This window comes from Rattus norvegicus, chromosome 5, assembly GCF_036323735.1.
Source record: "Rattus norvegicus strain BN/NHsdMcwi chromosome 5, GRCr8, whole genome shotgun sequence".
Lineage (NCBI taxonomy): Eukaryota > Metazoa > Chordata > Mammalia > Rodentia > Muridae > Rattus > Rattus norvegicus.
The window spans coordinates 129,564,412-130,105,000 of record NC_086023.1 but is presented as its reverse complement, the minus strand read 5'-3'; the positions used below and the strand labels follow the sequence as shown (position 1 = coordinate 130,105,000).

At 39.7% G+C, this 540,589-nt stretch overlaps 4 protein-coding genes and 1 long non-coding RNA gene across 14 annotated transcripts; 2 read left to right on the top strand and 3 right to left on the bottom strand.

Moving 5' to 3' along the window:
• Nucleotides 1–64,717: 64,717 nt before the first annotated feature.
• Nucleotides 64,718–70,528, bottom strand: Dmrta2 (DMRT-like family A2). Of its 2 annotated transcripts, none has more exons than XM_039109960.2 (3): nt 69,962–70,236; nt 68,119–68,682; nt 64,718–66,879 (listed from the first exon to the last, which is right to left on the bottom strand). In XM_039109960.2, exons 2-3 carry the CDS (start codon nt 68,672–68,674, stop codon nt 65,825–65,827), a joined length of 1,611 nt encoding a protein of 536 aa, XP_038965888.1. In that variant the 5' UTR covers nt 68,675–68,682; nt 69,962–70,236; the 3' UTR covers nt 64,718–65,824. The 2 variants fall into 2 exon arrangements, with proteins under 2 accessions (XP_038965888.1, NP_001101421.2); NM_001107951.2 differs by lacking the exon at nt 69,962–70,236 and adding an exon at nt 70,246–70,528 and having other exon boundaries at nt 64,779–66,879.
• A 24-nt stretch (nt 70,529–70,552) lies between these two features.
• Dmrta2osl (doublesex and mab-3 related transcription factor like family A2, opposite strand like) lies at nt 70,553–76,626 on the top strand. Of its 6 annotated transcripts, XR_010066584.1 has the most exons (4): nt 70,553–71,238; nt 71,499–71,650; nt 71,812–73,767; nt 74,200–76,626. It is a non-coding gene; the product is annotated as a doublesex and mab-3 related transcription factor like family A2, opposite strand like (long non-coding RNA). The 6 variants fall into 6 exon arrangements; XR_010066586.1 differs by lacking the exon at nt 71,812–73,767 and having other exon boundaries at nt 70,553–70,989; XR_010066581.1 differs by lacking the exon at nt 71,812–73,767.
• Nucleotides 76,627–86,396: 9,770 nt separating this feature from the next.
• On the bottom strand, nt 86,397–450,324 carry Faf1 (Fas associated factor 1). 3 transcript variants are annotated; one of them, XM_063287104.1, is made up of 20 exons: nt 428,404–428,626; nt 423,166–423,222; nt 407,945–408,013; nt 372,146–372,192; nt 363,193–363,395; nt 352,478–352,569; nt 346,290–346,381; nt 330,782–330,887; nt 293,226–293,312; nt 236,545–236,640; nt 221,028–221,154; nt 220,044–220,107; nt 219,056–219,137; nt 201,621–201,775; nt 181,547–181,683; nt 175,930–176,018; nt 124,458–124,538; nt 123,119–123,196; nt 115,131–115,346; nt 86,401–86,651 (listed from the first exon to the last, which is right to left on the bottom strand). In XM_063287104.1, the coding sequence occupies exons 5-20, from the start codon at nt 363,374–363,376 to the stop codon at nt 86,568–86,570; spliced, it is 1,770 nt and encodes a 589-aa protein (XP_063143174.1). In that variant the 5' UTR covers nt 363,377–363,395; nt 372,146–372,192; nt 407,945–408,013; nt 423,166–423,222; nt 428,404–428,626; the 3' UTR covers nt 86,401–86,567. The 3 variants fall into 3 exon arrangements, with proteins under 3 accessions (NP_569090.2, XP_063143174.1, XP_038965117.1); NM_130406.2 differs by lacking the exons at nt 423,166–423,222; nt 428,404–428,626 and adding an exon at nt 450,095–450,324 and having other exon boundaries at nt 86,397–86,651; XM_039109189.2 differs by lacking the exons at nt 352,478–352,569; nt 363,193–363,395; nt 372,146–372,192; ... (1 more) ...; nt 423,166–423,222; nt 428,404–428,626 and adding an exon at nt 351,851–351,898.
• Nucleotides 450,325–459,436: 9,112 nt separating this feature from the next.
• Cdkn2c (cyclin-dependent kinase inhibitor 2C) lies at nt 459,437–465,265 on the top strand. 2 transcript variants are annotated; one of them, XM_063288321.1, is made up of 3 exons: nt 459,437–460,630; nt 460,999–461,222; nt 464,494–465,265. In XM_063288321.1, exons 2-3 carry the CDS (start codon nt 461,094–461,096, stop codon nt 464,869–464,871), a joined length of 507 nt encoding a protein of 168 aa, XP_063144391.1. In that variant the 5' UTR covers nt 459,437–460,630; nt 460,999–461,093; the 3' UTR covers nt 464,872–465,265. The 2 variants fall into 2 exon arrangements, with proteins under 2 accessions (XP_063144391.1, NP_571977.1); NM_131902.4 differs by having other exon boundaries at nt 460,110–460,630; nt 461,083–461,222.
• Nucleotides 465,266–466,477: 1,212 nt separating this feature from the next.
• On the bottom strand, nt 466,478–481,537 carry LOC134479085 (uncharacterized). The gene is made up of 3 exons (XM_063261354.1): nt 481,472–481,537; nt 468,175–469,044; nt 466,478–466,802 (listed from the first exon to the last, which is right to left on the bottom strand). The coding sequence occupies exons 1-2, from the start codon at nt 481,535–481,537 to the stop codon at nt 468,283–468,285; spliced, it is 828 nt and encodes a 275-aa protein (XP_063117424.1). The 3' UTR covers nt 466,478–466,802; nt 468,175–468,282.
• Between the last annotated feature and the right edge of the window lie 59,052 nt (nt 481,538–540,589).

Here is a 540,589-nt window from a genome sequence, read left to right as displayed (position 1 = left end):
TGCCAAGTGGGTGAGGCAGAGAAGCCATTTTCCCCCAATGTCTCCCTTTCCTCCCTGGGCCACATAGACTCAGCTCGGCTCAGGCCGCCTCCCTCTACAGAGTATTTTTAAAACCACCCACCTCTAAAACTCTTCTGTTCCTTGCTTTTAAGTTCCTCTGAAAAGTTGGAATAAATTTGCCTGTCTTTTCTCCCAGACAAATGCAGAGGAGGAAAACAAAAAGAACACGTATTTTATGAGCGCAGATTTGGGACAGTGACACCTCCAATCATCATTTCAGGGCATGATGATATACAGTAATTAGGTGTCGGGAGTAATCTATGGCCACAGAACAGTCATCTCTGTGGAAAATAGAAAAAGTGATTTCCTCCCAGAAGGAAATCTGAAGAGCGGGGGCGGGGGCGCGGGCGGGGGTGGGGGGAGCAGGGGCAGGGAGAGGAGTGGGAATCTGAGGAGCAGTGGCTGTGGCAGGGAGGGGAAGGAGCGGGGGCAGGGGCGGGAGTCGGAGGAGAGATGACATAAAGTCTGCAGGAGGCAGCTGTAGCCAGCATTAGGCCTATCTGTCAGCATGGGGTGAATGGCTTGGGGCAGCTGAGGCAGGTTGGGAAGAGAATTGGGAGTCTGGCCTCCTGGTTCTGACACCCTTGTCCTTGTGCAGGACTCCAAACAAAACCCTCTGGAAAGCAGCTATTGGACCTGCCATGGTGTGGGGCCCTCCCTCCTGGAAGGCATGGTTGTGTGGCCCTAGGGAGAACCACAAGAGCCGGAAGTACTTGGGTGGACACAGAGAAGCTGGAAGGCCTTTGGACTGAATCACCTGCCCACCCTACTGCTGCTCCGCCCCATCCCCACCCGTAGCCTCTGCCCCACACCCCACACCCCACACCCGCATCCGCTCCCACCATAGCCCCACACCCCACGCCCACCCCTAGTCTCCCACCCTATCTCTAACCTCCCTGCCCTATCACGTGCCATCAGTACAAAGATGTGGATAGAAATGTGCCTGAGAACCCTTTTAGGAGGAATGCTACGATTGAATGGCCACCAGCTGGTCCTTCTCATTAAGAGCTGGTGTTCTGAGCTTTGACTTCACTCTCCTGAGGTGTCCCTGAAAGGTGCTTCGTGTCTCTGTGAGGTACATCTTCTCCCACTTCCCACAACCCTGGCTTTCTCATCAACAAAAAGGACGGAAGTCTATAGCCTCAGTGAGGATTGTATGAGATAAGATACCCAAGTCCTAGGTCAGGGCTGGAATGTGCTTCACCCACCCTGTCACATGCTTGGCTTGTCCCTTTAACCCTTCAAATCCTTGGTGTCCCTTCCTCAGAAACCTTTCCTGACTTCCCAGACTACAGGACTCTCTGCCCTCCTACCTCAGCCCCTCTCCAGGATGATGTCATAACCTGAAATCTCCAAGTCTGTTCATTCACTGTCTTTCCTGTAGTTGAGTAAACTCAACCAGGTGTGGTGGTATACACTGTAATCCCAGCACTCAGAAGTCTGAAGCAGGAGAATTTTCAGGAGTTCAAGACCAATCTAGACTGTATACTGAGTTCCAAGGCATTTTAAGCTACTCAATGAGACTTAGAATGGAGTGCCCCACCCCACCCCCGCAGAAGGCAGTAGGCACACAATAGAATTCTTGTGGAATAAATAATAATCAATTAATAAGGTATGCATCAACAAGAGATTAAAGAAAAATCAGGCAGACCCTGGTGACACAGGCCTTTAATCCCAGCACTTGGGAGGCAGAAGCAAGTGGGTCTCTGTGAGTTCAAGACCAGCCTGCTCCACATAATGAGTTGTAGGACAGCCAGAGCTATATATTGAGACCCTGGAGGAAGAGGAGGAGGAGGAGGAGGAGGAGGAGGAGGAGGAGGAGGAGGAGGAGGAGGAGGAAAAGGAGGAGGAGGAGGAAGAGGAAGAGGAAGAAATCATATGATCATTTCAAATGGAAAAATTAACAAAATCTAATTCATCATTAAAAAGGAAGTCTCATCAAACTGAAAGAGGCACTCCCCATCCTGATCAGGAATACCTACAAGGCTCGATGGGGGTGGCCACGCCTTTAATCCAAGCACTCAGGCAGAAGCAGGCAGATCTCTCGAGGCCAGCCTGGTCTACAGAGCAAGTTTCAGGACAGCCAGGGCTGCCTACACAGAGAAACCGTTTGAAAACCAAAACAACAACAAAAGACTGTCTCTAAAAACCCCAGAGCAGACAGCAACCTTAACAGTGACTGTAGAAATCACCCTGCAGACATCAGCAGTTGGTGAGGACATTCCCCTCCTTGCTCCTTTCCAACATCACACTTGAAATCCTAACTAGCAAAATAAGACAAGAAAAATTAAATGGTGTCAGGCTGTAAGAAATAAAACTCTGTTTACAAACCATGAGAGCATCTTTGTCATAAACCTGAGGAAACTGACAAAACAAAGCACACCCTCCCCAAAAATCCCTCCTGGAGCTGACAAGCAATTATAGCAAGTTTTCAGGACACGTAGTTAACATGCAAGAATTAATCACTTTTCCACCAACTAGCAATTAACAAATGAAAGAAAAAGTTACCCTTTGCATTGGCACCCTAAACCTGAAATAGCTACTTATATACAAAACTAACAAAATGCATAAAAGATCTACGTGAGAAAAACTGTAAGATTGGTGAAATCAGTCAGGGACCCAAACAGAGAGCTCCCATGTTCATCTCTCACCAGCTCAGCTCTTTACAGTTTATAAGCATAGATTTTTACATGTGCTCCCTGTGTGGCCTCAGCTTCACACCGACTTGTAAGTAGGTGAGCCATTTTACAGATCAGCAGGCTGAGGCTTTTAAAAGTGTGGATAGCTCTAGTGACTGTGGTGTTAGTACCCAGAGAGAAGTGCTCTGTATAATCACGTCAAGCAGATCTCTCGACACTCACGGAAGCCGAGGTCCACAGTACGCAGCTGGGGAACAGCAGAAGCTGGGTTCTGAACATAGATCGACTAGAACGTAGATTCCAAACCCACCCCGCTTACCCTGATTCTCTCTCATCCGCATCTGAGATAGGAGCATGCCTACACTAGGTGACCACCCTAGCTCCTTCCGGTGTGCACTGTGCTGGTTAGTTTTACACCAACTTCACACAAGTGAGAGTCCTTGAGAAGGAGGGAACATCAACTGAGGAAACGCCTCCCTAAGATCAGGCTGTAGACAAGTCTTGCGACATTTTCTTAATCAATGATTGATAGGAGAAGGCCCAGCCCACTGTGGGTGGGGCCATCCCTGGGCTGGTGGTCCTGGGTTCTCTAAGAAAGCAGGCTGAACAAATGGTTGGAAGCAAGCCAGTAAGCAGCACCCTCCATAGCCTCTGCATCAGTTCCTGCCTCCAGGTTCCTGCCCTGTTTAAGTTCTTGTCCTGACTTCTTTCCAAGATGAACAGGGATTTGGAAGCATATGCCAAATAAACTCTTTCCTCCCCAAGTTGCTTTAGTCGTGGTGTTTCATCGCAGCAATGACCCATATGAGGCCAAGCTTGTCTACTCGATTTCCTCCAACACAGTCAGTCACCTCTAGTACAGAATTTCATAGGGAAATATCCAGGGTCCAGTACCAGCCATTCCCACTGTGGTCAGTAGACCAGAAGGAAATCACTTTCTAAAGCCCAGAGGCAGACAGAAGGTCATCCATGGCCAAGAGAGAACCAACCATTGATGTGACAATTATGTCTCGCTCCCTCTCCCCCGTCCTCCTCCCAGCTTCCCTCCTCCATTCTCCTCCCATGCCCTGAGAACCGACTCCTGCCTCCTTCTCCCTCACCCTACTTCATCCACCTCCCAGCACCCTGACTGACAAACTTCCTCATCCCTGGCGCCTTCAACAAGTGGAAGAGGGGGCCTGAGAAGAAGAGCCAAGGAGGAAGGGTTGAAGATGTAGGGACCTTGTACCAAGAAGCTAACACCACCTTACAGAACAAGGCCATCAGAGAATCACTCTGGGAAGTAATACTATTTCCTCTCACCAGCCCTACTCAAGAACAGAAGGGCGAACAAAGAAAGGAAGAAATGCAGGTGTAGGAGTAGGTCTGAGATGTGAGTAATATCTCTTAATTTTAGCCACCCCTAATTTCCCATCTTGTCATCTCAAACAGCTTCTCCCCCCACCCATGCCCAGCTGAACAATGATTTCCAAATAAGTAACTCATTCTGGCTTTATCACATAAGTCTGTAGGCAGCACACTTCTCTCATGGGAGACACCAGATAAGTGAGATTGACTTCTACAGGAAAGGGAAATCAGAGGAACTGGCAGGATTCCATCAGACAAGTATCCAGTCTCGGTTTTCTTGTTTGAAAGTGGAGATGGGTAGATGAATCCCTGGAACTTAAAGAAACTGAGGGTGTGCGTGTGTGCGTGTGTGCATGTGTGTGTGTGTGTGTGTGTGTGTGTACATGCATGTGCGCTCACGCACACACAGAGCACAAGCATACAGGGCATGCTTAATGACACTCCCTGATACTATTACCCGGATGAGCAGTTTCCCCAGCTTCGCTCTGGGCATGATCCTACTGCCTGATGCTCAGACTACCCCAGGGATACTGGACTGCCGGCCCCACACTTCTACACTTTGCGGAAGTTTAGCGGAAGTTCTGCTTCCATGGCTCTGAGTCTGAAGAGCTGTTGGTGGGAGCCACACCTCCTCCTCCCCCTCCTTCCCCTCCTCCTCTTTCTCCTCTTTTGAAGAACTGCATTTTTCTTTTTCTTTTTTTCATTTTTCTATTCCATTAATTAATTTATGTATTCCTTTTATATTCTAATCATAGGTCCCACTTTCCTCCCAGTCCTCGCCTCTCGCAGCCCCTCCCCTTATGCCCCCTTCTCTCTCTCAGAAGGGGAGGTTGCCCTTGAATACCAGCCCATCTTGGCATCTCAAGTCACAAACTGCATTTTTCTTAAGACCAATTGAAATATGCTGTGAAGACTTCCCTGTTAGCTAGTCCCTCCTTCCTCAGAGTGCCCATGCCATACTGTGCAGAACCGTTCATCAGGAAAAGCAGAGCCCCCCACCCAGGAGTCAATGTGTTGTTAGTCTGTTCAGCCACTTCCACACACAGATGGTCCATACAAGTTTCCAAAGTGAAGCCCAATGGTGACAATTGTTCATTCATTACCCGGCATTTCATCACAGACATGTACAATAATAAAAACCAAAGACCCAGCCTTTAAGGTCTTTATCTGTAGTTGAAGAATCATTTATGTCAAACACTATTCTGGAACGGGGCCGGGAGTGTGTGGCTCAGTGACAGAGCACACTGGCAAACCTAAGACCTGAGGGCCTGAGGCTGAATCTTCAACACCCACATTAAAAAAAAATAAAACAGACATGGCTGAACACAGCTGTAACAGGCTGAACACAGCTGTAACAGGCTGAACACAGCTGTAACAGGCTGAACACAGCTGTAACAGGCTGAACACAGCTGTAACAGACTGAACACACTGGAACAGGCTGAACACAGCTGTAACAGACTGAACACAGCTGTAACAGGCTGAACACACTGGAACAGGCTGAACACAGCTGTAACAGACTGAACACAGCTGTAACAGGCTGAACACAGCTGTAACAGGCTGAACACAGCTGTAACAGGCTGAACACACTGGAACAGGCTGAACACACTGGAACAGACTGAACACAGCTGTAACAGGCTGAACACAGCTGTAACAGGCTGAACACAGCTGTAACAGGCTGAACATAGCTGTAACAGGCTGAGCACAATGGAACAGGCTGAACACAGCTGTAACAGACTGAACACACTGGAACAGGCTGAACACAGCTGTAACAGACTGAACACAGCTGTAACAGGCTGAACATAGCTGTAACAGGCTGAGCACAATGGAACAGGCTGAACACAGCTGTAACAGGCTGAACACAGCTGTAACAGACTGAACACACTGGAACAGGCTGAACACAGCTGTAACAGGCTGAACACAGCTGTAACAGACTGAACACAGCTGTAACAGACTGAACACAGCTGTAACAGGCTGAACACAGCTGTAACAGGCTGAACACACTGGAACAGGCTGAACACAGCTGTAACAGACTAAACACAGCTGTAACAGGCTGAACACAGCTGTAACAGACTGAACACACTGGAACAGGCTGAACACACTGGAACAGGCTGAACACAGCTGTAACAGGCTGAACACAGCTGTAACAGACTGAACACACTGGAACAGGCTGAACACACTGGAACAGGCTGAACACACTGGAACAGGCTGAACACAGCTGGAACAGGCTGAACATAGCTGTAACAGGCTGAGCACAATGGAACAGGCTGAACACAGCTGTAACAGGCTGAACACAGCTGTAACAGACTGAACACACTGGAACAGGCTGAACACACTGGAACAGGCTGAACACAGCTGTAACAGGCTGAACACAGCTGTAACAGACTGAACACAGCTGGAACAGGCTGAACACACTGGAACAGGCTGAACACACTGGAACAGGCTGAACACAGCTGTAACAGGTTGAACACACTGGAACAGGCTGAACACAGCTGTAACAGGCTGAACACACTGGAACAGGCTGAACACAGCTGTAACAGGCTGAACACACTGGAACAGGCTGAACACAGCTGTAACAGACTGAACACAGCTGTAACAGGCTGAACACAGCTGTAACAGGCTGAACACAGCTGTAACAGGCTGAACACACTGGAACAGGCTGAACACAGCTGTAACAGGCTGAACACAGCTATAACAGGCTGAACACACTGGAACAGGCTGAACACAGCTGGAACAGGCTGAACACACTGGAACAGGCTGAACACAGCTGTAACAGGCTGAACACAGCTGTAACAGGCTGAACACACTGGAACAGGCTGAACACAGCTGTAACAGGCTGAACACAGCTGTAACAGACTGAACACAGCTGTAACAGGCTGAACACAGCTGTAACAGGCTGAACATAGCTGTAACAGGCTGAACACACTGGAACAGGCTGAACACACTGGAACAGGCTGAACACAGCTGTAACAGACTAAACACAGCTGTAACAGGCTGAACACAGCTGGAACAGGCTGAACACAGCTGTAACAGACTGAACACAGCTGTAACAGGCTGAACATAGCTGTAACAGACTGAACACACTGGAACAGGCTGAACACAGCTGTAACAGACTGAACACAGCTGTAACAGGCTGAACACAGCTGTAACAGGCTGAACACAGCTGTAACAGGCTGAACATAGCTGTAACAGGCTGAGCACAATGGAACAGGCTGAACACAGCTGTAACAGGCTGAACACACTGGAACAGGCTGAACACAGCTGTAACAGACTGAACACAGCTGTAACAGGCTGAACACAGCTGTAACAGGCTGAACACAGCTGTAACAGGCTGAACACACTGGAACAGGCTGAACACAGCTGTAACAGGCTGAACACACTGGAACAGGCTGAACACAGCTGTAACAGACTGAACACAGCTGTAACAGGCTGAACACAGCTGTAACAGGCTGAACACAGCTGTAACAGGCTGAACACACTGGAACAGGCTGAACACAGCTGTAACAGGCTGAACACACTGGAACAGGCTGAACACAGCTGTAACAGGCTGAACATAGCTGTAACAGGCTGAACACACTGGAACAGGCTGAACACAGCTGTAACAGGCTGAACACAGCTGTAACAGACTGAACACAGCTGTAACAGGCTGAACACAGCTGTAACAGGCTGAACATAGCTGTAACAGGCTGAACACACTGGAACAGGCTGAACACACTGGAACAGGCTGAACACAGCTGTAACAGACTAAACACAGCTGTAACAGGCTGAACACAGCTGGAACAGGCTGAACATAGCTGTAACAGGCTGAACACAGCTGGAACAGGCTGAACATAGCTGTAACAGGCTGAACACAGCTGGAACAGGCTGAACACACTAGAACAGGCTGAACACAATGGAACAGGCTGAACACACTGGAACAAGCTGAAGGTAGTCATAACAACAGCATTGCAGAGCAAAGACGGGTGAATCCCAGGAACTCACTGGTATGCCAACCTGGCCAAATCAGAGCTGCTTCCTTCCTAAGAGGTCCTATCCTGAGGTAACAAGATGGGTGTGAGAGAGGAAGACACCTGATGTCTTACTCTGGGTTCCACAGTGAGTGCTGCTTCACACATGCAACTGCATACTCACATATATGAACCACATGATATGCAGTACACTCCCACACACACACACCCACATACTACACATCACACCATATCACACCATATACCATTCCACACATGCATATCACATCATACCATACCACTTCACACACACACAAACATCACACTACACACCACATACTATACACCAGGCCAAGACACCATTTCACTCATGTACAGCACATCATACCACATGGAGAGAGACAGACACTGCACAGCACACCATACCACACAAACCACTACATACCAAATACTACACACTAGACCATACCACACCATACACCATTACACACACACATAGCACACACACACACACACACACACACACACACACACACACACACCACATACAAACAACAACAAACAAACAAAAGGACAAGCAAACTGAAGACAGATTAAGCCAGCTGAACCAAAGGAGGCAAAACCCAGCCTTTATGCTGTTCCTTGGCTGGAATGCTGCCTTTCTTGTTCCCTCTCATTCCCCATAGAGGAGCCACTATTCTGTGCCAGAGATAAAAAGCTCATGTTCCAGAGATAGCAGACTGCAGCTCACTTCAGAACATGGGCCTGCCCTGCTCTTCCTGGCTTCCTCCTCATGTGGTAGGGGCCACCAGAACCTCCCACCCTCTGTGCACTGGGCAGCCCTGACATTTCACTATTAATCAGAGGCTGGTCTCCTACAAACCTCCTGACTCGGCAACCACATAAGGATGCACAAAGAAGCCATCTCCAATACATACAAAGCTCTGTGTCACTGAGGCCACCCTAAGACACAGGTGTTGGGGTGAATTCTCGGGGACACAAGAAATCTTCGGGCAGAAGCCAGGGAGAAACAAGAGAAGCCAAAGTTGCACACATCTCCTCAGAGAGCAACCTGGAGATGGATGGCTCATAATAGGGCATAGGGACTGCGTTTCCATCCCTAGAAAAGGTAAGGTTTAAAAGTGGCCTAAATATTTCAGTCTTTTATCTCAGACTTCTTCATTAAAAAATTACTACTTGCTTTGGCTTCTTTTTTATTGTTAGGGATCATATCCAACTGAAGAACATCCTTCTATAATAGCCACCCTAGCTCGAATCTCAGAGGCCTTCCTCAGTCTTCTAAAAATACCAGTCCAGAAAGTCACCTTTGCCCAGCACCTCCTAGAATGGGAAAGGGGGTATGACCACAGAGGTGTTTTCTGTTCTGGTACAAGGTGGGTAGAACCCGTTAGTTCGAGCATAGCTTTCTGTCCCTGGGACAGCAGGATTATTCTGTGGACTGTGCAGCTGCACCATGCCGGTGCCTGCCTTTTATTTCGTTATTTGCACAGAGCAGAGGCACCGTGTGCATGGTCCTTGCAAACAAGCGCTCGTCTGCAGGGAGCAGGCAGCATTGCCATCTTGCTGGCTGCCCTGCCCTGCCAGCTGGAGGGGGAGGCCATCTCTGGGATGGAGAATGACAAGTCCCTGGGTCCCAGTTTCCTTCTCTCAGCCCAAGAGGAGGCTCATGACTTCTGCAGAGTGGCATTCGGAGCGTTCCAGCTGTCCTGGACAGCGCTACCCGCCAGGAGGCCATTTTTGGTTCTCTGCAGCTGTTGCCTACATCCACGCAGACGCTGGCCCCAAAGAGAGAACGCCGTGGAACAACTGAATCGCTCAGACTGGGTTCCATCCAATCTGACTGTACCCTCTCAGAACCTCAACATCTTAGAGGTGGTGGCTACCAGATTATACCAGTTCTCATCAGCAGACTTTCATGTGTGTTTGCGTGCGTGCGTGCGTGCGTGCGTGCGTGCGTGTGTGTCTACATATGTGTGTATAAAATGTGTACAAGGGCATGTGCATATCTGCATGAAGGCCAGATGTCAACCTCAGATATCTCAATTCTTTTCTCAAATGGCCAGACACCTTATTTTTTGAGATTAAATTTCCCATCCCTGGAAGAGGTAAGTTTAAAAGTAGCATAAATGCTTTAGCCGTTTATCTCAGGCTTCTCCATTATCTCTTTCAGCTTCTAGAAACCATATCCAACTGAAGAACCTCCCTAAATAATATCCTCACCAACTCAAATCTGAAAGGCCATGAGACCTTTTCATCTAGGTAGGTGAGTGAGCCCCAGGAATCCGTCTCTGTTTCTCCAACACTGAGATTACAAGAGCACACCACCGCACCCAGCATTTTAACATTTTAGTCATTTATGTTATGTGTGCATTTACGTGTACCACATGTTGCCCACAGAGACCAGAGAGAGTGTCAGATCCCAAGGGACTAGAATTACAAACGGTTGTGAACTTCCTTGTGAGTGCTGGGCCTTCTGCCCAATGCTCTTAACTCCACTGAGCCATCTCTCCAGCCCTAAACCTAACTTTCTATGAAGATGCAGAAACTGAACTCAGCTCCTTCTGCATGCACACTCAGCACTTAACCAACTACCTTCCTATTCTGTTATCCCATCCTCTTTAATCTCTCTAGAATCCTGGGGACTCTCCTCATACCCAATGCCTGTATCAAGTAGTTTCCACCCCTATCTAGACAAGTTACAGCCTATGTTGTCTCATTTAATCCTTAGTTCAACCTTCTGGAAGACCATCTGCCTTCTACTGATGAGGTAAATGAGGCAAAGAGAAGAACCAACCACTCCGTAGAATTCAGAAAGGCAGCCCAGAAGAAATAACACAAGACAGAGAAAGGTATATCTTCCCACCAAAAGGATGGGGCCTCCAGCCCCAATGCCTTTGTACACCCTTCATGGCCCAAGGTTGTTTTCAAAAACTCAAATACATTTAAGTTCAGAGCCCAGCCAGGCCCAGGCAGAGGCATAAGCATAAGTTACAGTTTCCCTTGGGATAACCCCAATAAGTACACCATGATCTGCAGGTGCAGGTGGCAGGCGAGGAGAAACAGCATACTGGGAGGCTTCTCCTAGAGAGAAGGGGAAGGGACTGGTGTGAGTCCTCAACATGCTCAGAAGTGAGAGTGGGCTCCATCCAGGTTTCCCTATTGGTAGGAACAGGCCGGGGCCTTGAGTGTGACCTCAGCAGGCAGATTCTGTCCCCTTTCCTCTAGTCTACACCTAACTCAGGGTGTGGCCAGCCTAGCCCTGAATTTTTGGATCTGGAGGTCTAGGGAAACTGGGGATCTGGCCCAAAGGAAGGGTGGTGGGAAAATGGTGGGGAGGAGTCTCTGTCAGGGAAGGTTCTGATGGTCTTCCCATCCACTCTGTACTACTTCCCCAGAGCAACTGAGTCTGTGAATATTTGCCAGCTGCTGAATCAGGTAAATCCTGGGATCTCAATGACTCAACACAATGAAAGATTATTCCAGGCTATCATTCCTGGATGGACAACATTTTACATGCTCCTTCAGGGACCCAGGTTCCTTCCACATTGTGGCTCTGCTCCCTATGCCCACCTAACTGCCAGAAAAGTTGGGAGATAGTCTGTGTGTGCCCTTGGGATTGGGAGACAAGTTTAATGAAAAGAAAAGTCTTTGTCACTGCAGATCAGCTATTGGCACTTAGAATCATACAGACCAAAGACTGTAAGCAGTATGAATTCAGAGAATGCTTAAGTGTTGACGCAGAGAACTCTCAAGTCTCATAAGCCCAGAATAGTAAAACAATCCTTCCCAAGACTCTGAAAAGTGGCAGTGGAGATGTCCATCCCTTTCATCAGGTTTCAAGATATTTGAGGGTGCCTTCTGCCTCTTCAAATGTCCCTAGCACACCAGTTCCCATTCATTATAGCTATTGGGGATAGGGGGGAAATACCAGGAACCCCTCTAAGCACCTCAAATATTTAATTCACCTACTTCTCATAGTGACCCCCATCAAATAGGACTTTAGTTATCTCCAGAGTTGACAGATGGGGGCATGGGGAGGAGGTAAGCAAGAGACTAAGGAAGCACACCCAGGTTGAGACAGCTAGGAACATTCCAGAGACATCTACAGACAGGTAAATGTTAAAAGCAGGCAAATGGCTTTCCCTATTTCCCTTTACCCTCCCCTCCAGTTGCAAAAGAGAAGGACAAAAGTCATCTGGACCTGGCTTGAGGTATGAACGTTCTTGCAGGGAGAGGACAACACACTTTGTCACTTGCTTCCTAAACTTTTTGCACGCCGTTTCCATCACAGTGGTAAAACTGGCCCCTATTCATTTCTGGGAGAGGACTGAAGTCAGTTTGAAGCAGGAGCCATGCAAGGGCTTATCTACCAACTCACTAAAGAGATCCCCCTGGCTCCATCTAATTAACAATAAACCAGATGCCCCAACACAATCCCCTTCTACATCTGTAGCAGGCTGACAGCCTAAAAATGCCAGCCTCCTCCTTGTGTGTCAGCTAAATGTCATTGGCGACATTTGATGCAATTCAGAGATGAAAGTAAATCCAATATTATCGCTGACTAAATAACCACAGGCCTAATCAGGGGGCCCCAAGCCCCGGAGCACAATGCGGGGGAGAAGGCAGCCCAGCCTACGGGAAGGTGGGAGAACAGGCTGCTTCCAAAATACCCACCACCAGCTGCCATGGACAACAAACCAACGTGGTGCCCTACTTCTGCTGGGAAGGATCTGGAGTGACAACCCCCAAGGCCACCTGTTTAAGGACAGAGAGCTGTCCCTCCTCTCTGTGGAGCTCAGTTCTTCACCTGTTACAGGAACACAGGCAAGGCAAGGGCTGTAGGAAAGAACTCATGCCATCATGAAGGGTGGCAATTCAGTCACCTAGTCAGTCTTTGCATGACAGACCAGGTCTGGGTGCTGGGCGTGCAGCATCTCATGCATAAACTGTAAGCACCATGAACATAAACACCAGTCCTCTCCTGTACAGATTGTCTCTCAGCCCAGCCACTGGGAGCTCAAATATCTGTGCAGTGAATGAACACATGAGTGAACGAAGTAATTTACATGGCTGCCGCCCCCAGGCCTGGAAGCTCCTTAGAAGGTTGTGTGATCCTCAAGAACCACAACAAGTACAAGGACCCAGCAGAGCAATGACAATCATGATACAAACTGTGTTAGTTCCCACCGTGTGTGACACAGATGAGTGGGGGTGGGCAGTGGCTTCTCAGTGGTGGTAATAATAATAATAATAATAATAATAATAATATAATTATGTAAATCCCTCCACTAAGGGATTGAAATCAGCACCTCCAATGAGAGGCAGCTGGCCACAAGAAGTTCCAGATGTTATCCTGAGGAGGATGTGGTGCTTACACAGGGTCTAGACAGCAAAGCGAATCACAGGAAACATCAGACAGCCCAAAGTGAGAAAGGAATCCACTGAAAAGGGATCTGAAGGAGGGTGAGGTGCAGGGAGTGGACACACCGTGTCCTCAAAAATGTCACTCTCATAGAACACAGAGAAAAGCCTGTTTCAACCCATGTGAAACTAAAGAACCATGACAATAATAATAATAATAATAATAATAATAATAATAATAATAATAATAGGGCTCACAGGCTTCATGAAAGTTTCAATAGTGGTTTCTCCTGCCTTTAACCAATTATTCCAGGTTTAACATCTTAAAACAACTAAAATGTGTTTATGATAGGGACCCCTTTAGGAAGGCATTATTCAGCCTATAACAGTCAATAATTGAGAAAAGTTTCGAATCAGTTAAATGTCTGTTAAGTGTGTTGAAGCTGCTCCTAAAATACCTGCCCTAAGAGCATTTAGAGGCAAAGAGCTGTGATGCGTGGAACTTCCTGTCAGGCAGTTCTGGGATTAAGATTTGCGGGTAATTTATGAGCAGCAACGATAAAACAGATGCAGTGTTGTACCATAGGTGCTTCTGTGCAAATAATTAATAATAACAAATGTAGATAAAAATCCCTTGAACTTTTATGTACACTGGAACTGATTTCCAAGTTGTGAGGGGCTGTTTCCACTGGAGGTTGCTCAAGGGTAGAGGAGAAGGGGTCCTGAAGTGGAAACTTAAGGATTCGTTGGAAAGTCGGCTGTGTTGGGTGGAGTTTTGCTGGGGCAAACAAGTGAAGAAATGTTTTGCTGAAGCAGACACAGGACAGAGGATGTTCTGCAAAAGCCAGCATGTGAAAGGACACGTGAGGAAGGATTCTTTGCTAATGACACACACGTATCAGCCGGCCTTACATTGCATAGTTAAGCTGCATTTGTCAGGATTCCATAGAGAAAAACATGCCAAAAACTTCTAGTACAGTGCAGCAGTTTCTTGCCGCTTCTAAAGACTTGAGCTGATTGGCAGAGTGATGTCAGCTAAGACAGACTCAAAGGCTGAGACAAGACCCAAGTAGGACACGTGATGTTTGGAGAGAGTATAAAAAGGACTTGACGGACAGTGAGGGAGGCTGAGCTAGCCTTGCTATAGAGCTGGCTGTGCAATGCTTGTTGGTCTTTCGTCTTCACTGATCCTCTCTTCACTGAGAGAGGCACAGCCAAGAACTTCTCCTGGTGCTCCTCCCTGGTCCCTCCTGCTGACTTGTGCTGAGGCTGAGGCCTGGCTGTCTCTGTGAGTTAATATTACCACATTCATTCCTGTTTTGCTATCACAACTCTAGACTGCTGGTGCATTTGTGAAGCATTTGCCAGTGGATTGAACCACTGCTGCTATGCTGTGAACTGAACTGCTGATTTTCTGACAACACTGACAGAGTTGCTCCAAAGAACCATTCTAAACATGTCCACTTTCCCTGTATCCTTTCTTTTTTACTACCTCTGGTGGCTGGTGGGCTAGATGGAAGGTTAAAGCATTTAGGAACCTTCATTAAGAGTAGACTTTGAAAAAAAATTAAAGTTTCAGGTCCTTTGTCTCAGTTTTATCTCCTCAGAGTTCCTCTTGCAGACAGAAGAAACCCATGTTCCAAGGATGACATCTGGCTTCTTCATTGCAGCCAGCCCTCTCTCTGGCTACAACATCTTTTAAAAATTTTTTCTCATTGTTTGATAATTTCCCACATGCATATAATGTTCTGATCTAACCTACCCCCCCCCATACTCTCAGTTCCTTCCAGTTCCTCCACTACTCTTTTCTCTCAACTTCATGAGCTCCTTTTCTAAACCCACCAAGTCCACTCAGTGCTGCTTGTATCCGCACAGGTGTAGAAGCACCTGCTAGAGCACACGTGGCCCCCCAGGGGCAGCATCCCTGAAGAAAACTTTCTCCCATCCTGTGCCCCTCTCCCACCCCGCCAGGATTTTAGCTGGCTTGATCCCGTGCACGCTAACCCAGCTGCAGTGAGTGTATAAAAGCGGCTGTCCTGTCCTGCCAGGAAAACAGCTTGTCAGCAGTGACCTCTGCCTCTCACAGTCTTTCCATCGCAGCTCCCAAAATGATCCCTGAGCCTTAAGGGACGGCATATGAGATCTCTGTCCAATTTAAGGCTAAGCAGTCCACCGTCTCTTACTCTCTGTACACTGACCAGTTGCAAGTCTCTGTACTCATCAGCAACTACTGCTAAAGAAGTGTCTTTGGCAACCCCATCTCTGGTTTCCTCCTACTCCCCCGTCTAATTACTGCCCACACTCCAAACTGCACCAAAGCTATTGACCCCTTATTAACAATGCCTTCTGGTACCACATCTCCGTGCTGTTTGTATGATCCCCATAGCGCCCCTTAGAGTTGAGCACCACTACCTCCTAAGGATAGTAAATTGGATGGCCAGGAAAGTACATAGCTTGTTCCAGATTACCTAACAAGATCCACGTCTATATGGGTCTAGAGAGAGGCTCTTTTCAATCTGCTGCACTGCCCCAAGCTCCAAGTGCTAACCAGTGATTGTTTCCTAAGCTCCCACCCAGTGCTGGCTACAAATACAGTCAATGCCCACCCCAGCCTCCAGGGGAAATGATCTGACAGAGAGGCCCACCAGGGCTGAGTCAGGGAAGTTGGCAGAGATAGTTTGGGACCAGGCCCAGTCAGGGTTTCAGAGTCTAGCCCTCAAAGCCTCAGAGCTAAGCCTTAACAAGAAGCCTGGAAACAAGTGAGCAGTGGTGGCCACACCTTTAACCCCCGGACTTAGGAGGCAGAGGCAGGTGGATCCCAGGCCCGAGGCCAGCTTGGTCTACACAGCGAGTTCCAGGAAAGCCAGAGCTATACAGAGAAATCCCCATCTCAAAAAACAGAAGAGGAAGAGGAGGAAGAGGGGAAGGATAAGAGGAGGAGGAGGAGAGGAAGAGGAGGAAGACAAGGAGAAGGAGGAAGAGGAGAGGGGGAGGAGGAGAATGGAAGAAAGAGGTGGAAGAGGGGAGGAAGAAAGAAAGAAAGGAAGGAAGGAAGGAAGGAAGGAAGAAAGAAAGAAAGAAAGAAAGAAAGAAAGAAAGAAAGAAAGAAAGAAAGAAAATGGTGGTGCAAGCAAAGAAGAGATACCATCCCTAAACTAGCCTGGCTCGTTTCAGCCCCTGCTGTCTAGTAACGTACACACACACACACACACACACACACACACACACACACACACACACACACACACACACACACACACACACAGAGAGGACAGAGATTTTCTTAGCCAGTCTCTGCTGCCCTCTAGTGGTAGTTCCAGAAATGACAGGACTAGGCCTCATCTAGAGAACAAGCTGCTCTGCGACTTGTAAACCCAACATGGATTTGAGGTAGCAGAGTCGGGGGGATGACAGTGAAAAACAATCAATATCGCACAGATCAAACTTTGAGCTCCAAGATTAATTGTAGATTTGAGCTTTGCAAAAATAGCCATGACAGACATCACCGACTGACCCACAGTAACCATGCCTGAGTCTGCTTCCAGGGGACAGCTGGGGCTCTCTTCCACTGTGCCTCACCTTTCCTTCTCCAGATGCCTGGATCACTTTGTGGATCGTGTGTGAGATGGTCTTTGGGAGCTTTTTTTAAAATATTTTTCCCTATTCTGTTCACTTAACACAGAGCCTCTCACAGAATCTGAAGCTCCGTCATTTTTTGTTGGCATGGCTGTCCAGCAATAGCCAGCACCCCTCTAGTGTCTGTCCCCACCACCCCAATGCTGGAGCTATAAGTGCACACAGCCATGTCTATAAGTGTGGGGTGGCTGGCTGTGAAAGGTACCCTGATTCCTGGTGAAGATAGGTCGAAACCCCAGAGACCCTAAAATGTACCCTCTCACATAGCTACAGCCCCCCCACACACAGACCCTTGTAGAGAGATTTGAGACAGATCAGTCACATAGGGCAATACCCCAAGCCCCTCCTCCACAGGTGAGGATGTGACCCCAGGTCACATAGGCTCAAGACAGATTAGTCACAGAAACAGTCCCCCCTCCTTGCCTGAGTTCTCTCCCCTTCACCCGAACCCACACACCTAGGCAGGCCAGAGCCCCACATATAAGTGCACACAGTCATGTCTATTGGTGCATACAGCCATGTCTATTGGTGCACACAGCCTTGTCTATAAGTGCACACAGCCATGTCTACAGGTGCACACAGCTTTGTCTATAAGTGCACACAGCCATGTCTATTGGTGCACACAGCCATGTGTAGAGGTGCACACAGCCATGTCTGGCTTTTGGTTATTGCTACATAAGTGATGGGATCTAAACAATAAACCAGTTATGGGCAGAAACCTCCAAATCTGTGAGCCAACATGAACCTTTTCTCTTTATAACTTGATTATCTCAGGTATTTTGTTATACTAACAGGGAGCATATACACTCCCAAATACTTAACAACCAAGAGCTTTTTTTCCCAACCCTCTGATTTTTATTTTTAATCATCTGACTCTACTGCTTCTCTTGTCTGAGAATATCAATCATGTATTGTGTTTCTTCGTTAAATTTTTATTTCCCTTCCTATTTATTTCTGCCAGCACCTTTCATCTGATTGGCAAGTGAGTTGGTTGGTTGGTTGATCGGTTGCATCGCCTTTGTTTATCTCTAGCTTCTGGAAGTGTTCCTTGCCTGTCTGATTGTCTTTGGATGTCTTCGTGTGAGACGTTCATTGCTAAAAGTACCAAGACTCCTTGAAGAGATGGAAGTCCCTAGAGTGGAGCAAAGACCGTAGCAGATGGCACAATGTCAGTGACACAGACTTCTAGAGTCACACCCAGAGGACTAAGAGCCAGCTCCTGGGGCTCCAAGTGGACAGGTCTAGAACAAGTTTAGCAAACAAATACAAACCACTTATAACAGACTAAAACTCTTTGACAGAGCTCTGTGGGTCCAAAGTGATACAACTTATAAATACATGTATATGAGGAAGGGAAGTGTGTCCTTACAGCAGAAAAACAACTAATAAAGAATTACTTTTAAAAATGATAAGAAAACATCCTAAGACAATAGAAGCAAAGCCATAAATGATGTTAAACCAGCAAGTGATAGACAGCTGTTAATTACAAAAGGAAAAAACAGTAACATTACACAGAAGCAGCTGGGCCGTCACTTTCTTAGACAGGTAATTAAGGTTCAGCTCAGCTCAGCGGCATGGGGTAATCAGATGCCATGGGCCCAGGAGGATGCTGAGAAACCCTGTATCCGGCTAAAGTTCCTGTGGGCAATGCATGGATTGAATGCTAGGTATCCTCTCAACAGCCCAAACTGAAGGACATCCCATAAAATACCCATCATGCTCTTGAAAAACGTTCGTTTCACAAGAACAAAGGAAGATTGAGAAACTGCTTCAGGTTCTAGTGGGTTAGAGATAACAGTTGCGCTCTGGGGGCGGGGCCAGTTGTGCACTGGGGGCGGGGCGGGGCGATGCTCAGAGGACAAAGCATGCCAGCAAGCATGAGAGCCAGAGTTATAGTGCTCCATACCCAGGCAAAAGCCAGTGGGCTTGGGGACTGTCTATAACACAGGTTGACCGACCTGCAGGCCGGGATCCCTGAGGGCAAGCTGACTGGCTTGACTGGCTGCATCTAATCGCAGGCTTTGGCGGCAAGTGACCCTACCTCATAAATAAGGAAGAGAGAGATCAAGGAAGACACCATTGTTCATCTCTGGCCTTCATTCTCACTCACAAAGATGTGGACATGTATACACATATCACACACACACACACACACACACACACACACATCTAAGTTACTCAGGTGGACCTCGTGAGGAGTCTGACCTCATTGGGAGTCCTCTGACACGCCCACTATCACTTTCCAGACTCCTACCTAGGGCTCGGTCCTAACCATCAGGTTCTGAGAGCCCTTGGGGTTGAAAGGGTGGTGAACAGAACATCCAGGAAGTGAATGTTAATCTAGTCCTTTGAGCAGACCGCTCTGCAGGTCAAAAGCAGCAGTAGTCAGCGACCAGTGGAATCACACAATGCCATGCTGTTTCAGATGTATCCTGTGCTAAAAAACGAGCCTCAAGATTCTTGCCACGTTAAAAAAGGAGAGAAGGTGGGGGAGGGGTGTCGGCAGCGGCAGAACATCGGCTTTCTAGGGAAGGGACCGATATGTTCATTAGCTTGACTGCTGCTGCAATCATTTCACAATATATATCCTCGAAGCATTAATTTGCAAGCCTTAAATATATACAATTTTGTCAATCATGCCCCAATAAGGCTAGGGAAAAGTTAATCCCACTGCTCCCTTTGTCCTTGCAGGTTTGAATACGTCAATAAGATCTGCTGCTGTTTTAATGGTTTCAGGTGTTCAGACTCCATGGTTCGCTGGAAAGGCCTGGCTCTGCTCTCTCATCCCTTCATGGTGACAAGTGACCTTCGTGCAATTTATACTTAAACGCAAGAGTTAAATACCGTGAACGCACACAACAAAGTGTATAAATAACCAAGCTTCTGGCAAGAAGATGATTAGACAGTGAAAAGAAGCTGGGTGGTGTGGGAAACGCTCCCAGAAATGTTGTTGGTTCAAATCCCAGTGCTGTCTGTCTTCGGCCTCGTGGCATCATCAGTCCTGAGAACGAAGGAATGCCTGTTTAAACCTTATTTTTAAAAACTTCTTTAACCCTCGATTACAACTGCAACCCCTTGAGAGGGAAGCTCCTTGCTGACGGAGAAGTGTCTGTGGGGTAAGACCTAAGGCTCTGGGAAAACTAGGGGAGCTGAGTGCTTTTTCCAGTGTTTAAGGCAAGACAGAGCCAGTGTACTTAGGCAACGTCCTCTTTAGGAGCTGCTGCTCAGAACACGACCGCAGCTGCGCTCCAAAAGCGAGCTTTTTAAAAATGAAAAACACCTGCAGGGTACAAGGCAGGTCAAAGGTTGAGTGGCAAACCTATTCCGGTGAGAACCCACCCGCGATCGCCTCCAGCTGAAGCCCCAGAAGAGCCTCTGCAGGGAGAGACCCAAGAGGAACGGCGTTTCCAACACGGACCACGCGGGGGCAGCAGAGGACAAGCGGAGAAAGCCTAGGCAATGGGGTGGACCAGGGTAGGAGCAAAAAGAACATGACACAGACCGGGAATCAGGAAAAGCACCCTCCTAAAAGAGATATTGTGGAAAAGACCGTGCGGGGGAAACCGTTTCGAGGAGAATACTCTCCTAACCACAGCGAGGGAGATCCTCAAGCCCAATGACCAGACCGAGTCCACAGGCTGCAATCTGCAAGAGGATTTTTATTGATCAGGATACACAGGTATCTGTGGGCGTCCCAGTCAATTCGGAAGACTGGCGCGCCTAGCAGAACCAGGGACGGGTTTTTATAGTGTATTGGGAGCAGAAGCAGGCTTACAGAAGCAGATGCATGGTTACAGGGATGTGATTGGTGGAGTAAATGAGGCATACGTGTACATTACCTATTTTGGCTATAATCATAACAGTGAGTTAGCAAAAAGTACATGGTGGTCAGGGCTTCCGGGGGGTCAGGGACTTTTTCTTTTTCCTGTCAGGTGGCCCATGGAGTAGTGTCCATAATTTAGTCTGGTTTCTGTATTTTGTTTTCTTTTCTGGTCTGTTTTGTCTAAATGATGGGTCAGCTTGTCCCACATATCTAAAAACTTACTTTTTACTTCTATAGTTGAGGGCCTTGGGCTTGTACAATTCCCTTTCTGGGAGGGGGTCTTTCACCTTCATGTGTGAACAATCACAACCTGTCATGTAGGGTTATGCAAATTGAGGCTGAGCTGATGTAAAGAGTCATTTGACTTCTCTGTGCCTTGCTCCCCTCCTCTCACATGTGATAACTAACGTATCCAGTGTCCTAGAACAGGGCATACCAACTGCCATCTTGGTGATGACGTCACCGATGCCCTTGGTTCTGATGTTCGCTACAGGAAGAAGGGCCCGTGGGTTCCAGGTTTTTTAAAGTGCTGTGATGGGGGCAGAGAGTGCATTTTCTCTCAATTACAGATGGAGTGACTGAGACGCCGAATGACTGAATGACTTAGCACCCAAGCCAAGGGCTAGAAAATGCCAGGGCCAGAGCTCAAGACCAAGCCACTTTATTCTTTCTTCTACTATGCCCTCCCTCATATCAAGGGATGGAATGCCTGCTCGTTACAAGATATGAGTCCCAAAATCTTCACTTCCTGTCCAGTGTAGCCAGCACCAGGTCTGAGGCTAAGCCTCAGAAACGACCGGTGTGCTGTAACGGAGCAGATTTTTCAGCCAGATCTGCTCCTTGCTTTGCTGTGTCATGGGCCTGCAGAGATACACAGCACCTAATACAGTTAAATACAGTAAAAATAGTAACGAGGGCAGGGTCCTTATGCCAAGCACACACCTCAAAAAGAATGCATTCATGTTTGAGACTCTAACTGTAGAAGGGGAGTGAGCTTCAAACCTTACTTCAAGAAGCCTTGAGGTCAGCTTTGTGAGGCTAAACAGCCTCCTCTCCTTGTGCCCATCCCTAACAGATGGCCCCAGACTGAATCCACAGAGTGAACTATGTCATCTAAACATGACCTGCCCTCCAGCCATCTTCTCGGTCAGTTGCCACCCTCCGCCACTGACCTTGCTCCTGAGCCCCTTGTCTATTTGAAATGGGGAGGTGTTTCCTCCTGCCCAAAACAACTCCTCACACGTGCACCCCTTCCTTTATTAGCCAGGTTCCTCCCCCTTCCTCAGCAGCACGATCTGCCTCCCACCCCCACGGATGGTGCCCACAGTCTCTACCTCCACCGCTTCCCCACACTCCTCTTCCCTGTGTCCTGACTACTACCTCTACCCTATTCCTCTGAAAAGCCCCAACCAACAAAGTTCCCTTTCTCTAAAGGAGCACTGTGAATTCCTAAACACAGAGCGAAAGAAACCTCTCTATGCGATAAAGCTATCGCTTAGCAACCGAAGCACGCCGACCTTCCCTCCTTCCAGAACTTTCCGGACTCTTTTTGACACTAGTCTCTTCTCCTTCTCCATAGATTACTCTCCCCAGCAGATACCTCCAAAATTCTCTGTGCTGAGTGTAGACTTCACACACCATCTACACTGCCTCCTCCTCGTTTTTACCCTCGTGTCCCACAGTCTTTCAGCTCAAAATGTCAAACTGAGCAGACTTGCCCCTCCTGGCCTTGGACTGAGTGTAGCCACAACACTCAGTCAACCTAGCCTGAAAGGTCAGCGTGACTCAATGCCGTTCTCAGTCAGCAGAGGGCACTCGCGATCCAAAACCGTTCTCAGTCAACAGAGGGCACTCGATACCACATCGGTGGACCAGCCTGCTCAGAAGTCTCCCTGCTTGCCCTAGACACTTGAGTTCCCTCTAGCGGTTGCTGCCCCACACAAATCCCCACACCCCACCCCCGCCTCCACCACGGTTGTGCATTGGCCACTGGGACCAGCATCAGTCTGCAGATTTAGTGCCTTCCCAGAGGGGTCAGCACGCGGCTTTTTAAAACAAATCATTACCAACTGCACTAGCTCCCGAAGGCTCCACCACAAAACAGCTTTAAACAACAGAAGTTTATCCGCTGACCCTTTTGGAGACTGGAAGTCTAAAGTCAAGATGTCCAAAGCCATGCTCCCTGCAAAGGCACCCTTCCTTGCTTCCCCTAGCTCCTTTGTTCTGTCTCTGTCCCTGATTTCTGACCACTGGTTGGAATAGCTCGCTTTACTCCCAAGGACGCCGCTTACGTCTGTGAAGAGACCGTTTCTAGTGAAGCTACCTTTGTGATTCCAGGTGAACACTCAGTACACTCAAAAGAAGGTCTGGTGTGCACGGCTGGATTACAGCTTCCCCTTTTTAAAACTTGGATCCACTCCGCATCATCCTGCATCTCAGATTTCCACTTGGATGAAAGCTAGGACGCAGTTTTCACAAAACCATTACAAGGGTTTCTGCTTTCTGCTTAAGACAGTCCTTCCTTAAGGCCTGAAAGAAACGCAGTCTCAGGCAAACTGAAAGCTAGTAGTCATTTGGTGTAAGCAAGCAGAGGAAACAGAGTAGAGGTGTCCCTAGATCCTGTCAACTTAATTACAGCTCTCTTAGGTTATCTGCCGGTTCCTACAGGCATCCAATACCTGACTGCACAATAATGACACACTGGACTCTCACTATGTGACACTGTCCTTACACCATGTACACACACACACACACACACACACACACACACACACACAGTGTCTTCAACCATTCCTGAGGGTGCCTGCCCACTTTTCAAATGTCATCATCCTCGACACTCTACAGACTTCCTCTGACCACCAGAGTCCATTCCTGCCACCCCATGTCAGTCCTCAACACCACCCTGACAAGAACTGGTTTACAAACAGCCATCAGTACACATGCCTGCTTCTTGGTAACTGCAGTTCCCAGGTATCTCCAACATGGGTGCTGCTCCAGCCACTCATTCCCCATTGGTGCTCTGTTCTTCCCTACTGTCCCTGTAGTCCAGTAGATGCTTCCTGGAGCCATCAGGTAAACTCTCTGCAGGGACCTTAATCTCAGGTCAGGCTTCAGGACGAAACCAAATCTAAAGCCCAAGACCTGGCTTGCGTACTTCAACCCCCAGGCCACAGAATATAGGAACGCTGAGCGAACCCTCCAGAAAGAATTTTAATTAGTCAGCAATTTACTCAGCTGGTGAACTGGAGGTATAGCTCATTGGTAGAATGCTTGCCTAACATGTGAAAACAAACAAACACACAAACAAACAAAATCCTCACCAGCCCAGGCCTGGGATAGATACTGGGTTGCAGCGGGGAGAAGTGCTCTGCCTGCGTCTCCTTCAACCCACCCCCCCACTCCCACCTCCGCTTTCTATCATCCTAAAGGAAATGTTCAACATCTTTAGTCATAAGGGAAATGCAAATCAAAACAACCCTGAGATTTCACCTCACACCAGTGAGAATGGCTAAGATCAAAAACTCAGGTGACAGCAGATGCTGGCGAGGATGCGGAGAAAGAGGAACACTCCTCCATTGTTGGTGGGATTGCAGACTGGTACAACCATTCTGGAAATCAGTCTGGAGGTTCCTCAGAAAATTGGACATTGAACTACCTGAGGACCCGGCTATACCTCTCTTGGGCATATACCCAAAAGATGCCCCAACATATAACAAAGACACATGCTCCACTATGTTCATAGCAGCCTTATTTATAATAGCCAGAAGCTGAAAAGAACCCAGATGCCCTTCAACAGAGGAATGGATACAGAAAATGTGGTACATCTACACAATGGAATATTACTCAGCTATCAAAAACAATGACTTTATGAAATTCATAGCCAAATGGATGGAACTGGAAAATATCATCCTGAGTGAGGTAACCCAATCACAGAAAAACACACATGGTATGCACTCATTGATTAGTGGCTATTAGCCCAAATGCTTGAATTGCCCTAGATGCACAGAACAAATGAAACTCAAGATGGATGACCAAAATGCAAATGCTTCTCTCCTTCTTTAAAAGGGGAACAAGAATATCCTTGGCAGGGAATAGGGAGGCAAAGTTTAAAACAGACACAGAAGGAACACCCATTCAGAGCCTGCCCCACGTGTCGCCCATATATATACAACCACTCAATTAGATAAGATGGATGAAGCAAAGAAGTGCAGGCCAACAGGAACCGGATGTAGATCTCTCCTGAGAGACACACCCAGAATACAGCAAATACAGAGGCGAATGCCAGCAGCAAACCACTGAACTGAGAACGGGACCCCCATTGAAGGAATCAGAGAAAGGACTGGAAGAGCTTGAAGGGGCTCGAGACCCCGTATGAACAACAATGCCAAGCAACCAGAGTTTCCAGGGACTAAGCCACTACCTAAAGACTATACATGGACTGACCCTGGGCTCCAACCTCAAAGGTAGAAATGAATAGCCTAGTAAGAGCACCAGTGGAAGGGGAAGCCCTTGGTCCTGCCAAGACTGAAACCCCAGTGAACGTGATTGTTGGGGGGAGGGCGATAATGGGGGGAGGATGGGGAGGGGAACACCCATATAGGACGGGAGGGGGAGGGGTTAGGGGGATGTTGGCCAGGAAACCGGGAAAGGGAATAACAATCGAAATGTAAATAAGAAATACTCAAGTTAATAAAGATTAAAAAAAAAGAAAGAAAGAAAACCTAGTTTCCTGCCTCTGGAACCCTATAGCATGACCCTAAAAATTTAGGGGACTATTAAAAAGTCAGAAAGTAGCCCTTACTAATAAAGAGAGAAAATCACAGTGGATGAGCCCTCACTTATCACACAGCAGACATCCCCTGAGCACCTCTCAGGTCTCCTCACGTGGGCACAAACATGTGAACTGCAGACAGAACAGCACAAGAGCAGCGATCCCACAACAAGCATAGGGTGGGAGGTCGTGCTTAGAGGGAGCGTGGTCACTGGAGCTGCCTTCGAAGCTTGGGAAGAGACTTGCAGTCCCCAAAAGGAAACTCATTTCCGCAAAGGAAACTGCAGAGGGAGGGAGAGGTGAAGGCTGGTCTGCTTGGGAAGTAAAGGCAAAGAGTTGACAGGTGTGTCAGAGGACGCAGAAGGGAGCCATGCACAGGACAGAACTCAGGAGCACCTGTGACAACTTGAGACTTTTGACTCTCTTTGAATTCTCTTCTCTTTATCAGAATGCACATCCTGATAAAATGTGCTTGTGAGAGAGATCTCTGCATTGTCGGGTGCTTCCCGGGGCCTGGAGGAGCAGAAGTTCACCTGTGCTGAGGATCACCCGGTTTAAGCAGCACATGGCTCAGCTACTGTGGGGCTCCCAGGGATAGCAGTGGGGGCTACTTATGAATAGATATTGTCTGCAGGGAGCCCCTTAGCCCACCCAGAGGCCGCAGCAAGTCTCCCACCTTTCCCATAGCTTCTTGTGCCTGTGACAACTCTTTCTAGTATTCCTCAGCCACGAGTGCAGTGCAGGCCAAATACAAGCCCCGGGGGATTCTGAGGGATGCTCTGCCTGGATCCCCAGGTTGGGCTGAGTCTCTGGGAGGGGTGGGGGCCCGAGGTCGTCACTCACGATCACACCACTTATGAGCTTACTCCACTTCTTGTCCCACTTCCCCATTTCCTCAACACGCTGCTGACAGGATCGCCTCCCGATAAAATCCTGACACCCAAAGCCCCAGATTCCACATTTGAGGAATCCCAAACTATTTGAGAAAGGAGCTAGAATGTACATCTCAGGAGTGGGTTCGAGGGTCACATTGCTCACCAGCCAGATGACAAAAAGGACCGACCCTGGTTTTGGTGCTCAGTGACATTGGTTCACAGGTCGCCAGCCTGTCACGGGCCAGGAAGGCACACAAGTGGAAAAGGAATCAAAGAGTAAAAGTGCCCACACATGAAAGGCATGATAGCATTGGTGACTAAAAATTGCAAAGAGCCCAGGAGGGTTAGGTTAGTATATTCACTGGGGAAATATTCACTGGGGACCTCGAAGGTCTCCATGGGACATTCATCTCCTGCTCGCAGCTAGAAGACAGGCTGAGCTAAAAAATTGAAGATCAAGATTTGATTGGAAACATAAATAAGTTACATAAAAGGCTGGACACACAGTGTCAACAATTCAAGACTCCCAAAAGAAGTAGGACTATGAGATACGGGATTTCGGTTTGAGTCCTACAATCCCTTAGGTCTATAGGTTGGTAAAGTGTGTTCCTATATTTTACCAAGAGCAGCTCCCCATTAGCAGGAGGCCTTGGCCTCACCTAATACAAATGTCTTCCCACTGACAGTTGTCCTCTGCATCTCTCCAGCACATACCTCCTTCTGCCTCCCATGACATGTGGTCTCATCCCACATAGCTTGATGAAGCAATTGTCTTGCCCGGATGCTAACAGACTTCAGTATCAGGACTGCAGGCACTGACACACAGCAGGAGGAGCCAGGAGATCATGTGTGAAAGACCAACTTTTCTAGTTGTCGATTGTTTCGAGACAAAGTCTTCTATGCAGCCCAGAATGGCATCAAACTCATGACCAGACAGGACCAAAGTCCATAAGTAGCTCAAAGCCTCCATTTGGTTCTGCGCCCTATGAACAAGACACACCACAAGGAACTGCTCACTCCGGAAGCCAGGCAGCTGTTAAACCAGGCTGCTCAGTGGCAGTGGGAAGATGGGATTCTGAACTGCCAGAGGCCAGAGTGGCATTTAAATGCCAGAGGCTGTGGGCAACAAAGCCAGAGTGGTAACCTGAGGCCTTGTCTTGCAGGGCTCTCTGATGATGGCTGACACATCATGGTATTTCTAGAGAGGAGCTCTTTGGCTAGTCAGCTCCATGTTGACATCTAAACCAAAAAGGATAGAGAAGGAGGACCAACAACAGCTGTCACATGGATGATTGGAATTGGAGCAAATTCTCAGATCCAGAGGCATCGGCTAAGGCCCTGAGATCCTAAGGAGGAAGGACTCTACCATGGCAAAGCCAAGTGTGTTCACTGCACGGTGGCTCCCAGGCCTACTGTTTTTCCAGATTTGTTGAGGTGAACATGGTAAGCAAACACACGTTCAAAACATGGTTCTACGATCCACTCATCTACTATTCGCTGCTACATGGTTGTCAGTGTTTTTTTAGAAACGAAGCCTAAGTGAGGGTATGAAAATTTGACTCCTTCCACTATTTCACAACAACATTGGACCAAATGGCTGAATTCCATTCATTAAAATGCTAAATAACATCCCACCATGTTTTCTTTGTCCATCCATGTGCCAGGTTAAGACACAGCTGTATCTTGGCTACTGTGAATGATGTTGAAATGAAAATGGAGGTGCAGTTATCTCCTTAAGAGTCTGCTCACACACCAGAGGTGAGGTTGCTGGACGAACAGCAGTTCTATTTTTAACTCTTAGAAGAACCTTCTCACTGTTTCCAATGAAGCATATGCCAATTTATATCCATCCCCTACCCACCCACCTCTAGTGGTGGGTGCTCTCTACCTCTTGGCCAGCACTCACTATCTGTTGTCTCTTGGGACAACATGCTAACAGGGCCTCTCACTGTGGCTTGATTTGTATTTTCCTGGTGGTTAGTGATATTGATCAACTCTTCATGTGCTAATTGACCATTTGAATATCTTAATTTGAGAAGTGTCTGCTCGGGTCCTTGGCCCAGTTTTAAGGGATTATTTGAGTATGCGTTTATTTATTCTTGAGTGTCAGTTCCTCGGTATTTGGGATTTTTTAAACCCCAAGTCAGATGTTTGGTTTACAAATATATCTCCTAATTTGGTGGGTTATCCTTTCACTCTGTCGAGTAAACAGCTCTTGCTGTGTGGAGTTCTGCAGTTTGGTGCAATCTTCCTGTCTCTTCTGGCATTTGTTACCCGCGCTGTGTGTAGAACTCAAAAACCTTCATTGTATAGACTGGCACTTGTATGGTTTCTGTTTGAATCTTTACCCTGTTTTGCACTGATTTTGATAAGGGGTGTGAAATAGGAACTAATTTCATTTTTTTTCTGCTTGTAGAGACTCAGCTTCTACAAACCATTTGTTGAAAAGTGTCATTTCTCGGCGGATCCCGGCCCGCAGCAGCTCTCTGCTCCCAGACCCGGTGAGAGAGAGACCCAACCGCCTGGTCAGGTGGGCACTCCTGAGGCTGCAGAGCGGAAGAGACCACCAACACTGCTCACCCCTGCCCACATCCCTGGCCCAAGAGGAAACTGTATAGGGCCTCTGGGCTCCCGTGGGGGAGGGCCCAGGATCGGCAAGACACCTGCCTGAGACACCTCCGGAACCTGAAAGAAACAGACCGGATAAACAGTTCTCTGCACCCAAATCCCGTGGGAGGGAGAGCTAAACCTTCAGAGAGGCAGACAAGCCTGGGAAACCAGAAGAGACTGCTCCCTGCACACACATCTCAGACGCCAGAGGAAAAAGCCAAAGACCATCTGGAACCCTGGTGCACTGAAGCTCCCGGAAGGGGCGGCACAGGTCTTCCTGGTTGCTGCCGCTGCAGAGAGCCCCTGGGCAGCACCCCACGAGCGAACTTGAGCCTCAGGACCACAGGTAAGACCAAATTTTCTGCTGCAAGAAAGCTGCCTGGTGAACTCAAGACACAGGCCCACAGGAACAGCTGAAGACCTGTAGAGAGGAAAAACTACACGCCCGAAAGCAGAACACTCTGTCCCCATAACTGACTGAAAGATAGGAAAACAGGTCTACAGCACTCCTGACACACAGGCTTATAGGACAGTCTAGCCACTGTCAGAAATAGCAGAACAAAGTAACACTAGAGATAATCTGATGGCGAGAGGCAAGCACAGGAACCCAAGCAACAGAAACCAAGACTACATGCCATCATCGGAGCCCAATTCTCCCACCAAAACAAACATGGAATATCCAAACACACCAGAAAAGCAAGATCTAGTTTCAAAATCATATTTGATCATGATGCTGGAGGACTTCAAGAAAGACATGAACACACTTAGGGAAACACAGGAAAACATTAATAAACAAGTAGAAGCCTACAGAGAGGAATCGCAAAAATCCCTGAAAGAATTCCAGGAAAACACAATCAAACAGTTGAAGGAATTAAAAATGGAAATAGAAACAAGAAAGAACACATGGAAACAACCCTGGATATAGAAAACCAAAAGAAGAGACAAGGAGCTGTAGATACAAGCTTCACCAACAGAATACAAGAGATGGAAGAGAGAATCTCAGGAGCAGAAGATTCCATAGAAATCATTGACTCAACTGTCAAAGATAATGTAAAGCGGAAAAAGCTACTGGTCCAAAACATACAGGAAATCCAGGACTCAATGAGAAGATCAAACCTAAGGATAATAGGTATAGAAGAGAGTGAAGACTCCCAGCTCAAAGGACCAGTAAATATCTTCAACAAAATCATAGAAGAAAACTTCCCTAACCTAAAAAAAGAGATACCCATAGACATACAAGAAGCCTACAGAACTCCAAATAGATTGGACCAGAAAAGAAACACCTCCCGTCACATAATTGTCAAAACACCAAACGCACAAAATAAAGAAAGAATATTAAAAGCAGTAAGGGAAAAAGGTCAAGTAACATATAAAGGGAGACCTATCAGAATCACACCAGACTTCTCGCCAGAAACTATGAAGGCCAGAAGATCCTGGACTGATGTCATACAGACCCTAAGAGAACACAAATGCCAGCCCAGGTTACTGTATCCAGCAAAACTCTCAATTAACATTGATGGAGAAACCAAGATATTCCATGACAAAACCAAATTTACACAATATCTTTCTACAAATCCAGCACTACAAAGGATAATAAATGGTAAAGCCCAACATAAGGAGGCAAGCTATACCCTAGAAGAAGCAAGAAACTAATCGTCTTGGCAACAAAACAAAGAGAATGAAAGCACACAAACATAACCTCACATCCAAATATGAATATAAAGGGAAACAATAATCACTATTCCTTAATATCTCTCAATATCAATGGCCTCAACTCCCCAATAAAAAGACATAGATTAACAAACTGGATACGCAACGAGGACCCTGCATTCTGCTGCCTACAGGAAACACACCTCAGAGACAAAGACAGACACTACCTCAGAGTGAAAGGCTGGAAAACAACTTTCCAAGCAAATGGTCAGAAGAAGCAAGCTGGAGTAGCCATTCTAATATCAAATAAAATCAATTTCCAACTAAAAGTCATCAAAAAAGATAAGGAAGGACACTTCATATTCATCAAAGGAAAAATCCACCAAGATGAACTCTCAATCCTAAATATCTATGCCCCAAATACAAGGGCACCTACATACGTAAAAGAAACCTTACTAAAGCTCAAAACACACATTGCACCTCACACAATAATAGTGGGAGATTTCAACACCCCACTCTCATCAATGGACAGATCATGGAAACAGAAATTAAACAGTGATGTCGACAGACTAAGAGAAGTCATGAGCCAAATGGACTTAACGGATATTTATAGAACATTCTATCCTAAAGCAAAAGGATATACCTTCTTTTCAGCTCCTCATGGTACTTTCTCCAAAATTGACCATATAATTGGTCAAAAAACGGGCCTCAACAGGTACAGAAAGATAGAAATAATCCCATGCGTGCTATCGGACCACCACGGCCTAAAACTGGTCTTCAATAACAATAAGGGAAGAATGCCCACATATACGTGGAAATTGAACAATGCTCTACTCAATGATAACCTGGTCAAGGAAGAAATAAAGAAAGAAATTAAAAACTTTTTAGAATTTAATGAAAATGAAGATACAACATACTCAAACTTATGGGACACAATGAAAGCTGTGCTAAGAGGAAAACTCATAGCGCTGAGTGCCTGCAGAAAGAAACAGGAAAGAGCATATGTCAGCAGCTTGACAGCACACCTAAAAGCTCTAGAACAAAAAGAAGCAAATACACCCAGGAGGAGTAGAAGGCAGGAAATAATCAAACTCAGAGCTGAAATCAACCAAGTAGAAACAAAAAGGACCATAGAAAGAATCAACAGAACCAAAAGTTGGTTCTTTGAGAAAATCAACAAGATAGATAAACCCTTAGCCAGACTAACGAGAGGACACAGAGAGTGCGTCCAAATTAACAAAATCAGAAATGAAAAGGGAGACATAACTACAGATTCAGAGGAAATTCAAAAAATCATCAGATCTTACTATAAAAACCTATATTCAACAAAACTTGAAAATCTTCAGGAAATGGACAATTTCCTAGACAGATACCAGGTATCGAAGTTAAATCAGGAACAGATAAACCAGTTAAACAACCCCATAACTCCTAAGGAAATAGAAGCAGTCATTAAAGGTCTCCCAACCAAAAAGAGCCCAGGTCCAGACGGGTTTAGTGCAGAATTCTATCAAACCTTCATAGAAGACCTCATACCAATATTATCCAAACTCTTCCACAAAATTGAAACAGATGGATCACTACCGAATTCCTTCTACGAAGCCACAATTACTCTTATACCTAAACCACACAAAGACACAACAAAGAAAGAGAACTTCAGACCAATTTCCCTTATGAATATCGACGCAAAAATACTCAATAAAATTCTGGCAAACCGAATCCAAGAGCACATCAAAACAATCATCCACCATGATCAAGTAGGCTTCATCCCAGGCATGCAGGGATGGTTTAATATAAGAAAAACCATCAACGTGATCCATTATATAAACAAACTGAAAGAACAGAACCACATGATCATTTCATTAGATGCTGAGAAAGCATTTGACAAAATTCAACACCCCTTCATGATAAAAGTCCTGGAAAGAATAGGAATTCAAGGCCCATACCTAAACATAGTAAAAGCCATATACAGCAAACCAGTTGCTAACATTAAACTAAATGGAGAGAAACTTGAAGCAATCCCACTAAAATCAGGGACTAGACAAGGCTGCCCACTCTCTCCCTACTTATTCAATATAGTTCTTGAAGTTCTAGCCAGAGCAATCAGACAACAAAAGGAGATCAAAGGGATACAGATCGGAAAAGAAGAGGTCAAAATATCACTATTTGCAGATGACATGATAGTATATTTAAGTGATCCCAAAAGTTCCACCAGAGAACTACTAAAGCTGATAAACAACTTCAGCAAAGTGGCTGGGTATAAAATTAACTCAAATAAATCAGTTGCCTTCCTCTATACAAAAGAGAAACAAGCCGAGAAAGAAATTAGGGAAACGACACCCTTCATAATAGACCCAAATAATATAAAGTACCTCGGTGTGACTTTAACCAAGCAAGTAAAAGATCTGTACAATAAGAACTTCAAGACACTGAGGAAAGAAATTGAAGAAGACCTCAGAAGATGGAAAGATCTCCCATGCTCATGGATTGGCAGGATTAATATAGTAAAAATGGCCATTTTACCAAAAGCAATCTACAGATTCAATGCAATCCCCATCAAAATACCAATCCAATTCTTCAAAGAGTTAGACAGAACAATTTGCAAATTCATCTGGAATAACAAAAAACCCAGGATAGCTAAAGCTATCCTCAACAATAAAAGGACTTCAGGGGGAATCACTATCCCTGAACTCAAGCAGTATTACAGAGCAATAGTGATAAAAACTGCATGGTATTGGTACAGAGACAGACAGATAGACCAATGGAATAGAATTGAAGACCCAGAAATGAACCCACACACCTATGGTCACTTGATTTTTGACAAAGGAGCCAAAACCATCCAATGGAAAAAAGATAGCATTTTCAGCAAATGGTGCTGGTTCAACTGGAGGTCAACATGTAGAAGAATGCAGATCGATCCATGCTTATCACCCTGTACAAAGCTTAAGTCCAAGTGGATCAAGGACCTCCACATCAAACCAGACACACTCAAACTAATAGAAGAAAAACTAGGGAAGCATCTGGAACACATGGGCACTGGAAAAAATTTCCTGAACAAAACACCAATGGCTTATGCTCTAAGATCAAGAATCGACAAATGGGATCTCATAAAACTGCAAAGCTTCTGTAAGGCAAAGGACACTGTGGTTAGGACAAAACGGCAACCAACAGATTGGGAAAAGATCTTTACCAATCCTACAACAGATAGAGGCCTTATATCCAAAATATACAAAGAACTCAAGAAGTTAGACCGCAGGGAAACAAATAACCCTATTAAAAATTGGGGTTCAGAGCCAAACAAAGAATTCACCCCTGAGGAATGCCGAATGGCTGAGAAACACCTAAAGAAATGTTCAACATCTTTAGTCATAAGGGAAATGCAAATCAAAACAACCCTGAGATTTCACCTCACACCAGTGCGATTGGCTAAGATCAAAAACTCAGGTGACAGCAGATGCTGGCGAGGATGTGGAGAAAGAGGAACACTCCTCCATTGTTGGTGGGATTGCAGACTGGTAAAACCATTCTGGAAATCAGTCTGGAGGTTCCTCAGAAAATTGGACATTGAACTGCCTGAGGATCCAGCTATACCTCTCTTGGGCATATACCCAAAAGATGCCTCAACATATAAAAGAGACACGTGCTCCACTATGTTCATCGCAGCCTTATTTATAATAGCCAGAAGCTGGAAAGAACCCAGATGCCCTTCAACAGAGGAATGGATACAGAAAATGTGGTACATCTACACAATGGAATATTACTCAGCTATCAAAAACAACGAGTTTATGAAATTCGTAGGCAAATGGTTGGAACTGGAAAATATCATCCTGAGTGAGCTAACCCAATCACAGAAAGACATACATGGTATGCACTCATTGATAAGTGGCTATTAGCCCAAATGCTTGAATTACCCTAGATCCCTAGAACAAACGAAACTCAAGACGGATGATCAAAATGTGAATGCTTCACTCCTTCTTTAAATGAGGAAAAAGAATACCCTTGGCAGGGAAGGGAGAGGCAAAGATTAAAACAGAGACTGAAGGAACACCCATTCAGAGCCTGCCCCACATGTGGCCCATACATATACAGCCACCCAATTAGACAAGATGGATGAAGCAAAGAAGTGCAGACCGACAGGAGCCGGATGTAGATCGCTCCTGAGAGACACAGCCAGAATACAGCAAATACAGAGGCGAATGCCAGCAGCAAACCACTGAACTGAGAATAGGTCCCCTATTGAAGGAATCAGAGAAAGAACTGGAAGAGCTTGAAGGGGCTCGAGACCCCAAAAGTACAACAATGCCAAGCAACCAGAGCTTCCAGGGACTAAGCCACTACCTAAAGACTATACATGGACTGACCCTGGACTCTGACCTCATAGGTAGCAATGAATATCCTAGTAAGAGCACCAGTGGAAGGGGAAGCCCTGGGTCCTGCTAAGACTGAACCCCCAGTGAACTAGTCTATGGGGGGAGGGAGGCAATGGGGGGAGGGTTGGGAGGGGAACACCCATAAGGAAGGGGAGGGGGGAGGGGGATGTTTGCCTGGAAACCGGGAAAGGGAATAACACTCGAAATGTATATAAGAAATACTCAAGTTAATAAAAAAAAGAAAAAAGAAAAAAGAAAAAAAAAGTGTCATTTCTCAATGTGTTCTTGGCACTCCTATTGACAGCTGACTACAGGTGATGGCTATTTGGAACCACTGACCTATAAATCTATTTCTATTCCACTACTGTACTGTTTTGACTTTTGTGTTTTTATTTTACTGTATTTTAGGGGTGTGGTACCTCATCAAGGCTGTTTTAACCATCCGTGTACTTCGTGGCTCGGTATCAAGTGCAAGCTTGTGTGTATTTCCTATGAAGATTGCCACCTGAGATTTTTATAAGAATCTCATTTTACTGAAAGATCATTTTGACCAGTGTGGAAATTTTAAACAATATTAACTCTTCCAATCCATAAGCACAATCTGCCTTTCCGTTCATTATAACTGGAGTTTCAGCTACTTCTTCTTTCTTCCCTCATTGTCCATCCTCCTCTTCCTCCCTTTCAACCCCATAACACTAGGTAGGAGAGCGAAAAGGATAGAGTGGAAAGGGGGTATGTTGTAGTTGATATGTAATCTCAAACTGGGGTTTCTGCCTTACCTTTGATCTTTCAGTTCCCATATAAAAGACACAAACCTTTATATTTATAATGAGCCTTAGTCAGCACTAAAACTGGGCAGAGATCTACCCTCTAAGCTATTATGTCTACTTTCCTGCCAATAACCCCACAATATGAATGCCATGTTCTATGTGGGCTGATCATAACTCCAATTTGTCAGCCCTTAAGGCCATGTTTTTATGATGCTTACCCTCACCACCTTCTTCTCCTCCTCTCTCTTCCCCTCATGGTCTCTTTCCAGACCCCAAGCCTGGGAACCAAAACTCCACCTATCTCTCTTCTGCCCAGGTATAAGTTGCAGGTTTCCTTATTCACCAATTAGGGATAACTTGTGAGGCAAGGTTACATAGCATCACTTGTGCCTACCTGCAGATTCTCTTGTCCTTGGGTGAGATATCTACCAGACTACCTTGGGGTGCAGTATTTAGCATTACAATATATAGCAAAAGACCAAACCTCAATAATTCCCCTTTTCTGTCAGAATAAAAAGGCTGTTTCTCTTATAAAATAAACAATATACAGTAGAATCAATTATGAAAATTATTAGGTGTGAATTGCATTTTTAAAGTCTAGTTTGTATTGGCAAGTCAGGAAAACGCACTTTATTATCTATCTTATCTCGGTGAGTTTAGAATTCTGTATCTAAATCGATTTCTATTCTAATTTGTATTATTAACTTAAAAATCTTTTCTTAGACTTAAAACATCTTCCTAAGTGCTAAACAACTTAAGTTTAATTGTGAGATTATAACTATCTAGTCTTCAACCCCATCAGAAACCTGAGAAGAAATAAATATTACCTGAGAGTATACAGGAAGTGCTTGGGCAACAGCTTTCAGGAATTACAGAAATGACAGAGACAGATGACACGCTGGACAGTCTCCAATGTTCTCTATAATGTTGGAGCAGCTATCTTCAAACTTCTGGCCCAGGATATCTGACAGATTTTATGTGAATCAGGAATTATAAAGGACTTGCTTACCCCATCTTGGCAGAGCTTGGCAGTTGACTTCCCTGCATCCATTTGTCCTTCCTGGACAGATCTGTCTGCAGTTGAAGCAGGGGCATTTTTTTGCCCAGTGGTGAGCTTGCCACAACTGAAGCAACTCCATATGGAGGTTTTGATGCTCATCATCTTCTATAAAATGGAATGGGGCTACTGTCAGGAGCAGACCTGTCATGTCTTATAGTCAGAAGATCTTTTAATAATGAAATAATTATAAATGTCATATTTTGTGGATCTCTAAGGTTTTGAAGACCATCTATTTATTTATAGCATATATGAACAAGCAAGTGTTGCCTGTCTCCAGTTATCTATTATCTGTACAACCCATGATTTAGATTCTATGATAATCCAGACTAGTATCTAACATGACTGTGAATTTGATTATATGACTATTGAGTTGTATTTCTTAACCATCCTTAATAGTTCATAACTTGCATTTTTAAATGAGTTATATAGGCAGGATGCCTATCTAAAACCTGAAACATAATATAAAGTATACTGTAACAAAATTAATCTGAAAGTTTGTATCACAATACAAAGATTTATATCAATGAAAACCTTAAACTTGTATCAATATACAAAATTCTGTACTGATGTAACAAAATATAACCTCAATTTTTCATCAAAATATAAATATCTCTAATAATGTAAGATTATGGCTATAAAATGTTTCTTTTTTTGAGTAGGTTTCCATTTTAAGAGTAGGTTCAATAGTCTATCTCTCTGTCTAATTTCTTACATGTCTATATCCCCCTTTTTTTCTTTTCACCCTTTTTCCCTTTATCTAGGAAAGAAGGATAGAGAAAATTAAAGGAAAGATAGACATCCCTGAGTCTATGCTCTCTATCTTGTTTCTTCCAAATCCAAGACCATAACTACTCATAATCATCACTTAAAATGACAACATATATATAATTTGTAAAATGACCTGTTGCATGTAGCTTTTTGTTACCCTGCCTATGTTTCAGGAATGGGCCATCTACCAGCCCTTGCCCAGCTTCCCTTGAATCCATGGATAAAAGACACACACACACAAACACACATGCACGCACGCATGCACGTATGCACACACAAGTTGTTCATTTTCAACTTGCCTTCTTGGCTCGGTGTTCCTATCCCCCACCTGGAAAATGTGTCCTTGTCATTACTCTTAGCTCTGATCTTTCCACCGTCCCTAACTTAGTTGGTTAGTTGAATCTAGTCCCAGCTAAACATCTCTGACCATTTGCCTATCAGAGTGGTCATAGTCCACTGTTCCTCCCGAGACCTCACATTCACAAACTGCTTGGTTCTTCTCTCTCCAAAGCAAGGCAACCTCCCTTCTCCTCTCTTGCTCTGTCTCCTTTTCCTCCAGGGGACCCAGAAGTCCAACCTGTACCTTCAACCCAGCTATTGGCCCATGGCTTTCTTTTTTCTCTCTCTCTCTTTTATCTATTGAATATTTTTTATTTACATTTCAAATGTTATCTCCTTAACCCTACCCAACCACGTACCCCTACTCACCTCCCAACCCTGACATTCCCCTACACTGGGGAGGGGTCCAGCTTTGGCAAGACCAAGGGCTTCTCCTCGGTTTGGTGCCCAACAAGGCCATCCTCTGTTACATATACAGCTAGAGTCATAGGTTTGTCCATGTGTACTCTTTGGGTTGTGGTTTAGTCCCTGGAAGCTGTGATTGGTTGGTATTGTTCTAATGTGGTTGCAAGGTCCTTCAATCCTTTCTCTAAGTCTTCCAATGGGGACCCTGTTCTCAGTTCAATGCTTGTCTGTGAACATTCGCCTCTGTATTTGTCATGCTCTGGCAGAGTCTCTCAGCTATATCAGGCTCCTGTCAGCATGCACTTCTTGGCTTCATCAATATTGTCTAATTTTGGTGGATATATATATGCTGGATCCCCAGGTGGAGCAGGCTCTGAATAGCCTTTCCTTTAGTCTGTGCTCCAAACTTTGTCTCCATATCTCCTCCTATGAATATTTTTATTCCCCCTTCTAAGAAGGACTGAAGCATCTGCACTTTGGTCATCCTTCTTCTTGAACTTCTTGTGGTCTGTGGATTGTATCTTGAGCTTTTGAACTAATATCCACTTATCAGTGAGTGCATACCATGTGTATTCTTTCGTGTTTGGGTTGTCTCACTCAGGATGATACCTTCTAGTTCCATCCATTTGTCTATTAATATCATGAAGTCATTGTTTTTAATAGCTGAGTAGTACACCATTGTGTAGATGTACCACATTTTCTGTATCCATTCCTCTGTTGAAGGACATCTGGGATCTTTCCAGCTTCTGGCTATTATAAATATGGTTGCTATGAACATAGTGGATCATGTATCCTTGTTATATGTTGGGGCATCTTTTAGATATATGCCCAGAAGTGGGATAGCTGGGTCCTCAGGTAATACTGTGTCCAATTTTCTGAGGAATTTCCAGAATGATTTCCAGAATGGTTGTACCAGTGTGCAATCCCACCAACAATGGAGGAATGTTGCTCTTTCTCCACATCTTCATCAGCATCTGTTGTCACCTGAGTTTTTGATCTTAGCCATTCTGATTGGTGTGAGGTGGAATCTCAGGGTTGTTTTGATTTGCATTTCCCTGATGACTAAGGATGTTGAACATTTTTTAGGTATGTGTCAGCCATTCAATATTCCTCAGTTGAGAATTTTTTGTTTTGCTCTGTACCCCAATTTTAATAGGGTTATTTGACTCTCTGGAGTCTGACTTCTTGAGTTCTTTGTATTGGATATTAGCCCTCTATCAGATGTAGGATTGGTAAAGATCTTTTCCCAATCCGCTGGTTGCCAATTTGTCCTAATGGCAGTGTCCTTTGCCTTACAGAAGCTTTTCAATTTTATGAAGTCCCATTTATTTGTTGATTCTTGATCTTAGAGCATAAGCCATTGGTGTTCTGTTCAGGAAATTTTCCCCAGTGCCTATGTGTTCAAGGCTCTTCCCCACTTTTTCTTCTTTTAGTTTGAGTGTATCTGGTTTTATGTGGAAGTCCTTGATCCACTTTGACTTGAGCTTTGTACAGGGCGATAAGAATGGATCGATTTGCATTCTTCTACATGCTGACCTACAGCTGAACCATCTGTTGAAAATACTATCTTTTTTCCACTGGATGGTTTTAGCTCCTTTGTCAAAGATCAAGTGACCAGAGGTGTGTGGGTTCATTTCTGGGTCTTCAATTCTATTCCACTGATTTACCTGCCTCTCTCTGTGCCAATACCATACAGTTTTTGGGTTTTTTTCTTTTCTTTTCTTTTCTTTTTTTCAGAGCTGGGGACCGAACCCAGGGCCTTGCGCTTGCTAGGCAAGTGTTCTACCACTGAGCTAAATCCCCAACCCCCAGTTGTTTTTTTTTTTTTTTATCACTATTGCTCTGTAATACTGCTTGAGGTCAGGGAGGGTGACTCCCCCAGAAGTTCTTTTATTGTTACGGATAGTTTTGGCTATCCTGAGTATTTTGTTATTCCAAATGAACTTGCAAATTGCTCTTTTTAACTCTATGAAGAACTGAGGTGGAATTTTGATGGGGATTTCATTGAATATATAGATTGCTTTTGGCAAAATGGCCATTTTTACAATATTAATCCTGACAATTCATAGCATGGGAGATCTTTCCATCTTCTGAGATCTTCTTCAATTTCTTTCTTCAGAAGCTTGAAGCTCTTGTCATATAGATCTTTCACTTGTTGGAGTCACATCGAGGTATTGTATACAATTTGTGACTATGTGAAGTGTGTCATTTCCCTAATTGCTTTCACAGCCTGTTCATCCTTTGAGTAGAGGAAGGCTACTGATTTGTTTGAGTTAATTTTATATCCAGCCAATTTGCTGAAGTTGTTTATCAGGCTTAGTAGTTCTCTGGTGGAACTTTTGGGGTCACTTAAATATACTATCATATCATCTTCAAATAGTGATATTTTGACTTCTTCCTCTCCAATCTGTATCCTTTTACCTCCTTTTGTTGTCTGATTGCTCTGGCTAGGACTTTTAGTACTATATGAAATAAGTAGGGAGAGAGTGGGCAGCCTTGTCTACTTCCTGATTTTAGTGGGATTGCTTCAACTTTCTCTCCATTTAGTTTGATGTTGGCTACTGATTTGCAGTATATTGCTTTTACTGTGTGTAGGTATGGGCATTGAATTCCTGATCTTTCTAAGACTTTTAGCATGAAGGAGTGTTGAATTTTGTCAAATGCTTTCTTGGCATCTAATGAGATGATCATGTGGTTTTTATCTTTGAGTTTGTTTACATAGTGGATTATATTGATGGATTTCCATATATTGAACCATTCCTGCATTCCTGGGATGAAGCCTACTTGATCATGATGGATGATCGTTTTGATGTGTTCTTGGATTCACTTTGTGAGAATTTATTATTTTTGCGTTGATATTCATAAGGGAAATTGGTCTGAAATTCCCTTTCTTTGTTGGGTCTTTGTGTGGTTTAGGTATAAGCATAATTGTGGCTTCACAGAAGGAATTGGGTAGTGTTCCTTCTGTTTCTATTTTGTGGAATAGTTTGGATAGTATTGGTATCAGGTCTTCTATGAAGGTCTGATAGAATTCTCCACTAAACCCATCTGGTCCTGGGCTTTTTAAATGACTGCTTCTATTTCTTTAGGAGTTATGGGACTGTTTAGATGGTTCATCTGATCCTGATTTAACTTTGATACCTGATATCTGTCTAGAAATTTGTCCATTTTATCCAGATTATCCAGTTTTGTTGGATATAGACTTTTGTAGTAGGACCTGATGATTTTTTTAATTTGCTCAGATTCTGTTGTTCTGTCTCCCTTTTCATTTCTGATTTTGTTAATTTGGATAGACTCTCTGTGACCTCTGGTTAGTCTGGCTAAGGGTTTATCTATCTTGTTGATTTTCTCAAAGAACCAACTCCTGGTTTTGTTGATTCTTTGTATAGTTCTTTTTATTTCTATTTGGTTGATTTCAGCCCTGAGTTTGATTATTTCCTGCCTTCTACTCCTCTTGGGTGTATTTACTTCTTTTTCTTCTAGAGCTTTTAGGTGTGCTGTCAAGCTGCTGTTGTATGCTCTCCCCTGTTTCTTTTTGCAGGCACTCAGAGCTTTGAGTTTTCCTCTTAGCACAGCTTTCATTGTGTCCCATACATTTGGATATGTTGTACCTTCACTTTCATTACATTCTAAGAAGTCTTTAATTTCTTTATTTTTTCCTTGACAAAGTTATTGAGTAAAGCATTTTTCAACTTCCATGTATATGGGGGCTTTCTGTCTTTTTTGTTGTTATTGAAGACCAGCCTTAGTCCATGGTGGTCTGATAGGTTGCATGGGATTATTTCAATCTTCTTTTATCTGTTGAGGCCTGTTTTGTGACCAATTATATAGTCAATTTTGGAGAAGGTACCATGAGGTGCTGAGAAGATGGTATATTCTTTTGTTTTAGGGTGAAATGTTCTATAGATATCTATTAAATCCATTTGGTTCATTACTTCTGTTAATTTCTCTGTATCTCTGCTTAGTTTCTGTTTTCATGATCTGTCCACTATTGAGAGTGGGGTGTGAAGTCTCCCACTATTATTGTGTGAGGTACAATGTGTGCTTTAAACTTTAGTAAGGTTTCTTTTATGAATGTAGGTGCTCTTGTATTTGGAGCATAGATATTCAGAATTGAGAGTTCATCTTTGTGGAGTTTTCCTTTGATGAATATGAAGTATGAAGTGTCCTTCCTTATCTTTTTTGATAACTTTTGGTTGAACATCGATTTTATTCGATATTAGAATGGCTACTCCAGCTTGTTTCTTCAGACCATTTGTTTGGAAAATTGTTTTCCAGCCTTTTGCTGTGAGGCAGTGTCTGTCTTTGTCACTGAAGTGTGTTTCCTGTATGCAGCAAAATGCTGGGTCCTCTTTCTGTATCCAGTCTATTAGTCTATGTCTTTTTATTGGGGAATGAATCCATTGATGTTAAGAGATATTAAGGAATAGTGATTGTTGTTTTCTATTATTTTTGTTGTTAGAGGAGGAATTATGTTTATGTGGCTCTCTTCTTTGGGGTTTGTTGCAAAAAGATTACTTTCTTGCTTTTTCTAGCATGTAGCTTCCCTCTATGTGTTGGAGTTTTCCATCTATTATCCTTTGTAGAGCTGGATTTGTGGAAAGATATTGTGTAAATTTGGTTTTGTCATGGAATATCGTGGTTTCTCCATCTATGTTAATTGAGAGTTTTGTTGGATACAGTAGCCTGGGCTGGCATTTGTGTTCTCTTAGGGTCTGTATGACATCTGTCCAGGATCTTCTGGCTTTCATAGTCTCTGTTGAGTAGTCTGGTGTAATTCTGATAGGTCTGCTTTTATATGTTACTTGACACTTTTTCCCTTACTACTTTTAATATTCTTTCTTTGTTTTGTGCATTTGGTATTTTGACTATTATTGACAGAAGAAATTTTCTCTTCTGGTAGAATCTATTTGGAGTTCTGTAGGCTTCTTGTATGTTTATGGGTGTTTCTTTTTTTTAGGTTAGGAAAGGCTTTTTTATAATTTTGTTGAAGATATTTAATGGCCCTTTAAGTTGGGAATCTTCTATACCTGTTATCCTTAGGTTTGATCTTCTCATTGTGTCTTGAATTTCCTGAATGTTTTGGATTAGGAGCTTTTTGTGTTTTACATTTTCTTTGACAATTGTGTCAATGTTTTCCATGGTATCTTCTGCCCCTGAGATTATCTCTTATATTCTGTTGGTGATGGTGATCTACGACTCCTGATCTCGTTCCTATCTTTTCTATCTTCAAGTTGTCTCCCTTTGTGATTTCTTTATTGCTTTTATTTCCATTTTGAGATCCTGTATGGTTTTGTTCAATTCCTTCACCCATTAGGTTGTGTTTTCCTTTAATTATTTAAGAGACTTTTGTGTTTCCTCTTTAAGGCTTCTACTTGTTTACCTGTGTTGTCCTATATTTCTTTAAGGGAGTATTTATGTCCTTCTTAAAGTCCTCTATCATCATCATGAGGTGTCATTTTTAAATCCAAATCTTGCTTTTCCAGTGTGTTGGGATATCCAGTATTTGCTTTGGTGGGAGAACTGGGCTCTAATGATGCCAAATAGTTTTGGTTTCTGTTGCCTAGGTTCCTGTGCTTGCCTCTCACCATCTGGTTGTCTCTGGTTTTAGCTGGTCTTGCTGCCTCTGACAGTGGCTTGATCCTCTTGTAAGACTGTGTCAGCACTCCTGGAGACCAGCTTTCTCCCAACAGGATCTGGGTATAGAGAGCTATGTCACAGGGTCAACTCCTGGTGCAGGCAGAAACCAGAAGAATCCTGTCTCAGATGGCTCCTGGTTTCCTGTGTCATGACAGCTCCATGTGGGTCCTTCAGAGCAGAAGTGGTGGTCTTAGCTCTGCTCTCAGGAATGTCTCCAGCCCATGGCTTTCTTTACTGACTGATCAAGAACCAATTGGTGAACAGAACCACCCCTACAATGACCAAAATCATCCACCTGAAGTTAAGAGGCTAGGATGGTGGTCTTCTTATAATTGCTTTTTGCTGAACTGGGGCAAAGAATTCCTGTTTGGGGGCCCAAAGGGAAATTGAAATAATGGTTAAGTCAAAAGAAAACTAGCTGGCATAATTTGTTGTCCAGTCTCTATGTGCTGAGAAAGTTCAGGGCTTAACTGAAGTCTGGACTGCAACAGTCTGAAGGCTGGATGAACTAAAATCATCTGTGATTAGCAGTCTGTTTTGAAACTTATCTATAAATAAGCAGTTTGGGGTAGGATCAAGCAGGGAGCTGGAATAGCATGTCTTGGCATCTTAACATTGTCCAGTCCCTTAAGTTGGGGATGCATGGTTTTGGTTATTTTATGAATAATAGATATATTGTCATTTTAGGGGATATTATGAATAATCTTAGATGGGAAGGAACAAAATAGGGAGCTTAGACTCAGGGATTTCTTTCTTTCCTTTCCTTTTCCCTATCTATCTTTCTTTATTTCTTAGTAAGGGAAAGGGGATTGAAAAGAAAAAGGGGGGTATAGAAATATTACAGAAAATTGGAAAAATAGGGGTAGAAAATTTGAATCTACCCGTAAGCCAAAAAGCATTTTATAGCCACAATCTTACCTTGGTAAGGATCTTTATATTTTGATGCAAAATTGAAGTTATATTTTGTTACATTGGTGTAGGCTTACATTATTCAAAACCTACCTTAATAAGGGTTCTAACATGCTTCAACCTCCCTTATAGCTCACCAACCAAAGGTGGGGGAGGAAAATGGCTAATAGGACAAGGGGACATGGACTTGTTAAGAAGTAGTTCCTTGGGGCAATCCCAGCCTCCATTTTCTGCAGTTCAGTCCACTAAGAAAACACCAAACATGAATCAGCTATAGCAGCTCAATCCAGGAGAAACCTCAAAGCTCTACCAATTGGCACAAGTCCAGTGAAGAAGCAAGGAGCAGCCAGAACACCTCCAGAATTTCCTTGGTGCACCTCTCTATGGAGCCGTGACAAGTGAAGACCAGCAAAGAAAGCAAGGTGAGCCAGTAGTAGAGCACCATCAGTGAAGCCCAACAGGGCAAAGCAATGCCCAGTGTTGTCCACCGTCTGATGGGAGATATATATAGATAGATATAGATATAGATATAGATATAGATATAGATATAGATATAGATATAGATTATAGATATAGATATAGATAGAGATAGAGATAGAGATAGAGATAGAGATAGATATAGATATAGATATAGATATAGATATAGATATAGATATAGATATAGATATAGATATAGATATAGATATAGATAGATATAGATATAGATATAGATAGATATATACTGTTTCCAAACTTCACGTTTCCTCTCAAGTTTTTGCTCCAGCCACACATCACATGCTCTTTCACTAGGCAGCTTCCAGAAAAGCACACATGTCTGTTCTCAGCAAAACATCCCCCCATGTGTCTGGTTCAGTAAAACATCCTCTCGGGGCTGGGGATTTAGCTCAGTGGTAGAGCGCTTACCTAGGAAGCGCAAGGCCCTGGGTTCGGTCCCCAGCTCCGAAAAAAAGAACCAAAAAAAAAAAAAAAAAAAAAAAAAAAAAAAAAACATCCTCTCATAAGACAGTTTCCAGAAAAACATCACATGACACAACTGAGTCTCCAACAAATCCAAAAATTTCCACTTCACACTGGTACAGAAATCTGTATATTAATACAGAAATAAGGATATTTTGACATATTGGTATAGATTAGTGTATATTGATACGAATTTAAGATTATTTTAATGCACATAATATATATATATGTTTTTTTAACATTTACTTGAGGTATTATATAATTCTTAAAGATGCAATATAAAGTTCTAGTCCTTTTGAAAGCTGCTATTACAAACTGTTAAAGATAATAAAAATGCAAGTTACAAACTATTATAGATGGTTATTAAGTACAAGATAATAATCATGTAGTCATACTCAGGGTCATATTAGATACTTGTCTAACTAATTATGATAAAATATTTTCAAGGTTATAGCTAAAAATACACAGTGTTTGTTAACTCAGATATAGTATAGATAGTTTGTCTTCAAAAACCTCAAAGATCCACAAAAAAAACCAACATTTAAAATTATTTCATTATTAAAAGATCTTTTGACTACGAGGCAGGTCTGCTCCTGACAGCACTCCCATTCCACTTCAGAGAAGATGATGAGCATCAAAACCTCCATATGGAGTTGCTTCAGTTGTGGCGAGCTCACCACCGGGCAAAGAAAATGCCCCTGCTTCAACTGCGGACAAATCTTTCCAGAAAGGACAATGGATGCATGAAAGTTGATTACCAAGCTCTGCCGAGACAGAGTAAGCAATCCTTCATAATTCTGCTTCACAAAAAGTCTGTCAGATATGCTGAGCCAAAAGGCTGAGGACAGATGCTCTACTGTTATAGAAAATATTGGGTTCTGTACAGTTAGTCAGTTATCTTTGTCATTTTTATAATGTTTGGAAGCTGTATCCCAGAACTTCCCGCATACTTAGGTAATATTTATTCCTTCTCAGGTTGACAATTAGTCATAGTCTTACTATAAGCTTAAGTTGTTTAGAATTTAAGAAGATGTTCTACATCTAAAAAGATATTTTTAGGATTGTAATACAAATTAGGATAGAAATTAAGTACAAAATTTAAACACACTAAAATAGGATAGATAACAGAATATTTTTCTACAGTTGTCAAATACATTGGACTGGACATTCCAAATGAATATCATACTTTATAGTTTTCATGATTGTTTCATATTATATTTGCATTTGATTTACATATTTTAAAAGAGCCTTTTAATTGGCTAAAGGGGGAATTATAGAGAGAATGTCATATGTATTGTATGAATGCCCCACCTGTCAAGTAAAAAGCCTCTAGCCTATGGCCTAGGCAGGAAATAGAAGTGGAACATCCAGGAGAGAGAAAGGACGATACAACCAGGCAAGAGACTGGCCAGGGAAGATGTAGCGGGATGGACACATGGTATCCAAGCACAGGTAATCAGACACAGGGCAGATTGCAGGTTAAAATAAGTGCGTTATCTTAAGTTATGGTTCTAGTCAGAGAAGAGCCTAGCTATGTGGCCAAAGTCTTTGTAAATATATTTTGAGTCTGAGTCTTATTTCTGAAATCATGGGGCTAGAAGCAAGAACCAGGGCTAACTTTTACAGACTACTTGCCAAACAAGAACCAACAACAATCAAGTACCAACTGGCTAACAAGCCACCATCAGCTCCCCCACTGTAGTGGCCCTAGAATCTGTATACCTCTGAAAAGTCCCCGGAATTTCAAACATCACACACTCACAAAATCTATTTGCAGCTGGCAAAGCTCACACCCTTGCTAGGGCATGAGGCAAATCATAGTCAGCTGCTGTGGACAATCCAAAGCAGCCCCATATCCCACACCTGGGATTAAAACCAAAACACATTCTTATGATATTTCCGTGTTTTTAAAGAAACCAAACTTCCCACTACAACTCATCTTTGTCTTCCTTCACTTCTTTCATGCATATTTTTATAATTTTCGGTGTATACATCTTTTGTTAAGAGTTCTTCCTATGTATTCTTCTGTTATTACCCCCACATTGAACTACATCACCCAGGCCCTAAGTATTTTACCATTTTTGTTGCTATTGTGAATCAAATTGCTTACTTAATTTTCTTATCAGTCCATTCATTGCAAATAAAAGTGTATCAGGGGTTGCTGGTGGAGGCACACACCTTTAGTCCCAGCACTCAGGAGGCAGAGGTAGGGGGATCTTTGAGTTTGAGGTCAGTTGGTTTATAGAACAAGTTACAGGACAGGCAGGGCTCGACATAAAAACCCTGTCTTTAGAGGAGGAGGAGGAGGAGGAGGAGGAGGAGGAGGAGGAGGAGGAGGAGGAGGAGGAGGAGGAGGAGGAGGAGGAGGAGGAGGAAGAGGAGGAGGAGGAGGAGGAGGAGGCGGCGGCGGCCTGGGAATGTAGAAAGCAGTAGAATGCCTCCCTAGTAGGGAGTTCCTGGTCCCTTCCCTATTCCATCAATAGGAAGAGAAAGCAAGTTCTAACTTTTTTTTTCCACTGAGTTTTCAGGGCCTGGCACATACATAATGGTGTCACTGCTATTGTGACAATTTTGAGGGCTCTTTAGCTCTTCTACTTCCCAGTGTCTCCAGCCAGGAGGACATCCAGTCCTGCATTCAGTAGAAAGTGGTTACTGTACTAGTTCTTACTGGAAACATTTGTCCTCCGTTCATCAAAACACAGTAAACTGTGTGTTAGCGCTAATATAATATTTTTAAATGACTTGTAATTACACCAGATGAGTTTCATGCGAGTATATATAATGTTCATCGTGTGTGTGCAGGTGCCTCTGGAAGCAGTGGGTGTCAACTGGAACTGGAGTTAGACAGGTGTGAACTGCCTGCCTGGTGTGAACAATAGGTAGTTTTTTTTCCTTTTGTTTTTTTTTAAATAGGTAAAATGAAATTAAAAGAATGGATTTTGTTTGTTTGTTTTTTTGTTTGTTTGAAACAAGGTTTCACTATGTAATGTTGGCTGGGTTAGGCCTTGCTACTTAGACCAGGTTGCCCCCAAATTCAGCCTCCAGAGTGCTGGAATTAAAGACATGTACCACCACAACCAGCAGATTTTAGGGGTTTGTTTGTTGCAAAATTTGGGGGATGACACTCATTAAAACAAACAAATAAACAAACAAACAATCAAACAAAAAACTCCAGAAGTCCCTTTGAACCGTCATATGGTTCCATCCACCTCTCTGATTTTTACTCAGAAAGTTGTAACTACTTTTTTTCTTCTTTTTTGTCTGTTTCTCTCCAGTGGTGGCCAGAATCTAAGTGTGATTTTTCTGGTGGTTCCCCCACCTTTCCCAATTGGTGTCTTGCCCACTTATGTCTCTTGCTAGGAGTTCAGAGGACCTCTGGGAGGGAAAGAATCAGGCGCCATCTGGAATTAATTAAGGGCTTCAGAATGGACTCTCAAGCCTGTGCAACAAACTACTCCCAACCCTTTCCCTAAATGAAAATCTCTCTCCAGAGTGGGCTCCAATAACAGGAATCCAAAACTACCACCCAGATTATTCTAAAACTTCTCATTAGGTAAACCTCAGATCAAGTTTGGGGGGAAAGAACGGAAACACTGCACGCATAGGCTCAAAGGCCCTGGTCCAAAATGGCCGGGGCCAGCATGGCTCAGACAGTTGCTGTTCTTCTGACTGGGTAAAAATGCCACACAGGCTACAGGTTTTAAATCATGATGAACTATTCTTTTATTCTTTTTTTTTCTTTTTTTTTTTCTTTTTTTTTTCCGGAGCTGGGGACCGAACCCAGGGCCTTGCGCCTGCTAGGCAAGCGCTCTACCACTGAGCTAAACCCCCAGCCCATGATGAACTATTCTTAACAATTGGTTCTAAGGGGCTTGAATTCCTGACAACATGGACGGTCACGGGTCTGTTTGACCTCAGCCCACAGCACGGAGGTGGCGCCAAATGGAGCCAAGGTTATTTTCTTCCTCCCAGTCTCTCCATATGCTCCTAAGCGCCACCCACGGACACCCCTCTTGTCCCTTAGGCTCTTTACCCAGTATATTTTGCCTAGAAGCCAAGTGAAGATCAAAACATGACCCAGATAACATCACTTGGCACCCCAGTTATAACTGGTGGTTCGACATAATGATTTTCCTTCCTTGAGTTAAGACCACAGACTTTCTCCCTTATCTTTGCTTCACTATTTTGGACAAACTTCAGGGCATTTCCTTGTACTATTTTCATGCTAACCTAACTTCACTGTTCACATTTAATCAGAGAGATATATAGAGCTCATGGGGATTCAAACTCTGATAGAGAATGGAACAATTTTATTATAGCGCTGAGCCCATCAGCAGAAAGTAACCCTGTGGCATTGACCACCATCTTTGATAATAGTGTTACCAAGACGGTGGTGGCTCTATGACTTGGTGACCATCTTGCCTGGTGACATCATCAAGCAACCCAACATGATGGTGCCCATAAACCTTCCAGTGCTAGGGTCTGAGAATTTGGGAAATAACCAACCATAAAAACCAAGTTTGAGCCAGCAAAAGTATCTTTAGTCAAAAACTGATATATCGGGAAGATGGCTGGTTCAGGATCCAAACCATTGGGGAGGGGCGGCAAGACCTTTTAAAACAGAAAAACACAAATTGGGTGGGGTAGGGACAAGTGTAGGGACAACCAATCTGGGTAAAAGCAGGTTTGTGTCTTCAACTGCTTTTCATACCTGGCATACTAAGTGGGTTATTACCTGTCAAGTACCCCAGATGGCTTTCTTGGTAACTTGGTCTGGATTGATGCCAGCCAATCAGAGTCTATATAGAGGCTGCTGGGTTTCAGTCTAGACTGGAAACCCACAACAAGGTATAGGGTGGGGTATTGTGGTCTAAGTTCACCTGGGGCACCTGGGGCCAGAGCTGTTTCTGGGAACTCAGTTGCTTCTTAGAATTTATCTTAGTACAAGGTGGAATGTGAAAGATGAGTCTTTGAAGAGGCCCCCAACACCAGAACCCATGACCCCCCAGGGGATCACTGCAGCTCTAGAATTCCCTATACTGTAGGCTTTCAGCCAAGTTTTCTAAATTCTCTTCCAGTCTTTCTCTTTCTGGATGCCCAATGAGATTCTGGACATAGAAGACCCAGATAGACTCTATCATTCTGTGATAAGGTCCAACATCCAATTAAAGAGGCAATAACAAACCCCCATGGTGTACTTCTTTGTATTTTTGACACATTATTTTGTCTTATTCTTGGTTTGGGGGTAGGGAGTACTTGGAGTTTTCCTAGCCATGTGCCTCCAACACTGACCAAGAGGGAGCTGACACTTCCAGGCCTGGAAAGCTGAGGTGAATTTGCAGTGACCCAGGGCTGAGTCTTGAGGAAGCACAGATTCCAGTCAAGACTCAAATAATACATTGCCAGTGAGCAGTTAAGCCAGCCATGACCCAGTCAGCATATTTGAGCAGGAGATTGGAGATGAGAGTTCTGCTAGGTCTTAGTGCCCACTCCTTCTGCGGTCAGCTCCAGGCCTGTTTTTCTGCCAGTGAGATAAAATGTTTTCTTTGCTCGGAGCCCAGACTCCACCAGAGTGTTTATCTGCTAAACCTGATCACCTCCAATCAGGATGCCCCTGTTTGTGTTTTCTCTTTCCAGTTGAGATGACTCTGACAGGCTGAGAACTTTCCGAATCCTTTTAGATGTTTTTGTGTTTTCTGTGTTCAGTATTCTCTGTGTTGTAGGGAATATCCACTGAGCACTTATTGTGTTTGCTTGCTGTGCTGGCTGGTTTTGTGTGTCAACTTGACACAAGCTGGAGTTATCACAGAGAAATCCTCAGGTGAGGAAATGCCTCCATGAGACCCAGCTGTAAGGCTTTTTCTCAAGTAGTGATCAAGGGGGAGGACCCAGCCCATTGTGGGCAGTGCTATCCCTGGGCTGACGGTCTTGGGTTCTATAAGAGAGCAAGCTGAGCAAGCCAGGGGAAGCAAGTCAGTAAGTAACATCCCTCCATGGCCTCTGGGTCAGCTCCTGCTTCCTGACCTGCTTAAGTTCCTGTCCTAACTTCCTTTGGTGATGAACAGCAATGAGATTGTGTAAGCTGAATAAACCCTTCCCTCCCTGACTTGCTTCTTGGTCATGATGTTTGTGCAGGAATAGAAACCCTGACTAAGACACTTGCTATCTATATTGGGAAATATAATACAGACTGACAGGTTATAAATTTGAGGAAAAGAGTCAGAGAAAATGTTTAAGGAAAATACTGTAGGTTCAACCTGCAATGGGGCTGAGGCTCTTCCTGATCTATAATAATCACTAGTTGGTTGATTTTCCTGATACATGAGGATCAATGTTTATTCCAGGGATTCTTTTAGCTGGTGGGTCTAAGAAAATGCATGAAGAATTTCTAGGATATGAGAATAAATTCATCCAAGTATGAATGCTGTTTTATTTTTTTTAATCAACTTGACACAATAGACAAAGTCACTTAGGCAGAGGGAACCTCAGGAGAGGAATTGCCTCCATCGTGCTGGGCTATGGTCACGTCTATGGAGCATTTCCCTCATCAATGATGCATGTGGGAGGGCCCAGCCCACTCAGTGCCACCCCCAGGCAGGTGGTCCTGAGCTGTATAACAAAGCAAATCGAGCAAGTCATGGGAAGCAAGCCAACAAGCACTGTTCCTTCGTGGTCTCTGTTTCAGTTCTGCAACCCAGATTCCTGCCTTGCTCTCTTGCCTTGGCTTCCCTTGAGCATGTACTGTAACTCATAAGCCAAACAAGCCATTTCTCCTCCAAGTTGATTTTGGTCATGGTGTTTTTCATAGCCACAGAGATCAAACTAAAGTAGACACTAGAAGCAGGAGCGGAGTGTTGCCTGATGAGTGTGACCATGTGCCTTAGAGGACATTGTGGAAAGAACACTGGGCTGGAAAAGCCATTGAGTGACCAGAGTTTAATGAGCTTTGGGGAACACTTGGAAAACAATGCAGAAGGAAATTCAGGCTATGGAGGCTTGACTTATGAGGTTTCAAATGGAAGCCTCTGTCAGGATTCTTTGTACAGCATCCTGAATTAAGAATCTATGGTTTCTAATCACTCAATGGGATAGGTAGCCCAGACCCAAAAAAGACAAATATTTCATTTTCTCTTATATGTGAAAATTAGTTTTTAAACTTTAGATATGTGTGTGTTTTAATCCAAATAACAACAGAGGTTAAGTAGCTATAAGAGACTAAGGTGTGGAAAGGTCTTTCCAAGAAAAAGGAGATGGAGTATGGTATTGTGAAGAGATAAATCTGAGACAAGGATGATTGAAAGGGGGAATGTAGGATGATGTCATTATGCAGCAAGGCAGGTCCAGGATAAGGTGAAGCCTATCATTGGATGAGAAGGAAAGGTACGGGGGGGGGGGCAGTCTAGAAAGGAGAGAGGAGGAGCAGGAGGAGGAGGAGGAGGAGGAAGAGGAGGAGGAGGGGGAAGAGGAGGAGGAGGGGGAAGAGGAGGAGGAGTGAGGTAATCAAGACAGAGATGACAGAGCAGGATCATCCAGATCCAGGTGGACTAGGTCAATTTTATCTTGTCTAGGTAGGTGGTTTATATCTTTATTAATTGGCAGTGAATTTATTGTGTGGATGTATTGTGGACTAAACATATAAATCTGGTTGATAAATTACAAGTTTCTAGAACTTTGATTTTACCAGGCTACAGGAGTTGTGAGCAAAGTTCCCAGCGGGCAGAGAGACAGCCTGGAGAGGGTGGCTATAGAATGCCTGGGGCTAGTGTGGCGTTGTGTCCTGCTAGAACAGCTGATGGAATGGAGTGTGTGTGTCAGGCATGGTAACAACCTGCCAAGGGGACAGTGTGAGAAAGCGACTGGAAGAAAGACAGCTGGAGCACGGGACTCCCATGGATCTGCACGGAGTGGGTACTGGTAGCTCCGATCCATTTTATTTTTACCAAAACAGGGGAGGGGAGGAGTGAAGGAGGGAGTAAAGGAAGAACAGCTAGTACTTAAGGTCTTTTGAGGAGTCCAATGGAAGCCTGCTACTGTGGAAGTGTCCTAAAATATATTCATGTGTGAAAAGAATTTAAATAGAGCTACCATATAGTTGGGGAGACAATGCCCGAAGTAGACATCTCATACCACCAAATGTTAGGAATGGGTTACTTATTGTTGAGTCATTGGTCAAAGGAGTCCGGTTGACCACCCCAAGCATTGCAGGCTCTTGTCAAAGCTGTTGGTTACTCTCCATAACCTGATGGTAAAGACCTGTTGCTGAAGATGAACTTACATCATCAGAAAGATCAAGGTTATGCTCAACTTGGAGCTTCCACCTACTTACTGGCCCTTGTGGTATTTGAAGGTACTTTGTACACTGTGGAGAGAGAAAGGTAATCCTAAGCTATAAAACCTACCTACTACAGAGACCTGCCTACAATATACACGTGAACAGTAGTGGAATACATAGGCATGTTTTGTGCACTGTATAAAGGTTATCCTTGTGTTATTCAAATGCTGACTTCTCTGCCCCTATATCTTTTTTCAAACCAGACATGACACCGTAATGCTTATACCAAGAATCTCCTGTCTCAAGTCTGTATAAACAGTTCTTGCCATTTATTCTCTGCTTTATCAATAAATGCTGATCACCTAATGGTTGGACAGAAGAGAGAATATGTTAGATGTTTCTGCCTGCTAAGGACAGAAAGAGAGGGAGGGAGGGAATTTGAGATCAGCCAGGAGGATGGAGGAGTTGGAACCATGAAGAAGGGGCCTGGAGAGAGATCATGGAAACACACCTGAAGCCCAAAGAGCCAGACCAATAGTAAGAAGCAAGCATACTGGAGCCATGGCTGTTGAGGTAGCCAGATTAGCACTGGGGGTTAATAAAGATCAACATTTCCCAGATACATCTTGGTTTCTCTGTGTAGTTACTGGGGGATTAGCATAAGGAAAATAAGTACAGCCACCAAATTGCTAGTTGAACTTATACTGAAATAATTAATTTTACAGAATCAGATGTTGTGGGAACAGTCAGTCACTTTTTGATTGCCTGTTCTGTGATATGAAGCCTATGCCTGACATTGATACGGTGGCCAGTCGGTCGTGGAGAAGCTCCCAGCTGGGCCCCTGCTCCATGTTTCTGTTTGATGGAGTAAATATGTTTTATCTTCAGCAATAGGTTCTTTCCATGAGGTTATGGAGAGTGGCCAATAATAGCCTTTGGAAATTGCTATACTCACTGCAGGGCAACACTCAGCCCTTGTCAGAGAAGCTTCTTGTAGTAGATGGGAGTTAACAGAGAGAGAGCCGCAACTGGACAGTGTGCAGAAAATGAGAGACTTTCTAGCACTCAGCCCTAAATGGGATGTCTTCATCAAATCCTCCCCTTCAAGGCTCAGGGACCTATGCAGAAGGGAGATGGAAATAATTTAAGAGCCGGAGGTGGTGGGTGATTTCAAGGAAACAGTGCCTTCCAGACACAGCAGGAACAATGTCCATGTGACCTCACTGAGGCTATGAGAGGACACACAAGACCTGCATTAGTTCAAGACAGACAGAAACCCCAGCACTCAGACAGGAGAATGGACACAAAGAAGCTATTTGCAATTGGTATCAGCTGAAAGAGAGAGAGAACCAGTTTTGCTAAAAGAGTGACACTGGGTCTAGCAACCACACTCCAGGGCAAGCCACATATGCACAGTTGGCCAACACAAACCACACTCTGTGGGCTTTGTGTGCTCTTTGTTTTGCTTTGGTATTTTTTTTCTTTTTTCATTTTCTTTTGAGTTTATCTGTTTGGATCTTTGAGGGTTTTTTCTTTGCTTTGTTTTTTGGCGGTTTTCCTGACTCTTTGAGAGAGAGGGAGGGAGGGGGAGAGAGAGAGAGAGAGAGAGAGAGAGAGAGAGAGAGAGAGAGAGAGAACATGTGAGTGCATGTAGTTGATGAGTACAGAGGAAAGGAGATCTGGGTGGAGTTGGAGGAGGAGACAGAGTATGATCAAAATACACTGTATGACGAAAAATAAATTTTAAAAACTGGGGGGATTTGAGAGATTAGAGACAGGGTCTCTCTTTTATGCAGCTTTGGCTATGGCAGAACTTGCTAAGTGGACTGTGCTGGGCCTTGATACTTTTTTTAATTCTCTATGATATCTGGTCAGCTGTGACTGAAGAACAGCTGTGATAGACCAGAGAGAGCATCACTGAAGTAAAAATCTTCTGGGAAGCATTTCCTGGGGAAACACTAAAATCTGTAGGGGGGAAGTTCCAACTACTGTAAAAAGGCAGAAATAGTGGAGTGCAGAAATGGGAGTGCAGAATGGCCAGCTGCCTCAAGTTGCTGCCACAGGGCTTCCGTGTCACAATGGACCACACACCAAAGCGAAGCCTTTCTCCCTATTATTTCATAATAGGTCAAGGGCCATTACTTACTGATCAAAGGAACAATTCATTAAGATGACATAACCATTGCAAATATCTATGCACCAAATCTTGGGAGCTTTCATTTTATAAAAACAACACTAAAAGATACAGATATATATTTAAATATATAATAAATAAAAATAATATATCGTGTTATAATATATAATTATCTTTAATTAAATATATGTAATATATATGTGACATGAGATAGTAATAGTAGAAATTTTAGTGTCCTACTCATATCTAAATTTCAAAAAAATTGATGTGGGGACTGGAGAGATGGCTCAGCAACTAAGAGCACTGATTTCTCTTCCAGAGGACCTGGGTTCGAATCCCAGCACCCACATGGCAGCTCACAACCATCTGTAATTCTAGTTCCAGGGGGTCCTTTTCCGGCCTCAGCAGGTATTAGACACACAAGTAATACACAGACATATGTGCAGAAAACACCCACACACATTAAATAAAAACAAAGAGCTAAATTACACTTCAGCCTAACTGATTCAGCAGACACATATAGGCCATTCCACCCAATAGATAGGAAATATGGATCCTTCTGAGTGACACATGGAACCATCTCTAAAACTTACCACATTATAGGAAAAAACGTGAGTCGTAAAAAATACCCCCCAAAAGGAAAGAAAGAAGAAGAAAAGAAACAATCCCCTGTATAATATCAGAACAATGGAATGAAATTAGAAATCAACCACGGCTGACCTCAGGAAGTGCATAAACACTGAGAGGTTGAACAATTCACGTTTTTATGTTCGGTGTTGAGAATTCAATGTAGGCTTGGCATACACAGCCTGGGTGAGTGGTCTACAGCCAAGATACATCCCCAGGACAAAAATGCACTTTTGAATGAACAGTGAGGCCATTGAAGAAATCAGAGAGAATTAAAACAAAAACTGAATCAAACGAAATAAGGGCCTGACCTGCTAGAACCTTTGTGGTACGACCAGGGTAGTTCTGGGAAAAGTTTATAGCTATAAGTGTTCACATAGAAAATCAACAACTAGAGATGTTTCAAACAAATAACCCAGCGATGTGCCCGAAGACCCTAGAAAAACAAGAAACCAAACTAAGAAGATGGGAGAAATAAAGATTAGGTCGGAAATTAAGTAGAGATCAGAAGAACAATATAAATCTAATCAAAGAATTGGTTCTTTGAAAATATTAGCATGATTGACAAATCCCTAGCCAAAGTGATAAAATTAAAAGAAAACCCAAATTAATAAAATTAGAGATGAGATTTTAACAGCAGAGACCATTAAAATCCAGAAGATAGCAGAGAATGCTCTGAAAACTTGTGTTCCAAAGGTTAGAAAATAAGAGGAAATGGACAAATTTCCAAATGCATTCAAAGCAGAAGCTACAAGATATTTGAAGAAATCCCTGACAAGCAATGGGACAGAGGCTGCAGCTAAATCTTCATGCAAAAAGGCTCAGGAGCAAATGGATTCATTGCTGAGCTCTACGGAGGCTTTAAGAGAACCCAGCACCAGCGCTTCCCTAAATATCCCAGGAAATAGAGAGGCAAGAAACATCATCAGACTCATTCTGTGAAGTCAGGATGACTCTGAAATGAAAACGGCATAAAGAAACAAGAAGACAAATTACAGACCGACATCCCTAACGAAACATAAGCACAAAGGTTCTCAGCACAGAACTTGCAAACTGAGTTCAAGATTTCATTAAGAGAGTATACATCATCACATTTGTTTCCTGCCAGCAAAACAAGGATGCAAGGTTTGTTCAACATATGCAAGTCAATATATTTAATATACCATAATAATGAGACTCAAATACAGAGATCATATAATCTTGATAGATGTAGAAAAGGCATTTGACAAAGTTCAACATGCTGTCATAATAAAAAGTCCTAAAGAAAGTGGAGATAGGTAGAGCATAGTTGGGGGTGTGTGTGAAAGCATTTTCCCCTAAGTCTGGACCGAGACAAGGGTGCTCACACCCTTCACTCTTACCCAATGTACAGCTCAAAGCCTTGGCTATTGCAAGAAGAGGAAATATTAAAAGGCTGCAAATTAAAATGGAGGAATGTAAACTGTTACTACTTGCAGGTGACAGAATTCTTTATGTATAAGACCCTTCAGACTCCATCAGGAAATCTTTTGATCTATAAACACTGCCGTTCAGTGGAGCTGCAGGATACAAAATCAACAAGAAAAATTACAGAAATATAAAAAAAAGAAAGCTATACACCAATAACAAGCTCTCAAGAAAAAACAAGAACACACACACACACACACACAGAGAGAGAGAGAGAGAGAGAGAGAGAGAGAGAGAGAGAGAGAGAGAGAGAGGAGAGGAGAGAGGGAGGAGGGGGTTTGGATTCAAGGCATGGTTTTTCTTTTAGCCCTGGCTGGCCTGGCCTGGCTCAGCAGAATTATTATTAAGATGGCTTTAGTACCAAAAATAACCTACACATTGAATGCAAGCCCCATCAAAATTCTAATAGCGTTCTTCACAGAACTGTTTTTAAAACTCCTATCAATGGATGAACCAGTGGGCCAATGTACTGAACAAACCATCTTCAAAAGAAGAAATACAAATGGGAAATAACTGTGTTTTAAAGTGTTGGCCATCCTTTAGCAGCAGGGAATTTAGATTAGAACTCTGTGAGGATCTGGAGAGTTGGATCAGCAGTCAAGAGCCAGTATTAGGCTTGCAGAGAACCAAGTATCTGCCTGTTGGCTCACGGCCTTTCCTGACTCCATCACCAGGAGTTTTGGCACCTTCTTCAGGTGTCTGCATGCATGTGTTGCAGAGATGTACACATAGAAAGAGTTCATATGCATAAAAACAAATGTTTGAAAAAATATTTTGAGCCATGCGAGATGGCCCAAGACTTTAATGTCAGCACTCAGGAGGCAGAGGAAGGTGGGTCTGTGAGTTCAAGCCCAGTCTGGTCTACAGAGAAAGTTCTAGGACTGCCAGAGCTATGTAGAGAACACGGTCTCAAAAAACAAACAAACAAACACGTGTGATGTGAATCCTAGCTTCTGATCATTAAACATATATATTTATATTATTGGGAACAAGTGTGCATAGAGACCAGGAAACTAGAAAAGGGTTAGTGAGGTGGTGGGGGAAGAGGCTTTAAGGTGGGGAGGGGGTAACAGAACACATTTGATTGGAAAACAAGGGGAAACCATGGCCTGGGGGTGTCAGGTCAGATGGATAGGCAGGGAGAAGCAGGAAGCAGGCAGGAGGGTTGTCTGATGTGTTTTTAAATTTCAAAAACTTCACACAACTTCAAGTGTACAAGAAAATATAAAAATACAATAAATTCCATCACATGACTTTATTAACATTTGTGATATATGTTTTGCCTAACTTTGAGTTATGTAAAAACAAATTACAGGCCAGGCACGGTGACGTTCACATGTAATCAGAAGGGTCTTAGGGAAAGGCTAGTGAATCTCACTCAATACTGTCCCTTAGAGAAAAACCATGAGGAGGATGTTGTGTCAAGGGGCAGCTCAGAGCATCTGCTTGTCCCTCAGGAGAGAGAACGGAAAGGCAAGTGACTTTATAAAAATTTTACCTAAAATGATGAAACTATTTAGGACTGGGATGAGCAGACATTTCCTGTTCTGAAGGCCCAGGTTTCCAGCAGGCTCCCCTCCTCTGCAGAAGCCCAGGTACCTGAGCTCCAGGAAGCACCAGGATTGCTCTAGCACCCCCACACACACACACAAACACACACACACACACACACACACACACACACACACACACTCCCACAAAGGCACTCGGTTTTCTTCTGAAGAACCATTTATCCTATCTTTCAGCTTGTGTGGTTTGGCTAGGCCAGTTGGCATCCTGTCCCTCTTCAGAGGTGAGGCCATGGATTAGCCCCAGCCAAGCAGTCATGAGACTGGTTCCAGGGAAGACAGGGGACAAAGTATTCGTAGTGAGTCGGCTCCAAGATGGTTTATTCAGATATGGGAGAGGGAAGTTGAGCATAAGCCTGAAGCCACTGGCAGCCACGACAAGCCCTTCTCTCTTCATTTGGAGAAAGGCTGCCTGACACCCTGGAGTATAGCTGATCTAACACGTGCAGCTCAACGGTCTATGAGCAGCTGGCTCGACTGTTCTCAAGATGCACTCGGGACATTTAGTTTTACAATTTCACAAAGAAGGAGGAGGGAAAAAAGGGAAAGAAAGAATAAATCATTTCAAGTCAGTGTGACCTTGGTGACATGTCACAAGAAGATAACAATCTTGTATTTTCTGACCTGTAAATGTTAGGGTACAAAAGGCCACATGACTTTCCCTTTGTTTGCTGGAGCACCTGTCTCAGAATCACAGGAGTCACCATGTGGGAAACCTGACATCCTGAGGCCACCAAGAGTGAAGGACTACATACTGGGGGCCCAGTCACAGCCTTCGGTCACCCATCCCAAGGCATCAGACTTGTGACTGTCACTGTCAGTCTCAGAGCCTCCAGGCCAGCACATCAATCAGCCTAATGTTACCAGGGGATGTCAGTCTACAATATATGGAGTGGGGAAAGCCTATCCACTAGTGGACCAAATCCAAATCCATAAAACTTGTAAGATAATAAGGTGTTTCTTGCTTTAAGTTATTAAATTTAGAAACATTTATTATCCAACAAAGGAAAAGACCAGAGCAGTGCAGGGACCGGTACACTAAACTGGGCAGTGATTGATGTAGTGTTTAGTGGGACACAAAGCTTGAAGAAGTCTACAGGTACCGCTACGAGACCCTAAGAGGGGCCTGCCCAGGCGAGCAGCCCTCAGGCTCACTCATTACTCGAGTTATAATAAATCTACCTCAGAAACTGAGGTTCGGAGGAGTTGAGAACGTCTTCAGAATGAAGGGAGTGGTGGTAGAAGGACTTTCTAAGCAAAGGGGATCTGTGGGTACAAAACTGGGAGTCTGAGAAGCTTGGAGTAGCTGGAGTGTTGAGTCCCATGGAGTCAGGACAAAGAGAGAGGAGAAAAGCAGCAGAACTGAACCGGTCAAAGTGTGAATAAGGGCAGAATGGTGAAAGGGAGTAATACAGGAGGAGCCCTGAAATCTGAGCCTCACAGCAAGTCCAAGGAGGGCTGCCTAGGTTCCCATCCCAGAAAGATGGCTCTTAAAGGGTGCAGAACATTCGAAAAATGATTATAAGAGGCCGGTTCTCTTGGCATGAACAGAAATAGTGAGAGGTGGTACCTCGGGCTCCACACCCATGCCAGGCTTGCCTCCAGTAGTGTTTCTTTAGGGAGTCTTTGCCTCTTCATCCCCCTTTCCCCAAACCCCTGCTGGAGCCCAGGCATTAACTCTTCACCCTGTGTCCACCCCCAGATAACCTGTAAGTCTTCCAAACTGTATGTACAACAAACTTTTTCTCTCACCATCTAATCTTGCCTCTGAGAGTCTCATACTATTAAACTGCCCTTGCCAGCCCAGACACCTGGGGATCCTCCAGGACCCTCTACCCCTCAAACTGGACCAGCAGAGAAATCCACCTCTCAGCAGCCACCTTCCTTCTTCCACAGAGCATTTTTCTGCACGATCAGTTTTCATGCCTCCATCTCAGAAAGGTTGTCCTTTCTCCAGAGAATCTACAGAACGCACATGTACGCCCTCTATGCCGGCCATGGCTCTCCGCACCTCACTCTAAAACCCACGATCCTCAGACTCCTCAGACAGACTGTCATCCTGATCTGATCTCAGTTTAGTCTCTATAGTCCCTCTGTTTACCCCTAAGTCCCACACCAACTTCCTAACCATGTTCCGATGCTGCCCCGTGTTGCCTGTACCAAGCTTCACCTCATCTAAGTACCCTTTCCAGAATCATCCTCTCCGGTGTGTCTGTGGTCCTGTGGATCTGGGCAAAGTGCTTTGCATAAGGCAGGACACTCAGGATTTACAAGCAGAACCCCATCCTATGGCCCAGTACTTCTGAGGACCTTGCTTTTCTTTTAAATGGGACAATTCCCACACCGAAGGATGGAGAATCATAATAGTAAACACCTAGTGAACAAGCACCAAGCTAAGAGCTGTTTACACATTATTGACTCCTCCATGGTGCCCCGAGAAACAGACTATACTATTCGCACCATTTAATAGAGATGGCAGGCAGGTTAAGCACCTGGCCTCACTTGCTTCCCTGAGGCAGCCTCTCCGAGGCACAGAGTGGAATGCCTGTCCTCATGGTTTCAGTTGCAACTACAGTGTCATTCCATCACCAACTGATGGTCTCAGGCATGCACGCGTAAAATAGGACCTGTAACTGGATTTAGCATACAGCTAGTGCACACTTTGTATGGGTAGTGGATAACCAGCCAGTGGTAGAACATGGCCACCAGCTCCTGACACTTTCTCGATTGTCTGGAGCATTTGGGCCCATAACAGGCACTCAGTAGTTGAAGTAGAGGAGGAGGAAGATGAGAAGTTTTAAACCGCTACTCCTGACACCCACAAAGAAGTTGTCTCCCCACCACACTGAGCTAACTGTAGTGGTCCCAGTCTGAGTCTTCCTGGTGCCCAGGCCAGAGCCGGCTTGGATGGCTTCGTGATAATTTGAGAATAAAAATGGACAACAGAAACCAGGGAAATGAGTCCAGTGCTGCTTTCCCCTACGCTGGCATTGAGTCCCGCTGCCACCTCAGATAGGTGAGGGCCTAGCAAACTCTCCCACCCTAGGTCCCAGGTGCAGATGCTAGAAAGACCAGGGAGCCTAGGCTCGGGTTTGCCCCTGCCCACTCCTTCACCGCTAGAGGAGAGTGACTGGGCTCTGAACCAGGCTCCTCCAGGAGAGTTGCGGTGTCTCTCTTCTGACTGCGCAGTGGGTTGTGAGTTGTGGGTCAGGGGCGCAGCACCTTTGCCAGGCTCTGATTGATCGGCCTGAGTCACCAAGATGAGCGACACCAGGAAGAGGCTTCAGTACCCGCCGCTCGGATTCCATCTGCTCATGACCCATTCCTTAGCTTAGGGGCTGGGGGCCCCAGCTTCGGGCAGCGGCTCTCTGGATCTTCCAGAGGAGTCACTTAGGAACACAGACAGCTGTTTCTGAGGAGCCACGGGCTCCAGGCAAGGGTGCATGGAGAGGAGATCCTGACACGAGTCTCCAGGAAACGTTTCCTCCTCCCCAAAAGAAGGTAGTAGGGCAAACTTTGCTGAGGTGAACTAAAAACAGCCACCTCAAAACTCGCGGAGCACAGATATTCTTAGGAATAAACTGAGGCTTCGCTGCTAGAATTTGACCTGAACACCTGCAGGCAATCCAGGCGCTTGAGGGAACCCAGTGTAGGTCACTCCTGAAACCAAGGGAGCTTGCGGATCTTAGCTTCTCCTTTCATGAAGCCCTGTGGTCCAGCAGAAACCTGGGTGGGGTGGTGGGAACCGCCGGACTGAGGTAGGCCAGGAGGGCTCGGGAAAGTTGGAGTGGGAGTGTGCGCAAGGCTCGAAGGGGCGGCGGGCCGCATACTTCCCCCACCTCGTTCCTCCTTTTTCTTAACTTGCTCCGTTCGTTTAACCCCTCCACCTTCATTCTTCTCCGGGACTCATCTCTTTCTTGCCCGCATCTTTCTCTTCTCGCTCTCACCCCTCCCTCCATCTCATCGTCACCCTCACACTTTATAACCAAACAGCCGAACCCCCTTTCCAATTAAAGTGGAATTAGGCAACTCAATCAAATTAGTTCCCTATTAAAGCCCTTCTTTATTAAACCGTTTTCTTGTCCTGCTATTAAGTTTCACCGCCTGGCGGAACTCGAGCCGGCCCCAGAAGTTTACCTTGGGATGTCTCCGGGCCCAGTCTAGGGGAGGGGGCACCCTATTTCCTGGAGTGGAGGAGTGACCCTGCGGAGAGCAGGAGGGAGGGGTATGAGGTCGGGGATGGGATGGGGGTCGGCAGAGGGGCAGCTAATTCGCGAAAGAGGTGCGCGGTAGCCTGGCCCGAAGGGGCGATCTCCCCGCCACTCTCAGGACACTGCATCTGGCGAAGACAGCATTCTACGACCCCGAATAACTCTCAGGTCGCAGGTCCTGGCAAAAGAAGTGTTGCAGGTCACCTCCCAGCCGCCCCATCCAGCGCCCTGGACCCCAAAACTTCCCAGGACGCCAAGGGTACACTGTGCGCCCAGGGCCGCAGCTAGGTCACCTGCGCGGGGAAAGAGCCGAGTCCTAGCCCGCAGTGCAGGAACCTAGCCCTGGCCAGGCGACGCTCACCACGCCCTCGCAACACCTCTAAGGCTAGTTCCCAGCCGCGCCTTCCACTGCGCTGTCCCAGGCGTCACCCCAGCAGCTTCCTGTCTGGGTCCCTTCAGGGTCAGGGTACAGGCGCGATCAGTGACTCCGGGCCACCGCGGCCCCAGTGGGAAATTAAAAGCTTTTCCTCCCAGCCGCCTGAGGAGCGGAACGGGATTCGAGCATTACTTTATTTAGAAAATAACATTTATTTCTAGCTCATACCTATGCAAAGGAAAGCACAAAGTGAGCAGTTCTGCGCAGCGTCGCTTGCTGGCGAGTCCCGGAGCTTCTGGCTCGCTCACCCGACGCTTTATTCGTGCTCCAGCGCAGCCTGGACAGCTTTGGAGAACAGCCGCAGGCCGGGGGCCAGGGATCGGCAGGGTTCCTCCCCAGCGAACAGTAGATTTCAGCTATGAAACCCGATACGTACAATGCGCGAATAGTCTAATTTTTTCCATTTTGTCCTTTTTTTTTTTGCTTTGATTTTTGAGTGTTTTTCACGTTAATACCGAGGTCACCTACAGATTACAATTAATAACTTAGAATTCCATTTTATAACATTATACACTGGCTTGTATATATATATGTATAGATTATATATAGATTTATACATATATAAAAACTCACACTGCACCAAGGAAACCCATGCTTATCCGCATAAGCAACAAAGAGAGCGACAAATACCGCAACGAGGAAAGTGCACCTTAGAACGTTTCCTTTTTTTTTTTTTTTTACAATTGATATCGATATATATGTGTCCCAAAGACTCGACTCAGTGCCAAGAGATGTATACATCCTAAATTTATATTTGTTAGAGCGGATTTTTTTTTAAACGAAAGGGGAATGGGTATTGGAGGACACACAAGGGGCTGATCCATCCTGCCATCCACCTGAGCGAGGGCTGGAAAGGCGAGCGGAGCAGAGGGAGCAGCAGAGGCGAGCGAGGCCGCAGTCGCCCTCGGGGTTCTTAGGGATCCCCAGCCTCTTGACAACAGGGCGAGCAGGCCTAGGGGAAGGTGGCCGGAGGTGGGAAGAGCACCCAGACCACAAGGCTCCTCTGAGGACACCTGCAGGGTCAGCCGAGATGCTCCCACCCACTCACCCACCCTCCCAAAGAAGCCCCTAAAGCCAATTGTGAGCGGAGGGCGCAGGGCAGAGCGAGGAGGGGTCCGCGACTGGGGAAGCAGGCTGGGTCGATGTTTCGGGGTGTTCGGGCTGTCGGTCCCCGTACCCTACTGCTTCTCAGGGGTGCCGTTGACCATGGGCCCGTACAGCCCGCCCCCGTAACCGGGCTCCTTGTGCACCGCGGCGGCGGCGGCGGCCGAGCGGTCGCGCATGAGGTCGCTGAAGGCGTAGTCCATGGGCGGCCGGAAGCCGAGCGTGGGCACCAGGCCGGCCGTGGAGTAGGGCGCCATGAAGGCCAGACCGCGGCTGTGGGCCGCTGCTGCGGAGTAGGCCAGGCGCAGCGGGCTCAGGCCGAGCGGCGCGCCCAGAGGGTAGGCGCCCGCGTCGGCGCCGAAGTGGCTGGCGTTGGGCTGCAGAGGCGAGAAGGCGGACCGGCTGCTGAGCGAGCCCAGCGCGCCGGGCGTCATGGCCCCGGCCAGCAAGGGTCTGTGGTGCGGGGGCGCTGCGGGCCCGGTCTGCAGCGGAGCGGGCAGCCCGGCTCCCCCGGCGGCTGCAGCCTCCACGCGTCCGGGCCACGCGTCCTCCACCGCCGCGGCCGCGCTCACCGCGGCTTTCTCCAGCGGCGCGGCGGGGCCCAGGCCGGCCGCCAGGCCTCCGCGGTGGTGGTTGAGCACCTGCTCAATGGCCTGCACCACGTCGCCGCCACAGCCCTGAAGCACCAGCTCCAGGACGCCTCTCCGGTGGCCCGGGAAGACACGCGTCAAGATGTCCAGCGGCGTCCGCTGCCGCGGCCCCGGCCCGCCGCCCAGCCCTGGAGTCGGTGCGGCCTCGGCTTCTTCTTTGTCAGCTTCCGAGCCCGATTCCGAACCCAGGGGGCTGGAGGAGCCGGGGCTGTCCTCCTCGCCGCCACCGCTGGCGCCCGCGCTCCCAGGACAGCTGCCACCCGCCTCCTTGGAGGCACGGGCCAGAGGCGACCCGGAAAAGGACTCGCCATCTCCGTTCTCCGAGCCTGAACCGGGCCGCACCTCCGGGGACGAGGTCCCGGGACCTGAGTCCGCGCCGTCGGGCGACAAGGGCTTCCCTGGCGGCGGCTGCGGACTGTCTGGGCGGCCGGCCTGAAGTAGCGTCTTGGGAAACAGATCAAACTTCTGCAACTTGGCCTCTGAGAGGAGAGAAAAAACGGAGATGTGAGGAGAGAATAAGAACACTGGACCCACGACGACATGTCGGCCTTTTGGATGCAAGTTTCCTCTCTCAACTTTTACACTATTCTTGACAGAGCTCCAGTATACTTTATTTTTATCCCTTCTCTAAGACCCTACAGTTCCACACACACCCCTGCTTCGCTCACGATTTTTTTTTTGTGCCCAGCAACTACCACCAGCACCTGCTACCCTGAAAACCTAAAGTTCAGTATGCTCTTCCTACACCTGTGCCCTAACACCTCCACTCCCTTCCTATTTCGCCCCGACCTAGAGAAGTGGCCTTGTCAAGGTTCAAAGCGGAGCAAACAGAACTTCTACTTATACCTCAGAGTATGTGAAAGACACTATTCCATTCAGGTTGCCAAAGCTAACCCTGCCTTGGGCATCTCAACCTGGAGAGGGGGATTCTGAGGGGACTAGGTCTTAAGCCTCTCTACAGACAAAATAAGTTACATCCTATTTCTAGCCCATATTTTTTCAAAACTTCTAAGAGATTCCCTTCTTCCTGTCTGAGAGCTGAACCCGTTCCATCGCCCTTCCTCACCTTCCAGTTCAAAAGGTGGGTTTATGCTGGGAGAAGACAGAGGAGAAGGGATCCAAGAAAGAGCAAAAAAAAAAAAAAAAAAAAAAAAAAAAAAAAAAAAAGTGCCAATCGTGAGAAAACCGGCTCGCGTGAGAGAAATGGAGCCAGAACCAAAGGAACGCAGAGAATGTTTGTCCAGAATGCCTTAAGAACAGGAGGAAAGGCATCTTGCTGAGAAACGAAAGAGGGCGTCCCCAGTGCTCAGGGAAGCAGTGCAGATTAGAAGGATTGCAGGATCCTTTTAGAATAGTTGTGAAGAAAAGAGAGAGTTGTCCCGTAAGAAGCTCAGAGCAGAACAGATGGGCGGCTTCCGGCTACCAGGGGAGAAGGCCCAACAAAATAACTTGGGCAGTAACTAAGGACCTGCCTCTTAAAGAGAGTAAGGCTAAAGTGTTGCCTTGGGGCCTGAGGTGAAGGTAAGGGAGAAAGTATAGAAACTGCAGACAGGGCAGAGAGTGGGCGGAAAGCCACAGTTAAGTAGTTGGAGCCATCTGGGGAAGGGAACTGCACTTTGTCAGTGAGGAAACAAGCCACTAGGCCTCGCGCACCAACCCACTGTCCCCGGCTCCTCCTTCCAGATCCCACCCCACCCTGAGAGTGACCGCGCTCTCACCTGCGCCCCCTGCGCCCCCAGCGCCCCCTGCACTCCCCGCGGGCGCTCCAGCTCCCGGCCCCCCGCCGTCGGTGGCGCAAACCGAGCCAAAGACTTCGTAAGCTGGCCGCGGTGGGATGATGCCGTTGGCGGCGGCCAGCGCCAGGCCCTCGGCAGTGCCGTACAGCAGTTGCAACTCGCGTGCCTCGTTTTCCTCCTGCGCCTGCTGCCTGCGCAACGCCACCTGGGCCGCCATGACGCGCTGGCGCTCGGCGATGAGCGTGCACTTGGCGCACAGGCAGTCCTTCCAGCGGCAGTAGCGCTTGTGGCCCTTGAGCGCGGACACCACTCCGTGGTTGCGGCAGCGCGCGCACTTGGGGGTCCGCGGGTACTTCTCCGCTGCCCTCAACAGCAGCGGCGGCGCCCGCAGCAAGCCTCCGGCCACGCTCACTGGTAGCGATGCTGCGGCAGCTGCCGCCGCAGCCACGGACGCCACGGATGCCACGGGTGGTCCCGTCGCTGTCGCTGCTGCTGTCGCCGCGCCGGGCACGCTGGGCAGCTCCGAGCGCAGCTCCATGGCTGGACCTGGCGTAGGGGAAAGTGGGGAGACCTGAGTCAGGGTAGTACAGTCACTAGGCTTAAGCGAGGCCTGCAGAAACCCAAATCTTGGGAAACTTTGGTTGTACAAGTTTAGTTCGTGGCTGTCACGTTGCTGGGGAGGTGGGTTGGAACCTCCATAAAAACAAGAACGAACGCACGCGAGCGCGCGCGCACACACACACACACACACACACACACACACACCCTCACACTGATCTCTTATATCTGACTTACACGCCAGGTGTAAGATTTCGTTTGAATCAGTAGTTCCACCACAGGGGAAAAACACGACAAGGTTTGGAAGTCATTGGTTCAGTTGAATGCAAAGAGGATTTGAAAAGAAAATATTATGCCCAAAGCTTAGGTTAATTGGGGTGAGCCGAGAAAAGAGAAATGTTTGCCTTAAAGGGACTCAGATTACAGAGAAAACTTGAGGCCGACAAGCATGTCAAAGACAAAGACAAAAAAAAAAAAAAAAGGAACAAAATCATTTCGTTTGGTGGACAGGTGAAGAAGAGAGAAATGTGGAAACCAGGTGAGGAGCTGAGCAGGTTGGGCTGGGGTCTTATTTGTTGCTTTTAATGTGGGAGCAAAGGGACTCGAGCGAAAGGAACTGAAGATTTTCTTTCTGTTAAAAGTAGGGTAAGAACTAGAAGACAAAAGTTGGAGGCAAAGTTCGGCTTATGGCCCTGGAATCACAGACAAATGAATTCTGGAAATACCGTGGTCTGAGCCTCTAAAGGGTTGGGAGAGGAAATAGACCTATCTATTCCACAGAACTGAGTGTAGGAGAGCTGAGAAAAGAGAAATCCCATCAGAAGAAACTTTCTTTGAAACAGCCACGCTAGCTCAAAGGTTAGTCGAATAACAAGGAAAACATCCAGAAACAGCTGACACGGTGACCCGACCGAGGTCCACCGAGAGCAACAGTACAACATAGGGGAAACTCTCCAGTAAAAGGTAGGGTGGGAATAAGGCGAAACCTGTGGCTTGGGGTTTAGACTTTTAGTCTGGAGTAGTCAGAAGAAAGGCATGTCTTCTGAAAAGTTAGACTTTGCTGGAGCGGGATTCGTTTTGCTCAACGCCTCCTACCCAACCACCACCCCTCCCAGTTTGGGGACCTCAGACACGCCCTCCTCATCCTGGGACCTCTTGGGACCCCGCTTACGCGCAGGTTACCGAGTTTTGGTCTCAGGCTAGGGTTCTGGGACTTGCACAACCTGGCAGGCCTCAAGGAGGCCAGGAAGTCGCCTCCGAAACTGACCCTGAAGGGACCCGAGAGTCCCACTTGCACCGCAGTCGCAGAAGGCCCGGCAGGCCAGTCTCCTGGCTTCCGCTGCGGCCTCCACTCCCCGCCACTCAGCCCGGGTTCCCGCCAGAGCCAGAGCCGCTCCTGGGGTCTGAGAATTCCAGAGCTCCGTGTGCGCCGCGGCCTCTTCCCCCAGACCCTCAAGCACGCAGTTTCCAAGGCCGGCAGGGCCGGGGCCTCGCCCTCGGGAGGCCACCGGCTGGGTCGCCTCCCCTGCTCGGCCGCCAGCCCAACCCTACCTGTCTCCAGCTCCTGGCTCCTCCTCCGATGGCGCAGCACGCGTTGCCCAGCCCCGCTCGCTCAGCGGCTTTCTCAGCCTCGTCCCTTTGCCCTGGGCCCCTTCTCTGACCACGTCACCCTCCTTCAGCCACCATGTCCGAACTTCCGGACCCCTCTGGGAACACAGCAGTCCAACACCACGGAGGGCCTCGGGGCCGGGGGTCTGGTCGGGGGCCCTCTGGTTGCAACCCGCGTCCCCTCGGTGCGCTCCGGACGCTGCGCTCGCCCCGGGCCGGGTAGTCCGGCGCTGCCAGCTCTCAATGAGCCGCTCGCCCGCTCTATTGTTGCTCCTCAGGGCTCCATTAGACAGAATTGGACAACAATGTGGCGCCTGCCATTGGCCAGGGGAGACAGTCGGCGCTCTGATTGGCCGGGCCCGCGCCCGGGGAGCCCCTCATTCTACAGTGTCCGAAAGATTCGAAACTCCGCACGCTCTGCTGAGTGCCTGCGGGATGGGAGGGGGCGCCAGGGAAGGAGTGCGCGAGGAGGAGCGTTGCAAATGTCGTGACAAGAAGTTTCCGTGCGCCTGAGAGCGTGTGAATTGCTCCTAATTACCGTGTCCGGTGCGCCTCTCCGCGTAGACCTGTGTAACCCCTCTACTTCTGGGGCTCCGGCTCCACTGAGCCACTCTCCCTTGGCCCGGGGCGCTTGGCAAGGCCGAGCTTCCCAAGTGGCCCCGGAGGCCTGGGGCGGGACAGGAGCAGGTGACAATTCAATTACCGCTGTCGAAGTGGGAGTGGAACCCGGGTGCCGGGGTGGGGGAGGGAGGGCGTTCACCACAGACTTGCCAAGACGCTTTTTGCTGGCTTCCTTCTGACCGTGACCGAGTGCTTCCACCTCCGACGGGCTCCGAGGTAGTTGAGAGCCGGTTTGCTCCCTTCCCCCGTCCTCTGTCACCTTTAATACTTAGTTCCTTCGTTTGCAAAGTCCCGACACCGTGGGCGTCACGGAGGGTAAGTAAGATTTGTAAGGATTTGTGTTTTTAAGCGAGGAGCCCAGAGGAGGAACTTGGGTCCACGCGCTGCAGCCTTTCCTCTCCCCGCGCCCCTGCCCCGTACCTCCTCCCCCCGTGCCCTTGCCTTTCCGCATTTCTTTGCGTCTTGCTGCCCTTTTTGTAGAATTCTTTTTGCCGTCGTTTGAAATTAACAAAGTTTACTTGTAACTCTTTTTTTTTTTTAAGCAAAAGTAAAAAGCCGCCTTTGCGCTTCCCCAGATCCTCTGGAGGCTGGACGAACGGCCAGTCGGTCAGGCCCATCAGCCCACAAGGCTTCCGCAGGGGGCAAGGGCCCTGGACCAGCTTTGACTTGGCCTTCCTGGACACGTGCTGACGTCACGGCCCCAGAACCGGTTGGGTCTACGGAGGAGGTAACAAGTTCGAATTTTGTATTTCTTCGTAGTTATTCCCATCTGTTACAGATGTTGAAGTCCTTGGACCGTGTCGCCCTCGGATTCTCCAGCTCGGAATGTTAGCCTTTGACGCTAACATTCTGTTACTCTCAATTTTGTTTTCTACTCTTCTCCTTCAGAGTAAAGAAAATTCGTTTAAATGAAATGCGAAGCTCTCTCCTCATTCCCTTTCCTATCCCTACGGTGTGTTTTGGCGTTGGTGTTTAGAAACCCTGGGCGTCGGAAGTCCGGTCTCTTGACACTGCAGACCGACACCTACTAGGCACACAGAGCCTGCCTGGAGACGCAGCCCCTCCCTCCAAGAGAACCCACGCCGGGACTGGAAAGAAGAGATCAGCTGGACCCCAAAGCAGAACCACAGGCCTTGCCAGGGTCAGGACGCGCTCCGCCCAAGGAGCCAACTGATCTGACTGGAGGAGACGTGAGGGGGCGATGAGCCACAGAATCTGGCAGACTACTTCCAGAAAGTTCGCCAGGCCTGTTTCAAAGGCGCCGGGACATGAATAATACAGAATAGCAACCCGGCTGCCCCGCTATCGGGAGAGTTCTCTCTCTGGAGCCGGACAAAGGTTGTGGTAGGGAGTTAAGGGTCTCGAGATCCCCTGGGGTCAGAGCATAGAATAACTCTAGTTCTGCCCGAGTGCTGGGCTGTGGGAGGGAGGGACAGGAAGGCTCCGTGTGCTGTCAGATTCCATGCGAGGCTGCTACCCGCCTGCTTTTAGAGCTTTTGGGGGGAACACTTTTTTCAGAAAAAAACAAAACAAAAAAAAACAAAAACAAAAACTGAACTCCAAAACAAAATAACCTAGCCAGAGGCGCTTGGTTTTCTGGGAAGGGATGGCCTAAATACCCTTTCTAGTTCCTGAGGTTAGTGCCCCCTTAGTCCTGCCACTTAGATGAACTCACGGGAGACAACGGTTTCGGTTTTGGGATCCCCGCTCTTGCGTTGACCTGGATCGGAAACCCCCACCCCCATTTCCCAGAGAAAGGATTGTTTCTCAGTGTAACCAGCCCTGCCTGGACTCATTTTTGTAGACCAGGCTGGCCTCGAACTCACAGAGATCCGCCTGCCTCTGCCTTTTTAGTGCTGTGCTTAAAGGCGTGTGCCACCTCACTCCGCTGATCCTCCTTTTCTTATAGGCAGGAGGTATCACATCCTGGAAACCAGTTCAGGTCAAGCCACCGGTATACCCCGATTCCCGTGCTCTTTTCTCAAGTTGATATCTCCCAAGGTCTGAGACTCCAAGCTCTCTTTTCACAAGAGGATGGGGGTGCTCACCTGAAGAAAGGAATCGGGCGGGGGGGGAGGGGGACTGTTCTGGACTGAGAGAACCTTGCGCACATCGGTTCCCCAGCCCATTCCTGATGTTAGCTCCTGCTGATATGAGCCTGTCCAAAAAGAAGACTGGAAGTGATGACCCAGCTAAGCCGCTAGCCTTAGGGAGCATATGTCCAGGTTGAGGCAACAGGATGACAATGAGGATGACACCACCACCACCACCACCACCACCACCACCACCACCACCACCACCACCACCACCACGCCCATCCTAACAAAACTTCACCCTTACGACCTCAATGCGTGTTTGGACACATCTTTATGTACACATGAAGTAGACGCCCAGCAGGGGGGTGGGTGTGCTCACCTCTGACGTCCTCCCACCCAAGGGACCCTTTCAAAAAGGTTGGCTTCTCGGTATGCTCTCATAAGCATGTTCGCCTGCGGGCTCAATGATTTGGTGAGTGACCTCAAACCCAGACGCCTGCAGAGTCTGCACAGTCAGCATTGGGCATACCCTCGGGCAATATTGTGCCAGTGCTCAGAGCCCCAGACCTCTGCCTGCTGGCAGAAGAAGCCCCAAGACCTCCACTCCAAATGAAGTGACTGACAGCGAGGACCCAACTCACACTTTCAGAAGTGTCCTCGGCTCAGAATCATTTGCTGACGAGTCCGCCAGGCGGGTGGGGAGGGGGTGTGTACACCCAGGCAAGAAGTCCTCCACACCCTCATTCTCGGACAACGCCATCCATCTCTCACAGACACTCCACAGCAGAGGCCCAGAGGGAAGGCCTAGGTGGGGCCCCCGGATGATGTGGGGTTCGGGGCCCAAGAGTGAAGATTCTGTACTACAGACTAGGAGAAGGGCTGGGGGCATCAATGGGGGACCTGGGAAGCGTTGACTTTTGCGCTGTTTGCCCGCGGCCTCGGAGCAAGCAGACGCCATCTGTTTGCCGGCTGCGGCGCGTCCCGTTTAATTACCCTCCCGGCAGCCTAATAGAGATGATATTAAACTAAATCTTTCTGACATTAAAAGTAATTATCCCCAAACCGGTGGCTCCGGGACGGAGTTGCCCCTCCCGCACAGACCCCTTTCCAAAGCTCTGAATTCCGTTGGTTTGGCTCAAACTCTACACCTGGGAAGGGGCTGGAGGAAAAAGAGGGCGCCTTGGGAGACAGTGTCTCCGAAGGCAGGCATTCCTGACAAGTGCTTTTTTTTTTTCCTCAGCATAGTGGCTCTTGTTCCTGCGTGGACTCCAGCACACAAGACATTTTCCTCCAGTCTTGCTGATTAAGGCCCCCAGTCGTGCGTGCCCAGCGCGAACGGAGAGAGAGGCAGCCTGTTTTTTTTTTACCCTGTTTCCGCTGAAATGGTCCTCGGTGAAATGGCCTAGGCTAGGACCAAGAAAAGTCGACACAACTTTGAAGTTTGGAAAACAAAACAACGAACCGCACTGCCCACTGTGGCTCTGGACTTTTGCGTGTTCCTCCTGTGAGGGCTCCAGCGTCTCGCACTTTCCCTGCAGTGATTTGTGAAGACCCATTTTCCCCCATTAGGTCCTATTATCTCACTTTTCAGGTGAGAAACCGATTCCTAGCTGGAAGGCGGTAGGCAGGAGCGCAAATTTCAAGCTTGGCGTACCCTTCTCTAGTCAGTTCTGCAATGTTCTGAGTTCCACCCGAGGCTCTTCCTCGGTGGTGCTCGGGATGATGCTCCGCTTCTTAGGGGAAAGGGCACTGGGCTTACTCTTAAGCAGGAGGTGGAAGGGCCAACTGAGGGGGAAGGAGGGATCGCACTAGTGCAGAGTGTAGCAGGAGGGGCAACACCAAGCTCCAATCACAGCCAAAGCCACAGACACTGCCCTCCTTGGACAAGCCCTGCAAGGGAGTAGGGTTTACCCAAGTTTGCAAGGCTTTCTTCTATTTTGAAGTGTCTCCTGGGTTTGCCTCTCAGCTAAAACATAGGTATGACCTGTGTTGTTTAGTACACAGTGCTTTTAGGATGTGCAATGGCCCATTTCAGACCTGAGTGGCCCAGGGTGGTGAGGTAACTTGCCTGGGGATCACCATGCTGCTAAGGCCTTAAGGAAGAAATCCAGATCCAGGGACCAAGTAGTAGGTCCCTGTCCCCTCACCTCAGCTCTAGATAGAGCATGGGGCTTAGCGATTTCTTTCAGGGTTTCTTTAAGTTCAGCAGTTAGTCTAGGAAAACTGAGAATCTGGCCACTCATGTAACAGGAGAAAGACTAATTACTTGTAATGTGCTCTTACAGAGTTCACTGGTCAACTAGGCACATGGTTACACACAGTTGATCTCACAGTGAGAGAACAGAAGGGCTTCCTGAAGGGGCCTTTGATATGAGCGTCAGGTCTGCCAGTGCTTGTTCTCATGAAAGTAAATACTTTAGAAATGTTTTAGAAAAAGTAGCAGAATATATTTTGGTATACGATTTTTGTGTACTCTTTTTACAAAAAAATGTTTACACATATAAAGCATTTTTCATAATCTTTAAAAGAATTTTAAAACGTTCAGCTATAGGGGCATATCTTGTTTAGCCAATTCTTTTTTACAGTTAGTCTCCATTTTGTGCTCTAATAACATTGCTATTGCGAGCATCCTTTATGAATGTGACCAATTATTTCCTTAGGATAAATTACTAAAAATAAGATCGAGTGATCAGAGTCTTTCTCTCTCTCTCTCTTTCTTAAAGCTTTTGATAACTACCTGTCAAACAGCCCCCAGAAAAGGCTGTGGCAGGCAAGGTGCTCAACAGATGCATCTTGGGATCTAAAATCTTCATTAATTCAAGCAAACAGTATTTCACAGACATTGCAATTTACATTTTCTTAGTTTTTTCTTTATTTCTTGGTCACTGTGGTCCATTTTAAAATAATCTGCATTAGTCCTTTAAAAGATTAGGGCGGCAATACTTCCACTTAGCTCAGTAGCTATGCACACACTCAAGGCAATAGCATCCTCCTTTCTGCCATGACTGCTGCCTTTCTCTATTCTTCCGGTTACTGATCTTCTTATCCTATCTTGGGGCTTTAAACTTTTTTTTAAAGGTAGGCATGCTTGTTAATTTTCTCTAAAAAAATGCTCTATATTTACACTATCTTAAAGGTTTCCCAGTTTCACATTTCTAAGATAATTTATTACCTGTATCTTTTACCATTAGCTCCTTTCATTATTTCTATAATCCGTTCAGTTGAAATGAATTCTTATGGAAGGTGTGAGGTTTGTATCCTAACTTTCCCCCCAAATAATTAGCTGGCTATCTCAGGACTGATTCATGACCTGCGTGTCCCTCCACTGACCACACACATCTCAGAAGGCCGTTCTTGGCTTCAGCACTTGTCTGCCCCAGCCTCAGTGATGCTGCACTTGCTTAATATCTGGGAGAGCAGGTCATACTACAGATTCCGGATTCTTCTTTTATTCAAACTTCTCGTTTTTTTTCCCCCAAAACACAGTAATCTAAACCAACATTCTATAGATTACAAATCTAATTAAAAATAAGATAAAAACTAACACCCCTCCACTCCAATAGGGTTTCTCTGTGTAGCCCTGGCTGTTCTGGAACTCAGAGATCCACCTGCCTCTGTCTCCTGGAAAGAAAGTGTTAGAATTAAAGACATGCACCACCACTGCCAGACAGAACCTGTCATTTTAAATTACTTTGAGAGAGATTGTGCATCTTTACAACAGGGGATGATTTCACCCAAAGCACAGTGATTTTATTCCTAAGGGTGATGGGGGGGGGTAAGAGTCATCTTTTCCCCCCATACTGTTTCCTATACACATATCCTTGGTAGTTTGTTGCTATTTTGAACAGAATCTTTTCTTCCATTTTATCTAACCATTTTATCTAATGACATGCACATAAGAAAGTTAATTAGACTAGTTTCACCTTGTGACCAGCCTCACCCCTGATCCCTCTTTCCTGTAAAGTTTTCAAATTAGCCCTCAAACTTCTTTGAGACCGTGAACTAACCAGGCAAAAGAGAGATCAGAGGTAGAAAGGTCAAGGCAATTTGCAGGTCATTCTGAACTTTGGGCACTAATCCTTAGATTGGTGAGTTCAGGAGTTAGCTTCCAGGATGATGTTCCAAGCCCAACTTAGAGCTTTGGCTGTGATGCTGACACAGGACAGAAAGGGGGATTTAAGGCAGCATAGTAAAGAGAGGAGCCCCTGCACCTAGAGTCGAATCCAAGTCTCTCGCCAGCTGAGTCAAGAATTCTGGGTGTAAAAGTTGCTACATTTCGCTTCTACTAACAGTGCCTGGCCTTGTGGGACTTGGCAGCTATCTCTGGGCTTACCCCACAACTATCTGAGATGCCAGGTCACATCTAGGCTGCTTCCTGGGTCAGATCTGCTTAGACCTTTCTTGAGAGTGCAGCAAGGAACTGCTGGTTGTCAAGAATTCCCATTAGGCAGCATCTAGGATACAGACCAAACTGAAGAGGGAGGGGTGGATTTTGAAAGAAGCCCAATGAGTGTACCCCACAGGTCACTTCTCTTCTCTCTTACTAATTTTTAACTCTGACCCCCACACCCCATTTCCTGTTGTGTTGTAGTGTGGCTGTTAGGACCTGATAGTTCTGCCAGGCCCATCCATGTCCGCTTTGGAACCCCATGTCCTGAATTAGCTGATACAGATTCCAGCATGCTGCTCTTTCACCCCAGGTTTCCTTCCAATTCAGCTTCTGAGATGTCTCAACTGTCTCTTGACAGTGTGGCATATGCTGACTCTGGGGGTGTGGGGGTTGACAGTGGTTGTTTACAATCAGAGAATGAATGATTCCTTCCTACCAGTCCCCTGAGCTAGCCTGCTGGGCGTGGAGGAGCTTCCTCCAATGTTTGGAACCCCTTTGTTTGGTGGACTGACTACACTGTGTGCTCATTGCTGGTTAAGCATCCCACACTCCCTTCGATCTTTTTAGCACCAATGTTCACATGGTCGGAGTTCAACAGGGATATGGACCGGAGTCTTGCTTGCCCTTATCATCTCTCCTCTGTAAAATGAGGGTAAAACAACATTCCCATTAAGCATTCAGTGGTTCAATGTTTTCAAGCCTGTGATGGGTTGAATGACAAATGCCCATCCCTTCGCAGGCAGATGCTTTTCAGGGTGGCACTATTCAGGGGAGGAGCCTGGCTAGATGGAGTATAACACTGAGGATTTGCGGTTTAGCTTCACTTCCTGTTCCCTTCCCTTCCTGTGTATGGATGAAATGTGACCTCAATGCTTCCTGACTGCCAGGCTGCCCCACACTCCTGCTGCAATGCCTTTCCTGTTTGGGTGGACTACATCCACTCTAAACTAAACAACAAAACGAACTCCTTCTCTAAGTCGCCCTTTGTTAGGATTTGATTTTGTCGTATCATGTCTTATAAAGATTTATTCCATTCTAGCAAAGGAAAATAACTAATATGAAGCCCTTCCTAGCGACTGGCACATGGGTATTATTTAGTAGGCAGGTACTGTGCTACCCTTCAGGGAAAAAAAGTTCCCTTCTCAGCATCCTGTTTATCTCCATGAGAAGGAAGACCAGGCATTTGGTACCTGGAAACAGAAAGAACTTGGTCTTGGGTGCCTCTAATTTTGAATCCTGATCTGAAAATTCCTCCCCAGAACCCAAATCCAGATGGATTGACATGCTGAATGACCTCTCGGCATTCTGACTTTCTCTTTGCCCCTCCTCCCTCTGCCCATAAGCTTCAGACATGTTCTGGAGGTTAAATTAATCAGAATACAAAACACAAAGCATCCTTCCCACGCAGGCAAGGAAGAAGCAGAACAGCCAGGGCCCACTCCAAGCTCTTTGGGAAGCATACTCTTACCCCTATATGCTCTCAGGGCTTCTATCTGGGGGGTTCACACCACAGACTTGACTCTTTACCAGACTCCCCCCAAGGTATGGTGGCACTTTTATTCAAGAAAGCATATTCTTCATTCTGCCTATAACTCTCACATAACATGGAAGAAAGTCATGAAGAAATGGCAGCATAGAAGTGTCAGCTATGCAAGCCAGTGCCTTACTGACATTTGCTATGGGTAAAGGCATGTCGTCATAATGGAGTCCTTAGACAAGGCAGCGCTATGGTCCTCAGTATCTCCATCTATAATATACGGTTTTGAGCTAAAGACCACAATGGTGTGACTACAAAGATAATGAAGTGGAAATTTTTGGTTTCTGAATGGATGTTCAACAGAGTCCTTGGAACTCACCTCTGGAAATAGAGTTCCCGACTGCTGCTTCTGACCCCCAAAACACAAGGAAAAGTTTCAATAAGGCTTGTTGTTGCTAACCTCTCAGAAAAGCCTTATGCAAATGTTACTAGTGGGTGCCCATGGGAGGCAGGTAACATTTGCAGGGCCTGGACAGCTGTGTCCAGAAGGCAGGCTCCATCCCGATGCTTCGGATGCTTCCCTTGGCTAATTCTGGGATCTCAGACAGCCAGGTTCACCATGCTTCCCAAAGGGACTTACCCAAGAAGCCGTTAGGACTCTCTAGCATTGGCTGGGGAGACGCTGGGTTTCTATACTTCTGGGAACTCTTTAACACTGAAATTAGTGGTTCCAAGCCATTCCTGCCTGGGCATTTTAATCTGGGTAGAGGCTGAGAATCAAGTTTGTAAGGTTTCACTGAATAGATAAGCCCAGGCTAACCTCATTTCCTTAAGGGCACATCAATAGTGCTGGTATGGTGAATCATTTTGGAACAAATACTTGCTATGGAGGCAGGCCCATGCATAGGTCAGTGGTGTGTAGTACAGAGGCTCAGAAACTTGTCGTCCCATCCCCCCTCCCATTTTTTAATCAGTGTATACAGGGACTGTACATTACTCCTCATAGAATAGTTTGTGGTTCATTCGTAACATTTACTATCAGTGCCCTGTGCCAGCTCCCACGTGTGGACCTGTTACAGTCCAGAAGAGACCTCTGTGTAAACAATAACCATAATAACATGATACCTGCTCTGCCAGGGAAACCAGGGGTTAGAAGAGACCCTGGCTTTGTGCTGTGGGCTTACGAAACTTACTGGAGAAGCAGTGCAGTACTGGCCTGAGCTCTGAAGACAAATGGTCTGTGTTTGATATGACTACTCGGTTTACTGGTTGTATGTGACCTTGAACAAATGACTTCACCTTCTGGGTCTTAGAGCATCAGTAAAGAACAAATGAGTTGATACTTGTAATTCTCACGATGTCTGGCATATAACAATGTTTAAGTGGTACTTCTATTACCAAACAGTTCTTTATGATGCCTGCAAAGTAGCAGGCTTGTGCTGGGCAATACCAGTCATTGACCCCACTGTCAGAGGGCTTATTCCTTAAACAAAACTGTAACACTCTTAACCCAGCAGAGTTTGAAAGGAGTGGAGAGTGAGGAAGGAATTTCTAGCATTGAAGGCTGTATAGGACAGAGAGGAATGTGTGACAGTGTTAACGAATGTTAACTTACCTGTGGGTCTTAAGTTCTATATGCTGAAGCAGCCAGGGAGGGGGCTCGCCAGAGAATAAAAGCACAGAAGTAAGCTCAGGTACATGTGGGTACCCAGAAGCCCATTCCTCTCCCCATCACGTGTCTCTGGATGGTGAGTCAGCTGTCTGGGCCTTGTTTTTGTAACCATAAGAAAGGATAGTAATAGTGCCAAGCTCACAGGGTGAGTCTGAGGATTATGTGAAAGGACAGTGCAGCAATCATGTTGGGCTTACGTAGAAATCAACACCAATTCCCTTTCCCCCTCAGTAAAAGCTGGCTTTGCTTCAGTAATCATTGGGTACACACCTACAATGTGTCAGACTCTGGGCCCACTCTGGAAATAAAGATCAAGTTATACTTTCTTGGCCTTTCAAACTTACTAGATGAGTTAGTGACCATCTTTTAGTAGTTTGATGTAAGTATCTCTGTTCAAATTCAGTTGATAAATTCCCAGTTACAGTGTGTTGTTTGCTGGTCATTTTGCTAGGTAGGACGTGAGGATATGAAGTGATTCTGGTCTTTTGGGAGCTTTACAACCTGTCTGAGGAAGGAGGCGGTGAAGGTTTGAATATGGTTGGCCTAGGGAGTTGCACTATTAGGTGAGGCCTTTTCGGAGTAGGTGTGGCCTTGTTGGAGGAAGTGTGTCGTCATTGGCGTGGTCTTTAAGACTCTCACCCTAGCTGCCTGGAAGCTAGTCTCTCCCAGTAGCCTTCAGATGAAGATGTAGAACTCTCAGCTTCTGCACCGCGCTTGCCTGGGTGCTGCCTTGATAGAACCTCTGACCCTGTGAGCCAGTCCCCATCAAATGTCCTTCTAAGAGTTGCCTTGGTCATGGTGTCTGTTCACAGCAGAGGCCATGAACTGAATTAAGGTTCAGAACGGTGCAGCTCTATGGAAGGGCAGCACCAGGCTGAAGAGTCCCAGCACAGGCGTTTGAGTTGTGGTGTGAGGGTGAGGCAGTGCTCAAGGTTACAGGTGGGAGACAGCCAAGTCTACGTGGACAGTGAAGGACGGAGGCTGGGAGGGTCTGTGAAGGCAGTCCTGTGTATGGCCTAAGTAGACACAGCCGGCACCTTCAGGAAGACTGCCTAAATCAGAATGTGTTGAGGGCAAGCCTGGAGATATGGGTGGGAAAGGAGGTAGGGTAGATGACAGGGGCTTAGGGCTTTATTTGGAGGGCACGGGGAAGCTTTTGAGGACAGATGCAAAGAGGATGACAAGGCTAAGCAAGTATTTGGCAGTGGTGGAAAAGGGTGTAGAAGAGAAGGGACTAGAGAATAGGAACCAATTGGGATGTAATTTTATGTTTTTTTTAGATGTATTTATTATTATGTATATAGCATTCTGCCTGCATGTATCCTGCAGGCCAGAGGGCATCAGATCGCATTACAGATGGTTGTGAGTCACCATGTGGTTGCTGGGAATTGAACTCAGGACCTCCGGAAGAGCAGTCAGTGCTCTTAACCTCTGAGCCATCTCTTCAGCCCGTAATTTTTATAATCTTAATGAGTGATTAAACTCTGAGGTAAAGTGTTGTGGTGGGACGAATGGATGTGAGGTCCCATATGCATTAAATTGCTCAAATCCTGGCTTTTGACACATTTCTTGTAATGATAGAACTAAAAACATGGCTTTTTCATGGCATCCAGCCTTCATTATTAGAAAGCCTTGGTAGTGTGGCTGTGCTTCCCTTGAGGCAGCATTGCACTGCTGCAGACATGCAGGAATTGGGGGTGGGGTGTCAAAGGGGGTAGATGCAGAACTCTGTTCTGCCCCTTAATATGTATGGGGCTTACAACAACTGCTTTGAAATTGCTTTGCTATATGAAGGAAGTAGGAAATTTAGAACATATATACACAGGGTTGTTGTGAGGTGAGAAGGTTTACAATGAACTGAGTACTTTTCTAGGGCTCTAAAATACAGAATCTATAGACTTTCTTATTCTTTCTCCCATGCTTCCCCCCATAAACTGCCACTTCTCATGGCCATTGTACACTATTATAACCCTCTGGGTCTGCAGGGCAGGTACTAGTTGTTCCAACTGCTTTACAGGAAAGCATTGAAATCTCCTAAGATCGTAAGAATAAGTTACTGTTAGCATTTCCCTTTTTTATAGCTGAAGAGTTGTGACCCAGGAAAGTGAAGAAACCTCCCCAAGACACAGTGCTAGTTAGCGAGTAGAGTTGGTACTTGCTCCCAGGCAATATGGCTCCAGAAGACAGCTCTAAAGCACATGCTATTACTTGGCAGAACCAAGAACCACAACTAACAAAAGAATTAAGAGGTGAAAAAGGCCATGCTTCTTTTAATTGTAATTCCTATCAGACAAACTTTGAAAGTGTAATAGAAACTGGGTGTGGTGGTGCACACTTTTATCTCACTCAGCACAGAGGCAGAGGCAGTGGGATCTGTGAGTTCCCAGCCAGGCAGGGTTACTCAGTGAAACCCTGTCTTAAACTTTTCAGTGGAGGGGAGCAGTATGAGTGGTAAGGACTCTTACTGTCTTCTAAAGCTGACTATTTGAGAAGAGCAAGAGATATTAAATGCACGGGGGTGAGGTGGGGGTGGGAGTAGGGAGATGGTTCAAGGCAAGCGAACTGACTGGTAACATCTAATCATCCCCGGGAGCTTCTTTAGATACAAAATGAGGCTTGATAATAGAAAACCACACACCTTCAACCTCCCAATTAGTCTGCTATCGTTTGCTTGATGCAAATGGCAGCTCTTTGATTTTGCTGGTTAACAGATCCCACTAAGAAGCCAATGAATAGAGATTCTCTTTCCAGAAAAACACACACTTAACCTCTGCACACAAAAGAGGATTTCAAGAGCTACGCCTGGGGTGAATTTAGACAATCCTATAGAACAAAGAGAAGCAAGAGGCCAGGACTTGAGTCTTGATTCTTTTCCTAAGATGCTGAGGACATTGGGCAAGTCAGAGCCATTTGAGCATCTCATGTAAAACAGAGTGATTATTGGTCACAGCAGTGGACTGATCACATTTCTGAAAGGTGAGGTGAACTGTAAGGTGCTATCTGAATACTATCAGGATAGAGAGGTTCAGGGGGTTTACTTACCTTCTAGTTATACAGAGTTAGAGCTAAAGTGCACACACATGGACAGACCTCCTAAGAATTTAAGATGATCAAGTGAGAATGAACACGAATGCCTAAGTAAGTTGCTTCTGGACTGAATCAGGACTCTATATCCTAGACTCTCATGGGACTTTGAACTAGGCAACTGAATGGATTGGAGAGACAAGTGTTAGCCAGTGATGTTGCAAATGGAGACAATAAGACTCTCTTCTGCATCCATGAGGAAACACATCAGTGCTAGTCTCTGGAAACTAGCCTGCTGTCTGGCATACCCAGGTGAGCATATTTAGCTTTACTGCAACTATAGAAGTAATGTTTTTAATTCCACTGGCTAAACAAAACCTTAACCCTCAAGCCCTTGCATGAGAAAGACTCCACAGGAATGATCCTATCCAATTCAGGCTGTGAATACTTTTGACTCAGATGATCTAACACCTACCTGTATGGCTCATAAAAACTCAAGGATCAGATCATGGTGACTTTCTAAACCAGAAGTCTCCCAAAAAGACAGTCTGCTAATGGGAAATTGGCATCGCTTCCTCAACCTTCTACACAAATTCTTCAAAGACGCAAATAATAATCCAAGGGTAGTGATGTAATGGAGGATGCATCCTGGAGGTAGCAGGGCAGAGTGTGGAGGGAATGTATTTATGACCTCACCATGTATGGAGGCTGGCACGCACAGCTGCAGGGAGGCCTAAGACTATGAAGCCCTGTAAATGACACTGCCAATTCTGTGGTGATTGCAAGTCACTTAGACCTGTGCTTGCAGGAGACCGTATCTGAGGCTCTGTCCTGTCTGGAGCTCAGTTGAGCAGACTGCCAGGAGCAAACAGTGGGGCCTAGAGGATAGGAATTCAGGAGGCTGAGCATGTTTGACTGAGAACTTTCTAAGACAGGGTTGAGAAAGGGCTTGCAACTTCGCACACATTCAAGTAACATTTAATAACTGTTATGAAATTGATTTCAGAGTAAAGTCTGTATGTGGGTATACAGAGGGAACAGGAATGGTAGGGAACCATATAGTGAAGACAAATCCAAATCAGAGGGACAGGTTTGACAAAGAACTCTGAGATTGTTCTCAAACTGCTGCCCACATGCTGGCTGCTGTTTTTGACTGTGGTTTGACTTCAGGGCTGTGGCTTTTCACAGCAGCTATACAACAAAGTCTAGCTGGAGAAAGAAGAGCTGCTGCCCTAGTGTAGCTGCAGCTTCAGAAATGACATCTTGTGGGGCCACTTGATTGGGAAGAAGGAACACTGCTGGAGGGGAACTGCTCAGGTGGAACTCCCCTCACAGTGAGCTCCCTTTTCAGTCAGTTGGAAGAGAGACTGCAGTGGTACTGGGAACAATCATCTCTGAGAAGAGTTTTCAGGGGATGTTCGTGGCTGAGCATCAGAGGGAAACAGGTGAACTTTCTTGGCCAATACTTTTTGAGTAGAGGGAAAAGTGACCAGACATATCTTCAGCTTTGGTTAAGTCTTCTTAGAACCCCATAATGGTCCCAGGGAAACACACCTAATGCATTTACAAAATAGTCAGACAGGTAGGTCAGTTCTTATGATAAAGACTGGAGAGGACACAAAACCGACCATAGAGAACACTTCAGGACTAAAAGGCTGTGACGATAATAAATAATATTCTTCTGAACCCCAAGCCTTAAACCCATAGATTCACAAAGTACACTTCTACTGAGTCAAACCCTAGACCACTATGTATCAATTCTGGCAACACAGGCATTCTCAGCCACATTTGTTCTCTTAAATATATAAAGTCTGAATTTTTAGCCAAAGAATGAGATTCCTTTTATATGGGATATAAATTCAATATCTAATATTAAAAAAAATCCCGAAACTCAAGTTATAGAGCAAGTCCCTTATTGCAGGAAAGCCCACGGGGCAGCTGTCAGATTTTGGCAATGGACAAGGTGTTTAAAACACCAAATGCTGGGCAGGTATTGTGGGGCATGCCTGAAAACTTGGCACTTGGAGAGTGAAGCAGATTACTACAGGTTTGAGGCCATACTCCTGAGATACACAGTGAGCTCTGGTCTCCAAAAGACTAAAAAGTGAAAAACAAAAGCAAATAAACAAACAAAAACCCACCACTCCACCAAGTGACAAGGTCCAGATGTATAAAGTTGTAGAGGGACTGAAAAGGCAGGAAAACTGTGTGTGGTGTACACTGAGACACTAGCAATGTGGGAGCAGGTATCTGGGAAGTTCTAAGTGCCTAGTACAATCTGAAGACCAGCTTGCCATAGCTGGTCTATAGCAGTCCTGGTGCCAGCACTCTCTGCACACAGTCTCAACACACTGTGTACTTGAAGTTTCCCAAGCAGCAATGAAACAAACAAACAAACAAACAAACCCCTCCAAGATGGAATACAGAGCTCATGACAGGAATATATAAATACCTTGTGTATATATAAAAAATCAGCCCACTAACAAAAATCTCACATCTTAGTAAAGGAGTCAGATATACGATACACTCCTCTACCCCAAAATGCCTGATGTTCAGGCCAAATATGTCCTATTTGACTTTTTTTTTACTTTGCCTTTTAAAATTAGGTGATAAACTTAAAATGCAGTTATAGACATAAAAAGGCCAAGGGTACGAGCCCTTGGCTTAATGAGACATATCAAATATATAGCTTCCTGATGTCATGATAGAAGGAACTGTCCTAGACAATGTGGGAAAGATGGGTACTGCTGAGGCTAAGTTCCCCGGGGCCACTCACAGGCAACAGAACATTAGTCATAAAACAAGGGCGGAGGGCAAGGAGAGGGTAAGGAGTTGTGGTTCTCCATCATGAGGAACGGTGAACATACACTCATGGATGGAAATTTTAAGTAGCTATGTTTATTACTTTTTTCCAGCAATCTTGCAAGAGGCAGAGGTGACATTGAACTGAGTGACACGAGCATGTAGGTGGGCTGGTGAGGAGCCCGTCTCTTGACGCGTGCCGCTGGCTTGTCAGGAGTGGCTGCCTCCACCTCTCAGTCATGTTTACTCTTTTGCTTGAAGGAAAAGGGTTTCTTGAGGGAACAAGTTTACCTCCAATAATGACTTATTGGGGTCTAGCTGAGTTACCTGAAAAGAAAGAAAACACGCATTCAGAGATCTGGAACAAGCACATCAATTTTCAGTCTTTTACACACAGGCATGAGCACTTCCAAGTATCTTATTTGATCTCAACATAATTCTGTGTGCTGCTGGTGGGGTTGTTATATTCTCTGAGAAAACCGGGTCTCTCAGAACGGTCATATTTTGCAGTTTCATCAAGTAGGGGAGTTAGTACTGACTTCAAGGCTAAGACTCAGCCACTTCCTGGAGATGTCCCTTGTCTCTTGTGCTTTTGGGAAAGACACAGGAGGGTCCATGTGGTTAAGATGACCTCTAGTTGGTTAACCTCTCTGCTTGTTGGGACAACAACTAAACCTTTAGAAGGACAAGGGCTAGGCCCTTCCACTAAAATTACATATAGCAAATAACAGAATGGCCGTTCTACTGTGACCAGCGATGACTATATCCCAGGGATGATCCCTAGGGAGACATATCACAATCTCCTTATTGGGGGTATATGTAATTTGGAAAGAAGAGGCTACCACATAATATTAAAGAAATCAACTACTGAACTGTAAAAGGTAGATGAAATCTTGATACCATGAGTAATGCTACATGAAAGATCTTAATTAGATTTTTGCCCTCCCTAAGCCAAGGCAGAGATGTCATGTGAAGGTTTTATAAACCTAAGAGAAAGAAACGAAACATTCAATAAAAGGGGCAATGAGTTCTGAAAGGCTGAAAAATACTAGGTTAGTAGAAAGGATATAGGATTTGAAAATAGGGAAACTCTTGTTTAAGTCACAGTGGTGTAGGCTATCAGCTTTGTGGCTCCTGTCTTATAGGATTGATGAAGATTAAATGAGGAAGAACATAATTAGCACAGTGTCTAATGTGGAACAGACCAACAGAATATGCTGTGTATGAGAGCAACTGTAAAGGGAGATGGATGTGTGGGCAATGGGCTGCTCTGAGCGTGCGGTGGCCGGCTAGGTGCTTTCTAGCTATGCCTGAAGCTGCTGCTCTGCTATTTATATGAGCTTTGGGACCTTGGGTAAATAGTATGGGCAGGCAATTTGCTCAACTCAAGCCACTCATAATGAGATGACTCTGCTTTCTTCTTCCAGCTAGAAAAGGGGAGGCCCTGGGGACCAGGACTGGGTGTCAGAGAGACTAGTAAGCTGATATAGGGAAACACTCTCTTTAGTGTATCTAGACAGAAACTTAGTATGCCCAGGAGGGTATTTAAGGAAATATATCTACCTCTAGAATTTTTTCTGCTTATAAATCTTGCTCTACTATTATCTCTTGGGTGTTGGGCAGATGGGCAGGCAAGGTGGAAGGGAGGCCTAGCCTACTGTCTCTGCCTTCCAATGTGCAGGGAGGGCAAGCTGCTGGCAAATGTTTACCTACTTCCCCAATTAACACACAATACCTCACTGGCTTCTGTCAACAAACAGAGCTGTGCTGCCTCTGCTTCAGATTCTTGGGCATTTTCTGCCCAGCTGCTTCTGCTATTGTTCTTAATTAACATGCCAGAACTCTTCCAGCATCTTCTACTTTGTTATTTGTGATTTGTAAATATGATGCTCATTGGGAGAAACCAAAACTACACTAGTTGCAAAGCTGTGAGAGCAGGCAGGAAGAGGTGCTAGGAAGCAAAACAGGCTGGGAGGCTGGAGCATCAGGCCTACGTGGGACCCTGTTAGGGTGGGAGATGTGTAAGGTAAGAGATTCATAAACTCTTAGCTAAAATTCTAATTGTCATTGATAAAACAATCAAAGATTTCCTGCACATATATTACAAGCCACGCACTTCCAATATTTCTCAATTAGTCCATAGAACAACCAACATGCAAGGTTGCAGAGGTAAGAAACTGAATTTCAATGCAGGGGCCACTTGTTTAAGTTAGAAGGAGTCTGTTTACAGTGTCATGATGAAGGAGTTAAAACAGCCAGCCTATTACATGCCGTTAGTCCCAGCCCACCAAAGGTAGAGGGAGGCCAGCCTGGTCTGCAGAATGAGTTATAGGACAGCCAGGTCTACAGAAACCCATTGGGGGTGCACGTGGCGGTGGTAGATTGGGAGTGAGTGAATGATGAAAACCTACATTCTATCCATATGATCCTGAAGTAGATATACAACTAGAGTCCATTTTCCTATATGTAATGTAAGACTCATCATTTCAACTTTGTAGGTAGTACAGTAGCTAAGGGAAACAATGTTAATGAAGCCAGTGAGTGAGTGTTCAGCAGACGGCACAGTGTTTCTTGGATAGCAGCTTTAGTCTCTTACTAGATTGCTCTAGTTGTCTTTGTTTCTACCCCACTGTCCGGTAAGAGTTCTAGCCTTTCCCTGTAGGCCAAGTCTGGAGAGCTCATTCTCTGGCATCAGTGAGGTCCTCCAGCTTTGAACAAAGTACTGTTGAACATACTCTCTTAGAGGGCCCACGTGGGGCTATCTTTTACCCCACATTCTAAAGTTCATTTTATTTATGTTTTTTTTTTTACTAGCTAGACTTTTATTTTTCTTTCTTTTTTTAATCCATTTGCTTAGTAAAACAAACAGTAGCACAAATGTTGACAACAATAATATCCAATAGTTTATAAACTATCATTACAGACTGAATATATTAACTTATTTAATCTTTATAATGATGCTTGCACTAGGTACTGTTATTTCCATTGGACAGGTCAGGAAACAGGTTTAGAAAGTCGGAGAATTTGTTCAAGTCCACATAGCTAGTAAGTGGGAACTTGCTATGTACATCAGACTAGCCTCGAACTCCCAACAATCCAACTGCCTCTGCTTCCTAAGTGAGCATGCTGAGGATCATGCTTTTAATAATGTAGCTGCCACTCTGCCTACCCTGCAGAAGAGTACCTGAACGCAGCAATACTTCTGGGTCAGTGTTAATGAGGGCACAGATAACATGATAGAGAAGAAACACTGTAAAATACAGTCTTTTTTAAAATATCATTTGACCTAAATGCTAGTCTTATAACTAGTGTTATAAGTTGAAACCTATTCTATGATGAAAACCTAAGTTTAAGAGATTAAATGACTCCAGAGAACCAAATAACCCTATTAAAAAATGGGGTACACAGCTAAACAAAGAATTCTTAGCTGAGGAATATTGAATGGCTGAGAAGTACCTAAAGAAATGTTCAACATTAGTCATCTGAGAAATGTAAATAAAACCCTGAGATTCCACCTTGTGCCAGTCAGAATGGCTAAGATAAAAAACAAACAAAAAACAAAACAAACAAACAAACAAACAAAAAACAAACAAACAAACAAAACCCCTCAGGTGACTACAGATGCTGGCGAGGATGTGGAGAAAGAGGAACACTCCTCCATTGTTGGTGGGATTGCAAGCTGGTACAACCACTCTGGAAATCAGTCTGGGGATTCCTCAGAAAATTGGACATAGTGCTACCTGAGGACCCAGCTATACCACTCCTGGGCATATACACAAAAGATTCTCCAACCTATAACAAGGACACATGCTTCACTATGTTCACAGCAGCCTTATTTATAATAGTCAGAGGCAGGAAAGAACCCTAGATACAGAAAATGTGACACATCTACACAATAGAGTACTGCTCAACTACTATAAACAATGACATCAGAAAATTCTTAGGGAAGTGGATGGAACTAGAAAATATCATCCAGAATGAAGCAACCCAGTCACAAAAGAACACACATGGTATGCACTCACTGATAAATGGATATTACCCCAAAAGCTCAGATTACCCACGATATAATTAACAGACCATATGAAGCTCAAAAAGAAGAAAGACCAAAATGTGGATGCTTCAGTCCTTTTTAGAAGGGGGAACAAAATACTCAGGGGAGGAAAGACAGGGACAAAGAGTGGAACAGAGACTGAAGGAAAGGCCATCCAGAGACTGCCTCACCTTGGGGATCTAACCCATACGTAGCCACCAAACCCAGTCACTACTGCTAATGCCAAGAAGTGCTTGTTGACAGGAGCCTGATATGGATGTCTCCTGAAAGGCTCTGCCAGGTACATATACAGATACTGATACAGATGAGGATGCTTACAGCTAACCATCAGACTGAGCATGGGGACCCCAATGGAGGACTCTAAAGGACTGAAGGAGTTGAAGAGGTTTGCATGAAGTTCTCAAAGAATTGATAAAAACAGTATCTTCTTCCAAAGGAAGAACCATATCAACCTACCTGGACGACCCCCCCGCCATGCCCCTGAGTTCCCAGGGACTAAACCACCAACCAAAGAGTACACATGGAGGGACCCAGGTTCCAGCTGCATATGTAGCATTGCCTGACATCAATAGAAGGAGAAGCCCTTGGTCCTGTGAAGGCTCATTTTCCCAATTCAGGGGAATGCCAGGGTGTTGAGGTGGGAGTGGGAGCATCCATAGGGGGGAACTGGGAAAGGGGATGATGACATTTGAAATGTAAATACATAAAATATCCAATTAAAAAAAAACAAAAGAGATTAAATGAAAGAAAAAATAAAACAAAAAGATTAAATGAGCCCTACTGTTACTGCATTAATTAAAAAATAAAAAATAAAAACAGCCCTTTGTTATTCTATTGCCCAGTAGTGTGACTATAATTAAAAAGTATATTATACAGTTCTAAATAACCAGAAGGAATTGTTTTTCACATTTGGCTTTTTAAAAATACTGTTTTTAACAATTCTTTGAGGACTTCATGCAATGTGTTTTGATCATAGTAATCCCTTTCTTTAACTTTTCCCAAATGCTTACCACTCTCCTACACACCCAACGCCATATTCATGTGTTCCCTTTCAACTCACCAAGTCCAGTCTGCATTGGCTGACTGCTCCTGCACGGGGCCTACCCTGTATTATGGTCCAGAGAGCAGGTGTCAAACCATTAAAGAAAACTGGCCTTCCCTTTCCTAGCGACAATCGAATGCCAGTAGTCGGCTCTAGGACTTCGTGTCCAATCCTGTTCTCCACACTGGGAATTCTGTCTGGCTTGATTTTGCTCAGGTCTTGTGCATGCTGTCACGGTTGCTATGGTTCATATATGCATCTGCACTGTTGTATCCAGAAAGGACTGCTGCTTTGGAGCCGTCCAACACCTCTAGCTTTTATAATCTTTATCCTTCATCTTCCTCATTGATCTCTGAGCCTTGAGGGACAGACAAAACATTTATGGCACTATTGCACCAGTGAGTATATCTTGCCAGGCAGGTAAGACTGAAGATTACCTTCCTCTTCCAGTAGAATCATAGCATTTACCTCACTATGAAAGCCACTAGTAGGGATGAAGCTTCCAGTTGAGGACCAGCTGGATTTCTCCATGTTCTGTGACCCAAGTACATGATTAGAAGAGATTTTTTTTTTTAAATATCATTAAAAGGAAATGTTACCTCAATGGGGTGTTGGATATGCTAAGCATTCTATTTTGATTACTACACCATCTTTGCATGTATCAAAAAAATTACACTCTATTCTATAATTTGTAAATGAGGGAAAACTAGGGGAATGCAGGATACCAAGCTTCTCCCCAGTAGCTAGCTAGTGGCCTTATTGTGAAAATACTCTACAGTGCTCTCAGACTCATTCTAAGGGCATGGAGAATGTAGGAGGGCTCTCCTGGTAGGGAGTAAAGTTAAGTCTATGTTTCCTAGTAAAGAGCGGAGGACAAGAGAACTGTGTACAAGGAAATGGTGCTGCTATTACTGTAGGGGCAGAGATGAACTGTGCTGGCCCTGAGTCTCTCAAGTCTGACAAGTAGAAGGCAAGGCAGATGTGTTTGATGAGGCTCCAGTATAGAGAGCCAGGATGGTGAGGTAAAGATCATGGAAAGCAGAACTCTTCAGAGAAGCAACAGGTATTAATGCAGCTAATAATGATCGCTGCTTTTCTTCTTCCTCCTTCTGGTATTTACCTTCTTGTCCTCAATCATCATCACAGCAGCAAGCATCACTTAGTGAGCATCTCCTGTGAGTTGGGTTCACAAAGCCTGCATTCTAGATTTATATGTAGTCTCTTAACTAGCCCTCAAGATGGTCTTGTGAAGTCAGTATTAGTACCAGTACTTGTAGATTGGGTCACCAAGGCTACTTCATCCACTGTTGTAGAGACCAACTTATGAACAGACAGACTTGGGAGGGAAGAGGGAAGTCTGTTGCATTTAGATACATCTAAATACAGGCATATTTATAGATGTTGGTAAGAACTAACGTTTTCCAGGCATTTATTCAAACCAGGCAATCAATGACATACATACTCTGCATTTATAAAACTGATTTTTATAATAATCCTCCAATGTTGGCAGGATGATTATCCTTATTTTATGAGTAATTAAGTTACAGGGCAAATTGTCTAAACTATTAAAGCTATTAAGGGCAGATCATCAATCAAGGGAACTTAGCTTTGGAATCTACTGAGTTACCAGACTATATAGCTAGAGATATTGAGTATCTATATGGAGAAAGAAGTTGAAGGAGGTGACCCAGAGTTTCTTTTTAATCAAGTTTCTAGGATACAAGATCTTCACTTTAAGAATCGCAAAGGGACAAAGGTCATTAAAAAAAAAGGTCCAGAAATGTTTATAAAATACAAATACAAAAACCCAATCTGAGTTTGTCTTTTGCCATTTACTTGGGACTTTACTGAATTATTGACTCTCTAAATCAACAGAGAATGAACACTTTGGGATTCCTTGTGGGAGGAGGGGTGTTTTCAAATAAGAGGTACAGTTTGACTTTATAGTTAGAAGAGGGATGTAAACCATCCTGACATTTTCTTTACTGAACCTGGGAAACATGAATGGGTATATTCTCTCATTCAAACACCATTTTTAGCAAACTGACTCTGTAAAATGTTTATGTTAGCACAGATGGGACATGTTGTCTGCCAAACAGAGCTTTGCTTTGCTATATCAATTTTCTCAGCGATTTGAAATTTTATATGCATTTCCCCCCTATGACCTCCCTTGGCTTCATTCAGTTCCTGTTCTAAAATTAATACTCTGTTGTGAAAATGTAAACTAACATGACAGTCTCATCTTGCCATACTGGAGATCTCAAGAATGTTAGGCTGAGAAAAATGCCTTAACTACCCAACATCCCAGGCCTTCACTTCACAGGTGAGTGTTGTTGTAAAAATATAAAAATAAAAAAAGTATCGGTTGTCTTTTATCCCGCTTGGTCCGCGCCGTGGTGCCCCAAGATATCTGCTAGATATCTTGGCGGAAACACATCCCAGCCGCGCACTTTCCTACACTCAAACCCTCACATAAAAGAACACACAACACAATAATCTTAGATTCAATTGATAAGATATAATTGCCCACTTAAACATACAAAGCCCGGTACCATCCATCCCTTGAGAACATTAATAACAACCGTAAATACACAGAGCAGAATCTTAACATCACCTGCCATCTTGTCCTGCCACTGCTTCTCTCCCCTCTCTCCTCCTCTCTCTTCTCTTCCTTCAAACTTCTCTCCCGCCCATCCTTCCTTCTCCTCTAATGACAGGCCTCCTTCTATCCTGTACCTGCCCCTCACCTGTACTTTACAAATTCAATGGGGAAAAGGTTCTGATCAAGTCACCTGATTCCTGAGTATGTGACTAGGCAGCTGTCCTAGGGGCAGTGGAATTAGCATCAAAATACAGATAACTTTAGGGCAAACCACAACAGGTGAGCAACTTGAGACTCATAAGACAAGTGACTTATGCCAGGGGAAATGGATGATTAAGAGTAGACACTGCATGCTATTTCAGGGTTTCTGACTTTTTTTTTTGAGATAGGGTTTCAACCTATGTTGCTCTTTACTTCTTGGCATTTTCTAAGTGCTACACACTATGCTAATTATCTCCATATTATCTAATTAAGCAATTATCATAATTCTTTAAGTACTCCTCTTATTCTATTTTATGGACAGGGAAAAATGATATTTTTATTTATATTAAAATGTCCTCAAAAATTGGCATCTTGTCAGGGATGCCTTGGTAACCTTTCTTGGCCTTGGTGTTCCTAGTGGTGGCTTTGGTCACTACACTATTAAGTGACAGTGTTAATGGGAAAGCCCAGAGGTATGAGACGGGATCCTAACAAGGGTAAGGTAAGAGGAGGAGATGTTCTTTAGTCTAAAGACAGGAGTAAATCAAAGTATGCAGACAAAGCATTAAAAAAAAACCCAACACCCCCCAAACCAAACCTAAAAACAACAACAACAACACCACCACCAACAAAAACCCAACACCAAAGCATAGTTAGGTCTTCTCTCCCTGAGATTAGTTCCTCATTTGATCTGAAGGCACAATTTCAAGTAAACTAGTGGAAATTCTGTGTTACAGAGTAGTTTATAAGCTTGGGGTCCATAGAAGCATACACCATAAGTAAGTTCACAGATGAAGCTTCTGTTGTAGGCTTAGATTTTTTTAAAAAACATACTTTTAATAAGGGTTCTCAAACGCTTCGACCCCCCTTCTGGCCCACTGTCCATAGGTAGGGGAGAAAATATGGTAAATAGGACAAGGGGATGTGGACCTGTTTAAAAGTAGTTCCTTGGGGACTTCCAATCTGTTGTCAAGATACCAACAGTGCAGTTCAATAAGACCAGGACAGCAAACGGAATTAGCAGCAACAGCACATCTAACAAAAAAAGCCCAGTCCTCTGCCACCAAATAAGCACAAGTCAGCGGCAACGACCAGGACCAGCTGAGATGTCAAGAGAAATTCTCTGCTACACCTATCTCAAGAAAATGAAGATCAGCAAAGAGACCAAAGGAATGTTGCGAAGCTAGCTATGCAAGCATGGCACTCACTGTCCACTGAGTCCTGTTTATACTTTCTCCAAACATAGTGTCTTCCCATGGGTCTTGTCTCAGCATAACACCAAGTCTGTCTTAGAAAAACATCACATGAATCTAGACCACCTGACATATCCAAAACCTTCCATTTCATTCTGTAGTGCAGAATAGATCTAGTGCAGATTATCTCCAGAGGCATGCCTAGGTTACAGATGTGGTAAGTACTGGTCTCTTCACCCATTGGGGACTGCCTGAAGCCCCAGGGCTGGATTGATTTTGAGCCAGCTCAAGGTAGTATGGTTACTTCATTGAGTATGTAGTGGTTTGAAAGAGGTAGGGAAACACTGTTCTAGGGGACGAGCCTCTCTTTAGAGGCCAATACCACGCCAGACAGCCAGGTCTTCCTAAGAGGTCTCTAGGATGTCACTGATTAGACTGGATCACAACACTAGTGACTGTGGCACTGAGAAACATGGAAAAGATACCTGCATACTGGTTAGGTTTAGAACTGTGAGCTTAAAAAAGCCTTCTGAGAAATCCTAATCATTGCTTGCCCCAGAATCTCACCATTAGGCACAGATTAAGAAACAAGTAGATTTTTAGATCCTGGCATTGCATCTTTTGCACAAGTCATAATCTCTTGTGAGAGGAGACACACATTCCTTATCTGTAAGATGGTGGTGACAGCACTGTCCAACACCCCAGTGGTCTTTCAATAAACCATGTCCACATTTCTATATGGAAGAGAGTTGCACAAAAACTCCCATCCTGTCACTCTTCTACTGATAGTTTTTAAGCAATTTCTTACTAAAACTGGGTCATCCTTTTCTGCTCAGCCTTTCATTTTCCCATTTTGTAAATGGGTGTTGGTCTGACATTGGGGCTTTAATGGTAGGCATAGCTAGGAAGGCAGTTTGGAGATAAACTATAAATTTATAGGTAGCATAAACTTCAGAAAAATACTTTCCCCTGGCTGCAGAGAGGTCATTTAGTGATGTGCTCAATGCGTCTTCAGCAGCAGAGTGGCTAGAGAGAGACTGAGCAGTTTGCATGCATTTTAATACCCAAGTAGGGCCATGCAAGCCAGTGTGTTCTGCACACAAGCACCACTCAAGAGCCGGAGCTTTGAACAGGAGTTAAAAGAGTTGAGTCCCTAACGACATACAAAAGACTTGCTGGTGTGATTTATTCTGATGTATTTACTTATCCAATTACCAAAACAGCAGGAGATCATTAAAATTTCTAGTTACCAGATGCAGCACGTTCAATATCTTAAATGTTACCAAGGCTTTCTCTGAGCTATTTTGATATTACACTTCATCTGCCCAAAGCTTATGAAACTGGAAGGCAAGAACCATGAACAGTGCAGGAACATCCTTTGAAGGCTGGTCTAGAAGGTCTGTAGAATACTAGACCTCCCAAATTCCTGGACTTAAAGAAAAGTACTATGATGAGAACTGAAAATATTTGGGAAGAGAACTCAGCCAAGCCCTTCTTATCTTCAAGCTTCTGTCTGTCTTGTTAAGGATGCTGACACTGTTGTCCTACTTTAGAGAACAGCTATAAGTACCATCACAGTGTGCTTTCCCTCGGACATCACACACATGTCTTGTGGGGAAGACAAAGCAACTTAAGGTGCCTTGTGCATTCTATGCTGTTAATAAAGAAAGTAGCATGCAGAGTAGGTATCAAACTAGAGAAGATTACGGAGTGCTGAAAACAGAAAGCAAGCTCACATCAGTATTTCAGAGTATACAGCAAAGAGATACATTAATCAATGACATGCAGACTTATGCTTTTTGAAGGGGTGATGGTATCTTGGTCCTACCACTTTTTATTATTCTGATCTTCAAATATTATTACCTCACCGTCTTATGATCCAGGCACTTAGAGTTGTTTGCTATTGACCAAATATTCATTGGGTTTTCCTCCTTAGAATCTTGGGCTACATTGTTTCCTCTATCTAGATTATCTTTCCTGTCTAATTTCACACATTCTAACCTATATATCCCTTAAGATCAACTTAAAAGGCACCTCTTCTACAAAACCAGGCCCACAACAGAGCCTAAATCCCCTTTTCTTTTTCTGGAACAGAGCTAATCACACCAGCTTCCAGTCTTATTGATTAGGCCACAGGTTAGTGACAAAGCAGCCACATACATTCATTGTTGTTTCTTTCATTATCTACTACAGTGCTCTGCATGTGACCAAGCCACAGCTGCCGAGCCAATACCTGTCTTTTACCTGTAGATTCTCCAAATAAGGTTGGTGCCAAAGTCAGCTGGCAGATACAAGGTTAGGGTTTGTTGTAGAATATAGGCACTGGCAATACCAACAATGTTCTTTGTTCAAACAGCACTCTTACACCTTAATGGGTGAGGAACTCTGAAGGATGCAGCTCAGAGGATGTTTCACTGTATCAGTTCCAGAAATGTTTGTGAAAGACCAATAATGGAATGACTGGGCCAAGTTTCTCCACTCTTCCCCAGGGCCTCACCAATCCAAAGCAATGGGATTTGGAGAAGCCTGCACCTACGCCTACTTCCACTCACCTCACACCCTCAGCAGGCAGAGCTTCCTGGGATGCCACTGGGAGCACTGGGAGTTGACTCCAACAGGGCCCTTTGCTCTGGATGGTCTGCCCTAGCCTCAGCCAGTGTCCACACACGGGAGCTAATAAGAAGTCTGCATCCGTTGCCCTTTTAAGAAGGGACAGCGTTTTCCCTTCTCTGTTTAAACTGTCGGAATTGGCTAATTAGGAGGATTTTTAAAACCTTAACACTCTAAACAGAGAAAACTGGTTCTGAATTATTAAGCAACATTTTCAATGCATTTGAATAACCTTAAATGACTTAGCTGCTACCTGATCCTAAGCTCTGGCTCAGATAAATAAATGTGAAATACTGTCAAAGCCTCAGCTTATAAGAGCCTCCAGCTACAGTAAATAGAAGCTTAAGTCTCCATAAACTGTCAGGGAGGGAAATATTCTCATATAAAGGAGAGAAGATGATCTTAAGGCTGGGAAGACCAGGAAGCCAGTGGTTTTGTTATACTTCTCAGAAGATGGCTGCTAATAGACTAAGTATTATTAATATCCTGGTTTTTAAAACTCTTTTTAATCTATTTAATTAGACTTACATAGTATCAGAGTCTAAAGAAGATTTGAAAAGAACATATTTAAATCTGTATTTCAGAGGAGGAAAATATGACCTAGAAAAGTTCGTGGTTTGTTTGAGATCAGACAAGTGGCTGGAAGAATAAACATTTTGTCTTGAGATGCCTGCTCCCAGCTTAGTCCCCTTTCCCAAAGCACATATTCAGATGCCCTGCCAGAGATGTCAGAATCAGAGGCTGACAAGTGCCATTTAAAAGACACTTGAAAGCTTTCACTAGATGGGGTCATTTACAGCTCCAAATACACCATGGTTTTTCTCTACGGGCCTGAGAGTTCTACTTTCATGGCTATACATCAAGTAGGCGAATGGAGAGAGGGAAAGAACTAGGAATAAATGAGGGTGGATGTTACTATATTATAGTTCCCAATTAATCTAACCTCAAGCCATGAGGGCATCATGAGCTCACAAATTTGTTCGGTGATTCAGAAAAGACAAACCCAAACAATAACAGCAGATGCTATTGTTGCTTTAGTGTTTATGATCTTTTTTGGTTTTGTTTTATCTTTCAAGACAGGGTTTCTTTGTAATGCTAGCTGTCTTGGAACTTACTTTGTACACCAGGCTTGCCTTAAACTCACATAGATTCACCTGCCTCTGTCTCCAAGTGCTGGGATTAAAGGCTTACACCATCACCACCCGGCTTAGTGTATATGATATTTAAGAAACTTGGTAGACAATGGATTATAGCAGCAAATAAGGTATCTGCCTTAAGCAATGTCTAGAGCAACACTTAGACAAGAAAAATGCTCACTGCAGTTCAAAGCTCATTACAGCTCACGGTGGTAAGGGTACAATAGGAAGAAGACCCAGAGGGAATATAAGGAAGATGAATGCTTCTCTCCTAGAGGATCACCATATTTATCTTCCTTGTTCTAGTCTAATATCTAGTCATTTGTTACAATCTAATTAGCTAGTGTTCTTAGATATTTATTATATATTAAATCAGTTACATGTTCACTACATGTCATGTAACTTGCTAGGGAATAATGGTCAATTAGATATAATTCCAAGTAACTTCAACTTTGATATGTATCTTTTTTTTTGTTTAAAAATTCACACCTTCAGCTTGTAGCTGACTGTAAGCTTAAGATTACCATTTCCGCCTTCAGTGTCTTAGTTCTAGGCTTTCTCTGTGTCTTAGTCTCTCAACTAGAAGAGTCTTTTGTAGCTTTCCACAGTCTAAAAGGCATGCATGCAGTGTTGCTCACACAAGGCCTCCTAGAAAGCATGTGTGAAGGTATTCTGACCTAAGACTTCATAGAAAGCATGTACAAAGGCCTGTTCACACAAGGCCTCAGAGAAGTCATGTATGAAGGACTACTAATGTTAGTCCTTATAAAAGGCATGTGTGAAGGTCACACAAAGCATCATAGAAGGCCAACTATAAAAGTGAAATAAACTTGGAAAGAGCAAGATGACATTCATGCCTGAGACTCAGGCATTAAACCCAAGATATGAGGTCCAGATGTGGGGTAAGGTGCAGGGTGTAGCTTAGGTAAAGTACTTTGAGGCTGGGGCTAGAGCTGCAGTGAGGCCAGAGGATTTGGCATGTGCTAGTGCACTCTGGAACTGTAGCACTGAATTTGAAAGTTGCAGTGAGTATCTAGGAAAGGCTAATCTGAGCATACATATGCTGGCAGCTGTTTGTGTTTACAGTGGTATTATTATAAACACTTTAAGTGAGTAGAGTATCTGCAGAGACACTTGTAATACTGAGCAAAGAACTAGTGATTTTTTATTTATGGCTCAAGAATCAGACTGAATTACATGTACGGCCTTCAAATTTTATTTATTTCTGATAACAGCAATTTTGAATGCTACACTATTTCACAAACACCTTACAAAATTAAGTTCTGAGGCAGAGTAAACAATTTTGGAAAGGTTTAAATACATCAACATACTTATACATAATCCGTAATAGCCACTCCACTTAATGTTCAGCATAATATGAGGAGATGATGTGGATTTGGGAATCAAATACAGGTATTAGTGTTGTGCAACCTGGAGAAAGTTTAGCTCTCTAAGCTTCTATGTCTTTGTCTATAAAATAAAGGCAACACCTTTTAGATAACTAATAAATCTGAAGAACCTGGTGGGTAACAGGTATACACCAAGTCACTGTATTTTAAAGGAGTCTGAAGGGACGAAGGCAGACTTCCATGGCTCAGCACTCTGCTTGGCTTTCCTGAAAGAGTTATCTTTACCTTCTGGATCCTTTGCAGTCTTTGCATGGCATAAGATTTTTTTTTGTTTTTTGTTGTTTTTTTTTCCCCACCTCATACACCCATGATTCCCTCCATCAGTGGTTCTGTGGGTTGGTAAGATCCTTTCTTCCTGTCAACTTTACCAAAGCAGTAGAGGTGCAGTGACCATTTCTTTTATTTTTAATTTTTTTATTGGATATTTTTTATTTACATTTCAAATGTATCTCATTTCCCGGTTTCCCATCCATAAACCCACTATCCCCTCTCCCTCCCTGTATGAGGGTGTTCCCCTACCCAACCACCCACCCCTTCCTGCCTCCCTGCCCTGATATTCCCCTACACTGATGGGGCGAAGGCAGGGGCCAGACTTGGCAGGACCAAGAGCTTTTCCTCCCACTGGTGCCCAACAAGGCCACCCTCTGCTACATATGCAGCTGGAGCCATGGGTCTGTCCATGTGCATTCTTTGGGTGGTGGTTTAGTCCCTGGAAGCTCTGATTGGTTGGTATTGTTGTTTTTATGGGGTTGCAAGCTCCTTCAGCTCCCTCAAGGCTTTCTGTAACTCCTCCAATGGGGATCCCATTCTCAGTTCAATGCTTGGCTGCTAGCATTTGCCTCTGAATTTGTCATGCTCTGTTAGAGCCTCTCAGGAGACAGCTCTATCAGGCTCCTGTCAGCATGCACTTCTTGGCATCAGCAATATTGTCTGGGTTGGTGACTGTATGTATATGGGCTGGATCTCCATGTGGGGCAGGCTCTGAATGGCCATTCATTCAGTCTCTGCTCCAAACTGTCGCCCTATATGTCTCCTACTATGAATATTTTTGCTCCCCCTTTTAAGGACTGAAGCACCTGCACTTTGGTCATCCTTCTTCTTGAGCTTCATGTGGTCTGTGGATTGTATCTTGGGTAATTCTAGCTTTTGGCCTAATATCCACTTATCAGTGAGTGCATACCTTCTGTATTTTTTTGGGATTGGGTTACCCCACTCAGAAATTAGAAAAATGACACCCTTCATAATAGTCACAAATAACATAAAATAACTCAGTGTGACTCTAACCAAGCAAGTGAAAGACCTGTATGACAAGAACTTTTAGTCTCTGAAGAAAGAAATTGAAGATCTCAGAAGATGGAAAGATCTTCCATGCTCATGGATTGGCAGGATTATTATTGTAAAAATGGCCATCTTGCCCAAAGTGATCTACAGATTCAATGCATTCACCATCAAAATTCTAACTCAATTCTTCATAGAGTTTGAAAGAGCAATTTGCAAATTCACTTAGAATAACAAAATACTCAGGATAGCCAAAACTATCCTCAACAATAAAAGAACTTCTGAGGGAATCACCATCCCTGACCACAAGCTGCATTACAGAACAATAGTGATAAAAACTGTATGGTATTGGTACAAAGACAGGTAGGTAGATCAATGGAATAGAACTGAAGACCCAGAAATGAACCCACACACCTATGGTCACTTGATCTTTGACAAAAGAACCAAAACCATCCAGTGGAAAAAAGATAGCATTTTCAACAAATGGTGCTGGTTCAACTGGAGGTCAGCATGTAGAAGAATGCAGATCGATCCATTCTTATCGCCCTGTACAAAGCTCAAGTCAAAGTGGATCAAGGACTTCCACATAAAACCAGATACACTCAAACTAATAGAAGAAAAAGTGGGGAAGAGCCTCAAACACATGGGCACTGGAGAAAATTTTCTGAACAGAACACCAATGGCTTATGCTCTAAGACCAAGAATCAACAAATAAATGGGACTTCATAAAATTGAAAAGCTTCTGTAAGGCAAAGGACACTGCCATTAGGACAAAATGGCAACCAACAGATTGGGAAAAGATCTTTACCAACTCTACATCTGATAGAGGGCTAATATCCAATATTAGCCCAAAGAACTCAGGAAGTTAGACTTCGGAGAGTCAAATAACCCTATTAAAAAATGGAGTTCAGAGCTAAACAAAGAATTTTCAACTGAGGAATGCCATATGGCTGAGAAGTACCTAAAGAAATGTTCAACATCCTTAATCCTCGGGGAAATGCAAATCAAAACAACCCTGAGATTCCACCTCATACTAGTCAGAATGGCTAAGATAAAAAACTCAGGTGACAACAGATGCTGGTGAGGATGTAGAGAAAGAGGAACACTCCTCCATTGTTGGTGGGATTGCAGACTGGTATAACCACTTTGGAAATCAGTCTGTCAGGTTCCTGAGAAAATTGGAAATAGTACTACCTGAGGATCCAGCTATACCACTCCTGGGCATATATATAAAAGATACCCCAACATATAACAAGGACCCATGCTCCACCACATTCATAGCAGCCTTATTTATAATACCCAGAAGCTGGAAAGAACTCAGATACCCTTCAATAGAGGAAAAGATACAGAAAATGTAAGGAGAGTGAGCTACATAGAACTAAATTAATTTATTCAAGATCAAAAATCGAGGAGATAGCAGAAATATCGTTTGAGCAGGCACTCTAGTCCTGTAATCACTACCAGCACTGTTTCTTTGGCTTTATCAACTTTTAATATGTTCTGCTCCTTCACAGGGATACCTCTGGTGCTGGTCTAGCCTCACTGTTTAAACCTTTAATTCTGAGAAGCACCATGTAAACTTCCTGCTCCTCAGACTCAACACATCTGAAGTGAGCTTGCCTTCCCATATGTCTCATGAGCTCTCCTGAGGTAGGACTATTTTCCTTTTCTAGCCATTCATAATGAGACCCTCAGAATCACCCTGACAATTGCTTCTTTCCATCCTCTCTTGATGTAACAAAACAGATACCCATTCACATAATCTTCCTCTTGACCCTGCTGCCTACTTTTTATTTTCATTGCTGCCATCTTTGTGGCCTCCCCCTTCCATTATCTTGTCTAAGACATAAGACAAGGTTAAGGATCCATTGCTTGATAATAAAGTGACCAGGAGGGCTAGGATACATCTCAGTAGTAGAGTACCTGCCCAGAGTGCTTGAGGCCCTAAATTCAATCTCCAGTATTATAAGGAGAAGAAAAAGGAGAAGGAGAAGAAAGAAAGAGGGAGGAGAAGAAAAGGAGGAAGAAAGGGAGGAAGAAGAGGAAAAGGAAGAAGGGGAAAATGAAGAAGAGTAAGAGTAAGAAGGAGAAGGAGGAGAAGGATGAGGAAGAGGAAGAAGAAGAGGAAGAAGAAGAAGAGGAGGAGGAAGAGGAAGAAGAAGAGGAGAAGGAGGAAGAAGGGGAGGAGGAGGAGGAGAAGGAGATGTGATTAGAGGCTTATAGAAAGGTAGTTTCATATTCCACTAGGTGTAATGACTTGAGTGTTTACTAACTCAGGGAGTCACTGTTCTCTGGTAGGCTTGTGTAAGCTCTGTACTGGAAATGTGGCCATGAACACAGCTCATACAGCTCAGCAGCCCTGGCACACACCTTTAATCCCTTCACTCTGGAGGCAGAGGCAGGTAAATCTCTGAGTTGGAGGCCAGTGGAGTGAGTTCTAATACCAAAAGCAAGCTTATACAGAGCTGTCCCCAAAGTACTCAGACATTAGTAAAAATATCTGCAAAGAAACAAGCTTGACATGTTTGACAGGAAAAATACCATAAGACAGTTTTCTAGGAAATGTTTCCAACCATGAGAAACCCACTGGATTGGTAAATTGGATGACATATCAAATTCTAGACACCTGTACTTGAACACTACTTCTAATCTTTTGTTATTATGCATGTAAAGCACATTTTGGTATTTTTATTTGAAAGAGCTAATATAAAATATTAAAATAGTTAATACTGGACAAAGAATCTTTGTCAAAGTAAGGGAGATTGCCAGTTACCATGCTCAGACTCTCCCTGTTAAGTGCTATGCACATGTACATATGAAGAAACTTTATGTGCATCTTCAGTTTGCACAATGCTCTGAAGAAGCTAAAGTTTCTCTCATTTTACCAAGAAATGACCCCAAATTTATTTAGTCTACAATACCAGAAGAACTGAGGAGGCACTCAGGAGACAGAGGCAGGTGGATCTCTGTAAGCTTTGACACCGTTGGTGGGAACGTAAATTAGTCTTCTGACACGGTGATCTCACCAGTGGAGATACAGCCAATGAAAATAAAGTCAGTATGCCTAAGAGACGCCTGCACTCCATGTTCACTGCAGCACATTACAATAGCTAAAGCCCTGAAGCAGCCTCTGTGTTCATCAACTGAAGCCATGGCACACATTCAGTGGAGCACTATTCAGCTATAAACAGAAATCCTGTCATCTGTGACAATGTGGGTAGAGCTGGAGACCACTCTTAAATGATGAAGCCAGGCACAGAAAGACAAATACTGGAAGATCTCATTCATCCACATGTAGAATTGGGGGGTGGGAGTGGGAGAAGGATCCCACAAGCTGAGAGTGGAATAATGGTTTCCAGGGAAGAGGGGGTGGATAAATGTTGATCAACAAAGAGTTAAACAGAAGCAAGAAGGTCTTGGAGTGCTACTGTACGGTGGAGAGCTATAGAGAATCATAATGTAGTACACATTTTAAGATGTTACAAGGGTTGGGGATATGGCTCAGTGGTAGAGCGCTTGCCTAGCAACCACAAGGCCCTGGGTTTGGTCCCCAGCTCCGAAAAAAAGAAAAAAAAAAAAAAAAGATGTTACAAGAAAGGTTTTGGCACAGAGAAACAATGTTTGCAGAGACAGAGTTGGTTAACCTAATTTAAAATCACAATATATACAGGTATGGAAATATTCCATAAGGCTGACAAGGAGATGTCTTGATTTCCTTTACTTAAGAAGTTGTATTTGTGTTTGAGTGGGTGGAGCATGTGGTGAGAAAGCCAGTGAGAAGAAAGATGGCTTGAAAGTGTGAAAAATTCTGTATGGCTTGCTCAGAATTTTAATCCTTTTCCTAAAGGCCAGGGTACCTGGCAGTCCACGAGCTGCGTGCAGCTGAAGATAGCTATAAATGTAGCCAAATACAAAATCGAAAACTTAGACATTATGAGATCTTTTTTGATTTCATGCTTCTCAAAGATGAGAAATTATTATATTAATAATGTCAACTTGCTACAACCTGGAAGGAATGCCTCAATTGAGAAATTATCTAGCTTCACTGGCCTGTGGATATGTTTGTGATGGGTTGCCTTGGTTATTAATTGATGTAGGAAGAACTAGCCACTAAAATGACAGAATTGGCCTTGGTAACTCTATGATCTTTAAAAAAATCAAATACTAAGATTCCAATGGCCAGGCAGTGGTGGTGCACGCCTTTAATCCCAACACTCGGAGGCAGAGGCAGGTAGATCTTTATGAGTTCGAGCCTGGTCTACAGAGCAAGTTCTAGGGCAGCCAGAACTGTTACATGGAGAAACCCTATCTTGAAAAATCAACAGTAACAATAACTACAACAGAGAGAGAGAGAGAGAGTGAGAGAGAGAGAGAGAGAGAGAGAGAGAGAGAGAGAGAGAGAGATTGATTGATTCCAGTGACACATTCAGAGCACTTGGATATTTTTAACACAAATATCTATCATTGCTGGGCTCCAGTGTCACACTCCTGTAACCCTAGCAGTAGGGAGGCTGAGGTGGGGATTACTGGGTGTGTGCTGTTAGTTTGGACTATATGATGAGTTCAAGGCAATTATTGTCTACACCGTGAGATCCTGCCTCAAAATATATCCTTGTTCTGAAGAATTCATTGTCCTTTTAAACCTTTGAAAGCTGTAAGCCCGTCATACACATACTACCTCCATTTACTCATCTCCTTTTGCCATTTTTCTTTCAAAGGCAATAAAGTGGAAGTTCAGTAGAGCTAAGAAAACTGCCCAGTGTTAACAGCAACCATGTGCGAGTGAGATTCCGATCCTAGTCTAATTACCATCACATCTTTACCTCCATGATACCTGTTTCCTCTCACTAGACATCCTGGACATGGTTCGGGTCCATTCATGTCCTCTGTGATGCCTTCCCTTACTATTAAAGAACCTGGGTCTCTGTCACAGCAGTAAGTCTGCTGGCAGTATGGGACTACTTTTAGAAAAATGACTTAACAGGAGGATCTCTGTGAGTTCAAGGCCAGCCTGGTTTACCGAGTGAGTTTCAAGTCAGCCAGGGCTACAGAGATCTAAAACCAAAATCCAAAATAACCAACAAAACAAAACAAAAAGCAAGAAACAAAAAACAAACCAAAAACCCCAAAACAGAAATTTGACCTAAACAAAAAACAGCCCTTTATCAAAATGATTCCTCATACACTGCTGTTTTTTATTATTTGAGAAAACTGAGTCCTGAGCATTAAAAACTGGAGGTTTTATTTACAACTATGTAACTTTTTACATGTGTCTTTTGAAGTTTTCTAATTATCACTTTGGTTAAATGAATATTATCTCTCAATGACCCGTGATCCTATCTTAATCAAGAGGTTTAAACCTTTGAAATCTCTGACAAATGTTCCTAAATCAAAACCTAAGTCTTTTGACCTCATACTAATTTTGGGATATTTCAAAGGGCGTTGGAACATCTCAAAGTATCTGTAGAACTAATGAGATTTTTAAAAATGTTAACTACATGGAAAACACTGTCAATTAACAATGATATTTAACCCATGACAGATATCTTTGCATAGATTTGTTATTATTGTCTTCTAAAAGTTGAAGTGCCAAGAAGTCTGAAATATAATCAGTCAACATTTCAGTTATCATACTAAAATGTTACATGCTATAGAAACAAAAATGCAGGCTTACGGTAACTTAAGATTACACCATTGGTCTAGATAAGTTCCAGAACTAATAAAAAAACCTGAGAGCTGTGAAAGTTCTAAAGACCAAGCAGAATGGAATTAGCTACATAAGACTTAGTGAACTAATAAAGAAAGAACTAAGGATTTTTACAGCCTTAAAATAAATCTCGAAACACTGCCTTTAAAAAAGCATTGTTTTCTAGACTTTTGTTTTGTGCATGTGTATATGACCTTTGTGGGGAGGGGCAGAGGGCAACCTTGGTTCCTGTCCTAGTTTTATTCCCTGTACTGTGATTAAATTCCATGACCAAAAGCAACTTGGGAAGGAAAAAGTTGATTTCATCTGATAGCTTACAGTCCATAATGAAGGAAAGTCAGGGCAAGAATTCAGAGCAGGAACTAAGCAGAAGCCATGGAGACATGCTGCTTACAGGCTTGCTCTCCTTGCCTGCTCAGCCTGCTTTTTTTCACAACCAAGGACCACCTGCCTAGAGCTGATTCTACCCACACTGAGCTGGGCCCTCCCACATCAAACATTATTTAAGAAATGCTTGCCTCCAACAGGTCAGTCTGTTCTTCAACAAACCCAGCACAGTTTTTCAGGAACTATTTACCTTGTTTTCTGAGACAGGTTCTCTCATTGGCCTGGAGCTTGCCCAGTAGGTGAGGCCAGCACAGGAAGCCCAGGGGTCCACCTGTCCTTGCTTATCAGTGGTAGGATTGCAAGCAGGCACCATCATGCTGGCTGTTATATGGGTTTTAGGGACTGAATTCATTCCCTCCCTCCCGTTGGCTTGCAGGGCAAGCACTTTACTAACTACTGAGCTACTTCCCTAGCTCTGTTTTCTACATTTACTAAAATATTTTTCTTCTTCTTAAGCTTTCTAAAACTACAGCAAATTTGTTTAAAAAAAAAAAAAACTTTTGTGAACGAAATGGAAATACTTGCTTTCTCTCCTACCTAATCCCTCAAAATTCAGAAATTACTTGAGAGTACTTTAGTGAAATATAGTTGTTTCTGTAAATTTAATCAGAAACTGCTCCTTTTATCACAGGATACAACTGGATACACTGGTTATGTTATCAAGCTTTGACTAGAACACTGTATTTGAGACTCTGATGCACAGCACAGAGTGCTGTGATCTATATGCACAGCACACAAACTTTAACATGTGTTTTGGTTTGATTTTCCAGGTTTAAAAAACTTTTGGCTCAAGACTCAAGAATTTCAGCAAAGGGGTCTGGATAGATGGCCCTTTAAGAGTACTGGTTGCTCTTCCAAGGGACCTAGGTTCAATTCCCAGTACCTGTAAGGTGGTTTAAGACTTCAATTCCAGGGGATCTGATGCCTTTTTTTGGCCTCCATGGGCACCAGGCATGCATGTGGTACTCATAAACATACAATAAATAATATTTTAAAAATTTCAGGAAAGGAAATAAAAGCCTACGGGGTCAAATGCTATTTAAGTGCTTATGTAAATATTCAGGTCAAGTTGGATGAGACCAGACTAATTTTGCATGCAAATTAGTCTTACTTTGAGTATCTTAGGTGCATGTGGGAGGTAGGAGTGATGGTGGTGAGAAAACAATACAGTTCAAAAGGAAATTATACTACACTGTTACTTGTCTTGTGAGCCTACATCCTGGACTGGGTGCTGAATTATTCTAGTTTCCTCCAGCACCTGGCTATAACTCTTTAAGGAAAGAATTACAGTATTCTTGAAACTCTATAAGGTGAGTTGAGACAACTTGAATACATGTCAAAGTACAAGACTCTTGCTTGTTGAATGGGATAAAAAGAGTCCAGCAAACTGCTCATCTATAACCAGAGATATTCAAACTGCAAAACAAAAGAAGTTGAGAAACTCATGCTGTCAGTTTTACTCAGGACATTATAATTTCATACTCATTAGTATCTGCAGGTAATTTGATGGAGTGTGAGGTCTATTATGTTAAATCCAAATCTTTACCTGACTTAAGGAATCTTTTACTTTTACTTCACATAGAGAGTAACTTCAGTAAGATCCCTAAAATAATGATTTGGTTGTACACTGTAGGTCTCTACACTGACCTACACAGGGCCTGACACTGGACTCATTCGTTCTTATATGTCCTATGATTTAACACAGTCATGAATTACCAGACAACAGAATTGTGAACGGGGAAAATCTACTAGTTCTTGTTGCACATCACTTGTTATATAGAATTGATTACAAAAGTACTTGATTAAATATGAGTATATTCTTCATCCAGCTCAATCTTAAATTTATTCAGTTCTATTTGGTTTGATTCACGGGGCCTTTTGGTAAGGTGCATATTAAAAGTTTTTGGTATTATTTCCCATATAGCCACAACACTCATCTCCCTGGCATACTTTATTCTCTCTAAAGTTTTAAAGGTTTGCATGTGGCCATCCACTTCACAACAAATGGTCCATCTTGGAATGAGATGACAAAAATTCAAAGAAATGTGTGAGTACATGTTGAGAAGAGAAGTGCCAAGTGCCCATGACTGAGAGTCATGTTAATATCCTAAAGCATTTGTCATGCTCTTATATAGAGGAGGCCGAAGCAAAGATGGTAACTGTGAAACAATACTGCTAAGCCAAAGTTACTGGAGGACACTAAGCTCCTATGGAGCATGATAAATGAAAGTGAAGTCACTTATGCTACATGACCCACAATCAAACTAATCTTTAAGGTGACAAACAGATCCCCGAACAGAAGCTTTCCTGGCATCCCAATCTAGCTGAGTCTGGATAAGGATGCACTGTCTGCTTTAACCCTGACAAAGAAGTAACATAGTTATTAAGCAGTTTCCTGACTCTCCCTCCTAATTATCCCGTTTTCCCATTCTACCTTTAGGAAACTCACAGTTGTGTTAGGTTTAGTGGAAGCTTACATTCTATTGTAGAATAGAGGCTGAGCCACTTTATGAATCACAAAAGCTCTTTACACTTATAAGAAAGTTTGTTGTAATTTTGCCTTTTATAGCAAGTGGGACATAGGTCCCTAGAACTTGCTTGTCATTCCTCAACCTCCTTTTCTAGAATCATCTTCTAATCATTGTAAAAATAGAAAATAGCTTTCTACTTGTAGGAAAAATAAGAGTGGACCATAGAAGAAAAATAGAGAAGACAGGATGAGGGATAAAGCAATAAGGAAGAATAGAGAGGAAGGGAAGGAAATGGCAAATGTAAAATAGAAATTGAAAGGAGAACGGGGAGGAAGGAAAGAGAAAGGAAGATGTGGGAAGATCCTAAGTGGGACAGAAAAGGAAGGCCGCATGTTACTGACAACCTTACACCATATAGCATGAGAAAGAAAGTCTAAAAAAGGCTCTCTGTGCTATTACAGATGCAGAGGGAAACTATGGTCAGTGTCGTCATTCACCTTTTAGGACTCAGTCACAGAACAATGCCAAAAAAGAGGCAAATGGGCCAGTGCAGTTTGTGCCCCTAATGGTATAGCACACTGACTCAAGCTCTGGAAGGAAATACTATTCTATCTCCTGGTGACTTTTACTAACAAAATGCAAACAAAACCCACTCTAAAACCATTTTGACAATCAGCTTTTCTGGGGAAGGCCTGTGCCTGCTGCTACTTTGGTTATCCCACAGTGCTCAGTTCAGTGAAGTATAATAGCCAGCAGACATTCAGCAAATAGTGGGACAGCTGGGAAATCTTAATATGATGTAATGTTTTCATTGTTGGGGGAGACGGGCACAGAAGAGCATTTAATAGATCCTTTGGTGAGAAACCAGCCTTTGCTTTGTGGAAAAAGGCTCAAGACACAATAAGACTCCTATAGTTAAGTCTTATATTATTTGTTATTAAAGAGGCAAGGACTTAAGATGTGCTTTTTAACAGTCTTTAGTTTGGCTGTAATTTGAGATGACTTTTACAAATTAGATCCTAATCCTTGTAGACTCAGATGGCTATTATAGAGAGCTTTGTAAAAACACTAGTCATTCGACTTGAAAGAGCATTCAGAGAGGGATGAAGTGCCATTAACTGTCAGCCCATCTATGACTCTAGAGGCCCAGAGTCCTGGGCTTTCTGACTTTAGGACTGGAATCTGGGTGGGCCTAAGGCATCTGTTCTGAATTGGAATAGGATTTCTAGCTCACTAAGGAACGAGAGATTTAGAAGAGCCTGAGGTTATCAACATTTGACAAGAGTTACCAAAAGTTCATGTATGAGGCACAGTTGAAGGAACTGTAGCAGAGGGATGTGGCTGTGATATGGACTGTCTCTTTAAGTCATCATTGAACAATGACAAGTACTATTAAGGAGAGAATGCATAAGCCGCAATAGTAGACAGCGTGGAAGAAGGAGGGCTTCACAAAGGTTGATATGTGAACTTGGCATTAAAACCTGACCTCTCATAGGTGAGGGGAGGGCGAATATTGAAGGAGACATTAAGAGAGTATATAAAGCATAGAGGCATAAGAGTGACTGTGCCTTGAGTGAATCATGAGCAGTCTCCTATCTCCTGCTGGTGGAAATCAGGCTGGACATGTAGTAAGGGACTAGACTGCTAAGTTTTCAACTCCCCCAAGGGGACTTGTACTATGTACTAGGGTAGCAGAAACTGCTTCAGAATCTTAAGCAAGGAAGGACATGGTCAACAGGGCTTTGGAAATTGGCAGTTAATTTCAGGTTGACTAAATGTCTCTAGGTCAATATTTTCCCCTAAGAAACTGGACCAAACTTGATAAAAATTGGTCTTGTAATAAGGACTTGGATCTGAAACAAAATTAGGTTTAAGTAAGACACTGAGAAGTAAATCATTGAACAGCCTTCTCTGATAATGAAAAACGAGAGTGTATGATATAGCTAGATTAGAAGTACATTTTCTGTTAAGACTAAGAGGTGGGCTCTCCACTTAAGGCTGGCCCATATTAACAACAGCCTGCACTTGCAGCACTTAAAGCCTTGGACAGACAGTTCAAGACATGCAGGCAGCAGGCCAATGAACCCCCTGTTTCTTTTAACAGTAATGTTTCAGTCAGTCTTGTGGGGGAGAAGGCCTGTTACTGCTAAAGAGAAAATTTAGTTTCTTTTAAAAATAAATCCTTTCAGCGGCTGGAGAGACAGTTTAGCAGTTAAGGGTACTGGCTGTTCTTCCTAAGGGTAAGGGTTCAATTTCCAGCACTCATCTGGTAGTTCTCTGATCCAATGCCCTTTCCTGGCCTCAGTGGGCACTGAATACATGTGGTGCAGACATACATGCAGGTAAAACATCCATAAGATATAAAAATAAATAAATCTCAAATCCTGTGAAAACTAACTTCAAAATTTAATTTCAGCTGGGTGTAGTGGCTCATACTTTTAATCCTAGCACTTGAGAGGTGGAGGCAATGGATTTCTGTGAGTTCAAGGCCAGTCTGGTATACAGAGTGAGTTTCAGGAGATCCAGAGCTACACAGAGTTCTTGTCTCAAAACCAACCAAACAAAATTAATTTCAAAGAAACAGAAGTGTATTTTAAAGTCCAGGATGGTCCCTGTACTGGTGGTCCTCTAGTCTCTGCACCTACTGATGAGACTTAAAGAATCAGGAAAAAGTGATTTCTATTCAAAATGTGCAATTTCTAAGACTGAGGAGTTCACCACAGAATGTAAAGTATGATCGTGAAACCTTTGACAGTAGCTTCTTCACCAACATCTGGCTGTGTGGTACAAACATATGCAGGCGTGGTTGTGTCCATCATAAATGAAGGAGAAGAGATTGGAGCAGGAGTTGAGTGAGCAGTGAGAGAAGGGAGGACTAATGGCTACCACTTAATGTCTACCCTGGTTTCCTGAGCTTATTAGACATAAGAGGCAGGACCTTCATCTTATCCACCTAAAAATACACCATTGGTTTCTGACTCTATCCTGCAAAACTGACTATTAATGTGAAGGGTTTGGACAATATGCTCTGGCCAAACTCTTGACTCTAGTATGTTAAATAGAGTCACATCAGAACAAAAAATTAAGATTTACCATGTATCTTAGTTGATACAAGTTGAGAGTTGAGCGAGTCTCATTCTACGTAAAGCAGGGACACTGGTCAAAGGAGTAGTTCTTGCTCTTTCTTCCTGTCTTTCTCTTTTTGTTTTTTTCTGTGTCATTATGGCCGTCCTAGAACTCACTCTATAGACTAGACTGGCTTTAAACTTGGTGATCCCCCTGTCTCTACCTCCCTAGTGCTGCGATTAAAGGAATGTGCCAACAGGACTTAGCAGTTCTTGCTATTTCTGAAGACAGGAAGTCCCACACTTCAGCCATGAGATGCTTCTTTCCTAGGTAAGGCTTTCTTAAATGAGAGCCACGTCTGCCTCCTTTAACTTCCTTACATAAAGGCTCTGTAATTCTCTGAGAATTTCACATGGTGTATTTTGATCATATTCACCCCCCCCCCCAATCATTCCCAGAGCCACTTCCCCTTCCTGTCCAACTTTGTGCATCTGCTCCATCTGCCCCACTAAAGTCATCAAGTCCTGCTTGTGCTGCTCACATACTCTTAGTTGTGTGGCCCACAGATTCGTGCCTTTATCAGAGCAGTTACATGTCTGTAGTAGATGGTGATTACAGAGACCCTCAACTGGTGAAGGTACAGGAAATAAGTCTGCTGAACACCTCCTCTTTCACCTCACTGGTCCCAGGTCTGTGCACAAAACCTTACAAAACCTCAGAATCTTTAGGTCATGGCAAGCCTTTAGAAGCTGAAGACAGTCTCAGTGTTGCAAAGGTCTTTCCTTCTCCAGAAAACATTTCCTCAAAAGACATACTCCCCTGTCTCCTCTTTCCTATTAGCCCTGGACTGCTTGAACATGAAGCTTAAGAATTCTCTCAGGGTTAGTTAATTTGAGTGTAGGGTTGAAAAGGATCATTTAGTTAGCCAGACTTACACCTCTAAAAATGCAGTGATCTTTTCTGTTGGCAGTCATAATACAATGCTAGTATATATTTACCTTAATTCGATTAAGAGGTATGAACTTCTATATATTTTCATAAAATACTACTTTGTCCACAGTTTCAGTATTTAAGTTACTAATAAATATGGTATATAGTAAAGGATTAAATAAATACACAGTCTGAGAGTTCTGTCCATAGAGATGATAGGCAACATTTTCTGTACACAACCACACCACTTAATCATCTGTGAATCTACCTAACTGTACATTTCTACTTTAGCCCAGAATAGTATAAAATTATTAACTATCTTGCAATAATATACACTATGACTACAGACATTCATGCTCAAGGTTAGTAATATAATCCGATCACAGAGTAATAATGCATTCTTAGTGAAACTGTAATTGTGTTAACTCTACTCCAATAATTAAGCTGTTAAGCACAATTCTTCGCATGCCCTGAGGTACACAAAGATGAGACCTTAGGAAAGCTTGTTAGGCTAGTTATACACCTAGAAAGTAGTGACAGAAGAAAGATCTAAGATCTAATTTTTAACACAGGCTTCTGAGCACATCTGCTGGCCTGAGAAACCCAACCTCCAAAACCCAAGGAGAGAAATCAAGGACTGTGGGAATTTTACAGTGGCCCAGGGCTTCCTTTTTCTGGACCCCATGAGCTGAAAGCATTCTTTGAGGCAGGAAGGGAACTTACGTCTCTCCTAGGAAAGGTGCTCAGTAACTTGAACTCATCCCAAGGAAATCCCTTGGAAGCCACAAAATCAAAGACAATCTGGAGCTTATTGCTGGCCAGGAAACGGCGTTCCAGGAACTCGCCACTGGGGGTTCGAATCCGAAGCTTGCTAACAGGCTCCGCATTTTCCTCCTCTGGCTCTGGAGGCAGGGCTTGTTCTAAGGAGAGTCTGATGGCCTAGGAAGATAAAATTAGGTGTTAAAAGGGGAATAAATGGACTTATGGAGAATGGGTGGGGAAGAAAAAAATGATTAAAAAATTGAAAAATGACATGAGTGCTTATATCTATTAATTAAAAGCATTTCAAATTTTAAAATGTATTTATTTTGTGTGTTATCTATGTACATGTGTGGGTAACTGAGAGCATATGGTATGTATGTAGATGCCAGAGGACAACGTGCGGGAGTCAATTCTCTTCACCATGCGTTCTGGAGATTGAACTCAAGTCCTGAAGCTTGATGGCAAGCATCTTTACTCGCTGGCAAAGATCTCGCCTGCCCCCATTTAAACTGTGTGCACAACGTGCACTTCAGTGGCAGTAAGTACATTCACAGTCTTGTGTAGCTGTTACTGTCTAAGACTTTCTCCTCATCCTAAATAATCTCTAGTAATTCTATGCATGTCTTTAGAAAAGTCTGTATTTTAATTGTTTTATATGCAAACTGCTATTATGTTATTTTTGTTTAGCCATAATTTTATTAAGTAGCATACATAAGAAAAAGTGCCTAAATATTGTATATTTGATACACTTCTAGAACATTAACATATCTATAAAACTTGCACCTGATCAAGTGTCTCAGATCATGCCCTTTTCCTAGGAGCTCCCTGTCTTCAAACTCCATCACTATTCTGACTTCAAACAGCCAGTTTTAAAAACCATTAATCTGAGCCAGTGAGGTGGCTCAGTAGGTAAAGATACTTGCTGACACCAAGCTTTGTGACCTGAGTTCAATCCCTGGAATGTACATTGTAGAGGAAGAGCACTGACTTCTCTGAGTTGTCTTCTGACTTCCAAATGTGCCACCTAAACAAATAACTACATTAAAAAAGTTTTAACATCATTAGGAATATAGGCTTTCTGTTATGACAGAGAGAAGGGAATACTGGCTATTAGGCAAATGACAGCCTTTCTAATTACACATGTAAGAGAAAAGCTAGAACACTTGCCTAGCATACACAAAGACCCGAGTTTGAGTCCCAAACTCACAACATCTTCTTGGTAGTCCTTATATAAAACACAGCAGTATTAGAAACGTACTTAGAGGTGATACCTGGTCAGCCCTTAGTTGGTGGCAAGTGCCTCATGTTGAACATAACACTGTGAACAACCGAGGACAGTTGCTACCATTGTTCTTGAAATTACTTCCTTTACATACTTCAAATTAGAACTGACTCAGTGCCTTCTGGTTTTCTCCTGCTTTCTCTTTAACGCACCTGTCTGCTTGCTTTCTATTTTAACATTTCCCTGTGCAGTAACAGATGCTACATTATTGTCTGAGTGCAAGTGACTATACTAGAGAATAAACAACAGTAGCCCATTAGTCTATTCACTGCAGACAATATCTGCTCCTCAATGTAAGCAGTCTCCACAGCGTTTCTGTGAATGAAAGCAAACCTCATATCTCACACTAGTGGGCCATTGGGGAAACCAATAAAGAGACATTAGGAAACCAAGATGAGACTACTGCATTGTTTCACTGGCAAAAGGATAAAAAATACAGCAGTTGTTCAGTCTCAAACAAACTAAATGTAAAGGACTTGTGTAAGCAAACATGCTTTAAAACAATGACACAAAGGACACCTAAACTCAAACAACCATTGTAAACAGCACTGTTAAACTTCATTTGGTTTGCTCAATAAATATAGTTTGTTATTTGCATTATTTTAGGTTTGTGATAAAGCTGGTCTTCTGAGTTCAAAATATCTTATTTAAAGCATTTCATCTGAACAATGAGAAATAGGGACATTTTATAAAGTAAAATTAGGCACTGAGAACAGATCCCCATAAAAGGCTGTTTCTACACAATTTCACTTTTATTTTTTTAAGAAACAGAAAATAGCAGCGGTGAGGCACACCTTTAATCCCAGCACTTGGGAGGCAAAAGCAGGAAGATGTCTGAGTTTGAGGTCAGCTTGGTCTACAGAGTGAGTTCCAGGACAGCCAGGGCTGCACAGAGATATCCCGTTTCAACAAACAGGAAACAGAAAAATATATTTTTACCAAATACTGGCTTAACACACACACACACACACACACACACACACACACACACACACGCATAAAAATGTGTGCACATTATACTCTAGGCTTCTTTTGGTAAAGATGTAGCAAATAACCATTTACAATGTTAAACAGTATAAAGCTAACATCAATTCCATGAATCCTTCCTGATTATTTCCTTTATTAGGCACTGTTTTAGAACAGGAAAAGAACAACAACAACAACAACAGCAACAACAACAACAACAACAACAACGACAACAAAGCACAAACAGTTTCTGCTCAAATGGATGTTAGTACTCTAGCTGGGTAAAATAAAGACCATGGCAAAAATGCATAAAGGAAAATGTATACTCAATTACATATAAAATATGGAGAGTGGGAATACTGGAAGAATGAAAGAAGAGCATAATTTCCAACACTGTAAGCCAGTAAGAAAATTTAGGTGAGAATATCAGAGGGAGGAGTCATGGTGAACATCCCGGCTCTGGGACTGGTGTGCTGAAGACCAGCACCGCTGCCAATGTGACTGGAGCAGAATGAATAAGAGGGGTCAGCAGTTAGAGAGAAAAGAAAGGGTGCATTTACAATGTATTCAGCTTGAAAAGGCAATTTAATGAATTTTCTCCAGCTTTGAAATTGATATAATTTATAGACAATAAGCCTGTCATGTTTATGTATGTATATATATGTACCTAACCCAGGACTTTGTACTTCTAAGGCAGACACCCTAACACTGATCTATATCCCCAAGGCACAGAATTTTTAATTTCGATGAGGTCTTATTAGAATTTTTGTAAAGATCAAAAAAAAAAAAGTTATGCCTTTTGTCTAAGCATGTTATATGCATGTGAGTGTAGTTGCTCACAGAGGCCAGAAGAGGGCATCAGATCCTCTACAGGCTGGACTTAACAGTACTTGAGAACTGCCCACCATGGGTCCTGGGAACTGAAATTGAATCCTCTAGAATACCAGATTTGTTGTTGTTTTTTTTTTTTTTTTCCTTTTTCTTTTTTCTTTTTTTGGGTATTTTTCATTTACATTTCAAATGTTATTCCTTTTCCCGGTTTCCTGGACATAAGCTGCCATCCCCCCTCCCCTTCTATAAGGATGCTCCCCTCCCCATCCACCCCCCCTTCCCTCCACTCCCTGACATTCTTTTACACTGGGGGTCCAATCTTGGCAGGACCAAGGGCTTCTCCTTCCCTGGTGTCCAACATGGCCACCCTCTGCTACATATACAGTTGGAGTCATGGGTCAGTCCATGTATAGTTTTTGGGTAGTGGTTTATTCCCTAAGAGCTCTGGTTGGCTGGCATTGTTGTTTTTATGAGGATGCAAGCCCCTTCAGCTCCTTCAATGCTTTCTGTAACTCCTCCAATGGGGATCCTGTTCTCAGTTCAATGGTTTGCTGCTAGCATTCGCCTCTGTATTTGACATGCTCTGACTGTGTCTCTCAGGAGACAGCTGTATCTGGCTCCTGTCAGCATGCACTTCTTAGTTTCATCAATCTAATCTAGTTTTGGTGGATATATATACATACACACACACACACACACACACATACACACATATATATATATATGTATGTACACACACACACACACGCACCACACATGTATGGGCCACATGTGGGGTAGGCTCTGAATGGCGATCTTTCAGTCTCTGCTCCAAGCTTTGCCTCCATATCCCCTCCTATGAATATTTTTGTTCCCTTTAATCAAGTCATCTCTCCAGCCCCAAGACTTATTTTATGGATCATAACTGGTGTTACTACTAAGGAATCTTTGCTTAACCAAAGGTCTTGAAGATTTTTCTCTTGTTTTTCCTAGAACTTTAATGACTACATGAAGTCTTAAACTCTGAGACTATGTCCTCTAATCTTGTTCCTTTTTCATTATTGTTTCAACCACTTCTAGTCTTCTTCATATGCATTTTAGGAAGTTTGTCAGTTTTGAGGTGAAATTCTACAGAGATTTAACTGAGCTCAATCTAAGATGTTAGTTTTTATTTTGAGGTTGAAGCTAATTTAGGAAGCATCATGCAATAATTGCAAAAGGATTGATTAAGACTATGTGAAAGGTTAAAAACAGGAACATGGGCTCAAGTCAGGTGGCCTTTGGATAAGTTTGGTAGTAGCAGTTATCAGAAACATCTGAGTTTTGTAAATATCTCTGAAGTAGATGAAAACGCATAATCATTAAGACAGGTGAGGTTTGTGAGTCTTATTAGCAATGTCAGTGAAGATGATGGGCTAGCAATTCTCAAGAGAATGTGTCAAGGCTCCTACTAATATAATTTCTGCTTCCTTCCTCCTCCTCTTCCTTTCTTTTCTTTTTCTCCATGTAGCTCTGGTTGTTCTGGAACTCACTATGTATACCAAGCTGGCTTTGAACTCACAGAGATCCACCTGCCTCTGCTTCCCAAGATCTGGGATTAAAGGTGAGTGCCACCATTACCTGACATAATTTCTGTTCTCTTGCCTTCAATATTACTTAATTTTTTTCTATTTCAGGAGGCATCAAAGCTTAAAAGAAAGGAAAATAAGATAGGAAAAAGCATACTTGGGGAAAAAAAAACTAGTAAAAGTGATTAATTTTGTGTTAATTCTTTCCATCAATAATTCTTTAAAATGTGGCTCTTTCAAGAACAGCTTTAATAAGTGAACTGTTCTCTAAGTTTGTTCTGTACTGTTCTTTAGCAAACTCTGTGCCTTTCTCCATGTATTCACATCTAAAGCCTCTCCCCTGGCTCTCCATCCAACAATGAATCCAGTCAAACTGCCATTCTGCTTCATGTCATGCTGGGTATCCAGCCACCCTGTCCTCTGTGAAGTCTTCCTTGTGTCTTTCTACGTTTAGAAGCTGTCTTCTTTCTCCACACATTTTCAGCACTCTACTGTCTTAATGATTTTTTATAAAATACACTGCTATCTTTACCTGTTTATTTTATATTTGTCCATTTCCTCACATCACATCATCACAAGATAATGAGCTCCTTGATGGCTGAACTTACATTTAAAACATGGTAAGTTATATAAGTAATATAACTTATAATACGTAAACAACTAATTTAATGACCCACTGCCGATTCCTATGTTTAACAGCTGGAATGCATATACAAGTAGAATTATCTCTCATCTAAAATGCTTGGGGCTAAAATGTTTTAGTTTTCAGAGGTTTCTGATTTGGGGATATTTGCATATATGTGCAGTCTTCTATAAGAAGATATATATGACTTATAAATACTTGAAAAATAAAATTATAGCCTAGGATAAATTATGTAAATTATATGAAGAAAGTATATATACTATTATGCTATCAATAACATGTGTAGTGAATTTTTGTGTACTTAAAATTTTTTTTATTTTTATTTTTTTTAATTCTTTTAAAATTATTTTTATTTTATGTGTTATGCTTCCATGTGTGTCTGTGTACTACGTGGGTATGTGCCCAGTGTTTACAGAAGCCAGAAGAGGGTGCTGGATTCCCTAGGATTAGAGTTATAGTCGGTTATGAGCTACCATGTGGGTGCTGGGAACCTAGACCCTCTGTTAGAGTAAGTAGACAGTGCTCTTAGCCACTGTGTCATTTCTCCAGGCCAAATTATATAGTCTTGACATTTGAGCAAACTAGTATGGTTAAAGATATCATATTAAGAAAGAGAGAGGGCAAACTGGCTCATACCTGTAATTTCAGTACTTAAAAGGGCAGAAGCAGGTTGATCTCTAAGTTCAAGACTAGTCTGGTTTATACTACCTGTTCTGGCCTAGGTAGTATGACTGTCTCAAAAACAAACAAATGAATAACAAAACAAATCAAAATATGGGAGGGAGGTTGGGAACATGTGTGAAAGAGGGCATAAAAGAGCAGGAATCTCTCAAGTTTTTAAACTGTATTCTTTTAAAAATTTTAAAACTATATTTACTTATTACATTAATTGATCAATTGTGTGTGTGTGTGTGTGTGTGTGTGTGTGTGTGTGTGTGTGTGAGAGGGGGGGGGGAGCACATGTATGGAGGTCAGAGAACAACTGTGGGAGTCAGTTCTCTATTTCCAACACATAGGGTCTAAGGATCAAATTCAAGTAGTCAGGCTTGGTGTCATGTATCTTTACTTGATAAGTCATCTCAACCCTTTAAACACTATTCCTTGAAATAGCTTAAAAGGATAGTGGATATAAAGTCTAGAAAATTCCAACATATACGGCTACTCTAGACACAAACGATGATGGCACATGGTCTTAGACTTCAAGGGAGTATGGGGAAGGGCATAAACTTTATAGTCATGAAGATCTAGGTGAGAAGCTCAGGTGTTTCTATTTCTACACATGACTTACTGAGCTTCATGTCTCTTACCTGTGAAGACAACTCTATAAGTTGTGACTTGTTCTCATGATTACTAATAAGCATAGTCAAAACAGCCACAGAGTTAAGACAAATGCAGGTCAATGAACTGTTTCCTGTCTAGAGAACCAGGGCTTGCATATGTGGCAGAAACTTAGTAAGTGTCAGATCATGGACAACATGTCATTCAAGATCTGATTCAAATATTACTTCTTACACTGTCTGTCCATCAAAGCTACGAAAGATGTTTTCCCTCTGTGCCTTATTTCAAAAACATTTTGTTTTTATTTACACTATGCCACTTAGTACATTTTCCCCCTGCTGATTTTGCTCTTCTTTAGAGACATGTTGTATATTCTTGCTAAGATTTAATTTGTTGTTGTAGGCAGAGAGCGTTTTATTATCATTTGTTTTCCTTCATGTTTGGTAAAATTCTTGTTGTTGTTATTGTTATTTTTTAATGTGGGAAAGAGTAGATATGCCAAAAAAAGAAAAGAAAGAAAGCAAGCAAGCAAGCAAGCAAGCAAGCAAGCAAGCAAGCAAGCAAACAAGCAAGCAAGCATGAATAAAGAGTAGACAGATCATCCTCTAGCCTCTAGCAGTGTGTGTGCATGAGTGCACGCGCACATGCACACATACCCACAGACACATACAGACAACACACACACACACACACACACACACAGAGAGAGAGAGAGAGAGAGAGAGAGAGAGAGAGAGAGAGAGAGAGAGAGAGAGAGAGGGGCAGGCAGAGGCAAGTGAAATAAGTAAATAACTGAAAGGACAGCATCTTTTACCAAGTATGATAACTAATCCATTTTCTCAGTTAGACCTCTAGGCATTTTATAACTTCTCAGATAGCTTCTTCTTTTTTAATAAGTGAACCAAGTTACTGACCTCATGTCTAGAAAAGCATTCTAAATATATATCTGAAAGAATCACCTGATGCTCTTTCCCTTACTCCTCCTACACGTAGGCATCCATTTATCTCAATGATGTAGACAAAAGGAAAATAACAGCTGAACAAGCTAGAGGCTCAATCCAAGACACTGTAGAAGCAACACTATTTTTGATGGGTAAAGTTTAGGGAAAGGATAGAAATATTGATAGTATATTCTCAGGGTAAGAAAATATAAAAATGGTGGGAAGTGCTATTTAAGGCAACAAAAGGGGGATAAAAACAAAGATAAAAGAAAACAGTGAATCTAATACTTTATCAAGTTTTTAAATAAGTGTTCCTCACACTAGATCAAGGAATAATTCTTCTGAAGACAGGTTTGGTCTCTAATACCAAAATGATCTCAGGAAAAGCAAAATTGTGTTATAAAAATATCAAGAGCCTCACAAGCAAGTGCAATAGTACTGCTTTCTTAAATTACGCCTACCTCGCGTTCCTCTTCTTGCTCTTTGCGAATCTGCTCCAAACGAAACTGTTCTGCCATCTCTCTCTCATGAGCTTCTCTCTGATGATACAATGAACAAGGAGTAAATATTTAATAAACATCTATATAAAAATAATAAAACAAAGGAATCAAGCTCATATAGGATTGTGATAAATGTTTAACAGAGTACTGAACTCTGCTATGAGGAACTTTATTTTTATTGTATTATGTGATTCAACTGGGTTGCTCCTTCTGGGATGCAGGAGAAGAAAAAGAAAAACGCTGTATCTAAAGGGCTTATTCAACATAATCTACATGGCATGGGCAGTGTGGTAATAGCAATTTTTTTTCTGGAATAAGAATAGAAATAGCATCAACACCACAAAAGCTGAACTAAGCATGGTGACACTAGATCCTAGCACTCTGAAGGAAGTAGCAGGAGGATCAGAAGTACATTTATTCTTGGCCATATAGCAAATTAAAGGCCAACCCAGAATACAGAGACTGTCTCTAAAACCAAATTACACCAAACCAACAACAACTTCCCACTCCACAAAAAACCATCAGAACACTTCTTTTGTTCCCCACTTTTGATTTGTCCCCTCCTCCGTCTCTCTCTGTCTCTCTCTGTGTCTCTGTCTGTCTCCATGCCTTGATACTTTCTGAAGGCTAGCTTGTTCGGCCTCCTGTTCCTCTGTGTAGTTCATTTAGATCACATTAGGAAACATCCCCAGCATATTCCCATTTGCTGGCTCTCCAAAAAAGCTAGGATATATTTTTTTCCCTTTCCACTGAAACTTAGCTCATGAACATTCAAAATTCAGTGGTTCTCTGATGCCTTGTAGGACACTTGCTTTAGGAGACAGAAGTTAAATTTTGGGCAGGTAAGTGACTTAGCAGCGAAGGGTGCCTTCTGCTACATCTGACAACCTGAAGTAGATTCCTACAAGGTCAAAGGAAAGAACTAACTCTTTCAAGGTGTCCTCTGACTTCTACACTCTGGCATACACATAGAAATCAATACATGTAAAAACCCCTGTGGGTTATATCATTCGCTAATTATAAAACAAATAAAAGAGATACTAGGCTAATTTTATTACCATTTTTATGATTCTGATACAACTTATTTTGTCAAAATGAATGATGATTTGAGAATTATGGGTAGAACTATTTTCTGTATAGCTGATCCTAGCTTTCTCTAATGAAAATTTAACATTTTTTTTTTAGGGTTTTAAGTGATGAGAGAGAGAGAGGGGGGGGGGGGAGGGGGAAGGGCATTTGGACAACCAAAGACTATTTAGAATTCAGTTCTATATTCCAGAAGAAACTTAACCAAACTTACCTTTGCCCTGTCGGCTTCAAGGGAAAGGCGATAAGCCTCATCTTGCTCTCTCTTCACATTTTCTCTGGCTTCACGTTCATCCTTAAATAAACGATTCAGATAGGGTTTCATAATTTTTTTTAAAAGGAAAACTCTTTTTTTAAACACATGTATATATTACAATTAAATAAAGCCTTTAAAGTATACAGAACATGCGGACAAGCAAGATGAACAAGCTAGCTCTACTATTTATAAACTGACCATGTGACTGTAAGCTTCAGAACACCTCCATTTCCTTTACAGAGCACTGAAATACTGTATGTCTGATAAGGCTACTGTGAGAATTAACTGTAGTAGCATATGAATTGTAGTACAGCATAGAATACTTCTCCCCTTGGTACTAAGGACTGGGAAGACTTTTTTAAAAAAAGGCTGAACCCTTATGAACCTCATTTCACACAACATCATTACAATTTCACTTGTTAAGACAAACAATCTCTTTTGGTTACTAGGCGCCTCCCTGCTTCATCCATACTTGAACTATACAGCAATCAGAAGTCATCTGGGTTAAAATCTGTTACAATATTTTGTGTGTGTAATAGAATTAAGTGAAGTCACAGAAAGAAATCACGTTTTCTCTCATATGCAGAATCTAGCAAAAAAAAATATGTGCATGTGGTACACTTCATGTTTTAACATGAAGAAGAGAGAGGCAGAAAGGCTAAACATAAGAGGCTGGCTAGCCAATATGCTCTAGAGACCCTGCTTCCAACTTCTCAGCCCTGGAGTTGCAAACTGTAGTGATGAGCGTGTGCTGGGGATCTGAATTCAGATCCTCATGCTTGTGAAGCACTTGCCTGACAGAGCGATAGCCATGTTCTCTTCTTGAATATTTTAGCTTCTAGAGTATACCATCTGCCTATATTGACCTCATGGCTTTATAAGAAATTAAAGCTTAATTAACAATTTTTTATTTGTAAGATCCATTGGAGTATCCAATATACACATACCATGCTTGGCTACATTTAATTTAACAAATAACTGCACACATAGGAGTGCAGGTTTCTCTTTCAGTTACTGCTTCATTAAACTAGAAAATATACAGTCATAAATATTTGCCCACTTCCGACTCTAATTGGAAATTTCATTTCTCTTTCTTTCCCTTTCCGATTAGCTATGTGCTTTCTCAAGCTGAAGTGTACGTTCAGCATTCTCTTAGGCGTTCTCTCTGATACCTAGTCAAGACTGGTCTTCTCCATAAGGCCTTCTAATTCCAATATTTAGGTAACTATAAAGCAAAAACAGATATAGTAATACAAGGAAACAAAAATTATTCACAAAAATGGGCCTTGAAACACACAAGAGAGTATATTTTGCAGTATATTTTAACTATGAAGACATATTTCCCTCTAACTATATTTTTACCAACTGAAATGGATTAATTTTTCACTCCACTCTTTTTAATGAGGTTTTATGGTGACTTAATGGAATCAACAAGGCAAATTCTGTTTTGCTTACATGTTCCTTCAATTAATTTATTATTCTGTAAATACCTTTCCTTAAACCATATTCAAATTTATACATAACAGTCCCTTAGATATTCATCTAAACGAGTTACTCTGTATTCTGGTTTCTTCACCGGTTCTGAGGAGGAGCAATGGGTGGGCTAGCACACTTGGGCACAATTCCTGGTGCAGCCAATGGCAATCTACATGAATGTGTAAATGTTTTCTTTTTTAAATGTTAATTAAAGCATCAAACTCTTACAGATCTTGTGTGCCCATGGATAAACATGCATTCTGCTGCCTACAGGAAACACATCTCAGAGACAAAGACAAACACTACCTCAGAGTCAAAGGCTGGAAAACAACTTTCCAAGCAAATGGTCAGAAGAAGCAAGCTGGAGTAGCCATTCTAATATCAAATAAAATCAATTTCCAACTAAAAGTCATCAAAAAAGATAAGGAAGGACACTTCATATTCATCAAAGGAAAAATCCACCAAGATGAACTCTCAATCCTAAATATCTATGCCCCAAATACAAGGGCACCTACATACGTAAAAGAAACCTTACTAAAGCTCAAAACACACATTGCACCTCACACAATAATAGTGGGAGATTTCAACACCCCACTCTCATCAATGGACAGATCATGGAAACAGAAATTAAACAGTGATGTCGACAGACTAAGAGAAGTCATGAGCCAAATGGACTTAACGGATATTTATAGAACATTCTATCCTAAAGCAAAAGGATATACCTTCTTCTCAGCTCCTCATGGTACTTTCTCCAAAATTGACCATATAATTGGTCAAAAAACGGGCCTCAACAGGTACAGAAAGATAGAAATAATCCCATGCGTGCTATCGGACCACCACGGCCTAAAACTGGTCTTCAATAACAATAAGGGAAGAATGCCCACATATACGTGGAAATTGAACAATGCTCTACTCAATGATAACCTGGTCAAGGAAGAAATAAAGAAAGAAATTAAAAACTTTTTAGAATTTAATGAAAATGAAGATACAACATACTCAAACTTATGGGACACAATGAAAGCTGTGCTAAGAGGAAAACTCATAGCGCTGAGTGCCTGCAGAAAGAAACAGGAAAGAGCATATGTCAGCAGCTTGACAGCACACCTAAAAGCTCTAGAACAAAAAGAAGCAAATACACCCAGGAGGAGTGGAAGGCGGGAAATAATCAAACTCAGAGCTGAAATCAACCAAGTAGAAACAAAAAGGACCATAGAAAGAATCAACAGAACCAAAAGTTGGTTCTTTGAGAAAAATCAACAAGATAGATAAACCCTTAGCCAGACTAACGAGAGGACACAGAGAGTGCGTCCAAATTAACAAAATCAGAAATGAAAAGGGAGACATAACTACAGATTCAGAGGAAATTCAAAAAATCATCAGATCTTACTATAAAAACCTATATTCAACAAAATTTGAAAATCTTCAGGAAATGGACAATTCCCTAGACAGATACCAGGTATCGAAGTTAAATCAGGAACAGATAAACCAGTTAAACAACCCCATAACTCCTAAGGAAATAGAAGCAGTCATTAAAGGTCTCCCAACCAAAAAGAGCCCAGGTCCAGACGGGTTTAGTGCAGAATTCTATCAAACCTTCATAGAAGACCTCATACCAATATTATCCAAACTAGTCCACAAAATTGAAACAGATGGAGCCCTACCGAATTCCTTCTATGAAGCCACAATTACTCTTATACCTAAACCACACAAAGACACAACAAAGAAAGAGAACTTCAGACCAATTTCCCTTATGAATGTCGACGCAAAAATACTCAATAAAATTCTGGCAAACCGAATCCAAGAGCACATCAAAACAATCATCCACCATGATCAAGTAGGCTTCATCCCAGGCATGCAGGGATGGTTTAATATAAGAAAAACCATCAACGTGATCCATTATATAAACAAACTGAAAGAACAGAACCACATGATCATTTCATTAGATGCTGAGAAAGCATTTGACAAAATTCAACACCCCTTCATGATAAAAGTCCTGGAAAGAATAGGAATTCAAGGCCCATACCTAAACATAGTAAAAGCCATATACAGCAAACCAGTTGCTAACATTAAACTAAATGGAGAGAAACTTGAAGCAATCCCATTAAAATCAGGGACTAGACAAGGCTGCCCACTCTCTCCCTACTTATTCAATATAGTTCTTGAAGTTCTAGCCAGAGCAATCAGACAACAAAAGGAGATCAAGGGGATACAGATCGGAAAAGAAGAGGTCAAAATATCACTATTTGCAGATGACATGATAGTATATTTAAGTGATCCCAAAAGTTCCACCAGAGAACTACTAAAGCTGATAAACAACTTCAGCAAAGTGGCTGGGTATAAAATTAACTCAAATAAATCAGTTGCCTTCCTCTATACAAAAGAGAAACAAGCCGAGAAAGAAATTAGGGAAACGACACCCTTCATAATAGACCCAAATAATATAAAGTACCTCGGTGTGACTTTAACCAAGCAAGTAAAAGATCTGTACAATAAGAACTTCAAGACTGTGAAGAAAGAAATTGAAGAAGACCTCAGAAGATGGAAAGATCTCCCATGCTCATGGATTGGCAGGATTAATATAGTAAAAATGGCCATTTTACCAAAAGCGATCTACAGATTCAATGCAATCCCCATCAAAATACCAATCCAATTCTTCAAAGAGTTAGACAGAACAATTTGCAAATTCATCTGGAATAACAAAAAACCCAGGATAGCTAAAGCTATCCTCAACAATAAAAGGACTTCAGGGGGAATCACTATCCCTGAACTCAAGCAGTATTACAGAGCAATAGTGATAAAAACTGCATGGTATTGGTACAGAGACAGACAGATAGACCAATGGAATAGAATTGAAGACCCAGAAATGAACCCACACACCTATGGTCACTTGATTTTTGACAAAGGAGCCAAAACCATCCAATGGAAAAAAGATAGCATTTTCAGCAAATGGTGCTGGTTCAACTGGAGGGCAACATGTAGAAGAATGCAGATCGATCCATGCTTATCACCCTGTACAAAGCTTAAGTCCAAGTGGATCAAGGACCTCCACATCAAACCTGACACACTCAAACTAATAGAAGAAAAACTAGGGCACTGGAAAAAATTTCCTGAACAAAACACCAATGGCTTATGCTCTAAGATCAAGAATCGACAAATGGGATCTCATAAAACTGCAAAGCTTCTGTAAGGCAAAGGACACTGTGGTTAGGACAAAACGGCAACCAACAGATTGGGAAAAGATCTTTACCAATCCTACAACAGATAGAGGCCTTATATCCAAAATATACAAAGAACTCAAGAAGTTAGACCGCAGGGAAACAAATAACCCTATTAAAAAATGGGGTTCAGAGCTAAACAAAGAATTCACAGCTGAGGAATGCCGAATGGCGGAGAAACACCTAAAGAAATGTTCAACATCTTTAGTCATAAGGGAAATGCAAATCAAAACAACCCTGAGATTTCACCTCACACCAGTGAGAATGGCTAAGATCAAAAACTCAGGTGACAGCAGATGCTGGCGAGGATGTGGAGAAAGAGGAACACTCCTCCATTGTTGGTGGGATTGCAGACTGGTAAAACCATTCTGGAAATCAGTCTGGAGGTTCCTCAGAAAATTGGACATTGAACTGCCTGAGGGTCCAGCTATACCTCTCTTGGGCATATACCCAAAAGATGCCTCAACATATAAAAGAGACACGTGCTCCACTATGTTCATCGCAGCCTTATTTATAATAGCCAGAAAATGAAAAGAACCCAGATGCCCTTCAACAGAGGAATGGATACAGAAAATGTGGTACATCTACACAATGGAATATTACTCAGCTATCAAAAACAACGAGTTTATGAAATTCGTAGGCAAATGGTTGGAACTGGAAAATATCATCCTGAGTGAGCTAACCCAATCACAGAAAGACATACATGGTATGCACTCATTGATAAGTGGCTATTAGCCCAAATGCTTGAATTACCCTAGATCCCTAGAACAAACGAAACTCAAGACGGATGATCAAAATGTGAATGCTTCACTCCTTCTTTAAATGAGGAAAAAGAATACCCTTGGCAGGGAAGGGAGAGGCAAAGATTAAAACAGAGACTGAAGGAACACCCATTCAGAGCCTGCCCCACATGTGGCCCATACATATACAGCCACCCAATTAGACAAGATGGATGAAGCAAAGAAGTGCAGACCGACAGGAGCCGGATGTAGATCTCTCCTGAGAGACACAGCCAGAATACAGCAAATACAGAGGCGAATGCCAGCAGCAAACCACTGAACTGAGAATAGGTCCCCTGTTGAAGGAATCAGAGAAAGAACTGGAAGAGCTTGAAGGGGCTCGAGACCCCAAAAGTACAACAATGCCAAGCAACCAGAGCTTCCAGGGACTAAGCCACTACCTAAAGACTATACATGGACTGACCCTGGACTCTGACCTCATAGGTAGCAATGAATATCCTAGTAAGAGCACCAGTGGAAGGGGAAGCCCTGGGTCCTGCTAAGACTGAACCCCCAGTGAACTAGTCTATGGGGGGCGGGCGGCAATGGGGGGAGGGTTGGGAGGGGAACACCCATAACGAAGGGGAGGGGGGAGGGGGATGTTTGCCCGGAAACCGGGAAAGGGAATAACACTCGAAATGTATATAAGAAATACTCAAGTTAATAATAAAAAAAAAAGAATAATCTTGCCCCTTTGTACATTTGCACTATGTAAATATTTAAGATGTTTAAAATTTTAATTTGACCTTATTTTTTCTCACTTAACCTCTTTGAAATTAGTTTTGGTTTCAGGAAATTCTGTTCTTTCCCTTTAAAGCATTTATTAAATAGCAATTGTGTATCATAGTTATTTATTCAATATATAGAGTCCTTCCTATGATACAGAGTAAGCATCACAAAGAAGAGAGTTTGTCTATATTATATACTGCTGTATTTTACATGCTCCTGATAGTTTCTGAGAGGTGTTTATTAAGTGTAGATTAAGTAAATACATGTAACAGTATGTGTGTGTCTGTGTGTTTGCTAGAGGTGCACTCATCTTTGTCAAGTCTTCTGCTATTGCACTAAACCTTAGGGTTTTTTATTGTTTACACTCTTCTCTCATACAATATATCCCTACAGCATTTTCCCCTCCCTAACCCCTCCCAGACCCTTCCCACCACCTCTCTTGTCACCAGGTCCACTGTTCCTCCGCTTCCCTTCAGAAAAAGAGCATGCCTCCCAAGGATATAAACTGGATACAGCGTAACAAGATACAATAAGACTAGGCACAAACCCTTATATCAAGGCTAGATGAGACAACCCAGTAGAAAGAAAAGGGTCCAAAGAGCAGACAAGAGAGTCAGAGGTACCATACTCCCACTGTTAGAGGTACCCAAAAACCCCAAGCTAAACAATTATTACATATATGCAGGGACCTAGCACAGACTCCTGTGGGCTCCATGATTGCCACTTCAGGGTCCGTGAGCCCTTATGAGCTGATTCTATGGGCTGTGCTCTTCTGGTGTCCTTAATTAGCTTTTGAAAGTATTTCAAATTCTGGGCTCACTGATTTGACTAGGCTTCTTGGCCAGAGACCCTGGGATCTGCCTGTTTCTTCCCTGAACTCTTGGGGTTATTGATACACACTCCCAGATTCCAACTTGAAATCCTTGTACAAAGTACATAATTTACCCATGGAGCTATTTCTCTAGAGACACCCCCCCACCAACCCCTTCTTTCTTTGACATATTCTCACTATGTAGTTTATGTAGTCCTGGCTGGCCTGGATCACAATATAGAGCAAGCTAGCTAGCCTCAAACTCACAAAGCTATGCCTGCTTCTGCATTTCAAACACTGGTATTAAGGGCATGAATCAGTATGCTTGATTTTTTTTTTTTTTTATGCTGGCTTCATGTAGCCCAGGCTGGTCTTGAACAACTGAATTTACTGCCTGTGCCTTTTTGAGTGCTAAGATTACAAGAATGTGCCACCAGGCCTGGCTTCTATTTTCATTCATTTATTTTGATGTTGGGGATTAAACCTAGCGTTTTCTTTGCACATGCTAAGCACAGGATCTTTCACTGAGTTACACCCTAGCTCCAAATGTACGATGGGTAAATAATTATCTTTTTAGGATAAAGCATCAATTGTTAGCAGTGAAATGAAGAAAAAGAGATATAGCTCATCTACAAAGCAGACTGCCTGGACAATGTAGTCAACTGGTTGGGCAGGACTGACCTGTTGTGATACTATGTACATTCAATAAAGGGACAAGCTACCTCAGCTGGAAACCATTTAAGCACAACTATAGTTCATAAAACAATTATTCTAAGTAAACAGCTCTGTTCTAGAACAGATGGCTGCAAATATAAAAGGACATTAAATTCAGGATCTGTACCCTAGAATGTTCCATCTGTTGTAGAGGACTTCCTAGCGCAACTAGTCACTGTCATGTCTGCCCTTCTTTCCTCCTTTCACTCTGCCACAAATATTCACTAAGTATCAAGTTTACATTTGCCATAACGTTAGCGCTGGGGATACTAAGAAGGCCGATACCTACTTGTGACAGCATCAGCATTTTGTCAAGGACTATACTATCGATTGTTAAATGCTCACAGCTAGGTTACTCTCCTTGTTCCTTAAAGGTTGTGCTCTGCTCCATCAGCTCTATTGCCGTCTTTCACATGCTTTTATAAATACAAGAGGATCAATATGGCCAAAGGGGTGATTTAGAGATGGAAGGAGGCTGGGTGAGTGCATGATCCTATCTAATAAAGCTAATGGCAGAGCTGAGTAGGGAACTCAGGGCTACTGAATGCTCCCCATCTTTCCCATGCTTATACCCCTCTCCTGACCATCATGGCAGAAGGACTTCTTGAACGCACATGGTTCAGAATGAAATTTCACAAATTTATTATGGTTTTCTTGTGTGTTTACAGTTATTTGTACATGGGTATTATTTGGTTTTTATCTTTTCTATAGATTTTCTATGAACTTTTTCACCTGTCCTATTCGAAGTAACCTCTAATTTGGGAAATTAGAGGTAATACTGTTGAGGCATCCCTGATATATTATTAGACTGTATTATTAGACTTAAAAAAATTTCCAGGGGTTGGAGTTAAATTTAATCTACAATCTACTTTCATAGCCTGAAGTATGCCTCTTGACACTACTACTCCTGTGGCCATCAAATATGTCCTTGTAGAGTGAACTCTAGGCCAGTCTTGGTTACAGAGTGAGATCTTGTCTTAAATATTTGAAAAAGCAAATAAGAAATAAAGGAAGGAAGGGCTCATAAAAATTAAGAATACTTTTATGCATCAAAAGATGCCATAGAGAATAGACAATCTACAAAATGTAATTAATACTTACAATTCATGTATTTGATAAGAAAAACAGAAAAGGACTCAAATAGCTATTTTAAAGAAGTCCATAAATGTCCAATAAGAATGTATTTATAGTAGTGTTCACAATAGCCAGAAGTTGGAAAAACTCAAGTGTACACACACAGAAAGGTGAACATACAAATGTGGTATACAAATACATACATATACACACATACACACAAACAGATTATTAATTCAGTTATAAAGAGAAATGATACTACAATATAAACAAACAAACATTAAGGACACTATATTAATGAGAGGATAAACATCAAATGTTTCTGTTTATATAAGGTAAACAGGAAACCTCACACAGAGAGAATGTAGAACAGAGATTTCTGTGGGAGAGCAGAGCTATTAGTGGACTGGGTAGAAAGGCTAGTTCAGTGGTGAGCCAAGTGATCTGAAAAGATATCCTGCCCTCTTCCTGATGTTAACAACAAATAGCTGTGTTAATGGTCTTCATGTGTAGCAAAGAGAAGTTTCTTTAACCAGGACTGAGGTATAAGGAAAAGTATCTAGAATGTAATAAAGAGTTCTGTTGGTTTAGTAAAGTAGTTTAGAGGATTTTCCTTTAAGATCCATTACTTCACTAGCCAAGAGAAGTTGGTGCCACTACTTAACTATTTGGGACATTTGGTCATGCTAGTCATGGTTATGGTTCATAGGCATCATAGCTGGAGGCATTATTGATTGCTTGCCTTCCTTGGCAGCTTGTATAGCATCTTCTGGTACTATAAAAACTAGTCCTTAGGGATGAGGCTTTCGGGTATGATCAACCTTCAAGTCTTTCATTTTTTTGTCTGAACTTTACAGTATCTTTAGCAATAGGGTCTTACATTTAACCTTTGGGTGGTAACCAATGACAACATCAATAATCTATATTGTTTGAGAGTCTCCTGGATTCCCCTGACAATACAACTGATAAAAAAACAAGAAACAACTGATGGTGGGGTATCCATAAATAACAATACATATACAACACAATTCCCATGCTGACAGCTCAAGGAACATAGAGGATGAGAGATTGGAAAGGGAGCAGAGGACCAGGAGGTCTGCTGTGAAATTCTGCTCCCTTACAACAACAGGGAAGAGACATCCATGACACCAAAATTTGGCTGCCTAAACAGGACCTGAAGAATGACAACACCAACAGACATGCTATTGTGGCAAGTGGAACTCTCACAAGGCCCCATCCCTAGACAAAGAACGAAGACTGCTGAGAGAGGGAAATTAGTCTTCCTCGGCAATGAGCCTTCTAGTGGTTATCTAGTACCAAGTGGTCATCCCTGAAGTCACATACATAACCAGCGACAACTAAGAGAACACAGCAGGTTGTATTTATATAACTGTGAACTTAAACATATATAACAAGAACAATTAGGACTGATAGATGTCTTCACAGTTAAAAGCACTGGCTGATCTTCCAAAGGACCCAGGCCCAACTCCCAGAATCCAACAACTGCCTTCAACTACACTTCTAGGGGATCCTGTACCCTTGTAGATATATCAGAGCATGTAAAAAATAAAATGTAATTAAAAATAAAAATTAAAGAAAAAAAGAGACCAAGAATTTGAGAGGAAGTACAGGCTGGCATATGGAAAGGATGGGAAAGAAAAAATGAAAGGGGGAAACGATGTCATTATATTTTAACTAAAATAATGTCAAAATCTGTCTATATCTATCTATATCCATCTATCATCCATCCATCCATCCATCCATCCATCCATCCATCCATCCATCTATCATCCATCCATCCATCCATCCATCCATCCACCATTCATCCATCCATCTACCTATCAAAGTTAGCTGTAGATTTTTTATCTACAGAGGTTTTTATCTACTCTTTATTATGTTAACATTTATTATGTTAAGGACATTCTGCTCTAAATCTTAACACATTCAAACTGTTTTCAGCATTTGAAATAGATTAGCTGTTGTGTGTATCCACTGAGATGAGTGCAGGGCGAATCACACTGGTTAAGCTTTGTTTGTTTAAAAGCAATTACTTTAAAGATATAACTTCTTCACCTATACTAATTCCCCCACCCCCTGCAAATTTTTTTTAACCATCCTTCATATAGCAAGGTCTGGCACTGAAGAGATTTTAAAGTATAAAAAATTATCCATAATGTAAAGGGAGATTTGAACTCCCTTTATTCAGAAAAATAATATGTTATGGAAAATTTATGAATTCTATCAAAATTAGTAAGTGAGTTAGCAGAATTGCAAGATATAAGACATAAGCAAGTACTTTTATTTCTGTTTACTAGCAGTAAATGATCAGAAGTTCAAGTTTAAATATACCAGTTATGAAAGCATAAAATACATGAAGTACTATGAAAAATACACAAATGAACTGTACATCAAGGGTAGTAAAAATATTATTAAGAAACTAAAGATCTATTCAAGGATAGCCTGGTCTATACAGGATTCTAGAATAGTCAAGGATAAATACAAAGAAATCATATCTTGATCCCCTTCCCCCCCAAAAAAGGAAACTCAGGATCTAAGCGAATAAAAAGAAATAGCTTTCATGCATTAGAAAAATCAGTTTTTAATGATAATTCTCTCCAAAACTTGGTGTTTTTAGGACAATTCTCTTCAAAAGATCTATGGATTCAATATAATTCCAATTAAAACATCCAAAGAACCTAGCAAGCTCATGCAGAAATGCATGGGACCATGAACAATTTCGAAAGCTTTGAGAAAAACAGGCTGAAGATGCCTTTGACTAGCTCTGTATTTGTCATGATGCTGAAGCAAGTGTACAGTATCAGTATAAAGACAGAAGGAAGGAAAAGGTGGAATTCAGATATGGACCTATGTAATTTGGTTGAACAGGGTGATGCTCTAAAAATAGTGCTAGAATCAGAGCATAGGAGACTTCAGAGTCCACCTACACAGTGACACACTTTCTTCCAAGAAGGCCAAACCTCCTCCAATAAGGCTACACTTCCTCACAGTGCCAGTCCCTAGGGCCAAACATTCAAATGCAGGAATCTTTAGGGTCCAAACCTATCAAAATCACAAGAAGTTTTAATTTTTATATTTAAATTCAACTTACACATTTTTCCTTTTATGTATCCATGCTTTTGAATCAGATTTAGAATTGCTCCTAACATATGGCCATGATGCTTTCCTGTGTTCCTCTGGTAGTATTGATGTGGATCTTACAGTTAGGTCTATGGCTTATCTGAGTTGTTCTGTAGATAGACCTATGCATAGACATTTGAGCTATGTGCCTTTAACTATATATATGAAATATTAATTTTATAGAAACTCCACTTTCATTAAAAAATATAGAAGCAGGGGAAGGGGCATGGGATGGGGGTTTATGGATGGGAAACTGGGAAAGGGGATAACATTTGAAATGTAAATAAAAATATCCAATTAAAAACAAACAGAAAAAAAAAGAAAAAATATTTATGTTGATAAAAAATTTAACCTAAACAACAACAAAGGGAAACTGTGGTATATCTACATATATGGAATACTGTTCAACAATAATAAAGAATGAGATGATGATATATGCAACAATACAGATGAAATCTCAAAAATATTTTTCCAGTGAGAAAAGCTAGGCTATAACATGATTTAATCTTTTTCAAAATTCTATAAAATACAAATAAATTTATAGTGACAGGAAGTGCAACAGAGTTGAGTTGGTAAAAAGACAATACAGAGAGGTATGAGAAAGCTTTGGGGGGTGATGTACAGCTCATGATTCTGGTGGTAGAGAAGATTTTGTGGATTATTTGTTAAAACTTGTCAAACCACACTTTTTTTTGAAGTGATGTTTCTTTGATGAGTCTCGTTTGTGTGTTCTTATTTGTTTTTTCTTTAGATTTATACTTATGCGTAGTTTCCTTGCATATTTGTCTGTGTATCACGTGAATGCATGGTTTTCACATGTGGTGAGTAACTGCAGAGCTCAGAAGAGGGTGTCAGATCCTCTAGAACTGGATTATGGATGGTTATGAATATCTATGTTGGTGCTAGGTATGGAACCCATGTCCTTTCAAGAACAAGTGCTCTCAGCCACTGAGCCATCTATCCAGCCCCTAAACTGTCTACTTCATTTAGGTATGAATATTACACATTAATTTTATTTCCACAAAGCCTTAGATAATATATGTCTGACAATACTTAGGAACATTAGTAGACTAGTTTGCATTTCCAAGCACTGAGTCAGTGTCCCTTTCTGCATATTCATGCTAACATTTGCTGTTATTTGATTTTGTGATCTTAGCCATTCTAATTGGTGTAAATAAAATTTCAAAGTTTATATATATATTTCCTGATGACTAGGGATATAAAAATTGGTGTAGTCATTTGGCAGTTCCTCAACTCGTTAAAAAATACATCTACCAAATGATACAGCTTTACTATTCTTGGGCATATTCCCACAGACTTCTGTATACCATGATAGAGGAACCTGTTCATTCATGTTCACTGCTGCGCTGTTTACACTAGGTAGGAAACAGAAACAGCCTAGATGTCTTGTAACTGATGAATGAGTAATGAAAATGTAGTACACCATGGTGCATTATTCATCTGTAAAGAATACAATTATGAATTCATAGGTAAATGGATGGAGTTGGAAACAATCATATTGAATGAGTTAGCCTAGACCCAGTAAAACAAATGCCACGTGTTCTCTCTCATGTATGGATAGCAGTTTTAAATCTTTAGATATGATGTTTAAGTTAGAGTGCCAGTTGAAGGCAGGAGACTACTAACGGGTCATTTGCAGGGTAGGTGGTGTTGGTGTTGGTGAATTTCAAGGGAAGGAAATAGAAAATAAGTGATGTGAAGTGATAAGGAGAAATAATGGAACAGGAAGGCTTAAATGGAGTTTTTAATCTTTATAGTTAAAGATTAGCACATCTCTCAGCCTTCAAAAGAGAAACTTTTTACAATACATGTTAATTAATATAGAGACAGCCAACTGGTCAGTATACAAAAAGTAAATAAAAAAAAGTAGACAGGGAACCTGAAGGGACCGACCAGATAAACAGGTTTCTGCACCCAAATCCCGTGGGAGGGAGAGCTAAACCTTCAGAGAGGCAGGCAGGCCTGGGAAACCAGAAGAGACTGCACTCTGCACACATTACTGATTCCAGAGGAAAACACCAAACGCCAATTGGAACCCTGGTGCACGGAAGCTCCCGGGAAGGGCGGCGCAGATCTTCCTGGTTGCTGTGGCCGCAGATAGCTCATAAGCAACACCCCACAAGCAAACTTGAGCCTAGGGACCACAGGTAAGACCAACTTTTCTGCTCCAATTGACCTCCCTGGTGAACTAAAGACACAGGCCCACAGGAACAGCTGAAGACCTGTAGAGAGGAAAAACTACACGCCCGAAAGCAGAACACTCTGTCCCCATAACTGGCTGAAAGAAAACAGGAAAACAGGTCTACAGCACTCCTGAAAGACAGGCTTATAGGACAGTCTAGCCACTGTCAGAAAGAGCAGAACAAAGTAACACTAGAGATAATCTGATGGGGAGAGGCAAGCACAGGAACCCAAGCAACAGAAACCAAGACTACATGGCATCATCGGAGCCCAATTCTCCCACCAAAGCAAACACGGAACATCCAAACACACCAGAAAAGCAAGATCTAGTTTCAAAATCATATTTGATCATGATGCTGGAGGACTTCAAGAAAGACGTGAAGAACTCCCTTAGAGAACACGTAGAAGCCTACAGAGAGGAATCGCAAAAATCCCTGAAAGAATTCCAGGAAAACATAAAAAAACAAGTAGAAGCCCATAGAGAGGAGTCACAAAAATCCCTGAAAGAATTGCAGGAAAACACAATCAAACAGTTGAAGGAATTAAAAATGGAAGTAGAAGCAGTCAAGAAAGAACACATGGAAACAACCCTGGACATAGAAAACCAAAAGAAGAGACAAGGAGCTATAGATACGAGCTTCACCAACAGAATACAAGAGATGGAAGAGATAATCTCAGGAGCAGAAGATTCCATAGAAATCATCGACTCAACGTCAAAGATAATGTAAAGCAGAAAAAGCTACTGGTCCAAAACATACAGGAAATCCAGGACTCAATGACAAGATCAAACCTAAGGATAATAGGTATAGAAGAGAGTGAAGACTCCCAACTCAAAGGACCAGTAAATATATTCAACAAAATCATAGAAGAAAACTTCCCTAACCTAAAGAAAGAGATACCCATAGGCATACAAGAAACCTACAGAACTCCAAATAGATTGGACCAGAAAAGAGACTCCTCCCGTCACATAATAGTTAAAACACCAAACGCACAAAATAAAGAAAGAATATTAAAAGCAGTAAGGGAAAAAGGTCAAGTAACATATAAAGGCAGACCTATCAGAATCACACCAGACTTTTCGACAGAAACTATGAAAGCCAGAAGATCCTGGACAGATGTCATACAGACCCTAAGAGAACACAAATGCCAGCCCAGGTTACTGTATCCTGCAAAACTCTCAATTAACATAGATGGAGAAACCAAGATATTCCATGACAAAACCAAATTTACACAATATCTTTCTAAAAATCCAGCACTACAAAGGATAATAAATGGTAAAGCCCAACATAAGGAGGCAAGCTATACCCTAGAGGAAGCAAGAAACTAATCGTCTTGGCAACAAAACAATGAGAAGAAAAGCACACAAACATAACTTCACATCCAAATATGAATATAACAGGAAGCAATAATCACTATTCCTTAACATCTCTCAATATCAATGGCCTCAACTCCCCAATAAAAAGACATAGATTAATAAACTGGATACGCAACGAGGACCCTGCATTCTGCTGCCTACAGGAAACACACCTCAGAGACAAAGACAGACACTACCTCAGAGTGAAGGCGGGAAAACAACTTTCCATGCAAATGGTCAGAAGAAGCAAGCTGGAGTAGCCATTCTAATATGAAATAAAATCAATTTTCAACTAAAAGTCATCAAGAAAGATAAGGAAGGACACTGCATATTCATCAAAGGAAAAATTCACCAAGATGAACTCTCAATCCTAAATATCTATGCCCCAAATACAAGGGCACCTACATACGTAAAAGAAACCTTACTAAAGCTCAAAACACACATTGCAGCTCACACAATAATAGTAGGAGATTTCAACACCCCACTCTCATCAATGGACAGATCATGGAAACAGAAATTAAACAGAGACGTAGACGGACTAAGAGAAGTCATGAGCCAAATGGACTTAACAGATATTTATAGAACATTCTATCCTAAAGCAAAAGGATATACATTCTTCTCAGCTCCTTATGGTACTTTCTCCAAAATTGACCATATAATTGGTCAAAAAACGGGCCTCAACAGGTACAGAAAGATAGAAATAATCCCATGCGTCCTATCGGACCACCATGGCCTAAAGCTGGTCTTAAATAACAATAAGGGAAGAATGCCCACATATACGTGGAAATTGAACAATGCTCTACTCAATGATAACCTGGTCAAGGAAGAAATAAAGAAAGAAATTAAAAACCTTTTACAATTTAATGAAAATGAAGGTACAACATACCCAAACTTATGGGACACAATGAAAGCTGTGCTAAGAGGAAAACTCATAGCGCTGAGTGCCTGCAGAAAGAAACAGGAAAGAGCATATGTCAGCAGCTTGACAGCACACCTAAAAGCTCTAGAAGAAAAAGAAGGAAATACACCCAGGAGGAGTAGAAGGCAGGAAATAATCAAACTCAGAGCTGAAATCAACCAAGTAGAAACAAAAAGGACCATAGAAAGAATCAACAGAACCAAAAGCTGGTTCTTTGAGAAAATCAACAAGATAGATAAACCCTTAGCCAGACTAACGAGAGGACACAGAGAGTGCGTCCAAATTAACAAAATCAGAAATGAAAAGGGAGACATAACAACAGATTCAGAGGAAATTCAAAAAATCATCAGATCTTACTATAAAAGCCTATATTCAACAAAACTTGAAAATCTGCAGGAAATGGACAATTTCCTAGACAGATACCAGGTATCGAAGTTAAATCAGAAACAGATAAACCAGTTAAACAACCCCATAACTCCTAAGGAAATAGAAGCAGTCATTAAAGGTCTCCCAACCAAAAAGAGCCCAGGTCCAGACGGGTTTAGTGCAGAATTCTATCAAACCTTCATAGAAGACCTCATACCAATATTATCCAAACTAGTCCACAAAATTGAAACAGATTGAGCCCTACCGAATTCCTTCTACGAAGCCACAATTACTCTTATACCTAAACCACACAAAGACACAACAAAGAAAGAGAACTTCAGACCAATTTCCCTTATGAATGTCGATGCAAAAATACTCAATAAAATTCTGGCAAACCGAATCCAAAAGCACATCAAAACAATTATCCACCATGATCAAGTAGGCTTCATCCCAGGCATGCAGGGATGGTTTAATATACGGAAAACCATCAACGTGATCCATTATATAAACAAACTGAAAGAACAAAACCACATGATCATTTCATTAGATGCTGAGAAAGTATTTGACAAAATTCAACACCCTTTCATGATAAAAGTCGTGGAAAGAATAGGAATTCAAGGCCCATACCTCAACATAGTAAAAGCCATATTCAGCAAACCAGTTGCTAACATTAAACTAAATGGAGAGAAACTTGAAGCAATCCCACTAAAATCAGGGACTAGACAAGGCTGCCCACTCTCTCCCTACTTATTCAATATAGTTCTTGAAGTTCTAGCCAGAGCAATTAGACAACAAAAGGAGGTCAAGGGGATACAGATTGGAAAAGAAGAGGTCAAAATATCACTATTTGCAGATGATATGATAGTATATTTAAGTGATCCCAAAAGTTCCACCAGAGAACTACTAAAGCTGATAAACAACTTCAGCCAAGTGGCTGGGTATAAAATTAACTCAAATAAATCAGTTGCCTTCCTCTACACAAAAGAGAAACAAGCCGAGAAAGAAATTAGGGAAACGACACCCTTCATAATAGACCCAAATAATATAAAGTACCTCGGTGTGACTTTAACCAAGCAAGTAAAAGATTTGTACAATAAGAACTTCAAGACTGTGAAGAAAGAAATTGAAGAAGACCTCAGAAGATGGAAAGATCTCCCATGCTCATGGATTGGCAGGATTAATATAGTAAAAATGGCCATTTTACCAAAAGCGATCTACAGAGTCAATGCAATCCCCATCAAAATGTCAATCCAATTCTTCAAAGAGTTAGACAGAATAATTTGCAAATTCATCTGGAATAACAAAAAACCCAGGACAGCTAAAATTATCCTCAACAATAAAAGGACTTCAGGGGGAATCACTATCCCTGAACTCAAGCAGTATTACAGAGCAATAGTGATAAAAACTGCATGGTATTGGTACAGAGACAGACAGATAGACCAATGGAACAGAATTGAAGACCCAGAAATGAACCCACACACATATGGGCACTTGATTTTTGACAAAGGAGCCAAAACCATCAAATGGAAAAAAGATAGCATTTTCAGCAAATGGTGCTGGTTCAACTGGAGGTCAACATGTAGAAGAATGCAGATCGATCCATGCTTATCACCCTGTACAAAGCTTAAGTCCAAGTGGATCAAGGACCTCCACATCAAACTAGATACACTGAAACTAATAGAAGAAAAACTAGGGAAGCATCTGGAACACACGGGTACTGGAAAAAATTTCCTGAACAAAACACCAACGGCTTATGCTCTAAAATCAAGAATCGACAAATGGGAGATCATAAAACTGCAAAGCTTCTGTAAGGCAAAGGACACTGTGGTTAGGACAAAACGGCAACCAACAGATTGGGAAAAGATCTTTACCAATCCTACAACAGATAGAGGCCTTATATCCAAAATATACAAAGAACTCAAGAAGTTAGACCGCAGGGAGACAAATAACCCTATTAAAAAATGGGGTTCAGAGTTAAACAAAGAATTCACAGCTGAGGAATGCCGAATGGTTGAAAACACCTAAAGAAATGTTCAACATCTTTAGTCATAAGGGAAATGCAAATCAAAACAACCCTGAGATTTCACCTCACACCAGTGAGAATGGCTAAGATCAAAAACTCAGGTGACAGCAGATGCTGTCGAGGATGCGGAGAAAGAGGAACACTCCTCCATTGTTGGTGGGATTGCAGACTGGTACAACCATTCTGGAAATCAGTCTGGAGGTTCCTCAGAAAATTGGACATTGAACTGCCTGAGGACCCAGCTATACCTCTCTTGGGCATATACCCAAAAGATGCCCCAACATATAAAAAAAGACACGTGCTCCACTATGTTCATCGCAGCCTCATTTATAATAGCCAGAAGCTGAAAAGAACCCAGATGCCCTTCAACAGAGGAATGGATACAGAAAATGTGGTACATCTACACAATGGAATATTACTCAGCTATCAAAAACAATGACTTTATGAAATTCGTAGGCAAAAGGTTGGAACTGGAAAATATCATGCTGAGTGAGGTAACCCAATCACAGAAAAACACACATGGTATGCACTCATTGATAAGTGGCTATTAGCCCAAATGCTTGAATTACCCTAGATGCTTAGAACCAATGAAACTCAAGACGGATGATCAAAATGTGAATGCTTCACTCCTTCTTTAAAAGGGGAACAAGAATACCCTTGGCATGGAATAGAGAGGCAAAGATTAAAACAGACACAGAAGGAACACCCATCCAGAGCCTGCCCCACATGTGGCCCATACATATACAGCCATCCAATTAGACAAGATGGATGAAGCAAAGAAGTGCAGGCCGACAGGAGCTGGATGTAGATCGCTCCTGAGAGACACAGCCAGAATACAGCAAATACATAGGCGAATGCCAGCAGCAAACCACTGAACTGAGAATAGGACCCCCGTTGAAGGAATCAGAGAAAGAACTGGAAGAGCTTGAAGGGGCTCGAGACCCCTTATGAACAACAATGCCAAGCAACCAGAGCTTCCAGGGACTAAGCCACTACCTAAAGACTATACATGGACTGACCCTGGACTCTAACCTCATAGGTAGCAATGAATATCCTAGTAAGAGCACCAGTGGAAGGGGAAGCCCTGGGTCCTGCTAAGACTGAACCCCCAGTGAACTAGACTGTTGGGGGAGGGTGGCAATGGGGGGAGAATGGGGAGGGGAACACCCATAAAGGAGGGGAGGGGGACGGATTAGAGGGATGTTTGCCTGGAAACCGGGAAAGGGAATAACCCTCGAAATGTAAATAAATACTCAAGTTAATAAAAAAAAAAAAGTGAACAAAGTAATGAATTCTAAATGCTCATCTCTATAGCTACAGACTAGTATGTCTTCCAGCCCTCACAAGTGAAGCTTTAGTGTACAATAGATGACAATATAGACTGCCAACTGGTCAGTATGTAAAAAATAAGAGACTGCGAAGTGTCCAGCTCTAAGTGGGACAGCTAAATCACACTCCTCCACCCAAGGCTCAGGAGTCACTGCAGAAGAGTAGGTGGAAAGAGTCAGAGGCAGTGGATGTCTGCGACAAAACAGTGTTTGATGGAAATACGAGGACCCATGAACATAAGCATTATAGCAGCTGTGACTGCCTGCTTTGCATGAAATCTAGCCAGATAAAATCCCAGTATTGATGAGAGAAGTGTTCATTAATTCTACCCTCAGCTTACAAGCTCTTGGCAACTGATGGCTGCTGTAGGAGAAGTTAGTTTTCTTCAGAAATATTGCCTCTGCGAGGCTACCCATGTTCCGTTCTGCACATGCACATGCGGGTAGCACTGAATTGTCTCAGTGGGTTTTAAAAAGAAGTCACACATAAAGTCAGAGGGAGAAGTGGTACAGGAAATAGGAGAGGAGCTTGGAGAAGGGGTGTGTGTGATGTGATCAAAATGTACTGTATGTATGTTATGTATGGAATTCTCAACCTAAACAAACAAAGCAAGCCTGAAAGAAGGGAGATTAAATATAATCAACTTGAAGTTTCTTAAATTCTAACACACACAGTGATCCAAGAAAAACAAAACACAATAGAGAAGTTGCAGATGATCAAATCTAATGTCCATTCCAAAAAGCATTTATGAAAGAAAAAAACATAAAGAAAGAAGGAAATCCAAGGAGATGTTTCTGCCTTTTCCTGTATAAATAGAGGAATAGGTAGTCATGAATCATTTCATGTTGTTACTCTTGGAACATACAACATGGACATCAATTTGGAGTGTGCTTCCTGCTAGACCAAATGAGTCAGAATATATACTTAAAAAAAGATGTCTTGGGACATCCTATTTCCCACATCACTGTTTAAACTCATGCAGTGATTTGATTCTTACTGGTCTTATAGAAAGCAATAATTCTGACAAAACTGGTACTTTCAAATAGATTCCACCATAGGCTTCTCAGTACCTGTTAGTAAACTACTCTCAGAAGAGCATGTCTACTGAGGCCACTCACTTAAGAAAGAGAAGAAAGAGCAAGCTTCAGTTAGACATAACTTTCCTTTCTAATACAGTTCTGTTACACAGTAAGTCTAGCTACAGGCTCTGGGGCAAGGAGGGCAGAAGAGGGAAGAATACCACTACAGTTTTCATTTTGTAAAATACTCTCATTTCCTGTCCATCTCCTCAAATCTATCGTTAGGTATTTACAAAGGAAATATATGAAGTATTAATGAATGCCCTTTCTATGTTTTTATCTAGGACTTTTAATCCTTCAAGTTTTGTATTTCAAAGTTTACAAAGCACTTTCACATGTATTCTCAACAATCGGGTTGGCCAAGGAGACCTATTTAAAGATGAAGAAATTGAGACGTAGAAAGGGGAAGTGATTTTTCCCCAAGGTCCCACAGCTGGTTAGAATGCTAAAGCCTAACTTCAAAGGTCTTTCTACTTTACTTTTCTTGAACCTATATTCTTTTCCCAAAAAGATGCAAACACACTCCTTATATCAGCATAAAGGACAGTCATAGAATTATTTTTCTGGGTGTGAAGAATTTGTTTCCACTTGTTACACAAATTAACATGAGACTTTGTTCAATTGATTACTAATGGAATCTCCACAGAGATAACGAAGGGACGTTTACTCCAGGTTGACAATTTCTCTCATCTACTAGTGTGACTACTCCTTTCATACTATCAACAAACCAAAGAAACTTGGCTTTTTCCACCTGTGTCTTTAGTCATACACAATGTTTAATGGTTGGTAGCTTCTAAAAATACTAAGGAACAACAAATGAATATTTGGCTACACAAATATTATCTACTTACCTACCCACCCACCCACCCATCCATCCGTCTATCTACCTATCTATCAATAAACTGTCCATTCCTATCTATTTGTATAATCTAGGCACTGGCGCAAAGAGAAAAGGATCCTGACAGCTTGTTGGCTGGTCGGCCTAACCAAAAACGTGAACTCCTGGTTTTGTGAGACCCTGTCTCAAAGTACTGAGAATGACAGGAAGAGGTTTGTTTTGCTCTGTCTTTCATATGAGGACAAACAGACACATAGTAACAGCACACTCATGTACAAGTACCACAGACACATAACATACATACCCGCCCCCATCCTGAGCACATAACACACGGACTCATGCCCACACACCCTCCACAAAGTAGTAGATGCTCATACATTATTCAGGATCTTCCATGTTCTCAGGAAGGAGTCTACAAATGAGAAATAAAACACTTGTATCTAAATTTATATGAGCTAAACTGATTTGTCTAAAAAACCATCAATGAAGTGTTAGCACTAACAAACAACACAGTGAAAACTATGGAAAACTATGTAGGTTCCTATTACATAAAGATTGAACCTAAATATTAGATTTACTGTTCATGTTGATTACTAGTTATTTAAGAAATGCCAGTTAACAACAGTTTTAAATAAAGTAATTTTAAAAAGCCCACTCTAGGACCATGAAATCAGAAAGTTGAATTTATATATGACAAGGAACTGCCAAGTTTTAATCTTGAAGTCTTGCCCTGCTAGAATGTCTCTGGAATTTCCGGTAGAAGTGTTTAGAAAAGATTCTTTTTCATTTGGGTGGAAGTGGTATGTGGCAGTGAGTTGAAAAGCTGGATCTAGGAGTGGTTTGCTAATTTCTTTAGTGGCAGGATTTAAAGGGGTACTGCCTCAATGTCTGCCTTAGAGAAAGCCATGTAGCTTATGAGCATTCGTGCATAGGCTTACCTAATCCAAAGACAGTCAGTCTACTTATCTGCCTTGCGACCTAGGATGGAACCAACACATTTCCAAGACCTCTGTTCAAACCCTGTTCTCTCTTGCTCAGATTTGATATTTCTATTTTCATAAACAGTTTCCTACTCCTCCCCACAAAACTCATTCCTTCAACTCAGTCATTCACTTACACGTTTATAAAACACTTCGTGCACACCTAATTGACAAGACTTCTAAGACATTTACCTTTTCTCACTAGTTCTGGGAAATGACTATAAGCTTGGGAGAGATGGCAACATATGCGAATATGGATTGTTGTCAGTTGACAATTGTTTCTTTTCATCCCTACAATACCACAGACAGACAATCTTGCCTAGGGTGCACCCTGTTGAGTTGTGCTTGTCTACACAAAACACCTGTGCTTTCACCACTAACCCAACAGTCCTCAAATTTTAAGATACACAGAAATCACTTAGATAGGAAACCTAAGAAAACAGAACACTCCCTGGTCTGCTAGCAGAATTTTCAACACAAAAGCCTAGAAATCTGCATTCTTAACAAAAGCACTCTGTGGACTACATTTTGAAAAGCAATGTACTTTAAAAAGTAAACAAAGCAGATAGATCATTATATCAATATTGTTGTAAAGACTGAACACAGCAAGTGTGCAAATGCTATAGTTAACAGTTTTCTAGGTTCAAATGGTGTAAATTTTCTGTTTAAAAAACAGCATTAACTACTCACAGTTTAAATTCAAATTTTACCAGAATACGGATGTATACTTTATAAAAAATGCACCATACGACTTTTTGTATTACTAAATTATTAACACCTTTTTTCCACCTGCATCAAGCCATGTAAAACTATAAGCTACATCTTGTATTCAGATTTCCTTCCTAGGTCTGAATTGTTAGTTCCCATTCGTTCTTTCAAGCTTAGTTTTAAAGTATCACTACACAAAACATTTCCTAGATACTTAATAGATATTAGATACTAATCTAAGTACTTTACATGTAGTAACTGATATAGACTTCATAACCACTGTACAAGTCGCTACAAACTGACATTAAAGACGGAAGAACAAGGGTCTTGAGAGATGGCTCAGTGGTTAAGGGTACTACTACCACTACCCTGTCAGAGGTCCTGGGTTTGATTCCCAAACACCTAATCATGGATTACCATTGTCTGTAACTCTAGTCCCAAGGGATGGGATGTCCTTTTTTGGCCTCCATGAGCACAAGGCATGCATGTGGTACCTAAACGTACATGTAGATCAAGCACCCATACACATAAAATGAAATTTAAAAAATAAAGGCATAGGGATAGGAAAGATGGCTTAGAAGTTAAAAGCCTTTACTGCTCCCTTAGGGGTTCTAGATTCAGTTCTCAGCCCATAAATGGTGGTTCGCAACCATTTGTGTCTAGTTCCAGAAGATTTGATGCACTCTTTGGCCTCTGGCATGTACACACATAGCTGCAAACAAATAATTCACACTTACTATTTTCTGTTCTTCTAGACTATGTGCATTTCCTCTCTGAACCTCCTTCTAGCCCACTTACACATGGCCTATGTCTCGTCATCCCTATCACTCTCTTAATTGCTTCAGCCACTGAAATTACATTTTTACAGTCAAATAGCAAGTTTCCTGAAAGCAGAAATGCTGCTATTGTAGGTAGCTTGGCTTGGGCTTATCTTATGGAAGGCACTGGAAGAAATTTCCAGAACTGAAATATAGAGCAAGAAAGCACGTGAGTGTCTAATGAGTAGTTTCTCCAGAGTGAAGAGTAAAGGAGTCCACAGGTAGCTCTACCTCAGATATCCCTGACAGAAGTACATAATTTGAAAAGCAAATGTAAAAGTGCTGTCAAGCACATGATGGTTTGTTTTCCATGGTTGGTATAGACTTACAAAGTGAAATTTTACAGTTCAATCTCCTAGTAAACAGTATTATGATACTCATAGGTATACAGTCAGATTGATCATTGGATTAAAACTTATATAGAAGGCTTTATCCCTTTCTTAGAAAAGAGATGTTCACAAATACTTTGGGTTGGTTGTAAAGCTGAATAATTCTATTGCTTTATATGAATAAGCTGATTAAGATAACAAAACATATGTTCTTTGTTTCAGATATACCTTGACTATTTGTAGTGAAAAAATTTTACACACTGTGTTCTTTGTACTTTATAAATAAATAATTATTTAGTCTACTTTTTCCTCAGGATAAATCCTTTAAACATACTAAAAAAGTATAATCAAAGTTACCAAAAATCATAATGATATAGTCTGGTGAGGATGTAGCTCAGATGGTAGAGTGCTGTTTCATATGCAGAAAGCCCTGGTTTGATCCCTAGCACTGCCTAAATAATGTATGGTTATATGCATACCTGCCTATCTCAGTGTTCAAGGTTATCCTTGACTACATAGCAAGTCTGCGGGTAACCTGAGTGAGATCTTTACTTACATTTCAAATGTTATCCCCTTTTTCGGGTTCCTGTTCATAAGCCCCCCCCCCAATTCTCTCCCCATCCCCCATACGAGTATTCCCCCCATCCATCCCCCTTACTCCCCCCTCCCCCACGCACTGGAGGTCCAACCTTGGCAGGACCAAGGGCTTCCCCTTCCACTGGTGCCCCAAGAAGGCTATTCTCTGCTACATATGCAGCAACCTGAGATTCTTGAGATCCTAAATAAATAAAAATCTTAAAATCAAAAGAACAGAATGCAAAGTTATTCGAAAAGTCTTCTCTCCCAATTCCTCTTATCCATTATACACTCCATTATAAAATAAACATTTCATTTAAGAGAAAATAATACTAAAGCAACAGATAACAAGTCTGACTCTGTAAGTTATCTTGGGTTCATAACATAATGGCGGTTACTATACAATGATGAAATAAGACTACATTTTTTTTTCAGTTCACCCTAGAGTAAAAAATCATAGATAAAATTTATGTGCTATTAACTAAAGACTACATGCTATATTATATGCTTTAATATCTATTATCTTAATCTTCAAGACATGCATAGAACATAAGACTATTATCTTCATTTACATAAGAGGGAATTGGAAAGTAACTCAAAAGGACAATGACAGAGAAATGATGTTTAAAACAGTCCCTTCTACACTGGAAAAAATTTCCTGAACAAAACACCAATGGCTTATGCTCTAAGATCAAGAATCGACAAATGGGATCTCATAAAACTGCAAAGCTTCTGTAAGGCAAAGGACACTGTGGTTAGGACAAAACGGCAACCAACAGATTGGGAAAAGATCTTTACCAATCCTACAACAGATAGAGGCCTTATATCCAAAATATACAAAGAACTCAAGAAGTTAGACCGCAGGGAGACAAATAACCCTATTAAAAAATGGGGTTCAGAGTTAAACAAAGAATTCACAGCTGAGGAATGCCGAATGGTTGAAAACACCTAAAGAAATGTTCAACATCTTTAGTCATAAGGGAAATGCAAATCAAAACAACCCTGAGATTTCACCTCACACCAGTGAGAATGGCTAAGATCAAAAACTCAGGTGACAGCAGATGCTGTCGAGGATGCGGAGAAAGAGGAACACTCCTCCATTGTTGGTGGGATTGCAGACTGGTACAACCATTCTGGAAATCAGTCTGGAGGTTCCTCAGAAAATTGGACATTGAACTGCCTGAGGACCCAGCTATACCTCTCTTGGGCATATACCCAAAAGATGCCCCAACATATAAAAAAAGACACGTGCTCCACTATGTTCATCGCAGCCTTATTTATAATAGCCAGAAGCTGAAAAGAACCCAGATGCCCTTCAACAGAGGAATGGATACAGAAAATGTGGTACATCTACACAATGGAATATTACTCAGCTATCAAAAACAATGACTTTATGAAATTCGTAGGCAAAAGGTTGGAACTGGAAAATATCATGCTGAGTGAGGTAACCCAATCACAGAAAAACACACATGGTATGCACTCATTGATAAGTGGCTATTAGCCCAAATGCTTGAATTACCCTAGATGCTTAGAACCAATGAAACTCAAGACGGATGATCAAAATGTGAATGCTTCACTCCTTCTTTAAAAGGGGAACAAGAATACCCTTGGCAGGGAATAGAGAGGCAAAGATTAAAACAGACACAGAAGGAACACCCATCCAGAGCCTGCCCCACATATGGCCCATACATATACAGCCATCCAATTAGACAAGATGGATGAAGCAAAGAAGTGCAGGCCGACAGGAGCTGGATGTAGATCGCTCCTGAGAGACACAGCCAGAATACAGCAAATACATAGGCGAATGCCAGCAGCAAACCACTGAACTGAGAATAGGACCCCCGTTGAAGGAATCAGAGAAAGAACTGGAAGAGCTTGAAGGGGCTCGAGACCCCTTATGAACAACAATGCCAAGCAACCAGAGCTTCCAGGGACTAAGCTACTACCTAAGGACTATACATGGACTGACCCTGGACTCTGACCTCATAGGTAGCAATGAATATTCTAGTAAGATCACCAGTGGAAGGGGAAGCCCTTGGTCCTGCTAAGACTGAACCCCCAGTGAACGTGATTGTTGGGGGGAGGGTGGCAATGGGGGGAGGATAGAGAGGGGAACACCGATAAAGAAGGGGAGGGGGAGGGATTAGAGGGATGTTTGCCTGGAAACCGGGAAAGGGAGTAACACTGAAAATGTAAATAAGAAACACTCAAGTTAATAAAAACAAACAAACAAACAAACAAACAAACAAAGAAAACAGTCCCTTCTAGCAGCTACAGTGCTAGTAGTCATGGCACTACACTTTTGAGAACTGCTACTCCAACAGACAGGATCTGTAATGTAAACACTCTGAAATCCTACTATTGTCTATAAAATATGACTTCTTCATATTAGTCATTAGGAAAGTCATTACATATTCTTATAGTTTCATCTTTTGTAAAATGGGTATAAGACACATGCTTTGAAGAATATACAAATGACCCAGTCTTATGCTAACAATGCTAGTATTTTAATAGGTGCCCCAAAAGTTATTTAATATAATACAATTCTGTTAAAATGGATTTTAAAGTCCATTCTACAGACTGTGCATTTTTCTTCTGAAAAATTTTATTTTCAAATGAACGTGCAATAAAAGAATTATATGGTATACAGTTCTGTGAACTCTGACACATGCATAAAGTCATGTAACCACTATTCCTATCTCAATGTCCTATATATACCTGACATCATAAAGATTATGTAATCTTTTTACTAGAATTACCTGTATATCATTAATATCTAAAGGACTGTACTGTCCTTATTGGTACCAATGTTGAGCATATTGTGGACACATGGAAAACAGGTCCCCGAGAAATGCATAAGTTTGGGGCTCAAAACAAATTAATGCTGGTTCTCCAGCTGTAAATCTATGCAACACCCTTTGAAACTAAAAAGTTGTTTTTTTTCTGGTCCTCTTCTATGTCTTCTGTCTGCAGTCACTGTTTTGTTTTCATACTATACTGCAAATACCCATTTCCTGGAAAGATAGTTAATTGGATGAAGCAAATGGAATGAAAACAAATTTGCAGAAAAAAATTAGTGGATAAAAAACAGAGAAAAGTCACATACATGCCTTTAATCCTAGCACTCCAGAGGCAGGTGCAGGCAGATCTCTAGGGTAGTCCACCTACTCTACATAGAGAATTCCAGGCTACCAGAGCTAGTGAGACTGTGTCTCAAAAAAGAAAGCAGAAAACTTTGTAGAAGTAAAGGTAACAGAAAAAATTGTAGCATGAGGCTACTGAATTTCTTCTTTGACTTGCTTACTTAGTTTTTTTTTTTGGTTCTTTTTTTTTTTTTTTTCCCGGAGCTGGGGACCGAACCCAGGGCCTTGCGCTTCCTAGGCAAGCGCTCTACCACTGAGCTAAATCCCCAACCCCGCTTACTTAGTTTTTGATAAACTCACATCTTCTTTTTTTTCCTCATGTTTTCCCAAAATTCAATGTTCTCTCAGTTTGCCCATGCTCATCATATCTGTTCCTTTTTTGTAATTTTTAAACAAATTCAATTAATTTCTATTAAAATGTATTTTAAATATCACATTTCATATACAATATAAATATATAATTAACATATGAAATAGTGTTGCATTAAAAACGTTGGACATATTCTTTTGTTTAAGGGTAAAATGTTCTGTAGGTATTTGTTAAATCTATGTTTGTTCTTGAAATGAATCAAATGTGCCTCTTTAGACAAGTTCCTCCTCACTACAATGATTATTTATTTATTTATTTGCTTGTTTGGTTTTTGAAACAGGCTTATTTGTTTTGTAGCTCAGGCTGCCTTCAAGTTCAGAATTCGCCTGCCCTACTTCCTGAGTGCTGGGATTATAGGCATTACTGTCCTCAAATTTCTTCCCACAAACATGGTCATATAGTCCCATAATGAATTCTTGTGGGTATGAATATCTCCAAAATAAAATAAAATGAAATAAAATAAAATAAAGGTTTAGGTAAGTACACAATATTTAAGAAAAGAACAAATTTTGTAATCTTTTTAATAGATATAGGGCAGAGAGAAAATACTTCCATTAACATTTCTTTAAAGTATCAATTAGGCTTGACATTGTGAAGACTGAGAACCATGTAAGAAGGATTTCAGTTTTAATTTTTATTTTGAGTTTTAAGACGATGTTGTATACAGACTGTCTGTGAGTGGTTAAGAGTACACATAACCTCCTATTCTTTCAACTCCAAGAGTTACAATGCCTCTCTGGCCTCAGTTAGCACCTACACTCACATGTATGGAGGCACACACATATACAGATAATTAAAAGAAAAATAAATCTTAAAAAAAAATCCCCAAACAAAAACCCAAGGCTATACATAAAAGGAAATAAGTAGCTAGGCACACTGCCCCACAGCCAGTTACAACCTCATCACTAAAAAAGTACATAGACTTCATTTGGCCTTACTGTTACTGAAAGAAAAAAGTAGACAGGTTGGGCCAATGATTTAACAATGAATGATTTTTCAATGATAGACGGTGACAGCCAAAATGAAAAAAAAGAATGCATTACTGAGATATTATCAATTGTGTTCTGTCATTACAGACAGTTCCACCCTGTCTAAACTTGTCAAAAAGTGTTACTGTAATCCATGAAGAAGACTCCACCTCAGGCAGCAGAGGGGAAAATGTGGAGGACTGGCTCTGAGCAGGTGTGCTGAACTGTACGCCAGTGTTGACTCACTAATCTCTTTACATTAGTCTCATCGACAACTACTAACGTCTACTCGGAGATGTCAGGAATGGATGAACTGATCCATCAGCAGCAGGCATTTTAAGAGCAACAAGTGTAAACAAGGAGGGTGTGCACGAACTTTTTTTAAAACAGTGAGTGTTATTTCATGCACGAAAGTAGACAGTAAGACAAGTTTTTCTTTTTAAGTTCCATTCAACTGGCTAAGATATTTGGGAATCTAGGAATGTCTGGCCTACACTTCAGGTCAGTCCATTCTGACTTGACTTAATCTTTGTAAGAGTACTGATTCAATTCAGTTCATAAATACAAGGGTATGTTAGTGTCCTGACAGATCATGATGCATGCAAAGCAAATGTGGAATGCGGCTGTGAAGCAGCTGTAGAAATATGACAAGTTATTTAACCTCTATATACACATCAGATCTCCTTCAGTAAAATGGCAATAGTAACTACTTACAAGTACTGTGACAGTGAAGAAAGATGATTTATGGAAAATAAAATAATACTGAGGAAAGCAGACACTGAACGCACTTATAGCTGGGTCTGCAAGTAAGCCTATGATATCAGCTACCCGAGAGGCTGAGGAAGGAGAATTATGAATATGAAGCTAGCCTTGCAACACACTGATAGCTACCTCATCACTGAAAACAAAGAAACCAAATCAAACCCCAAAGGCACATATTTAGTTCCTTCTTCAAGGTACTTTGGACACCCTTGCTTCCATTAAAGGTAGGAGTCTGGACTTGAATGCCAAGCAATAATACACTGCTCAGCTGCTCAGGGTTAAACTCATGAAGACAGAGCTTGAATATTTTCGGCTTTGTTGGATTACAGGGGTGTTCAGAATGTGCTGTAACAACTTCTCAAATTCCCAGAGGTGATGGCTAGCTTAATTGTCAACTTGATACAGTCTAGACATCATCTAGGAAGAGACATGGTAAGGCAGAGTCTGCATCAGGTTGGCCTATATGCTTGTATGTCTTTGGGGAGGGTCAATGGAGGTGGGAAGACACGTCCACTAACAGACACTATTCCTTAGGCAGGGATCCTGAACTAGGTGAGAACAGAGAAAAATGCTTAGCATAAACATTCATTCTTGTTATAGAAGTCAGGCTTGCCTCAAATTTGTTGTAGTCCTCCTGCCTATTTCCTGAGTTCTGGGTTATAATGTATTACTATGTCCACCATAACATTTAATTGTGGTAGTCCAATCTATTCTTGTTCTGCTTCCCTTATTTTGGAACATTCCTAAGAAATACTGGAAAAATCCAAGATTGTGCAGCTATTCCCATATACATTCCTCTAAGTGCATTTCAGTACTTAAACTTCACTCTTGATTCATTCCTGTGTAGTATAAAAATGGTGAAAACCATGGCATTAAGCTTCTTTGGTATCTGGAAACCTAGTTTCCCCAGAACTCATGTTGAGTAGACTGTTCCTTTCCAATGAATGACCCGGCATCCTTGGAGATCAACAGGCTCTCCTTAGGTTCTTTTTTTTGGTCTCTACTTTCTTCCTTAGGTACATATTGCAAAATGTAATCAGCCTATCTCAAAGAGCCCCTAATTCTTAGTAGTTTAAGTACTGTTCAAAAGTTCAAGTCCATCCAGAACTTCTTCTGTGACTCACGAAAACTCAGCTGTAAGTGGACATAGACAAAACCAAACACAAGTTATTTCCAAAATAAAATGGCTCAAAGTAAACATTCCAATTCTCCACATGAAGAATGGTGAGGACTGGACCCAAAACAAACAAACAAACAAACAAACAAACAAACAAACAAACAAACACAGAAAAGCCCCACAATAACATGCCCCCCCCCCCAAACCCAGTAAGGAAAACATCAAATTCTGCATCTCCGTGTCTCGTCAATAGGGCACACCTGGCAGTGTGTGGTCTTCAAAGGGTTTGCGTTTGAGTAGCTCTGACTCTCTGACCTGGCTAGCTACAGCCCACATGGGTTCTTTCTTGAGCTGGCTCTGTTTACTCCTTCTAGCTGTCCTCTGCAAATGTTCTACACTCTTGACATTTCTAACTTCATGAGGTTTCTAATAAATATTGCTTCCTCTCTAACAACTTTAGAAATCACGCTTTCAGGTGCTACATTCCAACTCTGCTGCACAGAGCCCTAGAACCCTTGTGTTCTCCATCTCTGCACGTCCACCACCAGCAAAGGGAAACAAGGCCTGCTGTTAGCTTAAGCAGTAGCTGGGCCTAGCGGTTCATGGAAGCATCACTCTCTCAGTGCCTGGATGGCTAAGTAATGGGAACCTTCCTGAGGACGCCCATACATTTTGGAGCTGTCTCTCAAAGCAAAGTTTTTCAAGTAAATTTGCACCCTTACATCCTTGAGCTTGCTATGGGTGGATCATGGCCAATGGCTGAGACGCCTTCAAGGGATCTTTGCTATTGTCTGGATGCAACATCCTTGGCATCTTCTCAGAGACACTAATCTTTTTAAGCAACCACACCTTCTTTGGCTCCGACTTCAAACATGTTTCTTTTCTGGCCAAATGGCAGTTTTTCAAATCTTTCTGCTTGCTTTCCTTTATGATTTTCACTATAGATTTATCTAAAGAAGCAAGCAATACCCATGCCCATGGATGGAATGTTTGGAGGGCTTGAAGTTTCCCTCCACCAGATTAGTTAGTTTGGCACCTCTGAACTCAACCTAACATAGTCTTAGGCGTGGACAGCATGTATACAAGCTCTCTGTTAGAATATAACAGAAGTGGCCTTTAGGCTAATTCCTAATAGATTTCTCATTCGTATTTGTAATCTAATGAGTACAGCCTTTACTACCAACATTGTAGGATTCTGGGTTCATACGATAATCATCCATTAAGCTCTACTTAAAGTGTTTTGGCTTTTCTAGCTTGCTTCTCTCAACTTCTACAAATGCCTCCCACAACTAGTTCCAAAACCTTTTGAACCACAAAGCCATCATCAGTCATAGTAATGATCTCCTATCTCAACACTACTTTCTGTTAGCTTATCATTGGTGTCAAAAATACCTGAGAAACAACACAACGGAGGGAGAAAATTTTTAGGCTTTTATATTTAATCCACAGTTACTCGGTCTTGTTGCTTTTGGGCTGCTGTAAAATAAGGTAGAACACCCTTGTGGGGCATGTACAGTGAATCTTCTTGCTGCAAACAGGAGGCAGAGAGAGACAGAAAAGAGCCAAACATATGATATGCACATGATGACCAATTTCCTCCAACACAGCTGGAACTCCTAAAACCCATTCACCTATGAATTAATCAATAAATTAATCCAGTGATGAAGTTATTGGCCTAGGAAGTGAATATCTTAGGGGAACCAGGCTTTCAAATATTTGAAAATGTTTATAGAATACTTTATATTAAAACCAAAGTTCACTGGGAGTACTGAAATTTACAAGCATCTTTATCTCAAGGAACTATTGGAAAATTATTTCTCCTTTGCCATTTGGTATTTTTCCTCGCTTTAACAGTAATTTTTTTTTTTAAAAAAAGATATGATTTTGTTCTTGCTCTGAAAAAATATATTTAACAAAGAGGTAAATCACTGAACTTTCCTTAAAAATAAAAAATTTTAATAATTTGTCCTTTAAGAAAAAGGTCTCAACAGAAACATTGCCAGTTATAATAAATGCATTATTTCTTTTATACAATCAATTTTCATACATTCACTAGCAATACTGTTCTTATATAATGTTTATATTAGTGGTGAAGTAGTTTTGACCATGACACAGTGATTTGTAGTATTCATAAATACTTTTGTGCTTCAACAAGCCATAATTGGGTTATAATCAATTTTGGGTAACAAGGAATCAAACTAATTCAAACAAGAAAAAAAAATAAATCCAAGTTTAATAACGACATGGAAATATGAAAGCTCAGATGTCAAAATCAAATGTTTCTATGAAATGTGAAATAAGTGTGAATAAAACTAGTCATGGTCTGGTAACCATGCCAGCCTGGGAATTAAGTAGGTGAACTTTACTCTCCTTCCTGTCTTCTACTGCAAAATTTCCAGTCTTATCCCAAGCCCTGCAACAGAGGACCCACAGGGTCCTTTCCTCCCTCTGACTAGACTTCCTGAGGTATCTGTATCTCCTTGGGGGAGCTTTCCTGTAGAATCTCTTGTGTACTCTATGTCCATAAAAAAAAGTTGATTGGCTAATATGCTGAGGCAGGAAATAGGAAGTGGGAGTTCTTGTAGGGAGAAAGAAACTCTGGGTTAGAGTCAGGTGTGAAAAGAGATTCACCCGGAGCTCTTTAGGAGACACATGCAACTGAGAAGAGGTAACCAGTGATGCGGCATTCAAAGAATAGAATAATGGGTTAACTAAGTTACAAGCTTATGGCCTAAGCATTTATTCATATATAATCAAATCTCAGAGTTGTTACTTTGGGACTTGGAGTGCTGAAAGGCCTGTGGTTACACTTTCCTCCTTCTTGGCAACCCCTCTCACTTAGCCCCCTCTCTTCAATTCCCATCTCCACCTGTCCTATGCGTCCCTCTACCTTCAAAGATGTTCTACCCTGCACCTACAATGGTCACCACCTAGCAGAGACCCTGAAGTACTCCCTACTGGGCAACCTGCCACCCCTACCATACTCTAAGATCCATAGAGGCCAACAGAAACGGGAACAGAGCACTCACCCTACAGAGAAAGGACCATAACAACACCTAGAATTACAATCAGCTCAAACCTAGATGCCTAGACACCAGCATAAAACACAAGCAGTAACAGCCAGGATAATACCTCTCCACAAGAATCCAGCAACATTACTACAGGAAGCCCTGAAAAATATAACATAGCTGAAGCATGAGACAAGAACTTTAAAATAGCTATTACGAATATGTTCAAGTACCTTAAATAGAATATAAATTTAGTAATAAAGTCTATGAAAACACAAACAAACAGCAGAATGGGAGAGTAAGAGACCTTGAAACACGCTCAGTCCTAAATGGGATGAATCCATCAAACTGCCTCAGGATTCAGGGACCTCTGAGGAAGAAGAGGTGGAAAGATTGTAAGAGGCAATGCAGATAGAAGACACCAATGAAACAAGACCTTCTACACACAACAGGACTGATGCACATGAACTTAGGGACTATGCTAGGCTGCATAGGGCCTGAACAGATCTAAGCTGAGTGGGGGTCTCAGTACTGAAAAGTTAAGTAAACTAAGCCTTCCCTATTTCAGAAGCTACCTTCAGTTGATAACTACTGGCAAAAGGAAAACTCGTTTTCTCCTGGAGTCTCACTGGGTATACATACAAACCAGGGGCAGGCTCCATGCCCAGGAGTAGATGACCAACACAAAACAAACTCAGTGGGATTTTTGGAGGACTTTTGTCTCAGAATATTTTGTCAGGGCAATTAAAAACCAACCAACCAACCAACCCACCCACCCTTACAGATCTTTTGGTTATATATATTGTGGCTTCCAATTTTGGTTTTATGGGGTGTGTGTGTGTGTGTGTGTGTGTGTGTGTGTGTGTGTGTGTGTGTGTTCAGTGTCTGGATGAGTTTCTTGTGCTTCCCTTTGGCTCTTTTTTTGCCTCTTCTGTTTGTTTTGTCCTGTTCTAGCTGAATTGTTTTTATTTGGCAATGATGATGATGATGTATGTTGCTGTTGCTGAATTGTTTTTATTTGGTGATGTTGATGTTGTTGTTGTTGTTGTTGATGATGATGATGATTACTATTAGGTGCATGTTTGATTTCTAACGAGATAGAGAAAGAAAGGGTATGGATTTGGATGAGTGGGAAAATCAGGGAAAACCTGGGGAGTGGAAACAATAATCAGAATATACTGTATGATTTAAAAAACTATTTTCAAATAAACAAACAATAAAACAAAGCAAATTGACTCATGTTGACTAGAGAGATGGCTTTGGGTTAAGACGCTTGCTATACAGGCCCACACTGAATCTGGAACTGGAGTGTAAAAAGAATACCTTATGTATTGTATGGATGCATCACCTATTGATTAAAACACCCTATTGCCTATAGTAAAGGGTAAAATAGAAGGTAAGACATCTGGCAGGCAGAAAGAACTCTGGGATAGAGCCAGGCGTGGAAGATTCGCCTAGGAAGATGTGATGAGATTGATGCACGATACCCAAGCACAGGTAACCAGCCATGTGGCAGAATGTGGGTTAACATATTTGGGTTACTTTAGCTATCATCTAGTCAGAGAAGAGTTTAGCTATATGGTTAAGGTATTTGCAAATATATTTTGAATTTGAGTCTTATTTCTGGGAGCATGGGACTAGGAGGAAGAACCAGCCTAATTTCTACACCAGCACACCCATCTTTAATCCCTGGGCTCCTACAGGAAGGTTGGAAGCAGAGACAGGAAAATCCTCAGAGGGTCACACAGTGTAGTTAGTTCTGTATATAGAATAGAGATGAGAGACCCTCAGATAAGATGGAGGTTGAGGAGGACCAATGCCCAGGTTGTCCTGACTTCCAAACATATACCATAGCATTTGTCCACCTACAGTCACACACAGCGCAAATAACAGAACTGACTTACACTTTACTCAAATATAAATGCTTGAGATCTTGTTAGATAGTTATAAACTCTAGGAATCTTATGCCAGTAAGAAACATTGCCTTATGGTCAGAGCGTGTACTGAAAGTTTTTCCTGTGTGTCTTCATGTCAAGTTTCACTTCCTATTTAGCATGTACGGTTCATCCAGATAGATCATTTGTAGGCTCCATCTACCTAACCATCTCTGGGTTTTAGTCATAAAGACAGTCTATTTTGCTTACATTTGTGTTTTTAGTGTCTGATGACAGGAAATGTGCAACATACTTCTGAAATGAATTTACAGACCAAGATGGGAGGAGTTATCACCATCTATGATACAAACCTAATTATGGAGGGTAAAAAATGGCTCAATAGCAAGCGCAAGGCCCTGGGTTCGGTCCCCAGCTCCGGAAAAAAAAAAAAAAAAAAAAAAAAGGAAAAAAAATGGCTCAATAATGCTTCCTTAGCAGAAAGTAACTAGCTACAGAAAGGTATTCATGGTGTATTCGCCTATCCATCAAGTGCCATAACCATTACAGTTAGCATGATTAACCCTTTCTCTTAGTTTTTAACCCTTTTTCTTTAGTTACTTATAGACATTAACTGTCTCCCAGTTGCACCAGAATTCTAATTAGCCCAAAGTAACCTTAAACTCACAATCCTCTTGCCTCCTTGTTTGGAGTACTGTGATTGCAGATGCCACCATGCTTTACTTCAATGAAATTATGATGTTTGAAAGTATCATATTATTGCTGGGTATGGTGTTACATGACTGTTATCCCATCACTTAGGAGGTTGAAGTAGTAGAATGAGCCATGTGAAAGCAGTCTCATTGACACAGTGTGATACTGGCTCAAGATGAATGAAATTAATCAAACCATAAAACAGTAACTGAAACCAGGCAATTTTTCACACACACGCATGGATACATGCACATATATAGGAATTTATATATGAGTATATCATAAAAAAAAATCTATCAGAGATGGCCAGATGCCATGAGAATGAATAGAAATCTGCAACTGACAAGGCTGGAGAGGTTGGGGGAATCTCCAGGAGAAGACAGAGGACAGGGCAAAGAGAGGTGCCCAAGAAGCAATGGGGTGACTCACAGCATTGGGGATATGAAACTTGAAAAGGCCACCTCCTATAGCCAGGCAGACACCAGTGGAGCAATAGGGACACCAACCCATCCACAAACCTTTCAACCTAAAATTTATCCTGTCTACAAGAAATGCAATCATAAAGACAGAACAGAGACCGAGGGAACGCCCAACCAATGACTGGGCCAACTTAAGACCCATCATGGGCAAGCGCCAATCCCTGATACTACTAATGATACTCTGTTAAGCTTGCAGACAGGAGCCTCTGAGAGGCTCCACCCAGCAGCTAACTCAGACAAACACAGACAACCACAGCTTGGGTACTCTTATGGGAGAAGAGGAGGAAGGATTGAGGTCCCTGAAAGGGATAGGAACTCCACAGGAAGCCCAATAGTCAACTAACCTAGACCCTTGAGGCTCTCAGAGACTGAACCACTAACCAAAGAGCATATAAGGTCTGGGCTTAGACCTCCCTGAACATAGTAGCAGATGTGCAGCTTGGTCTTCATGTGGGTCCTGAAAAACTGTATCGGGGCTATCCCAAAAGCTGTTGCCTGTCTATGGGATACATTTTTCTAGCTGGCTGCCTTGTCTTGCCTCAGTGGGTGAGGATACACTTAGCCTCAAAGACTTGATATACCACAGTGGGGGGATCCCCAGGAAGGACCCCACCCACTCAGAGGAGGAGGAGAGGGGGGTGAAGGATTGTGGGGTGGGGTTACTGGGAGGGGGGACAGTGAGAGGGATGTAAAGTGAATAATTAAAAACCAGACCAAACCAACCCAAAGCCTCTCCTATCAGAACTACTGAGTAGTCTTCCTAGTGTTAGGAACTACTATGAGTGTATGCATTCTTAAAACTTAAGAGTAAAATATCTTTTAAGGCATGGCTTGTTTAATAAGTTTTGCTTTAGTTTTTGCATTAGAGAGATTGCTTTGATCTTCATAGGTTATAATGATGGCTGATTTCTGTTTTATGAATCTGGCACATAGATTAGAATCTGTATCTGTACTCTTAACTCTGCCAAAAAATTATGAGTATAACAATAGTGAGATTTTAAGCAGAAGAAAGCAATTTTTTAAAAACAATTTTCATATAACAAACCACAAATTCAAAAATTTCTTTTGGTAAGAATAAAAACTAAGCAAGAAATAACAACACCTGCCATGAGCTAAAAACATACCATTTCTGTGCTATAAAAGTGTTTTTATTTTTATGAGTCAGAGTCTTTTACGTAGCCCAGACTGGTATCAAACTTGCAGCCTTTTACCTCAGCCTCATGAACATACAATTACATGTATGCAGTCAATATGCCAGGCATATCAGTGCTGTTGCTAAATACCAAGCAAAATTTTCCTAAAATACTCTATTATTTCTGTGGCCCATTTGACCTAGGGTCCACTAATGTATTTTTAGAATCCACTCACACACACACACACACACACACACACACACACACACACACACACACACACACAACACACACACCACACACACACACACAAACACACCACACACACACACACACACACACACGAATACACCCGAGGGTTGGCGGGGGGAGATAGAGATAGAGATAGAGAGATAGATATTAAATAGAACATATGAATATATAGTGTAACTGCTCTTCAAATCTTCCCTGACCTGGACTGTACCTGTTTACTGATACAGGTTAATCACAGATTAGGCTGGAAGGGAGTAAGCCTTAAAAGAATTCTAAATGAACTAATACTGAATACGTATATAATGAATAGATCAGAAAGTTAAGTATTACAAATGCTTGATTATCGAGCAGAGATTTCATATATAGCTAAAAAAAAACAGTGCTAACAAAATTTAATTCATTTACATGTTAGAATGTCTCTATTGTTGGTAGCCAAATTTAATTAAAAAAAAAACATATTCCAAAGAAGAAAACAAAAATCCAAAGCTTTTAGAACATGGCTACTGCACAGTCTTTTCTTCTGTCAACGACTCTGTGCAGAGGGTCTAGCCTTGTGATGTGCACTTAGTGGAGGCTCAACAAACATTTCCTAAGATTCAGCTATTGTCTGGGTCACCAAGGAATGATTCAATAGTGTAAATGTTTCAGGTTTGAATATTATTGAAATTTTATACTTGCGTATATGCTTTCTCCGGTAGTACTAATATAATGGGATGAGTGAAATAATCCATATAACTCAACCAAAGAATCATGGAAACAAGGTGATTACTACTCAAGCACTTCTACAATCTTTGTTAAGAAAAAAATAAAAAAGAAAGGAAAGAGAAAAAAAAAGAAGGGGTTGGGAATTTAGCTCAGTGGTAGAGCGCTTGCCTAGGAAGCGCAAGGCCCTGGGTTCGGTCCCCAGCTCCCCAAAAAAAGAACCAAAAAAAAAAAAAAAAGAAGAAAAAAGAAAAAAAAGAAATGAAAAGAAACAGATTTTGAACTTGCAAATCTTATGTTATCTCAAATTCTAGTGTTAAGGCATGAGCTATTATACTTGACCATGAAAGTACATTCATGCCAAGTAAGCTATCCTTTATATCTATTCATTGATTTAATTATACATTTAACACACTTTTACTTGTAATTATTTCAAAAGGCAAGATCACAGATACACACAATACTATTTCTTGCCAGAGATTCAGGAAAAACAAAACCCATTATGATCTTCATAGTTCTAACGAAATACTTAAATTTAGAAGAAGCATTTTGTAGTGGTCTGAATGAAAATGGCCCCCACAGACTCACAGAAAAAAGCACTATGGGAGGTGTGGCCTTATTGGAGGAAGTGTGTCACTGGTGTGGGCTTTGAGGTCTCAGTTGCTCAAGCCATGCCCATTGTCTCATTCTCTCTTCCTGCTGCCTGCTGATGCAGATGTAGAACTCTTAGGTACCTGAACAGCACCATGTTTGCCTGTATACAGCCATGTATTAAGTGGTGTCGATAAAGGACTAAATCTCATCCAGCCCCAGTTAAATGTTTTCTTTATAACAGTTACTATAGTCATGGTAACAAATCCTATCTAAGACACTTTTCTTGAAAACTGTATTTATAACTATATAATAATATTCATGAAGACACTAAAAACATAGGGATCTTTCTTTTTTATACTTAAATTTCAAGTATAGGAACCTTGGATTTTTCTTGTGACCATCTTGTTAAATTTTATGCACAGTATTAACTGAATTAACGCCAATTTCTTTATGAATGAACTATAAGACACATAAATTAAGATGAAAATGTGTACTCATATTATTTACTATACAGTCTAATCTATAAATCTGATACAAATGAGACTTAAGATTTAAATGGCTGAGGAATGTGTTTAGTGAATTACTGCCAATCCATGCCTCCATCCCAGGACAAATGTACTCTTGGATGGCAACACATCTCTTATCACAAATCCCTAACCAAGTAAAGTGTCTCACTATTTCAAAATGTCACTGTCGGGAAGTCCCACACCCGCGGATCCCGGCCCGCAGCAGCTCTCTGCTCCCAGACCCGGTGAGAGAGAGACCCAACCGCCTGGTCAGGTGGGCACTCCTGAGGCTGCAGAGCGGAAGAGACCACCAACACTGCTCACCCATGCCCACATCCCTGGCCCAAGAGGAAACTGTATAAGGCCTCTGGGCTCCCGTGGGGGAGGGCCCAGGAGCGGCAGGACACCTGCCTGAGACACCACCGGAACCTGAAAGAAACAGACCGGATAAACAGTTCTCTGCACCCAAATCCCGTGGGAGGGAGAGCTAAACCTTCAGAGAGGCAGACAAGCCTGGGAAACCAGAAGAGACTGCTCCCTGCACACACATCTCGGACGCCAGAGGAAAAAGCCAAAGACCATCTGGAACCCTGGTGCACTGAAGCTCCCAGAAACGGCGGCACAGGTCTTCCTGGTTGCTGCCGCTGCAGAGAGCCCCTGGGCAGCACCCCACGAGCGAACTTGAGCCTCAGGACCACAGGTAAGACCAAATTTTCTGCTGCAAGAAAGCTGCCTGGTGAACTCAAGACACAGGCCCACAGGAACAGCTGAGGACCTGTAGAGAGGAAAAACTACACGCCCGAAAGCAGAACACTCTGTCCCCATAACTGACTGAAAGAGAAAAAAACAGGTCTACAGCACTCCTGACACACAGGCTTATAGGACAGTCTAGCCACTGTCAGAAATAGCAGAACAAAGTAACACTAGAGATAATCTGATGGCGAGAGGCAAGCGCAGGAACCCAAGCAACAGAAACCAAGACTACATGCCATCATCGGAGCCCAATTCTCCCACCAAAACAAACATGGAATATCCAAACACACCAGAAAAGCAAGATCTAGTTTCAAAATCATATTTGATCATGATGCTGGAGGACTTCAAGAAAGACATGAACACACTTAGGGAAACACAGGAAAACATTAATAAACAAGTAGAAGCCTACAGAGAGGAATCGCAAAAATCCCTGAAAGAATTCCAGGAAAACACAATCAAACAGTTGAAGGAATTAAAAATGGAAATAGAAGCAATCAAGAAAGAACACATGGAAACAACCATGGATATAGAAAACCAAAAGAAGAGACAAGGAGCTGTAGATACAAGCTTCACCAACAGAATACAAGAGATGGAAGAGAGAATCTCAGGAGCAGAAGATTCCATAGAAATCATTGACTCAACTGTCAAAGATAATGTAAAGCGGAAAAAGCTACTGGTCCAAAACATACAGGAAATCCAGGACTCAATGAGAAGATCAAACCTAAGGATAATAGGTATAGAAGAGAGTGAAGACCCCTGCTCAAAGGACCAGTAAATATCTTCAACAAAATCATAGAAGAAAACTTCCCTAACTTAAAAAAAGAGATACCCATAGGCATACAAGAAGCCTACAGAACTCCAAATAGATTGGTCCAGAAAAGAAACACCTCCCGTCACATAATTGTCAAAACACCAAACGCACAAAATAAAGAAAGAATATTAAAAGCAGTAAGGGAAAAAGGTCAAGTAACATATAAAGGCAGACCTATCAGAATCACACCAGACTTCTCGCCAGAAACTATGAAGGCCAGAAGATCCTGGACTGATGTCATACAGACCCTAAGAGAACACAAATGCCAGCCCAGGTTACTGTATCCTGCAAAACTCTCAATTAACATTGATGGAGAAACCAAGATATTCCATGACAAAACCAAATTTACACAATATCTTTCTACAAATCCAGCACTACAAAGGATAATAAATGGTAAAGCCCAACATAAGGAGGCAAGCTATACCCTAGAAGAAGCAAGAAACTAATCGTCTTGGCAACAAAACAAAGAGAATGAAAGCACACAAACATAACCTCACATCCAAATATGAATATAAAGGGAAGCAATAATCACTATTCCTTAATATCTCTCAATATCAATGGCCTCAACGCCCCAATAAAAAGACATAGATTAACAAACTGGATACGCAATGAGGACCCTGCATTCTGCTGCCTACAGGAAACACACCTCAGAGACAAAGACAGACACTACCTCAGAGTGAAAGGCTGGAAAACAACTTTCCAAGCAAATGGTCAGAAGAAGCAAGCTGGAGTAGCCATTCTAATATCAAATAAAATCAATTTCCAACTAAAAGTCATCAAAAAAGATAAGGAAGGACACTTCATATTCATCAAAGGAAAAATCCACCAAGATGAACTCTCAATCCTACATATCTATGCCCCAAATACAAGGGCACCTACATACGTAAAAGAAACCTTACTAAAGCTCAAAACACACATTGCACCTCACACAATAATAGTGGGAGATTTCAACACCCGACTCTCATCAATGGACAGATCATGGAAACAGAAATTAAACAGTGATGTCGACAGACTAAGAGAAGTCATGAGCCAAATGGACTTAACGGATATTTATAGAACATTCTATCCTAAAGCAAAAGGATATACCTTCTTCTCAGCTCCTCATGGTACTTTCTCCAAAATTGACCATATAATTGGTCAAAAACGGGCCTCAACAGGTACAGAAAGATAGAAATAATCCCATGCGTGCTATCGGACCACCACGGCCTAAAACTGGTCTTCAATAACAATAAGGGAAGAATGCCCACATATACGTGGAAATTGAACAATGCTCTACTCAATGATAACCTGGTCAAGGAAGAAATAAAGAAAGAAATTAAAAACTTTTTAGAATTTAATGAAAATGAAGATACAACATACTCAAACTTATGGGACACAATGAAAGCTGTGCTAAGAGGAAAACTCATAGCGCTGAGTGCCTGCAGAAAGAAACAGGAAAGAGCATATGTCAGCAGCTTGACAGCACACCTAAAAGCTCTAGAACAAAAAGAAGCAAATACACCCAGGAGGAGTAGAAGGCAGGAAATAATCAAACTCAGAGCTGAAATCAACCAAGTAGAAACAAAAAGGACCATAGAAAGAATCAACAGAACCAAAAGTTGGTTCTTTGAGAAAATCAACAAGATAGATAAACCCTTAGCCAGACTAACGAGAGGACACAGAGAGTGCATCCAAATTAACAAAATCAGAAATGAAAAGGGAGACATAACTACAGATTCAGAGGAAATTCAAAAAATCATCAGATCTTACTATAAAAACCTATATTCAACAAAATTTGAAAATCTTCAGGAAACGGACAATTTTCTAGACAGATACCAGGTATCGATAACAGATAAACCAGTTAAACAACCCCATAACTCCTAAGGAAATAGAAGCAGTCATTAAAGGTCTCCCAACCAAAAAGAGCCCAGGTCCAGACGGGTTTAGTGCAGAATTCTATCAAACCTTCATAGAAGACCTCATACCAATATTATCCAAACTATTCCACAAAATTGAAACAGATTGAGCCCTACCGAATTCCTTCTACGAAGCCACAATTACTCTTATACCTAAACCACACAAAGACACAACAAAGAAAGAGAACTTCAGACCAATTTCCCTTATGAATATCGATGCAAAAATACTCAATAAAATTCTGGCAAACCGAATCCAAGAGCACATCAAAACAATCATCCACCATGATCAAGTAGGCTTAATCCCAGGCATGCAGGGATGGTTTAATATACAGAAAACCATCAACGTGATCCATTATATAAACAAACTGAAAGAACAGAACCACATGATCATTTCATTAGATGCTGAGAAAGCATTTGACAAAATTCAACACCCCTTCATGATAAAAGTCCTGGAAAGAATAGGAATTCAAGGCCCATACCTAAACATAGTAAAAGCCATATACAGCAAACCAGTTGCTAACATTAAACTAAATGGAGAGAAACTTGAAGCAATCCCACTAAAATCAGGGACTAGACAAGGCTGCCCACTCTCTCCCTACTTATTCAATATAGTTCTTGAAGTTCTAGCCAGAGCAATCAGACAACAAAAGGAGATCAAAGGGATACAGATCGGAAAAGAAGAGGTCAAAATATCACTATTTGCAGATGACATGATAGTATATTTAAGTGATCCCAAAAGTTCCACCAGAGAACTACTAAAGCTGATAAACAACTTCAGCAAAGTGGCTGGGTATAAAATTAACTCAAATAAATCAGTTGCCTTCCTCTATACAAAAGAGAAACAAGCCGAGAAAGAAATTAGGGAAACGGCACCCTTCATAATAGACCCAAATAATATAAAGTACCTCGGTGTGACTTTAACCAAGCAAGTAAAAGATCTGTACAATAAGAACTTCAAGACTGTGAAGAAAGAAATTGAAGAAGACCTCAGAAGATGGAAAGATCTCCCATGCTCATGGATTGGCAGGATTAATATAGTAAAAATGGCCATTTTACCAAAAGCGATCTACAGATTCAATGCAATCCCCATCAAAATACCAATCCAATTCTTCAAAGAGTTAGACAGAACAATTTGCAAATTCATCTGGAATAACAAAAAACCCAGGATAGCTAAAGCTATCCTCAACAATAAAAGGACTTCAGGGGGAATCACTATCCCTGAACTCAAGCAGTATTACAGAGCAATAGTGATAAAAACTGCATGGTATTGGTACAGAGACAGACAGATAGACCAATGGAATAGAATTGAAGACCCAGAAATGAACCCACACACCTATGGTCACTTGATTTTTGACAAAGGAGCCAAAACCATCCAATGGAAAAAAGATAGCATTTTCAGCAAATGGTGCTGGTTCAACTGGAGGGCAACATGTAGAAGAATGCAGATCGATCCATGCTTATCACCCTGTACAAAGCTTAAGTCCAAGTGGATCAAGGACCTCCACATCAAACCTGACACACTCAAACTAATAGAAGAAAAACTAGGGCACTGGAAAAAATTTCCTGAACAAAACACCAATGGCTTATGCTCTAAGATCAAGAATCGACAAATGGGATCTCATAAAACTGCAAAGCTTCTGTAAGGCAAAGGACACTGTGGTTAGGACAAAACGGCAACCAACAGATTGGGAAAAGATCTTTACCAATCCTACAACAGATAGAGGCCTTATATCCAAAATATACAAAGAACTCAAGAAGTTAGACCGCAGGGAAACAAATAACCCTATTAAAAAATGGGGTTCAGAGCTAAACAAAGAATTCACAGCTGAGGAATGCCGAATGGCTGAGAAACACCTAAAGAAATGTTCAACATCTTTAGTCATAAGGGAAATGCAAATCAAAACAACCCTGAGATTTCACCTCACACCAGTGCGATTTGCTAAGATCAAAAACTCAGGTGACAGCAGATGCTGGCGAGGATGTGGAGAAAGAGGAACACTCCTCCATTGTTGGTGGGATTGCAGACTGGTAAAACCATTCTGGAAATCAGTCTGGAGGTTCCTCAGAAAATTGGACATTGAACTGCCTGAGGATCCAGCTATACCTCTCTTGGGCATATACCCAAAAGATGCCTCAACATATAAAAGAGACACGTGCTCCAGTATGTTCATCGCAGCCTTATTTATAATAGCCAGAAAATGGAAAGAACCCAGATGCCCTTCAACAGAGGAATGGATACAGAAAATGTGGTACATCTACACAATGGAATATTACTCAGCTATCAAAAACAACGAGTTTATGAAATTCGTAGGCAAATGGTTGGAACTGGAAAATATCATCCCGAGTGAGCTAACCCAATTACAGAAAGACATACATGGTATGCACTCATTGATAAGTGGCTATTAGCCCAAATGCTTGAATTACCCTAGATCCCTAGAACAAATGAAACTCAAGACGGATGATCAAAATGTGAATGCTTCACTCCTTCTTTAAATGAGGAAAAAGAATACCCTTGGCAGGGAAGGGAGAGGCAAAGATTAAAACAGAGACTGAAGGAACACCCATCCAGAGCCTGCCCCACATGTGGCCCATACATATACAGCCACCTAATTAGACAAGATGGATGAAGCAAAGAAGTGCAGACCGACAGGAGCCGGATGTAGATCGCTCCTGAGAGACACAGCCAAAATACAGCAAATACAGAGGCGAATGCCAGCAGCAAACCACTGAACTGAGAATAGGTCCCCTATTGAAGGAATCAGAGAAAGAACTGGAAGAGCTTGAAGGGGCTCGAGACCCCAAAAATACAACAATGCCAAGCAACCAGAGCTTCCAGGGACTAAGCCACTACCTAAAGACTATACATGGACTGACCCTGGACTCTGACCCCATAGGTAGCAATGAATATCCTAGTAAGAGCACCAGTGGAAGGGGAAGCCCTGGGTCCTGCTAAGACTGAACCCCCAGTGAACTAGTCTATGGGGGGAGGGCGGCAATGGGGGGAGGGTTGGGAGGGGAACACCCATAAGGAAGGGGAGGGGGGAGGGGGATGTTTGCCCGGAAACCGGGAAAGGGAATAACACTCGAAATGTATATAAGAAATACTCAAGTTAATAAAAAAAAGAAAAAGAAAAAGAAAAAAAAATGTCACTGTCAATTTACAGAGTAACCACATACATGGCTGCCTTTCCTTCAAAGTAAATAGCAATTGATTATATGGAAAAATTACAATCTGAACAACTTTTTGGAAGTACAGAAACTCAGTAAACATGAAATGTCTGAAGATGTAGCTCACTTGGTACAGCACATGTGCAGCATGGATTAAGTTCCGTGTTTCATCTTGAATAAATAAAATCAGGCACAGTGACGCACACCTACAACCCAGCAATTGGGAGACAGAGGGAGGAGCAATGCGAGTTCTGGGCTATCTTTGGCTTGCCTGAAATATATGGGACACTGTCTCAGAGAGAGCCTCAGATACACGATACACTGTCTCTATCCAAACATTGAGATGCCTTGGAGGGTTGGAGTCTGTCTCAGAAAACAAACAGGAGAGAGCCAAAGAAGTCATAACACTCTATATCTGTTACTGTAGTACCTTATGTTTATATCACATATCAAATACTGCCTTTTCAAGTTAACTCATTTCATGAAAATTCTTCCAAACATTCACATATTTAAACAACTAACAAACATTTATCGAGTACTGAATTTTTCCTAGGTATAAGAAGATGGGAGTTATAAACATGAGTGAAAGATGATCCCTCCTGAAAAAACAAACAGACAAAAAACATAATTGGCAAGTGTGATGGTGTACAACTTAAAACCCAGTATTAGAGAGAAGCAGGCAGACCTCTGTGAGTTCTAGCTCAGCTTGGTCTACACTATGAATTCCAGGAAACCAAGGCTACAAAAGGAAACCCCATCTCAAAACAAGCAAACACTCAAACAAAATAGAACTAATTTCCTCCCCACCCCACCCCACCTCAAAGAAAAAAAAATCAAACAAAAATCCTCTTAATCGAATGGAAGACACAACTAAATAAAGTAAAATGTACTAGTATAGTCTTATATTAATATTGTCTACAGCTTCACATTTGCAATAATGAAGGAGTAATCTACTGAAGACATGCTGGATACCTAGCAATTTTATCATTGCTTAGGATTAGGTTCTCCTTTTGCTGTTCTACAGAAAAATTTAAAAATTAAAAAAATTAAAGAATAAGTTTACAAATATCCAAAAGCAAAAAACAAAACAAAAACAAAAACAAAAAAACACAAAAAACCCAAAAACAAAACCCTAAATAAACCTAAAGCATAAAACTTCAAATTAACGTATGCAATATCTGCTTTATATTTTTATTAAAGAACTGTCATAATCCAGAAGAAATTTCTTCTTTTTTTTAAAATTAGATATAATTCTTTACTTACATTTCAGATGTTATTCCCTTCCCGGTTTCCTGTCCATAAGCCCCCCATTCCCTCCCCCTCCCCCATACAGGTATTCCCCCCATATATCCTCCTTACTGCTCCCCAATATTCCCTTGCACTGGGGGTCCAACCTTGGCAGGACCAAGAGCTTCCCCTTCCACTGGTGCCCCAACAAGACTATTCTCTGCTACCTATGCAGTTGGAGCCCTGGGTCAGTCCATGTATAGTCTTTCAGTAGTGGTTTAGTCCCTGGAAGCTTTGGTTGGTTGGCACTGCTGTTCTTTTGGGGTTATAAGCTCCTTCAACTCTTTAGATCCTTCCTCTAATTCCCTCCAAGGGGGTCCTGTTCTCAGTTCAGTGGTTGCTGCTAGCATTGACCTCTGTATTGGACATGCTCTGGATGTCTCTCAGGAGAGATCTATATCTGGTTCCTTTCAGCATGCACTTTTTAGCTTTATCAATCTTATCTAGTTTTGGGGCTGTACATATATGGGCCACATGTGGGGCAGGCTCTGAATGGCCGTTCCTTCAGTTGCTGCTCTAAACTTTGCTTCTATAACCCCTCCTATGGATATTTTTTCCCCTTTTAAAAAGGAGTGGGAGCATTCGCATTTTGGTCATCCTTCTTGAGCTTCCTGTGGTCCAGAAATTTCTTAATTGACCAAGTATTAATGATTAAGGGATTGTTAAGAGCTGCCAGCTAGATGACCCACTTTGACCTTCAGTTTTCTCATTTAAACATAATCATCCCAACCCATGTTGTACTGTCTTGTATTTGATCCTCCAAATCCATGATGTACACAGCTTTTGGTTGGATTGGATTACCTAGAGCCACAGTTCTCAACCTTCCTAATGCTGTGACCCTTTACTACAGTTCCTCATGATGTGGTGACCCCCAACCATAAAATTATCTTTTTGTTACTTCACAATTGTAATTTTGCTACTATTATGAATTATAATGTAAATATCTGTGTTTTCCAATGAATTTAGGTGACCATTGTAAAGGGTTGTTTGACTCCCAAATGTATTACAACCTGTAGATCGAGTACTGCTGACTTAGAGGTACCATGAAGAGACCATAGTAATGAAGGAAAATGAAACCATTTTTTTATGTATTCCACATTAAATATTAAAGTTGGCAATATCTCTGTCAAAATCAGTCCTCAGCAACTCAGCTCAGTGCTTCCTACTAATAAACCTGTACAAAACGGAATGATAAATGTTGCAAGATATTTTGTCATACTGTGAACCTAGAGATTGTGTTATTTACCGAAAAACAAAAAAACACAAAAACCCAACTGTTTCTAGTGGTGTGGCTTAGCCCTTAACACACACCTTTAATCCAAAGGAGGAAGTTAAAGTTAGTTTGTAGAAGGATATAGACGCCATGTTTGAAAGTGGGGTCTAATTGAGTATCAGAGAAAGATTAGACAGAATAGGATACGCTGCACTCTCAGGAGAAGAGAAGATACAGGGAAGCTACTTTGGGAAGGGGAGCAGAGCAGAGAGTATATGTGAGAGGGAGAAGGAAGGGGAGGTGGGGGGAGAGGGAGGAAGAGGGAGAGGAGGAGGGGGAGGGAAGGAGGGGACAGAGGCACATTTACTAGGGCTTTGGACAGAGACGGGTCGCAGACAGACAGAGAACAAGTTAGACACGGGTGAAGATAAAATGAGCAAGGAAAGGAGTAGGAGTCAGAAGCTCAGAACAGATTGCTAGGGGCCAAGAGAGCAGACAGATCGAATCAGTCAGCTTAGAAGGAGTTTGATCCAGAATAGCTGAGTTGAACCAGCCAACCAGAGTTCAGAAAGAACTAGAAAGAAGCAACATATTCAGCAGTGAGTCACAGAGGCTGAAAACATTCCAGGCCTAGATAAGATTATACGGTGGCTAGAAGCTTCCAGGACTAGGACTAGGTTAAAAGACAGAGGCAGTAAACCTCTGAAATGACAAGACAGGAGGAGAATAAAAAAATACTTTTACAGATAAAGTATATAAAGTTGTTGAGTGGTAGTAGTGCACACCTTTAATCCTAGCATTTGTGGGGCAGAGGCAGGTGGATTTCCAGGTATGAGGCCAGCCTGGTCTACATATTGAGATCCAGGATAGCAAGTGCTACACAGAGAAACCCTGTCTTTAAAAAACCAAAACCAAAACAACAGCAGCAACAAAACTCTATATAGGAAGCAGAAATTCCTGAACTAAATCTGTAAACTAATCACTGAATTGTTTTCTTGCAAGATGAACTGTCTAGCACCCTAAATGTAGCAAAATGTAAACTACCCATAAATTTACATAAATCTTTAAAACTTGGTGTCACATGGCTGGCATTAAGGGTCCTTGGCAAATCTACAATAGTATCTTTACCACCCTTACCTATCTGTCAAAAAAAAAAAAGTCACTCATCGCACTGGCAGATCACCTCATCAGCCTCCTATGGAGACTTCACTCCACCTCTTATCTTACCTCATCCTTTATGTCTTCCTGTTGTTGAGCTGAGAAAATCTCCATGGCAGCCATGAGTCTCATCATTAACTCATCCACTGTTGTATTACCTAAAAAGACATGAGACATTCCAAGATCTATACAGAATCTTAACTTTAAATTGTTAAAATTATTAAAAATGAAAGATCAATTTTAGTAGAGAAATTAGCAGCATTAAAAATTACAGACAGGAAAGCTAGTATCTAAATCAATACTATCAATGAAATTTTTCATATGATCAATGAGTAAATGGTGAAATGTTAGAAAAATCAGATTTGAAACAACTTCAATTAACAATTTTTAGTACCAGAAAGAAGAATGTCCAATTCATGAGGTTCAAAAGTCCTTTCGATTTATAAAAACAATAGTGTTAATAACACTGTGACATCTACTAATTGTTTACATGCCTGTGATTATGCTAAATTACTTTATGTTTCATCTCATCTCATCTGTACAATTTTTTTTTTTTTTTTGGTTCGGAGCTGGGGACCGAACCCAGGGCCTTGCGATTGCTAGGCAAGCGCTCTACCACTGAGCTAAATCCCCAAGCCCTCATCTGTACAATTCAATTTAGAAGCAATTATACTTTGGATTTTCATGAGAAGAAAAACCACCTTTAAGGGGCTCAAGAAACCCACCCAATGAAGATCGAGACAATAATCACAGGGTCAGGGCTTGAAACCAAGTGAGTCTAATTCAGGAGCCAGCCCTTCCTCTGATGCCCGGGCACCACAAGTCCAATGATGTGAAGCTGGAGGTGAACATGCTAGATAACCACTTTACCACTAAGCCACCTAAACAGCCACATCCCAGCCATTTTCTATACTTGGAATCACTGCTGAAATTTCTCTGGCAAAACAAACAGGAATTCAATGTTTGACAAGAAAAATCTATTTCTGTCAATGTATATTTTCCCTTTACGTTGTCAAATGAATGATTAGACTATGATCTTTATGAAGAGGAGTTTAAAGATGCTTGATTTTTCCTTAACCTTATTTTACTCTTAAAAAAAAAAAAGGTAATGTGAATAAATAACATCTCCTAAATGCATATGGTTTTGCTTGGGATGGCTTACAAAAGAGACATTCACCAAGTTACGTGAGGGAGCTCTCTTTCCTTTCACATCTTTAGGAAGTATAAGATAGATTCTCCAGGGCCTGTGACGGTGCCATGCCACATTAATGAAATGATGTCAGGATGATAAAGAGCAAGTATCCTTGATGACGTTTTCCAGCGTAGGGTGTGGCTAATATGATTTTTCAATGACGTTTCTCCAAATTTCCCTTATGATCGTAGGCATCATGGGGTTAGGGAGCACTTCTGGTACTCAACAAACAAATGATCCAGTTTGTTCACAGCATCACTATTCGCTCAAATAAGTTATGGGCCACATTATCTTGGCACTAAGAAAACAGAACTGGCTTAGTACTAGGAGTTGAAATAAAAGTTGTGCTACTCACAAGGTATTTAATCGAGTTTCTAGAAATTGTCTGTCTCATAACAAGGGTTCCATAAGTATGCGTTTAATAAAAAAAAAATGAATGAGGATCTAGAACAATGGCTTAGCGGTTAAAAGCATGTGGTAATTTGTGTAACTATGGCCCCCATAGAAACATGTATTTCAGTACTTAGCCTATAGGGAATAACACTATTAGGAGGTGTGGCCTTGTTAGAGTAGGTGTGGCCTTGTTATAGAAGAAGTGTGTCACCGTAAGGACAGGGATTTGAGGTCTCCTATGCTCAAGGTACACCAGTGTGGCACAGAGTCTCCTTCTGCTACCTGCGGATCAAGATGTAGAACTCTCAGCTCCTCCAGCACCATGTCTGCCTGCACACTGCCATGCTCCCACCATGATGGTAATGGACTAAAAACCCCTGAAATTGTAAGCCACTCCAATTAAATGTTTTCCTTTATAAGAGTTGCAGTGGTCACGATGTCTCTTCACAGCAATGAAACCCTAACTAAGACGGAGCACTTGCTGTTCTCCCAGATAACCTATATTTGATTCTCAGAACCCACAAAGCAGCCTACAACCATTTGGAACTCCAGGTTCAGTGGACTCTGCCACCTTTTTCCAGGCTCTGAAGACACCAGGGATACATGCAATACACAAACATATATGCGGGCAAAACACTTACACACATAAAATTAAAGTAAATCTTTTTAAAAAAATGAATAATACAAGAATGAGTAGCTAAGAATGTAGCTAAGAATCAATTTTCTTGTTCTCAAAAGGAAGGTGATGTTCCTCTGTAATGTTCTTTGAAGTACCAGGGATAATGTCGCCATGTGCCTGGTACAGAATACAGTCATTGGTAGTTATTACTAATAGAGATATGACAGATGGCAAAAAGAAGGTTCTAAACACTCTCTAGATACTGTTCTTGGCTAAGCCTCTGGATTTCTATATCTCCTTTGTAAATAGCAGCGACTCCAAGTTTGAGTATGGGAAGAATACTTTATGGCTGTACTCGTGGTAGTTGGAATGAGAACTGTCTGCACAGGCTCATGAGTTTGAATACTCGGTCCCCAGGTGGTGATGCTGCATAGGGAGGGAATAGAATTTTTAGGAGATAGAGCCTTGATGAAGGAAGCATGTAACAGAGGGCATGCTTTGAGAGTTTATAACCTTGCATCAACCTCCAGTTTGTTTCATGGGTTGCAAAAACGTGATTAGCCAGCTTGCTATTCTAAATGCCTACTGCCTTGCCTTCTTCATCATTATGGACTTCCCCTCTGGAACTATAGGACAAAGTGTTCAAATTATAAATGTGAAAATACATAGTTATATGAAAGCTAACAGGGAGGACCCATTGAGTACAGAGTTCTCTACTGTCCGACTCAACAAAAAAGAGCTTGTAGGTACTTCATACTTGAGTCCGCAATGGTGAGAGACAAAAAAAGGAACCAGCTAATATAGTTTACGGAAAATTGACAAAATTCAGTGTCAGTTTCCAAACTTGGTCTCAGGACCTTTTGGTAGTCTTAAAAACCATTAAGATTCTCAAAATAATCATAGTTTATGTAGTTTATAGCTATTCTGTTGCTGTGATAAAATACCATGACGGAAGCAACTTTGAGTTGATTTTGGCTATAGCTCCAGACAGACAGAGCCCAGGGGCAGGAAAGCATGGCACAGCACAGTGGCAGAGAAGGTAGCTGGCTGCTCACATCTGATACAAGAAGCAAAGAGCAAATTAGAGTGGAGAGAGGCTACACATCCTCAAAGCCTGCCCCCAGGGACATACTGCCTCCAGCAAGGCCACAGCTAAGGTTTCACAACCTCCTCAAGCAGTATCACCAACTGTACACCAAATTCAAATGCCCGAACCTATAAAGGGAATTTCTCATCCAACCATCATGACACTGACACTTTATTAGAAACTCTGTAATAAAAGGGCAAGCAAAATGTCTCAGTAGGAAAAGGTGCAGGCACCAAACCCCATAACTCGAGTTTGGCCCACAGAACCTACCTACATAGTAAAGATGAGAACACATACATGACAAATAAATGTAATACAACATTTTTTAAAAATGAAAATATTTATAACATGTGTATCAATTCATTTAAAAGTAAGAGTGCCACCATCATCTAATACGTTATATTTTTGTTAACAGTACTTATTCCAGAAGAAAAAGGTGACAAGATTGGCCCGGTTGTAACATTCTCACATATTTCTTTCTGTACTGTCTGGCTCAACAAAAAACAATTATAGCTTCATATCTATTTCTATATTAATTCTATATTAGCACCCCCTTTCCCCACACCATACTGTGCCTTCATCAAACATATCTCTGGTCTCTTTTTATAAAACATAACAGTTAAATGTCATCAAAAATTATTTATGCTTGTTAGTCTTCCAGTGCAGGATATATATTTTTTATTAAAAATCCATATTTTATCATTGACAACAAATAATACTGGTTCTTTTACTTGAAAGTGACAGAATTACTTTTGTTTTGTAGAAAATGTTTCTCAAATGCCCAGTATACAGAAGTGTAATTTGTCTGTCACACTGTAAAAATAACTTCAAGAAAGGCAAGGAGAAGCAACTAGTGTAGCTCATGGAACCACACACCTGCTTCTCTCTTTGAGACAATTAAAATATATTGGTTTGCATTACCTAACAAAAGGGCTAAAATTTAAAAACAAAAACGAAATAACAAACAAACAAACAAAAAGCCCCAAAAATCTTTTTCTTCTTCTTTTTTTTTTTTTTCCGGGGCTGGGGACCGAACCCAGGGCCTTGCGCTTCCTAGGCAAGCGCTCTACCACTGAGCCAAATCCCCAACCCAATCTTTTTCTTCTTTAAGGATCCTCTTAAACAGCCTTTTCCTTTTACAACTGTAAGTGAGTGGCAGTGATGGATATTACTAATCCATGAGGATCTGTGTCAAGAGGCTTGACTTCCCCATAAGATGACAATTAAGGAACCATTGCGTGGAGCCACTCCTGCAAATGTTAACACAGTGAAAAGTGAAAAAACAAAAAATCAAAACAAACAAAAAAAAACACAAAAAACAAAAAGAAAAAACAAACTAAACTCCCAAATAATGAATGCAAAGTGAAACAAAACCTAAAGTATTTGTGATCTTGCAGATTTCCTAAAACAGAGTTTCTGGAATCCAGGGCCTACACTTTGCAAGACACAAGCTATCACAATGTTGCCTAGGATGAGGAAAACAAGAAAAAACTGTCTTCACTTTTTCTTTACCCCCATGGGAATCTGATCCCTTAGTTGGCCGCCTAGGAAACCATGCTCTGGAAAGTTACAGAGAAAATGGCGAAATACCTGAGCTTTTGTTCTGTGTAGGCTCTAAAGGCACTGGAATGCACAAATCCCCTCACCCATTACACTCAAATGGAGCCGAAATGAAGTACCCCAGACCCAAGCTTCAGCTTGGAGCACTTGAAAACTCCTTTTCCTGGCGGCACAGAGTGCGAACTATTTTTATTTAAGCTTTCCCATGAACACAGCAATGCTTTACTCTAGCTTTTGGGTGCATTAGTAACAACCAAAACCCCACTCGTTCATTCATTCTTACTTTTTTGTTTTTAAAGAAGGAATGTAAAGTATGGTTAAATTTCCAGGAAAATGTAAATTATGGTTAAATCCACAGGAATCCCCCAGCTTTTTGCCTCAGGGGTGTATCTCAGGCAGAAGTCACACAAATAAGGAGGAACAACTGACACGTGAAAAATTCAATTTGCAATGTATAGTCACTGGATTTTCTAGATAATTAAAGATAACCAATTCTTTCAACCAATCAATATTACAGCTATAAATCAACAGAAATAAACATCACATCTGACAAATGATTATAACCTAACTGCTAGTTTTAAGAATTAACCATTTCTGAACATAACTTTCCTGTCCTATGTCTGAGGAACTATGTGATTTTGTTGGGTTATTACTGCTAGATGTTTAACTGCACATACATTTTTCATAGTACATATGCTTTAAAAGATGTTCTCTAGGATGTTTTATATTTTAAAATACAAAAACATTTACCAATAGCAAGAAATTTGGCCAGCAATGATGGGAAAATGGTAAGGTTATCAATAACATTTTATTTCTATCGTGACATATACTTTACCTTGTATCACATTTAGCACTTCATTAGATGATCGCTTTCCCATGATAATCAGGAAAAGTGGAAACTGATCTGTCTTTTGAGTCCGAATGGTTTGTGCAATAACGCTGCCAAAGTGTCTATTGCACATTGTCAGAAATCTAAAATAAAGCAAAATCCAAAATGAGTTTCAAACAAATTTATGAGTAGATCTGAGATGACATTATTAATTATGTAAAGATTAGATAGCCTAACTTGCATTAGTATGGAAACTATTACTAGACTGAGTTTTGACTAAATCTTTAGTAGTTATCGTATAGAAGGAAGCATACCCTAATGCTGCCGAGGGCTGACAGCACAGGTTTCTTAAGTCTCAAATACTGCAAGATGTATGTACTACTTTTTAAACTATGAGAAAACAAAAGAACTTCCAGGAGAGAATTCCTTAACTAGGATAAATAATAGAGTGCAGTACACAAATAAAGCTGACTAGCATCATTGTAAAAATAGATTTAGCAACATTTCCCTAAGTCCTTAGAATCAAGAGCTACATAGAAGCATTGTGTCCCCTCTAGAAGTAGTAGGTCTTCTAGTTTTGTATTTAGTATGGAATAAAAGCAATTCTAAGCTTTTGGCCAAAAAAGCTCAGAGATATTAGCATACTGAAGTCTAGCATTAGTATTCTTAACACGATCTGGAATAAATGAAAAAACTGATAAAGCTTTTCTCTTCTATTAGAGGACTGTTTGAAATTAGCATTTCTTTCAAGAGAAAAGGGTAGCTTATGATATGTTTTCAGATCTGATGGTAAAAAGTAAATGTCATAATAATAATGAATTATGAAAGACCAAATGCAAATATAGAATGCTTTAATAAGATCCAATTTAATAAAGTCTGTAAAAATAATGGACTTTTAATAACACAGGTCACAAAAGGCAAAACAGTGGAAATTCTGGAGACTAGCCACTGGTACTAGCTTATTAATTCTTAATTATGTTCATGAAAGGCAACTTAAATCGTGTGTTTTCTTATGCCTTATGATAATATTTTAGGTAACAACTCCTCTGAAATGTATGTTCTAGCTGATGAGCAAAGTCCTGTCGTCACATGCATTAGAAGGTAAATCTATTTGAAAAGACAAATGGTATTAAAATGTCATGTGCTCAGATTCACTTGATAACCAATTCAAAACAGAATCAAACCTCTTAATTTTTAAAGCCAATACATTTTCTGTCAATAGAAATTCACTTCAGAAATTTAGGCTGAGTCTTTTGTAAAACCCGTGCTGTGACTACAGAAAGTAGGTCTTGTTAAGGGCAGCTAGACCTGTCAGCTAGAGTGTCAAGACAAGTTAGCACCACTGCAGTACGTCCATTGGGGGAGGTTCATATACACATTTAGTGCAGCAATAACCAGACCTCATGGCAATTTGAAATGACAAGGCCTTAAGAAATCCATTGTCAGCCATGAAATATCAGTGCCCCCATGAAAATTCAAATCTTCGCATTCCACAACTATTATGGGATAAAAGGTTCTCAAGCAGACTAAGCTTCCATACCAAATTTCACACTCATAAAGCTTTAAGTCATCAACAGAAAGGTGTAGATCAGGGGACTAGCAAGTTAGGGTCTCAGTTTTCTTTATATGTCTTACAAAAATATTTGAAGTCAGTCTTGACCCTGAGCTGATCATTGGCAACCTCTAAAATTAAAGATGTCAAAAAACAGTTGGAATGCTATTTCCTACAAAAGGGAGAAAAATAAGTCCTTGTTGCTTTCACACCAATGGATTGAGCGGATATCACATAGTAGATGCCCATCATAGCATTGGCCTCACTAGCTAAACAGGATGCCCTCTGGCCCCTTAAAAGGAAAGGAGGACAGGAAGGAAAGGAGCACACAATGGAGAGTATAGAAAGAAGACCAAAGAAGAGAAAGGAAAACAAAACGGAGGGAAATGGGAAGGAGAAGGAAATGAAAAAGGAAGGAAGAGAAGATTGCAATAGCCAAAATTTTAATTCAAGACCAGAAAAACAGACATGGTAAAACTAACCTGATTAAGAGAAAAATTATGTTTTTCTTATTTGTGGTATTTTGTTCCCTTTGAACAGTTAAGCATTTCAGGATACCTGATAGGGTTGGGCAAAACTGTCAAGTCAACTGCAAGTCACTCGATATTTTTCAGTCAGATTTCATGAAGGAATAAATGGTTGCTACTACCACTAGATTCCAGCAATTTTGACCCCAAAGTGGGAAATAACCATTTTATGACATTAGGGAATCTCTTATTTTCTTTCTTAACTATAGAGGACTTAAATAAACCAGTGACCAATGACTTTATTTGAAGAAGGAAATAAAACATTATTAGGGGGTGGCTCAGTGGGAAAGAAAATGTGGCACTGTGTAGAAGCATGAGCACCTGAGTACAGAGTACCAGCATCCACGATAGACAAGAATCCGGTAGCCTCAGTAGTAAGCGGGTGAAAGGCAGATTGCTGGCACAGACCATCTTCCAGCCTAGATCTCGATTTAGTGAGAAATCCTGCCACAACTGAAGAAGGCAAAGATGGGTAGAGCAGGATGACAAGATCCTCCGTTCTTTATGCACATGGGCATACACAGCTGCACACAAATGTGTATATGCACCTCCAAATGAAGTTAAAAAGGAAAAGAAGATGGCCAAATGGTGAAAAATTCCTCTCTTCTAATATTTTGAGAGAGGTTCTCATGCAGCCCAGGCTGACATCTTGATCCTTCTTCTACTTTGCAAGTGCTGGAATTACAGGTGTGTGCCACCACACTTGGCTCAAGGAGGTTAAATTCTGTAAACCTACTGCTTACTTAGTATGACAGGTACTGTTTTGATTAAAAATAGGAGGTCGCGATACTATTGCTAAACTCTTCAATCTGATTGCCATGAGTTTAAAGGTAACTCCAACATAAAGTGGAAAGAACATCTCTTTAATACACCTACCCTTTTACAAGGAAGAAATGAAGTAGGATATAGAAGACATTCAAACCTGTTGTTAGTTGGTAGGCCATCAAAACTAGTACTTATACTGTTAACTCTTAAATACTTAATGACACTTAGCATTGAAAACGCCTGTTTGTTTGTATGTATGTGTCTGCCTGCCTGTGTAAGTACGTGGGAGAGAGTGAGGCAGAGTATGCATGTGGGAGTAAGAGGGAAACTTGCTGGAGTCAGCTCTTTTCTACCTCATGGTTCCCAGGGATGGAACTCGAGTTGGTAGGTGTGGTGTCAACTGCCTTCCCAACTGAGCTATCTGCTATGTAACATTTTCATCATTAATTTTATGATTAAAATGGTATGTTTACATCAACACTAAAAATATTTTTGCACAACAAAACACTAATAAACAAAAGCAATTACTGGTTTTATTGTCAAAGAACAGAGCTGGGCAGATAGCTCACTCAGTGAAGTTCTTCCCGTACACTATGAGATCTGAGTTCAGTGAGACCTATATAAAAATCCAGGTATTGGCAGTACTTGAAATTCTAGTCAAAGGACGCAGAGAGAGCAGATGTCTGGGGCTCTCAGGCCAACTAGCAGTCTAAACAGCAAGCCCACATCTTTGGGAAGGACCATGCGTTATAAGATAGGGTAGATCCTGAGGGATATCTGACACTAACCATGGGCTTCCATGTGGAGATACATGTACAAATGCAGACAAATATGCACAGACAGCAGCACCATGAACCACATATTTAATAAAAGAGATTACTCGGTAGATGACACATGTGCAACCCAATAGCCTGCAGTAATTACTACCCAACACTCTGAGTCAAGCCTCTGTACACCATGCTTTAGCCGTAGCTGATCACTAAATTCTTTTGATTTTGGTTTAAGAAAGTTCTCTGTAAAAGAAAGTCCAAGGTAGCTTTCTATCAAGAATAAGCCTCTTACTTTACATATATACATACATGTTCAAGGTTTGATCAGTGTTCAAGATAGAGATAGAAGACAAGGAACTTAAGGGCCACACTCAATCTCACTAACATAATGCTTTCCTGCTGTTTCCATTTAATAGGAAAATAGAGTGAAGTCCCTTTGACTTGAAGTATGTTCTATCATGCACACCAAAAACAGGTCAGCCATAGAGTTATCATTTTGACTACAACTTCATTTTTACAATTCTTTCCATCTCATCATTCAGTTCTTTTCAGAAGTTCCTGTTGGAAATGTTTGTCAGCACTGCTGGGATAACCCCTTCTGCCCTTTGAGGTAGCTTTGAGTTTTGTAACCTTAAGTCTTTGATCTATACTGAGTTAGGTAAACAAGGACAGAGCAAAGCTGCAGACTATATACTCAGTAATGCTAAACTTCCAGTGTCCCAGGTAGTTTCCCTAAATGGCAAGCTTCCCTGGAGATTCTGACCAGATAGAACTGGGGAGGTACCGGAAGCAGCCCCTTTACTAGATGTCTTTTCCCAGGCACTGTTCACATTTGGAACATTTTTCAAGAAACCCTTTACGTTTTCTTTTAAGGCTTTTGGTGTCTCTGAAGGCAGTTAGAGGGAGTCATCCCAAAGATATTTTGGGTAATGCAGCTTCTCTGAACTGTACCTTGCTTCCTTAAGTAATGTTAGTTCTTATGAGCTTCCTTAGTATGTTGAGCTCGGATCTGCTGTAGCACACGTAAGCAGTATCTCACAAGTCTATGTATGAGCTACAGGTCATAGACAGAAAACAAAACACAGACTGGGAGGTTATAATACAAAATGAAATGTTTACAGAAGACCTCACTGCAAAGTTGACATTTGATCAAAAGTTCCAAAGAGGTGACGGTGGAGTCAATAGCTGGAAAAGAGAACAACGAATACAAAAACATTAACATGGGAGAGCCTAATATATTTAAGGTAACAAGAATCTAGATGACTCCACTCGGGAGAGTTTTCAGTTTCGTTAAGTTACCTGAAAGTTTTATTTCATTTTTCCTTATAGCTACATAGAGTTCTACTGTGCGTGTGACATTTTCATTATTCATCATCTGAAAGACATCTACGTTGTTTCCATTTCCTAGCTATTATGGAATTGACAGCATTAACTGACAGGGCTTACCAATATCTATGAAGTATGACACTGAGTCTTGTCAATATATGCCACAGAATGGTAGAACTAGATTTTACAGTAGATTCATTTTTTAACTTTTGAGAATTTTGTTCTGTCTAACTCTATGAAGAACTGGATTGGAATTTTGATAGGGACTGCACTGAATTTGTAGATCGCTTTTGGTAAAATGGCCATTTACTATATTATTCCTGCCAATCCATGAGCATGGGAGATCTTTCCATCTTCTGAGATCTTCAATTTCGTTCTTCAGAGGCTTGAAGTTCTTATCATACAGATCTTTCACTTGCTTGGTTAAAGTCACACTGAAGTATTTATTTTATATTATTTGGGACTATTATGAAGGGTGTCGTTTCCCTAATTTCTTTCTCAGCTTGTTTCTCTTTTGTGTAGAGGAAGGCTACTGATTTATTTGAGTTAATTTTATACCCAGCCACTTTGCTGAAGGTGTTTATCAGCTTTAGTAGTTCTCTGGTGGAACTTTTGGGATCACTTAAATATACTATCATATCATCTGCAAATAGTGATATTTTGACTTCTTCTTTTCCGATCTGTATCCCCTTGACATCCTTTTGTTGTCTGATTGCTCTGGCTAGAACTTCAAGAACTATATTGAATAAGTAGGGAGAGAGTGGGCAGCCTTGTCTAGTCCCTGATTTTAGTGGGATTGCTTCAAGTTTCTCTCCATTTAGTTTAATGTTAGCAACTGGTTTGCTGTATATGGCTTTTACTATGTTTAGGTATGGGCCTTGAATTCCTGTTCTTTCCAGGACTTTTATCATGAAGGGATGTTGAATTTTGTCAAATGCTTTCTCAGCATCTAATGAAATGATCATGTGGTTTTTATCTTTCAGTTTGTTTATAGGATTATGTTGATTGATGGTTTTCCATATATTAAACCATCCCTGCATACCTTGGAATTTTCCACATTGATTTCCACAGTGGCCATACTGGTTTGCAAAGCCATCAACTGTACATCAGGATTCCTCTTTTCTAGAATCCTCATCAGCATTTGTTGCCAGCTATTTTCTTGATTTTAGCCAATCTGAGGCAAAATCAAATCTCAGAATAGTCTTAATTCATATTTCCTGATTGTTAAGGATGTTGATTTTAGCTCTAAATTTTTAGACTTGAGCAAATTATCTGAAGTTATCACAGAAACCTGGAAAGTAAAAAAGAGAGTGAAGGACTAGGGAGGGGAGGGAAGTCAACAGCAGGCAAATGGGTGTGTGTGTGAGTGTGTGACTGTATGTTACCTCTACCTGTGAAAGGAGAAAGGAAGTAATAGAAAGGGAGAGGGAAGAAGAAAGTATCACTAAGGATGTTAGGAAAAGCCATAGGAAAACATTATTTTATATGCTTACTTTAAAACACAAATAGCATACATGGAGTTATACCACACAGTGTGCACATGCTCCCCAAGAAACACAGACTCTAAAAAAGCCCGAGTTCAGGCACAGGAAACATTCCTTGAAGGTGTTAAGTCAGGGAATTCCAACAGACTCCAGGCTACAGAGTCTACTCCCATTCCTTGTGGTCGCCTCCAAGAACCTGAAATTTAAGTCTTACTCCTGAAGACACGACATATTTCAGACAGAGGATGTGGAGCTGTAACTGAGCTGGAATCTTACTGCTTGAGGACCAATTCTCATACTATACAAAGGTGCTAGGCAAGCAGCCAAGGGAGAATAGTTAATAGTTGTAAAACCTATGAACAATGACAGTTCTGGCAAGATAGCCTTAATAACTGCAATCACATCACATTATTATCTCGGAGGAAACCAACAACTGGGATGTAAAGTTACTTCACAGGAGGGGTTTCATGCCAAACACTGTAAACCTAACCAACTACCGGTGGTTAATAGGTAACCACCTGTGAGGAGAGCCCAGTACTTTCACGAATGTAATCTTTAACTGTATTCTAAGGACTTTTCTTTATACCTACAGGTAAATGTAGCTCTTACCTTTCATCAAAGAACCTTCCTTTTAATAAAAGATAGAGATGATTACAGAAATCCACAACTGGTTAAAATACAGAGAATTAGGCACCTAGCCCCAGGATGTAATTTGGGGAGGAATGAACTGGAAAAGCATTTATTTGTTTGAAGCATAAATTTTCTATTAATTTGTGTCAATAAATTGCTACCCAGAATTTATAAACAATATACACGCAAACACAACCTACAGAATATTTTGCTATTGTTTGGTGGTACTGAGGAACAAATATAACGTTACATATGCAAGCAAATCAAACTGTGAATCAAGAATCAAACCATAATCTCTTATTCTTGTTATGAGTAAATCACTCTTGGTAAAAAGGCTTTGAGACCTGACAATTTAGTAACGGGGAGGGTAGTTAATAATTTATAAGTATAATTTATAATTATTTTAGAGAGGAACAATAATCTTAACTCACTCTTTCTTACCAGTTTAGCTGGAGCATCCCTAATCTAAAATCCCAAAACCTGTCATGTTGGCAGTTCAAAAAATTCTAGCTATTTTACTATTTTGGATTCTTAACTCAATTGGTTGTCTATGTAAATATTCCCAAATATAAAAGTAACCTTCCCATAGACATTTGCATTAAGTACTGCTTTTCTAAACGGGGAATAGTGGCACATAGCTTTAATCCCAGCACTCAGGAGGCAGAGGCAGATGAGGATCTCTGTGAGTTCTAGGCCAGCTCATTCTACAAAGTGAGTTCCGGGACAACCAGGCTGATAAACAGAGAAGCCCTGTCATGGGAGTGTGGGGAGGTAGGAATTATATATATATGTGTATATATATATATATATATATACACATATATATCATAAACATAACTTTAAATCATGAAAATCCTCTATTGAAGGGTAAACTTTAATTTTCTTAAATGTAGATCACAGAATAATTAATTCCAATTCCTCTCTAGCAATGTAAAGAAGACTTCTTTTTCAAGGGTTATAGAAGAGAGTGATGAATATTAAATTCTATATAAGATTTCCTTTTGGTTTTGCTATTTGCTAGACAATAAACAGAAGGGACTACTGGATATGTCACAAGAAAATGATTTTTGTTCTGAGGACACTGAAAATATTTTGGCTTCCGCTATTCAAAGTCTACAAATAGCATGGTCTGTAACTGGGGCTTGGATTTAAACAGTTCAGATTACATTCTAGGGGAAAATACAGAGAATGAGAGATTAAAATTTACAGTACCAGGTTATTTATTTCTTGGATCCTTACCAGGAAATGAATCTACTTTTATCTACCTCTGCATACACTACCTAATTCTAACATATATTTATTGCATGGCTAGGCCAACTCATGCTTCAGTGGCCTTTATCCACAGTACGACAGTGTGGGAAATACAGCCTTCTTCCTCTGTTTTCTACTTGTGAAATCTGCTCAGTGTAAAAACAGTCTAAACTGTGACAGTCATCAGGGTTCCGATGAGTGTCTACCTTCATGTGGACCTTCAAAATAAGCAGGTGTTGGCTGGTAAGTTTGTGATTATCAACTTTCTGACTTTTTTTTTTACACAAATTAGACTTTTTATATAATTTCATTTTTTTAATACTACCCATCGATTTAGGAAACCTGCAAACATTGAAATGTTACCATATTGTATTGCATGTAGCACAGTTTTGTGGGAAGAACAAAGACACTGAAGACAGACAAGCCTCACGTTGCCATTAGCTGTTTCTTTGAACAACTTTAGCTGAGTCTGTCTGTGCTTTCTCATCTAATAGTAAAGGTAATAACATCTAACCTAATTTCAAAATTAGTCTGTAGATTATCAATACTCTTCATCCCCCATTTTCTTCTATGTGCTTCAGAGTCAATACAGCTTCTCTTCCTCACTAATAAAAGATATGCTTCTTTATTTTATTTTATTTTTTTTATTAACTTGAGTAAGATATGCTTCTTAAAATAAGCTTCCTGATTATTACTTCCAGCTGTAAGCCATGGCTTCCTGTGAGGAGACAATGGAAATCTGTTTCTCTATTTCCCATGCGACATGTCACATAACTTTTTTCAATTGCCAAATTTGGAGTTGTTGTGATTTTATTACATAAAACATTTCAGCATTGTTATTCCAAAGCTGGAGAGATTCTCTTGAATTCTGATGTTTACACAATTTCATATTTAAAAAGACATTTCACTCTTAAAGATGAGAAATACAGGGATGCTAAGACTCCACACATAGAAATAGATTTTAAGATATAAAAAAGTCGACCTAGTAAAGTCTGATCACTTCTGGCATCAAAAAGTAGTATTTATGGACCATACCTCCTAAGCTCCATAAAGAAAAAAGAATTGCTGAAAAAAGAATTAACCTAAAGCCCTCTATTTTCTACATAAGATTAGTTATTTTAAAATTTCATTTGAAATCTGTCTTTTGGAAAACAACAGTAGAAAATAGCTTTCTGTTGTTGTTCTTAATGATTCTCAACTAGAGGAGAAAGTTCTCTCCACGTAAGGTTTTATATTTCACAATGCTCTCTGTACGTGTTCACTAGTAACCTTATTTCCTGAGCTACTTGAGGATAACTGAGAGTCCCTGTCCATGTCTGTATTCTTTGTACCTTTGAGTTTCATTCTCGCATTAAGGTAATTGCAACATTAGGAGTGAATTTTTGTGCAGGATCAGGGATAGGGATCTGGTTTTATTCTTCTATGTATGGATATTCAATTTTCTCACATCATTTGTTGAAGGAGTATTTCTCTAGCATTTTTGCTATCTCTGTCAAAAAATCAGGTGGCTGTCACTGTTTAGATTAATTAAAATTATTAATTATTATTATTGCATTGTATGTGCTTGCATGGTGATAGAAGGTATACATACTACACACACATGTGGAAGTCAGAACCTAAGTTTATTGCTGATTCTCTCCTCTTACTTGTATGTAAATTCTGAGAATTGAACTCAGCACCCCAGGTATGCATATCAAGTGCCTTTACCCACTGTGCCATCTTATAAGCCAAGATAGGTGGATCTGTATTAGTGTACTGTATTTTCAAAATTTATACGTCTGTTTATATGCCAGCACCATGCAATTTTGTGCTGTTATTATTAAGCCAGAATTATAAATCTATCATTTTATTTAACTCAAAAAACAACTCTGAGGTATTAGTTTAAGCCTCATTTTACAATATGGAGACTTCATAATAAAGGTTTATATGACCTTTCTGAATAGGGAATGTTTAAACGTAGAAAAATGAGGGAATAAAAACAGGATTATTTGTTTTTTCTGATGGCTTCTCTTAAGTAACTGGGAGGGGAATAGAGTACAGTGTAACATGCTTAGTGAATTAAGAATATGAATACATATCTCACCCAGATCAAATAAATCTTGTTGTGCAGAAAGAATATTTAAGACTTTAGACCAGGTGTGGTGGTGTATTAGATCTCAGTACTCGGAAGGCAAAAGTAGGTAAACTTATATGAGTGCAAATTAAGACGAGCCAGCATATATAGTGAGTTCTAGAACAGATAGGACTATACAGTGAAACCCTATCTTAAAAATAAAACCCAAAAAACTAGTATAGTGCTGAGAATCTGCCAAGGAAAACAAAATCTACTTAGGATTCTCTAAGTTGTGGCTATAGCCAATAGCAGATAAAAACGATAGTCAGCTTTAAAAAGGGTAGACAAAAAAAGAACTATCACTTTTCCCCTGGTATTCCAATAGTAAAAATTTCTGAAATATAGGCATATGTCTGAGAAGAAAAAAAAAGAAATCTTCCATAAATGAGTTACCTAAACTTATTCCAGAGCATTACAACTTTTCCGTGGTTTATGATACTATTTGGTAAATTAAGTCATTAAAATTGGTAGTCATAGTCAATGCAGACTGACAAGCAAACACTGGACAAAATGTCAGAGGAACCAGTTTCCACGTATTTTCATTGAGTAAACTAATGTTTCTTTTATGACTCTTCTGGTTGACTTAATACCACTGATTGTGGAAGAGGGGGTGCATGCTACTGATTTCAATGATCTAGAACCTATGATCAGTAAAAATCCTTCAGAAATGATAAAAAGTTGATTAAAAATGAAGCTAGGTGTGATGATGCATTTATTCTCAGTAGTTGGGAGGTAGAGGCAGGCAGATGTCTATGAATTCTAAGCCATCCTGGTGATCTTTATAACAAGTTATGTAGGGGTTACAAGGGCTTTTAGTAAGACCTTGTCTCCAACCAACCAACCAACCAACCAACCAAGAGGCTTGAACATGGGAACCACACAATTTCTTGTTCTCTGCGTTTTGACCAGTTGTGATGTTATCAGTGGACACATTAACATGGAAGCCGGAAAACCTGTGAGGTCTCAACCATAGACAAATAACTTTAAGCAACTGGGGAAGGCTGAGAGCGGGCAAAATGGTCTTCTCAGTGAAAAATGCCCCTTTATTGATATTGGTTACCAATATCAAGGGTCAGACCTAAGAACATATACATATAGGTAACATTATACAGACTGAGCAACTTGTTTTTATGTACTTAGGAATATGTGTATGTTTGTGTCTGTGTAACAGTAATTAAAGAAAAAGAGGTAATGAATGAGAGGCAGAGCAAAGAAGGTGTGTATGAGGGGGTAGAAAGAGAAAAGGGAATGAGAAATTGATGTAAATATAATTTCAAAAATAAAAACATTAAAAATTAAAAATTTAACAACAAAAATAAACCTCACACCTTTTCTACTTCAAACAAGAGAGAAAATAGAGAACATGATAGGATATGTGTATTTTGAAATATTTCATTTTAGAAATGTCTTTTCGAATTTGTCACAGTTACTCAAGTTTTGAAATCTACAGAAATACTGGGCCAAGTAACTAACATCATATTTCTGACACTATATATTCTATATCTATCTATCTATCTATCTATCTATCTATCTATCTATCTATCTATCTTCTCCCCCCCCCCCTCTCTCTCTCTCATACATTCTAAAATATAAGATAGGAGCCATTGGGGTTAAGATTTAGGCACAGATCACACAGGTACCAATGTGTGTATTTCACATATTTTGAAAAGGTGAAGATGTTTTCAATTCTGTGTATCTAAAGCATTCAAAGCAGAGAGGACTTAAGAGAAAGAATGCACAGAACAACTTAGTAGTAAGTTACATGACAGAAGCAGGATTTGGTACAAACATAAATTTACAGTGAGATGACTTTGTGCTGGTGTTTCAATAGTATTGCTTTTGTTCTAACTTTTTGTTCTAACATTCTCCTAGTCTATATTCTCATATACACTGCCTACTGACAACTAGATAAGTGAAATGCACATTCCCTGAGTAATAATAGTTACATTAATATGGAGAACAGATAAATTTTCCTACCATAACTATTCTTAGTATACAATTCACTTACCATCAGGCAGTTGTAATTGTAGGACTAGGACATAGTGCAGGAAGTACTGAAATTGAAACTAAGAATGGCTTGTAAACTGGTAATCTTAAATCACTTCAAAGGATATTTTAAAAGATAATAAAAATTTAAAGAGTAAAGCCTGTATTACAGATGGTTTAACCATCATCTGCATAGAGACTGTCTTACTCTTAATAGTAGGAGGCCATCACCTTTCACCCATTGCCCCTTCCCCTTCCTTTCAGTAGTATTAGGAAACTACTCACAAGTGCACTCCTGTACAATGCTGAGCAGTAATTATGACTTGCTGACAAAGAGATATGAACAATTACGGAGCCCATTTTGAAACCCTACACTAATAAAGTCATTAGATGCTGCCCTTGCCATGATCCTTCTGAAAGCTTCTGAAGTTACAAGAACACACGGCATTGTTTGCAGGGACAATTGCTGCTGGCAGAACTGCAAACCTTGAGTTAAACCATGCTGCAAATTGATCTTGACATTCTGTTAAGACCGCCACTAAAAATCAAAAGCAGAGGAGAAAAGGAGAAAATGAGTGGGCAGGATGTAATCATGGAACAGGAGGGGTTCCTCCTCACCTTCTCTCCTCCCTCTTCACAAAACAAACCAGGGAGAAAATGACAAACTCTCCTGGTGTTTTGGAACCTTTATTTTAAAGCATTAATTAAGCCTTTGACCTGGGATGTTTAGGATGGCAATACACTTCCTTTAAAAATACTGGAAGGAAAATGTTGCACAAAGGAAATATAGCTGTTTTGGGAAAATTATATGGAAGTCTGGCGTGACAGCTCTCTGGAAGTCTTAGTACTCAGACCACAACACATTCATCTGTTTTATCAGATAACTCTGCAGAATCCTTATTTGCTCCTAGGTTACCAGCTGGAAATTAACACTCCTATGGTCTTTCATGTAGTCCCTGCACCTGGGCTATATCTGCTGGATTAAATGAAGTACAGAGTTAGAGTAACATCGGCAGTTAGGCTTCAGCCAGGCATGAACCACTGAGGAGTTTGGAATTAAGGGTAAGCCACTGTGAATATGACTAATTACTGAGATGGAAAATACAGATGAAGACAACCTACTGATGATAAGTGCTTTAAGTCAATTAACTCTTGCCAATGATTAAGTAATGTGGAAAACTATCGCTTGAGTATTAAGGCTAACAAATACCTGTCATCCTAACAGCGGAAGTTTGCAGAAACTTGAAATAACAAACCCAGGGGCAGAAGTTCAAAAGCTGATATCCACAGGCAATAGAATCATGTCTGTGAACACTTATATTAACTGTGCATGCAAAATTTAATGTAATGTTGCATGAGTTACATGCAATCTGTGTAACCTAAGCATTATCAGAAATTCCTAATTGAAGTACTTTGAGCACTCTTTCCAAACAATGTACAATGCCTGACTTACTCTTTTGTGCAAAATATTTTTCCACAAGAGCTTAAATAAGCAGTTAATTTTTTAAAATAATATGTCCAGAATACCGAGCTGGCACTATCCCAGTCAAGTGTTTAACTTTAGGTTGGCCACAACTGGGTTCTGTATACCAGCAGATATCTATTAATCTCTACAGATTCCTCGCTAATACTGTGCTTTACCTAGGACAAAGCTGTGATACTCTTCGTTACCGAAGCACATCAGCCTAGAGTGCACTCAAAGTGGAGGTCTTTCACGGCTCTTGTTGTGTACCAAACAGGTATCCAAACAGAATTACAGAAGCAAGAAAACTAATATTTATTGTGCTACTGCTTTATACTGTCTTATTTACAGTAATGAAGATGGTACTCAATGATATGCACAGTTAATACATGTTCACAAACATGATTCTATTGCCTGTGGATATCAGCTTTTGAACTTCTGCCCTTGGGTTTGTTATTTCGTGTTTCTGCAAGCTTCTGCTGTTAGTACGATGGTTACTTGTGGCCCCAGCACATAACTCGACACATGCCCAGTTTAATACTCTCCGTTTTAGATGTTTACTTTTATTAACTCAACCACCAGTGCAGGAGGTTCAGTACAGTCTTAGCATGGCTCGGCTTGAATGTCCGACTGCTTCTAGGATAACAGAGATTTGGTAAAAGCTGAGGAAATAAATCCTGGAACCACTAGATGAATTCATGTAGGTTGGAAGTCAAGCCCTTTGCCAGATAGCCAAGGGACAACATGAGCATAGGTCTTCTGGGGTCAGTATTAAGCTGTTAATTAGGGCATTTTTACTGTTATTATTGTTCATTTTGTAAGGGAAAGTAAGGCTTTAGCTTTAGTGTTCCTGTTAGTGGCTTCTAAGGAAGAGGATACAACTAGAGACACAGCAACAATTCTAATTTTCTTACCATTGCTCAAGGCTCTACACTTTTATCATTAGTTTTTAACAAGCCTACAAAAGATTATTTACTTATTACCAATATAGAACTTACTTCTTAAAAAGGCACTGTGCACAGTAATAAGATTACAGACACAGCACCCTAGGGGGATGACACCCTAGGAGGGAAACACTATACAACAGAAGACATACTCTTAATATTAGCTAGAGTATTATGGGATATTATGGGAACGTATAGAAAGTGCAACAACCCAGACTGAAGCAACTTGAATGGGGTGGGGAGCTGCAAGTCTTCTTGAGGTCAACATGTTCTAAAATTTTAAGTAACCATTCTTCCACAGCAGAGCATTAACTCACTAAGAATGCACTGTAAAAAAAAAAAATTAATTGTATTAGCTGACTCCATGATATTTTTCTGTTGTTACACATCCAAAGAGACAACTGATCTCTGCTCTATGGACTAAAATATGCCAATACTGAATTAAATCAGCACTAAGAACTTCTTTGGATCTGCTGATCCCAGATGGATGAGGTAAACTCACAGCCGGGTTCAGACCACACGTGTTTATATCAGCTGGTAGCTCCACCTGTGCCTACAGTTATCTTAGCCACCGAATCCACCCCAACATTCAGTTAGGATGCTTTAAATAGCAGTACACTTTTCTACTACAAACCAGTAAGTTAGCAATGCCAATAATATACACTTCTTTGAATAGAAGGAGTAATATTTGGGATTTTATCTTTCTACTTATTATCTCTTTCAAGTCATTCTGAGACCTTCTGAGGTATAGGAATTAACAATGAAATTCACTAAGCACTTAGGAAACACTTTACAAATGAGTTACTTTGTCTACCTTGCTTATTAACGATTTTTGAGGGCTAGTAGTGTACGCCATTTAGCATTTCCTCTTTCAGCTGCTCAGCATCAATTCTGGTTCATATAAAAAACTCAGAAAATATTTACTCAGGGAATAAACACTGAGGAATAGATATATTTTCTCAAGGTAATTTTTTAGGGGATGAGGCTATGGTTCAGTAGTTAAGATCAAGTGTTGCTCTTACAGAGGGCCCAAGTTTGATTCCCAGCCCTCAAATGGTTCACAACCATCTCTAGCTCCATTTCTAGGAGATTCAACAATCTCTTCTGATTTCCATGATCCCCAGGCACTGGTGCCTGACATATGTAGGCAAAATGCTGAAGTACATAAAGTAAACCTAGTAAAAGAATTTTGAGATTTGTTTGGAACTGATTTATAGAATTTCCTTATTAGTAACAACTGGACTTCTTTAATTCTTTCACTTACACATGTACCTTACATTTCTATTAGGAATTCTAGTCAAATAAATAGTTAGGAAAGCATATCTTTTAGGACCTCTGAAGACTACCAAGGACTTGCTCTTTATTTTTGTAAAATGAATGGCTCTAAAAATCTAACTAGACTACATCCAAGAAGACTAGAGACTTTTCCAACTAAGAAAGCACATTTAAATAGGAAACCTTGAAATTTTTAGTAAAGTTTTTAGCAGGAATTAGTACATGTTTTTGGTATGTACTATGCTTAATAAAAACAAGCTTTTCTAGGAGATCACATTTAGTAAAGGAGAAGATGCTACTCAATGCTACTAAAGTTTTGTATCTCAGTTTATACTTGGGATATTCCATATTCAATACAGAATTTATTGTAATTCATTTTATATTGACAAAGATTGTTCTACCTAAATAGCTATTTGCATCACTTTACATGGTAGAAATTGAAATTAACACAAAACAACTTATAAAATGTTTAATAATCCATTCTTCAGCGAGGCATGGTGGTATGAGCTTACAAACCCAGTACCCAAAAGGCAGAGGATAGAGCTTACAGCCAGTCTTAGCTATATGATGAGGTTCTGTCTCAAAACAAACAAACAAAAAATAATACTTACAAAATAAAAAATTATTAAAACAATTTGTTAGACAAATCACGAAATTAATTTACATTAGTGTGACTCTCACTCATATCTGTAAAGACCAAAGCACTCACTTAGCTCAATATCTTTCGCTCATCATTTATATACATAAAATGTTCACAGTAAATTGTGACTGGAGGGCTGACATTTCTTTTTTATTAATTCTTTAATTTTTAATTTTTTATCAGTTATTTTATTTATTTACATTTTAAATGTTGTCTGGCTTCCGGGTTTCCCCTCCTGCCTGTTTCTATGAGGGTACTCCCCCACCCACCCACCAACTTCCTCCTCAATGCCCCAGCATCCTCCTACACTAGGTCATCACTAAGTCACCCAGCCTAGCCACATGACCAAGAGCCTCCCCCACCCCCCATTGATGCCAGATAAAACAATCCTCTGCTGTATATGCAGCTGGAGCCATGGGTCCCCTTTGGTTGGTGGTTTAGTCCCTGAGAGCTCAGGGTGGGGGGGGGGGGCTGTCAGGTTGGTTGATATTGTTGTTCTTCAATGGGGTTGCAATTCTCTTCAGCTCCTTCAGGAGGTCTGACATTTCTATGTGTTTAATTATAATATTTCTTAAATAAGAACAGTATTTGATCAGCATGTTCATTCTCATCTTGGACATTAATATCCAGAGGGGTAACATTAGATGTAATCCCATAAAATTATCAAGGAACTATCTAAATAGTTCAGAAATAAGATTCTTTACATTTATATTTAACTAAGACAGTCTGACATGAGACTAGAAAAACTACCAAGAATTTATTTCCAAATATTCTGTATCTACTATAAAGAAATCACAGTTTCAGGCTGCCATACTTGGTAGCATGCTTACTGAGAGTTTGAAGCTCTGGCTTCAACACTACAAAACTGAGTTTGAGGTCAGTTTGAGCTTCCTAAGGTAGGAGGCAGGAAACAGGAAGATAGGAAGGCAGGAAGGAAGAGGACAGGTGGACAGGCAGACATAAATCTTAGAAGGAAACAAAGCATGAATCTCCTGATATGAGGAAACTTCTCTTTGTATGTGTAAATTTCCTACTTCAGTTCTCTAGTAATATACAACGCATGCTCTAGCACGCTGATCCATAAATATTAGTACAAGCAGTGTTTTACTGACTTGAGAATGGACGTTGAAAATGACAATTGGAAAGTGAAAAGTGAAAGCAAAAAAGAACCAAATGAATGATGCAATCATTTTTCCTGACACACATCTTTGGATAAATGTGATATAAAATATCTAAGAAGGATCATGGAGCAGGAAATCCAATTAAACAATTTTCTTTAAATGAATCTATGATAGGTAATAAGAAATCTGTGGCAATAAATCAATCTAATTATCTTACAGATCAAAGGAAATCCACTTTTGCCATTTGGGGGATATGATGTTTTAATAAACTTTTATCTTGTATTTATAAAATATGCATTTCCCAATTTGCCTTAATAATAATGATTGGGCTGTTAATTAAAAGTAGTTATATAGCATTCTATCTGCTACTTTCATATAGAGAAACAGATCACAATAATTATCTTAAATTCCACAAATAGTTCCATTATTTTTCAATGCAAAGCACCGTTTGTAGTTTCTAGCAATGTTTATTAAACTGAATTTCCAGATGTTTCTATTTTTAGTCTTTAGTATCATTTCTTACTTCCACAAGAATGGACACCATATTTCTTAAAATGTGGATTGAAACTGCCTATCATACTCACAGTCCTGTAATTCACTGTGAAATAGTTAAACAGAATCTTTTTTTTTTTAAGTGTCATAAGGAGTTAATAGGACACAGCTGTACTGGCTCTTTCTAATAAGCAGCTTCTGTCGCTTTGGTCACCACAGGTGTCTCTGTAACCTGCAAACTCTTATTACTAGTGTATCAAAGTTGTGCTACTTAACAGACTTCTTTAGTAAAACATAACAAAGCAATTACATGGCTGTTGATTGCTAGTCATAAAAAAAAACCCTCAAACACTGTTTTTCAAAAGAATCTACACTGCTATTTTTTGTCATTGTAAAATAAAAGGAACTAAGGAATTAAATGGAGGATAGAACAAAATGACAGCAGGTAGCCAGCTGAACTTAGCCACTACAGATGGTTCAGAAATAGTGTTTCCTTCTCCACCGAGCTGTGGATAAAAGAAAAGGAGGAGAGTCTTGACTGCCAGTGAATGGCAAAAGATTTAGCCAAGTCCTTGGTCTACATATTTTGCCTCATGAAAGACCTTCGATGCTGCATTTTTATCTGTTTTTGGCACTGCTTTTCATCACCTTTAACTGAGTGTGAATAATAACCTGATTTAATTTAAACAAATACAGGTGCTAAAGGTTCTTTATTTATGTATAACAGGGAACATTTCCAAGGCAGAATTGAGCCATCCTAGAAAATTTCCTAACCATTTGCTTAAAGAAATGGAGTATTAGATGAAGAAATTGCTCCAACATTCTTTTGCTTTACAGATTCAGATTTCATAAAATTAAGTCTGAATAGCAATCCAAACTGCAGCTAGCCATAAAATAATAAAAAGACAAATTAAATGTTTTCTAATTGTTCTATAATTGCTTGTTAAGGGACTATGATAGGGTTGCTTTGAAGTGAATTAATTTAATCTTCCTCCCTGTTTCTAAGTCTGTGATTATGACTGTTAACACACCAAAAGTAGCATGATGGGATGTTATGACCACAATGTAATTAAACATTATAAAAAATATTTCAGAAAAAAATACTCTGAGAGGCAGATTATGAAGAATTACTTACCACAGATATTATGATTAGCAAACTAAGTTTTATGCTGACAAATAGAAAAGGCATTCATCCTATGGAGAATATGGATGCCCTGCTGGCTGTGTGCAAAAGAATGTGTGCAATAAAGCGATTAGATCAATTAGCATATGCTAGAGTAAAGCTATTACCAACTCTACTGGAGTAGTCCAGGATATTCTGCCTTCTTCACTGATGTTATTTAAAAAAAAAAAGCCAAAAAAACCCTCAAAACACAAAAACTTATTACTAGAAATACTATTAGATTTGCTTTGCTTTTTTTATGAACATAATAAAAACACAGATTTTCTTTGAATAATTAACAACTTACCAGAAATGTACTCCGCTTTGGTGTAGATTAAAAGACAAAAATACTTTTTTTTTCATGTTATTTTGTAATTTAAGAAGGGTTTTATAAAATATATTCTCATATTTATAATAAGTGTATGTGTTATTTATAACAGATTTTACATGTAATGGAAGCACATTTACTGCTGAGGCTGGAAAACATCCATAATGATGACAGGAAGAAGTCAAATGCACTGAGGACTTTTTTTTTTTTTTTAAATAGAAACCCACTTACAACTGTGAATAACAGTGTTACCTTGCTCTGTTGGCGTCCTTTGTCAGATCCCAAGCCCAGGTTATAAAATTTTGACTCAGATAAGAAACAATGGATTCAGCACAAAGCATTTGTGAGCAGAACACGTTGGTTAGTACACTTTCATCATGGTGGAGGTAGATAGCAAGAAGCTTTCTCTGAAAAGAGGAAAAAAGACCAATCGATTAAAATATCCACTAAAATAAATTTCTAGAATCCAAGAGAGGCTCAATCAGTGTATATGAACAGCAAAGACAATTTAAATTCTACTCCTTCAAAGCACACTTTATCTTCAGAGTCCCAAGACCATCACTACCCTTAATACATTTTATGTCCTTACACTCTAAAGAAGTTAGGATGCTCGAATGTAGTTTTAGAGACCACAACCTTAGATTTCAATTAACATGTGCAAGCCTACTTTGAGCAGAATTGCCATAGAACTGCACTTTATTTGAACAAAATATTTTAACATTCTTCATATTTAATGCATACTGTATTAACTCAAACTATTCACTAAGACAGCAAAATCCCTGAAAAATCTGTTCTATTTGGAAGAAGTCTAAAATAAACTTTTTAAATTTTAATTCAACAGACAATTTGAAACTTCTTAACATGTGCATCTATTAAAGAGAGTGTATCATTTGATTGCCACTTGAAAAAGAAAAGACAGAAAAACATTTAGTCCATAAGAAATGACACCTGTTCTCTTAAGTGTGTTTTGACATAGTTGGACATTCTATAAAGAAATCTAAAAAATAAAAAATTTTTTGTCTTAGAGTTACAATGACAGCAATGAAAGAACAGAAATATTTGTTCACTCACTTTTTAGTGCTGAGTCTAAGAACAGTCACAGTTAACAGAAAAAAGAAAGATAAAAATTTATGGCAGGGAATACATATAAGAAAGACATTCATAAGGATACAAACATCTTTGTGAAATCCTACCAAAGAAAGATTTCTAAGAATGGGGGAATCATTCTTTTCATATTAAATAAGGGTGCAATGACAGTAAATGAAAACATGCTGTGTGGAATTCTCAACAAAAGGAAGTGTCTAAACTGAAGGGTCAGGCTGATGAAAGGCTAACAAAGTCTGATGCTTACAACAATACTGATTAAGAAATGATTTAAAAATAATATAAAATAACCATGAAAATTCTTTCTTCAAAGTGCAATTTTGCATTAGATGAAAATAACTAATATAGACAGGATATTTTGTAAAATCATCTATTATAAACAGGATACACTTACTTTTGCAACTATTATTTATACAAATCTCCAGAGTGTAAAGCAGATACTCATAACATCATTAGCATCTGAGGAAATTCAAGTTTAGAAATGATTTATCCCATCTTCTAGTGAGTCAGTAAGAGAAATTCAGCTAGAACTGGAACCTAGACTGTCTGAATCCAGGTCTAGTACTCTGTCTGTTAATAGAGTAGTCACATGGACACACTATAATCAAGAGGCGTGTGAATAGCAGAATTCACATGAAACAGTGAGCAGGGGCTCAGAGACAGCATGTTACGGGAATAAGGATAGGATGGCTGGCTATAAATAGCTCAGCTGATCCCACCAAGATTCTAGGTGTTAATTCATTTATTCTTTCATTCAATAAGCATTTGTTGAAATTCCCATTGTGTAAGACCCAACAGGACACACAGGCAATAAAATGATAAACGGAACAGACTAAGGAATTCTTTACCTTTGTTAAGGACTACAGATAACAGTAACTGGTCTTCTAGGAAGTTTGTAATCAGACACATTGTTGGAGAGATACTTATCTGACAAATTCCACTCATCCTTAAAGGCTCAAGGCAAATGCTTCTAGGAACTCCTCTTAATTCCCTCAGTCAGTTAAGAGCTTCCTTTTCTGGCTGGCTTCTAGCTCTCCCATTAGTACTATAATTGTTTACAAGTTTTCCCTCTAGACAAAGTCTCTCAAGAGTCTGGACTGGGTCTCCCAGTCTCTTTACATCTTTCAACTAGCATAGGTCCTAGCCTGTTACAGGAAATAAACTCCAATACTGATCTTAACCATAGCCCCCTGGCAAAAAAGACACCAAATGTCAGAGATAAATGCTAAATCTGTTTTTTATTAAGTGAATCAAGAATCTCTGGCTTCAGAGAAAGAAACGTGAACCTGGCTGCACTAACAAATTCAGGGCTACTCTTCTTAGCTTTCTAGCTGAGCATAGAGGGATATCAACCTCTAATTCATCTAGATTGTAACTCAGCAACTACATTTAATGACAGTGGGAACAAGAGAGCTGTCTGTTTTAAAATCAGCAGATTTTTAATCAAACAATAGCAATAGCTAAATCGTTAAAATGCTTATTTCTCCCAAGAACACTGCTAAAGAACATTTAGACTTTGGGAAAGAGATTAGTGATTTGCATGGCTATCTTACTGATTTAATTTAAATGCTCTCCCAAACCAAACACATATGTGCCCAAGAGGTTACTAAGACACCCAACATGCAGAGTTCCCTATAAGTGCAGCTGATAGTGTTGACTGAAACTAAACTTAGAAATCCAGGGCCCTAATGCACAATATCAAGTAATAAAAGAAGCATCTCTTTGGCAATATTTAATTTTAAAAAGAAGAAAGAGGCAGGCAGAGACCAGGCACTGTCTGTTTTGGAGGATCAGGCATTCTGCATTTCAAAGCATGGGTCCCTGCAATATCCAGGTTACTGTGCTAGAATCTCGACTATTATATCGCGTTTGTGGGAGGGAGGGCAAAGATGTGTTTACTCAGTGATTAGGCCCTTAGAATAAGCCTCTAGCTCCTAGAGAGACAGCTCACCACTTATTCATTTGGGCCAATTCACAAAGCCTAGGAAGATTAAACATCCATGCTGAGAAGACAAGCGAATGCAGACGGTGAAAAAGAAATAAAAATTCTTTAAAAACTCTGAGATGACTTCATTATTTTTCCACAAGGAAACTTTAGGAAAGTGTTTAGTTAGAGAAAAACCCACATTGACCTCTCTGTAAACCCTTAATCTTGCCTTTGTGGAGGCGATGCTTTGTGGAAAGCCACTGGCTCGCTGGCTCCTCTTTTCACTGGAAGCTGGGAGAGAAAAGGCTCCGCAGAAACAGTTTTCCTTCCAGGGACACAAACCCCTGACACTGTTAAACACCAGATGCCAGGAAAGCACACTTAAAACTTCTCACTTTAAGTCCTAAGTGGAGTGTGAGAAAGATGAAAACGAGTACCTAAATCGAATCTTCAGGCCAAGGCACTCCCAGAGCGGCTTTCAAAGAATATTCTTAGTCTTGCTTTACTTACATGGTAAATTTCCAATACAAGTGTTTTTTTCCTCCTCTGCTACAATGACAGTAAACATACTCTTAATTTGAGACATAAAAATCAAATTAAATTATAGGCACAGATAAACTCCAGGCTCAGACTTCTGATTCTCCTACAGATCTCAATTAAACATAGGCCCAAACAGAAAAAACTGAATTTAGCAAATCAACCAATTTAGGAGGGAAGAAACTGCAAAGTAGTAGTAGTAGTAGTAGTAGTAGTAGTAGTAGTAGTAGTAGTAGTGTAGTAATATAATAATAATAATAATAATAATAATAATAATAATAACCTACATTCATAAAGAAAGGGCATCTAGTATACAGAAAAAGCCCAATGAAAGTTTTGTTCTTCTATTACTATAATTTGCCTTTTCTTTAGTCCATTCATAATTCAGTCCAATAACATTTACGGAGTGCCATGTGTTAGGCACTGAGAACATAAAATGTATACCACAAAATCCCCTTGCCTTACAGAATTGGGAAGGAAGAGGATCTATGGGTGAAATAAATGTGCAACCGTCATACCATATAACAAGTGATAATATTCAATAAGTGAAAAGAGCCCCCCCGCCCCACCCCTTTAGCTTGGCAGAGAAGAAAGAAGTCTGGTAGTCCACAAAAGCAAACGGCATAGACTTATTCTCTGACAGTTGTTTTGTGGTCTAAGTTTTGTTAACAGTGTAAGGAAGTCTTCCAGGCTTAAAGCAACAGAGCAAATCCTGGTCTAATCCCAGTTCTGCCACCCATCTGACCATGAGGCAAGACAAGCTGTGAAGATTTTTGATAAAGTACATTAAATGCTTGCTTACTGTACTGAATCTGTAATGGCTAATACTATATAAAAGTACTATTAAGATAAAGATTCAAGAATTACTCATGCAACACTGGAAAGCAATTACTAGAAAAATGATAGCCATGAAAATAGTCTATAGTTTAAGCAGCTCTCTGAATTTTACCTTCTGGCAACAGAGACTGAGATGGTAATTGTGCCTTCAGTGTGTTAAGCACCATCAAATCTAGAAGCTAAGGTATTAGGCTGATACTCAGAAGTAGCCCAGCTGACAGTAGATAATGTGACTTGACTTTGGGTTACAGTGGTTACCAAATTTTAACACAAAACATCACAAAACTGTAGAACATGAGAATGGGAGAAAAAGCTGGTGATGTGGGTCACCTGGTGGACTGACTGCTTCCAATGTCTGATGCCCTGAATTCAATCCTGACCACTTCATAAACCAAGTGTGGTTTCTATAATCCAAGCACTTAAGAACAGAGACAATTGGATCAGGAGTGTCACAAGTCAAGATGATCCGTAAGCACATATTAAGTGTAAGACCACTCTATGTTATAAGAGACGAGAGCGAGAGCGAGAGAGGGGGGGGAGAAGGGGGGTAAAGAGGGAAAGAGAGAGGGAGGGAGGGAAAGAGGAATAAGCTAGGAATACTTGAACTGCTTGTTCAAGTACCATGATACATAATCTGTGTTCTTTCAGTTATTTTAATGTTGATATGACAAATAATTGGAGAAATACTGACTGATTTTTTTTCCAGTATAAGAAGATTTAGTGTAGAAGAATTTCCTTTACGGAACATGGAATCTGACTTTGTCTCCTTCCCACTGCTGAATTACTATTATTACTCTTGTGACCTGTTTCAAGTTGATGAATAATTTATTGATACAAACACCTGATAGAATAAAGCATCTTATATCTTCGTTATACCAAATAATTTAATACTGATACAATAAAATCTAAAATAGACCACATATGCAAATTGTCTCAATTGTCTCCAAAGTGTTCTTTTGCGGCCGCCTTATTTTAGTCCTCTGATTTTTAATCATTTCATGTATCTTATTACTTTGTGTGTGTGTTTACCAGGTACACATGTTCCACATCCTTTATGGAGAGGACAAAGGACAACTCTCACAAGTCAGTTCTTTTCTTCCACCCTGTTGGGTTCAAAGGTTCAATCCAGCCTGTGAATAAAGCCTGTATACAAGTACTGCCTGGGCCCCTCTCTTTAGCTCCATTTTCTGCTATTCTGAGACAGTTCTATGCAGACCAGGTTGGCCTTGAACTTACTACACAGTAGGGGACGATTCTCCTCCCAAGAGAACCTGGACTAAGAGTGTGTGCCATGATCTCAAGCCACAGTGGAATTCTGTATGTGGAAGTGCTTCAGTCTCATCCAGTACCCAGCGTTAAGTATATGGTAAAACAGAGGAAAGACAGTAAGGAGTCGAGCGAGGTCCAGCTTTGCTACTTCCCAGCTATGTGGATCTTAGAAAATTATTTCTTCTCTTTTGGGTGTCATGTATCTCTAGAGAACCAAAATCCACCACTTTTCCCAACTGCCAATAGTAATTAGTCAACTGTGTTGTTGCTCTGACCAAATAACTTGAGAGGCAGTGGAGCAAGGGATGTGGGGTTTATTTGAGCTTGTGGTTCTGGAAGACACATACAGTTAGACCACACTGTGGCAAGATAAAGCAGCAAGAAGCTCTCGTTCCCCATCTGGAAACTGATGAATATTCACACTCAGCTAATTTTCTCCATTCTCTTCAGTATAGGACCTTAGCCCATGGAACAGTGCCACACACAGATGAAGGGGCCTTCCTCCTCAGTAAACTTCATCTGGACAATCCCTCAAGGTATTCCCAGACGTTATCTTAGGTGGTTCTAGACCATGGCAAGTTCACAACATTAACCTCACAGGACTTAAACTAGCAAATCAATGGCTATGAGTACAACTGAAAAAAAAATCAAAGAAAGAAGTTTGGCAACTCTCAGTGCCAAATATCAGTTTGTAAGAACACTTAGCTAGGTTGGATTTTTTTGTTAGGATATTTATTGGATACTTATAATGTGCTCTGTCTTGATCTGGGCACTAAGGACACAATCCATTCTGCACATGGCTCTCAAGGCCCTCTTAAACCTTACATTTTTAGTCATTATATTTACATATTTTAAAATAAAGAATAATTATACTACTTTCTCCTCTCCCTTTCCTTACTTGAGCCCCTCTCCAATTTCCTTCCTCCAACTCTGATCATCAGTTGGGTGAAGGACTGTAATGCCAACACTTGGGAGTGGATAGGAGGAGGAGCAGAGTATAAGGCCAGCCCTAACTATATAGCAAGTTTAAGGTCAGCCCGAGTTAATGTGACACCCTGTCACAAAAAGCCAAAAAATTAGCGAGCAAGCATATATAGATTTGAGAGCCACATATAGGTTGTACTGTGAAAACATTTCCTTCAATTTTCAAAGATGATTTCAGAAAGCAATAGTCAGAAACCAAACTGGTGAAGTTCCTAAAGGAAACAACTACTTAAGATCAAGAAATGCCAAAATGCTGCCTTTTTCTTCACAGCCCCTGAAGCAGATGCTAAAATCACATTTAGAAATGCTAAAGACAAATTTTGAGTTTCACGCAGGGGAAGCAGTCATAGGAAAAGACAGAAAGTGGTTGAAAGGGTAAGGAATGGGGAGGAAAAATAAAGCCAAATTTTTGTTATAAGCTGACAAATGTTTATTAGGTGTAGGTTTTCATCATTTTCAATTGCTCACAGTTAATACTCAGGCCCTGAATGACCTCGGCTTAAGGCCAACATGTGACTAAAGTATTTTAAATAAGGAAATTAGAGGCTCAAATGTCTGGCTCCTAACAACACACTATAGAGATGTAGGTATGTTTCAGGAAATAATGGAGGTTTGAGGAGGAAGCGTAGAGGAAAGGAAAGGAAATAGCCAGTTCAGCCCCAAGACCTCAAAAAAGAACTCTTAAGAGAACTAGAGCTACAACCCTGTAGTAGAGTATCTACACAGCATGAATGAGGCCGTGTTTGATCTTGATACCACCTACATCTCACTCTCAAAAGTAGGCAGAATTTTTCTGATTCTGATAGTATCTTTTGAGAGGGTTAACATTGTCTCTAATAAGTAATGGCCTGTTAAATAGGGAGAAAAATATGAATCTGTCTTATATACTTTGAAAGGTGTAGCAAACATCCCCTGCCTCTGCCATGGGGGTGGGAGGCAGAGCGAAGAGCTCATAGTCCATAGTTCACCTATTTCATTTATTTCCACATTCAAAGGAATGGGCAAACTACATCAGAGAAGAACTAAATTAACAATTAATTTCTCATTAAGATATATTAATAATGCATTCCTGTTAAAAAATCAAAGGAATTACAATGATTTGTATGCAAATATGTTCAGTAGATTTTAAACTACAACACATCAAGCTCTGTTTGGCAGAGAGATTTCAAAGGTTAATGTTGTGATTTATAAATACAAACTGAGTTTAAGTACAGTAAATCATAATAAATTTTTTCAGTTCAGAAAGGGTTAAGCCTGAGACCCCCCCCCCCATATATGCTAAGTAAGTGCTCCATCACTGAGCTATATCCCAAGGCCTTTCTCTCCTAGTACCCCTTTGATTTTGCTGTGTAAGACAGGGTTTAACATGGTAATTCAGGTTGGCCTTGAACACATAAATTGCCTGCCCCTAAACACTAGGGCTACAGGTGTGTACTGACACGCCTAACTCACTCTAACTCTTCATCATACACTTAATACTCATGGTAGAGTTTGTGTGCTAGGTCCTGAATGTTTCCATTTTTTTTTTTTTTGTGAAGAATCTCTCATTTTTGTTTGTTTGTATTGTTTTAAGATAAACCGATGACCTAAGAAATGAAAACAGCTAGTATGTAAAAAGGGAGTCCGTTCTCAAAAGGCCAGTAGGAACACAAAAGGAGGAGGCAAAGAGGTTGTTGCTTGGGGTGACTTTTGCATTTATTTTTTAAGCAATACCTTAGGAAGAATTTCTCTTAGTAGCATGTAAAGCAGCCATTTTACCCAGAGAAGGTAGTCCCCTCCAATTTGGAATAATATAACAATGAAGTGTGCATCTATAGAAATGCCCTGGGCGCTGAGCTGACATCTGAGTGTGAAGATGAAGGAACATAGTAAATGGCTTTACTGTACCATTTCTCTCTCCTTTAACATCTCTCATCTACTTATTAATTATGCACAATTGTACTTTTGAAACATAAAATAGCCACAATAAACATGTCTTTTATGTACTTTGCTGTTTTCACTTACTATATCTTGACCACCCTTTGGGCCTTCAATATCAATGAACTAGCTTTATTTCGAATTTTACCACAGAAATGTAACATACTTACTTTTTATCAATGGGCATTTAAGACACTTCCAATTTGACATTCAGACAATGCTATACAAAACATTTTGTTTACTTCTTTTTTTATAAGTATCTACATTAAAATACTTTTGTTATTGTAAGAGAAAATGATATCCTAGAATGATTTTAATCTCTATTTCTTGTATTTAAATATGAAAAGCATATTTTCATTTTATATTGGTTATTTCTATTTCATTTTTTTATAAAATGCCTTTTGATTTGTATTTTGATTTGATTTGTATTTTGATTTGTATTACTTGCCTATACTACAGTTATCTTTATCCTACTTAATATTTTGATTTCTTCATAAGTGTGTATTTCAGAGAAATCAGCAAGTTGTGGCTATTATAAGATACGCATATATAGAAAGACACAGAAAAATCAGGAAGTGCTCTTTGGAATCAGATTGTCTGTGAACTACATGATACTATTGCTATACCATGGATTTATTATTTATTATTTATTATTATTTAAATAATTGTTGGCACAACTACATATATACATATATAGGTTAGTTTCCTTGCTTCTTCTAATCTCTCTCTAATGTTTCCTACAAACTGCTACTATGTCACTCATTCCTGTCTTTAGTTCTGACAATAATACCTCCCTCTTAAAAATCTTTCAAACATCTGTTAATAATAGTAACAGCAGCAAAAAAAAAATGTTTTGTTGGTGTTCATGGATTTCTATGACCTGTCTAACTAAACATCTGGTTTAGCCCTACTGGTTCATATATGTATGTGTGTACTAATTAAATAAGCCAACAGATCTCCACTAACATTCTATTCAGATAGCTTGCCCATCATGAAAGAAATACAAACACAACACCAAGTTCATTATAAAGGTATTTTCAGCTGCAGAGAAGAAAAGGAGAGTATATACATTAGTTTCAAAACCAGCTCTGCCTGATATTTTTAATGTTCACCTATGAAAGCAAACTATATTTAAGATGCTGAAATCACAATAAACTGTAAACAAAATATCATAAAAATGATGTATTTTTATTAATTTAAACACTAATTGCAATGTAAGCACTATGATTAAAGTTTTAATTAGAATTGATAACCAAGTATAAGAATTAAGGACATCCTAAATGGTGCTAACATAATGTTTAGCAAAAATGTCTAATTATAGAACAGCATATCTTGTTGGTATGGCTGTATTTATATAAAACATGTCAGCTTTTGTGTTTGTTTCTTTATTCTGTTATGCTTTTTAAGATTAAAGTTTCATTTATACAAAGTTATTTCCAAACTTAGTATGTATTTTAGAAAAACCCTGAACTTGTTACCTTCCTTTCTCTACATTCTAAGAACTAGAATTATATAAGTGTACTCCAGTGCCAGGCCTTAAACACTTACCATCTATCTGACCAGCCTCCTCTGCCTCCCCAATCATGAAGGAGTGAGTATTTTGTTGCTTGCTTTGGTTTCTTCGTCAGAAGTGTCTTGTGCACCTAAGGAGACAGTCCTGTCTTCCGCTGTGTGTTGGTCTCTTGCGGCATGTTTACATGGCAGGCCACAGTGACGCTCTTTATGTGCTGAGCACCTCTGTATCTCTGGGATGAAGCCCACCTGACATGGTGGATGATCTTTGTAATGTGTTCATGGATTCAGTTTTGCAAGTATTTTTTCATCTATGTTCATAAGGGAAATCTGTTATTCTTTCTTTGTTGGCTCTTTATATGGTTTGGATATCAGGGTAACTATAGCCTCATAAGATGAATTGAGCAATGTTTCTTCTGTTTCTATTTTGTGGAATACTTTGAGGAGTACTGACATTGACTCTTCTTTGAACGTCTGGTAGAATTACTGCACTAAAAACTATTTGGCCCTATGCTTTTTTATTTGGTTGACAGATTTCATGACTACCTCTATTTCACTGGGGGTCATAGTTCTGTTTCAATGGTTTACCTGATCTTGATTTAACTTTGATAAGTACAGGTTTTGAAAATACCTCTGTGACTCTCTGGATTTTCTGAGGCCATAGTTGTTATGTCCCCCTTTCATTGCTAATTATGTAACTTTGGATATTCTCTTTCTACCTTTTAGTTAATTTGCATAAGGGTTTTGTCAAGTTTATTGGTTTTCTTAAAAGAACCAACTCTGTATCCTTTGTAATTGTTTTGTTTCTATTTTATTGATTTTAGCCCTGAGATTATTTCTCCCTTTCAACTCGCTTTGCTAGTATGAGGACCCTCCAACCCCCATTTTATATGTAGGAACTTAAATTTATGAATTTGCCTTTTACAACTGCCATCATCATGGCCTGGAACCCAATGTGTAGCTCGGTTAGCCTTGTGCTCAGAGATCTGCTTGTCTCTGTGTTTGCCTTTGGAGTGCTGGAATTAAAAGTATGTGCCACCATGCTTGGCATGCATCAGCTTTTTGGGTGCTTTGTGTGTGTTTGTGAGTATTTTCATTAATGACTATGCACCCATACGTATATAGAAAATAGAGTTGGTGTCTTCTATATTGGTGGTGTCGATATTGTTGTCTTCTTCAATCATTCTCCACCTTAATTTCTAGGACAGACTGTTTCATTTTAGCTGGAGCTCACTGACTCAGCAAGGCTGATGAGATCCAGGGATCCACTTGTTGCCATGTCCTCAGTGCTGGGATAACAGATGCATACTCTAATGCCTGGCTTTTATGTGAGTGCTTGAAATGTGAATCAAGTCCTCAGGCTTTAGCAGAAAAAATTTCATCAACTGAACATCTTTTCAGTCCTGAAACGCGTTTATAGGTTTATAACCATCTCTTTTTAAAAGTAATCACATTAAATATTTGTTATTTCCAGGTTCACAATTACATGGTAACTTTTATTCCTAATTAAAATGCATCTATATCATTATTATTATATATAGCAAACAGTACTTGTATGTTGAAAAACATTTTTCTAAAATACATAAGTAAGATAAGTGTGCAGAATGCTATCTTCTCTGTCACTTAAAATTATTTCCAAGACACTGCCCTGTCTTTTCAGGAATTCAATAAAATTTTAAAAATTCAGTAGAAAGAAAATCAAACAAAATACACATACTAGGCATATTTTTCAAAGCAGAAAAAAAGTTGCTTTCCTTGGTTTTCTCAATGATAGAATATGAAAGTCTCTACACTTCAGTTTCATTAAAACTTGTTAACAACAAAATTATGCAGAATTAATTTTTCTTAAAAGATACTAATCAGTGATAGCATTTAGGTTCCTTTCAGACTGGGGCAGTAGAAAATGGTAGCTCCTAAAGATTGCCCAATTAAAAATAAATATAATAGGGGTTGGGGATTTAGCTCAGTGGTAGAGCACTTGCCTAGCAAGCGCAAGGCCCTGGGTTCGGTTCCCAGCTCCGGAAAAAAATAAAAAATAAATAAAAAAAAATGAGATAAAGAAACACTGTCACTTGGAAATATTCAATTGAGGTTGGGATATTCACAAAGTTCTTGAAGCCCTGAAATTACTTTCAGGGATATCCTGTGGGGCTGTGTACGCCCGGGGTTCCCCACGGAGATCTCTGGCCTGGCTAGGTGCTCCGGTTTGGGTGGGTGGGTGGGGGAGAACTCAGGCAGGGAGTGGGGACTGCTTCTGCCCACCTCCGCTGCTGGCTTCTGGCCTTTCTCCTTTCCGCCACTGTGGCTTCGGATGCTTGGGCCAGGTTGAACTAGCAGGGGACTGAATAGCCTGCGAAGGGTGCAAGAGGGCTTCCACCAGCAATTTCAGAATTGCAGATCTCTTCCCCAAGTGGCGGTGTTGCAGCTCTTATGACAGAAGCTCTCAGATGACAGAGTGATTCTTGCATGCATTTAATCCTTCTGAATATGGCACTTAAATACAGTTTTGGACGGGTCAGCGTCTCACAGCAGGTACTTCCTACTGGTTTGGCCTGAGAGCTTGGGAAGACCTCATCTACATATTGGGGGTATGGTCCTGCTTCTATGATTGATCTGTGTTGAGCTTACATGACCTGTGGTCATGTTCTGACCTGAGGAGCAGGGGTTTGAGGTGCTGCCCTATGTGACTCATCTGTCTTGAGCCTATGAAACTGGTGATCAAATCCTCACCTGTGGAGGAGGGGCTTCGGGCATTGCCGTTCTCGAACCTCTCTATAGAGGGGAGGGGGCTCTCTCTTGGGGGGGGGCTGCAACTACATAAGGCCTTGATCTCCTAGGAGACTGGGAATGCACCTTCTGTCCCTTTTAGGGTCTCCGGGTATTCGACCTATCTCGACCAGGATACCTTTCATAGCCAGCTGCCTCACAATATTCCATAAAGTCAATGAGAAAATTAGCTTTGTTATTTTACATGGTCCAGGGTCTTTATGGAAAGCATCCCAATTAATTCTCAAGTCACCAAATAAAGCAAATACCACCATCATTTTCATTATGCTGCTATTCATGAAGAATAGACTGTTGTTTGGGTCAACATAGCTACTAAGTAAAAATAGGGATCTTGGCACTGGTTTCCTTAAATAGTGCATAGCATTTATAAAAAAGAAGTTCTGGGTGTGAAATCAGATTTAAGGACTGCAACAAGGTTATTGATATCAAAGCCCACTCTCTTAGGGAGATGCCTAAAATAGAAATGATCCGATCCTTCAAATGGGAGACAAGCTCTGCCAGGGGAATTTATTGCTGTTGACTTTTTAGTTACTAAGACTCATTTTTCAGGCAACATTTTGTGGCATAGTGTAAGAAACTCATCAGAGGCAGCAGGAAGGGAGATAGGGAGTTACTGAGAGAATCACCTTCAAAAACTCCCAAGATAATTATAGAATGGTCAGTGGGAACTCTTAGGAAAACATCAGTAAGGAATGAGGCCACTGGTTTCCCCAGCTTTAAGCCTGCAATTTAACTCTAACTAGCACTTTGAGTTTAGTTACAATAACATGAAGCTGATTGTACTTTTCTCATTTTATCTGCATTGGCACAACTTTAAAAATCTCCATTCCTACAAAAATTCTGCTTTTTGTCCATGTATATTTTTTTTAATTTAAGATTCTTGTCAGAGATCTGTCTATACTTGTTTGCAGTCTTAGCTGAAGTAGGATGATCTCAAATTGAGACCCACCTAGGTTACAATATGAGAATCCATCTCAATAAGATTCAGAATCAGAACCTAGTGAGATTCTAAAAATCTTCCCCAGGACCTCTCTGTATGTAGATAAGACTACTTTTCTTCTGTATTGTAGAATGTGACTACTTTAAAGTCACATTCTACAATATGGATCTGTTTATATTGTCTTGTGTTACTGGCTAACCTCTGAATTTGTCAGAGTAAGGAAATCTCTGTAACCTAGACACTAAGTAGATGTGTGATAAATATTTATAACTCGTAACTGAATGATCGCCCTTCATAGTTAAAAGCAAAAAGGTTATAAAGTTGATGAAGGTGTTATCAGAAGTTGGAAGAATGGTAAGAATCCACAGCAAAGTGGATCTGCTTTAGCCAGTACTGTACGGTCCTCATGAAGAGACAGAGCTGTGAATACTCTCACCAGCAAGGGCTCTCAAATGAAATCAGTTGGAAGCAGTTTTCATTAAGATGGATTGAATGTGGCATCGTGAGAAACACTTTATCAAATGTAGTGTTTTACTTAGTGATTAACTATATACCAGTTGATGAAGCTCTCTAAATCCTTTGTAATCCCACCACTCCAATAAACATTTAATGAGTATATAAGTTCAAAAAGCCTAGTAGAGGATTTAAACCTTCAATTTTGTTTTTATTTACTCTTGAAACTCAATTTCTCAATTCAAGTGAAGAAAGCTGGTGCTTGCCGCTCATCTGTTGCCCTGATAAAATTAATGTGCCTCCTAAAGTTTAAATTAAACATGATATTTAAAATGAAAGAAATTAGGCAAAGTGCCACAGTAACAGTCATACTTGCCTTAAAATGTCTGAAGACTATTAAATTGTTTTCTTAAAAAATGACTGATAAATTAAAAAAAAATAAAAAAAAAGATTTGTCCTAACTTGGAAATGTAAACTCTGAAAAACAGAGATGGACTTTTGTGACTGTGTTCTGCAGTGCAGTGGAGAGCAGAGCCGTCTGCACATGGTGGTACAGCACACACGCTACTTGCCTGTGCTGGAATGCGGGACCTCTTTATCTGGCTTCTACTATTTACTACTGATGGGTCTCTGGAAAAGTAATACCATTTTTTTTTTGCAGAGTTTTTTCATCTTTAAGATGAGAATATAAATACTAAATGCCTCTATCTCATTACTGTATAACACTATTCAGGAAATGATTTATAAACCACATAATATCATAGAAATATGAAGAAGTTACTATTCTTACACTGTCAACACCTGCAGGGAGGTAGATAGGTTGGCCACAGTGGAAAAAGCCTGAATTTGTAGCACTTGGGAGGCAGAGGCAGAAAAATTGGACTTCAAAGCAAGTCTGACACCCCAAAAGAGGGTGAAATAAAACTTATTTGATAGTTGTAAAAAGTGTACTAATTTAGATTAATTTTGAACAATTTATCCACCATGTGGTTTTTCTTGTACTTAGAGAAATAAACTATGCAATAAATATAAATTGGAAAAGAGGACTGAACAAAAGAAAGCGACTGTTTGAATAAGAAGGGAAGGATGAAGACAACTTAGTAGGCCTGAGAGGTTAGTAAATTTGATATGAGTCTAATAAGCAAAACATTTTATTTTATGTATCTGAATTGTCTCTGCTAAAACACCTAGACACTAATAAAAGCAAATGATCAATTGTTTCATTAGAAATATCCAGGAGGTAATAAACAAGAGCTTATATTCCTCTGGAGATTATCAGTCTGAATAAATCTATATGACACTTTAATAAATGTTCTTTTGTTGGCAATAAACTCCATATTTAAGCATCAGCATTTAAAGCCATATATGAAAGGCATACACAGAAACTTTTGGAATGAAATTGGAAAAGTATCTATGTTAACTGGAGAACTGAAATTTTGGAATTATCATTTATCTTGTTGCAAGTGACAATCATATTGTGGCTATGTAGGAGAATTTCGTTGTTTTGCAAAATGTATGTGTAATATTTAAGGAGTATTGATTTGTTTTGAAATGGTTTGGTCAAAGCCTCTCATATATATAAGATATTCTAAACATTTTTGTAAAGTTTAAAATTTTAAACTCCAAAAGCTTAGTTGTTACAAACATTAAAAGTCTGTATGAAATTTTAATTATTTGTTGATTAAACATACTGTTTTATATGTGTGGGTTGGGGATCAAAACCTCAGGTATGCAAAGCACATACTCTAACAAATAAAGTTACATCTATAGTTCTGAATAATGCAGTTTTAATTATTTTCTGTTCGTTAATATTTTCCGCTTTCAATCTAAGAGTGATTAAAATGAAAACTTATCAAAAAATGTACTGATCTGAAGCCTGGGGAGATGGCTGTGCAAACATACATGAGTTTGATCTCTGGCATTCATGTGAAAGGCTGGAACGCTTAGGTAGCCTGTAATCCCTGTGACAGTAAGGCAGAGAGAGGCTTTCTGGAGTACCTCTTTGTCCGGGTATCACAGTATACACAGCGCCTACCCATTGGAAAGTTAGCAGTTAGCTTATTTAGAAGCTAGACTGGCATTGCAGTGAAGTGCTTACCTTTAAGTAAGCCTTGTTTTACTTCATGATAATCCCTAAGGAACAAGATTAATGATGCAGGCTGTTCAAATGTGCTGTAAAATGTGTCCTTTAAGTGAAAAGGCAAACACATAACAGAATTTTAAGAGAAAAAAAAAACATACATTTACCTAACTTTTATTGTAGAATATTGCTGTAATTGTTTTATTTTATCATTAGCTGCACAAAAAGCATCTAATATGGGTTCTGGGAACCAAACTCCTCTATTAAGAGCAGTCAGTATAATTCTTTACTGTAAAATCATCTCTCAAATTCTTAATGAGTTACTCTTACTCTCTTAGTATCTTTAACTTAATTTAAAAATCAGAATTAAATGGGGTAAGAGAAGATGATTTAAAGTCAGCCTGGGCCACAAGAGTGAGAAGAGGCAGTTTGATAACTCAGTGAGACCCTTTCTGGAAGTGAAAAGTTAAGGGGGTCAGAAGTGTTGCTGGGGCTACAGTCCAGTTGTAGAAGTCTTGCCTAACTTACAGGAAGTAGGCCCAATTCACAGTATAGCCAAAACAAAACAAAACAAAACAAAACAAAACAAAACAAAACAAAACAAAACAAAAAAACCCAAACCATCAAATCACAAAGAAAAACCTCATGGCAAAACCCTACGCCCCCCAAAAAACACAAAGCAAAACCAACCAGCAACATCAGAGACCTGTATGAATAGGTGGTTATTAGGTAAAGTGTTTGAGAAAGAAGTATGACAGAATAGGTTTAGTTCTTTTAGACTTTGTAACGTTTGCTAGTCTTCATTGTTTGATTGTCCCTCATTCAAACACTGTAAATTCAAAAGTTTTGAGATTCATTTGTGTCTGAAACAATTTTTGATCTTTGGAGCAGTATAGATTATGATTGTTAGGTTAGGGATGCTGACTATATATCTGGAACTATAAGATTTTAGACATGCACAGGGGGCAGTTAGGATGTAGTTTTCACAAATAAATGAGGGCTACTTAAAAGGAAAAAGCACTTTGGAAAAGGACTAAGAACAAACTGCTATCAGCAAGTTTTCATTCACGAAACTCACAATGACATGAACATATAGGCTGCTTCATTGTAAGCATGTCCACCAACTCCAATATGCCCCAGGTTGTAAGTCTTTCTGCAAATGCAAAAGACAACAATGCCCCAATAGAAATGGGCATTTTAATGAAGATAAGGTTGGTAGAAGAAAGGAAACAAAATCAAGACTTCAATCTCAAAAAATTGTAAAAAATATTAAACACTGTCTCAAACCAAAGGTTAAAAAGTACAGTACAATTCTTCTCAGAATACAAAATTGTACTCACGTCTCTGGCTTTCACATAGAAGGCCTCTTGGAAAGCAGCTTCTAATGAGCCAATAAAAAATACAGGATGGCAGTCACCATATCTATAGGAAAAATTATGTATATTAGTAAAAATGTTTGAAATTCATATGAAATTCATCATACAAATTGAATCAAATGACTGATAAGTAACTGTTGTGGCTAATATCAAGTACAGATGAAAACCCAATTCACTTCTTTTAATGTCTGAATGACATTTGTGAATTTTAAAAAGTTTTTTTGATCTGTACAAATATATTAGAACAGTGGAATTTTTAAAAATAAGAAAATATATATAAAAGTGCTATGAACGTTTGGCACAAGAAGCACTTCTTAGCTAATTAATTTCATAAGATTTTGGAGTTACATTCTTTTTCCTCATTTTAATTCATTTATTTGAGAATACTATTACAGAAGAAAACTGATACTATATCATAGTATTAATACTAAGATGAATATTATTTATATCAAAGTGAAAATTAGACAGTATCTTTAAACACTTCAGTAGACTCCAAAATATATAAAGAACTTATGAAACGTCTTAAAAAGAAATGCTAAAGAATCCAAAAACAAAAGTTAGAAGAAAAATCCACTTACATTTAAATTTTAATTATCTTTTAATTTACTATTAAGTAAATGATTTTTGTTTTTTCTAGGATACAGTAAAAATTATTATGATATATTCTTGTCCTTTGAGGAACATAAGACACTACAGAAGTGATCCATTTGTTAAACTTTTATAAAGATTCAAGGATAAACTGAATACATTTCTGCATTGCCACAAATAGTTTAGTACTTATATCACACTGAATAGTATGTCTTTCTCTATTAGAACTGTATGAATTGATAAAGAAATCCTTTGTATAATCTATGGAGAAATGTTAAACAATTTCTAGTTAAAATTACACCAAAAAAAAAAATCACAGTAGCATAAGAGAACATCAATTTTATAGTTAATATCCTAACCCTACCTTGAAGAAAACTCTGCTGTAAATTGTAATAAGGCATCTCCTTCATTTTCTGCGTTTTCTGGCACTAAAAAACAAACAAAAGAAAAAACAAAAACAAAAAAAACAAAACAAATAGACACAAAAAACAAACCACATAACATCTAATCCCACATATAAGAAATATATTTAATCAATAAAGAGGAAATAAAATTAAGTTTAGCTTCTGTGATATATCTGATGGGACATTTTTAACATACATTAGTAGATTTTTATAAAGCAGAATAAAAAAGAATATTTAAGAAAATTCCAATGAACAGTTACAATCCTAGTAAGCATCTAAATAATGTGTCAGTATCAATTTCTTAAAATTTCAATTTTCTTAAAATAGATATCTTGTGATTAAATTACATAATATTTGAAAGTATTTTAAAGAATTCACTAATGAGAAAATTGCCAAATTTATGTAAATATTATATCAATTTCTATCAAAAGTAGCCCCAATTTTACCAAGTGAATAGGCCACAAAAGGATTTACATTAGAAATCACTTTGCATGTAGCATCCTGCCCTGTTCTCCATCATGCATCTCATAAGTGAAGATGAGAAAGATGGCACATGTCTTCTACTTTGTTTTTCCTTCTAAAAGGTTAGCAACAATGACTGAAAGGGTAATATAACTATTCATCTTCACACTGACATCTCTGACACATCGGGAGTAAGTACTACCAACAGAAAGTACGCTGTTTGTCAATCAACTTCTAAGAAAAAAATAGAGGTGAAACTAATTAGACACTGAAATGTCTACTACACACTTTTGTCATTTTTACTAGCACTTTGAAAATCTGGCGGCCTAGTAAAAAAATCAGAATTCAACAGACTCTGATTTTAGTGAAGCAAGTCCACCTCTAAACTTACAGAAAGGAGTTTTAAAGTCCACTATTCTTCATAAGTTTAATACTAGAAGGGAGAATTGTAATGCTTGTCCCAAAGAGCTACGAATACTCACTCATTGGAGATTTTCTCATGGTAGATGATGCCATGCCAAATACTTCTCCGTCATCCACTCCAAATTCTGAAGCATCTTCAAAGTCATCTCCATCACTATCACTAACCATATGAACATCCGTGCTTTGCTATTTAAGGAAAGTTCTAATTAGATTCAGATTGATTTTAACATATCAAATTCTAAAGATATATAATTGCAATAAGATAAAAACTTCATCACATATGAAACCTTAAAGCTTAATTTTTTTCTAAATTTAAAACTTTTCACTTGAAAGCTTAACATTTCAAAACAAAATAAAGGGCAGTTACAAGCTAAAAAATGACAGAGATTTCTGTGGTATACTATTGTATAGTACACAAATAACTGCCCAATGGGCACAATTAGAATCTCAAATAGACAAATGCAAGCTATGAGTCTCTCGAAAGGCTCACACTACTATGTGAATCTGGCACGCAGAAACAAGGCAGCACTCAGATTTGTCATTTCCTGACTTCAGTAAACCTCAGGAAGACGGACATCAGTATCCTACCCTTAGAGTGTCATCAGGAGATACATAAAACAATATTTCAATGTAAATTGAAGGCTATTAACCATGAAATATAGTAGTTTTAATTCAGTAAGCTGTTATTGAGAATTTACTATGTGATAGGCACTGATAAACATACCCTACTTGTTCTGTATCAGCAACATGTTGAAGGTTAACATATTAAAAATATCAGCTTCAAAATAAAAACCTGTGTGCCATTCTCTAGATTAAGATACTATTCTAAAATGCTAAGATTTAAACATTTGAGCTGGGTAATGAGCACCAATAAATGTTCAAGCTTTGTCTAAGATGAGGGTCCAAGCAAAGCAATAGGCTAAACGGCAATCCTAAGTTCAACAAATGTCCCACCAAAACCATTCAGGAAATAAATGTTTTACTTTATAAAATATGGTGCTATGTACTTAAGTTATAATATACTAGAAATTATTTGACATAAGGATTTAACTTAAAATTAAAGTTAATACTATATATAGAGGTACATATGTGTGCGTGTGCGTCAGTGTAGTTTAGCAGACAACTTTTAAAAGTCAGACTCCTTCCAGGGTGTGGGTTACAGGCATCAAAGTCAGATCAGCAGATGTGACAGCAAGTGTCTTTATTCACTGAAAATGTTGCCACCCTGCCTTTCTTTATTGTATCTACTTAACACACTGCTAAAATATTTAAAAGAACTGCTGAAACGTTTTAAGATTCTACTACTTATTAAAAAGCCTTACTTTTATGCAAAATATAATAAGTGATGACTAGGACTGTATGCATCCTAATCTTAACCTTAGAGTTTTGGTTAACAAAGTCAAGATCTTCTCCCAGGCTTAATGTATCTCATTTTTAAAAATTTAAAACTCTTTTTAAAAAGAAATCTCATCCATCTGTATGTCTGCCTGCCTATCTGTATATATGCACATGCATGTACCATGGTGCACATGTGGAAGTCAGAAAGAACAAACTTTGAAAGTCAGCTCTCTCCCTCCACCATATGGGTGCCAGGGATGGAACTCAGGACCTCAGGCATGGTTGCAGGAGCCTCTGTCCTTTAACACTGCTGTCCATTTTAAAGCTAATTGGTAGAGATCCTCTTCAAAACAACACACCAAAATGAAAATCTACTATAAAATCAGCATTTCTCAACCTGTTGGTTCAATGTCCTTTTCACAGGGGTTGCCTTCTGAATATCAGATATTTACAATTTATAACAGTAGTAAACTTACGGTTATGAAGTAGCAACGAAAAAATTTTATGGTTGGGGTCAGTACAACATGAGAAAACTGTATTAAAGGGTTGCAGCACTAGGAAGGCTGAAAAACACTGTATAAGATGGTTTTGAATTTCCTGTGAGTTTCATCCAGTCAAATATCTGTAATATGAAGGTGTCTAAACTTTGAGACTTAAAGAAGAAGGAGCACAAAATCTGTAAGGTACACTACATTTTCCTTTCCAGTGTCTAATTCATAGGTAAGTAGAAACATACGAAGATTAGACTGAAACCTCCTCACTACTTCTACTAGCTAGGCATCCACTTAGTCTTGCTTGTTCTTTCTTTTTTTTTTTAACTTCCTTTTTCTTTCTTTCTTTTTTTTTTTTTTTTTTTTCCGGAGCTGGGGATCGAACCCAGGGCCTTGTGTTTGCTAGGCAAGCGCTCTACCACTGAGCTAAATCCCCAACCCCAACTTCCTTTTTCTTATTGTCTTATGCAAACCACTTCCTGGAACAACAGAGCATCACTTTATAAACATTATTTTAATTTTCTCTATGACACAGTATATAGTTTTTACACAAAGCATGGAATTCCCTTAGAATCTCAGAAGATAAAATCATACAAACCTCTTTGAAGGAGATATCTAAACAGTCAATTTTATTGAAAAAAAAGTATATTTCAAATATGAATTATTGAGGTATCTGCAAGAATGAGCTGCTTAATTATGTATAAGGAACTACCAATCTCTTCACATTTTCTTATTAGCTATCTAACAGGTTAGTAAAAGCCTTTTTCTGAGAGTGACAGAGAGAGAGAGAGAGAGAGAGAAAGAGAGAGAGAGAGAGAGAGAGAGAGAGAGAGAGAGAGAGAAACAATCATTTCCCCCAATTAATGTCTGCTGATGAGAATAATCTCTTGGTATCTATTAGAGTTGCAATAAAGTTCTTTGAATCTTGAGAATCTATTAATTAAGATTTTTAAAATGGCAGAGAAAATTTGAGATTCTGTTTTGTCTGTTCTATTAACTAGTTCACTTTGAAAATCTCCATTACATTCCCTGTTCAAAAGAAAGCAGGCGATGCCCCACTAGCAGTGGTTATGATTTATGAAAACAATTAGAATGCTGAGCAATGACGGTGAGGACACATACACTTTAAAGCTAGCAAGTGGGTCAGGAAAAACTTCCAGGAGGAGACCATAGCCAAGTTGTTTAAAATAAAAATTCAGAACTAATACTTAGTATTAAAACAAAAAGAAGTGTAGCAAAGTTTCATTTGGCAGCTACGTATGGATCACTTATTATGTGACTTAGACATCAAAGCTCCACACAGTGTGCACATAACACAGGCTCAGACAGAATTCACTGCTGCAGAACACATTTCGAAACACTGGTGCTGAGAAGAGTTGCCCACTGTATGGAAAAACATCTAGCAAAGAACTTGATATTTAAAACTATGGAATTAAGAAAAGCAAACTGAATAATGGGTTTTAGGTGTAGCTGAGATTGAATTCAGGATGCACTTCATGAGATGGAACCCATGCCTGACATTGTTCAGGTGGCCAAAACCCTGAGACCAAAATAGGTCCTGGACCTAGGGGAAAATAAGATTATTACTGTTCTGCTAAAGAAACAGCAATAAAATGACACCTAAAACACTGTTATACCTAAAGATCAGTGCTCCAGTCAGCAATAATCAAAGAAACTTCATCTTGTAATAGACGGGAATTAGAAATGATAAATGGACAACGTGCAAAGAGTAAAAGACCTTGGAACATACAATCCAGAATGGGATCTCTTCATCAAAACCTCCCCCCTAGAGCTGAGAAGTCTACTCCAAGGAGGGTATGGACAGATTGTAAGAATGAGAGGTGACAGAGGAAACAGTGTCCTCCAGATCCAAGAGAACTTATACATATATGCACAGAGACAAAAGAAGCATGCATACACACTGTCTGAACATGTTCAAGCCAGAGCCCCGGTACTGTGAGGGGTCACAGGCTCTCACTCAAACCAAGAAGCTATCTGCAGTTGGAACACATTTGGAAAGAAAAACTTAAGTTTTCTCAGTCATTGGATATATTGACCACACATTAGGATAGGCCTCATAGACAGCGGTTAACACAAATTTTGTAGACCTTTTGTCTCAAGATTACTTTGCTTACGTATCTTTTGTCTTATTGTTATATATATATTGTGGCTTTTATGGGGTGAATTTCTGTTTCTTGGTTTTTTTGTTTTTGTTGTTTAGTTTTTAAAGAGAGTGTGAAGTTGAGTAGGCGGGGAGGATCTAGAATTGGAGGAGGTGAAGCTGATAAGAATATATTGTATTAAAAAAACTTATCAACACCCAAGGATCCCGGCCCGCAGCAGCTCTCTGCTCCCAAACCCCGTGGGAGAGAGACCTCACCGCCTGATCAGGTGGGCACTCCTGAGGCTGCAGAGCGGAGGAGACCACCAACACTGCCCACCCCTGCCCACATCCCTGGCCCAAGAGGCAACTGTATAAGGCCTCTGGGTTCCCATAGGGGAGGGCCCAGGAGTGGCAGGACCCCTGCGCCTGAGACACCGCCGGAACCTGAAGGAAACAGACCGGATAAAGAGTTCTCTGCATCCAAATCCCGTGGGAGGGAGAGCTAAACCTTCAGAGAGGCGGACACGCCTGGGAAACCAGAAGAGACTGCACTCTGTGCACATCCAGACGCCAGAGGAAAAAACCAAACGTCATCTGGAACCCTGGTGCACGGAGGCTCCTGGAAAGAGCGGCGCAGATCTTCCCGGTTGCTGCCGCCACGGAGAGGACTTAGGCAGTACCCCACGAGCAAACTTGAGCCTTGGAACCGCAGGTAGGACCAACTTTTCCCCTGCAAGAAACCTGCCTGGTGAACTCAAGACACAGGCCCACAGGAACAGCTGAAGACCTGTAGAGAGGAAAAACTACACGCCCGAAAGCAGAACACTCTGTCCCCATAACTGGCTGAAAGAAAACAGGAAAACAGGTCTACAGCACTCCTGACACACAGGCTTATAGGACAGTCTAGCCACGGTCAGAAATAGCAGAACAAAGTAACACTAGAGATAATCTGATGGCGAGAGGCAAGCGCAGGAACCCAAGCAACAGAAACCAAGACTACATGGCATCATCGGAGCCCAATTCTCCCACCAAAGCAAACACGGAACATCCAAACACACCAGAAAAGCAAGATCTAGTTTCAAAATCATATTTGATCATGATGCTGGAGGACTTCAAGAAAGACGTGGAGAACTCCCTTAGAGAACAAGTAGAAGCCTACAGAAGGAATCGCAAAAATGCCAGAAAGAATTCCAGGAAAACATAAATAAACAAGAAGAAACCCATAGAGAGGAGACACAAAAATCCCTGAAAGAATTCCAGGAAAACACAATCAAACAGTTGAAGGAATTAAAAATGGAAATAGAAGCAATCAAGAAAGAACACATGGAAACAACCCTGGACATAGAAAATCAAAAGAAAAGACAAGGAGCTGTAGATACAAGCTTCACCAACAGAATACAAGAAATGGAAGAGAGTATCTCGGGAGCAGAAGATTCCATAGAAATCATTGACTCAACTGTCAAAGATAATGTAAAGCAGAAAAAGCTACTGGTCCAAAACATACAGGAAATCCAGGTCTCAATGAAAAGATCAAACCTAAGGATAATAGGTATAGAAGAGAGTGAAGACTCCCAGCTCAAAGGACCAGTAAATATCTTCAACAAAATCATAGAAGAAAACTTCCCTAACCTAAAAAAAGAGATACCCATAGGCATACAAGAAGCCTACAGAACTCCAAATAGATTGGACCAGAAAAGAAACACCTCCCGTCACATAATAGTCAAAACACCAAACGCACAAAATAAAGAAAGAATATTAAAAGCAGAAAGGGAAAAAGGTCAAGTAACATATAAAGGCAGACCTATCAGAATCACACCAGACTTTTCACCAGAAACGATGAAGGCCAGAAGATCCTGGACAGATGTCATACAGACCCTAAGAGAACACAAATGCCAGCCCAGGTTACTGTATCCTGCAAAACTCTCAATTAACATAGATGGAGAAACCAAGATATTCCATGACAAAACCAAATTTACACAATATCTTTCTACAAATCCAGCACTACAAAGGATAATAAAGGGTAAAGCCCAACATAAGGAGGCAAGCTATACCCTAGAAGAAGCAAGAAACTAATCATCTTGGCAACAAAACAAAGAGAAGAAAAGCACACAAACATAACCTCACATCCAAATATGAACATAACAGGAAGCAATAATCACTATTCCTTAATATCTCTCAACATCAATGGCCTCAACTCCCCAATAAAAAGACATAGATTAACAAACTGGATACGCAATGAGTACCCTGCATTCTGCTGCCTACAGAAAACACACCTCAGAGACAAAGACAGACACTACCTCAGAGTGAAAGGCTGGAAAACAACTTTCCAAGCAAATGGCCTGAAGAAGCAAGCTGGATTAGCCATTCTAATATCAAATAAAATCAATTTTCAATTAAAAGTCATCAAAAAAGATAAGGAAGGACACTTCATATTCATCAAAGGAAAAATCCACCAAGATGAACTCTCAATCCTCATCTTCGGTTGGTTTATATACAAGTGTGCAATTTCTAGGCTTGAAAGTAAAATGATGCTATCTGGTGCTGGATAGAGGAGCCTTATTTTTTATTATGGCAGCTTGCTATTTTTGTAACATGGTGATTTGGTTGAACACAATAAAGTACAGTAGTAACTGATCTCCCCTTCTTCCTGGATGAGTGAGGAGATGATTAAATGTTGATGTCAGCATCCTTGAGCATATTCAGATGAGCTTCTGCTTCTGTTGAAAAGGATGCTGTGTTTGATTGTGGTCCGAAGCTTTGAAGCACTACTTGGCATCTCCTTCCTTGGAGGTCTCACTGTTTAAACATAACAGATTTGATAGCTTGTTGGTAAGGTGAGGTCCAGCTTGTCTCCACTAGGTCATCTTCATGTGAATCCGGTGGTTATACGGTTTTGTTTTAGGGATATTTCATTTTTTTAATAACGGTTTTAGCTGACATTCATGGAGAGAATGAATCCTTAGAACTGTGCCACTAGTGAAAGGAAATCCTGTCTAGAGTATGTTTCTTTACAAAGCTGTGTCACACCATCCTTTGGGCCCTCTGCTGGAAAAGTAGAATCAAGTCTCAAATAATGCCTTTTAAATTGTATCCTCTAGTATTATAGATGTAGGACAGTACTGTATCATACCTCTGTGGATGTAAAATAGCTTGTACCTGCTTTATGATACGTAGTAGTGACCGTGCTTTATCAGAGCTGTTTTTAATGATGTTGCTCAGAATGTTTTCTTTCCAGATGATGATTGAGAAGCTAATTTAAAAAAAAAAAATGGTGTCATGTACCACAAGAGTAACAGAACTGTGCTGTTTTCTCGGGTTTTGTTTTTTTACTTTTTTTTTTTTAATGGAGTGTGCTGGTTGTCTCTACAGTTTTGTTCAGATGACTGCAGAACCTGGAAAAGCTGTTGCTGCTGTTGATGCATAACACACTGCTATTATTGGTCTTTTTATATAAATATAAATATATATATACAGATATATAATTTGAATTTTTTGAAACTTTAGCTGTGCTGTCAACTTTGGATAAAAGTATCCCCGTTTACTGTGTTGAGTTGGCACTGTACAGAAATTAACAGCCATATTGGTCTAGAAACGTTGAACTTAAGTTTTTTCCATTTGTACAGGGGTAACACACTGTATTAAATATGTAAGGTCTTATCTACGTGGGTTTGATTACAAAAACTAATAAAGTATTCTCTAAATTTAAAAAAAAACACATATAACAAATTATATAAGTATATATTCTAAAAAAGCACATACAATGAGGTTGTAAGTTTTGTAAGTATGATTATAATACACATATCCATAAATGAATATTGAAAAAAATATATATATGAATCCTTGAAAAAAAAACTTATCAAGAAAAATTTATTTGAAATTAAAAATAATTACATCATTTCCTCCCTCCTTTTCTTTCTACCCCCTCTGGTTTTGCACATGTACACATACACACCTCTCTCATTCATGAACTCTTACTGCTACACATATAGATATATATTCTTAAATACACAAATAAAACCCGATAAGTTCCTTAGGAATATGATTTCAGGGTTTACCACTTGGTATTGAATAGACAATTTGGGAGGCTTTCCTGTAAAGACTATTTTCTATAGAATTGCTTAGTTGCTTGTAATTCTTTGTCTAGGGTTGAAGCTCCATGAGATTCCCCTTTTCCATGTCACCATGTCAATTAGTATTGTCCTTCTTCAGGTCTTTTTTAGGCAGCCATGTTGATGAAACTTCATTGCTATAAATTCTCTGACATTTCAATGAGACTAAAATTTCGCAGAAAATTCCCTGTTTGTCTGACACTCATCTTCACTTGTCTTCCACTATGGACCCAGGGGTACAAGAGTCTGTCTGGAAATGGATCAGTTGAGGCTGGGCTCCAAAAAGCCACTTGTTCTCGGTGATTCTTTTGATTTATTGTGTTTTTTTCCATCTCTTGCAAGAAGAGATTTTGGTGGGGTTGTGACCTATAATTGCCTGTGTACAATTATTTTTCAAGGTTTTTTAAAGTCACATTTACCTCAAATATGTAACTCTGGGGGGAAAAAACATACTTAACCAAAGAAACCTTAATTTATAATCATGAGTTAGAGCTACATACCATACGCTATTGCACATGAGTCTGTCTTCACACTGTAATTGTAAAATGTGACCAATACAAAACCCTAAAGTTCTGGGAAAAATCAAGGGTATGACATAACATACCTTGCAAAAATTATTAATATAACCTAACTTTAATAGTTAAATTCAATTCTAGTCACATGGTAAGAAGCCAATGGGAATGAATTCCACAGAAGATAAGGAAGTAGAGAGTCTTCTACTGTAGCTTACAGAAATAGAAAAGATTTCACTTGAGGGGAGATATGTTTGTAGGATCTATTTAAGTTGGTGTTGGGGGGGTGAGTGAGTGAGTGTATGTGTATGTATATACATGCATGCCAAGCCATGCGTGCCACAGTGTACATACAGAGGTCAGAAGACAACTTCTAGGACTTGGTTCTCAACTCCCACTGTGTGGATCCCAGGGGTAAAACTCAGGTTGTCAAGCTTCGTAGCAAACTGAGCTACCCACAGGAGTTCTTGTCAGTTTTGTTTAGTTTTAAGATGAATTGAGAAAAGACTAATAGAGCTGGAAATGAAAAAAATCCAAGAGAGGCCCATGCCTGCCAGATCAGTATAACAGAAGTTAGAAGTATTAGGTCCAAAATAATGGATAGAATTTAAGCTCTGATAGTTAATACGCCTCTCAACTAACCAATGCAGAGAGCAATTTTAATGCTGATATGAAAATAAATCTTTTTAAAATGGCTAAAAGAGAGAGTTCATAAAAATCTTAACCTATTAAAGAAATAAAAGTTGTCCAAATAGAAAGAAATAAATGGTCTGAGTTTGCCAAACACATGAAACTTGAGTTCATAAGTATCAGACTCAGTTTGAAAGAATCAACAGGGATATTTTCTAAGAACCATTTAACCAGTGTCCAGTATAACAAGTGTTACATTAGCATTGGACACTGATGGGAATTCATGTGTATAAAGAGATGTGTTGTTTAGACAGAGCATGGCTTAGTACAATTTCATATATAATGACTTACATGAGCACTGTAAGCAAGATGATAAGGACACAACTGTCTCAATGACATATTCACCTCTGGTGCAATGCCGTAAACATTTACCTCATGACCCTTACATTCTCCTTACCAAGTTTTAAAACTACAAATACCCACTCTGAAGCTTTTGGTAAACACATGAGTTCATTTCTATCTAATCATATCCGGGCAGTATATGTGTCTGTTACAATGTAAGGAAGAGAGTATCTGGTTTGAATGTGTGTATGTGAAGAGTGTTGAAAAGGAGTCGCATGAGACCTAGGCTGACTATAAACTCACTATGTAGTGAAATAGCTGGGTCCAGATACAACTATTTCCAATTTTTTGAGGAACCACCAGATTGATTTGCAAAGTGGTTTTACCAGCTTGCAGTTCTACCAGAAATGGAAGAGTGTTCCTCTTTCTCTACATCCTCGTCAACATCTGTTGTCGCCTGCGTTTTTGATTTAGCCTTTCTGATTGGTCTGAGGTGGAATCTCAGTGTCCTATTGATTTGCATTTTCCTGATAACTAAGGATGTTGAATATTTCTTTCAGTGCTTCTCAGCCATTCGAGATTTCTCAATTGAGAAGTCTTTGTTAGCTCTGTACCCCATTTTTTAAAAAAATAGGGTTGTTTGGTTTTCTGGAATCTTAACGTCTTTATATATTTTGGTTGGTAGGTAAAGATCTTTTCCCAATGGGTTGCTACTTTGTCATACTGACAATGTCCTTTGCCTTGGCAGAAGCTTTTCAATTTTTATGATGTCCCTTTTGTCAATTGTTGATCTTAGAGCATGAGCCATTGGTGCTCTGTTAAAAAAATTTACCCTGCCCCAATGGGTTTGAGGTTCTTTCGCACTTTCTCTTCTAATGGATTCAGTGTATCTGGTTTTATGTGGAGGTCCTTGATCCACTAGGACATGAGCTTTGTACAAGGCGATAAGAAAGAATCAAAAGATCTGTATAACAAGAACTTCAAATTTCTGAAGAAAGAAATCAAAGATCTCAGAAGATGGAAAGATCTCTCATGCTCATAGATTGGCAGGATTAACATAGTAAAATGGACACCTTACCAAAAGCAACCTACAAATTCAATGTAATCCCCATAAAAAAGAGCATTCTCAAATTCATCTGGAATAACAAAAAAACCCAGAATAGCAAAAACCATTCTCAACAATAAAAGAACCTGTGTGGGAATCGCTATCCTGACCCCAAGCTGTACAATGGAACTATAGTGATAAAAACCACATGGTATTGGAACAGAGACAGGCAGGTAGATCAATGGAATAGAATTGAAGACTCAGAAATAAACCCATACCTATGAACACTTGACCTTTGACAGAGAAGCCAAAACATCCAGTGGAAAAAAAGACAGCATTCTCAACAAATAGTGCTGGTTCAACTGGCAGTCGGCATGCAGAATTCTCTTTCATTTTTCGGTCTTGAGAGAATCTGAATTTTTTACATTGACTAATGTTTTGTAGGCTAGATAATCTCTCTCTTTCTCTTCTCTTTCTCTCTCTCTCTCTCTCTCTCTCTGTGTATGTGTATGTGTATGTGTATGTGTCTGTGTCTGTGTCTGTGTCTGTGTATGTGTATGTGTATGTGTATGTGTATGTGTGTGTTCAGGCCCACCCAAATCCAGGATCACTAATTAGTTCCAGGATCACTAATGGATGCTTAAAATCTCAAATGGTACTAAACATATATCTACATTTTCCCTCCAAATAGCAATACATAAACTTTTTGTCACTTCCAACTTAACTAAAAATTTTATCATGTATTATTTTTGCAGCCATAACTTTTATGTCCAAAGCACAGTAGCCAAACTGAATATATTTCTCTTATTCCTTTCATGGTTTTATGAAAAGAAGATTCATTCCCATTGTAGATCTTCGTGATTAGAATGCAGTCTAGATAGTTCGGTTTGTTTTTTTTTAATCTTCCTTTCCTTATACATAAAAATTTTTACTTTTTCTCCTAACGCAGTGGTTCTCAACCTTTCTTTTTTTTTTTCTTCATATATTTCTTTCTTTTTTTTTATTAACTTGAGTATTTCTTATTTACATTTCGAGTGTTATTCCCTTTCCCGGTTTCCGGGCAAACATCCCCCCTAATCCTTCCCCCTCCCCTTCTTTATGGGTGTTCCCCTCCCCATCCTTCCCCCATTGCCGCCCTCCCCCCAACAATCACGTTCACTGGGGGTTTAGTCTTAGCAGGAACAAGGGCTTCCCCTTCCACTGGTGCTCTTACTAGGATATTCATTGCTACCTATGAGGTCAGAGTCCAGGGTCAGTCCATGTATAGTCTTTAGGTAGTGGCTTAGTCCCTGGAAACTCTAGTTGCTTGGCATTGTTGTTCATAAGGGGTCACGAGCCCCTTCAAGCTCTTCCAGTTCTTTCTCTGCTTCCTTGAACCGGGGTCCTATTCTCAGTTGAGTGGTTTGCTGCTGGCATTCGCCTCTTTATTTGCTGTATTCTGTCTGTGTCTCTCAAAAGAGATCTACATCCGGCTGCTGTCTACCTGCACTTCTTTGCTTCATCCATCTTGTCTAATTGGGTGGCTGTGTATGTATGGGCCACATGTGGGGCAGGCTCTGAATGGGTGTTCCTTCAGTCTCTGTTTTAATCTTTGCCTCTCTATTCCCTGCCAAGGGTATTCTTGTTCCCCTTTTAAAGAAGGAGTGAAGCATTCACATTTTCATCATCCGTCTTGATATTCATGTGTTCTAGGCATCTAGGGTAATTCAAGCATTTGGGCTAATAGCCACTTATCAATGAGTGCATACCATGTGTGTTTTTCTGTGATTGGGTTACCTCACTCAGGATGATATTTTCCAGTTCCAACCATTTGTCTATGAATTTCATAAAGGCATTGTTTTTGATAGCTGAGTAATATTCCATTGTGTACATGTACCACATTTTCTGTATCCATTCCTCTGTTGAAGGGCATCTGGGTTCTTTCCAGCTTCTGGCTATTATAAATAAGGCTGCTATGAACATAGTGGAGCACGTGTCTTTTTTATATGTTGGGGCATCTTTTGGGTATATGCCCAAGAGAGATATAGCTGGATCCTCAGGTAGTTCAATGTCCAATTTTCTGAGGAACCTCCAGACTGATTTCCAGAATGGTTGTACCAGTCTGCAATCCCACCAATAATGGAGGAGTGTTCCTCTTTCTCCACATCCTCGCCAGCATTTGCTGTCACCTGAGTTTTTTATCTTAGCCATTCTCACTGGTGTGAGGTGAAATCTCAGGGTTGTTTTGATTTGCATTTCCCTTATGACTAAAGATGTTGAACATTTCTTTAGGTGTTTCTCAGCCACTCGGCATTCCTCAGCTCTGAATTCTTTGTTTAACTCTGAACCCCATTTTTTAATAGGGTTATTTGTCTCCCTGCGGTCTAACTTCTTGAGTTCTTTGTATATTTTGGATATAAGGCCTCTATCTGTTGTAGGATTGGTAAAGATCTTTTCCCAATCTGTTGGTTGTTGTTTTGTCCTAACCACAGTGTCCTTTGCCTTACAGAAGCTTTGCAGTTTTATGAGATCCCATTTGTCGATTCTTGATCTTAGAGCATAAGCCATTGGTGTTTTGTTCAGGAAATTTTTTCCAGTGCCCATGTGTTCCAGATGCTTCCCTAGTTTTTCTTCTATTAGTTTGAGTGTATCCAGTTTGATGTGGAGGTCCTTGATCCACTTGGACTTAAGCTTTGTACAGGGTGATAAGCATGGATCGATCTGCATTCTTCTACATGTTGACCTCCAGTTGAACCAGCACCATTTGCTGAAAATGCTATATTTTTTCCATTAGATGGTTTTGGCTCCTTTGTCAAAAATCAAGTGCCCATAGGTGTGTGGGTTTATTTCTGGGTCTTCAATTCTGTTCCATTGGTCTATCTGTCTGTCTCTGTACCAATACCATGCAGTTTTTATCACTATTGCTCTGTAATACTGCTTTAGTTCAGGGATAGTGATTTCCCCTGAAGTCCTTTTATTGTTGTTCAGCTATCCTGGTTCTCAACCTTTCTAATGCTGAGACACTTTAATGCAGTTCCTCACATTTTGGTGACCTCCAACCATAAAACTATTTCACTGCTGCTTCATAACTATAATTTTGCTACTGTTATGATTATATAAAGAAACGACATGCAGGATATCTGATGTGCAAACCATGTGAAAGGATCATTCAACATGCCCTCTCTCCCCAAGGTCATAACCCATAGTAGGTTGAGAACCACAATGCCCTAAAAGATTCACTGTAGATTTTCTTTTGGTCTGTTATTTCAATTTGATTTAAAATTTAGTTCAAATTCAGTGCCTCCCAGAAGCTGGAGAAATGGCTCACATTCTAGTTGTTCTTCCAGAGGAACTTGGTTTGATTCTTAGCACTCATACTGCACCTTACAACCTCCTGTAATTCCTATCCCAGGGGATCAGACACCTTCTTCTGCATCTACAGGAACTGCAAGGACATGTGCATACACATACGGACAAAACATTCATGCACGTTAAATAAAAATATAGGAAAAAAAACTTAAAGCTTTCTAATTCAGTACCTCCTCAAGGATTTTATGTCTGAATAAGGGCAAATTTTCTGCAGATCAATATGAAAATGAACTTCAATAAATTAATGCTGTTTAGATAAATTAATGAATTAAGGATGAATTATAAGAAAAACAATATGCTTTCATAAATTACATTAAAAAGAGACATAGGATTGGGACAAATTCATGACCAAGGAAAAACTCTCATTCCAGGTAAGTCCAAGGATAAAGCCACAGGTGGGCAGTATGATAAAGCAAGGCCATGTGCAACTATTGCTCTGAACTTACTATTGACATCCTTCTGTAATTCCCCTTTTGTGTAACATTTTATCTCTGAGGTAATGAAGTTCTTTTATAAAGAACTTTTGTCTGAGAAGTTATAAGAAGGCCACAGAGAAGAAATAAAGTGTGGCAATTGGAGCTCTACCCCACCCACCAAATTTATATCTGTGGCATTTGGGGCTCAGGTCTATCCACTAAATGTGTGTGTGTGTGTGTGTGTGTGTGTGTATCTGACTGTGTGTGTATATATGTGTGCACATGTGAAAATGATGAAACAGGTGGTTGGGTCCAACCAAAGTGTGTGTGTGTGTGTGTGTGCGTGCGTGCGCGAGCTTTGTTTCTCTTTCTCTGTGAAATTCCCAAAAGTCATCAGCTTTTGATCCCAGAACAGAACAGTGAGAGTGAAATTGCCAGAAGCCAACAGATTCTGAACCTGAGAACAGTAATAAACAGTTATAAGACAAGAGGTCATCAGCCTTTACCCTATGTCAGATGCTAGGTCCCTCCTTAGTACCTTACCCTGCCAGATATGGCCCCTGGCAGCATTGTATGCTTTCAAAATTACTATGACTTGACAGTGTATAATAGGAGGTTACTGAAACAATAAATCCTGATACTCATTGCTTTCTTTTCTATCCTATTAAGACCAACATCAAAGTTAGGCAAGGAAATATTATCTAGAACTATGGAACAGAATTAAGACAATGCCTTTTAATATCTTACGGTCCATAGACACAGAGCTTCAAAGTAAAACAAATACACCCCATCTTTTCTGTTCTTTGGTATTACTCTATAGCGTCTGTGTGTACTGCACTCAATGAATAAGTGATTTGTCAGTTTTGAGTTTGAGTACCTTTTTATAAGTATAAAATTGTCTACTTATAAGTTATAGAACCTTCAGGTTCAATTCCAATAGAGGCACTCAAATATGAAGGTTAAAAAAAATACCTATGTTAAATTGACAATTCTATGTAAAATCATCTAAAAAACATCCTTTCTAAATCTGTATGTTGAAATGTGAAGCTAACAGAAGAAGAAACATATTAGTAATAATCTTGCATGGAAAGTTTCTGCCTTCAAAATTTGACAGTGAAATCATTCACGCTACATTAACTTTACCAATTCATTTTTGTGGACAAAGGAAAAGAGCAGGAAGTGGGCAGATAAGTAGAGGATATGTGCTTTCATTTCAATGAAAACCTGGAAAATAGGCTTACCTCTTCTGATTGCTCACGGGTCTGTACAGGTGAAGTTCTTCGTCCCACAGTGAGTCGATGGCAGGGATAAGAGAGCCCTGATTCAGCAAGACACATCTGCAAAAGGTAAAGTGCATCATTCTAAACAAAAAAGGATTCTGGATTTCTATCTCTTTCTATAATTTTTAAGGCATGTTACAAAGCTATTAGCCTGGGTAGACATTCCAAAGAAGGCTTTGACATTCTAAAACTTTTCACCAAGTAAAATATTCTGGTAAGCCAGGTGTGCTGGCACATGCCTTTAATCTCAGCACTTGAGAGGCAGAGGGAGGTGTATCTCTGTGAGTTCAAGATCAGCCTGGACTATGCACTGAGTTCCAAGATTGCTGGAACTTCATAGACAATGAGACACTGTCTCAAAAAAAAAAAAAAAAAAAGACAAAAAGACATTGTAATCAAGACTCATTTTCAGTAGAAAACAGATGAGGGAAATTATACACCAAGGCTGAATTATACAACTTGCTGTCATTGTAGGTCTATTAATGGACTCATTCATAGGCCCCTGTTTCTTAGCAAGAACATATGGAAGCACAGGTGCCAAAGCCCATAGTGTTTTTATTTTATCATACAGTTACAATGTTATTTATAAATCAGTACTAGCATGCAATATTAAGAATTATAAAGGCTTACAAACCTAAAGTGCATAGAAAGGACTTACTTGGTTTTACATTCTACACACTATCCAAAGAATCTGTGCTGTTCCACAGAAACAACTAACATTTATGTCTATAAAGTTTATAGTATATCTGACAGCAAATAAAATTAATTTTGAAGTTTAAATTGAAATTAGGCAAACATAAAAATCTGACTGAATTTTAAATTTCATAAGTAACAATTATGTTAAGGAAGCAGTCAGATTCTAAGAAAATGCACCTAAACTTTTTTTATCTTTTTCAGGATTGCTGTACCCTCTCAAGAAAATATAAAGTAAAAAAGTAATGTGAAAAACAATTTTATATACAAACAGTTCATGATGTCAGTAACATATTTTAGTATCACAGTACATGCAACATTATCATTTATTCTATGCTGGTATTTTATTCTCATGTTATTTTGATTAACTTCTGTCTACAGATTATTCGTATTTCATATCATTTAACTATGTAGGACAATTAAAACATTATTAAAGCAAGCTGCAGAGCTGCCTCAGTGGATAAGAACACTGTTCTTCCAGAAGACCTGGGTTTGGTTCTCAACAACCAGCACATTCTGTCATTCCTTGTAACTCTACTTCTGGAAGAGCCATTGCCCTTCTCAGACTTTTGTGTGGTATATATGCACAGGATACATTTATTTGCGGGAAAAACACTCACGCACATAAAATGAAAATATATAATTCTTAAAAACCAAACAAAAGGCTGACAAAGGCTAAAGGTAGAGCTTAGTGGAAGAGCACATACACTGCAAGCTCAATTGATCTCCAGCACTCAAGACAACAACACAATTAAACAGCCTTAAAAAGTTATATGTGCCTCAGGCAAATTGGAATGTATACATGTACTTACTGTAATGATGATATAAACCAATGTTTCTTTTATTATTGGAAGTCAAATATGGTAGCATTGACACGCTAAAATTATTCTGTGGTAACTATAGAGAGATGTGAATTAGTGTAACTTAAAAGTGAAGAAATACCATTGTATCTCTGAGACTGAGGAAAGCTTGGGTTTTCCTTTAGCACAGAAAAAAGTCTTAAATAGGTTCCCAAATAAAGGACCGACGTAAAGGGTTTAGGGATACAGCTCAGATAGCTGGTAATTTGCCTAACATGGAAGAGGTCCCAGCACCATATAAACACAGTGTATACCTGTAATCCAAGGCCTGGAAGGCAGAACTAGAAGGGTCATTATGTGAAGTTGCCTGGTCTGTACATTTAACTTCTGTACTGAAAACATGAGTCAGTTTCCTTTATTATGAGAAATAAAATATGGTATCCTTGGTATGCTAAAAACATTCTTTGTTCACTTTGGGGATGAATTAGTGTGATTTAAAGTGAAGAAATTCAAATATATACAAATTAATAATTCATAGGCAGCAGACAATAGTCTGGAGATCAAAAAACTCAAAACATGAAACCAAAATCGACCTAACTCAAAGATTCTGTTATTATATAATTAAATTCTATACTGCTTAATAAATGCCGCTTAAACAATGAGGGAGTAATTTTCTGATTAAATATAAGATAAAGTGTCTGTCTTATGGGTATATATACACCAACTGAGAAGACAAACATACAACGCAACACGCACAGAATCTTCCAGAGGTGTGAAAGTTGGTAGGAACATAATTTCATGCCTGTATCTTACTGTCTAATCAAGCTTTAAAAAAAAAATAAGAAAAATAGGGAACTCTCATTCCACAGTATACCCCACAACATTAAAATCCTAGAATCATGACTTTATATACCACTGTTTAGGTTGGGGTAAAGCAGTAAGCTAAATAATGGGGAATCAGCTTCTTCCCTGTGCCTCCATACTCTTGTATTTTGTACTTGTCTTTAAGTACTTCTAAAATATAAAATGTGAAATAAAAAATAACTAGTTTTGTATGTGTCTAATGTCCTTTGGGCTGATTTGAAGTGGGAACTTAAGGGTTCTTTGGAAAGTCAGTAGTATTGGAAGGTGTTTTACTGGGACAAACACGTGAAGGAGTATCTTCCTGAAGTAGACAAGGATGAATGGCTAAGGAAGAATCAAGAAGGAATGTTTTGCTGAAGCAGACACAGGAGAAACACTGTTCTAATAAAGTAAGCATGTGGAAGGACATGTGATGAAGGATTCTTTGCTAAGAACATGCATGGAGTGGCCTGACTTACTGTGTTTTGAGCTGCATTTGTCTGAACTCCATAAACAGAAATGCACCAAAAAATATGTGCTAGTGTGCTGCAGTTTTTTGCTACTTCCTTGGACTCAGGCTGATTGGCAGAGTGATGTAAATTGACACAGGGAAGACATGGGCTGAGGAAAGATGCATGGAGGATGCATGATATTTGGAGGGATATAAATAGGACTTGATGTACAGGGACAGTGACAGAGGCTGAGCTAGGATTGCTTATAGAGCTGGCTATGTAACTCTTGTTAGTCTGATCTTCAACTCGCTATGAAAGGCAGTGCCAAAAACTTGTCCTGGTGTCCCTTGTGATCCCTCCACCTGACCTGTGGATAGCCTGAGATCTGACTGTCTCGGCCAGGTAGTGCCTCCACTGCTGATTTGTGTTTGCTATACTCTACCACACTGGACTACTAATATATCTGTGAAAAGTTTGCCAGCAGTTCCAGCTGCCGATGCTAACCTGTAAAGTGAACTGCTAATGTCCAGGCAATACAGATGGGAGTTCCTCCAAAGAACCTTTCTAAACAGGTCCACTCCCCACCCCCAACACTGCTGAGACCATGTTGAGAGCACAAGAAAGACCAAGACTTCTGCTCGTATTGCTGGCCCAAGAGGAACCCTCCTGGAGCCTCTGAACACAGGAACCTAGGAGCAGTCAGGGAGAGAATCCCTGTTTCTGCCTACACCCAGAGTTGAAAGATGATCTCCAGGAGCGATGACAGACCTGAGAGCAGAGCTCTCTGTACTAAGATCCGGAGGGGAGAGAACAGGACTCTCAGAAGTGCTGACAATCCTGAAAGCACAGGAGAGACCACCACTTCTGCTCAAATTCCTGTCTCAGAGGAACCTGTCTGGAGCCCTCAGGACACAGGAACGAAGGAACAGTCTGGGACAGGATCCATATGGATACAGATTCAGCCTGTGCCCAGAGCACAGTGAAAGACCTCAACACCCTACTCTCATCAATGGACAGACCATAGAAACAGAACTAAAGACAGACATAGAGAAACTAACAGAAGTTATGAACCAAAGGGATTTAACAGATATCTATAGAACATTTCATCCTAAAAAAAAAAAAATACCTTCTTCTCAGCACCTCATGGTACCTTCTACAAAACTGACCATATAATCGGTCATAAAACAGGCCTCAAAAATTCAAGGTGGTTGAAATAATCCCATGCATCCTATCAAATCACCACGGACTAAGGCTGGCCTTCAATAAGAAGAAAAAGAACAGTAAGCCCACATGCACATGGAAGTGGAACACTGCTCTACTCAATGATAACTTGGTCAAGAAATAATAAAGAAAGAAATTAAAGACTTTTACAATTTGATGAAAATGAAGGGACAAGATACCCAAACTTCTGGGACACAATGAATTCAGTTCTAAGAAGAAAACTTATAGCTCTGAGTGCCTCCAAAGAGAAAGTAGACACAGCATACACTAGCAGCTTGACAGCACACCCAAAATCTCTAGAACAAAAACAAGCAAATATACCAAAGAGGAGTAGATGGCAGGAAATAATCAAACATAGGGCTGAAAGCAACAAAGTAGGAAAAAAAAAAAGAAAGAACGATACAAAGAATCAACAAAACCAGGAGCTGGTTCTCTGAAAAAAAAAAAAAAATCAACAAGATAGATAAACGCTTAGCCAGTCTAACGAGAGAGCATAGAGAGTGTGTCCAAAGTAACAAAATCAGAAATGAAAAGAGAGACATAACAACAGAATCTGAAGAAATTAAAAAAAAATCATCCTACTACAAAAGCCTATATTCAACAAAACTGAAAAATTTTGGATGAAATGGGCAATTTTCTAGACAGATACCAGGCACCAAAGTTAAATCAGGATCAGGTGAACTATATAAAGAGTCGATAACTCCTAAAGAGAAGCAGTTATTAAAAGTCTCCCGAGCTCCCTGCACTCAAATCCCATGGGGGAGTGTGGTGGAGCATCAGAAGTGTGGAGGAGCATCAGAAGTGTGGATACTCCTGAGAAGTTGAACGAAAAATTATACAGATTTAAGGTTTAAAAATATAAAATTAAAAGAGTAAGTTTCAAAATCCAGACGCAGGGCTAAACACTGTCCAGGCAGGGCGGGGCACACCCTACAGCCAGGACTGACAGGCCACTAAGATGCAGAAGGGCACCTCCCCCAGCTTACTCAGAGTCACACCTTAGCCAGATGTCTTTCAAACCCTGATAAGCCCCTGGCTTCTAAAATCCTGAACGCCCCAGTCAGCACGTACTCTTCTGCTGTGCTGTAATCTCACTGCCGTGTTTGAATGAGCCAATCACTTATAGCCGTGCCAAAAATTAGCCAGTTGTGTGTAACCGCGCCAAACCCCCTAGCCTTCCCTATATAAACCCCTGACTTTTGAGCTTTGGGGTTGACTCCTCTGTCTCCTGCGTGGGATACGTGTCGGCCCGGAGATCTCTGTAATAGGTCCCCGTAATAAACCTCGCTTTTGCTTATTACATCCAAAATGGTCTCTCTGTGTCTGGGGTCCGCGATTTCCCGAGACTTGAGTAAGGGTCTCTCTCTGACTGGGATCTTTCATTTGGGGGCTCGTCCGGGATCGGTGTTTCCTGGGGCGCACCATCCTGAGACTCGAGCTAGGTTCTTTCAAAGTCAGAGGAGAATACCCTCTGCCCACAGTCAAGACCCAAGAGGGAATCAAATAGTGCCAACTGTGCACGAACTTACACGAGCAAAAAGGAGCAGGACCCTTTGATTCCTGCCTGTGCCTAGAGCTGGAAGAGTCTCCTGGAGCGAACCCACAGAGCAGAGGAGGGGGAAGACCCACTTTTCTGCTACCAGTGACCTGCCAGGTGGGTACAGGATACACAGAGGCAGAAGTCCTCTGGGTCAGGGCACTTCCTGTTTCTGGCTCCGCCCGGTAGTGAGCTGACACCATCCCACAGTTCCCTGCACCCATATCCCAAGGGGAAGAGAGCAGACCACCAAGGAGTGCAGACATCCCGAGGCCACAGGACAGACTGCGACCTCGGCACACCTCAGCCCACATCCCTGGTCCAAGTGGAAATTGCACACTACCTCTGGACAAAGGGATATAGGAACAGACAGCTGCCGGTACCCACAGTTCTGGTCTGCGCCCAAAAGTGAACTGATCCTGCCAAACAGCTCCCTGCACCCAAATCCCATGGGGGAGAGAGGTGGAATTTAAGAAGCGTGGATAGTCCTGAGAAATCAGAGGAGAATACCCTCTGCCCACAGTCCAGACCCAAGAGGGAATCGCATACAGCCAACTGTGTCCGAGGGGTGCAAGGACCTACACGAGCAATTAGGGGCAGGACCCTTTGATTCCTGTCTGCGCCTAGAGCTGGAAGAGTCTCCAGGAGTGCCACCACAGCTGAGAGCAGACCACCTGAAGAAAAAAAAAACAAACAAACAGGAAAACAGTGCTACAGGAGTGCTGACACAGAAGCCTACAGGAAGGCCAAGTCACTCCCAGAAACAGCAAGATAAGCAAACACCAGAGACAACCCAATGACTAGAGGCAAGTGCAGGAACCTAATCAACAGAAACCAAGACTACTTGGCATCATCAGAGCGCAGTTCTCCCACCAAAGAAAATACTGGATATCCAAACATACCAGAAAAGCAAGATTTAGATTTGAAATCACATTTTTTGATAATGATGGAGGACTTTAAGAAAGACATAAAGAACTCCCTTAGGGAAATGTAGGAAAGCACAAGTAAACAAGTAGAAGCCCTTAGAGAGGAAACACAAAAATCCCTGAAAGAATTACAGGAAAACCCAACGAAATAGGTGAAGGAACTGAAAATGGAAATAAAAACAATAAAGAGAGCACAAAGGGAGACAACCCTGGCTATAGGAAACCAAAGGGAGAGACAAGGAGCCATAGACACAAGCATCAACAACAAAATACAAGAGATAAAAGAGACAAACTCTGGGGCAGAAGATACCATAGAAAACATCAACACAACTGATAAGATAATGTAAATCGCAAAAAGCTCCTAGCCCAAAACATACAGGAAATCCAGGACACAATGAGAAGATCAAACCTAAGGATAATAGGTATAGAAGAAAGTAAAGACTCCCAACTTAAGGGGCCAGTAAATATATTCAACAAATTTATAGAAGAAAATTTCCCTAACCTAAAGAAAGAGATGCCCATAAACAAACAAGAAGCCTATAGAACTCCAAATAGATTGGACCAGAAGAGAAATTCCTCCTGTCACATAATAGTTAAAACTGAAAATGCACAAAACAAAGAAAGAATATTAAAAGCAGTAAAGGAAAAAGGTCAAGTAACATATAAAGGCAGACCTATCAGAATCACACAAGACTTCTCACCAGAGACTATGAAAGCCAGAAGATCCTGGACAGATGTCATACAGACCCTAGGAGAATAGAAATGCCAGCCCAAGTTACTATATCCAGCAAAACTTTGAATTAATATAGATACAGAAACCAAGATATTCCATGACGAAACCAAATTTACGCAATATCTTTCTACAAATCCAGTCCTACAAAGGATAATAGATGGAAAATTACAACACAGGGAGAGAAATTACACCATACAGAAAGCAAGAATATAATTTCCTTGCAATGAAACCAAAAGAGAAACAAACAAACATAATTTCACCTCTAACAACAAAAATAACAGGAAGCGAGACTCTCTATTCCTTAATATCTCTCAACATCAACGGACTCAAATCCCAAATAAAAAAATAGACTAACAGACTGGATATGTAAAGAGGACCCTGAATTTTGCTGCATGCAGGAAACTCAACTTAGAGACAAAGACAGACGCTACCTCAGAGTGTATGGCTGGAAAACAATTTTCCAACCAAATGGCCCAAAGAAACAAGCTGGAGTTGCCATTCTAATATCAAATAAAATTGACTTTCAACGAAGACTCATTAAAAAACATAAGGAAGGACACTTCATATTAATCAAAGCAAAAATCCATCAAGATGAACTCTCAATCCTAAATATCTATGCTCCAAATGCAAGGGCACCTATATTCATAAAAGAAACCTTACTAAAACTCAAAGCATACATTGTACCTCACACGACAATATAGTAGGAGATTTCAACACCCCACTCTGATCACTGGACAGATCATGGAAACAAATTAAATAGAGACATAAAGAAACTAACAGAAGTTATGAACCAACTGGATTTAACAGATATTTATAGAACATTCCATCCTAAAACAAAAGGATATACCTTCTTCTCACCACCTCATGGAACCTTCTCCAAAATTGACCATATAATCAGTCACAAAACAGGCCTCAACAGATAAATGAAGATAGAAATAATCCCATGCATCCTATCAGATCACCAAACACTAAGACTGGTCATCAATAACAACAATAATGACAGAAAGCCCATGTATACATGGAAATTGAACAATGCCCCACTCAATGACAACTTGGTCAAGGAAGAAATAAAGAAAGATATTAAAGACTTCTTAGAATTTATTGAAAATGAAGATACAACATTCCCAAACTTATGGGAAACAATGCAAACAGTACTAAGAGGAAAACTCATAGCTCTGAGTGCCTGCAAAGAAACAGGAGAGATCATATGTCAGCAGTTTAACACACCTGAAAGCACTAGAACAAAAAGAAATAAACCCAAGAGGAGTAGAAGGCAGGAAATATTCAAACACAGAGCTGAAATCAACCAAGTAGAAACGAAAAGTACTATACAAAGAATCAACAAAAGCAGGAGCTGGTTCTTTGAGAAAATCAACAAGATGGATAAACCCTTAGACAGAATAACCAGTGGTCACAGTGTATCCAAATTAAGAAAATCAGAAATGAAAGGGAGAAATAACAACAGAATCTGAAGAAATTAAAAAAAAAATCATCAGATCCTACTACAAAAGCCTATATTCAACAAAACTGGAAAATCTGGAGGAAATGGACAATTTTCTAGACAGATACCAGATATCAAAGTTAAATCGGGAACAAATAAATTATCTAAACAACCCCATAACTCCAAAAGAAATAGAAACAGTTATTAAAAGTCTTCCAATCAAAAAGAGCCCAGGTCCAGATAGATCCAGTGCAGAATTCTATAAGACCTTCATAGAAGACCTCATACCAATGCTGTCCAAACTATTCCACAAAATTGAAACAGACGGAGCACTATCAAATTCCTTCTATGAAGCCACAATTACTTTTACACCAAAACCACACATAGACCCAACAAAGAAGGAAAACTTCAGACCAATTTCCCTTATGAATATTGATGAAAAATACTCAATAAATTTCTTGCAAATCCAATCCAAGAACACATCAAAACGATCATCCATTATGATCAAGTAGGCTTCATCCCAGGAATGCAAGGATGGTTTAATATACAAAAATCCATCAACGTAATCCACTATATTAACAATCTCAAAGGTAAGAACCACATGATCATTTCATTAGATGCTGAGAAAGTATTTGACAAAATTCAACACCCCTTCATGATAAAAGTCCTGGAAAGATCAGGAATTCAAGGCCCATACCTAAACATAGTAAAAGCAATGTACAGCAAACCAGTAGCTAACATCAAACTAAATGGAGAGAAACTTGAAGCAATCCCACTAAAATCAGGGACTAGACAAGGCTGCCCACTCCCTCCCAACTTATTCAATACAATACTGAAAGTCCTAGCCAGAACAATCAGACAGCTAAAGGAAGGGAAAAAATCAAAATATCACTATTTGCAGATGATATGATACTGTACTTAAGCAAGCTCAAAAGTTCCACCAGAGAATTACTTAACCTGATAAACAACTTCAGCAAAGTGTCAGGGTATAAAATTAACTCAAACAAAACAGCAGCCTTCCTCTACTCAAAGGATAATCAGGATGAGAAAGAAATTAAGGAAATGACATCCTTCACAATAGTCCGAAATAACATAAATTATCTTGGTGTGACTTTAACTAACCAAGTGAAAGATCTGTATGACAAGAACTTCAAATCTCTGAAGAAAGAAATTGAGGAAGATCTCAGAAGATGGAAAAATCTTCCATGCTCATGGATTGACAGGATTAATATAGTAAAGATGGCCATTTTGTCAAAAGCAATCTACAGATTCAATGCAACCATCAAAATTCCTACTCAATTCTTTATAGAGTTAGAAAGAGCAATTTGCAAATTGATTTGGAATAACAAAATACCCAGGACAGCGAAAACTATACTTAACAATAAAAGAACTTCTGGGGGAAACAACTTCCCTGACTTCCAGCAGTATTACAGAGCAATAATCATAAAAACTGTATGGTATTGGTACAGAGACAGGCAGATAGATGAGTGGAACAGAATTGAAGACCCAGAAATGAAGCCACCCACCTATAGCCACTTGATCTTTGACAAGGGAGCCAAAACCATCCAATGGAAGAAAGATAGCATTTTCAACAAATGGTGCTGGTTCAACTGGAGGTTAGCTTGTAGAAGAATGCAAATCGATCCATTCTTATCACCATGTACAAAGCTTAAGTCTAAGTGGATCAAGGACCTCCACATCAAACCAGATACACTCAAACTAATAGAAGAAAAAGTGGGGAAGAGTCTTGAACACATGGGTACTGGGTAAAGTTTACTAAACAAAACCCCAAAGGCTTATGCTCTAAGATCAAGAATCAACAAATGGGACCTCATAAAACTGCAAAGCTGTTGTAAAACTAGAGAAACTGTCATTAGGTCAAAACAGCAACCAACAGTTTGGGAAAAGATCTTTACCAATCCTACATCTGATAGACGGGTAATATCCAAAATATACAAAGAACTCAAGAAGTTAGACTCCAGAGAGCCAAATCACCCTATTATAAAATAGGATACAGATCTAAACAAAACATTCTCAGCTAAGGATTATCGAATGGCCAAAAAGCACCAAAAGAAATGTTCAACATCTTTGGCATCAAGGAAATGCAAATCAAAACAACCCTGAGATTCTACCTCATACCAGTCAGAATGGCTAAGATCAAAAACTACGCTGACATCAGATGCTGGAGGATATGGAAGGAAAGTTTAGAGCAGCGACTCAAGGAATGGCCATTCAGAGCCTGTCATACATGTGCCCCATATATATGCAGCCACCAAAACTAGATAAGATTGATGAAGCTAAAAAATGCATGCGGAAAGGGACTGCATATAGATCTCTCCTGAGAGACACATCCAGACATGTCCAATACAGAGGTCAATGCTAGCAGCAACCACTGAACTGAGAACAGGATCCCCTTAGGGGGAATTAGAGGAAGGATTGAAAGAGTTGAAGGATCTTGCAACCCCATAAGAACAACAATGCCAACCAACCAGAGCTTCCAGGGACTAAACCACTACCGAAAGACTATGCATGGACTGACCCAGGGCTCCAACTGCATATGTAGCAGAGAATAGCCTTGTTGGGGGCACCAGTGGAAGGGAAAGCCCTTGGGTAGAACCCCCAGTGCAGGGGAATATGGGGGAGGGCAATAAGAGGGATGTATAGGAGGAATACCCATATGGGGGATAGGGAGGGGAGGGAATGGGGGACTATGGACAGGAATCCGGGAAGGGGAATAACCTTTGAAATGTAAGTAAAGAGATATATGATAAAAATTTAAAAAAAAAAAAAAAGAAGTCTCCCAACCTAAAAAAAAGCCCAGGACCAGATAGGTTAAGTGCAGAATTTTATCAGGCCTACATAGAATATGTAATTCCAATACTGTCCAAACTATTCCACTAAAAGGAAACAGAAGGAGCACTACCCAATTCCTTCTATGAAGCCACTATTAAGTTTATTCCTAAACCACACAGAGACCCAACAAAGAAAGAGGAATTCAGATCAATTTCCCTTATGAATATCGATACAAAAATACTCATTAAAATTCTCACAAACTGAATCCAAAAAAACACATCAAAATGATCATCCATCATGATCAAGTAAGCTTCATCCCAGGTATACAGGGATGGTTCAATACATGGAAATCCATCAACATAATCCTCTATATAAACAAACTCAAAGTAAAAAAAAAAATCACATGATCATCTCATTACATGCTGAGAAAGCATTTGACACAATTCAATACTCCTTCATGTTAAAACTCTCAGAAAGATCAGGAATTCAAGGCCCATAAACAAAGTAAAAGCAATATACAACAAACCAGTAGCCAACATCAAACTAAATGGAGAGAAACTTGAACCAATCCCACTAAAATCAGGGACTACACAAGGAAGGCTGCCCACTCTCTCCCTACTTATTCAATATAGTATTCGAAATCCTAGGTAGAGCAATCAGACAACAAAAGTTCAAAGTGATAAAATTGGAAAGGAAGAAGTCAAAATATCACTATTTAAAGAAAATATGATAGTATACTTATGTGACCCCAAAAGGTCCACCAGAGAACTACTAAGCCTGATAAACAAATTAAGCAAAGTGGCTGGATATAAAATTAACTCAAAGAAAATAGTAGCCTTCCTCTACTGATAGGAAGAACAGGCTGAGAAAGAAATTAGAAAAATGACACCCTTCAAAATAGTCACAAATAACATAAAATACCTCGGTGTGACTATCAAAAGAAGTGAAAGATCTGTATGACAAGAACTTCAGGTCTCTAAAGAAAGAAATCAAGGAAGATCTCAGAAGATTGAAAGCTCTCCCATGCTCATGGTTTGTCAAGATTAGTACTGTAAAAATGGCCATCTAGGCAAAAGCAATCGATGGATTCAATGAAATCCCTATCAAAATTCCAACTCAATTCTTCGATTTAGAAAGGGCAATTTTCAAATTTGTTTGGAATAACAAAAAACCCAGGATAGCAAAAACTATTCTCAACAATAAAAGAACCTCTGGGGGAATCACCATCCCTGAGCTCAAGCACAGAGCAATACTGATAAAAGCTGTATGGTATTGGTACAGAGACAGGCAGGTATATCATTGGAATAGAGTTGAAGACCCAGAAATGAACCAAACACAAACTGTCCAATGGAAAAAAGATAGCATTTTCAACAAATGGTGCTGGTTCAACTGGAGGTCAGCATGTAGAAGAATGCAGATCGATCCATTCTTATCACCCTGTACAAAGCTTAAGTCCAAGTGGATCAAGGACCTCCACATAAAACCAGAAGAGAACGTAGGGCGGAGCCTCAAAAACATGGAACAGGGGGGAAATTTCCTGAAGAGAACACCAATAACTCAGGCTTAAAAATCAAGAATTGACTAATGGGAGTTCATAAAATTGCAAAGCTTCTGTAAAGCAAAGGATACTGTCAATAGGACAAAACGGCATCCAAGAGATTGGGAAAAGATTTTTATGACTCCTACATCTGACAGAGGGCTAATATCTATATATTGGATAGATATTAGACAAATACATGACAAATACAGAGGCAAATGTTTGCTGCCAACCAATGAACTGAAAACAGGGTCCCCACTGGAGGAGTTAGAAAAAGGATTGAAGGAGCAGAAGAGGTTTGCAACCCCATAAGAACAATGCCAACTAACCAGAGCTCCCAGGGACTAAACCACTACCCAAAGACTATACATGGATAAGACCCATGGCTCCAGCTGCATAAGTAGCTGGCCATGTTGAGCATCAAAAGGAGGAGAAGCCTTTGTTCCTGCCAAGGCTGGAACCCCAAGTGTAGGGGATTCTCAGGGCGGGGAGGGGGGTGAGGGTATAGGAGAACGTGATATTGTATTGGATGAGGGCCAGCAGAAAGAATGGAAACAGGCAACCTTGTGATGAAGGATATTGGTAGGACCCTCTAGAATGTTCCAAAGACCTGGAAGTGAGAGATTCTCAGGATTCAAGGGGGCGGGGGGTAACTGATATGCCCTACAATGGGGAGAGGGAACTTATTGAACCCACCTTCAGCAGTAAGACAGGGCATAAATTTTGGGATGGGGTTGCTATCCCACAGCCAAAGCTCTGACCCATAATTCTTCCTGTCTGAAAGAAATGCAGGGATGGAAATGGAATGGAGCCTGAGGAAAAGAAAGTTCAGTGACAGGTCTAAACTGGGATCCAGCTGAAAGGGACACCCCAAAACCTGAAATCATCTGATACAGGGCTAATTTCCAATATATACAAAGAACTCAAGAAGTTAGACTCCAGAGAATCAAATAACTCCATTAAAAAATGGGGTACAGAGCTAAACAAAGAATTCTCAGCTGAGGAATATCAAATGGCTGAGAAGCACCTAAAGAAATGTTCACCATTCTTGGTCATCAGGGAAATGCAAATCAAAACAACCCTGAGATTCCACCTCACAACAGTCAGAATGGCTAAGATCAAAAACTCAGGTGACAGCAGATGCTGGCAAGGCTGTGGAGAAAGAGGAACACTCCTCTATTGTAGATGGAGTTACAAGCTGGTACAACCACTCTGGAAATCAGTCTGGAGGTTCCTCAGAAAATTGGACATTACACTCCCTGAGGACCCAGCTATAATACTCTTGGGCACATACCCAAATGATGCTCCAACATACAACAAAGACACGTGCTCCACTATGTTCGTAGCAGCCTTATTTATAATAGCCAGAAGCTGGAAAGAACTCAGATGCCCTCCAACAGAGGAATGGATACAGAAAATGTGGTACATCTACACAATGGAATATTACTCAGCTATCAAAAACAATGACTTTATGAAATTCTTAAGCAAATGGAATAAACTAGAAAATATCATCCTGAGTGAGATAATAATTACAAAAAAACACACATGATATGCACTTATCGATAAGTGGATATTAGCCCAAAATCTCAAATTACCGAAGATACAACCCACAGACCACATGAAGCTCAAGAACAAGGAAAAAGATCAAAGTGTGGCTGCTTCAGTCCTTCTTAAAAGGGAGAACAAAAATATTCCTAGGAGGAGACATATATGGAGACAAAGTTTGGAGCAGAGACTGAAGGAATGGCATTCAGAGCCTCCCACCCCTGGGGGTCCAGCCCATGTATACACAGCCACCAAAACTAGACAATATTGATGTAGCCAAGAAATGCATGCTGACGGGAGCCTGATATAGCTGTCTCCTGAGAGGCTCAGCCAGAATGTGACAAATTCAGAGGTGGATGCTAGCAGTTAACCATTGAACTGAGAACAGGAACCCCGTTGGGAGAATTAGAAAAAGGATTAAAAGAGCTGATGGGCCTTGCAACCTGTAAGGGGGTTGTAATACCAACCAACCAGAGCTCTCAGAGACTAAAACATTTCCCAAAGATACATGGACAGACCCATGGCTCCAACTGCATATGTAGCAGAGGATGGCCTTGTTAGGCACCAATGGGAGGAGAAGCCCTTGGTCTTGCCAAGGCTGGACCCCCCAGTGTAGGGGAAAGTCAGGGTGGGGAGACAGGAAGGGGATGTGTTTGGAGAGGGGAAACACCCTTATAGAAGAAGGGGAGGGAGATGGGATAAGGGACTTATGGATGGGAAACCGGGAAAGAGAATAACATTTGAAATGTAAATAAAAAATATCCAATAAAAAAAAAAGAAAGCTTAAATGAGAAGATATTTGCAAATACTCCATCAGTGAGTAAGCATTCCTAAAATCCATTTGAAGATTTTCTTTTCCCCTTATAGAAATTATTTAGGAACATACTATGTCAGTTATTCTTAAAGTATGATGTACAAACACAAGGCTATTGCAATCATTGAAGGAGGTTCATAGGATCAAATTTATGCCCTGGAAACATAGGTGCTATGAGTTTGGAACAGATTTTACACTGATATTACAAGTACATCTGTGGCCAAGCCTTATGGAGGTCTACCTGAGAGGTTTACTTATGGCCAGTTACTTGAGTGGATGAAGTAGGGGAAAGAAAGTTTATAGTCTGCCTAGGCTAGAGACTGAGTTCAATATCAGCCTGGGAACCATAGAACTCTATCTCAAAATAAAGAAGGAAAAAGTGGTTCAAAATATAGCCTACACAGAGAGCACTTGGCTAGCATGTGTGAGATGGTTCAATTCTCAGGACAGATTGGGGGATCAAGCTACTAATAGCGTAGCACAAATCTTGGTGGAGGCACCAAGCAGAGTGCTTGATAGATCTTTTTTTTCCCTTCAATTCTCAATACCATACATCTTGTAGTTTTTTTAAACATTCCCTCACTTTTTAAAGCCCTGAGATCTCCAATCTGTCTCTAAAAGTCTGCATAGTCTTACCAGTCCCATACTCAAAAGTCCAATGGAAAGTCTCTCCTGTGACTAAAGAAAAAGTTTTAGTTGTGAGCTAACGTAAGTCCAAAACCAAGTTACATAGATCTAATATACAATGTTACAAGTAAAAATTCTCATTCCAGGAGAAAAAAATTGCAAATACAGAAATAAATGATCAGACCAAAGCAATACTTTTAACCTAGCAGGGGACACACCAAACCATACAGCTCCATGTCTAGTACCTGTGCTGATGATAGTATTGTCCCTATTCCTCCTCAGAAGGCAGTAAGTACAGAGTCATGGCATCTAAAACATTCTAGGATCTCCAGTGTAATCTAGGTTTTATTATCACACCTTACACAATGGATTCACCAGGGCTTCCTTGCAGGGACTCTGGTCTTGCCCCCAAATTATCTGACCTCAACAGGATACATTCTGTTGTAAGCTTGCTAGGTCTGGGGACCCTAGGTAACAGTTCTATCAACCTCTGTGTGGAGACATAGGGAAAACAATCTCCTAGGCAGTTGTTTTGACAGAGACCCCTAAGGTTTTCTCCTTTCAAAGGAATTTGTAATTTCCTACTATGAACTTGCCCTCATAGCACCCTTCCTACTGTTACAGGGAGGAACACAGTTTCTCTTTTAACATGATAATCTCTTCAATAATCACAGCTACTTACTAAGCATCACTTCATCAGCGACTTTAAACTCCCTCTTTCCCTTGCTAAGAGGTAGGTTCCCTACCTTTCTGTTCAACTTTCTGATCTGTCTTATTGTAGAGCTCGATAAGGACACTAAACAATAAGCTTAGTGGTTACAGCACAGACTAAATGCTACCATGTCTTGAAACTTCCTCTGTAAACAAACTATTGTCATCGTCATCAATCTAATTCTCTCAAACTATTCCCACCACTTTTCTATTTCTTCTTCTCTTCCACCTCCTTCTCTTCTTCCTCTCCTCTTCTTCTTGCCTTTTTTTTTTTTTAATTCAGTCTTACTCCATAGTTGTTTGGTTTTGGGCCTGGGAAAAGTAGCTGAGATGTATAGTTAATATATCAAAACAAATCTGGCCTCCAGGTTCACCCAGCATCCTTCAGTCACAACCTGACACACCCTGTCCACAAACTTGAACTTTCCGGCCCAGTGGCTGGGGTGCCCTTCCCACAGAGGATCCTCCCTATATATTCCAGACATTTAGGAGTCTGTATCTCCCTGTGCCTCCCTCTGCATCCGTGCAATTTCTCTGTTTTTCTTTCCCTTTTCTCCTCGTCTCAAACCTTGGGGCCAGTGAATTCACTTGCCTGAGAGCAGCTTCCCAATAAACTTGCCTTGAATATAATCTAAACTGGTTTAAATTGGTTCATTTCACTGGCGGAGAAATAACCTATCAATGATAGTGTCCTTTCTAGTATCTGAATATTTCCTATCAGTTTGCTTAAGAAGGAAACACAGTATATGCTTTTGTAATTATGTAAGTAAAATATCAATAAGATTCCAAAATTTGACCCCCAAAACTGATTTTATTGAATTTTCAATAATTTCAAATAACATTTTATTTTTAAAATGACATTTTTACATATTGCTTAGTTCAACAATTTTTGTTATCTTTTAAAGATAATGATCAAAGACTCTCAAGACCTTTTGTTGTATCAATGGGCATTTAGAATTAAGGGTAATTTTTGGAAACTTAATAATTAAGATAATATATACTTAGAATCTTATAAATAATAAATATATTTTCAAAAGTGTATGATGATCAACTTGTAGTGATTGTCAACTTGACAGGACCTAGAATCATATAAGAGACAAACTTCTAGGCAAATATATGAAGCTGTTTCTAAATTGTTGGGTGAAGTACATGAGGAACCACAGTGAATGTGGGTTGCACAATTCTATCAACTAGAGTTCCAGGCTGAGTCAAGAGAAAGCTCTCAGATGACCAATGTTTATCTTTTACTTCCTGATGTGTGCAGCTTCGTTGCTTTTTCTGTCCTGTGAACAAAATAAACCCTTCTGTAAGTTGCATTTACCAAGTATTTGGTCACAGCAAACAGGGAAGGAGGAAGGGAAGGAAGGAGGAGAGACAGGGAGGGAGGGAGGGAGGGAGAGAGGGAGGGAGGAAGAGAGAGAGAGAGAGAGAGAGAGAGAGAGAGAGAGAGAGAGAGAGAGAACACACTATTATAGGTGTTGCTATTATAAACCTATTTTGTTCTCAGCAATTTTTTTGAACTTCAATCTAGAAAAGTCCTAAATTGCAGTAAAGCAGACCTTAATATACCATTTTGTTAGGAATTTAGAGGACCAAAATGCCAAGAGATTTAATAGTGGAGCTTCACTCCTAAGAACTAAGAGGGTTTGGAACTGGACCAGAGGCCATTTGTCTTACATTTTGGCAATGAATCCAGCTAGGTGGATATTAAGGAATTAAAATAAGTCCTTTTTCCTTTATTAAAAAGAATTTTGTTTTTCTTTGTTTGTTTTTAACATTTAATTTCCCTGCATGGTCCAGGCTGGCTCCAAAATTTTGTTTTTCCTAACTCAGCCTCTCAGTTGCTGGTATTATAGGTGGTGTGTGTTACTATACCCAGCTTAATCCTAATTCTAAAGATGTGACAACTAAGCCTTATATAGATGAAGAAACTGGTCAGGACCAAACAGGAAACTGAATGGGGAGAAAAAAAATTAGTATTGGAAAGTTTTACCTCATCATTACTTTATAAGAATGAACTTAGACAACTGCAGTACCTTACTATCACTTGTCATGTGTTCTAAGAGAGTACAAATTTTCTTTGACTTAATTAAAAGAACCACACCCACATATCAGGGACTTTATAGCAAGGGCCTCTTCATTTAACATACACAACTCTGTAAATTTAAGATTGTGGTTGCATAGATCACAAAGTAGGTTTCAAGAGGCAGAGCAATTTATTCAAGTGAAGTTGGATTGGCCTCCAAAGGCTGTACAACTTTCTACTATATCTCTGCTTGAAAACAAGCCATTTAAACAGCAAGCCCTGAAGATGGCTGACTTATCACTGTTAAACATTTCAAATGCATTGTTCAGCCAGAAATATTGCTGAAGCAGTTTAAAGGCAAACTTAGTCCTGAGGCTGAAATTTCATTTACTGCCAATCAGAGTGTAAATCAAAAAAACTTATTTATTTTTATTCACAAACCAAGGCTTTTTTTAAAAGTCGCTTATGTGCTAGAAAAATCACAGAGCTTTAATTTGCAGCAGGTTGAAGCAAGTTTATTAAGAATGCTAGTTACCAAGTACATACCCACTTGTCTGGGCTAGCCCAGTGCCACATTCTTGTAGCAGGGTTAAATAGCAGTATAGTCACCTCATAAGAAAGCACACTGTTAAAAAGGAAATCACTAATAATATTCTGGAACCAGTGGAATATTAAAAGAGCTGTGCATGTCAAGATCAATTATCTACAAAACCCCTGTGAACCATGCTTTAAAAGTGTATTTGTCACCAGGCTTTGCTGTGTTACACTCCTCAATTGAAGCAAATACGTAAGACTTCTTGAAATAAACAGCCGCTGTAACAGTAAAAAGCCTTGAGATTCTTTTCTGTGAACACAGTCTCATATGTTGATACCAAGCGAGCAATCAGAACTGGAACAAAAATGGCCCCTAGAAGAACTGTCTTTGGATTCATAAGTTACTGCATGAAGAAATCCTTAGAATTCATCATGTGTTGATCAGACATACTGAAGACATACATAAGTAACTCAAGTGAAGCTGCCTTACTTTTCCCTGTCAACTATCCTTGACCCATTACAACCCCCCAAATAGCACTTTACAAAGACAAGCTATCAGTTACCCACTCCCAAATGTCTACTGGAGTTCTACAAGTCACAAAAGGTTCCAAAACGAGAGGAGTCTCCTCCAAAGAAGGGCTAAGTTTTTTTTTTTTTTGACTTCTTATTTCTTTCTTTCTTTCTTTTTTTTTTTTTATTTATTAACTTGAGTATTTCTTATATACATTTCGAGTGTTATTCCCTTTCGCGGTTTCCGGGCCAACATCCCCCTAACCCCCTCCCCTTCCTTATGGGTGTTCCCCTCCCAACCATCCCCCCATTGCCGCCCTCCCCCCACCAGTCTAGTTCACTGGGGGTTCAGTCTTAGCAGGGCCCAGGGCTTCCCCTTCCACTGCTGCTCTTACTAGGATATTCATTGCTATCTATGAGGTTAGAGTCCAGGGTCAGTCCATGTATAGTCTTTAGGTATTGGCTTAGTCCCTGGAAGCTCTGGTTGCTTGGCATTGTTGTACATATGGGGTCTCGAGCCCCTTCAAGCTCTTCCAGTTCTTTCTCTGATTCCTTCAACGCGGGTCCTATTCTCAGTTCAGTGGTTTGCTGCTGGCATTCGCCTCTGTATTTGCTGTATTCTGGCTGTGTCTCTCAGGAGCGATCTACATCCGGCTCCTGTCGGTCTGCACTTCTTTGCTTCATCCATCTTCTCTAATTGGGTGGCTGTTTATGTATGGGCCACATGTGGGGCAGGCTCTGAATGGGTGTTCCTTCAGTCTCTGTTTTAATCTTTGCCTCTCTATTCCCTGCCAAGGGTATTCTTGTTCCCCTTTTAAAGAAAAAGTGAAGCATTCACATTTTGATCATCCGTCTTGAGTTTCACTTGTTCTATGCATCTAGGGTAATTCAAGCATTTGGGCTAATAGCCACTTATCAATGAGTGCATACCATGTGTGTCTTTCTGTGATTGGGTTAGCTCACTCAGGATGATATTTTCCAGATCCAACCATTTGCCTACAAATTTCATAAAGCAGTTGTTTTTGATAGCTGAGTAATATTCCATTGTGTAGATGCACCACATTTTCTGTATCCATTCCTCTGTTGAAGGGCATCTGGGTTCTTTCCAGCTTCTGGCTATTATAAATAAAGCTGCGATGAACATAGTGGAGCACGTGTCTTTTTTATATGTTGGGGCATCTTTTAGGAATATGCCCAAGAGAGATATAGCTGGATCCTCAGGCAGTTCAATGTCCAATTTTCTGAGGAACCTCCAGACTGATTTCCAGAATGGTTGTACCAGTCTGCAATCCCACCAACAATGGAGGAGTGTTCCTCTTTCTCCGCATCCTCTCCAGCATCTCCTGTCACCTGAGTTTTTGATCTTAAGCCATTCTCACTGGTGTGAGGTGAAATCTCAGGGTTGTTTTGATTTGCATTTCCCTTATGACTAAAGATGTTGAACATTTCTTTAGGTGTTTCTCCGCCATTCGGCATTCCTCAGCTGTGAATTCTTTGTTTAGCTCTGAACCCCATTTTTTAATAGGGTTATTTGTTTCCCTGCGGTCTAACTTCTTGAGTTCTTTGTATATTTTGGATATAAGGCCTCTATCTGTTGTAGGATTCGTAAAGATCTTTTCCCGATCTGTTGGTTGCCAATTTGTCCTAACCACAGTGTCCTTTGCCTTACAAAAGCTTTGCAGTTTTATGAGATCCCATTTGTCGATTCTTGATCTTAGAGCATAAGCCATTGGTGTTTTGTTCAGGAAATTTTTTCCAGTGCCCATGTGTTCCAGAGGCTTCCCTAGTTTTTCTTCTATTAGTTTGAGTGTGTCTGGTTTGATGTGGAGGTCCTTGATCCACTTGGACTTAAGCTTTGTACAGGGTGATAAGCATGGATCGATCTGCATTCTTCTACATGTTGACTTCCAGTTGAACCAGCACCATTTGCTGAAAATGCTATCTTTTTTCCATTGGATGGTTTTGGCTCCTTTGTCAAAAATCAAGTGACCATAGGTATGTGGGTTCATTTCTGGGTCTTCAATTCTATTGCATTGGTCTATCTGTCTGTATCTGTACCAATACCATGCAGTTTTTATCACTATTGCTCTGTAATACTGCTTGAGTTCAGGGATAGTGATTCCCCCTGAAGTCCTTTTATTGTTGAGGATAGTTTTAGCTATCCTGGGTTTTTTGTTATTCCAGATGAATTTACAAATTGTTCTGTCTAACTCTTTGAAGAATTGGATTGGTATTTTGATGGGGACTACATTGAATCTGTAGATCGCTTTTGGTAAAATGGCCATTTTTACTATATTAATCCTGCCAATCCATGAGCATGGGAGATCTTTCCATCTTCTGAGGTCTTCTTCAATTTCTTTCCTCAGTGTCTTGAAGTTCTTATTGTACAGATTTTTACTTGCTTGGTTAAAGTCACACTGAGGTATTTTATATTATTTGGGTCTATTATGAAGGGTGTCGTTTCCCTAATTTCTTTCTCGGCTTGTTTCTCTTTTGTGTAGAGGAAGGCTACTGATTTATTTGAGTTAATTTTATACCCAGCCACTTGGCTGAAGTTGTTTATCAGCTTTAGTAGTTCTCTGGTGGAACTTTTGGGATCACTTAAATAAACTATCATATCATCTGCAAATAGTGATATTTTGACTTCTTCTTTTCTGATCTGTATCCCCTTGACCTCCTTTTGTTGTCTGATTGCTCTGGCTAGAACTTCAAGAACTATATTGAATAAGTAGGGAGAGAGTGGGCAGCCTTGTCTAGTCCCTGATTTTAGTGGGATTGCTTCAAGTTTCTCTCCATTTAGTTTAATGTTAGCAACTGGTTTGCTGTATATGGCTTTTACTATGTTTAGGTATGGGCCTTGAATTCCTATTCTTTCCAGGACTTTTATCATGAAGGGGTGTTGAATTTTGTCAAATGCTTTCTCAGCATCTAATGAAATGATCATGTGGTTTTGTTCTTTCAGTTTGTTTATATAATGGATCACGTTGATGGTTTTCCGTATATTAAACCATCCCTGCATACCTGGGATGAAGCCTACTTGATCGTGGTGGATGATTGTTTTGATGTGCTCTTGGATTCGGTTTGCCAGAATTTTATTGAGTATTTTTGCGGCGATATTCATAAGGGAAATTGGTCTGAGGTTCTCTTTCTTTGTTGGGTCTTTGTGTGGTTTAGGTATAAGAGTAATTGTGGCTTCATAGAAGGAATTCGGGAGTGATCCATCTGTTTCAATTTTGTGGAATAGTTTGGATAATATTGGTATGAGGTCTTCTATGAATGTTCGATAGAATTCTGCACTAAACCCGTCTGGACCTGGGCTCTTTTTGGTTGGGAGACCTTTAATGACTGCTTCTATTTCCTTAGGAGTTATGGGGTTGTTTAACTGGTTTATCTGTTCCTGATTTAACTTCGGTACCTGGTATCTGTCTAGGAAATTGTCCATTTCCTGAAGATTTTCAAGTTTTGTTGAATATAGGTTTTTATAGTAAGATCTGATGATTTTTTGAATTTCCTCTGAATCTGTAGTTATGTCTCCCTTTTCATTTCTGATTTTGTTAATTTGGACACACTCTCTGTGTCCTCTCGTTAGTCTGGCTAAGGGTTTATCTATCTTGTTGATTTTCTCAAAGAACCAACTTTTGGTTCTGTTATTCTTTCTATGGTCCTTTTTGTTTCTACTTGGTTGATTTCAGCTCTGAGTTTGATTATTTCCTGCCTTCTACTCCTCCTGGGTGTATTTGCTTCTTTTTGTTCTAGAGCTTTTAGGTGTGCTGTCAAGCTGCTGACATATGCTCTTTCCTGTTTCTTTCTGCAGGCACTCAGCGCTATGAGTTTTCCTCTTAGCACAGCTTTCATTGTGTCCCATAAGTTTGGGTACGTTGTACCTTCATTTTCATTAAATTCTAAAAAGTTTTTAATTTCTTTCTTTATTTCTTCCTTGACTAGGTTATCATTGAGTAGAGCATTGTTCAATTTCCACGTATATGTGGGCATTCTTCCCTTATTGTTATTGAAGACCAGTTTTAGGCTGTGGTGTTCCGACAGCACGCATGGGATTATTTCTATCTTTCTGTACCTGTTGAGGCCCGTTTTTTGACCAACTATATGGTCAATTTTGGACAAAGTACCATGAAGAGCTGAGAAGAAGGTATAACCTTTTGCTTTAGGATAGAATGTTCTATAAATATCCGTTAAGTCCATTTGGCTCATGACTTCTCTTAGTCTGTCTACGTCTCTGTTTAATTTCTGTTTCCATGATCTGTCCATTGATGAGAGTGGGGTGTTGAAATCTCCCACTATTATTGTGTGAGGTGCAATGTGGGTTTTGAGCTTTATTAAGGTTTCTTTTACGTATGTAGGTGCCCTTGTATTTGGGGCATAGATATTTAGGATTGAGAGTTCATCTTGGTGGATTTTTCCTTTGATGAATATGAAGTGTCCTTCCTTATCTTTTTTGATGACTTTTAATTGAAAATTGATTTTATTTGATATTAGAATGGATACTCCAGCTTGCTTCTTCTGACCATTTAGTTGGAAAGTTGTTTTCTAGCCTTTCACTCTGAGGTAATGTCTGTCTTTGTCTCTGAGGTGTGTTTCCTGTAGGCAGCAGAATGCAGGGTCCTCGTTGCGTATCCAGTTTGTTAATCTATGTCTTTTTATTGGAGAGTTGAAGCCATTGATGTTGAGAGATATTAAGGAATAGTGATTATTGCTTCCTGTTATATTCATATTTGGATATGAGGTTATGTTTGTGTGCTTTTCTTCTCTTTGTTTTGTTGCCAAGACGAGTAGTTTCTTGCTTCTTCTAGGGTATAGCTTGCCTCCTTATGTTGGGCTTTACCCTTTATTATCCTTTGTAGTGCTGGATTTGTAGAAAGATATTGTGTAAATTTGGTTTTGTCATGGAATATCTTGGTTTCTCCATAAATGTTAATTGAGAGTTTTGCAGGATACAGTAACCTGGGCTGGCATTTGTGTTCTCTTAGGATCTGTATGACATCTGTTCAGGATCTTCTGGCCTTCATAGTTTCTGGCGAAAAGTCTGGTGTGATTCTGATAGGTCTGCCTTTATATGTTACTTGACGTTTTTCCCTTACTGCTTTTAATATTCTTTCTTTATTTTGTGCGTTTGGTGTTTTGACTATTATGTGACGGGAGGTGTTTCTTTTCTGGTCCAATCTATTTGGAGTTCTGTAGGCTTCTTGTATACCTATGGGTATCTCTTTCTTTAGGTTAGGGACGTTTTCTTCTATGATTTTGTTGAAGATATTTACTGGTCCTTTGAGCTGGGAGTCTTCACTCTCTTCTATACCTATTATCCTTAGGTTTGATCTTCTCATTGAGTCCTGGATTTCCTGTATGTTTTGGACCAGTAGCTTTTTCCGCTTTACATTATCTTTGACAGTTGAGTCAATGATTTCTATGGAATCTTCTGCTCCCGAGATTCTCTCTTCCATCTCTTGTATTCTGTTGGTGAAGCTTGTATCTACAGCTCCTTGTCTCTTCTTTTGGTTTTCTATATCCAGGGTTGTTTCCATGTGTTCTTTCTTGATTGCTTCTATTTCCATTTTTAATTCCTTCAACTGTTTGATTGTGTTTTCCTGGAATTCTTTCAGGGATTTTTGCGATTCCTCTCTGTAGGCTTCTACTTGTTTATTAATGTTTTCCTGTGTTTCTCTAAGGGAGTTCTTCACGTCTTTCTTGAAGTCCTCCAGCATCATGATCAAATATGATTTTGAAACTAGATCTTGCTTTTCTGGTGTGTTTGGGTATTCCATGTTTATTTTGGTGGGAGAATTGGGCTCCGATGATGCAATATAGTCTTGGTTTTTGTTGCTTGGGTTCCTGCGCTTGCCTCTCGCCATCAGATTATCTCTAGTGTTACTTTGTTCTGCTATTTCTGACAGTGGCTAGACTGTCCTATAAGCCTGTGTGTCAGGAGTGCTGTAGACCTGTTTTCCTGTTTTCTTTCAGCCAGTTATGGGGAAAGAGTGTTCTGCTTTCGGGCATGTAGTTTTTCCTCTCTACAGGTCTTCAGCTCTTCCTGTGAGCCTGTGTCTTGAGTTCACCAGGCAGGTCACTTGCAGCAGAAAAATTGGTCTTACCTGTGGTCCCGAGGCTCAAGTTTGCTCGCGGGGTGCTGCCCACGATCTCTCTGTGGTGGTAGCAACCAGGAAGATCTGCGCTGTCCTTTCCGGGAGCTTCCGTGCACTAGGATTCCAGATGGCGTTTGGTGTTTTCCTCTTGCGTCCGAGATGTGTGTGCAGAGTGCAGTCTCTTCTGGTTTCCCAGGCCTGTCTGCCTCTCTGAAGGTTTAGCTCTCCCTCCCACGGGATTTGGGTGTAGGGAACTGTTTATCCGGTCTGTTTCCTTCAGGTTCCGGCGGTGTCTCAGGCGCAGGGGTCCTGCCGCTCCTGGGCCCTCCCCTACGGGAACCCAGAGGCCTTATACAGTTTCCTCTTGGGCCAGGGATGTGGGCAGGGGTGGGCAGTGTTGGTGGTCTCTTCCGCTCTGCAGCCTCAGGAGTGCCCACCTGACCAAGCGGTGAGGTCTCTCTCCCACGGGGTCTGGCAGCAGAGAGCTGCTGCAGGCCGGGATCCGTGGGTCATTTTTTTTTTCTTGGATATTTTTTATTTACATTTCAAATGTTATCCCTTTCCCCACCTCTTCCATACCCCTCCCCCTCCTCCTGATTCTATGAGGATGGTCCCACTCCCACCCACCCACTCCAACCTCAAGGCCCTGGCATTACCCTACATTGGAGAAATGAGTCTTCACAGGACCAAAGGCTTTTCCTCCTATTGATGCTGGAAAATGCCATCCACTACTACATATATGGCTAGAGTTATGGGTCCCTCCATGTGTACTCATTGGTTGGTGGTTTAGTCCCTGCGAGCTCTGGTGGGGTTTGGTTGGTTGATACTCTTGTTCTTCCTATGAGGTTGCAAACCCCTTCAGCTTCTTCAGTCTTTTCTCTAACTCCTCCATTGGGGTCCCCCTGTTCAGTACAATGGATGCAACCATCCTCGTCTTTAACAGTAGGGCTCTGGCTGAGCTTCTCAGGAGACAGGAAAGGGCTAGCTAAGGTTCTCATTTAAAAAGAGAAATCAGGTACAGATGGTTAAGCTCTCTGCCTAAGTCTTATCTTGGTATAAACGTGTTCTCTTGGAACCTAACCTAGACTTTTCTACTACTTAGTTAAAAATTCAAGTAGATATTTAAACTTTTTTTTAAAAAATGCCTTTTTTTTTTTTTAAAAGCAAGCACACTTCCTTGGTGCTGCATTTCTCACAATTGCCCACATTCAGAATTCTCTATACTGGTCCAACATAAATTTTAGATTTTGATTATCAAGACAGATTGGCCAACACAAGAGGATTTTTAAATTTTCTCATTTAAAATCTGTTTGATTTTAATTCCCCAAAACAGGTTATACCACAGGGACATGAAGAACAGAATTAGCAACATTCCAAATAGATGCATGCTTCTTATTAGTAAATACAACATCATAATATTTTTGGACATTTGCTATCTACTGACTTAGTTGAGTACCCACTTGCTCTACACAATAAAATCTGCAGCCTAATTATTAGTACAACAGGCTGACTATCCCCAGGGACAGTCTCTTCACATCTGCTTAGAGAGAACAGTCGGTTTTACCTGTTAAAAAGAACTAGCCTCAGGAAACATGTTAAATTGTTTACTGATGTGGAACTTTAAGTCACAGAAGCCACTTGAGCTAAAAGAAAGATTCTACTTTAACTCTATTCTTTTACAGAAAGGCCAATAATATAATTACAAATGAAAGTGTTTCTAAACATCTCTATTGCTTGACTCTATTCATTGCTTCTGAGCACCCTCTGGTGGAGGGCAGAAGAGAGAAATAACAAATATATAATCTAAAGATCAGTAAGGAGAAAAAGATCTGGAATGTGTATGGAGTTTTTCCTGACTCTCCATATAACCTAATCATTTAGAACTAGCTGATGAATATGTATTAACCATATGGTTACTTAAAGGCTATAATTTAGTTATTCAATCAACACTTACATTCTTATTACACATCAAGCACTTAACAGACAACCTGGCCTTGGAGACTGGCTTTGGTATTTAATGCTATTTCCCTGGGAAGCTGTCTGATCTCATGAGATCTCAGTTTGCTCATCTGAGAAATGAGAATAATCTCTGTTGACATCAATAAAAAGATAAGTGAAAGTGCCTAGTATAATACAATTAATTTTGTAACACACACACATACTTTGTTTGCATCTATACTTGTTCAGAGATATCAAGGTAGACTTGAATGTTTTTACTAACAAGGTCCAACTGATTCTTTCTTTAATAGTCTAACCCTAAGAGACAATATTAGTATCATTTAAGTGTTTGGCACAAGCTTATGTAACTACACTTAACCTAACTAGTATGTGTTTTGAAACATATATATAAAGCATTCTTATACTACTTATTTTTTTTCTAAATCCAAGATAATCAAACTACGTTAACCAGTGTTTATTAGTTATTCCTAAGTGTACAAGTAACTCTAAATTATATAGAGGTTAATTTCTCTTGTACAACATTATTATAAGTGATACCCAATGAAAAGTGTGTTTGTTTAATTATATTGTACTCTGAATACTTTCTGAGCCCATCTCTAATGTCATTCACTACCTACTTATTACCAACATTCTGAAAGGTTTATGTTACAAAGCATTATCAAAAGTTGAGTCTGGAACTGGCAAAATGGTTCTGCATGTAAGGGCACTTCAATCTCTGGGATCTACTTGGTGAAAGGAGAGAACAGACTCTTATACAGTGGTTCTCCAGCCTCCATTCATGTGCCGGGGGAAAGGGAGGGAAGCAGACAGAGACAGACAGAGAGACCAGACAGACAGACACAGAATGAGAATATAATTTTAAAGACAAAAGTAGAGCCTGCTTAGGCTGGGAATATAGCTTAGTGGTAGAATCCTCGTCTAGCATATGTGAGACCACAGGTTCAAATGAAAGCACCAGGAAGCAGAATCTGCTATAGGTATTTCATTTAGTTATTATGAGGTGAGCAGCAGGAACTTTATGAGGTCAGGTAAGTCTACCTAGAACTCCATCTGAAATACACTTAACCTACCTGTAAGGAACACATACACACCCACACACCTGCCCTGTTACCACAATTAAAGCTGACTGTAATAGGATTCTATGTTTAAAGCACTGGTGGATTACTACATCGAAAGAATACTCTGGTAGATAATTTTACCTGGGTTACATTCCCAAATCTAGAAAAACTTTCTTCATGAGTTTTCCACCTTAAAAAGAAAGTGAATGAGAAGAGGAAGATGAAGAGGAAGAAGTAGAAGAGGAAGAAGAAAGAAGAGGAAGAAGAAAGAAGAGGAAGAGGAAGAAAAAGGAGGAAGAAGAGAACAATGAGAACAAAAACAAACTTCACCCCATCACCTGTTTGGGGTTCAAGACAATAACCTGGATCATCTTCATTCATTACTACCTACGACATTTTATAATCTCTGTTTGGACTTGTTTACACCCTGGTCCAACAGTGTGCCTTCAACATCCTTATCCCTCGGCTTTATCCACTCCATTATTCTTGCCTGAGTGCCCCTCATTGTTCTTATTTATTATCTAACTAATTGATATGTGAGGAGCATTTGAAAAGATAGAAGTGAACATACGTCAAAACTCACACTAATACTCTAAACAACAGCAACTTCTCCCTTGCCCTCTAAAGTACATGGTATCATTTGGTAGCTAACCACAGCGTGTGGCATTTGGACAGATCAGTCACAAATAAGCACTGTTTATTCAATTAGTTCCTAAGGAGAGGACTAGAATCATAGACGGGAGCTGAGTCTACGGAGGCAAGGGCAATGTCAGAGGCCAAGACATTGCCTAAGTCAATGGGTGGGTGGGCTAAGGAGCAGAACAGAGGGGGGAAATCAAATATCTAGATCTTCCAAGGCAACAGTCTTTTTTTTTTTTTTAATTAACTTGAGTATTTCTTATATACATTTCGAGTGTTATTCCCTTTCCCAGTTTCCGGGCAAACATCTCCCTCCCCCCTCCCCTTCCTTATGGGTGTTCCCCTCCCCACCCTCCCCCCATTGCCGCCCTCCCCCCATAGTCTAGTTCACTGGGGGTTCAGTCTTAGCAGGACCCAGGGCTTCCCCTTCCACTGGTGCTCTTACTAGGATATTCATTGCTATCTATGAGGTCAGAGTCCAGGGTCAGTCCATGTATAGTCTTTAGGTATTGGCTTAGTCCCTGGAAGCTCTGGTTGCTTGGCATTGTTGTACATATGGGGTCTCGAGCCCCTTCAAGCTCTTCCAGTTCTTTCTCTGATTCCTTCAACGGGGGTCCTATTCTCAGTTCAGTGGTTTGCTGCTGGCATTCGCCAAGGCAACAGTCTTATAGGACAATTGTGCCCTGGAAGAAGAGGTAGACTTAGGAGAGACAGAAACATTGCTTTGGTGAATACAATAGATTACAGGAGTTGCTGTCTGAGAAGGGGAAGAGAGTGTCAAACCAAATGAGGAATTAAACCATAACTTCTCTATGTCTTCCAAATCATGTTTAACTGTGACAAGGAAGTCATAGGAAATATATGTCAATGTAAGACGACTCCTTTGGTATGCAGATGTCATATCCTTCTTTGTATAGACATGGACTTCAAAACCACACTGCCAGAATCTTGTGTCTGCTAATAATTATGTGAATCTAGACAATACTCCCAATTTTTTAGTCTGTAAGTCATAAAAAAGCTGCTGTTTAAAAATGGTTCAACCAATCTGTCAGGCAGCACATCTAAATGGCTATCATCTACTAATCTACCAATAATAGATATTAAGCTTGCTTTAAGTCAATGAAAAATATTATTTATCTGCTTAACTATGTCAAGTAAGTGACCACATTGTGCTAGGAACTCAGCTAACTGTTGACAATATGGCCAAAGGTGAATCGTTTCTGCTTAACAGCTCAGTAGGGTAGGGATTTTAACAAAGTGCGAGCTCTGTTTTATTTTACTACACATTACCATTCCATGGGCAAGAACATAAGACTTATAGTCTCCTAAGATCTCAGAGCTGCTAAAAACAAGAGTAAATTCATAATGTAAGTTGATTCCTAGTATTTCCTAAATGATGTAATTGTCACATGCAATGTGAATCAACCTAGCTAGCTATATGTGGAACGCTAAATTATTAAGAAAAAAAAGTTCAATCTTGACATCTCATTTGATTACTGGAAATACAAACTTGTATTTTAAAGCATTAAAAACATTAAAGAAATAAAGGGAGTAACTTCTCTCATTTAAGTACCAACTCTTCTTAACTTCTAGGATCAGATGAGATTGGACACATTTAAAGCATGGTTGTGGACAGGAATAACTTCTGTTTAAAATTTTATTTTAAAACAAGTTTCTATAGGCAGAAAATTTGAAAAGAAAATCTCATTTAACTTTTAACATACTTTCAGAGAAAACATTATTTGTTGTTTAAATTATTTTGTTGAATAAATTATTCTTAAAATTTTGCCATAAAGTAAAATAATGCTGAATTATACTTGAAGAGCAATCTGAAAATGATTTTTGGGGGTTTTTGCTGGTTCCTAATCCACACAAGTGTAACAGTACTTGCAATGATGACCTCAGGATATTCCGTTTATCTTATGCATTTTCCTGTTTCATAAAGACCACTCCAACCAAGAAAATATATCTCTAACTGAAAATCAAACATGAAAGTATGTTTCTGATTGTACAAGTATCCTTTCCCAGGGGAGTTTTTGTACCATAATGAATAACCAAATAAAAGTATGAGGGGAAAAAAATGTTCTGTCACCAAAATTTACTGTAAATATTAAAAATAAACTATGTATTGAAGTTTAAAGTGTATAAATCTCTAATAGTTTATATTTATAATGACATAATTCTTAATAATGTCCTGTGACAATATCTCTAGAAAGGCATTCAGCCGTCTATGGAATGGGTGAAGAGCTCTATCTGGGGCCCAGTGTGCTCAGGTTATGTAAAAGCAGCAGTGCTTGTTTTATCTCCCCACAAAGTGTTGCTGAGATAATTACTACTGACAGCTTTAGTCAAGGTTCATTTCACTTTTTCTGCTATTTTTCTCTGGCTAGAAGTTCAACAGAACCCATGGGAAGCCACACCCCTCACACCTGTTAGGTTTCTTCATGTTACTGAGGGCCAGTATGGACATGTCACTTCAAATTAGCATTGTACCAGGGCGCTAACTGTGACAATTACTTATCACAGGTTTAATGTAAAAAAAAAAAAAAGTTTCTAATTCACCACAAAAACAGTGTCACAAAATGTAATTTAAACCTCCAAAAGCAGGTTGCATAAAAACATCCAGAAGAGTCACAGCATAGGTTCCCAGGGTTAGCTTTATGCAACATTTGAATTATGCAAGAATGCTGTGCAACCGAAAGCATTTCCTTTTAAAAAAAAATTCAAAGCAAAAAGGTAAACAAAGGGGGCCAGCTCCATGGGTAAAAATGCCTGCTGTGTAATCATGAAAATCCTGGATCCCATGCACCCACATAAACTACAGACTCCTTGGCCCACACATATGAGTGAAGTGCGGGGAGAGAAGGCAAGCAACCCAGGCGCACTGGCCAGCCTAGCCGAAATAGTGAGCTCTAAGTTTAGTGAGAGACCTTGTCTCAAAACAAGTTGAAAGGGATTGAGCTACACTCAGATGTCAACCTCTGATTTCTACATGCACATGTATGGGTGCCTGTGGGCGCACACTCAAAGCAGAGTTGGCAATTATATTTTACTAGCCAGCAGTGGAAATAAACAGTTAAGTATTTGCCATCCCTACTTGAATATGTGGTTAATTTTTGTTAATTCTTTTGTAGCAAATGACTTAATAATGAAATTACCAGCTAGAGCAAAATAGCTACCTCTAAGCTTATCAAGAGGAGGCACAGTGTCATACCACTGGAGAAAACACATATTCTTCTGTCTTTAAACCACTTGCATAATAAAAAATTACTATTGAGAGTAGACATTAACGTTAAAAAAAACCTCACATTCTTAAATATATTTCAGGCTAGTTATTATAAAGCTCTCTGTTTCAAGTGCAAAATAATCTCAGAATTATCCAACGACTGAGAAGACCTGGGATGTTGGAGGTGGTTAATATGGACTGCTGTGAGGCTAATTGTGGATCTTCAGTTAATTACTTTCTGCCGATGGGGGATTTAAAAAATAAATAAAATGGTCTTTTATTCCATTTTTTCTTCAATTTGAATTCAAGAAAACACAGAACGCTAAAGGCTATCTAAAGTTTATTATCTGCTGCTATTTAGATGATGAACCAAAATCTGGGACATTTGTCTAAATTATAACCAATGCTAACATGCACTAGCAAAGTAATTGTGAACAGATTTGTATTTGCCACAATTTGTACAGCTTTATTCACAAATGCCCAGGGTCCATTGTCTAATACATGCTCAAAGGTAAAAGAAATTCAGTATTTATTACTCACCTACCCACCCCACACAGAGGCTGGAGGATGCCAGCCAGAGTTAATGGAGTTTGGCAACAGACTCCAAAAGCACCAAATATGCATGAAAAGCCAAAGAGAAAATAGTAACAGTGAGCTGCAAATTCAAAAAAAGAAATAGTTTGCAAAAATCATTTCTACTGCAATGAATTACATTATGGTAATCTTGATATGGAAAAAAAATTTAGCATCCTAACAGTTTAACAAATTTTAGTACCATTATATATAATAAGGTACAACAGAAGTGTGGGATATTTAAAAAGAAAATTTTCATTTTCTAGTAATAAGTCATTTATTAACAAAAGCTTATGGAATCAACATAGAAAATCTGAATATGAGTCCAGGATCTTAGGAAAATGAGCCCTTACCTGAATATCTTCCCAGGAACCTGAGCCAAATTATCACCTATAAAGCTACTTTACTTCAAGTTGGTTCTTCAAAAAAATTTTTTGACAAAAAAGTTTGTATTAATGGAAGAGCCTCATTATGTTAGAGGGCTACTGTACTAATTTGTGGTCACTTCAGCTCATCGTAAGAAAAGAACCTTTCAAACATGCAAAGATACAACTTAAGCCTGCTTTGTATGCATGAAGTTCCAGCCAGCTATCTGGCACATGTCTAGTCAATAGTAGATGCCATTTACCCTCAAACACTGTCAAAGTCTTTGGATAGCAAATGCAGGAGCTCTCGATATTTTTTCAGCAGTATCTAATTCCCTGGCAAAACCCAGGCAGTTATGCTAATAATTTTGGTCTCCACATATGGACACAGTTCTGCCAGATCCCTACTCCTGGCTTTTCCTTATAAGAACATAGTTTAGATTAACTAAATCAAGTTAAAAACATCAACAAAAGCCAGCACTTTCTAGAAATGAGAAAACCGAATTTCACCTGGTTAATTAATCCCTCCTAGCCCATTGTAACCAAGTAAAAATTCCCCCTTCTGCTTATCACCAACCCTTATTTGTGAATCTCTAAAGTTTCGGATATCCAAGACATGGAAGCTAGAATATACCTCTTTGGTAAGAGGGATTTCCTAGTATGCACAATGTTCCTGGTATTGTTGTTTAATTAATTTAAAGGTTCCTAGGTTTAAACCAGGGTGTGTGTGTGTGTGTGTGTGTGTGTGTGTGTGTGTGTGTGTGTGTACGTGTGTACGCACGCATCCGTGCATGCATGCTGTAGTTTAAAAGAGCCACAAAGTTGGTTGTATCTATACTCAGATACCACATTCTAAGGTCCTTAAAAACACAGTACCACAGGCTGAACATGTTGCTTTGTACAGCCTATTATGTTTAATTTCCTTACCAAGGTAAAATAGAAAGATTTCTAATTCTAAAAAGAAATACATGGCTTACATAGTTATTGAAAGCCTAGAAAGCATTCTAAATGAAATAAATACTAAAAACTATTAACCAAGTTCAAATAACTAACTAATCTAAGTGAAAAGTGATCGAATGAAACTAAAGGAAATGGCATGTCAAGTTTAATTCAGTAGTCATAATTTGAAATCACCAATTAAAGTAAATCAATATAAGCTACTCAAATCCAATATAAATCTAATTTAAATATTTTCCACTGGTAATAACGGTATACTCATAGTTCTATATTTAATGTTACTACCTATTATCTTTATATTCTAAAATAGTTTATCTTTGTAGACTTCATGGAAATTAGTATAATTCACATGTTATTTCAATTTGATTTTGTTGGGGATGACTCCAAGTTTATATGGGTGAATAATATAGCTAATAAAAATATATACAGTTTAAATGAAGTAATAATGCTTTTCCCAAGAGTCAAAGACTATCTAATAAAAATACAGATGGCGGGGTTGGGGATTTAGCTCAGTGGTAGAGCGCTTGCCTAGGAAGCGCAAGGCCTTGGGTTCGGTCCCCAGCTCCGAAAAATAGAACCAAAAAAAAAAAAATATATAGATGGCAAACCTCCCTTTGAGTTGTTGGTTATGGGAGTCCAAGAGACTCCCCAAATACTACAGGTACTGTCGGTGCCCTTGCTACCTCTCAGAACTTGAAGGTAAGACCCATCATTGAAGAAACCAAACACATCAGACACAGAACTTAGAGGACTCAAACCACAACTGACCTGGAAGCCTTCTCCAAGGTCTAGCTCTCACAGTGTTGAAAGGTGCTGTGAAAGCTCAAAGGAAGAAAAGAAATCAATAATCTCACCCAGCTATAACGCCTAAGATCAACACAATGGCCAGAGTATCAGGACGGCCACAGAGAGCAATAGTAGGACTTCTATCTTGAAGGTAACCACCAGTTATCCACCTGGACTTAAGGCCCACCAGGAAGGAATAGGCAATTTATTCTAAGTACTATATATTTAGTCAGTATCCATGGATGGAAACATACTACTGACATTCCCTGAACTAATATAATTTCTAACTATATTCCTAATACTTACCCTTACATCTACAGATAGTTTAACTCTTAGCCCTCATCAAGGGTGCTTCTTTGTGCAGCATACAAAAATCATTACAGGAATCCAGAATGAGTCAACAAATAAGGAACAATTAATTGTAGGGTAGCAACACCAACAACACATCTACAACACAACCCTTACACTTAAGGCTCAGGGAACATTGTGTGTGTGTATGGGGGGGGGGAGTATAAGAACCAGAAGATTATCTCTTCTATGTATGACAGGAGAGCTGTACTCATGAAATCTCAAAAATATGATCATCTAAACGATACCATGGCCAACAGGCCTTACCCCTAGATTAGGAGCTATAAACAATAAATGACTTTTGAGAAAGAAAAAGAAATCAGTCTTCTCCAGGGATGAGTTTCCTGACAGGTGATCCAATTCCCATTGATCAGATCTAAACCCATAAACACATGAGCAACACTAAATGAACTCAGCAGAACATAGATGCGCACGCATGCACATATGCACACAAGCAGATGTGTGTGTGCGTGTGTGCATGCGCACCTGTGCGCGCTGTATGTGAGACAATTTTTTAAGGAGAATTCACAATTGAGAGGGAATAGGGACACAGGAGGAACTGGAGTTGGCAGAAGGGTGAAAATCATATACAGGGTTAGGGATTTAACTCAGTGGTAGAGCGCTTGCCTAGCAATCACAAGGCCTTGGGTTCGGTCCTCAGCTCCAGAAAAAAAGGAGTGCTGAGCCAAATGGATCTATTAAGAAAAGCTTTTAAAAAAAAAAAGAGAGAAAGAAAATTATATAACTCTATTCATGCAAGAAATATTAAAAGTTTTAAGTAAAAAATTAGTATACAAATTATATAACTATGTGTTTATTAGGTATAAACATCTACCACACTTTTAAAATTATTTATTATATATGAGTACACTGTAGCCATCTTCAGATACACCAGAAGAGGGCATCAGATTCCATTACAGATGGTTGTGAGCCACCATGCGGTTGCTGGGATTTGAACTCAGGACCTCTGGAAGAGCAGTCAGTGCTCTTAGCCATTGAGCCATCTCTCTACCCCCACCCCCGACATCAACGACACTTAAAACACCAAAGTGCTCACTGGATGTAAAGTGGCATATGCTTTAGCTTATACAGTCATATATGAGGACAGTATGCATGTGTTAAAGTTTCCTTCTGTTATTCCTGATACTTCTGTAGGCTTCTTTATATTTTGAATCCACTAAAATTTTATATGCATTTGATTCTTTTCATTAATGCTTCTTAGTGAAATGAACATTTTACTATTGTGTGCTATTTACATTTAGGTAAGGGCATTAAATACTATGTTGCCTACTATTAATATAACTATAGCCTCTTTTGACTTCCAAACTTCTATTCTCATTATTTAGATGTCTCAAACAAACAACTCAGGAAAAACACTTTATTTAACTATTAATTTTAATTTTAGGACCCATCACTCAATTAAACACAAGAACCAGAAGGTCATTTCTCTGCATATCTATGTGTATTTATTTGCTTATGTATTGCTTCGCTGTTTATCTGTATATACACATACATGCAATAGGCTTTTATAATAAACTAGCAAATAGCAAAATCCTTAGAGACAATAGTGTTTTTAAAAGTATTTTGGGGTTGGAGAGATGGCTCAGCGGTTAAGAGCACTGACTGCTCTTCCAGAGGTTCTGAGTTCAAATCCCAGCAACCACATGGTGGCTCACAACCATCTGCAATGAGATATGATGCCCTCTTCTGCTGTGTCTGAAGACAGCTACAGTGTAGTCACATACATTAAATAAATAAATAAATAAATAAATAAATAAATAAATCTTTTTTTAAAAAAAGTTTGATATATGACAAAACAGAACTTTCTAAGTCAGATATTTCTACTATAAGTACTCAATCCTGCCTTATTTTTCGTGTTAATTAGACAGAATCCCACTACATAGTTCTGCCTGGCCAAAAATTCATTAAGTAGATCAGGGCAGCCTTGAACTTGTAGCAATCCTCTTGCCTCTGTCTCCCTGGTAATAAGATTACAGGTATATCCCACCGTATCTACTTCTGATGTATTTATTTAAGTTAATGCTACAAATTTAATTGAAAAAATGAAAGGTATTTGCAGAGCTAATTCTTAATACACAGATATCACTTGTGTGCACAAATTATAAGTTCCATTTTATTAGTATTGATGTACAAAATTCTCAAAAGAAAATTTAAATTAAAAAAAGAAAAGAAAAAATAAGCTACCAAGGAAAGATTCACTTCTATTCCTTTTTAATACTTATTTGTAAAACTGTATAATACTGACTATTTTGTAAATCTTCACCCGGCCTTTAGCCAACAACAATAAAGTCCAACAAGAATAAAATAAAACCAAACTACCCAAACATACAAACCAAAAACCAACCAACCAACCAACCAACCAACCAACCAACCAACCAACCAACTACCACAACGAAGACAACAAAAATCCTCCAAACCAAAAGAACCCATTACTAAAAATAGAAAACCTGAATCTGACTAAAGGGTTACCTTTTTCAGGGCTGGGATAAATAATTTTGTAACATGTAGTAACAACGTAGTAACATATCTTCTTTCAAAAAATGAAATGAAATTTCTAAGTAAAATAAAAGATGAGGATAAATATAAACTTTATTTTTTAAAGATAATATTGCAGTTGGCATTTTCAAATATTTTATTAACTGAAATCAGTTTAAATTTAACTATGCTACTTCATTTGATAAAAATTTATAGAAAATTAATATTATAGAAAATCAGATAATTTTAGAGTTAGGAGATATCTTGGACTTGGGAAGGGAGATGGTTGGAAATAATATAGAAGATCCTAAAATCTGTTACTTTCTGCTATACATTCTGTCTCCCAAGAGCTAAGATTAAAGGTGTGCACCAACATGCCAAGCATAAGCATATTCTATAGTACAATTCACTTATCTATTAAAGAAACGAATATATTACACTTAGTCATGAATTGTAGAGGGACTCCATGAGTCTGCAAGGTTCAATCATTCAAGATACTCAAACATAAAAATTACCAACATATAATGCAAAAATCTCCTAAATGGTGTCATATGACCTCTTGCTTAGCTAAAGTGACATTATCCAAATTGGATGTTTGTTAATTTCCTAATATTAAGTCATTAATTTATTTAGGGGACACTTAACATACATTTCTGTGAAAAACACACAGCAATAACTATATGATCAGTCATGGGTCAAGTTGGATAAATTATCTTTAACCTTATGAACTCAAGAAGGATTCATCAAAGTTAGCTCTTTGAGGTTTAAGAAAGACTGTTGTGTACTCTTTGGATGGTAGTTTAGTCCCTGGGAGCTCTGGTTGGTTGGTATTGTTCTTATGGGGTTGCAAACCCCTTTAGCTTCTTCAATCCTTTCTCTAACTCATACAATGGGGACCCCATTCTCAGTTCAATGGTTGGTTGTGAGCATACGACTCTGTATTTGTAATGCTCTGGCAGAGTCTCTCAGGAGACAGCTATAACAGGATTCTGTCAGCATGCGCTTGTGAATGGCTGGATCCCCATGTTGTGCAGTCTCTGCATGGCCTTTCCTTCAGTCTCTGCTCTAAACTTTGTCTCTGTATTTTGTCCTATTAATATTTTTGTTCCCTCTTGTAAGAAGGAAGAACTCCCACTCTTTGATCATCCTTCTTGAGCTTTATTTGGTCTGTGGATTATATCTTGGGTAATCCGAGCTTTTGGGTTAATATCAACTTATTATCAACTTATCAGTGAGTGCATACCATGTGTGGTTTGTTTTTGTGGGCGTATGTTTGGGTTATCTCACTCAGAATGACATTTTCTAGTTCAATCAATTTGCCTATGAATTTGAAGTCATTGTTTTTAATAGCTGAGTAGTACTACATTTTGTAGATATACCACATTTTCTGTATCCATTCTTCTGATGAAGGACATCTGGGTTGTTTCCAACTTCTGGCTACTATAAATATGGCTGCTATGGATGTAGTGGAACGTGTGCTTCTTACAAGTTGTAGCATCTTTTGAGTATATGACCAGGAGTGGTATAGCTGGGTCCTCAGGTAGTACTAATTCCAATTTTCTGAGGAACCTCCAGATTGATTTCCAGAGTGGTTGTACCAGTTTGCAATCCGACAAACAATGGAGGAGTGTTCCTCTTTCTCCACATCTTTGCCAGCAACTGCTGTTACCTGAGTTTTTTAACTTAGCCATTCTGACTGGTGTGAGGTGGATGCTCAGGGTTGTTTTGAGTTGCATTTCCCCGAGGATTAAGGATGTTGAACATTTCTTTAGGTGCTTCGATATTCCTCAGCTGAGAATTCTTTGTTTAGCTCTGTACTTCATTTTTTAATAGGGTTATTTGATTCTTTGGAGTCTAACTTCTTGAGTTCTTTCTATATATTAGATATTAGCCTTCATCAACTATAGGTTTGGTAAAGTTCTTTTCCCAATCTGTTGGTTGCTGTTTTGTCCTAACCACAGTGTCCTTCGCCTTACAGAAGCTTTTCAATTTTATGAAGTCCCATTTGTTGATTCTTGATCTTAGAGCATAAGTCATTGGTGTTCTGTTCAGGAAATTTTCTCCAGTGCCCATGTGTTCGAGGCTCTTCCCCCGATTTCTTCTATTAGTTTGAGTGTATCTGGTTTTATGTGGAAGCCCTTGATCCACTTGGATTTAAGCTTTGTACAGGGCAATGAGAATGGATCGATCTGCATTCTTCTACATGCTGACCTCTAGTTGAACCAGCATCATTTGTTGAACATGCTATCTTTTTTCCACTGGATGGTTTTAGCTCCTTTGTCAAAGATCAAGTGACCATAGTGTGTGGTTTAATTTCTAGGTCTTCAGTTCTATTCCACTGATCTACTTGCCTGTCTCTGTACCAATACCATACAATTTTTACCACTATTGCTCTGTAATACAGCTTGAGGTCAGGAATGGAGACCCATGGCTCCAACTGCATATGTAGCAGAAAATGGCCTTGTTGGGCATCAATGGGAGGAGAAGCCCTTGGTCCTACCCAGTCTCGATGCCCCAGTGCAGGGAAATGTCAGGGTGGGGAGGCAGGAAGGGGGTTGGGGGGGGGGGAGGAGAACACCCTCATAGAAGCAGGGGGAGGGGGATGAGATAGAAGGTTTATGGAGGGGAAACCAGGAAAGGGAATAACATTAAAAATGTAATAAAAAAATATCCAATTTAAAAAAAAGAAAAACAAAGATTACATGGCATAGGAAACTGAGAAGTAAAATGGCAATGAGCTACTCTATTGAAATCCTCAGAGGATTCTGTAAGGAGATTTGATTTCCTGGGAAAAACACTGATTGTATAACTGTGCCAACAGGAAATAGTGATGAGCATGCAGTTGTGCACAAGGGACAAACCTGGAGCTTCATCTTGAGTCTACTTTCACCCCACAACTTTTTTCATTATTTATTCATTTTACATTCTATTATCTGCTCACCTCTCAGTTCCTCCCTACAGGTCTTCCACTCACTACATTCACCTCTTCTTCCAGAAGGAGTAGGCTCCCCTGTTACCCCACAAATGTTGATGGGTCTAGTTGTCTCCATCATCACATATTGCCTCTGCACAATAAGGCTCCTTAATTATCTTCTTTTATACTGTGTTCATATTGTGTTACTTTAATGCCTGATGATGTCTTTAATAGTTCCCAACGTTACTCGGCCTTACTTTTATTGACTTAATCTCCTCAGAGCCTCAAGTACCCAACAGCTCAATATTAAGCTCCAAGCAGCAAGGTCAAGTGGACAGCATGGTAGGCCTCTGGATGATAATCAGCCACTGCAACTGCGGCTTTTGGAGAAGAACAGTTAGGAATTTCTGATTAGATTTAAAAATTCCTCACTGATGAAAGGACATACAGCACCAGGCTGGTGTAACTGAACCAAGGTCTTCTACAAGAGGTTTTTTTGTTTTGTTTTGTTTTGGGGTTTTCTTTGGTTTTTTTTTTTGTTTTGTTTTGTTTTGTTTTGTTTTTTGGTAGACATGCTGGAAATAGATTTCTTATGGAGATACAACTTCATAACATTCTAGTTACAAACCTCTGAACTTCAGAGCTCCATTAAGAGTTTAGGTGCTTATACTGTAGGCAGTAAAGAAATACTAATGATTTGAAGCAGGTGGCTAATATGATATTAATGTATTAAGTAAAAACATTTTATAAACCACAACTGGTAAACAGAATGAGTGAAGCAAGAAAAAGAGACAAGAACCAATAGAGAGTGATGAACGATGGATGTACAGAAGAAATAAAACTACAAGGGAGGCAGATCAATAGAAGGGAAGGGTAAGACCTGAAGCCAAAATACTTCCAAAATTTGTTCGCATTATTCTTAGATGAAAGTAAATCTTTAAAGACTTATCTTTACTACCAAGAGCCTGTTGGCTTAATGATGAAAAATTTCTCCATAATCATGGTATGTTGCATTATAAAGCATATTTCCATCGTGTTACCTCATCTGAAATATACATTAGCTAGTTTTAAAAGTGGGAAATTGGTGTTTCCTACCATGCAACAGATAGTGTAAGCACCATGGTGATAGCTAGTGACCATTTAAAACAACAACCTTTCAAAGGTTGGAGCTACACAGTCCAGCTGGACAGACACTTGCTTACGATGCACAAAACTCCTTTAATTACAGCACATGAGAGATGCACCCTAAAAGAGGACTGAAACAGATGACAGATTATTCCAAAATGGGAAATAATCGCATATTAAATATAAAATCATCACTGTGATTTAAAAAAACAATGAAATAATTTTAATGAAAAAATAGCTGAGTTACAAGTTATAAACTGCAAATTAAACAGGAGATATGGAGAAGAATAGGGTCATGGATGATGGGACACTTAAAGAAATAGCCAAAGACTGGCGATGACAGAATAGAGAATAAGAGGCAAAAGTACAATGAACTGAAGTAAGAATCAGAGTAATCAAGAAGAAATGATTTAAGTAGAGAGATATACTGGGTAGGGTTTTATCATTTTTAAAAAATATTATTCTGATGTTATGTGAAGAATTATCTAAAAGGAAAGAATGACACAAGAGCTTAGTTTGGAGACTTCTTCAAAAAGAAAAAAGTGTCCATATTTATTAAGTTAGTAGTATGCATTAGAAAAAAACAAACAATGGAAGCAGACAAACCTGGAAGAATACATAGGAGTCAGCCATCATAGGAATTGAGATATGAACCAAGGATAGCTTCTATTTTATAAATGGAATTAGAATATATGGTGGTGCTGAGAATGAAACTAGCAAACTTCAGACGAGGACTGGATATGGCCAAGTAGTATATCAATTCAGTTTTTATTATGCTGAATTAAATTCTATTATGCTTAACATCTTTTAGGATATCTATATGGAGATGGTAAGAAAGTTATTGTGGAGCTAAAATGGGAGGACTGGGCTAGAAATGTAAATTCTTAATCATCATATGGATGACAATTAAACTTACAGTCATGGTAAGAATACCAAGGGACAGCATGCTGACCTGTGTGCACAAATGGAAATGAGTTCTAAAGTTACTCCAGTGTTTAGTGACTTGGTAAAGACTTGCAAATGAGAGGAAAAATGGGGGTGGGGGGACCAAAGTACTGGGGAACTTGCAAGGGTCTTGGGCAGGGAGGTAGTACCCTCTGAATGGAAGGAAAAGTAATTCAAGAAAGAGCTTTCAAAACTACTATTAGTCAAAAGCTGCTCTAACTATGCCAAGCCCCACAGAATGAAAACTACCAGAATGGCTGTCCCCCATCCCCATCAAGAGAATAGATAAATGCTTTACTGTATCTAATACAACGGTATACAGTATGACAACAAATAATATTAAAATACAGATGAATTTCTCAACTATAAAGTTAAGCGAAAAGGAAGGAATCAAGAGTTATGCATGAGACATATAATATACACTATGAGACTCCACTCACTAATGCCCACCACCAGGCATCAGAGTCTGTACTTCTAAATTTTTGACAAAGCAGACAGACATAAATTACACTTCTGGGATGGAGGGCATGTTTTCTTCCTTAACCAGAATGTTGGTAATATGGGAATACTCATGAAAGTTCATCAACTTAAACATTTATGATTTTCATTGTATTTTTCTAAAAGTACAACTTAATAAAAATAAAAAGTTCTGTGGGCTCTTTGTTTTGCTTTGTCAATGCTGGGTAAATAAACATACGGTTTCATGCATGTTAGGTAAATGATACCACCAAATTATATCCCTTGCTACCAATTGTAGAGTCTCAAAAAATTTTTGAGAGAGACTATGTATTTTGTGTGCCATGTGAAGGACAGAAGATAATGTTGTGTGTCTTATTATTATTGCCCTCTTACTTGTTCCTTTAAGACAGGATTCTTCAATAAATGTAAAGTTTAGCAATTCAGCTAAAATGGCTGGCTGGTGTGCTCCTAGAATTCTCCTCTGTCTACTATGAATGATAAAGTTAAAGGCACAAATATCCATTCCTTTTTTAAAAAACCTGGGTGCTAGGGCTTCAAGAGCAGATCTTCATGTTTGCACAGCAAGCACTCTAACACACTGAGCCACCATCTCCCATGGCTGTATTGTGTTTGCTTTCTTTTGTTTTAGTACCAATAAAAAAATTTAATCTGATATCTATTAATTCTAAAATCCTGGGAATGAGATGTTCTTTAACACATGGTAATGGATAACAAGATTTTTAGAGATGATTAAATGGATAATCACAGCCTGAAAAATACATCACTTAATACAATAATACAATTCACTCTCTTTTTATTTATCAAAGCTGATAACATAAACTATCAGTAAGGTAATCACTGAACACTACAAGGTAGCACAGTGCTAATACAAGTAAGCTATGTACTGTTTTAAAATGAGGTATTTTTGTCATAGGTGCGCAGGTTATTTCTCTTTTTCATCCAAATTAAAAAAAAATTGAATGTTATGAAAGTAATCTAAATGATACTGACAACTTAGAAACATAACAAAATAGATCTCCCGTTTGCAACTGTATACCAATTCAAGATAACTTTTTGTTAGGCCAAATTGCTCTTCTGAGTCCTTAATTTTGTCTTATCCATATTTTCATTTAACTATCACGGTTCATCAGCAATTGAGAATTTAAGAACATTATCTTCAAGTGTATGTCGTCTCTAGATCTACAGAGTCTCTATTTAGTTCATTCTATTTGCTTCCTGTTTAAGTATGAATTATAATTTAAATTTAGAGATGATACTTAAAGACTTTTGTATTTCTGGTTAGATGTACACATGGAATTTGGAATTAGTATTCCTCTTTTTCTTGCAGGGGACACAAATTTTCATTGTCATCAACTACATAGACATGATTTCTGGCCCTCACAGTCTCTCCCACTTACTCACTGTGACTGAGGTCCTTTCATAAGACAACTAGCTTGCCCAGTTCAAATGTCTAGAGGGAAAATGATGGCTAAACATGACCTCAATGATCTTTCCAGGTAGAACTCTATTTTCTTCAGTTATTTCTTGAATTACTCTCCTTCCCACTGATCTGCATCATCAAAGCTATTTCTTCTGAATTTAAAGCAAATCATACAAATTACTGTTTTTAAAAGTATTCACTTTGGTTATTTTACTATTGAAAATATTAAAACTGCACTCCTGACTAAGAAAGTAAACAAATCAACCTATCTGCCTCCAAATCAAAGCAACAGTCTTCAAAATAGTATACAAAAATGATAACATACATGTACATGCATGCTGAGACAAAACAACTAGTGTGATTAGCCTGCATGGTGGTATTTATCTGTTATACAGGGGCTAACTCTATCACTGCTAATATCTAAATCAACTTGTTACGTATGGTTGAAGAACATGTAATGGTTCTTCAAAGTTTATTTGTAATATAAGTCCTGTATTTCTAACCTGTCATAATTAATTCAGTCCTCTTGCACTTTGAAATCTCCACAATAATAAGAACTTTATCAGGCTGGTGTTGGTATGAAGTACCACAGCAAACTGAAATCCCACTGGGAGCAGTGCACAGACTTCTCCTCTAAGCAGCAAAAAGCTGTTATCATTTTCTGAATTACAGGAACTATAAAAGGACACTCTACTCAAGCTGCCGCTGAATGTCACCTGAAAAGCAATCACAAAAGGGCTCTGTCTTGGCTTATCTCTGAGCTCTGTCACTACGGCAACCAGCAGGGAATAAGTATCTGTGGGTCTATGAATTTCAGAATCCCATAAAAGCCAGGGCTAAAAAGGCATGTGCAGCCTCTCAGAGATTGACTGCATTAATACATTAGCAAATACTGTGAAACACTGGATAAATGTCAGCAATTATGGAAAAAGCGTCTAATAACGATATTCGTTGCCTGTCAAACCCCCATGAGGTTTGATATGTAACTGCCACTCAAAGCTGTCTGTAATTTTATCTCTTTTATACATCTGAATCCACATCATTCAAATTTGTACTTTGAAAGTAATAAACTGCAAAAGCATTTCATTCCATGTTGATCATGACTGTCAACAAATATACAATAAAAGAACAAAAAGACTTCCATTGGCTCTGGGAAGAACCAGTACCAATAACTGCTGCTGGATATTTACTTAAATCAATCTATTTTTCTACATGTAACATACTGAACAATGTCATGACATAGAACAGCAGTTGACTTCCCTACTGATAAACTCATTTTGGGCCCAAAAGATTCCTTGCATGCACAGGTGTTGCTTTTAAGGTTTCTTTTTAGAGTAGAACATTTCTAAGAATTTATACCTAATTAAACAAACTATATACACCATCCTTTCATCATATCACAAAATCCTATAGAATTTTTTTCTCCCAAACAGGTTATGATTCTGTTTTTCGCTATCTTTCTCAAACACAGAAGTCCAGGCAACGGATACTATCTAAAGCCATGGGTCTAAAAGTGCACCGTAATAACCCAGGACTACCACTCTTCACATTCATCTTCTCACTGCTCAAGGAAATTACTGAAGAAATCTTATCACATGTGGTACACCTTGTTCAAATATAATAGACAGCATGTTAACTTGCAAACATAAATGCCAGAGATTAAGTGGTACACATCGGTAGAAGAAACAACCTTCTAGAACAAGGTCGGGAACTGCTTCCACAGAGAACTTACTCAGTAACAGATAAGAAATGCCTATTTTCTACACAGAAAGGGTGGCTTCTCTAAAACAAGAAATGTTACACACAGAAATATTCACCCAGCACTTATTTATTGCTACCTAGTGGCATATTCAACATGTGAGTAGTATTCAAAGTTATTTTGTGCCTTATACTATGCTGGACAGTTTATCCTAAAAGAAAATGAATTGGAACCATTTCTTGCCCTCGAGTTTCATAGTCCCATGAAACAAAGCTATTACAAGTACTTTTTTGCTTGGAAGTTAAAAGGGTGGTCTGAAGTAACCATAGTAAATATACCGTGCACCTCACTTCTATCAAAGCTTATTTACTCATGATCAACTGCGTAGTTTAAATGACATCACATCCATGAAAAATACCTTACAAAGTAAGTATCATTGCATTAATGTCTTCATATCACTGAACACTGTCTAAATAACAGGGAAAATATACTATTACTATTTATTCCTATTATTTCTATTTTATTTCTATTATTTCCTATTACTATTTATTCCCTATTTCCTATTTCCTTATTAACAAGGATATGACTTCTACTGAAGAACATTTATACATAAAAATATTATGCCATGGTGAAAATTTTAAATCCACTTATATTCAAATACAAGTGCTAATCTTACAGCTTATGAGGAAGAATCAAAGTGATTTTTGGCTGCTCCGTTTCTTTTATTGATTAACAATTTAAACAAAACAGAAAAACTCACACCTCTACAACTCGAAGTGCAAAGAAACTATACCATTTCCAGCATATTTCCCAACTCCAGAATAACAGTATATATATGTATATATAATTTTATGTATACATATATAATTTTTAAATGCCATAACTATATTTAAACAGTCTCTGGAATCCTCAACACCATTTATTCAAAAGTGGGAGTGGATGTCTGTAGTGAAACAATGCTCACTAGATCTAACAGCACAGTGGCACACATGGGCTCACAAAAGGTAAAACTCTATGTATAAGACCTGGACAAACATCAAGACAGACAACGATCCCAACACAGATAATTTGAGGAGCTGCTGGGAAAGGGGAAGGCAGTTGTCTTTGGAAATGTTGATCCCAGAAGCTACTTACACTATAGTAGATGACCCCACACCCAAGCACATATAGGTGGCACTAGATGGACAAAATGGGTACTAAATAATCAGGTGATAAGTAAGAAATAACATAAATTAGAAAGGAAATGTTGGGGAGAAAATGAATTGGAGGAGAGGGAATGGGGAGTAAACTGGATCCAAACACATTATAACCATGGATGAATATTAAATGAAATGGTATAACTAAAAAATAGAAATATAAATTAAAGAAAATTAAGTTATATACTTCCAAGACACAATGGCAAAGTAAATATGTCTATTCCAAAAGGAAGGACTGTGAACATGGGGCGAGAGGGGTTGGGGTAAGGTGGGGGTGTGGTCAGACCAAAGTAAACTCAGCAGGACAAACACCAACCCCTTCTTGTCTATACCTGGGACCTAGGATTGAAGAGGCACATCCTGAGCTCCAAGCAGATTTAGCCTTACACCTATAGCTCTACTGCCTATACCACACACGACTTCTCTTTTGAATTGGTATCTGCAGTTTCCTATACTAGGCATCCCAAACTTCTGAGACCTTCACTGCAGTGTGCTGGCTAGTTTTATATCAACTAAATATAAACTGGAATCATTATGGGAACCTCGATTGAGAAAAATGACCCCACCAGACTGGCCTATAAGCAAGCTTTGGGGGTACTGTCTTGGTGGATGTGGGTGGGAACAGCCCACTGTTGGTGGTACCATCCCTAGGCTGGCGGTTCTGCATGCCATAAGAAAGAAAACTAAGCCAGTCATGAAGATCAAGACAGTAAGCAGAATTCCTCCATAGCCTCAGCTTCAGTTTCTGCCTTGATTTCTAGCTAAATTCTCTCAGCGAATCTGTGACCTGAGAATTATAAGTTGAAATAAAGCCTTTCCTTCCCAGGTTACTTTTGATCATGATGTTTTGCCACAAGAACATAAACCCTAAGATATGTGATCCAGGTTTAGCCTTCATAGCTTCATGCAATGCCCACTCAGGAAAAAAGAACCTGCTACCTGGTCCTGGTGACTTTCTAGAACCTTTGAGCAAGTCTTCAAAAGCCTGCAACGTTGTTGTTGTTGTTGTTGTTGTTGTTGTTGTTGTTGTTGTTGTTGTTGTAGTTAGTTAGTTAGTTAGTTAGTTAGTTAGTTAGTTAGTTAGTTAGGGTGCTATTATGTAGCTCTAGCTGTCCTGGAACTCACCATGTACAGCAGCCTGGCCTGAATTCGCTGAGATCTGCCTACCTCTTCCTGCTAAATGCTGGGATTAAAGGAGGGCCGCAACTTGTCCAACTGTCCATTTGTATTTTTAATGTCTGTAAAATCAGCATGATATGGAGAGTATGACCAAATTTTGCTACCTTTGAACTATACAGCCTCACTATCCTCTACCTGCCTAGGTCACTAAACACAGGAAAAGATTTCCGTAGGTAGCCTCACTGGAGTAGGCAACCATGGCTGTGATACCTGTCCAGAGACTCTTCCACGGGCACCAACCTGCCTTTTAACTGAAGGTTGTTGTATTGAGTTTGAACTTTTACATCTGAGAGATCTGATGTATGAGTTCCCCCCCCCCACCAAACATTTTTCCTATTATTCTAGAATAAAGTGCTCTTTAACTGCACCAATTTCTTTAACAATCATACAAATACAAGTCTTTGTTAAATTGATAAATTTTTATTGCCTTTGGGTATATATGTGTAGTTGGCATTGCTTTTTAATTTTCTAAGAATCTGCCACTGTTTCCCACAGTGGTTACCATCCTTCTCTCTCTCTCTCTCTCTCTCTCTCTCTCTCTCTCTCTCTGTATGTGTGTGTACACACCTATATTGTTACTCTTCGTATATGATGGCAATGTTCACTTCCAATATTATATTCTTTATCTCTAGAAGTTGTGTATGTGTTTTTTCTCATTGATTTTGCCTTTTCACTCAAATACTTGGGAAAATTCACATTATGTATACTATCTGTTTAAAGCTGGTTTCATATGTCTTCTGATTGGCATCTTCCCTTGGGTCAGACTGCCTTCCTGTCCACATGCACTTTTGATTGGGTATTAGACTGGGTTTCGCCATTGACCTGTCCATCAACTTGCTCCTATTGAGCTTTATTTTAAGCTTCAACAAATGAAACTCTCAAGCAGTCTTCAGTTTAGAGCTAGCTTCTTCACTCCACTAAGGTATACGTCTTTGATACTGTCTGTTGACTACCAGGAATATTCACGGAGGTATCTGACTATGGTGGGTAAGGGCTCCAATCTCTGCAGTTCTTCACCACGGCAGCTATTCTTTGCTTAGCCTTCTGGAGCATCACCACTCAGTGGATGCAAATGGATATTTGGGGAACTCTACACAAACCCTGTCGGCTAGTATTCTGATAAAATTTAGCTGCGGTGCTCAGAAGTTTCCTCCAAGCTCAGAAGATTCTTCCACACATAATGCAAACTATTAATGAACTAATCTGTTCGTTCTTCAAAGTCTTCCAATTGCCTAGGAAGAAATGCCTAAAATCTGGAGTTGTGTGTTACAGCAAACGCCTGTACTCTCAGTACTTGGGAAACTGAGATTCAAGAACAGAAAACTTTGAAAGATGCAATCCTATCTCAAACAAAACAAAACACCCTGAAAAACAGTTGTTTTGTTCCATTCTCCTGTTTATTTATACAAAGAAAATTCTCAGAGTAGTTACAGCCTCAAAGAAAGAAGCAATACTAGCAGGCCTGAGATTTTAATAAACTGAAATGAAGGTTGGTAGAATGTTACCTAAGTACTTATAATGTTCTTTTTGGGAGCTTGCCTCTATGTGTTCTCCCTTCTATTTACTGAGTAACTGTTTCCTTTGCATGCTCCTAACTTCTTGCCCTACTCTGTACAGAGTAAAGTCCAGTTGACAACTTTTCTTGCTCTTTAAAGCCAAACTATTTTATTTTTTTTACTGCTTTCATTTTTTTTTCCTTTCTTCTGTTTAGTTTTTGTCTATGTTATTTGGAAAAGACTCTGCATGTTGACAAGGGCAATGAACTCCTGAAGCTACTGAGTCTCACTATAATTCAGAAGCAACATTATCCATGACCTTGCCAAATAAAGAAAAAGCCAGTGAAAATGTCCAAAGATTGCCCGAATTCAGCTGCCCTGAGACAGGTTAACAAAGTAATTTAAATAGCATAAGATGACCCTGACACTTCTCAGAGAATGCTTCTGAATCTGAGTGTGTAAGTGATATAAAGATGTTTACTCAAGAGAAAAGGAGTTAATGTTTGTTGAATGCCTACTAAATGCCAAATATTACACCAGGTGTTAAAAAACAGTAAAGTGTCTTTTGGTAGATATTTTAGGTTCTGTGGGCATGAAAGTTTTTGTGGCAACTACAGTCATGCCAATATAGTGGAAAAGTAACTACATACAGTGTATAAACAAACAGCACGGGTGTCTCCCAATAAGCCATTAGTGACAAGGACAGATAGTGAGTACGATTTGGGCTGACAGTCCTCACTGCCAATCTCTACATTGTATAGTGCATGTCCTTTATATTAGGAAATATATATATAACCAATCTGTCCGATAAAAATGACAGCATTATGGTGGGCATGGTGGAACACACACATCCATTTCCAATACTGAAGGCTGAAGCAGGATGGTCATAGAGTCAAATCAAGACTGGGCTGTGGAAGATCCGATTTTAAAAACAAAACAAGCAAAAACGGTACCTTCACATTATATGATCTAAGGTGCTAAACCACTGAATCTTCGCAATAGACTTTCAAAGATGTGAATAATGCCTTCATTTTGTAGAAGACGAGTTAACTTATGAAACTTATCCAAATAACAGCAATGTTGAAACTCAATGAACTCAGACTGGTTTGCTCGCCTGTACTCTGATTCACTAACTTATACACCCCCAACCCACCTGTCACACCGGTCAGTCTTGACCTGAATGAAAAAACAAACCTGGATGGAAAGTTTTCAGACCAAAGAACGGAAGATTCTGAATGTAAGAAAAAAGAAGATAGTGGATTGCTGTTGAAGTTGGTAGATTAGCTGAATGTCATCCCATGATATATTTTAGAGATATTAGCTAGCCTTACCAGAATGGATTAAATGACTGCACAGAAGCTTACAGATCTGCTCTGTTGCTAATGTCAGTGTGGTAACATTTGGTAGCTATGGGAGTCTGCATTGGAACAGCAGCTTCTGTAAGGTAAGGAAGGGCACCCAGCCAGAAAAATGGCTTTAACCGGACACCTGTTTACTACAAGGCATTAGAAAGAAATCACAGAAGAAAATGGTCCCCGCCAAAAGATCAAAACAGGGCATTCCCCCATTCACAGATTTTTTTTTTAAATGATTACACAGGTGTACAAGGAGGGGGCGTTGGGTTATTTTTACAGAGATGCCATAATGTTCTGTACTTGCTTGGGTGGTCTTTGCATATTGTGAGAATACTTAAAAAGTTGGTTCTTGACATCCAACACATGCCCTCTAACCTCTAATTCTAAACTGTAATTTCTCAATTTGGGAGATAACATCCCTTAGCCAATGGTGGGATGATAGAGAATCACAGGTAATCCCTTTCCTCAAAAGAAAAAGGGGAATAAATAAAATATTAATATCAAGTATTAAAACTACATGATTCTCCCACTTTATAAGCATTACTTAGAATAACCAGATATTCAAATTGCATTATTGAAAATGCCTATCCATCAATGGTAGTGCTAAACTTACTCTGCTCTCTAAAAGCCAAAGGTGTCCTTGCTAATGTGCAAGATGAGATTTTACCTCCATCCAACTCCTTGTTCTCACAACTGAACAGCGTGACAACATCCCCTACTGCTGAGGCTTTGGATAACTATCTTCCTGATGAAAGAGTGCAAAGGAAGCTAAAAGAGTTGTTGACAACAGGCTCTCTTGTCCCATTAGAATACAGCTATAAGCAAGAAAATTTTTTAAATCTAAAGACATCGCAACAATGTTTTCAGGGATGCCGACTTCAATTTGTAGCTGGAAAATAGCAGAATGCTGAAGTTTATCACGTTATAAGATCCTTTAAGACAGTACAAGAATCTAATTATACAAATTCCAACCCTTCCTCCTGTCTTCAAAGACACAAATTAATGACAACTATAATGAAGAAAGCATTTTCTAGTCACTACCAAGTACTTTTCATATAGTATAAAGCATAAAAGGAACATTATAAAACAACCCTTCCTTACCTTCCTCAAAACAACAACAAAAGCCACCTGATGCAAACTCCATGCCAAAACATTTATTCACTTTAAATGTTCAACTGAACACTACAATTTAAGTTTATAACATTTCCCATCACCCCAAATTGATTAGTTTCCTGGTCTATGGTACTTCCATAAACATATGGAGGCCACTCTATGCATGTTCTATGTATAGTCAAAGCCACACAAAAGCTCCTGCCACAGAGCTGCAAAAGTATAAACTGAGTTCGCGTCTAGTAACCTTACTAGCCCACCTTCTAGCCTGGCAGTGAGAAGCGGGTTTTCAGGTGCTATCACTTAAATGTTAAGCCATCCTAGGTATTAAGTTATGGCATACTGTCCTGGAAAGAAATTAATTATATTTTTGTTGGTAACACATTTCAGACTGTTTACACAGCTGACATTTCTCAGCTGTACTCAATCCATGCCCTGAGCTGTGAGGAGATCTTGTTTTGTAGCAGACGCCTCCACTGGAGTGTTTTCAGTATAAAAACAACACCACCTGCAACAATATAGATTACTTGTAAAGCACTAGCATTACATGTTTTTATGTCCTAATGGAACAGAAGTTTCTGACATTTATTTGGCTAAACTCTCTCCAAAGACCATAGTTATGACACTGTTGGCCTGAACTCAAGCACAGGAGCTAGCAGATCTGCAACGGCACCACTTAAAAGCTGCCTTGCCCGGAACATCTTTGTTGTGTCAAATCATGCAGTTCAAGGCACATCCTGCCAATGTGGCAACATTTGCTTTGGGGAAGTGTGGGCAGGCACCACTTCACAGGTCTTGGGAAAAGGTGCAAATATGAATAATGAGGCAACAGGATGAAGCTTAATGGGGATTCCCTCTATGCTTGCTCTGAGAGGTACAGTAGCAGGTACTGTAACATTTCTGGTTACCGTCAGCTTAACCTGTGTTCCTAGAGTAACAAAATTACATTGCAACTCTTTGTTAAAAGTAAAATCTTACACAAAGACCAAAACATGGCTTTCATAAAAGACTGTATCAAACTAATTCAATAAATTAGGGCACAGACTGCATAAGGTACTTTAGTAGAGAGTTCCTGTTACTTTTGAGATTGTAACTGATCAGCTTATTTCCTGGTGTCCATAAATGTGGGGTCAAAATAATTTCTGTTGAAACTCAGAGCTTGTAGATTTACTCTTAAGTCTATGCAGCCTTGTATTTTAAGACTTTCTCCATTACTTTCTACCTTTATTGTTATTTCAACTAGTTATTACTGCGTTTAAATCACAGTAAGCATTAAATGTATAAAGCACATATATTACGCGGCTCCAGGATTGCTCAATAGATGGATAATCTAGACCCCTCCATCCTTACCCAGTCCTCACCACGCAGGTTATTTTGTAGCAAATTTCAGATACCTTTTCATATGCTAAAAATCAGTCAGTGCTTGCCTATTATTGAGTTATTTTAAGTGCAATATTTACTGACCTCTTTACTGTCTACTGTAAGTCAACAGAAAAAAGAGGTTATCATTAATTTTCAGAAAAATGGTGAGAGGTAAGTAAGGCTTAGAGAATTTTAATGATGTGCTTGGATCTTAAATTATTCACTTCTAATAATGATATTTATGTCTTATGTAGCATAAAATTCATTATGCTAATGAATTTTAGACAACAGTAAGAACATTTCTACTTTTTGATGTCCTCTCAGATCCTAACAAGAAAAAAAAATTAAATAAAAACCACCAAAGCAAGCAAACAAAACTTACCCCCCCCCAAAAAAAAGCAACAATTACAGCCTTTCTTTTGGTAGTGACCAACCAGCCATTAATTTTAAGCACATACTATACTGCAAGTGCTAGCAAAGAATCCTAGTGTTTTCGGTTTATTTTTAAATTTTTGAAACCCACAAGACATTTTTCCAAAGGCATGTGATTTATACTGTAGCTAGACTCAAAAGGCATCTGCCTCAATAAACTCAGAATATCTTATCTTCTAGAATGAATTTGTTTTTAAAAATGTTAGGCTGCAATGACCAAAAAAAAAAAAAAAAAAAAAAAAAAGGTAACTGTTCAGGCAGGCATTGCATTTATTAGAAAAGCTAATTCAACTCTAAGGTACAATCATGAGCACTCACGGTGGGTGGATCACAACCATCTGTAAATCTAGCTTCAAAGAATTTCTGTTCTTTTCTGTCCTCCAACACCAACAGAAACATACACATAAAAAAGAGATAAGAAGTGATTGATTCCTAATGGCATATGACTATCCCCACAGGTCAGTGCATCCATCACTCAGATTTCATCAAAGAAGCTAATTCTGAAGTAGATGGGAATTAACATAGAGACCCACAACTGAACACTGTGCAGAGAGACACTTTGGAGCACTCGGCCCTAAAGGGGATGTCTGTATCACATACCTACACTCAAGGCCCAAGAATCTATGAGGAAGAGAGCCTAGAAAGACTGCATGAGCCAGAAGTGGCAGACAACCTCAAGGAAACACTCACAGATACAATAGGCCAATGTGCATATGAACTCACGGAGACTGTGAGTACTACCTCGTACACAAATTTAAGTCAAATAAATCCCAGTACAAATAAGGAAGAGTGGGCATAAACTCCTACACGTAGCTAAGAAGTTATCTGGAATCAATAGCTGCTAGGAGGGAAACAGATTTCTTCAACTGAGTGTCAATGAGTGTATCAACCATAGTCCAGTGCAGGCTTCACGTAGTAGTTAGCGAATACAAATCAGACTCCAATATACAGTATAAAATAAAAAATAAATATAAAAACATTTGAAATGAACATACAACAAAAATGCCAAGAGCAAAACATGATGGGTATCTGTTTAGTAAGTAAGTAACAGTATACAAGTAAGTAAGTAAATATGGGGAGAGAGGAACAAAATTTCTTCATGTCTTTTCCTTTGGAAAAGTTAATTACCAGAAAAATGGCAGAGATAGAGAAGGGTTTCCAAATTACAATAAAAAGTATTCATAAATCCCTAATATTGAAAGATGACAAGCTAATATTTCCTTGATTTTATGTTAGCGAAATGTATAAACTGTTTAAAGATATTTATATCAACTGCAAATGTAATAATTTTCAAAGTACCTAACCACTGATACACACACACATACACACACAAGACACACATGTAAAAAACGTGTTAGGTTAATTTTGAAATATCTTATGATTTATAATTTTTTGTACTTTGAACATCTAATTAATAACCAAATATATTCTCATCAAGGAAAAGATTAAGTCAAATCAAGCAATATCAAGTTCCCAACACTGATAATACATCATTATCAACATCATGTTAACGCTTGGTTTATGAACATTTGTTCTGTAAATGAGTTCAAATTATTATAATTTTTTAAAAAATTTGACATGATGATGTAAATAAAAAGGTTTTTCAGTGGAAAACCTGAAGCATTTAATTCTGCTTGTAAAGCCAATTATACTATGGAGAGGCTGTAACTGGAGTGTCACTTACTGAATCATCAGTGGCAGAAGCTGGCCAGCCTTCCCATAACTGATGTCGAACAGGTATGCTTGTCAGATCATACACATTTCTCTTTACCTATAAAAAGAAAGCAACAGAATTAAAATAGGATTTTGACATTATTTTATTATGGTAACTTTATTTAAAACATTAATTCATATTTTCTTTTAGTTTCAAAATAGTAATTTAGAACTAATACAAGTCAGAACAATTTTACAAAAGTTTTAAAAAGTACCATAAATTCAAGAGCCGAATTATATGTATATTTCAAGACATAAGTTTCTCTTATGACTTATGTTTTTAGTGTATGCGTGTTTGTGTAGGTAGATACATGCAGTTGAATATGGGTACACTCAGGAGCTAGAGGCAAATCCGTGGACCTGGAGTTACAAGTCGGTGCTAGGAACTGAACTCAGGTTCAGGTTCTGTGAGAACTGGACCTCCTTAAGCACTGAGCTATTATCACCGCAGACGCGTGATGACTGTTTGTGATCTTTGCTGACTTCAAGTCTCTAGTTGGTTAAGAAACTTCACGTAATGGTTCACTGAGAGCTGACTACACTTACAAGCGTTTTGTAAGTAATTTAATTTTAAAACTTTATGATTGAAACAAAAGTATATTCCAAGTTTCTATGAAAGAGAAGAAATGAATTTGGTTGAAGTAGAGTGAGGGATTGAAGTTTCTTTATGTTCTAGTTTAAAAGGCATTAAACAATATAAAGCAGGTTGTATGATTTTTTTTTAAATTATCCCAAATAAATCTAAGCTGGGGTCTCCATTAATATACTATTTTAGCCTCTAACAGTCAAAATAAAGGCTCCTTAGTGAGTTGCAGGACAGCCAGAGCTACTTAGTGAAACCCTGTCTCAAACAAGCCTACCATCAACTTTAATCTTTCACTTTACAGGGAGAAGAGTCAAGAGAAAACACAAGGTGTGGAAAATTCAATTGTTTGTCATCCAGTGACTTAAAAAGGGGCCTGTCTTACTGAGGGCTGGCCTACACCTGCAATCCTGGGTCTCTACTGTAAGGCAGAAGGACCATGAGTAAGGAGGCAGCTTGGACTATTTAGAAGAACTCTGGAAAGCCATAATTCCAGAAAAATCCTATCCCTAATTTCTTAGGATTTTTTTTCTAAACAGCGTACAGAAATCCCATTTCATTCTTCACTTACAATTAAAACTATTAGTTCCTTATAATGATAAAGAGGCAGTCCACCTTAACGAAGCCTTCATTCAGTGTACTCTATCATCCCAGCTGATCTTGAGATGTTACACACATGTTCTATGGTTAGTATTTTAATATGGCTGCTCAACAAGCAGCACTACCTCATACTTCTGAACTGCAGAACTTAGAAGTACCATGCTGCTCAGCTGCAGCATGTGTTGTCTGTTATATTACTCCTTATTACACACAAACACACCTACGCTACTCTTCCAGTGAAACAGAGATATGCACGCATTAAGGGAAAAAAAACAAAACAAAACATGGAACTCAATCTATTTTTATCTCAAATGTACACCTGGGCTGGGGATAGGGAAACATGGGAATCAGCAAATGAGATCCTAGGAGCTTGGAACACTGCTTGATCCCTCACGCAATTTAAACAAGCAGCTTTTCTCCAAACTGCCTTAGCAACACTCAGACTACTGTGCAATATTTTGCTTACAGTTGTCACATCAACGTTGGGGATTTTGATCAGTCCTTACCAATTCAACAACATAGCAAAAGGCAACTGGACCAGCTTTTAAGCACATTCACTAGCTGAGTCTATGTCATCACACTTAAATATTAGTGCTCTCAGGGGCAACAGTACTTCAACAATCCAAAGCATTGCATTAATTTAAAAAAAAAACAGACAGGAAAGAATGCACAAAGAATTTTTAGACTTCAAGAAAAAAATTCTTTCTTTAAACTTACATTTTGAGTACACAGCTACATCAGAGCTCATCAGCTATTTTTGAACAAAAGCAGGAAAACTCTGCACGCGCACGGACACACACACATACTGGAAACTTGCACGAACATGATGGATGCACAGACAAGTAACTTTGAAATGAAATTCCTTAAATTCTACCTTATTCCAAAACATAATGATTCATTATATGAAATAAACAGTATTTTCTTATTTCATTAACTCATATATAACTGCACTGAATGAATGGCATTCCCTGCTATTGTAAGCCTGAAAAGCATGTTCTGGCTATAGTGCTATGTTGGTATAAAGCACAATGCCAGACTGATGTGCTGAACAAAAGTGATCAAAGTTAGAGTAATGGTAGCCTCTGCACAAGTATTTGGCCTCATTGTCCTTCCCAGAATGACATCTGTTAAAACGACTTGTCCTAGAACAAACTAGCTACTGCAGAGAGAACGTAGCTGTGAGAGTACTGTGTGAAGCATACTAAGCTAATGTTTGGTTGTCCCAATGCAAAGGCTAAATCTATTAAGTACTCTGAGATTATTACAAAAGAAATGTTTTAGGCTAAACTACAGCCACTAAACAGCAATTTAAGTGAAAACAAATTAGCTTTTTAAATTAAGTCCATGCTATAACCATAGGCAGACTTTTACCATTATAAAGCAAAGCAGTAGCAGAAACACCAAAATGGTAAGTTTAATAAAAGAGATATAAAGATGCAATGCCTTTACTGATGAGTGTAGCCAAAGGTTTAAATCACCATTGTGTAGTAAAGGAAAAATTAAAAAGTTCACAAATAAAATATAAAAGTAATTACTTTTTTAAAAGTAGTCTTTGAGCTGTGTATAAAATGATGCAGATGAATTAGAAGTTCCTATGAAACAGATCAAAGATGCAGTTCTAGAGAAGGAGGGAAACCAAAGTGGAGAGAAACAGAGATAGACAGGGCAAGATAGTAGGGATGATGGAGAGAATAGAAAAAGAAAGGGGGGGGGGCATAAAGGGGATATGGTGAGAGAGACAAGAGAAAGGCGGGGAAAGAAAGCAATCCTGAGTATCCGAGAAAGGTAGCATGAATGCACTAGTCTGTCTGCTGTGCTGACTCTCAGCTGACATCACTGTCCCATTTCTGATGTAGTCCCATCTTTAGAGACTATTAAATTCCAGACTATTAAATTTAAGTAGGAACAAGTGACACTTCACTGGATTACATTTCCTAAGGGATTTTTTTCTTTTGGTCTTACACATTTTCTTTGATCAGCACTGGCTCAAAAACATGATGAACATTCAAAATCTTTTCAATTCTTGTTTTGTGTTAAGCTCTAAATCTATGAGATTTTAAGTTACTAACCCATGCAAATGTTTCATTTAGTTCTGAAGGAATGTACGGGCGCGCGCACGCACACACGCACACACAGAATAGCTTGAAAAAGTGCAGAATATGTTTCTGATTTATTAGATATTGTCATAGTGGGTGTGTATCTACATACTTAAACATAGCACTCGAAAAAAGGACCTTTTTATTTTATCATGGCATGCTCAGAGTAAGTATTTTCATAAGAATGCATCTTCCCCCAACTTTTATTTTAAATTCACTTAAAATTTCAAACAGCTTTTCTTTGAGTAAAATTTGAGGGGGTTGTGGATTTAGCTCAGTGGTAGAGTGCTTGCCTAGCAAGCGCAAGGCCCTGGGTTCGGTCCCCAGATCCGGAAAAAAAAAAAAATTGATCAGAATTTCTTACAGAAAAATTCTTGGCTAAGTTACCCTACTAAACGTTAAATTTTGAATTTTAAACTCAAGGATAGACTCAAATGAGTTGTTCTTAGTTATTCCAACTGAAAACTAAAAGTTCTATGAAGCTTAGTAGCACTAACACTGTCAGTTATAATAAAGTAATCACTTGTAACTTGAATACTGATAAAACTGTCAAACCTTTTCTCAGTAAATTAAAAATGCCATCAAAGTATGTGTTGTGGCATAAGAAAGCAGAACTGGAATTTTGATTCTAAGCCCAGAGCTATTACTGTGCACAAATTGGTTGAGCCTTTCTGAGATTTAGTTCACTCAACCTTAGACGAGAATAAAGATCATCTCTGACTTTCAATGCTATAAAATCCTATGATATCATGAAGATATTGGAGTTAATCCTGGGTGCAGAAAGAGGTAAATATATGCAAAACAAAGCCATAATGAGGGAGTTTACAAACATTAAGGTTCTAGCCTTAATGGAAGAAGAGCAGTAGAGTTAATAGAACAGACATCAAGGAGAAAAATGAAAATAATTTCACATGAGAAATAAAGATATAGAAGCATTTTAAATCAATTTTTCTTGAATAAATAATTGAGTCTTTACTTTGTAACTTGATTAAAACCTAATTAATGTTTTTAACCTCATAGGGTCTAATTTTAAAATAAAATTTGTCGTGATGGTTTCTGAAGTAACTATACCTTCAACTGTGTCATCAGTGACCCCACAGTCTAGCCAGACCACTGTTATCAATGTTAACAGTTACAATGCTTTTTTAATTCAATTCATTAAAAATCTTTGAAATTGCACCCATATATTGTTATTAACCATTTTAATGTAGGAAAATATATTTAAATGATATGGGCTCCAAACAGCTTTTAATTGGTTCTGCATTCTCTGAATTGAGACACTAGCACACATTATTGTCTAAGCAGTGTCATAAACAACAGGCATCCACATAATTTTCCTGCCACTGTTACAGGAACAAAAGGTCTCTAGAGACAGTAGAACCTGAGCTTATCCAAATTTAAAACAAATCACACTAGGAGCTGCAACTACATGGAACAAGTAAGTGTTTGCAGTGGTCTGTTTAAATCAAAACAAGGCACACAACCAGGCTGAGCTCCATTTCCTGGCAATCCGTGGCACTCTGAAAGGCTTGTGTAGTTAAGAAACCAATCACTTCTGATTCAGAATGGGCTCTGAACACATACTACATATCTAATGCCTTTCCCTTTTCTTCTTTTTAACATATTGTACATGCACTGTAGTTGCACATGGATTTGTTTTACTAAGATGCAAGTTAAACCCGTCTAAAAATCCTTCCTGAACAAAAAAACGTTTGAAACCGGATGGTGCAAGGGGAATGAGAAGGTGGCATCAGTAATCAAATGTTAATTAGCAAGCTTTTCCCCCTTCCCCCAGGGCTGGCCTGTGTTAGAGAATTCAAATCAGAAATCAATGCTCCAAGTGTTTAACTATTACTTCTTCTCATTAACCATTAAAAGACCAAGCCATTTTCTCCTCATAAAAACAGTAACTCAAGAATTTCTTTTTCTCAAATACCATCTTCCCAGAAAACAATGAAGAGGCCTATAAAATTCAAGTGCTTTTCAACCAGGCTTTGAACCAACTGTTTTCTGCACTTTCACATCTTCTGGGTCTAAATGAATTCATATTCTCACAACTGCACCTTCCTTCTGCCATACTTAGAAAACGGATTTTGCTTCTTTCTCATAAAACAACAAGGCAGCTGACATTTTATAAGATTATTGGGATGGTAATAATAAAGTGAATCAAGTACAGAATCTAGTTTAAATACATATAATTGTAAGTGGATTTAATTTTGGTCATTATGAACAACTACTAGAAATAAGATTAAGAATTTCCACTAGTAACAGGGAAATTATACTGAAACTTTGATGAGAATAAAAATACTGTAAAATTGCAAAATCTACATCATGTTTACACCAAACTAACCTAAGTAGTGAATAAAAACAAAAATAAATTCATATCTTTACTTAAAAGTTAAGTCTGTATTAAAAGATTAAAGACTTTTTTCTTGATTCTAGGTTCCCCAAACTGGCCTTGAACTCACTGTGTAGAACAGGAAAACTTCAAACATTCTGATTCTCCCGCCTCTGTTACCAGGTATACACCACCATACCAGGCTTATGTGGTGCTATGGAAGTGATCCATGGCTTCGTACATACTATGCAATTACTTTACTGACTGAGTTACATCCCCAGCTCTCAAATCATAATTCTGAAAGAGCTATGAAAATCCATAATAGATAAGAAAATAGGCTAAATGTCACAAATGTTAAAAAGGCTAAATATCAGAACCTTAGTGGTAGATTTTAAAAAGGTTTTAGAAAAATTGTCAAGTTAGAAATAATGATAAATAGAAGTAAATGATTTTTCTACAATAGTTGTTCTCAAAGCAGAAGTGGTTATCACCAGGAAGAAATCAGAGATGCTAATTTAGAGCCCCCTGATTCCAGTGTGCTGAACACTCTGTGGCACTGCATTATTAGTGTAACCAGTCTTAAAAGTGATCTAACCAGTCTGAAGTATAAGATGCAGAATTTCATACACAGGCTTCTCTAGACTGTCTCTTTAGCTGACTGAATCTTCAACCCTTCACAGTCTATGCTTAAGGGGCCCTATCCCTTTAATGAATGAGTAAATTTCTAGAAATCCCAAAATTTTGTTTGGGTGAACAGGGTAGGTAGGATTAGATGGCAAATTGCTGTCACTGAAATCCTTGTACCTCATAAATTTATAATCTTTTGTAAAGTCTGACAGTGTGGAAAGTCACAAATATTTTAATCTATATTTCTATCATAGGGAGCTCATGATAGACTATAAATATCATGGAAGAAAATAGTTGGTTTATTGTAAATAAAACAGCAGGGCCTTCAATAAATGCTCTTAAAATTTCTCCCTACATATAATTAAGTAAATTAATGAGTTTGTGCCATTAGGAAGGAAAATGAGTAATAAATAAAAACCCAGAAATAACTGCCGCGAACATTTTTAAGAGTCTCATGTTAGACAGCATTCATTCTGTAAAGTTCAATTGATATTTTATTCCCATTGGATCAATTTATATATATACTAGAGCATGTGTTCAACACAGTCAAAGGTCTGGATCAGATCCCAGGGAGCACAGAGGACAAAACAAACAATCAAGACAAGACAAAAGATTCTTCAGGAACCAGAAAGTAAAATCCTTCTAAGTCAGAAATGTTTTGATTGTAAGTTTGAATCTCTGTAGGTAAAACAAAATGTATCAGAAGCAATGCACTAGTTAATCACAAGGATACCATTTATGCTACCAAATATTTAGCTACAAACAAATCCACTACAGCCCTGCCGATAAAACATAAAAATAGTACAGTCTAATAGTCAGGAGTATGACCGTCAAGTGAAATGTGGAACACTCAAAGTGGCCGTGCTGAGAGAGAAGAGAACAACTAGTCAGGCAGCTTCAGAATAAGAATGACAGAAATGTCCTTGAGGGAGTTCTGCTTCCTTATTCTCTCTCCTTTCCTAGAAACTATATGAGGACTTGACCTAAACTAAGAGCACCTTGAACACCTTATGGCTGTGGATGGGCCAGCTGGACTATCTGCATCCCTGTGCTTCACTAATCACCAATGGCCCTATAAAGCCACACAGCAGCTTGATGGTCTCACTTCTGCTGCATCATAGAAACTGAAACTTTCTGTATAATGAAATTTCTAAGATTTGGCTTTCTGAGGTCCATAAACTTCATTCTTTTAATTCAAAAGACTAGAACCAAGTCAGTGAACTAGAACTCAGTCAATGAACATTTTGTGTAGCTATGAGATTCCAGCATCTTTACTACTGAATTAGAGCCCCGCCGAAGAGAGAGTGAGCCTGCATCAAACTCAAAGACCACAGTGTTATTACACTAAAGTTTAAAGCAGGGCCTGCAAAGTGTATCCCAAAAGCCAGTAAAACTATTGTCTTTTTCTACCAGGAAGCTACACTAAAACATCACCAGTATTACTTGTTTCCATATGGTCTGCGGTGCTTCTATACTGCCAGGTCAGGACAGTTAAGAGGATTCAACAGACTGTACCTTGGTTTTTTTTTTTTTAAATATTTATTATTTGGCCCTTTACTATATTCTGATAGTAGTAGACGATATTACTACCTTATAAGATGTTGAAAACTAGAGATATAACCATATATAGGACATCTACCTCACCTCTTCTAAAAGTTCAGAAAACATCAAGGAAGTAAGGGTGGAAAAATGTAAGAGCCACAAAAGTAGGCATGGAAGGCTGACCTTGTAGACATAATGGAGCTGCAGCACTTCCAATTTAAAATCTCAAGACTGGGACTAACAACACACACTGCAATGAAGGGGAGAGATCAAAGGGCCTAAGCACTCGGACATCTTTTTCTGGGGTGTAGCCACTTGCTCCTGCAAACACTTACTTGGTTAAAGAAATAAAATGAAAAACCAAGACAGAAAATAGGTGGAGGACTAGCTGAAAAGAAGAAAGAACTTAATAGGAAAAGGAGAAACAGACACACAGACGGACAGACAGACAAAGAGACACAGAAAGACAGAAACAAACAGGTTGATGCTGAGTACAGAAGTGGGGGAAGAAACTCAACCACTACTCAAAAGTCTTCAATAAAGCAGTTCCTAGTTTATACTAAATCATCACTCCCATAATAACCTTTATTTACATTATCATCTTCATTTTAGAAAAATAGAAACGAAAGCTCATAAAGAATGATTACTTCAAGTTTCCTCCACTCCGTAAATGGTGAGTACAAACTCTACCTTAGTTCTACCAAACTCTAAGGTTGAGACTTTTTCGGAATCTCAACAGACATCTTAATCTGAATTTTGTCCGTAAAGTAAAACGTTGTGAATTATAGTTAAAAGTCTTCCACATGATATTTTATCATTGTGAATAATTTCTTAAGATCTTCAAGACAGGATCTCACTACCTAATTTAGCCTGGGGCTCCCTTGCCTCAGCCATTTGAGTGCTGGAATTATGGCCCAGTACCTTTACACACGGCCACAATTAGGAGTTTTCTGAGCTCATTCCTGCTTCCTCTGAGCAGTGGTCAGTAAGCAGTAACAAGTGAGAGGGGCCAACTACAGACACCTCTACCATAAGAGCAAGAAAACCTTTCTACAACGTTGTAATGAAGAAGCAATCAAGTATAGCTGCTAGATGTCAACATTTGAACTTTTAAGTGCTATAGGTAGAACAACTGCCAGAGCAAACAGCAACTGGCTATTGTTATATAAATAATACTGCTTCCACGGTACCAGGGAAGTTAAGGAGTAACAAATAACTGAGAAAGAAACAGCAAGGCACAGGCACACACACATGCGCACGCATGCACACACACACACACACACACACACACATGCAAGCACAAACACACACGTAAGCACACACACACATGCAAGCACGTATGCAAGCACACGCAAGCGTACACACACGCGCAAGCACACACACATAAGCATGCACACACACACACACACACACACACACACACACGCAAGCACGCAACACACACATGCACACAGAGGAAATAAACAAAGGCTAAAGAATATTATGATAAATAAGCTTTATCATGTAACTGTTATATGCTGTCCTCACTGATGGATGCCTCAAAGCATTCAACTAGAGTAAAAGAGTATGGTAAGGTTTACACGGGGCATTACAACTTTATTTGGCCAATGTGTAGTAGACCAAGTCTTTTGTTATTCCACTGTTCGTTCTCTCTCTCTGTCTGTCTCTCTCTGTCCCTCTGTCTTTCTCTGCCTCTCTCTGTCTCTCTCCTCTGCCTCTCTCTGTCTCTCTCCTCTGCCTCTCTCTGTCTCTCTCAAGCAATGGACACTCTTGCCAACTCCTATTTTATGTTTTTTATTTGGGTAAGTGCCATTCTGATCAGAAACAGCTATGTTATATTTGTAACCTCTCAGTTCTAAAATGAAACTGTACCTGTAAAATGTAAACTATATTATAAAAGATATGAGCAATGCTTTTAAACTATTGTGCATATCGTTTGTTTGTTTTGTTTTTGTTTTCCACCTACTAAATTTTTCTTATTTCAGATGAGTCTAAGCATAAACTTATGCTACATACACACATAAACAAATTAAGCTACTTGCTTAAATATCCTTCATTTGGTTAAGGCTTAAGTCAAAATGATAAGGCAGATTTCAAACACTCTTAACTAAAGGAGACAGTTGGATAAACATTTTAAATTTTTAAATGTTGCTGATGTTTTTGGCAAAGAAAAATTTTTATAATGTGGGGGAATAAAACTAAACCAGCAAACAAAACCCTATAAATCCTTTCTCACTCTGGCAGTATCCCACTGAAGCTCAGCCATGATGTTTATGTTTGCTTTGCTCTGTTCTACTGCCCATCCAGGCCTTTGCTTTCTCTGAGATGTGAAAAAAGTGGTGGGAACCATCAGCAATAAACTTCAGTCTATAATCAGCTCTCTAATAATTTTATCTTTTCTTGTTAACAAAAAAATGCAAATAACAAAGACAACAAAAGGACTTAGTGTTGGGGTCTGCCATGAATACTAACGTGGCCTGGGGGTGTGGTTCATCAAGTGAAAATAAACCATTCAAGTCGCCCACATCAAGAAGAAAGTTTGGGAACAACTAGGCCAGTGTTTGCATTTGGAGCTCTGGAGTCAGGAGAGTTGCATTTCCCTTGACTCTGCTTAACTTAGGCACCAGAGACAACCTCCTTAATCACTCCTTTAGGAAACTAAACTTAGTTTCTGCAAGGAACAGCTCCCATGATATTTAATAATACATTTGATCAGACTTTAATATTCTAACTTGTCAATTTTCATGATCAGATTTTACCAGTAACCTAAGGGACATGTAGGTGAAAGGGAAAAAAGAGACCATCTTCAATTCAGAAAAGTAGCTGTGTTGGCCAAGAGCAGAGTTACAAAAGGATAAGCACAAAATTACACACCTAGTTAACTCTGACCGAATGAAACAAAGTTAGAAACTGGCTCCAAACACCAAGTGAATGGACACCATAAACGAAAGCCTAATACACATCAAAACCCAAGGAGTGAGGCTGCCAGTGCTCAGAAGCTCCATTTAACTGGCTTTTAATTACGGCAGTTAAAATCCTAACCCAAGGGTTTCACTGTTAAGGCTGGCTTTAAAATGTAGATACAGCTTATTTAGAAAGAAATACTAGGAACACCTTAACTTAGCACTTGATGCATTTAGATGGGGGAAAAATAAAGATGATTCATTAAATAAGTATACATTCTAAATATACTGCCTGAAGTCTCCTGTTTAAAAAAAATTACTCCTATTTATTCATTAACAAAGCTATCCCTTAGTTCATCCCTGCCATAACCTGCTCTATTCAGAAACCATATGGGAAAGGACATAAAAAACCGCCACAAACCATGGACTTCTGGTATTAGTGCTACAAACAGCATACCCCTATTCATTATTCTACCTCCCTTGTTTAATCTATCATTAAGATTCAGTGACCCTACACTAAATTTAAAGCAGATCCTTCCTTCCTCCCATGCCTAAATTCACATACTTTTCTAGTTGGGGATGCCCTCAAGTATTAACAACTCTACGGGGTTTCTCTAATCTCAGCTCTGAACTATGTCATGCTATAGAACCAAGAAATTGCTGTTTTACATCTCTAACTATGGAAGCTCCATACAAAATGACCATATAATTTACTTAATAAGATAAAGAAAAAAATCACAATTTATTTTTTCACCGTATATGACAGAAGAGGCGCATGGAGACATTGCCATGTTGTCTTTCTTAAGTAAGACATAGAAGTATTACTTCAATTATATCTGTAATTTTAAATAATGATGAAATTCCAGGTTGGCCATTTTAATAAATACTCAAGCAAAGAGAAGGAAAATGTTGATCTAAATACATACTTGATAAATATATAGGAGAAATGAGGTTTTAAATAAGCAAACTCCATTTTTAAAGTATAAAAAAAAATCCTCTAATGACAATGAGATACCAGAGGGCAGAGTTGTATATATGATAGTCTACTAAAAGCACAAATTGTATAGCTAAATTGTTTTATAGTGACACTTTTATTGGTTTAAAATGTTAACTTAAAGTGTCTAAGAATTATCAATGGGGAGTATTTAGAACTCCAAAATTAAAGAAAAATTTACAGTGCAAATAACTTAGAATACGTCATCCCTAAATGCCTTTAGTATAGCAAAGAAAACACTAGGCTGTTTGGGAAGCAATTCTCTTATATTCCACTAAGGAGTTACTTAATGTAGTTAGAATGAAAATATGTAAATAGTTGCCTACAATATGCATACACATAACATAGGGTTTTTAAATAATATGTAAATTTAAAAAAAGAATAACTGAGACCATAAGAGACACTTAAGAATTAATACCCAAACTTCTGCCTCCAGAGAGCTGGATGGAGCTTACTGGTTAAAAGTGTGCACTGTTCTTGCAGTATCCATATCAACTAACAACTACCTATAACTCCAGCCTCAAAGGATCCCTCACCTCTGTTCTCTAGGAGCACCTGTACTCATGTGCACATTCTGATATATATGAACATAAAATTAAATGAGGCCTGGAAAGATGGCTCAACAGTTAAGAGCACTGACTATTCTTCCATGGAAGAGGTACTGAGTTCAATTCCCAGCAACTACATGGTGGCTCACAACCATCTGTAATAGGATCTGATGCCCTCTTCTGATGTGTCTGAACACAGCGGTAGTGGACTCATACAGAAAATAAATAAATCTTTAAAAAAAATTAAATGAACATCTCTGGAAAAAATCTGCCTCCTTAAAAAAGTAGATACTTTATTAATCATAAAACCAAAAGCCACATAAATTAGAGTGATCACTGTGTATCAGTAATTTAGTGTGTATTTCTTAGGGATAAAACATACAGATACTACTAATGAGAGAATTTCCCCTTGGGCTTATAAACTGAAAACTCAGTTCCAGCTTTATCAAGAAAAATCACTTGAGTGTTCATAATCCACAAGCATTCATTCAGTGGTCCAGCCAGTTGACAAACAAATTTCTACCAAGTATTTAATGTAAAGAAGGGAACAAACTGTAACAGTGACTATGACAGAGTTTCTGCCTTCATGTATACTCATTCTGTAAGTGTGTGGTAGTAGGGAAGACAACATGGGAGGGGGTGGAGTATAGTAACTTAAGAGTAACTACTTCTACAAAAGGTGACAATAAATTCCCTCCAGTTATTTTCTATGTAAGATGGATTGAAATCTTGATTATAATATACAAATGTAGACAGAGAAATTATGAAATGCCAAAGTTCTATCAGGTGCTTTACATACACACATATGTCATCTGATAATAGGCTCAATGCAGCATTTACTCTTTCTTTACAAAAATTAACTGAGGACAAAAGTAACAAGGAGCAGAAGCAGGATCCAAAAGGAGAAACCTAAGGGACACAGAGGCACTTTCTACTTTATTGTATCGTAACACATCCCTGAAAACTAAAATCAGAAAATTTGTTTTTTTTCTGCAACCCTCTCCTCACTCCCTTCCCCCAACCTAACCACACTCCCTACCAAAGAAATATTATTAGTACTGTTTACTTGCTTGGCAAACTCTTTCTTCATAGATATGGGACATGCTTTAGTTCAATGAGACTAAATAATCAGAAATTCCAAATTACTGTCATGTACAAATTAATAAAGTTTACTATACTGATAGCTAACTCAAAGGAATATTTCAGAGATTCTGATCAAAGATCTTGTCTTCAAACACAGTTGGGTGTTGTTTGTGTTTTTTTCCTCCAGTCAGTAGATATTGTCATGCATTCCAAAAAAAAAAAAATGGGAAGTCCATTTGATCATATTTTATTTGTCATGCTTCACTGCACTATGCCAGTACTAAGTAAATTCAAATATGTGCATCCTTCAATATTGTGGCAGCCTGGCCATGTTATTCTGAGCACTAGTCTCTGACATCTCAACATGACAGCTCAGTCTTTCTACTGTACATGGTAAAAGACAAGATGATGGGAGCAGAGGCTACTAATGCCAACTTACAGAAAGCCTGACCTGTGATCCTGTGCATGTCAGGATGATACCCTTGCTCCCTTCTATACTTCTGTATGTAGATGGCCCTTTCTTCATCTATCCAACATCCGTGAAGCATTTCCTAAGTTCTATGCTCTTTTGCAGTTACCAGTGCAACGGTCTCCAATGGGAATGTTAGAACTACCAGACAAGTAACAGATGAGTGAAATGTGACAGGAAAATAGCCAGTATTACTTTTAAGGAAATGTACTGATTTATAATCAATTATCAATTGATAAACTTGTCCTATCTTAGACCACTGTAGACCAGCCAATTACATAAAAACTCTGGGGCTCAGCACCACCAGAACTTTTGGTTCTTCAATATGTCTAGAGATCTAGTTTCAATAAGCTGTTTTTGTTTAAAAGTAAAATATTCTAGCTTTTAAATATTGGCAACAGTTCGAATTTATATACAAGTGGTGGCAAGCAACAATTCTGAACTGACAGTTTGAAAGTCAGTCTTTCTTTGTAGGACAGACACAAAACAGATAAAGATTAGATATCTTTTCCTTATAAGAACTAACAGCCCTCTAAAAATTATACCCAGAAACAAACACATATGATACAGTGTGACAGAATTGTAAAGACATCAATAAAGGATCAGGTGGCAAAAAAGAAGGGTCCCAACTATCCCAAGGATCCCATTTATTGAGTGCCAGGGAATTGATCCAGGTACTTTGCACATTCCATGTTCACATCAATCTTGGGGTTGGGGGGAAGAACTGAAACAAAACCCTGCTTTATTGTACACAAACCTAATTGACTTTATTCTTTCCAATCTCAAAAGTACCACCCCATCACTCCAAGCAGGTGTTACTTTTCTAAAGATCAATCATAGTTTCAAATTAATTCAAAACTAATTTCTTTCTCATTCAACTCATTTTTTTTTGGGAAAAACTGTGTATCTATTAAGGTAATACTCAATATATATCTTTGAATGTTACTGTTTGAATTATAGTTGAAATCCTAAAAGGTTAAATTGTTGCATGAATTCAATATGTAGCAAAACTTATTAACTAGTTTATTTAGCAGACATTTAAATAACACTACTATGTCTAAGGACTGTTCCAAGTACTTTACAGATTAAACAACAACTATTTCCATGCCACTTATAGATGAGGCATATAAAAAACAGAAAGAATATAAAATTTATCCAAAGTTGAAATTGCAATTATTAGAATAAGCCTTCCCATTTCACTTGTAATTAAGATAATTAAAACAATATGGCACTTTCTCCTTACAATTAGATAAAAACAATGTCCTTATTTTTGTTTACATTAACTTTAGAACATGTACATTATAAAACAAGCCCAATCAAATACATTAACTAAAACAGAAAATAACAACATACATTTTTATAATTTAAGACTATTTAATAAGGCTGTTGTACATTAAAAACTAACATTTGACTTCAAACCCTTCATTGCTCTAGTCAGTGTTGACCATATAGCCTCTTTCTATTACCCCTTCCTCTTAACCTCCAAACTACGCCACAAAACAAAACCTAAAAACTGCATCAGGAATTTCACTAGTCATCCCTTAACTCCAAGCAGCATTAGCCTAATAAACAAGTATATAAGGACTGAGTACCCAAATAATTTTATTCTAAGGAAGTCACAAGGGTACTTGATTATGTCAAGCACATATTGAGAAGCTAGTTCATCGATGTCAATGTTAAGCATTCATCAAAAGCAAATCCATTGACAGGGGTACAATCCACTGATTGACTGGGGTACAATCCACTGACTGACTGGGGTACAATCCATTGACTGACTGGGGTACAATCCCTTGACTGACTGGGGTACAGTCCATTGACTGACTGGGGTACAATCCACTGATTGACTGGGGTACAATCCATTGATTGATGGGGTAAAATCCATTGACTGACTGGGCTACAATCCATTGACTATAGGGAATCCCTTTTTTCTGTAGCCTATACATTTCACGAAACTCACAATTTTTTTATTAGCAAAGCACATGAAAGAGGATAAGAACTGGACAATTTATAAGGCAAAATTAGTTAACATTTAAAAAACATTTGTCTATGCCAGATCCCTTATATAACAATATAATAAATAATACATAGTATTTAGTCACAACTACATGTGGCAACACAATCACTGATGAGGGCAGTTCTGATAATTTAAGAGATATAGGTATTAGATTCAAATTGTCAACCTCATTTATTGTGTTATTGATTCAATTAACCATTCAATCTCACATGTTTTCTATACCAACACATACCCTAGCCACCCCACTAAATATGGCGACCTTCTCCATTTTTACAGCGGATAAAAGAGTACCTAAAGATTTGTGCAACTGGTGTTTTCCAGTCAGGTATTTAATGGAAAATGTAAAGATAATATAACAAAATGAAACTATCTCCATACATAACCTTCTTTCATTTCAGAAATAGACTACCACCACTCGCTCAGTTACTTCAACCAAACTCTATGAACCATTACGCCCCTCACTAACCTTTCCATTCACTTCTTTTCCTCCATACCAAGGCCACTTTCATCTCCCAGCTGAACTAGAACATTGTCTCAGTGATCTCTGTCACTCATTTCTGCTTCCTGCAATCCATTCTATATACAACAGCATTTTTAAAATACACCAGGATAGAGTGAGTCCCCAACCTAAAACCTCTAGAGGCATTCTACTACACTTAGAATGATCTGACTCACCCCATCTTTCAAAATTAATAATATCATTATCCTCCTTAGCCACCAGTTATTTGTTTAAAGATAAATTCATGACCAAGGTGATTCAGTTAACTGAGCTTCACTATTTTTCCTGTAATAGAAAATACAAATTTTAAATGGCACAACTAACATTACAAACTGTCAGATGAGACACTGCATTGAGATCAGGGAGCATCTAGGTAGCTGCTCCTAGATCTCAATGCAGATACACTGACAAAAATGAAAAGACAGGGAAAAAACAAACAAACAAACAACAACAACAACAACAACAACAAAGGAAAAACCTAGCTCAAAAAAAGAAAGCAGAGATGAAAACAGCTTATACTGCTTACTGCTAAACTTATATTGCACTAGGTTATTACTCAAACGTTTTAAAACTTAAAACAAACAAACAAGAAAACTAGCTGGACAATGGAGGTATATACGGCCTTTAATCCCAGCACTTGGGAGGCAGAGGCAGGTGGATCTCTCTGAGTTCAAGGCCAGGATCTGCAGAGACCCAGGACAGCCAACATTACACAGAAAAAAGTCTTGAAAACAAACAAACAAAACAAAACAAACAAAAAAACCCTACAATAACAACAAGAAAACCTACCCTGTGTCAGTCTCTATATAACATCTATAACTGACAGACCTTCATGTGACTGAAACATGAAAGAAAAATTATTCCTGCAGCTTCATTCTTTCTACTTAGAATATATTAATTTTTAGAGACCCAGAAAAATACTGCTTCCTGAAAAACACTTCTGTCGGCCATATAAGTAAAGCTCTGTCTACACTGTATGCCATTATGTTTTTGTCATAGCTTGCTTTATATTTAAAGTGCCCCTCCAAAGAATCATGTACCGAAGGCTTGGTCTCAAATAAGAACAGTACTCAAGGTAGTGTCCAGAAGAAATGAATCATAAGAGTTTTGCCTTCACCAGTGGATTAATCCAGTGATGAAATCAATTTTAAAATAAACTTCTGGGAGGTACTGGTATTGTGGAAAGTAAGGTCTGTTTGGAAGAAAGTCATCAATGGGGGTTCTCTGAAAGGTATCTTTCCTGGCCCTGTTCAGAATCTCTCCTCCCCAGGCACCATGAGGCAAGCAGTTTGGATCTACAATGTACTCCCCATCTGATGTTGTTTGCCATAATCTTAGAAACAATGGGTCCAAGTAACAACGACCTGAAACTTCTGAAAATATGAACCAACATAATCGTTCCTCCTTTAAAGTTATTTTCTAATACCTTTGTCATGGAGAAAATTCTAATAGAAGTACTTAATCTTTAATGTTTATCTCCTCAGATAAAAATGCAAATCATCTACTCTCTGTAAGCTGCTGACCAGGTGCTTAACATACAGCAGAAAGGCCTTGGATGCTGCATTTTTCCTTCAGAAAGCCAGGCTGTTATAATAAGTCAAGAGGAAAAAGACAGTCACTTTCTCGGGAGAGGACATCCTCTGAATGGCTTTAAGAACTTTTAGATGCAGATACAGAGGAAAGGAGCAGTTGAGACAGAAGACGCTAATACAAGACTCAGATGGAAAGAGAACAACTACCAGTTTTGTACATGGAGGAAGTCAAAACAGGGACCAAGTGGTGCTGAAGAATCTCTCTTGAAGAATGCACACTATCCTTCTGAAGCTACCCATCCCATTCTCTGTCTTCCCTTCTTCCCTCTCTGCGTCTTCCTTTCTCTACTTGAATCTGCATTAAAACATTTTCTATATAATTGTAACTTTAGTACAATTTTAAAAAGTAAGTGCTTTATGTTAAAAGTATTGTTAAAAGTTTTAATTGCACTAATGTAATTATTTATAATAGATATACTGTGATCTGTCATTATCTCAGATGAAAAACTGAAGCACAAAAAGCTGAATAGGTTTACAAGGTCAGATGATAAGAGTACAAAGTACAAAATCAACATAAGACAGGAATAGAGTGAGTTTACTCAAGAGGTTCTTACAGTCAGTACAATTTTGTTGGAGTTATTCAAGTAGGTGCTAAGGTTGTATCAAGGAATGAGACAATCTTGTTGGTATATAAACAAATGCAATCATAACTTGTGATCTTCTATGGTGGAAATAAGTTTAATGACAAAAGCTAATAAGGATGGAAATCTAGTTAGACTGGGACAGATGGTGATAAAGAAGATTCTTCAAAGAGAGCTCATAAGATGTAATCTGAACGCAGTATGAACACAGTCATACAAAAGATGTCCCAGATAAAAAGAGCAGCCAGAATGATGATGGTAAGACACACAGAGATGTGTACATTTAAATAAAGGAGTCAATGTAACATTTCATGGTGGTTAAGTGAGGAAGAAAAAAACCAACAAACCAAAAACAACAACAAGTCCAGAAAGAGACCAGATCTTGTAAAATCAGTGCATGTGAGATGGATCTCTATAGACAATGTTAAAGAGGGGTTTTTTTTTCTTTTAACCTCTTAGTTTTTGTTTGGTTTAGTTATAGTCCAGAGTTTAAGAGTGGGCAAACCCAAATCATTTTCTTACACTAATATGGATTAAATTTGAGGACTTGCTTGTGCTAGGTAAGTACTTTATTACTCAGCTACATTCCCAGCTTAACATGTTTTAAGAATATTAATTTGGGTTGCTATGTGAAGTCTAAGAATCAAATTATGGAGGAGTCAGTAGTGGGCTACTGCTGGAGTTCAGCTAAAAGACAATGGTGGAAACCGAGTAAGGAGAGCACAGGATTTAAATTAGGCAATATATAGAGTTTCAACATCCCCTTGGCTATAAAGCCAGGCTTTAAAGGGAATAAACTCTGGCTCTTAATCCTTCTGTCTCCCTTCCAAAATCGTGTGAAGTTGGAGAGAGCAAAGAAAGAGGAAAAATTATGTAACTGTAATAAATTTTTTTCTTTTCTTTTTTTCAGAGCTGGGAACCGAACCCAGGGCCTTAAGCACTCTACCACTGAGCTAAATCCCCAACCCCTATAATAAATTTTTAAGAAGAAATTTATTGTATCTTCTGGTTCTGAAACGCCTCCATTTAGTAAGACACAAATTCACAGCTAAGTATTTTGCTTGTTAAAGGTCTTACTCATTCTCAGTGTAGGCGGACTATAGATTCTAAAGTCAGACTGTCTGGATACGAGAATGGACAGGTATCTTTGCAAACTGTACAAACAATTGCTCTGTAGTGAGTGAGGCATGGAGATTAAATGTTTGCTTCCAAGCAGAGCAGACTTAAGTCTCCAAACTTAAACTGGAGCACTTAAGTACTGGGCCACAACGTGCACTTGAAAACAACAAGCTTCTAAGACTGTAAGCTCTATATACACAGAGCCAATTACAATTCTGTTATTCCCTTATTGGGAACTTAAATAATAAAATAACCTGTCTGAGTTGAGACTAAAAACTTAAGAGTGTAACTTACTGCTAACAGGAGTGTCTAATGTTTTGTAAAACTAATATAAAGGTGCCATTGATAGCTTTACCACAAAACACCAAAAATATTAACTTTGTTTTCTAGTATGGGTTACTTTTTTAAAAAGAAACCTTTATTTTTAATTTATGTGCATTGATGATTTGACTACATGTATGTCTGTATGAGAGGGTCAGGTTCCCTGCAAATGGAGGTACAGACAGCTGAGAGTCAAGTGGGTGGTGGAAATCTAACCTGGAGCCTCTGACAGAGTAGCTAGTGCTCTTAACCACTGAGCCATCTCACTAGTCCCTACACCATGCATTACTCAGAGAAAGTATATTTAATAAGATGCCTTTAAACAGAACTTATACTGTTCTATCACTTTACTAAAAATGTTAAACTCTAAGTACTTTGATGCCAAAAATTAGATGTGGTATCATCTTGTCCAAACAGGTTCTCAATGCAGTAGATCAGAATCCTGAAAGTTTTAACTCTTTTCCAAGGAATAAAAAGTGTCTTTGATGGTCTTTTTCCTCAGTTAGGACATTTAAAAATAGCATTTAAGTGAACTCCACTGACACATGTTCAATAGAAAGCGAATATATATTGTAACCGAAAGCTGCTTCTTCAGGGTCAAGCTGACCATAAATTGTATAGAACAAAGCATCATGCTTAGAATAAAATTTATATCTTTAGTCAAATGCCTGAGAAGAAAAATCTCATTCTTAGTTTCATGTGCTTTCTTCCCTTTCTACTGTGTTTTTGAAAAAAAGGTCCCTAGTAGTTGAGGCTGTCTCCACACATGCCACATAGACAGGGATGGCCTGAACTCTTGATCCTGAATTCTGAGACTAGAACCAAGCGCCATCATGCCTGGCTACGTGCTTTTCATGCCAATTTATATAATGACCTCAACTGTTAAAAAGCAAAAAGGTAATTAACTGTCATAATTTAATACAAATTTTAAATGTTTATTATTCTCTGCATATCTTTCAATAAATAATACTCTCACATCCTAAAACAAATTGGTATTTTAGAACATTTACATTTTTAACCTATTAGGAATTTTCTCTTTTACCTGATGGTTTTCAATTGCTTGACTTTTCCTTCAAACAGTCAAGTATTTATTAAAATGTAGTCACTTGATCACAATTTTTGAATTAAATAGCTATAGCAACTATGTTAGATCAAATTCCCTGGAGCCTGTTTCAGAGTAGAATCCAGTAGCTGATAACCAAAAATAGACAGACCTCAAGATAAAGAGTGCACTTGACCTTAATTAGAACTGTGTGGATATTTGTGTTCTTTCAATAAAACCAAGGAATAGTCATATCTAATATTTTCTGTCTTAATCATTCCAAGAAAGCATTTACTCTAAGGACTAAAATGAGAATAGACAATAAACTTAAATTTTATGCTGCTCATTGGTTAGCTTATTTAATTATCAGCTTATGAAAGTAGATCAACTACATATTTAGTACATACTAGAATAACAGGCTTTAGGACAGGGACTCCCGGAATTCTGGTCAATTGTAAATATTGGGTATAGATCACAAACCATAATTTCAGTGCAGTTTGCTATTTGTAGTACTTAACACTTCAGTGCTAAGATCTAAACATTTATCTTTTCAATTTTTTTAAATTATAAGTTATTTCAAATTTAGACGACAATAAATATCACACAGAAATATCAGAAAATTGTTTATTAAAACATTGATGCTATGGTTATAGAGAATGTCTTAGAAAAATTAAAAATTGCAGTGACTTAAAAGTTGAATTAAAATGTATTTTAGGGTCTGTGAAGATGGCTTTGATGTTCTGTAGTGTGAGGACTTGAGTTTGGATTTCTAGAGCCTACTGAAGACAATAACTATAATCTCAAGAGTCCCATGGCAAGATAAAAGCAGAGATAAAAGAATTTCCAGAAGCTTGGCAAATGCAGTAGAGAGAGAGAGAGAGAGAGAGAGAGAGAGAGAGAGAGAGAGAGAGAGCGCCCAAGAGACTGACTGGAACAGGGAGAAGGAAAGGAACATGAAGTTAGTTTCTTCTCTCACCACAATACATGCACCTTGTTATCTGTGTATCCAAACATGTGAATATATGCACATAAAGACATCACATACACAAATTAATTTTAAAAACAAAAAATATTTTACATAAATGCTACTGTTGGTACAATTTATAGGACTCTTACTAAAACAGCAATACAAGCGGTCTTACTTCAATAATTTAAAATTGATATTTCAAATACCCAAGATATTACATTTGATATATTTGTAGTTATACTACTTTTAACTAGGAAGAATTAACCAGTTGTCTCATTTAATGTAAAAGGAAATCTTTTCACTATTATGCGGAGGTTAACACTAAATCCCAACATGGACACTAAAGAGTGGGTTAGTCAATTAAGCAATAGATACCAAAGCTTAGTGTCAGCAAAACTACAACAGAAACAGATAAACAAGTCGAACACAGACAAAATGCCATCTTTACTGTGTGCCTTAGTTATGCTTTTACTGCTGTGAACAGACACTAAGACCATGGCAAGTCAGCATTTCATTGGGGCTGGCTTACAGGTTCAGAGTTTCAGTCCATTATCATCAAGGTGGGAGCACGGCAGCACCTAGGCAAGCATGGTAATTGAGGAGCTAGGAGTTCTCCATCTTCATCTTGAAGGCTGCTAGTGGAAGACTGCCTTCCAGGCAGCTAGGGTGAGGTATTAAAGGTCACACCCACAGTGACACACCTACTCCAACAAGGTCACACCTTCTAATTGTGCCTCTCCCAGGGCCAAGCATATACAAATGCTGTGTTATGGGAAAAAGGTGTTAAGTAACTTTGATTTCCAAATAGACTTTAAAAAGAAGTATGGATATTCAGTCACTGCAGTAGGGTTCAGATAGTAAAGGAATAAATTAAGTCTTGTTTGTTTTTTTAAGATAAGGCCTTTGTACACTGCTCAACTTGACCTTGATTGCCTCAAATGGTCTTCCTGCCACACTTCCTACCTGAGTACTAGGACTAAAGATATGCCACATCCATAAAGATGCTGTCCTTTTTAAAACAGACTAATTAATATTTTTATTCTTCATACAAAGTGTTCATTCTATCAAACACACATTTACTACAATATGACAAAATATTAATAGAAGCACAATACAAAATTAAGTCACAAAAACTGTGCTGACATAAACAATCTCTTGTAATATGTGTTACACACAAAGACTGGCACCAATCCTCTTGAAATACTACCCCCCAGTGCAACAAATGCCATAAAATAAATATCAAATAAAAATGTAACCTCTTTCATATATTTAGCCCAAATGTTTATGGACTTTGCTTCCATAAAATTTTCTAGTGCTTAATAAATACATCATTTACTTTTTACTTTTGAAAATACAAACTCATATCACTAAATAAAGATCGCTTTTATCCCTCCAGAAAGAACTCCTTCCCCTTAACAGGCAAAGAACTTCAATGGATGTCACCCAAAATAGATGCCCAATAAACACATCAAACAATATTCTTCCAACCATAAGCCACTAAAAATGCAAACCACTTTATGTCCAGTAGAATGGTTAATTGTAAAGAATTTTTTATGTATGTAAGTGTTTGCCTGCATGTATGTATGCATATCACATGTGTGCCTAGTACTTGAGGAAGCCAAAATACAGTAGCAGATCCCTCTTCTGGAACTGGAGTGGTAGTTTTGAGCTGCCATGTGAGTGCTAAAAGTCAAACCTGAGTGCTCTGCAAGAGCATCTGATGCTTCTATCATTAAATCACCTCTTCAAAATTGCAATTATTTTTTAAAAACAGAAAACAAGTACTGGTGAGATATAGAAATGCTGGGACAACTGTACACAAAGTTCAACAAAGCAGAAAAGCTATATACTATGTTCAGGTATGGGCCTTGAATTCCTAAAGCCATATACAGCAAACCAGTTGCTAACATTAAACTAAATGGAGAGAAACTTGAAGCAATCCCACTAAAATCAGGGACTAGACAAGGCTGCCCACTCTCTCCCTACTTATTCAATATAGTTCTTGAAGTTCTAGCCAGAGCAATCAGACAACAAAAGGAGGTCAAGGGGATACAGATCGGAAAAGAAGAAGTCAAACTATCACTATTTGCAGATGATATGATAGTATATTTAAGTGATCCCAAAAGTTCCACCAGAGAACTACTAAAGCTGATAAACAACTTCAGCCAAGTGGCTGGGTATAAAATTAACTCAAATAAATCAGTTGCCTTCCTCTACACAAAAGAGAAACAAGCCGAGAAAGAAATTAGGGAAACGACACCCTTCATAATAGACCCAAATAATATAAAGTACCTCGGTGTGACTTTAACAAAGCAAGTAAAAGATCTGTACAATAAGAACTTCAAGACACTGAAGAAGGAAATTGAAGAAGACCTCAGAAGATGGAAAGATCTCCCATGCTCATGGATTGGCAGGATTAATATAGTAAAAATGGCCATTTTACCAAAAGCGATCTACAGATTCAATGCAATCCCCATCAAAATACCAATCCAATTCTTCAAAGAGTTAGACAGAACAATTTGCAAATTCATCTGGAATAACAAAAAACCCAGGATAGCTAAAGCTATCCTCAACAATAAAAGGACTTCAGGGGGAATCACTATCCCTGAACTCAAGCAGTATTACAGAGCAACAGTGATAAAAACTGCATGGTATTGGTACAGAGACAGACAGATAGACCAATGGAACAGAATTGAAGACCCAGAAATGAACCCACACATCTATGGGCACTTGATTTTTGACAAAGGAGCCAAAACCATCAAATGGAAAAAAGATAGCATTTTCAGCAAATGGTGCTGGTTCAACTGGAGGTCAACATGTAGAAGAATGCAGATCGATCCATGCTTATCACCCTGTACAAAGCTTAAGTCCAAGTGGATCAAGGACCTCCACATCAAACCGGACACACTCAAACTAATAGAAGAAAAACTAGGGAAGCATCTGGAACACATGGGCACTGGAAAAAATTTCCTAAACAAAACACCAATGGCTTACGCTCTAAGATCAAGAATCGACAAATGGGATCTCATAAAACTGCAAAGCTTCTGTAAGGCAAAGGACACTGTGGTTAGGACAAAACGGCAACCAACAGATTGGGAAAAGATCTTTACCAATCCTACAACAGATAGAGGCCTTATATCCAAAATATACAAAGAACTCAAGAAGTTAGACGGCAGGGAAACAAATAACCCTACTAAAAAATGGGGTTCAGAGCTAAACAAACAATTCACAGCTAAGGAATGCCGAATGGCTGAGAAACACCTAAAGAAATGTTCAACATCTTTAGTCATAAGGGAAATGCAAATCAAAACAACCCTGAGATTTCACCTCACACCAGTGAGAATGGCTAAGATCAAAAACTCAGGGGACAACAGATGCTGGCGAGGATGTGGAGAAAGAGGAACACTCCTCCATTGTTGGTGGGATTGCAAACTGGTACAACCATTCTGGAAATCAGTCTGGAGGATCCTCAGAAAATTGGACATTGAACTGCCTGAGGACCCAGCTATACCTCTCTTGGGCATATACCCAAAAGATGCCCCAACATATAAAAAAGACACGTGCTCCACTATGTTCATTGCAGCCTTATTTATAATAGCCAGAAGCTGGAAAGAACCCAGATGCCCTTCAACAGAGGAATGGATACAGAAAATGTGGTACATCTACACAATGGAATATTACTCAGCTATCAAAAACAACGACTTTATGAAATTCGTAGGCAAATGGTTGGAACTGGAAAACATCATCCTGAGTGAGCTAACCCAATCACAGAAAGACATACATGGTATGCACTCATTGATAAGTGGCTATTAGCCCAAATGCTTGAATTACCCTAGATGCCTAGAACAAATGAAACTCAAGACGGATGATCAAAATGTGAATGCTTCACTCCTTCTTTAAAAGGGGAACAAGAATACCCTTGGCAGGGAAGAGAGAGGCAAAGATTAAAACAGAGACTGAAGGAACACCCATTCAGAGCCTGCCCCACATGTGGCCCATACATATACAGCCACCCAATTAGACAAGATGGATGAAGCAAAGAAGTGCAGACCGACAGGAGCCGGATGTAGATCGCTCCTGAGAGACACAGCCAGAATACAGCATATACAGAGGCGAATGCCAGCAGCAAACCACTGAACTGAGAATAGGACTGAGAATCGGAGAAAGAACTGGAAGAGCTTGAAGGGGCTCGAGACCCCATATGTACAACAATGCCAAGCAACCAGAGCTTCCAGGGACTAAGCCACTACCTAAAGACTATACATGGACTGACCCTGGACTCTGACCTCATAGGTAGCAATGAATATCCTAGTAAGAGCACCAGTGGAAGGGGAAGCCCTGGGTCCTGCTAAAACTGAACCCCCAGTGAACTAGACTGGTGGGGGGAGGGCGGCAATGGGGGGAGGGTTGGGAGGGGAACACCCATAAGGAAGGGGAGGGGGGAGGAGGAGGTTTGCCCGGATACCGGGAAAGGGAATAACACTCGAAATGTATATAAGAAATACTCAAGTTAATAAAAAAATAAATAAATAAAATGTAAAAAAAAGAAGAAGAAAGAAAGAAAAGCTATATACATGCTAAGGTTTTAAAACCTGTTTTTCTTTTTTGAAGCAAAAGTAGCTACCATTTGACATAAGAAAACTCTAAAAGTGAAAAATGAAAGTCAGGCCACTCAAGGCTAGATAAACATTATATAACTTGTTAGCGGCGAGAACAGTAGTTCAGTTCAGAGTGCTTATGGGAATGTAAACTTATGCAGTCACCATAGAAGTCAGTATGGAGGCTCATCAAAGAAGCAAAACAAGAATATCTCTACTGATCCAGGCACATCTCTCCTGAACACATAGATGAAGTACTCTAAGCCACACACCACAGGGCCCTCGAGCACCCATATTTACTGCTGCACTATTCATAAGCTATGACAATAGCCTAGTTGTCCATCAGCATATGGACAGTATGAATGAATAAAGAGGTACATAAAAATAATAGACTTTTATTCAGCTTTAAAGAAGAAGGAAATAATGACATATGAAGAAAAATAGAAGAAACTTGGAATTATTATGTTAATCAATAAAAGTCAGACTCAGAAAGACAAATATTGCATATGAGAAATCCAGGTTTAAATATATATATTTGAATAAACATATATGTATCTACTTATGAGAGAGAGGAGGATATGAAGATATAAATGGGACTAGGAAAAGTTAGAAAGGAAGAGGTCTAGGGGGAGGTGAAACATGAGCATTTAATAGAACACAAGTGCCATGAAAACTGGGGAACCATTTGAGAGAAGGAAAAACAGTAGTGAAAGGGTAAGAAATGGGCCCAACAAGACAGACCATGAGTACAAAGTATAATAGTATAGAGATAGGAAACAAATATGTACAAATATAAATTTTAAATGTTTTGAAAGCATGCTTATTTCAAAGTAATATCTAGAAAGCTTAAAGTGCTAAAAAGAACTGGCGTAATTACTTTTGCAAATGCCTCTGGTAGACATAATCTTAATGCTTTACAGATTTTTCTTTTCTAATTTAGCTATTCATTAAATTTACCTATTCTATGACGATTTTCTTAGGAGGCCATGAGATTAACAGATAAACATTTTACACTTTTCCTATTTTAAAACACATATAGTCTAACAAGAGAAATAAGTAAATATGAAGTAATCGCAAATGAATGAGGTATACCTGATACATCTTCACAAAGAGTACACTCAGAAAAGAGATATCTAACCTGAATACTACAAAATTAACTACCAAGATTGAATAACTACCTGGCTCACAATAATGGATCAAATTACTTCTGGGACTTTCAACAAATCAATTTGACTCCTTAGAGAACAAGGCCATAAGTGAAGTGACTAAAAAGTAAAAAAATAAAAGCAAGGATCATAAACTCCAAAACCAGTTCCTAGAAATCCAAAATACATTTGGGCAATAAAGGCTGTGTATCATCAAAGACAACTAAAAGGAAACCAATATTTGCTTTGAGTTACGATATGTATGCATTCATTTTGCAAATGCACTTTACACTTTGTTCCATTTCATTTTCATCATGTAAATGCAGGCATATAACTTTTAAGTGCTTTTGATAATAACAATATGAAATTTTATGTGAATAAGAGACTTATCTGTCAGGACCTTTTTGCCTCCTAAGGCAATCCAGGACTTCTTCTGTAGTGCATTTTATGACTATCTACCAAAGGCTTAAGTATGAACTGCATTTCCACAAGCAAAAGTTACCTAATGTCACATTATTCTCCCAGAAAGCTAAGTCCTTCATATGGTGTTTGTTCTAGAGGGAGAAATATTCCCTGCATTCCTGTAGCCATGTCAGAAGCTTCTTCTGGAGTTAGTCAGTCCACATCTTCTTTTTCTTTCCCCCCAGAGCTGAGGACCGAACCCAGGGCCTTAAGCGCTCTACCACTGAGCTAAATCCCCAACCCCAGTCCACATCTTCTTAAATTTACCCTTACGATTCCTTTAAGTGTTATGCCATCAATAATTCAAGATGTATGGACATTTGACATTTTTATACAAAGTTACTATGAAATTATTCATAACAAATGCATGGAATAGCTGTAGTCAAAATACAGTGAGAATATACTTGTTTTAAACTACTCTGGATACAATACTTTTGGACACTGCAGGATAAAAGTGTGCTGGCATTTTTTAAAATTCAATTATGTCTTGTTGGTCCAAATATAATTTGTTATCCTCTGTCATCCACAGGACTTGCAGCAGTATTCTTTTCCAGGTACTTCTTCCCTTGTTTCCTTCATCCCTTCCCATCAATGTCCAATGTTCAATATTATTTTTCCAATTGCCCTTCTTCCACCCCCATGCATCAGCTGTAAAAGAGATGTAAAGCTTGGTGTATGTCCAAAAATCTTATGATCAAAATACATACTTAGCAAATTGTTTGGCTAAATCTTTCATGTATGATGAAAGATTATTACCACAATTCATTAGCAAATTATAGACTTTGAAATGTAGGCAGACAAATGTTTGGCCCTGTATCAATCAATCTGGACCAGCTGGGTAGAAATTCACACAGTCCCAGGAAACTTGGGAAGTGGAGCGCTCTTTCATTTTTCATTCACTTGAAACATTAAAGAAAAATTATCATTCTATAAAAATGTCCTCTTTTCAAAAATTTAGCTGAGTGATTTTAGAATGAGTTTTATTTTCAGTCAATTACTACTTTAGAGACCAATAGACTGAACTTTTTCTCCTGCAAATTATTGTGAAAAAATAGCTAATATATACAGAGTACTATATATGACTTAACCATTATAATGCACTTTTAACAGTTAAATATTTAATAAAGGTTGTATTGCCCTTAAATAGAGTCAGGATACTTGTATATTCACTAAATGAGCATTAGAAGTGGTTTTACAGTTATTCACAATAAATAATATCATTCCCATTCCTACTCCGGAGGTTCTCTAGCCTTGTCAAGTGACCTTGTACAAAGATTCTGATTGATCCTACATCTGCCTATTTTGGTTAAGCTACAAGGCCACATACAGGGACAGCTGCACTTCAGGAGCAACTTAAAACAAATTTCATCCTAGTGGCATCTAATCCAGTGCTTGGTACAAGATGCATGGAAAAGTCAGTGTCAAAATTAAACAATGACGGCTTTGCAATGAACAGATGCTTTTGCCTTGCAGCTGTAAAACCTCAGAACAATCCAGTGCTCTACTGCCTGGTCACGCAATGACCACAAAGCAAGGAATACATTTGTCATTTATACACTGTTTGCTGTGAGCTTTTAAAGTCTTTTATTTCTTTTTCTTTTAAACAAAACAAAACAAAAAAAAAAAAAAAAAGGAGGCTGGTTATATTGAGGGTAATAAAACTCCAAACTAAGTAACAGAATTTTTTTCAAAGTATATTCATCAGAAGGATAATGTTTCAAAAAAATAATTCTTCGACTACACAGTGTTGTTATATTAAATAAAAGAAAACTATCATAGCCTGATGTTTCAGGAGGTTGTATCCAAATAAATTTTTGGCTTATAATGATAAATATGAAAAGGATTTGCTACAAGTAGAATTACCTTAATTTATCTAGTCTTAGTCCACTATGTTTATGAACATTTTACATTTATTTACCCATCCTTCAATCCTTGCTTGTTGTTTATTTGTTTCTTTGTTTTGGCAAAAGGAAGACTAAGGAATAGGATATTACTTACTGCAGGGCTGGAGGATACTTAAATGTTAAAAGATAATGTGGTGTTACAAAGGGCCATGATGAAATTCACAGCCTTTCCCAACCCTAGTAATCATGTATGTGACATTTAGGAACCTAGGGGTAATAGTTTAATACTGAAATACATTATTCGTTTATTTATTTATCCAAGCACTATCTCTGTTAAGTCAGAGAACAGGCTCCAGCTAAGCAAATGACTACATGGTCATGATCAAACAACTTCTACTAATTGAGGTTCTGGTTCTAACACCAGTTCTTCACTCTCTACAATTAAAACAAAAATGCAGTAACGTTTCCTTTATTTAATTTTGTTCCCTCTTTCCCTAATCTATTTTTTTCTTGAAATATTTTCTCCCCAAGGATACCAATTCATTAACACCTTATTGTTTACAAATTTCACTGGATGTTTGTTGGTGGAAGGTTTGAAGGAATTTCCTTTTATCTTGCTCCATCCTACAAATATAATTTTAATACAAAATTCCAAAGAAATGATCACAGCAATAGTTTATTTCAAGTAATAAAGTATTCTTCAGATAAAAGTCTGAAAATAAAAATTTTTGTGGATCTGAAAAATAAAAATTTCTGTATACAGTTTAACATTTTTGTATTTTATTTTCTAAGCATATAATTAAAATGCAAACATAAAAAGCATACTTACCAGTATATTATGTCTACTCTAATATAAATACCATGCATTATGAAAGCATTACAAACTTACAAAGACCATGAAACATTTATAATTATACTCCTAATATGATTTTGTTATCTAATTAATAGCTATTATTAGAAAGAGTTCAAGTAAGAATGTCAGTAACATGGGTTAACAAAGATAACCATTAAAATATACCATGAAAATTAAATTTAGAGTTGTTTATGAGGTTATCTCATCGAAAGAAAAAAAAAAAAAACAAAGGACACATTTTTTAAATGTGATCATTTATATATTAGCTACATATTTTGTCTAAGAAAACTGATAGCATTTAAAATTACAGTATTGTAGACAGACAGCTTTAAATTTAAGGAATAACTATAAATATAAAAAACTGCATTTCTTAATATTTTATTGACTTATTAACCAGAATTATACTAACTGTGGATATATTTTTTTGTTTTGAAAATATAGTTCAGCTTAAGGTGAATTAATTGTGATATCGATTCATACATTATATATTTTATAGAACCCTAGAAATTTATTTTAAAAAATTAAATAAATAGTCCCTTTTTAAGACCATTTTATCAATTCAGTTCACTATAATGGCAATTTATTTTTCAAGTATATGTTTTACTCACAAATACATAAATAAATTACAAACCAAAAGCTAACAGATGTGTGACTTCTAATTAGTTATAATAATCTCTGCTTCAGTGCCATTAGAATGAGCCTCTCTTTTCTTTTGAAAACTAAAAAAGCTTTCCTTTGAATTTTAAACTGTCAGGGTGCTTCAAAGTCAATGTACAAAATCTGCTTTGATTAAAATTTTAGACATCTACAGTGATAACTTTATGAAAGGAAAATATTAAATTATAATTATCCTAAACAGACACAGTCTTGTGAAACTAACCCTACATTCATGTTAAAACACAAAGAGTTGAGTATAATGAATTTGATTCATCCTCGGACACAAAGCTTCACCACAGTAAACTCAGTCAACTGTTGCTCTTGCGCTTATATTCATGGTGCTTAAATAGCGCACTTTAAAACAAAAAAAACTCCAATTGGCTTTTCATACATCCACCCTCCCCAAAAATAACGCACTTGAAAAACTCAAATGATATGAAAGGCTTCAAGGCCTCTTTTCTCCCTTTCATACCCTTTTTTTTATTTCTGTTTGCAGTAATCTGCCTTTCTCTTTCTCTTTCTCATTGCTACAGAGCAGGCGAGGAGGCTCAGAGCTTTGAAAAGGGGGCTCTGTGTGTAATGGGTCCACTAGAATTAATTTACTTGCACTAAATCCATTGAGCACAGAGGTCCCCCCCTTCTCAAATCATTTGGAGTCGAACACAGCCCCCAGCCTTTGTAATTCTAGTAAAGCACTTAAAGTGCACAGTAGGTGTTCATGAGGACCATCTGGTCAAAAGCAAAACAAGCTGCTGATTTTGCCTTTGAATAGAATGAAGCAAGTGTGAATTAGTCTCTTCAATTAGCACTATTACAACCTGTCAAGTGCATATTGTAAAACAGGATTATTACAGTATTGGTCACCAGTGCAATTATTTACTCTCTGCCTTTTCTTGCATATAAAAAATGTCTTATGTTTATTGGTTTCTGATAACTGAATGTACTTTCTCTCAACTCAGGCATTTTAAAACTATCAACACACAAACCACAGATTATAAATATGATAAGCTAAGATGCTAAGTAAGATACAAGTAGCTTAAGTAATAAAGAGCTAAAGCATTGCCCTTAATTTTTAAGAAAATTATGTTTTTATTTGTGATACAGACGAAAAATATTTGTTTTTTTAAATAATGTCCAAATTATTCTAAAATATTTCTAGATGAAGAAAAATATTATCATTTCCAAATAGTTATACCATAAAAAAAAATCAATTAAATTTATTTCCTAAGGGATACAACAAAAACACAGATCTCAGTAAGATAATCACTATTTGGTCATTTGAAGCAGTATGAGTCAACAAACCTGCTTTAAAATGCAACTTGAAATCAATAATATATGTGTCTCATTGTCTCCTTTTTCAGAAAGGTGAAAAATGGCTTGAATTCATGCCTGGTTATTAAAATTATCTTACACTCTTCCTAAGACGTCATTTTTGTATTTTAAGATTTTAAAAAATGATATATACTAATTAACACTGCTCATTCTAATTGAGCTAATATATGCCGTTTATCTTGCTGTAAGAACAAACCAAGTAATAAGCACACAACCTAATTTACCCTCTTGCATATGAACATTCTCAGCGACCTCACTCTTTCTTCAATTCTTTGCCAGTAGCTCCCTACCCCACACTGGAAAACAAACACCCCCGCCCCCAGAAAAGGAACATTTAAAGAAAGGACACAACAGTTAAGAAGTTATAATCTATTTACTAATAGAAAAGTGCTTGCTAATATAATTTGTGAAGAACTACTAATTTCAAAACAGTTACTGGCCACCAGCCTTAACTTACAGTCCAAAGCACACATTAGTCAAGATGAGAAAGCACCAAGAAAAGACCAAACACACACACACACACACACACACACACACACACACACACGCACACGCACACACACACGCACACACACACACACACACGCACACACAAAATAGCACACGGCTTAAATTTCAGAATCAAAATTAACATCCTGATTTCACAATTATTTTTAAGAATTGGTATGATTTACTTAGATTACTCTAGATACCAATTCTACCACAATTGGCTTCCCACTTAATCATTAGTTTGTATAACATGGTACTAGCAGTGAAATGTGCTACTTGCTCCCTGTAAGATACGGCTTCATAGGCTGTCAATTTTCCCCATTCATTCCCATTAAGAGCTAAATCAACATTAATAAGAATAGTGAGAATTCTAGGGTAAAATGAAACTTAGAAGGGGATTTAAATAATTCCAATAGCTATTCATCACACTTCTCACTGTAATAGATAAGCAATACTCCATGATTCTGCACTAAAAATACTTAAGATTTCTTATCTCTGTTTTTCAGATCAGGTGTATGTTTCTTAAGTTTATATGACATCTTCAAAAAAGTGGAAATTTGCCTAACAGAAGCTATTGCAATAATAAGGCAGACAACAAAGAATCAGTTTCCAAGAAAAGTTGGCTTGATTTCAGGGACTATATATCCTTTTCCACACCTGGGCTAAGGATTTGCAGAGGCAAATCAGCCTTTCTTCCCTTGTGTTAGCCCACCCCAAGTGCATTTGAAACCACAGTTTTTTAAATTATTAGATCTTTACAATTAATTGTTTAAACCCTTGAATTCTCAAGAGTAGAAAACTGATTGAAATAAGATAGGCTTGTTTAAATTTTGAAGGAATTTCAGTATTTTAAAGTGTGATTAATATTAATTTAGAGTGCAAATTGGTAGAAAATTGGGACTATCACAGCGTTATTACAATATTACTTGATAATTTTCTGAGGTATAGTGCTATTCTGAAAGAATAAAGATTTTACTTCTTATAACTACTTGCAACTATCTCCATTCTAACCATCCCTAGTGGTTACTGCCTTGTCCTCACATAGAATAGGTAAAGTTGAAAAATCTGTAAAGAACTTAAAACGAGAACGAAATCAAAACCAAAACCCCTTCACCTGGCACCCAAGGCAAACAGTCACATATTGTAGAGCAACAGCTCAGAGACAGAATGAGCCAACACTACAAGTTATCACCATCAGCTATCGCCACCAATTTGCTTGACCACGTGCTACTTAAAAATATATTTGAAATTCTAACTGATTCTTAGCCTGGTCTCTAAACCACAATTTTCAAAGACTTATTTTGTTCAATTAATAGTTACAAGCAGTGCCCATTTCAGGTACTCATTTAATGGTCTTCTGAGTAAAAAATATTGTAAAAGCTTTCTTTTAAAAATCCAAAACGTGGGGCTGGGGACTTAGCTCAGTGGTAGAGCGCTTGCCTAGGAAGCGCAAGGCCCTGGGTTCAGTCCCCAGCTCTGAAAAAAAAGAACCAAAAAAAAAAAAAAAAAAAAAAATCCAAAACTTTCAAAACATTAAGAATGTTTTTACCTAGAAAATGAAAATAATTAACTCTATTGGTAAATGATGAGATATTTTTTAAATCTACTCCTTTAAACTGTATGTGTGTGTATATAGTATATATGTATTAGTAGTCACGATTTATTTTGGGGTTTACTATTGAAAGAATATTGCTGAAACTGATGACAGATTAATTTACAATTTAGAATCTAGAACATCAATAAGCTTCCAGATTAAAAACAAAAATACTAGTATTAACATAGGAGTACAAATTGTTTCAAGATTATACTTTTTTCTTAGTTCAATTAAATTGACTTACAGTAGCTTAGCAAAAAAAAAGGCACCGTGAGTTGCCAGGCTGTGGACAGGAGCACCTCTCCTTCCTGAAACCAGCCTCAGCACAGGATCCCACAGGTCCAAGGAAAAGCCAGGGGACTGTTCTCAGCCAGTGGCTCCACAGTCTTCCTCAAAGTTACCAAAATAAATAAAGCAGCCCAGTGGAACTGTCTACTCGCAGTACAGCAATTTTCACCAGACACAGTATTTTTTCTTAATAAACAGAATTTAGAAATATTATTTTAAATTAATTTTTAAAATTAAAAAAGAAAAGCTATTACCAAGAAATACATAAGAATATCTGTCATTAAAAAATGCTTCTGACACAATTTTTAAAAGATATTTAGAACATGGTAAGAAAAGGACTTCAATGTTTTGAAGTCCTTGACACTTAAAATATATTTGATAATCTAAATAATATACCAGAGAACAGTTTCTGCCAACTGTGGCACTCAATGGCACATTTACAGAATTTTAAATATTTCTTTTAATAATTGATGTAGTCATTTTGAATCATTCTGCATAGGATATCAGGTGTGAGCAGATTGCATTAACATTGCTTACACATTTCAACTTGTCAGTATGGCCAACTCGATTTCGGAAATATTTGCAGTATTTTCCCATCGAAACAGTAATAAAGGCAAAATAAATATATGCCACTACTTTATAATCACCGAACATTAATGAATATTTTATGTCTTTTTAAATCTCCCTGTTTAATTTAAAAGGGTGAAATTAAGTCTCCTCGCTGCAATATGCCAATTATCTGTAAATCAAACAATAACTTGGCCATTATGCTCCTTTTTGTTAATATAAGAGAAGCTAATTTGAAAACACTGAGTGGCATTTTTAGGCTATCAGCTTAATAGTCCTTTCTGCCCTCTTGTGGGAGAAAGTGGAAACACACTCAAGTCAGTTAAACTAGCAATGCAAAAGACGGGTTTGGGAAAGAGAAACTGCACACAAAGTTTATCTATAACAATTTCTACCAGAAGACAGAGATTTCTGTATTTATCCATCATGAATTTTATTCCTCTTCGAATAAAAAATAAATCAAGCAACAGAATAAAATTTATCTTATTGTCTTGCTTTATTGTTTAACTGGAGTTACTGTGAAGCTAAATTGTTTTATTTAATTAAATGTTCATATATAAAATTTATATTTTATTTTCAAAGATCCTATGATAAATCATATTAAAATTTTAGATAAAAATGACTTTTCAAGATTAAAAATTCTAATTAAAAATGAAATGACAATGTAAAAGCATAAAATTCCAGAAAATTCGAATAATAAAATAAAGATAAATTAAGAAGTCAGATAAAAGGGCAGATGTTAGTGCTTAGTTATAACAACTATTCAAGTTACCAATGGAGAAGATAAACTTAGCAAAAAAGCTCTTTGTGACAAATTCAAAAATAAAATTCACTTACCAAACACGTAAAATATTACAAATAGTCTAGCCATTACCAAAACATTTTGTATAATTCTAAAAAATTACTTATTCTTTCAAGATGTTACTAATTATTTTAAACAATATGATCATAGATTTTTTTTACGTAGCAGTCCAAGATTTAGCATGATCTAGTCTGTTATAATTTAGTAGTTAAAAAAAAGAAAAGAAAGATGTAAGTTTTATAAATTACAAAAGTTAATATGAAATAGTAACTATTTTAATGTTTCTAAGCATGGAAGTCCTGTCAAAGCCTCTAATATTCCTCATTCCCTAAGGAGAGAATTGTTGGCCTTTAGATGGGTGGGGCCAAAAGCATTCTAAGACAGCATCTTTTCTCTCATAGGAGAAGTACTTTTTTAGAAACAGTGGTCCTCTTTGGTCACACTGAAGAAAATACAGACAGTATTAACAGACTCTTTCCAGATAGTCTAAGCTAAGTGACAGTCTCAAACATCTTATGAATACTGCCCAAAGCTAGTAAGATTGATCTACTTAAGAAAAGCCTCTTCAAATTCCTGTTTAAAGCGGCATACATGTATAAATACAGGACACATTTGAGAGTGACCTTTCAAATAAAACAGAACCATACTCCACAATGAATGTTGTCAACAATTTCCAAATTAATATTTTGAATAATACTATAAAGTCATGAAATATTTTGTATAATAATGGATTCTTCATAAGTAGGATTTTAAACAGAGTATTTTAAGAATTATCAAGAGCTCCCACTTACAACATTTGTATTTCTAGGTCAAGTCATTTAGTGTATCTACTGTAATCATTGACTCTCCAGTTAATTAAAATTAAAAACCTAATAATGAAACATAAAGAGAGTTTCTACCAGAACAGACCCTCTTTAACAGGGTCAACATTAGCTATAATGAGCTACCTTTATTCCTTAGCTGTGAGACATAACTCACCTCTTGAACGGTACTGCTTCCTGAGAAGTTCAGGTTGTACTCCCGCTGGACCTCTCGGTGGGTGATGATCAGCATGAAGTTTTGATTTAATGATTCCTGCAGGGCACTGAAAGGGTTGAAAGAAAAACAAGGAACTCAGAGATGAACAAGTTCTAGCTTGCTTCACAGCTAGCAGCAAAAACCCCAGGAGTACCCTAACCTCTACACAGGCATGTCCGGGCCCAGTGTTATCATCTTTTCAGCTCCTAAAGGCAAGAGAGCATGCTGAGAAAAACCAAGGGGAGCTAACCTGTTAACTCCTTCTCTACCAAGGTGTTTTAAAACTTCTATTGTAAATTCTTGAAATACATACACATTTTCTACAAACACTATTGTCTATTTACTTAATTCTCCAAGAAAATCAATGGTCTTTCATTGTCAAATGATATTAAATATCTATGAAAATTTTATTCAAATGTACTACTGAAAGACTAATATGATTCTAATAAAACAGCTGTCTAGAAAAGAACCAAAAAACTATTGTTTATACTTACAAATGATGTATAAAAATAGAAATATGTTTTCGGTAAAAATTCAAGATACTGAAATTTACCAAATTGTAACTGCTACACCAAAATTCTTTCAAAAGACTCCTTCACTCAGTACTCAGCAGTACACGCATTTTAGAAACTGAGGGGTTCAAAGCAAGACGCTTAAAGTCCTGCAGCTCCCAAATGTTACAGAAATGTAACAAAAATTATATATAATCAGTCACATAAACTAAGAAATATAGTCACGATTTTATTTTATATCAATATTGAGAAGTATGATCTTCATAAATAATTTAATAAAAACCTATTATTATGTTAAAATTACCTATATTGCCTGTCTTGAGTATAGTTTTGTCATTGCTTTAGCCTCAGAAATATTTTGAATGTGTTATAGCTCTGACCTACTTGGTTCTTTTGCCATTCTGGAACACACAATAAAGATTAGAATTAGGCATTTAACCTGTCCAACCTATTGTCTCACAAAGAGTTTGCAGGTTAGTAATAGATGAAAAAATACCAAAAAAACCAAAACACTAATATATATCATAAAGTATTATTAATGAATTAAAAAATTATCCAACTAAAATACAAGTTTCTTGCAGGAGGGACATTTGTTGTTGAAATACCTGGATCACTGCAGATATTCGCTTAGTAAGTAAATAAATCGTGAATTTCCATGAGCTAAGAGTCATATTCATCTCTAACTTTCAAACAAGGTTCACTTCTAGAAAAATATCACTCTGGTTAAAGTAAGTATGCATGCATATATGCATGCATGCATGTATGTATGTATGTATGTATGTATGTATGTATTTATGTATGTACATATGCATGTTTATATACTTGTTTTTTAAATATTTCTCTTTTTTAAAATTTTTTTTCTGTATGAGTACACTGTAGCTGTCTTCAGACACACCAGAAGAGGGCATCAGATCCCATTACAGATGGTTGTGAGCCACCATGTGGTTGCTGGGAACTGAACTCAGGACCTTTGGAAGAGCAGTCAGTGCTCTTAACTGCTGAGCCATCTCTCCAGCCCTATTTACTTACTTATATACTTTCTTATTTATTTTTAAGACAACATTAGGACAATGCCTTTCAAAAATTCAATCTAAATTAAAATACACAGTTCTCAGAAAAACATAGTCTAATATGGATACAAATATGTCCCTGTCAGAAGAACTTAAATTCTCCAAGAAAAACTGAGAAAAGTAATTAACTCTGTCCTAGGTCATGGGATAAAAAAAAGTCCATGAAGAAAAAAAAGTAACAATAACCAAAGAAGACACACAACAAGTTGAGATTTGACGGATAAACAGGATCTTAACATTGAACACTCAGAAGATATACTTGGAGTGACAAACTTGGACACAGTTAAGTTGTATACCGATCTACAGTCCAAACATTATTCTAGCCACTAGAGAAATAAGGAAAACATACATGGTCCTTGTTCTCATGAAACTTGTATTTCTGTCCAATGGGACAAAGATCAGGTAAATGAGTAATTTTGGAGAGTGCAATGTACCATGAAGCAGGTAAAACAGATTATAAAATAAAAGATAACACAGGACTTGGAGAATCTAGCAAAAGAACAGTTAAGAAGTCATCTTCAAGAAAAAAACACCTATAAACTGAAGTTAACACAATACAAAACTGATCAACAACAGGTTCTCCTGGAAGGTTTAAAGAGAAAAATGCTAAGAGCTAACTTCCATTTCCATCTATATAAGATTTCTCTTTGTGCTCTATTTTTGAGAAAATAGGGATGATGGGGGAGATAGAAAAATAGATTAATTCACAAAAAGAAGTGAGGAAAAGGATAAATGGTAAAATATTTAATATAGAATACAAGTTAGAGGCAGAAGATGGACAATTAACTGATGAGGGTAAAAAAAAAAAATATATATATATATATAACCCAGTCTGGGCAAACAAAGGGATAGAACTTTATTTAACGTAGATAACTGGGTAGAAAAACTGAGTGAGGTTTTAGATATTTTAAATTTGATTGCATATTAGAAACACGAAAAGAAATTTCAATATTATTGAATGTAAGCATTAAAGGCCAAGTAAACTGTGAACTCGGGAATTAAAAAAATAGAGGCAGGAAAATCAGGAGCTTAGAATCATTCACAGTTACAAGGCAAGTTTGAAGCTAACCTGGGCTCTCTCTCCCAGGGAGGGGAGGGTGGGAATAAAACTAAAATACAACAATCAAACAAAACAGCCAATTAAAAGATATAAGAGCAGAAGGATTAGTAGCATGCAGGCCTACGGGAGGACAAAAGCAGAAAGATCAAGTTGGAACCCTAGAACATTCTGACCACCTGAAACAAAGCAAAGGAGTTAGTTTAAACATTAATAGTGAAGAGGAAAATCAATAAAGCCCAGCTGAAACAACAACAAACTAGGGGCTTCTGGGGTCAAAAGAGGAGAGAGGTCACCAAGAGGAAGTCTCCAGGAGGAGACTGATGGAGCAAGAAGCTAAGATGGACAGAGACTAAGACGGCAGGCTGTTCATGATGTCCCTGGCAGTACAGTATTCTGGCAACAGGAGAAGGTACCAGGGACTGACACATTCACATTTGGAACTGTGGGGCCCGAGTGCTGTGAAGGCCCATTCCCGGGTTTCCTCCATCCTCTGGTCTCCCCACTATAAGGAGCTCATCTCAGGCCATGGCTTTGCCCAGAACCAGCTGGTTATTTGGAAGTACCCAACCATGGCCAAGGTGGCTGAGCTCAAAGGTCACACAGCCAGGGCTGAGTCTTACCATGAGTCCAGATGCCACAGCAGCCAATGAAACTCTGGCTGTGGGACTGCTTTGAGTTGGACTCTGCCCTACAGCAGGAAGGAGTGAGGTTAGGTAGTGAAAAGTAGCTTTATCCAAGGCATGCGTTGAAAACAAACCCATTTCCCATCTTGGTTTTGTTTGTTTGTTTGTTTCTAATAGTGTTATATCTTGAGGAAGGGACGGAGAGGGGGAGGGGAGGGGAGGGGAGGGGAGAGTGTGGGAGAGGAGAAGAGGGGAAAAAAGATAAAACTAACCTGTTTACACTGAAAGAGTGGGCTCGGTCATGCCAAAGCTGAGAGTATGTGAAGGCCATAAAAAGAGCCATGTGCTGGCAACATCAAAAGACTAAGGGTAAGTATAATAAAAGAGAGAAATGTGTGACATGTTAAATGAACAAGATCTCTTCCCATAAACCCAGGGACAGAAGCAAGGGAGAGAGACATTTCAATTCCTGAAGCCACTCCTTCCATGAGAACAGGTACAGCCTCCCAAGAATGTTGCAGCCTCGGACAAAAGCCCAGTGAACCTCCAGTGTGACCTTCCAAGCAAGTCACTGTTCACACAGGCTCCAGTAAATCCATCTCAAATTTAGGATTTTCCTTAATCTAATCCTGAAGCACAGTGTTAAAGCTTGGATCTGAGATGGAAACACAAAGACACCTGTGTCTTTGCTTTGTGTCCAGAAAGTGGGGAAGGGTGGTGTTTACTGGATCCTGGCTTCTCTTCCTCTCCCTCCCTCTCTTTCCATCCCTACCCATCCCCATACTACCTTGCCACAGGCCCAAAAGTAACAGAGTCAACATGCATGAACTAAGACTTCTGAAGCTATGAGTCAAACAAAAGTGCCCTCCTTATTTTAAAAGAAAAAAGAAAAGCCTAAGATGTAAGACTACACAAAGTAGGCTAAAAAACTCAAAATTACAAAATTTTTACTATTTTAGATTTAGAAATGAATCCATTTGTTAAGGTTGCCTTTTTGCAAATTCTTAGATTTGTTTCTTGATTTTGATAGTAGGGTAGTCTCACGGGACCAGCATCAAGTACCACACTATTTAGAAGAAAACTATTTTAGTCAATTCTGTAATTTCTGGGTAGCAGTGGAGATGGAGCATATAAACACAGAGAGTAATATAAACTACTAGGATATTAGGGAGCCAGCTCTGAACTTTTGCCCTACCAAGGTCAGCTGTTTGACTATGGCAAGTCAACCATTCTATCAGAAGTATTTAGTGAGTGCCTAAAATATATAAAGCCCCATCTTTAGACATGAGTACTCTGTAAATACTGTTTCCTCTTCTGAAAAGAAAAAGGATATTCTTCCTTTATAGGACTACAAATATTAAACTTTAAAGAGACCGAGGGTGAACTGTTATTGCATAAGTTATAAGGTGACATATTCTAACACTTGAGAGATGCTCAGACTTTAAAATCTTACAGTGTCAGTGCAACACAAACAAGAAGATCTAAGTGCTTTTGTAGCAATTATTCTTCATGATTTATGAGTTTGTACAGGAGAAAAAGTTTCGAGGGGATTGGGAAGACAGCCCAGTTAAGTAAAGTCCTTTTTTCAGGATTAAGATCTAAGTTTAGACACTAAGGATCCAGGTAAATGGTAGACTATGCTGAAACTTCACACTGGAGGTGGAGCAGGGATACAGACAGAACTATTCCAGGTGTTACCTGAGCAGCCAACATATACCCAATAGCAAGCTCCAGTTCTGTGCTGAGAGACTACCTCAAAAAAAAAAAGGCGTAGAGTGCTAAAGGAAGACATCACCAAATTGACCTCTCTGGCCTTCAGGCACAAGTGAACCAGTGCGCGCGCGTGAGAGACCCAATCTACACACACACACACACACACACACACACACACACACACACACACACTCACTCACTCTGCTTCCTAATAATGGAACATACTTGTATATTGAACCTCACATTATCCAGAATCAATTTTATCTTTATTTATTTCAAGTTGATCTACCATATTCATGTCCAAGGGGAAACGATTTGTCCACTGATGACAACATCCTCCATCTCTGACTCTAGCCTTGTTCTTTTGCCTCATCAACAGTTAACAGCTGGCTTTTCAAATACTAAAATATCTCAAGTATTAAGAATTTCGTACCAACTACATGAAATTATAATCACATCAATTTCACAAAGGAAATTGTCACTACTTTATGTCACATGTTCAAAATGTGATATTTGTTCAGAACTAACTAAAGAAATTACAGTCATGATTTATTTGCCTTTTGGCATGGAGGAAGTAAGCCCAGTAAGATCATATCTCTGCCTTTACTAAGTTTACTGAGAAACAGGCAGACAAACAGTCTTATATGTGATATTATGTGCTATAATATCTAATATTGATTTTCCTATAGCATTAGCTACAAAAACTTTAAAAATACGTAATTTTACTATAAATACTTTCACTATAAAAACTAACAAACAAAATATTTTGTTTTATGAATTTTTAGTTGGTCTTTTTAGAAAAAAAAAACAGGGTGTAGGTTATAAAAAATATATTGCATGGTTATATTAATCAGAGCAAAATGCTACTAACTGGTAAATATAACAAAATAACCTCAGTCATTGCATCTAGGAGCATCTTCTCCCTACTGGTGTCTTGTAACAGACAGGTGAGTCAGCCACAGTTAGGTGCACCCACATTCTAAGCCTCTCTTCTGAGGCAAAGTTCTCTCTGTTCTGTTTCAACTATGGACCTTTAAACTCAAGTAAGATTGTCAAACAAAATGAACTTTTGACTGAGACGTATCTGCTTCTGACAGTTCCCCATTCCACTACAAGGAAAGTGATGACAGCATCAGTGTCTCCGTGTGGAGGTGCCTCAAGTGGAGCAAGCTAACCACCCAAAGGCCTAACTTTATCTGCAGGCAGAATACTGTCCATAGAGGACAGACGGATGCAGGGTAATTGACTGCTAAGCTCTGACAAGACAGGGTACACTAGTTCTTCATAATCCCTGCTTCACTTAAGGTCTGTCAGATGTTCTGGGACAGAAGGCTGAGGATAGATGGTCCAACGTTATACAGAATTTTGGGGACTGTACATGCAGTCAAATGTATACCATTTCTATAGTTTTGGAAGCTGTGTCTTTGTGTTTCCTGCATATTCAAGTAATATTTAGTCCCTTCTCAAATATCTGACAGGATTGAAGACTAGATAGTCTCACAATTAAACTTAAGTTGTTTAGCACTGATGATGTTGTAGATTTAAAAGGAGGGTTTTCAGATGGTTAATACAAGTTAAAATCAAACATGATTGAGATACAAAATTATAAACCCTTTAAGTTAAGATAGATGATAAAATACTTTATCTAAATTGCCAAATATAATGGGATGTTATAAGTGTATATCATGCCTTATAATTTGCATAATTTTTTTGGTTCTTTTTTCAGAGCTGGGGACTGAACCCAGGGCCTTGCGCTTGCTAGGCAAGTGCTCTACCACTGAGCCAAATCCCCAACCCCAATTTGCATAATTTTTATAGCTGTACTCATTTTATATCTAAGAGAAGAGCCCTTTAATGGACTAAAAGAGAGAATTGCTGAGGTTTTATCTTTTACTGTCTACTGTAATGCTAAGTATGGGCCCCCAAGACCAGGAGTCTGCACATAGCCCCTGTGACCTTGCCCCAAGTTATTTCTGATTGATGAATAAAGATGCCAACAGCCAATAGCTGGGCAGAAGAGACTTAGGTAGGGTTTAGGTTTCCCAGGCTTGGATTGGAGGAGAAGAACATGTAAGAGGGAGAAGGAGAAGTCACCGTGGGTTAGCTGAGCCATAAAAACCTGGCCCTGTGGGCTAGCCAAATGGAGTTATGAGCAGCCCAGATCAAACACAGTAAGTAGTAATTCAGGTTTATTGAAAGGAAAGTAGATTCTAAAAGTATGGAGGCTAGGTATCTTCCCGGCTCTTGTGCTGATTAAGGCTTATTAAAAATATAAAGACTGTGTGTGTCCTTCATCTGAGAACTCAGGGTAGAAACCTCAGGCCAGGATTTAAATAATTTCTACAACAGTGAAAAATAATACAGTGTGCTTAAGTATCATTTATCAATTTAAAATAAAAAGATAAAAAGCAAATAAGTAAACTTTGTTTATTTTTAAAATATTTAACGTATGGTACTAGAAGTAACCATGCAAAAAAGCCTAAGAGGCCTCAACCCTACACAAAGAACTATAGGCAACTAAGGAGTGCTGAGGACAGAAGACAGCATACTAACTGCTCATCTAATATACCAAATGGTCAGCCCTGAGAAAAGAACATAAATGCCAACAGCATTATACAGACTGAGTAGGTTATACTTAGTAATATTTATGTGTATACACATATGGGGAGGAAGAGAGAAAGAAACTGAGCAGATTTTATTTAGAAGTATTTATATACACATATATACGTGTAACAATAATAAAAAGGAAGACATGAATTTAAAAGACGGTCTGGAGGGAGTTAAAGTAAAGGAAAAGTAATGTAATTATATTATAATTTAAAAAAATAATTTAAAATATAATTAATTTATGGAGGGACTATATGTACCACACATGCATATCAAGATCACAGGACAATCTGAAGAAGTTAGTTCTTTCCTTCCACCATGAAGGTCCAGGAACCCTCTGTCTTAGCCTATATTAGATGAGGTAAAAGGAACAAGAAACTGCACCCAAACACTTTTTTCATTTTAGAATTATGGGAAGAGAGTAATGTATAAGAGGGAACTCTAAAAACATTGACAGGTAACCAATTATACATAAGTCTCAGTTATAATACTAACTCAGCATTAATGTCTAAGCTAGTAATACATGTGTAGAAAGAATTTCCGCGAAACATCTTTATTCTTCTTGGTCAATAACTCTCTTCTTTCTGTGCCAGATTATTCCTGGAATAAGCTCATTCCAATATAGCTGTTCCTACAGGGACCACAAAGCTACTTGATCAGATACTTGGCCTCTAGCAAATGCTAATACTATGTTAATTCTGTGGCTTAAATATTCTTAACATTATTCTTCATAAATAATAAATCTGAAACTCTAAAATAGGCATTTTATATATGTGAACATAGAATGACATATTATGGGTGATTACTGATAAAAACAGTAAAAAAAAAAAAAAAAAAAGATAGCCCCTCACTATCTTCTTAATTTCTTTCTCATTTCAAGAGCATGATAGCAAGTCAGAAGTAAGTTCAAAGATACTTAGTGATTTTTTTCAAGATTAATTTAAGGATGCATTTTAATACGGAAACAGCATTTTGTGTTAGCAAGCTGGTTCAGTAGGTAAACGAAACTTGCTGCCAATTCTGACAATCCTGAATTTGATCCCCATGCTCTTCAACATGGAAGGCAAGAACCACCTCATGCAAGTGGTCCTCTGACCATCACATAGATAACTATAGTACACAAATGCATACAAACAAACATGCTCCTAAAAGTGGTCCTTTAACCACCACATGTTGAGCCATGGTGCACATATACATGTGTATATGTATATGTATATATACATATATGTAGACACATACGAAAACACAAATCATTATATTATATATAAAAAGTTATTGTATTTTCCTCCCACTGAAGAGAAACACTATTTGATCACCAAAAGCTACAGAACAGTTATTAACTGATAACAAATAAAAAAGATTGAGTTCTTTCCTACAAACTAGTAATAGCACCATGCTGTAAGGTGCCATCAGTAGGCACTATCTCTTCAATCAATAGTAACAGTAACCAAAAGATCCTCTCAGCAATTCCTTCATCCCAGAAGCCCCTCTGAAAGTCTTCAGTATGCAAAAGACTCAGTTATTCTAAATCACTGCCTGCCTGCCTGCCTGCCTGTCTATTCTGTATGAAAAGATCTAGAGGAAACATTTACTGTTTAAGTTATAAATCCACCAAAATCAACCAAAGTAGAAAAGAGAAATTTACTCTTAAACTTCAGGGCTAAATGTTCATGTCATTCCCAAAATTCAGGTTGAAATTTAACTCTTAGTATGAAATACAGTATTCGAAGGTGGGTGCTTTGTGTAGTAATTATATTTAGATGAAGCTATGACAGTCCCATGATTGGATTAGTATTCTCACAAGAACTGGAGAAAGCAAAGACCTTTTCTATTCTAACATCTGAAGATTAGCAAACTAGTTAAGCCAGGATAAAGGCCTCTCTAGGAAGCGAACCTGCTGGTGTAACGTTTGTTGTAGCTAATGTAACCTCCATAAGGATGAAAAGTAAACGCTGGCTGTTAGAGCCACTCACCTACTGCATCTTGCTACCACAACCCAACTGACTATGTTTTTATAGTTTCTGTATCAAGAAAAAGCCTGTCACTGGTTTAATTTAGGCTTTTGAACCTGCTATTAGACTTTTAAGAATTAGAAAATTATGGTATACAAATTAAATTTCCTTAATAACGTTTAACTACATTATCAGTGCTTAAGTAATCTGGTAGCCACCATTCTCCCAACTCAATGTGCACAGAAAAACTACAATATACTTTCAATCAGTCTGCACGGGAGCTGGGAGTCTGTTGCCATGGCTACTTAAAATACTCTATATCTCATGCCATCTATACATTGTCAGTAGTAAAACTATACTGCATACATTACTTATGTATGTAGTAAGGACAAGTATTAACAGCCTCACAGACCCTGGGAGTAGTATTCATTTCTGTTCTGTACACAGGTTATTGATTTTCTTGAGCTGGATATGGGTAGATCAGTGCATCCATTTATATCAGATTTTGCTTTTTAAGCATGGTCTAATAGCTGAAGCCAGAATAGTAACTTCTTTAAAATACCAGAAATTTTTAAAATGTTTATCATTTTAGAAAATATAATTTGTATCTTTCTAAACATTAAGATTTTCCTTTTGTCTTTTTAATATTTTGTGAACCACAATTATCTTTTTATCCACTGAGATACATCAGATTTTGAATTAAAAAGCAAAACACATATAATTTAAATTTCCATTCTAAACTTAAGAGTCACAGGAGCTCCTGTCAACAAAAGACCAAATTTACTATAATTATGGATTATTTACACTAAAACAAAATAAGAAATCAATATGTAAATGTAATGTTTGTTGTAGCTAATGCAGCCAGCAATGACAGATTAGGTTCAAATAGCAATCAGTTTGAAAATCTGGCACATATGTAAATGAGCTAAGGCCTTGATGTTTACATATGATTGTATTTCATTGAGGATTTTAAAAATGTCTGGGGAACAGCATAAAAATAAAATGTTAATCTTTCCGCTATAAATATGACTTGAGCTATTATCATAACCAAAACTAGGTTTTGCTTCTGTCCAGCTAAACTAACATGATACTAATAATTCTGAGACAAAGATTACATCATTCTTAATTAACACTCCGCTACAGTTGTTAACATCCTCCAAGACATCATGTTATCATCACCACAAGTTCTGTAACAATCTTAAAACCATGTTTAACAAAGGCTGGCCTCTGAGTCTGCAGTTACTTCTAATTGCTTTCTTTGCTGACAATTAGATAGGTCTAGATAAACAAACATTTAATTTTACATAATTCCTAATAACATTTTTTAAGATAATTTCAAATTCCAGGTGGCCTTATGCCTATAATTACCTTTTATCAATACAGTGATATATTGTATTCAACAAAAATGTCTAAACCAAAGTACATAAGATTAATCAAAACATGGTAATTAGTAATGATACTGATATATTGTGATATACACTGAGTGGAAAATAGTAAAGGTGTATAAACGTAATTCCATTTGTTGAGGGAAAATATAAAGAAATCGCTATATTTGCAATGTGTTAAATTTCTTGCTTCATAAATTAGTGAGCAACTTTCTGACTGTCCATTAAATAAGTTCCCATCATAGAGAATACCTGCAGCTCTTTTTCGAAGTGTGATGCTAACAAGCAAATCTCAGTAGTCACCCACCTATCAATAGGCAGTAAACTGTATAAATGGATTTGGTGCATCACTCCAATTAGATGTGCTGTGACTGCCATTGATGTTTTAATTGGGGACAGGTCTCTTTTTTCATCCAGAATGTCATCTTCTTAAAATGAGCCACTTTTAAAGAACTCCTTAGTAAAAAAATTTACTAACTTAACACTTTAAAATCCTACTTTAAAAGTCTAATAATAACATTAATTAGAATTAAACTTATGAGAGCAGAGGAATAGAAGTGTGGTCAAATATGACTTGATTCTTTCAAATCTGGCATTTTGGCCTATTTTCTTAAGTATTTCATGCATGTTTGATTAAATTACTCAAATCTGCTACAGCCTCCAAAAATCAGTAAATAAGTTTGAAAAACAATTATGCCTCATCTATTTTTCTAATTTTATCCAATTTTGCTGACTTGAACATACAAGTCCACAATTATTGTTTTGTGTATATTACTGGCTAATAGTTCCTTGATGCTATTTGCCTTAAAATGAAGCTAAAGCATTATCAACAGTATTATGCTACATTCTTTTAAGTAATATTAGTCTAGAGTACTTAGGCATTACTGCCTCCTCCTTTGTTTTCCATTTTTTTCTGCAATTACCTTAAAGAAGTTTTTTTCAAACTATTGTTTCAATATATATTTATTATGTATACATCATACAGCTTTCTACCTGCATGTATGTCTGCGGACCAGAACAGGGTACTAGATCTCATTATAGATGGTTGTGAGCCCCCATGTGGTTGCTGGGATTTGAACTCAGGACCTCTGGAAGAGTAGTCAGTGATCTTAACCGCTGAGCCATCTCTCCAGCCCAAGAAATTTTTGAAGATCCAAATTTAGAATTTCTGTCTCAGTCCTAACTGACCTAAAATGAGCTACACTGCTTCAAATTCTGCTTCTAAAACTGGGCCTAAGGAGACTGTGGGCATATTCTACCAGACAAGGCCGAGGACAGCTGCTTTGAATGAAAAGAAATTAATACCATCTTATTTATAGATACTGTTAATATACTTGTTTTTCCATTGAATGTTGTTTTGCTCTACTGTTGTTTTCCTATACTTCTTTTCTATTTTTACATCAACTAAGTCTTTTTCTAGATGAATTTAGGTTGCTTTCTTTAGTGTCTACCACTGCTGGTTGTGATAGGGATACCTGTGGAATAAAGATAATCAGAATGTCTAAAACCTTCCAAACATGTGATATCTCTGTCCCCACCTCACCTTTCACTCAACTTCCTCAGTGCAAAATGTGAGTAAAAAATATCACCTTATGATTACTGTAAGAATTAAAGGAAAACACTTGTGTGCAGTATTTGGCAGAAATGACTATTATTATGTCACCATCCTTTATCAAATACTTATTACATTTTCTTGAAATTCCTTTTGTTCTTTGAGAAATATATATTTCATATTTTAGCATTTTCTATAACTTGGGACTTTGTCATTGCTATTATAACCATTAAAATCCAGAAGTCAGAAATATTCTCCAACTTGGCACCTACTGTCTATTGCCTCTGTTAGGTAACTTGATTTCAATACTTAATCCTGGACACCAATCCTGTCTCCCTACTCAGAACTGACCCTTGGAATTACCCCTAGAATTCATATGTTGAAGTCTTAAAACTCCAATTTAATGGTATCTGAAATACAGTCTTCAGGAGCTAATTCAGGTCATAAGATTGAAGTCTTAATCCAATGGGATTGGCATTCCTATAAGAAGGAAGAAAAAACAGTTCACTCACTTTTTCTTTCCCTGCCAAGCAAGGATATTGTGAGAAATTGGCAATCTACAGGGCAGGGAAATACCTTCATCACAAACTGACCTAGCCTGAATTTCTGTCTTGACTGTAAATCTGGAATACTAGAACTGTGTTGCTAAGTCAACCACTTTACTGTATTCTGATACAGAGGCTCCTGCAGACAAACATCCCCATACCCCTTCCAGGCACAAGGCTTTGTTTGTTTTACTTATTCACATTTGCTGTCTTGTTGGCCTCCTATTTCAAGTAATTCTTCTCTCTTAAAATTACTTTCCTTTACAATCAGTTCTCTGTAGATATAATGTGTTTTCCTTTCTCACTTATTCTTTAAAATGTACTAAAATCTAATTCTCACTTCCACTACTCTACCAAAATTTACCTTAACAAAAACCAATCAAATTCCAACTAAATGACCTTTCTTCATCATGTTAGTTCCTACCTCAGCACTTCACAGTATTCACAGAAGGCTATGCCTAGTGAGGTGAGCAGTTATACAGGTTTTCCAGAATGGGAATGAGTCAAGTCTAAACATCTAACTCTGAATTATATGCTACAAACATAAATGAAAGACTCTGAGAAAACTGGGACATGAGAAATTGTAAATACAAATTTCTCGGTTATTTAAATAACTTTTAAAAATTGAAAGGGTGAAAACAGATTCCAAGAAGTACAATAGGAAAGACTGTTGAGAAAAGAACTCTCAAGGATATTGACGTTTAGAGTAAATGAGGGGGAAAGAAATACTACAGAAGAGACTGGATATAATAATCTGAGTTCTAGGATTAAAATAAGCAATGAGGGATAATTAATAAAATTACCTGGAATGGAAAGAAAATTTTAAAGGCCCACTACCTTTAATGAATAGGCTACAAGCTCATTGAGGACAGAGCTTGTCTTTTTTCTTTTAGTTAATAAAAAGCATACTGACAAATTGAATCATTCTATAATAACATGAAACATGTGTAACTACCATTTCTCCTTTTGTAATTTTAGCATGAATTGTAAGCTCATTTGCAGTTGTGCCACAGGGATAACACAGAACTCTCTTAACTCATTATTGAACTCTATTCTTACAGGATTTAAAATGCTTTCAACTGCCACAAAGGCTCTGACTAAAGACTTCACTCTTAAATTCTCAGCTTGAAATTGTTCTTTTAAAAACCAAAATTTACATCAAAATAATTCTGAACTCAATTACAAATGTTCATATTATAATTTATGTTGTTATAATATTTGGATACAGAAAGAAATTGTCAATACAAAGACTCAATTACCAGGCACCCCCTAGTGGCAATAAAATCAAGACAGGAAAGTAAAACAAGGAAGTAGAATCTTTATAGTTCTGACCAAAACTTGAAGAAAATCGTCTGTCAGTACAATTTAAAAGCAGGGTAATTTATATATTTTAGTAAATAACTTATACTGTGACTGAAAAAAATTCAAAGTTTTTATAAAAATCAATAAACATAAATGAGCGCTGACTTTTTAAAAGGTCTCAAATAAATGTGTATTAATACAACTTTTTCAATGCCGTGAGTCTCTGCATATGAACTCAGTGCTACATCATTTGTCTTTCTTTGAACTTTATTCACTGTTCCTACCCATCACTGACTTAGTTAAAAAGAACAAGCCAACTAAAAACCACTTTTCATTCTCCTATAAGCACTGCATTAAGTGGTAGGCACTGCAGGTCCAGGGAATGAATAACTAGTAATCAGAGGTCACTTATATGGCAATAAAGATGGCCATCTATATTAGCCAAGCATGACATTCCAGCAACAACAAAATCAGCAGTTGAACCTGAATACTACAAAATTCAAAGACAGCTTAAAGCTAGTTTTGAGATAAGGACTCAGAAAAAAAAAAGTTTTATCATTAGTACAATCAGTATATGCAGGCCATTTGCTTGGTTTAGTACTACTAAATTAACATGCAACTAGATACTGGATCACTGTACATATGTATTGAGTTCTATGTGAACTAAAAATAATAAGTCTCTCTAACCTAAGAAAATACTATGAGACCCTAGGTGGGTGTTTTTCTAGCTTTGCCCTGTAGAACTCACTGACTTTTCTTCAAAGTTGTATCTTCTTTGGCAATAAGACACTGAAGTTGCATATATTCTTCTTCCTCCCTAAAGCCATTCAATCAAAGAATGGTCATTTGGCCCCTACCCACTTAAGTGCTGGCAAGGATCTCAGAACCCCGTATATATAGTATGTAGCACTGAGCAATAGCTCTATTCAGTTTTGATTATTTTTAATATACAGGCATTTCCAACAGATCTCCACAGTGTGAAAACTGATACACTTAACAGTTGCTAGTAAGTTACAGCGTATGTAAAATGTTTATTGGTTATAATAATACAAAACTTAGAGAAATTACCCATCAAATTTTTCCTTTCAGATTTCCAGGAAAAGTAAATACTTTACCAGTATTTTTTTCCAGGAAAAGTAATACCTTACCCAGCATGACTGGATGATGAAGGTGGTGGTAAGTCTGGTGTAAGGACATAAAGACTGTTGTTTTTTGGCAAGTGTAGTGATTTTAAGACCGTCTGGAATAGAAAAGAAGAAGAGAAAACAAAAATAAATGCTGTGTACATACGGAATTCTTACACTTACTGAATGCTGTGCAACTGTTAGGCTGCTCTTCCACCTTTTGGTAATTTTCTAAATATAACAGAAGAGGGACTAAATCCAAACCATCTTGTTTCTTCTATTTTTACTGCAAATTAATACAATCTGAGCATTACAGCATGATGAAAGCTTTTAGCTCATAAGAGATGCATACAGATACAAGCGTAACTAAGAGTCCCCCATTTCCCCACTGAGGAAAAAATCAGTAATGCAGGCTTTAGACCTAGGGAAAGAAATCACTGAAGGCGCCTCAAACCAAGGATTCTCGATGATAAGGAGCTGAGCCTAAGAGGTTATGTGACTCTGACGTAGACTCTAGGTCACGTTACTCTGACTCTAGAGAGCTTTTCTGTTTAACCTCACTCAGTGTTTAGTTACACCCATATACACTAATCTATTCACTGTCACAAAACTCAGACATTTTTAGACTCCCAATCTTATGGTAAGCTCGTGCTAACATGCTTTCTGACACCTATACACGTTAGGAAATTCATTTCCACAGCATGCACTCAGGGCATGCATTTAATTCACTGAATTTTACTGCATTACCCCTCTGTACCAAGACCACCCTAATCATAAGAGTAGCTACAATACCCTAGGAGTCCTTATTTGGGGAAAAAGAGTACAGGGAGAGGCGTTTATGTCTTAGTAGGATTAAAGTAATCTATTCAGTTGACAATTAGGAGGTGGTAGCTTTGTTGTGTTTTGTTTTAAACTAAAGATAAGGCAGGGAATGGGGATGAAGACGATGAGTTAGGCGAGCTTCGTAATTTTAAATTGGATAATCAGAGACTATGCTCATTGAGCAAAGGTTTAAAGTAGCAAGGCAACAAACAAAATTACACAGAGAAAGAGCACTTCAGACAAAAACAGCCAGTACAAATGTTTAAACAAATTAATAAATGTAATTTTTTAAGTTAAAATAATGGCAGAAATAATGGGCTGAAGGCATAAGTTGGAGAAGTGTTGGAGCTAGAATATTAAAAGAAATGAATTAAAAGGTGAAAACTATTCAGAGAAAAAAGAACTTGAAATTAAGATTCTGCCATTGTTAAAAGAATATTAAAAGCATACAGAAATGAGTGAAGCAAAATAAAGTGAAAGATTTTTGTAGGGAGAAGGTCCAAGGAATTAAGTGGCCAGGGTAGGATAATTTATAAGATACAGAAATTGATAGAAGGGTTGGAGAGTACTCAGCAGTTAAGAGGCTTGCTGCTCTTGCAAAGAACCAGAGTTTGGTTCCCAGTACCTTGGCCAAGCGGCTTCTAACCATCCGTAAGTCCATCTCCTGGGATCCAACACCCTCTTTTGGCCTCTGGAGGCAGATATACCCACAAGTGCATAGACATAAGCAAAAAAGTAAATCTTTTTTAAAACATTGTCTAAGTCTTGCTAGAATTTAGAATTAAATTAGTAAGAATTAAGTCAGAGTAGTTATGAGCCAGAAGTTAACAATCATTAAGAAGCAGGGGATGATAACTTCATTAAATTATCAAAAAGATAGATATACCCTTTTGACATAAATTCAAAGCTGAAGAAATTCTGATAGGGAAGACAGTAATGATCTGGAGCTAAAAATGAAGACACATATTTTGCTACTTATTCCAATTGTATGAGGATGGCCAAAATAAAAGAAGACGACTACAAAGGAACCAACTTCTTGAGGAAGATGGCTTCCACTCACAAGAAGAAAAGGAAATGTACATGAACGAGTTTAATAAAAGTAATTTTGCTAATGATGGATTAGTTCCACGGCACATAGCAAAAAAGCTTATAGCACTGTAGAGGAGGGAAAGATAAGACAGGTATAGAATGTACAGTCTATGAAGATCAGGAAAGGAGTGACATGGAAACCTCAAACTCCTTACAATGATTGGCTTCAACAGGTAAAGGGTAGCAAAGTCAATCCTCACGGGAGTCAAAACAAATAACAATGGCAAGGCTGTAGGTGTTAAAAAGCAAGGAGTGCTTAAGGAATCCTTCAGTAAGGATTCCTTAATTCTGCAGATGGAGAAAAAGACACCTAGAGAAAGGTGATCTTACCCAAGCAGGCCACAGGAAGAACTTTTAACTGCTCCATGAGAGGGCCCATCTTACTAAGTGCAGTCTTAAATAAAAATAAATACCCTAATTATTTACATTAGAATGACATTTCTGTTGTATTCCACTTCTTTTACTTCTCCTTTTTGTTTATGTCTATTACCCATTTAAATAACTTCACAACCTATTTGTGGTTTATGGTGCATGGTTTGAAAACAAACACAATACACAATTACCTATAAGATTATAATCTACCACAACACAAAAAAATCTGAAATTTTATATTAAATATGGAACACATTTTAAATTGGTGTGTTCTCTCAATAATAATAGCATGCAAAAAAAAGTGCATACACATATACACAGGAATTTTATCTCTACCTTTTATCTTTTATTACTTTGTGAACTAAAAAATATTCTTAGCACAAATCATTATTCTACTTTTGTCAATCTACTTCCCAAAGATTCTCTATCAAGTCCTCCCCGTGAAAACACATATGGCATGATTAAACAAAATGGACCCTTTCTTTAGGCCATTTATTCATGCATTCATCTGTGAACCTTTATTTGATACCAATATATCAACAATTCTATATACACTAGTGATAGAAACAGATAATGACCCCTCTTCTTCTTATACTGATATGATGGGAAATTATGGAATGAGAGTCCGATGAGAAATGCCTGTTGCACAGGTAGTATAAAACTAAAACTCAAAGATATTAAGAGTCATTTATGCAAAGATTTAGAGGTAATAATGGTTCCAAAGAATTGAACAGGATCTGCCAGGGACTATGTAAAAAGTTCCATCCTAGTAAAAAGATTTTTAAGTAAGCCCTGGCATGGAAGGTGAGGGTAGAAAATCTCAATGGGCACTTGTAAAGTTGAGAAAAGTATAAAAATTGTATTTTAACAAAAGAGCAATGTTTTTAAAAGATCATTCTAGCTGCTTAGCAGGGAGTTAACTAGAAGTCTCCATAAAGAGAAACTAAGAAAACAATGGTGATATTACATTAGTCTGGGTAGAGATACTAACAGTCTTGATTAGGCAGTAACAATAAAAATACTGAAAAGTATTCTTGGTTAAGAAATATTTTAGAAATATAATCAATAGGACTTACCAAAGTATACTTTGTGATATTTTGTGAGGCGTTATGAGAAAAAAGGAAAGACTCACAACCACATTATTTTTTGTTTTACCAAATTGGTAAAACAAACAAACAAACAAACAAAAGCCAACATAGGAGAGAATCAAGAGTTCACTTTAAGGCATGTCTGTCTAAGATGCCATTAAAATATGTGAGAATGGAGTTGGTTATGGTGACTGTGCATCCATAATTCCAATACCTGGGAAGGTGAAATGTACTTTAGGTGTAAACTACCTCGTGATGATGCTTGAGCTCATCTGAAAGGCTGGCGGATAGCAGGGCTGTCCCCACAATTTCAGATCATGCAGAAATGTCTCAAAATCTCTTGCAAGGTCTGGAAATAGGCTGAAGACCCACTCCCAAACACTGTGTTAGGTAGAAAAGATAATAGCAAAACAGACTAAAAGGTAAAGACATTTGTCCTTGAAAACAGCTAGAAGGTGAGACTTGTGCAGCAGTTGTTACTATTTCATCAATGGCATTAAAGTGGCTACCGTGAAAAAGAAAAGCAGCAAGTCCAGCAATGGGAACTTAGTTGAAAAACTCGACTGTGAGCTAGCTCCACATAGCTTCTGGCCAATTTCTGCTGGGTGTTGCAAGCACACAATTTGACGATGCATCTCTGACAGCTCCTATTGTCCTCTTACTTCAAAGTCTACCTGAGGGCATTCTCTGGATGGAGAACTCAGCTGGCTGCCTTAAAGGGGATTCCCCAAGTTGATTTCCATTGGATGTTATGAGTACCCAATCTGATGACGCCCTGCTGTCTATGTACCTATCATTTGTTATTTATTCTTTTATTTTGGCTTGCTGCAAATTCTAACACTCATGCAAAGCTGAAAACAGAGCTACGGTAGAATATTCTCCAGACTGTACAGAACAGAAGTGAAGACAGAAAGATATCGAACTCAAAGATATCTTTAACTACTCAATGAGTTTAGGACCAGCCTGGGCTACATGAAATCTTGTCTCAAATAACCAAAAAACAGAGGTAAGAAAAGAGAAAAGGGAAAGAAAGAAGAGAAAGGGGAAGAAAAGATGGCATGAGAACCACAGAAATCCTACATGAAAAAATTATGTTAAGTAACTGGAGGTATTGTAACCAAAAGACTGCCAATTAAAAAGAATAATACCATAAGAACATGACCACCTTTCTATTAGTAATCTACTGAAAGTGGACAGATTATTAGATTACCACAGGTTTCTCAATTAAAAAGAAACTGTGTAGATGATTTCATTCTTGCTGTTTATTTTTATCAAGGTTCTTGAATTACTCATTTATACCCTTTAAAACTCTGTTTATCAGAATAGACAAAAGCTAGGAATGAGAATCAATTAATAAGCAGCTTCCTAAGCTGCCCCTGCTATGTACACATCCCTTGATTTCAACCTGAGCACTACATAGCACCAAGAAGCAACAAACTAAGGACATAGGACAAACCAAACTGTTTTTGTATGGTGTGAGAATTAAAATAGTTTTATGATTAGGGAGGAATCAAAGAATATTTCATGACATAAAATTTTATAACATTAAAATTCTGTGTCCATAAGTAACGTTAGACTGAAAAAGAGTTATGTTTACTTTGCACAAATTATCAGAGGTGTTCTCGCTCTTCAGGAATAGAGCAGAATAGTTAGTTGTAACAGAGATTGGATAAGCTTAAATATTTACTCGCTTGTAAACAGTCTTGCTGACTCTGATAGAGTACAACATTAACTGTATCAAAACTTTAAATAAAGTTCTTGCCTAGAATCTGAAATTCTAGTAAATATCTTGATGAAACATAATACCAACTAAGTCTATCATGCATACATATATATTTATATATTACACATACACATACATACACACAATATGATTTATAAGCACAACTTACCCACAAATCATTAATAAAATAATAAACGAAAAGATTTTATTTATGCCTGGCATAGAAATATAGACTCAGTAATTGTATAAGATGATTCATAATTATTTCTACCTTAAACATAACAAACTTTAACACTAACTCATTTCTCTCTTTCCATTCCTGCTATCTCTTAAGAAAGAAAAGTGAAGTATTTTATACATGAGGCTGAGTTTAAGGGGTCTATACAATAGCCACTGTTACTTGAAAACTATGGTACCTTCTGTAAATTCTCAAGATAGTAATTCATTCCATGCACCTTCCACTAAGCAAGGAAATGAAGAAATATTCTTACCATCAAGTTTTAAAAGTTTCCTATTATCTTTGTTCCATATGCAATACTTGGCATAAATGTACACAGTGTATGTGACTTCTCTCAGGCCAGTAAGTAATTGGTCAGTAAATTATTATTCCAGGGCACTCACTGATAGATACCCTAAGAGGTTTGAGAAAAAGGTAAATGCTCTCAAAAAGGTACCAACCTTCTAAAAAAAAAAAAAAAAAAAGAATACTTAGAAATAGGAAAAACATGCCACATAGTGTTTTAATTTGCATACCTAAACTCATTTAAAACCATTACTGGCTTATACAAAACATTTAGCTTGAAAAATATTATTTGGAAATTAAACTAAATTACTACAAGCAAATTTACTTCTAACATATGTAAATTATCCCAAAGTAATTTTTCAGGATACACATAGTGGCACCTGCCAAATCCCAGTATTTGGGGGTAAAGGGGAATAAAACAGGAGGACCAGGAATTCAAGACCATCCTTGCTACAAAGAAGTTCAAGTCAGCCTGTACAACATGAGACCTTGTCTCATAAAACAAGCAAACACGCAAAGCTAAAAAACAACTTTTAGGCATCAGTTAATCATATAACTTAATTTTCTTTTGCTTCTAGTCAATTAAGAAACTCACACTGTCTTCCACATCTCCAGTCTTCCAGCCTTTCAACAGCATTTTAGGCACAGGTATCTGAAGTTCATTTTCTAGAATCTGTTTAATCTCTCCTGTACAAATAAGAGAAAAAAATGTAACTAACAAGGCAACAACAATAGTTGACTATATCAGGACATTAATATCTCCATACAACTTAGAGTCAATGACATCTTATTGATGAATAAAATTCACTTAAAAATTAAGTACTCCAAATTTAAATTTTTTTACCAAACAAAATGCTGCTCCATTGAAAAACTTGGGCTACAAAACAACAAAAAATATTTCACAATTTATAGATAGCTAATTATGAACTTCCCTTTTATAAAAGCATGGCTTTCAAAAAAGAAATAGTGGCTAAGAATCTGAACAAAACAAACTAACAAGCAATACTGTTAAGAACCTAAGTGAAGCTCTATTGTGTGACTGAGAGGCTCTGTCAGAGCCTTATCGATGCAGAGGTGGATGCTTGCAGCCAACCACTGAACTGAGCAGAACTGAGCACAAAGGAGCTGAGGTGAAGGAGTTAGGGGAAGGACTGAAGGAGCTGAAGGGGTCTGCAACCCCATAGGGAAGAACAACAATATCAACCAACCAGAGCCCCCAGAGCTCCCACCAACCAAAGAGTATACATATAAAGGGGCCCATGGCTCCAGCTGCATGTGTAGTGGAGGATGGCCTTGTCTGGAATAAAAGTGGGGATGCCCTTGGTCCTGGGAAGGCTTGATGCCCCAGAGTAGGGAATGTTAGGATGGTGGGGAAGGGGTGGGTAGGTGGGTAGAGGAGCACCCTTGTGAAGGTGGGCAGGGGAGGGGAAGATGGGGGTTTTTGGAGGGGAGGTGGGGAAGGGGGATAGCATTTGAAATGTGGATGAGTGGAATAACCAATAAAAACTAAAAATAATAATAACAAAATAATGTTTGTAAGATACAGGCAGGCCACAAGGCAGCTCTGACATAAGGCAAGCCTAAGGCAGGTTCTACTATGTTAATGAAGCAGCCCTAAGTTGAAAACCCTGGTAGCCTAACTAATAGAAAAGATGGTACTGCCTTGCTCCCAATACAGCATCTCAAGCTCTGTGCCAATTCCCACAGCAAGAGGATTTTGAGATTGGCCTCTGTGAGGCTCTGGTTCAGTTTCCCAGACCATTGCTGAATTCACACACTCCTGTCTGTCAGCGCTAGTTGCTGGCCAAGGCTTTCAAGGACCTTCTGGAACTTCCAACAGTCATCTTCTAGGCCTGCCACAGCTGAAGTAATTCATAGCAGACATTGGTCTTAAGTGCTCTAACTCCCTCCTTAAGCACCCTCACCCAGATAGGATTCCCCAGTGGAAGCCTGCAGCATTTCCTGTCCATCCCATTTCCCTTGGTGAGATGTCTGTTTACATGAGACTACCTTAATCTTTATAATATCAAAGTATTGTAAGAAATGTTGCAGTAAATAAACAGTATATTTAAATGGCAAATCTCATGTGGACATCCTAATAACTGAGTAACTTATAGCCAAAAGGCAAATCTCATGTGACCATTCTAATTTCCAAACCCTTTACGGCCCACATACCTACGATGTGCTCAGCATATGACAGAAGTGGTACATACATTAGAAAATATAAGGTACCTCAGTACAAAGGAAACACATTTTGCAATGAAAATTAAGATTAACAGTTTGCTTGAAGAAATAAAATCACTTGCTTTTGTTACTTCAGCATCTATAAATTAGAGGCTAGCTCTGCCCAGTTCATCTACCCATGGGGTATAAGGATGAAACAAGACGTCATACTTTAACTGAAAAAACTAAAGACAATATATGCTCTAGAAGACAAATTAAGCTGTGTTGAAACATCACAGAGTTCCAGAAGAGGGAGAAGGGGACAGTAGTGAAATAGCTGATGGTCTTATCAGGCAGACAAAAATGTAAATGCAGCATTAAGTGTACCTGAAACCAGTCCAAAGCACAGCTGGACTACACAGGACATTCAAATCAAAACAGTCAAGAACATCATTTTGGTGAAGACAAAAAAATAAAAGGCTAAAATTAAATTAAATTAAAGGACAAGGTATTGTAGGAGACTGAGAGGAGATACACCAAGGAAGTTCAATTTTCTCACTGATTCACAAGTTCTTTTGTAGAAATCGAGTCTACCTACAAACATAAGTAGTTTTCAGGCACTCCACTGCTTTAAGCTGATCATTCAGAATGTCCAAATCTGTCTTAAATCTATCTGTCTGCCTTGCTGCTAATCTATAATTGTAAAATAACACATAATCCCATTTTTATACTAAATAAATATAAAAGACTAAATGTTAAAACCAGGAAAACAAACCCATGAGGAGAAAATAGGAGAAAGACTTTTATATTATACACAACTGTTTAAATCAGCAACAACCCAACAGAATCTTTCATGGCCACAGGACTTCTTTTTACTTTCTCTGAGTAAAGACTGGGCCAGTTAAGATGGCTCCATTAGTAATGGTATATACTGTCAAGACTGAAGACCGAAATTTGATACCTGGTATCAATATGGTAAAAGGAGAGACACATCTCTCTAAATTTGTCATCTGACCATTTCACACATACCATGGCATGTTCACACCACACACACAGGCACGCACACAATAAAGTGAAATTTTAAATTTTTAGGTCATTTTGTACATTTTAGGTAGTGACTAGCCATCAGGGGTTAGGGGTGGGGGAGAATTCTGGTTCAAAATGGCATTTGTAGAAGCCCAAATCAATCTTAACTTCCAAAAATGTCACTACTGACAAATATTCTGTTTGTGGAAACAGTAGAAAAGTCAGTCATATTCGTAACCCAACACATATAAACATGGTCTTTCTTTCATGGATAAAGGTGCTATTTATAGAGCTGTACTTGCCTGGACATATACATCGGCAAGGCTGCCCAGTGCTTTGCTCTTTAAAGTTACCTTCACCAGACACTTCTTTCTTATACTCTTGAAGACATGCAGGCTTCCTGACTTAAAAGAAGTTCTTAATAGGATGGAGGGTGAGGTCTAAGCCCCCATTATTCCTTGCAGAAAGCCTGGATAAGACCAAAAATAAAACTAAATACTTCTGTTTCACGCACAGTGAAACAGAAAATAAAGCCACTATACCAACTTTTCTCCTCTCCCTTGCTTTTCTTTATCTCTAAACTATTCTGTTAAATTCTCATTATTCTCTCTTTTCCTATGAGATCAGCTTTGTTGGTGACCATATGAGAAAACATGTTATTTTTATCTTTCTGCATTATAGTATTTCCATCCACTTAGCCCCAGATAATAGGATTTCATTCCTTTTTACTGAATATTTTCCTTGATTATTTAACAATAACATATGTTCTTGTCCTGACATATTTTAAATCTTTAGGTTTAAATAAAATTTATTTTAACAAAATAAATCACAACTATTAAATTTTTTACTGTGTATATGATGAAGGCAAAATGCTAAAGCATGCATGTAGAAGTCAGAAGTCAGCTTCATCAAGTCACCCTTTCACCCTGTTTTAAGAAATGTTTTCTTCTGGACAGTGGTGGTGTAGGCCTTCAATCCCAGCACTGAAGAGGCAGAAGCAGGTGATCTCTGAGTTTGAGGCCAGCCTGGTCTACAGAGTGTTCCAGGACAGCCAGGGGTACACAGAGAAACCCTGTCTCAAAACAAAACAAAACAAACACACACACACACACACACACACACACACACACACACACACACACACACACACGAAGAAAAAGTAAAGAATAAAAGTATTTTCTTTTCTTATACTATCTCTCTGGTCTATCAAGACAATATTGGCCTCATGAAATAATTATAAAAATGTTTCATCTTTCTCTGTTTGTGAAGGACTGATAGTATTTTTCTTAAATGTTAGATTCACTCATAAAGTTGTCTACACTTGAGGTTTTATTGGGAGGAAGGTATAAACTTTCAGTTCAATTTATAGATTTGATATCCACATTAAATACTTACACATTGGAATATAGTGAACCCACATTTACACACAAACCTTATAGTCAAGTGTTCGGGGATCTTTCCTTTCCAACATGAATAATCTGTTTTCACTATTCTTTGTTCATTCTAGCAAGAACTGATTTTTATTAACCTCAAAAACTTTTTAGTTTTGTTCCTTTTCTCTATGACTTACAAATTAACTTCTAGTTCATTAACTTCTGCTCTTGAACACAGTATTTTCTTTACTTCATTATGTCTTAACAGTTTTGTGAAGTATAAAAAGGAAGAAAAACGCACACTTGCACATTCACATGCAGAAAAGAAGCCAGCCAGGGAAGACATCAGTTGTATTCCTCTATTACTCTTTTCCTTACTGCATTCAAATCAGTTCTCTTACTGAACCAGAAACTCACTGTTTTAACTAGGAAGCCAGGCCAGAGTGCTCTCGGAATCTGCCTGTCTCTACTTCCAAATGCCAGGGTTACAGGTACATTCAACTATGATCAGCTTTTTGACATGGGTGCTGGAGATTCGCTCATGTTGAATCTTCACCTAGCCAGCTCCCTTTAATCATGAGTAAAATTTTAATGACAGATTTTCTGTCTGGTGCATAATTTTTCCCTTAATATTCAGTATTTTGAATTATTGTCCCTATTAGTGTCTTGCTTTCCTTTGCACTGTTAAGCATCTTCATAAGCCTTGTTTTTAAATACAAACTTTCTAGTTCTACTATCTCTAATTTTTATAGATGTGTTTTTATATTGTTATTTCTTTGGGTTACAGGTCACATTTGTATTCTGCTAGCATCTAGTAGTATGTGAATAAATGACAAATGTAAAGACTTTACTTCCTTCAATAACTGTCTTAATATAGTAGTTTATCTTTTAAAAGTATAGAAGTTCATTTGGGCAGGCATTTACTTTTTGTGTGCATCAGACTCATCTCTGAAATGGCTTTACATGCTTTCCTCAGAAGTATTCAAAACCGTGGTTCTCAAAAGTGTAATGGACAGGTTCCTCTGGTTCCTTGAAACTGATGGTACAACAACAATGTATAAACTACAGGCGCCTTATCATTAATACAAAATACTGATTGGATGAGTGAATACTATATTTCTTAGCACTAGCCTTTGCATTTTTTAAAAAGTCAGCTTCACTTCAACATATGCTTTACTATGTAAAACCAGAAGCATGATTATATAAATCACTTTCAGTGTACAGCTCCTTTCTCCTATTATCATGGAGTGGGATTCATCTCCACACTGCCTGCAGCACTAGAGTGACTGCTCCTTACACAGCTACACCATAGCTGCTGACCTATTAGGAAGACAGTTGAGGTCTTTCTATTCGGGGACTCTTACGAATGATGTTATGAACTTCCATCTGCAGGTTTCAGTGTGTGCTTTCATCTGAGTATCTGGGAATAAAAGTGTTTAGTCATATAGGAAGTCCTCGGTTAAATTTATAAGATTATTAGATTACTTCACAAGTGTTTTGCCATTTTATACTCTTGTCAACAATGAATAAGTCCTCCATTGCTATGCATTCTTTGCAGATCTTGGTATTCAGTTTATATTTTATTCATCCTAATTTGTACATAAGTGCATCTCACTGTGCTTTAGTTTATTTTTCTCCCATGACTAATGACTTTGAACATATTGTCAATTATATCCTGTCTGTCCTCTCCTTAATAAAAGATTTACTTGATTCCATGTCTATTTGATATTAGCTTGTCCTATGAAGTTTGAATTTTGAGAGCTCTTCATGTGCTCTGGACAAAGTTCTTTAGAAGGTTTATGCTTTGCTAGTATTTTCTTACAATGTTTAGCTCCTCTTTATTTTCTTAAAAATGTTTTTCAAATAGTATATAATTTTAAAACTCTTAAACACAAACCTTATGCTCATAAGTACTATTCTTCATTAGACATAAACCACTTTCAGGCCTTGATCTGTGCTCTTCCTCTGCCTACAATATACTTTCCTCCACTTTGCCCACATAACATATGACTCATATGTCACAGCCTGATTGATCCTCTCTAGAACCTCATATGGCTACTCCCACAACCCTGCTCATTCCCCTTCCAGTTTTTTTTTTATTTGAAACTGAATTAATTGACCTCCCTTCAATATCCCCACAGAACTTTTTAAAAAATTATTTCAGAGTTAGAAAATTTGTATTCTAGAATCAGTCAAAGACTGAATTCCTGACTTGGAAAGCTTCTAAACATCGATTTACTTGCGACAAAGATAAGAATGTTCCTTATTGTACTGTGGTAAAGGTTACTGTGGACTGGGTAAACCCTGCAGCACAGCAACTGATAGCAAACAGACTGTGTGTATGTGCAAGGTATGAATGACTGAATGACTAGTAACTTTTACTTCTTTTATTTCCAGCCTTCTAGCTCAGCACAAATCATGAAAGCCATCTACACAAGGACTGCCTTATTTGTACACATCTTTTTAAGTTAGAACATTATTACATATAAACTGATCAACAAACATCTGTGATGGAATGGCCTGTCTGATTACATGAAAAAAAAAGTATAACCTTCAGTAATTGTTAAATGTAGATCTACTTATTAACAACTAAATAGAAGACTCTAGGAAAGGAAAATTACTATTATACTATTATCATATTTTACTATTCTATTACTATTATAGTCATTACTATGTGTATTTCCTCCTTTAATAGAAAAAATTAACTGTTGTGGAAGAAATCAAGACAAAAATTAATGAAAGAAAAGGCTTCAGGCCCAGCATTCCAAGGCAGAGGAAGGCAGATCTCTGTGAGCTGAAGGGCAGCTTGGTCTACAGAACAAGTTCCGAGACAGCCAAAGCTACACAAAGAAATACTGTTTAAAAAAAATTTTTTTTGAAGGGAGGGAGGGAGGGAGGGAGGGAGGGAAGGCGGGAATGAGGAAGGTTGGGAGGGAGGTAGGGAGGGAGGGAGGGGGGGAGGAAGGAAGGAAGGAAGGAAGGAAGGAAGGAAGGAAGGAAGGAAGGAAGGAGGGAGGGAAGGGAGGGACAGGCTTGAAAAAATAAAAGAAAATGAAAATATTAGGAAAAATGTCTATTCTTCTGACTGTTGTATTGCTTGAAAGATAACAAATGCTGACATGATGGATAAAGCTGAAAGAACAATATTAAAGTAAAATGTAAGTTTTTAACAAAACAACAATCAAGCTGATCACAGTGGAAAGCCAGAATTAAAAAAAGAGGAAGACACTTATTTCTTCATATATTTCCCTATTGAAAATAAAAACAGTATTTTAAAATGTAAATCTAGGTAGAGAAATATCTCATTTGAGAAAATACCCAAAGAAGTTGCAATCAGTCTACTGATAGATGTCTATACATCAATGTTCACAGAAGCAAAGAAATGAAAATAATATAAATGCCAATCAACAGATGAATGAGTACTGTTTAATGTGGTATATGTATGTATACAATGTAATACTATTCATCCTGTCATTTGCAATAAGAATAAATATGGAAGATATTATGCTAAGTGAAGAAATCCAGACACAAAAAGACGATTATGCATAACCAGATTATATTTGAAATCTAAGAAAGAAAACATATAGAAATAGACAGTAAAATGGTGATTGCTACAGTAGGAGAAAATTAAGGTTGAGAAAAGAACTGGCAATGAAAGAGAAAGTGTCAGCCAAAGGAACAGAGGTTCAATCAGATGGGAAGAATAATTCCAAAATATTTATAGTACGCTATAGTGAATATTGTTAATAATGTATTTCATATTACAAAATAGCTTTTAAAAATAAATTTTAAATTTTCTTACCACAAATCATCTATATGTACATGAGATCGATGTTAATTAATCTGACTTGTTTATTCTACAATGTATATATGAATGTATATATTATACCCCATGGAGATATATGTATATATATTATACACATGTATAAAAATAAATGTTAGTCAAGAGCACAAAACTAAATTAATTTCAATTTTAATTTCAATTATGTAAATAAGGCTCTAATCATACTAAGATCAGTTCAATTTGTATTTATTGTGCTGCTAACTCAGGATTAAAAATTACATTTTGGTGGTTCATAACATCTGACAAAAAAATAGCAATATATATATATTTTTATATATATATATATATATATATATATCAATAGTAACAAACATTTACTGTCTATACTCCTCAAAAGTAAATCTTTAACTATACATCCTATGTACTCTCCAGTCATTTTACCCTCACAGTGTCTTTGCCAGGCAAATAAGACAATCATGCCTCCTGTTTTTGCAATTACTATTAAGAACAAATCTTCCCCCCAAAAAATTCACCTGGTGCTTATTATTCATAAGACATATCTCTGGTTAGGTCATTCACAGGGTCAAGATCACAGATGAAATTCAGAGATTCTGGATAAAACTGGTTTTAAAAAATGTAAACTTCTTCAGGGTGAAACTGCATGTGGTAAATGCTTTAAATGTTTATATTTTCAAGCTCATCTTTCAAACTAAACAATAAACATAGCTTTTTAAAAATAGATTAAAAGCAGGTGGGCAGGAGAAAAAAATGGCTCAACTTAATAACAGATCTATTATTTTCTAGAAATGAAACTAAGGCCATGCTAAATGGATCTAGAAAGTTCAAGTTTGTTCACAGCACTGATAGAAAAAATATAAACAAAATAACTGGCATAAAATCCATTGCTAGATCCTGAGCACACACTAATACATAAAAATCCCTGTCCTCAGAATATCACATTATCTCATACAGGAAGCCCTTTAAAATGACTTTAAATTATTCAAAATTTGCAAATAAAACTCAGAAGGTTTTAGGTTTGAAACTGGAGAAATAAACCATTAATCAGTCAATGCAGCTTCCACTAGGTGTCACTCTGGTGTAACTTTCTTGACTGATTTTTAGCCTTACTTTTATATCTTGTTCCATCTAAGAGGTAATCAAAAACAAAACAACAGAATTATCTTATTGAGCAACATTTTCTACAAAGAAATTAACATTTATTCAATTCCTGAAAACAGTATGATGGTCTATAACAATTCTACTGCAAGTCACGAAATTTAATATGTCTATTTTGAAATGTCCTATTTGGGGTAACTAATCTATATAATATATAAACATATACCCTACCTTCTTGCCACTCATTCCCTCAATAGATATGGCTGTGTCAAATACTATGACTGGAGAAAGAAAGACCTGGTCTTCTAGATTGAAAAGTAAACATTTGTAAGGAAATCTTAAACACAAGAAAGAATTGATATTTAGGATTCATTTTTAAAGTATTCAAATTAGAACATCCATGGAGGTTAGGAACTGTGTCGTCACAGGAGAAGATTAGATATGAGATCTTGAAGACTAAGCAGGAGGTTTCCACAAAAGTAAAGCAAATACAATGTGAGAGACGGGAAGTAACTTACATACGCACTGGGGATTTGTATGTTGGAAAAAGGGTAGCAATCTCATTATAGAAAATATAAATGAACACATGTAAATTACATAGAGAAATCATTTTACTTACACATCAAAGAAACAAACTCCTGAATTGAAATAAAGGAGATGAAAATACAAGAGATTCGAACAGTAAGTGACACAACTCTTAGAATTTAGGGACTCAAACACAGCAAAAGAACAACATTCTACCAAGTCCAAAACAGTACCTGCTACCATGCCTTCCATATTTATACCAGAGAAAGGAAGAAAAGGAGAAGGCTCGTCACACAAGTCCCCACCGACACCCACTTCATTGTGACAGAGTAACTGCAGTCCAGAACAAACATAACCAGACTGTGAAGAGATGTATGAGTAGTACCTATCACATAGTAATGTTTGCCCTATAAGACATTTTGGATGAATTATAGTCGGTCAATGAAACAATAATAACTAAAGAGGTCACGGACTAAAGAGAGCAGAGAGAACATGAGGGAAGCTGAAGAGAGTAGAGACATCAGTAAACTACTCATGTATGAGATTCCCACAAAATAAAAATCTTAATTTAAAAGCAAGAAGCAGAGCTTTTGATGGGTAATTTAGGCAACAAGGGTCCCAGTTCTGTGAAAGAGATTATTAAGTTAAAGTGCATTGCTTTTGCCCTTCCAGGCTTCTTTCATGTAAGGTCACGGTACTCATCCTTTCTATTGGAAATATTTGCTATTGGAATATAGCACCAATTCTATCCTAAAAGCAGATAGAAGGTATCACCAAACTGTAAGTGCCTTAATCTTAAGACTTCCCAGCAGAAATATAAGAAAATTAATGTTAATGCTTTTAATAAAATTACTCGTGCTTATGTAGTCTTTTGCAGCAGCACAAAACAGACAAGACAGTATATGAATAATGCTTCCATTGGAAAGTGGGTATATAGTGAACTCAAATTAAATTCTAGCCTTTTTTGAAGCTCCTGGATGTTTAGTTTACAGCAACTCTAAGACAGTATACAGAGCTGTGACTATGGCTCAGTGGTCAAGTGCTTGTCAAGTATGTGTAGTATCTTAGAATAAATACTTTGAATTGGCAAAAGTACATAAAAATAACAATGAAAGCCATTAAAACAGTACATCAATAATTATTCTTGAACTTACCTTAATATCACAATGTATATTCAAATTAAAAACACAATAACCTGTATGAGAAAGTATGTGTTTTTTTCCCTTCTTGTTGATAATCAACTCAAAGAAAAAGAATTATGTAAACTTGGAATTTGCCTAAAGAATTATTCATTTTTGAAGGCTTTATGAGGGTAATTCTTACCAACAGTACAGCTGTCTTCAAGTACCACATCAACATTCCTGTCCCTGTATTCAACTCTGAAGTCGAGCATGCGCGGCTGCCTTTCTACGATCTGCCTGGATGGCATTACAGGTCGGAACGCGGAAGAAGAGGGAGCTGGAGCTGGAGCAGGTGGACTTGCTGGGTCAAATGTGGGTCCTGGCATGGTCTCACCTCCAAAGTCACTAAAATGTTGACAGAAAGAAAAAATTATCTCTAATTCATTACACAACATCATCAAGGATCATCTCCATTGCCTTGAGTGTTATTCCTATCAATCTGATACACTTGTGGTAAAGCCAAGTTCTCCTCCTTTAAACAAATTTTTAACAGATTCCTCGCTTTTCCATCCTAATACATACTATTATAACATTTACAATTAGATTTTTGCTTTATGCTACCACGTGAGTCAAATGTCAAAATGAGAATTAAAAAGTGTCTTCAGCTGGTGAGATAGCTCAGTGGGTAAGGGCTCTTGCTGCCAGACCTGATGACCTGAGTTCATCCCAAGAACATAAAAACTTTAAGTACACTTCGCAGTCACTCTCAATGAATCAGTGTTTCACTTGCTATTTCTATCACAAACACTATTTTGAAATTTCCATAAAATTTCTCTTTTATCTCATTTATGGTTTTAAAAGAATTTTGTTAAGAAAAAAGACGCTATGTGTTTGCACTTCTCTCTCTCTCTCTCTCTCTCTCTCTCTCTCACACACACACACACACACACACACACACACACACACACACAAATAGAGGGGATGTCTTTTCCCTACATGTACAAAAATCTGCTCAGTTTAATCTAGAAATCAGCCTCCCACTCTGTTACAATATTTTTGGCACTTAGGCACACAATTTAACTATGTTCAATCGTTGTTTTCTTAACCAAACTAAGCAACTAAAGTGATGAAGTGGATGAGTAACTCCTGTAAAGATGACAAGGACTGTGATGTACAAGAACTCCTTCTGATTAATGCAGTTACAGAGGAAAATGGCAAGCCCAGTTATCAGTGTCCACCTGAGGTCAGGAAAGTACAAAGTTCTGAGTGTGGCCTTTTAGAAGTTTATGTCTTCTGTAAACAAGTATGACCTTGCTGAGAATGAGTTCAATTAATCTGGGAGTCTGCAGAATTTTAGTGAAGTTGTGACTTCCTCCATGATACTTTTCCAATAAAAAAAATGAATCAGGAACAATATGTTGTTGACATTTTGTCAGGATTTGGAAATAAGAAATATGAAGAACTGAGAGATAAAGTCTGAGAACAGGTATGGAAATAGATCTTTTGAACATGAAAATATTTGTTTCTAAGGTGAATGTTCTCTACATCCAACTCATTGAAGAAAATGCTCTTAATACAGTGACAAGATGCTGGTAACAATTCCACCTTCTGTCTGGGGTTACTAATAATGTAGTCATGCCAAAAAGAGAAGACACGAGTACAGCAAAAGCTGAGCCAAGATGCAAGAGACTAATATTACAGCCACAATATACAAGAATCTTATACCTGATTAACAATGGGCAACATCTGTCTTCAATGAAAAAGACTGGAATATGAATTATCATCTCTGACCTCAATGATTTGCAGTATCACCATTTGTAAATTTAGCAAACACTTCATAAGTGTTTCCTTCATACAGTATGTCTAAGGAACTGATTTCATGGGCTATGCATGAACGTTATTGCTAGCTCTTAGCTTTAAAAAAGTGATTTCTAAACACTTAGTTAAGTACAAGTTACAAGCTACGACCTCAACCCTGAAGACTCCTTCTGAAAGAATAAAATATATGCTTTATATTAGTGACCAAATACAATGATATTTATAAAACTACCAAAAAAATAATGTAGTAAGAATTGGACAATGCTAGTAGTTCCTTTCACCATGCCCAATAAAATCACATTTCTCCTTTCAGCAATTTGGACTATGGTAATTCAGAGATTGTAGATGTCAGGAGTATAATGTTCTCATAATAATTCTGCTGAGTCAGAAATTCAGAATGTCAGTTGACACTAAACCACCAGCAATGGAAAAGTATTAATTAGAGTTTATCCTGATTACCAAGAAAAAAAAATCCTTGGGTTATTGTTATGCAGTGGGCTCTGCACCCCAAAGGACTTTGTGAATCATGTCCAGTTAAGAATTACTAGAAATTTTCAACTAACAAAAGACAGATTCATTAAGGATATTGATTTTTCAAAATGAAGGTTTGTGATGTCATACCAGTTTAAAAATATTGACTAGTGGGCTGGAGAGATGGCTCAGTGGTTAAGAGCACTGACTGCTCTTCCAAAGGTCCTGAGTTCAAATCCCAGCGACCAAATGGTGGCTCACAACCATCTGTAATGGGATCTGATGCCTTCTTCTGGTGTGTCTGAAGACACCTACAGTGCACTCAGATAAATAAAATTTAAAAAAAAAAATATTGACTAGTGATGTTGGCTAAAATTAAGGAACATAGACTAAATAGAAAAAAAAAACTAATAGTATCAACTACAGTTGTATGACCATTAACAGAAACCAGGACTCTTATAGCAAAAAACACATTTACATACATGTGCATATGTGCATGCGTATGCATACACACACACACACACACACACACACACACACACACACACACACACAGAGTTTCTTCTTTCAGCGTGAATATTAATCCTATCAATAAGAACCCACCAGGAGCAGACATATCAAACCAACAATAATATGTACCTTATTTTAATATCATTCATTAATATAAGGGTTTTGTGTATTTGTTCTTAATTTTTTAATTGTTCATATATGTGTGTGTTAAATTCTCTGCTGCTGCTGTATTAAAATAACAGACAAGCACAATTTAGAGGAGAAAGGACTTAATTTAGCTCTTAAGTCCAAGTTCCAGGCTATCACAAGAGAGAAAGGAAGGCAGCAAGAGTCTGGGGAACTAATATTATCACATCTATAATATAGAACAGAAGCAATGAAATAATGGGTGCATTCCTGTGCTCAGCTCATCTTCTCTACTCTTATAGAGCTCAGAATTGTCTTCCTAAGAAACATACTACCCACTTTTAGATTCTCAGATCAATTAACGTAAGATGATATCCTAAAATAAATTATCAGAGGCTAACCTCAATGCAGATAATCAAAGGTGCATGCATCCAGAGGCTTGCTTTCTAGGTATCAAGTTGATAAATAGCATTAGTCATCACAGTATACATGTGTTTCTATAGGCACAGGCATGCTACAGTGCCTGTGTGGAGGACAGAAGGCAATTTGTGAAGTTAGTTCTTTTCTTCCACCTTTAAATGGATTCCCAGTTGTGGTGGTTTGAGTACATATAGACACCATATACTTATATGTTTAAATGCTTGGCCCATAGGGAGTGGTACTATTAGGAGGGTGGTCTTGTTGGAGAAGGTGAGGCCATGTTGGAAGAAGAATGTCAATGTGGGAGTGGGCTTTGTGGTCTCAGGAACATACAGTCTCCTTCTGCTGCCTACAGATCAAGATGTTGAACCCTCAGCTCCTTCTCCAGCACCAATCTGATTGCATGCTGCCATAATTCCCACCACAGTAATAGACTACACCTCTGAAACTGTAAGCCAACCACAATTAAATGTTTGTCTTTATAAGAGTTACCATTGTCATGGTGTCTCTTCACAGAAATAAAACCCTAAGATGCTAACAATCTCACCAGCCCCTGTGTGTATGTGTGTGCGTCTACATCTTACAATTGAATCCACATGAAATTCCTTAATTTTACATAACTAAAATTGCCCATCAGGGGATTTTTGCTATTAATCCTTAACAAACATGTCTCAAAAATATTTTTTTCATTTATAAATGATCGATGGTGCTGGAGAGATGGCTCAAAGGTTAAGAGCACTGACTATTCTTCCAACAGTCCTGAGTTCAATTCTCAACAACCACATGGTGACTCACAACCAGATGTAATGGGATCTGATGCCCTCTTCTGGTATGTCTGAAGACAGCTACGATATACTCATATACATCAAATAAATCTCTTTTAAAAAAAAAATCAACCTAAGCCTGGAAAGGATTAAGAGCACTGATTGCTCTTCCAGAGGCCTTGAGTTCAATTCCCAGCATCCTGTTGGTGCCTCACAACCATCCATAATGAGATCTGATGTGCTCTTCTAGCATGCAGGTGTACATGCAGACAGAACACTTAATATTAAATAAATATTTTTTAAAAATGATCAAACTATCATTTGACTTCCTCCATTATACTTTTCTAATCAAAAATTATTTAACAACAACAAAAATAAAAACAGCCAGACAGTGAAGTCACATAACTGTAACCCCAGCAATCTAGAAGCAAAGACAGGTGGATCTCTGAGTTTGAGGCCAGTCTAGTCTACAGAGCAAGCCATGGGACTCGACAGAGGGAACTCTGTCTCAAAAACTAATTAATGAAGGCACTGGAAAAAGGTGGAATTGTGGGTAAAAAAATCTAAGAATTTAGACAGGTGAAACAGAGAGAGCAATGTTAGGTAATGAAGAAGGATAAAGAGTAAACAAAAAAAAAACACATAAGTCATAGAAGGATAAACAGCTAATTATATCTTCTAATTTCAACTCCATCATAGTTTTATTTGGTTTTTTTGTTTGTTTGTTTTAATGGTTGGTAGGCAAATTCAGCTTTCTGTATGCTGAAGAAACAAGAACCATCGCTGCCTTCCAAAAGAACTGAATATATGTTTTCAAGACAGGAATAGTCAAAGTTGGGACTTTCTTTTAACTCCATTGATCAATAGCACAACAGGAATTAGACAGGACCAGTCACAACATATTTGTCACACTGATCCAATTAGAAAAGGAGCATTTTTTAATGTGTTCTTGGGGGAGAAATTTTTCCCTGTATTCTACTGTTCACAACTATATCAATCATTGTATTACAGTATTAGTGAATATATAAATTATATTTATATTAAAATATAGTTAAAAATAAGCATCATTTTAGAGACATTGATAAGGGGAGAAACATCTATACAGAAATCTATTTTAAGTCTAAATTTCAGCCAGCAGGGTTCATCTTTCTCTACAGAGCACTCAGGCTCCAGGAGGTAGTAAGAAAAAGCCAAAGTTAATAGGAATTCTGCATTTATTTATTATTTGAACTTTGAAAAGTCTATTCCAAGGCAAAGTCTTTGGGTATACCTTTCAAATACCACCACATGTTTTCAAGACAAATTTGTAAATCAATTCAGGTTTTTTTTTAAATGGACATTTTATTAAACCAGAATGCCTGAGCACTTACAATTGACAGTATATATTACACACACACACACACACACACACACACACACACACACACACACACACACACACACGGTATAACATATAGTCTATAAGTATAATAACATTCAAGATTTGAAAATAAATCCTGTCTTTTCTAGGTATTAATATAAGCAATAAACCAATGAATATACTATGTACTTTTCTGGGTCATAAAAGAAGTAATTGATAAATACCAGCCACTTAGTGAATAAGTAAAGTTACACTATTAACTTATAAAGCTTACCATAACATCTGCTCTCCACTACTGTAATTAAATAATATTTCCTTCTTTTAAAAAATTACCTCTTAAAATAGTTTGAGATGCTACACAATATTTTCAATCAAGAAACTATTAAGAATACCCAATATCCACATACAACCTTGATGGTTGCTTATAAGTGGATGAGTGGATGATCTATACTTGCCTAAGTCACAGCCAATGAAAAGATATTATTGTAGCTCTGCTACCTAATGCCAACAGTCCTAGAAAAAAAGGACAGAAAGCATGCTGAACCACAGGACTCTCCCTACACCCACACCAAGCTGCATCATCTACCTCTTCATGCCTTATTATTCTTAACCATAGATAATAGTGTCTGTCTTTATTAGTGCCTACCTAAAATAATTACTGTAATATTTCGACTTTCTTACACAAAGGAAAATATCTCAAAATACAAGGTCATGTTCACTGATCTTCCACAAAAAAAATAAATAAATAAATAAATAAATAAATAAATAAATTTTAAAAATGTTAATTTCCCTTTGTAACTTTTAGAATCATATTTACTTGTTTGTTTGTTTCTTTGTTTGGAGGAGGAGGAGGGTGAGCATGCAGTGCACACACACAACACACACACCAAAGTATATTCAACAATGATCATATAGAGGTCAGTGCACAAACTGTGGGAGATGGTCCTCTCTTTGCCCTTGCGGATTCTAAGAATAAACTCCAAAAAGCTTTAAAATTTCAAGACAATTACATTTCAACACATCTAACATTGCTCAGTAACAATTTACTAGCAAAATGTCTATATCTCATGATAATATTTTATAATATACAATTTTCAACATATATAAATAGGATAATGTGATAGTTATTTTAAATTATCAACTTGACATAATCTAGAATTACCTGGGCAAAGATGCTCAGTAAGAGACTATCTAAACCAGGTTGGCCTATTATCTCTTAAGGGACTGTCTTGATTGCATTAGCTGATGTGAGAAGATCCAGCCTATAAGTGGGCAGTACCATTTTGTGGGTTTGGGTCCTAGACTACAAATCAAAGTGGATTAAGCAAGATGAATAGTAAGCATGCATGCACTTATCCCTCCCTGCTTTTGATGGTAGATGTAATATGATTAGCTGTTGTAAGTTCCTGCTGCCTTCACATCCCTGTTATAAGACTATAATCTGGAATTGTAAGCTAAAATAAGCCCTTTCTCCTGTATTTTCACTGGGATATTTTATCTCAACAAGAAAAATACAGAGAAACACATATTTCTAAAGTATTTGGTTCTTCTCTTCTATTAAAGTATAAACTAAAAATTGATTGTATATAAACTACGTTTAATTTAAATCAAACTTACAAAACAATTACCCTTAAATAACCACATACACATCTACCACTGTATCTTCTGCTTTTAGTGCTAACTCTATGAAAAAGTACAAGAAGGCCTCTTTTATTTTCCTTTGTCAGTAGACACACAGAGCCATTTTCAGTTATGAAAATCCACAGTGATTTTAAAACTAAAAACATAGAAAGAAAATAGATGCAACTTTTTTCTTATACAGACATTTTCATTCCTCATAAAAAAACAAAGCTAATAAAAACCCACTCTTATCAAATTGAGATCCTATATACTATAATATTTACTACAAGATACTAAATTTCTCATCATAAAAAAAAAAAAAAGCCAAAAAGATCATTTGTAACAAGAGAGATGGAATGTGTCCAGGGAAAAGGAAATTTCTATAGTTACCATAGCAAATGCTATGAAATGTAAGATAAGACCAATATACCTTCAGAAGCCACTGACTAAAACCCCCCAAAGGAAACAATAGCATAAAATGTGGTAACAGCATTTATTCAAAATGAAATTGGAGTGCTATTTAGTAGTCTAAAGCCTTCTAAACCAAGTTTATAAAAGTGAGCATGAAGGAAATTCCTGTAATTATCTGGTTTGCTTTTCTGAACAAGAGCTTCAGTAGAGCTAACGGAATGTTTGCTTGCAACCAAAACTAACAAAAAGCTGCTACTGCCGACTTTGACTATCAGCCATATTTGCTTTGGATCAAACATGTGACAAATTCAGAAGGGGAGTTAGAAAATAGCTTTCCATTCATCACTAAGAATGGCACAGGGACCAAACAGACTTTTGCTCCCATCTGAAATACAGTTTCCTACCAAGTATAACACAATTTTGCATTCAGGTTGAATTTTTTTATGCTATTAAACAGCACTTTTCTTTCTCTCCACAACTATTCCTAGTTCACTATTTCCGTTTGCCTCATTTGCACTTAGCAGATCATGCTTCCATGACTTAGAAAAGTCCCAGCTACAAAAACTCAAACCAAGAGTCTGAACTGAGAAAACAGAGGGGGCAAATACCAAAAAAATTAAACTATGCTTGGAAGAGAAAACTGTTTTTATCTCCTATGACTATACTGAGTTATTTTAATCCACAATTTTAATCCTACTTTAAGAAGAAAAAAAAAATCACCCACTTCTTTTTAAGTATGTTTTAAACATTATAATTCTCTTTTAAAACCATCTTCCAACTTTACCTGTAAAAAGACACAAAGCCAATAAAACCAATCCATAGGTTACCAGTGGGTATTTCAGGCACAGTAGTAGTCCTGTGCTCTGGGATTGTCATTATTAGAGTCGCTGACACTGTTACAGGCTGTCCTGACTGTTGGCTGTCCCAATAGGGAAGGGGAAGGACCTGCAGTGAGCCTGGAGCTGCAACCTGATGGTGGGGATTACTCTGCAGCGATAGAGCCAGGTCTGCTTTTCAGCTCCTCCCATCGTAGGACTGGAAGGATGATCGGTAAAGTTTTCCTTAAAACGTAAAAGTCACCAAATCACTTGAAAAGCAAAAAATATATAGTTATGGTTAAAATAGGAATTCCCATTCCTGTCAGACCGGCACTTGGGAGAAAGAATAGTTTAAGGCTAGATAGAGCTACACGGCAGCTCAAGGCAAGAGACTCTGCTCCAAAAAAGGAAGGAAGTGGGTACTGGAAACTTTAGAGAATTAAATACATTACAGACTAACTAATACAAATGATACAAAAGAATAATGCCTGTATTATTGACCAAAAAGTCTAAAGCTCCAATAAAAAGTGAATCTAGGAGTTAGCAATGTGGAGATGGCTCGGAAGTTGAGGTGACTGCATTGCAGAGGACCTGGATTTGGTTCCCAGCAGTCACATATCTTACAACCACCTTAATCTTCAGTTTCAGTTCCTGGGTATCAATGCTGACTTTGGGCCTGACTCTGCCAGCACTGCATACAAATGCTGCACTTACATACATACAAGCAAACACTCATACACATAAAATAAAAATAAATCCTTTTTAAAGGTGAGCTGAAAATTGATAATGTTTTCTTCTTCATTCTGATAAACTATCATTAAATGTTTTATAACCTACCTTTGTAGAATGCCATTTTCCTGGGGTATTACACCATTGATAGCTGCCTGCAATGTAAAAGCAAAGAGAATTTAACAAAATAGGTAACTTAACTAGGGGAATGAATAATACCATGAAAGGAAGTAAATATGCCTTGAAATAAATATGCCTTTAAACAAAATGCCAAATGTTCCCTTAATGATAAGCATCATCTCTACCATAAAAAACAGTATGGGGGGAGGTGCTCTGTCAAATAACAATGGCCCCACATAGACCAATCAGACTCTCCTTAAGTAAGCTCAACTTGAAATTGACCAACTGAAACTATGTTCTTCTAACAAAATTACTCAAAAGGTAGTTTTTTTAGTCAACTGTTGGATCAATTGTTTACTGGCTTCCCTCATAGCCTAGTTCTTCAAGTATTCTTTTAAATCTGTGACCTTCTCTTCATACTTCTGATAATTTCTGCTTGCTACCTTCTCATTCCCACACATCTACTTTATATTCAAATAATTCAAATATAATCTGAGATTTTAAAAGGTGAGTTGCCAGAATGATTCTATATAAATGCAACTAAATATTATAACTAATACATTTCAAGTATGCAATTTGTATACAAATAAAAAAAGATTTCAAACATCATTTGAAAATAAAAATGTAAAAGGCATTTCTATGTAACAATGTATATTATAAGCAGATCAAACTAACAGTATAACTCTTGCAAGTTCTGTGTTTGGAAAACTTGTAAAAGAGAGGAATAATTATTGCAATACTAGCATTGTTTCATCAACTATCCACTTTTTTCCATCTGGAAAAAAACTACGGGAAGTACAGAAATCATCACATTTTTGTTCAAGTTATTGCTACACAGTATGTCACAATTAAACTATCTTCAAGCTACCTAGTTAATAGATATTTAACCCATGGGACACTAGTACTAATTTTAGCATCCACAATTCCCATCTTGCCATCATGTTTATTCTTACACACAAACACACACACACACACACACACACACACACACACACACACACAACTGTTCTTTCTTTCATTTATACTGACCCCTTACATACAATCTAGCATCAATCTAGCAAAAGCTTTTTAGTTATCAACCTAAAACTGCCTGGGCACTAACACCCCAGTTTTGAACAAGGCAAAATCATATTCTTCTGGTAGATACATTATGTCCTAAGAAGAATGGAATTCTTAGGAGAATCTTATTTCCATACTAGCACTTATAATCAACGAGAGCTTCTGAAGAAGTCCATCATGCCCACATACATGGTCTTCCACACAGCAGCCAGCATGATGTTCACAAATGCCAACAAGTAAAGCCTTTTTCTTTCTCAAAAGTGACATAATATGTTGCCACAGCTATGAGTCATTCACTTAAAAGTTTTTGGGGGAAAATAGCAATCCTACTTTAGATAGACAACCAAAGGAACTGAAAGCAATCTGAAAGAGAATATATGCACAGCCATGTTCAGTCACACTATTCACAGCAGCAAAGGCAAAGTGACTAAAATTCTCAGTGATTGAATCAACAAATGCATTATAGTATGTACACACAGTAGGTAAAATACTATTTGCCCTTTAAAAAAGAACAAAAATCTGTACTATTATAACACGGACAGACTGTGAAAACATTACACCAAGTGAGATAATCAGTTACTCACAGACACAAGACAAATACTTTATGTATACATGAGTTAATGTATAAGAGGTATCTAACAAAAATAGTAGAATTCATAGACAAATAGAATGGTAGTTACTGGGAACTTTGGGAAGGAAAAAGGTGTGTTGCTAAACAAGTATTCAATTCTTGTACACAGACACATGAGATCTGTTCCACTCACAGTTCCTGCCACACTTCACCTCTCAGGATCTGCTAGTCATGATAGCAGGCCTATCACACTGCTATGGGTGGGTAGGCAGGGCCAGAACAGCATCTTACTATATGACTGATCATTGGTGATGTTTAAGGATCACTAACAAAAATGTACACATTCAAGTTGTACATGTGATGACTAGACATATACATTAATTCAATTGTAATAATCTACAACATCATTACTACAATCAGTTGCCGTGTGTGCTTGCACATGTGTGCATCCAGGTGTATATGCTTCTAAAAAATGAAGGAACATCTCTATGTGCATAGGGAAGACAGATACTTCATTCATAATAATCTACAAATCAAAATCAATAAAGACAAATTAATAAACTGAAATTAATAAACATTAAGATTAGTTGTTTTGATTTATTAAAGATCTCCACTGGAGGCTGAAAAAGAGATGGCTCAATGGTTAAGAGGGCTGGCTGTTCTGTCAGAAGACCTGAGTTCAATTCCCACTACCCTCATGGCAGCTCAGACCTGTCTGTAACTCCTGTTCCAGAGTTTCTGATATCCTTATGCAGACATACACGCAAGCAAACACCAATGAACATGAAATTTTAAAAATTCACTAATTTTTTAAAAAGCTCCAACTCCCCCTCCAGTGACTCCTCTTCCAGAGCAGCAGCAGCTATGGAAGATAGACTTCCCCTTCCTGCCTTGGAGAGCACAACTCTTTGGCTGCTGGCCAGGGCAGAACCTTGTAGATATCCACAAACAATAATCCAGTACACAGATGGACAGATGTGTTGCTGTGAGAGCTTCTATTCTCGAATCCATGTGCATAACAGAACCAAACCATAAACCTGGCGTATGTTTAGTTAAGAACACAAAAAAAGGAGAAAGTACTATTCTTCACTTGTTCAAAGAGATCTCACAGTTTTGTTAGCTATTACGAATTACCAACAAATGTGCTGGCTGATAACTGTAAGTTGACTACCGCTAAGTATTGGAGCTTAACCTCAAAACTGCGAGCACTCATCTGCTGCCTTCCTCTACTTTCCTCTACACTTGGACTAGAGGAAAGCAGGTGTGTCTGACAGAGTGAATAGGAAACAGACGGCTGCTCAGGATTAAAGCTTTCAAAAGTTTTCAAGACAACGTCCCTTCCAAAAAGCACATTTGTCTTCCAGAGCAGTCTGTGCTACTGTGAGGAAACACCGGTAAACTAAGAAACTACCCACATGCCTTCTTATTTTCCCTAGTCCACTTGTTCCTTCTAATTCTGGGCAGCTCAAGTACATCCTGTTACTGAGCTGGAACTGCCTAACTAAAAGCCAGCATTTCAGTTGTTTAAACCTCAGGAACCAAGCTGCTTTTGCTAAAATAATGAAGTGCTGCCCTGAAACAAAAGGCATCATTAGTAGCTAGAAAGTAATCAGAAGGTTACAAAATGAAGAATGGTGGCATGGTTAGCATACTGGATGTCTCCATATGTTAAAGGCTTTAGTCCCAAGCAGCTGCTATTTGGAAGTAGTAAAATCATTAAGATCAAAACTTGGCTGGAATGGCCTAAGGTCATGGAGGGTACACCCCTAAGGGGGAAGAGAGTCCCAACTATATTCTCTTTCTTTCTTGTTCCTTAACTAATAGTTTTCTACCAAGTATTTTAACCAGTCATGAGGCTGCTCATTGAAAGTCCAAAACAAAAAAGACCAATTGATCACTGATTAAAACCTCCAACACTGAACCAAAACCAAGCCTGGAGCTATCTAGAGACTAACCAGGAGTCACTTCCTACCTTCATGACTGAGGAAATGTCTAAGATTTTAGGAGTTCTGTTTCACAGTAAATCAAGGATCAATAACAGGCAGTATTTTGTCAAAGTGAAACCCCTGTTACATCACTATCAATGTGTCATCTATCATTTCAAAAACCTACATATCCAATCACAAAATCAGTCTTTCTTTAAAAAATGAATAAGGAATTGGACACACACGTACACACACACACACACGTACACACACACACACACACACACACACACACACACACACACACACACACACGGCAGTATTTTATTAAGCGATGATCATGAAGGTCCAGAGAGATGCAGTGACTTGCCTGAAAGACCACAGCAAATAAACAGCTATGCCAAAACTAGAAATCCAGTTGCCTAACTGCCAACCCAATACTGAGAATATTAAAACAAACTTAATAAGCACAAATTCTATGTTGAGGTTTGGTCTTTAGCTATGTGTAATTCTAAATACTAGCCCCCAAGGCCTGGTTGCACCCAAGAGAGACTCTGCACATACATAAGTGATGCCAAGTAACCTTGCCCCCCAAGTGATCCCTAAAAGGTGAATAAAAATGCCTACAGCCTATAGCTGGGAAGAAGATAGGAGGAGTTTGGGTTCCTGAGCTTGCGACTGGAGGCAGGGCAACAGAGGAAGAGGAGCAGCAGCAGTAGCAGGAAGAAGAGAGAGAAAGGAGAAAAAGACACCATAGAGAGAGTAAGGGATAGTAAGAACTGACCATGAGGGCTCCCATGAACCCCAGTCAGAGTAAGAATGGCCCACAGAGAATATGGCAAGTCATAACTGTAGGTTATTGATAAGGAGATAAAAACTAACAGCTTAGAGGGTAGATATCAGTCCAACTCTAGTGCTGATTAAGGCTTATTATAAATATAAAAATTGTGTGTCTTTTATTTGGAAACTGAATGATCAAAGGCAGGGTCAAACCACCGATTAGGACTAATAATTTACTACAACAAACACCTCTACGGGAAAAGAAAACTGATCTCATGGCAAAAAGCATGAAAATAGCAAGCAGGTTTTGAGCATGGCTCTGTAACAGAAGTATGCCATCTTGAAATCATCCAGGAAAGGTCTCAGGAAAGCTTCTGCTTTGGAGTCCTAAAAGAAGCAACTCACCTAAAGGTCACCAGAAAGTAAAAAAAAACAGGAAGGAGTAGTGTTTCACATGCTCAAGGACATGTTCCGAGTAACCTAACTTCCTCCCACTAGACACCCTGCTGTTTTTAATATATTGGCATTTAAATTGTTTCATACAATGTATTTTGTTCATTTTTCTTTTCCTTCCTGATACTCTTGCCAGATAGTTTCTACCTCCCTACCCACTCAACTTCATTTTCCTTCTTTCTCTCTCAGAAAAAGAAAAAAGAAAAAGAAACTAAAAAACAAAAACTACACGTGGAATTTGTTTTGTGTTGGTCAACTACTCCTGAGCACAAGGTCTCCTGCAGGGTGGTTTATACAGCCACAGTCACTCCATTTTTCCTCTCCCAGCAATTATCAATTAATTACAATCAGCTTCTTAGTTAGGGACTGTTGTGGATTTGGTCTAATACTGCATGTATTATGTTAATTTGGTCCCCAAAATTGCAGGAGAATCCGCTTGTAAGATACTGAAGGACCCTGCCTCCAGCTGGTTTTGATTGGTAAATAAAGTTGCTGGCAGCCAATGGCTGGGCAAGGAGACAGATATGGGACTTTAGGATTCCCAGACGAGGAACTGAGGAAGAAGCAGGAAGAAAGATCGCTGGAAAAGGAATAGAAGCCACACCTGAGGCACGCTGGACAGAGAACATAATTATCATACGGGTGTTGCGGAACTCAATCTGAGAGGGCTGCAGGTCTGGGTCCAGGGCAGCCAAGATGGAATATAGGTTTTAGTAAGTAATAACTCAGGAATATCGGAGGGGAGAGTTTTAGCCACATGGAGGTTTGGAAGTGGCCCAACCATTGAGCTGTTTAAGGCATATTAAAATATAAAGTTTTGGGGTGTTTTTTGTTTTTCTGTTTGTGAGTGTGTGTTTGTGTGTGTGTGTGCGTGCGTGCACGTGCGCATGTGTGCGTGTACGCGCGCATGTGTGCGTGTACGCCTGCCTTTTTTTCTTCCTTCCTTCCTTCCTTCCTTCCTTCCTTCCTTCCTTCCTTTCGTTCATGAAGCCAGAACATTGGAGTGGGTAGCACAGAATGTTCCACGGCCACCACCAGGGTCAATCTGAGTAGTCATTTGAATAGAGCTACAAGACACTAGTCTTTGGCACCCTGCTTTTAGGGTGTCATAGGTATTATTCTCTGAGCCAAAGTGTCACCAACTTCATTAGACTGATTATGCTTATTTGTGAGACTAACACCACAATCAGACCTGTAGATTTCAGACATTCTCTCCTAGGATAGAATCAGAGAGGGTCACTGTCCCCTCAACCTGAGTATCCAGGTCCTCTCATTCATCTGTATGGCCTAAGGGCCTTGGAGCTTTGTAGAGCAGGGCCAGAACAAGCTAAGGAAGACTAGGGGAAGAGAGCTCAGTGCAGCTATGGGGAAGTCATCGTCCATTCAGGGTGAAGACTTTCCAGTGTAGCTGCTTTGGGGTCACCCATATTCTTCTGTCCTCACCTATGCTCTATAGTAAGCCCAATGAGCTCATTGGCTTCCCACGATGAACTGACAAAAGTCATGCTTTGGTTTGTCCTAAGGACCTGAGGAAGAAAATGAAACTTTGTTCAGATTTCACCCAGGGTAAGTGATGTATTCTACCACTTCCTAATAGCACCAGGATTGTCACTAAGCCTTGAACATATGTCACTGAAGGGCGGGTATCCAAACTATGGCAGGTAGTAGCAAATATTGGGACATGACAGGCTACAGTTGCAATTCAAGTTTGCAATGTGATTGGTGAGTAGCATAGGAACAATGCATCTTAAAAAAGAAGGGGAAAGGTATAAACTATTTTCTTTGCCATTTTTTATACTATCAATGAAAAGACTGTCTTTATTAGAAAGATCACACAACACTGAAGATTTACCAAGATGGTAACAGAAAAGACAGATTAAGTAGATTCTTCCAGAAATCCAAATTGTGACTCAAGCAAAGTAGTATCTTAGAGAGTAAGAGAAGCAGCACTTAAGTACAGTGAAAGTAATGTAGACTATAGAAAGTTCAAGACCGGGATGGAGAAATGGCTCAATGGTTAAAAGCACTGACTGTTCTTCCCAAGGTCCTAAGTTCAATTCCCAGCAACCACATGGTGGCTTGCAACCATGTGTAATGGGATCTGATGCCCTCTTCTGGTGTGTATAAAGACAGCAATAGTGTACTCATACAATAAAATAAATAAATTTTTTTTAAAAAGTTGAAGACCTAAATTCAAATCTCAGAATAAAACTTAGATCAAATCAATTAATTTAAGCTCATTTCCTAATCTTTATTATGAAAGAAAAGATTGATTATATCATCTACACATGATGGTTACTGGGAGCAATTTAAGTAAAATTTGTGGAAAGAGGGGGACTTTATATTATCTCCCCAATAAAATAAAAAAAAAAAAACAAGAGTAAGAAAAAACTGCAACACTAAATAAAAGCAAATTAGTAGTAGTGCTAGCCTTTAATCCCAGCACTCAGGAGGCAGAGGCAGAGACAGAGGCAGGGCAGGCGGATGCCACCTCAGATCTCTGTGAGCTCCAAGACAGCTAAGGCTACAGGAAGAAACCCCATATTTAAGAGAAAAAAAATTCAATGCTCAAATAAGTAATTTAAAGATAATTAAAAGGATAAAAATAAGCTCAATCAAAAATTCAATACCTAGCAACAGTGAAGATAGAGAAATAAAAAGTTAGTGGTACTTTAAAACATTGATAAAATCTCAGAAATTAATGGAAACATAAGCAAAAAATAAGAACAGATGTCAAACAAAAAATTAACAAAGACATGAAGAAAGGCAGAGAAGCACTTAAAAGCATTTCTAAAAGTAAGCCAACTATTGGGACTCGGGTCAGTACTCCTAGCACTAAAGAGGCAACAACTGGAGAACCTGCGGCTGGTTCAAGGCCAACCTAGTCTTTATAGCAAGTTCTATGCCTGTGAGGTTACATTGAAGCATCTTGTCTCAAAAAAGAAGAAGGAGAAAGAAAAGGAGGAAGAAGAAAAAAAGAGAAGGAAAGAGGGCTGGAGAGACGGCTCAACAGTTAAGAGCACTGACTGCTCTTCTAGAGGTCCTGAGTTCAATTCCCAGCAACCACATGGTGGCTCACAACCATATGTAATGGGATCTGATGCCCTCTTCTGGTGTCTGAAGACAGCTACAGTGTACTCACATACATGAAATAAATAATAAATAAATCTTTTTAAAAAAAGAGAGAGAAGAAGAAAAAGGAGGAGGAAGGAAGGAGGAACAGGAGGAGGAGGAAAGAAAGGAAGAAGGAGAAGAAGGAAGAGGAGGAGAAAGAAGAGGAGGAAGAGGCCAATTCCTTTTTAAAGTTTATTTTATTTCATTGCACAATAAAATAAAATACTGACAACCTAAAGCAAACACGGTGGCAACAACTGTAACTATGATATATATATATACAAAATAAAACATTACAGTAATAGTATATCAACTACTTAAGGGCACAAATCCAAAATTCAAGCATGGTGACTTAAGGTTTCCAGTGCTGTGAAGAGACACCATGACCAAGGCAACTCTAATGAAGGACAACATCTAACTGGGGTTAGCTTACAGACTCAGGGGTCAATCCATTATCATCAAGGCAGAAGCAAGGCAACATCCAGGCAGGCATGGTGCTAGAGAAGTTGAGAGTTCTACATCTTGTTCCAAATGCAACCAGGAAAAGACTTCTAGGCAGTTAGGAGGAGGGTCTCAAAGCCCACCCCCACAGTAACACACTCCTCCAATAAAGTCACATCTTCTTATTGTGCCACTCCCTAGGCCAAGCATATTCAAACCACCACACATGGTATTATAAAAGTGCTACTGAATTTGCTACATTTCTAGAATATAGACCTCTGAGTCAGAGGTTATTGGCATGTTCAATGATAACCTTAATTTTGACATCAGGAAAAATAAGCCTCTGTTAAAAAACATATTAGTAGTTATATTAGCCTACATAGTAGTAACAATGTAGCAATACCTTAGAGATATGCAAATATACCTTCATAGATACTTTGTGCACAGCTGATTGATTAGAGGTAAAATTTAATGCACTATCCTCGCTGTACTTATGAATTGTAGGGAGCGGCGCGGCAAAGTAAAGATGGTGCCGACAGCCAGCCCCGACCAAATGTGAATAACTTACCGCACATGCGCAGGCTTGTCCCCTGTCAGGGCAGCTGTATGATAATGAGGTGAATCTGTTGCCCTCCTGTGGTGAACAACAGTACTGCACATGCGTGGGGTTTTGCAGCTTGGCTGGGACGGTACTATGCTAATGGAAGTTCATGCCGCACCAATCTCTGGAGGACAAGTAGCTGGGATGACAGTGGGGTGACTTGTGCCCCACCAATCCCTGAAAGAATATTAGCATACTGTTGTGTATATAAGGCTCGGGCGGTAACACTTGGAGCTGTGACACTTTTGGAGCTGTAACACTTAGGGCTGGCTGCTGCTGCCGCCGCCGCCGCCGCCGCCGCCGCCGCCGCCGCCGCCGCCGCCGCCGCCGCCGCCGCCGCCGCCTCCCTGTATCAAGAATGAAGGTGTTCTGCAGTAAAGGCTGTTGAGAAGAATCCAACCATGTTGCGTCTTCCTTGCCGGCCGAGGTGACAATGAATCACTATAAGCTTATCAAATCAAGTTGCAGGTCACTTACATCCTTTCAATATTTATACATTCTCTTTTTTTATTGTTCTATGTGAGCATACTGTACTGTGAGCAAGTGTGTACAGATGTCCATGCAGGTATGTACACATGCACGCAGTGGAGGCCCAGTGGTCAAATCCATTTTCTTCTACCATTCTTCACCTCATTTTTTTTTAAGACAGGGTCACTAGCTGAACCAGGGCAACAGACTCAAGGGTTACTGACATGCCACCACCTCCTGCTTTTCATGTGGGTACTGTATATCCAAACTCAGGTCCTCAAGCTTGTGAATAGTACTTTGCTAACTGAACCATCTCCCAGCCCTAATTACACAGTCACTTTAATATAGCATTCTGAGTTGGCCTGTCTGTCTGTTTTGAAGTAAGAGGACCAGACATCAATTACTACGTATTAAAAAAGATACTATAAGGAATGCACTGTTTCAGCTACACGTGGTTTTAGAAAAGTTGTGCTGTCATTAGTTTGGATTTAGAATGATCCCAAAGTTCCATGTATTCCAAGGCTGAAATTTTGGGGAGGGAGGTAGTGAAATTTTTAAGAGACAGAGGCTAACAGAAAGTCTTCAAGTAATTGGGAGCATGTCATTTAGAAGGTTAGGAAATTCAGATCCCTCCTTTCCTTTCCTTTTCTTTCCTTTTCTCTTTTCTTTTCTGTTCTGCCCAGGACATGTATTTCAGTTAAGATCTGCTGTTCAATCATAGGTTTAAAGCAATAGAGTATGCAGAGGGAAACACACAGGAGACTTAATAAAAGCCTTAAGGGGGCTGGGGATTTAGCTCAGTGGTAGAGCGCTTACCTAGGAAGCGCAAGGCCCTGGGTTCGGTCCCCAGCTCCGAAAAAAAGAACCAAAAAAAAAAAAAAAAAGCCTTAAGAAATAAAATTAAGCATGGCATAATTGAAATTATAGACTACTTGCTTGAATTATATTTAAAGTCATATACATGCTCCATGAAATAAGAAAACAGTACAGGCAGGGTAAATGGTAGAAGGCTTTTAATCCTAAGCTAAAGAAAAAAGTTTAAAATCAGTAACCAAGCTTCACAAATAAGCTTCCCAAACTGGGCGGGTAACTCAATGGGTAAGGGTACTTGCCACACAAGTACACTGCAGTGTTCAGGTCTCCGGGTACTCAGGTAAACACCAGGATGGTATGGTGGCACAACAGCAATCCCAGGGCTTTAAAGTCAGAAACAGAGGACCACCCTAAAAGCCCCTGATACACTGGTGAGATACACTGGCTACATCTGTGATGTACTCCCACACTCATGCAACCATGCACATTTAAACGAGCACACACGTGCAAACGCATATGCACACACAAATGTGGCAGAGACAGACGCAGAGAAAGAGAGAATACCACTATTCTGTTTCCTGTAACTGAAGTATATATAGCCAAAAATAACTAGAAGTATGTTGATAGTTGACTCTTCAGTAATGGGTATTTAAAAACTATGGAACTATGTTGCCATATATTTATTGTTGCCATCATATTTATTGATGCTTTATAAACTTAATTTCATGCATTCCAACCCCACTCATCTCCCGATCCTTCATATCTGCCTTCGGCCCTTACTACCTCCCCATCATAGGAAAACAAAGAACAAAAATAGAAATTAAAAAAAAGAATAAAGAAAACCCCATCTCACAATGGGAGCTGAGGCGTTGTCATGCTTGTCACATGGAATACTCTTCTGCCCAAACAACCTGACTACAGTGTTCATTACAATGAGGCGTTGGTCTGGTTCAAGGCCTCTGGCTTCTGCTACACCACCAATTATGTATCCTCACCCAGACTACTCCTGAATATCCTGCTGCTGCCCTGCGTCATGAAGATGCCGAAGCTTCAGACCTAGAGGACCGCACACTTCACCTACTCCAGCAGCTCATAGATGGGGTGGATGTTGGAGTGAACCAACTACAGGGCGTCGACCTGGGTCTGGGTAGAAACTAAACTGGCCAGTCCGGCAGCTCTCCACAACCCACAAACCAGGGCCATCTCTACTGTGCTGCCCAGATGAGAGACAGAGCCAGCTGTACTGAATGCTGCAACTGGTGAGAACTGGGGACAGCTCTCCTGCATCAGTGCCACCAAAGCGACCTCTCCAATGCTTCCCAAGAGATGGAGCAGGGCCAGCTCTCCCAATTGTGGTGGTCATTTTGCCAGTTTTTAAACATGTGAAGAAATTGTAACCATTACTTTTTTTTTCTTAAGACATACAGCAATCCCTTAAAGAGTTACAGGAAAACAAAGCCAAACAAGTGAAGAAACTGAACAGAACAAGCCAGGATCTAAAAATGGAAATAGAAACAATAAAGAAATCTCAAAGAGAGACAACTGTGGAGATGAAAAACCCAGGAAAGAGATCAGGAGTTATAGATGCAAGAATCACCAACAGAATACAACAGAACAAAGAGAGAACCTCAGGAGCAGAAGATACCATAGAAAACATTGACACAATAAAGAAAATGCAAAAAGCAAAAAGCTCCTAACCCAAAATATCCAGGAAATCCAGGACAAAATGAGAAGATCAAACCTAAGGATGATAGGTATAGAAGAAAACCAAGATTCACAACTTAAAGGGCCAGTAAATATCTTCAAAAATTCCTCCTGTCACATAATTGTCAAAACACCAAATGCACAAAAACAAAGAAAGAATAGTAAAAGGAGTAAGGGAACAAGGTCAAGTAACATATAAAGGCAGACTGAACAGAATGACATGAGACTTCTCAACAGAAAATAAGAAAGCTAGAAGAACCTGGACAGATGTCATACAGACCCTAAGAGAACACAAATAACAGGCCAGGCTACTATATCCAGCAAAACTCTCAATTATCATAGATGGAGAAACCAAGATATTTCATGACAAAACCAAATTTACACAATATCTTCCACAAATCCAGCCCTACAAAAAAAAAAAAAAAAAAAAAAGATAGAAAGCTCCAACACAAGGAAAGAAACTATACCCCAGAAAAAGCAAGAAAGTACTCTTCTTGCAACAAATCCAAAAGAAGAGAGACACACAAACATAATTCTACCTCTAACAACAAAAATAACAGGAAACACTAACTATTCCTTAATATCTCATAACATCAATGGACTCAATTCCCCAATAAAAAGACATAGACTAACAAACTGGCTACATAAAGAGGAACCAGCATATTGCTGCATACAGGAAACACACCTCAGTGACAAGAAAAACACTACTTCATAGTAAAAGGCTGGAACAAAATTTTCCAAGCAAATGGTCCCAGAAACCAAGTTGTAATAGGCATTCTAATCTCGAATAAAATCCACTTTCAACCAAAAGTTACCAAAAAGATAAGGAAGGGCACTTCATACTCATCAAAGGAAAAATCTATTAAGATAAACTCTCAATTCTGAACATCTATGTTCCAAATGCAAAGGCATCCACATTCATAAAACAAACTTGACTAACTTGACTAAAACTCAAAACACATATTACACCTCACACAATAATATTGAGAGAATTCAAAACCCTACTTTCATCAATAAACAGATCATGGAAACAAAATAAAGAGAAATAGTGAAAATAACAGAAGTTATGAACAAATACCTACAGAACATTTCATCCTAAAACAATAAACTTCTTCTCAGAACCTCATGGTACCTCCTCCAAAATTGACCATATAATTGGTCACAAAACAGGCCTCAACAGATACAAGAAGACTGAAATAATTCCATGCATACTATCAGATCACCATGGACTAAGAAAGCTGGTCTTCAATAACAACAAAAACAACAAAAAGTCCACCTACACGTGGAAGCTGAACAACACTCTACTCAATGATAACTTGGTTAAATAAGAAATAAAGAAAAATATTAAACACTTTTTCAAATTAAATGAAAATGAAGGCACAACATATCTAAACTTATGGGATACAATCAAAGCAGTGCTAAGAAGAAAACTCACAGCTCTGAATGCCTCCAAAGGGAAACTAGAAGAGCAAACACTAGCAGCTGGACAGCACACCTGAAAGCTCTAGAACAAAAAGAAGCAAATTCACCCAAGAGGAGTAGATGGCAGGAAATAAACTAAAAGCTGAAATCATCCAAGTAGAAACAAAAAGAAATATAAAAAGAATGAACAAAACCAGAAACTGGTTCTTTGAGAAAAATCAACAAGATAAACCCTTAGCCAGACTAACCAGAGGGGACAGAGAGAGTATCCAAATTAACAAAATCAGGGATGCAGGGATGGTTTAATATATGGAAATGCATCAATGTAATCCACTTACAAAGAAAAAAACCACATGATCATCTCATTAGATGCTGAGAAAGCATTTGACAAAATTCAACACCCCTTCTTGTTAAAAGTCTTTAAAGACCAGGAATTCAAGTCCCATACCTAAACATAGTAAAAGCCATATACAGCAAACCTACAGCAGACAACTACATCATCAAACTAAATGAAGAGAAACTTGAAGCAATTCCACTAAAGCAGGGACTAGACAATGCTTCTTACTCTCTCCCTACTTATTCAATACAGTACTCGAAGTCCTAGTCAGAACTTGGTTGTAGTTGTCTCCAGTCGGTTTGCTGTATATGGCTTTTACTCTGTTTAGCTTAGTCCATGGTGAGCCAGGCAACAAAGTGAGGTCAAAGGGATACAGATTGGAAGGGAAGAAGTCAAAATATCACTATTTACAGATGATATGATAGTATACTTAAATGACTCCAAAAATTCCACCAGAGAACTCCTAAACCTGATAAACAACTTCAGCAAAGTGGCTGGATATAAAATTAACTCAAACAAATCAGTAGCCTTCCTCTACTCAAAGGATAAACAGTTAAAGAAAAAAATTTAGGGAAATGACACCCTAAACAATAGCCACAAATAATAGAAAACACCTTGGGGTAACTCTAACCAAGCAAGTGAAAGATCTGTACGACAAGAACTTCAGGTCTCTGAGGAAAAAAAAATTGAGGAAGGTCTCAGAAGATGGAAAGACCTCCCATGCTCATGGATTGGCAGTATTAATATAGTAAAAATGGCCATTTTGCCAAAGGCAATCTACAGATTCAATGCAATCCCCGTCAAAATTTCAACTCAATTCTTCATAGAGTTGGAAAGAGCAATTTGCAAATTCATTTGAATAACAAAGAACCCAGGCAAGGGAAAACTATTCTCCACAGTAAAAGAACTGCTGGGAAAATCACCATCCCTGACCTCAAGCTGTATTACAGAGCAATCGTGATAAAAACTGCATGGTACTGATACAGAGACAGACAGATAGACCAGTGGAATAGAATTGAAGACCCAGAAATGAACCCACATACCTATGGTCACTTGAATTTTGACTAAGGAGTGAAAAACCATCCAATGGAGAAAAGACAGAATCTTCTACAAATAGTGCTGCTTCAACTGGAGGTCAGCATGTAGAAGAAAACAAATTGACCCATTCTTATCTCCTTATACAAAACTCAAATCCAAGTACATCAAAGACCTTCACGTAAAACCAGATATACTGAAACTAATAGAAGAGAAAGTAGGGAAGAGTCTTGAACACATAGGAATAGGGGAAATTTTTCTGAGCAGAACACCAGTGACTTATGCTCTAAGACCAAGAATTGACAAATAGGACCTCATAAAATTGCAAAGCTTCTGTAAGGCAAAGGGCACTGGCAATACTACAAAAGGGTAACCCACACATTAGGAAAAGATCTTTACCAATCCTACATCCGATAGAGGGCTGATATCTAATATATACAAAGAACTCATGAAGTTAGACTCCAGAGAGCCAAATAATCCTATTTTAAAAATGGGATATAGACCTAAACAAAGAACTCTCAACTGAGGAATATCAAACAGCCAAGAAGCACCTAAAGAAATGTTCAACATCCTTAGTCATCAAGGAAATACAAATCAAAACAACCCTGAGATTCCCACCTCACACCAGTCACTATAGATAAGATTAAAATCTCAGGTGACAGCAAATGCTGGTGAGGATGTGGAGAAAGAGGAAAACTCCTCCATTGTTGGTGGGATTGCAAGCTGGTACAACCATTCTGGAAATCAGTCTGGAGGTTCCTCAGAAAATTGGGCATAGTACTACCTGAGGAACCAGCTATACCACTCCTGGACAAACACCCAAAAGATGCTTCAACATATAACAAGGACACATGCTCCACTATGTTCGTGGCAGCTTTATTTATAATAGCCAGAAGCTGGAAACAGCCCAGATGTCTTTCAACAGAGGAATGGATACTGAAAATATGATACATTTACACAATGGAATACTACTCAGATATTAAAAGCAATGACTTCATAAAATTTATAGGCAAATTGATAGATCTAGAAAACATGATCCTGAAGTAACCCAGTCACATAAGAACACACATGGTATGCACTCGTTGATAATTGATTACTAGCCCTAAAGTTTGGAATACCCAAGATACAATTCACAGGCCATATGAAGTTCAAGAAGGAACACCAAAATGTGGATGCATCAGTCCTTCTTAGAAGAGGGAACAAAATATTCACGGAAAGAAATACTGGGACAATGAGTGGAGCAGAGACTGAAGAAAGGCCATCCAGAGACTGCCCCATCTGGGGATCCATGATATTAAATATTAAATATTAAATATTATAGGGCAGTCTGAAAAAGATACGTATAGTTTTTTAAAAAGCTTTAAAAAGAATCACACATGGTTCTCTGAGTTCCATAGTCCAGTCCACAGCACTGCTTGCCAACACAAGGAGGCCTGCCTAGCCCCAGAAAGATCCAGGTTACACCCCTACTCCCCAATCTCCAGGCTATTGCTTTCCTCTGGGACACAATCAGCAGCAGCAAGCTGAACTCTTGTCTCCTGAGTTCCACTGTAAGGTTCACAGATCTGCCTGCCTTGATGGAAGAGGTCTGAGGAACCCAAGATTCACCTGGGGGATACACAGCAGAGATGAGCAGCATGCTATTCCCTGAGCTCCACTGTCAGGCCCATGACTCTGCCTGTCTCTCTCCAAGGAGTCATGCCAGCATCAGGAGCATCCAGGCAGCACCAGGGACAAGCAAATGGCTGATGGTCAGAGCAAAAACATAATCCACAAGAGCTGGGGCAGTATGGTACCACAGAGCCCAACTGTCCTACCACAGCAAGCCCAGGACATCCTCACACAGCTGAAGCACAAGACCTTAAATATGATCTAAAAAGATGACAGGGCATTTAGAGAGGAAAGGAATAAAACCCTTAAAGAAAATTGGTCAAGAAAATGAATAAAACTGTTCAAGACTTGAAAATGGAAATCAAAGCAATACAAAAACACAAACTGAGGCAATTCTGGAAATGGAAAACAATAGTAACTACAGATACAAGCATCACTAACAGAATACCAGAGATATAAAAGAGACTCTCAAGCACAGAAGATATGAAGAAATATGAAGAAATTGATAAATCAACCAAAGAATATGTTAAATCTAAAAAGTTGTGACATAAAACATCCAAGAAAACTAGAACACTATGAAAAGACCAAACCTAAGAGTAATAGGAATAGAAGGAGAAGACTCCCAGCCCCAAGGACCAGAAATTATTTTCAATGAAATCATAGAAGAAAATTTGCCCAACCTAAAGAAAGGGATGCTTATAAACATACAAGAAGCTTACAGAACACCAAATAGATTGGACCTGAAAAGAAAAATCCTCCAGTCACATAATTAACAATAAATGCAGAGAACAAAAAGAGGATATTCAAAGCTGAAAGGGAGGGCTGGAGAGATAGATGACTCAGCAGTTAAGAGCACTGACTGCTCTTTCAGAGGTCCTGAGTTCAATTCCCAGCAACCAGGGATCTGGTGCCCTCTCTGGTATGTCTGAAAAACAAAGCTAAAAGGGAAAAGAACAAGTATCATATAAAAGCAGACCTATCAGTATTATACTCAACTTCTCAACAGAGACTCTATAAAGGTCAGGGAGCCTGAGAAGATATCTTGCAGACTCTAAGAGACCTCAGATGTCATCTCAGACTACTATACCCAGCAAAACTTTTAACTACCTTATACAGAGAAAACAAGATATTCCAGGACAAAACCAAATTTAAACAATATTTATCCACAAATCCAACCTAAAGAAAAGAAAACTCCAAGGGTATGAGAGGATAGCTATACCCAAGAAAATGCAGTAAATAAATAACTCCACACCAGCAAAACCAAAGGAAGATAAGCGCGCGCGCGCACACACACACACACACACACACACACACACACACACAATATCACCACCAACACCAAAATAAAAGGAATTAACAACTGATGGTCATTAATATCTCTTAACATCAATGGACTAAATTCTCCAATAAAAAGGCACAGGATAACAGAATGGATGCAAAAAATACGATCCATTATTCTGCTGCGTAAAGAAACACACCTTGGCAACAAAGATAGATATTCCCTCTGAGTAAAGGGCTGGAAAAACATTTTCCAAGCAATCAGACCCAAGAAACAAGCTGGACATTGGCCATTCTAATATCTAACTAAATAAATGTCCCACCAAAATTAATCAAAAGAAATGGAGAAAGAAACTTTGTGCTAATCAAAGGGAAAAGGAGATGAAGAGAATACAAATTGGAAAAGAAGTCAAAGTATCACTATGTGCAGATGATATGATAGTATACCTAAGTGATCTCAAAAGTTCCACCAGAGAACTCATAGAACTTCAGCAAAGTGGCTGGATATAAAATTAACTCAAAAAGATCAGTAGTCTCCTTTATACAAACAACACATAGACTGAGAAAGAAATTAGGGAAACAACACCCTTCACAATGGCCACAAACATTATAAAAATCTTGGTTTAACTCCAACCAAGCAAGCGAAAGATCTGTATAACAAGAACTTCAAGTCTCTATAGAAAGAAATTGAGGAAGATATCATAAGATAGAAAGATCTCTCATGCTCATGGATATGTAGGATTAACATAATGAAAATGGCCATCTAAGCAAAAGCAATCTACAAACTCAAAGCAATTCCAAACAACATTCCAACACAATTTTTTTACAGAGCCATTCTCATTTTCATATTAAAAAAAACCAAAATAGCAAAAATAATTCTGAACAATAAAAGAACTTCTGGAAGAATCACCATTCCTGACCTCAAGCTATACCAGAGCAATAGTAGTAAATACTGCATGGTATTGGCATTAAAACAGACAGGTCAATCAATGGAATTGGACCAAAAACCCAGAAGTAGGTTTTCTGCTCCTCCCTGTTCCAGAGACAACTGCAGCGGCATCCTCTCATGCAGTACCAGCCTCGTCTCATAGACAAGATGGTGAAGGTCGGTGTGAACAGATTTGGCCGTATTGGACACCTGGTTACCAGGGCTGCCTTCTGCTCTGTGTCTGGCAAAGTGGACACTGTTGCCATCAACAACCCCTTCATTGACCTCAACTACATGGTCTACATGTTCCAGTATGACTCTACCCATGGCAAGTTCAACAGCACAGTCAAGGCTGAGAATGGGAAGCTTATCACCAACGGGAAGCCCATCACCATCTTCCAGGAGCGAGATCCCGCTAACATCAAATGGGGTGACGCTGGTGCTGAGTATGTCATGGAGTCTACTGGCATCTTCACCACCATGGAAAAGGCTGGGGCTCACTTAAAGGGTGGGGCCAAAAGGGTCATCATCTCTGTCCCTTCAGCCAATGTCCCCATGTTTGTGATGGGTGTGAACCACGATAAATATGACAACTCAATCAAGAAGCCAACAATGCATCCTGCACCACCAACTGCTTAACTTTGGCATCATGGAAGGGCCCTTGACCACAGTCCATGTCATCACTGCCACTCAGAAGACTGTGGATGCCCCTTCTGGAAAGCTGTGGATGGCCCCTCTGGAAAGCTGTGGTGTGATGGCTGTGGGGTAACCCAGAACATCATCCCTGCATCCACTGGTGCTGCCAACGCTGTGGGCAAGGTCATCCCAGAACTGAATGGGAAACTCACTGGCCTGGCCTTCCATGTTCCTACCCCCAATATATCCATTGTGGATCTGACATGCCACCTGGAGAAACCTGCCAAGTATGATGACATCAAGAAGGTGGTGAAGCAGGCGTCTGAGGGCCTACTAAAAGGCATCCTGGGCTACACTGAGAAGCAGGTTGACTCCTGTGACTTCAACAGCAACTCCTACTCTTCTACCTTTGATGCTGGGGCTGGTAATGCTTTCAATGACAACTCTGTAAAGCTCATTTCCTGGTATGACAATGAATACAGCTATAGCAACAGGGTGGTGGACCTTATGGCCTATATGTCCTCCAATGAGTAAGAAACCCTGGACCACCCACCCCAGTCCAGCAAGGATACTGAGGGCAAGAGAGAGGCCCTCAGTTGCTGAGGAGTCCCCATCCCAACTCAGCCCCCAACACTGAGCATCTCCTCACAATTCCATCCCAGACCCCATAAGAACAGGAGGGGCCTAGAGAGCCCTCCCTTCTCTCTTGAATACTATCAATAAAGTTCGCTGCACCAAAAAAAAAAAAAAAAAAAAAAAAAAAAAAAGTAAACCCACACCTATGGACACTTGATTTTTGACAAAGAAGTCAAAACCATACAATGGAAAAAAGAAACCACAAATGGTGCTGGTCTAACTGGATGTATACATGTAGAAGAATGTAAATAGATCCATGTTTTTCACTCTGCACGAAATTCAAGTCCAAGTGAATGAAAGACCTCAACATAGAACCAGATACAATAAATCTTAATAGATGAGAAAGTGGGGAATAGCCCTGATTTGACTGGTATAGGAAACAACCTCCTGAACAGAAGACCAATAGCTCGGGCTCTAAGATCAATAATTAATAAGGGATTTCATGAAACTGAAAAGTTTCTTTAAGGCAAAGGACACCATCATTAGGACAAAACAATAGCCTACAGAATGGGAAAAGATCTCCATGCTACAATGCACACACCCAAAGGAGCTAAGTAACAAGGAAGGTCCAAGGGAGGATGCTTGAAACTCACTCAGAAGGGGAAATAAAATAGACACGGAAGGTGGAGGGGGGAAGGAGAGAATTGGAGGGCAGAGGGAGTGTGGAGACGAATGAGTATGGGGATCAGATGTGGAGAAAATGGACTCCTAGCAGCTAGGGATATTAGGCCACCTCCTACTAGCAGGTAGGACTTCCAGTGGTGGAAGAACCCACTCACAGAACCTTCAATCCAAAATCTGTCCTGCCTACAAGATCTACAGAGATAAGGACGGAGCAGATCAAGGGAATGGCCAGTCAATGACTGGTCCAACCTGAGCCTCATCCCATGGAAGAAAGCCAGCCCTAACACGGTCAATGATACTCTGTGATGCTTGCAAACAGGAGCCCAGCATTACTGCCATCTGAGAGGCTTCATTTAGCAGCTGATGGAAACAGATGCAGAGACCCACAGCCAAATATTAGGTGGAGCTCAGGGATTCTTAGGGAAGAGTGAGAGGAAGGATTTAGGGAGATGGAGGGCACAAGAAGAGCTAACTAACCTGGGCCTTTGGAGGCTCATAGAGATTGGACCACCAACCAAATCCCATTCATGGGCTAGACCTAGGTCCCCTACACATAAGTAGCAGATGTGCAGCTTGGTCTGCTACAACTGGGTCATCCCCTAACAATTAGAGTAGGGGCTGTCTCTGACTCTGTTGCCTGTTCTTGGATCCCTTTCCCTTAGCTGGGCTCCCTCGTCTGGCCTCAATGGGAGAGGATGAACCTAGTCTTGCTGAGATTTAATGTGCCAGGGTAGCCTGGTACCCATGGAAGGGGCAAGAAGGGAGGAAAAAATAAGGGTGGAACTGGAATGGGAGGAGGGAAGAGGTCTGCAATCAGGATGTAATGTGAATAAATAAATTGATGAAAAGCAAACAAAAGAATATTTTCCATAAAGACTGGCAAAGATGGAAATGTTTATAATTAACAGTCATTAGTAAATGAATTCTTGAATGTTTTAAATAAGATATTAGGAAATAGATTCTTTGCTACTAAAATAACAAGTCTGATGCACACTACTTTCTTTTTTTTTTTTTTTGGAGCTGGGGACTGAACCCAGGGCCTTACGCTTCCTAGGCAAGCGCTCTACCACTGAGCTAAATCCCCAACCCCTCACACTACTTTCAATATGCAATATTTATGTCTTACTTTGGGAATTCTATATAATATCATGCAAATTATGGTTTTTAAAATAAAAATTTATTAATTCTGTGAAAAAAGTATCACACATACACAGCATTTAATGAATATGAACAATTTTATAAAAAATATAAACATTTTCTATTAAATATTTAGTCATAAAGTAATATAGATTAATAATAGTTAGTTCACATTTGAGAACCTCACCAAACACATCCTGATCAGGGTAGTGAAAGAGATGGTTCTATATAACTTTAGGGTAATTATTAAAATATATTTATTTAAAAGTGAAAATTAATGGATAGAAATGCCTCAAAAGACTTTGATGAAACTTAAAATGAGACAGATTATACATGTGATACACCTTGGTCTTCACTGCCCAGTGTACAAGACTAAATTTAAGCTTCTACTAGTATAAGATTATCATTGGGAACTAAAATTTCTGTGTTGATTCAAAAATATAGATGCCAGGTAGATCAATTTTATCTCAGGCTAGAATATGTAGTTAAAGATAGATGCATACACATCAAATAGCTTTTCTTCTACAAAATCAAAATAAGAGGTAAAAACTACAGCAAAAATTTGAGTACAAAGTTCAAAATCATTTATTACAAACACAGAATATTTAAAATACAGTATGTCTAGATTAGTACCACTTACAATTTATTTCGCGTCTAGATTATCAAATATATGTCAAGAATCCTTTACTGAGCCTACTAGATTTTAATGAAAAATTTAATTTACTGAAGGCAGTTCATACTCATACATGCTCACACACATACTCACACATGCTCTCAGACACTCACACATATACAAACTCACATATACTCACTTACATAGACACACATGCACATATATACACATGACTTCTGCGAAACAATTAGCCAAGCATGTTTCCCAGATTTTATCTATATTATAATATTTAAAGGGCCAAAAATTAGATATGAGCAAATATTTTAAACTTATAAAGTTTTTTAAAATATCTTATAATGGCATTCATAGTGGACTGCTTATCATAGAATCTTTACAAGATTAGGATATAATAGATCCTGCATAAGTTATTTCATGTAGTATCAGAGCTCAAGTACAAGCTAGGCTAAACTGTTTCCTCCTTATGAGTAAGTTAAGAGGTTGACAGAGAAATTACATGGTCAAGCCACGCTCACTTAATAAAAGGACTGGAAAACCAGGGCTCTTTAAGCAAAATTAATCCAGCATTTGCCACTATCCTTAGCTGCCTAACATTAACTTATGCAAAACTATATAAATTATATAGTTTTGTGTTTTCCTCCAGCCCAAATTCTCTTTTATGCTGAAAACAGGAACTGAATAGTGAATCAGTTCTAGAGCCCAGATTATAATCTGCAACTATCACATCCTATATTTCCATTATCAAAGGTCATTTTCAGTTCAAAGATTCTAACTCACTGCCAACCATTCTTCCTCATGTACCTTTGTGGATATAAATGGAAACTCACACTCATCTTCTAAGAAATAATCTCCATTGCAATGACATCTATCTTAAGGACAGGACAATGTGAGAAATAATCTGAGGTAGACAGCAGTAGGAACTGTATAGTACATATCACGTGAAAATGAGGCAAGAAACACTCCAGAATGGTAATGTTCATGCTATTTTACTTTCCAAATTTTAGCACATATAACCTGTAACACTTGAAAATAAATACTGTCAAGTGTAAAGTACTGAAAATATAGGGCTTAGAAGCACTTCTTTGTGAATAATATATACTCAAAATAATTTGCAGGATTAGAGAACGTGACTAATAACTAGAATTCTTGGGACTAGATTGTATTTTCACAGACAATATTTGTTATTTGTGTGACTAAATCAACAAAATAGTAAAACATTTATGAACATTACCTTATAAGAAAGTTATTCTCAATCCTGAATGTTTGAACAAGAATTAGACACAATGTGTCTCACCTAAGTGAAAACTTCTGGTTTCTTTGGAAAGTCAGTTATATCAAAAGATATTTTTCCTGAAGCAGACAAAAGTGAAAGGATGCTTTGCTAAAGCAGACACATGAAGGAATGTTTTACTGAAGCAGACACAGGTAAAAAGATGCTTTGCTAAAGCAAGCACACGAAAGGAATCGTGATGAAGGATTCTTCAATAATGACACGCACGTATAATGACACACCTTACATTGCATAACTGAGCTCTGTTTGTCAGGACCTCATAGAGAGAAAGGCACCAAAAAAACTTCTGGTGGTGCTCTGGTAGCTTCTTGCTGCTTCTGCAGACTCTGGCTGATTGGCAGAGTGACATCAGCTGATACAAACTCACATGGAGTTTTGCTAAGACAGACTCAAGTGCTGAGGCATGTGGTGAGGCAAGATCCGTGGAGAACACATAGAGAAAATATAAATAGGACTCAACAGATAGTGACAGGGGCTTGCATAGCTAGCTCTGCAATGCTTCTTGGTCTCGTGTCTTCAGAGAGGGGCACAGCTAAGAACTTCTGGTACCCCTGGTGGTCCTGGTCACTCCTGCTGACCTGTGCAGATTTGGCAGAAGCCTGGCTGTTTCTACTAAGTCATGCCACCACTGCTGCTGATTGTGGATTGCTATCCGGACACTACTGAACTGGACTGTTGGTATATTCGTTAAGTGTTTGCAAGTAGAACAAGCTGCCACAGCTGAATTCTATGAACCGAACTGCTGAGCTGCAAACTGGATATGCTCCAAAGAACAATTTCTAAACAGGTCCACATTCCACCATATCCTAATAACCTTTCTTTTCCACTGTCTCTGGTGGGTGGTGGGCTTAAAAGGGAGGTTAAAGCATTTAAGAACCTATTAAGAAAATAGGGTTTGAAAAAAAGTTAAGTTTACACTCACCAATTTTTCAGCACACTTTTCAAGTTTAGGACTATAACATGAATGTATTGCCCAACATTTCCTGTGATAAAAATTAAACAGGCTGGGTGCAGTGGCACAGCCTTTAACTCCAGCGCTCTGAAGATAGAAGCAGTGGGTGGATCTCTGTGAATTTCAGGCCAAGCTGGTTTACATGGTTAAGTTTCTGGTCAGTCCGAGCTACAAAGTAAGATTGGGGGAGGGGGGGTTGTCATAATTAATATATGACTAAAGTCATAATTAATTATATGCAAAGTGGGACATTTGAGAGGTGACTGGAACATAAAGGCTCTGTCCTAGTTAATAGTTTCATTCATTTCTACATTAACACCAGATTAACAGGATAATGACAGAGGGAGGACTTTGTCATAAAAAAGCACTCTTAGGCCAGATCTGCACTGGAATAAAGAGAAAGGTACCCTCAGGGCAAGACCCCACCTAGCTAAACTTCAATCTGTAGAAGAGAGCATAAGGCTTCAGGAAAGCATTGCATTCAAAAGATGCTGCTAATGTGATTCAAGAGAGTGAGGGTCCACCCCAAGCTGGCAGATGAACTTGGCAGTGTCATCCACATGGCAAAGATATACAAGTCAATGAGTTGTGAAACCTTCCACCATAGTTTCAAAGAGCCACTGGGGCTAATAACCAATGCCTCACAGGGAAATCCCTGCCTAGAAGCCATCAGATGCCACTGGATGAAGCTGGGGTAATGAAGCCTGAGATGCAATGGAGACTCCCAAGATGTGACATAGCCAGAGATATGAGGCATCTATTAAAGAAAGCTACACACAGGGAGTGGGTCCAAGCCAGGCGAGAGAAGCATGTCACAGGCAGCAAACAAAGAAGGAAAGGCAGAGCTGCTGACACCTTTTGGAACCAGACATGACAACAGGATTTGGAAGTTTGTCCCCCCACCCAAGATCTTAGGGAGATGCATATCACGAAACCTATACAAAATGGAGCATAACAGAAGAGTTACATGGTGGAAAATGTGTCTTTGAAGGAGGTACTGGGAACCAACCCACTTTTGTTCCTTGGATGATACGAAATAGTCACTTCTTTTGCAATGTGCTCCTGCCACGGTATGCTGCCTTATCATATGCCTGAAATTAACAGGGTGAACTAATAATGAGCTAAAGCCTCCAAAATTACAAGCCAAATGAGCCTGGTTTTCTTTTTAGGTCAATTACCTCGGGTTTGATACAGTGCTGCAAAGTTGACTAACATGACTTCTACTCTCCATGGTAACCAGTCTTAGATAGTTTGGTACAGCAACAGAAAGCAAAATGTCTAATAGAGATCACAGTGTTACATTTTTCTTTCCCTTTTTATTTTAATTTTTCCTTGTTTGTTGGAGACAGGACCTCACTGTGCTGTCCTGGCTGGCCCTGAATTCACTACATAGAGCAGATTGCCCTGAAACTCAAAAAAGAAAAAAAAGAAACAGAAAAGAAAAGAAAATCAGCCTGCCTCTGTTTCCTAAGGGATGTGCCTAGGGGTATATGCCACTACATCGATCTTGTTACTCTTCTTTTTCATATTCATCATAGCTACCAAGTAAAAAACTAGATTTATGACATTCGTGAATAGGCACTCAACAAATAACTTTTTCATTATAATAGTTTTTTAGTTCACCACATTTCTGATTACAGTGCCAAACACATATTTCTTTACAGTTCTCTAGTAATTGTGCATAAAATAATGGTCTAAGTGATATAAATACGTGAAATTTTAAAAAAACATACCCTAAGTTAAAATCTTTTTTTTTTTAATTAACTTGAGAATTTCTTATATACATTTCGAGTGTTATTCCCTTTCCCGGGGAAACATCCCCCTCCCCCATCCCCTTCTTTATGGGTGTTCCCCTCACCATCCTCCCCCCCTTGCCGCCCTCCCCACAACAATCTAGTTCACTGGGGGTTCAGTCTTAGCAGGACGCAGGGCTTCCCCTCCCACTGGTGCTCTTACTAGGATATTCATTGCTACCTATGAGGTCAGAGTCAGGGTCAGTCCATGTACAGTCTTTAGGTAGTGGCTTTGTTCCTGGAAGCTCTGGTTGCTTGACATTGCTGTACATATGGGGTCATGAGCCCCTTCAAGGCTTCCAGTTCTTTCACTGATTCCTTCAGCGGGGGTCCTATTCTCAATTCAGTGGTTTGCTGCTGGCATTCGCCTCTGTGTTTGCTGTATTCTGGCTGTGTCTCTCGGGAGAGATCTACGTCCGGCACCTGTCGGCCTGCACTTCTTTGCTTCATCCATCTTGTCTAATTGGGTGGCTGTATATGCATGGCCACATGTGGGGCAGGCTCAGAATGGGTGTTCATTCTGACTCTGTTTTAATCTATGCCTCTCTAAACCCTGCCAAGGGTATTCTTGTTCCCCTTTTAAAGAAGGAGTGAAGCATTCACATTTTGACCATGCGTCTTGAGTTTCATTGGTTCTAGGCATCTAGGGTAATTCAAGCATTTGGGCTAATAGCCACTTATCAATGAGTGCATACCATGTGTGTTTTTCTGTGATTGGGTTACCTCACTCAGGATGATATTTTCCAGTTCCGACCATTTGCCTACGAATTTCATAAAGTCATTGTTTTTGATAGCTGAGTAATATTCCATTGTGTAGATGTACCACATTTTCTGTATACATTCCTCTGTTGAAGGGCATCTGGGTTCTTTCCAGCTTCTGGCTATTATAAATAAGGCTGCGATGAACATAGTGGAGCACGTGTCTTTTTTATATGTTGGGGCATCTTTTGGGTATATGCCCAAGAGAGGTATAACTGGGTCCTCAGGCAGTTCAATGTCCAATTTTCTGAGGAACCTCCAGACTGATTTCCAGAATGGTTGTACCAGTCTGCAATCCCACCAACAATGGAGGAGTGTTCCTCTTTCTCCGCATCCTCGCCAGCATCTGCTGTCACCTGAGTTTTTGATCTTAGCCATTCTCACTGGTGTGAGGTGAAATCTCAGGGTTGTTTTGATTTGCATTTCCCTTATGACTAAAGATGTTGAACATTTCTTTAGGTGTTTCTCAGCCATTCGGCATTCCTCAGCTGTGAATTCTTTGTTTAGCTCTGAACCCCATTTTTTCTTTTATTTCTTTTTCTTTTTTCTTTTTTTCAGAGCTGGGGACCGAACCCAGGGCCTTGCGCTTGCTAGGGAAGCGCTCTACCACTGAGCTAAATCCCCAACCCCTGAACCCCATTTTTAATAGGGTTATTTGTCTCTCTGCGGTCTAACTTCTTGAGTTCTTTGTATATTTTGGATATAAGGCCTCTGTCTGTTGTAGGATTGGTAAAGATCTTTTCTCAATCTGTTGGTTGCCGTTTTGTCCTAACCACAGTGTCCTTTGCCTTACAGAAGCTTTGCAGTTTTATGAGATCCCATTTGTCGATTCTTGATCTTAGAGCATAAGCCATTGGTGTTTTGTTCAGGAAATTTTTTCCAGTGCCCATGTGTTCCAGATGCTTCCCTAGTTTTTCTTCTATTAGTTGAGTGTATCCGGTTTGATGTGGAGGTCCTTGATCCACTTGGACTTAAGCTTTGTACAGGGTGATAAGCATGGATCGATCTGCATTCTTCTACATGTTGACCTCCAGTTGAACCAGCACCATTTGCTGAAAATGCTATCTTTTTTCCATTGGATGGTTTTGGCTCCTTTGTCAAAAATCAAGTGACCATAGGTGTGTGGGTTCATTTCTGGGTCTTCAATTCTGTTCCATTGGTCTATCTGTCTGTCTTTGTACCGATACCATGCAGTTTTATCACTATTGCTCTGTGATACTGCTTGAGTTCAGGGATAGTGATTCCCCCTGAAGTCCTTTTATTGTTGAGGTTAGTTTTAGCTATCCTGGGTTTTTTGTTATTCCAGATGAATTTGCGAATTGTTCTGTCTAACTCTTTGAAGAATTGGATTGGTATTTTCATGGGGATTGCATTGAATCTGTAGATCGCTTTTGGTAAAATGGCCATTTTTACTATATTAATCCTGCCAATCCATGAGCATGGGAGATCTTTCCATCTTCTGAGGTCTTCTTCAATTTATTTCTTAAGTGTCTTGAAGTTCTTATTGTACAGATCTTTTACTTGCTTGGTTAAAGTCACACCGAGGTACTTTATATTATTTGGGTCTATTATGAAGGGTGTCGTTTCCCTAATTTCTTTCTCCGCTTGTTTCTCTTTTGTGTAGAGGAAGGCTACTGATTTATTTGAGTTAATTTTATACCCAGCCACTTGGCTGAAGTTGTTTATCAGCTTTAGTAGTTCTCTGGTGGAACTTTTGGGATCACTTAAATATACAATCATATCATCTGCAAATAATGATATTTTGACTTCTTCTTTTCCGATCTGTATCCCCTTGACCTCCTTTTGTTGTCTGTTTGCTCTGGCTAGAAATTCAAGAACTATATTGAATAAGTAGGGGGAGAGTGGGCAGCCTTGTCTAGTCCCTGATTTTAGTAGGATGGCTTCAAGTTTCTCTCCATTTAGTTTAATGTTAGCAACTGGTTTGCTGTATATGGCTTTTACTATGTTTAGGTATGGGCCTTGAATTCCTATTCTTTCCAGGACTTTTATCATGAAGGGGTGTTGAATTTTGTCAAATGCTTTCTCAGCATCTAATGAAATGATCATGTGGTTTTGTTCTTTCAGTTTGTTTATATAATGGATCATGTTGATGGTTTTCCGTATATTAAACCATCCCTGCATGCCTGGGATGAAGCCTACTTGATCATGGTGGATGATTGTTTTGATGTGCTCTTGGATTCGGTTTGCCAGAATTTTATTGAGTATTTTTGCGTTGATATTCATAAAGGAAATTGGTCTGAAGTTCTCTTTCTTTGTTGGGTCTTTGTGTGGTTTAGGTATAAGAGTAATTGTGGCTTCATAGAAGGAATTCGGGAGTGATCCATCTGTTTCAATTTTGTGGAATAGTTTGGATAATATTGGTACGAGGTTTTCCAATAAGGTCTGATAGAATTCTCCACTAAACCCGTCTGGACCTGGGCTCTTTTTGGTTGGGAGACCTTTAATGACTGCTTCTATTTCCTTAGGAGTTATGGGGTTGTTTAACTGGTTTATCTGTTCCTGATTTAACTTCGGTACCTGGTATCTGTCTAGGAAATTGTCCATTTCCTGCAGATTTTCAAGTTTTGTTGAATATAGGTTTTTATAGTAAGATCTGATGATTTTTTGAATTTCCTCTGAATCTGTAGTTATGTCTCCCTTTTCATTTCTGATTTTGTTAATTTCGACACACTCTCTGTGTCCTCTCGTTAGTCTGGCTAAGGGTTTATCTATCTTGTTGATTTTCTCAAAGAACCAACTTTTGGTTCTGTTGATTCTTTCTATGGTCCTTTTTGTTTCTACTTGGTTGATTTCCGCTCTGAGTTTGATTATTTCCTGCCTTCTACTCCTCCTGGATGTATTTGCTTCTTTTTGTTCTAGAGCTTTTAGGTGTGCTGTCAAGCTGCTGACATATGCTCTTTCCTGTTTCTTTCTGCAGGCACTCAGCGCTATGAGTTTTCCTCTTAGCACAGCTTTCATTGTGTCCCATAAGTTTGGGTATGTTGTACCTTCATTTTCATTAAATTCTAAAAAGTCTTTAATTTCTTTCTTTATTTCTTCCTTGACCAGGTTATCATTGAGTAGAGCATTGTTCAATTTCCATGTATATGTGGGCATTCTTCCCTTATTGTTATTGAAGGCCAGTTTTAGGCCGTGGTGGTCTGTTAGCACGCATGGGATTATTTCTATCTTTCTGTACCTGTTGAGGCCCGTTTTTTTGACCAATTATATGGTCAATTTTGGAGAAAGTACCATGAGGAGCTGAGAAGAAGGTATATCCTTTTGCTTTAGGATAGAATGTTCTATAAATATCTGTTAAGTCCATTTGGCTCATGACTTCTCTTAGTCTGTCTACGTCTCTGTTTAATTTCTGTTTCCATGATCTGTCCGTTGATGAGAGTGGGGTGTTGAAATCTCCTACTATTATTGTGTGAGGTGCAATGTGTGCTTTGAGCTTTAGTAAGGTTTCTTTTACGTATGTAGGTGCCCTTGTATTTGGGGCATAGATATTTAGGATTGAGAGTTCATCTTGGTGGATTTTTCCTTTGATGAATATGAAGTGTCCTTCCTTATCTTTTTTGATGATTTTTAGTTGAAAATTGATTTTATTTGATATTAGCATGGCTACTCCAGCTTGCTTCTTCCGACCATTTGTTTGGAAAGTTGTTTTCCAGCCTTTCACTTTGAGGTAGTGTCTGTCTTTGTCTCTGAGGTGTGTTTCCTGTAGGCAGCAGAATGCAGGGTCCTCGTTGCGTATCCAGTTTGTTAATCTATGTCTTTTTATTGGGGAGTTGAGGCCATTGATGTTGAGAGATATTAAGGAATAGTGATTATTGCTTCCTGTTATATTCATATTTGGATATGAGGTTATGTTTGTGTGCTTTTCTTCTCTTTGTTTTGTTGCCAAGACGATTAGTTTCTTGCTTCTTCTAGGGTACAGCTTGCCTCCTTATGTTGGGCTTTACCATTTATTATCCTTTGTAGTGCTGGATTTGTAGAAAGATATTGTGTAAATTTGGTTTTGTCATGGAATATCTTGGTTTCTCAGTCTATGTTAATTGAGAGTTTTGCAGGATACAGTAACCTGGGCTGGCATTTGTGTTCTCTTAGGGTCTGTATGACATTTGTCCAGGATCTTCTGGCCTTCATAGTTTCTGGCGAAAAGTCTGGTGTGATTCTGATAGGTCTGCCTTTATATGTTACTTGACCTTTTTCCCTTTCTGCTTTTAATATTCTTTCTTTGTTTTGTGCGTTTGGTGTTTTGACTATTATGTGATGGGAGGTGTTTCTTTTCTGGTCCAATCTATTTGGAGTTCTGTAGGCTTCTTGTATGCTTATGGGTATCACTTTTTTTAGGTTAGGGAAGTTTTCTTCTATGATTTTGTTGAAGATATTTACTGGTCCTTTGAGCTGGGAGTCTTCACTCTCTTCTATACCTAGTATCCTTAGGTTTGATCTTCTCATTGAGTCCTGGATTTCCTTTATGTTTTGGACCAGTAGTTTTTTCCGCTTTACATTATCTTTGACAGTTGAGTCAATGATTTCTATGGAATCTTCTGCTCCTGAGATTCTCTCTTCCATGTCTTGTATTCTGTTGGTGAAGCTCGTATCTACAGCTCCTTGTCTCTTCTTTTGGTTTTCTATATTCAGGGTTGTTTCCATGTGTTCTTTCTTGATTGCTTCTATTTCCATTTTTAATTCCTTCAACTGTTTGATTGTGTTTTCCTGGAATTCTTTCAGGGATTTTTGTGACTCCTCTCTATGGGCTTCTACTTGTTTATTTATGATTTCCTGGAATTCTTTCAGGGATTTTTGCGATTCCTCTCTGTAGGCTTCTACTTGTTCTCTAAGGGAGTTCTTCACGTCTTTCTTGAAGTCCTCCAGCATCCTGATCAAATATGATTTTGAAACTAGATCTTGCTTTTCTGGTGTGTTTGGATATTCCGTGTTTGCTTTGGTGGGAGAATTGGGCTCTGATGACGCCATGTAGTCTTGGTTTCTATTGCTTGGGTTCCTGCGCTTGCCTCTCGTCATCAGATTGTCTCTAGTGTTACTTTGTTCTGCTATTTCTGACAGTGGCTAGACTGTCCTATAAGCCTGTGTGTCAGGAGTGCTGTAGACCTATTTTCCTGTTTTCTTTCAGCCAGTTATGGGGACAGAGTGTTCTGCTTTCAGGCGTGTAGTTTTTCCTATCTACAGGTCTTCAGCTGTTCCTGTGGGCCTGTGTCTTGAGTTCACCAGGCAGGTCTCTTGCAGCAGAAAAGATGGTCTTACCTGTGGTCCCGAGGCTCAAGTTTGCTAGTGGGGTGCTGCCTACGAGCTCTCCACGGCGGCAGCAACCAGGAAGATCTGCGCCGCCCTTTCCGGGAGCCTCCGTGCACCAGGGTTCCAGATGGTGTTTGGTGTTTTCCTCTGGTGTCAGAGATGTGTGCAGAGTGCAGTCTCTTCTGGTTTCCCAGGCGTGTCTGCCTCTCTGTAGGTTTAGCTCTCCCTCCCACGGGATTTGGGTGCAGAGAACGCTAAGTTAAAATCTTAAATTACACAAAATTTTGTATAAAATTCATGACAGATCTAATTCAGTCACAGAAAATGGAGTACAGCATATTAAAAGTTCCATGACAGTTTGGATTAGTAATGTGCTATGTCACACACACACACACACACACACACACACACACACACACACACACACACACAGACACACACACGTGAATGATGTATAAAAGAGGAAAAATGGTAAAATGCACCAAGCGGGGGGTGGGGGGGAAGTACAGCAACTTGCAATGAAATTAAAAGTGGAAGATATGGGGCTAGAGAGGTGGCTCAACAGTTAAGAGCACTGACTGCTCTTCCAGAAGTCCTGAGTTCAATTCCCAGCAACCACATGGTGGCTCACAACCATCTGTAAGGGATCTGATGCCCTCTTCTGGTGTGCAAGAAGATAGCTACGGTGTACTCATATAAATAAAATAAATAAATCTTAAAAAAAAAAGTGGAAGATATATTGCCAGTTAAAAGATGACTTCAAATGAAAATGTTAAAGTTGTAAAACACTATAAAGAGGCAAAACTTAGTGATAGAAAACTTTCTTACTATGCATAAGACTCAGCCTCAATAACCCAGAAACCTGAGAGACTAAAGAACAGAGACCAGAAAAGGTAGGGCAAAGGTAAAGAAGAGAGAAGTAAAGAACAAAGGAGGGAGGGACAGAAGGAATGAGGAAAAGAGGGTATTTGACAATATTTTCCAAAATCAAGCTAGTCAGAAATACATGAAAACTACCTTACCATTCCTTTACCAACATTATCTGAGAAAATTCTTGTGCTATGTTCTTGAAAGGCAGAGTTAAGACAATATTCATAGCCAATAAACATCTTAAACTTTAAAATTAATGAATGTGGATTAGTAGAAAAAAAAGATGAAGATGAACAAAGAACTTAAATCCCTACACCCTCCTAAACTATAAACTACCACATCAACATATAGCCCATTATTCTCAGTCTTTCTTTCTTTTCCTTTATTCTTTTTGGCATTGCCATTCAAGAGTGGCTTGGTGGGCTTTAAACCTTCCCAATGATTTTTAATCAGCCTGACCAAAAGAATACCTCAAATATACATAGGCTAACTAAAACAATATTTACTATTGCAGAGAGGTTTCAGGACAAATAGACTAGAAGCATCACTCAAATATGCTGCTACTTCTCACCACTATCCCCTCATGAAACTGTCATCTATAACATGACTTCTTAGAATATAAAAGTCAGTGTAAAGCATGAATTCACATCAGACAGCAAAAATATTTCTCAATTTTCCTGTACCAAAACATAAGACAGACAGACAGACGCACAGACAAGACCAAGAAGTAAAGACAAAGAAATAGAAACAGAAGGGAGAAGACAGCAGCAACATTGATTTAAGTAAAAAGAGCCATCTCCACATAGTTTGCAGAATGTAAATAATTAAATCTGGAAGTTCATTAGGCTTCAAGTATCCATGCCCCTACAATAATCATGTAGTCTGACCCAGAAATTCAGTTATAAATTTAGTATGTTCAGTTTCTTCTAGAAAAAAAAGTGAGTAGGTTGAATATACAATATACTTATGTGGGAATGTTTTATACAGTAATAGTTACAATATGCAAAGTCCTGCAACAACCTTAAATGCCCACCAGAACAAGAATGGTGAAACCATTCTACTACTACAACAGGAAACAATGCAAACCTTTACAAAATGAGCAGCCATACTTAATAAGATAGAAAAATGTTAGTGTAATAGTAAGTAAATATGGATTATAAAAATATTAATGTAAAAGAATCCTATTTTCAATGTAAAAGTTTACTAACATAATTTTAAAAATAACTAAAAATATACATAAAACTTGGAAATGAGTGTTTTTAACTGTGAGTTATGAGATTAAGAGAGATTTCAGGTAGAATTTTTTTTAAAGATTTATTTATTTTATGTATGTGACTGTAGCTGCGTTCAGACGCACCAGAAGAGGGCATCAGATCCCATTACAGATGGTTGTGGGCCACCATTTGGTTGCTGGGAATTGAACTTAGGATCTCTGGAAGAGCAGTCAGCGCTCTTAACCACTGAGCCATCTCTCTAGACCAGGTAGAATATTTTATTTGAAATATTTAGAACCCAAAATTTTTTCAGATAACTTTTCTCAGCTTTTAGAGTATTTATTGTTTGAACATTCCTAATCCAAAAATAGGAACTTCAACCTGATCCAACATCTGTAACTTTCAATGTGGCATGTGAGCAATAAAATGTTTCAACTTTTTAACCTTTGGGTTTGGGATTTATGGATCAGGAATGCTCAACCAGTAACTATCAGGTTGTAAATTTTTCATTTCTCATTTCATTATAAGTATGGCTTTTACAGTCTGACTTTACATTGAGTGAAGACAGTATTAATACAAAAGAAGGTCTATATAATGTACTAACAGAACTATATAAATCCACGTAACAAATAAAAGTGAACATATAATCTCACCTTCAGCAGACATCTAAACTTCTGACTGAAATCTTAGCACTTCTTAGACACAGTGGACAACAACTGTAATCTAGCACTCAGGAGTCTCAAGTAAGAGGACTTGATGTTTGAGGCCAATCTGAACTGCTAAGTTCTAGGACAGGCTGAACTACATAGTGATACTTGGCTTTTTAAAAAAACAAACAAAGAAAGAAAAATCACTTTTCCAAAATTGTGATTTCTATTGCTTTCGTATTTCTAAGATACTGAGGGATATGTAGTCCATCTTAATAGAAGTACTGTTCCAATACAATCATTTGCTGATCTGCCTTGCAAGGCATGGATATTTAGTGTTATGCTAGAACTTCATTTTTGTTACTACCAAAAGTTTTTTAAGAACTAAGCCATCTTTATGACAAACACAATTGAGAAAGAAACATGGGAGATTACCAATTCTTAAATAATTTTTTAAAATGCAGTGTTCATCAGTAACGCCTCAGGAAACAAGAATGGAGCATGGACTAGTGCTCATCATTCAGGGACACTGAGCCCTCATCCGAAGGGATGACCATGAGACACAGAAAGAGAAAAAGGGAAATTTTTTAAATCATTTCAACTATCTAAACATTCAAAATTACCCAATAATGTAACACTGAACTAAATTATGACTTCATATCAAAGATGAAAATGGGATATATCTATTCACCTAAGTTTTAGATTGGTTATAGTAAGCTGAGCCAACCTAGAATAAATATTCAGGCCATTCAAGAATTCATAAAGTTAGAACATAGGTCAAAGAGTACTTACCACCAAGTCCCAGTTATTTTGCTCAAGCAGTGTAATAGCTTCATCAATGTTTTCAATACCAGTACATGCCTAAAAAAACATGTAAATGTGTATGTTAGTATTTTAGAGCAGGGATCAGACTTAAACGTAAGTGGTATAAGACATGATTTAAGCTGTGACATATATAAAGTCAAGACATTCAGTGCCTCATACTTCTGAGTGATTAATAGTTGAGTATTAAAATTCTTACTTGAAATTTTTAGCAAAACAGTAAGCCAGGCAGGGACAGAGAGATGACCCAGCGAATAAAGGCTGATGACCTGAGCTCAATTCCTGGGATCCACATTATGAAAGGAGGGAAACAACTCTTAAGTTGTCCTCTGTCTCCACATGTGCACCAACTGGAACACACACACACACACACACACACACACACACACACACACACACACAAATCATGAATGAATGAATGAATGAATGTAGTTTTTGATCAGGAATGGTGATGTATGTCTTTAATATCAGCATCTGAGAGACAGAGGCAGGCATATCTTTGTTGAATAGAGAATTCCAAATCGAAAAAAAAAAAAAAAAAAAACTAGCAGAAACCCAAGAACTAGAACTCTGAGGCAGACACAGAAACACCTGCTGGAGGCTGGTTCCTTCTCATTTTTCCTTAATAGTCAGAATCAAGATAACAAAATAACTATCCAAACGCAATATAGAACATTCAAGTAACATAATTCTCAAATTAGGAATATGAAGCCATAAAGAACATTCAAAACCAATCTGTTATCATAAACATAAAACTCTTAAACATCCGGAACTAACTAGCATATTATTTATTATGAGCCAAGCTTTTATTATGCTCAAGCCTTTGATCCTCTCAATAATCCCAGATGTTAAACATACCCCTTTTAAAATTCTTACACATTAAAAAGTTAACAAATTAATATGAACCAGGTAACCTACACTTCATTCAATCCTCTTACCAATCTTTTGAAGTAGCTACTATGCTCATTTTAATAAAGAGAAACCAATGTTTCAAAGATACTGCCCTGGTTTCATTTCTGTTGGTATGAGAGAGTACTCTGACAAAAGCAACTTAGGGGGAAAGTTTACTTTAAAGCACAATTCTAAGTTACAATCCATCACTTTGGGAAAGTCACAGAAGATGCCTAAGCCTTGTCATAGTGTGCTTTCTACCACTAATAAAGACACCATGACCAAAGCAGCTCAGGAGGGGATGGGTTGTCTTACCTTACTGCTTAGAGTCCACCATGAAGAGAGGTGAGGAACTCAAGCACCATGAAGAGGGAAAGAACCTCAGGGCAGGAACTAAAGCAAGGGCCATTTAGGAATGCTTGCTGGTTTACTCCCTGAGGCTTACCCTGCTTTTCTTATACAAACCAGGACTGTCCAACAGAGAAGTAGATTGGGTCCTCCTCTATCAATTGTCAAGAAAATGCCTCACAGACTTGTCCATAGGAAACCTGATAGAGACATTTTCGCAGTTGAGGTTACTCTCCCTCCCCATTTGACTCTACTTGTGTCATCTAACAAAAAATGAAACAGCTGCTCACATCACATCCACAGTCAAGAACAGAGAGAATGATGTATTCGTGTTTAGTACTCAGCTAGTTTTCTTTACGTTATACAGTCTAGGCCCAAAACCATTAAGTATTTTCAGGCTAGGTCTTCCCACATCAATTAAGACAATCCCCCAAGACTAACCTAGGCAAAGCCTTCTCAGGTGATTCTAGATTGTATCTAGTTGACAATTAAAAATGACCACCAGAGGTTAAGCAATGTACTCAGGATCACAAGGCTAGGAAATTAAAGGAATTCCAAAGCAGAACACTTTCACCCCATAGCACTGCCTATCTTAGTCACTGATAAAAATATAAATCAATGGAGAAAATTTATCTATTACTGGTTACCTCAATTCATTAAAAATGAAATGAAATTTGATGACTATTATGTGATGGCAGAGAAGAATTTAAAGATGACTCATAAATTCAAAACCTATTCCTTATGTCAATAATTTAGAATATTAATGTGCCTGTACATGTGTGCACACACATCAATAACAAATATTCTGAGAAAAAATCAGAAACAAAACCATGAACAACTTCCTCAAAATAAACAAAATACTCTGGAATATTAACCAAAAACATAAAAGTTTTCTACAATAAAAACCATAAAATATTGAAGAAAGAAACAGAAGACAATAAAAGATGGGAAAGACATCATGAATTAGATTTTACTATTCTGAACATGGTTGTACTACCAAAAGAAATCTTCAGGTTTCTGTCCTTATCAAAATCCCAATGCTATTTTTCACAGAAACAAAACAAAACAAAACAAAAAAGCAAAAACCAAAACTATTTTAAAAACTGTATGGAAAAGCAATCCTAATGAAAAAGAATATTGGGATAATGTACCAAAGAGTGTAGGAAACACTATATCTGACTCCAACTTACACTACAGACCTATAGTTATAAAAACAGCATGATACCAGCACAAAACTAGATGCAGAAATCATTAGAATATACTAGAAGACTCAGATATAAACCCCACGCAGTTAGAATCACCTTACTTTTTTTTAACAAGGTCAAAAATATTCACTGAGGAAAAGACAGTCTCTACAAAAAGTGATGCTAAAAAAACTTGATATCCAGATGTAGAATGAAATGAGATCCTATCTCTCATATCAACCCCAATGTAGACCTTAATGTTAGATATGAGATCCTGAAACTGTTAGAAGGAAAATACATTACAATACATTAGGCACAACCAGGATTTTCTGGATAGAATTCTATTCATTCATAAAATAAGGCCAATTAGGACTTCATGAAATTAAAAAATGTCTTCATAGCAAAGCACACAGTTAAATGAGTGAAGATACAGACTGCTAAGAATATCTTTGCCAGGTGTTTATCTACTAGGTATATGTCTAAAGACTAATATCTAGAATATATAAGGAACTAAAAAATCTAAACAAGAAATCAAACACCAGAACAGTAAATAGCTTAATGAAATGAACTGATAGCTCTCAAAGGATGAAAACAAAATAGTCAATAAATACATAAAAAATTTCAATCTTACTAACCATCAGATAAATACATGTTAAAACACACTGAAATTCCAACCTCGATCAAAATGATACTCTTTAAGATAATAAATACCGGGCTGGAGAGATAGCTCAGCGGTTAAGAGCACCCGACTACTCTCCCAGAGGTCCTGAGTTCAATTCCCAGCAACCACATGGTGGCTCAACCATCTGTAAAGAGATTCGATGGCCTCTTCTGGTGTATCTGAAGACAGCTACAGTGTACTTATATATATAATAAATGAATAAATCTTTAAAAAAAAAAGAAAGAAAAGAAATACCAAATCAGCAAGAGTAAAGGCAAGAGGGAATTCCTGATTAATATACTTCTGGAAGAAATATAAACTATCAGGAAATTAGCACGGAGATTTCTTTTTTAAAAAAAAAAATCATATGACTGAGATACACCAGCCCTGACTATATATAAGAATTACAAATCAACACGTGACAGAAATACTTACTTACATCAATACTTACTTCAATATTTACTATATCCTATTTATTAACAGCTAAGAAATGGAACCAGCCTTGGTGTTCAGTAACAGAGTAATAGATAAACAGTTCAGTAGGTTTACACAATGGAAATTTTTTCAGTCATAAAGAACAAAGCTGTATCATTTGCAAGAAAGGGGATGTAACTGGAAATGACCATATAAAGAAAATAAAGTCAGTCTCAGACAAGTATGTTTTCTCTCCTACTTGGTTTCTAGATTGTCATAGAGACATGTAAGATCCTATGTGCATATAGAATATGAGTAAAGGTGAAATTTTCTAGGGAACAAACAGAACAGAGCAGTGAGAAAGGAAAGGAGAGAATGAGGGGTATAAGGGAAGGACATAGTCAACACACAATCTTTATATTTGAATGCCCTTCTGTAATTGTCTTGCTATATGATACACAATATAATACTTAAGACATCTTTCCTACACATAAAAAGTTAAATGAAATAGCTGAATAAAATACTAAATTAATAAACTCTGTCTAATCCATGTTGATTCTTTTTGGGATGGGGTGGTAAAAAGAGAAAAGATCATTCCAACCTGCCAAGGTTGTTTTCTCAGGAAAGCAGAGGAGAATTTCCAGGGTTTTAAGGGGAGCAGGTACTGGAAGGAAGGGTTCCCTGAAGAAGTCAATGGAGGACTTCAAAGAAGTCAGTTCTTTTTAAAATGATTTTTATGGTTATTTCTTGAGACAAGGTCTCTCTACTATATAGCTCTGACTATCCCGGAACTTGCAATGTAAACCAGGCTGGCCTCAAACTCAGAGAAAATAGCTGGCCTCTGCCTCCCAAGTGCTGGCTGTTATTCACCATGACCAGCCTTAAATGAATTTTCATCTAGAAAATTCCAAAGTATTGCCCCAGATTAGCACATTACTTGCTAATTGCCAGCAAGTCATCATCTGGGCCAAATGATCAAACCAAGTATCACAAGCAGTGAGAAAATGACAGACTAAAAGCTTCCTGCTATGATAAAAGACAAGAAAGCCTAAGATCAATATCAACCATGAAGCATATATATCAAAAATGTTCAACTATTCTAACCAAGGATCTAGATTTAAAGAACAAAAGAACAAGTCAAGTGACAGCATAAATAAGTAGAGAAATCTAGAATGTACATTTTACAAAACTATCCTGAAAGTTACTTCCATCCCAAGAAGTGTTAGTACCTCTCCTCACCGAGAGACCAGAGATATAGCCATACATGCAATATATAACTACAATTTTATACTGCCAATAAGAAAAATAAAATTTTATCACCCTGTACAAAGCTTAAGTCCAAGTGGATCAAGGACCTCCACATCAAAGCAGACACACTCAAACTAATAGAAGAAAAACTAGGGCAGCATCTGGAACACATGGGCACTGGAAAAAATTTCCTGAACAAAACACCAACGGCTTATGCTCTAAGATCAAGAATCGACAAATGGGATCTCATAAAACTGCAACGCTTCTGTAAGGCAAAGGACACTGTGGTTAGGACAAAACGGCAACCAACAGATTGGGAAAAGATCTTTACCAATCCTACAACAGATAGAGGCCTTATATCCAAAATATACAAAGAACTCAAGAAGTTAGACCGCAGGGAGACAAATAACCCTATTAAAAATGGGGTTCAGAGCTAAACAAACAATTCACAGCTGAGGAATGCCGAATGGCTGAGAAACACCTAAAGAAATGTTCAACATCTTTAGTCATAAGGGAAATGCAAATCAAAACAACCCTGAGATTTCACCTCACACCAGTGAGAATGGCTAAGATCAAAAACTCAGGTGACAGCAGATGCTGGCGAGGATGCGGAGAAAGAGGAACACTCCTCCATTGTTGGTGGGGTTGCAGACTGGTACAACCATTCTGGAAATCAGTCTGGAGGTTCCTCAGAAAATTGGACATTGAACTGCCTGAGGACCCAGTTATACCTCTCTTGGGCATATACCCAAAAGATGCCCCAACATATAAAAAAGACACGTGCTCCACTATGTTCATCGCAGCCTTATTTATAATAGCCAGAAGCTGGAAAGAACCCAGATGCCCTTCAACAGAGGAATGGATACAGAAAATGTGGTACATCTACACAATGGAATATTACTCAGCTATCAAAAACAATGACTTTATGAAATTCGTAGGCAAATGGTCGGAACTGGAAAATATCATCCTGAGTGAGGTAACCCAATCACAGAAAAACACACATGGTATGCACTCATTGATAAGTGGCTATTAGCCCAAATGCTTGAATTACCCTAGATGCCTAGAACCAATGAAACTCAAGACGCATGGTCAATATGTGAATGCTTCACTCCTTCTTTAAAAGGGGAACAAGAATACCCCTGGCAGGGAATAGAGAGGCAAAGATTAAAACAGAGACAGAAGGAACACCCATTCTGAGCCTGCCCCACATGTGGCCCATACATATACAGCCACCCAATTAGACAAGATGGATGAAGCAAAGAAGTGCAGGCCGACAGGAGCCGGATGTAGATCTCTCCCGAGAGACATAGCCAGAATACAGCAAACACAGAGGCGAAAGCCAGCAGCAAACCACTGAATTGAGAATAGGACCCCCACTGAAGGAATCAGTGAAAGAACTGGAAGAGCTTGAAGGGGCTCATGACCCCATATGTACAACAATGCCAAGCAACCAGAGCTTCCAGGAACTAAGCCACTACCTAAAGACTATACATGGACTGACCCTGGACTCTGACCTCATAGGTAGCAATGAATATCCTAGTAAGATCACCAGTGAAAGGGGAAGCCTTGGTCCTGCTAAGACTGAACCCCCAGTGAACGTGATTGTTGGGGGGAGGGCGGCAATGGGAGGAGGATGGGGAGGGGAACACCCATAAAGAAGGGGAGGGGGAGGGGTTAGGGGGATGGTGGCCCAGAAACCAGGAAAGGGAATAACACTTGAAATGTAAATAAGGAATACTTAAGTTAATAAAAAAAATTAATAAAAAAAAAACACCAGCCAACATTATTCCAAATGGAGAAAAACGCAAAGTAAACTCTCTGAAATCAAGAAGAAAAAAGGGTTGTTCATTATCCTCTTCAGTATAGTGCTATAAGCACTAGATGGCACAGTAAGGTAATAAAGAAAGGAAGAAATTCAAGTTAAAAAAGAAAAAAGAAAAAGAAAAAGAAAATTTGCTAAAATTAGGGAAACTGCACTATTGTCAGGACTTCAGGAGACATTATAGATTATTATTTATTTATTATATTTTGAATATACTATATATATATACAGGAAGTTGGTATATGATAAAATATTTTTTAACAAGACCATGTGGTGATTTTTTATGTTGCCTCAACATTCATTTTAAATAGTTTAACATCTTTCAACCAAAACAGGACATAAAATTTACAGCACATTATGCTCAAATGGCCGACACTAGTGACCACAGGATAAAAGAGATGTGATACTGAATCCAATTCTTCAACTTTCCACACATACAGGTCCTCCCACTAAGGGTTTTCTTCCATTTACAATGAGCTTGAATATATGATTTGATCCTTTTCCTAGGGAAACCAAAATAGAGTGTAGTGGTATGGTAACTTTGACCATATGTCTCTGTCTTCAAAAGTGTCATGAGTTCTACTTCTACTTCTAAATGCCATCAATTATCCTAAGATATTTTTGAGGTGGGAGGGGTTCCTCTATGATTCTATGATAAGATATCAAAATAAATACACGTGAATCACACCTGAGCCCAGATATTGAGGAGACCAGCCCAACTACATATATAACTTCTAAACAAAGACACCCAAATAAAAAGAATCAACCAACCACTGGTAAGTGCCTTAATTAGATTGCTATGGTGTTCAGCCACTTAATTATGGAGCTGCCACACAGAAATAAAATTAATCTTTACCCGTGCCAGCATTTGTTACTCATCTTCTTAAGGTGTACCATTTTTACTGAGGTTGGAATTTCAGTTTGTTTTTAGCATGCATTTATCTGACGGGGAGAGGATGGCGGTAGAGAGTATTGGGAGAGATGACTGGAACTGGGGAGCATCACAGAGATGAGCTAGAAACATGTGCAATGAAAACTCCCAGGAATCTACAAAGGTGAATCTAGCTAAGACTCCTAGCAATGGGGAATATGGAGCCTAAACAAGTCATCTCCTGTAACCAGGCAAGACTTTACAGTGGAGGGACTAGGACATCAATCCAGCAACAAAATTTTCAACCTGCAATTTGTCCTGCCTACAAGGTGTGCTGGGTAAAGGTAGCAAAGAAATTGTGGGAGTGGCCAACCAAGAGACTCCTGCCATGAGAGGTGCCATGAGAGGAATCCCACCGCTGACACTGGCTGGAGGTTCAGGACTCTGAGGCTGGATAGCTCAGAGACCTAGAATAGAGCCAAACATGACTGGGGTGGTCTGGGTTGGGGGATTGGGGGCCACCAATGAAATGATGCCTAAAGATATTCTGTGATATTTATAGATTGTTGCAATCAGAGAAACTTTATCCAGCAACTGATTAAGAGACTCATTGTCAAATATTAGACAGTGTTTGGGAAATCCTACTGAAGAGAGGAAGAATTGTAGGAGCCAGAGGGGTCATGACACTACAAGAAAACCAACTTGAACTCATAGGGGTTAACAGAGACTGAATTGACAACCAGGGAGCCTGCCTAAGACTGACCTAGAGACCATATATGTTACAGCTGTGTAGCTTGGTCTTCTTATGGGACTCCTAACAGTGGGAACAGAGGATGTCCCTGATTCTTTTGCCTGCTTTTGAGACCCTGTTCCTCATTCTGGGTTGCCTTGCCCAGTTCAGCCTTGATACAAGGGGAGATGCCTAGTCTTGCTGAAACTTGATATGTCATATTTGGTTAATATTCACGGGAAGCTTGCCCTTTTCTGAAGAGAAATGGAGGAAGAGTGGATGGGGAAACAGAAAAAAGGGGAGAGGGCATGACTAGAAAAAGGAGGGGAATTGCAGTTGTAAAAGAAAGATATACAGTATCGTTCAATGACCATTTCTACTAAGTCTATTTATAAGTCTATTTATAGTTATATATAGATTGAGTACTGATTGAATTTCTTGTGATTATGTGTCAATACTTTTCTGTTCTTGTATGCTTGATAACCTAGGATTGCACCCAAATATTATGACTTTTTCATATTTTGGGAGCTAGATATCTCTCTAAATATTCTTGAGCCTTATTCTCTGATGTACCTGGAAATAACTGGTTGCTATTAGAGCTTCCTTTAAAGATCTGTTCAGCAATATCCTTCAGTCTCCCTCTGAGTACTCTAGGATGCCTCACCTTATATATTTAAGATGGTCCACTCATTTTAAAAGACGCATGCAGCTGATACTGATAGGGACATGTAGTATCCCATACTTTGTATGGTTCACAGAGATATTATACTACATTAACACTTTCCAGTTGTCTCTCCAGATTTTATTCTTTCTTATGAAATAGTTCCAGTACCTGTCAAAGAATTTTAACTATCTGAGAAATGTATGGAAAAACAACTTTCATGTCAAACAATCCCATTTCTGGGGAAATTATAATGCATTTCATCATAATAAAGCCTCTAAAGGAATACTTTAGAAAAAAAATTCTTCCAACTTTTTCAACCCAAAAGGCTCTAAAGTAACTAAATGAATGAATGAAAACTAAAGACTGTCTTGCATGTAAAAAGAAATTGCATCTCACAATCTTGAGACACACGTTTCTTTTTCATGTTGACTACTTTGAGTTGTTTTTAAATAAATGCCATCTTTACATTAAGTGGATTAATGAGGTTTGCTTTTTTCTTTGTAATTCTCTGTGTTAAGTGGTTATGACGGATGGATGTGTGGCAGGTGAATAGAAGCTATTTTTATTTTATCACAGTAAAAAGAAGAGAGGTTTGGAATATGTTAACAGACAACCTAAAGTAAATTGTTCTGTCTTTGAATATTACCTATAATGAGAAAAATAATGTCTCCCTTTATGAGCACTATGCTGGCTAGCTTTATATCAATTTCTGACACAGCTAGAGTTATTTTGGAAGAAGAAGCCTCAACTGACAAAATGGCACCACCAGAATGATGACTGATGTGGGAGGACCCAGCTCACTAGGGACAGTACTACCCAGAGCTGTTGGTCCTGGGTTCTATAAGAAAGGAAGCTAAGCAAGCCACGGTGAGCAAGCCAGCAAGCAGCACTCCTCCATGGCCTCTGCGTTAGCTCCTGCCTCCGGGTTCTCTCCCTGTTTGAGTTTCTATAGTAATTTCCTTTGATGTTACTAAAGATGTGGAAGCATTTCCAAATACACCCTTTCTTCCCCAAGTTGCTTTTGGTCAGGGTGTTTCACCATAGCAATAGTAACCCAAACTAAGACTAGTACTTTTCTCATTTTCTCTTTTATATAATTTATCTGTTTTTATAAATATTATGTACTATTATGTACCTTAGCTAGGACTAACATTCTTTGCTTGATATATTCTATGTACATATATATGTACTGATGCTCTTGGATGCACAGTGGGATTATATTCCAGTATACCTACTGTAAATATTGTATCAAAATGTATCCACCATCTACAACATATTATAGCTTAGCAGTATAATGTGACCTATAGAGTATCCATTATACAAACTCAGCCACATAGCTGACTGGGAGTTTCAGCTTGCTGTCCAGCAACATGAAAAGGTATCTAGATATATACAAACAGCAGGAAAAAAGATTACAATTCAAAATTCAAACTAAAGTTTTATTGAATTTACCCAATAAAAAAGCTGAAAAGGAGGTTTAAACCACTGTAAGTTATCATATGTGGTATTGCAGCTTTTGAGGCTGGGAATGTAGTTCAGTAATGGAATGCTTGCCTACTCTGTGCAAGGCTCCAGATTTGATCTCTACAACCATAAGAGAAAAAGTTAGATAAAGATCGGATATTTCTATAACATAGCAAACTTTAAAACACTGAAAACAAGTAAGACACAAAAAAATGACCATTAGTATTTAGAGCAATGGTTCTTAATCCTTTATTATAGTCCCGCCTGTTGTGGTGACCTCAACCATAAAATTATTTTCATTGCTATTTCATAGCTGTAATTTTGCTTCTGTTATGAATCATAATATAAATATCTATGATTTCTGATGGTCTTAATGAGAACCCTATAAAAAGGTCATGCCACTCTCCCAAAGGGGTTGCAACCCACAGGTTAAGATCCACTGAGTATTAAAGTATATTTATGTTTGTTTCCTTTTATTTTTGTTAACAGAATCTTTACAAAAATAAGCTAAACCCTATGTTCTTGTAATCTAATTACCTAGCTCCTACTAAAAGGAGAGATCCTGCTTGAGATGGTTATAATTTTATCTGTAACCTATAACCACAGGCTTTTCCACCTGAGCCTCAGTTCCAGAAAATTCAACTTAGAGGCTCTACTTTATTTATGAATAAATACCTAGGCCAAGCTAGGCTTGCTTCCCGACTAGCTCATAATTTATATTAACACGTTTATACTATTCTGTGTCTGCCACGCAGCTAATTACCTCTTCTCAATTTCGTACTTCTAAACCTGAGTAGGAAATTTCCCCAAGTTTGACTCTTTCCCAGTTTCACACATCCTCCCCTTACAACCACCACCTGCCTCTTGCTGGATGTCCTACCTTCTATTTCTATTATTACTCTGTTATTCTACTTTTTCCTATAAGCTTTTTATTAACAGGTGATGCTTCCACACAGTAACAAAAAATTATCCGATACTATAGTAATCTAAAATGTTCTCAAGGTGCTAAAATGTTGCAGCTTGGCACCAAGCCTGACAACCTGATCCCTGGACCCACATGGAGAAAAACAAGAACCCACTCCTGCAAGATTGTATGACCTTCACGAATGCAATTTGGCATGCATGCACACACACACACACACACACACACACACACACACACACACACACACACGAGAAGTAGAAGGAGAAGGGGAAGGGAAGAAGAGGGAGAATAAATTTTTAAATTAAAAAAATCCAATGAAATTTAATGTTCTTGGGAAAAGTTGTCAGTTAACAGCTACATAGTTTTATGTGTTGCAAGATCTTTTAAAACATGTCTCTAAACATCCTTACAAATTGCAAACCATAACATTTCTACATAGTTTTTATTAATGAAATCCCAAAGTACTTAATTTTCATTCTTTTCATGAACAGGGCAACTATAATAGTACATTTGACTAATAATATATAAAAAAATACAGGATTTTTTTTTCTCTTTTTTCTTTTTTTCGGAGCTGGGGACCGAACCCAGGGCCTTGCGCTCACTAGGCAAGCGCTCTACCGCTGAGCTAAATCCCCAACCCCAAAATACAGGATTTTAATAATTATATATTTGTTATATAACTTTATAACCAAAAAAAGAAAGAGTTCTGGGGAGATGTCTTAATGGTTAAAAGCACTTCCTGGCCTTCCAGAGGACCCAACTTCAGTTCCAATACCCACATCAATTCAAACCACTTGTAACTCCTACTCCAGGAAATCAATGCACTTACACTCACTTGCATACACCCCCACACACAAACACACAAATGCTCATAATTAAAAAATAATAATTGAGGCTGGAAAGATTGCTCATTGGTTAAAAGCACTTGCTGATCTTCCACAGGACTAAGGTTCAATTTCCACCATCTACATGGTTGCTTCCAACTGCCTGTAACTCCAAGCCCAACAAGTCCTGCACCCTTTATGGCTTCCAAGAAACACATGGTGCACAGACATGCATACAGGTGACACTCATATACATAAATTAATGATGATGATGATGATCAAGATGATCCTCTGCTTTATAACACGCTTGAGACAAGCTTGAGCTATAACCCAACCCAGGGAAGAAAGGGGGGAAGGAGAGAAGAGGAGGGAGTGAGGGGAAAAAAAGAAGAGAATCTTAAAATTAGAATTTGTCTATTATTTTCCAAAATAGTCACTAGAGATGGAAACTAGAAGTTTTCCATCTTGAAGTGGAAAACTTAAGGGTTCTTTGGAAAAGTCGGTTGTGTTGGATGGTGTTTTGCTAAAGCAGACACATGAAGGAACAAGTTTTGCTGAAGCAGACTCAAGTGAAAGGTTGTTTTGCTAAAGCAAGCATGTGAAAGGATGAATGATGAAGGATTCTTCGATAACAACACACATGTATTAGTTCACCTTACATGTGTTGTTAAGCTCCATTTGTCGTGACTTCATAGAGAGAAACATACTAAAAATTTCCAAGAGATTCTGTGGCTACTTGCCACTTCCAAAGACTTTAAGTGGCCAAGTGATGTCAGCTGATAGACTCACCTGCTGAGTAAGGTAAGACATGGTCGTGAGATAAGACCAGTAGAGGACATGTGATGTTTGGAGAGAGTATAAATAGGACCCAACAGACGGTGACAAGGGTTTGGTCTGCTGGTACAGCCAGCTCTGCAAAACTTCTTGATCTCGAGTGATCTTCACCACATCATTGAGAGGCACAGCAAAGAACTTCTGGTGTCTCCTGGTCCAAATCCCTCCTGCTGACTGGTGCCCCTGCTAGATCCTGCCACCACTACTGCTATTTCTCTGGTATGCTAACGCCAGAAGAAGGCATCATAAATAAAGTTACAAATATTATGCTCAACTGCTGGGGTGTATCTGTGAAGTGTTTGTGAATGGATCAAACTGCCCCTGCTGACCTTTGAACTGAACTGCTGTTTTCCTGACAACACAGATGGGATTTGCTCTGAAGAACCATTTCTAAAGAGGTCCACTTTCCTCCGTATCATAATAAGCTTTCTTTTCCACTACCTCTGACGGGTGGTAGGCTAGAAGAGAGGTTAAAGCATTTAAGAAACATTATTAAAAGTAGGGTTTGAAAAATTAAAAGCTATAGTATTTAAAATACTAAGAGAGCCAGGTGTAGCAGTGCACACCTTTAGTCCGAGAACCTTGGAGGCAGAGGCATACAGATCTCTTGGGAGTTCAAGGTGAACCTAGTCTACAAATAATGTTCCAGGCCAGAGGCTGTATAGTGAGACTGTATATATTTCTCTCAGTGTGTCTCTCTGTGTGTGTCTCTCTTACGCTTACATACACACTCACGCACTCGAGCACTCACACCACCTAGAAGAATACTAAACAATGGTGTGAATATTGAAACACTAGAAATGGAGCAGGAATTTCTCTAGACTTGCCATCTCACAAACAATTCATATAGTTTATTCTACTTCATTGCTTACCAAATTCACCTACTGATGGCCAAACTGGTTTCTCTGGTATGCTAATGCCAGAAGAAGGCATCATAAATAATGTTACAAATATTATGCTCAACATGAAAGTATCCACTCCTTTGTAAATTAATATTCTGGTTAATAAGTAATCCCAACACTATAGAGTCAGGAGTTGAAAGTCAGTAGTTCAAGAGCAGAGGATCAAAAGTTCAAGGTCAATACATGGGTAGTTTAAGGCCAGCCTGGGCAACACGAGGCCCTGCATTCACATGTGCATGTTCATAAACAAACACACATATACACAATTCTCGTTAAAAAGATTCACCTCAGGATTGGAGAGATGGGCAAGTAATTAAAAGTAGCTCAATTCTAAGTAATCACACGGTGGCTAATACTGATCTGCAACTCCAGTTCCAAAAGATCTGATGGTACATTTTTCTGGCCAACATGGGTACCAGCTACACATGTGGTACAGATAATGCATGCAGGCAAAGTAGGCATATACATAAAATAAAAATAAATCATTTTTAAAATATCAATCCTCTATGAAGCTGCTATTATGAGCCACTTTCCCAGAACATTATCACTTAACAATAACAAATATGAAGTATAATGCTTACATATACAGAGCAAAGGATCAGATCATAAATTTATGATGAGAAAACCAACCTTTCTCATTACTTGAAGATGTTTCATAGAAATATCAAAAACAAATATTAATAACTATAATTAAATCCTAGAAGTATCCTTAAGTTAGAACTTTCTATTCATTTTCAAATACATCAAAGAGGGACTTTTGCTCATGATACCATAGGCATATAAGTACACAAAATGATACAGACCAGTCAAGTGTATTTTTTTTGATATAACTTCTCTTCTAAACAAAACTATTTGACTGAAATCAATGTTTTCCTCCAAATGCCACCATAATTCTTAATGTCTTCATGCCCAACCTACTATTAAACTTTTCTCCAAAACTACTGGACTTTGTGCATCAAAACAAAATAATCTGAAAGTTTTACTTTATGTTTTACATTTCATTTAACAAGTACCAATAAAAAGAAGAGAAAGAGAAGGAGGAGGAGGAAGAAGAAAAGGAAAAGAAAAAGGACTCAGATTTTAAAACTGAAAGTCCTTCATCCATTGAATACCTCTATTCTGAGAATCCAGGTAAGTCCCAATGCTGAAATCTGTTCTGTATCAGATAGTCAAAATGTTTTACATTTTGGGGCATCAGATTGTAGACTTTTGGATTAGGAACAATCAATTAGGGAAATCTATTCAAATACTCTAAAATCTGTAAAAACTATTAGCACATTAACTAGTTATTTCAGGTATCTCAGATGAATGGCACAAAACACATGCATGAGGATCGTGACAGCAGGTCCTTCTCTTTTTCTCCCAAGTGGTTGTCTGTAGTGACTTCTTTCCACTTAACTATATCTTACCTTATTATTTGCTTCATAAAGTTACCTAGCTTTCTCTCTGTCCATTCCTGATCCCTCCTAAATGAGTTAAAAGAGAGAGATGGATATTATACTTAGTATATTTCTGCTGTTGCACAATCTTTCTCCTAGTTGCTCAAAAACAAACATATTCATGCCAATGGGCATTAACAATACCCACCCAAGTCTCAGTTGATAAACCCATGAGTTTGCTGGGGCTACTTACAGCAGCATAGGTGACTCTTGGGCAACTGCATCACCAAAAAAGCTTCATCTCATATGACTCACGAAAGCTAAATCACTGGATGACTGCAGTGGAAAATTACATTATCTGTGTAACTTGTTGACAGCTCTACTAAAGAGCTGCTCATGCGCCTTTAAGTAACCCCAATAAACTCACTGGTTCACTAAGCTAGACTTAAGCAGAATTGTTTTCTTGGCCAAATTGAATTTCTTCACAGCTCCCCAAGAAAAGTCATGAAACACAACTACCCCCAAATAAGGACAGATTAGAACCAAAGATGAATCTAGCATATCACCTTCTATATGGTCTAAGAGATAGGGCATCTGAGAGTGGAGCAATGAGGACAACCCAAATACAGCCATTCTTCCCTATGCTGCATTTGTGTGCCATTTTGCATGGCAGCAGCTGGATTGGCCTTGCTATGGATAAGAAAACATTCAGCTAAGGCTGAGACATATGAAGGTAAAGTGTGTGAAGTGTGGCTCCCAGGGTTGTTATCTTCTATGTGGTACTGAGTATAACACTTCCTTGACTAATGGAGTCCACAGTGTGGCAGAAGTACTAGCAGATACATTGTAGTCCGAGAGTAGCACTTATGAAATAAGACTATAAGCAAGTTACAGTGGCAGTTTCATGGCCTCTAAAATAAGCAAATGAAGTATGGCTTAACCAATGATAGGGGTGTATAAGGAAAATCAGATTTTACACTATACCAACTTAGCTGAGAATATATTTCTTTTTTATAATTTTTATTAGACTTGTTTATTATTTTATGTCTGAATGGCTTGCCTGCATATATGTATGAATACCATTTTTATGCCTGGTGCCCACAATGGTCAGAAGAGGTTATTGGATCTCTAGAACTGCAGTTACTGAGGTTGTAAATCACCATGTGGGTGCTAGGAATCAAAACCCAATCCTTGGGGAGAGCAACAAGTGCTCTTAACAGGTGAGCCATCTTTCCAGCCCTGAGAGAACATATTTTAAAATTCCTTTACTAAGTATTTTCAGATTGGAAAAGCTATTAGAAAATGTTGTAGATAGTGCTCTCCAAAGTCTCCTCAGGGGCTGGGATGTAACTAAATTGGAAGAGTGCATGATTAGCATACATAAGGCCCTGGGACTAATTCCTAGTACAGCATAAGCCACATATGGCAATACACATGTGTAATTCTAGCACTTAGGAGATAGGAGCAAGATGACCATGTTGAAGCCAGCTAATGCTACAAAGGAAGGCCAGCCTGAGCCACTAGCAGGAGCATGTCTCCAAGAAGAAAGATTAAGTCTATGTATATCACCAAGTACTAGTGCAGCTCACATACATACTGTTCCAGTCTCATCTAATTGGCATGCAGCACCAGATAGGTCTAGAATTGCTCCAGATCCATGGCAATCATCCTCATCAAAGATGTAAAATTCCTTAAGGAAACATCAGTAACTTAAGTAATACTCAAAACAATAACAAATCATGATTGACAGGGTTATGCCAACAGTACAAACCTGGCACCACATTTTTTTCAGCTCTATTATAATCCTATGGAACCATCAATGTATATGCTCTTCTTGACCAAAACACCATTATGCAGTTTATGACTATACTATATACAAATTTTATTCTGGAGTTATAAATTCTTCCCTTAAAAGAAAAAATACTTGAGCAATAACGAGTTTGTGTGGACTAAAAAATTGGGTTGGTAAAATTGAACTAATAATCTTCAAAAACAGTAATGTTTTGGTTAATTTCATAAAACTGCTGATGGTACATCTTTTAGTAACAAATTAGAGAATGGATTCTAGTAAGAGGTTACATTCTCGTTTCTAGCCACAAGAGGGAGCAAGTACTTAACAGATTGAGAATTTCATTATACACTATTTTCACACAAGACTTTCAAAAACTACTAACAACAAAACAACTAAAAGGTAAGAATGTCTACCATGGCCAGGCACATTGATGGGGTTTAAAACTATAGTGGGTAAAATAAAAGCTACTTTCCTCAAGTTTCATAGTATTTTTAAATTATTGATTCCTTAAATGAATGTCAATATACTTTCTCACACTGTAGATTGTACTTTGTAAATATTCAGTCTAAACAGAAACTAAAACCATGATGTAAAGACTAAATAAATTATCATAATCTAATTCATAAACTAAAACTTTACAGGTGGGTGTGGTGGCATACACATGCACTAGCATTTGGGAGGCTAGTGAGGATCAGGAGTTTGAAGCCAGCAGTGGTAACATAACAAGTTCAAAGTCATCTTAAACTACACAGTAAGATCCTGTATTCAAAAAATATGCCCCCAAAGCTGTGCTAATGTACTAAGCAATCTATCATATAAAGAATCACAGCAGGATATAGATACCAATATCTTTTTAATTCAAAGTTAACTCTAACACCCTAAGACACTTGTCTCTTTTTTTTTATTGTTATTATTTAGCTTAAATATAGAGTTAGTAACTTAACACTTACCTGTGGGAACCTGAAACTACAGTTATTAACAGCTCTTGCTGCATTTTAGGAAAGGGGCATTTTAAAATGTACTAGCAAGTAGTTAAATCATAAATGCTAATACTGAAAATTCTCAGTCCACTAATGATCTATAAATACAGCTCTTTGGTTTTTCAGCAAGGGTGGATTCCATCCAGAGTGATGTATGCCTATAATCCCAGAACTCAAGAAACAAAGGCAGGAGGACCCAAGGGTCCAAAGCCAACCTATATCACAGAACAAGACCTTACCAGAGTGAGAGAAGGAAAGAGAGAGAAAAACAAGGAGAAAAGAAGGGTGACCTCCAAAAGAGAATAAGGAACTAGGTAGGTGACCTCAGATAGGACCCTCAAATTAGGTATGTTTATATAGAAGTAATGCATGGAATGCAATATAATTCAAGGTATATCCTCAGAAAAACAAGGTATAGTTTGGGGGGTTTTGTTTTGTTCAAATGGTTTCTTTACCCAGCCCTGACTGTCCTGGACTGTAGACCAGGCTGGCCTTAAACTCAGGACCACCTGCTCTGCCTCCTAAGTGCTGGGATTAAAGGTGTACACCACCATCACCATCACCAATCACTACCCAGCTACAGTATAGCTTGGCTAAGATACTTGTTGATGATGATTTTTTTTAACTGTGTAGCACTCTGCATGGACAGGCAGGGTGCCCAGTTTGAGGCCAGCTGTGGCATAACAATATCCTCTGAACTCAACCATTCTAATTTGCTTGTTAACGCTAGAATTTTTTTCTAGCAAAAGAAATTTTAAAAGGTTCTGGGAGATGGTCAGCATTAAGAGCACCAACTGCTCTTCTAGAGGTTCTGAATTTAATACCCAGATGGTGGCTCGCAACCATTTGTAATGGGATCCGATGCCCTCTTCTGGTCTGTGTCTGAAGATAGCAATAGTGTACCCACATACATGAAATAAATAAATATCTTTAAAAGAAAGAAAAAATAAGGTTCACAAGTAAAATAACTCATGTTTTAGGAAGTTCTTGAAACATACAAGATTCACAAGGCTCTTCCTTAAGATTTTCTAAGCAGTAACAACTGCAGGAGTATAGACTCCGACAAGTCAAACTGCCTATAAGTCATGCAAGGAGCTACAAGGATGCAGCTTCCATGAGTGCCAATAAATATGACTTTGTTCTCTATAGTAATTGAATGTGAGGTTAAGACATGAGGTAGGAGCTGGATGGGCTCATGTACATCTAGAGAAAGAGTAGGAGTTTGAGGATGGGCTAGGTATAGAGTTCCATACCAACCGAGGCCTTCACCTAGGCTTGGATACCATCTCAAAAATCAAAAAATAAGGGGGTAAGAAGTGAAAACCTAAGCTCTCCTCCTTTGGAAACCAGGAACTTACATAAACTGGATAATTAAAACCAAAGAAAGCCATGGTGCATGCCTTTAATCCTAGCACTTGGGAAGCAAAAGCAAGCAGATCTCTAAGGTCAGCTTGCCTAGTCTACAGAATGAGTTCCAGGACAGACAAGGATACAGAAAGAAACCTTGTCTCAAAAAATAAATAACTAAGAATAAGCAAAGAGGATTATCTTTAAAAATATGAAATGGATAGGGTGAAAAGGAAATGCACAAGACAGATTCTTAAGGAACATTAGAGCTTTCATGAGGAAAAAAAAGAATTATGAAGAACAGAACATAGATGCTATTTTAAACTGAAAAAAAATTACAGCTGATGAACTAGCTGGGGAGGGTACACAGAAAAGGGAGTAAGTGGAAAGAAACATGCAGACATCCAAGGAAATATGGAGCAAAAAAAAAAATTGTTGGAGCACATTTTAGAGAGATGACTTAAGTAGAAGGATGAAAGTTAACGAAATTAAGTTATCTATTGAAATAGAACAGTTCAAACAATTACATTTAAGATGAGCAAAAGTATGCTATAACTGTATGAATATGGTTTGTTTCCTCCAAAATTCATAGTGGAGTTTAGTCTCCACTGTAGGGATAAAGAGGGTAGAAAGTCAATCAGGCTATAATGTTTAGATGACACAAAGCCTTCCTGATTAAATACTCATGGCTTGTAAGAGAGATAAGGAAGCACCTAAAGCAATAGAGGTATTGTCTGGTGATACTCTGATTCATCTTAGGACTCTGTGTAGTTACAAGTCACCATCAATCCAGATACACTGTTGGTAAGCTGAGACAGGACCTTGAATATGAGGTTAACCTGGGCAGAACTGTAGGACTCCATCTCAGGAAAAAGAAGCAGAAAGATGAAGTGGAAATTTCTGGTTTCTTTGGAGACTCAGTTGTGCCATGTGATGTTTTTCTGGAAACTGTCTTATAAGAGGATGTTTTTGTGAAGCAAACACATGGGAGAGTGTTTTGCTGAGAGCAGACAATGGTGTTTTTCTGAAAGCACCCAAAGGGCATGCAATGTGTTGCTAGAGCAGATTCTTGAGAGACCATGTGGTTTTTAGAAAGGGTATAAATATAACCCAACAGACAGTAGACAATGCTGTGTGGTACTGGTTCACCTTGCCACTCTTTGCTGGCCGGTTGTTCTGACTTCATAGAAAGAAACTGCACCAGAGAACTTGAGGTGGTGTTTCAGTGGCTCCTTCTGAGGACTCAGGCCAATCGGCAGAGCCTCATGGGTTTTATGGGTCAAACTGCTACTGCTGATTCATGAATGGTATTTGTGAATGGACTGAGCTACCACCGCTGATTCGCTGCTGATCTGTGTAAACTGAACTGCTGACATCACAATTAGATTTGCTCCAAAGAACTACTTCTAAACAGGTCCACAGCTTCCTTTGCCCCATTCACCTTTCATTTTTCTACCTCTGATGGGTGGTGGGCTAGAAGGGAGGTTAAAGAATTTAAGTGCCCTTAATAAAAGGAAGTTTTGAAAAATCAAAACTTACAGAAAGGAAAGCAGAATGAAAGGTAGGTGTGGTGGCACACACCTATAACCCTAATACAGCTTTACAAATGGCTTGTTTTATTTAGCTTTGCTTCACTCAGTTTTGTACAGTCTCTGTGGTCTTAACAGGATGGCTTCTAAGTCACTGTAATTAAGCTAGCCTTAAACTTCTGATCTTCCTCCCTCACCTGGGATTCTGGGATTACAGATCTGCATCCACCACTTAGTTACATCTGTAACTAAGAACCCAACTTCTTTTTTTTTTTTTTTAAAGATTTATTCATTTACTATATATAAGTACATTGTAGCTGTCTCCAGATACACCAGAAGAGGGCATCCAATCTCTTTACAGATGGTTGTGAGCCATCATGTGGTTGCTGGGTATTGAAATTAGGACCTCTGGAAGTCGGGTGCTCTTAACGGCTGAGCCATCTCTCCAGCCCAGAACCCAACTTCTTAAAGAATCGTGAACACTGCCTGAAATGCCTTCCTTCAGACTAGAGAATGAATTTGTGTGGGTTTTGTTTTTCACAGTTTTCTGCTCTTATGGAAACATAATAGATTAATTGTGAAAACAAAATACTTCCATACCATCATTCCTCAGCACTAAGTATCAAATTAGTATACCTTTGAATTGTGTTATATTGATAGATTTGGTTGCTGAATTGACATTCATTTTTTAAAAAATTATTAAATGAATTTTGATGTGATTTGAACAGAACTGTCAACAGTTTCTTAAATGGCCCTAAACATACATTTGCCATTTTGTACTATGCATTTCTACAAAGCAACTACTAATGATTATAAAATCAAAATCAGGGCTGGAGAGATGGCTCGGTAGTTAGCAACACTGACTGTGCTTCCAGAGGTTCTGAGTTCAATTCCCAGCGATCACATAGTGGCTCACAAGCATCTATAATGGGATCCAATGCCCTCTTCTGGTGTGTCTGAAAATAGCAACAGTGTACTCATATACATAAAAAATAAAATAAATCTTTCAAAATTTTTTAAAAGAACAAAATCAACTCTGAAAAATGTTGAAGATGCTCTACATTCCATAGTGTCAAACATGCCAACAAGAGTGAATGCTTTATGTAAAAATAAGTAAGTATGGAGCTGGAGAGATGATTTGACAGTTGAGCAGACCCACGTTTAAATCCCAGCATGCATAAGCTCATAAGCTTTTGTAACTCCAGTCTTGGCAGATCTGATGCCCTCTTCTGGCTTCTATGGGCATTAGGCATGCACACAATGCAGTCATACATGCATGCAGCAAAACAACCATATATGAAATGCTTTTTAAAATACATTTTAAAAAAAAGTGTACATCTATCTCATTGGTATATAAGTTTGATACACAAGTCTTTAATAGTGAAATTTTATGTATACAAAAAATTGTTTTAAGACAAATTTATTTGTTTTCTGATCAGTAAATATTTACTTTTATGCCAATTTTATATATCCCTACACAGGGTTGTATAAAAATAACTCAGGTTAGCAGGGCATAGTGGCGCATGCTTTTAATCCTAGAACCCAGGAGGCAGGGGTAGGTGGATTTCTGAGTTTGAGACCAGTCTGATAGTGAATTCCAGGATAGCCAGGGCTACATAGGAAAACCCTTTCTTTAAAAACCAAAATATACCACAAGTAAAAAGGACTTGCAAGCAGATAAAGTTTAAGAAGCCCTAATCTAAAGGCTGTAAGATCTCCTTATGTTTTCTTAAACATTCAAAGGTACAAGAGTCCATGTATATAAGACTGGTTTACATAAAAGCATAGCACCAAGGACACAGACAATTCTTTATATTTGTCTTCCCAAGTAGGACATACATCAGTCTAAGAAGAACTTTGAGTCTGTGTACCCCAGTTTAACCCAGAACCCCCTGCACGGTTCGACAAGAAACTCAACCTAATCCTTGTATTTAAAGGACTGGACAACCAGTCCAAACCATATAATTTATCCATACAAAAATTTAAGTGGGCAGCAATATTCATGGGATGAGGCTGGGACTCTAAAAAAAAAGAAAGCTAGTCAAGCACCAGTATTCACTGCTCTCTTCTTCCTGACTATGAAAATAATGTGAGTAACTGCTCAAATTTCCTACAGCCCGACTTTCCTGCCCTGATCAACTGGGTCCTAGAACTGTGAGCCAAAATGAACCCTCCTTTCCTTAAGTTGCTTCTGTCAGGGTATCTTATCACAGCACAGAAAAGTAACTAAGACACCAACATCATGACTTCCACAAGCACTGTAAGTCATCACAGAAGACATGACAATTAGTGTACTTATAAAAAAAATTGTTTATTTTGAACCCTACTGTGGTGAGTTGTTTTGGTTTTTGGTTTTGGTCTTTTGGAGTTTGAGTTGTTTGTTTGTTTGTCTTTCAGCCTGAGGGTTTGCAGTGTTTGGGGACATTTGGGAGATTGCAGAGTTGTCTGGTTGGCTGTTTGATTTAGTTTTTTGGAGTGCAGTCTACAATGTATCTATCTATCCCTGCTAGTATTTAACTAAGGGATGTGCCTGCCTCTGTCTCCCAAGTGCAGGGAGTAAGGACAGGTGCTACACTCCTGGCTTTGTGGTAGTTTGAATGAGAAATGTTCCCTAAGGACTCAGCTTTTGGACCCTTGGACCCCAGCTGTTTGGTGGTACAGTTTTGCTGAGAGAAGCATGTAACTCCTGTGGGCTTTAAGAGTTTAAGGCCTGGTCCCACTTCCAGATTGTTCTCTCTGCTGGGTTTGCAGTTGAAGATGTGATCTCTCAGCTTCCTGTACCTGCTGCCACCATGCCTGACATTTGCTACCATGTTCTGTACCATAATATGGACTCTTAACCCTCTAGAGCCATAGCCAAAACTAACTCCATAAGTCGCTTTTATCACAGCAACGGAAAAGTAACTTAAACCATAATCAATCCAAAAAAGAATCCAGGCAACTGAACTCCATAAGAAACCTTCTGGTCTAGCCATCATACCAATTATATACACAGCTGAGAAGGCAAAACAAACATGTCTCAAAACATCCAAGTAGGACCCTAATTTTTCAAAATAGAATAATAACCTATCTTTCTGTCTTGAGAATTACCCAGTAAGTGACAGAAATGAAAAGAATCCTTTCTGGGGACAAATGCATTCAAAAACCAGTATCAGATGTATGAGCCAGGAAAGATGATGCGAGGTGTAAAATGGCAAATCTCTGAGTCAGGTTTTTAAAAGGTTGTCCCAACATTTAGTGTTCATGCATAAACCAGATGCTGGAGATTAGCGAAACATGGACAGTCCCTCTGTATCTTGACTACTGGCTCACTAGACAGTAACTTTTGTGATAAAGGAGAAATCACTATCAGACTAAAAATAATCCAAAAAAAATCAAAAGTATAACATAGAGTCTAGACCAGAGCCACAATGGTTAAACCAGAATCAACTGACTACATAGGAGCAGAATATTACAACCAGAAAAAGTACCAACAACAATGAGGTATCACTAATAGCTCTGAAAACCAAAGCTTTGCATCCAATTTATGATGGTTGTTTCCTTATTTCTTTTCAATGACAAAGATAACCAGCCAGTAGAGGCTCCATGCAATCAGAAGCTTGACTAGAAAATGAGCCTTTACTATGGACAGTTTTATGAATAATAGAGATGGCTTAGTCAAAAGCTATAATTTGTTTCAATTGTTCCCAGGTTAAAAAAAAACTATCTTTAATTTAACAGCCTATAGCTTTTCAAGTAGCCAACATGTAGTTAGACCATTAGCAATAGGCAAGGATCATTAGAAATATAACAAGTTTTGTGAAGGAAAATATAACCAGAGCTACAAACACAGCCTTGAGTTCTCCCAAATCAAGAGCACATCTATTATCAGCTTACATACCTGATGCAAAGCTCAATAGATCCAGAAGCTAAGCACAATTCCAGCCTTCCTGAACCATCACTGAACTAGGCGCAGGTTCCAGGTAAGACTTGAAGACACCACTGAACCAGTGTGTAGGCATAATGTTTTATGACTGTGTAAAGGTTATTCTTTCAGTTATTCAAATGCTGATTTCTCTGACCTCCACTGTACCTGGTTTCAATTTGGACACAGCATTTTAATGCTTATATCAAGAATCTCCTATCTAGGGGTTAGGGATTTAGCTCAGTGGTAGAGCGCTTGCCTAGCAAGCACAAGGCCCTGAGTTCGGTGCCCAGCTCCGAAAAAAAAGAAAAAAAAAAAAAAAGAATCTCCTATCTCAAGTTTGTGTAAACAATTCTTACCACTATTCTTTGTCTTGTCAATAAATGCTGATCACCCAATAGCTGGACAGGAGAGAGAATAGAGTGGGACATCTGCCAGCCAGGGAAGTGGAGAGAAAGGAAGGGCAGTGGCGGAGAGGGAGATTCAGATTGCCTGGAGAAGAAGAGGCTCTGAGAAGACACCGTGTGAAAAAACATCAAAAGCCAAAAGAACCAGATCAATGATAACATGCAAGAGTCATGGGTTCATGGCTGGGAGGAAGCCAGGTTAGCTAAGAGGGTAAGGTAGGTCATCTGCTGAGGTACAGCTCGAAACAGAGCTCATTTCTTCGTGTAGTTACTGGGTACTAGCAAAGGTAAAGAAAAACAGCCAAGAATTAACTCACTGGTTACATTTATATTAAAAATAATTCATTTTACACCAGGGGCTTTGCTTTAAACAGGCAAGTCCAACCTGTAGCCCACAGGACACATGTATTCCAAAATAGCTATGAATATGGCCCAGCACATCTGAAGATCACAATGTCATATAAGCGTCAAAGATTTCCTGCAAAGGAGGGACTGAAACAGTAAACATTTTATACCCACCCAATCTCTTGGGCAAACCAAAGTTCTACCAAATTTGTTTTCTTCCCACAAATTTTAAAATTTGCTTCATTCCACACTCAAGTGTAAGCACACATCTAGAACTAGTACATCTATCTCACTAGTATACATTTGCTTTTTTTCTTTTTCTTTTTTTTTTTTTTTTTTTTTTCCGGAGCTGGGGACCGAACCCAGGGCCTTGCGCTTCCTAGGTACTTTTTTTCTTTAATAGTGTAATTATATGTATACAAAACTTGTTTTGATAAATTTCTTTGTTTTATGATCAATAAATATTTTATGACTATTTTTACATACCTATTCAGAGGCATGCACAAGGAAATAGGCTCAAAGCCCAGCACCACACACACAAAATCATGATACTATATCAAGAGTAACTGACATAGCAACTCAATAGTTCACATTTCACAAAGTTATTAGACTCAAACCTTAATATTTTACCACAGTCTCACTGAGCCCCTCTATAAAAGCTAAGCCATAGAGAAAAGATGGCTCAAGAAGTAAACAGCTCTGCTACCAACCCTGACAACTGAATCCAACCGCCACATGGACCTGTATGGTTGAAAGAGAGAACAGACTCCTTGGGTTCTCTTCTGACTTCCATGTGCATGCTTGTTGCATGTGTAGGCTCATACACATTCCCACATAAGTAAATAATAAATAAATGAGTGAATAAATGAAAAAAAGCTAAGCCAAAGTTGAATTATTTTATACTTTATATGGGTTACTATGAAGTTATAACCTTCAACTTAATATTTAATTTTGGTCAATTTTTACCTTTCAAAGTTCTATTATTTAAATTATGTCAATGAATAGCTGATCCTTTAAAAATGTACCAGGGCTGGAGAGATGGCTCAGCGGTTAAGAGCACTGACTGCTCTTCCAGAGGTCCTGAGTTCAATTTCCAGCAACCACATGGTGGCTCACACCATCTGTAATGAGATCTGATGCCCTCTTCTGATGTGTCTGAAGACAGCAAAAGTGTACTCACATATATGAAATAAATAAATAAATCTTTAAAAAATATATATACCAAAAATATAGAGCTTGGACTGGAGAACTACCTCAGCAGTTTAGAGTACTTGGTGCTCGTACAAAGGACACAGCTCAATTCCCACCACCTATATGGTGGCTCATAACCATCTGTAACTCCAGTTACAGGACATTCTTTGCTTCCTCTGGCCTCTACACATGGTACACATATATACATACAGGCAAAACATTCACACATATAAAATAAAATTAAATAAAAAAAAATTTTTAATGAGGCAATAACCTGAGTTCAAATCCCTAAGTCCTTTGTTTTATTTTGTTTTGTTTTATTTAAAAAAAAAAAAAGTCATGGTGCCACACACATTAAAGAGAAGGCAGAGAAGTTCTTGGTGCTTACTGACCAATCAGTCCAGCTATTTGACCAATTCCAAGCCAGTAAGAAATTTGTCCCCAAAAGCAAATAAATAAAAGAGTAGATAGTGCCTAGGAGACAACATGGAAGTTGTCCTGTGGCCTCCCCACAGGCACACATGCCCACATATCTACATACATGTGTAATAACACACTTGCACATACATACATAAACCATAAAATTCAAGTTATACCCTATCGTTTTCACAGCAATCTTGTTCTAGTGAGTATCTACTAAATATCCCTTACTAGTTTCTGTAGTAACAGATGGCTAGAAACTAAGCAAGAGGTTCCCCAAGAACTGACAGTATGAAGTAGAATATGTAAACTGATCAATAGTCCTATAAAAAGAGTAAAAGACAGAAACATGGGCAAGATACAGAATAAATTACTAGACCAAAGTAGGTATATAGGTTGTGAATATTATACACAAAAGGTAGGGGATGAGTTCCTAAAGAATAAATTGAAGGGTTCCAAAAGGAAATAAGAGTCCAAGACAAGGAATGATGAAGTAGCACCAAGTCTTCACAAAAATACACCCTTTTTCCTAAGTCATAGAAATGGGGCAGAAAATCAAAGAATGAAAACCATGGATGGAATTTCAAAATTCATCCTTGATCAAATGATTCTCAAGTTCTAGGAATGTAATATAAATGAAAATGTGTAGGTCAAATCCGATTCACTGAATAACAACCTACAGTTTAGAAAATCCTCTCAGATACTCTGGTATACACTAAAGTTTGAGATTTATTGATTTTGATCAGGTTTTAGCACTATCAACATTTAAGACCTGATAATTCATTGTGGGGTGCTATCTCATGCTTTATCGATATGTAACAGTATCTTTGGCCTCTATAATCTAAGTGCCAATAGTACATCTTCAAACACCGCCTAATGTCCTCTTGGGACAAAAATCACTACTAATCTAGATCAGCAAACTTTCCTATGAAGCACCTTCAAAATATGCCAGATTCTGCAGGTCAGATTATTAACTCTGCTCTTTTACTGAGCACAAATGTGACCAAAAACACATAAAAATGAATGACTGTGTGTACCAATAGTACTGTATCTTCAGAACCAGATGGTAGTTTGGCCCTCAGGCTATGGTTTGCTGACCCCTAATCTAGACTACCTGAATTGTAGCCAACTACTTCAACTACTGCTACCAAGTAATTGTCAAGACTCAGGTATTGGACTTGATCTAGTCTACTTTTAAGCTAGATATAAGTCTAAACAGATCTCCATTAAAGGTTAACTGTCCTGCTCAGAGAATAATCAAAATACCAGCTCCAACTGGTCTACCTACGGGAACCTGCCAAGTCCAGCATGGCCTTGCTAGGGACAGAAAGACATGATCCCTGATCCTGAGACAGGGCCAGCAGGCGAGGGCCTCCACAAGTGTCAATGGCTGCTGTGGGCATAAGGTTTGTTTATATAATAATGTATATATTCTATGTTCCTCTTCAAAAAGATCTTCCCTGTTAATGTTAATGACTCCTTGATAATTAGAGACAGAACAAATCTGGGAGATGTGGCTATATGTATCAACAAAATGGTAAACACGAGGGCCTTCAGAACAGCCCTGAAGGCTGTGGGAAAGAACTCTGAAACCATGAGTTCAAAAATATATAATTCCTCAAAAAATAAGAATACAATATCAATTATATGAGGGGTTTCACAAATCTAATGGAACAAAAGCAGCTGCATTGTGAGCCAACTTGTCAGAAAGACACTAAAGAAGGAGATGTAATTTAGGGAGTGGTGATCAAAGGGGATTCCATCCAACTAAGCTTATTTTTTGTTTATATTTGCAAAGGCAGACAGATTCCTGAGTTCAGGGTCGGCCTGGGACAGAGCAAGGTTAGGTCCAGGTGGGTAGAAATGGTGATTTCAGGAAGGGATCCCACACAGTTAGCTTACCAGCTGTACCTAACAGAGACGGGCAGATCTCTGAATTCTTTTTCAATGTTAAAAGAAAATGTATGCTTGCTGTCTCCTAAGAATTAAGGGGCTGGGGTCATGGGATGCTGAGTCATAGGATAATCAAAAGGAAACCTGGAGTAAGTGACTAAATTGGTAAGTAAAATAAAAAGACTGGGTTTATGATCTACAAGAGATGAGATATCCAGAGAATTTTTAAGAATAGCCAAGAGATATCTAACTATATAGAGAGAACTGTCTGGAAATCTCCAGAGAAAGCAGAACAGAGAAATACCAAGCTGGAAAGCTGTCTTGAGTAGAACATACTCCACATGTTTGGACCCACAATTTCACTGCTCCCAGACACCCTCTTCCTTGGAACCCCACTCCAAGCTGAGGCTGGTCCTTCTGACAACGGGACCCTATAGAGGTATAACCATATATTACTACCTGAAAGACACTCAAATATTTTAGATTGTAAAACTACTAAAATCTACAAAGAAAAGTATTGCCTTTATTAAAAGCAATAAGATTTTTAGAGGGGGCTCATTTGTCTTATGGACAAACTTTATGAGAAAATAATTCTAGGAATAGGCTACTTTGTCCACGGGTCCATTGGGCAATTACAGGAACAGCCAGGGAAAAGAGGCTGACTACACACAAAATCAGTCATTTTGTGTCCTTGATTATTGAATTCTACCCCTGCTGCAATGATTTTTTGATGAGCATTTACATGGGACACAAGTATCTTAGCACCTATTATTGTCTAGTCAAAGAAATCTATCCACATTTTCCTCTAATGCCTTTCTCACCAATTTTCCAATCATGCTCTTTCCAAGTCCCTGACCATCCAGCCAAACCATTAGCTATAGTCTATCAATTAGTAAATAATCATGCATCTGATCATCTCTCCTTCCAAGCAAAATGTCCAACCATGTATACTGCCTAAGTTCTGGGCAGTGGGAAATTTCCCTTCACCAATGTCTTTCAGGGATGTCCAAGAAAGCAGGTTTAATGCTGCAGCTAGTAGTGCCTGTGGAGCATGCCCTTAAATTTTGGTTGTATTTATTTCTCATTCTCTGACACAAATATATGTTACCAACAAGTTCAAAGCAGTTGCTACCTCCTGCTCTCTTTGTCTAATCAGCACAATGCCATCAATATAGTAGGCCAGTGAGACATTCTGTACAAGAGACAGACAATGAAAATCATTTTGGACTAAGTTATGATATAGGGCTGGAGAGTTAATATATCCTTGAGGTAAAACTGTAAAGGTATTATGTTGGCCCTGTCAGCTGAGAGCAAATGATTTCTGGGGTTCTTAAGTATGTTCTAGATCAGTAACTGCACACAATGTACCCAAAAGATGTGTTAAATAATATACTCAAATAAAGACATCTGGTACAGCAGCTTCAATAAGAGTCATTACTTGATTAACTCTGAAATAGTTAACTATCATTCTCTATGATCCATCTATCTTCTGCACAGACCAAATAGATTTACAGATAGGTATTGTAGTAACCTCCACTCCTGTATCTGTCAAGTCCTTGATGGTAGCACTAAATTCTGTAACTTCTCCAGGGCTGCAATGGTGACTTGGATTCCTCTGTAGCATAGTAGAAACAATTCCAATGACTTCCATTGGACCTTTCCAACCATAGTAACCCTCACTCCATGGATCAGGGAACCAATATGTGAATTCTGCCAATTTCTAAGTATCTACTCCAATTATATATTCTGGAACTGGAGAGATAAAAATAGGATGAATCTGGAGACACACTGGATCTACTGTAAGTCCAACTACAAACAAACCACTAAATTTCCTGACAGCCCAAAGCCCCTACTTTAACTGGAGGACTACAAATGCTTTTTGGTGCTCCAGGAATCAGTATCAATTTAGAACCAGTACAATAGACCACAGAAAGTCTGAGTATTTCCTCTTTCCCAGTATACACATGCCCTTGTAAATAGCTGTAGTTACCTCTTAGGTAAAGACAGAAGTGCTAATAAAACTCTTTTAGCGAAGTACATTCTTAAGAGTGACCTTGTCTTACTTTTTTCAAGGGATGCTGGATCTGCTGGCTAACGTCTGGAAATTGGTTCACAAACCAAACTTCTCTATTACTACAATCCAATGTAACCTTTCATGTGTACCAGAAAATTTTTTCCCATATAATTCAAACAAAAATATAGGAGGTTTCATATCTATTTCATTCATAGAAACACCATAAGTGATTAGCCAGTACCAAAGATTCATATAAAGCATGCCAAATCACTTTGCCTATACTACCCATTACACATCAGACCTGAAGTAGAAACTTAAGGATTCTTTAGAAAGTCAGTTGTATTAGATGGTGTTTTGCTAAGGCAAACATGTGAAGGAACATTTCCTGAAGCAGACATAAAGTGAAAGGATGTTCTACTAAAGCAAGCACATGAAAGGACACATATGATGAAGGATTCTTTGCTAAGGACACACATGTATTGGCCCACCTTACACAGCGGAGTTGAGCTGCATTTGTCCAGACTCCACAGAGAGAGAACACACCAAAAAACTTCTGGTGGTGTGCTGCAGTTTCTTTCTGCTTCTGCAGACTCAGGCTGATTGGCAGAGTGATATCAAATGAGACAAACTATGCAGAGGCAAGACCCAGGGAGGACACGTGATGTTTAGAGACAGTATAAAAGGACTTGATAGTAATGGAGACTGAGCTGGCTGTGCAAAGCTTGTTGGTCTCTAGTCTGCTGCTCTGAGCCTTGCTAAAAGGCACAAACAAGAACTTTTCCTGGCATTTCTTCCTGGTCCCTCGTGCCGTCCCATGCCAAGGCTGAGGCCTGGCTGTCTCTGCTAGGTAGTGCCACTGCTGCTGATCTGTGTTTGCTATCCTGACTATACAGAACTGGACTGCTGGCATGTCCGGGAAGTGTTTGTGAGTGAACTGAGCTGCCACTGCTGACCTGTGAACTGAACTGCTGATGTCCAGACAACAACAGATGGGGAGTTGCTCCAAAGAACCTTTCTGAACAGGTCCACTTCCCCCATATCCTTTCTTTCCCACTACCTCTGGTGGGTGGTGGGCTACAAGGTTTTGAAAAGACTAAAGTTACACAGGCCATTATAGACACTGCTTTGCCTGTGCTGCTCATTCCCATAACTACACTCATCTGTCTTTGACTAGTCAATGTTGGCCCCTGGCCCCAGACACTGTGTAGCCCAACTAAACCCATCACATTTAATTCATGCAACTGAGAAGCAGTGTCTCCAAACCTAAAACCTGGAACAAGAGAAAGAGTGACTGCAAAGCTCTTCAGACGTGCTGGTGCCTCTTTTTCCATTCTGTACCTCACAGTATTACTGAAAAGCACGTCTTCCATGTGGGAGATTAAGTATTACACGGTGTAGCTTAACTACTTTAGCATTTCGATTTCCCTGAACTTTAAAATCCAGTCATCAATATTAAGCCATGGGATACCAAACATCCCCAGTTTTTTTCTCAGTAGGCCATTGTATGGCAAATGCATCAGCCAACAAATCGAAGTTTAGATACTTTTTTTAACTGTGCAAACTTTCATATTAAACCTCAAATATCCACCCAGTAAGCTCATATAAATAAACTCAGCCTGATCCAATTTTATGTGCCTTTCACCATTATCCCAGACTCTTAAAATCCACTTCCACACACATTCCCCAGAATTCTGCTTGAATGAATTAACAAACCTATTAAACACCATTGTGACTACGTTCTGTTGTACACTACAACCTCCTCATGAACTACACTTTCTATCTCCCGTCTAGGAGCCTACTTAGACTTAAGTCTGATTATGGGTCTAGAGCTAACTATAGATGGGTGCAGAGGGCCATCATTATTATCTAGTCTGGTATCTCCTTCAGGGAAAGTCAATGAGAGTTCCACAGACAATAAAGAATTAATTTCCTCGGGAATAAATTTCTTAGTTAGGATTTCTACTGCTGTGCTAAAACACCATAATCAAGAACTCATTGAAAAAAAGAAGAAGACAAAAGAACCGGTCACAATCAAATCAAAGCAAAACCAAATTTCAAGCATGTTAAAAGATCAGTGCTTGACATCTAGAATTCACTTTAGTCATCCCAGCCTCCTGTTAATCCATTCAATTCTGATTGTCTAGAAACCTTGAGATCTTCATTTTACTACTATAGAATTGCTGAAGAAGTAATGTGTCAGGAGATCCTAGATGAGATCTTGAAGATGCAGATCAACATTTCCAGCTACGCTTCCTAAGAAGTTCTTTCTCAGAGAGAGACATCTATTAGATCACAGGAATCCTGACTTATACTACAGAAAAAAATTTCAGAGGCCATTAGGATGCTTAGTAGATAAAGACACTTATCACCAAGCTTGACAACCTAAGTTAGATCCCTGGACCCACATGGTAGAAAGGGAGAACCATCTCCTACAAGTTATCCTCTGGCCTCTGTGGCATGTACATAACAACACATATAGTGAGTGTGAGTGTGTGAGAGTGTATGTGTGTGTGTGTAAGAGAGAGAGACAGAGACAGAGAGAGAAAATATGGGGGTGGCTATTAAATAAAGAGGGGATGGGGTTGGGGATTTAGCTCAGTGGTAGAGCGCTTGCCTAGCAAACGCAAGGCCCTGGGTTCAGTCCCCAGCTCCGAAAAAAAGAAAAAGAAAAAAAAATAAAATAAATAAAGAGGGGATTTATTAGATAAAGTACTACACACTAAGGGTTAGTGCGTTAGTGCAGGTTTAAGGAGTCTCTAGTAAGAATAAGTTGCATCTCAAAGTCATCCACAGTAAACTCTTTAGGCCTACATGCCACAACCAGTCTCAAAAATTCTCCTGTTGCTGTATCAAGAAACTCAGTCAAAAAATAATGTTCTAATACACTTTTATTTACAAAATAGTTTGATGTCCTCTAGCTCAGACAAACAATAGGCATCAAACCTGCTATGCTCAGCAAGTAACTGTATGTTCATTCCATGGTTTTGAACCACTTGTGGTACAAGGCTAGGAATTTAGAGAAAAGTATCCATTTTCCCTCCTCCCTCTCTCTTCCCTCCCTTCCCTCCAGACACTGTGCTTGCTTTGAGGTGGGATCTTACTGCGTGGCCTGGCAGGTCTGTGCTCAAGTGTTCAAGTAAGTGGTTTTGTATCAGCTACGTAAAAAGCTAGGACAACAGGTATGTGCCTGCCACCAAACTCAATTTGTCCATTTATCTGGAAATTTTTCATTTGGAGAAATTTCTGAAAGGCATGTCTGTTTTCCTCAAAAACTAAAAAGTCTCTGATCAAATTGGGTAGAAAACAAATTATTTTACATGTATGTGCCTGGACAGATTTTTGTTACAAACCAACTCACAACACTTGGATAAGTCAGCTCTTTTTCATGGAGTCTCAATTTCCACAAAAGTTAAGGTCATGGGTTTTAAATAGATGATCTCTGAGGTTATTTTTCAGTCTCTGAAATTAATTTTTTAACAAGTATGTACTTTTACAAGTGCCAAAACTAGGGGCCTGTAAGATTGCTCACCAGGTAAAGGTGCTTGCTACCAAGCTTGTGGACCTGAGTTCAATCCCTAGGACCCACATGGCGGAAACAGATAAGTGAAACCTATAAATTTGTCCTCTGACCATCACACTTTACTACTATGACATCCGTGTGCACATGTAGACACACTCAAGACACACACAAATATAGAAGTAGTCAAAATAAAAATAACAGACTTTGAACACTTTCTACTTCAGACACTGATTCTAATAGCTTTACATGTATAACTCATTTTTCAAATTGGAAAACTGAGGTAGATATATAAAATAATGGTCAAACGTCACAAGATGAATGAGTGGCAGAAGTGATTTGAATTCAAGTATTTTGAACCTCAAAGTCATAACTATATAATCTAACTACAAACTATTAAATTGTATTCTCTGTGCAAAAACTTTCTTTTCTCAACAATCTACAATGTGAATACTAAAACAGTATGATCAGATCTGTCCCTCAAGTAAAGAGGACAGAGAGAAACAAATGACAAAGGTTAACTAGACTACCTCTACACAGTATTCAATCTCTTACTCAAGTAACACCCCTCAGTATAAGTTCCCTGTATACTTAGCTTAATCCCTAGTCTATATCATCACAAGGAGTAGCATCCTCTTTTGCAGAAGCTATCTGTGTCAAACTGAAAAAGAAAGAGGGATCAAAACACCATATAGAGAGGCCAAGTGTTGTAAAGGAATGGCAACAATATACATGTGACTTTCCAGAGAGAGGCATCATTTATGACTGTGCTTGAAATATACAAGCACAATGCACTTAAATGTGTGAGTCTCAGATGAGGAAACTTACAAAGCAAAAAAGTTGTTCTCTAAGAAACAGCATCAAAATAAATGCTAGATCTGGCAGGAAAAAAAAAGATCTAAATCTATAACCAAAGCAACTAAGTTCAGAAAATATTTTTAGCAACTAAGTTCAAAAAATATTTTTTAGGTAGAGAAGATTTGGTTCCTGGAAACAACTAAAACAACACATCACTACTTTTTTTTTTCCCCACTTGAGTAATGATTTTTATCTGTCTCTAACAGAAAAATGTAAATAGAAAACCAACTTTCAAGACTATTTTTTGTTCCCAAATATATAAAGCTAACTTATTATTTTTCCAAAAAAAAGTTGTAATTTTCTTTTCTTCCCCCCCCCACCCCGGAGCTGGGGACTGAACCCAGGGCCTCAAGCGCTCTACCACTGAGCTAAATCCCCAACCCCTAGTTGTAATTTTCTTAATGAAAAACAAATTCTAGTATGACATTAATCAAAAAGCTAAAAGACCTGAAAGTCCTACATACTTGTGCACACCTTTAATGTCTAGAGACAAGGGCAGGACGATCTCTGTTGAGTTCAAGGCCAAACTGATCAATATAGCAAATTCCAGGACAGCCACATGGAAAAACCCAGTGAAAGGCATGGAGGTTGTTTCAACTTAGTAAAATGTAACTAATATTAGAATTGACAATAGCTGTTATTGTTAGGTTAACTATTTCCCATCTGTAAGCAGATCAAACAGGGCAAAGTTTGTTTGATAAAAATGATTAAGAAAATAATAATAAAACAACATACTAGTGAGAAGAAAATAATAAAGAATTTTTACATTTACTAGAAGAGCATGCTGGTTCACCTTGTCATCTTAGCACTTGGAATACTATGGAAGAAAAATTGGCATGAATTTAAGATCAGTGTAGGCTACAGAGTTCTAAGCCAACCTGGATTAGGGGTGAATGGCCTTCTTTAAAAACAAAAGCAAAAAACAAAAAACAAAAAAACAAAAAAAGAAAACAGCACTTTGGAGGTAAGAGGTGAGCAGATCTTTTGAGTTCTAAGATAGCCAGAGCTATCGAGTGAGACCCTGCAAAGGGGAGGTGTGAGGGAGACCTAAGAGTAAGATTTGAACATGTCATCTCATTGCACCTTTGTTTTAACGACACTGGGGGAAATCATTTTGGTTATTTTTTTTAAAACTCAGGGTATTTCTGTACATATTCTTTTGGCTCTAGCCAGCCAGAACAGCATAAATACTACTCTGCTATTACTTTAACTGTAACATACTATGCAAGCACGGTAATTTTTTCCTCTTTTTTTTTTTAAAGACAATTCTTCTATGTAGCTCTGGCTATCCTAGAACTTGCTCTGTAAACCAGGTCAATGTCAAACTCAGAGATCCACCTGCCTCTACCTCCCAGGTGCTGGGATTAATGTCACGCACCACCACTGCCTGGCTCAGGTTGAACACTTCTTATAAAATATCCCTAATTCTACATCCACTAAACAGAACTAAATTTAAAAGTAACTAATTGAACTAGGTATGACCCACATTTACAAACCCAGCACTATAGAGACTGAGACAGAATGACCTTGAGTTAACTCTAGCCTCAGCTACACAGGGAGACCAGTCCTGAGAGACGCTAGTATCCCTCCATTCAAATGATCTTGGTGGTACACTTGCTAAGGAAAACAAGATCCTCAAAAAGACTAAAACTTCATTTTCAATGTCGGATTAGCATGTGATCCAGCAATTTCACCCTTAGGTATAAGCCAAAATCCACCGAAGAAATAAGGAACTCCAGCAGTATTTTAAACCTCTGCTCGCAGCAGCATTATTCATGATAAGCCACAGAGTGGCTTCTGTGATATCCTAAAGTATCACAGAAGATGAATGAGTAAGCAAAATATGGCATTTCCAAATATGGAAAACTACTATTTAGCTGTTAAAAGGAATAAAATTCTGACACATGTCTCATCTCAGGATGAACCCTAAGCTCATATACACTAATTAAAATAAACCAGTCACAGAAAAGCAAATATGTAAAATTCCTGTAAAAGTCCCTAGAAGAGTCAAATTCATATTGACAGAAAGCAGAAGGTTGGTTGTCAGGAGGAGAAAGAGGAAGAAATGAGGACAGATTATTTAATGCACCCAGAATTACAGTTTTACAAGATGAAAAGAGCAGTGGAGATGAATGACGGTGATGTTTGCACAGCACAATGAATACTTAATATCACTGGAGTACACACTTGAAAGTGGCTAATAGGGAAAAGTATGTTATACGTTTCCCATGATTAAACTTCTTACTTGAAAGAACTGAGAGTTCTGTTCTGCTTGTTTCACTGCTGGGGATCAAACCAGGGCCCTCACTTATGCAGAGCTAAGCACTCTGGATGGGGTGGGAATTTGAAGGCAATTTGTTTTATAGTAAGTTTACCCATCTACAGGCCCAATCTTCTCCCATTAAGTGTGACCTATAATCTTCTTCCACTACTTAGCACCATGTCACTGACTTCAACAGAAGCATTCTCTCTTGAAGTGAAATGATCAAGAATCCCTTCCCAAAACCTTTTCATATTTAGACATTACACTTATTATAGCCTGCTATCTTGCAGAGATCAAACTCTGATTTTTTTCTCCTAAAAACAAATAGAGGAGTTTTAGGAAGGCTTTTTTTTTCCACTGAGCTTGTTAAAAATAATTGCTTTCCTCATTGGATAAATAAATGCAAATACTAAAAAATAAAATACTCAAATTTAACTGAGTTGTTTTTTGTTTTGGGGGGTTTTGTTGTTGTTGTTATTGTTTTTCAAGGATTTCTCCCTGGCTGTCCTAGAACCTGCTCTGTAGACCATGATGGTCAAACTCCCACTGCCTGGCTTAATGAGGGGTTTTTTTCCCCAAATCTTCAATGAATTTTATATAACTTAATAATATTCTACCAGAACCTTTAAAATTTTTCAGTTAGCACACAAAAACAACAAGTTTCATTTTAACAATTTCGTAAGTAGCATTGTACTTTGCCCTTATTACCACCTCAAAAATCATTTTTGCCCCCTCCTTCCCTCCTCTCACTAGTGGTCCCTTTCCACCACACAAATAATCCTTTTTTCTTATAATAGTAAATGTGTATAAAAATAAACATATATGCCTATAGATTCTGCATATTAGAGAAAACAGACATTATTTGTGTTTCTAAGTCTGTCTTATTTTGCCCAACATAAATATCTGCAAATGAGTTAACTTCATTTTTTTTTTTAATTTTCTTTTCTTTTCTTTTTGAGACAGGGTTTCTGTATGAAGTCCTGGCCGTCCTGGAATTCAGGACCAGGCTGGCCTTGAACTCAAGAGATCCCCCTGCTTCTGGCTCCCTCACGAGTGCTAAGATTAAATGTGTGTATCACCAAATCCAGTCTCATTCTTTTTTTTTTTTTTTTTTTTGGTTCTTTTTTCCGGAGCTGGGGACCGAACCCAGGGCCTTGCGCTTCCTAGGTAAGCGCTCTACCACTGAGCTAAATCCCCAGCCCCCAGTCTCATTCTTTTTAAAGGAAAATAAGGCTCCACTGTATACCCCACATTTTCCTTACTTTTCATATACTAGTGGACATCTGGCCTGGTTCCATATTTCGGCTACTGTAAACACTAAAACTAAACAGCATGTATAAGTACTCCTTTTTTTTTTAAAGATTTATTCATTTATTATATATAACTACACTGTAGCTGTCTTCAGATACACCAGAAGAGGGCATCAGATCTCATTACAGATGGTTGTGAGCCACCATGTGGTTGCTGGGAATTGAACTCAGGACCTCTGGAAGAATAGTCGGGTGCTCTTAACTGCTGAGCCATCTCTCCAGCCCATAAGTACTCTTAAAGTTTAATTCAAAACTGTGCACTTTTGCAAGGTGATGGTGGTGCCTTTTGTCCTAGCATACATAAGACAGAGGTAGGCTATCTCTGTGAGTTCAAAGCCAGTATGGTCTACACAGATGGAATTCCAGGACAGTCAGGGGTACACAGAGAAACCCTATCTGTAGGAGATTGGTCTGATTCTGCTTGTATTCAAATGCTAAATTCTGTACCCCAAGATCTGGTTGTTCAAAGACAAGCAGATCCTCATGCATATCAGCTTTTGTTGTATAAACCTTTTCCCCAAGTTATCCATGATTGATTAATAAAGATGCCTACAGCCTGGGCTGAGCAGAAGAGAAGAGGCAGAGCAAAGGTTTCTAGGCTTGGGAGGGTCTCAGGCAGGGACCAGGAGGAGAGAGGAGGAAGGAGGAAGAAGGCATGGGGTAAGTAGATCTTGTGAGCACATGGCCCTGAGAGCCAGCCTGCTGGAGTAGGAGCAGCCCAGGCTGAATATGGCAAGTGATATCTCAGGTTATTGATAGCAAAGTAGGCAAAATAGAATAGACAGTTGATAATCTGCCCAGCTCTCGTACTTCTAAGTTTATTAGAAATATAAAGGTTTTGTGTCTTTTATTTGGGAACTAAATTTACCACAACACTGTCTCAAAAGCAAATTGTGTCCTTTCTAAGAGCATGCTAAGCTCTACTATCATTAATGATTCTCACAAGCACATAAAATAAACATAATTTGACTATATTCAGTTTTGAGAAGGTACTCAACTAAACAAGTAATACCCAAGAATCTACATGTCATGTCTTATGCTTGTGTGTATATGCGTATGTGCACACAAGCATTTTTATGTGTATGAATGTGGTACTACATATCAAACCCAGGGACTTACATATGCTAAACTAGGCAGTGCTCTACCACTGAGCTACATTTCCCACAGCTACATTCAGAACTTGTGGTATAATCTTTACAAAAAGTTTCTTGATTTTCTTATAATAGATAATTACTTATTTTAAATTAATACCAAAAAACCTATAATAAAGAAGACTACAATGATCAATTTTAAAGAAAGACCACGCAAACAAAATGATGTGGTCTTCTAAATATCTCTTTTACTATATGAAAACTGTTCACTCCAAATGAGATTAGAAATTTTCTTCCAATTATAAACAGTGTGCACAGTATGTCATTGGCCTATAAGATCATTCCAATACCATTCTAATAAGAGAAATCTTTGGCTAGAAGTATAGACCATAAGGCTCTGGAAACAACTGCAGAAGAAAAACATTTTCAAAGGTGAAAGAAAGACTGGGAAAGAAAATGTTATTAGAATTTTGCTAAAATAATAAAAATAATCATTTTGCTTTCCAAACCAAAGTCTTGATGTGCCTCAAAAATATTACTGTGCCTCTGGGAACAAGTCCTTTAGCTAATATTAATAGTGAGCCAGGTATTGTGGCATACACTCCTTTAACCCCAACACTGAACAAACAATTAAGGTTGGCCTGAGCTACGTATATCTTGAAACTCTGCCTCAAAAAAAAAAAAAAATTAACAAGTACAGTGACTGACAGAAGAGAGAAATCAATATAAGTTATTAGAGGTTTTAAAAGTTTACAAAATTAAAGCAAAGTTATAATCACATTAAGGCTAGGGTAAATTACACCATTTGTTGTCCAGAGCCTTCTCATCAAAACACAAACTGGGTAAGAACTACGTCTGAGAAATGGACATGGGATCACACTTGTAATCCAGTACTGTGAGAAGCTGAGGTAGGAAGACTATATTAAATTAGATGCCACCCTGGGCTGCATAGGGAGACACTATCTAAGATAAAGAACTCGGGCTATTCTAAAGCCTAAAAAATGCCATGGCCAACTTTTCTTTTTTAAAACCATCCTTTCTGAGTTTGTAGGTTGCAGTATAATCAAAATGTAGATATAAGCATATTTCTAGTGTACCAGATTACTAGAAAACAGTGCAAACTCTTGAAAAATGGTCATCAGAACACTAAGCAGAAATGGAGTAATGCCTCCAGAGACTGTGAAGTAATGTCGGTGTAGGAGAAATAGTCTGCCTATATTTGACAAATATAATTCCAAACAATGTGTGTATGGTACTAAAATATGTTCTCCAGTAAATACCAAAAGGCGAAGAAAATAGTCACAGGGTAGGGTTTATAGCTGCAAATCTTTCCAGATGCACGCAGCTCTACTTTCAAAGGACCTCCCTAAGATACTTACATGCCACTACAGGAGGGTTCAGTAAGGGAATGATCTTTACTTTCAATTATTCCCTGAGTAAAGGACACCAAACAACTGAAGTCTGTAAGGGAAGGGAATGAGTAAATGTGAACAGGTTATTAAGTTTGTGAATTCACTGCAGAGATACACGAAAGCATACTGCCTATCTGCCTCCTTATTTTCTGCCCTCCAAAGATGGCAATAAGGCCACCAGAGTCTCAACTGTCTACCCCTCTTTGAAAAGGACCACAAAGCCTGACTAGTCTCATCACCTCCTCATCCCTCTACCTTTTCATTCTCCACTTCATACAATACACCACACCCATAGCAACACACTCTTCACACCACACATCACAGTTTCCTCATGGAACAACCCAAACACTCCACAATAAACCCATATTCTACACATTCCTCAATAAGACTGAGAAAGAGCCCCACATATATAGTAACCCCCAAATCATTATATCCCCAAACGTAAAAATATCATTCAACACACACACACAGAGAAGGAGAGAGCATATAAAATACATGTTCCCCAAGGTTCACAATATATACACATCCTGAGCCACGTAAGGTATAAAAAAAAAAAAAAAAAAAAAAAAAAAAAGCCCACACTACCAACACCGCGGTGCTCAAACAAACGCTGGGAAGAGGCCATAGCGCTACCACCCCGAGGCGCCAAGTTGGAGGTGGGAAGCGAGCAGAGCCAGACACTTCACCTGAAAATCCGCAAGGATCATCTCCCGGTCCATGTTGGACGCCATGGCGGCCGCCGAGCTCCGCGGCTCCGGGAACGAAGCGCGCACCTGGGAGCGAGACGGCGCCTCCTGCGGCCGAAGCTGCGGCCGCCGCCGGGTGGCGAGGGGCTGGCGGGCGAGCCGGCGGGAGGGCCGGCGGGCCGGCGGGCGGGGCAGCGCGGGAGACTAGGTGCTCATGCACTCGGTAACCTTCAGCCGCCCTGAGCCCGCCTGCGCCCCGCGGATCCCTCGCCGCAGCTGCCCGGACGGGGAGGCTGGTCTCGATGCCGGGCCGGTCCTTCCGTCGCCGCCTGGTAGGAAGACAGGTTGCGACAGCGCGCGCCCGGCTCCCTTCAGCCACGGCAATCCCGACGGGGGCGGGGAAAGCGAGAGAACGAGCAGGCGGGCCAACGCCACAGCCGCCTCCGCCTCCTCCGCTTCCTCCCCGACCGCCGCCTCCGCCCCTGGTTGGCCGGCGCCTGGGCTGTCGCACATTTTGCCTGTCATCGAGGTCGCAAAGCGGCGCTTTGCGGCTGTCACGTGACTGTCCTCCTGTCAAGCGCTTGGCGCTCGCCTAGCGGGCGGGGTCGCCGGCCCGTGTAGCAGGGACGCTTATGTGCGTCCCCTGGAGCCTGAGGACCCGCAACAGGTTATTCCGGTTTGGGTTGAAGCCTAGGCCTCGGGGTGCCGCCTCCTCCAGGCCGTGGCCGGAATGAGATTCGGCGCTTCACGTGCTTAGTCACAAGCCAAACACAACCAACCTCAGCCCAGCTCAGCACACTCCAAAACATAAACCGCCTGGCCAGCAGAATCCCTAACATGTAGGTTTTCCTCTCACCAAAATACCCCTTCGTGAACGGCCTCTCACTCTCAACCTCACGGTAAAAAGCCGCTTACATACTTTCACTCCCAATATGGAACCTCTTTTTGTCAGAGTCTGCAATCTCAGGCACAAACACTGAGGTATCCAGAAGGCCATGTGTCTGTGGAACATAGAAACTCAGAGGGTAAGGATCCAGATGTCAAAAGGATGCTGAACACTTTTAAGTTGATATTTAAGGAAAAATATTCCTACTACTATAATATCTACATATTTAGAGCTGACACACGCAGAAAGCTTGAATACACTCACATATTTTATTAAAATACTTCATAAGTAATAGAATGTTTCACCGCGCATAATTTCTGAAGTTTTCAACTTATGGTCAGAAATCAGTAACCTTTGTACCTAAAACATCCAAAACCTATGGATTATATGACAATTTGTAATTGCCATCTAGGCCAAAGGAAGGGTGACAATAAATTCAATCTTGACACAAAAAAATAGGAACTTACAAACTTTTAAAGGACAAGTGCATGCTTTGGACAGTATGTTAAACTCTGGAAATGTTAACCTAGGAATTGATGAAATCACCATAAAGAATGCCTAAGCTTTTTTAAGCTAGGAGTGTATGCATGAGAAAAAAAAAAGTCTGAATCAAATACTCAGTCCCTTGAATGCAAAGAAGAGTGCCATTTGCTTTAAGATCTTGATTTGCTGGCGGTACAACTCAATAGTAGAGCACTTGCCTGGCATGGACAAGGCTCTTTGGTCAGATCCCCAAAACTACCTGGAGGAAAAAAGGACTCCATTGTTCTCTTACTAAAAGGAGTCTGGCCTACAATTCTGTGAGGACTTGTATGTTTTTAATTTTTTTATTTGTTTTATGAGTGTTTTGCCTGCGTGTATGTATGTGTACCATATGGTGCCTGGTGCTCACGGAGGCCAGCAAGGGATGTGTGAATCCCTGGAACTGGAGTTATAAGCCACCATGTGGGTGCTGGGAATACAACCCTGGTCCTCCTCAATAGAGTAACTCTAAATCACTGAACCTCCCTGGTCCTATCAAGCGAACCTATTCTAATGTGCAGGATCAGCTAAGTAAGAAGTAGAACCTCCAGTGTCTGATGATTCATGCCTTTAATCCTAGCGCTAGAGGTGCAGAGGTGGGCAGAGCAGAGAGAGTTGCAGGCCAGACTGGGCTACATGGTGATACCCTGTTAAAACTCACACACACACACACACACACACACACACACACACACACACACACCCCTTTGTAGTCTTTTTCCTTTCTTTGCTATACCTACCTAAAGGGAGAGATTCTGAAATTGTTATGAATAGGAATCATGAGGTCAAACCCAATGTCAACAATACAAATGAGGTAATCCAATAACCCCATTAGAACAAAGCAGGTGTTCAGAGTCTTACATGGTCAGTGTTAGTGCAACCCTGCAAAATTGACATGTGACTACCTCAGAACTCATTCAAACACTGTACACTTCCTCTCTCCCTTCTCTCCATCTGAACATTGAAACAGTGCATGATGTAGTAAGATGGGAAGCACAACCTGGATATTGAAACACAAGGTGGCAGAACTATTTTCCCAAAGAATTAACTGTTGAAAACTGGATGAGTCATTCAGATATTACTAACTTCAACGCCTAACAAGATCGTTTCAGAAGGTAAATGAGAAACTTCAAATCTTTGTTTAAAATTAGCATCCATTTCATAGCATTTCTGTGTTTGAGGCCTCACTTTGCCCCTTTACAACCCCTCTGTGAACCTTTAATCTCTGACTCAAAACTAAGAAAATGGAGTAATTTTGAACAGTGCTTGGGAAAACTCCCCTTAAGCCTTAAAGCTTCCTAATGTGTTAGCTGTCTCTCAGTGTCCTACATGTGCTTTCAAGGCCTCCCCTTTCAGTAAGCTTAAACCAACAAGATGACCTTCGTGCTTAAACACGATTCTGACAAATTCTATGAATGTTTTTCTGTAATTGTTTCATCGACAAATGGTTTATCTCCTTCCACAACCATTTTATCCAGTGTTTTTTATATTCATCCGGGTACATCCACAACAAAATCTTGGGTTCATACTAATGATTTGAATTTTCATTGTCTCTAGCCAGGCATGGTGGTACACACCTTTAATCCTAGCATTTGAGAAGCAGACATATGGAGCTCTGTGAGTTCAAGGCCAGCTTGGTCTACAAAATAAGTTTTAGGACAACCGGGGCTGTTTATAGTGAAAACCTGTCTTGAAAAAACAAAAAAGAAAAAAAGAAAAAAAGAAAAGAAAAGGAAAAGGAAAAGGAAGGAAGGAAGGAAGGAAGGAAGGAAGGGATAAATTTAGGAATGAATTTACAGGGGCTGGAGAGATGGCTCAGCGGTTAAGAGCACCAACTGCTCTTCCAGAGGTCCTGAGTTCAAATCCCAGCAACCACGTGGTGGCTCACAACCATCTGTAATGAGATCTGATGCCTTCTTCTGGTGTGTCATAAGAGAGCTACAATGTACTTACATATAATAGATAAATAAAATTTTCTTAAAAAAAGAAAGGAAAGAAAGAAATTTACAGAACAAAAGGCAAAGCTGGGGTTTTTGTTTGTTTGTTTTGTTTAAGATTTTTGTCCAGGGTCATGAAATAAAGTGAAATGCCCAGGATTCAAGTTTAGGCAAAAACTAATGCTCTTCCCACTTTCTCTGGTGACTCCCTACAGTATCAACCTCCTTGCTGCCAAGTCTATAAAGTAAATGAAAAGGTATTCCTGACGTATATTCTATTATGGTTGAGTGACCAGCATCCAGAATATCTACTACATAAAAATCGAAGGGAAAACAGTGAACAGAAGAAACAATGCTTTTTATTTTTCTACTTTTTAAAATTCTACTTTGAGAAAAACTCACTACAGTGCCACAAATCAAGAGAACAGAAAATCCCTTTTCCATAAGTACACAAAATAATTTTAATCTCGTTTTTCTAGTCCACTAAAATAGACTTTGCCCAATTTAAACACAATCTTTTAAAAATCTTCATATAATTTCCTCTTTATAACTTTTTAAGGGCTGGAGAGATGGCTCAGTGATTAAGAGCACTGACTGCTCTTCCAGAGGTCCTGAGTGCAATTCCCAGCAACCACATGGTGGCTCACAACCATCTGTAAAGAGATCCGATGCCCTCTTCTGGTGTGTCTGAAGACAGCTACAGTGTACTTATATAATAAATAAATAAATCTTTAAAAAATACTTTTTAGGGCTGGAGAGATGGCTCAGTGGTTAAGAGCACCTGACTACTCTTCCAGAGGTCCTGAGTTCAATTCCCAGCAACCACATGGTGGCTCACAACCATCTGTAAAGAGATCCGATGCTCTCTTCTGGTGTGTCTGAAGACAGCTACAGTGTACTTATATATAAATCAATAAATCTTTTTAAAAAATACTTTTTAAAATGTTTGTACTTCATTTTTCAAGTATAAATAACTTTTTGTGCTATCATTAGTACTTATTACTTTTTAATTGTGTGGACATAAGTGTAGGTATACAGAGCGGTCAAAGACATCAGATCCCCATGAAGCTGGGGTTACAGGTGGTTGTGAGCAAACCAACACAGGTCCTGGGAATCAAACTTGGGTCCTCTGCAAGAGCAATACAAGCTCTTAACCACTGAGCCATCTCTCCAGCCCCTATTTAGCTGAATTTTCATTAGAAATTGTTTGGAATCTATAAACTCCAATGACACGCCTAGATCCTGATAATTTTGAAGAGTCAAGAACTTTATAAACTATCCCTCATGTTGGGGTTGCCCAATGTTTCCTCGCATTTGCACTGAGTTTGTACTAGACATGGCAGCACATCAGGCAGGAAAAGGAGGTTACACTGAGTTTGTGGATCTTGAGTAAGAATACTTAAAGGTAATAGGTCCTTTCTTACTATGTGATATTGGGGTCTTCACATTATCAATTACTTACTGTGGAATTAATTTTGATCCTCTGATTGGAAAAACCAAAGTTGTTGGGTTTTTTTATTTTTGTTGTTGTGGTTGTTGAGTTGGGTTGGGGTGTGTTGTTACTGTTGTTGTTTTGAGGCAGGGTGTGATGGCTAGTCTTGGATGTCAACTTGACTATATCTGGAACGAGCTACCATCCAGAAATGGATGGCACACCTGTGATCCAGATCTTGAGACTAGAAGATACAAACTTTTGATCTAGATCTTGAGGCTCAAGACATAGGACTTTAATCTAGATCTTCAGGCCCACTTTTAATCTGGGCTATACCTTCTGCTGGAGGTCTACATAAGGACTGTGGTGATTTGAATATGCTTGGCCCAGGGAGTGGCACCATTAAGAGGTATGGCCTTGTTGAAGTGGGTGTGGCCTTGTTGGGTGTATCACTGTGAGGGTGGGCTTTGAGAGACCCTCCTCCTAGCTGTTTGGAAATTAGTCTTCTCATAGCAACCTTCAGATCAAGTTGTAACTTCTCAGTTCCTCTTTTGCCTTGGTGATAATGGACTGAACCTCTGAACCTGTAAGCCAGCCCCAATTAAATGTTGTCCTTATAAGAGTAGCCTTGGTTATAGTGTCTCTTCACAGCAATGGAAAACCTAACTAAGACAAGGGCAATGAAAAAAGGAAGGTTTTCTTCTTTGCCTGCTTGCACTTACTTGCCAGCCCGTCCACTGGAGTCTACTTCTTCAGGATTCTAGTTTATACAGAAGACCAGCTAAAACACCCAGCCTGTGGGATTAAGCAACTACTAGATTCTTGGACTTCCCAATCACAGCTGGCCATTGCTGAGTTAGTTGGACTGCAGCCTGTAAGTCATTCCAATAAGTTATCTTTATATATACATATATACCCACACACATATGTACAGAGAAAGGAGAGGAAGAGAGGGAGAGAGGAAGGGAGGGGGAGGGAGAGAGAAATTTCATTCCATAAGTTCTGTGACTCTAGAGAACTCTGACTAATACACCGAGTTTCTCTGTGTAGCCCTGGCTGTCCTAGAACTCACTCTGTAGAACAGGCAGGCCTCAAACTGTCCACCTCTGCCTCCTGAGTGCTAGGATTAAAGGCTTACACTACCACTGTCTGGCTGATAACCAAAGTTTTTAAACAATGTTTCTTGCTTATTAGATAACTCATGAGACTAATATTACTACCAAGTTAAATTCCTGTTTTAGTAATCAAACAGGTAGTTTATCCAATGATTTAAAGAGTCTGTTAGGTAATCCAGGACTCCAAGCCCAAGTTATGAATTCAAGTCATCGAAAATGAAAATAATTATATTTACTTCATAAAATTCAAATATGTGTATCATAGTTAATAGCTGCAAAGGACTATAATCATCACTAATTAATATCATAACTTAAGCTTTCAAGTTGTTTACTAGCATTTTATTTTCTTACTTTTCAAAACAGGATTTTCTAAGGAGTTCTACAAGTACCCTTTGAAAAAGCCTGTTGGGTCTCAGAAATAAAATTCCAAAGCCACAAGCATAAGTAATTTTAAAAAGGCCCCCTAGGGGGCCACCTCTGTTATCTATAAACTCAATAAAGAAGAAGACTTTAAAACCAAGAAAGTATAGTTATCTCATCCACAATCCTCAAAGCTAATTATTTAGGAATTCTTCATTCACTGGAGTCAATATGGGAAAAATATGAAACAATTTGACTGAACCATATGCTTGCTGTAAAAACAATTATGAACTACTAAAGGTTCCCATGACTCTTAGTACTTAGTATCCAACTATGTAAGATGCCTTTAGGCCTTTGAGGGACATATCATGACTGTGTTAAAAGAAAAACTGTTACTTTTCAATGTAATACAAGGGTAACACGTTATAAAATATAAGCTTATCAATTGGGTAGTAGTGGTGCATGCCTTTAGTCCCAGCACTTGGGAGGCTGAGGCAGGTGTATCTCTGAGTTCAAGTCCAGCCTGGTCTACAGAGTGAGTTCCAGGACAATAAATGCTTATCAATGACAGATGCTCTTAAATCTAGCTCAGTAAACTAGCTTTCACAAAATAAGAGATTTTTTTTTCCCTCACAACAACTAGACCTGGTAGCACATGTCTATAACCCCAGAACTTTAAAAAAAAATGTCCCTAAGAAACAGTATTTTGGGCTGTAGAGATAACTTTGCAGTTAAAAACACTTGCTGCTTTTCAAAGGACCAGAGTTTAGTTCCCAGCACCAACCACATAAGACAATGTATCAGGGGATCCAATGTCCCCTTCTGGCCTTTTTGAGTGTTCTCTCTCACTCTCTCTGTCTCTCTCTCTGTGTCTGTCTGTCTGTCTGTCTGTCTCTCTCTCTCTCTCTCTCTCATCTTTACATTTATTTTTTACTTTTTCAAGACACAGCTTCTTTGTGTAATCTTGGCTGTCCTAGAACTAGCTCTGTAGACAGTTATAGGCCTTGAATTCACAGAAGTCCACCTACCTCTGCCTCCCAAGTGCTGGGATTACAGGTAAGTTCCACTACCAAGTAAGTTTTTTTAATGAATTTTAAAAGTTGATGTTTTAACAAGAGCAGCTGAAGTTATAGAAGTTATAAGAACAAAATTTTACTGAACATCTTTTGGTTCTTTTAGTGTGTGTGCGTGCATGTGTGTATTTTGAGACAGGGCACCTCTCTGTAGCTCTGGCTGTCCTGGAACTTGATCTGTAGACCAAGCTGGCTTTGAACTCACAGAGATTCACCTGCCCTGGCCTCCCAAGTGCTAGGATGAAAAGCATGCACACCACACCCAGCTGCTTTCACTCTTATCTGCAGGTTCTGTATTTAAGTTTATTTACATATTACTTGTGGGTGCTTAGGGTGCCCCAAAACTCTTAATACAACAAGGTAGAGTTGTGGATACTTGCAATCGAGCCATACCAGGCTGATGCAAGTTTACAAGTACTAAGCCAGCCTGAGGTACATAAGGAGCTGTAGGCTAGCCTGGACAAAAGCACCCTAAACACTGAATTTTCTTTACTCAGTTATTCAGCAAAGATATTTTATTTGATGAAAGTCATATCACACATACTCCCATTTTTATATAGAATGCGCACAATTTTATTCTTCTTCGCTACCATATATCCTCCAAGCAAGACACCACTACATTCTAGAAAGCAAGGTTTGTAAATTTGGATTAATGCCAGTTATCACTTTAACAGTGCCAACGTCCTATCACAGCTTCCATATAATTAAAAACTCATAGTTCCCAGAATAATCAGTACAGTATACATGGAATCCTAAATATTCTGTTAAAATGTTTTTTAAAGAAGTTCATCCCCTTTGTTGTTACCTGATTCACAATATTCAGCTTTAGTTACCTAAAAAAAAAAAAAATAGCTCTGATCGTTTTCTTAAAGAAGCATTGCCAAATTCTTGTAGTTCCAATTTTCCCTAACAGCCAACCTGTTGCTAGATGACTATACAGATGTCTCTGGCTTGTTTGAATACTTTCACTTTACTCCAAGGAACTGGGCACAGATGTTACTTGAGAATATATGTGCCGTGGCTGGTTCTAATTAGACCAATATCTTGGCGGGGGGGCGGGATCTTGGTTTCATTTTGACCACTGAATGCTTCATTGCAACCTTTGCTGGTATTTGTCTAAGCATAGAAATATAGAAGGCAGTAATCTCATATGCCTAAAACAGGACGTCAAAAGCACAGAAAATTGATGCTGGATATGGAAGGAACGATATGGGTACATTGGCCCTTTTACACCTAGGCTACCATCCTTACATCCACCTAAAAACAATCAAGCCTCCATGTAGTGAGTGAAAGAAATCCCCCAATATAAAGACACAGCTTTTTAAGAAAACATTTCTAACTAACTGTAAGCCTTGTCTAAAGTTAATTGTATTTCTCACTTTCCCTCAAGAATAGAAGTTAACATTTTCTAGACCCTGGAACTTTAAGGCTTTGAAGTTGGTCAGGATTTCTTGCAATGCGCTTTCAGTTCTCATAAAACTCAAGTCTACAAGACTTCTCTGCCGTGTAGTTCTGTCAGTCGGGTCCCCTCTGCAGCCCTGGCAGCGACCTGACAGGTGGCAAGGCCTGTGGCAGAGCAAAGGAGTCCAGCCAGAGCGCGCTCGGGGAGGAGGACAGCAGCCCCGGGCCAGGCCACTCGAACTCGGCGAGCCTGGTCGGGGAGCTCCGAGGAAGGTGGAACCGCCCCGCTCCAGCTGAGGAGACAGCCGGAGCGCCCGCGCTCTCCTCACCAGCCAGCAACAGGGCCGCCGAGCCTCTAAGGGCCTCAGCTTGAGCCCCCAGCCTCAGTTACCACCACCCGGGTCTCTCGCGGTAGAGGCTCGGCTTCGCCGACTCCAGCCAGCTCCAGAACAGCAGTCCGGGCCGGGCCGAACCCACCCAGCTTCAGCAGCGGCGACCAGCGCAGCGGGAGGGCGGGCAGGAGCTCCCGCGAACCCAGGCCCAAGGCGGGCAGAGAAGGGCGCGGGGCCGCGAGGGCGGAGCGAGCGCGCCGCGGGCCAATGCGCCGCCAGGGCGGAGGGCGGGGCGTGGGCGGTGCCCGGCCTTCCCGCTCCCGCGGCGCCCTAACTCCGCCGAGCCTCCTTAAAACTCTGCCGTTAAAATGGGGGCGGGTTTTTCAACTCAAAAAGCGCTCAATTTTTTTCTTTTCAAAAAAAGCTGATGAGGTCGGAAAAAAGGGATAAGAAACCGGCACCGTCCCTTCAGAGGCAACCGTAGCAGCAGTTGCTTCAGCGGAAAAAGAAGCAAAGGAGAGAGGAGAGGGAAAAATCCTAAAGGAAAGACGCGCAAGTGCCTGTAGCGGGGAACAGAGCAGCGATCAGAGATTTGGGGGAATCGGACTACAAAAGAAACTGTCAGGCGCGGCTCCCGACCGGCCGGTGCAGTCTGAGTCAGCTCCGGGACTGAGCTGGCTGGCAGTCGCTGTCCTGTCCGCGGCACACATAGGGGCACAGGCCGGAGGACCGCCAAGAACTAACTAACCAAGTGGCACCGGGCACCGAGCTGCTGGGCGGCCGCCAAGAAGTCGGCGGGACAGACTGCGCCCGGGATCTGCGGCGACCGCTCCTACTTCCAAAGACCCTTCCCATCATCGGAGGCGCCGGGAAAATCTGAAAGGGAGGGAAAGACCGCGACAGAGGCGACGGCCGCCGCTCAGCCAGCGCTTGCAGTGGAGAGCTTGAGCTAGCTCGGTCGTAGGCGGGAAGTTACTGGTGAGCTGGCCGGGTGCAGGCGCGATGCTACCGCGAGCTGCCCCAGCGGCTGGAGCCCCATAGACGCTTCCCTCTTCGCCCTACACGGTCCCCAGGCTGCCGGGAGTCCCGGGACCCGGCGGGGCCGGCATGACGGGCTTGGCGGGGGTCTGCCGCACACCCACCAGCCTCCGGAGACCCGCGCCCTGCCGGGCTCCCACGGCCTCTGAGGCTCGGCGGGGCTGCGGCAGCCCGGCCGGCGGGCTCCGGAGGCTCTTCTGAAGACGCCGAGCCCGCTTGGGAGTCGTTGAGACCTGAGAGTTGAGGGCTTCAGAACTGCTGCTCTGGTCTGCCTTCGGCAATCATCTTTAACCCTCCCGAGCACGTCAGCATCCAGCCAGCGCGGCGCTTTGCTAGCGAGCCGCACTCTGGACTACCCCCTTCTGCGAGACGGATGGAAAGTGAGCCCTGCGGAGGACCTGACTCTGAAATTCTGCCTCAAGTCACCACTGTGAACAAGGGTGGGTTAATACCTTTTCTACTCTCCAATACTTTTTCTTTCGCGGTGTTTTCTGAGCTGACCTAGTCCCTTAAGTCTCCGCAACATCCTCCTCACAGAGCTGTGAAGCTTAGGTACGTGACAGCTCTGCCTACATCTCACGTCCATAGTAATTAATCAAGAAAAGCTTCTGTGTATGTATCTCTGTCGAATCGCCAGAGTCCTTCTTAGGGGTTAAGCTAAAAAGCTAGGGAAGGAGCCCCTCTCCAATGGGCTCAGTTTTGCTGAATAATCACGTGTGAATCGAGGGGCGGGCTTTTGGCAGGCCGACCTTACTAGTATTTACTACCAAGCTCTACTCCAGATTAACCATCCCAGTCCTTCTGTCAGCCTCCGATGCCATCATGCAGCCTGATTAGGAGCAAAGAAAAGGGGAAAAAGAGAAGCAACTAATCGTCTTTTCCCGATCGTCAGGACCCTAAAGAATGGCCGAGCCTTGGGGGAACGAGTTGGCGTCCGCAGCTGCCAGGGGGGACCTAGAGCAACTTACTAGTTTGTTGCAAAATAATGTAAACGTCAACGCTCAAAATGGATTTGGGAGAACTGCGCTGCAGGTTGGTATCCAGAGAGGTGGGAAAAACAAGTTAATAAGGTTGCCTGGGCTTCTAAAATGACAGCTTTTAAGTTTGGAGGGGTACAGATCTTCACTGTTTTAAAACCTACATGGTTGCCATATTTTATATCTTTAAGTGGATCCAACTCCCCAAAATGACGTACTTTGGAGAAACTGGTCAAATCCAATAACATCCTCGATATCAAGAGAATCCTAGGTTTGGTCATAATTTTTGGAATGCTTTTGTGACAATGGAGGTTTTAAAGTAGTCTTATCGTCGAAATCTGTTTGTTTTGTGCAGTGTTGTTTTAGATAGCTCTTTAAGCACATTATTGTGATTATTATTTGAAGTAAATACACAGCTAATAGTGGTTTTTCACCTATTTTGATCCTAATCATTGACTTTAAAGTTAATTCTGTTGCCGGTTAGGCAGGGTGTTTTACCTTCAGCTGCTCCATGTCCTAACAAACGACCTTTCCTCGTTTGGTATGGGATAGCCTGGTCACCAGGACAGGGTGTACATTTTCACAGTTAATACAATACCTAATCCACCCATTCAGGAGTGAGGAGAAATTAAAAGGTTGAATTTTCTAATCAGAGCTAAGCAGTGGTGGTTTTATTATCCCTGTGGTCATGTGGTGGTATGCTCTAATTTTCAGTGATTAGATTTACAGGCAACAACTGACACATTTCCAGCTGCCAAATATGTACCTGATATTTTCCCCCTCCAAATGTTATCATGTAACTTTGCTGAAAGGTTTAGAAGCAAAACATTGGGAAAGTGATCTCCACCGGTTGCTTTTATTGGAGTTCTGATAGTACTCCTGGGAGCTTTTCCCATCCAGAAGCAGCTTTTAAAAAACCCACTGGGGTAAAGGCATTAGAGATTTTTGTTTCTGTTTTAAAAATTAGAGATTTAAGTGGCAGGAGATGCCAGAATGGAGAAAGCTCATTTGGTCTGTATAATTTAAATCAGAATACGGCTGGCCTTACAAAAACCTTCTCTGCCGAGGAAGATTATGCAGAAATACTAAAATATTTATCTTGATTTGGGAAGATTAAATAAGGAAAAGGTTTTGTTTTTGTTTTTCTGCTTAGTACTTGTGGACTGGCTTGGTGGTGATAACAATGCCATGAACTCCAGATGCTGAAAGGTTTTCTATTGAAAAGTCACAAAGTAGAAAACATTTCATCTGTGTTCAGAAAAAGACAGCACAGGGCGAGTGGGTAATTAATATAATTAAACTTTGACAAACGTTTAAAAAATAACCACCCAACTTTGCTTCTATTAAACTTAGATAATACCCACTTATTATAGCTTAATATCAAAACATATAATGAAACAGGTACACACAAATATGAGTCTTTTTTCGGTATACATAATCCTGACTCTGAAATTGTGTCATCAGGAAGAAATTTCTTCAAAATCATTTACACTCTCACTTTCTGCCAAAGGTGGCAAATTTTACTCTGTGATTATGCTTTTTACTCAGCTGCAGAAATCTTTTCTCCTTTGCTCTTGTTTTTCAATCAGAATAATCAGAGAACTTCATCATACATTTGCTTTGCGAAGGTGTTTCTTGTTTTGCTCACTTTAAGTCTTTAAATGTGACTAAGGTTTTAGGGAGAGGTGTCAAAAATTAGACTATTAATTTTTAATAACCAGAAAATATATTTCATGGAGATTCTGGAAAAATAAGTCAATTTTCTACTGCCTTAAATAAGGGGCTGAGAAGGGTTTATTAGAGAGGAAACTTAGTATCTTGACAATGTGTGTACTTGTACTTATAAACTATTATTCGCTCCAAATATATTTTATTAATTTGTACTCTCTTAAAACATTTTTAAAGAGATATAATCAACTTTGTTCATATTTTCAAGTGGATTAGTATTTGATTCTAATAAATATTGAGTATCCAGTAAGTAGCCCACTTACTATATTATTATATAACTTAGAGTCTTATGAGTGTACCCAATTACAAATGAAAACCAGCTCAAATGCTTGGATTTTCTGGCATGTTAATGAAAATAATTTTTACAAGTTAATTAAATATATTTTTGCTCTCAAGTGCTGTTATACAAAGTATTTTTACTTATGAGAGTTTTTTTACTTAAAGATAGCTTTTAAAGTGTACATTTAAACAGCAGTAAATAATTCCGTGTAATATAAAATATTTTGAGCCTTGATAGCAAGTGTTGATAGTCTATTCTGACTTTCAAAACAGTGGTAGTTTACAAATAGCTATTCTCATATGTAGTGAGTGCAAACGGAAATTAGACAGGCTCACCAGTTGATTATTAAATGACTCAAACCACAAGACAAAGCTGACTGTTCCAACACACACATCACATATCTTGCTTTTACTTTTTGTTCACTTGAGTACCAGAAAGCTAGTTAGAACTTTGAGTAGTCCTATTAATATAGTAGGATGGCCATTTGATTCTTTTCAGGGATGGTAGCCATGCAATCATTTCCTCCCTGATGTGAGGCACATCACCAACTTAGTTCAAAATAAGTCGATATAGTAAGTAATGTAGAACACAGTGGCTTAATTTAATACCTAAATGGCCGAGTAATATTCTGTAATTTGAAATGAAGCCTAAGCATGGAATGCTCCCAGTAGCCAATATTTTAGCCTGTAAAGAAAACATACTAATGCTTGGACAGTTCAAGCATATCTATTTGGAGGAGCCTTGTTAAAACTAATCATTTAAGAAAATGCCAACTCTGGGATTTTAAAGGATCCATTCTATAGGAAGTGACACTTATGGGGGAAGTTTAAAGATTCCCATCATTGGTTTTCAGTAGCTATTAGGAAATAAATTTTATCCTCATTTAATCTTCCAGAATTAATACTCCAGGTATAGTTTATGAGCATGAATAAACAAACAGGAGGCCTTTTACCCAAATTACATTCCTTTATAAAAAAAAGAAAAAGAATTCATGGGGGAAAAATACACACACACAGGTCTTTGTGAAAGATAACCAAATTAGCCATCAAATTTCTTCGTGTTTCAAGAATTCTGTTTTATTGACCAATTTATTCTACTACATCTGGGCTGATTTAGGCTAGTTCATCAATTTTTGTAGGTTTTCTTCTATGTTTATTGACTGGTAATTTCCTACTGCCACAACCTCCAAACTGTATTCTATGGGTCTTCTTCAAGAATTGAATCAAAAATAGTTACCTAAATAGGACAAATAAATGTCTTTAAATATTGCTGTGGCTCAAGCCTGGAGGGATTCTCCCATCTTTAACTTCTTTCCTAGGTTATGAAACTTGGGAATCCGGAGATTGCCAGGAGACTTCTCCTCAGAGGTGCTAATCCCAATTTGAAAGACCGAACTGGTTTTGCTGTCATTCACGATGCTGCCAGAGCAGGTTTCCTGGACACTGTACAGGCTTTGCTGGAGTTCCAAGCTGATGTTAACATCGAAGATAATGAAGGGAACCTGCCCTTGCACTTGGCTGCCAAAGAAGGCCACCTCCCTGTGGTGGAGTTCCTAATGAAGCACACAGCCTGCAATGTGGGGCATCGGAACCATAAGGGGGACACCGCCTTCGACTTGGCCAGGTTCTATGGAAGAAATGAGGTCATCAGCCTGATGGAGGCGAATGGGGTTGGGGGAGCCACGAGCCTGCAGTGAGTGTGGTGGTCTTTTCCACCCACCGCCTTCTCTTTGTCCCTTAGTTGGCTGGCTGTCCTGTTTTACTATCACTTATTAAAATATAGGGTTTCGTTTTGCTTTGTTTTCATATTTTAAGCAGCTAGTCAAATCCTTCAAAACTGCCTAAGTGGAAATCTTACTACAAGTTTATGAAATATTTAAACATCTTTTTCACTGTCAAAATTCTGATTTCTAACATGTAATTGCATATGGCTATCTGTGCCTTTCTTCTGGATATTTTATCTTTGATTTTTTTTTTCTTTCCTTGCTTACCCTTTGCCATTCTCAATGTCTGACTTGGAGACTTTGTTTTAAAAATTATTTGTCCTGATGCATCTTTTGCCTAATTAAAACACATTTTTTCATAAGAGGACCACATTTTCCTGTGATTTTTACCTGTGATTACAGCCCACCCCTTTGTAAGAAGTGTGTTAGAGTTCATGATAGCATAAGTCTTAGCATTAGAAAGGAACACACTGGAAGCCTGGTGCCAGTGTGACTGCAGTGGAGCCAGTCCTCTTATCTCCTTCCCCTGCCCCCTCAAAGAATCCATTGGCTGGCTCTGCTCATATTAGTATTTTGGCTTCAAAAAAGAATATGCCCAGCAATTTCGAAGATCAGGCTTGAAATTATTTCAGTATGAATTCCTTGTAATGTCCAACCAACCCCCTTTTCTCAAATTTGAGTCAACTGGCTGAAAGGTAGTTTTTGGAAGAGCATCAGCTCTAAAAAGCACCACTGACGTGGTGCTTCCCTTAGGTTAGGTGACTTTTTAAAACCATAAAATGAGGGGCTGGGATTTAGCTCAGTGGTAGAGTGCTTGCCTAGGAAGCGCAAGGCCCTGGGTTCGGTCCCCAGCTCCGAAAAAAAGAACCAAAAAAAACCCATAAAATGAAACAATTACTTAATGTGTTTCAAGCCAGTGCAACACCGGCCTTCCCCCCCGAAAATGTCAAAAATGCAATACTATAAAATGTTTAAGTATTAAAAATATAAATATTGGTATTCGTGGTAGGAGACTAAAAAAAATCTCAGCCAGGAAAAAACGTATAGATGATATATAAAGACCATACCTACCTAGGGTCTACAGAGAAAGAAATATAGAAATTTTCACATACATAACAAGCAATTCTTCCATGTGGAGTTTGACTCATTTCCACTTAAAAAAAAAAACTAAATGAGTCTTTGCGGGAACATGTTTAGCTTAATAGATTGTTGAAGGAACTAGACATATCTCAGATTTCCAAAAGGATTCCCCCATATCTGGTACTTTTACTATCATGTTAAAGATAGTCACCAAAGGATTTCAGTGCAGTCACCATTTATAAGTTTATAAATGCTGCATTCATCACTTGCCACACAAACAAAGATGTTTTATGTGGAAGTTCCCTCCCTGGCTTCTTAAGCTCTTTGCCTTCAATTCAGAAAGAACAAACTACTTGAAGGTTTATTGAGGGCATGGCTCTAATGTCTGCCTTTGCAAAAGCTGCAAGGGCGGAAGGCAAGTGGTTCTCATGGGCTTATCTTCTAGTGTAATGTGAGAGCCTGGCATCAAAAACAAACATTTTCACTATGGGTTAAAAATTCGCATTCCCTAAAGTGAATGCAGAAAGATTTTTTTTTTTTTTTTTTTTTTTACAATTCTACATGAATTGACTTTCAATGGCAGTATGATGTTAAACTTAGGAAACTTTTGAAGGTACTAGTAGAGATGCTCAAAAAGGAAAACCTTTCAATGTAAAAATAGACTCAATATATAAAATAAGCATAGTACTATGACTGAAGGCAGTTCCTTAAAACCCTTCTTGCCCATTGCAACGGTAAAGTTGGGCAATTCTAAATTTCCAGTCCAATTGACTCGCAGTCCCACACATCTCAGCATTTACTTTATCCCATGATGTGGAAGTCACCTTTAGAGATGTCAAATACAAAGGCATGAAACGTCCATAAAGCAAAAGAGAAGTCCTGTAATTGCTTTGTTCTCGGGTGGTCTGAGCACAACAGAGCAAGAGGACGCACTATCTCTTCATCAGCTTAAGATTTGCTAGGCATTAAAACATCTCCACATTACCCTGGCTCCACGCAGGAAGCAGCTTTGCTAATCTAAGTATTTTAGAAATGAGTTATGTGGTCCCCTCTAGGAAATATGAAAAGCTATCCAATCTCTCAAAAACCTCGACAGTACTCAGTAGAACCCTTTGAATAAGCAGAGAACAGAGTGTGTTGCTGAGCTTAATGGGGTCTAAATTGCAGCGAGCTCAGGTCGGAAGGAGTCTGAATTTATTCAGGTGCAGAGTAAGGATGAAAAAGCTAATTGGATAGAGTGCCCGGATCCCCAGGAGACCCTGCTATATTAAAGATAGAGGTTATAAAGTAGAGATTCGAGCTGAATTTTCTTCACTATGCCCTAATCCGCACCGGGACACTCAGGTCCAGCCTTTGGACAATAAACTAAATCCAACTTATACCTGCAAAGGGTGGTGTGTGTGTGTGTGTGTGTGTGTGTGTGTGTGTGTGTGTGTGTGTGTGCACACGCGCGCGCGCGCGCTACAGGGTCGCAGTCCACCTGGTACCAGACTCACTAACCAAAATATCTTTCATTTCTCTAGTGAGTCAGTTTTGGGTTTTTATTTTATTTTATGAATATCATTCATCAATCAGGGCTGTGAGGAGCTCTTGCACGCACACACAGGCACACACACACACACACACACACACACACCACTTTGAGTAACTGACAAATACATAAAGTATTGTTTCCTGAGAAAGCAATCTACTTGGCAATATAATTTACTCTATCTTGATCATATTGAATGTCAGAATTTGTGGCCTTCAAGTTTCCTGTTGCTCGGAAGTTGCTTTAAAGCTTTCACCAGCGTCCAAAAAAACAATGAAAACTGTCAGAGTGCTGGAGCAAGAAGGGGTCATACTTGCAAACCTCCCGGACTGTTCTAAGCCACCCCTGCCAAAAGACAGCAGAGGAGAAAGCCTCATGTTGGTGTGTGTAGACCGTGCTACCTTTTCACCCGGCAGTTACATGCAAACCGACCCACGCAGGCACTTAGTGAGAGGCAGAAAAACAAAAATCCCCGCCTGAGATGGGGTAAAGCTCTGCCCAGAGCCAACCGCAGCATCTATGGAGGGACTGAGAACACATCTTTTGTGTCTCAGACTTGGACTAGGTCTGGGTGCAATAGGGAAGAAGCTGGAGCCGGGCGCTCCTTCTGCGCGTGCAGAAAAGCCGGGGGTGGGGGTGGGGGAGCTGCAAAACCGTTAGCTCACTTTTTTTTCCTTCCTCGCAAAGGTCTCTTTTCTCTTCTCTTCCTGTCCAAATATTTCAAATTTCCGCGCCTTAAATAACAGTCTTCTTTTATTTAGCTAGTTTCCCCCTCAGGTTTGGCGGCTGGCTGGTCTCTGCCCCTCTATGGACCTGGGATGCCTCTCGCACCTCGGTGTCTCCTGCAGCCCCCACATCACCCCATGCCCAGCGCGCTGCACTGAGCGTGCCTGCACGAGCCCCAGCCCCGGCCCTCCGCGGCTTCTCTTGACCTGGCTGTTCCAGGCACCCGGAGCCACCGAGGCTGCCCCCAGCCGGGTCGGGAGCCGGCCTGTCTCCCAGCCCAACTTCCCTCCCTGAGCCTTAGGACGCGTCCGGCTTGGGGCTTGGAAGCCCACAGCCCTGCGGCAGCGAATGGCAAAGGGCAAGAGGAGAGCTACAAAGGAGGCCAGTGGCCGCAGCGCGCGCCAGCCCCCAGCCGCGGGTAACCTTGGAGGCGCCCTCGAGTGAGTGTAGCGATGGTTCGTGGCTAGCTGGCACACCCGGAGGAGCGGGAGGAGGGAGCTGGGACCAAGGAAGGGGGAACCGGTCCCCCAGGACTCCGGGAATTGTGGACGACTACTGCAGCCAGCTCCCGGTGCTGGCCCTCCGGCAGTCCTTCCGTTGGCTAGAGCTGGCCCCGGGGCTGCGGCCGGAGGGCGGTGCGCGAGCTGTGGTGAGCAGGCCGGTGAGCGCCTGGCTGTCCACGGAGGTGAGCTGGCGGCCGGAGCCGCGGACTTGCTGCAACCACTCGGAGTCCTACTCCAAAACCTGATCTCCCTTCCTCCCCTGGCGATGACAGCTGAAGACAGCCGGGCTTCCCAGCTTGCATCCAACTGCTAAGGAGACAAATTCTACTCTGGCTTCTTACGGTCTTGGACTATTCACAAAACTGCCCCATGGTTTTGCTTTTCCTCCGTAAATTCCTAGACATCCGGAACCGAAAATGCACGTTCATTCATAAAGACCCCAGCCTGAACGGTGGCCTTCAGGGCTGGGGTGTGCAGAACACCTAGGAGTATGACTTTTTTGTGTGTGGGTTTTTTTCCCCCCAATCTTCAGCGTTGCCTCAGAAGAATCCCCCTTCTCTCCCAACTCCCAGATTTGGATATACACTTGGTAAATTAAGATTTCAGCGAAATATTTTCTCATCTGTGTAGAGACACTGTGTGGACTTTAGGTGTTAGGATGTGGTTTTGGAATTTTCTGTGTTGTCTTTAATTCTCAGCAGACATTAAAAAAACAGTTTGGTCTCAGCCAGCAAGTGAGCAAAGGTTATTCCTGCTACCACGACACCTGCAAAAGCACAAGTGGAGCTCACATAGTTTGCTTGCCATGTTCTAAAATGGATTCTGAACCTTCCAGAGAAATCAGCACATATAAGGAGGGGAACCTGAGAACAGAGGTATACATTTTAAAAAATTATACAGGTACTGTACAAAAACTGTCTCACCTAATCTCTGTGTGTTTCTGTCTCCCTGATCAAAGCAGAATTTCAACTTAGGACTACTTGATAATTTTATATACAGCCTTTTTTTCTCTTTTCTCACACTCCATTCTCCCCTACCCCCAAATACAAAACAACCAGCCAAAAACAGCAGCCCTTTGGAGGAGGAAGTAAGAAACCAATTTCTATCCAACTACACTTCATTTCTTCCGAGTACTAAGAAGAAATCCTTTCAACCAGTTCTAAGGAAGAAATAATTTACCAGAAAGACATTTAATTGGTATAATTATAGTGATATTGTCCTTTTTATATACAAATAATGGAGTTTCTGTAGTTGCTAAGTAAAACCCAGATTGTTTCCTGAGAATATTTGGACATGGAAGCTTCTGCTTTTAATATTTCATCAGTACAGCAAGTCTCTTAGAAAAGTCTAGAACTGTATCTTAACCATGTACAGAGCCGTAACATGTTGGCAGATTTTATTTCTGTGCCTTTGGTTTTCAAATTAGTTACCTCAATAGTGAAAGTTCCATATAAAGGCAAAATATCCCAACATCTTTTGATGTTGGATTTTTAACCTAGAAATGCAACTAAATTATCAACCACATTAAATACTGTCTACTTCCCTGGTCCTGCTCAGTGTAGTCTGTACACTTGCTGGAAAAGAGGTCTGTTAAGAATTTTAAATGTGTGCCTCAGAAACACAGCTTCCTAAAATTAAAAAAGAAAAAAGCCAGCATTCTGGTCTAGGGACAGTCCTGCCAGCTGGCAGTTCATGAACAGCCCATGCTTGTGTCTTCTCTCACAAGTTCAGAACCACCATTCTGCATAAGGTCCTTCTGAGCCCAAATAATTCCTATCCTATAGTTATCTCCTTAGATGGTTTCATTGGGGAAAAAAAAAGGATGCCCTCAATGATACAGCAGTACCTGATGTGCAGTCTACAGTTAGACACTTTGGACCAACCTTTATGGGCCACTTAAAAATGACGTGCATTTCCTCCTTTGTCAAGGTATGGAGCAGGTCTTAATAAATATCATCACCTTAAAGAATGAATGAATGAATTTGCAGATCAATAGTAATCTTACAGTGTGGTGATGATTCACAGTAAAATAAAAACACTAGTGTAGTAGAACCAGTGGTCAGATTATTAAATTGAGCAGCATCTGATTGGTGGTCAATCACCTACTACTCTCTGCCTAGATGAGCAATAGTAGGTATTATAATGTGTGTGTTTTCTTAACTTATCATGTTGTGTTCCTCATGAGAAAAAGAGTTGATCATCTCAGGGTCTCTTCTTCTATGTTAAGTAAGCATAACTGGGAAAAGTAATTTTAAAAATAAAACCATCTTACTCTATTAGCCCTGTAATTTTGCTTGTCTTAACTTTAAACCCCCCTTTTTTCCTTTTATTTTTTTCTTCACATTTTGGATAATGAACAAAAAAAATGATAGCATGTAGGTAGAGAGGCTCATGTTTTAAAAAATTCCTTCTTCCTTAGCTGTCTCTTTTAAACTTTAAAAGTAATTACACTCACTGATGCTAAAAAGCACTTGTTATTCCCACAGCTAGAATTTGCCCCGAGTCTATGGGTAAAAGCCTTGGCCTGTATTTGTTGGAAGTAAAGGTAAAGGTGAAGAAGTCTTGACACTAACTTACAGCAGTCATGTATTTAAGTCTCGAACATAAGTTGGAATGCAAAAAGCACTTAATATTTTACATATGCTACCAATATTTTTTAGCCTAAAACCAAGATCTAGGAACGTCTTGAATGTAATTTGTGGTTTTCAAAACAATTTAATACATCTTAATTTGGCCTATTAAGGAAATGCTGATTGAGTTAATAAAAAAGAAGTTAAGGGGAGGCAAGTGGAATCTCTGTCAATTCAAGATCAGTCCAGTCTACATAAGGAGAACCTCAAAAGTTAAGTCGTTAATAATTATGGGGAAATGTACAAACAGGACTTCAGGATCAAGGCCCAGTTGCCTTTAAAAATAAATTATTCCTGCAGGTAAATTATGTAATTTAACTGTATGCTTAATACTTTATAGCTACATTTTTTTTTTACTTCCAAGTGTTCTCTATAACCATACAGTTAGTATTGAGCAGACCATTAAAACAAGGCTTTTTAGCTGTGTCCCACATGAATGTTTTATGTGTATTTTCATTGAGATATTTCTTACCAAAATTTTATATGGAGGAGATGGACATTTTGAACAAAAATACCAATTCACTCCACATCACCTTTTAAAGATTTGTATTACTGCAGTTCATACAAATATGAGCTATAATGTTTTTCATTATAGGCGAGCTCATTTTCACTCATGATCCAGGGAAGGGTAAAATCCTAGAACTGAAAGCACTACACAGGTCCTACTTCTGCCTGGCATTATTTAAAATTCTTGTCATGGGGCAAGGACATAGCAATCCATTTAACATTTACAGTTAAGAAATTTCAAATACAAAGCCAGAATCTTGATAACGACAAGAGGACAAAGAGATATTTTAAATATTTTAGATGGATGTGGCCGTAGATTAAATATTAATTACACAAAGGGGAGGTTTGATAAGGAATCTAAAAGCAAGGACCAAGGATGAGCAGTAAAACATATCTGTCCAAGAATGAAAACAAGGCAAATGGTACCAGCTTTTCCTGCATCACTACAGTAAATATAAGCAAATTTAAAGTTCTTATATGGACAGTTTTCCAGTTTCCTATGAAATTTTCTACTGCTTTCATTTGAGGAATGTTTCAAAGATACAGCTAGGAAAAAAAACTGTTATTTATAGTCATATCTATAAATTAATATATTTTTTTCTTACATATAAAAAGCATATATTCTGTCCCAAGCTAGCAAGACCAGCACCATTCTGAAAGGCTTAGTGGATACAGTTGGCCATCTGGTGTAGAGTCAGGGCCTGTTCTGTGTGAGACCAGCATAAGGCCACATGGGAGAGATCACTGAACTGGCTAAAGGCTGGCTAATTTGTTTTAAAGTAATCAAAATGGCTCCGAGCTAGTACAGAGTGCCCACAGTTGTTGAAGTATACCATGTATCTACCAGAAAAGCAGAGAGCTGAACAGAAAGAGTATCAAAGGAGAAAAGGTATTTCAGTTCAAGTCAGACACAACTAATGCCTAGGAAAAACAGGAAGACAGAAGTATCATAGAGAATCGTGTGTAGTACTATGTATCATAGAGAATCCTATGTAGTGCTATGAGCTAAATGCCAGTGACTGAAATCCTGTTTAAGGGGCTTATTATTTTAACCCTTTTTAAAGATTGAAAATGTGTGCTTCTTCAAACATGTGGCTATTACCTGTAAAAATATTAACTCTCTTTTTTTTCCTGTTCATCAGATTCTATTGAAAGACCATGTAACATAACCAAAGACCAGCAAATGAGTTTCTGACTACCAAAAAATTCTGACATAAAAGAATTTTAAAAATCAGTGCTCTCTAGGGAAAATAATGTCTCAAAATAAAAGGATGAAAACAGTATACCATTTTTAAGAAGAAAAGATTATACAGAGGATCAAGGTAATATTTTTTATCATTTCTATCCCAAAGTATATCTTTACCACTATTTTGAATTTAAATATGTATAATTTAAACAAGAGATAATATCTGTTTATAATGGGGATTTTCTACTTAGCAACAGAATATACTGGAAAAAAATAAGATCAAAGCATTGGACATAAAAAGCAAGGTTCAGAATGACAATGACATTAAATCAACTAACAGAAAAGTCACCTCTCACAAAATCACCTATTAATTTGAGGGAAAGGATTTCTGAGGAAAACTATTTAAATCTCCTTCCATTAGGTTAAAATAATTACTGGAAAGCAACATGACTATCCAGAACCAAAACCCAGCGGTCTCTGTGTAGTTATCTGATAGCAATTTTTCTGAAAGATTTCGAAGGCTGTTTCAATGTAATTGTGCATGTATTAGCATTTGGAAAAACTTCTCCACAAAGCCTTGGATTATACAGAATTGTGTCATCATTTGCAGACTAGTAAATTATGAACACATACATAAACATATATGGTATAGGCGAAATATCTTTTCTTTTTTAATCTTTATTTGCTTATTTGTTTGGTTTACATTTTAATGAGACAAAAGAAACACATAAGTAAGTTATGAATATTTATTTCGCATCTGTATTTCCTTGTTTAATATTCATAACTCCTTCAAGGCAAGGGTTGTGTTGGGCCTCCTTTTTTAAAAAAAAAAATCCCTTTCTACCAATCAGGAAACTCAGAATTGATAGAAAGTGAGCACTTGTCTGTAGAGAGCTGGTAACTTAAAAATAGCACAAGAATTCAAACTGTGTCTTTTCTTTCTCCTGCCAGATGGAAAGGTTTTCACCAAACTGGCACAAATCAGTCAAGTGGATAATCATGTATCATGAACCCATCAGCATGGTCACCTAATAGGCTTATGCTGTTGGGACCATGGGCCTTCTGCCTTTGAAAACTGGGAGAAGCAACCCCTCTTTTTCATGTTCCTGTGAAGAGCAGCAAAATGTGTACAAAGACCCTGCCCCCCCATAAGTCCTTAATAAACCACAGCTATTACTAATAAACCACAAGCAACAGAAAGACACAAGCTCTCTTTTTTGTTTGTATGCTTTTGTTTTGAGAATGACTTTGTAGGTCAGGCTGGCCTGAACTCATGAAAATCCTCTTGCCTCGGTTCCCAAGGCTACAGGGTTATAGGTATGAACCAGCCTTGCCAACTAGGAAATCCATTTTGACCTCAAGGGACTTAAAAGTGCCTGGTGATGTGTACTTTAGATTGTACCGACAAAGGGGCCTTACTAGGGAAAATACTGGAAAGGCTGATGATACTAATTTAAATAACCTATCACTGGATACCTCAAAATAATTGTCTTGTAATCTCTCAGAGTGCCTTAATCTAACAAATACATAGATTATGGAAGTGGCTACATGGAGAGAAATTTTATAACAAAATCATATATAAATAAATATTTTGAAAGACATCTTTCATTGTTTTGTACTAGGTAACTATGATACTGATAAAACTATGACTAGAACTGTAATCATTATGAAACACAATCCATCACAGTAGTTAGTATAGGAGGGTCAGTGGCTTTAGAGCAAAATGACTTACAATTATGACATTAGTTGACTATCTCACTATGAAATAGCTACTTAGCTCTTCTGACCTTTACTTTCCTTATCTGCAAAATGGGCACAAAACTCTTTACAGGGCTCTAATTCATTTAGGCAGTATTTATTAATGTTACCTAAAAGTCTGTTAATACAGAGGTTTCCTGTGACATCAATCTAGTTATTGTAGTCACAAAGCAAAGAAAGCCCCACAATTCTAAGTAATAGAAATATGTATACTACGGTGTGGTGCCTCCAATCTAAGCATTAAAAAAAGGGGCCAGAGAGATGGCTCAGTCGGTAAAGAGCTTGTCGCACAAGCCTGATGACCTGAACTTGATCCCTGCAGCTCATAAAATGGTGAAGGGAAAGAACAAACTCCACAAGGTTGTCCTCTGACCTACACACACACACACACACACACACACACACACACACACACACACACCTACATCCCGGGCATATATAATAATAGTAAATAAAATTTCAAGTTAAAATTTTTAAATTAATTAATGAAACCTTTAATTAAGACTTTGAATTACCACTCCAAGAAACTTCATATGCATCTGATCAATATATATGTTCATCAGTTTAAGAATTACACTTAACTGGCTATTGTGTGTAAAACATCACTCTTCAGGTGTGTGTGTGTGTGTGTGTGTGTGTGTGTGTGTGTGTGTGTTCATCTGGAGACTGTGCCTGTGTGCTGTGGGGGTGCTTGTGGAGTCCTGCAGGGACAGGCAGTTGAGAGACAGCCTCTGGAGGGTTCCGGGAACTGAATTTCACCCTCCGCAGGAGTAGCAATCACTCTTAACCACGGAGCCATATTTTATTGTACTCTGTATGTGGCAGTTTTACAAAATGGTCTGTTTCTTGAGGGTTTGCATGGCATTGGATTCATCATTACATATTCAGCATGTAGAACAAAAGTGAAGATTAGTCCATAAAATCACCCCAGAAAAATGCACATCCTGAGCCATCACGCTGACGTATAGAATACTTGTTAGGATGTAGAATTGCATTGCTAAGAAAATATGAGAGGCTGGGCGTAGTGGTACATGCTTTTAACCTCAGCATTGAGGTTCAAGGAGCTGTGAGTTCAAGGCTAGTCTGGTCTACATATAGAGGACTAGGCCATTAGGCCTATGTAATAAGACCTTGTCTTAATAAAAAAGAAAGGAAGGAAGGGAGGAAGGAAGGAAGGAAGGAAGGAAGGAAGGAAGGAAGGAAGGAAGATAAAAGAAAAGAAAATATAGAATTTTACAGAGAACAAAAATGAGGGAAGAGAACCCTAATGCCAGCTGCTCTCAAAGAACCTTGACAAAGCCTTGGAGTAATTCTCGAAGTTAGGAAGAGCAATGGAAGGTGATACCAGGAGTGAAGAATGGACGTATACGCTCCATACAATGGACTGTCTTTAGCACAAAAGGGAACGAAGAGCAAACAGAAGTTACCACATGGACGAGCAGTCAAGCATGCTAAGTGAAAGAAGCCAACACAAGAGCTTACATATTGTGTGACTTTATTAGATTAAATGTTCTTAAGATGAGCTCTAAAGTAGAGGAGTGGTTAACAGGCGCTATAGGAGGGGGATCTGAGGAGTAACTGTGTGGATACAGTTCCTTTTCCAGGGGATGAAAATGAACTAGATAGTGATGGTTGCTGCCCAGCCTTAAGAATATGCTAAGACCACTGTATCCCTACACTTCATTAAAAGGTTTTGTTGTCATAATTGAAATAGAATTACATCACTTTTCCCCCTCCAGCCCTCCTTCAATGCCCCCATGTCCCCGCTCTCAAACTGATAGCCTATTTTTCTGTGATTATTGTTGTTACCACATATATGTGTGCATATACGTACACAAACACATACTGACACATACAACCTGCTCAGTCCTTTTTTGTTGGGGGTATGTATATAATTCAAGGCTGACCATTCTTCACTGGACAACCAATAAAGGGCTTTGTCCCTGGGAGAGGCCCATTCTCCACACCCTAGCAGTCATTAGTTGCCTATAGTTTATTTTGTCTAGTGACAGGATCCCTTCTACGTTAACTTATCCATTGATATTGCCATCTTTCATGCAGCCATTTCTAGGAAAGGCTGTTTCACAGAAGACTTTCTGGTAGTGTGGCTCTTACAAGCTCTGCACTCACTCTTTTGTGATGTTCCCTGAGCAATAGATGCAAGAGCTGTGTAGTGGTTTGAATACGCTTGACTTATGATAAATGGCACCATTAGGAGGTGTAGCCTTGTCAGAGTGGGTGTGGCTTTGTTGGAGGAAGTGAGTCACTGTAGGTGTGAGCTTTGAGCGCCTATGCTCAAATTCTGCCCAGTGTGGAAGAGAGGCTCCTCCTGGCTGCCTTTGGATGGAGATGTACAACTCTCAGCTATCTCTCCAGGATCGTGTCTGCATGTGTGCCACAATGCTTCCCACTACGATAATGGACTGGACCTCTGAAACTATAAGCCAGCACCAATTAAATGCTTGCCTTTATAAGAGTTGCCTTGGTCATGGTGTCACAGCAATAAAACCCTGAGACGAAGGTGATGAAGATATACCCACCCGGCTGGACTCCCCACGCACGGTCTGTTGATCTTATTATGCCCAGTTGTGGTTTTCCATGATGGTTTCTACTTGCTATGAAGAAAGGCTTCTTTGATGAGAGGCAGTAGCTACAATTCTCTGTGAATGTAAGGGAAAGACTTTGAATGTTGTGAAGAATTATTCTGGTTTAGCAAAATGGAGGCAGTAGATTCTTTTCTAAGGTCCATACTTCCACAATCTGGCTAGGTTTGCCCGAACCAAGCATGGTTTCCCTCTTGTTAAGTGGGCCTCTAATCCAATTAGGCAGCTGATGGTTGTCACTGACGTGTGAGTGCCACTTATTACACCTCCATGCATATATTGCCGTGCTGGTGATTGCTATAGTTCAAGGATGTTGCAGCTAAGCAGAACTGCTTAATTGCTTCCCTCATTTACAGCCTGCAGAGTATTCTCCAAGACCAAGGTAGACTGCGGGAAAGAGGCCTTCAGGTCAGATCCAGCTAGAATCACCAAGTCCTATTCCTAAGTGTGAGGTGTCTTCAGCAATTGGGTCCCACCTTCGATCCCTGAAAGGCAACTGTGAACTACATCCATTCTATATGGTTTGAGAGCAATGCCTTTGTATAGCCTAACAAGATAAGTTATAAGATGTTCATATTTCCTGCCATTTCTTTTTTTAAATTTACTTATTTCATGTATGTGTATATACTGTCACTGTTTCAGACACACCAGAAGAAGGCATCAGACCCCATTACAGATGGTTGTGAGCCACCATATGGTTGCTGGGAATTGAACTCAGGACCCCTGGAAGAGCAGTCAGTGCTCTAACCACTGAGCAATTTCCCCAGCCCTCCTGCCACTTCTTTAGAAGGAGGAAGAAACAAGAGAAATTAGCAACAACAAAGTCCAGACAGGATATTTATTCACACATCCTCAGGTTAGCCTATCAGAGAGAGTCTTACACACCTGTGGGGCCCCACAATCAGCAGAGCCGAGCTACAGAACTACTCTTGTGTGGAACAGCCAGCTGAGGAAGGATACGGAGAATGGAGTATATGATACACAGTGGGATTCCTTTTGACCCTAAGGAAGGATGCAGTCATGTCATTTGCAGTTAATCATATTGAGTGAAGTAAACCAGTTTTAGAAAAAAAGGTATAGGTCTTCTCTGTTCTACAGTTCATAGATTTCATGTAGAGTTTATTAGATTGTGGGTATAAGTATGACCTGACAGAAGAAGCAAGTCTATCTTGGGGAGCAAAGAGGACTAGCAGGATAGTGAGGGGTGGACAGAGAAGGTAGGGGACAATGTGAGGGGCTCGGTGTATAATACACGCTTCTGCAAACGTGTCCTTTTGTAACACACTACCATATACGCAATAGAAAGATAAAATGTTTTAAGCCACATTTGTGTCTACTGCTCTTAACATACCCTTCTTGGAATGTCAAGAAGAAGCTGTCTCCTTGAGGATTTCCCTCCAGGCAGGAAGGATTATGTTCCTTTTGGATAGCTCACCATCCCCCCGTTTCTGTCATAATTCTTACCACATGTTAGGTGTCCAGCAATATATCCTGAATGCCTGAAGGCATAGTGAGTCATGGGGGGCTCTCAGTGGTACAGTGAATACTGTGTGTGCCTAAGGCCCCGAGTCCACTCCCTAACAAACACTGCGAGAAATGACCGTTTCTCTCCTGAAATGTTTTATTGTGACAGGCACACAACCTACTCTGACTGTACCTCGCTACCCTCACTTACTCCCCTTCTGTTGGTTTCCCTTCCTCTTTCCAAATAGTCACAGTCATGGTCACGTAGGTTTGACTGTATGAGAAAGGTAACGGAGCAAGCCAGAGGAAGCAAGACAGTGAACTGCGTTCTGCTCTGGTCTCCACCTCAGTACCTACCTCATCTTCCCTCAGAGATGGCCTGTGATCTGTAAACCAAATAACCATTTTCTTTAACAAGGTTGTTTCCATCAGCGTTTTAGCACAGCAACAAAAAGCAACCTGGAGTCATCTCCCTCCTACTTCTGTGTTTGTTTTACGTAGAAGTCTGGCCTGGTTCTTCCAGCTCCCAGAAACCAGACCCAGAGTCGGAATGTATGTATTACCTTGGCTGTATAGCTAGGCTCTTCTCTGACTTGAATCATACCTTAAGATAACCCACTTATTTTAATCTACATGCTGCCATGTGGGTCAGGTACCACGAGTCTGTCTCTCTACATCTTCCTGTGTGGTCTCCAGCATCTGGTGCTATCCCAAAATTCTTTCTGCCTCCCAGATATCCCACCTTCCATTCTACCCTTTCCTATAGGCCATAGGTTTTTAAATTGACAGGTGATGCATCCATACAATACACCAGATACTCTCTCTGCAGTTTTATACATGAAAGACAAGAAAGTAAGATGTTTATTTTTCTGAGTCTGGCTTATTTCATCTAACAGGGTGATCTCCAGCTCTGGTTCCATTCATTTTCCTGCACATGATATAATTTTGCTTTTTTTTTTACTGAATAATAATCCATTGTGTATATGTACCATATAGTTTATGTATCTGCTCATCCATTGATGGATACTTAAGCAGTTTCCATAACTTGTCTACTGTCAATACTGCCCTGATAAATATAGATGTGCAAGGTCCGTTATTGTATGCGAATTTTTATCGCCTTAGACATGTAGCTAGATCATATGGTAGCTTTATTAAGTGTTTTTGAGGAAAAGTTCCAATTTCTTCACTGACTGTGCCAGTCAACTTTCTTACTAGCAGCATATATTCTTCCTCCCTCCCTCCCTCCCTCCCTCCCTCCCTTCCTCCTTTCCTTTGCTTTCTCTTCCTCCCTCCCTCCCTTCCCTCCTTCCTTTCTTCCTTCCTTCTTTCCTTTGCTTTCTCTCCCTCCCTCCCTCCCCTCCTTCCTTCCTTCTTTCCTTCCTTTCTTCCTTTCTTCTTGCTGATCACGGTGGTACACACGTTTAACCCCAGTACTCAGGAGGCAGAGGCAGGCAGATCTCTGTGACTTCAAGGCCAGCCTGGTCTGCATATCACGTTCAAAGCCAGCCAGAGCTACATCGTGAGGCCATGTCAAAAGAAAGTTTTCAGTGTGTGTGTGTGTGTGTGTGTGTGTGTGTGTGTGTGTGTGTGTGTGTGTGTGTGTTTCCTCTATATCCTTACAAACATTTGTTGAGTTTTGTTTTATTGATGACAGCTATTAGGACTGGGGTGAGGCAGAATTCCATTGTATTGGATTTGCACTTCTCTGATGGCTAACACAATGAACGTTTTCTTCCTGTCTTTGTTGGTAATTTGTACTTCTCTTGAGAACTACATGTTCAGGTCATTTGCTAATTTATCAGCTGGACTCTCCATTTTCCTGGGTTTAACTTTTTGAGTTTTTACAATACATTCTGGACACTAATCTGTCAATATAGGCAAGCAATGATTTCTTTCCCTGTACTGTAGGATGTCTCTTTGTTCTGATTATTTCCTTTGTTGTTCAGAAGCTTTTAATGTTATTATTTTGTTGTAGTTTTTAAAGGCAGAGTTTCTCTATACAGCCCAGACTGACCTTAAGCTTGCAAGACTTCTATTTTAGCCTCACAAAATGCTGGGATTGCAGGCATGTTGCCACAGCTGGCTTTCAGAACGTTTTTCATACAACCGTAGTTGTCTCCTCCCTGCTTTCCCCTCCACCCACCTCCTCTCCCTTTTCTCTCTGTTTTTGTGCGCAAAAACACAAAGGTTTGCGCACGCTAACAGGTGCTCTGTCACTAAGCCATAACCTCAGCCTCCATCTGTTAGGTTCCTGATACTGTCACTATCTATTGAGATCCTAGTCACAGAGCCACTGCCTACATCTTGAAGTGCTCCCCTATGCTTTTCTGTGTCTGAGATCAGAGTCTTACAGTACAATTGCTGATCCATTTCAAATTGATTTTATATGCAAACAGAGATATGTCTAATTTCAGGGTTCTGCATGTAGATATCCAGTGTTCTCTGTATCATGTGTAAAGTAGTCTTTTCCTCCCAGCTTTATTTTGTAACCAACAATGTAATGCTTCATTAGAAATTATTGTGTGTAAGTTTGATAGGAAACAGAGATTAAGTAATTTCAAAATATCACTCCTAAAGTTACTTACTAATTGTGAAGAGAAAATAAATATATCACTAACATGGAGCAATGTCAGCGAGGCATGGTGGAGCATGCCGGTAATGCCAGCACTCGGAAGGCTGCTGCAGGAGGATTACAAGTTTGAGATCATTCTGTTCTACATAGCAAATCTAAGGCCTTTATTGGCTATGTGAAACTTTGTCTCAAAAACAAAACAACAACAACAACAGCAACAAAAAACAAAAAAGCTGGGAGTGGTAGGGTTTGCTTTTAGTGTTAGCATTTGGGAGGCAGTCAGACCTCTGACCTCTAGGCTAACCTGCTCTACAAAGCAAGTTCCAGAATAGCCGGGGCCACACAGAGAAATCCTATCTCAAAAAAAGCAAAACAAAACAAACCATAGAAATGGCCAGGCATGATGGTGCCCACCTTTAATACCAGCTCTTAGGAGGCAGAGTCAGGTAGATCTCTGTGAGTCCAAGGCCAGCCTAGTCTATGTTAGAGCCTCAGGCCAGCCTACATAATGGGACAATTATAAAGCAAACAAGCAAACCAGCAAACAGCAGGAAGATCTTTTCAATACCAACTGACCCCTAAGCACCTTCGCAGGGCCGCTTTGTGTGTGTGTACTGTTGTCTTATTTTTATCTTTTTAGGCAGAGCTTCACTATGTCACCCGGGCTGACCTGGAACTCTTGGGCTCAAGCCATCTTCCTGCCTTAGTTCCTGAACTGCTGGGACTACTGGCATGTGCTTCTTGATGTGATACAGTGGGAAGTACACAAAATCACTTGTGAAATATTCGTACCAAGAATGTATAATGTAATCTTGAGGGGGCCATCAAATAAACACAGATGGTGAGACATTCTATGAAGCGGTTGACCAAATTCTTTTTTTTTTTTTAAATCAGTGTTGTCAAAGAAAAAGCCCAGAACTGTTATAGATTAAAAGAGAATCTGGAGGACCAGAGGAGGATATAGCTACTGCCAAGCATTAACAAGGTCCTGAGTTTCATTCCCAGGTACAGAGGGTGGTGGGGGAGGTGTTGGAGATAAAGATTTAATCACTATAGATAAAGGAAAATATAGAAATATAGACTTGGGCAACAAATTCTAAGGAAAAGCACAGGTTTCTTTTTGAAAGGAACAAATTATCAAAGCCGAATCAAGAATAAGGAGAGAGGAAGAAGAAGAGATCCAAGCAGCTGAACAGCTATTAAATAAATTGAATTGTTAGTTTTAAATGCTCCATTTAAAACTTTAGATACGGGGCTGGGGATTTAGCTCAGTGGTAGAGCGCTTACCTAGGAAGCGCAAGGCCCTGGGTTCGGTCCCCAGCTCCGAAAAAAAGAACCAAAAAAAAAAAAAAAAAAAACTTTAGATACACATGACTTCATTAATGGTACGGGGTCATAATAAGCTATAGTTCTCAATTTGACAAGAGAGAACCACAGTTGAAGAATTGGCTGCGCACATTAGGTTGTGCTCTGGGCATAGCTGTTCGTGGGGTGTTTAATTGGTAATTGATATAGGAGGGGCTAGCCCACTTTGGGCAGTGTAGTGCCTAGTTAGGTGAGTCTGGCTATATGGAAGGTATATGAGTAAGTCAGGAAGCAGCTTCCTCTGTGGTTCCCGATTCAAGCTCCTGCCTTGGCTTCCTGAAATGACGGCCTATGATCTGTAAAATGAAATAAACTCTCTCCTCCCAAAGTTGCTTTGGGTGATGGTGTTTATCACAGCAAACAGAAAGCACACTAGGACACACACGGCTTGAATGTGAAGTGTCCAGCACAGTCTTTAACTTGGTCCCAGACAGTGGTACTGTTTTGGGGAAGTTGTGCAACCTTCAGGAGGTGGAGCCTGGCTGGAGGAAGTAGGTCACTCGGGGCGGGCCTTGGGTGTTATAGCTTGGCCCATTTCCTGTCCTATCTCTGCGTCACAGACTTTGAGTTGTAGGTAAAGTGTTCCAATTGCACACTTTCCCTGCCAGGAAGCCACCTGCCTGCCACCATGTTTTCTCAGCTTCTCTGGTATCCCCCTAAACGATGACTAAAGAAACAGTACTTCGGCCTTCAATTTTCAACTGCCGCTTCCCTTAGCGCTGCACGCTCACCATTTCTGTTCAATTTGTTGCACCCTCCATCCTAGCCAGCTGGCTCCAGGACAATGCTGTAAACATGCACATAACCTTTGACCCAGCAATTCTACTACTAGAAATCTACCCCCAAGGAATTCTAGGTTCTTCTGAAACTCATTTGTACAGCTCTTTATTTGACGTCTCTTATTGTGTGTCCAATAGGCATCTAAAATTGAAAATGTCCCAAGACAAACTCTTATTTTTTATTCCACAAAACCTGCTTCATCTGCTGCATTGCCTGTCTTAGCTAATAGCCTACCATTGCCTACATTGCTTATGGTTATCAACCTTCTTACTAGGTGTGTGTGTGTGTGCGCGCGCGTGCGCACGAATACAAATTTCACTCTATTATATCATCTAATAATAGCAAATACTGCTGATTGCATCCTCACAACAGACTATTTTAGGTACACATGTAATATATATATATGTATGTATATATATATACATATATATATATATATATATAATGAATCAGATGGCTTCCTACCTTCATTATTGAGCCTTACTGGTTCTAATTAAGGGGGCCATAAACTTTTAAATAATCACTGTGTCTTTGTCTGGCCGAGGAGAGTCATGCTCAGCTTCAGCACTGTGAAGATACAACCCAAAGTGCCTGTATCAATAAATATCAGAAGGAACCAGCAGACTTGGTCTATAATGTGTCGCCATTGTCATTTGATTGCTTAGATTCTCTTATAAATACAAACTACTCCTATACATATGTAGAAACCGGCAGGAAAGGAGAACATGAGAAATAAGTTCAGTGCACATGATACTCTAAAATATAGTCGTGTTAAGCATATTTTCCAAATTTAACTTACCTTATGCAATCTATAAAAGTATTTTCTTATAGATATGTTTTTAGTTATTAAAGCTAGTTTATTTAAATAAATTTTGGCAATTTCTCCAAAATTGTATTCTTTTTTACCACTTTCTATACCAATGCCAGTTTTCAGACAAAGCCCATCGACTAAAGAAAAGCTCAGTTTCTCAGGAGAAACTGCCAGTCCTGCTGAATAATGTAGCATGATAACTTCTGCAGTCTTTCTCTAAAGATGGTTCTTTTATTAATAAGTCAGATTCTGAATACATGTGTTTTCACATGGAATAGAACAATGAAACGGTGTGTGAAGATTTACAAAATATTCTTCTCAAAATTACTAAGATTTTTTTTTCGGAGCTGGGGACCGAACCCAGGACCTTGCGCTTGCTAGGCAAGCGCTCTACCACTGAACTAAATCCCCAACCCCTTACTAAGATGTTTTAAGACTCAGAGAAGACCCGCTTTACATCTTTGTTCAAATATAATTTTCATTTTCTGCTCAACCCATTGTTGATTTCTCTGGTTTCATCATTAGATCCCCAAGAGAATAGTTTTCTTCATCTGAAGCACATAAATATAGGGCAGAGTTAAACAGGAGGACACAGTTCTATGAAACACTCAGTCTAGTAATACCGGACTCAATGTAGATGCAACTGGAGATCATTATGTTAATTGAAATAACCCTGACACACACAAAAACAAGTGTTACATGATCTCCCTAACCGCTGGGATCTGGAAATCGATCTCAGAGTGACAACTAGAATGGTGGTCACCTGAGGCGAGGGAGAGGAGGGAAGAGAGCAAGTGGAGAGCAACTGATCCATGAGTTCTTCATTTGTCGAAGAAAGGAGCAAGAGTGTGTGTATGCACAGTGGCAGGGTGATTGTCGCTAACGACAAAGAGCTATTCTAGAAGCTATGCTAGAAGACAAGACCTTGAATGTTTTCACTATAAGGCAATGTTTGAGGAGACAGGCATGTGTACCCTGAATCAAACACTACAGAATCTATACATTTAAACAAACATCGCGCACTATCCCATTAACGTGCACAACTTTGTGCTTTTAGATAGCAGTTAAAAACAAACGTAATCTTAAAATTACCCTGACTGCTTAACTGCCACAACTACTTTGTATGCAAAATTTCAGACGAAGTATAACTCTTTAAAACAGAAAGGGTCTTTATACTTAAAATGATTAGTATTGCTATTTAAGAAGGTATGTTTGTGGAATGCTATTACACCTTTCATATGTATGTCCATCTGCCTCCAATTCTATTGGATGTCACTCCCTGATGTGATAGGGCTGACACTACAGTCAAGTATGGTGACTTGGGGTATTTATTCATTCATTCATTCATTCATTCATTCATTCATTCATTCATTCATTTTTTGCTTACATAGAATGACAGCTTACATCTGTGGTTTATGCTCTCTTCTCACAGCCTAATTTTTAAAATGTAATTAATTCTATGCCAGCCTAGGTGTCAGGGCTGGGATGCTAATGGCTTCTGGCTGTCTTCTTTAATATTTGGTGCTGGATACTGAACCCAAGGCCCCACTCAGGCTAAGCACATTCTACTACTTGAGCTTCAAACTTATTTGGATCTTAAAATCTTCATCTTCCTGTCCGCACCCCACCCCCATCTCTGTAGGCAATCCCGTTATAAGCCCTCTTGGAACATCACCAGCTTTGGGCGAATGCTTAGCTAATTTAAAGTACTTCAGTGTGTGATCCGAATGGAGGCGATGCCCCAGCCTTTCAAGCTTACTCAACTATTGCTCGACAGAGTAAGTGCTCCATAATGCTGCTGCTGCCTACCTTTGAGAGCACCGTTCTTTCCCCCTTTACTCTCCAACTGAACACTTTCCCCACCTCTTACCTCCAAATTAATTTCTTGTTTAAAAACGTTATCTCCTCCTCTAGCACTCTCTAGCACTCTGTAAGCTGTAATAAGGCAATGGTTGGGTTTACTTGTTCACTGTTACAGTCCAGGGGCAGAGGGACACCCACTAACTATGCATCTACTTACTGAACAAGTGTTAACTTGTTGCCTGCCTCATTGTAGGCTCTGGTTCAGCTTCTGGAAACAGAAAGGATGAATCAAGTCTCTCCTCTTACCAGGTAAGTAAAATGATGCACTTCAAGCACAGACACATATCATACTAATAGTTTTTCAAGGATAGGAATGAGCGTGCTAGAAAGAAAACCCAAAAGCTGAACTGATTTTCATTGAAGGCTTTCCCAATTATCTTAATAATCAAACACAAATTTAAAAGAGGAACTTTACGTATGTTCAGTGTTTCCCGTCCCTTCCTTCCTTCTCCCCCCAACCTCTCTCTCTCATTTATTTATTTTGTTTGTTTGTTTGTGTTTTGAGAAGGGTTTCTTTTTGTAGGCCTGGCTGTCCAGGAATTCCCTGCCTGGCCTCCAACTCACAGAGATCCAACTGCCTCTGCCTCTCACCTGTTAGAATTACAGGTGTGTGCCACCACTGCCTGGCATTTCTTAAATTTTTAATCACCAGCGCCCCAATCCCTCCCTTTCCGATGCCCTCTTCTGGTGTGTCTGAAAACAGCTACAGTGTATTCATATAAATAAAATAAATAAATCTTCAAAAAAACCATAATCTTAAAATTACCCTGACTACTTAACTACAACTACTTTGTATGTAAAGTTTCAGAAGTATAACTCTTTAAAACAGAGTCTTTATACTTAAAATGAATTAGTACTGCTGTTTAAGAAGGTATGTTTGTGGAATGCTATTACACCTTTCATACGTATGTTCATCTGCCTCTAACCTTATTGGATGTCACTCCCTGTATGTGGTAAGGCTGATGCTATAGTCTACTGATGTAAAACTATAATTCCTGTACTTGTGAAGTGAGGGAAAGATGATTATGAGCTCAGGGGTAGCCTGGGCTATATAGTAAGATCCTATTTCAGTCATTAACAAAACATAAGACTCAATAGTCTTTATAAATTTAAGAAGAAAATATAGAGTTTTAGAAAAATACAAGAGAAATTTAAATAGCTTTTTCAAATGTTATTCCCCTTCCCGGTTTCCTGTCCATAAGCCCCCATCCCTTTCCCCCTCCCCCATATGGGTATTCCCCCCATCCATCCCCCTTACTGCCTCCCCCATATCCCCATGCACTGGGGGGTCCAACCTTGGCAGGACCAAGGGCTTCAATGTCCCCTGATGCCCCAACAAGGCTATTCTCTGCTACATATGCAGTTGGAGCTCTGGATCAGTCCATGTATAGTCTTTCAGTAGTGGTTTAATCTCTGGAAGCTCTGGTTGGCATTGTTGTTCTTATGGGGTTGCAAGCTCCTTCATCTCTTTCAATCCTTCCTCTAATTCCCCCCAAGAAGGTCCTGTTCTGAGTTCAGTGCTTTGCTGCTAGCATTGACCTCAGTATTGGAATGCTCCGGATGTGTCTCTCAGGAGAGATCTATATTCGGTCCCTTTCAGCATGCATTTTTAGCTTCATCAATCTTATCTATTTTTGGTGACTGTATATATATGGACCACATGTGGGGCAGGCTCTGAATGGCCTTTCCTTGAGTCGCTGCTCTAAACTTTGCTTCCATATCCCCTCCTATGGATATTTCCCCCCTTTTAAGAAGGAGTGGAAGCATCTGCATTTTGGTCGTCCTTCTTCTTGAGCTTCCTGTGGTCTATGGATTGCATCTTGGGTAATTTTAACTTTTTGGCTAACATCCACTTACCAATGAGAGCATACCATTTGTGTTCTTTTGTGACTGGGTTACCTCACTCAGGATATTTTCTAGTTCCATCCAAGTGCCTAAGAATTTCATGAAGTCATTGTTTTTAATAGCTGAGTAGTACTCCATTGTGTAGATGTACCACATTTTTTAAATCCATTCCTCTGTTGAAGGGCATCTGGGTTCTTGCTTTTTTACTTTTCCAGGTGAGGTAGAATATATTTTTAATCTCAGCACTTGGGAGCAGAGGCAGGCAGACCTCTGTAAGTTGGAGGCCAGCCTGGTCTACATATCAAGTAGGGAAACCCTGTCTCTCAAATAAAAACAAAAGTGGATATGGAGGTTTTGCCTGGATATGTGTCTGTGCCCCATGTGCATGCAGTGGTTGTGGAGGCCAGAAGAGGGCATCACATCCCCTGGAACAGTTCTAGCTAGTCCTAAGACAAGATGGTACAGGAAGTCTTTTTAATTAAAAGCGCTGTGACCTTACCTAGATGACTGGTAGATGTGGCGAACTCACCACATTGAATTTACACAGCTTTTTTTTCCCATGTGACGATGACATTGTGTCAATGCGGCTGGAAATATGACTCATTGGTTAAGAGTGTATATGAGTTCAGTTCCCAGAACCCACACCACACACCTCACCACAACCTGCAGCTCCAGCTCTAGGGAGATCTGATACTTCTGGCCTCCCTGGATGCCTGCAGTCACATGCACATGCAGTCACATGCAGTCACATGAACTCACATGCAGTCACATGCACATACTTACAGAGTCACACTTGTGAACATAATTTAAAATAACGAGCCTTACAAAACCAGAATTAAACTAAAAACCAAACACCGGGAAGGGAAGCCTCAACGAGCCAGTCTTTCATAGGTATGACTGTTAAGTTCAGTTATCTCAGCTAAGTGGGACGTGTGCTCTTCTGCTGGAAATGCCAATAGCCACTTTTTCTTGACCTATATACAGAGTGTAACACCTTCAAAAATAACCTCCTTGGAGTGCCAGCTCCAAGAAAAATGAAGAAAAGGAAGAATTTTCTTGCAGAAGTCTAGTTGACCAATGTGTCCATCTTTCTTTTGCTTGCTGTTTGCATGGATTCGGTGTGTCTCCTGAGCTGTCTGGCGGGCTGGTGAGACGGCTCGGCAGGTGAAGGCATGGGATGCCAACCCTGACGAGGAGAGTTCAATTCCTGGGACCCACAGGATGGAAGGTGAGAACCAATTCCCACAAGTCGCTCTTCTCCACATGTGGCCTGCGGTGCACACAGGCACACTCTGGGTGTGCGCACATGAGTGTGCTTGTGTACATACATGTATAAAAGTAAATAAGTAAATGTAATTAAAACTTTCAACCGTGTGACGCTTACCGGTTTTGTTTGTTTAGTTGGTCGGTTGAGTTTTAATGATGCTTCTGGGTTATAGCTCACTTGTTCTTCTGTAAGAATTTCTGAAGAATTTATTGTAAGATTCAGTCATGAACGCCCTCTATAAGGTCTATTCCAAGTCCATTCAGATTTTCTGAATACACAGTCATTTTCATACAGGGAGCAAAACTTGCTTCCGAGATGCTCACATACCTGGTATGTCTCTAGATGCTTGCCTGCTTTCCATATTTTGGCTGACAAATAATTCTCTGATCATCATACAGGCAGCCACTATGACAGAATTTTACACCGGGAATAGAGGAGATGATCTGAGGGGACAAAATGACCTGTTACAGGGACCTTCCTCGTCTCCTAACAGTTTAGAATGCCTATCACGGAAGCAGATGCTGCATACAGATGTGTTGCAGCTGTTTGGATGGGAGCCGGCTGCTGTAGTAACCTCTGTGAGTGCCTCCATAACGACAGACTCAAACTCCACAGTATCAAAATCCCTATCTGTAACCCCCAGATGCCAAAGCTAATCTGAGAATCATCTGCACATAGACAAGTTTCATAATCACTATTAGTAGAACGTGGGTGGGCGTGGTATGCATTGGCAGTGGTCTTCATGGACCGGCTTCATCCAGTGGATCTACAGCCTAGAGTCGGGCACTTGTAATGTAGTAGGACCTCTCTAACTATCATCTTTCTCGCCCAAGTTTTATCTTCTGGGCTTTTGTCTGTTTCACAGATTTTTCCATAATCAGATTGCTTTGTCAATGGTAGCAGTTAAAAACAGAATATTGTTTATCTTTCTTTTTAAATGATGTTGTCTTTTTATTGGTGTATGGAATTTGAAAATTTTATAAAATGCATTTGACCACATTCAGTCCCTACCTAACCCCTCCCCTAACTCTTTTCAGAACCACCCCTACCTCTCTGCTCCCCGTCTTTTCTCTCTTTCTTTAATTACCACTGTTATGTGTAAATATACATTTATATGTATAAATACAACCCTTATATGTATAAGTATCCATTTAATGTTGCAAATATTTTTATTTTTGGAGCTGCCCGCTTGGTGTTGGATAACCCACTGGGGACTGGGTGGCACTTTCACATGCTATGTAATTTTGTTGCTCTCTTCTATTCCTAAACTCCTCAAGCAGTCAGATTCTGGTTCATGGTTTTATTGGGGTCTATATATATATTCCCCTCAGCTATGAGACTGCACCTATGCTTCCGTTGCATTTTAACTCATAAACGCTCTTCCTTCCCAGTGCAAAATACATTACTGTGCACGGCAAAAACAAAACAAAACAAAACAAAAACAAAAACAAAACCCACTTATGCACCTGAAAAAGATAGAAATTAAATGAAGACTCATGAAAAGCCAGTTGACCCTAGTCTCGCCTCTTAATGACAGTGTCTTTGGAACAATAAGTATGGTCTCCAACTCTAAGTTTTTTCATCTATAAAATGAGAGAAAATCTGTACACCCCATAGAATGAAATAAAACTAAGTGTAGGAAGTCCCTTTCACTAGTCAGGGGTCCAGGGTAGCCTGGGTTAATCGGGGTATTAGAAACACATGTTTAATTGAAAGTTGGTACAGATGGCTGTGTATAGAAACACTTACAGCTATGTGTGCACAGGTCAGTGTGTATACGTGCACTCCTTTGTTTCCTCAGCTAAGAGTTCCTAGCAGAATGACATCCTAACGACAGTGAACACCTGAGTGGTCTGGTCTCAGCTCTAGGGCTTCTTGGACAAATGGCTCATTCTAGGACTGGGACAGGAAATGTATCAGATGAGTCTGAATTGTGTCACGGAACTAAAAAGTAAGCAATTATTGAAAGTATACACACACAGGCACTGGTAAACATGGCAAAGGAACACACAGACCGAAAGAATCTACGACCAACAGGAGAACCAGCTGAGCTAAGGATGAATGCGTAGATCTGGGTCCGTGCTGCTCTCAGGAGTGGAGCACTGAGCGTTCCGAGCATCTGATGCAGCAATTATACCTCACAGGAAGGAGAGCTTACGTTCCCACTCCTTACACACGGTGACTTTGGTCCACAGTGACTATACACAGCACTGAAAAAGCAAAGAAGACGTTTACGAAAAGAAAGGTTCACAAACGCGGCTTTAGGTGAGCGTTCGCGATCAGGAACAGGATGTGAATGACACTTCGCGGTTATTACCTTTCTCCAATAAACTTTAAACTGTCGAATCTCTTTAACTGTGACAAAATAATTAAGCAAATTCCCACAGAACTTCTATAATATACTGGTGGACTTCAAAATGTCGTGGCAATAAAAAACAAAGTAAAACAAAACAAAACTTTGAAAAAATGTGCAAGTCAAAGAAGCCCAGGGAGTCAGTATAATTAAGATCTTGGACGAGTTTATGGGACAGAAAAGGACATTAGAAAAAACAAAAAACCCACAAGGAAACACAAGCAAACTACCAACTTATTATCAGTAATATATCTGCTGGTTCATTAACTATAATAACATACCACAGGAATGTTTGACTTAGTAATGGGGGAGCTATGCGTCTACATGAGAACTATGGACTACTCTGTGCTCAGTTTTTTTATAAATCTAAATCTGTTCTAATTTAAAAAGCAATGTTCCATAATATTTTTATTAATTATTTGGGAGTTTCACACAATGTGCCCCATCGCACTTGCTTCCCATTCCTCCCACCTCTGTGTTCTCCTCACTCCAAAAACCTCACCAAGCCCACATCCTGTTGCTCATATACTCACTGGAGCTCTGTCAAACTTCCGGTGGCTATTCCCTTAAAGAAAATTGAGTTCTCGTTCACTCTCCCACCAGAAGCCATCAGCCGTGAAGAACTGCACTTCAGTTAAAATTCAATTTTAAAAATGTTGTTTGTGCTGCCTAGATTGTGAAGTTGTTCAAGCGATCTGTGTAATTATCATTATCATTAACAATAAAGTGACATGTTTTCAGTTGGTACCAGTTCACAGTCAAAGCATAATCTGATTTAATCCCCTGCTTTAAATGGGAGCCATTATATCATAGAAAGAAATACTTAATATTTAGAAAGGGGCTGGAGAAAAGGCCCAACAGGTAAGCAGCACTTGTTGCTCTTGCAGAAGACACAGGTTCTGTTCCCAGCATCCACATGGCAGCTCACCATCATCTGTAAGTCTGGTTCCAAGGGATCCAGTACCATCTTCTGGCCTCTGAGCATCAGACACACATACCATCCACATACATGCATGCATACATACATACATACATACATACATACATACATACACACACACATGCAAACGTGTGGTTCTGCGTCTTTACTAACTTTGTGACTTTAGATAAGTTCTTTACCTCTCTGTTAAAGTATATGTACGAAGCATCCCCCAAAGGCTTAGGTACTGATGACTTTGTCATAGCTTGGGTACTTTTGAGAGGTGTTTGGGTCATGAGAACTATGCTGGTCAGCTTTTTGTTGTTTGTTTGTCTGTCTGTCTTTGCTTTTGGGGAGAGAGAACATAATTGAGACAATGCCTCTATCAGATTGGTTCGTTGGCAAGTCTGTGGGGGGCATTTTCTTGATTAATAATTGATGTGGGAGGGTCCTACTATGGGTTGTGGCACTTCTGGGCAGGTAGTCATGGGCTGTATACAAAAGTAAGTTGAGCAAGTTAGGGAGAGCAAGGCAGTAGGTAACATTCCTCTACGGCTTCTGTCATGGCTTCCTCAAATGATAGACTGATTGGTGTGCCTGATGCTCCTACCCCAAAGGCCAGAAGATGGTACTGGATCCCCTGGAACCAGACCTACAGATGATTGAACTAATGATGAACTACTTATAAATCCCTTTGTCACCCAGCTACTTTTGCAGCCTATCATCTCGGCAATAGAGAACAGAAGATGACAATGACACTAACTTCACTGATGGACTTATCAGTGGATGATTTCTTACTGAGTGAACTGTTAGGAGATGGGACCTTATTAGAGGAAACAGGTCTCTAGGGATGTGTGCTTGAAGGATATATCATTTCCTGACCTTCCCCCCTTTCTATCAGCTTTCTGACTGTGAGGAGGTGAACAGATTTGTTCACCAAGTATCCCCTGCCATAATGTTGTGTCTGAACACCAGCCCATATCAGAAGGGCCAACTGACAATGGACTGGCCTCTGAGACTGAGCCAAAACAAGTCTTCCCTCCATTACATCATTTCCTTTGCTATTTTGCTGCACTACAAGTTGCTTTCTAATACTGAAAACCAATACTAAAACATAGGGTCATTGTTTTCGATCTTTCCTGACCATGTAGAAATCTACCTTTGGACAGATTTGTGGGAGGGACTTGGAAACGTTTAGAGATGTTTACAGCACTGCAAATGAAGCCTCATGGGTGATTCTGGTGTGAGCTCAGAAGAACAAATTGCTGATGGAGGCAATGAGGTGCTGACTGGAAATGAGGACTCCAATCATGTTACGTTCTAGTCAAGAAAGTGTCCATGATCTGTTCACACTCTGAGAATTCGTGAGATATTGAGCTTAAAGGTGATGAACTACTTACCTGGTAAGGAAGATGTCAAGGCAGCATAACATTCAGGACTTGGCATGGCTATCACATAATTCATCTAGCCAGACTTACAGTGACAATTAGGAACAAAAAGCAGAGTGGATAGATTTGAAATCTTGCAATTTAGGTGAAAAGTTAGGCTAGGGAAGGTAGAATTTTTAAGAGCACCACTAAAACAAGTCACATGTGCATTTGAAGAATATATCATCTCCATGACTGCCTCTTTTTCCTCTCTGATTCCTGGTCCCATCACATGCTCCCTGTCATGGTTTTGTCTGCTCTGAATGAAGGCAGTAATGAAGTAACTATCGTAAGTATATAAATATAGGAAATACCAAAACAGGAATAAATAAAACTGACTAAAGGTAGATCCTGGCCCTTAAAGAAGATTTATCTTTATTATATGTATATGACTATTTTGTATGTGTGTGTGTGTATGTATGTATGTATGTATGTATGTAGACCATATGCATGAAGACCCACAAAAGCCAGAAGAAGATATTAGGTTCCCTGGAGCAGTTGTGAGCCACTGTGTGGGTGCTAAGAACTGAATCCAGGTGCTCTGAGGGAGAAGCCAGAGTTCTCAGCTGCTGGGCCCTCTTCTATTAAGACCATCTACCAGTAATTTTAAAATATACAAAATATACTAGGGACAAAATAGGCATGTCCCCAGATGCTTTGTTGGTCTGATCTCTAGGCAATTGCGTAGTCACACTATGAGCTGTAACGGTATATACATAAACTTCCAATTAGCCCCCTTTTATTATTTAAATAATATATTCTTCATAGAAATAATTGAGTCAGGCTCCAGCACAATCATACCAAGCTGCACATTTGTTTTGAGTAAGTTCATAATAGTTCAGAATTGTCTGCATTCATTACAGACATTCTAATCCTCTGTCTCTAATGACTATGGGACTGTATATTTCCACATTTGAATAGTAAACTTGATACAAATAATGACAATAGGCATAATGAAGAAGAAATAGAACTTTAGTTACTTCAATTCTATCATTTCTATGAACACATAAATTTATTTGTGTTTAAAAATTGAGATTTAAGATGGGGCTGGGGTGTTGCTTGGTGGTAGCAATACTTTTTTAGCAGACGAGATGCCGCGGGTTGATCCGCAGAGCTGCAAGTAAGTAAGAAAATAAAATCAAACAAAGGATGTATGAAAGCTGCTAAAATACTAAATACTGAAGAAACAAAGACCCTGCGATCCCAGCACCCAGATGGCCAAGGGAGAAGAATAAAAATTGGAGGAGACTGAGTAGTTCAGCACATCTCTGTTTCAAAAAGAGACAAACAGAGGGTGGAGAAACAGCTCAGAGGGGAAAAGCACTGCCTGTCCCTTCAGTGTGGTTCCCAGCACCCAACTCAGGAGGCTCACAATTGCCTCCAAGTCCAGCTCCAGGGGGTAGCACCCTTTTCCCACCTCCATGGGCAAAGCCCACACGCATGCGTACATACACACACCCTGATGCACATATACATAAATAAAGTAAATCTAAAATAAAGGAGAAAACATGCAGTTTCTTTTTTACTTTAAAAGATTTTAATATAATTGACATAGAATGTGCATATTGGAATGGTACAATTTGGTAAATCTTAACATGTGAATAAACATGAAAACTCCAACTAATATGCCTCATCTTTAAAATTTCCATTGTAACCCTTTTAACAGCCTGCTATCTCCTCCATTTTTAGGTAGCCATCAATCTATTTAATAAAAGATTACTAAGGGCTTTATCTTCTATAATTGGATATTATTAGTAATGAAATATATACATTTTCTGACTTCATTTACTTAGCAAAATTATTCTAGGCTGTTGCATCTAAGGCCACGAATATTCATGAGCAACTTATCATATTGACAGGAATTTTCATTCTCTTGAATAAAAACCCAATATGCCTCAGACATGGTGGTACAGACCTCTAGTCCCAACACTGAAGAGGCTGAGGCAGAAGGATTCCAAGAGTTCAAGACCAGTCTGATAAACATAACACGCAACCCTGTTCGAAATCAAAAACAACCAACCAGCTTTCCAATAAACCAAAAACACCACTAGTGAACACCTGTTCACCTTTCACAGAAAAGTTTTCTCATTTGCAATGTATGACGTCTCCACTTCCTCTGCGTTCCTGTCACAGTTCTTCTATTCATCTCTTGATTATGCAGTGTTAATAGGTGTGAAAACATACAATTAGACTTTAGAAATTAGATATTACTCACCCCAAGTTCATATCTCGAAAGACTTCTATTTGTAGTCTGGTGTTCCACTTGAAATAAACTCTACAAGATTAAAATTAATACGAGTTCTGCAGTTAATGGTAAAGATAGGTTGATAAACTTGGCTGTGCTCTTGATTAAACATGAGATTTGAAGGCCAATTTTTTTTGTGAATTCATTAAAAAATACCTAGGAGTTTGGGACTGGAGAGACGGGGTCGTGGTTAAGAACACTGGGCTGCTTTTCCAGAGGACCAGGTTAGTCACCCACATGGTGGCTCAGAACTGTCTTTAACTTTAGTCCCAGGGGGATCCAATGCCCTTTTCTGCCCTTCATGGGCACTGTTCCCACATGGTACATAGACATACATCCATACATATTAAACAAACAAACTCTAGAAGTTAAGGCTCAAAACTCAAAGTTATTACCGCAGACCAGAGTGTGACTTTCAGTTTCTTTTAAAAACGTTTTATATGTTCGGGTGTTCTGCTTGCATGTATGACTATGTAGCACTTGTATGCCTGGTGCCCCTAGAGGCTAGAAGAAGGTGACAGTCCCTTCAAACTGGAGTTACAAACCATTGTGAGCCACTGTAGGATACTGGAAATCAAACCCAGGTCCTCTGAAAGAGCAGCTCTTTACCACTGAACCCCCATTATTTTTCTTGTTTTTAACATTAGAGATAATATTTATAGTAAATATTATTTATAACAGAAAATATAATTAATTGATGATTATGACTGTGCATTTCCTTTCTGATTTTAAGAGAAGTGCATTCATAAAATGATTCAATCCTGGGGTCACATCTATTATACAACAAAAATGATTCAATCCTGGGGTCACATCTATTATACAACACTACCTGTAATAGCAACAACTTACTTGTGTGTGCACTGTGCAGATGTGTGAGTGAGGGCACATGCTTACCATAAACACATGTGGAACTTAGAGGGCAACCTTGGGTGTCAGTCCCTGCTTTCCAGTTTATTTCTGAGACAGGATTGCTTTGCTGCTTGCTACTAAGAACACCAAGCTTGCTGTCCGGGGTCTTCTGTTCTCGTCTTTTCTGCTGAGATTGCCAGTGCATGGTGCCACACCCAGCTCTGTAGGTTCTGGGGATTTGAGCTTAGTACTCATGCACTTTACCCACTGAGCCATCTTCCCGACACAACAATTTAATGTTTTTAAAAGAACAATTAAAATTCATCTGGAGTTAGGGGTATAGTTCAGTGATAGAGCACTTGCTTGACACATATAAGCCCTTGGGTTTGATCCCAAGCAACACACACACACACACACACACACACACACACACAACTACACAACATAAATAAAAATGAAAAATAAAAAACCACAGTCCAATAATATGCTGCTTGTAAGAATCTAATTTCACCAGTAGGTACACATATAAAGTGAAAGTGAAGAATGAAAAAAAAACCACATTTCACTGCAAATGGAAACCGAAGAGATCGGAACTATTATAATTACATCGTATCAAATAGATGAAGTGGAAAACTATAAAAAGTAGACAAAGGAGATCATTATATAATGGCAAAAGAATTCACTATTCAGCATTGAATATAGACTATAAACCAATACCAGAACAAATACATAAAACAAATATCATGTCAAAAATCAAAACTAGATAGATGCACATATGATAACTGGGACTTTAAAATTCTACACGGGATAATGAAGCTCATCCAGACAGGAAAGTTAGCCGGGAGCCGTTGGAGGTAACTGACACTGCAAACTAAATGGCTGTAGTAGACATTTATAGAGCATTCTTATCCAACAACTGCAGAAAACACAATCTTGTCGACTTGTCAGATCTTCTCCACTACAGACTGTATGTTAGGCAATAAAGCAAGTCTCAATATTCGATACGAGTGTTGTAACATTTATAGTTCCATTGAAGTTGATAGTTTGCTGCAATAATGACTAGCATGGGAAGGAGCCCAGGAGTGCAATAGTGGCATGATTGTTTTGGGGGTAACCACCTGCTTTCTGATGAGATCTAATGCCTGCTCCACAGAGGAAACACATGCCTAGTACTGCAAATCTGGACAAGAACCCATGGTTGGGGAACTCAGTAGCCTCAGGGATGACACAATTCTTCTGCCAAATGGACATAGTATCAAACACTCTCTAAGATCACCTCTCTCTATCCATAGGTTAATTCAGCTCTCAATCTTCACAAATGATGTTCCTTTGTATAGTGAAGAGTGGTTAAAACAGAAACTCACAGCTGCTCAAAGTGCAGAGAATAATGTCACTGAAGTGCTCAGCCTCAAGTGGGGACATCTACATCATATCCTTTCCCAAGACTCAGAGCCACCACGAAAGAAGGGGAGGAAAGACTGCATGAATTAGAGGTTGGGGAGGACCAGAAGAAAATCATGATATGGCTGCTGTACTCATGAACTCAGAGCAGCTGTGGATGCCTACACAGGTCAAGCCACACAATATTCTAGCATCATAAGCTCCCACCATTAACCCAGGGCAGTTGATAGCTGTTGAGGGAGGTAGAGTCAATTTTCTTGAGGGTATGAGCTCCTGGCAGATCAACCACACTCCAGAAGATGGCCTGACAGGCAGAAGTTTATGGGCAGCACAGATGGCAATTAACAGATGCTGAAAAAACAAGACACAAAATTTGAGATGGGTAGGGAGACCAGATGAATCTGGAAGGAGTTAGAGGGAAAAACTAGAGGTAATATGATCAAAATACGTTATATGAAATTCCAAAGAATTAATAGTTTACTTTTTTCAGAAAATATAATTTTAATTATACTTTTAATTTTTGTTAGTCAGGAAATGGATTTCATTGTGACTTTTTTTTTTAAAGACAGTGTTTCTCTGTGTAAACAGCCCAGGCTCTCCTGGACTCACTTTGTAGACCAGGTTGGCCTTGAATTCAAAAAGATCCACCTGCCTCTGCCTCCCAAGTGCTGGGATTAAAGCATAGGCCAACACTTTTTCTTTTATTTGTTTCACCACTACCCTTTCCTTCTCTCCCTCTTGTTGGTCCCCTTCCTCACCCCTCCCCCACTCTCCCATTTTGCTATTATTGCAGATATATCCCATTTTCTTCTCTTGTTCCTCTTCCTTTGCCCCCATCCCCCTTCTCTCCAGAGCCACCAGAGATGTAAAAGCTTTGGAGGGTGGCCTTTTGGGGAGCAGGGGAAGAATTGAGTGTGCCTAGTCATTGTTAGCCAAGGCATTTTGAGAATAACTGGTGTCCGCGTGTTGTGGTTGTGTGTGTGTGCATGTGCGAGTGTGTGTATTTCTTCAATCCACTAATCTGTGATAACTCTTGGGCAGGTGAGAGAGTGCGACCATTGGGAACACAATGGCGGGCAGCAAGAGCTACATACAGCAGAGCCCCCTGTCTATTTTGTGTCTCATATGCATTCACATAATTGAGGCTCCATGTATGAGAGAAAACACGCGATCCTTGTCTCTCTGAATCTGGCTTATTTCATATAACACGGGTCTGTTTAACTGCACGGAACTATCCCACACTGTCCCATACATTTTTCTATCTCATTCTTCTTTAGTATCTGAATAAATTCTATTGTGCATACATTCTACACTTCCTTCAAATATCCGTCTCTTGATGGCCAACTCTGTTTTTTAGAGTAGTAGCAGTAAACAGAGATACTTGTCTTTCTGTAGGATTCCGACTTACAGTCCTTTGTGCATATGCCCATGACTGTTGTTGCTGACATCCGATTCTTAGATTTTTGAGGAACCTTCACACTGATTTCCATAGTGGCTGCTCTAGCAGCCTGTGAGGGGTTCCTCTTTCCGCAAACCATGGCAAGTATTTGCTGTCTTTAATTTTCTTGATAATAGCCATTCTAACTGGGGTGAAATGAAGTTTTAAGGCAATTTTAATTTGTATTTCCCTTGATGGCTAAGTATGTTGAACACTTTTGCAAATATTTATTGTCTGTTTAAATTTCTTCCTTTGAGGGCTATCTATTCAATTTTAATAAGTCTATTCACTGATTGGATGATTTGCTTTATACATACTTAATTTTTTGGAGTTCTTTGGAGATAATAGTCATGTCACATATATACCTGGCAAATGTTGTCTCTGTAGGCTGTCTCTTCATTCTACTGAGTCATTTGTTTGCTGTGCAGACGCCTTTTAATTTCACTCAATTTCACTTGCCAATTCTTGGGATTATTTTCTGTTAATGGAGACCTTTTCAGTAAGTCCTTGCCCATGTATGTTATGAAGGGCTTTGCTTGTGCTTTTCTCTAGCAGTTTAAGGCCTAAATTGAGGTCTTTGACACATTTTGAATTACAGTGTGTGTGTGTGTGTGTGTGTGTGTGTGTGTATGTGTGTGTGTGTAGTCACATCCATGTTAAAGTGTGGATGGGGAGATCAGGTCTCACCTCCCGCCTTGTTGAGGCACAGTCTCTCTTCCTATTCCTGCTGCTGGTGACATACTCCAGACTAACCGGCCCACGAGCTTCCAGGTGATTATCTCGTCTCTGCTTCCCATCCTGCCTCAGAGGTTCAGGGATTGCAGATGCATGCCGTGGCTTCCTGCTTCTTGTTGATGTTGTCTGTCTGTCTATTTGGTTTTTTGAAACAGGGTTTCTCTGTGTAGCCCCGACTGTCCTGGAACTTGCTCTGTAGAACAGGCTGGCCTGGACCTCAGAGATCCTCCTGTCTCTGACTCCCAATGCTGGGATTAAAGGTGTGCCCCACCAATACTTTGCTTGGCATCCTGCATGTTATGTTATGTTATGTGTTCCAGGTATATATTGGACTCAGTTAATCAGGCTTGTGTGACTAGTGATTTTACTCACTGAGACATCTCCCCAAACCTTGAAACATGTGCGTGTGTGTATGCCAAATAAAAGATGTGCATCAAGTTTCATTCTTGCACACGTGGTTATACAGTTTTCTAGCACTGTTGTTGAAGGGATTGGCTTCTTTGCAATTATGTGGATGGAGTTGTATGGGCTTATTTCTGGAACCTCTACTCTATCCTATCCTATCCTATCCCATTGATCCGATCCGATCCGATCCGATCCTATCCTATTCTATTCCATTGGCCCACGTTTCTGTTTCGCGTGATGACCATGCTGTCTGTGCTACTGTGCTGGGAACTCCAGTTCCAGAGAGGTATTGTGATATTCCAGCAACAAAAAAAATCTTTTATTTATGATTGCTTGGACATTTTTGTGCCTCTCTATACATTTTAGGTTTTGGGGTTTTTTTTGCTGATTATGTTCAGTTTGTCAGTGTGCAGTGTGTTTCTGTGCAGTAGTCAGTGTGTGTAGTATGTGCATTTTATCAGTATGTTCAGTGTGTCAGTGTGTACAGTGTGTCAGTAGAGGGTTGTGTTAAATCTGTATATTACTTCTAATATTATGTATATATATGTTCCCACACAATTAATTCTGTGAACCATGAGCACAAGAGGCCTTTGCATATTCTAACATCTGCCTCAAATTTTTTCTTTTTCATTATAGAGGCTTTCTATCTTCTTGTTTGACTATTTTCTTTTTTCTCTCTTTTCTTAAAAAGCGATTGTGATTTTTTTTCCTGATTTAGTTCTTGGCAAGTTTATTGTTGGCATAATACAGAAGAGCTACTAATCTTAATATTGATTTTTTTATTCTAGTTTGATGAAAGTGTTAATAAGATTTTAATTTTTTCTAGTGGAGTCATTAGGATATTTTAAATATCAGATCGTGCCACCAGCAAATAGGAGATTTGACTTCTTTTCCTCCTTGCATCCACTTTATTTCTTTCTCTAGTCTTACTGCTAAGATTTCAATCACTATATTGTATAAGAGCAGAGAGGGTGGGGCTCCCTTCTCTTGTTCCTGGCTTTAGAGAACTGCTTAGACTGTCTCCATTTGGAATAACCTTGGCAGCAGGTTTGTAGTGTGTACCCCTTTGTTATGTTGAAATGTGTTCCTTATACTCCTACTTTACTTAGGGCTTTTATCAGGAACATTGAACTTTTTCAAAGGCCTTTTCTCCATCCAGTGAGATGATCACGTGATTCCTGTCATTAGACTCTCCACTCGCCATATTGCATCTCTTTTTTTTTTGTTGTTGTTGTTCTTTTTTTCGGAGCTGGGGATCAAACCCAGGGCCTTGCGCTTCCTAGGCAAGCGCTCTACCACTGAGCTAAATCCCCAACCCCCATATTGCATCTCTTGATTTGCACATGACGCATCTTCGCATCCCTGAAATGAATCCAACTACAGCAGAGTATGATTTTCTTAAGTGTGTTCCTGTATTTGCAAGTATTTCATTGAGAATTTGTGGGCAGGGTGTGGTGACACACCCCTGTAATCCCAGCACTCTGGGAGGCAGAGGCAGAGGCTGAGGATATCTGTAAAGGTCAGCTTGGTCTACAAGGTGAGTTCCAGCACAGTAAGGGCTACACAGAGAAACCCTGTATCAAAAAACCAAAATGATGATGATGATGATGACAATGATGACGGCGGCTATGGCTGCGGCGGTGGTGGTGATGATGACAGGAACATGTGACAGCAGCACTGCTCACCCCAAGACTAGTGTAGGAAAGAGGAGGAAGAATGCGGAGGCCCCACCTATGAGGACGCTCTCACTAACCAGGAGATTGCCTGCTGGGCCCCATCTTTTAAAGTTTGTGTCACTTTCCAAAAGCAGGAAGCCATAGACTAAATCTGAACACTTGGGCCTTTGGAGAAATTTAGGAAACAAACTGTAGTGTTTCTTCCTTGCTTCCCTGTAAGCTGGTGTCTATCTCCTAATGCAAAGTGCACTTAGCTCATTTCTGAGTGCCTAAATTATTCTAGAGTTGTCAAACAAACAAATAATAATATTAAAAGAGTTACAGCCTTCAGTCTTCTCCAAGACTCAAGTGAACTTAGCTGTGAGCCTTCGTGAAAACAAAAAAAGAGAAAGTTATGTGCTTCTAATACATGGGGGAGCAGCACAGGCCCCAATCCCCCTTTGAAGAAGGAAGAAAGAAATGTCGAGGGATAGGACAGAGTGAGGCTGCCACTCAGCAGCCCCGTGACCTTGGGCGCACTGTGGTGGACATCCGTTCCCAAGGGCTTGCGGTTTGCAGCACACAGAGTGTCTCTCAGGTTCTGGCCTGCCACTTTAGTTCCCGTGTATCCAAGAATAACTAGAAAACGAAAACGTATAAAAGAAAAAAATGGATATATTTATAATTGGGCCAAGCTGGAAAGAGAAAGAATCCAAATTCTCTCCACCACACCAGCAGCACTCACTGTTTAGGAAAAACCAACAGGCAAACGCCAAAAGACACTCGGATTAAGCATGAGACATTTGCCTTCCTTTTCTGGGAAGAGCAGGTCTGGCCCCAGGTTTTCTCCTTGTCTCCTCCATCCTCAGCACGCTATATATTTACAAATTATGCCACAAAGATCTTTTTTTTGCTTAAGTCTAGTCACGAGGAAAAAATAATTTTTTTAATCTCTAATATTCCCCAGTTTTTAAAGCGAAAATAACCTGCAGCTGGAGGGGAAGTGGGGGTGATGTAATGAAATTGTAACCTCAAAATTTACGGAAGAAGAATATGTTGAAAAAGCAAATTTTAAGTGCTTTGTTTAAATTGTAAAAATGTAACTGAATGAAACATATTTCTCCCTGCACAAATAATTTACCAGTGCAATGATATATAGATGTTTTCTGTTCTGGCCTTTTTTTCACTGCAAGATGTTCATGTATTCATTTGATAAATAAATGTTGATTACAAGTGGTAAAAAAAAAGGAAAGAAAGAAAATATTTATTTATTTAATTTTCTTTTTTTAATGGGAGGGTGGGTGAAAGATCCCCACCCATTCTAGGCCTATTCTTTGACCCAGGGCCATTCATCCCTTGATAGATGTAGATGAAACTCCTTTGTATCTTTGTGTTTTTTCTTTTGGAGGTCAGATTCCAGCCTATATTCCTGCAGGCTGATTAAACACATTAATTTTCCAAATGGAAATAAAAAAAGGGGGGGGGTTGGGGATTTAGCTCAGTGGTAGAGCGCTTGCCTAGCAAGCGCAAGGCCCTGGGTTCGGTCCCCAGCTCCGGGGGTCGGGGGGGGGAAGAAAGAAAAAAAGGAAATAAAAAAAAAAGAGTCTCATAGCTAGAGAGGACACAGGTATCTCTGTCAGAATTTAGAAGAGCTCCTTGGAGGTCCCAGGTGGTCTTTCCCAGTCCCAGTCTGTCACAACCCAGTTCCACCTACCCAAAGTGCCAGGCTGGGGTCTAACCATTTACCATGAAGGTCTTGGGAGGGAATTTAAAATCCAAAACTATGGCACAGCCTTATTACTAATAACCACAATAAATCAAGGAAAACGAAGTTCGCAGGGCATTGTTCAGCTCACTAACACTTGCTGTATCATGGTTTCAGAATGAAATGTCCCCACAGGCTCATTCTTTCAATCACTTTCTCCAGCTGTCATTACTATGTTGGGAGATTTTGGACTGGAGCCACCCTGGAGGGAGTGGTCACTGTGGAGTGGCCACTGATTATAGCCTGGCCCTGACTCTTTCCCAGGCTTTCCACTTCGACCTCTGACATGATGTAACCAGCTTTGCTTCTGTGGCCAACCCTTCTCCACCATTGTGGGCTGTGTCCTCTAAACCATGGTCTAAAATCAGTTCTTCCCCAGATCTGATAGAACTTACACAGAACATTGAAAGCAAAGATGATGTCTTGCCCTTCAGGCACCAGCCCTATCACCCGACACAACACACACTCCTTTACTTAGCACTAATACCTTCAACAATTACAACTATTTCCTCCTCACCCACTGGGGCTGCAACTTCAAGGGTTTGCCTCTCTTTCGAAAGGCACCAAATTGTGCCTTTCCTCCACTCCTCTGCTCTTTTTCTGCTGTCTCTCACTGTAAACCAAGCTAAGTCCAGCGAGTGATAACAAAACTTCAGCCTAACACCATGATTTCTGGAAATTTCTTCTGCCCGCCCCCCAACCCCCAAAATGAGTTTACTACAGAAATGGAAACTTAAGGGTTCTTTGGACAGTCAGTTGTGTCGCATGGTGTTTAGCTGGGACAAACACGTGAAGGAGTGTTCTGATGTGGACATACAGGTGAGAGGATGCTTTGCTAAAGCAGACATGTGAAGGAATAGTTAGCTGAAGTAGACACAGGTGAAAGGATATTCTGCTAAAGCAAGCACGTGAAAGAACACATGATGAAGGATACTTTGCTAACGACACTCACATATTGGTCTGATTTACATTTTGTTGTTGAGCTCCATTTGTCAGGACTCCACAGAGAGAAATGCACCAAAGGAATTCTGGTGGTATTTTGCAGCTTCTGTGGACCCAGGCTGATTGGCAGTGATGTCAGCTGAGACAGACTCATGTGCTGAGGAGAGACATGTGGTGAGGCAAGACCTTGGATGATACATGATGCTTGGAGGGAGTTTAAGTAGGACTCAGTGGACTACAAGAAGGGCTTGGCTTGGTTTACTTACATAGCTAAATGCTTCTTTGTCTCACATCTTCGCTACTCTTTGCTTCCTCAAGAGAGACACAGCTGAGAACTGCTCCTGGCATTCCTGGTGATCCTGGTCCCTCCAGCTAGTAGGAGATAGAACAGAAGGCACAATCTTTTCTGAGTTTCTGTCAGTCTTCTGTTCTGTTTCCTACTAGTGTGGCCATCAATTCTATTTACACACTGTAGGGATCTCTTAGCCCATTGCTCCAAACTTTCCCACATTCCTCCCACAAACCAACTCCAAAGGCCCTTAAACCACATGGTCAGGTTTACCACAGCCAACAGCCTGTGTCTGGTCATCACTGTGACAGAACAGCTGACAAAACCATTAGAAGGTGAAATGAATATTCTAGCTCATGGTTTGAAAAACAGTCCATCAAGATGAGGAAAGGCACGAGAGTGGGGCAGCTTGTGGTTGTGGCCATGTCAGTGGAAGGTGACTGATTATGTCAGAGCTCAGATAGTTTGGCCTGGAAGAAGGCCTAGGCTGTGGCCCTTAATGCCTCTTTCCAGCAAGTTCTTCTGCCCATTAGCCAACATCTCTCAAAGGTTTCAAAACCTCCAAAAGCAGAGCTACCAGCTAAGGACAAACCGTTCAAAGGTACAAACCTATGGCTGTTCCGTTGGTCAGCTCAAAGAGAGATATAATAAGAACGAAACACTCACAGAATTTTCAAGTCATAATAACAAGAAGAGAATGTGAAATATAGTAAATTGCATTCACTACATACTGAAGTGGTAAACACTTTGCTAGACCTGGTCAAAAAGCAGCATCATTTTAATTGATTTTACTCTTGTGCTTTTACTTTTAATGTGAGCCCATAAAAACCGACATTACATACAGAATTTGCCTCAGACAATACTCTGGAGCAGAGAACCTCAAACATGGTTGATTTGGTGAGGTCAGACACTCTGTAGCAATATCTGGAGATAGTTTGCACAACGGGAGGCAGGAGGACACTGCTGCTGGGCAGAAGCCAAGGGTGCTACTTAAGACCCTGCAATGGAAAGGACATCTTGTCACAGAAGGAGTTGTTGCCCCAGAGTGTCAAAGTGCTGGGGTTGAGAAATTTGGCTGTGAAGTGATCTTTATGAGAACAATACCAAAAACATGTGAAACTCGAAATTCTCAGCTTGTCAGGGAGACAGAGAGGAGAAATAAACAGAGACTAGAAGAGACAAATAAAAAAATCAGCTCGGGAGTGCATTAGCTCCATGTATATCAGTACTCATATTACATAAATATCGTCCAAATGACTGCAAAACAAGAAGAAATTGTATGCTGTTTTCAAGACGTGTACAGTGGATGAGTTATGAGAAAGTTGAAAATAAAGCCCAACCCAAAGAAAACCATCAGGGCTATGTTACTACAGGGAAAACAAAACTTTAAAGCAAAAGTATTATCAAGATACACATACGTACTTTACAATCATTAAAGCGCCAGTGTGGAAGGAACACACAAGAACCCTAAACTGGTATACATTCAATAGCATAGTCCTAAAAATACAATAGGAAAAGAGCTGAATGGTCTCAATTTGGAGAAAGAAATTATATTCCCAATTAAGGCCCTTAGACAATCTCCAGGTCCTCAATGCTTTGCTGGAAAACAATTCCCAACACTGAAGGGAAGACAAGACACCAAGACGACAGCTTCTGTCTGACTGTAGAGAAACAATGGGTAGGTCCTAACTCAGCTCTGGGGACAGCAGACAGTAGATCCATAACCACAGCAGTTGCAAAAACATGTCACTGGCCATTTTCTCCCGTGTTCCTTGAAGTAGAAAACCTAAATAAGGTATCAAAAAATTAACAGTTTGACACATAAAGCTTTTAATACATAATGGTTCACTTATATTAATTCCAGGAAGCAAAGTGGGTTCCATGTTTGAAAAAAATCAATCGATTAACCATATTGACTGAGTAAGAGGAAAACTGATATAATTATCAAGAACCACAGCAAAAACATTATGATAAAATTCAATACTCGCCTAAGACAAAAGCTCACCGAGTGGGAGAGAAAGAAAGAGAGATAGAGAGAGACTGAGAGAGACAGAGAAGAGAGAGGAGAGAAGGGGGAGACTGAGAGAGACAGAGGAGAAGAGAGGAGAAAGAAGAGAGAAAGAGAGAGGGAGAGAGACTGAGAGAGACAGAGAAGAGAGAGGAGAGAGAAGAGAGAGGGGGAGAGAGGGAGGGAAGGAGAGAGAGAGAGGGAGGGAGAGAGAAACAAAAAGAGAAAAGAAGAGAGAGAAAGATAGAGAGAGAGGGAGAGGGAGGGAGAGGGAGAGGGAAAGACAGAGAAGAGAGAAGAGAGAGAGGGAGAGGGAGAGAGAGGGAGAGAGGGAGAGAGGGAGAGAGAAAGACAGAGAAGAGAGAAGAGAGAGGGAGAAAGGGAGAGAAACAGAGACTGAGAGAGACAAGAGAGAGAAACAAAGAGACTGAGAGAGACGAGAGAGAGAGAGAGAGAGAAAGAGAGAGAGAGAGAGAGAGACAGACAGACAGAGAGAGAGGCAGAGAGAATGAGAGAGAATCTGAAATGAGCCAGCTGTAACAGCACACACCTGCAGTCCCAGTACTTCAGAAGCTGAGGAAGGGGAGCTGTCATTGTCATGAGTTCAAGGCTTGGGCTCTAGAGTGAATTCCAGACCAGCCTGAGCCACACCATGAAATTATGTCTTAAGAAAACTAAAAAGAGTAAGATGGTCCAGCAGGTAAAAGCAACTGCTCCCAAGCCTGACAACCTGAGTTCGATCTTGGGGGCTCAGGCCTGTAGCTAAAGTAAAGCTTTTTAAAGTATGAAAATAGTAAACAAAGTAAAAATGTTACCACAGATAGTGATGCATTCACTGACAATCTAAAGAATAAATTTAACAAGGCAGATATGTGCACAGTTAACACACAAACATTAATTGTATTTCTGTAAATCATGGAAAAGTGAAATTTATAAAAACATTAACATTTAAATTTAAAAATCCATTGTCTAGGAACAAAGCTAATAAAAGGTTCAACAGATCTCAACATGGAAAACTACAAACTGTCACTGAAAGGAATTAAAGACCTTAATCAAAACATTCCTATTAGGAGGTGTGGCCTTGTTAGAGGAAGTGTCATGAGAGATGGGCGTTGAGGTTTCAAGTGCTCAAACCAGGCCCAGTGTCGATCTCTCTTCCTGCTGCCTGCCGATCCAGATGAGGAACTCTCAGCTACCTCTCCATCACTGTGTCTGTCTGTGCTTCCTGCCATGATAATAATGGACTGAACCTCTGAAACTATAAGCCAGCTCCAAGTAAATGCTACCCTTTATAAGAGTTGCCTTGGTCACGGTTTCCCTTTACAGCAATGGAAACCCTAACTAAGACACCCTCAGAAAGCACTGTGTATCTCTTGCAGACTATGGGGACAAAAGAAACAGTCACTGGAGACTGTCTCCTTGTTACTAGCCAAAACATCAAATGTCCAGAGAGTCTGTTCTTTCCAAAGCTATGGCTAAATAGAATTTATGGATTTTACAATGAATGTAAAAGTGACAGAGCATTTAACTGTGGCAAAGCTCACAGCAGCCAGCATGGATGAGAAAACAGTCTGTTATAGACGTATACCACCAGATTGGAAAGGTATGGAGCAGTTTGGATTAACAGTGATGCCAACCGATGAATCAAATCAAGGTTTTGGCTGTGATATCTTGTGGTCTGATCCCTATATGGAACTCTTAGGCTGGGTGACAATGACAGGAAGTATCCTTCCCTTTGGTACACAAGTGGCAGGGCGATTTCTCCATGAGCATCTGAAGGTGAATATGAAAATTTTATGCAGAGCCAGTTAATCACTCTGCTTCTTCAACCAATTATCATGGAGAAGTTGGCAATGCAGTTGCTGCAGTCTGTGTGGATGATACACTGATATGTTCCTTTTACATTTTAAAGACTGGAGGGACAAAAGCATCCAATGTCTTAAAACCTATAGCACATCCAAGGGGCATGATGACCCAGGAAACAGAAAAATGGGTTCCATTTGGCACGGCCTACTTGAGACTTATAGTGTAAAGCACTCAATCTGCATTTTTTAAATTTAAGATTTATTTCATGTATAAGAGTACACTGTCACTGTCTTCAGACACACCAGAAGATGGCATCGGACCCCATTTCAGATGGTTGTGAGCCACCATGTGGTTGCTGGGATTTGAACTCAGGACTTCTGGAAGAGTAGTCGGGTGCTCTTAACCACTGGGCCATCTCTCCAGCCCTCAATCTGAAGGTTTAAGAACTATAGTGCACACTGGTACTGGTGCTCAGGTAGCTCTGTGTTTGGGGCCACACATTCCATTTTCTATTTACTGAATGGCAATTATTATTTGTAACAGGAAATAAAAACTAGTCTACTCTCAAAAAAGAACATTTCTGTTATTTAACTTGCATATCATGTTAAAGGTGGAAGTGTATATTCCAGAACAATCTTGTCTGAGGAGTAAGAGTGTTGTAGATCAGGATTTTTAAAAATAAGTGGAAATCATGTAAATACTTGTTTTCTCATAAAGAGAGGCCTAGGATGTTCTAAATATGTGCATGTTATTGTCACGACATGTATACAGTTAATATAAACTATTGAGTACATTTTTATTTAACATTTTTGCTTTCAAAGGGATTGATTTTTCTTCTCATCTTCTGTAGAAACCACTTTTAACAGTTCTCAACAGGACGGGCTGAACAGATAGTTTAGTGGTTAAGAGCACTTACTGCTCTTGTAGAAGACACAGGTTTGGTCTCTGCCATGGCTCACAACTACCTGTAATTCCAGTTCCAGGAATCTGAAGTCCTCTTCTGGCTTCCACAGGTACCAAGCAAACTCATGGTGTATACACACACATGAATGCCAAACACTTATACACATAAAAGATAAATAAATCCTTTAAACACATATATGTGTATATATTGTTTTCAACAAGAGTGACTTCTACCTTGCCATTTAATTAAATGTACATTTAATTAAGTGTATATTTAATTAAAGCATACCATCCTCTTTAAAAATTTTTATTAAAGTACATTTATTGAGCAAAAATGATACATTTTAGAATTATGACATACAGTGTAAACAGCTCATTTCTCAGTATCTTTAAATTCTTGGCATGTTATTCTTTAAAATCCAGGGACAATAAATCAGTGTTTCCAGGAACTCTTAGAAATTCCAAAGTTGTGATGATTTTAAATATACTTCTAATAATTTTCTTACTTTGTTATTCTTAACATGACAATTAAAGGCATCTTTTAAATTTTTGTGATTCTTTTATAAAGCAAAAGTTCCTATTGACATATACAATGACACCCAAATCCAAATACAGGGTGACAAGGTGAGGTCCACATCCCACTTCCTTGTGGATTCAGAAACATGATTTTATTTTTGAGTAGCAATGTGTCTGTTCAAGTTATTGATGATTAAAGTTAATAATTTAACATATTGTATAATTTCCCACAAAATGTATTCATATGTAACCCTTTTTTATCAGTTGAACCAGGCCTGAGCACAACTATTCTGATTCTATTTTGAAAGCCTCAAGTCAGAGAAGCAATAGTCCTAGATGAGTGGCCAACCATGCCTTCCTTGGCCCGTGTTCTTTGTTTTGTGGTGAAGTTGAGGCTCGTCCATTAAAATAATGGAACTGACACTAGTTTGCTCAAAACGCACAGTATTTATGGTGTTTAAAAACTAAGATCTGTACAAAGAAATCTATTTCAACAGATGACCATGTATGATAGTACATGGTGTTAGGTGATAAGCTATTGGTGTACATGTTGCTGAGCTTTGGTCTTTTGCTGTGTATTGTAATGCTAAGTACTGCCCCCCAAGGCCTGAATACTGCCCCCCAAGGCCTGAATACTGCCCCCAAGGCCTGAATACTGCCCCCCAAGGCCTGAATACTGCCCCTCAAGGCCTGGATGCCCACAGGGACAAGACAGTCTGCACATACAATGTGACCTTGCTCCTTAATGTGAAACTATTGGTTAAATAAAGATGCTGACAACTTATAGATGGGTGAGAGATAGGCAGGGCTTGGGTTCCCAGGGTTGGAGTCTGAGGAGACCATAAGGAGGAGGAGGGATAGGAAGAGGAGGAGACGCCATTTGTTAGGTGAGTCATGGAAACAAGGCCATGTTGGCTGGCCAATTGGAGTTAAGAGTACCCCAAATGGAAGTTATAACTCAGGGTTATTGATAGGGAAGTAGGTATAATAGCATAGAGGGGAGATATCTGTCCAGCTCTAGTGCTGATTAAGGCTTATTATAAATATAAAAGTTATGTGCCTTTTATGTAGGTTGATGTCGTTATGCAGGTGAAGGCAGGTATAAGATAAAACAAGGCCTGTCATTGGATGAGAAGAAAGGGAGGAGGGAACAGAGGTTTTAGAAGGAGATGGGAGGGCAGAAGGGGACAAGCAACATGGAGGCAGACAATCCTCCCCATGCATCTCTACATAGATACAGGTTGTTATCAATATTTCTTAAGAGATGGACTTCTATAAGCAAATTTATCTTATCTAGGTGGGCAGTTTATATCTTATCAATTGGTTGTAAGTTATTTGTGTGGATGTATTGTACATTGAGCATTTAACATATAAATCTGGTTGTTGGGTTACAGTTTGTTCAGTCATGACTTATCTGGGTTGCTGGGAGTGTGAGCAGAGTCCGTGACAGGAAGCTTGCAGGGATATAGAATACTTGGGGCTAGTGTGGTGTGGGGTCGCCCTAACACTGCCAAATGTGATATGTGTGAGGTGTGGTAACAACCTGCCAAGGGGACAGTATGTAAAAGCGGCTGACAGAGAAACAACTAGAGCATGTGGATTCGCACAGAGTGGGGACTCCCGGGAACCAGTCGTGTCCTTTTTTATTAATTTTACCAAAACTTTTTTATCTGGGAACTGAATGATCAAAGGCAGGATAGAAACACTGAGACTTGAAATTAAATAGTTTTGGCAACAAATTTGGACCCAATATGGGGTGCCATATTAGAGAATTTAGTCACTGGTTCTTCCTCCCAGTCCCATACTCCCAGAAATAAGACTCGAACTTGAAGCATATTTACAAATACCTTGGTCATATACCTATGTTCTTCTATGCCAGATCTACCTAAAAGTACCCCACGTATTCTAGCCTACATTTTGCCATGTGGCTGTTTACCTGTGCTTAGGTGCCATGTGTCTGTCTTATCTCATCTTCCGGGTGCATCTTGCATACCCGGCTCTATCCCAGAACCCTTTCTCTCTCCTTGATGTCCCACCTCTATTTCCTGCTTAAGCCATAGGCCACAGGCTTTTTAATTGACAGGTGATGCATCCATACAATATATGAGATAGTCTCTCTATAATTTGTCAGCACAGTTCACACAGGAGGACTGTTGATAACTGATTGAATAGATCTGAATGAACAAATATCTATGGAAAACAAAAAAATGTTCACAGAGAAGAAAAATCAATATTATAAAAACCTCAATTGCCTACTCTATTATAATATTAATCAAAATTCTAGAAGATTTGAAGTTTATGGAAATTGACAAGCTGATTATAAAACTTGTATGCAAATGCAGAAATCCCAAGACAGTTACAAAAATAAGGCTTCAAGATTTTTCAAGAAGCCTTGATATCTTGCATATCAATATATTAATATTAATGATATATGTTTTGATGACATTTGAATATATGCCACAAATTCTTAAAGCAATTAATATGTTTGGCTCAGGCATAGTAGAGACATAGGCCGATAATGATACAGAACAGAGTAAAACAGGTGTCCTATCTAAAGTCACCACACTTACCATGTAGTTTATAGCTTCAGTTGAGCAGGGTAGTTTTTTTTAAGTGCTAGACTAATTGAATCTCTGTAAGAGAGATGATGAAACTTAATCCCAAACTCATATATCCATAATAGCTGAGATAAAAAGAATAGAGGTATAGAGGTAGAGGAATTTTAATCTAGCAACAGGGCTGCTCTGGCAAGAAATCACTTCCAAAGACTTCCTAGGCCAATGTGATCCAACTAGAATGTAGACATACCCTGGATTATGGTATGATCTGGCCGGAACACAGACATGCCCTTAGTATACACCTTTAATCCCTAATAATGAAGGTAAGGTTAGTTTGTAGGGAGCAGCCATGTTTAAAAGGGAGGTCTAATTGCAGGGCAGACAAAGTGACAAATCAGAGAAAGATTTGACAGAATAAGTCACAGATAGGATATGCCCAATTCACACAAGAACAGACAGGAAAGAGAGGCTACCTAAGAGCAGCGAGAGAGGAAAAGGTGTGCGATGTGTGCTTATGGCAGCTTTTCTGGGACAGTTTGCAGAGACAGGTTGTGGAAAGAACAAGCTAGACACATGAAAAGACAGAATGAGCCAGAGAATGAGAACAGATTGCCAGAGTTAGTATGAAACCAAGGGGAGCAATTCAGTCAGAGCTGAGAAAGCTGAGAGAGGCCAGAGTGAATCAGTCAACTCAGAAGATATATATATATATATATATATATATATGTGTGTGTGTGTGTGTGTGTGTGTGTATTTGTCTCAGGCTTTTATTTGGCTATGAAGAATAATAAAATTATGTTATTCATAAGAAAATAGAACAAGAATTATCATAGTAAACATCTGTCTTCCTGAGTAGTGGCCAGAAAAGGATTCACTGGAGCTGAAGACGCAGGAGTCTGTGAGCAGCCTGTCATAGGTGCTAGGAGCTCTGTAAAAGCAGCGAGTACTCTCAACTACTGAACCATCTCTGTAGCCCTGATAAAGGCATTTTAAAATTTTAATATGGACGACAGAATTAAATAGATCCTCCTACAACAAGATATCCAAATTGACGATAATTGTCAATGTTATCATCAGGGAAATAACACTTTACAACTATCAAGAGACAACAATCCATATCTACCAGAATAGCTACTGTAAGAGCTGATTTTAATTGTAAACCTGGCATGGTCTAGGGTCACCTAGTAAGGGGGTCTCAATGAAGGATTATTTATATGAGGTGGGAAATTACCTTGATTATATCACAAGACATGGAAGACCCGCCTACTGTGGGCGACACCCTTATGGGATCCTGCATTGTTTAACAATGAAGGAAGCAATCTGAGCACTAGGAGATAGGCATGCATTTATTTCTCTATGCTCTTGATTGTGGCTGTACTGTGAATAGCTGCTTCAAGGTCAGGCTTTCACTTCCCTACAATGATGGGATCGATGTGCTAAGTAAAGAAATGCTTTGACCCTGATATTGCTTTGGGAGGATATTTTATCACAGTAACAGGAAATGAAACAGAACTACTGATGGAAGAGGACTAAGAATTCCAGGCAGTGGGTGGACAAAGAAATTATAGTAAACCCACAAGAAAGCTACTCATCACTAAGGAGCAAATACTAGTAGCACAGTGAATTAATATGGATGGATCTCATGAATGTTATGCTCCATTAAAAAAAAACAAATGCTTCATTCACTTAGGTGTGTTTGTGCATGTGTGCATGCACAGGTGTGCTGTGGTCTGTGTGTGGAGGTCAGAGAATGACCTGGTTCTTTCACCAAGTAGATCTAAGGGATCAAAGCAGACCCTCAAGCCTCACCTTACTTGTTGAGTCACCTCCCAAGCCTAAGTCCGAAAGAAAAGAACACATAACTAGGCAAAACCAACCCATAGTAATCTAAAGTTAGAACAGTGGTGAGGGGTGGTTATAGGTAAGAAAAGGGCAGGAAGGAGTGGAGAAATAGTTCAGCAGTTAAGAGCATGCATTGCTGTTCCAGAGAACCTGGGTTCCATTCCAGAACCCACAATAGGTGGTTTTCAACCACCTGTGACCCCAATTCCAGGGGACCAGACGTCCTCTTCCTGTCTCCATGGGCACCTATACACTCATGATACCCATATAGCTACCAAGGCACAGACATACACATAAGATAAATAAATCTTTAAAAAGAAAGAAAGGAGAGGAAAGAGAGAAAGAGGGAAGGAGAGAAAGGAAAGCAGCATAGAGAATCCCGACTGCTGAAAATATTCTGTATTTAAACCCGGTAGCTTCCATGTTTATGTGCTTCAGTTCATGAAGATGGGAAGTTGCTGTTTTGCTCTTTTTCTCAGCAGAAAGTGGGGATGTGACTGTTTACCACTAACAGTTGGAAAATGGTTCATATTCAGAATTATACGAAATTATAGAATTTCATTGAAGACACTTCTTGCCTGGACTCTGTCTTTTCAGAAATGTTTATTCTAACAGGCTTCTGTACTTGTGTCACCAAAAGCCTTGATGTTCTCTACAGTGCACCGATTATTTCTACAAAATTTGACATCTTAATTCAGGCATCACTGCGTCCAGAAAGCTTTCCCAGGACATCTCCGACACAATCAAGAACCTCTTTGTGTTCTCCTAGTAATCTTGGTGACATCTGCAAACTATAAGGTTTTGTGTTTCCGTGCTGTTGTTGTATGTTTTTCATATGTGCATGTATGTATGTGCATGTACATGGCTACACATGTGTTTGAGGGCACGTGGAGCCAGAGGTTGACATTGGGTATCTATCCTACTTTGTTCTCTGTTGCTGTGATAAAACTTCTCAACTAAAAGTGACTCGGGAGAAGGATGGGTTAATTTCAGCTTACAGGTCACAGTCCCTCACTGAAGAGAGCCATGCAGAAACTCAGGGCAGGAACCTGGAGGTAGGAAGTGAAGCAGAGATCTGAGGAATGTGGCCTAACAGCTTGCTTTCTATGGCTTGCTCAGCCTGCTTTTTATACAACTCAGGAACTCCTGCCTAGAGTGGACTGGGTCCTCCCACATAGATCGCCAAATGGGACTTCATAAAATTGCAAAGCTTCTGTAAGGCAAAGGACACTGTCATTCGGACAAAACAGCAACCAACAGATTGGGAAAAGATCTTTACCAATCCTACATCTGATAGAGAGTTAATATCCAATATATACAAAGAACTCAAGAAGTTAGACTCCAGAGAGTGAAATAACCCTATTTTAAAATGGGGTACATGGGCTGGTGAGATGGCTCAGTGGTTAAGAGCACTGACTGCTCTTCCAGAGGTCCTGAGTTCAATTCCTGGCAGCCACATGGTGACTCACAACCATCTGTAATGGGATCTGATGCCCTCTTCTGGTGTGCCTGAAAACAGTGACTGTATATTCATATACATAGAATTATAAATCTTTTTTTTTTTAATGGAGTACAGAGCTAAACAAAGAATTCTCAGCTGAGGAATATCGAGTGGCTGAGAAGTACCTAAAGAAATGTTTAACATCCTTAGTCATCAGGGAAATACAAATCAAACAACCCTGAGATTCCACCTCACACTAGTCAGACTGGCTAAGATCAAAAACTCAGGTGACAACAGATGCTGGTGAGGATGTGGAGAAAGAGGAACACTCCTCCATTGTTGGTGGGATTGCAGACTGGTACAACCACTCTAGAAAGCATTTTGGAGGCTCCTCAGAAAATTGGACACTCCACTACCTGAGGACCCAGCTATACCTCTCCTGGTCATATACCCAAAAGATGCTCCAACATACAACAAAGACACGTGCTCCACTATGTTCATAGCAGCCTTATTTATAATAGCCAGAGCTGGAAAGAACCCAGATGTCCCTCAACAGAGGAGTGTATACAGAAAATGTGGTGTATTTACACAATGGAGTACTACTCAGCTATTAAAAACAATGACTTCATGAAATTCATAGGCAAATGGATGGAACTAGAAAATATCATCCTGAGTGATGTAACCCAATCACAAAAACCCACACATGGTATGCACTCACTTATATATTGTAGCTTGGATTACCCAAGATACAATCCACAGACCACATGAAACTCAAATGGACCAAAGTGCAGATGCTTCAGTCCTTCTTAAAAGGGGGAATAAAAATATTCCTAGGAGGAGATATGGAGACAAAGTTTGGAGTAGAGACTGAAGGAATAACCATTCAGAGCCTGCTCCACCTGGGGATCCAACACACACATATATATATATACAGCCACCAAACCTAGACAGTATTGATGAGGCCAAGAAGTGCATGCTGACAGGAGCCTGATATAGTTATCTCCTGAGAGGTTCAGCCAGAGCATGACAAATACAGAGGCGAATGCTAACAGCAAACCATTGAACCGAGAACATGGTCCCTATTGGAGGAGTTAAAGGATTGAAGGAGCTGAAGGGGTTTGCAACCAACAACACAATACCAACCAACAAGAGTTCTCAGGGACTAAACCACTACCCAAAGACTATACATGCTGCATATGTATCAGAGGATGGCCTTGTTGAGCATCAATGGGAGGAGAAGCCCTTGGTCCTGCCAAGGGTCTACAACCCAGTGTAGGGCAATGTCGGGGCATGGAGGTGGGAAGGGGTGGTGGATGGGTGGGGGAACACCCTCATAGAAGGGGGAGGGGAGATGGGATGGGGTTTTAAGGACGGGAAACCAGAAAAGGGGATAACATTTGAAATGTAAATAAATAAATAAAATACCCAATAAAAATAAATAAAAAGAAAAAGAAAAAAATCCACCTAGAACTGATTTTAAAAAAACATTGCCTTAACAGACTTTCCTATAGGCCAGTCTGATGAAAGGTAATTCTTCAACTGAGAACAAAGGTTGAGGGGAAGGGTTCCCTTTTCCCAAATGACTCTCGTTTTTGTCAAGTGGACAGAATCTAACTAGCACAGCATCTTTCGAGATGGCTGTCTCCCTTGCTAAGGCAGATGCTCTTGCTCAGCCTGCGGCTTGCAGATTGAGCGGCTGTAACCAGCCAGCTGGCCCCAGAGAACCCATGTCAATGCCTTCTAAGCACCGGGCCTGGGTTATATATAATAGGAATCCTGATATCTGAACTCCAATCCTCACACTGGAACAGCAAGTGCTTTTCCCCCTGAATCTCACCAGTCCCTCAAACTGTTTCTGTCATTCATTCTTTCTACACTATACACTTGTTGAAAATAGTTATTTTGTATCCTTAAGTTTTATTAATGCATAGCATAGAGTCTGATATAAAGTAGAAACAAAATTTGTTTTTCTAAGTGACTTAGTAAGATCGTTTAAAGAAAATCCTAGTAGGTCTCTCTCTCTCTCTCTCTCTCTCTCTCTCTCTCTCTCTCTCTCTCTGTGTGTGTGTGTGTGTGTGTGTGTGTGTGTGTGTGTGTGTGTTTCACAGGCTTAAAAGAGACAACTACAAAACTCCTGCTTTGAATATGGAAAAAGATGGGGTTTCATTTACCTTGTCAGTTATAAGAATATATTCAAATATAGAGAATTATCCATAACCCCAGATACTGTGCCAACTGATTTAAATGGTGAGTAGATAATTCTGTATAAGATAGGCTCAGCAAGCAACAGACCTAAGTTCTGTCCTGAAAGGCAGCTATGTGAGCAGTAAAAGGTAACAGCATTTTAAGCTAGCACAGAATGTTTATGTGGCCAGCCAACAGGAACACATGGTATTGAAATTCCAAAATATAGAAAGGTCTGCCTGTGTGCATGTTTTAAGGTCACTTATCACAGTTAAAACTTTGAAAATGACTATTTTCATCTAACCATTATTAAACATTTCCCCAAAATGTCACAACAGGGTTTATGAAATTAATTATTATGTACTTAAATGATGGATATTAGACTGATGATCTAGGCAGTATACTGAATCTCGGCTTACTTTTGTTACTGTAATGCAACATGTGTTTGCTTTAAATCAAGAGACGTTTTCAGGATCATTCCAAAGCTATCTGAAACTGTAAGCGCTTGGTTTTTGCATTCTTTTTTTTGTTTGTTTGTTTTGTTTTGTTTTGTTTTTCTTTTTTCTTTTTTATTCGGAGCTGGGGACCGAACCCAGGGCCTTGTGCTTGCTAGGCAAGCGCTCTACCACTGAGCTAAATCCCCAACCCCTGCATTCGTTTTTAAGGCAGAATTTAAACTACAAAGGAAGAGTGGACAGTGTTTTAAAACATGATTATCACAATACGCATGTCACTGTACACTGTACACTGTACAAATGAAGATGAAAGGCTGTAAATTCCCTGCCAGTTGGTTCCTTAGGAATCAAACCACATCTTACAACTTATTGTAGAGGCTGGAGAGATGGCTGTCAGTGGTTATGAGCACTGGCTGCTCTTGCATAAGACCTGGGTTTGGTTTCCAGCATCCACATGGTGGCTCATAACCACCTGTAACTCCAGTTCCAAGAGGTCTGACCCCCTCTTCTGATCTTCAGGGGAACCAAACATGCACCTGGTGCGCACACACACACACACACACACACACACACACACACACACACACACACAGAGAGAGAGAGAGAGAGAGAGAGAGAGAGAGAGAGACTCTCATGTACATGAAATAAAATAAATAAGTCTTTAAATAAAAATTTAAAATGTACGGTCTGATGTCATTTACGTCTGAGTTCCCCTCATTTCTTACACTGCTCTCAGTTTTTCTGGTGACCTAATGTCTTTTTTTTTTTCTAGAGCCAGATGATTTCTAGAATGTGTAATCAAGTCTGGTACAGTTTAGTCTAAGCAGCATATGATGTTTTTAATAGGAGGAACTCATTTTGTTGAAATTTAAAATACTCACCTACTTTCATTAGGATTTAAATGATAAATTTGTTCTTGTGTATATAAAACCAAATTTGGAAGAAAATGAGCTGCAGTCAACTTTTAACAGAAATGCAATTTGAGAATTTAGAAATTCATCGTGTAAATGGCAGGAGAAAGAAGCACTGCTCCTGAGAAGCCACCTGTAACACATTAAGTATAAATCATGGTTTCTCAAGTGTCGTTTGGGGACTTTCATGTTGCAATTCCAGATGCAGAGTTGGTTAAGCAAGGGCATTGCTGCATCAGGGAGAGCAAAAGGAAAGTGACGAAAGACAAGCCTTAAAATAGGAGAGAAATACTTTGGAATTTAAACTTGATGCAGAGTAAATGTGGAGGGCCACAGCTCAGTATAGAATAACTTAAATTTTGAGGTGTCAGCATGTCCACAGCCCTGATCATCAATTCAGTGATACTAATATTCACTTTTTAAATTGTGGCAAGAGTTTTTTTAAAAATAAAAAAACATAAGTTAGAATAAAAAAAACTATTTTAACATCCAACCATATTCTACAACATACAGAATCTAGTTTTTTAAAGTCCCTAAAAACATTTAAAGTCTTTATTGCTTATTTCCTTAAATGTACTTATTCCACGTGTCTGTGTTATGCCTGCATATCTGTCTGTGCATCACCTGTGTGCCTGGTACCCCAAAGGGCCAGAGAGGGCGTCAGATCCCGGATCTGAAGTGAGCCACCATGTGAGTGCTGGGAATCAAACCTTCGTTCTCTGGAAGGGCAGCCCGTGTTCTTAACTGTTGAGCCATCTTCTCAACTAATATTCTCATTATTTTGAAGAATGCTTATACAGTGCTTTAATATGCTAGTCACTGTTCTAAGAACTTTATAAATATTAGGTCATCAAATTATTTTAATGATCTCATAGGTAAGCACTATTATCCCCTTTGACAAATGAGGAAACACATTCTTGGCTAAGTCAGGTCTCTACGCAGAACTTAATAGTATGCCAAGGTCACAGAGCGATTAAATGATAGAGCGGGGCCTGAACCTAACTGCTGCAAGGACTGTGACAGTGCCCACTCTGCTCCTTCTACATTAAGACTCCAGGTAGTTACCTGTCACCAGAACTCATTTGAACCTTTTTAACCGAGTGACCTTTCAAAGCGTCTGAGTCCTCAAATGAGTGGGTACGCTACAGCAGCTCCCTATAAACACTTGAATTCTTAAGGGCGGTCTTAAGCTCATGGGAACTACACTGCTAGTGGTGGGGGAAATGCTTATGAATTTCATTTCAGAAATTATTTTTCTGAGAGTTGCTCCTTCAAGCTTTTAAAATATTTCTATCCTATCTTATGTCATCACACAAACTTATCTTTATTTTTCTCTTACACAGCTGGCCTTGAAACATGAAGAAGACTTTTAGGTATATTATACTTTTATTGCTAAATAATTTAAATTTGGATGAACATTGAATCTTATAGATAAAAAAGCTTGCAGAATCTTATCAAATTTAACTTCATAAAAAGAAGTTTCTAATATTTTTCTATATCGTATGCCCAATAACATTTACTGGTGGAATTAATTTTTAGAAGTAAATTCAAACGTATTTAGCCTCATGAAATTACATTGTTGCAGGATATTTGTTCATACTGCGAAAACCGAGATTGCGTTATTTACTTGAAAAACCTGTTTCTAGTTGTGGTGTAACTCAGTCTTAACATTCATCCCTGTGGCTAGAACATAGACATGCCCTTAGCACACACTTTTAATCCCAAAGGGTGAAGGTAAAGTTAGTTTGTAGAAGAAAGCACCCACGTTTGAAACTGATGTTTAATTGACAAACAAAGTAACGAATGAGAAAGATTTGACAGAGTAGGATCTGCCCAACTCTCACAGTGAGAGAGAGAAAAGGGAGGCTACTTAAGGGGCAGTGCAGAGGAGAGGAGGCAGTTTTACTGGGACAGTTGTGGGACAGTTGTACAGAGAGAGGTTGCAGAGAGAGAGAGAGAGAGAGAGCGCTAGACACAAGTGAAGACAGAATGAGCCAGAGAATGAAAAGATTAGAACATAGTGCCAGATTAGTATGAGGCAAAGCAGAGCAATTCAGGAAAACTCAAGAAAACATCCTCCTAATATTCTCACAGTTACCAAGTTTAGAATAGTCAATACTGATTTATTTGTATTGTCAATTATTACCTGTTGTCTCAGTCATGTTTTATGGTGCTTGCTATGGTTCCCTTGGTATGTGTTTGTTCCCAGAAGACTCTTGTGCTGGAAGTTTGTTCCCTGATGTGGCAGTATTGAGGAATGATAGAATCCTTAAGAGGTGGAGCCTAGTGGAAGGTGGTTAGGTCTTTGGGAATCCCTAGGAAAGGATTTATTTATTTATTTCCTGGGAGACTCAGTTGGTTCTACAAAATTGAGTTGTTATTAGAAGAGTGAGTCTGACTTACTCTTCTAGTCCACTTTTGTTGATAAGAACACCTGAGGTTTATTTAACTCCTAGTTCGGGGGACTGGAAGTCCAGACAGTGCCTGCTCTGGCAAAGGTGCTGTGACAGATGGCAACATGTGTGCAAGAAGAAATCCTACCTGGGAACAGGGAGGAGAGAGTGAGCTCTTCAACCCCCTCTGAGGGCATCTGGGAACAGGGAGGAGAGAGTGAGCTCTACAATGCCCTCTGAGGGCATGCCTCCGATTCACACAGCCCTATTGGAGGCTCTACAACCATCACCACTGGCTTTCAGGCATGACATGGCAGCTCTTGAACCTATAGCAACTGTGATTGCTTGCACAAGATCATCACATGCTCCGCCCAACAGCACTCTGTCATGGAAGGAAGAGGAACTCATGGGTTCTGACACCTTCTAGATGAGCTGTTGACAGTTAATGATTGATGGAGAGAGAGAGACATTCTCTTCAGTGGTGTGGTCATTGGTAAGGTGCCATGTGCCTGTAAATAACCCTAATTAAAGTCATTAGGTGTTAGAGTAGAAAGAAGGGGCCTCATGGGAATGGGAGAACAAGAGAAGTCATTGTAGGTAGGGCTGGTGAATACGGTCAAGATACATTATGTACATGTATGAAACAGTCTCATTAACTCAGTTATTATGTATTTATTAATATCTGTTAATTTTTTTCAAAAGGTTTCACAACCACCACAATATCACTACCGTTGTGACTAAGCCTGTGACAAATGGATTCTTAGAGGGCCACCACACTTTCAGAGGAATCCAGGAGCAGCTCATGGTTCTGGCCTGGGATTTCTTGTGGAATCGTGTTGAGAAACCGGTTACCTGTAGATTTAACTAGATCATTAGCATCTTCTAAGTGCTCACTTGAATGGCCAGCTTGAATTGGGTTTTGGTCTCTCTGTACATAAGCCTTTAGCTGGGGTCACCTGAGTCTGGTTGTTTCTCATGAAGCAAAAGTCCAAGGTCAATCCAAAGTCAGCCCAAAGCCATATCTTTAAAATTCCCTAGCCTGGAACATCATAGAAATGGTACTTTCAGCATGTTTGACTGGTTTCTTGACTAGCCTTGCTCATAGTGAGAGGAGACTACAAAAAAGAAAGAAAGAAAGAAAGAAAGAAAGAAAGAAAGAAAGAAAGAAAGAAAGAAAAGCATGAACATTAGGACATAATTGGGTACCATCAACATTGAGGAAACTCTACCTTATTTTCTCTCATCAACTCTAAGCAGTAAACTTCTTTCTTCCTCCCTCCCTCCCTCCCTTCCTCCCTTCCTCCCTCCCTCCCTTCCTCCCTTCCTCCCTCTCTCCCTCCCTCTCTTCCTCCCTCCCTCCCTCTCTTCCTTCCTTCCTCCCTCCCTCTCTTCCTTCCTTCCTTCCTTCCTCCCTTCCTCCGTCCCTTCCTTCCTCCCTTCCTCCGTCCCTTCCTTCCTCCCTCCCTCCCTCTCTTCCTTCCTTCCTCCCTCCCTCCCTCTCTTCCTTCCTTCCTCCCTCCCTCTCTTCCTTCCTTCCTTCCTCCCTTCCTCCGTCCCTTCCTTCCTCCCTTCCTCCGTCCCTTCCTCCCTCCCTCCCTCTCTTCCTTCCTTCCTCCCTTCCTCCCTCCCTTCCTTCCTTCCTTCCTTCCTTCCTTCCTTCCTTCCTCCCTGCCTCCCTTCCTCCCTCCCTTTCTTCCTCCCTTCCTCCCTCCCTCCCTCCCTCCCTTTCTTCCTCCCTTCCTCCCTCCCTTCCTTCCTTCCTTCCTTCCTTCCTTCCTTCCTCCCTGCCTCCCTTCCTCCCTCCCTTTCTTCCTCCCTTCCTCCCTCCCTCCCTCCCTCCCTTTCTTCCTCCCTTCCTCCCTCCCTTCCTTCCTCCCTCCCTCCCTCCCTTCCTTCCTTCCTCCCTCCCTCCCTTCCTCCCTTCCTTCCTTCCTTCCTTCCTTCCTATGTGTGAGGAGTGGAAGAAACCTTGACTGAGTGAAACCCCAAGTGAATATACACTGTTGGCATGAGCAAGGCCATTTAAGGCACATGGGAAAATGGCAGATTTTCCCGCAGGGTGAGACTCAGAGGGACAGCAAAACCTTTCTTGGTCTGTGTGCAGAGGTTGACAGTGTGTGCAGAAAATGTCCGCCACAGCCTTCTCCCTTGAAAATCCACAGTTTAAAGCCTGCACCCCTGTAGAGACTGCTCCTCCAGAGATGAGCTAGACCTGCCTCTCTGATCAGCTACATATCATAACCCTGACTCCTTGCTTATCAGTAGGCAACAACCCAGCCTTTCCGTTCAACTGTAGAGAATGCTGTGCTTCCTCCCTCGGAGAACACAATCCGATTGATCCCAGCTGCGCTGTGAGGCTGCCATTTCTTCTTTCCCTCTCTACTCAGTCAGGTCTCAACCTGGAGCCATGTGAGGAATGCCAGCTATACTTCTTTTCTTTTTTCTTTTTTCTTTTTTCTTTTTTCTTTTTTTTCAGAGCTGGGGACCGAACCCAGGGCCTTGCGCTTGCTAGGCAAGCGCTCTACGACTGAGCCAAATCCCCAACCCTGCCAGCTATACTTCTTCTCAGGACTTTTTATTTTTTTAAAAAGTGTGTGTGTGTGTGTGTGTGTGTGTGTGTGTGTGTGTGTGTGTGTGTGTGTGTGTGTGTGTGTCTGTGTGTGTGTGCGCGCGCGCGCGAGCATGTGCGCGTGCGCATGCGCATATGTGAATGCAGATGCCTGAGGCGGCCTGGGATCCCTCTGAAGCTGCTGATTGTGAGATACTGGTGTGGGTACTAGGAGTTGATCTCAGGGTCTCCCACAGAGCGGGCCATGCTCCTAATCACTGAATCAATTCTCCAGGTCTTATGTCCTCTTTGCAAAGATAGGCATACCCATCTCTGCTCTTGTTTCCCTCTCCCCACACAACGTTAGCATACTTACTGTTCTTACAACTTCCGTTTTATGTTCTGGAAACCTGCCTGTTTCATGCATGTCCTCCTTGTTCTTTCTTATGGCTTTGCACTTTCTGGTGTATGAGCCATAGTTTATTCAACTAATCTCCCATGCGTTGGTGTCTAGTTGTTTTCAGTATTTTAGGATTATAGTTGAGCCATCAGTCTCCAAATGCTCTTCCTTCCTTTCCTCTCTCTCCTTCAGGGCTTCCCTTAACATCTGCATTGTTTTTCTTCTTGCCTCACAGGAATGTAAGACCCTGTTCATTTTTGTTCAACCTCTTTTCTTTCTGTTTTTTTTTTTAAATTGAAGACTTTCAATTAAGCATTTTTCATATACATAAATAGAAAGCAATTGACCCTCTAAATCTATAGGCTTTGGTTCTGTGACTGAATTGCAGGCTGAAAATATTTTTAAATTGTCATACGTACTGCATTTTCTTGGCGATATCTTACATTCAATCTTGAAAGAACTGTATAGCGATCCTTTACAAAGTACTTACATTGTATTAGATGCTACAGGTTACCTGGAGGAGATTTAAGATATACGAGAACACGTGGGAAGGATAGCTACAAGCACTCTGCTGTGTCCTATGAGAGACTTGCCCAGTTGTGAATTTGATCACTATGGGGTCCTAGAACCAGTTCCCTATGGGTACCAGGGGACAACTAGATATGGGTCATAAATCATTGCAGAATTGTGGTTTCAGAAGGAGAGGAAACAGAGCACAAAAATATTTTTTAAATTAATGATCTATGTTTTCACACATTTGATGACAAATATTAATGTCTACACCAAAAAAGTTTAGCAACTCAAAAAACGTCACTGAGGCTGTGTGTGCTCACAAACATCCAGAGTCATGGGCTTGGAGGTTTGTTGGTAACATGATTTTCTAAACTATTTTAAAATATTTGTTTTCAGACGGCTATGTGTACGCTACTGACTACACCCAAAGCTGCTTCCTGCCGAGCGCCTCGTCTGTATATTCTGTGTGTAAGACGCAGCTCGTCCTTGCTGATGGCAGGTGTTTTAGCTTAGTTTTGTTTTTGTTTTTCTAGGCTTTGCACATGCTCAGCAAAGCACACTACCACTGAGCCAGAGCCCCATCCCAGAGTCCATCGAAGTTAATGAGTGACTCGGGGAAGGCATCAGCCCTAACTAATCTTTGGATCTGGCAGAGAAATCTTGCTGAGGGAAGTGAGGGAAAAGCTTGGAGAGTTAACACACACGTTTCCATTAGTCTCTAACCTCCTCCGCCTGAGCTTGGATTGTGGTCTAAGGCCAGAGACTCTTCTAACCTCCTCTGCCTGAGCTTGGATTGTGGTCTAAGGCCAGAGGCTCTTCCTTAGCGGAGTGGAGTCATCTTTCATTTTTGCTTGACTGCTGGCCAATTCTTGCCGGCGCCCATGGCTTTTCTTTTCAGCCGTCTTGCTACAAACACCAAGCAACTGCCAATACACATTACATACTGGCATTTTTAACCCCTCTATGTTCTTCCCCACATTCCAGCAGCACATATATTTACTTCCAAGATTTTAGAGGCCTCGGTGTTCGGAAGTCTTTTCCCACATGTGATGGCATCAGCTTTTCCTCACGGAGCTGTATCCTTCCGTATACTGCCAGACTACTAAGAAAACACTCCAGACTTGAGTATCCTTTCTACAGCATCATATCTCTCCAGTACTGAGGACCCCATCAATCGAGTTCTTCCACAGCACAACTGACACTCAATATTTTAAACATAACAGATGTTTGTTTGCTTAGTAGTTATTTTTTCCTTCTATTGAAAATAGATGTGTTTCTCACGTAATACATCTTAGTTACGGTTTCTCCTTCCTCTCCTCCTCCTCCCAGTTTCTCCTCCCCTCCCCTCCCATATGGATCCACTCTATTTCTGTCTCTCATTAGAAAACAAACAGCCTTTTAGGGGACAATAGTAAAATAAAATACTATAAGAGAAAACAAAACCAACACGTCAGAATTAAACAAAACAAACAAACAGAAGGAAAAGAGACCAAGAGGAGGTGCAAGAAACAAAGACCCACTCATTCGCACACTTGGGAATTCCATAAAAACTAAACATAATAAATGTGCAAAGGACCTGGTGCAGACCCATGCAGGCCCTGCGCATGCTGCCCCAGTGCCTTTGAGTTCATATGTGTAACGATACTGCTGATGCAGGAGGTCTTGCTTTCTTGGTGTCCTCCTTCCCCTCTGGCCTTTACACCCTTTCTGCCTCCTCTTCACAGGGTCCCCTGAGTCCTGATGGGAAGGATTTGGTGGACACATCCCCTTTAGGGCTGAATGTCCCATGGTCTCACTCTGCCTACAGTCTAGCTCTGGGTCTCTGTGTTTGTTCCCATCTGTTGCAGACAGAAGCTTCCCTGATGTGAGCTTCTCCTAGTGAGGCATTGACTGCTTCCCTGGCCAGAGTGCTGACCGTGAAGAGATTCAATACAGGGCACAAGGCACTTAGAAAACTCCTGAAAGGCCACTCAGTATCTTGAAATGATGACCAGCCGAACTCTGAAGTGGTACACTGGAGAGAGCTCTCACAGTCACCACAGAATCTGTGCTTTAAAAGGTCACACAGGGGTCGAGGGGGATTTCAGGAGTAGAGCACTTGCCTGAAGTACATGAAGGCCTGGATTTGGTCCTTAATAGTGCAAGCAACAGAGAAAGAGGGAGAAATTCCCCAGCTTTTCCAAACTCATAGTGTGAGAAAATCAATCTAAATAATGTATCATACTGATGTGAACAATGCAAGCTTCCTACATTTTTGGACCTCTACACACATGCACACACATACACCCCACACACATGTGAAAACACAGAAAAAAGCATGCATAACACACATACACACAAAAAAGGAAAAAAAATATGTAAGTTATAAAACTCTCACAGGCCAGTTTCACTTGAGAAAATACATGTTAAAATACTAAGAATTGTCCTCCATCTTGTTTTTTTTTTTTTTTTTTTTTTTTATTAACTTGAGTATTTCTTATATACATTTCGAGTGTTATTCCCTTTCCCGGTTTCCGGACAAACATCCCCCTCCCCCCTCCCCTTCCTTATGGGTGTTCCCCTCCCCACCCTCCCCCCATTGCCGCCCTCCCCCCATAGACTAGTTCACTGGGGGTTCAGTCTTAGCAGGACCCAGGGCTTCCCCTTCCACTGGTGCTCTTACTAGGATATTCATTGCTACCTATGGGGTCAGAGTCCAGGGTCAGTCCATGTATAGTCTTTAGGTAGTGGCTTAGTCCCTGGAAGCTCTGGTTGCTTGACATTGTTGTACTTTTGGGGTCTCGAGCCCCTTCAAGCTCTTCCAATTCTTTCTCTGATTCCTTCAACGGGGGTCCTATTCTCAGTTCAGTGGTTTGCTGCTGGCATTCGCCTCTATATTTGCTGTATTCTGGCTGTGTCTCTCAGGAGCGATCTACATCCGGCTCCTGTCGGTCTGCACTTCTTTGCTTCATCCATCTTGTCTAATTGGGTGGCTGTATATGTATGGGCCACATGTGGGGCAGGCTCTGAATGGGTGTTCCTTCAGTCTCTGTTTTAATCTTTGCCTCTCCCTTCCCTGCCAAGGGTATTCTTTTTCCTCATTTAAAGAAGGAGTGAAGCATTCACATTTTGATCATCCGTCTTGAGTTTCGTTTGTTCTAGGGATCTAGGGTAATTCAAGCATTTGGGCTAATAGCCACTTATCAATGAGTGCATACCATGTATGTCTTTCTGTGATTGGGTTAGCTCACTCAGGATGATATTTTCCAGTTCCAACCATTTGCCTACGAATTTCATAAACTCGTTGTTTTTGATAGCTGAGTAATATTCCATTGTGTAGATGTACCACATTTTCTGTATCCATTCCTCTGTTGAAGGGCATCTGGGTTCTTTCCATTTTCTGGCTATTATAAATAAGGCTGCGATGAACATAGTGGAGCACGTGTCTCTTTTATATGTTGAGGCATCTTTTGGGTATATGCCCAAGAGAGGTATAGCTGGATCCTCAGGCAGTTCAATGTCCAATTTTCTGAGGAACCTCCAGACTGATTTCCAGAATGGTTTTACCAGTCTGCAATCCCACCAACAATGGAGGAGTGTTCCTCTTTCTCCACATCCTCGCCAGCATCTGCTGTCACCTGAGTTTTTGATCTTAGCCAATCGCACTGGTGTGAGGTGAAATCTCAGGGTTGTTTTGATTTGCATTTCCCTTATGACTAAAGATGTTGAACATTTCTTTAGGTGTTTCTCAGCCATTCGGCATTCCTCAGCTGTGAATTCTTTGTTTAGCTCTGAACCCCATTTTTTAATAGGGTTATTTGTTTCCCTGCGGTCTAACTTCTTGAGTTCTTTGTATATTTTGGATATAAGGCCTCTATCTGTTGTAGGATTGGTAAAGATCTTTTCCCAATCTGTTGGTTGCCGTTTTGTCCTAACCACAGTGTCCTTTGCCTTACAGAAGCTTTGCAGTTTTATGAGATCCCATTTGTCGATTCTTGATCTTAGAGCATGAGCCATTGGTGTTTTGTTCAGGAAATTATTTCCAGTGCCCATGTGTTCCAGATGCCTCCCTAGTTTTTCTTCTATTAGTTTGAGTGTGTCTGGTTTGATGTGGAGGTCCTTGATCCACTTGGACTTAAGCTTTGTACAGGGTGATAAGCATGGATCGATCTGCATTCTTCTACATGTTGCCCTCCAGTTGAACCAGCACCCTTTGCTGAAAATGCTATCTTTTTTCCATTGGATGGTTTTGGCTCCTTTGTCAAAAATCAAGTGACCATAGGTGTGTGGGTTCATTTCTGGGTCTTCAATTCTATTCCATTGGTCTATCTGTCTGTCTCTGTACCAATACCATGCAGTTTTTATCACTATTGCTCTGTAATACTGCTTGAGTTCAGGGATAGTGATTCCCCCTGAAGTCCTCTTATTGTTGAGGATAGCTTTAGCTATCCTGGGTTTTTTGTTATTCCAGATGAATTTGCAAATTGTTCTGTCTAACTCTTTGAAGAATTGGATTGGTATTTTGATGGGGATTGCATTGAATCTGTAGATTGCTTTTGGTAAAATGGCCATTTTTACTATATTAATCCTGCCAATCCATGAGCATGGGAGATCTTTCCATCTTCTGAGGTCTTCTTCAATTTCTTTCCTCAGTGTCTTGAAGTTCTTATTGTACAGATCTTTTACTTGCTTGGTTAAAGTCACACCGAGGTACTTTATATTATTTGGGTCTATTATGAAGGGTGTCGTTTCCCTAATTTCTTTCTCGGCTTGTTTCTCTTTTGTATAGAGGAAGGCAACTGATTTATTTGAGTTAATTTTATACCCAGCCACTTTGCTGAAGTTGTTTATCAGCTTTAGTAGTTCTCTGGTGGAACTTTTGGGATCACTTAAATATACTATCATGTCATCTGCAAATAGTGATATTTTGACCTCTTCTTTTCCGATCTGTATCCCTTTGATCTCCTTTTGTTGTCTGATTGCTCTGGCTAGAACTTCAAGAACTATATTGAATAAGTAGGGAGAGAGTGGGCAGCCTTGTCTAGTACCTGATTTTAGTGGGATTGCTTCAAGTTTCTCTCCATTTAGTTTAATGTTAGCAACTGGTTTGCTGTATATGGCTTTTACTATGTTTAGGTATGGGCCTTGAATTCCTATTCTTTCCAGGACTTTTATCATGAAGGGGTGTTGAATTTTGTCAAATGCTTTCTCAGCATCTAATGAAATGATCATGTGGTTCTGTTCTTTCAGTTTGTTTATATGATGGATCACGTTGATGGTTTTCCGTATATTAAACCATCCCTGCATGCCTGGGATGAAGCCTACTTGATCATGGTGGATGATTGTTTTGATGTGCTCTTGAATTCGGTTTGCCAGAATTTTGTTGAGTATTTTTGCGTCGATATTCATAAGGGAAATTGGTCTGAAGTTCTCTTTCTTTGTTGGGTCTTTGTGTGGTTTAGGTATAAGAGTAATTGTGGCTTCGTAGAAGGAATTCGGTAGGGCTCCATCTGTTTCAATTTTGTGGAATAGTTTGGATAATATTGGTATGAGGTCTTCTATGAAGGTTTGATAGAATTCTGCACTAAACCCGTCTGGACCTGGGCTCTTTTTGGTTGGGAGACCTTTAATGACTGCTTCTATTTCCTTAGGAGTTATGGGGTTGTTTAACTGGTTTATCTGTTCCTGATTTAACCTCGATACCTGGTATCTGTCTAGGAAATTGTCCATTTCCTGAAGATTTTCAAATTTTGTTGAATATAGGTTTTTATAGTAAGATCTGATGATTTTTTGAATTTCCTCCGAATCTGTAGTTATGTCTCCCTTTTCATTTCTGATTTTGTTAATTTGGACACACTCTCTGTGTCCTCTCGTTAGTCTGGCTAAGGGTTTATCTATCTTGTTGATTTTCTCAAAGAACCAACTTTTGGTTCTGTTGATTCTTTCTATGGTCCTTTTTGTTTCTACTTGGTTGATTTCAGCTCTGAGTTTGATTATTTCCTGCCTTCTACTCCTCCTGGGTGTATTTGCTTCTTTTTGTTCTAGAGCTTTTAGGTGTGCTGTCAAGCTGCTGACATATGCTCTTTCCTGTTTCTTTCTGCAGGCACTCAGCGCTATGAGTTTTCCTCTTAGCACAGCTTTCATTGTGTCCCATAAGTTTGAGTATGTTGTATCTTCATTTTCATTAAATTCTAAAAAGTTTTTAATTTCTTTCTTTATTTCTTCCTTGACCAGGTTATCATTGAGTAGAGCATTGTTCAATTTCCACGTATATGTGGGCATTCTTCCCTTATTGTTATTGAAGACCAGTTTTAGGCCGTGGTGATCCGATAGCACGCATGGGATTATTTCTATCTTTCTGTACCTGTTGAGGCCCGTTTTTTGACCAATTATATGGTCAATTTTGGAGAAAGTACCATGAGGAGCTGAGAAGAAGGTATATCCTTTTGCTTTAGGATAGAATGTTCTATAAATATCCGTTAAGTCCATTTGGCTCATGACTTCTCTTAGTCTGTCGACATCACTGTTTAATTTCTGTTTCCATGATCTGTCCATTGATGAGAGTGGGGTGTTGAAATCTCCCACTATTATTGTGTGAGGTGCAATGTGTGTTTTGAGCTTTAGTAAGGTTTCTTTTACGTATGTAGGTGCCCTTGTATTTGGGGCATAGATATTTAGGATTGAGAGTTCATCTTGGTTGATTTTTCCTTTGATGAATATGAAGTGTCCTTCCTTATCTTTTTTGATGACTTTTAGTTGGAAATTGATTTTATTTGATATTAGAATGGCTACTCCAGCTTGCTTCTTCTGACCATTTGCTTGGAAAGTTGTTTTCCAGCCTTTCACTCTGAGGTAGTGTCTGTCTTTGTCTCTGAGGTGTGTTTCCTGTAGGCAGCAGAATGCAGGGTCCTCGTTGCGTATCCAGTTTGTTAATCTATGTCTTTTTATTGGGGAGTTGAGGCCATTGATATTGAGAGATATTAAGGAATAGTGATTATTGCTTCCCGTTATATTCATATTTGGATGTGAGGTTATGTTTGTGTGCTTTCATTCTCTTTGTTTTGTTGCCAAGACGATTAGTTTCTTGCTTCTTCTAGGGTATAGCTTGCCTCCTTATGTTGGGCTTTACCATTTATTATCCTTTGTAGTGCTGGATTTGTAAAAAGATATTGTGTAAATTTGGTTTTGTCATGGAATATCTTGGTTTCTCCATCAATGTTAATTGAGAGTTTTGCTGGATACAGTAATCTGGGCTGGCATTTGTGTTCTCTTAGGGTCTGTATAACATCAGTCCAGGATCTTCTGGCCTTCATAGTTTCTGGCGAGAAGTCTGGTGTGATTCTGATAGGTCTCCCTTTATATGTTACTTGACCTTTTTCCCTTACTGCTTTTAATATTCTTTCTTTATTTTGTGCGTTTGGTGTTTTGACAATTATGTGACGGGAGGTGTTTCTTTTCTGGTCCAATCTATTTGGAGTTCTGTAGGCTTCTTGTATGCCTATGGGTATCTCTTTTTTTAGGTTAGGGAAGTTTTCTTCTATGATTTTGTTGAAGATATTTACTGGTCCTTTGAGCTGGGAGTCTTCACTCTCTTCTATACCTATTATCCTTAGGTTTGATCTTCTCATTGAGTCCTGGATTTCCTGTATGTTTTGGACCAGTAGCTTTTTCCGCTTTACATTATCTTTGACAGTTGAGTCAATGATTTCTATGGAATCTTCTGCTCCTGAGATTCTCTCTTCCATCTCTTGTATTCTGTTGGTGAAGCTTGTATCTACAGCTCCTTGTCTCTTCTTTTGGTTTTCTATATCCAGGGTTGTTTCCATGTGTTCTTTCTTGATTGCTTCTATTTCCATTTTTAATTCCTTCAACTGTTTGATTGTGTTTTCCTGGAATTCTTTCAGGGATTTTTGCGATTCCTCTCTGTAGGCTTTTACTTGTTTATTAATGTTTTCCTGTGCTTCCCTAAGTGTGTTCAGGTCTTTCTTGAAGTCCTCCAGCATCATGATCAAATATGATTTTGAAACTAGATCTTGCTTTTCTGGTGTGTTTGGATATTCCATGTTTGTTTTGGTGGGAGAATTGGGCTCCGATGATGGCATGTAGTCTTGGTTTCTGTTGCTTGGGTTCCTGCGCTTGCCTCTCGCCATCAGATTATCTCTAGTGTTACTTTGTTCTGCTATTTCTGACAGTGGCTAGACTGTCCTATAAGCCTGTGTGTCAGGAGTGCTGTAGACCTGTTTTCCTCTCTTTCAGTCAGTTATGGGGACAGATTGTTCTGCTTTCGGGCGTGTAGTTTTTCCTCTCTACAGGTCTTCAGCTGTTCCTGTGGGCCTGTGTCTTGAGTTCACCAGGCAACTTTCTTGCAGCAGAAAATTTGGTCTTACCTGTGGTCCCGAGGCTCAGGTTTGCTCGTGGGGTGCTGTCCAGGGGCTCTCTGCAGCGGCAGCAACCAGGAAGACCTGTGCCGCCCCTTCCGGGAGCTTCAGTGCACCAGGGTTCCAGATGGTCTTTGGCTTTTTCCTCTGGCGTCCGAGATGTGTGTGCAGGGAGCAGTCTCTTCTGGTTTCCCAGGCTTGTCTGCCTCTCTGAAGGTTTAGCTCTCCCTCCCACGGGATTTGGGTGCAGAGAACTGTTTATCTGGTCTGTTTTCTTCAGGTTCCGGTGGTGTCTCAGGCAGGTGTCCTGCCGCTCCTGGGCCCTCCCCCACGGGAGCCCAGAGGCCTTATACAGTTTCCTCTTGGGCCAGGGATGTGGGCAGGGGTGAGCAGTGTTGGTGGTCTCTTCCGCTCTGCAGCCTCAGGAGTGCCCACCTGACCAGGCGGTTGGGTCTCTCTCTCACCGGGTCTGGGAGCAGAGAGCTGCTGCGGGCTGGGATCCGCGGGTGTGGGACTTCCGGTAAACACAGAACGTGCCCGGTCCTAGAGAAATTCTGCTTCCGTGTGTCCCAAGCTCACCAGGCAGCTTTCTTGCAGCAGAAAATTTGGTCTTACCTGTGGTCCCGAGGCTCAAGTTCGCTCGTGGGGTGCTGCCCAGGGGCTCTCTGCAGCGGCAGCCCTCCATCTTGTTTTTTGAGGCAAGGTCTCTCAATCAAACCCAGAGCTCACCAATTCAGCTGCTCCTCATACCCGGCTTGCTCTGACAAAATGTGCATTCTTTTCAAATGATTTGAATGCTTTGCTGATGTCTGGATTCCCTTTAGGCCCTGAAATAAGTGTTTCAATCTCCGTGTGCACTGTTGGACCTTTTAGTCCCTACAATAAGTATCTCGGCCTTCAAAAACACTGGCTTGGTTGTCTTTTCTATTGTCTCTAACCTTGACTCAGAGCTCTTCTCTCCTCACTCACCTAGTATTTTTCTCACTATAAGCTGACGTGGAAACTTCTAGTTTCTTTGGAAAGTTAGTTATGTCAAATGCTGTTTTGCTGGGACACACAGTTGAAAGGATGTCTTGCTAACGCAGACTCATGAAAGAATATTGTCCTGAAGCTGACACTGGTGAAAGGATGTTTGGATACAGCAAACACGTGAAAGGACACATGATGAAGGAGTATGAATATGACAGACAGTGGGAGACGAGCACTGAGCGTTGGTTTGGTTTGCTCCGTCTCACTATTCTTCCCTAACTACAGGCATGTATTGGTTCACCTTCCATAGCGTTGTTGAGCTCAACTTGTGGTAAAGCAGCCTCTTGGGAGAGAAACTCTCCCAAGAACTGCTCATGAGGTTCCTGGGGCAGCTTGCTGCTTCCTCAGCCTCACCTCAGGCTGGTTATTGAGATTTCCGGTTTCTTCGGGATTGAACTACAGCTGCTGGTTCGTGCCTGGTGTCTGCCTCTTAGAGGACTGGTCTACAGCTTCTTATCATATTTGGTGTTTGTTATGAGACTGAACTGATGAGAAAGAAGATTAAGCTCGCCCCCAAAGAACTACTGCTGAGCAGGTCCACTTCCCCCATAGCCTAATAACTTTTCTCTTCTACTACCTCTGCTGAGTGATGGGCTAGAGGAGAGCTTGAACCCTTACTTATTGAAAGTAGGTTGCAAAAAGTTTATGCCTACAATAACCTCTCTAAATTCCTGCTTGCATTTTCATACCTTTACCAACTTAGCTTGCAGAGTTCGTTCTTTCAATACTTGTCACGTTTGCACATTGCTATGTTGAGTAAGAAGTCACCGCAAACCTTTATCTGGTTAGCGTTCTTAGAAAACTATTATAAAAGGTATACTTAAGTAAAAATATAAAACCTAGGGAATGACACTATGTTTTTTTAATGCCCAGTATTTAAATGACTATTTTAGGTAAACACTGAGTGTCCATATCAGTTATACTGAGCAAAACTAGAAAAGATAGCTAATTTACTCAATAAGAGAATCAAACATTTAAAAGCTAACAACAGACTGGAATGACGGTGAGCTAGTTTCTAATAAGACACAATTTAGTAGTAACTTTTATTTTCCTGATGAAATTGTTGTCTTGGAGGTTTACTGTCTCAGTCTGCTAACCTAGGCCTAGTCCTGGACGCTTCTAGCCTCTGTAGGATCTAATCTAGGCCTAGAATGTTTTCAGCCTCTGAGACTTACTGGTTGAACAAGCTCACCCTTCCTTTTGTTCTTTCTGAGCTCTGGTTGGCTAATTTAATTCAGCTGTTTTGGCTCAACCATCTCTCCAAACTGACCAATTCAATCTAGTGTTTCTTGAGTTTTCCTGAATTGCTCTGCTTTGCCTCATACTAATCTGGCACTATGTTCTAATCTTTTCATTCTCTGGCTCATTCTGTCTTCACTTGTGTCTAGCTCTCTCTCTCTCTCTCTCTCTCTCTCTCTGTCTCTCTCTCTCTCTGTCTCTCTCTCTCTCTCTCTGCCACCTCTCTCTGTACAACTGTCCCACAACTGTCCCAGCAAAACTGCCTCCTCTCCTCTGCACTGCCCTTAAGTAGCCTCCCTTTTCCCTCTCTCACTGTGAGAGTTGGGCATATCCTACTCTGTCAAATCTTTCTCATTCGTTACTTTGTTTGTCAATTAAACATCAGTTTCAAACGTGAGAGACCCAAAGAGACAGAGAGAGAGAGAGAGAGAGAGAGAGAGAGAGAGAGAGAGAGAGAGAAAGAGAATGTAGGAAAATGGAACAGGAAGGCTCATTTACAGGAAGACATTTACATTTAGTGAATCTGAGTAAAGGGTGTGTAAGACTGCACTATTCTTTTAAATTTCAGAATCATTTCAGATTTTAAAGTCTAACGTTAGCAAATCCTCTGTGTTTTCAAGTTGTATCTGCATTAAATAAACAAACAGCTTGATAATTAGAGATAACTCTTGAAAGATAGAGAAACAGAAACAGTAATTAAAGGGGTTTAAGGTTCAGACTACTTCTAGAAGGAAGATTTCTGAAAAGTTTCATTATCAGCGTAACCAATGACTGCTCAACTTGAGCCCCTTCCCATGAGAGGGAGCCCACCCCCGACACCATTAATGACACTCACTGCAATGCTTCAGACAGGAGCCTAGCTTAACTGTTTCCTGGGAGGTTTCATCCAGCAGCTGATGGAAACAGATCCAGACACCCACAGCTAAACATCATTTTGAGTTCAAGGAGTCTTATGGAGGAGGGGGGATAGTACTACGTGAGCCAGAGGGGTCAAGGACACCATAGAGAAGATCTACAAGATCAGCTAACCTGGGCCCACAGGGACTCACAGAGACTGAACCACCAACAAAAGAGCATGCAGAGGCTGGACCTACGCCTCTTACACATTTGTAGCAGATGTGCAGGCTGGACTTCATGTGAGTCCCTTAAGAATTAGAGTGCAGGCTGTCCCTGACTCTGCTGCCTGCCATTGGATCTCCTTCCCCTAACCAGACTGCCTAGTTGGACCTTGGAGGAAGAGGTTGTGCTTCGTCCTCCCGGGACTAGATACCCAGGGAGGATGGTACCTAAGTAGGTCTTGGTACCTTCTCTGAGGAGAAGGGGAGGGAGTAACAGGGGGTGGGAACTATAAGGGTGGAACTGGGAGAGGAGAAGGAAGGGGGCTGCAATTAAAATAAATTGAAAAAACTACGAAAGGCGATTCTTAAGCAATCGATTATTTTGCAAACAGGTTACTAGTTAAAGTCTAAGAACATAGCTAAATTTTTTTTCTAGTAACTCAAGAATGAGGTAAAAACACTGGATGCGATGGTATATTCCTTTAATCCTAGTACTTAGTAGGCAAAAGGAAGCAGTTCTCTATGATTTCAAGGGCAGCCGTCTACAAAGTGAGTTCCAGGATAGCCAAGGCTACATAGTGAGAACCTGTCTTACACACACACACACACACACACACACACACGAGAGAGAGAGAGAGAGAGAGAGAGAGAGAGAGAGAATACAATGATAGCTATTTCACATCAGCTGGAGAGATGGCGCAGCAGGAGGTAAGAATATGTATTACTCTTGCAAAGGACTGGAGTTCTATTCCCAGCACCCATGTTGTATAGTTCACAACTGCTTATAAGTCCAGCTCTAGTTCTGATGTCCTCTGCATGCATCCACACTCACATCTGCCCATACACAGACACACATGAACATATATAATCAAGAATAAAAATACTCCTAAAAATCCTATTGCACACAATGATCTGTGAAAATCCTATAATGGATATGTCACATGAGTGAAAACTGGGGAATCAAAGAATGCTTTTGAATTTCAAGGAGAACTAACAAATAATATTCACACCCCCGTGGTGACATGCAGAGACCATGGCTCAGTGATACATTTCTTTTTTTCTTTTTCTTTTTTTCCTCCTCACTTTTTCTTGAGGCAGGACTTCTCTGCTATTAAATTATCAGCTGATAATTTTCTAAAACGATGACTTTCAAGTGTTTGTATGAAATTCGGAGACATTTCCACACTTCTTCATAGTCAGAGTTTTCACTACCCTTTGCCCAGTTCCTCACTTTCCGGCGCCTTCCTGAATTTCATGATCCCTTTACTTATTTCACTCACATCACCATTTTTACAACAGACATGTTGACCTACATTGGAACAGTCCCAGTACGACTAATAATTACATATCATTAGTCACATAAGTAACAGTTAAACACTATTAACTGTACAAATTGTTATCTGTTCTATAATTATGGTTGTGTTGGTTAGTGTTTTTCAATCTGACACGAGCTGAGGTCACCAAGGAGGAAGGAACCTCGGCTGAGGAATAACCTCCATCAGACTGGCCTGTGGGGCGTTCTCTTGATGAATGATTAATGTGGGAAGGCCTAGCCCACTGTGGGTGATGCCACCAGTGGGCAGGTGGCCCTGGGCTATATAAGAAAGCAACCTGAAGGGTTGGAGAGGTGTCTCAGAGTTAAAGAGAACTTACTGCTCTTACAGAGGACTCAAGTTTGATTCCCAGCACCCAAATGGTGGCTCAGGACTGACCACCCATAACTCTAGTTCCAAGAGATCCGACCCGCTTCTGACCTCTGCAGGAATAAGGCATGTGATACATATAGTGACGTGCAGGCAAACACTCATACATATAAAATTAAATCTTAAAGTATTTTTTAAAAGAAGCTGAGCAAGTCATCGAGCAGCTTCTCCCTGTGGCTCCTGCCTCTGCCTCTGCTTGAGTTCCTGCCTTGGCTTCCCTCAGTAATGGGCTGTGATGAAGGCATGTAAGTCAAAGAAACCCTTTCCTTTCCTCCCCAGGTTGCTTGGGGTCAGTGCTTTATCACATCAATAGAAAACAAACTGTTAAATGGGTCTTTTAAAAATTGCCTTCTGAAATTTTAGTATTTTTCTTTGCTAAAATTGTTTTGTGAGTAGGATGTACAGCTCAGTGGATAAGTAATTTTTTAGAAGCCATGAGCCTTTGGGTATCCCCAACATATAGAAAAAGGGACATAGGAGAAAAAAAGGAAGATGAAGAAGATGAGGAGGAGGAGGAGAAGAAAGAGATCTGTTTGAGTTTCCATAAAAAAAATACTATAGACTGTGTGACCAAAAAAGGAGACACATTTAGCAACATAAGAATCTGAGATCAGGTACCAGCATAATCAGATGGCTGCCTTCTGGTTATGTCCTTACATGGTAGAGATAGAAAGAGAGTTAAGGTCTTTTGTATGTCTCCTTATAAATGTAGCAAGTCCAAGAGCCTCACCCTTATCTAATCCTCACCTAACTCTAGCCACCTCTCGAAAAGCCCACTCCACAGATCCTCATACAGAAACTGAGAACTCCAACTATGCATTTGGAGGAACTCAATTCTGTCCACAGCAAAGACCTTGCCCTTATCACGATTTAACTTACACTAGTTAGAGGAATCCAGTAGGATAGTATTTTT

Coding starts and splice junctions, on each gene's coding strand:
- Dmrta2 (NM_001107951.2), bottom strand. CDS start 68,674: ATGGAGCTGCGCTCGGAGCTGCCCAGCGTGCCCGGCGCGGCGACAGCA. Junction 66,880..68,118: donor TGGGGGCGCAGGGGGCGCAG/GTGAGAGCGCGG, acceptor CTCTCCTCTCAG/AGGCCAAGTTGCAGAAGTTT.
- Faf1 (NM_130406.2), bottom strand. CDS start 450,139: ATGGCGTCCAACATGGACCGGGAGATGATCCTTGCGGATTTTCAG. Junction 346,382..352,477: donor CTGGAGATGTGGAAGACAGT/GTGAGTTTCTTA, acceptor TTTCTATTCCAG/ACGGTCTTAAAATCACTACA. Junction 115,347..123,118: donor AGCAAGAAGAGGAACGCGAG/GTAGGCGTAATT, acceptor TTATCTTCCTAG/GCCATCAGACTCTCCTTAGA.
- Cdkn2c (XM_063288321.1), top strand. CDS start 461,094: ATGGCCGAGCCTTGGGGGAACGAGTTGGCGTCCGCAGCTGCCAGGGGG. Junction 461,223..464,493: donor TTGGGAGAACTGCGCTGCAG/GTTGGTATCCAG, acceptor CTTCTTTCCTAG/GTTATGAAACTTGGGAATCC.
- LOC134479085 (XM_063261354.1), bottom strand. CDS start 481,537: ATGCTCCACCATGCCTCGCTGACATTGCTCCATGTTAGTGATATATTT. Junction 469,045..481,471: donor TTATTTTCTCTTCACAATTA/GTAAGTAACTTT, acceptor TCTCCTTAGCAG/TTGGATGCAAGCTGGGAAGC.